At 39.8% G+C, this 520470-nt stretch overlaps 9 protein-coding genes, 4 long non-coding RNA genes and 1 pseudogene across 19 annotated transcripts; 10 read left to right on the top strand and 4 right to left on the bottom strand.

The window, feature by feature from the left end:
- The first annotated feature begins 35005 nt into the window (after positions 1–35005).
- On the top strand, positions 35006–35419 carry LOC125352246 (vacuolar ATPase assembly integral membrane protein Vma21-like). The gene has a single exon (XM_048347367.1). It carries the CDS (start codon positions 35045–35047, stop codon positions 35348–35350), a length of 306 nt encoding a protein of 101 aa, XP_048203324.1. The 5' UTR covers positions 35006–35044; the 3' UTR covers positions 35351–35419.
- Positions 35420–41275: 5856 nt separating this feature from the next.
- On the top strand, positions 41276–326753 carry Carmil1 (capping protein regulator and myosin 1 linker 1). 5 transcript variants are annotated; one of them, XM_048348357.1, is made up of 38 exons: positions 41276–41660; positions 46295–46392; positions 164931–164981; positions 171275–171334; positions 178248–178369; positions 187727–187824; positions 188172–188242; positions 188491–188564; positions 198889–198964; positions 203705–203793; positions 204826–204920; positions 217406–217492; positions 224114–224217; positions 226512–226589; positions 226724–226800; positions 230654–230758; positions 235230–235299; positions 241907–241988; positions 242910–243009; positions 243111–243165; positions 246024–246196; positions 248713–248781; positions 252244–252337; positions 256562–256660; positions 265092–265220; positions 266771–266902; positions 272728–272903; positions 276246–276333; positions 278242–278391; positions 297810–297876; positions 298106–298302; positions 304845–304957; positions 309993–310422; positions 313055–313136; positions 314315–314527; positions 315448–315588; positions 318117–318263; positions 324375–326752. In XM_048348357.1, the coding sequence occupies exons 1-38, from the start codon at positions 41621–41623 to the stop codon at positions 324509–324511; spliced, it is 4269 nt and encodes a 1422-aa protein (XP_048204314.1). In that variant the 5' UTR covers positions 41276–41620; the 3' UTR covers positions 324512–326752. The 5 variants fall into 5 exon arrangements, 4 of the variants coding, with proteins under 4 accessions (XP_048204314.1, XP_048204313.1, XP_048204317.1 ...); XM_048348356.1 differs by having other exon boundaries at positions 318114–318263; XR_007211220.1 differs by lacking the exons at positions 318117–318263; positions 324375–326752 and adding an exon at positions 315762–316708 and having other exon boundaries at positions 315448–315699.
- Positions 125882–139841, bottom strand: LOC125352959. The gene is made up of 2 exons (XR_007211221.1): positions 139773–139841; positions 125882–126861 (listed from the first exon to the last, which is right to left on the bottom strand). It is a non-coding gene; the product is annotated as an uncharacterized LOC125352959 (long non-coding RNA).
- Positions 326754–343770: 17017 nt separating the features above from the next.
- Positions 343771–376519, top strand: Scgn (secretagogin, EF-hand calcium binding protein). Its single transcript, XM_048347366.1, has 11 exons — positions 343771–343920; positions 344789–344859; positions 351867–351959; positions 354461–354550; positions 355911–355967; positions 356548–356625; positions 366753–366808; positions 368196–368241; positions 368490–368549; positions 369307–369375; positions 376356–376519. Exons 1-11 carry the CDS (start codon positions 343839–343841, stop codon positions 376482–376484), a joined length of 831 nt encoding a protein of 276 aa, XP_048203323.1. The 5' UTR covers positions 343771–343838; the 3' UTR covers positions 376485–376519.
- Positions 376520–383568: 7049 nt separating this feature from the next.
- On the bottom strand, positions 383569–383955 carry LOC125352955 (histone H2A-beta, sperm). The gene has a single exon (XM_048348354.1). It carries the CDS (start codon positions 383953–383955, stop codon positions 383569–383571), a length of 387 nt encoding a protein of 128 aa, XP_048204311.1.
- Positions 383956–384259: 304 nt separating this feature from the next.
- On the top strand, positions 384260–384645 carry LOC125352957 (histone H2B type 1-A). The gene has a single exon (XM_048348355.1). It carries the CDS (start codon positions 384260–384262, stop codon positions 384641–384643), a length of 384 nt encoding a protein of 127 aa, XP_048204312.1. The 3' UTR covers positions 384644–384645.
- A 5797-nt stretch (positions 384646–390442) lies between these two features.
- On the bottom strand, positions 390443–390808 carry LOC125352244 (histone H2B type 1-A-like). Its single transcript, XM_048347364.1, has one exon. The coding sequence runs from the start codon at positions 390806–390808 to the stop codon at positions 390443–390445; it is 366 nt and encodes a 121-aa protein (XP_048203321.1).
- A 5168-nt stretch (positions 390809–395976) lies between these two features.
- LOC125353652 lies at positions 395977–398358 on the bottom strand (annotated as a pseudogene).
- Positions 398359–414868: 16510 nt separating this feature from the next.
- On the top strand, positions 414869–424018 carry LOC125352386 (probable small intestine urate exporter). The gene is given in 9 exon segments (XM_048347476.1): positions 414869–415006; positions 415573–415806; positions 415889–415933; positions 415935–415977; positions 416426–416512; positions 418799–418917; positions 419040–419199; positions 423441–423575; positions 423657–424018. Coding segments are annotated over 9 exon segments (1323 nt in total).
- Positions 424019–424131: 113 nt separating this feature from the next.
- On the top strand, positions 424132–427093 carry LOC125352954. Its single transcript, XR_007211219.1, has 2 exons — positions 424132–424167; positions 426721–427093. It is a non-coding gene; the product is annotated as an uncharacterized LOC125352954 (long non-coding RNA).
- A 14113-nt stretch (positions 427094–441206) lies between these two features.
- LOC125352952 lies at positions 441207–442731 on the top strand. The gene is made up of 2 exons (XR_007211217.1): positions 441207–441306; positions 442669–442731. It is a non-coding gene; the product is annotated as an uncharacterized LOC125352952 (long non-coding RNA).
- Positions 442732–456815: 14084 nt separating this feature from the next.
- Positions 456816–467738, top strand: LOC125352384 (probable small intestine urate exporter). Its single transcript, XM_048347474.1, is given in 11 exon segments — positions 456816–457020; positions 457586–457819; positions 457902–457989; positions 458438–458467; positions 458470–458523; positions 460806–460924; positions 461047–461208; positions 465175–465307; positions 465378–465525; positions 466212–466302; positions 467709–467738. Coding segments are annotated over 11 exon segments (1227 nt in total). The 5' UTR covers positions 456816–456882.
- A 246-nt stretch (positions 467739–467984) lies between these two features.
- Positions 467985–468903, top strand: LOC125352953. Its single transcript, XR_007211218.1, has 2 exons — positions 467985–468014; positions 468658–468903. It is a non-coding gene; the product is annotated as an uncharacterized LOC125352953 (long non-coding RNA).
- Positions 468904–491876: 22973 nt separating this feature from the next.
- Positions 491877–513975, top strand: LOC125352948 (probable small intestine urate exporter). Of its 3 annotated transcripts, none has more exons than XM_048348340.1 (12): positions 491877–491923; positions 493336–493463; positions 501682–501890; positions 502656–502889; positions 502972–503059; positions 503510–503596; positions 505968–506086; positions 506209–506370; positions 510315–510447; positions 510529–510676; positions 511363–511453; positions 513818–513975. In XM_048348340.1, the coding sequence occupies exons 2-12, from the start codon at positions 493373–493375 to the stop codon at positions 513950–513952; spliced, it is 1497 nt and encodes a 498-aa protein (XP_048204297.1). In that variant the 5' UTR covers positions 491877–491923; positions 493336–493372; the 3' UTR covers positions 513953–513975. The 3 variants fall into 3 exon arrangements, with proteins under 3 accessions (XP_048204297.1, XP_048204298.1, XP_048204299.1); XM_048348341.1 differs by having other exon boundaries at positions 491910–491923; positions 493357–493463; XM_048348342.1 differs by lacking the exons at positions 491877–491923; positions 511363–511453 and having other exon boundaries at positions 493168–493463.
- The last annotated feature ends 6495 nt before the right edge of the window (positions 513976–520470 follow it).

Raw genomic sequence — 520470 nt, 5'->3', positions numbered from 1 at the left:
ACAGGAGATAATCAAGAACCTCCCAACAAAGAAAAGCCCAGGCCCAGATGGATTCACCAACGAATTCTACAAAACCTTTAGTGAGGAGCTAATACCAATACTCCTCAAACTCTTCCATGAAATAGAAACAGAGGGAGAAATCCCAAACTCATTCTATGAAGCTAATATCATACTCATTCCCAAACCAGGCAAAGACCCAACAAAAAAAGAGAACTACAGACCAATATCACTAATGAACACAGACGCAAAGCTACTCAATAAAATATTAGCTAACAGGATCCAGAAATTGATCAAGAAAATTATACATCATGACCAAGTAGGCTTCATCCCACAGTCACAAGGATGATTCAATATCCGTAAATCAATCAACATAATTCACCACATAAACAGAACTAAAATCAAGAATCACATTGTTATCTCAGTCGATGCCCAAAAAGCCTTTGACAAAATACAACATCCATACTTATTAAAAGCTTTGGAGAGAACAGGAATAGATGGAACATTCCTCAAAACAATAAAAACCATATACAACAGACCAACTGCTAACATCATATTAAATGGAGAGAAACTTAAGTCATTTCCCCTAAACTCAGGAACAAGACAAGGATGCCCACGCTCCTCACTTCTTTTCAACATAGTGCTGGAATCCCTAGCCATAGAAATAAGGCAAGAGGAGGACATCAAAGGGATCCACATCGCCAAGGAAGAAATCAAGTTATCCCTATTCGCAGACGACATGATCTTATATCTGAAGGACCAAAAAAACTCAGTCCCCAAACTCCTACACCTCATAAGCCATTTTGGCAAAGTAGCAGAATACCAAATCAATCCACAAAAGTCAGCAGCTTTTCTCTACACCAGCAATATACAAACAGAAAAGGAAATTATGGAAACAATTCCATTTACAGTAGCCAAAAAAAAGCATAAAGTACCTAGGGATCAACTTAACCAACGATGTGACAGACCTATTTAATGAAAACTATAAAAATCTAGGGCTGGGGATATAGCCTAGTGGCAAGAGTGCCTGCCTCGGATACACGAGGCCCTAGGTTCGATTCCCCAGCACCACATATACAGAAAACGGCCAGAAGCGGCGCTGTGGCTCAAGTGGCGGAGTGCTAGCCTTGAGCGGGAAGAAGCCAGGGACAGTGCTCAGGCCCTGAGTCCAAGGCCCAGGACTGGCCAAAAAAAAAAAAAAAAAAAAAAAAAACTATAAAAATCTAATAAGGGAAATCAAAGAAGACACAAGGAGATGGAAAGACCTCCCATGCTCATGGGTAGGCAGAATTAATATAGTGAAAATGGTCATATTGCCCAAATTGTTATACAAATTCAATGCAATCCCTATCAAAATCCCAGTCACATTCTTCACTGAAATATAGAAAGCAATCCATAAATTCATATGGAACAGCAAAAGACCTAGAATAGCCAAAGCAATTCTAGGCAAAAAAAGCAGTGCAGGAGGTATCACAATACCAGAATTCAAGCTCTACTACAGGGCCATCATAACAAAAACAGCCTGGTATTGGTATAAAAACAGATCAGAAGACCAATGGATTAGAATTGAAGATCCAGAAATAAAACCGCACTCTTCAGTCAGCTGATATTCGACAAAGGAGCTAAAGACGTACAATGGAATAAACAGAGCCTCTTCAACTACTGGTGCTGGGAGAACTGGGAAGCTATATGCAGAAAACTCAAAGTAGACCCAAGCCTATCACCATGCACCAAGATCAACTCAAAATGGATCAAGGACCTCAATATCAGACCTGAATCCTTGAAACTACTGAAGGACAGAGTAGGAAAGATGCTAGAACTTATAGGCACAGGAAGGAACTTCCTGAATAGAGTCCCAGGGGCACAACAAATAGGGGAGAGACTCGACAAATGGGACTACTACAAATTAAAAAGTTTCTGCACAGCTAAGGACATAGCCACCAAAACAGAAAGACAGCCAACTATATGGGAAAGGATCTTTACCAGCACAGCAACAGACAAAGGCCTAATATCTGTCATCTACAGAGAACTAAAAAAACTAAGCCCCTCCAAGCCCAATAAACCAATTAGGAAATGGGCAAAGGAGCTAAAGAGAGACTTCACAAGAGAAGAAATAAAAATGGCAAAGAAACATATGAGGCAATGTTCAACATCCCTGGTAGTAAAGGAAATGCAAATAAAAACAACCCTGAGATACCACCTTACTCCAGTTAGAATGGCCTATACTCTGAACTCAGGCAACAACAAATGCTGGAGGGGGTGCAGTGAAAGAGGAACCCTTCTCCATTGTTGGTGGGAGTGCAAATTAGTACAACCACTTTGGAGGACAGTATGGAGGTTTCTCAAAAAGCTCATTATAGACCTACCCTATGACCCAGCCATACCACTCCTAGGCATCTATCCTGAACAACAGGTCTCAGGATATTAAAAAGATACCTGCACATCCATGTTTATTTTGGCACAATTTACAATAGCCAAAATATGGAAACAACCCAAATGCCCCTCTACAGATGAATGGATCCCAAAAATGTGGTACCTATACACAATGGAATACTACATAGCGATTAGAAATGATATATCAGTATTCACAGGGAAATGGTCAGAACTTGAACAAATAATGTTGAGCGAGACAAGCCTAGAACAGAGAGAACAAAGGGGCATGGTCTCCTTGATATATGACTGTTGGGGGGTGGGGAGGAGACAGTAGAGACCAGGTCTTCAAAATAACAAACTTCTTTTCAAATGGTATTTCCACATGTTTGGGTCTGTGACTTTACATTATGTATCTAAAACCAAACAACTACTAAACATAAAAAGGTCTAGAATAGACCTATCAGTGGATTGCAACAGCTCAACAGCTACATACACATGATCATATAAGATGAGGATAAGCAAAAACAACTCCAAGAGAAGGACACAGGAGGATTCTATTGTTGATGTTACATTTAAAGTTATAGGTGAATTTCCTTTGGCGTACCCTACGTGGTTACTGTATATGATTTTGGTACATTAGATATTGTACATATGCCTACCTGATCTAGGGAAGGGAAAGAAAAACAAGGATGTAAGATAGCACAAGAAATATACTCACTGCCTTATTATGTAACTGTGCCCACTTTGCATAACACCTTGTCAATAAAATTTTAAAAATCAGAACAGAAGCTTCAAGCTTCTGTCAAACTCCATTTCTTTGGTTCTAGCTAGGTGGAAACTTTCTCTGTTTATGAAATGATCATGACAATACTTACCTCAGAGAACTGCTGTGATGATACACAAAATATGAAAAATTGAGTACTAGTTTAGAATTAGCTATGCAAATCCTAGGAACTATTCATTCATTGACAAGAAAAAAACTGCTTTTCTGCCAAGTTCAGAGTCACTTTCAATGTGTGTATGTTAAGGGGGTAGAGTGTGGGGGGCAAACCTGGCCTTGAAGTGTATGCCGCGACATGGCGTGATAGCACACTGCATGCCTAAACAACACTGTGTGTTGTTTGTCCCGGGTCACAAACTCCTCCATGTCAGGTGCCACTACACCTTTCTGATTCTTGAGAACTGAGCCAAAGAACCTGGGAAACAACTTAACCTTTAAGGTAATAAGTTACATTGGGTTGCTAGGGTGAGTAGGGTATTCTAATTAGTTCTAAAATGTACATAGGCTGCTGTGCTTCTGCAATAAAGTAGATTTGTCCCTTGAGACCTGTCTCCGGTGTCTGCATCATGACTCTGTCACCCTTACCCCCAGAGGACCACCTCCTATTAAAGTACAACAGTAGAGGTAAAGGAGAGAATGGGAGGAAATGCCAAACATCAAAAATACAGCCATAATCAAGAGTAGAGAATTGTGGATAGGAAGTGCCAAGCCTGAATGCTAGCCATGAGATTTAAGAAAACATTTATCACAGTTTAGGAAGGCTCTGGCCTTATTAAACTATGAAGCCACACACATTGTATTTTATCATCACAAAATTCTCTTTAAATCAGACAGACTTTCTTACTAGTTCCCACCCAGCTTCCTTGTCTCAGTGGAACCCTTTGATCATGTTTCATGGAAAGCTAGGTCACATGCTTTTTTACTTTATTAGAGTGAAGAGTATCTGTAAATGTTTGCCAACTTGCCACAAGACACAGGCCTTGAAACAACAGTTTATTCTCACAGTTCTAGAAGCCAGAAGGATGAAAGTGATGTGTGGGCAAGGTTAATTCCTTCTGAAAATTCTCCCGAACTTCCTGATGTTTTGCTGGTTTGGGTAGCTGCTGTTGGTCCCACTTGTCCATCAGTCTCTCAGCTGATAAATAGGCTCAGCATTTCAGTGTCTACCTCCATCTTTACATGGTATTTTTCTGTTTCTCCTCTCCTGTCTACCACCTCCTAAGAAAAGCCATTGGATTTCAGGCTTATCAAAATATGTAATCTAGGTTTAACTCCTTTTAGGATTCTTAATATACTTAAAGTCACCTCCCCTATAGATGAAATGTCTCTTGATACATTTACATTTCTGTGAACATTTAACTCATACATTAGGCACAGCCAAAGATGAACAATACCTAGGAATAAAATAGAACAATTGTAAAAATACATTTTAATAAAAGTTACATGAATGCAGTTTCTATTCTTAAATATCTTATACTATCTCTAACTATAGGTAACTGAAATAGATATGGGGGATTACTATGTTCTGTGAATACCTTTTGCCCAAATAAAGTTCCATTTTCAGAAGACATGCCTTTGAAGTGGATACATTATTGAGGGTGGGGGCTTTAACCTGTGACAGTTTTGTTTATGTGACTTTAATTTTGGAAGGAGGTTACTAGAACAGAAGGATAAAGTGAAAGAAGCAAAGGCTAATAATAGTGCAATTTTTTTGAGTAGACAGATGTAAGTGGTTTGTGGTACCCACTGTAAAAGTTTATGATATCCTTTGTGAAACCACACTAGGAACAATTCTAAAACAGTTACCAAACACATACTGTCTATAATTTCTTCTCAAGTTTTAACCTTCCTGGTTTCTCTTGGTGGGATAAAATCATAGAAAACAAACATTACTAGCTGTAGTAGATGGAGAGTTCATAATTATGTGACAAACACAAGTAGCAGATTAACAGAGTCTGAGGTATCATTCACTAAATTTAGCTTTTGCTTCCTCTAAAAATCACAATTTTTTTTTTTTATTTTTTTTTTTTGGCCAGTCCTGGGCCTTAGACTCAGGGGCTTGAGCACCATCCCTGGCTTCTTCCTGCTCAAGGCTAGCACTCTGCCACCTGAGCCACAGTGCCCCTTCTGGCCGTTTTCCATATATGTGGTGCTGGGGAATCAAACCCAGAGCTTCATGTGTAGGAGGCAAGCACTCTTGCCACTAGGCCCTATTCCCAGCCCCACAATTCTTTTCTTAGCTAAGTACATGCATAGATCTTAGTTAAAAACAATTTTTTAATGTCTGGCCAGAATCCTAAGAAGAGTCAATGCACTGTTAAGAAGCTAAGTCATTACACTGGGGACTGAGGCAAATCCCTCAGTTATAGCCCCTGACCAAGAGAGGAAATTAGAGGACATTGAGGTTCATGGATGGAAAGGACTCCAGATACAACCAGAACCTGCTCAAGCTTAGGAGGAAGGCTAACAGAAACTTTCAGGCCAAACTAGAAATTACAGTGAGTGAAATCATCTATTTCATCTTATGATTTTTTTTATTAACTTGTATTAATTGTACATAAGAATAGCATTCCATGTGGTGTTTTTGTACTTGCATATAGGTTGAACTGACCCAACCCAATCTTTATCCACCCTCCCCAGACTCTATTAACCATTAGTTTACATTCAGATTCACCTTTTTTTTAAGCTTCTATATATGAGAGAGCATGTAGTATTTGTCTTTCTGAATCTGGCTTATTTCACTTAAGATAATGTCCTCTAGCTGGCTGCGGCTCATGCTTGTAATCTTAACTACTCAGAAGGCCGAGATCTAAAAATCACTTTTCAGAGGTAGCCTGGGCAGGAAAGTCCAGGAGTCTCTTATTTGTAACTAATCACTCAAAAGTGGGAAATGGACTGTGGCTCAAGCTTAGAGCATTAGCCAGGAGCAAAAAAGCAAGAACAGCACTCTCCTGAGTTCAAGCCCCAGTACTGGCAAAAATAAAACAAAAATAATGTCATCTGATTCTACTTATGCTGCTGTAAATAACAAGGTTTTGTTTTTCTTTATGGCTAATACCTCAGAGTGTAGGAGGGTGGGAGGGTGTGCACCTTAGGCTGATTCCATGAGTTTGCTGTTGTGACCAGTGCTTCTGTAAATATGGTCTACGAGTGTTCCTTTGTATGCAGATTTCACTCCCTTTAGAAATGTGCCCAGAAATTGATCTATTTCTAGTTTTTTGTATTTTTTTAATTTTGTTTTTGTTTGCCAGTCCTGGGGCTTGAACTCAGGGCCTGAGCACTGTCCCTGGCTTCGTTTTGCTCAAGGCTAGCACTCTACCACTTGAGCCACAGCACTCTCTTCTGGCTTTTTCTATATATTTGGTGCTGAGGAATTGAACCCAGGGCTTCATACATACGAGGCAAGCACTCTACCACTAGGCCATATTCCCAGCCCCTATTTCTAGTTTTTTAAAAAGAATTCTTTCCAGTGTGTATGTGTGTGTGTGTGTGTGTGTGTGTGTGTGTGCAGTGATGGAGATAAAATTGAAGGCCTTACACTTGCTAGACAAGTGTTCTTCTTCTGAGCTATATCCTCAGCCTTTTTATTTCTTTTTGAATAATTGCCATTCTCACTGGGTAGAGGCTATAGCATAGTTTTGATCTGCTCTCCCTGATGATTAATGATGTTTTATATATTTTTTACCATTTGTGTTTCTTCTTTAGAGAACTGTGTCTATTCACATCATTTGCCCATTTTTTAAAATGGACTTTTATTATTAAGTTTATTGAATTCCTTATATATTCTAGAAATTAAACCTCTGTCAGAGGAAAAACTCATGTCCACTATATACAAAAATTCCTTCAACTCCAAAATAAAGAACAACTTAATTTTTTAAAACCAAATGATTGAGGGGCTAGGGATATGGCCTAGTGGCAAGAGTGCCTGCCTCATATACATGAGGCCCTGGGTTCGATTCCCCAGCACCAAATATACAGAAAATGGCCGGAAGTGGCGCTGTGGCTCAAATGGCAGAGTGCTAGCCTGGAGCAAAAAGAAGCCAGGGACAGTCCTCAGGCCCTGAGTCCAAGGCCCAGGACTGGCCAAAAAAAAAAAAAAAAAAAAAACTCAAAACCAAATGATTGAAATCATGTATCAAAAGAGATTTACAAAGGACAACTTCGGACAGGAAATAGTTTCTAATATTTTTAGCCATATGAGAAATATAATGAAAACCAAAAACCAAAACTCAGAAACAAAATCATGAAGAATACCATGTATTTCCACTTCTGGTCCAGATGCAGGAACACATGATCTACCCTCCTCTTTGAAACATGTCCCCCACTCCCCACCCCAAAAAGGACAACACATGAGAAATAACTGTCCAAATAAATCAGACAGTGAAGAATGCTGCCTTCTGAGAATCTGGAAACAAACATGGTAAACCCCAAATTTGCCCAGCATAATATTGGGAGGAAGTATCCAGGTGAAAGAGCAAAGAAGGTCGACCTGACCTGCCTGGAGGTGGCCCCAGCTGAGATGTCCACAGAGTATGTGGACTCTGAATATATACTACACAAGAAAGGGGCATAGAGAAAGAATATAGAAATATATAGAGCCCTCAATCAAAGATATGTGTGTGAATAAAATGCCAAAGCAAGGGAAAGAGCCACTTGAAATGACAAGAAAACAATAATCAGAGACAAGTGGCACTAGGAATGCTGTCTCCCAGCATGTTCCATGAATGTTCCATAACAGTTCAAGTTCTGTATCCCCCCAAACTTAATAATGTCAATGAAATTGAAGTACGAACACTGTCATACATTTCAGCCCACCAAATGTGTACCAAGATCCCTAGCCCTAAGACTTAGTGATACAGAAAAAAATATCTATTCTTTAAGTGATAATATCTTACATTACTCTTCAAACACTTACTACCACTACCACCACTATCTAAGAATCCTCTCACTCTACTATCTTTCCGTGTGCCCTTCTGGCCTATAAGACCTAAGCTCTGGGACTTTTCCTTCCTGCTCTTTCCAATTAATACTACTCTATCCCCTGTGTCATTTCCTCAGAACCTTGCCCTCTCTGCTTCTTCAAGCCACAGTGAGTTCTCTCTTAGTCCACATCATGCTAATAGGCAAGAAGCTACAAAGTGTTTGCATTCCTATCACTCCTCTTTTTCCTTTCCTTCTCTTTCTAATGCAATACATTATGTCATGACATTCCAGCACAGAAATGGATGCCAGGGTAGAAACTGTTGGTACTCTAACAGATACAGAAAGAAAGAATTTGGAGTAGCCAGGCACTGGTGGCTCACACCTGTAATCCTAGCTACTCAGGAATCTGAGACCTGAGAATCATGGTTCAAAGCCAGCCCAGGCAGGAAAGTCCGTGAGACTCTTATCTCCAGTGACCCACCAGAAAACCAGAAGTGGAGCTGTGGTTCAAAGTGGCAGAGCACTAGCCTTGGGAAAAAGAGCTCAGAGACAGTGCACATGCCCTGAGTTCAAGCCCCATGACTGAGAGAGAGAGAGAGAGAGAGAGAGAGAGAGAGAGAGAGAGAGAGAGAGAGAGAGAGAGAGAGAGAGAATGAATTTGGAGCAAGCAGGTCTATTTCCTCTCCAGGCCCATCAAAGATAAATTCAATTTTTTTTGTTTATTTCATTATTCAAGAAAGTCTTTCCTTGGGAAGATTCTAAACTGAGTAGTAAGGACAAAATTGCATAACATTCTACAGGGGGAAAATGTCCTATGTGTTTGGGGAAAAGACAGAATCAGAGGAAGGAGAGAATAAAAAAATGTTCATTCAGCTAACACTAATGCACTAGGTGCTGCAATAGGTTTGGGGAGATGTAGACAGAAACAAATGGTTTTGTTCACTAGTGGCCTTCAAATTTTCCCTACCATAGGAATTCTTACCTTGGAAGGTATAGAACTTAGAGTTTGTCATTTTAAGAAGTTTCCTAGGTCATTTGATTATCAGCCAAATTTAGGACCTACTACTGAAGCAACAAGTTGGGGTTCTCTCTTCGTTGATTTAAAAAACACCCTGAATTATATCTGTTGATTTTAGCAAATCGGACTGATTGAATAATTAGGTGCTCCTCTTTCCTCATGTGTTCTGTCTACATCCACAGCCTGTCAGAAGCAGGAAATGACTTTTGCCAGTAGTGTTTTCCCAATCTGTCTGTGTAGCAACCTCTTAGAAAGGTCCTTAGTTCCAGATATTCATCAATTTCATCACCACTGATTATGTTTGGCACTCTAACATAAATTGAGGACTTTTGATAAACCAAGTGTGTTCTTTGCAACTTACACATATTTTGTCATGCCATCCTGGAAACAACTTTATTTTGTAGCTATCATTGTCTCACAGAGGAGGAAAGTGAGTGAAAGGTAAATGGGGTTAGTCATGTTTTTTACTGTAATTTCCAAAGGGTTTTAAGCCTGGCACTTCCCATGGATTGTGATTCAACTGGTTCAACATTTTCATTTAACCTTGAACCAGGTATGCACGTGATAACTTAGGTAACCTTGAGGCCATACTTTGGCCAGATGCTACTTTTTATCTTTGCAGGACAGTGAGCTGCTGGTAGACAGAATGTCAGCCAAGAACAGTGTGCAAAGTCTGCCAGTCTATGGTGCAATGGACCCATAAGCAGAGCATTGTTATGCTGTCAAGCTATGTGCTGAGGCTGCTAATAATGAATATGTATACAGAGAATTTTGAATAAAACATGATTGCCATTCTCACCCTGCCTCATCTTTTTCTTTGGCCTGGCCAAATCAGAGGACAGCCACGGAGTTTATAGCATAACCATACATACTAACATTGTTCCATCATTTTTCATGTGATAATACTGTTTTTCAATCATTCTGCACTATCTTATGGTAATGGTTAAGATATTAAGGTTTGAAAAGAGAGGAAGAGACAAAGGAAAGAAAGAAGAGAGGAGGAGAGAGGACAGAGAGGGAAGGAGAAAAAGTTTATATTCATGTTTCTATTAATGTTTTAGATAATTTAAAAAGATTCACAAAAAGGAAAGATGCCTTGCTATGATAAACTTACAGCAAGAACACATTCCACCTTAAAAAGCCTCTAGAAGGCTAGGGTGTAGCCATCTACATGGCTACATGTAGCATCTGAACTCAGGGCCTTGCATTCATTCAGCTTATTTGTTTGGCTGGTGTTCTACCACTTGAGCCAAACCTACAGTCTGGCTTTTTGCTCATCAATTGGTGACGGAATCTCAAAGACTTTTATGTTCAAGCTGTCTTAGAACTGTCATCCTCCATATCTCAGCCTCCTGAGTAGCTAGGATCAAGGATATGAGTAGGAAAATAAGATACAGAAGGAGAATGCAGGTATATTTTAAGAATCCAAAGAGGGTGCAGAAATATCATGTTGCAGGCTACCTAAAGGAGAAATGTTTGTTAAGGCTTTAGAGGCTAACCCATAGGAACTGCAAGAGGATTTGGAATTGTCACAGAGAAAGTATATTCTGCATTATTCTCGTTATACAGAAGAAAAGCAGAGGATGAAAATCAAGCCAACATATACTCATTCAAAACAAGGAATTCGGAATGTTGCCTACTGGTTCCTCCCATTACTTCATGGGAAAATTTTACTGTGTTATTTGGCGTTTTGTCAGCTGAATATAAATCAAATAATAAAAACATTTTTGCAAGACAGGAATGTAGTACATTGGGAGGGAGATGGAGAACAGGGTTTATGAGTTTTCCTTCTTTCTGTTTCTCCTTTTCCTTCCTTGACTTTGTTTACTGTCTCTTTCCCTTGCTCTCTTCAGTGTGTGTGTGTGTGTGTGTGTGTGTGTGCGTGTGTGTGTGTGTGTGTGTGTGTGTTTAACCCAGGACCTCATGAATTTTGAGCAGCCACTCACCCTCTGAGCTACTCCAGCCAGCTCTCATTCCTTCTTAATAAAGTAACTCAGCACTCTCCACCCACAACACTACAGCCGAAGCCCAACCATTTTCTCCAGGAAACCCATTTCTGCACATGGTGTGCATCTCTAAGATAATATTTTAAGAATAAAATACAATTATTAAGCCTGATGTCAGTAACTCGTGCCTGAAATCATAGCCACTCAGGAGGCTAAGATCTAAGAATCATGCTTCAAAGCCAGCCTAAGCAGGAAGGGCTGTGAGAGTTTTATCTCCAATTAACCACCCCCAAAAATATCTGAAAGTAGAGTTATGGCTCAAGTGGTAGAGTCTTGAATGGAAAAACTAAGGAACTGTACCCAGGCCCTGTGTTTTCAAAACCTAATGTTTGTGCGCGCACACGCACGCACACACACACACACAGAGTTATTGATTTCTTACAATCAAAAACTTACAATCAAAAAGCATTCCTCCATTTCTACTCATGCATCACAAAAAAAAAAACAAGAGCTGAGCCTTGGTGGCTCGGGCTTGCAATCCTAGCTACTCAGAAGGCAAAGTTCTGAGGACACCAGTTTTCAAGCCAGCTCAGGCAAAAAAATCTCTGTCACTTTTATCTCCAATTTACCAGCAAAAAGTCTGAAGTGGAGCTATAGCTCAAGTCATAGAGTACTAGCCTTGAGGAGAAACACCTCAGGGGCAGCACTTGGATCCTGAGTTCAAGCCCCAGGACCAGGGTGTGTGTGCTCATGTGCACATACACATGTACACACACATACACACACACACACACACACACACACATCAACCAATACTTCCTTGATATATGCATATGGTGTATTATATAACAGAGTTAGAATTTCAAGTATGCCAATTGACTGTCTAAACTGATAACCACCACATAACTATTACTTCTGACCACTCACTTCACTTCCAAGTGATTTTCAAGCTTTGAAAAAGTTCAGGCTAAAAATTGCCCATATTCATAGCTACATTCTATTTTATTTTGTTACTCCTTAGTTGAGTGCTTGGGTTTTTATCCAGTTTTCTTTTTCTTACTCTAAAAATGCTACCTATATTTCAATTATTAATATAATATGGTCTTAAACGCAGGTAATTTAAGGAGATAAATGGGGTTAGGAGAGGCTGGCTATAAATCACGATCCTCAGTTCTCAGCTTCCAGTTCTCAGCCAGGATTACAGGCATGATGAGCCACCCACATCTGGCTATAATATGGCTTTGATATTTTTACCAGATTTGTGCAAATTAGGCAGCTTATTCTCTTCCTTCTTGTATATCCTGCATTAGATAGCTCCTGTTCACCACTTCTGGCCTCTTTGTTCAATTCCATCCCATTATATTTTGATGGTATCTCACTCTACCCTGGGAAGTTTTCTTACAGTTAGAGAGTTAGCTCAACAGTGCTCACACACAGACAGTCCAAAAGTGTGAGGAGCAAGGGTTAGCTTCCTCTGAGGAATGCTTTGACAGATGGATGAATGCAAGTGTTCTACCTTTCTTTCCTACACAGATGGTTCTGAGATACAGAATCTATGGCTTCTGAGAAAGTCATAGGAGGTGAAGTACCCACTGCAGATCATGGCCTGAGCCTGAGCTCCCAAGGCACAGGGAATCAAAGATCTAAGATCAAATCCAACGGTGACAGAGTTTGCCTACTTGGATGGCTTGCCACCTTCCCCAAAAGATCTCACTCATACACTGGATGAACCTGCAGCTTGCAGGCTCTCCATCAAATACCTAAGAAATGAGGTCTTTACATGTTGCCTTAAGATCATTCCCAACTAAGAGAAATGGAGGCCAGGATAACCTTAAGGCCAAGGTCAGAGAAGGCTTCAATAGGAAAGGAAACTTCACACCTCAAACTTGGCATCATTTGCTATTAGTAGAGACCTGTGTGCTTCTGTATGCAAGATTCCCTGGGGTTGTTTCGGTAACCACACAAGAGACAATGCTGAACTTCATCTTCAGCCCCCCCAGGGCCTAGCACTCCGTCACGCTGTCTCCAGGAAGAAGTGATGAAGCCAATGCCTCCCAAGGCATCCATCTCTTAGAATCCAGACTGATGGAAAATGACTTGAACTTTCCCCTCTGATGGCCCTATCTTAGAACCATCCTTGCTACTGACCCCACTAAAACATTTCCCCTTTCTCATCCCCTTGAAGAAACACACCCAGCGGTTTTGGATGAGAGACCAAGGCCACAATGCCATCTTGAAACATCGCAGCCGAAATAACAATGCTTACCCTCCAGCCTCCATCTCACCCTGCTTCCATCTTTCTGACTTCACTCTTTCTGAGACCTTAGTTGTGAAGGGGGGAGGGCTGCGCCATTTCAGCCCAGCTGAAGGAGACTTGGTTACCCTTGCCAAGCTTCACTGATAAATAGCTTGTTTGATTCCGCCCTGTTTTTTCTTTTCTTACACAGATCATCGACCCCACCCTCTTCTTTTACAGAACACACACACACACACACACACACACACACACACACACACTTGCCTTGCTGGGAAAGGAGTCTTCTGGATAATTCATTCTGGTTCCTGGCAATGAATTTCAAAGGGAAGTTAATGGATCTTGGTAGAGAGAGGGAGAGATGGATCTTTATTTCCATCTCCCATGACTTTGATGTCATGGCTGGGTCAGGCACACTTCATTTTCCTCTCATATGGAAATCAAAACAAAACTTTGTATCTCAAACACTAAACACAGATTTAAACCTTGCAACTGCTGTCTGGCATGCAAAAGGAAAATTTGATCCAGGATAGAGTGGAGTAACATTGTGTTGTGAGAACCGGGCTGCTGGTAGGCTTGCTTGGGGCAAGAGCCCTACTTAGAGGATGAAAGCAGGAGACTTCCTTCATAGTAGTGTGTACCACTTCTCACCAGAGAAGGGCCCTGGGCCCTTTAAATGGGTTCTTTAAACGTCAGAGATTTCATCAGTGCCATTCAAGACCTCTTACCAATGAACTGAGCATTCCCCAAATCAGCATCCAAACTGTCATTTATGCTTACTCATCTGCCATGCTAGAGCCCTTAGTAATAAGAACTCACAGTAGCTGATGGAAAAAAGCAAGCACAGCAAGCTAATGGCGGCCTACAGTTGGTAATTCTGATTCGGCCATGCCTTTCCATCATTCCCAGCAAGGCCTAAAACAAGGCAAACCTTTTGCAATTTCTTCTGCCACCAATCAGATTTGGCTTAAGTAAATTATTATAACACCATGCCTTGGCTATAATCTGTGTCACAATTGCATTCTAAGTACACCCAGCTGGCATTCCCTATAACCACTTTGAATCATTACCACATGAACTACATCTAATTTTTAAAATCTGGTCAATTATTGAGAAGTTTTGGAAAACCAACAACATGGTTGGTACCCATCAGCATGACAACTCCAAGTTTACAGACATTTTCAAACCAGTTTCAGAATGAAAGTGCTTAAAATGAAATGTCAGCTGAGTTATTGCATAAATAACAGACTATTTCACAGCTTTGCTTGATGAATCAGAGACCAGAACTTTCCCAGAATGTTACTCATGCTTCTACCTCTAAGCCAGGTTTGCACCTTGGTTTTTAGTGCTGGGTAAATTAGCTTGTCAAATATGAAGAATGATAAAAGCTGTGAAGGTCCCATATCTGCAAGCTCACATCTAAGTATTTGCATGTACTATTTGTACTGCTATTCCAAAGTAAACTGTCATTTTCTTTTTAATCTTAGAAGATGGATTTTCAAATGAAGCTTATAGATCAAGGCATGGTTGGACAAACCTACAGACCAAGATACTTAAGAGTCTGAGGCAGGAAGATCACTTATGATGGGTAACACAGTGAGAAGCCAGCTTGAAAATAATTTGCTAATTAAAATATAAAATAAATTAAAATATACATGTGTACCTATCAATCATTAAAATGAAATAAAACCTATGCTGCTAACAAGAAACAATGTGTTGGGGCTGCGAATATGGCCTAGTGGCAAGAGTGCTTGCCTCGTATACATGAGGCCCTGGGTTTGATTCCCCAGTACCACATATATAGAAAAGGGCCAGAAGTGGTGCTGTGGCTCAAGTGGCAGAGTGCTAGCCTTGAGCAAAAAGAAGCCAGGGACAGTGCTCAGGCCCTAAGTCTAAGGCCCAGGACTGGCCAAAGAAAAAAAAAAAAAAGAAGAAGAAGAAGAAGCAATGTATTCATTTTGCCTGATTCTGAGCATCATATTATATGAATTGAAGAGCCCTTTTTTTTTGGGGGGGGGGGCTATTCATAGGGCTTAAACTCAGGACCTGGGTGCTGTCTGTTAACATTGTCATTTAAAACTGACACTCACAGCTCTACTTTTGCCTTTTTGGTGGTTAACTGGAGATAAGAGTCTCACAGACTTGTCTGCCAAAGGCTGGCTTCAAACAACTAGCTTCAGATATCAGCCTCCTGAGTAGCTAGGATTGTAGGAGTGAACCATTGGTACCCGGCTATTATTGTTTACAATACAGTTTTGCCATGTAGCTATGGTTTGGACGTGAAGCATTCCCCAAAAGGTTCTTATGCTAAAAGCTTAATGATAAGCTTTGTGGAAATGATTGGGTCCTCAGGGATCTGCCTAAGAAATGGATGAATCCTGATGGATTCATAATATGATAGCATTATTGGAATGTGAGGCCTACTTACAGGAAATGAGTCATTTGGCGAATACCCTAAGATAAATCTTGTTCCCAGTTACTCTCTCCCTCTCTTTGTCTTCTCTTCCTTTCTTTCTCTCTCCCCCTCTCTCTTTCTCTCCCTCCCTCCCTCCCTCTACCACGTTCTACCTCACTCTCTCCCTCTCCCTCTCTGACTTTCTGTCTTGTCTCAGGACCAATATAGAGGAGTTATGGGACCATGGACTGGGCCCATTGGAAATAAGTCTTTTTTCCCTTTTAGATGTTTATGTCAGTTATCTGTCTCAGGTATACAAAGTCTTACTGATATGATATAGTACTCAATTCTTGCATGTATCTTTTTCTAAAGTCTTTAAATCATCCATTTTCTAACAGATAAAGCAAGGCTGAACTCAAGCATAATGGGAAGTAGGGGCAGGAAGCCAGTAAGTTGTGCTTGTATTGGCTGGCTCCTGTAATTCTAGCTCCTCTGGAAGCTGAGATCTGAGGCTCACAATTGAAGCTCACCAAGGCAGAAAATTCTGAGAGACTCTTATCTCCAATTAACCACCAAAAAAGGCTAGAATAGGAAATTGGGCTTACGTGGGAGAGCACCAACACTGAGTGAAAAAGCCAAAAGAGAGATGAAGGTTTTGAGTTCTAGCCTCAGTACACACACACACACACACACACACACACACACACACACACACACACACTTAGGATTTTTTAATGAGTGCTCAATGACAACAATATAATAACAAAAGCCTACCAGTCACTCATTAGGAAAACTTTTAATCCTCAAAGGGTGGGATGGCTGAATCTAAACATGGTCTACAGTCATCACATCCATAGATCCAGGACCAAATGTAAATGGCTACAGTCTGACAGCTCCCATCTAATCTACAAGATGTAAGAACCTCTCTTTCATTAATTAAAATGTGAGGCGGGGAGTAAAAATCTCCCCTAAATGGCTTTATATGCCAAATCTTTTTTTCCCCTCTCCCCATCTAAGAAATCTCTTCAAAATCCTCGCCTGATATTTTTCCCCATTTAGTATAAATTTCTGATCAAACTCAGCTTTCACAGAAACATGTAAAAATGCCTTTATTATTTACTGACAGTTTTCTTGAGACAATGCATTCCTTATTTCATTGTTTGATGGAGAGGAAGTTTGACATTTTACTTTCCCTGACAAGGAACCAAAGGCTTTTTTGTTCTCTTCTGTAGATTCCTCAGCACAGCATTTTGAGGGCATTATATGATTAGGCCACTGGGTGGCAGTCCTGAGCTGTAATGTAGATTAAAAGAGCTAGGGGAGAGAAAGGAGTCAGGATGTTTGGGAAAGTAAGGAAGTGATCAAAGATTAACCACTTCCAGCCAGTCATACCAAAGAAAACAAACAAAAGCATAGCAGAATAGTATGAAAGTAAAATTTCTAGGTAGCTGGGTGTGGTAATCCATGCCTGTAATCCCAGCAATCAGGAGCTGGAGGTAAGAGGATCATGAATACAAGGCCAGCCCAAGCTACATAGCAAGGTCATCTCCATAATAATAATAATAATAATAATAATAATAATAATAAATTAAAGAGCTTGCAGTTCCATCTTCTCTTAGTTGATGATCAAGTTGTCATATTAAACTAATAGTGGGCATGGGAACAGAGACCTATAATCCCAGCACTTGAGAAGCTGAAGCAGGAGGATCTCAAGTTTAAAGCAAATCTGAGCTACCTAAACAAGACGGCGGTGGGGAGGAATTTAATCCCAGGAATTGATACCACAGGAAGACGTAACATCTTTTTATAGAATCTCACTGGTTCACTGCCCCCATTGGTCACTGGTAAATAGGGCTATGAATCCAGGAAACACTTGCATTTATTTTCCTCAAATGGAAAGATGTATACATTCATCACAACTCCATATATGGTGTTAGCATATGTATACTAGCTAGATATGTCGGATCCCACTGACACATGTTGTTAACTAGGTAAGTTATTTAAGCCCAGGGCTGCAAGCTTGGTGGGTGTGAAAGATTTGAATAACTTTTTCACCTCAATCTAAGAATTGCTTTTGGGGCTGGGAATATGGCCTAGTGGCAAGAGCGCTTGCCTCCTACACATGAAGCTCTCGGTTCGATTCCCCAGCACCACATATATGGAAAACGGCCAGCAGAGGTGCTGTGGCTCAGGTGGCAGAGTGCTAGCCTTCAGTGGGAAGAAGCCAGGGACAGTGCTCAGGCCCTGAGTCACCAAGGCCCAGGACTGGCCAAAAAAAAAAAAAAGAATTGCTTTTGCCACCAAAGAGCCTATGGCCTACAGAAAATCCCTCCTCTGGGTTCAGAGTACAAAGCAGACACCCAACTCACAAACACTGGTAGGATGCATGTTTTTCAAAAATATCATCTAATGATCTTAAAAATCTGTTTATAGGGGCTGGGGATATGGCCTAGTGGCAACAGAGCTTGCCTCATATACATGAGTCCCTGGGTTCGATTCCCCAGCACCACATATACAGAAAACGGCCAGAAGTGGCGCTGCGGCTCAAGTGGCAGAGTGTTAGCCTTGAGCAAAAAGGAAGCCAGGGACAGTGCTCAGGCCCTGAGTCCAAGGCCCAGTACTGGCCAAAAAAAATCTGTTTATAGCTGGGTACTTGTTGTTCACACCTGTAATCCTAGCTACTCAAGGAGACTGAGATCTGAGGATTAAGGCTTGAAATCAGCCCAGGAGAACAAATCCAAGAGACTCTTATCTCCAATTAACTAGCAAACAGCAACAAGTGGAGGTGCAATCAGATGGTAAAGTGCCAGCCTTGAACAAAAAAGTAAAGGGGAGCATGAGTTCCTGAGTTCAAGCCCTAGTACCAGCATACAAACACACATGCACACACACACACACACACACACACACACACACACACACACAGCTCATGTGGTACGTGAAATGAGCCAGTTATAAAAGACAAACGAGCACAATTTCTCTAATAAGAGGCAGCCAGAGTCTCCAAATTCATAGAGACAGAAAATCCAATATTGTTGGCTAGGGCTGGAGGAAGGAGGGAATGGAGAGCTATTTACTACACTTAGAATTTCACTTTTACTAGAGCTGGTCCTAGGCTGGAACTCTGGGCCTGGCACTCTCCTCAAGCTTTTTTGCTTAAGATTAGTGTCCTAAGCACAAAAGGGGCATCTGGTCAGTGGTTTTTAATACATGAGCCAGAGCTCCACTTCCAGCTCTTTTTAATTTTTTTCTTTATGGTGGTTTCATCAACTTTCTTGCCTAGGTTGGCTCTGAATCGCAATCTGAAGATCTCAGCCTCCTAAGTAGCTAGGCATGAGCCACTGGTTCCCGGCTTAGATTAAAAAAAAAAAAAAAGTGAATACTAGGCTTGTTTCAAATTCCCTGTTAAAAGAACTTGAAACAAGTAGGGGAAAAGTTCTCTTTGTGAAGGACTGTCAATGGCGTGCATTGTGTGAGAGTAACTTCAAAATTCACAGGGGAAGATTCTAATTGTATCTCTTCCTTATCATGTCTGCAAAGCTGACAACCTATATTTTATGTCTCAAAAAGAAAAATACAAAGCTCAACTTGTTTTTGATGTGAAACTCAGGCACCTAAGAGAACAAGTAGAATGAAATGTTTCCTTTTTAAAAAAAAATTCTATTTGCTTTCCACACAGTTAACCCTTTGTTTATTTGGAACCAGTTAATGGGGCTTGTATGACTGAAAGACACAAGAACTGAACATTTATTTAGTCAATGTATTAATCACATTTGCTCACTTCTGCCAAAGCAATATTCATTCTGAAGCTCCAATATATGTTAAAAATAGTTTCAATATAAACAGTGGTTCCTCTGGCAGGTAGGGGAGTGGACATTGCTGGGATTCTTTGGTTTGGTTGTTAGGTTTCTTTTGTTGTTATTATTTTTGTTTTGAGTTTTTATTGGGGCTTGAACTCGGGGTCTCATGCTTCCTTAAGGCTTATTCACTCAAGGCTGGTGCTCTATCATTTGATTCACAGTTCCATTTGGCTTTTGAAAGCTTAAATGGAGATAAAAGTCTCACAGACATTGTTGCCTAGATGCGCTTAGTAGCTGGGATTATAGGAGTGAGCCACTCACACCCAACTCTGCAGTGGTTCTTGCTTTTATTTACTTATTTTTTATGATGTTTAAGTAGGTATATAAAGAAGTGGCTGTTTATGAATAAAATACATCTTGATCAGTGTCACCCCCTTTCCCCATTCTCACACGTTCCTCCCAACCCACCCCTTCCCTCACTTTTCTTAATTCTGTAGGATATACATGAAATTATTTGGAGGGGGTACATGGAATTCTTGACTATATTCTCTCTTACTTCTCTTCATTCATCTACCCCTCTCAAGAGACTCCAACCCACCCCTTTCAAAACTTGTCTTCTGGTGTTTATTTTGTTAAACTTGGACTCTGTCTTTCTAAAGAATTACGGAGTTCTCACTTGAACCTACCATATTTTAGTTAACACTTTTATATACCTGCACATCCCCCATGTATTTACTTGTAAGTTTACAAGCTAATTCTAGCTCCTATATATGAGGGGAAACAGGCAACCTTTGTCTCTCTGAATAGGACTATACTGTTACGACAAGGCTCTCTGCTCACTGAACAGACATAGGGCCAGTGCCCAACCTTGTATGCAAATTAGAGAAGCCCAGCTCTAAAATCTTTAGCCAGGTATAATTTGGGCATGTAACTAGGTAATGCTTGCCAGTACTAATTGGTTATGGATATATTCTGTTTAGAAAACCTGACAATGACTATTGCAATCTAGCAAAAATATTTCCTGAAAGCCAATAAAAAAATATAGATGTTTGGGCTGGGGATATAGCCTAGTGGCAAGAGCGCTTGCCCTGTATACATGAAGCCCTGGGTTCGATTCCCCAGTACCACATATACAGAAAATGGCCAGAAGTGGTGCTGTGACTCAAGTGGCAGAGTGCTAGCCTTGAGCAAAAAGAAGCCAGGGACAGTGATCAGGCCCTGAGGCCAAGGCCCAGGACTGGCAAAAAAAAAAAAAAATATATATATATATATATATATATGTATATATATATATGTTTAAATCATCCAAATCAACACATGTGCCAGGCACCCATGACTCACACCTGTAATCCTAACTACATAGTTTATATTTTGTTGCATGGTTCACTACAACTCATAAGCCAAGCAATGGTTCCATATTAGATGTTTCTAAGGGCTATAAATTTCCAGGCATTGGTGGTTCACACCTGTAATCCTTGCTTCTCTAGTAGCTGAGACCTAAAAGATCAAGGTTCAAAGCCAGCTGGCAGAAAAGTCTATGAGACTTAATTTCAAGCAATTTAAATATAAGCAGACTATCCAGGCCCCGTAACTCACTCCTATAGTGCAGACATCCTGGAAGGCTGAGAGAGGGAATCACAATTTGAGGCCAACTTAGGCAGAAAGGTTCATAAGGACACTTCTCAAACCATAGCTATAAGCTTGACACATATCTGTCATCTCAAATGACAGAGAAGCTGAGAACTGAAGGATCAAGGTGCTAGGCCTGCCTAGACAGACCATTTCATTAGATTCCATTTCCACAGTAGGAAACCTAGACAGCTTGGTATACATCTGTCACCCCAGAGATGATGGGAAGCCAATAGGTAGACAGAGAACTGCTTAGGTGCGTGTGTGTGTGTGTGTGTGTGTGTGTGTGTGTGTGTGTGTGCATGCAGGTGCCCGCGCGCGCCCTCACCAGTCCTGGAGCTGGAACATAAGGCCTGAGAGCTGTCTCTTAGCTTTATTGCTCAAGGTTAGTGGTCTACCACTTTAGTCAAAGCTCCAAATCCTCGTGTGTGTGTGTGTGTGTGTGTGTGTGTGTGTGTGTGTGTGTGTGTTTAATTGAATGTAAGAGTCTCATGGACTGACCTCTCTAGACTGGCTTTGAACTACAGTCTTACAGCCTCCTGAGCTAAGATAAGAGGAGTGAGCCATCCGTGCCAGCTTCAGGTGCACTTTTGAGTGAAATGCAAGACTTTATATTAAAAATAATCAGTGAAAAACAGGAAGAGAGATGCAGTATCATGCCAGACTAACAAGAGTGAAACAGAGTTCAAGCCCTAGTACTGCCAAAAAATAGACAAACATATGTATATACATACATACATATATATGCATATATAAATAGATAGGCTTAAATGAAACTGCAAAATTGTGAATTATAAGCTGGCACTCAGAAGAGCCAGGTATCTCTATTTCTATACTCAAATAGTGGGCTGATAGGCCAGCATTCAATGTGGAAATCATCACCTGTTGTTAAGATTGCTTTAAGTAGTTAAACATCCCACTCAGAAAACTGCTGAAGTGGTAAATTAGACACATTGCTAATTACTGTGTTGTCTTATAAACAAATGCCAAGAGTCAGGGAATAGTTGCTGATGGATTAACAGAAAACATCAACCATTGGCTTGAGTGTGGTTCAGTGGTAGATTACCTGCCTAGCATGCACAAGGCCCTGGGTTTCATCCCCATCATCACAGAAATACAATAACAAAAACATACAGAGTTATCACATTCTAGGCCAGCAGGGCTGTGGCAAAACTAGTAGTCTCAGATGTGGCTGACCTCAACATGAAATGATGCCCATTTGGAAGGCCAGGTAGAAAGCCAGGAAGTAAGTTCCTACCTTCAGTCCAACTTCTGAGATTTTTTTATCCTGAGAAACTCATCCAAAGAAGAACCAATATGTATGACCTGTCTATATAGCACAGTTTATAGCAGAAGAAAATGAGAAGCAACAATATGGCAACATTTAAGACAGTTAGAGTATAGCTACCCTGTGAAAGGTTAATTTCAAGAACAATTATAAGCCAGGCTCTGGTGGCTCATGTCTGTAAACTTAGCTACTCAGAATCTGAGGATAGCTGGCCAAGGGCTGGTAGCTCTCACCAGTAAGGGATTACTAACTACTCAAGAGGCTGAGATCTGAGGACTGGCTTACTTCAAAGCTAGCCCAAGCAGCAAAGTTCATGAGACTCCTGCCTCCAACAAACTACCAAAAAAATCTGGAAGTGGAGCTGCGTTTCAAGGGGTAGAGCACTTGCTTTGAGCAAAGGAAGCCCTGTGGGCAGGAAAAAAAAAATCTGAGAGACTCTTATCTCCAATTAGCCATTCAAAAGCTGGAAGTGGAACTTTGGCTCTAGTGGTAGAGTACCAGCCTTGAGTGAGAAAGCTAAGGAACAGCATCCAGACCCCGGATTCAAGCCCCGGCATTGGCACAACAGGAACTCAAATACAATTCTTTTTTTTTTTTTTTTTTTGTCAGTCATGGGCTTGAATCCAGGGCCTGGGTGCTGTCCCTGAGCTCTTTTTGCTCGAGGCTAGCACTCTACTCCTTAAGCCACAGCACACTTTTGGTTAATAGGAGGTAAAAGTCTCATAAGACTTTCTTGCCTGGGCTGGATTGGAAATGTGATCCTCAGACCTCAGCCTTCAATGAGTAGCTAGGATTACACGCATGAGCCACCAGCACCCAGCCAACTGCTTTTTAAGAATGATTATAAAGATTAGAAACTAACATGGACTTCACAAAGCCCAGCATAGTAGCTAAGATCACCATGCAAGGAAGAGATGTAATCCCAAAGCAAAACCAGACAAATAAGTAAGCAAAACAGATTGCTTTTGATGTATGTGGAATTAAAACAAAAAGCCAGTGAACCTGTGGCTCACACCTGTAATCCAAGCTACTCATAAGTCTGAGATCTGAGGATCTCAGTTTATAACTAGCCGGTTAGGAAAGTCTGTGAGACACTTGTCTTCAGTTAACCACCGAAAAGCCAGAAGTGGAGCTGTGGCTCAAGGGGTACAGTGCTAGCCTTGGGCAAAGAAGCTCGGGGACAGCACTCAGGCTCCAAGTTCAAGCACACAAAAAAGCAAGCAAATGAGAAGTTTAGTATTTAGAATAAAAAGAGATCCTTAGAAGGAGGTAAGATGAGCTGAAAGGAACAGGAACAACAACAACAAATAGCCAACACTAAGATAATTCACAAACTGTGTTTCTCAGAGCTTATGTCCACTCACCAAACCATAGAACTCATGATTAAAGCAAGAATGTCGGAGTGCTGGTGGCTCTCACCTGTAATCCTGCTCAGGAGACTGAGATTTGAAGATCGCAGTTCAAAGCCAGCCAAGGAAGAAAAGTCCTATGAGACTCTTACCGCCAATTAACCACCGGAAAGCTGACCATCAGAAAACAGGAAGTGGGCTGGGGATATGGCCTAGTGGCAAGAGAGCTTGCCTCATATACATGAGGCCCTGGGTTTGATTCCCCAGCACCACATATACAGAAAACGGCCAGAAGTGGCACTGTGGCTCAAGTGGCAGAGTGCTAGCCTTGAGCAAAAGGAAGCCAGGGACAGTGCTCAGGCCCTGAGTCCAAGGCCCAGGACTGGCCAAAAAAATAAAAAAAATTTAAAAAAACAGGAAGTGGTGCTATGGTTTACAGTAGCAGAGCACTAGCCTTGAGCAAAAGAGCTCAGGAACAGTGCCCTGGGCCCTGAGTTCAAGCTCCATAATTGACAAAAATAAAACCCCCCAAACCCAAGAATGTTTATTTACCAAATGATGATGTGAAGTACAAGAGTCAAAGGCCTGGAATGTTTAACACAATGGAGTGGAACAGAGCCAGGGCTGGGGATGGAGCTCATTGGTAAAGTGCTCATTTCTACTGGGAATCCTCTATTGGATCCCATAACCATAGAGGAGTAGAGGCAAGCAAGTGTCTGTTCACATTTTCCCATTTCCTGCACAATGAAAGTTCTGTGTAAGACAGTATGTGCATGTTTACTGTCTATAGACAGAAATAAAGTAGGACAAGTGTGGTATCTTGAAGAGCACTTAAAATTGGAGTCTACCTCAGCCAATAACTAATAGTCTACTATTAGGAAATTATTCTCACTGGGTTCCATCTATAAGTAATGCTTAGATTTGTTATTGTACTACCTTGGAAATTTCCAAATTGAGTCCCACAAAACATTTGCATCTCTTAGAATGTTAAAATGAGCTTAATGAGAAAAAATTCTATAATCCAGCAAGTTTGGGAGTTGCTGTTATTGACTGAACATTCATGATCCCCTAACCCTTATATACTAAAAGCCCTAACCTTTAGGCTCCTTGTATTTGAAGGTACAGCTTTAAGTTAACGAAGGTTAACTGAGGTTAAATGAGGTCATAAAGACATGACCCAGTAGAATCGGTGTCATTATAAGAACCCTCTCCTCTTTCCTCCTCTCCCCTTTCCAGTCTCTTCCCCCCTATGGACACTTAGTGAACTTCTGCCAACAGAAATTCTTCTGAAATTCAGGTATACTAGCTAGCTAGAACCCATGGTACCAGCTAAGCAGGAAGTTGAGGCAGAAAGATTACCTAGGCTCAATTTTAAGACCATATGAACAACCCATTTACATGCTTTGGCCTATCTATTCAGACATATCTATATCCAATAATATTTAACTCCCTATTATGTGATGTGTCACACACCATTCTGAAACTCAGGAAACAGAAGGCACTAAAGTGCATGCAAACAGACTCCTCTTGCAAAGGTTTCATGGGCACTTAAGCTTTCTCCTGAACAAGAATAGAGCAAATTTGTTCACCACCAGCAGATGGCAGTAGTATCCATTTCTTAAGCATTTTGGCTTTCTGTACAACAATTTCTGTAATGGAACTTGTAATCAGGACTACTGTGTGGTACCCATGTGTGACCTAGAAATGGTTACATCATCTCTCTGGGTGAAGCTTTCTTATCTGAATAATTCAGATGCAAAAGAATCGACTCAAAGGTTGTCTTGAGAATTAAACAATGTAAGACATTTAAAGTCTTTACCACGAAAGGCTCATAAATGTTAATAGTTAATACTTGGCATGGCTGATAGAGTTCTCGTGCCATTTCCCAAAATGTCAACTTGCCATAAGAGGAATAAAATCAGGTAGCTAAAAGTAGCATTGCTTCCCAGGGCAATAATATTAGCAATAGAGGAAAAGGAAATGCAAATAGCTAAAAATGCAACAAAGGGAAAATACAAACTTGAGAACATCATTTGAAAGAGAGCAAAGAAATGGGTAGATTTTTAAATGACTGCTTTTCCTCCACAGATCACTGTTAAAATAGTTTGCTTGTCTGAGCGTTATCTCCCTAACAGCAGAAGGAATTGTGGATTCTTTGTAGATCTCTCATCTGACAAAGTAGTTGGCTTGCAAAGGGAGCTCCAAAGTACACAGCCAAAGCAATTATAGAGGTATTAGGAAGTTAAGATTATTGTTCCTTGGACAAAGGAGACAGTTGTTTTAAGTCTTGGATGTCGGGAATGACTCAGTTACTTTAAATGAGAAATTGGAAGGCTAAGTCAATTTACTGGTCCTCTTGAAAAGACTGGGGGAAGCAAAACTAGGGGATAGTGTTGGGGTTTGAGGGTGGAGAGAGTCTGAGTCTTTTTATATGCCTTTAACAAGAACTGCTTGAAGAGCCATGATAATCCCAAACGGAATTTTCTAGAAATAATCTAGATATAAGTTTATTGAATGAATTCATCCATATGGGAATAATTATAATGCTTCAGCGCAGGGATGATTTCAGTAGGATCTTGGGAGTTCGGTGAGAGGCAAATGATTTCCATTTGTAATTCCACATTTCCCACTGGTCTCCCTAGTAACAAATGGAAAGGCCTTATAAGGAATGTTAGCACTTCCGGGGAGATCTCCACAGCCTGAAGAATGAATGACAGAAACAAGCATCTCATATTTGTGAGGATGCATGTGGTAAGACTGAGCAAGAAGAAAGTAGGTATGCAATGCTGATGAGATACATCCATAACTTAGAATCATGGAATGGCAGCTGAGGTGGTTATTTTTACCTCCCATAGAACCAGAGTGTAGATGGGAAGGTATTGGGGCTTGAATTCAGGCCTCAGGCTCTCACTTGGCTTTTTTCCTCTCTGGATTGGCACTCTGCAACTTGAACCACACTCCATTTCCCAATTTTTTTTTCTGTCTAATTAGAGATGTTATATTCTGAGATCTAGAATAATTCACAGAGGCACAACTAAAGGTGGGAAGGAGTTTTATTTACAAAGGAGATTTATTTATAACCTAAAACCCCAGAACTAGAGCAGCCCTCCATCTCCAAATGCTGCCCTGCAACTACTTTGTCCTGGGTTACTTATCCAGAATTCAGAACTGACCTCCAAACCTCCACTCCTTAACCTCCAATTGCTTCAACTCCCAACCCCCCAAACCTCTAGAGGATCAAGCTTCTTTCTATTCCTCCTTCCTGCAGGCCTGACTCTCTTCAAGCCCCCAAGCCTCAGGCCTCCCCACAGGCCTTAAGCTTCAAACCTCTTCACAGGCCTCAGGCTCCGAGTTTCTCTGCAGGCCTCAGACTCTGGGCTCCTCTGCAGGCCTCACAGGCTTTGAACTTCCTCACAGGCCTCAGGCCCTGCATTCCTCTGCAAGACTCAGGGTTTGGACTTCCCTTTAGGCTCCAGACTTCCCCACCAGCCTCAGGCTCTGGGCTCCTCCACAGGCCTCAGGCTCCAGACCTCCCCACAGGCCTCAGGCTCCAGACTCCTCCACAGGCCTCAGGCTCCAGACTCCTCCACAGGCCTCAGGGTTTGGACTTCCTTACAGGCCTCAGGCTCCAGGCTCCTCCGCAGGCCTCAGGTTCTAGACTCCCCCACCAACCTCAGGCTCTGGGCTCCTCCACAGGCCTCAGGCTCCAGACCTCCCCACAGGCCTCAGGCTCCAGACTCCTCCACAGGCCTCAGGGTTTGGACTTCCTTACAGGCCTCAGGCTCCAGGCTCCTCCGCAGGCCTCAGGTTCTAGACTCCCCAACCAACCTCAGGCTCTGGGCTCCTCCACAGGCCTCAGGCTCCAGACCTCCCCACAGGCCTCAGGCTCCAGACTCCTCCACAGGCCTCAGGGTTTGGACTTCCTTACAGGCCTCAGGCTCCAGGCTCCTCCGAAGGCCTTAGGTTCTAGACTCCCCCATCAGCCTTAGGCTCTGGGCTCCTCCACAGGCCTCAGGCTCTGGGCTTGGCTTGGCTCCTCTCCTCTCCTCCAGCAGGCACCACCCACTTCATTCTCCTCCCACTCCTCCTTCTTTCCCCCCTCTTCTCCTTTCCTCCTTCTCCTCTCCTCTGTCTCTCCCCCTCCTCCTCCAAACGGGAGCACATATATACACCCCGCTCTCTGGTGCCCCATCCCCCCTCCAGCCACCGGACCCACTTAGGAAGTGCTCCTGTGGCAGAGAAGCAGGCATGGGGTGGGACTTCCTAGGAGGCCCCTCCCACACCCCTGAGGAAGCCTAATGCCATGCACCCTCCTACCAGTTCATGGTGGTGACACCACCATGGGGCAGAATTTCCCGCCCCACTGGTTACTACAGAGGTAAGAGTCTAACAGTTTTGTTTTGTTGGCCTGTGCTAACTTTGAACTACCAGCACCTAGCCAAACTCCTTTTGAATTAAGGAATTTGAAAAAGATTTCATAAATGGCTATCTTGTCTTTTAAATTTCACTTCACTTTAAAGATGTCTTCTTGCATTTGCTCTGGATACTGACTTCTAGAGGAGAGACGCAAACAAAGATTAATCCTGAGTATACAGATAAACATAAAAAAAAAAGAAAGAGTGTGAAAATAATTGTTTATTAATAAAACCAGTTTGGTGTCCTTAATTTTTGTGATTGGTCAGTATGCTAAAACCAGAAAACTTCAAGTTCAATAAAGCAAAATAAGCATAATTAAGGTAATCATTCACCAAAAGCACAATAATTTGATGATACTTTCTTAAGTTTTATTCCAATCTTACCATGGTAGAATTCTGAAGTGACTCCATGACCCCTGCTTTTGTCTTTATGCTCTTGTCTAGAGTGTAGACTAGACCTATTAATTGGATGGGGTTTCCCATAAGTAAGTTATCTTTAAGGGTAACTTTAAGAAAGGGAGACTGTTTTCATCAGAACGAGAGATTAACAAACTTGAGTTGGAAATAAATTTTGGCATCGGGAGTGTCACTGTGGAATGGGAACCAAATCTCAGGAATTGCTTGTCAAGGCAACATTGACTTCTGCAGAAGGGAGAGCAACTGACATGAGTGATTAGCAAGCCTGCTGAGCAGACAGTTGGTACAGGTTTTATCCCTAATGCCAATGCTGTTTTTTCAAATTGATCAGAACATAGGTTCACAGTCCTACACAATTGGTAGTTTAAAATGAGATCAAGAATTTGCCCACTGGACTGCTTGACAACAAAACCACCCATCCAAAACAGGAACTAGTTAGAAAAACAACTCTTTGTTCATCTCAGAAGGTGGCTCAATTGAAATAGCTTTTTGTTTCAACAGAATTTTATAAAGTTGGCTGAAAGAACAGGTAGGCAGTTTTACTTCTTTATTTTTCTGAGAACTTTAGGTTCCACAGCTACTTTGAAGATGGCAGGTGCTCCAAAATAGGAAGAGAGTTCAAGGCCTGACTAACCTACAGAATGAGACTCTTGGAATTTGCCCTTTTTCTCAGCCGGCCCCTATGAAGTCATTTCAGGTACCAAAAGCCTAGTATAGTACCGTGCAAGATTCAATATATGGTAGTGTAAGTTTTTGGAACTCATTTTAATACAGCTTCCTCTCTCCCTCTTACAACTTTCCCTCAACATATTTAGCCATCACAAACTTCACACATGGACACTGTGGACTTTGTTCATCATCCTTTGTTGCCTCCTTTCTCAGTTGTTTTTTTTTAAAAAACATACAAATCTGAAACGATCCTAGCAGTTACCTTGTTTGATCTTGTTTTACAGACTATAGTGTTGTTCTGTTTGATGTCTAATGTCAGAAAAATGGGAGTTCATTAATATTGTTTTTTGCTTTAACCTTCTTTAAGGTTATTTAAGGCATTAAGCCTCTTTGTGGTCAAGGCTAGCACTCTATCATTTAAGATACAGGGTCACTTCCAGTTTTTGAGTGGTTAATTGGAGATAAGAGACTCACAAGGACTTTTCTGTACAGGCTGGCTTCAAACTGCAATCCTCAGATCTCAGCCTGTGAATAGCTAGTATTGCAGGTGTGAGCCACTGGTGCCTGGCTGAGTTGTCTAGCTTTTGATGGGAGAAGACATCTATCTAATCCTTGTTATTCTATCAGATCCAAAGGCAGAAAATCCCTCTCTAAAGATTCTGGAAGTTTCTTTAGCCTCCATGTTCTTCTGTGTCTCTTGTTGGGCTTTGTGCATCTGGGGTGAATGGCTTTCATGGTGGAGACATTCCATGCAAAGGGCATTTTTAAGATGCTCCTGCCTCATCCTTGGATGTTTATATTTAACAGCGAAGCATGATGTTTGCCCAATAGTCTCCTCTCTTGTCACTTAGCATGCTCCTTTTGTAGGCAACACTAGGCCCATTTAGTAAAGACAGTAAATAATCAGCCTCCACTCTCCTTTACCTTGAGATAGCACTTCTTTGGGGCAGCTACAACCATATAAGGCAACAAGATCCCCTTAGAGTGATCTTCAGGTCTGAGCAACTGCAAGACCCTTATCTACTACTTGGGCAGCAGCCATAAATCCTAGCCTGCCATGATGAAGCCCCTGGTCCACGTGTCCACACCGAGGGTCCCCACCTCCTAGCCCCTCCTAGCCTCAGTAGATTATAAAGGTCACTGGACACAATAGCCAGCCCTTCTCACTTCTCTCATGTGAAAAGGGGTCTTGCCTGTCCCTTTTCTGGCAATAAACCTTTCCTTTGTTCTTTGTATGTCTGTGTGGTTTTCTGGCGAAGTCTAATTTACTCTAACATTGGTGCACTATTCGGGAACTAGGTGTATTTTGGTGAATTTGCTCTCCCTCCCCTCCCCTAGAGGTGGATCTGAGCTGCCTGGGACCCTAGTTTCCTTCCTGGAGCCTGAACTTCTCCCAGACTGACACAGACCAACACAGCTACCATGTGGCTTCCTCCTGCCCCTGAGTACTCTCTTACATCCAATTCACAGGCCTTCTTTCATCAACACGGGGTAAGTGGACTTGGGGTTCCTGCGGTGATGTCCTTTTCTCTTCTACTCAGGCTCACAGTGCTCACCTTTCCTTAACTCACTCACAAAAACTCTAGTATCAGGCTGCTGTGAGTCTCCAGATGAAGGCCCAGGGTCTGAGGCAAAGGACTTCACCACTGTCTCCTGCCACACTCTCCATAAGATTGATGATACATTCTGGAGACACCTGTGTTTGTTTCGGCTTTAGTTATACATCACTAATGGGTAACCTGCAGTCTAAGATCCCATCTGATTCCCCCCTGGAGAGCATACTGGCCAAAATGCTCTCACGCTACCTGGCTCCTGGCCTTAAATGCCAGCACCTTATTTCTATTAAGCAGGACCAGTAAACAACCTAGGGAGCCAATCTAAATGGCCAGTTAACAATACCTTGAGCCCTGACATTATTCAGGATTTATGCAGCTATTGTGAGCGCTTGGAAAAATGGAGCTCATCCAGGACTTCTCATTTCTTCACTCTCTCTTTCTCTCCATTAAGCTGCCTGCATTCTCCACCACAGGCCCCTTCTTCCCAGTCTCTCTCTGCCTCTCTACTGGTACCCTTGAAAAGTTACTCACTAAGTTCTCCCTTTCAAGGCCAAACTATCCTCAATCTCTCACCTTCCCCACAGTTCTGTCTGTTGCTGCCACTAGCAGCTCCTCCCATGTCCTCAGCCCTCCTCTTGCTCCATCCCCTCCTGTCTTCCCAGCTGGGGCCACTGGAGTGGTCCTCCCCCTCCCTCCAACTCCTTCCAACTTTGTCTAGATTAACCCTGCGCCACCTCTCTCTCCTAATGCCCCCCCTTTCCCACCTCTGCCACTGTACCATCTCTCTCCAAGCCCCTTTTTCTCTCCCTCTTACTCCATCTACTTCTCCTCTCCATCAAGCTCTCAAGGCCCAACTCACCTTGCTCCCTTCCCTTAACACAACTGTTATGGCCAACTCACAGCTGCCTTCCCCTGGCTCCCCTCAACCTCCCTCTCCTTCATGGCACTACTATTCATTCCAGGCCTCAGCTGCCCCTCTCCTTCCCAAGCCCCACTGCCTATCCTCACTCCAACTCCCCCCCACCCCCGACTTGTCCTGCTCTGCCCACTAAGTCTCTGCTATAAACTTCCTAGCCATCTCCTCTAACTTTCCTTGTCTGGTATCAGCTCCACCCCCACGCCCCCCCATCCCCCCACACACGATGTCCAGACTGGAGATCAGTTACCACTAAATTGTCTCCATTCCTGTTCACAGCCCTTTGACTCATGCCTTGAGAGTGAGACACAGGCAGAGTCCCAGGACCGCCCCCCCCCCCCAAAGGATTAGACATACTGGATCAGCAGTTCCATTTGCCCAAGTCCTTTCTCCTTCCTTGCTCTTGGACTCAGACAAAAATCCAATCCTGTTCTCTTTCCTGAGTCTACTCACTTCAAAATCTGGATTCTTAATGTCTCCCTTAAGGCAAACTCCTCTAGGAGGTTGCACAATAAAAATCCCCTCTCACCTTACCCTATTGGATAGCTCTACCCAATTGCCTCCTTTCCTTGGAAACCTGCTAGCCACCCCCACTCCCAGTTCTCTCTACAGGCCTTGCAGACTGACACCTAGGAAGAGATTAAAGGACATGTGGCAGGGTTTCTGCAAACCCCCACTCTTCCACCAAGCTTACTCTTCTTCTCTCTTTTAAGTATTAAAATACCAATTCATATACTAATATGCCTCATCATAAAAATTGTTTTAAAATTTTTCTGTTCTTGTTATCAGTGCTTGTTTAAGCATTAAATTCTGTTTGTCAAAATTTTGCCTTATATTTTGTTTGGTATTGCCTACTTTTCTAACATTGACCACGTGGTTCTATCAAATTGGGCAAAAGAATATCATTTTGCCACTGGAATTCCAGAAAACTTATATTGCCAATTTTTCATTTTTTAAAATCGAAGCATATTTTAAACCTTTTATACAAATGTGTGTGAGTGAACACGTTCAGCTCAATGTCATTGTTATACATAAAAACTGTTATTGTAGTATAAAGAGTAATATTTTCCTATTTGTGGTATTTGTTCCTTGATTGCAATTGTAAATCTTGTGTCAAAATCACAATTCTCAGATCTCAGCTCCTGAGTACCTAGGATTCCAGGTCTGATCCACTTTCTCCTGGCTCCTCTACTATTACTATTTCCCACTGGTGTTATATTTGCAGTTGCCACATGAATGATGCAACATACTAATCCAACATTACTAACCAAAGCCTCTTATTTACACAAGACACTCAATATATTCTTTTATTCCTCAACTCTCAATGAGAATCAGCAGAGATAAATATAGGTATAAAATCCTGTTGTGTTAACATGAAGTTCTCCTAGTAGGCTTTGTGCCTTTCTGTTCTCTCTCACATCCAAAATTCTGGACATTATCACTCTCCTCCCACCACCCTTTCCACCCTCCAGTCACTATTTAATCCACTAAAATTTATCTTCTTTCCTGTATTTTCAAAGAAATAATGCCTGTCTGATCGCTAAAATCAAGTACCACACATTATTCTTTATATATCTCTGACTTTTTATCATCGTAGGACCTTGGACTATTTTGTCCTTCTTGAAAAAATATTTTTTGGCTTCCTACCCTGCCATGGTATCTTCTTCATTCTCAACTACTCTGAGATTTGGTCTTTCATTGGTTCTATCATAGACATTCTTAAAGATTACCCTCAATGATCCGCAACTCTTTTTTTTTTTTTTTTTTTTTGGCCAGTCCTGGGCCTTGGACTCAGGGCCTGAGCACTGTCCCTGGCTTCTTCACGCTCAAGGCTAGCACTCTGCCACTTGAGCCACAGCGCCGCTTCTGGCCGTTTTCTGTATATGTGGTGCTGGGGAATCGAACCTAGGGCCTCGTGTATCCGAGGCAGGCACTCTTGCCACTAGGCTATATCCCCAGCCCGGCAACTCTTGACATTTACTTCTTTGTGTCATCACCTCTGCCATTGAACTGGTGGATCCACATGGCCAGTGCAATAGTGTTGAAGGAACTGTATGTATGATTCCAAAGTTCAAGATATCCAAGTTATAAGAGATGATGCTACATTTTCCGTTCTTCATTCTCTCTATCTCTCTATCCCTCTTTCTCCCTATTTCCTCCTAGATTGCTCTCCAAGAGAGCTCTAGGAAGCAGGTGTGTAATTTCTCACCACAACTTCTAAGTGAATAATAAAGGATTTCTCTTTTTAAAAATTTTTAATCACACTCTTTCCCTCTTCTAGGCATGTCTGTTGTCCTTACTGGACCATTTGGTAATTTAGACATTATGCAATCACTTTTATATTTTCTAACAGGGTTCAACTGAAGCCTCCTAAAAGTATTCAATTAATTGACCACTGGCACTGGGGGCTAGATGCAGGGGAATGAAAGGTGACTTTGGGTTTTTTTTTTTGTTTTTTGAGGAGTTTCTTGCTGGTGGACAAGATCAACCAATCACTTCTACACTTCCCATCCAACCTAGCTCAGGAACCTGGTAGAGTTGCATAAAAACTAGCCACATGAACTTTGGAAATGTCAAATTCTAGGTTTCATCTTTGATTTTTGAAAGCTTTGTGACTATAAGCAAGTTACTCCATATATATGACCTTCTTAGTGGTAAAGATGATTACACCTTCTAACCCAAGGAGCCACTGAGTGGCTCAGATATGCCCACAGTGGCCTTCCTTGTTATAGGTCATTCATTATCAGATGAACCATTCACATTGGGAATCCCAATGTGATGTTCATTGTCTCCACCAATTATAAAATGCATTTGGATTCTATTAACATTATAATGAGAAAACATGCTTTATGAAAAGCCATTGTGTAACTGTGGGCTCTGGTTATGGCTTGCTCAAGTAGATGGTTCCTGAATTAATCAGTAGGTTGATATTTTTGCTTTATGCTCAGTGATATTGGCTCATGATTTGCTCTGTTTTGGTGTTGTTAGGAAATTTTAAAAAATACACAGAAGCAAAAGCAATGAACTCCTATGTAATCATGGAGGAACTCCCATGTAACTCTACCACTTGAATCACAGTTCCACTTTTGGATTTTGGTGGTTAATTGGAGATAAAAATCTGCCTTTGATTTATTCCTGTTGTCACTGTTTTTTATTTTGGTACCCCGTGTCTTTATCTAATTTGGGGAAGGACTGGGGAATAAGAAAATGGTGAGACAAAGATCAAAGGGTGAACCAATGCAACGGTGATACTCACAAGATACTATGTTGGGAGATCCAGTTCCGCTGGCCGGAGTGTCGCAGTGGCACAGCGACAGCATGGACCGTCTTGACAAGTCGGCGCTGAATGCGCTGCAGCCTCCCGAGTTCAGAAATGAAGGCTCGCTAGCATCTACTCTGAAGACACTCCTATTCTTCACAGCTTTAATGCTTACTGTTCCAATTGGGCTGTATTTTACCAGTAAATCATACATATTTGAAGGTGCACTTGGAATGTCCAACAGAGACAGCTATTTTTATGCGGCAATAGTAGCGGTGGTGGCTGTTCACATTGTGCTGGCGCTCTTTGTGTACGTGGCCTGGAATGAAGGCTCACGACAATGGCGTGAAGGCAAACAGGATTAATGTGAACATTACCTTCTGATTGTGCTATAAGGATTTTTAAAAATATAGCAAATGTTTCTGCAGTTTGGATAATGAATATATTTATTTGAATAAATGTAAAAGTTCCTGGCCAAAAAAAAAAAGATACTATGTTGGAAATGAACTTTACAACTTGGGAGGGAAGGGAGTTGGGAGTGGGAGAGAATGAGGGAGGTGGTAACAATGTTCAACAAGAAAAGTAGTCATTATCATACTTAGGTAACTGTAACCCCCTCTATACATCACCTTTACAATAAAATAAAACATTATTTTTTAAAAAAGCATCTTCCCTGGTTGGCTTCTAACCTGGATCCTCAGATCTCTGCCTCCTGAAGAGCTAAGATTGCAGGCATGAGCTGCTAGCACCTGGCTCTAGTTTCATTTACCTTCTTATTCAATCCTAAACTCCAATATCCTTCACTGATTATTTGAGTAAAATTTAGATTTCATGTTATTTCATGTGTTAATACTTCAATTAAATATAGTTAAATCACTATTTACTCTCATCATCATCTTCTAATTTGAATAAACTAAGTTTTCATAGAGCTGTGTGCAATCACAGTTTGTATGTTTATTTCTCAAAGATCCACATTCTCTAGGTGAGAAATAGAAACTTCCTTAAGAAGGCTCCATAGTTTGTAACAGTAAGTGGTGGGAGGGAGGTAAGACTTCAAATCATGACTTGGGAGATCTTTGGGATGGAGCTCAGTGGTTCAGTATTTTCCTACTATATGCAAAACCCTGGTTTTCATCCCTAGCATGGCAGAGAAAAAGTTTCTTGGAATTATTGATTTTTCACAATAAAGGTAGTTCTAATATATTAGGCAAGACCAGAGACTGACCTAGATAAGTTTGTGGGCTTTTTATTAGTTTACTGCTTTATTTTTCTTGTCTATTTTGTTTTTATGAGTTTAATCATTATATGTTATGTTCTAATGATAGTATCTAATGTCATTAAAGAAACATTAGTTTAAAAAAATCAAATTACTTTAGTCAGAGAGTAAATGAATTTCAGAATGTACTACAGAGACAAATGTCCACACATGAGTTAAAAATTTTAAAAATTCCATGCATAATTTTGAGGTAACTTTGTCATCCAGTGCCTGCTAAATATGCCACTATTAAACTTTTTTTTGTGTGTGGGGGGTGGAATCACATCACTAGTGATCAAACCTAGGGTCTTAGACATGCTAGGCAATCCCCAGCCCTGTGTTTACATTTTAAAAGTGCATAATCCTTGGAAAAAGTTTTCTATGACTTTGTGTCTCAGATTATCAGTCCTAGTTGTAAGGCTTAAACACAGCCACTTATACTTAATTGGCTGAAACAGACTATAGCTAATCACATATGTAATGACAATTTGTTTCATGTAGAGATTTGGACAGTCTTTTCATTACAACCAGATAAGCATGGATGAGCTTAAAAGCATGCAGGCTGGAGGGCCAGGTAGACTGAAGAAGTTATTTTTCTGCAGCCTTAGCAGGGGTGGGCAGATTTCAGTACACATGGCAAGCTACATCTTCTAGGCAGACAGCAGAAAACATGTGTTGCACTGTTCCGGGATGCTTATTACTGGTTAGCTTTTACAGCTTCATTGACAGTGCTCCTTCAAGTTTTCCATTTCTATTCTGTAACACATTTGAACTTCATACCCAAAAAATGACTGGCTATAATTTTTGGTCAGCCAGTCAATTATAAGTGTGGTGACAGGACATTCATTTGGATCCATTCCTTCAGAGAGTCCAGAGTGGTTCGGGAATTTGCTGAAGTGATAATGATTTATTTTAAAATTAAGACCAAACTTCCCTTCTTCCTTTCATTTCCTTCCCTTCCTCCTTTCCTTCCTTCATTCCTTGCTTCCTTCCTTCTTGCCTCTTTCCCTTTCTCCTCATCCCTCCTTCCCTCTCTCTCTTTCCCTCTGTCCCTGTCTCTTAGTGAAAGTGATACCAAAGTTTATTCAAAGGAATACACTTTGAATAGACTGAAAGTGGGTCATCTCTAGGGTGGAAACAACTGTAGCTTTCTTTCTAAGGAAGAAGGAGTCCGGAGTTACAGGATTGCCAGACAGCCTTGCCTTTATCCTCTCCTCCTCTCTGGGCAAAGAAAAACATCTTTGTCCTTATTTTCACAAGTTACCACATAGTTTGGAACCTTCAGGGCTCTTTCTGAAACTTTATTGGTATGTGGAAGAAAAATTCTCTTAAATACACACACACTTGGAAGGCAGTTTTGAGGTGTTAATTTGTGTTTATTACTAGCAAATATATTTATATATTTAGGAAGTATAACTTAAAGAAATTGCCACATCTTGAAAGAAATGGTGGAAGATATGAGGTACAAATTCATAATGAGTTACCAAATGTTTATTAGGCACCTACTTTATCAGAGGTTGTTGAGGCAGGGAGTATGGCCTAGTGGTAAAGTATCTTCCTCCAAGAGCAATACCCTGGGATTAATCCTTAATGCCTTAAATATACATACATACATACACACACACACACACACACACACACACACACATTTCCAGTCTTTAATTCACCCACTGTCTAGTTGGGCGAAAACAAAATAAGAAATAACTCTTGAGGAGCTGGTGCAATGGCTCATACCCGCAATCTAAGCTATAGATGAGGCCAAGATAAGGGGGATTACAGTTTCAGGAGAGCTAGGGCAAACAAAAAGCTGTTGACACTCTATGCTACTCTTGGACTGGTGGCAGCTGCCTGTGATCCCAGCTATGTGCAGGTTTCCTTAGTAGGAAGATCTTGGTATAGGCTAGTGAACAAAAAAAGATGATGCCCTACGTAAAAAACAAACAAACAGACAAACAAAAAACCGACATATTGCCCAGCACTGATGGCTTGTGCTTGTAATTCTAGTAACTTGGGTGGCTGAGAATGGAATGATCACAGGTCAAGGCCATGGCATGCAGAAAAATTCTAACTACTCCACTGCAGTGAGGGAAGGTGGGCACTGAGGCCAGAGCCTGTTATCCCAGAAATGTCACAAGAAGTCTCAAGTAGGGAGCTCATAATCTAGGAGCCTACCAAGACAGGAAGATACGCTGCGGGTACTGCCTGCAAACACAAACATTCAAGTGGAGAGGGCCCCTGGGATGCACCTTCCACCTACCTTCGGCTCCTCAGCCCCCAGGCACCTTCCTAAAGGGGAGTCTTCCTCGTGGACCACCCTTAACCTGCTGCTCAATCTGTCTCCTATCTCCCAAATAATCAACCCCCAAAGGGTTGGCGGTGTGGCTCAGCAGACGAACACCTAGTAAGCACAAGGCCCTGAGTTCAAACCCCAGTACTACTGAAGAAAACCCTCAAAATAAACTACAGATTAAGAGGGTGGGGTGGGGGCTCAAGTGGAAGAACACTTACCTAGGGCAAGAGACCAACTTCAAAACCCCAGTAACCATTAAAAAGTAAAATAAATGATAACAGCAACAGCAAAATGAAAGATGTCAGGAAGCGTTTCAAGAGTTAAATAGCAAATGTAGACAGATATATAAGCAACAAGAGTGTTTTAGGCCCAGGGATCCTAGTGACCTGAAAACCCTTGGAAAGTTTTCACAAGGAAAGTACACAGATTATAGGCTTGAAAATAGATAAGAAAGAGATAACCTTCAGGTAGAGTCTTGGAAAGGTTGTAGAGGAAAATGCAGTCTGGCTGTAATAGCCTGGGTCAGGGGGGTGAGATGTGGGGTGGGGGTGGGGTGGTCTAGGTTAGAAGGATAAGAACTTGCTTGCAAATGCTCAAAAGGCAATGCAGGGTTAAGAGGCCAAAGGTTATTCTTTCTTTTTCCTTTTATTATTCCTGGGGCTTGAACTCAGGGCCTGGACAATGTTTCTGAGCTCAAGGCTAACACTCTTAACACTTTGAACCACAGTTCCACATCCATAGGGTTTTCTGGTGCTTCACTGGAGGTAAGAGTCTCATGGAGACTTCTGCCTGGGCTGGGTTCAAACTAGTGGGATCCTCAGACTTCAGATCTCAACCTCCTGAGTAGCTAGGATCACACCAATTCCCAATTCCGTCCTTGAAGGTTATTATTATTATTATTATTTTTTGGCCAGTCCTGGGCCTTGGACTCAGGGCCTGAGCACTGTCCCTGGCTTCTTCCCGCTCAAGGCTAGCACTCTGCCACTTGAGCCACAGCACCGCTTCTGGCCGTTTTCTGTATATGTGGTGCTGGGGAATCCAACCTAGGGCCTCGTGTATCCGAGGCAGGCACTCTTGCCACTAGGCTATATCCCCAGCCCCTATTTTTTTTTTTAAAACACATTTTATTTTATTTTTGCCAGTCCTGGGGCTTGAACTCAGGGCCTGGGCACTGTCCCTGAGCAACTTTTGCTCAAGGCTAGCATTCTACCACTTGAGTCACAGTGTCACTTACAGATTTTTCTGTTTATGTGGTATTTGAGGAATCCAACCGGGGGCTTCATGCATGCTAGGCAAGCACTCTACCACTAAGTTACATTCCTAGCCCTTGAAGGTTATTCTTATAGAAAGCTGGGTTCTTTGGAATGTTTAAAAGCAGATTACCAAATAGAAGAGATTCCTTTCCTATTTGGTTTTCCCAGATTTAAATCCTTAAATACGGATCTTGATTCCCCAGTCCCAAGCATTTCCATAGCCCAGTGGGGAAGGAAGCATACTAATACTCTAGGCCCTGAAGTTGGCTGGGGATGAAACTCGGGAAAGTGGATGGGAGTCGGGCAGGGAGTGACAGATTGAGCAGCAGGTTAAGGGTGGTCCACGAGGAAGACTCCCCTTTAGGAAGGTGCCTGGGGGCTGAGGAGCCGAAGGTGGGTGGAAGGCGCATCCCAGGGTCCCTCTCCACTTGAATGTTTGCGTTTGCAGGCAGTACCCGCAGCGTACCGCAAGCGTCTTCTCACCACCTGGTTACTGTTTATGGTTGCTTCTAGCTCTTGCTCAGCAGAAAGAGAAAATTAATAATATTGATGAAGCAACAATATGACTCAAGGAAGGGCAGATTAAAAAGTGAGTCAGAGACCTCAGAAGAACCCGCTTCCGGGCCAGTAGGTGCGCAGAAAAGGCAGCCTCCAGCCCTCGTGTTCCAGGGTCGCCCCCAAGGTGGGGACAGGGAATCAGGAAGCCCGGGTCCGCCCGGCTGTCCCCGCCGGCAGCCAGCAGATGGCTCCTGGGCTCGCTCTCCACGCTCCCTCCTCTCCTCGCGCTGGCTCGCTCCCACTCCCGACGCAAGGAGCGGCTGCGAGGAGGGGCGTCTTGCCCGCTGCCATCACCACCACCGGCACCAGCACCGCCCCCGCCGCAGCACCCAGCGTCGCCGGTCCCTGCCCCGGGGTGGGGACCGAGAGCCCAGGCCTTGGGAGGGCGAGCGGGGAGGCGCGCCGGAGGCCGGCTCTCGCGAGGCGGCGAGGAAACGCAGGAGGGGGGGGGGGGGGAGAAGAGAAGGAAGAGGAAAAGAAGGAGGAGGAGAAAAAGGGGGAGAGGAGGAGAGAAGGAGGGGCCAGAGGAGAAGGAGAGGGGGAGCAGGAGGAGAGGGGAAGGGACCCAAGAAGGGGGAGAGGAAGGAGGAGGAGAAGGAGCAGGAAGAGGGGGACAACCACAGCTGCCCACTCGCAGCGCCAGCTCTAGCCCCAGCCCCGCGTTCAGCCCGCGCGCCGCTCCCCTCCGGCTCGCTCCGCCTAGCTCTACCTGCCGCTCTCACCCGCCCCGTCTCATTCGCCCCACCCTGCTCCCCCAGCCCCGCCCCCGTGCCGTTCCTTCCTCCCCGCCCCTCGCCCCTCCCCGCTCCTTTCTCCCGCCCCGTCGTGCTCGCTCCGCCCCCGTTTCACTCCTCCCTCCCCGCCCCGCCCCTCGCTCCCGCCCCGCCCCACTCTCCCCGCCCCCTCCCCACGCCTTCCGCTTTCACCTAGGGCCGTAGGTGCGGCGCGGAGGTTGGGCTGCGGCTGGCGCCTGCGGGAGCTGTGCGGAGGAGCTGCGAGCGGGGAGGGGGAAGCTCCGGGAGCCCCGGTCCGCAGCCGCCCCGCGCCCCGCGCGGAATCTGCCCGCTCTGCGTTCCGCCGGCCACGGTGGAGCGGCGTCATGTAGCAGCCGCAGCCGCAAACCCACCGCGGATTTGCAACTCTTTTTTTTTTTTTTTTTTTAACCTCTCCCCTTCCCCACACCTCCCGAAAAAAACAAATATTGAGGGATTCCGAGAAGGGCGAAGGCGCCGTAAATCAGAGTTGGACCTGTGATTCTCCCCGCACCTAGGGGGCAACCATGACCGAGGAGAGCTCCGACATTCCCCGGGAGTTGATAGGTAAGCCCGGCGCGGTGGCGGGTTGGGGGTCTTCCCGGCTGGGGTCCTCACCTCGACCTCCCTCCCCTCCGCTGCCCCTCCCGCGGGTCCCGCCTGGCCTGGGGACCTGAGGTCCGGGTGGCGTTGGCAGAGTAGCTAAGGTCGGGGGTGGAGGGGGGAGCTGGGAAGTTTGCTCCCACCGGACTGCCTGCAGAGCCAGGTCAGGAATGGGAGGGTGGGGTGGAGGGACCGGGAGCCCCGGGAGGAGAGGGGCTTTCTGGGTCTCTCTCTCCGGGTCGCCTCGATTTCTTGGTCCTGCCCGCATAGTGTGATGCAGTTTGATGGGAGGAGGAGTTCTGGAGGCGAGGGGGAACCTTCGCCCACTGCTCCAAAACTCTGGAAAGTCTGGGAAAGCCTAACAGAAGGACAGCTGGCTAAAACACTGTAGGTCGCCTCCAACCAGTACCCTGTGGAGAATGCCTGCGCCCCCCTCCCCCCCCGTGCCCCTCTAACAGACTTGGGGAAGGAGGTATTAACTGGTATAGTGACTGGCCTGGCGAGGTGTGGTTTGTTGTAGCGAGCTGAGCTGGGCGAGAGAGGGTTACAGGACTGACGCTAACCCCAGCCAGGAAATTTTAGGGTCAATGATAAATACCTTATTTTAATAATGATTAATCTACTGATCCTTCTCTCCCTTCCCTTCCCCCCCCCCCATTCTATTAAGGAACCCCTGTGTGGTACCCAGTGCAAGGTGACTCATTGTTTGAAGTCCTTGAAGCTGTTTCTTTTTGGAGGGGGAGGTTGAGGGACCTGGATCTGAAGTTGTGGAGTTTGAATTAGTTCTTTGGAGGGTGAGATGGTAGGCCTAAAATAGGTTGGGGGAGTGTTCTAAAAACCTAGCGTTTAAGTTGATGTGTAGCAGGTGGTGCTGTAACCAGGTGAGCGTGTTTGTGCGGGTGTGCTTTGAGCCCCAGTGACCTATATTCCCGACTGTACCATCTTTCCATCCTTGGCACTGTTGTACAACTGAGTGGAGAGGATGTTTAAGCTCGGTTGACAACTGGCAGAAGTTCCCAGCGTCCAGCTCATCTCTCTCTGTAGAATTGGTCCGTTTGCTCCTTGTAGCAAGAATACTCGAGAGGAGTTTGTGTGTGTCTTCCCTTTCCATGAGCCACTGCAAACTCAGCAGGTGGAACTTGATACAAAGAATCTGTTGCTACTTTTGTATGGAACACTCTGCGTTTTGTTGAAATGAACAAGAAACAAAACAGCCTGTTCCTCCAGAGAGGTCCAGAGTGTGAAGATAGGGCCAACTAAACCTCCCCCCCTCCCCCGTTTATTTCGGGCCCTCCTCCTCAGCTCTGTGCAATCAGTTCTTGAGATAAAAAATCAGTCTTTGCTGGAGTGAGTAGCCAGTCCAGTTCTGGGTGTTTCTAACACCCCTTAGGGAAGAGGAAGATAATTCTGGAGTCTCTGAAGAAGCCTCCAAGAGTACCAATTTTTAATTTGTATAAATTGTTGTTCTTGAGTCCAGATGTGAGGAGTTTAGGGGATTACTTTGACTCATGGGAAAGGGTGAAGGATAGGGTGGAAGTAAGATATCTGGCTTATATTAATCTTTGTCAAAACAAATAACGGCATATTTGAAAGGTTGAATTTGACTTCTATCTTGAAATGGAATCTTTGTATTTATCAAGCGTCTGTCTTAAGTGTCTTTCAGCCAAGTGACTTAGTTTTGCAGTATTTCTATTATGATTTGTCTAGGCCTTGAAGTGATCTATCTAGACTGAGATCAAGAAATATCATCATCTAAGTTCTAATTTCAGGCTCTTGCAAGAATTCTGCCCTGATCAATTCAATATGGCGGCCATGGAAAGACCTCTGCCACTTACTTTCAACTAATCTTCCAGGGCATTTAAGCAATATATCTTTCTGATTGTGAAATTAATGCAGGATTTTGGTTCAGTTTTTTGTTTCTAATATAGAGGAGAATATATGTCACACATATAACTACTCAAAGATAGCTATCTTTAAATTTTGAGTATGTGACTTCCAACTATTTTTCTATACACAACAATTCTTATGTGCATTTCACATGCCCATTTCCCACACATCTTTCTTAAAGAGGGAGTAGCCTGTACTTGTTTTTTGAGTTCTGGGGAGATAGGAGCTGCCCAGAGAACTTGGAGGACCATGACTTCCCCCCTATTTCCCACTGTCCCTCATTCTACATCATTGGGCTCCTTGAACAGGCTGTACTTTGGCAAACTTCCCTGCCCTTCTCTGTGCTGACAGTTGCCTTTCTTTTTTCTTTTTCTTTTTTTGGCCAGTCCTGGGGCTTGGACTCAGGGCCTGAGCACTGTCCCTGGCTTCTTTTTGCTCAAGGCTAGCACTCTGCCTCTTGAGCCACAGCACCACTTCTGGCCATTTTCTGTATATGTGGTGCTGGGGAATTGAACCCAGGGCCTCATGTATAGGAGGCAAGCACTCTTGCCACTAGGCCATATCCCCAGCCCCTGACAGTTGCCTTTCTTTACTCTTTAATTACCAATTATATTAATAGTATGAAACTTTTGAAGTAGTTTTGATCACTCTTTAATAAACATAGTTATTGAACTGCTCAACACACTTTCTTTAGTATGTATACTTTAAAACAACAACAACACTTTGCAAATACAAGTAAAAGTTTTCCTCTTTTCTCAATAGATTATATGGTATACTCCACATTGAAAACCAGCGTACTATTTCCTATGTCATTAGCTCAGGGGGCCTTTCCTTGCTGAAATCTCTAGGTACTCTGTAATTTGTGATCATATGTGCTGTGCATACATTTCTTTTTCCTTTCTTTCTTTTTTTGATGCTGGTATTAGGGTTTGAACACAGCGACCCATTCTCTCACTTGGCTTTTTTTCCCCACTCAGAGTTGGTGGTCCACTACTTGAGCCACACCTCCATTTCTGGCTTTTTGGTGGCTAATTGGAATTAAGAATCTCATGGACTTTGCTGATCCAACTATCTTTGAACTATGATCCTTGGATGTTGGCCTTTTAAGTAGCTGGGCTTACAGGCATGAGGCACTAACACTTGGCTAGATTTGTTTTAATGGTACCTCCTCCCTCCAATAGATTGTAAACTTTGAAAACCAGGGACCATCTTTGTCTAGCACATAATTGAGGCATGTACATGTATTTACAAAATGATATACACAACAGAATATAAGACTATGAAAACCTGGAAGAGGGAGCTAGGTTTCCAAAGATAGGTAGAGTATAACCAGCAGGAGAATAAGGAAGGGACATCCCAGCAAGGAGAATAAGTATGTACATAATCCTAGGGGTATAAAAGGTAGAAATGCTTGGGATGATTGGATAGGAATGTACTGAGACGATAAGTAGAAAAATGTGAAAGACCTCAATGACATACTATGAGGTTTGGGCTGAGCCAAAAATGACCATGACTCAGAATAGGAGGGATATGATGGAGCTTGCGGATTTAGAAGGGTGACTGTGGTTATGAAGGCAGCAGTGAGCCAATAGATTAGAGGCTATGGCTTAGTTTCTGTGACAGAATCTAAGCCCTTGAATGCAGTTATGCCCAGAGGATGAGGAGCTGTTTTGCAGATAGATTAAAAAAATTAATGTCTGACACAGTGTCTTGAGAATTATCTGGAGATGAGCAATATTTGCTTCATTAGTGGCCGGAGGAAGAGGTGACAAGTTTGATGTAGGACATATCACAGGAATTTCAGGAAGACTTTTTATACCCTCTTCCTCTGAATTTTAAAGTCTTTTCTCTTCTCCTTCCTTTTCCTGTGCATTTTTTTTTTTTAGCACCTTTTGGGATATTGTACTCTGGTTTTAGAACAGATGGTATGCTCTTCTCTGGGTAAATCATTTGGTCTAGTTCTGGTTCTTGCCATGTTTCCTAACCTTTATGGCAAGTCACAATGTAGTTAACACAGTCTGCTAGGTAGTAGTGAGACATATCCAATGTAAGACTGAAGGACCTTAGGAATTCCCATGTGCTATGGTCGGCATGCAGTATAGTGCTCTATTATCCATTATAGTGCTCCACTATACTCCCCTGCTTAGCTCAATGTGTGTTTGTGTGTGTGTGTGTGTGGCCTGTTTTCCCAACAGGATTACCTCACGCTTTGCATGAGCTGACTTCGTGTCATAATTTTTTTCATATGTGCTACACAGGACAAGGCCCAAAGCAGTTATTGATGAACTACTTGTGTGTATATGGGAAGGGGAGCTGGATACTGAGGCTTGAACTCAGGACCTGGGCACTGCCCCTTAGCTGTTTTGCTCAAGGCTGGTGTTCTACACTTGAGCCAAGGCTCTACTGACTTTTTGCTGTTTAACTGGAAATAAGAATCTCCTTGACTGTTCTGCCCGGGCTGGCTTGGAACTGTGATCCTCAGATCTCAGCCTCTTGAACAGGTAGGATTACAGGCCTGAGCCACCAGTGCATGAAGTGAGGAGCTTCTTGCTGGATGGTCTGGGGATATAGCTCATTGGTAGGACTCTGCCTAGCATGCCCAACAAACTGCCGAAAGAAAATAAAAAAAAGATAAATCACAAAAACAACTTCTCCAAGGCTTTTTTCTCTCACTAATAAAAGAATATAATGAAATTATTGCCTTCTTTCAGAAAGCATAAAGGATGTGATTGGCAGGAAGATCAAAATTGCAGTGAAGAAGAAAGTAAAGTTGGAACTGAAAGGAGACAAAGTTGAAAATAAAGTGCTGGTAAGTACTGCAATTGCTTCTGTTGAAATGTTTGGAAATAAAAATGTCTTTTCCCTCCACTGTTTTGATTGTGTAATTTTTAGGCAGAATTAAATCTGGTATTTTGTTCAGAAGTTCTGGTAATCTTTGTGTTTTTTTTCCGTTAAATGAATGGGAATCTTTCCTTGCTGAAAAAGTTAAAAGTAAGATCATTTAAAGTGGGAATTAAGAGTAAGGTCACTTAAAGATGACTCTTAAGTTGTACGTTTTCAAGTCGTGACTGTTTTTTGGGGGGACCACACTGGGTTTTGTGCTGGCTAGACAGGTGCTCTTGCCCTTAAGCCACACCCCCATCCCATGGGAGCGTATTTAACATCTTTGATGTGGTGGCTGATCATATGACTTTATTTACCACAGTTTATGGAGGAGTTTAAAACGTTTCAGGTCATTTTGGCTTAGTTGTTTAAACTTTTGCGAAGGGCACTAAGCAGAGGATGTGAACAAGGCATTTGTCAGGTTCTTCCAGGTTCTGGTGTTCCTGCGGAAATGCTTGTTGGTGGTAGTATCTGCTAGTGTGGCCATTGGACTGGGCTTCCTGTTTGTCAGATGAATTGCTTAGGGGCTGAAGAATTAGACCCATTGTGAACAAATTTTTAGTGAATTACTAGTATGAGCAAAAGCTTTTGTGGTGTTTCTAGGTAGAGATTATGGCAAACCAAAATTGAATGTGGGTGAAGAGATTGTGTGTGTGTGTGTGTGTGTGTGTGTGTGTGTGTGTGTGTGTGTGTGTGGTGGAGTTTGAACTCAGGGCCAAGTGCTCTACTATTGAGCCATTCCTTCAGCGCATGTAGCTTTATTTTACAGATAGGTTCTCTTACCTATATAAGTCCCCTACTAATGCCTCCCAAGCAGCTGGGTCGCTATGCCTGATTGAGAGAACACTGTTTAACTCTTCATCATGGACACTTCCAAGTGCACTCACAATTAGAGAATAGTACTGAATCCTGCAGACTTGTCATTCAGCTCCAGCAATTTTCACTGTTTTGCCAATCAATATTTCTTCATCTATCTGACTTATTTTTTTTTCTGGAGTATTTAAAAGCAAGTCACAAGCATATGCTATTGAAAGAGATTATTTCTAATACTGCATTGGCTCAGTTGTATTTGTTGCAGAATTTGAAGTATCTGTCTAGTATCTGTCTTGAGAATCTTAAAACTCCAGGATATGTATGATTGTCTTTTTTTTTTTTTAAACTGGAAGTATTGATAGATGACTTATATTTTTCTCCTGTCCGTGGGCAAAGGTCAAGATGGCAGAGACATTGACATGGGAAAAAGTGGGGCATTTTTTGCTCTGCTACAAAATATGCTTATCGTAGGCTTGTAGTTATTAATAACAAAAATTATTGACATCATCATTCTGTTTTCTTTAGCTTTAATAAAGACTAAGTTTCCTTAAATTATGTTTCCCTTAAGACTTTAAATCATAGGACGACATTTTATTATTATTTGGAGACAGGAGTATAATGTTTTTAGTAATTTTAATTTATGTTTTTCTGTTCTGGGAATTGACCATAGGGCCAATGAATGAATGCCAGAGAGATTCTCTGAGCTACTCTCCTAGCCCCAAAGTAAAATTTTATTTAACTAGAAGTAGTATAGGTCCTACTCACCTCTGTGTAACTTAAATACCAAAAATGTAGCTTAAAATATGACATTTGCTATTTGGAATGGCTATTACTCATTATGATAGAAAAACCCCATTCCAACTGGAATTTATCACATAACTTCAATACAGATTTATATCCAATATAATGCAAGGAGTTATGATTATGGCTGGGGATGAAGCATGCACAAGCTCTATACTGCAGAAGTGTCCTTATGATTTGTACTTTTAATGTGAAGAAGTTTTGGGTCATCTTTACCTTCACTGGAGTTGATTAAAGTTGTAACCAAGTTACCAATGTATTTGATTTAAGCATCTCCCCAAGTCTGGAATCTTAAGACGTGGTTTAGGGAAGCTTAGCCTAAACTTGTTAAGGCTGTTGTTTACCTGCAGGGCCAGGAATTATTAATAGAAATACTCAAGGTCTGGTTTTTGCTGGCGGGCTACAAGTTGAAACAAGAGAATCTAAGAAGTAACCTTTACACTTGATTTTGAGTTTTTGAATTTAGAGAATTATAATGAACTGCCACTGCACTCAAATAGATTAATGAGCAGGAGTCATCATAGTTCAGTGTATCCCCCCACTCCTGGGGGGGCATTTTAGACCCTTTTCCTGGGGCCTTATCTTGGGTTCCTTTCCTCTTTCTACAGATAGGAGGATGTGGTGTGATACTTGAGTCTTTCTTTTTACACGTTAGGACTTCATACTATTTCTAGTTTATCTTTTGTAGAGGATTTATCTTCATTTTTCCTTCCTATCATGGGCAATGCATGAAATAATTTTGAACCCTAAAACCCACAGTGCTAGACACTGTTGAGTCCTTATTTGTGCACTACCTTATTTGACCCCCTACCAAAATGCTGGGGTGTAGGCACACACTTTTCGTACCACATTTTCCAGATGAGGAGACTGATATTTGGAGAGGCTAAAGTCAGTTGTTTCAGGTTATCCAACTAATGAAAGACAGAGGTGTGATTTGAACCCATAGCCTTCTACACTGAGAGTCTCTCCGCTTTACTGCTATGATGTAAATAACAGGAGAGCACCCTTTGCCTGGTCAATTAGAGAGGCTCACTTCAAATAATAACTGGGGAGATTGGGTTTTTAGAAGAGTCAGAGACCTTTGGGTTTGGTCTGACTGGTTTCCATGTGAATTTCTTCCTTATGTATTGAGTTGCAGCTATGTGCTAGGCATATGGAGTGGACAGGGTGTTCATTCTCTCTGACTTTATAAGGTTGTAGTTTTCAGGCTAACAGGGGACCCACCCCCATAACCAAGCATCGGTGGGAGGCATGTTGGGTGATGTGCTTAGCATGAGAGACAAACCTACTTAGTGCAGCTGCAGCCAGAGTACCAGGTGGGTAATGGTCATGTCAGGCCTGATTCCTTTCCTTGCAGTTGGGCCTGTCAGGTGAGAGTGGAGACTGGATAAACAGGTCTTTTCTTGCCACCTGTTCATTCTTTCCACCAGTTTCCTTTCCTTTTTCTAGGGAGACAGGAGCAGTCAGTGGTTAAGAGCTGGGATTGAGAGTCAAACCTCCTTCTCCTCACAGTTCAGCAGCTTTGGAAAATGTTAATTGCTTTCTCTAATGAAACAGACATTGTAACAGCAGATATTTATGCACAACCTGTTTTCAGGGATAATAAGTGGGACCTATTTAAATATGGGTTCCCCATTGCCTAGCACATGGTAATACCTAGTGACAATTCACCAGGAACTAAGGGACCCTGCATTCTGTTTTCTCAGTGGCCCACATACTGTAATTGCTTCTGGAGCCCAAGTATCTGCCACATCTGTTAGGGTCAAGAGGGTTTGTACATCCTTTGTAACGCCTTAGGACCAAGATATAGGGCAACAGACTAGGTCTTAAATTCCCAAGACATGCTTTGGTCAAATGACCAGATGACATCAGAAGTACTAGGGTCTCATGGAGGAAGAGTGTTCTATGCATAGATAAATTTGGCATTTAGACTGTCAATGATGAATCAGTTTCTTTTCTGCATGCCTTTTCCAAAACATTAATATGCCTCTGTGCATTTGGGGTTTTTAAGAACCAAATGTGACCAGGTGCTGGTGGCTCATGCCTATAATCCTAATTACTCAGGAGGCTGAGATTTGAGGATCAAAGCCAGCCTGAGCAGGAAAGTCCATGGAGACTGTTATCTCCAATTAACCTCCAGAAAATTGGGAATGGCGCTGTGGCTCCAAGTGGTAGAGCACTAGACTTGAGTAGAAAAGCTCAGGGACAGCACCTGTGCCATAAGTTCAAGCCCCATAACTGACCAAAGCAAAAAAAAAAAAAAAAGAAGAATCAAGTGTTGGCTGTTTTCAAATCAACTTGTCCAGAGAACTTAATGGCACAGAGTAGAAAACTGGGTGGAAAATAAGCAAGGTTTGTGCCTTTTGGGTCAGTTTAAATGAAAGCTAGAACAAGTTAGAATAGGCTGTCATTCAGTGTTCTCCTGGGGGATAGTCCTTTACCCTTGTTTTCTTGTAAGTGGTAAGACTGTCTGCTTTGGCCACCCTGTTGTTGACATGCTACTAGTGGCATGGCTCTCATACTTCCCTTTGTAGTCTGTAGGGACTGCTTTTAGGGAGTGATCCTGTACTGTACTTCTTAGATTTTGCTTCCCTTCTCTCATTTGCTAATTGAATCTTTACTCAATTTTTATAGTACTTGGAGTTTGAATTTAGGGCCTTGTTTTGCTAGATTGGCACTTGACCACTTGAGCCCTGTCTCCCTGCTTTTTGCTAGTTAAGTAGAGGTAGAATCTAGAGAACTATTCTGCCTGGGCTGGCCTTGAACCATGATCCTCTAGATCTTGGTTTCTTGAGTAGATAAGATTACAGGCATGAGCCATTGGTTCCCAGCTGGAACCTGAACTATTAAAAATACATTTTATGCCAAACAGGAAGCATGACTCTAGTGGTACAGCAATCAGTCATGAATGCAGAAGCTGCAAGTTCAAGCTGTGGTATAAAAACCATACACACACATACACAAAACATTTATAAGCTTTTAAAATCACTATTTACAAAAATGATACTTAAGCTGGTGGCTCACGCCTGTAATCCTAGCTACTCATGAGGCTGAGATCTGAGGATCGAGCTTCAAAGCCAGCCCAGCCAGATAAGTTTCCATGAGACTCTCATCTCTAACCACTCAAAAAATCGGAAGTGGAGCTGTGGCTCAAAGTGGTAGAGTGCTAGCCTTAAGCAGAAGAGCTCAAGGACAGCACCCAGGGTTTCATTTTTAGATAATTTGCATAGTTAACAACAAATAATACCTATAACCCTCCAGTCTTCCCTATCTAGCAGAATTACAATTAATATTGCAACCCCAAACCTGCCATTGAACAGTGCTATGAACTGTATGTAGATTTCTATTATCACAGAGTACCTTCATACTGCCTTTTTATAGACACTTCTCTTGAGCCCCCCATAACCACTGATAGTCTTTTTTGCCATAATTTTGTCATTGAAAGACTGTGACACAAATGCAGTCATACCTCAAATGCCTTTTGTGGTTGGTGCTTTTCATGCAACATAATTCCCTATACCTTTATACACGTTGTTGTATATATCAGTCATCCACCCTCCCTTCTTTTTGCTCTGAGTATTCTTCCACATTGTAGATGTACCACAATTTGTTTATTTCTTCACCACGGATGGACAGCTGGGTTGTTTCCAGCTTTTGGCTATTAGGAACAAAACTGATATAAACATTCGCGTACAGACTTCGGAGTGAACATACGTCTCCATTTCTCTGTGATAAATGCCAAGTATTGCAGTTGCTGGTTTGCATGGGAATTGCGTATTTTATCAGACTGGCAATGGTATGCAGACAGACTGGTAAGCTTTCTGACAGTGGCAGCATTATTCATGATGTAGCCCTACCAAACAATGCTTTAACCATCCAGCTTCTCTGTAGCCTTGGCAGCGTTTGGTATGGTCTGGATAGTTCTTTGGACTGATGGTTGAAAGAAAAGTACTGTCAGGAGGGAGCAAGGCCTTGCTGCCCTTCTTCATTCACATGACTGCTATCTTACTGCCTATTACAGGGAGAAATGTGGCTGTGTCCTCTTTCTGCAGGATGGTGGCTCAGAAGTTTCGGGGAGAGCTACTTCTGTGTCAACTTAGGTTTTTTTTTGTTTGACTTTGGAATTTAGCTTTTTTTTTTTTCTTTTTTTTTTGTAAGCCCTTGTTCTTCTGTATTACTGGTAAAATGCATCAGAAGTAAGTGGCCTGCAAATGGAACTCTCCTCTTTGAAACTGTTCATTGTAGCCAGGCCCGTGGCTCACACCTGAAGATACTGAGATCAGAAGATCATGGTTCATTCGAAGCCAGCCTGGGCAGAAAAGTCCATGAGACGTTATCTGCAATTAATCAGCAAAAAGCGAGCAGTGGGGGGTGTGGCTCAAGGATTAGAGTACCAGCCTTGAGCAAATAAGCCAAATAAGGCTAAGGCCCTAAGTTGAAGCCCGAGTACCTGTACAGAAGTACCCTAAGATCCCCAACAACAACAAAAACCCACCACTCCCAATCCCCACCCCCCCCATTTTCAGGTAGGGCTGGAACCATTGCTCAAATGCTAAAGCAACTGCCTAGAAAGTACCAGGCCATGAGCTCAAACCCTGATATTGCCCAAGAAATGAATAACTGGATTAGTGAATACATAAATGAAGTGAGTACATTTTAAGGTAGTCATTGTCCATTTGGTTTATTTTCAAAAGTTAACTTGGGGAAGTGGTGCTGTGGTAGAGTGCTAGCCTTGAGCAAAAGAACTCAGAGTCTAGGTCCTGATTCAAGTCCCATGAACAACAACAAAAGTTACCTTGGAATCTCTTTAACACATATTATATGGTTATTTAGTTATACCTTTTGCATATATTAATAGGATTTGATTCAATTAAGTGTAAGGTAACTTTAAATGTTAAAAATGTGGGGATATTTTGGTTAACGTGTTTCTAAATATTTTGGTGTCAGTGCTACCTTTCATTGATTCAAAATAGGAATTCTACTACCTTTTAATATAATTCTTCTAAATAAAGTGAAATAGTTCAGATACAATTTTCATAAGCATTTGGTTCACTTAGTCATTAATTGTTATAAATTCCAGCCTGGAAACTGTTTTTAAACCATGCTATGTTTCTTTTTACTTAATTTTTTGGAGACAAGATCTCACTATGTAGCTTACATACTGGTATGTAGTTCACTACATAGCTCGGATTGGCCTTGAGCTTGAGACCCACCTACTTTAGTCTCCTGAGTGCAGGGATTATAGGTGTGTGCCACCTCATCAAGCTTAGGTCTTGTTCGTTTTACATGGCTAAGGCATTTGTTTTCCAATTCCCCAGCTTAATACCTAACAATGCAACAGCTTCACTTCTCATGCTGGAAATTGTCTTCCTGTGATCTCTGCTCTACAGTGGCTTATCCCAACAAAATAACTTAACCCAGTGTCTGATCTCTGACAGGTTAAATATAGTGTAACACACTGGTGTGTGTGTGTAGGCATTTTGTTCTAGTAGTTAAAATAGATATAAGAAGCCAGGCTCCAGTGACCCATGCCTGTAACTTACTCCAGATATTCAGGAGGCTGAGATCTGAGGGTCAAGTTTCAAAACTAGCCAGGAAAGGAAAAGAAAAAATAAGAGTCTCCCTGACTTTCCAGACTAGGAAATCTTCAATTAACCACCAAAAAGCCAGAAGTGGAGGTGTGGCTCAAGTGGTAAGTTACCAGCCTTAAGTGGAAAAAGCTAAGGGTCAGCACCTGGGCCCTGATTTCAAGCTCCAGTACAGAAAGAAAGAAAGAGAGAAAGAAAGAAAGAAAGATAGATCAAGAGAGAAAGAAAATCACACCAAATGTTTGTAGACTTCTATGGCTTCACAGCAGGCTGTTGGAAAATCATCAAGGCCTCTGGGCTTCTGTCCCTCTGTGCAAGGCTCTTGTAGCACTTGTCAGGTAATTTGAACAGTTAGTTCCCTTTGTGGTACCATTAGGAGTCTCAACTTTTAAGGATCACTTACAATTCAGTGCATAGGTGATTTTCAAAGCAACCTGGGTGAAGTTACATGGCTCTAGAAAATTGAGCTTTAGAAAAGAGCCACAATGTGGAAACGATCTTCAGGAGTAGGTATGGAAGGCTGCCATGCACTGTTGCCAAGGATTCTGGCAAAAGTTTGGGATGATCACAAGAAAAGAATCTGTATTTGAGTGCTTCAGAATGTACTTGAACTCAGACCTGTGGTCAGCTCCCACCTGTTTCCCCAATCTCTGGGTAAGGGGTGGAGGTGGTTCTGTCCCCTGGTATATATTTCTAGGAGACTGTTCTGGCTCGCTTGAACTTGTTATCTGAGCTCTCACCGGTAACTGCCCCACTTTCTTCAGTAGTTAGCAGAGGCGAGTCAAATGACCTTGGGCAAGGAAGCCCTTGTACATATACCAGCCTGGGTGTAACTTTTCATTGTTTTTAAAAAGATACTGTTTTTTCAGTCTCTGGGATTTAGCCTTCCTGGGAGCAGAGCATGTAGGTACAACCTAGTGAGGGTGGGTGGCTGGGGGGTGGTGGTGGTGGTGGGAATCAGTGAAGAGAAAGAGCTAGGAGGGAGCATGAAAGAGGCATTGTATTAATTGAGGAGCCAGGATATGGAACCAAAATATGGAATAAAAAGGGAGAACTCTTCTTTTTTTCATGGTTGTAGAATAATTACAGAGGAAACAAAACAGACATTAATAAAAATTTACTGTAGCCCTTCTAGGTGTCATTGAATTGGCAACACTGTAAATTGTCAAAGTAGATTGAAAACAGCAACTGTTTTTTTCTCTTTCTCCCTCCCTACCTTTCTCTCTCTCGTTTTTTCTCTTATTGAGATAGGCTTTCTCATGTTGCCCAGTTGCCCAGGCTGACCTTAAATGTTTGAGCTTAAAAGGATAAAAAGACAAACCAGTGCAACAGCAATACTTACAAAAAAAAAAGCACTATATGGTATAAACCAGCTGTACAACTCTAGGGGGGAAGGAAAGTAGGGAGGGGAGGAGGGATGAGGGAGGAATGTACGTATGCACTGCCTTACATATGAAACTGTAAACCCTCTGTACATCACTTAGACAATAAATGAAAAAAAGATTTTTTTCTCTGCATTTATCGTCCTCTTTCTAAGGTACTTAGCAGTCTAGTAATAGAATGCACCAATGTAGGTGAGGTATGATGGTACACACCTGTAATCCCAGCGCTTTGGGAAGGCTTTTGCTGGAGCAATCCAAGCCTTAAATGTCTGGATTACAAAGTGAGTTTAAAGGTGGTCTGAGCTAGAGAGTGAGACTGTCTCAAAAACTTTACCGTTTGACCCTAGGTCTTTGTTTTTGAACTGCTTTTTTCCTCTCAAAATCACTTTCTCAAACTCTTTCATCAAAGACAGGAAAAGGGAAAAAAGGATGCTTGGAACATGCATTGTGGGAGGCCTCCCCACTTTTGTTGAGTGTTTTTTCATTCTTAAAAATTTTTTAAACTTTTAATTTTGTTGAGTGTTTTTTTAATTAAAAAAATTTTTTTAAGAACATTGCCTCTCTTTTGCTTCTTGTTTTATGGTGCTGGACATAGAAGTCAGTGCCTCTTGTGTACTAGACCACTAAGCCACTCACCCTGCTGATGATTCCCCTCCCCCATACTATGTCTTGCTAAACCTTGGCTATCCTGTATCTTGTATTTTTTTAGGTAGGAGTTGGTGCAGAAGTCCTCTTTGAAGTAGGGAACCATCATGTACAAATATCCCCATGCAGTAATTGCAGATCTTACATTTATGTAGTTAGCTGACATTTCCTCCAGATATGATCTTCTGTAGACACATTGACTTCTGCAGGGGAGGGAGGTAGTTTATTCAGAACTTTCCCTCCCCTCTTTGATTGCTGCCCAGAGGACTCCTACTGGCCATCTAACTATGCCTCCTAGCCTAGGAGAAGCTTCTATAGCACCAAATGCTAGGCATTGAGAAGCCAACATATGGAATATTAGACAGGTATCTACTTTTGAGGAGTCTCAGAAAGTCTTTTCTTAAATTGCACTGTGCTCAGCTTCTCAATAATTTCTCCCTATTGTGTTTTTATTTTATTTTATTCATTTTTTTAAAGTATGCTCTTCAGGAACATGGCAGTTTTGCTGTCTTCTATCCATGAGTGCTGTTGGAGTATTGAAAACTGTTATTCTGCTTTAGCTAGGTCTTGTAATCCTCAGGCTAAAGCATCCTCATTTCCAAGTCTCATTCTATGGACAGTGTTGGTTTTAAATTTGTCCCTATTCTCATCACTATGCTTTGGTATCTTAACACTTACTTTATCAATGAGGCTTTGACATAGTAGGTGTTCAGGGTGCTATGTGCTTGGAAAACAGTCCTAGACTGAATTGAACAAATAATTCTTCACCCCTTTTTTTTTGTTTAAATTATTGTTCTTTTTGGTGATGTTGAGGTTTGAACTCAGTGCCTTATGTTTGCTAGGCAAGTGCCCTACAACTTGAGCCACATCCCCAGTTGATAATGTCTCTTGAAGTTGAGTTTTATGCAACACCACAGAATTTGTGTTCCTGTAGTCAGTGCAGGAAATATGATGTAGGGACTGTCTGCATTGGAAAAATATCAGGTATATAGTGACTGAATATTAAAAAGATTTCATGGGTAGTTTTTAAATTTTGGACATTTTCAATAGTGAAACCAATAAAACATGGAAAAGCAAAAATGAGGTGTTCTCTAATCTTACTGATTCAGATACAGAACAAAGTATTTAAAAACCATTTCCCACATTTTTCTATGCTAACATATACATAGAAATATGTTTTATATATACATATATATATTTAGATGGAACTGTGAAGACTAATTTGTGATCTATTATTATTATTATTTTTGGTGCTAGTACTGGGGCATGAACTTATACTCTTGATTTTTTTTTTTTCCTCAAGGCTAGCACTCTATCACTTGACCCATACCTCTACTTCTGGCTTTTTGTGTTTAGTTGGAGAAAAGAGTCAACAGGACTTTTCTGCCAGTGCTAGCTTTGCACTGGGCCCTCCAGATCTCAGCTTCTTGAATAGCTAGTATTATAGGCATCAACCACCAACATCTGGCCTAATTTGTGATCTACTTTTAGGATCTTAATTTTGGGGTTCAAAGCTGTATGGCAAAGAATTTATGCATAGAGAAATGTCCATTGTAGAGGTGAGTTGTAATTTACCTATCTGTGGCTTCAATTGTCAGATGTGTGAGTTGTTTCTAATATTTTGCTTTACTAGCATGCATATCTTTGTATTTATTCCTCTTGGATAAATTCCTGGAAGTGGGATTGCCACAGGAGAGGCATTTATTTTTTTTCTTTCAAATTTTTATTATCAAACTGGTGTACAGAGAGGTTACAGTTTCATACGTTAGGCATTGGATACATTTCTTGTATTATTTGTTACCTTGTCCCTCATTCCCCCTTCCCCCTTCCCCCCCATGAGTTGTTCAGTTCATTTACACCAAACAGTTTTGCAAGTATTGTTTTTGTAGTTGTTTGTCTTTTTTTTTTTACCCTGTATACCACTGTTTACCAGTATACAAGGTTTCCAATATACTCAGATAAGATACAGAGATAGCGTAGGTACAACCACAGGAAGGGGATGCAAGAAGATCATCAATAATAGAAGCTACAGTAACACATAGCACGTTGAAAGTAGTTATAACAGTGATATAACAATTGTTTCCATAACATGGAATTCATTTCACTTAGCATCATCTTATGTTTTCATAAGGGTATAGCTATTGGGCTCTTGTGATCCTCTGCTGTGACTTGCCTAAACCTGTGCTAATTATTTCCTATGAGGGAGACCATAGAGTCCATGTTTCTTTGTGTCTGGCTCACTTCACTTAGTATAATTTTTTCCAAGTCCTTCCATTTCCTTACCAATGGGGCAATGTCATTCTTTCTGATAGAGGCATAAAATTCCAGTGTGTATATGTACCACATTTTCCTGATCCATTCGTCTACTGAGGGGCATCTGGGTTGGTTCCACATTCTAGCTATGACAAATTGTGCTGCGATGAGCATTGTTGTGCTGGTGGCTTTAGTGTGATTTTGTTTGTGGTCTTTTGGATAGATACCCAAAAGTGGGGCTGCTGGGTCATAGGGGAGCTCTATGTTTAGCCTTCTGAGGAATCTGCATACTGCTGGCCAGAGTGGCTGAACCAGTTTACATTCCCACCAACAATGAAGTAGGGTTCCCTTTTGGCCATGTCCCCTCCAACAATTGTTATTGTTAGTTTTCTTGATATAGGACATTTTTACTGGGGTGAGATGGAATCTCAATGTTGTTTTGATTTGCATTTCTTTTTTTTTCAAATTTTTATTATCAAACTGATGTACAGAGAGGTTACAGTTTCATATGTTAGGCATTGGATACATTTCTTGTACTGTTTGTTACCTTGTCCCTCATTCCCCCCTCCCTCCTCCCTTGATTTGCATTTCTTCTATGGCCAGTGATGTAGAGCACTTTTTCATATGTCTCTTGGCAATTCTCATTTCCTCATCAGAGAAGTCTCTTTTTAAGTCTTTAGCCCACTTGATGAAGGGGCTATTGGTTCTTTGAGGATTTGTTTTGGAAGAATGTAATTTTTTTAGTTCTGCATATATTTTAGATATGAGGCCTTTGTCCATTGTATGGCTGGTAAAGATCTTTGCCCAATTTGTGGGCTTTCTGTTTATCTTGCGAGCTCTGTCCTTTGCCATGCAGAAGCTCTGCAGTTTGATGCAGTCCCATTTGTCCAACCTTTCTTTGATTTGTCGCATTTCTGGGTCTTTGTTAAGGAAGTTCCGTCCTGTGCCAAGGAACCCAAGTGTTCAGGAGAGACATTTAAAGGATGTATTTTCTACCTGATTATTATTCAGGAAGTTGCAATAGAGAATAATATAGACAGTAATTCTTCCACTTCTCATTGTTATTATTTTTCCAGTTCTGGGGCTTGAACTCAGGGACAGGGCACTATCTCTGATTTTTTTTTTTTTTTTGAGCTCATGAGTAGTGCTCTACAACTCCACTTTCAGATGTGTGTGTGTGTTTGTGTGTGTGTATGTGTGTGTGTGTCATTAATTGGTGATAAGAGTCTGATAGACTTTCCTTCCTGAGCTGGCTTCATACCGCCATCTTCAGATATCTGTGTCCTGAGTACCTAGGATTATTGCACACTGTGCCACAGGCACCTGGCTCTTATTTGTATTCTCCTGATGGTCCTGGGGTTTGAACTCAGGGCCTTGCACTTAGTGGGAAGGTGCTCTATCATTTGAACCATGCTCCCAGGCCCACATCATCAATAGTGTTAACACCCCAATAGTATCATCAATAGTATATAACACCCCAACCTACCTAGCAGAATAGTTTGCTGAGTTCCCAGTCCTTGTGTTTCTTAGATCAGTGCTCCTTGGATCCTAGCTCCTAAGGTAAGTTTCTTTCATGCCATTTCTGACCCTTTCTGGTCTGCCTGTGTGGGCATGTTGTCTTCACTATGATATGTTTGCAGAGATGGCGAGGTCCTGTGGTCACGTTACTGGATTCTGCAAATATGGCTCTGGAATCATAGAGCTATGGTGAATCTTATAGCTGAATCAATCCCCAGTTGTTTTCTTTGGAGAGGTGTGAAAATTTATTATGTGACATAGTCTTTTTTTTTTTTTTTTTTTTTTTGTCATCTGTGGGGCTTGAACTTAGGGCCTGGGCACTGTTCCTCATCTCTTTTGCCCAAGGCTAGCACTCTACCCACCACTTTGAGCCATAGCATCACTTCCAGTTTTCTGGTTGTTCATTGGAGATAACAATTTCATTGCTTTTGCTGCCTAGGCTGATTAGCTTTGAACTGTGATTCTCAGCCTCCTGAGTAAGTGACATAGGATTTTTGTCTTTGCAGTGGAACTTTACCTTAGGTCTTTGAGCTCCACTCTGATAAGTGATAGTAGATGTGTAAATGGATGATACATGGATGGTACTTCCATTCCATATAAAAATGTGTGTGTGTGTGTGTGTGTGTGTGTGTGTGTGTGTGTGTACCTGCTGCTACTGAGGCTTGGACCCAGGGCCTAGGTGCTGTCCTTTAGCTTATTTTACTCAAGACTGGCACTCTACTACTTAAATCACAGCTTCACTTCAGGCTTTTTGGTGGTTAATTGGAGCTAAGAGTCTTACAGACTCCCCTGCCTGGATTGCCTTTGAACCGTGATCATCAGATCACAGCCTCCTGAGTAGCTGGGATTATAGGCATGAGCTACTAGTGCCCAGCTCACAAACTGTGTCCTTAATGCAAACTATAGCTAATGGGCATGCTGAGCCAGCCCAGTGTTTTAGGAGGGTATCTTAGCATCACAATGAAATGAAACACTGCTTTTCGTCCCAGACAGTTCCAAAGGTGGTTGATTTGAACTACATAGAATGTACTGTAGCTACAAATCTAAATGTCAACAAATGTAAAAGCTGTGGTCACTTTCTTTACCCCACCAGGAACAGGAGTTCTCCTTCTCTTCTCACTGGTGACTTTCCTTACTTCCTGATCTTTCCCCTACACCATGCATTAGGGCTGGGCCGGGGGTGGGGGGCCAGGGGAGCGCTAGGTGACAAGGACTGGTGGCCCTGCCTTTGCTGCTAGAGAGCCTTCTTTCCTTCTGAAACCCTCCTGGGTTCAGGAGAATTGTTCTGGAGAGTTGGACCCGTTTTTCCTTCCAAGACTGGCAGGAAGATTGCCATTGCTCAGGGTCCCCCCATATTCGCTACCTTAGAAACCAAACACACAGGGCCATTTCCAGTTTCAGAAACACTGGCTTAGTCACTGAGCAAGAGATGCAGAGAAGCTAGAGAGCCAGATGTGGTTGGAAGCAAATGATGTTTCAGGATCCTTGCAAGGTTCTTTTGACATTCTTTCCGTCCTTTGATTCTTATGGGCCACAGCAACTCTCTCTGTCTCTGTCTGTCTCTCATTGAATCTGTGCTGAAAAAAGGCTGGTTAGTTGGCCTCCTTGCTTGGGTGAAGTGTTAATATCACTGCACCCTTTTTGTTTTCCTCACCCCATCTGTTGTAAATCATTTGTCAGTAGCCACCAAAGACAGCCCATATCACCTCCCGTCAGCAGGACTGAGAGAGAAGCAGCTAGCTGGCTCTGTGTTTTGTTAAGTCTTAGTTCAGTTTGGCATTTCTAGCATCCAGCTCCTTCCTTTTCAAATCCCTGTGAAGTTTCTGCTCTGTGCCTGCAAGCAGGACAGCATCCATGTTGCTGTTTTGCGAAACATTGTGTCCAGCTTTGTGTACTGAGTCACAGGCACTGCTTGTTCTGGTGATAAAACTAGCTGCAGGGTGACTGTAGTCTCATGTTTGGTGGGTTTGTTCTGATGTTGCAGTTTAAGACTTGTTGAGTCCTGCTCCTTATCAGAGAACTTTTACCTCCCCCATGTTCATAGTGAATTAACTGTGTGGAGCTCCTTTCCAATGGTTTGCATTTCTCACCCTCCCCAGGACAATAGAAATCATTTTGCAGTTGAGGTCACCCTTGACTCTTTATCATTTTATTCTCTCCAAAAATGGTCTGTTGGGAGCCCATTGGGTCTTCTTCATCCATTATTTCTCTCTACTCTTTCCTCTTTCCCTCCATTCTCCTCCCCACCCCCATGACCATATTAGACATCTACCCAGAGCTTTGTACTTTCTAGAGTACTACCACTGAACTATTCCCCTAGCCTGCCTCCCTGCCTTCTTGCCTCCCTCCCTTCCTTTCATTGTCCTCCCTCCCTCCTTTGTTCTCCTTCCTCTCTTTCCTTCCCTTCCACTTCCCCTTTTCCCTTCCCTTCTTTTCCTCTCGATTCCCTGCTTCATTTCCTTTCTCTCTTCTGTGCTTCCCTTCTCCTTCCTCCTTTCCCTTCTCTCTGCCTCCTTTGCTCTCCTCCCCTCCCCTCCTCCCTCTGTCTCTTTCCTTCCTTGTTGCAGTACTCAGACAAACATCATACTGCTGAGCTAAATCTCCAGCTTTAAAAAATACTATATTGTGAGACAAGGGCTTGCTAAATTAGCCAGACTAGCCTTGAATTCTTAATCCTTCTGCCTTTCTCTCTCTAGTGTTGGGATTAGAGATGTGTACTACCATGCACAGCTCCATCCTGCCCTCTTTCTTCTTTTGAAAGCCCTGGGGTTTGGATACAGGCCTTGCACTTGCACTCTGTCCTTTTGCTCTTTCCTAAAAAGGCCAGAGGCCAGGAGATGGTCCAGGTTTTCCTGTCCAGCTTTGCTTGTTAGCAAAGCGTCTGAAGCAAAGGAGAGGCTGTTAGCACCTTGTCACTTAAGGATTCTTTAGTATTACGTCATTTGTGTGGTTTTGCTGCAGAGATGTAATGAAAGTGGCATCTGTCGCTATGTCTGACACATGCATGCAGGTCATCTGCAGAGCTGAATAGCAATGCCACTTCGACCAAAGGGCTTTTTGCTCAGTTCCTGCCTGTCTAGCTGTGTTTTTTGGGAAGAGCCAGCTTCTTTACTCTATCTTAGAATTCCAGAGAGGGATACTTGTGTGCTTTAGCCTTCATGAAAGGAACAGTGTTTTTTCAGTGTCTTCATGTGTGTTTTAGCCCTTGCATTCCTGTAAGTACCTTTCTCTCATCTTGAATAGTGTACGTGGGTTTGAATCTTGAAATCACCATTTCCTATCATTTGACCGTAAGCTTTTTAACCTCTCTGGCTTGACTGTCTTTACCTGTAAAATGGATGTAAGAACAGAACCTTCTTTGTAGGTTTGATTTTAAAATTAAATGAGATATTGCATATTAAATATGCATAGCCATCAGTACATTGGCAGCAGTTATTGCAAATCTTAACTCTTGGTGTAGACTAAAATGCTCTTGTAAAGAAGCCCTGTTTATCCATTCCTTGCCACAAATTATTTAGGTGTATGTTATGTAAATATTTCCAGAGCAAACTTCCACTCTGCATCTCTTTCTGGCTTTGCATGATGTTTGTTGTGATTTATTTTCTTTGCAGGGTTGTTTTCAACCAACCTGTCTGTGGAAATGGGCTTAGCATGTTTTTTTCTCTGCTGCTTTATAAGAAGATGTATTACTCTTGAGCAGTATTCCTTAATGAAGAAAAGGCTCAAGTATATTGTTGAGAGTCAGAAGACTTTTCTGTGACCTCTCTGTATCTTTTGCATCTTGGTTTTATTATAAATCTAACTGCAGTCAGAAATATGCATGAGCCTCTCTTTTCCTTTCAAGTTACCTAGTAAGATTATTAATAATACTAAAAATTGCCCCTATTGGATGGTAGCTGTCCAACCCTTTAGGAGTTGTTTTCTTTTGGTATTGGAGTTGGAGCTCAGGCCCTCACACTTTTTCAAGTTTCTTGTTTGGCTGGTACTCTACTTGAGCTATGCCTCCAGCCTTGCTTTTTGTTGCCTATTTTGGAGGTAGAGTCTTGAGGACTATTCATTCCAGGTTGGCTTTGACCCATGATCCTCTGGTTCTCAGCCTCCTGAGTAGCTGGGATTAGAGGTATTAGTCATTGGGGGCTGGCTTTGCGATGCTGTGATGCCTCTTCTGTTTCTTGTTGGAGGTACTATGGTTTGAATTCTTGACTTTGTGCTTCTCATGCAGAGATGGTCTGCCTCTTGAGCTGAATCCAGTATGACTCTTATTTTTTAAAAAAGATGCTTAAGTTACACCAGTGGTTTGTATGTGATTTTGACAATGGCAGTGTTAACATCACTTGAGAACTTATTAAAAATGCAAATTAAAGCCACATACTTGTGGCTTATGCCTGTAATTCTAACCTCAGGAAGCTGAGATCTGAGTATCGAGCTTCAAAGCCAGCCCAGGTAGAAAAGTCTGTAAAACTCTTATCTTCAGTTAATCACAAAAATCTATGACTCAAGTAGTAAAATACTAGCTGTGAGCACAGAATCTTAGGAAGATCACTCAGGCCCGGAGTTCAAGCCCTAGGACAGGCCAAAAAAAAAAAAAAATAGAAAAAGATACCAATTCATAGGTTTCCTATGGAGACCTACTAAGTTACGTTGTAGGAGCCAGAAGTGTGTGTGTGTGTGTGTGTGTGTGTGTGTGTGTGTATGTATTTAATGATGTGGTCTTGATAAGTTGCCCAGGCTGTCCTTGAACTCTCAGTATAGCTAGATTGGCTTTGAGTGCTAGGATTATAGATGTGCATCACTATGCCTAGGTAGCAGTGTGTTTTAACAATACTTTCATGTAATTTGGATGCACACTGTACTTTGAAAAACAGTGGGTTAGTGACACAGGGACAGTCCAATTAGACATCCATAGAATAAGCTTGAGAAGTAACCATAACTATAAACAGAACTTTTGTCATTGTCCTTTGAATAGCCTTCCATGTCTATAACTTTCTTTTGATGGGTTCTTTTTGACAGTGTTCTTGAACTTTGTCCATGGAATTCCATATTTTGCCTAGAGTTTGGGTGAGCCATGAATGGTTGTATTTGACCTTGACCCCTAAGGTGAGCATCTCTGGACTGGGCCTGTGCCTGTGCCTCATAGCTGTGCCCACCTGAGTTGATCTGTATTGGAGAAGGATCCTTCCTCTTGGGTGTTTGAGATACAGGAAAGGACAGAATAGCGATGATAGCATAAGCATGATGCAGTAAAAATCCTTGGATAAACAGAAGCCATGAGAAGAGGAGGCTGTTTATGAGCCACTTGTGAACAGAACAGGAGTAGTAAGTATGGAATGACAGATTACCCGGTAGCCACTTCAGAAAGAATGATGCTCAAGTTGAAGTTGATCTCAATATATCCCATGAATAGTTTTCTGCTAGGCCCCTCTAGGTAGCTGCTGATAGGGGTTCTTGTCTTGATTATTTCCTTCTCTACTTCTCTTGATAATCTTACATTGGAGAGAAGAAACCCTTAGTGTTTGGACCCGGAAGAGCTCAGGTGTAGATACCTATTAGAAAACAGGTGTTCTCTACCGATAAGTTTCATGACATGATGCTTTCTTAAAGCAGTAATTCTCAGCCTAGCTGTAAGCTAACTCATGGGGAGGGGGGAATGGGAAGGGGAGAAAGGCAGGAGAAAAATGAGGGAGGAGTTAATAAGTTGGATAAGAAATGTGCTCACTGTCTTATGTGTGAAACTGTAACCCCTGTACATCACTTTGACAATAAATAAATAAATAAAATTTAAAAACTACACTGGAAATACAGAGGTAGAGTATGGAAATTGTGAATTATCTCACAACTTAATAAAGCTGCAGAATTTCTAGTTTGAATTTTTGGCACTGACTATCCAGTTGGGTAATGTCTTCATTTTTTCTGTCATTTCTTCCTCCCTCTCGTTCCATTAAAACCAGGGAAAATGTACAAGTGCTTTTATCCTTAATGAAGCAAGGTATTGGTGTGTGTGTGTGTGTGTGTGTGTGTGTGTGTGTGTGTGTGTGTGTGAGTTTTACAAGGGATTGTACTCAAGACCTTGGTCCTAGGTAGGCCCTCTACCACTTGAGCCATACCTCAATCCTTTTTGATTTAGTTTCCTTTTGATTTAAGGTCTCATACTTTTTTCCCTATCTGGACTCAAACTTCAATCCTCCCATCTCTGCTTCCTGTGTAGCTGATATTACAGGCATTTTCTACCATGCCTAGGAAGAATCTTATTAATCCAAAGAGGAATGTGTAGAGGTGCAGAATATTTTACACTATTGCTTAGATGGTTGGCTGAGTTCCCTTTAGGTAACAGGTCCTAGGAATGTGTTCCATTTCTTGTTTTCAAGACTAGCTTAAAAGATCTGGGGATCCAATCAAAAGATAACCATAATTCATTCTCTCATTTTCTGTTGTTGTTGCCAGTTTTAAGGTTTGAATTTAGGGCCTCACATTTGCTTGTTTGACTGGTGCTTTTCTACTTAAATCCTGCCTCCATCTGTGCCTTTTGCTGGTTACTTTGAACATGGAGTTTAGTGGACTTGTCTGCTAGGGTTAGCTTTGACCTATGAGATCCTCTAGATCTCAGCCTCTTAAGTAGAAAGCTGAGTCTGAGCCATTGGTGATTTTCTGATTCTCTTGCTCTTCAACTAATATCTTGGTTGAATTAGTAACATCCTTGAGTTTGTAAACTATTCTGAGCCCAAGACATTTTCTTTACTGTATTTTGTACTAAATGCTTCTACCTGTAACAATGGTCTTTTCATGGTATGTACAGACATTTTGTTCAGAATATGACTCAGGTCTGGTGTTCAAAGTTCAAGCTCAGACTGGTTTCACAGCCTTATATGATGTAACCCATCTTTAACTTGCCTCTTTGCAAGAAGCAGGGATCAATAACAGTGCTGGAGGAGGAGGAGAGTGGCCAGCTGCAAACAGCTGCTCCTTGACAGCACTTGAACTGGACTCTGACTTGGTCAGAATGGTAAGTGCAGTCAGGAAAGCTACTAAGTGCTCTCTGACTTGTATATTTGAGCTCTGCTTGGCATTACACCCAGCTCCTTAACTGGGAGATTACAGGATGCTTGGGGAGAAAGGTTCTCACATCCCCCTCTTGTGGTACTGAGCAATGTTTGTGCCTCTGTCTTGGGAATGTGAATCATAGTGCAGATGAGCCGTTTCCTTTTCTGCCTGTCATTTCAGAGAGAGTGCTTTATTTCCTGTTTGTGAATGCTGGATGCCATTAGTCACAGAAATTGGATGTCCTTTCACCTTTTGGCTGGTGACAAGATTCTCCTTTGCTTGAAAGGAGAGTTTACTCTCTCTCCTCCCACTGTGAATGTTGTTTATGCCCACTCAAAGAAGAAAAAATTGTCTTCCTAGGTTTTCAAAGATGACACTTCATTTCTTTTGTGTGATAACATTACAAGGTGTGATCACATTATTTTTAGCAGGTAAAACTGTTACCTAACATTCATCTAAGTTATTGGAAGAAACAAGAAAGCTTCTTATTCCATTGGTTCCATGAACAGAGAAAACAGAAGCCTTGTGTAACTCCCGGCCAGTGACCAGAGCCTCTTCCCACAGTTTGTGCATGGGATTTTGAGCCTGCATTTTTCCAACTTATACAGGTGACTCCATCTCTTTGTTCTCAGTACCTTTTGCCATTCTGAATTGACCTGGGTTGTATATCCTGAAGCACCAATTAATACCTAGCACACCACAGTGTTCTAGGGATTGCAGAGACAAGCTGACAAACTAGCTACTTCACTGTTTTTCATGCAAATGAATACTATGCAGATTCAGATTTGCATAACTCTTTGGACTATCATCATAGTTGTCTCTGATATTTTATAAAATAGCCAGTGGGGGAAAATATGTTAACAAGACACATCCAGTCATTCAGTGTTTCAGAAGATTATTGAACTGTTTCATTTGAGCAATCATTATGGCTTGCATGATATGTATAAAGATCCTGCATTTTGAAGGAAAGATGCTGTGACTTGAGAATTGACTTGGTTAAATCAAGGATTAAGTCCATCTTTTAGGGACCTTTCTTTATTAGGTTTGGCTTGGGAACAAGTTGGATAAGAGAGTTGTCTGCATGTTATAACTGTTAAAGGTAATTTTGAACTAGGCACCAGTGGCTCATGCTTGTGCTCCTAGCTCCTCAGGATGCTGATACCTGAGGGTTGCCATTTAAATCAAGCCTGTGACTCTTATCTACAATGAACCAGCAAAAAGCTGGAAGTGGAACTGTGGCTCAGTGGGTAGAGCACCAGCCTTGTGTAAAAAAGCCAAGTGAGAGCTCAAGACCCTGAATGCAAGCATGTACACACCCACAAAATTTGAGACCAACCTGCTTTAAAAAGTATTGGGAAATTGGGCTTGGAAAAGTTCCTTAAAACCTTTTTGTTCTCATCAGTGGTATCTGAACATAGAGCATCCTGATGAGCCCTGTTTCTTGCCATTTTTTACACATTCTTTACATATTTTAATTTTGAAAAGAATCTTAGATGCCTGAATAGGTGTCTTGACTATAATCCTCCTATGTTTTGCTATGTTTTACTCGTGATAATCGGCTTGAGCCACTATGCCCAAGCCACCACACCCAGTTTCCTCCATTGACATGAAGTCTCTTGGACTTTAAAAAAATTTTTTTTTCTTAATTCTCAGCCTCCCATAGGGTTATGGGTGTGAACCACTGGTGCTTGGCATTTTATGTTTTTGAGACAGAGTCTTGCTATTTAGCCCCAGCTGGCCTTGAACTTGCAGCGTTTCTCTTTACCCTTTTTGAAGAAGACATTTGCTTTTGTTGACTTGTACGGTTGATATTTTGAGGCTGCTTCCTCCATAGCTGGCAATGCTAATTTGCAGCCACACAGGGGAGAGGGCTGCCACAGAGAACAGGACTTAGAGATTTATCCATGGGCTTTAACTGGGACAGTGGACGAAAACTGCGGCAGAAGGAGGATTGTGTTTGAAACCCAGAAGAATTTCCCCAGCAATCAGAGCTGCCCAATAAAAGAAGATGCCCGTAATGGGGGAGGGGGGGTGGGTTTCCAGCAGCTGGGCAAGTTCAAGTATAGATTGCTTGACATCTTAACTAGGGCGTCTGGTATCGTATTCAATCAGGAAAATACTTCCTTTGATGTAATATTATAGATTCATAATTTTCACTGCTGGTGTTGAATCATCCGTGCTAGTTAGAACTTACTAAATGTCATGATTTTATGGCCACTTAAAAATGTCTTTTAGTGTGGTCTGTCCGAGCAGTTTGCCAAGGACAGTGGGGTCTCACAGTGACAGGAAGAGTTGGTTCTGTGTTTTAGGGTTGAATACACTGACTCATTTTGATGGAGTTAAAAATCAAATTAGGAAGTCTGGCCTTTTGGCTTCCTGCTGCAGTTGCTGCTTTTAGTTAAAGTGGAGATATGAGAAGCTGTTTTAGACATGTTTAGCAGGGTTTGGTTTGAGCATTTCTGAATCTTACTCTAAGAATTCTCTCCCTGCAGTGCCAGTAGCAGAAGACAAAGCGTGTTTTCTGTCTCACTGAGGACATTGCTGGGCACTGGTGGCTTGTGCCTGTAATCCTAGTTACTCAGGAGGCTGAGATCTGAGGATCATGGTTCAAAGCCAGCCCAGCCAAGAAAGTACATGAGATTCTTCTCTTTAGTTAACCACCAAAACATGGAAGTCTAGCTGTGGCTTAAGTGGCAGATTACCAGCCTTGAGCAAACAGCAAGAAACAAAAACAAAACACAAACCAAGTGAGAGTACAAAGCCCTGAGTTCAGACCTCAGGACTGGCACCCAAAACAATCTTCATATGTTAATTTTGCTTGGTTTCACAATGAGTATTACTGCTGTTAAAAATAAAAGTTAAAAAGAGAATATAGTACATAGAAAAATTGCTCCCACTGGGAGTTAAAATCAGACAGCAAGGGAATTAGTTGGATTAGTTCTGTTTTAAATTAGTCCTTATTTTGTTTAGATACTACTTTCCCTTTAGCATCTACATCTGAAATTTTAAAAGTTATTAAATTTTTTTTGAGAGTTGAAGGATGATTGCTAGTTTTGTTTTCAAACATCCAGTTTTCATCTCTTATGTGTCAGATGTAAGTTACTTATTTATAGCAATCCTTACTTGTTATTGCAGGTGGCTGTGAATACTGGCATGGAAACACACAATGAGAGGTTGAATGAAGTAGCTGGCCACTGATGCCCAGCTGATTAAGCTGTGTGCAGATTAAGCTGCATACACTACACTGATGTAAATAGTTCAACTTTTATTAGCAAGAAGAGCAATGCCTTGCTTTGACCTTAAATTGCCTCAAGGAAACCCAAGCCTGTATTTCTTGTCTCCTTTGGTGGTCAAGTGTTGATCATGACTGACCTGTTATTTGCCGGAATTCAGCTTAAAATAGGCATTTGGAGGTGGTAGTCAGCTGTGAGGGTACTTGCAGAGCTTTGAGCAATGTGGTTTCCAGCCCTGCTCTTTCTCAGCTGTGGCAGAGAAAGCTTTTAATAGTAGAATTCCATGGAAGGTTCTGTGGGACAGAATTATTGTCTAACTTTTTAATTTAAACAGTGAGATATGGAAAAACAGTATTTTTCCTCTCTTCAAACAAATCCTGAAATGTACAATTATTAGGGCCATTGGAATCTGGAATACTTTGACGAAGTAGAGGTCAGTTCATAGAAGTCACACACCCATTTCCTTCTTTATGTTAAGGCTGAATGGATGCTTTGTGAAGTGGAAGCTCACACCTGGCTCAGAACCTATTCACCCCTCCTCATAGTTCTAATTATTAATTCAGGAAATATATCTGGACCTTCTCTGCCATGTGTGAAAATCCAGAAGTAAAAATACATGAGCCAGATTCTGGTCCTGCCTCCCACAACTTAGTCCAACTTCTCAACTCTATTCCTCTACTAGTCTGTTTCCTGTTGCTGTAACAAAATAGCATATAAACTGGGCACTGGTGGCTCACACCTGTAATCCTAGCTTTCCAGGAGGCTGAGATCTCTGAGGATCCCAGTATGAATTTGTCCTGGGCAGAAATGTCTGTGAGAATATAATTGCCAATAAACTAGCAAAAAAACAGAAGTGGTGGCATGGTTCAAGTGGTAGAGCTCCAGACTTGAGTAAAATTGTCAATCGAAACATATGGTCCTGAATTCAAGTCCCAGGATGGGCACAAAAATAACAAAAACAAACCAAGAAAGAGTTGAGCACAATAAAAATAGGAAGAAAGTAGAAGAGACCACAACAGATTTGTGGAGGCAAAAGACTTAAAAATAAGTACAGACTCAAGTCACTGTTCTAGGCTAGAGGAAACTCAACTACTTTGGCTTCAAAGAGGGATAATGTGAAGAAGTCAGTCTTGGAACCCCAGAAAGTTCTAGGAGTTGGAAACCTGAGGTCTTGTATTGTGATGTAGGATTCTGGAGCTGGGAAGAAGGGCTCTAAGAGAAGGCCCATAAAAGCCTTTAAACTTGTGTCCCCACTCTGCAATCAGACCCTGGTGACAGTCCCTCCTTTGATCCTAAAGGTTACCCTGTTATATGGTAAAGCTGTAAATCATTAGTCACCAGTTCCCCATTCACTCTCCTAAAGCACACACCTAAGAGATAAGATCCACACCCACCAGAAACAATGGCATACTCAGCCAGAGATTCTCTGGTGGAACTTGGGAGGCTAAGCTCCTGGATCTCTGTCATAGTGTCAGTGGCTCAGGGACAATGTGGCTCTGGACTGGGCCTTCCCTCCTCCTCCTCCCATCCTTGCCTGGTTTTGTCCCAGGATGACCCAGGCATCTGCCAAACTACTAGTGCTGTAGTTTCCCTTTAGTCAATAAGAGCATCCCCAGTGTATACCTGTACCTGGCTACGTGCTAGGTCTTCAACAAAGAAAAGTCAAAATATTGGTGGGGTGTGTGTGGTTCAAGTGTTAGAGCACCTGCCTACAAGCATAAGGCCCTGAGTTCAAACCTTAGTACCACCCCCTCAAAAAAGGGGGAAGGGAGGAAGGAAGGTGGAGAGAGGGAGAGAGGCGGGGCAGGGAGGGAGGAAGGAGATGGGAAGGGTGAGAGGGTAAAATATTGCCCTATACTTTTCGTAACTGCAAAAATCATGTTATGAATTGTTATGCTAATTCTAAGTTAAGTACTTGCAAAATGAGACATTGTGTCAAGGTAAATAAACCACTTCCAAACTGGTGAGCTCCGTGCCCAGTGTTCTTTACAGCAGTTGAGCCCTAAGTCTGGGCTTCCTGTTTATAATAACCTTGTTGGAATCTGGCTGTGATACACAGCAGTATATATTCCCAGGACAAGAGACCTGAGCTTTCAGTGGTTAAAGATGCCAAGGATGTTTTCCAAATTTTAGGCATCCTTCCTTTTGTTCCACCAGATCTCCACCCCCTCCTTCCTGGGAAAACAGCCAGGATGATTGCAAAATAGAAACTCTTGAAAAGGCAAAATTCCACCCATGTAAGAAAGTGAATTGTCTTGAGAGCCAATACTCATACAAAATTTGGGATCTTTAATATCAATTTTCAATTCTTTATTTTCAAATGTGCAATATGTGTCTTATTTGAGGGTCACATTTATTTTTATAATTGGTGTCTCTTTTTATTTGCCATTCAGCCTTACTGGGGTAGCATTTAAATTACGTTTGTCATATTTTCCCTAAGAAATGATTGAAGACAGTTTGGGCAGTTGTCAGGTTGTAAGGAGATTTGTATTATTTAGGGAAACAGCTGGCAGATCTTCTGTAATATCCCACCTCTGTTTCCAGCAGAGCCTGGAATTTCCTTTTCATGACTCAGTTAAAAAAAACACCACACCACACGAGAACACCAAGTCAAAATACAAAAATCAAAAAACACAAAACACCAGGGCAGTGGAATGAGTGAGTGGGGAGAAGAAATCCTTGTTTCCCTTTCTGAGTTGCAAAGGACTTTTATGAAGATAACGTGGCCTCTAGCGGATAAGGACATGTGATGGATTCCAAGAAACACTTCTTCCAAAACTGTGTGAGTGGAGTTACCTCCCATCAATTTAGTTAGGAAATACCTCTCTACCCCACCCATAGTCAACCTACTTATCTTCGTGAGTCTGGGAATCATTGAGAGAAAACAGACTACTAAAATTTGTATCAAGCCAGTTGCTGGTGGTTCATTCCTGTAATAGTAGTTAATCAGGAGGCTGACACACATGGTCATAGTTAAGTTAATTTTTGCTTCTCCTCCCCACCAATAGGTCTAGTCACTCCATGCCGTTTCCTGCTCTAGCCACCTTCTTTCCTTCAGATGTGTACTGGCAATTCAACACAGATAGAGGGACTGTGTACAAATGTCCCAAAAATAACCTTTATTTTTAGGATGCTTAGATTCTGCCTACATGTTAAGGTTTTACTGTATATACTAATTTGCTTTTAGACTTAGAAAAAATAATAGCCACTTTGTGAGGGGGCTGGAAAGGTGTCACCGAGTCTTAGACTGGTAGAGTAAGAATGGTAAGGGAGGGTGCTGGGTGAGAGCCCCTGCCCTGCTTTGTAGAATGGAAGGAAGAATGGAAGAAGTACCCATTGGCCCATGATACATGTATTTGCTTTTTTAACTGTCATGTTGACTATTTGAGATGGGTCCTGTTATTATCTGCTTTGTGTGGAAGCTGGAGGCCTAAGGCAATTTCCCAGGGTTGTAGAATGAGAACCAGAATGGATCAAGGTGTATGTCTCAGGTGATAAGGATGATGCCCATTGCCAGTGCATTAAGGACACTGTCCATGTCTGTCCTGTCTATACCAGGAGCTGTGGTGAGGTGATGCTCTCTCATATGGGTTCCAGAACCAGCTTTGGTCCTTTGTTTTGGCAGGCATCTTCTGTTATATGTGGATCACAGAGAACAACAGAGCTTCTAAGGTTTAAATGGCCCCCTTGAGTTCCTCCATTCTCATACATCCCCATTTATGGTATGAAGCGTAAGACAGGGCCCCAGTTCTCATGTATGGGCCTTCTTTTTTTCTGGCTAGCCCCTTCCTTTTTTTTTCTTAAATGGTGCTGGGGGCTTTCATGTTTTCACTTGTCTTTCCTGCTTACTGCTGGTACTTTCCTGCTCACTTGGCCCCTGCCTCCAGTCAAGTAGTTTTGCTGATTAATTGGAGTTAATAGTCTCTTGGACTTTTCTGCCTGGGCTGGCTTTGAACTCAATCTATAATCTGCTTTTTTTTTTTTTTTTTTCCTTAACTTTCTCTTTGGGCACACTGGATGATCTCACATAGTCTCTTACTCTTCCTGAGACCAAATATATGCATTTGTTTTCACACCATTGTCACACAAATGAGCTCACTATTTCCCAGAAATAAGTGATGGGCAGGCTTTGGTTCTTCAGTATTATAAGCTCTTACTTTTTCTCTTGACCATGCTTGCCTAAATTAGAAACAACACAGAAGAAGAAAAAAAAGCAGCACTCTTGTCAAGCCACTTGCTCCTCAAATAGTTGCCTGTGTACCCCCCTCCCCCATTGCTCACGTCATGGGGCGGGGGCGCTTGTTAGAAAAGCAGAAGCTCAGCCTTTCCCACAGCTGCAGCCCCAGAGCCTGTGTCCAATAAAATCCACAGGTGATTGACTATATACATACTGCATTTCAGAAACCCCAGGAGCCTTTTCCATTTCATTCTCCCTCCATTTCTCTCCCCCTCTCTCACAGGTTAAATGTGAAGGCCTGGTCACAGCTGAAAGCCTTCAGTGTCATTAGGGGTAATGATGCAGGTACTGATGAGGTTTGTGGATGACATTAAGCTGAGAAATGCTTCTAAATGGAAAGTAGCCTTAATTAAGTAGTAAAGCAATTGCTTTATAACAGGTAAAAACTACAGGCATCTTCAGCCTGGTGAAGAAGTACAGTGTTGTGTAGTGTGAGGAATGGGCCCTGACCATACAATGGGCTACATTTGCATGAAGCACCCTCCTTTCTGTCCTCAAGCCTGGTGGACAGCTTGCCCTGTAGAGTTTGCCAGGATGTCAGTTTGAATTGTTTTAATTATTCAGGACAAGCTGGCTCACTGTCCACAGGGTTAATTGTTGAGGTAGCGCCTCATTACAGTGCAGTAACTAGAAAGCCTTGTACTTGTGGAGGTGATGGTACTGCTGTCTTACCTAAAGTGGGATTTCTGCAAGTAAGATTGAGCATTCAGCCCTTAGTTTGTAATTGGAAAGGTAAGCAGAGGGAAGATGTGAGGATCATTTCTATAATGTTGAAACTTACAGTTGTCAGTGAAGACAGCTTTTGTTTACTCTGTAATGTAAGGTTCAATGGAGCAAGTTTCCTCTCAAAGTTGAGTTGGGAATATTTTTATGTGCTTCCTTTTATTAATGAGAGCCGTCACTCAGATTATGTCTATTATTCTAGAAATAATAACTTGTAAAAAGTTTCTAAGATTTTTTTCTCTGTTTGAAACTTCTCTTTATTTGGTCTTCTAACTCATCTTCTTTCTTTTTTCTCCTTATCTTAGAACAACTCCTATCAACTCCACCTCCTCATCCTAATACTGACTGGGAGTCTTTTTTTTAAACACTTAACTATATTAGTTTCTTTTTTTGACTTATCTACCTTGATTAAGCACCAGCTATGTGCGAGGAGCTGAGCTTGAAATATATCAGCTCAGCTCAAGCAGCCATCTTGCTGCGCCTCAGCTGAGCAAGTTTTGGGTAGCAGTCCAGGCCATCTTGGCAGCTGAGACCCAGTGGATCGTAATGGGAGCAGCTGGGCATCAGTGTGGCAGTCATGTCTGTGGGCTCAGAGCAGAGTATCTGGAAGGGGAGGATGAGGATAGAAAAGATTCTCCTAGAGACCAAATCAGACTCATGCTTGACTAGTAGACAGGGCCAGAGAGTAAGGAATAGACAACAATGTCCAAGACCCTGGTTATCAGAACTTGGTGTGCTCTTGGGAAAATCCTATCTCAATTTTGACATTCTTTTCTTGTATCTAGGGAACTTGAGAAACTAAACCTTGGGCTAGCAGGTGTGTGTGTGTGTGTGCACGCACGCATGTGTGTGCGCGTGTGTGTGCGTGTGTGTGCGTATTTTAAAGAATCTTTTTTGAGTTCTTTGTCATAAATCTCCACCATGGGAAATGTGAAATTGATGTTGCCTAACTTTTCTTATTTCTTAGGTTTTCTACCACTGGAGTAGAGGTAAACTCAACTTCCCCAGAAAGATCCTCCCTTTCGTTGGGTAATTGACCCATAGTTAAATTGTGGGGAGTGAAGTGTGAGAAGGGTTTACCAGGCACCCACCCACCTGCCTGGGTTGGCTTCCAACTGTGATCCTCAGTTCTCAGCCTGCAGAGTAGGTAGGATTACAGGTGTGAGCCACTGTCACCTAGTTCTTTTCTTTCTGTCTAATTGAAGATGGCTCTGATTTATCTGACTAGTCTGGCTTCAAACCTTGATCCTCAGATCTCAAATTCCAGAATAGCTAGGCTTATAGGTGTGAACCACTAGTTGCCTTCTTGCTCTGAGACTGGATTCTTTGACTTCCATTAATTCTTTAGTCATGAATTAGTGTATTTACTATGCCCATGGCAAGCTACATCAAGTAGAAAGGGATTTCCTTGTTTAAAATAGCAAAGGACATCAAGTTTTTAAAACTGGATCCCACCCCATACAGAGGCCTTAGCTTACTTGTGGAGTAAATTAATTAGACTTAATTATAATTTGTTTTGATTTATTCATCAGAGATCCGCTCTGTATGTAGCCCTATTGGGCTTCACCTGGTTGCCTTCTTATTCTATTCTGATTTTCTATTTGCTGACACCAAAATAACTTTTTACTAGTTGTATTAATAATTTAGGACAGGTTTTACAAGGTATATTAGCATGCATTCTTCTAATCTGTGCCCTTTGATATCAAAAGCTATGCTAATTTCAAAGGGCTGGATTTCCTTAAAAGGAAAGAGTATAAATCTAGCAGCAGCTAATTAAGGGAAGATGATAGCCTTCAGTAGGGGGCAGGGTACACACTGGGAGCTTAGTCTCTCTTTCTCTCTTTTCAGACTATCCTAATCTAGGGCCCATTAACCTCCTGAAATGCACATGCAAATTTAATATATATTCATTTCTTCTGGAACCTACTGCTTCGATTAGACTTTCTAAGAGTGGATGACTCCTAAAAGCTAGGAACCTTTGCAAAATATTTTCTTGAGTGAGATAGCATTGCTGCACATTTGAGACATACTGAACCTCCAGATATTTTCACCTCTTAAATGGCTCCTAGATTAGTGAAAGGCTGCTTACTCTGCCTGGCTATCCATCCACAAAAGGCACCTGCAGAGCTCATGTGAAGATTAGCTTATGAAGACTAGCCAGCTCATCTTCAGATCCAGAAGGTGGTAATTGTGTTAGTTTATGACATTGTTTCTAAAAAGAGACCATACCCCCACACCCCCAAAGGTAGGTAACATAGAAACAAAATGGCTGTCTGTTACTTTTCTGCCCACTCCCCTCCATATATGTGGAAGAGACATGTATGAGGGGATGGGGGTCATCATAGGGCAAGATTTCTCACAGGGCTCAGGAAAGACATTGCCTTCCATTTGCAGAGGAAGATATTGTGCTTGCTTTAGGCTGGTGATTTCTCAGGGTTTTTCATTTGCATATGTATCTGAATAATGAAGCTAGGCTTTTTGGGGGACGGACAATATCTGTCACTGAAATGTCATGCGTTGCTTTTATTCTGATTAAATATATCAAAAAATCAGTGTTAACAGTAATAATTATGAGTGCTTCCCTTTAGGAATGTTTTGAGGCTTTTTACATGTAATAACTCATTTTAACTACCCTTTGCTCCCCCCCTCCCCAATTTCATCCTTTGACTAGGCCTTATTCAGATATAAAAGGAAACAAAGCAGATCTCTTTCCTACAGACTGATGGGGTGAATGAGACATACAGCATTCTTTCTGGCGTTGGGCATTCCTGATGTAGGGGGATGAGTTAGCCCACAGCTGCTGCTAGTTGCTCTGGGGCCTGGGCTGGAGGGACCAGCGCTGGCTGTTGCAGAGACTCAAGAATGGAAAGGACTTGTTTCCTTCCTCCATGTTGTGATCCTCACACACGTTCCAGTCTGTACACACTGGTCACCTTGTGCTCCCTGAATAGCTTCCTACTGTTTTTTTTTCTGAAATTATTCCAGGAGGGATTTGTAACCTTGTAGCATGTATATGGTAGTTGGCTAGTAAGGTGCATAAAACATTGTTGTTTAATATTTTTCAGCCATTATTGAGACCCCCATCCTCCACACTGCAGGAGTTTAGGTGGTTCTGTGGTGGGAGGCATAGATCAGAAGACAAGTACATGCTCAGCATGTGCTGGGCTCTGGGTTCAATCCCTAGCACTAGCAAAGAAATGAGCAAACACAACACAAGAATAAAAGAATTTGTAGTTGATTTGACCCAAGCCTGTAGGGGTAATAAAGGAAGCTAGCTCAGGGTTCTGGTATGAGGTATTGCTGAGATACAGGCCACAGAAGATGCTCCCAGAATCTAAAGTAGGAGGGGAGATGAGCTCTCTCTCTCTCTCTCTCTCTCTCTCTCTCTCTCTCTCTCTCTCTGTATGTGTGTGTTGGGGGGATAGCATTTGAATGAATAAGATTCATGGCAAATATGGACTGTTACTCTAAAAGCTCAGGAATGTTAATTCCTCATGCAAATAGAAGGGTTAATGTGAGTTTCCAAATGAAAGAACAGAAATGCCTTGTAAAAAATGGTGATAGCTGAGTCAACAAAACAGCATGTATTTATGCCCTCTCTCCTGGAATGAAATTTAAGCATTTGGTATTGTTTTGTACCTTTTATTCTTTCAGTTAATTTAATGTAGAGGAATAAAGGCAGTTGTTAAAGTGCTCTCTCTTTCTCTCTCTCTCTCTCTCTCTCTCTCTCATACACATACACAGTTTAGGCAGCAAAAGTGTGTCAATGAATACTGTGCATAATTTGTACCATTTGCTCCTTCTGTGGAGATTGCATATCATTATGAGATGAAGTACTTACAGCCTACAGATAATTGTTGTGAATGTCAGAATGTGCTGCAGAGCAGCTAAGTCCCTAAGAAGGAAGAACCATGAAGGTCTGACCAAGGAGCTAATTGGAAGAGAATAGACAAGAGATGTGGCAGATGGCTTCTCTGGTGAGGAGGAGGAAGCACTGGAGCCCTCCTGGCTTCCTTGTGTTTCATGTGATGCCAGCCTCACATCAGGGCCATGTTGACAGACATTTCTTCTCTCAGAAAGAGCTCTCCACAGCCAGGTGGTATTAGCACTGATTAGTAGGTTGTACCTGACCGAGTGTGGGAAGTTAAGTTCCAAGCCAGTTGGTTTGACCCTCTGGACTGTGGACCCTCAAGGGACATCTCTTTCATTCCCAGCACTTACTATCTGTCCCAGTGTCCCAGGGGAGGCATTTGTGGAAGAGTGGGCCTTTTCCTTTTGAGAGGAGAGCAGAGGGAAAGTTAAAACTGTTGCACTTTCCCTAAAGTTCCACAGGATTGTTACCCATGTAGCAGTCACATGGCCATGCACAGGGTCATGGAAGTCTAAATAATCCTTCACTGAGTGCATGCTATTCACTGTAATAGATCTTGGGATGGCTTCCTCTCTGTAGTTCCCTCCCCCCCTTTCTCCCTCCCTTCTTTCCTTCCTTCCTCCTCCTCTTGCTCCTCCTTCTCCTTCTCCTTTTTTCTCTCTTCTCTCTCTTCCTCCCCCTCCCCCATTTCTATTTTTGTACTATTCCTGGGACTTGAACTCAGGGGCTAGGTGCTGTTCCTGAGATTTGTTGTTCAAAGCTAGCACTCTACCACTTGAGCCAGAGCTCCACTTCTGACTCTTTTGGTAGTTAATCAGAAATAAGAGTCGCATAGACTTTCCTGCCCTGGCTTCGCACTGTGATCTTCAGAATTCAGCCTGCTGAGTAGCTAGGATTATAGGCATGAGCCACTGGTACCTGGCTGTAGTTACTTCTTTTTGAGCTTGGCTTTTATCAGACACTGTGCTAGGCACTAGGACAAGAAATCAATATAGTTCATATGTAACCCTAAAAGGTTGTGACAGTGCAGTTGAGGAGAAAGTTAGGTAAACAATTTCCATATACTCTCTAAGGAGTGGGGTGGAAGTCAACACAAGACATTGGCATTTGATCTGTGTTAATTCATCTCCTACCCTTTGAAAGGAAACTACAGTGAGTCAGATAGCAGGGGACATGGTATGAGGAGAGTGTGATAGGCAGGAGGTCTTGATCTGAAGGGAAATAAATTGAGATACAGGATTGAATGGGTTAGCTTGCAGAGAGAGGGGAGAAATGCAGTGAGGAGCCTAAAAAGCAGCCAGAAGACATAACAGGAAGGGTCTCCTGTCCCATTCTAAAGAACAGAGTTTTTCTCCAAGAACCCTGGAAGCTATTGGAAGAATTGATAACAGATTTGCAGTGGTGTCTATTAGCAGTTGGGCCATTATAGAATATTGCTGAGAATGCCCATGACATATTACTTTATTTATTCCATGCTCTAGAAATACTTGCTTAGTGAAAACAATGCAGTAATCTTTCTCTCAAGGAGCAGAGATGAACAGACACTGTTTTGTGGCTGGTGGCACACCTTGCTTTGAGCTTTGTGTTAATGTGCTTGCAGGTGATTGAGGACTTCTGTAGCCCAAATCTGAAATGAGGTTTCCATTGTGTACCTGGTGAAGAATTTGTAGAAACCTGAATATTTGCCATCATATGAGGCAGGAGTGCATATTCATTCTGCAAAAGGGTGTTGACATATTGTCACATACCATGAGCCATTTAATCTGAAAGTATTTATGGAAGTGTCATCTGGTGTGAAGGCTGATATTTAATTACTTTAAAAATTGCTGGGAAAGATAATCGACTTCCAGATTTTAGGGTTTTGTTGTGGGTCTCTCTACCCCCCCACCCCCCCGCCCATTCTCATCATCTGGTGTTGTTTTGACTTGTTTGGATGATGAGTTATCTTAAAGAGACTGATTGAAATAGTCTGGGAAGATTGCTTAATTATATTAGGTTGGAATTTGATGTTATTCTCTTTTATTGCAAGGTTCATTATTCATGTATCCACTTACACAGTGGAAATTTGTTCAGCATGTAGTCTGAAGCAAGCCCTATTCTGGGTAGGAAGCAGATTTGACAGGTCTTGATTAGTTATCTAGGCAGCAAGGAAGACCAGCACCTCTCTGTGTCTTGGTCCATTTACTGTTGCTGTAATAAGATGCAAGAAGCTTGGTACTTCCTAAAGAAAAGAGATTGATTTAGCAGATCATTGTGGAAGCCAAAAGCCCAAGATCAGGCCCAGCTAACCACTTCCTACTGGATGGCATCAAAGTAATCACATGAGACAGGAAGGCAGAGAGACTCAAGTGCTAGGCCTGCTCTGTATACCAACTCATTATCATGGGAACTAATTGGGGTTTTCTGAGAACTATGCTGATCTTTTCTCAGACCAGCACCACACTACCATCTTACCTAGTCCCACCCCTGAAAGGTTTCCATGCCTTAGTAGGACCATGTGAGGAGGACCAGACTTGTAGCTTTGGAGGGGCAAATCATGCTTAAGCCATAGCAGTGTGCATACACATAAGGACTAAAAATGCTCCATACTGTACCTGGATTTTGGAGTAGGATCAGAGTAGATAGGATTGCCAAATGACACTTTTTTTTTAGTTAAGGGCCTTTAAAATGAGACTTAAAAAGGGAAAGTCAGTTCTTTGAAGAGCAAAGGCCAATTCAATAATCTGTGAAAAGTTCTTGAGGAAGCTTATGGTTTTAGTTGTTTTTTAAGTTCTCTTTAGGGGTTTTATTTTCTTTTTTGAGTTTTAGGGGAAAAGAACAATGAGGTTAGGACATACTAGATCAAGGAAGTCTTGCTTGACCACAGTGATAAGGAGCACAATAGCTCAATAGCAATGTACATATGATCACATAAGATGATGCTAAGCGAAATTAACTACAAGATTTGGAAATAAGGGCTTGGGGATATGGCCTATTGGCAAGAGTGCTTGCCTCGTATACATGAGGCCCTGGGTTCAGTTTCCCAGCACCACATATACAGAAAACGGCCAGAAGTGGCACTGTGGTTCAAGTGGCAGAGTGCTAGCCTTGAACAAAAGGAAGCCAGGGACAGTGCTCAGGCCATGAGTCCCAGGCCCAGGACTGGCAAAAAAAAAAAAAAAAAAAAAAGATTTGGAAATAAGTGGTTTATCTTTGTTGTTTTCAATGTACCATATGAAATTATGCCTTTTTCTGTTGTCTTTCTTCCCCGTGGTCTTACCCCTGACGTAACTGTAACTGACTTTGGTACACTGGCCATTGTATGTAAGTTAATCGGAACTAGGGAAAGGGAACACCAAAATAGAGAGACAAAGGATTTAATTTTTTTAAGAGAAAATAGAACAATCTGATAAGTCCAAAATGATGGGATCCTTCAGAGTAGAAAACAAGGTAGAAGTAAGATAGTGAGAATATAGGGAGTAAGGTTATATAGCAGAAAGGCAGTGGCTTGCTTTGTGGCATTTCAGAGTGTAGCCTCAGGGTCTACAGTCCAGGCTCTCAGCCTTACCTCAGACTTGCTGAGATCAGAAACAGGAAGGATAACCATCAAGAAAAGAGAGAGCCAGGTGCCTGTGGCTCTTGCCTGTAATCCTAGCTACTCAGAAGGCTGAGATCAGTGGATCATCATTTGAACCTAGCCCCAGTTGTCAGGAAAGTCCTCTCATCTCCCAGCTTATCTCCAGTTAAACGTATAATACATACATACAGACACACACACACACACACACAGTACATGTGTCAGAAGTGGAGCTGTGCCTCAAATCGTAGAGTGTTAGCCTTGAGCACAAAAGCTCAGAGACAGCTCCCAAGCCTGAGTCAAGCCCTAGCACTAGCATGTAAAAATAAAAAGACGAGAACCAGGAGCAGATGAGAACCAGGAGCAGATGAGAATCAGGAGCGTAAGGCTTCATGGAGGAATGGATAATGAAGAAGGGCAGTCAGTGGTCAGCTGTGCAGCCTGCAGACAGTTCCATATGTGAAGCTGAGCTTGGTAGCATTGAGATCCTTGCTTGGGTATTTTAATGTCCATGAAAATTCAAGGATCCACTTGATGTGCACAGGGAGTTTGAAATAAGAAATCAGAGAAAAGGAGCCCCAATGTTCTGTTGCCTGGTTTTAGAAACTGAGTTTTCATTGATTTCTCCAGTTCCCCTCTGGCTGCCACTTGCTGAGCACAAACAAACTCTGAATGAGCATTTTGTCATCCTGTAAAGGAGGAGCATATGGGCCTCACCAGCCGGTCATGTTTTCTCTTATTACTATATTTGAAACAACATTCAAGATGGGGGAAAAAAATTCTGGCAACTAGCATAACAGGCTGCAATAAAAATCACTGCTGGCGATTGATGGGATTACTGTGGGTCTCCTGTCCTTATTCAATCCTGTTTCTTGGAACTGAATCTTTGAGTTAACAACCTGTTACTCAACAAGTTGATATTGATGAGTGAGAACAAGAAAAAAGAGGGTTGTGTCCTGTAGATGTCTTCAGGTTTCTGGTTAGTGTGGTCATTCTGTTAGAAGGTTTCACTGTTGACATTTTGGGGCTCAGGTAGAAGGATGTGGGTTGGGAGAGATGGATAAATGAACACTGTATAATCCATTGAGTTAAGAATTTTAGACTTATTATTTCATTTAACCTGCATGTGAAAAGACAGTGATTAGGAAATACATTAGTAGAAAGCCCTTCCTTCCCTTCCTCCCTCCCTCCCTCCCTCCCTCCCTCCCTCCCTCCCTCCCTCCCTCCCTCCCTTCCTTCCTTCCTTCCTTCCGGATTGAACCTAGGACCTCAGGTGTCCTAGGTAAGGTGTGTTACCACTGAGCTATGTCCCCAGAGAGCTCTTAATTAAATTCAGGTCTAAGATGAATCTTGCTTCTATGGCAAGCTCTTGAGTATGGAGGAGTTGTGGGAACAAGATTCAGAAAACCCAGTTAAGCAAGACCCAGCATCAAGGACTCACAAGATCCTTTAAAGGAGATTGAAGCATGGCCAGGCCCTTAACATTTAGTTTTCCTAACAAATACTGTATTCAGCATCAGGTTTAGTCCTGATAGACTGACCTTGGAGTTCCCTAGGTAGCTCCATGAATCTTACATTAAAGTGGCCACAGACCATGTGCTCTGTGGGCAGGCCATTAAAAGCTTCCTTTCTACTTTGATGCCATTTCTTTCCTCCTTGTGTGCATGTTTAATTTATTTACCTTTTCTTCCCTGTAGAGCCACAGGCTGGTTTCTTTTCTACAGAAGTGATGTTTCTCAGAGTTCACATGTCACCCTTCATCACCTCGTCTCTCTCAAGTTAGGCTCTGTAGACTTGGGATCATTCTCTCTTTTTCGCCCAGAGTTCTCTTGTCATGTGGGCTTTGGAGACCCATCTATTTACTTTCACCTCTTCTCCCCTGGCTCCTTGTAAAAACAGTGATCCAGATAATTAAATCGATGTGTGTGTATGTGTGTGTGTGTGTGTGTGTGCACGCATGTATGCTTGTGATGTCCTGAGAGGAAGAGCTAGACACACTTTTTCTTAGTTAATGTGTAAATTTCCTAGTCTCTCATTGCATTTTCTCTTCTCCTTGTCTCTGCTCTTCTCCTTTAGACAGTATTGCTGTGTAGTCCACATTGGTCCCAAGATCATGCCCTTGCCTGAGTGCTGGGATTACAGAAGTGGGACAGCACACCCAGCTGTGTCGCTACTCTTGAGCATAATATATCAAGGGTTGTGCTTTCCAGTTGGTGACAATTTTAGGATTGGCTCTGTTTCTATCATAAAAGATTTTTCTGTCACACTAGAAATGACAGAGTTCATAAGGAGTTCTGGGGCCATTTAAAATTCTAGTGAAGATGAGCATCAAGTTGCACCTCTGTAATTCCACTTGTGAGGCAAGAGGACTGTGAGTTTGAGGGTAGCCTGGGATGTGTACAATGAGACCTTGCCTTGAGAAACAAAGCATTGTGAAAGAAAACAAAACAAAAGACATGCCACAGGCCTCATGCAGATGTACTAATAGAGAATTGCAGGCTGTTCTACTGTACTTGGAAAATATAATGTTTCAAACATTGAAATGGGTGCCCAACTTTGACAAATTGGGAGATTTCAGCTGTAAACTTAGATTCTGTCCTCTACAAACAAAACAAAAACCAGACCTAGTAACCTTAGTCTCACAATTGCATCTTGCAAAGATTGGAAGAAACAAGAAACTTCTCTCTCTAGGTGCTCTGAGCCCAGGTACCCCAGAGCTTCTCTTTGGTCCCCAAACCCTCACTGCCAGTCTTTTTCTTTTGTCATTGTCCTTAAGACTACTGTCCTTCCTTATAGCAATGGTTTCTCTTCCATACACTTTGATCTTTTTAGATTGGTTCCACAAAGCGCCTCTGTCCTCCTTATACATTTGTACTTCGTAAACTTTAGCCTAAATGATCTGGCATATTCTGAAGTATGCATAGTCAGCCCTCTGTATTTGGGGTATAACAATCACAGATCAGAAATATTCAGAGAGCCAGGTGCTGGAGGCTCAAGCTTGCAATCCTACCTACTCAGGAGGCTGAGATCTAAGGATCATGTTTTGAAGCCAGCCCAGGCGGAAAAGTCCATGAGACTCTTATCTCCAATACACTACTCAGAAGTGGAGTTGTGGCTCAAAGTAGTAGAGCACTATCTGTGCAAAAGAGCTCAGGTCCAGTGCCCTTTTTTCCCTTTGTTATTATTCCTTGAATAGCACACTAAAACATCTATGCGGCATTCTCATTGTATTAAGTATTGCCAGGGATCTTAAGTATGTGAGAAAATTAAAAGGTACATGGGATAAAGTGTGGGAGAAGATGTGTTTAGGTGACGTGCAAATACCAGGCCAAGTTATACAAGGGCCTTGAGCATTTTCAGATTTTGGTATGTCTGATGGCTCCTGGAGATAATCTTTCACAGATAGTGAATCCTGACTATTATCCTTTCAAAGCCCAGGATGAGCACAGTCTTCCTGCCTACCATGAGGCATTGCTGGTACTCAGATCAAGAAGTGTGAGTGAGAAGAAGCACATAAAACTTCAGTGGAGAAGCTGACCGAGAGACTCTTCTGTTCTGTCATATCTAAATCCAAATCCCAATTTTTTTCCTTTTTAGTTTTTAATCCTAGTACTGGGCCTTGAACTCAGGGGCTTGCCCTCTCCCTTGGCCTTTTCCACTCAAGGCTGGTGCTCCCTCACTTAAGATACACCTCTACTTCCAGCCTTTTTTGTGGTTAGCTGGTAGTAAGAATCTCATGAACTTTCTTGCCCATGGTAGCTTTACACCATGATCCTCAGATCTGTCTCCTGAGTAGCCAGGAGTACAGGCATGAGCCATTTTGGCCCAGTTAAATTCAGATTTCTACTTGTTTCAGATAGCACCCCTCTCCTTGATTCCTCAAAGTGTCTTAGCTGTTTTGGTACATGTGGTTTGAAAGAAAAGTGAGACAGGGATATCTTCACCCTGAAGGGTTGTTCAAGATGTTCCACATATAAGGAGATATTTGCAGTCTCCTTTCCCAGTGTGGACATTAGTTCATTTCCTCCATCTAGGCAGATATTCTTTTTTTTTTTTTTTGGCCAGTCCTGGGCCTTGGACTCAGGGCCTGAGCACCGTCCCTGGCTTCTTCCCGCTCAAGGCTAGCACTCTGCCACTTGAGCCACAGCGCCGCTTCTGGCCGTTTTCTGTATATGTGGTGCTGGGGAATCGAACCTAGGGCCTCGTGTATCCGAGGCAGGCACTCTTGCCACTAGGCTATATCCCCAGCCCCTAGGCAGATATTCTTAGATGAGTTGTGTGATAATGAACTTGTGAGATCATATGTTCTGGTCAGCACTGGGGGCTTTTGTTTACAATAAAGCATTTATACACACTGAGGTCCACTGTAATAGGTTAGGAAATCAAAGATGAATAGTAGAGGGGGAATCAGGAAAAACAGAGTTTTTTTGTGCAATTAGTTTAGTAAAATCCAGTTGAATGTCCCTGATATGGCTGGCCTTTGTTGTTACTAAGAGTAGGAAGATAAGGTTAGAGAACAGGCAGATCTAGCTTTATCTGACTACAGCCGTCTTGGTTGTAACTACCATTTTATTTGCTAAGTAACCCTGCTTGTATTCTAACTTTTAGGACAAACATTAGTTATTAAGGTAGCTAAGCTCCTTTTTTTTTTTTTTTTTTTTGCCATGCCTAGGCTGTTTGTTAAGAGATACTAATAGTTTTTGGTGCTGGAGATTGAACCCAGGGCCTCGCACATGGTAAACTCCCTTTCTGCGTTGAAGTATTGAAGTATGCTCCTATTCACCAACTTTTTTCTTATCTTTCCCCCTCCCCCCTTTATACCAGTACTGAGGCTTGAACTCATGACTGGAGTGTTATCTTTTTTTCTTTTTTACACAGGGCTGTTCTTCTACCATTTGAACCACAGCTCCACATACATTATTTATTCATTCATTCATTTATTTATTTATGGTGGTTAATTGGAGGAAGAAATGTCACACACTTTCTTGTTTGGGATAGCTTTGGACTGAGATCTTCAGATCTCAGCCTCCTAAGTAGCTAGAATTAGAGGCATGAGTGATGGGCAACCAGCCCCTGGTCTCTTTTAGTAGTTTTTGAGAAAGCCCAAGAATAGTCTGGTTGGCTGCTATCCACCTTTGTGTAGCTTAACATGTAAGCCCTGCCCTGTGATCTGCCTTGGGATCTTCCTGTACTACTGTATTAATGCCACCCAACGCACACTCCTGCTCATAAATCCCAAATCAGTTGCACAGTCTTACCTCTTTCTTCCATCTCTCAGGACTATCCAGCTTTGGTGATAAGTTCTCATTCATCAACTGTTTCCAAAACAAGACTAACAGAGAATTTCAGTGCAGTGTGAGAAGAGATTGGATTGCAGACTGGCATCTGCCCCAATTTAGAGTAGAATGTTGCTCCTGCAGAGAAGTTGATGTGTAAATTGAATATTAAGCACCTATGGCAGGTAGGAGAAGAATTTAAAGAGTGTGGTTCAGTTTGGGATGAATGGAGGGATAAGATGCTGGATGGGCTAGCATAGAGGGAAGGTGTGAGGGGAGATGATCAGATTTCCTTTTTGACTGCAGTGTGGCAACATGATCATTGTGTGGCCCAGATCAGACACTAGGTAGATCAGAAAATTGTAACCTAGTTAGAAAACCTCCATTTTATGAAACAGTAGAGAAAGAGATGCGGTATGACTGAAGAGCCAATTGGCTGCTGTATTAGGTGTGAAAGTGTGACACTGTTCAGAAGTGTTGGGCCTTTGCCATTTTGAAGAAATGGCTTAGATCCTCTCTTATGGGCTTAGACAGATTTAGGCCACTTGATCCATTTTATCCTTTTGCTGACTTAGATGTCAAGAGGTTTTTTTTGAAGGGGAGAGGATTTATTGCACCATGATTCTGATAAAGTTTTGCAGACCTGAATTGTATCTATTGATCAAGATAAATTGCCCAAGAAATATGATGATAACATTGTTTCTTTGGGAAATCCCTCTTTAAGCTGGAACAACAGCCTCCTGGGAGGAAGCACCAAGCATCTCCCTCTCTTATACTCTGGGGTGGTTTGTATGCAGAGCCTCTCGCTATCAAAATGATTCTTCTATTTCTTTTTGTATGAAGGTGCACAGATCAAAATACTTGGCTCTATAAGAGCTTCAGTAGTGGATGGGGGAATAACCCTTCCCTAAATGCCAGAAAATCATTTGCATGCTCCTGGGCGTCACTTCTGCAGTGGCAGTAGCACAAATACAGATGTGGCTGCCTGTGGGAGCCTCAAGAGATTTTGTGAGTACCCTGTTTGATTAAAATTTAGTTTAACCTGTCATCATTGCTCTCCAACCAAACTTCAACAGCCTCTTAACTGGCCTCTTCCTGTTCTGTGGCCTCACTCTTATCCTAGTACAGCTGCTCCAATGTGATTTCTGAAGAGCAAGTCTAAGCATATCATTCCCTGCTTCAAATACTTCAACAGTTTCCCCATACAAATCAGGGGAAATAATGCACCCCTGCGGCCATCTTTTTTCCTCTGCCTCACCACCCCCTGGGGGACCTTTGAGACTTCCCTCTCTAAGCCATTAAAGCCCAACCCTTCTATTCTTACATCTTGTAGAGAGAGCTATCTGGCTGGACCCCATCATCTTACCCGTCCTGAGTCCATTACTTTAATTTTTAATGTTTCCCTTTGGCCTTTAGCAAGAGTTGATATGAGAATCCTAGCATGAAGGAGGTATCCATATGTATGTGTGTGTGTGTATATATAAATATATAAATATATATATATATATATATATATATATATATATATATATATATATATAGTTAAAGGAAGCTGTGGGCTGTTTTGCAGTGAAATGCTCAGAGGACCTGTGGATATTTATTGAGCAAAGTAGTTTATAGTGGCCTTTAATGCCAGAAAACAAAACTTTTCTCATTAAGAAGTGAATGCAAAATTAAGCTGTATGCTTCCATCATTTAAATATTCTTTTTAGAGGTATGTGGGTGTTGTGGGGTGTGTGTGTGTATGTGTGTATGTGTGTATCTGGGGCTTCAACTTGGAGCCTCTTGCTCTCATTTGGCTCTTTTGCTCAGGACTGTCACTCTGCCACTTTTTCTTTTTTTGGTGGTTAATTAGAGATAAGAGTCTCCCAGACTTTTTTGCCTGGGCTGGCTTTGAACGACAATCCTGAGATCTCAGCCTGGAGTAGCTAGGATTACAGGCAGGAGCCACTGGAGCCTAGCCTGTGTTTACCTTTTGCTTTTGTTGCTAGGAACCTCAAAGCTGAATGGGAACTAAAGATTTCAGTGATAATCATCATAAAAAAAAAATCCAGGTAATGGACTGGTGACATGTTATTTTTGTTTTGTCTGCTCAGCCCCACAGCTCATTCCCCATTTATCCATTTGTTTATCCACTTGGATTTCTGCTCACACAGAGGACCTTGGGTTCCCCAAATATTTACTGAGTGGATGTCATGCGCCAAGCACCGAGATCAGGGAAAGGAATGATGATCAGGCACACATATCAAGGGGTAGCTTGCATGAGTGTGGACATGAGTTGGGGGGCTGGATGAGTGTTGGCTGGAAATATGGACAGAAACGAGAAGTGCATGGGCCAGATGTTTTTAAGTACACTTAGATTGGCTGGGGCTTAAAAGTGGGGAGTAAGGTACTTTGAATTGACTATGATAGTGATTTTTACTGAAATGAAGGGGGAAAGAGAAATTATGTAGGTGGAGGTATAGAGGAAGAACTGAACATTTTTTTTTTTTTTTTTTTTTTTTTTTGGCCAGTCCTGGGCCTTGGACTCAGGGCCTGAGCACTGTCCCTGGCTTCTTCCTGCTCAAGGCTAGCACTCCGCCACTTGAGCCACAGTGCCGCTTCTGGCCGTTTTCTGTATATGTGGTGCTGGGGAATCGAACCTAGGGCCTCGTGTATCCGAGGCAGGCACTCTTGCCACTAGGCTATATCCCCAGCCCAGAACTGAACATTTTTAAAATTTAAGATCTTATTATACACACATCTCCAGCTCTGCACTCCCTACCTTCATCCTTCATGCGTGTAATGGTATACACACACACACACACACACACACACACACACACACACAGAGGAACTTCTCTTGGCTACTGTGGTTCTACTGTGGCCTTGTATTGATAGCTGCAGAAGATCCAGTGCTTCTGTGCCCTTCTGGTTCCTGTGCCCTACTTTCCTGGCCATGCTTGTCCATCTGGCACAAGCCAGGGTTCTTGGTTGAGGTTTTGGAAAATGCATTGTTGAGAGAGAGGCCTTTCTGTTTGCTGGAGAAATGAAATGGCATATGCTCAGAGCCACTGTGCCAGGTTTTCCACTCTTTCAGGGAAGCTCACTGAATAGAAGAGCAAGGGACTTATCCAGAAAAGCAGAGGTTGAAGAAAAGTGGAGAGAGAGAGAGAGAGAGAGAGAGAGAGAGAGAGAGAGAGAGAGAGAGAGAGAGAGAGAGAGATCTACTACCCTTGGGATAACCAGTCTGCAAAGGAATTGGATGACTAAGGCTTTAGTTGGCTTCAGTGAGCTTAAAGAAAAGTTTCTTGGTTGAAACTTCCCAAACATTTAATATCAAATGCACTTCCTGCCATTTAAAGAGGAGATGGGTATGCAGCGCTTCCTGAATGTCTGCCGGTACAGGTTTTGATTTGTTTCCATGAGCTGTCTGTGAGATAAGCAGTCAGTGGGAACAGCTTGAATGCTGTTCAAAAGGCAACAAGACGTTTTCTTGATGGTGGTTGCTCTTTCTTTCTGGGAAAGCTGGAGATATTCCCTTTGTCACTCTGGGATGTTTGGTAGATTTATAAAGGAGACCACAGCTTCTCTTCCTCATCTAGAATATTTTTCTGTATTAGTACCAAACAGTCTCTGCGCTTTGGTTAGTTATTTTGGCTCAGAGACTTGCTCAGAATCACACCAATGATGAGTCACAGAACTGACCTTAGAATGCTTGCCCCACATTCTTTCTCCTCTGCTGTGTGTGTGTGTGTGTGTGTGTGTGTGTGTGTGTGTGTGTGTGCACATAAAGCAGTTCCTTTCTTTAAAGGCTGTGTTAAGCACAAGAGCTGGGTTATGCATCTCAATGTGGAGCCATGATGATAGAGTCAAAGGTGAGATCCTCACAGCCTGTGATGGTCACTGCCTCAGGCAGAGCTGTCTCAGAGAGAAGATCAAAGACCGGAGACCTCTCTACTCTGGGGATTTTAGTTACAGAGAATACCTGGTTTTCCCCAGCCTCATATCAGTTCACTTAATGTCAATGACATGTTTAGAGAGCCTGGCACATCTATATTGCCAGCGACTCCCAAGCTGAGGCAGGAGGGTTGCTGGAACTCCAAAGGCAACCTGGACAACATAGAGGAGCCCTGTATCTACCTACATAAATGAATAATCAAACTAATAAATGCTGTCTAGAAAGAGTGAGTGTTGGGTGAAATTGTATTCCATGGCTGTCTATTTGTGTCTTGATTTGTTGGAAGAATACATTGTTTTTTTTTTTTTTAAGATGCGGTGGTATGATGTACTTGAGAATTCTATTTTCTACCAATTGCTAATCATTAACACTTGAATTTCAACAATCCCTCTGTTCTAGTCACTGGCTTTTGTCCTGTTAAGTGCTCCCTTCCTTCCTTCCTTCCTTCCTTCCTTCCTTCCTTCCTTCCTTCCTTCCTTCCTTCCTTCCTTCCTTCCTTCCTTCCTTCTTCCCTCCCTCCCTCCTGCCCTCCCTCCCTCCCTCCTCCCTCCCTTCCCCCTCTTTCCTCCCTCTCTGCCTTTTTCTCCCTTCCTCCTTCCTTCTGCTGCTCTGCCCTTCTCCTTTCTGCCTCCCTCTCTCTCTGCCTGTCCTTTTCCCTCTCTATCTCCTTCACCTCCCTCTTCCCCTCTCCTTTTCTCTCCCAGCTCCCCTCCCTCTCCTTTTCACTTTGCTGTGAGATCACTAGCCACATTCTGTGACAGTTGAGTAACCTCACTAGGGACCTGGGGTCTGTGGCGTATTCTGAGAGAAAGGCTGCTGCCTGACATTCTGAGCACAGGTTTGCTGGCATCATGCCCTCCCCTGATTCAAGCCAGGCAGGGAGCAGTTGAAGATGGGACATTTTTTGAAGCCTGAGCAGTAGCGATTTGAAATCACAGTCCCTCAAAGTTCTGTCATCTGTGCAGTCCTCACCAGAGTCCTGTGAAAATTCCAGCTTCACAGACGAGAAAATTGAGTCACATGTAGGGCATAGTATCTGCCCCAGGTCTTACAAGTAAGTACTGGTTGAAGGATTAAACTCGTTTCCTGTCTTTCTCATTTGTTTTATTATTGTGTGTGCGTGCATGTGTGCATGTGTGTGTGTTGTAACTTACAATTCTGATTGTTCTTGTATTACTCAGGCCTTCTCTATAGAGGGGCACTTAATCCAGGAAAATTGCAAACGCTTGTAGTTCTGTTGAATTTTGTTTCTTATCAGATAAGGAATGTATAATAACACAGGCTTCCTGGCTTTAAATTATAAGGATGTGTTAGATTGTGGAAAATGAAGTAAGGTCTCTAAAAATTCTAGGCTCTGAAAAATGGCACAAGGTACTTTTCACTTGGATGCAATGTTTAGTAAAACTTTTGAGAGAATGTGCTTGTGCTATTATTTTTAATCTCTGAGATTTTTTTTTTTTCTGAAGCTGAGCTGGAAAGTGACACTTGTTTAAGGGAGAGAGGTAGGATGAAAGGCTTTACTGACTCTGCCATGTCTTCTTGCGAGAAGTGGAACTCAGAGGCCGTTTCTGCATGAAGGGACTGTGCATTTCTCTCCTGATAATGAAGCACTGAGCATGGGAGTGAAGCCTATGAGCTGCCCACATCACAGCAAGGAAGGGCTCTGGGGAGCTGAAACCCAGGCTCACAATCTGTGTTTTTTCTTACTCTATGACTTTTGCTTATTGTCTCTAGTTGCTGAATCCCCTGCAGGCAGTTAGACTCATTTATGTGGAATATGATGTGTTGTTTATATGAAGGGTGTGCATATAATAGCAACAACAATAATAACATAATAATTATTATTATTGGTGGTGTGGTTTTCAGTTCAGGGCCTTGAGTTTGCTAGGCAGGCATTCTCTTACTTTAGCCATGCCTCCAATCCTGCCTCCTCCCATTTTTAGGCCTTAATTATTTTTCAGATACGATCTCACAGTCTTTGTGCCCTGCCTGTTGTGGACTGCCATCCTCCTACTTATACCTCTGATGTAGCTGGAATTACAGGCTTGCCCTGTCATGCTTAGTGTGCCTAAATTATTCATTCTTGGTGGACTGTCTTCTGCTCCATGACTATAATTATCAGTCTCTTGACCATTTCCACCAGGGCGATTTGTCCCTTAATTGCCTGCCAACCTGCCTCCCACTTCCAGCTCACTCACTTGAGCCTCCCCCTCCCGTACCCAGGAGAATCTCCTCCTCCTTCCAGTTTTCAGGCATGCTTTATGGCCTTGCCTGCGTTCCCAGCCATTTCTCGCGTCCCCTCCTTTCACGCACTGTTCCTTCCTGCCTTTGGCTCTAACTTGCTGTCACACCCATGCCAGTTCCGGCCTCCATGTGCCCTATGATCACATTCACCTCCCCCCACCCTCCATCTCTTCAAATTTGCTGTGTTATTTCTCTGGGAAGGGCTTCCAGCCTGGGAGGGGCTTAATGCAATACCTGGGGTGAGGAATATGGGCTGTGAATGTTGGGTTCAAACCCTTCTTCTCTGAAGCTGTGTGTCCTTGGATGAGTCAAATAACCTTCAGCTTTCTCATCTATAAACAATAGTATTTATGTCTAAGGAGATGGTTAGGATTAAAGGAGTTTAAGCATTCATGAAATTGCCTGTCCTCCCTCCTTTTTTTTTTTTTTTTTTTTTTTTTTGCCAGTCCTGGGGTTTGGACTCACTGTCTGAGCACTGTCCCTGGCTTCTTTTTGCTCAAGGCAAACTCTCTACCACTTGAGCCATAGCATCACTTTTGGCCTTTTCTGTTTATGTGGTGCTGAGGAATCAAACCCAGGGCTTCATGCATGCAAAGCAAGCACTCTACTGCTAAGCCACATTCCTAGCCCCTCTTTTTTCTTTCTTTCTTTCTTTCTTTCTTTCTTTCTTTCTTTCTTTCTTTCTTTCTTTCTTTCTTTCTTTCTTTCTTCTTCTTTCTTCTCTCTTTCTTTCTCTTCTCTCTTTCTTCTCTTTCTTTCTCTCTTTCTCTCTCTCTTTCTTTCTTTCTTTCTTTCTTTCTTTCTTTTTCTTTCTTCTTCTTTCTTTCTCTCTTTCTCTCTCTTTCTTTCCTTTCTTTCTTTCTTTCTTTCTTTCTTTCTTTCTTTCTTTCTTTCTTTCTTTCTTTCTTTCTTTCTTTCTTTCTTTCTTTCTCTCTTTCTCTCTCTCTCCCTCCCTCCCTCCCTCCCTCCCTCCCTCCCTCTCTCCCTCCCTCCCTCCTTTCCTTCCCTTCTATTTACTTTAGTACTAGAGTTTGAGGTCAAGGCCTTGCACTTGCTAGGTAAGCACTCTATCATTTCAGCCTGTCCTCAGCCTTTTTTGCTTTGGTTCTTTATAAGGTTGGGTCTTGCTTTTGGTTTCACACCATGATCCTTCTACCTTCAGCATCCAGTGCAGCTAGGATTACAGACCTGAGACACTACATTTGACTAATTAATTGAGATTGGGTCTTGGTAACCTCATGACTGGGCTGGATTAAGAAATTTGTACTTCCCAATCTCCACCTCAGAAATAACTGGAATTACAGGTGTGAGCCACCATGTATAGCCTCTGTTATTTATTTTAATTTTAACGTTTGATTAGTTTGTTTTTTTTCTTGTCAGATTCTTACTATGTATTCCGGTCTGGGTTGGAATTCCTAAGGATTAGAGTTATAGGCATGTACCACGACATTTTACATATGATTAACTTTGATGAAGACTAAAAACCTAGTCTAATTTTACTTCTATTTATTTTATTTTGATTTTCTTATTGGGTGCTGAGGATTGAAACTGAGTTTTGTGCATACTAAGCACATCCTTTGCTATTGAATTACATCTTAGCCCTCCTTTTTTATTTTTTTCTGTCTTCGATTTTCATACCCTCACACATCTTTTGTAGTACATTGTAGACACTCAATAAATGTTGCCTAAATGAATAAGTGAATCAAAATGATCAATAAACAGAGCACTTATCTTACTGTCTGTCAAGTTGTGCTCTACTTAGTTTTAGAAAAGGGTGTGCATTTTGAATAATAATGCATAATATAAGTTTGAATGTCTCTGTCTTAGAGATGGGAGCTGTTTAGAATTTCATTTAAAAATTCTCTTTCCACTAAAAGACTTAGGATTTTGGTCTAGTTGCATTTAAAAGACAGTCTGTAGCTTGAACATAAATACACTGGATTTACATAAACTCTAGGCCTGCTCAAATGAGTGAAGTACTTATCTCTGGGGGCAGTTTGTGTTAGAGTGTGGTATCAGGAGGCTTAAGGAGATTAAATGCTTATCATTTATTTGTGCTTTAAAAATGTAGAGATATCCAAGTACATTTTTCTACTTCCTTATTGTCATCTGTCTCAACTTCCAAGTTAATAAATGTCTTACAGCAAGTCAACCATTTATTTATCTGTTCAGAATTCATGTGGCGATACTTCAGTTTCTAGCATCTGGCTCCAGTTATTTGTACTTGATAGCATGCCCTAGAATTATTCAGGACCCATTTAACACTTATGAACTGTTGGAGCTCATTTCTTCCTTTATTTTGTGGCACTGAGGATTGAAGCCAGGGACTTGTGTACTGAGTCACATTGCCAGCCCTAGACTTAATTTCTTTCTTTGAATATTTCTGGTTCTGTGTTTGTAGGACAGTGATTGATGGGGCAGGTTTCTTCAGATGCCAATGAGCTCATCTCTGTATGACATCAGGATGTTGGGATGAAAAAGGAGATCAGAATTAGGTGTAAGAAATGGATTGTGAAGTTAATTGTCTTTTCACACCGTGGTCTAGGCAGCCAGTGGCATCTGAAAGAATCCTGTCCATAGTGGCATCATTGACTGAACTGGGTGGTTCTGTTCTCAGAGAAGCACTTGGGAGAAAACAAAAGTGGGAGGGTGATTGTGGTAGCTGTGTGTTGGACGGAGCCTGCTCGTTGAGTGAATGAGGCCAGCCACACATGGCATCATATAGTGAAGGAGTCTTTTGTTTTACAGAGAAGGAGAACCCAGAAAATTTTCTTAAAAGAGTGCTTCTGTGAGAGCTGACTTGGCCTAGCAGAGAACATATGTAAACTTTTATTTTGTGACTAATATTTTGGCTCAGTAAGATATAAAAGACAACGAATTACAGTCTCAATATGTAAAGAAGGACACTATATTATTGCTGTGAAGACTTAGTAATATTTCATGACAGGAAAAGCAGTGCTCCACTTGCTGTGACTGTGTGCTGTTCTCTATGACTTTAGCCCCCATGTGGTCTGTCTTGTATAAGTTACTTGGTGGTTCACTGCCCTGATTTTTCCAACGATTACATGGAGACAGCAAGTGGGTTATTTCACAGGTTGTCATATTCCTTCTGTTTTAGCTGGGACTGTCTGATTAGTCATGCCTGTAATAACCCCAGCTATTCAGGATGCTGAGGTTGGGAGGATCACAATTTGAAGCCAGCCCAAGTAAAAGAGTTCATGAGACCACCATCTCAATCAATAGCTGGGCATGATGGTACATACCCACCATCTTAGCTATGGCAAGAAGTGTAAAATAGGATTGTGATACAGTCTAGCCTGGGTAAAAAGACAAGATCCTATCTCAAAAATAACCAGAGCAGTAAAATAAAACAAATCCCCTAAACAAACAACAACAACAAGGACTGGAGGCATGGCCCAAATGGTAGAGTACTTGCCCAGCAAGCATGAAGCTCTGAGTTCCACCTAGTATTGAAAGCAATCAATGAAAGTTCTATCTTTATATGTTCATTGGTACCTGGTCTTCATACCTTTTCTATTTTTTGACTGGTTTTACTAGGAGAATCTGGATGTATGGCAATAGTTTTGCTGTGAGGTCATTATCTATGAGTGAATGTAAATCTTTGCATGTAATTTATAGGACCAGCTCAGCGAATTTCATCCCTATGAAATTCTTCAGCTGTTTCTCAATAAGTGATTAGGTTTTGACGAACTAAAGTGACTATTTTGACGAATGAGTTCTGAGAGGATTTTACACTTCTAACTGGTGCTTCTTGAGGTATGCTGTTTTTATCCTTTGAAAGCTACTAAAAATGGAAAGAAATTGTCACATAAGCTTTATATGCTACAGCATGAGGGGTGACCCCATTGCTTCTGAATTTGATTCTCTGCCCTCTGTGAGTCTCCCATGAAGGCTCTGTTAGTTTTGATACAATTTATACTTTCCTTAAATGAGAAAAATTCTAATACTGCAGAATTCAGGAAAATTTTTTTTCTATCATAGTTCCTCTGTGTTCCGTTATCAATAAAAATTAATTTAAAATAACCACAACAAACTTAAGCAATTACTAAGCAGTTGTTACTTGTATTATGTTATGTATATCCATGATGTCTAAGCCTGGTCTGGAAAGAAAATGTTTCCCTGTACATATTTTGAATCCTCTTGGGAAGTTATTGGGTAAATGCCTGGCTTCTAGTTAGCACGTAATGATGACCTTTGGTCTTCAAACTTCCAGCTCTATTTCCCTATACTTCCTCCTTCCCTTTCATGAGGTTTGTGGAGGGAATAATGGAAGTCCTTCTAGCACAAGGTCATTAATCATCCACATTAGGGAGGAGATACTTTTGTGACTGTTGCCTGCTGTTTTCCTGGGATTACTTGATTCTGTCATGAAGTCTGTCGAATTTTCATTATTTCTGTGTGGTCATATTATGACAGTAGAGACTTTAGATCTCTCTCTCTCTCTCTCTCTCTCTCTCTCTCTCTCTCTCTCTCTCTCTCTCTCTCTCTCTCGTGCAAGTTTTAGGGCTTGAACTCATGGCCTGGGCACTGTCGGTGTGCTTTGTTCTCAACGCTAGTGCTCTACTACTTGAGCCACAGTTCCACTTCTGCCTTTTCAGTGGCAAACTGGAGATAAAGAGTGTCATGGACTTTCCTGCCTGGTCTTCCTTTGAATCCCTGTCCTTAGGTCTCAGCCTCCAGAATAGCTAGGATTACCGGTGTGAGCCACTGGCGCTCAACTGCCACTGTAGATATACTTACTTGAGTATAAATAGCAATTCTCACAGTGGCAGATTTTTAGTCTTTCCAGCCACCATGTCCACAGTGGACAAGCTACCCAGGTACAAGCTTCAGATCTTCAGGTCCCAGCACGATCAGGTTAGTCCTGGGCTGGGATGTGGGTGCCCAATGCCAGGGACGCTGCTATGGGTATAGGGCTTGAGAGTTTCAGTTTGAGTCCCAACCTTCCAACCTTGCTCTCTTGTGATCTTTGGCAGTTTCCTTGCTCTTGTCAAAACTTTAGTACCTCTGCCATAGGGGGTTATAAAGACAAACAACTAGAGGGTAAAGCCCTCTTAATGAGGCTATTTATTAGCACATGCTCAGTAAGTGGTGTAGAGTGTGGTAGTTTTATTAAAATAGAATTGGCTGTAGATGCCCTCTTTAAGATCCTAGCACCATGTCTGTTCACCTTGTTGTTGAACTTAAACTTTCAGTGACGCCTAACAGTGGCACAGGCCTGCAATCCTAGATACTTGGGAGGCTAAGATTTGAGGATAGAGGTTTGAAGCCAGCCCAAACAGGAAAGTCCATAAGACTCTTATCTCCAATTAACCACCAGAAGTCTAGAAGTGGAGGTGTGGCTCAAGTGGGAGAGCACCAGCCTTGAGAGAAAAAGCTAAGATAGTGCTCCAGTCCTGAGTCTAAAAAAAGCCCTAGTACTGGCACTGTCAAGTTCATGATCTGTTTGGCCCATCTTATGTTTCCCACTTTACAAATACACTGTTTATATTCTTAAGATGCTTTTCTTTAGCCTTACTGTAGAAGTCAGCTCTTTTTCCTCCCCCCTTTCTCCTCCTCTTCCTCTTCCTCCCGGATAGATGTGTAGCCCAGGTTGGCTTCGAACTCACAGTCATCTTTCCTCTGCCTCCTGAGTGCTGATTATCGGTATGTACTAGCATGCTCCACAGAGCTTTTTAAAGCAGCACTAAAATAGAAATTTGACTGAGCATCCTAATCTGACTGTCTCCTCTAATTAACCCAGGTGGGCAGAACTTCCTCAGGGCTGTTATTTAATTTTCGAGCCTCATGGTTAGGAAGCAGAGATTTTTCCTGTTACTTCCCAAGTCAATTTCCATTAATATCTTCAGTGTTCAGAATGTAGCTTAATGTCTTTTGAAATGATTGTGTTTTTTGAGCAGATGTTTATGTCACAACATTTTGAGTATAGAGTGTTCATTATCTGACAACCTTCGACTTGGAGGACTTCGTAAATGACTAGGAACCAACTGATTAGAATATATTGCTTTTGGCTAGAGGCCAAGAATATTGGCTTATTTGATTACGCTTATGATACTTCATGAGGCCAAAGATCAGAGATTTAATTCCCAGGTAGGACAATTAATGCAGATTTGTTCTACTACTTCAGATTGAACTCCATACCCTGGTCTTGTGTGTCTTTGAATTGTTTGCCATTGGCTACTACCATGGTGGTAGTCACTGGTCAAGGGACTGAATGGATGGATGGTCAGGAGGCTGTGGACCCCCAACTAAGAGGAGAACTCCAAATGCCAGTGTGAGAGCAGTCAGGAGAGCCAACCTCAAAGATGAATACTGGGGAAACTGTTGAAGGAAAGTGTTTTGTTTTTTTCTTTGTTTTGCTTTTTGCTGTATTCGGGCTTGAACTCTCCAATGGCTTTTCCATTCAAGATGGGTGCTCTACCACTTGAGCCACACCTTTACTTCCAGACTTTTTTTTGCTAGTTAATTGGAGATAAGAGTTTCCCAGACTTTCCTGCTTAGGCTAGCTTTGAACCTTGACCCTCAGATCTCAGCCTCCTGAGCTAGTTGTGCCTGGGGAAGGTGCTGTTTTTGAAAAATGATAAACATGGCTAAGTGACAAATCAGGGGCAGAAAGTCAGGGGAGTTAGGAGAAAGTACCCAAACAACTGAGTGGAACAATGTGGTGGCTTTGCAGTGAATTCATAGGAGAAAAGGAGGTGCGCTGAAGACAGAATCTTGCAGTCAAGGAGAACCCACAGTAATGGTGCACAAATCAAGCCCTGTCTTAAGTGTTCTGTGTCCATGTCTTTGTTTGACCTTACAGTGACTTTATGCTAACATGTCTGCCATTTTATAGTGGGGAAAACTGAGGCATTGAGCTTTTTGGCATTTGATATAGGTCTTACAGCTAGTTAAGCATCTGAGCTGGAATTTACATCTAGGTAGTCTGATTTAATAGAGACTTGAGACTTGCAGAACATAATAAAAGGTTGTTAAGCAAATGGTTTCTTCTAGGACTCAGGAGGGTGAACTGGGAGGATCATGAGTTCTGGGCCAGGCTGGGCTATTATCTCAATAAACAATAGCAAAAAACCCAAAACACTTAGAATGTTAAAATTGTGCTAGAGAAGTAATAAAAACAGACTCACTTCTACGTTTTTCTAAATTAAGCCTTTTTCCTTCTTTTTTTCTCTTCTTTAAGCAAAGCCCATGTTGGTCTCTAACTATTGGGCCTATAGTCTCTAGGCGACAGCACAGATTTGGGTATTAGTGTAGCAAAGTTGAAATTCCAGCTCTGCCATTTACTTTGTAACCTTAAATGTTTTGAGTGTTCAGCTGAGAACGGGGGCTCCAGCCTCCTACAAGCACTGGCATCTCTTTTTTTAGTTAGACTTGCTATCTTCCTTTCATATATACATAGTTTTTTATTATGACTGGTAACATTTTTAGTGTGTATCAATTCCTGGCCAAGAAGTTTCATCCTTTTGTCTTAGTTTTCTCTTGAATGATCTTATGGGGGCATTTTAATACATACATACATACATACATACACATACATACATACATACATACATATCTCATGTCTAGGGCACTTGGTGAAAGGGATCAACTCATTCCCCAAAGAACCTTGAGCAATGCATGCCAGCTCTGAAACGAAGAGACTTAACTCTTCTTGCAAAAGATGTCTTCTAACTTTCCTCCTCAACTGTGCATGTAAGTTTGCTGGTCACCGTGGTAACCACACTCCAATAATTCTGTCAGGAAAAATGATGCAATGATCTGCCTCATCTTATTTTCCAGACATGAAACAAGAACACAGCTTCCTTCTAAGAATTCTCCCAAGTGTCTGGCCTGCCTGCACACTGATCTTTTTGCTATGCTGTTTTTATAAGATTATGTTTGTAGAAGAGGGCAATGTGGTTGAGTGTGTCTTCAATTTACAGTGTTTGCAATCTCAGTGACCAGTACATCACCATGAAGGCTTGTGTGCTTTCATGTTCATTCTGGAGTTAATGACCCTTTGAAAAAAATTTTTTGAACTATAATATTAACAAATACCGAAGAGTAGGTTCTAAGGGATCCTCCTCCCTCCCTTCCCCCTCCCTCCACCAGGGTCTAATACTTGCTAAGGAAGCATTTTTACCCCTTTATCAGCCTTGTTTTTGAGATTAGGTCTCCCTATTTTCTTGTGCTCCCCTGGATTCTCCTGTGTCTGCATCCCCAGTGGCTGGGATTACTGATGTGCACCACTACACCCAACTAATAAGGATTTAAATTTATTTTGGACATAAAGAATCCCAGGGCGAGTTGAGAGAGAGATGAAGAGCCATGAAAGAGGTGACATTGATCAAGATGTGTTGCAAACTGGCATGTTGAATTGAAACTCCTGATAACTAAAAAAAATAAAATTTGAAAGATATTCCACCCCCCTCCAAAAATCCAAGATAATTGCTAAAATAGTTAACCCAAGTCCATTTCTACATTTTTTTTCTGGCCCATAAATGGGGAATATGTTAGTACCTTCTTAGAACCATATTATCCTACTTCTAGTACTCTGTTCCAGGCAAGATCCTTTGGCACTCCCAGCCCCTCTCCTAATATTTGCCTTGATCTTCAGAAGCAATCTCTCACCCTTTTATTCCTGTCTGCTTGAGTCACCACAGGAAATTGGAATCATCCCTGAGATCTCCTTTGGCTGTTTACTTCAGCCCTTCAGTCCCTCCTACTTGCTCCTCTCAGCACTCCTCCTTGTTGGACTCTAAGCCTTTATTGTTAGTTATCAGCAGCTCCTCTGCTTCTCATCCTTGCCTGGGGTGCCTCCCCCAACCTTCCCAGACTCTCTCACCGCCTCTCCACACTCCAGTCTCATCTGACAATGCTGCTTCTGCAGACTCAAAGACAGTGATGTGCTTCACTTTACTGATGACCATAGTTAAGATGGGGTTGTGTTTCCCAGACTTCAAATGTCAGGTCTCTAGGTGGCCCTTTGACCTCCTTGTCACACAGTTTTTTAAGGTTTTTCTAAGTTTCTCTGGATTTCACTAACCGGGTCCATACCATCTTGGGGTCAACCCTTGAATTCCATCATTACCACTAATCCCTATGGCTCCATTGCTCACTTGGAAACATCCCTCTCTGATTGCCGCCTCCTCTCTTCTGCTTGTCTTATGTGGAAACTCCACTCGCAGCACACTTGGGCTGACCAGGACTTTTGCTTCATGGAATCTACCCTTTTAACATGGCCCCATCCTCACCCACATCCTCCTCCTCTCCTCCCCAGCCTGAAGTCAACTTCTGTCATCTCCACCTGCCCCTTATGCTTCATTCTTCTTCCTTGATGAAACCACATTTTGGGTAATTGCATCTCTTTCTCTGCACTTGTACCCATGTAGCTGAATGTGCCTGGAAAAACCATACTACTATGTTGATTGACTCACTCTAACTTGAACACAGATCCCAAGTGAGCCCTGTGGCTATCTGGTAGTCATGTTGTGTTTCTACTATCCTTTCATTCTCTCATTGGACAATTGGTACCTACTTTGCACTTGGTCAGACAGCCTGCCTGCCTTCCTTTTCCTTCCTTCCTTCCTTCCTTCCTTCCTTCCTTCCTTCCTTCCTTCCTTCCTTCCTTCCTTCCTTCCTTCCTCCCTCCCTCCCTCCCTCCCTCCCTCCCTCCCTCCCTCCCTCCTTCCCTCCCTCTGTCATTCTCCTCCTTCTCTTTGTGTTCTCCCTCCTTCCTTCTTCCTCTTTCTCCCTTCTTCTTTCTTCATTTTCTTCATCCTTCCTCTTTCTTCTCTCCTACCACCTGTCTGTGCCTTGTCACTATCTCCACACACTTTTCAAGGACATTGCTGCACAAATGTCATCAGTTTTCTTCCCTCTACTGAATTCCCTCTGGCACATGGTTATTATTTCTCCCATTAAATAAAACATCCTCTATTGGGTCTGATTTCCTCTCCAGCTACCATCCAGTTTCTTTTCTTCCTTTTAAAACAGAACATTTGAATGTGTCTGTATTTGTCATGTCTGGTGTCTTGCCCTTCCACTCTATCCTGAGCCCTGCAGTTGGAGTTGGGTGTGCACACTCCTTCCCTCCCTCCACTGGTACTGCTTTTATCAGGCTGTGAGTGACATTTCTTGCTGAAGCCATGATCAGATCCCTGTCTCCTGTTACTCTGTTTACCAACAGCATTTAACACAAAGTATTTTCCATGCAATCCATTCTTCAGTTGACTGCAACTCCTGCTTTTCCTTTTCCCTCTCTGGTCTTTCTTAGCCTCCTTTACAGAGTCTTCATCTGCCAGCCCATAGTAGTGTGCCATGGGGTAATTGTTCCACTACACTATCTAGATTCATTCTTAAAACTGCATCTATAGCATGAAGGCTTCTACATTTATATCTTCTTGGGTCTCCCTGCTGAACTCCAGACTCTTGTCGGAAATCTCCACTGGGATGTGTCTAATGGGCATTTCAAATATAACATATCCAAAAGGGAAAGCCTATTTTCCACTCACCTTACTCCCATTTTTCTCACATCTCCGTTAACAGCCTCCTATTCTTCCACCTACTTAGGAGAAGACATTCAGAGTCATTCCTGATTTGTCTTTCTCACATACCCTATCTGCAAATGCATTAGGCATTCCACCCCCCCCCCCCCCCCCATAGTACTAGGCCTTGAACTTAGGGTCTCCCACACTCTTTCAGTTTTTGGTCTTTTTTTTTTTTTTTTTTTTTTTTTTTTTTTTGCTTAAGACTGTTAATCTACTGCTTGAGCCATTGCTCCACTTTCAGCATTTTGTTGGTTACCTGGAGCTAAAAGTCTCATGGACTTTTCTGCCCAGACTGGCTTTGTGAAATAGGATCTTCCTATCTCAGCCTCCTGAGTAGCAAAGGATTATTTATAGGTGTGAACCACCAGTACTGACTAGGCCTGCTTTAGAACATATCCAGAGATTGTTTCTTATCACCTGTAACCACAATCACCAAGGTCCAGGCTATCAAAAAATTTCACTTGCTGTCTAATTCTAACTGGTCTTTATCTCCTTGAATCTGTGATTGAGTGAATATGGATGGTCCCTTTCCCCTTCCCATCTCACTCATAAAGCCAACATTATAACTGTGACCTACAATTGGTCTATCCCTCCATCACTTCCGGACTCCTCCCTGTCCCTCCAGTAGGTCTTCTTTATGTAATCCTCATGTCTCCTCAGTGTTAAAGGAAACAGTCCAGGGCTATTTCCATCTCAAAGCTGGGACATGCTCAGTCCATCACCCAGAATTCTCTGGTACTTCCTGCCATTTCCTCAGGTGGTCGCTCCCTCATTTCTCCTTCAGGTCCTTCCTCAGGTATCACTTTCCATGAGGGCCTCCCTGAGCTATGCATGTAAATCCTGATACCCTTTGACATTTCCTGTCCATAGTATACTTGTTTATTCCTTGGCACTTAGCATAACCTCCCTGTATAACTTTGTCTCCTTCCTTTTCAATTTTCTTTATTAGAGTGTCAATTACGTGGGGCCTAGACTCTTGGTTTTTGCTCCTTGCACAGCTCCTATGAGTAGAGTTTCATAAATATTTGTCAAACAGAAAAATAACTGTTCTCTTGCTCTGAGCATTCTTTTTTGGGGGTTAAAGTCATTGTAAGTCTGCTTGCCACAAAGCACTAATACAGCTAATTATTTTACTTGATGTTTCTGCTTAAAGTCTATTTACTATCTAGGCCAGATTGATTTAAGACCATAATAACAACAAGGACGGCAGACAGAATGCAAGTAGAGAAATGTTTTCTGGCTTTGCATACTGCTTCAGTTAAGTAAGAGCCATTCATGGCGCAGCTTTCTCTGCATAGATTTGGAAACATGTCAACTTGTTTATTTATATCTTTTCTGCCTTATTATAAAAGCGAAAGAAAAGACTTAAGAGGGCTGATTGGAAATGTGATGATGTCAGGATGTTGTGAATTAACTTGCTATTTCTCATGCTGGGTGTTTTGAATGGGCTGTACATTATTTATGCCAATAACTTCATCTCCAGGAGGTACTGGTATCTGCCTGTGGTGCAGTTTTCAGTAGTCCAAGCCCATGCTTTTGTATTTATTACTTTGGTTCTGCTTTTCTTGTTTGGGTAATGATGTCTCCACTCCTCCAAATGTAAGCTCATTTATATTCTAAAGCAAAAAGGCAATGGAGTGTTTGGCAACTTTCTCTCCCTGTGTCAGATTAATCATAATTACCTAAAAGGAGCCATCTGATATTTTACTAAAAGTTGATTGATTCCATGCCCCACTGGCCATTGCATATGAACTGTATAGCAAAGGGGAGAACATTATGGCTACTGCCAGTCTTTTCCTGTTATCTTCTAGTCACAATTGTAGACTACCAGGACAAAGAGAATTAGAGTAATTCGTGTTGTAAAACAAGAGCATTGTTGGAGGAGAGGGGTTCTTTGGTCCATGGCCCACAGACAGGTGGCCCTATGGATTGAATTTAGCTCACATGATATTGGAAATATGATTTGATTTTCCTCTTGCCAAAATGTAATGATTAGGAGATTTTCCAGGAAAATCAGCATATATGTACACATACACGTTATTCCTTATAGCATGTATAATAGCTGCTAGAGCCTGCTTTCGAGGTCAGTAGTGTTCATACATAGCCTTCAGAGAGGGCTGTCCTTTCTCCCAGAGTTAGTGTGCTATGCTTTACATCAAGCACTGTCTACTCCAATGCTCTCCAGTTTGAAACCAGCCGTGTGTGTGTGTGTGTGTGTGTGTGTGTGTGTGTGTGTGTTTGCTCTTGATCAAACTCAGGTTATCTCCATCATTTTCAGAGCGACCACACATACTACAGAAAGCTGCCTGCCTTTGGGCTTTTCCTACACCTCTTGGTTTGACTCCTGGAATGATTACAGCTGAGAAGGAGATAGTACACATGCTTCTCGATATGCAGTCAAGTTGCATCCCAGTCAACCCATTATATTTTGAACATGTCAGCAATGCACTTGCTATACTTAACCTACCAAGCATGCTAGTGCGAGTACACACAGCACACTGCAGGATGGGGTTGGTTTGCCCCTGTGGTTGTGTGGCTGGCCTGGAGCTGTGGCTCCCCACTGCTGTATACCATCAGAAGACATGATCACCAGGTCAGAAAGAGCTCACACTTGAAAATCTGAACTGAATTTCTACAGACTATATATCACTTTCACACCACTGTGAAGCCAAAAGAAAGTTGACAAGTGTGTTGTAAGTTGGGGACCCTCCTGGCTATTTCCCTCAAGGTCAAAATGAACTCCCTTCTCTATGATCTTTGCTTATGCCCCTCAAGTACCAGAATCTGCACATTGGTATCCCATGGCTGAGTTTGTTTTGCAGCCACTTTTTGTTTAGTTGCATATAGTTATCTAACATATTAGGGATTAGTTGCTAACAGAGAGCAGGCTATGGCTACAGCATGGCTCAGGGGTAGAGTGTTTGCCTAGCAGATTTGAACCCTCATGCCAAAGAAAAAAAAAGTAAAAAGGATAGCAAGAAATCCATAGCAAGAATTTGAGAAATTAGTTGGCCTGGATGCCAGCTGGGTTCCCAATGAGCATGATTTCCAGGCTGCAGTCAGTCAGCCCCTCTGTCAGGCACATGCTTACCTGGCCCCTTCCACAGAGACCCCTGGGGGCTCTTGAGTTTGTGGTGTTTACTTGACGTTGTTAGATTGGAAGGCACAGGAATCACACTAGTTTCCCTTTTGTGTTTCTCAACTGTAGTTATTCTGGACCAGGAGTTATTGTACTAACTCCTTCAAGTTCTTGAGGCAAAAGGGAACTTGAGACATAGCTTTGTGATATGATCCAAGTTGAGGCTTGCTGAAAGTAGCTGTGGAACTTTGTTGTCTGTGTCCCTACCATTTCCCCGTGGATGTGCTGTCACTTCCCTTTATGGAACTTAAGATTTAATGACAGGCAGGTATTAGCTCAGAGTATTCCATTTTCAGGTTTTTTTTTTGTTGTTGTTGTTTGTTTGATCAGAGCTCAAAGCATTGTCTTGAAAGAATTATGTGGAAGCTACAGTTGTTGAATTTCGGGTATTCACTGTTGGCTCTCTGTAATTTCATCCTGGGATGAGCAAGCATAGAAATGACTAGAGCATTCCCTTTTGGGATCACTAGAGCAGTATGGAACAAATGATTAAAAATCAAATCATTAAGATTTGGAGGGTAAAGGTCTTTTCCCAATCTGTGGGCTTTCTTTTTATCTTGTGAGCTACGTCCTTTGCCCTGCAGAGGCTCTGCAGTTTGATGCAGTCCCATTTGTCCATCCTTTCTTTGATTTGTAGCATTTCTGGGTCTTTGTTAAGGAAGTTCCATCCTGTGCCAAGGAGCCCAAGTGTTTCTCCTACTCCTTCCTTTATTGTTTTCATGGTATCTGTTTTAATTTCGAGGTCTTTACCAGCCATACAATGGACAAAGGCCTCATATCTAAAATATATGCAGAACTAAAAAAATTACATTCTTCCAAAACAAAACTGCAAAGAACCAATAGCCTCCTCAACAAGTGGGCTAAAGACTTAAAAAGAGACTTCTCTGATGAGGAAATGAGAATGGCCAGGAGACATATGAAAAAGTGCTCTACATCACTGGCCATAGAAGAAATGCAAATCAAAACAACATTGAGATTCCATCTCACCCCAGTAAGAATGTCCTATATCAAGAAAACTAACAATAACAAATGTTGGAGGGGATGTGGCTAAAAGGGAACCCTACTTCATTGTTGATGGGAATGTAAACTGGTTCAGCCACTCTGGGAAACAGTATGGAGGTTCCTCAGCAGGCTAAACATAGAGCTCCCCTATGGCCCAGCAGCCCCACTTTTGGGCATCTACCCAAAAGACAACAAACAAGAACACACTAAAGCCACCAGCACAACAATGTTCATCGCAGCACAATTTGTCATAGCTAGAATGTGGAACCAACCCAGATGCCCCTCAGTAGATGAATGGATCAGGAAAACGTAGTACATATACACAATGGAATTGTATGCCTCTATCAGAAAGAATGACATTGCCCCAATTGTAAGGAAATGGAAGGACTTGGAAAAAATTATACTAAGTGAAGTGAGCCAGACCCAAAGAAACATGAACTCTATGGTCTCCCTCATAGGGAATAATTAGCACAGGTTTAGGCTAGTCACAGCAGAGGATCACAAGAGCCCAATAGCTATACCCTTATGATCACATAAGATGATGCTAAGTGAAATGAACTCCATGTTATGGAAGCGACTGTTTATATCACTGTTGTAATTACTTTCAACATGTGATGTGAAACCGTAGCTTCTATTGTTGATGATCCTCTTGTATCCCCTTCCTGTGGTTGTACCTGTACTATCTCTGTATCTTATCTGAGTACATTGGAAACGTGTATACAGGTATTAGAACTAGGAAACTGAAAGGGAATACCAAAATCGAGAGACACAGGGTAAAAAGACAAACGACTACAAAAGCAATACTTGCAAAACTGGTGTAAATCAACTGAACAACTCATGGGGGGAAAAGGAAAGGGGAGGGGGGAAGGGGGAATGAGGGAGGAAGTAACAAACAGTACAAGAAATGTATCCAATGTCTAACGTATGAAACTGTAACCTCTCTGCACATCAGTTTGGCAATAAAAATTAAAAAAATAACAACAAAAAAGATTTGGAGGGTAATTTAAATCTTTTTTTTTCCCCCATTGGTGGTGGAGCCTGAACTCAGGGCTTGGGTGCTATCTCTGATCCCTTTGGTTAGCACTCTACCACTTTGAACCACAGTGCCACTTCTGGTTTTCTGGTGTTTAATTGGAGATACAGAGTCTCATAGACTTTCTTTCCTGTCTGGGCTGTCTTTGAACTGCAATCCTTGGATCTCAGCCACTTGAATATTTAGGAGTTACAGGTGTGAGCCAGTAGTGCCTAGCTACATCTTGTGTTTATCCCTTTTATTCAACCCATCGTGACCTATCTTTATGCTTATCTTTTTCTTTTCTTCCTTAAACCTACACAGGCTCATAACTCCATGTAGCATTAGAATTCCAGAATGCTAGTTAATGCTCTATATGTGTGTGATGCTAGAGGCTTACAGCTTTGGAACCCTGGCTCCAAACTGCTGTTAGTCACATGTAACTATTGAGCACTTAGAAATAGGCAGGTCTGAGATGCATTGTTAAGTATAAGGTACACACTAAATTTTGGCTAGTGTGGTGGCTTGCATCTACAATCCCAGCTGTTTGGGAAGCTGAGATTGGGAGGATCAAGATTCCAGGACAGTTTGAGCCAAGAGTTGGTGAGGCTTCATTTTAACAAAAAGAGGCAGCATGGTGATTTATGCCCGTGATCTCAGGTATATAGGAGGTATAAGTAGGAGAGGAGATTCATGGTCCAGGCTGGCTGGGGCAAAAAATGTGTACCTATTTGAAAAATAACTAAAACCAAAAGGACTGGGGAGCATGGGTCAAGTGGTAGATCATCTGTGTATCAAACTAAAATTTAAACCCTAGTACTGCCAAAAACCAAACCAAATCAATCAAATCACAGCCAACTCCCCTTCCCCCCAACTCCATTAGATTTCAAAGCTTTACTATGGAAGAATGTGATAATAATCATTTAAAATTGATTATGAATTTAACTGATAGTGTTTGAGATATGAAGAGAAACACAGTATTATTAAGGTTAGTTTTGTCTTATTTTTTAAAATGCTCTATAAGAAAATTGCAATGTAAATGTCCAGCTCACAATGGGTTTCAGTTGGACCAAGCTGTTACCAGCTGTGCTGGAGTTGATGGGGGGGGAGGGAAAACAGCTAGCAGCCTGTCCTCTAGGCCCTGGTCACCTATGGAGGACCAACACAGACTGACAGAATGGCAGGTAGTTTTCCCAACTGTTACCTTCAGTGTTTGGGGGTATTTAGATGGACTTGAAGCTTTTATTTATTTTAACTTCGTACCGTTAGGCCGTGGTTGAGAGAATGGAACTTGAAGTCAGACATTTGCTAGTTGGAATTTCAGCACAGATTATAAACCTAATGTTAATGATTTTAACTTCCCTGAGTCTCATGTTCCTTCCTCTTAAGTTAGGGAAGGAAAATGATGGGTCACCTTACTGTGTAGCCAGTGTCATGCTTAAGGAATCAGTGTTAGTATAGTAACTTTTATTTTGATTGTAATTACTGTTTAGAGTAGTGTTAAAAAAACTTAAATATCTTTCTGTGTAATAGGAATGAATCTACTCCTTTTTACATTCCAGATGTGATATTGGATCAGCTATAAAACACACTCAAAGTCAGGCACAGGGGACTCATGCCTGTAATCCTAGCTACTCAGGAGGCTGAAATCTGAGGATTATGGTTCAAAGCCTGCTGGGGCAGGAAAGTCCAGCTACAATTAACCATCAAAAGCTGAAAGTGGAGTTGTGACTTAAGTGTTAGCATACTAGATGTGAGCAAAAAAAGCTAAGGGACAGCACCAAGGCCCCAAGTTCAAGCCTCAGTATTGGAATCAAAAGATAAATAAAAGAAATTACACTCAACAAGTGGACTGTTTCCCTCTTTATGACATTCGTGGCACAGGTTAATATTCAAAGCATATCAGTATCTTTTCATTGATGTTGTTCCATATTTATGTGAAACCCAGGAGTAGGCAAGAATGTTTCGACACTGGAATTTTTATAGAAGGTTCAAGCATAGATATTGGTTATAGTAAAAAAAAGTAATATATTCATCCGCTAGTTACTATGTAAGTACAGAAAATAGGAACTGGACAAGGAGGAGAGACCTGCTCACCGAAGCCATGTGACAAACCATGGCTGCTATTACTTCTCCCTTTGTGATGTTTCAGGCATACACAGAGCAAGGCCAAACTTTTGTTATGCCTTCAAACTTTAAGTTATCTGCCTACTTTTATCATATGCTATAGAAATGAAGAAACTTAGTGTGAGACACCTATTAATAACCTGGAGAGCATTTTCATGTGTTAATGACTAGAGAAACTTTGACTGGAAACAATTCCTAGGAAGAACTGGTAGTTTTTCATGGCCTTTAGTTATACAGTGTTTGGTTACAAAAGAGTTTGGGCCCAGGAATGAGGAACTTGAAACCTAGATGACCAGTTGGTGACCTGCTCATGGATAATATGGCACTGTTATTGTTTTTAAAGTGCATCTATTTTTATTTGTATTTATTAAAGTTGAGACATTTGTCATTCTCCAGACCACACTAAGTCTGTGGTGCTCCTGGAAGGCAAATCTGATGTGTCTCACATCTTTTTGCAGTCACAACTTACAAATGATTCAAAGAATTCTTTCTTGCTGGAGAAGGTCTCTGCTACCTGTGGACAGCCTTGTTATGTCCATATCAGTCAGATGGTATGTGTGGAAATGCTCTCTGAGCCAAGAATTTTGTATAGCAAAGTCTTATGACTAATCTGACCATAATGCTGGCTATCAGATCACTTGGCATTATCTAGATTCCAGCTAAGCTCTCTTGGATACCACTTCTTAGTAGTGTTGGATATTGCTTGTGTTTTGCTCTTTCAGTTGCCTTCCCTGGATCTAAGGTAGAATTTCATGGCCACCATATAATGATAGATTCTAGCTCTCCTGATCAGTATGTGATGGGACAGGTTGTCAGGATTTGACAGCGCCTGTCTTCTAAGAATCCTGTTTCCTGATACCTGGACCTCTCTTCTTGAATTATTATTACCTTAAGTAACATGGCGCTAGTCTTAATACAGAAGGTAGCTGATTGTATATGATGTGCCAACTGATCTTAATAGTGGTTGGAGTGTCTATTATATTGAATAACAAGTATGTAACTAGTCATGTATGGAAGGTAACTGATTGTATATGATGTGCTAGATCCTGTTAATACTAGTTGGAAATAGCTATTGTTATCCCGGTTATTCAGATGATGAAACTGAGGTACGGGGAGTTTAGCTGACTCAGTCTGACTTGAGCCTCTGAGGGTCTGGAGGCTAGATCCTGAGCTCTTATCTGTGTTTACTTTCTGATCTTTGTTTTTATTGTTTTCCTTCCACCCTGCTTAAGACTGCTGTCTTAAGTATGTCTTTTCTTCAAACCCAAGTTCTACCCTAAAGTGGCATTTTCATTAAGGACTCCAGGCTAGATTCCTAGGGCTTTCTAGTTCCCTGATATGAGCCATTTGAACGATGTCCTGCTTTCCATGATGTTTTAGCTAGTCTGAATAGTTTTGATTTTCCAAATTTCATTGACAGTTTAACACAGGAACTCTTGGTATGTTTTTCTTAAAGTTTCCAAAATACTTAACATAATAGTGAGTAAACTTTTGAAAATAGGTGGAGACAATTTGCAACTGACCCTGTCATATTCATTCACCAGGCTGTTTATCTTAGCTTATGGAGTTGTGACTTCTTCCTAAGAGTGGGTCTCAACTAAGGATGATTTTACCCTGCAAGGGTCAATGTGTCAATGTCTGGAGACATTTTTGGTGGTCATAATTGGGTTTGAGATGCTAGTGGCATCTAGTAGGTAGAGGCTAGGGCTAGGGCTAACCATAAATATTTAACATGTGTAGTTATAAAAGAATTAGCTGTCCCCATGTATCAATGGTGTTGAGGCTGAAAAATTCTGGTCTAGAGGTATTCATGTGAAAACTCTGGCTAATTAAATATCAGTGTTGATCTATATATTTCTGAAAAAATTTTGCTGCCCCTGTTTTCAGCTTTTTCAGCCTGGGTATAAGAAATCTTATCTTGGGATCAAGTGGTAACATTTGTAAAGATGAAAGTCAGCAAGCTACAGGTGGTGGAGTGAAAGAAAGATAATGAAATTTTCAGATACTATTACCATATACCATACCATACCATACCATACCATACCATACCATACCATACCATACCATAGAAACTTGAGTTGAGAAGAATCAAAGCCCAGTGTCTCACCTAATCAAGGATATCTACTCCAACTTACGTGTAGTCTGCTGCTTAGGGAAGGAGTCAAAAGTTGTTCTAAATCTATAATCATTCAAAACCATTCATACATGCTCCCTTATGAATAACAGAATTTCACCCTGGAAGCTTCTGCTCATGGACCTCATGTGCACTTACTTGGGATTTACTTGAACTGTCTTTTATAGTCTGGACACCCAGAGATGTCAGTGAAAACTTGTCCTGATCAAGTTGCCACGTTATTCTGGAATTATAAGCCTTCTGTAAGAACACATTGTGGAAGAATAGCCTTTTCTAGAACAGATGTGGAGTCTGAAGGCAGAGTCACCAGCAAGAACAGAGCAGGTCACCTCTAACACTTTGGTTTTCTTCCTAGGACTTGAGAATCTGTACACATATTCTAGTAGATGCTTCTGATGTGTGGTCATATGAAGAGGGCTGAGGAAGTAGTACCTTAACTGTACTTACTTTATCCTTCTTGTGTTGGACAAGGTGCCAAGATGACTCCTTTTCTTTTGATTGTATTTGTTGTTAATCCAGTGTGCGAGTAAGTATACAGATAAAGTTTGAGTCCCTCACAGCCTCTCAGAGGAAGTGCCTGAGCACTGCCACCTTGATCTGCTGCAGTATGGGAGGCTAATGATGCTGATTCTTAAAGTATTTTCTTCATTGTGGGAAAAAACACATATATTCACTATTTATATTAGCTTTTGTAATAGTGGTGACCAAAATTCCAGACAATCAATTTAAGGGAGGTAAGGTTTAAGTTGGATCCTAATTTTAGATGGCTCAGTCTGTAGTCACTTGATGCCATGTACCTCGCACTTAGGCAGAACTTCATCAGGCATCAGGAGCACATGGCAGAGGAGATTCTTCACATCATGATGGATAGGAAGCAGAATGAGGAAGGGACTGGTGGGCCTTCAAAGACATGCCCTTTTTGTCCTGCTTCTTTTACCAAGCCCTACCTGACTCCTCAGGTTTTCAGAAGCTTCCAAAATAGAATCACTAGCTGGTGACCAAACATTCCCTACATGAGACTATGGAGAACACTTCATATTCAAACCATAAGCCACCTTAACCATTTTATTTATTTATTTATTTATTTATTTATTTATTTATTTATTTTTTTGTTACCATACTTGGTATCAACCCCAAAGTTTGGCACATGCAAAACACACACTCCACTTACCCTATACTTTTGGCCCCTTGATTGTGTTTAAGTACACAGGTCAATAATGTGAAGCATATTCACTTTTTTTTTTTTTGGTGCCATAGATCTTTGAACATTTTCATCTTGTTTGGTAAAATATCTTTATGGCAGGGTGAGATGGGACATGTCTTTATAATATCTGTCTGCATTCATTGCTTGTTCCTCTCCCACAAAATGGTCCCATTTAGAATCAGAAAGAGTTTCCTTTGGCTGACTTCCTTTCCTTTAAGACTGTGGGCCAGCCATTCAGTGAGTTTGCTGAAGAACATTCCTCCTATGGGCTCATTAGAGAGATTCTAAGCTGAGGTGAGTTTGTCAAAACAGAGATTGATTTTAAAGTGAGGGGATATCTGGAGGTACCAAAGATTCTTGGTTGATAGATGTGGTTGTAAACCACATTAAAGAACTGAGCTGAAAATGGCCTCTCCATTTCCCACAGGGTCCCAGTCTGAAAAGGTCGACAAGGATGTTTTTCTTGGCTCCTGTTTCCTAGATGTCCCCTATGGTGGCTCCCTTAGTTCTTTAGCTCCTCTTAACAGCCACTACCTTATCTCACTGGATTTTAGGTGGTTTTGTTTTGTTCTTTAGTTTTGAGTTAATTGGGCACTTTTGCTGCTAGTCTTCTGTGGCTTCTTGAATTCATGAATTACTCATTAAGTCGTGTCACCAGGCAGGCACCATGGCAGTGTCTGGTTTGTCTAGCTGGCCTTTTGGAAGGATGTCTCTTTGCGTGTGCATGCACGTATGCACAAGCTTTAGTAAAAGTTGATGGGAAAATGGAATCCTCTTCAGAAACTCTGTAATTGTAGCCCTTACTTCCAAATCTTATCTTTGCAGGGGGGTTTGAGGGGGTATTTCTTTGGAATAATTTCAGTGGTGTTATCCACCAGGGTGGGATAGATATTCTGAGAGTTGTTATATGTGGTAGTATGTGGTTAAGAAAGCTCAGTTACTTGTCTCCCCCACTCCCCTTTCAGGGGGAGTCACAACTAGAATGAACTAAATTAAATTGAGTAATTGAGCTTTCCTCATGGGAATGGTAGTTTTCAAATTGTCTTTTTTCACAATTGGTTGAGCAGTATCAGTTATGAAAATACAAACAGTAGAAAAGCACATAGGTATCTCTGGTGATATTATTTTAATTATTTAATATTTAGAAGCTTCATCGATCTGTTTGTATTGGGTAGGTCAGGGTTTTGAGTAATTCTGTGATCAAGGACTCAAGCAGGGTTGGGAATGTGGCCTAGTGGTAAAGTGCTCGCCTTGCATACATGAAGCCCTGGGTTTGATTCCTCAGCACTACAAATATAGAAAAAGCCAGAAATGGCGCTGTGGCTCTAGTGTAGAATGCTGACCAAAATGCTGAGCAAAAAGAAGCCAGGGATGGTGCTCAGGCCCTGAGTTCAAGCAAAAAAAAAGGACTCAAGCAATGAACTGTTTTCTGCAGATATACCTTGCTGACAGGTAGGTAGCAATGAAGCAGAGGAACAGTTGTTCCATTGGCTCATTAGGGATGGACTCATGGAATGTGACCAGCACATTATCTTTTTTTTGTTGTTGTTGTGGACTTGAATTCTGGGCCTGGGTGGGAGTATGAAGTTCATGGAAGTATTGTTTTAAGGTGATATGTAAAAATTTATGTGGCTTTCTGTTATTTGCTGAAGGTTAGAGCACACATTATTAACGAAGAGGAGGTAAACTTAGGAAACTCATTGATCAGATTAGATGTCCTCTGCTATTGTTTGTACATGTACCCTCCAAAATTCAGGTGGTACTAAAATGATAGTGCTCAGGTGAAGCCTTTAGGAAGTGACCAGGCTACAAAGTCCCTCCTTTGCTAGTGGAACTGAGGCTTTTATAAAGAAGCTTCTGGCAACTTTTGACTAGAGCTGCTTGCCTCCTCTCTTCCCCTTTCACCTCCTGCACTGTGGGGGTGCAGCCAGAGACCCAGTGCTAGCGCCTGGATCCTGGACTTAATAGCCTTTAGAAACAGAAATAGTTTTTTTTTTAAATTAAATAAACCACTCAGTTTCAGGCTTCTATTATAGCAGCGCCATTAAGATATTACCTTTAAGCGAAGTGTCAGTGGCTCAAGCCTATAATTGTAGCTACTCAGTAGGCTGAGATCTGAAGATGATGGTTCAAGGCCAGCCTGGGCAGAAAATTCCCTGTGAGACTCTTATCTCCAATTAAACACTCAAAAAACTGTAAGTGACACTGTGGCTCAAAGTGGTAGAGCACTAGCCTTGAGCATAAAGAAGTCAGGGACAGTGTCCAGGCCCTGAGTTCAAGCCCCACGACCACCACCACCACTAAAAAACATATATATGTTGTTGTATATACACAATATGTAATTTATACTATCCTAGGTGTGCCATCTTATTATAAGGAAGTGATACATCTCTCAAGTAAGGACTAAGTCATCTCTAGTTGCTTGTGTTAGAATATGTCACATGTTCAAGACTGCTGTGTGAGCCAGCAGAAGCTGTATGTATCATGCATTTCTGAGAACTGACGTCTGGCAGTATACAGTGACACAGGGAGACTTAGGATGGGTGCTATTTCAGAAATAAAATGACTCAAGAAGAAACCACAGATGGAAACAGTGATCATGTATATAAAGGCATTGCACTGTAGAAATAGCTTATGAGAGCAATTTTATTATATGATCATTGTGGCCAAGAATACTGATCATCTAGTACAGTTTTGGAAGCCATATGCCAATGTCTAATCATGCTATGCATGATTTGTTCGCTGATGTTTGTGCAGTTATTATCGGAATCATGGTTTGTCCTTGTTCCACTAGGATGGACACAGACTGGTACAAGGGCTAAGACTCTCCCTTACTTGCCAGAAAGTATAGCCAGAAGGATGTGGCCTGGCTGATTGGAGCTGACACCCATCCAGTCCTGCTTCTGGAGGCCTTTAATGTGGTCTGCAGTTAGCTGGTGTTTTAGAATGGCATGACAGGCCAGGCAGCTTTCCCGGATGTATGCTTCTCTGATTGCTGACTTTCCTCAGCTCACTGAAGTTCATCCTGCCTATTGATCTGATCTTCCGGGCAGATTTAACACTGGACCAAAGAAGGCCAAAGTGTCAGCTAGCCCAGAACTCAAGAGGTCAAGAAGATATGCAGCAGAATGAGACTTGGAGGCAGGTGCCTAGACCCTGGCTCAGTCTAGCTTTTCAAGCATGTGCGTTTGTGTTTGGAATTTGAGAGGAGGCACTCAGTCTGATGATCCAGCAGCCTCTGCGCTCCAGTGGCATGCTAATTTGTATGCTTTTCTCTTCAGAAACTGAATTGCTTCTCTTGACTATTTCAGCAGAGGAACTGAAATGGGAATAATATCCTGTGGGGGCCCCCAGTGTGCTCAGTGGGGGAACAAGAGGCCAATACGGGGGCATTTTTCTCATTTCGGAGACTGTCTGGCTGTTCCCTTAGGAGTATTCAGGTCAGTTGTTATAGTGTTCCCTACTGTGTAAATGAAAGATTTGGCCAGGTCTAGATGAATTCTTTAGTCTTAAAAAAAAATCACACACACACACACACACACACACACACACACACACACACACACACCACACGGTAAAACACTTTTTAAAAAGTGGGAAAAAGGAAGAACAGTTTTAGCTTGTTTTTGAACCAGGCCTTATTGGCTTAAATGTATTCAGATACGGGAAAGGAGTAAAAGGGAGAACTTTTTACCTCTTCTTAGCAGGGCCTGTCACTTCGCAGGTGCATGGGTGTCCAAATGGAGGTTGCCAGATAAGACATCACTGGAGCCTCCTTAGGGATGTGGGGAGCAGGTGAGGCACAAAGCAGCCATTGTTCATTGTCTTCCCACTTACAGTGTTCTGCTGCATTTAAACTACTATTACTAGAATACTGGATTAGGAATGTCAGTACCTAGGCATTTTCCTCTTTCCATCGATTTCAAAAGGAATTTCAGAAAGTCACTGCTTTCTGTGTGTGTTTATGAGTCGGGGACGAGAGAAGAAAGGAGAGACAATGATTTTCTGTCTTTCCAGTAGAAAAAAAGGAACAATTTGGTTTGGAGGGATGGGGAGAATGATGAAAAGGATGATACCAACTAAGACACATTGCACCCATTAACTGATGTGTTGAATGGTAACTCCTTTGTACAATTAAAGATGATCAAAATTAAATTAAAAAAGTAGAAGCTGGGTGCGGATGACTCATTTCTCTGAAGTTAGCTATGCAGGAGGCTGAGATCCGAGAATTGCAGCTCAAAGCCATGCTAGCAGGAAAGTCAATGAGACTCTTACCTAATTAGTAAGCAAACAGCCAGAAGTGGAGATGTGACTGAACTGGTACAGTGCCTGTCTTAGAAAAAGGAAAGAAAAGGAAAAGAACATCTTAGGGTAGAGGAATGGAAATTTAAAAGATGCCTGAAGTCTTGCAAGGAAAACTCCCCTATGCTATTCAGAGTTTCAGCAGGCAGGTTATTGATCTCCTATTGATTTATTTTTCTTTTGGTAGTGCTGGGCATGGACCCCAGGGTCTCCACATGTTAGGCCATTGCTGTATCATGGAGCCACATCCCCAACTAGTTTAGTTTGTAGAGTCCTTGATTTTTAGAAACATTGAGATAGATCTCTACTAGACCACAGATACTTTATTTCCTTATGTCACATTTAGCTCAATGACTGGAATGTATTCCTTTGCCAAAATGTCTATTTTTAATGTATTTTTTGGGGAGACAATAAGAAGTGAAGGTCAGTCAGGCACAGGTGGCTCACATCTGTAATCCTAGGTACTCAAGAGGCTGAGATCTGAGGATCATGGTTCAAAGCTAGCCCAGGCAGGAAAAGTCTGTGAGGTTCTTAAAATATTCAGAAAAAGCTTGGGAGTGGCACTTTGCCTCAAGTGATAGGGCACTAGCCTTGAGCAAAAGAAACCCAGGAACAGCACCCAGGCCCAGGTTCAAGCCCCAGGACCAGCCAAAAGAGAGAAAAAGAAACAGAGACAGAGAAATACACACACACACACACACACACACACACACACACACACACACACACAGAGCGAGAAAGAGCGCAAAAGAACGAGCGAGCGAGCAAGAGAGAGAGAGAGAGAGAGAAATATGAGTCAAGGTCCCTCAGCAGAAGGCTGATCAGAGAATCATACTGGGAAGTCAGTAGCCTGGACTTTGCCATTGACGTGTTCCTTCATTTGAAGTGTTGTCATTAAACCTGACTTCATATTGAAACATGAATGTGTTGACATATGCATGCGATTTGGGAATTAAGAACTTCAGTGGAATGTCCAAACCATCACTCAGTTTTACACAGCAACTTTGAAGTTCTGGAATGCTCAGGAGGTGAGGCTCTCCTGACTGAACTGAGGTGGGGTTTTGGGGTTTTTTGTTTTTTTTTTTTTTTAATTTTAAGCCTGAAAACCATTTTGTTTTCCAATGTATTGGAAGTCTCCCCAAAAATACATGAGAGTGTTTTAGGGTGGAGTGTAGTAGGGAGTGTACATTCCCATCCCATAGTGAATGGGACTCTTTTTCAGAATGTAGAGGCTCAGGATAAATACTTTTCCTTCTAAATCTTTGTATGAAAGATGTGTGTCATTGAAGTTAGCTTCAAAATGATCTGCATTAAAAAAAAACACCCAAACTCCTCTTTTCTCATTTATTTTTCTGATTCCCTTCCCTTCCCTTCCTCTATCCTTCCCTTACCTTCCTCTGTCCTTCCCTTTCTCCCTCCCTCCTCACTCCTGCCTTCCCTCCCTCCCTTCCTCTGTCCATCCCCTTCTCCCTCCCTCTCTCCCCTCTGCCTTCCCTCCTTCCCTTTCTCTGTCTTTCTCTTTCTCCTTCCTTTCTTACTGCCTCTCCCTTGCTCTCTCACTCCTTTATTCCCTCCTTCTCTCCCTTCTTCCTTCTATCTCTCTTTGCCTTCGTCTTTGTGTGCAATACTGGGGCTTGAATTCAGGATCTTGCATTCATCTTTAGTTTTTTTCACTGAAGGCTGGAGTTCTCCTGTTTGATCCACACCTGTACTCACGGATTTTTGCTGGTTAATTGGAGATGAGTTTGATAGACTTGTCTGTCTGGAATGGCTTTAAACTGTAATCCTCAGATCTCAGCCTTCTAAGTAGCTAATTACAGGCATTGTGTAGAATTTGCATCTTGGAATTGTATTGCATTAAATTCAACTTAGCAAACATTTACCAAAGACCAACCACATGTATTTAAAGCAAGTGCACTATCCATTGAAAAGCTATCAAGTTGTTTTCTACCATGCAGAGGAGGTGAGGAAATACAGTATTTTGACTGGTCTTGAATATCTGACTGATATAAGATTGACTTAAAATTCTAGATTGGAAGCATTTCCTAGGATGCCAGTGTGAATGAAAAATGATCTTTGGATAGATAAATTTGGAGAAAAAGATGGGTTAAGTGAAGTTGGATGGGAAATTTATTTTTTGTTGGAGATTTAAGGGATGGTGTAAGTAGGGTTTATCAAATTTACCTGTGTTGGAACATTGTAGGGGATCACTGCTTGATGGAGAGTATTTTAACAAATGCTACTGTAGGCCATGAAGTAAATTCTTCATCTGAACTCTTTTATAGTGACAACCATATATTTGCCATACAGTAAGAAAATATTTAATACTGTGACAACAGGTCTGTGTCTAAGTTTGCCAATGAGTTATATAAGGAATGTGAATTTCCCTCAGGAGGGAATTTCCTTGGTAGAAAGTGGGAGTTAGCAGTTTGTTTTGTAGAGGAGAGGATACATTGATGTGTTTAAGTTGTTGAGGTTTTTAAGGAACACTTACTTGAGACAACTGTACATTAATGTACAGATGTAATAGCAGAGACATGCTATGCACCTTTCACTATGGTCCCCTGTGGTAAAATGCTACACAACTACAGTGCTGTAATCAGGAAATTAACATGGATGTGCTTGTCAACCTTCTTTCAGATTCCATGGGCCCCCCTCCCTCCCTCCCTCCCTCCCTCCCTCCCTCCCTCCCTCCCTCCCTCCCTCCCTCCCTCCCTCCCTTCCTTCCTTCCAGTACTGGGGCTTAAACTCAGGACTTTTGTGCTGTCCATAATCTTTCTTTGTTCAAGACTAGCACTCTACCATTTAAAGCCACAGCTATACTTGTGGCATTTTGATGGTTAATTGGAGATAAGAGTCTAATGGACTCTCCTACCTGGGCCAGCTTTGAACCATGGTCCTCCAATCTCAGCCTCCTGAGTAGCCAGGATTACAGAGGCCTGGGTTACTCACTATTACCACTGCAGTTACACTACGGAACAATTCCATCACTAAGATCCCAAGCAGTATCCTTTTATCCTCCCTCCCACCCCCATCCCCTGATAACCATGAATTCTCTATCTCTATACTTTTGTTGTTTCAAGCATGCGCTATACATGGAATTATACATTTTTGAATTTCACTTTTTAATTTGGTGGCTGTTTTTAGTGGATTGTTTACAGTCTTTGCACTAATCTTCTAAACCAGGAGGAAGTGAGCCTCTGAAGGGTTGGTGTTATGTCCAAGGCTACCAGTTATACTCTACCCTCCCCACCCCCCCTTAGCTTTAACTTTGGAGAAAGAAGATTGGACTTTGGAGGTGCAGAGACTCATTTATTTTCAGTCTAGCTGCTCTAGTTTGGACACCTTGTTAACCGTTTTCACGATTTTCTGGGCTGAAATCCTTGTGTTTCTTGAATTCATACACAAGCTTTGTTTTGTTTTCTTGCAGCTTATCTAACTGTAGTACTTAGGCTGCTCACTTTGGTTGCTGTGGTGCTAAACTCACTCCCAGAAGTCCTTGAGATTTAACCACTGCAAGTAAGAAGCTGTCAGCACTCTTAGGAATGGGGTGGGTGGAGGGAACACATACGTTTCTATGAATCATTATAGTGACAGATGTTATATATTTAAGAGAAAACTTCAAAACTAGAAAGCGATTAAGTTTTATGAGATAATTTTTTCTTGAAAACAAGATTAGGAGACAGCTAAAAGTAAGTTTCTGTAGATAATACTGGAACCTCCCGGACACTTTTTTCCCCCTTAAATATCTTTGAGTGAGCTTTTCTTTCAGTCTGGAGAATTTTTTCTTAAAGTTTTTATGCAGGTTGGCTTCCTCCTAACATCTCTGTACAGAGAAATATTTTACCCTTTCCACATCTTCCTTACTGTTTTTCTCCATCACATTCTTTCTGTTTTTGATGCCAGTACTAGGGCTTGAATTTAGAACCTCACTGTTCTTGCTTGGCTTTTTTGCTCAAGGCTGGTGCTCTATTACTTGGGCCACATCTCCATGTCTAGCTTTTTGCTAGAAGTGAAAATAAAAGTGTCATAGACTCTTCTGCCTGGACTGGCTTCAAACTTTGGTCTTCAGATCTCAGGATCCTCAGTAGCTAGGATTATAGGTGTGAATCATCAGTGCCTGGCTTAACATCACATTTAGATTAGCATTAAATATGCCCTATGTTCTCTCCCCAACTAGATTATAATCTTCCCGAGAACAGGCAATTTTACCTTTTTAGGTCACTACTGTATCTCCAGCGTCTTAGAATAGTGCCTAATGCATATTCAATGCCAATGAGATTGTATAATGAATTATATAATGAATGTTTTTAAGAGCAAATAATTAACAACAGCAGTCTTACATGATAGAAGAGACTAATCATGCCTAAGTGTGTCAGCTCCTGGAAGGATGATCACTTAAATATGGTCCAGTTGGTTTAATACAACTGTGCTTTTTTTTCTCCCTTTTTTGACCATCTTCTAGCAGGCCCTTTTTTGGGTGGAAAATGCTTGAATTTGGGGTGACTCTTTAATATGTGAGGGAAATTAACCAGCAGATCTAGGTAATTGAACCTCACATACTCTCCTCGAAATGTTTATACTTCTGCCAAATTGAAGCATGAGTTGGGTGTTTGCATAACCACCTGTGTAATTACTCACATTAGCATTCCAGCATGTATTTGCTGAGCTACACTCTTCAATTTTGCAATAAAAGTATTTTCACACGTTAGCTGCTACTGTGAAAATTGGTTTCTTTCCTACATTCAGGAAGCTTGTTGCTGTTTGATTTGTGGGTGTGGTGTACAGCCATATAACATTTACTTTCTTGGTGCAGGGAGATCTGTGTGGAAATAAACTTGGTTTCCATTTCTCATCTTTGGGCTGTTTTTGTTAATGCTAGGAAGAGAACAGGAAATAAATATTGCTCTAGGAATATTTTAGGTCATATATACTTGAGCTATAAAGAACAATATTGCCTTTGATAAAGTTGGGCCCCCTGTGTGGTAAAAGCTGGGGCAGTCTGGTCTACTTGGGACTGTTTCCGTTCTTGCAGACTTGCTTTGGAAGTTGACTGCAGGAGGCAGCCGCATGGGTGCTACTCTGCCTGGGAAAGACTCTGCCCCTCCCAGTGATAACTAGGACTTACAGATGTTTATGATGAGCTATGTATGCTCTCCTTGTCACTAGGTCCTGTCTGAATTATGAATGACCAGAAAGATGAAGACTTGGAGAGAGTTAAGAGATAATATGAATGCAATAAGGAAGGAATACATATTTTGGAGCAGGCCGCCCTTATTCAACACCTGATTTCCAAATGAAGCCACACTTCCATTATGTACCCTTAAATCACCTCTTCTCCTATGCTGGCTGGTGCTTCAGGCTTTTGTATGTTAGCTGGAACAATCATGAACATTCTAAGCACAACTGGGAAGGAGATTCAGACAGTTCAATCATTTGGTATTCCCTGATGCTCATTGAAGTTGTCTGGGACACCTTCTCTTTGTTAGTTAAAGATCCTGCTAAACTTAAATAACAAATGAGGTCAGACATGACTTATTTAATTTCAGAGTTTAGTCATTAGCTGTCTTTCTCCCAGGGGAAATAAGCTCAGTGGAGTTACTTAAGTCACACTTTCTCCATTTATTGAAATAATTTCCATTTCCCTGCCCTAGAAAAGTAGGCGATTGCAGAGTGGTTGAGAAAGAATTATAATGCCATTTGGGCTAAATTAGCCTTGTGCATCACTCTGAGAACTTATTGAGCAGACAGTTAACACCTTCTAATAAGCACCAACTATGTATAGATCAATGTGTTCAAATGATAGCAAAGGTGGGCAGTCAACATGGGGAGACAAAACAGACATGGTCAATAATCTGAAGGAACATGAGGGTATAAAATGATACGGGAACACTGATAATAAAAGAACTGTCAGTTCTGTGAATTTTCTGGTGAAAATGTCCTAATCTTACATTGTCTTTATATCTTCTCTCTATACTTCAGAAATGATCAAAACATCTAGATGTAAAATGCATGAGACTTTGAATATCTATAGTTGTGCTTTGTGAAGTTTAATGTGATAAATGGCTTCTCATGTATACTGCTGTTTTTGTGTGTGTGTGTGTGTGTGTGTGCGCGCATGTGCATGCATGTATGCACATGCACGCATGCACTTGCGCATGCTGGTACTAGGGCTTGAACTCAAAGCCTCATGCACTTTCTTGCTTTTTCTCTTGGACCTGCCCATTCTGGCTTTGAATCCTGATAATCATATCCTAGCCTTTTGAGTAGCTAGTATTACGGACATGAGCCACTAGTACCTAGCTATTGTTGTCTGAGCTACTAGTGTCTAGCTATCATTGACTTTTGTCTGATTCCTCTATTTATTTATTTTTGTCAGTCCTAGAGCTTGAACTCAGGGCCTGAGCACTCTCTCTGGCTTCCTTTTTGCTCAAGGATAGAACTCTACCACTTAAGCCACAGTGCCACTTCTGGCCTTTTCTGTTTTTGTGGTACTAAGGAATTGGACCCAGGGCTTCATGTATCTCATGAGGCAAGCACTGTACCACTAGGCCATATTCTTAGCCCATTTTGTTTGTTTTGTTTGACCAAACTATACCAAAATGTGGTGGATTGACTAATACTGTTTGTATAGAGTATTTTTCATATTGGTACACTTATTGGTTTACAGTGAAGAATTATGAATGTAATAAAGCCATTCTCTGAGCAGTGGTTTGTTTCTTAGTGATTTTAGCGTGGAAAAGTATACATGATCATATTTGCCAGTTACTTTGGGTAAACATCAAACCCTTTATATTATAGATGTTTCTTTTCTTTTTTTTTGCACTAAAGAAAGAGCAATCAAGTTTATCTAAATTCTTAAAGTGTCTCCTCTTAGGCTCAGTTTAGTTAGTGTGGTATTTTCCAGGGCCTTCATGGGTGGCTGGATTTTGGCTCTGTCTTGAGTCCTGTTGTAGGGAGCAGGGAACTGCTTTTTAGAAATCCCAGACAGGGAACTCATTATAACCTGGTTTTACCCACATAGCATGGCGCTATGCCATAGACACCATTAGAGCAAGGCCCCAGTGCCTCTGGCTTTGGTTTGATTCTCCAATCCATTGATCATTCTTGCGGTTGAATAGAAAGCTGTATTTTGATTTTCAAGTTATTTCAGAAATTAACCACAGCTGCTTGTGGGCTAATCAGATGCTTAAGGCTCTTGTTTCTACACTGCTTGGCTGCTAGTTTTTATAACACCCCAGCTGTGGGGCTTGCATCCTGACCCTCCCTTCCCCCCCACTCCTTTCCATCTGTCCCTTCTCAGGGCCTCCTCACTGACTAATGCAGCAAGGTGGCAAATTCCCAAATAAGCTGTGTACTTTACACCCTTGAGAGAGGGCTCAAAGGGGAGGCTTCAGGCTCACAGGAGCTTCTTTCATGGGCAGAATTCTCTTAAGGCAGGGACCAGGTTTGGGTGGATCATGCCTCTCAGAGGTGCCCAGTTGCCTCTGGAGTGTGCTTTGTATGCCTGGTGTTGATTTTTCCCTTTCAGATGGAAACCTCTGCACAGCAACTGAAAAAGTGCTTTCAGATCCAGCAACTGTGGCTCCCCCCACAATGCAATGCCAGCCACTTGAATTTGAACTCAGAGTCTTACCTGGGTTGTGATCCAGGTTTCCTTGGTTGTGAATGAGGCTGCTTACCTTGGATAATCCTGGCCTTTTCCCACGTATGTGTAATATCCACCTATATCCACCAGCAGCTGGCTCCTTGTCACCTTGTCTGCTGAGTAACTGACTTTTTACATCCTGGTGCTCCCAGCCAGCTGTTAGAGAAGCATAAAAACAAGCACCTTAAAGGAAGACTAAAACACCCAAGTTTCTATCTCCTGGCTAACCTCATTAGAAAACAGTGATGAAGTATGTATGAGTATAATTACAGCAATTAAACATTGGGAATGAGCTCAATAGGGGACCTTCTTAATGCATTTATAAGTTGTTTTCATTTCAGACCTGGGATCAATGGGGCTTCTTTTCCCCTTCCCCCGACCCCTTTCCTCCTGACCTTCATTGGGGACATAAAGAAGAAAAGGGGAGGGGCTTGTTGTGACCAGCAAGCACCAAGCTTCTTTATGAGCAGCTTTATTACATGCCTTAGCAGGGAGCTGATGAGCCTGTCCATCATGATGTCTGTTTCTGAGGAGGTGTGTTGTTGTCAAATAGAAAGACAGAAAAGGCTTGGATTGTTTTTTGGTTTTTGTTTTTTAAAGCTACATGGAAGGGAATTGTAAGCTGCCTGCATGATGAGCCTGCTCCTAGGAGTAAAGAACAAGAATATTTTTGTTATTCATGCTGCCCCGATGGAGTCTTACACCATGGCAGTTTGGGAACTGGCAGAGTATCACGGGTTTGTCTACCCTGAAGCTCTGCCTCCTTGTGAGTTGTTCTCAGTTTACTTGTGGAAAGATTTAAGGGGCAGTGAGAAGTGGGGAGGTGGGGTTTTGTGTCTCTTCATTCCTGGTGTTGGTGTGACTCCGCCTTCTGAGTGAGAGGCACTGTGCAATTGAAGACATTAGCCTTGGGAATCAAACTCTGGTGGTGTTATGGGGTTAGGTAGTATTAGGGAGGGGATTTCCTGTCCCTGCAAGGGTCCACCACTCAGAGACAGTCTCACGCAAAAAGATGGATTTATTGGGGAAGTGAAAAGCAAAGTGACCAGCCAGAGACGCAGCACAGACTCGGGTGCTGACACTATGACAGTGAAAAGCAGGCTGACCGGCCAGGGACATGGTGCAGACTCGGGAGCTGCCACCATGACCAGAGCAGTCCTCAAATTGGGGTTTATGAAGGTAAAGGTGTAGCACAGATGTAGGGGGTTGATGCACGGGGTAGAGGAAGTAACAAACAAGTTAAGCAAGCTATTTACAGAAGCAGAATTTTGGGGTCAGGTTGAACTAATCTCCCCCCAACATTTCCTACCATGTTTCCCTAGTCATGATGGAGTCAGCTCTGCTCCCTACAACAGTGGCAATCCTAGATAGGCCATTTTCTCCAGCAGATTTCACATTTGTATGTATCAGTTTCCTCATTGGAAAACAGCCATCATGTGTACCTACAAGATTTCTTTGAGAGTTTGAGATAATGTGTACAACTCCTAGCCAAGTGCTACTTTAATGTTAAGTGTTATTATTGATGTGTGTACTGAAGGAATTGACAAGGGTGAGTCTTGCTTCAGCTCAGTGGGGCCATAATGTCTTCATGCAGATGTCAGCAGACTTTTTCTGTCAAGAGACAAATAGCAAATATTTAAGCTTACTAACCAGGAAGCCAGTTCTCTGTTTGGAAGACTCCATCTGGAAGGCTGGGTGTGGTGGTATATACCTACAACTGTAGCTACTTGGTAGATGTAGAATGGGAGTATGTAGAATGGTACATCTCTTGGGAGATGTAGAATGGTAGATGTAGAATGGGAGGATTTTAGATCAACCTGTGCAAGAAACGTTAGCAAAACCCTTACCTTAGCCTATAAGTCAGGAACTGTGGTATATGTCTGTAATTTTCACATTAAAACTTCTTGTAATTTTACATTTATGTAAAAGCCCTGTGGAAGATTCTAATGAAGCTCTCTCTTCTTTCTAGAGTTTGAGCTCAGGGCTTCATGCTCACTTGGCTACTATTCTACCACTTGAGCCAGGCCTCCAACCTGATGTCTTTGTGGTTATTTTGGAGATGGAATCTCCCAGACTTTTTCAGCCTGGGCTGGCTTTGAACTTTAATCCTCCAGACCTTATCTTTTTGAGTAGCTAGGACCACAAGTGCTTGGCAAACGTCCTCTCCCCCAGTCTCTTAATTTAAAAAAATTACCTTCAAGTAGTTAGCTGTACAGAGAGATTTCAACTCAATGTATCAGTTTATGAATACAGTGCATCTTGATCAGTTACAGTATTCAATGTACATTTGTGAAAATAAATCCAGGTAATTTGAGGGAAAATGGGTAGGATTAGGAGACATGGGAGAGAATGTTAGAAAGGGTGACATTGCTCAAAAAGCCTATCTTTATCAGGTAACTGTTTGTGGAGTACCTTCTCCCAGTAGACACTGTATTCCATTGGAAATTTACAAATAGTGGAAACAAAGCTTCACACTTAGGAGCTGCAATGTAGATTTTTGCATCTGTTGTGGGTGTGGCCTTGTGTTTTCGACCACATCAATCATGTTACGTTTTACCAAGAAACTAGCATTGTAAAAGGAAGTGTGTGTGTGTGTGTGTGTGTGTGTTTGAGGGGTTACACTACATTTGTCTTTTCTTTCCTACTGAATGTGTTTGGGGACACTATAATTTTTTTTTCTCTGTATCTGTATTGGTAGAGAAAATCTGCTGGAAGAGTTTACAAATGGTAAAAACATTTTAATAACCGAGTTGTCAAAATTCCCAGTGTTGATGATTCAAGAGACTGTGTTTTCCTTAACTTTTAGTTTTTAGTAACAGCAATCCATGCTTTACCTTTTTACAAAATCTGCCTATCAAATTATAAATTAGCCCCAGCAGATTGAGGAGGTTATATTACAATAGTGTTGGATGAATAATTTTCCCCTTGTGTCTAGCAGCTCCTCTGGAGGGTTTTGTTTGTGGACTTGAGCCATTCTGGCCCTTGCAAGTTGGGTGTGTCTGTGATCTGTTCCTATTCACAACTCTGCCAACACCAAATGTCTGTTTTTTTTTTTTTTTTCCACCCAGCAATTCATTCTCTAACTTTTGAGACACCAAATGTGTATCTAGTGTTTTAATTAGATTCCACCATTAGCTAGCCACATCTCCTACACAACCCTCTCTGCCCTCCCAAGCCCCCTAAGATAAGACCTCAGATTTGTAACATCCTTCTCTAAAGCTAAGCCTCCTTCCTAGTCCCTGGCCAACTGATCTAGTTATATTATTATTATTATTATTATTATTATTATTATTATACCCTGTTGGGCTCTGGGGGTACATTACAATACTCATCAAGTCACTTAAGACTTTACCATTTTTTTCCCCTTTTCAGCTGGAACTGGGACTTGAACACTGGGCCTGGCACTGTTCCTACCACTTGAGTCACAGCTCCACTTCTGGCATTGGTGGTTAGTTGGAGATAAGAGTCTCATGGACATGGATGTCTGGGCTAGCTTTGAACTGCGGTCCTCAGATCTCAGCCTCCCGAGTAGCTAGGATTACAGGCATGAGTGACCTGTGCGTGCTGCTTAAAAGGACACAACCCAGGATTTACCAAAAGGAAGAGTTGCATAGAACAAGGCCTTGGAAAGGCACAGGAGGCTTCTGTGCCCAAATGCCTTGCCCTCCCAGCATTCTTATGTTCACCAACCTGAAAGTCTTGGAGCCCCAGAATTTGGGCTTTAATTGAGGTTCTATTCTATACTTACTATTTATTTAGTCATTGGCCACTAATGGCTAACTCAATCTCCTTCCCCTCCTTTCTCCCCAGAAATTGGGAGCTGGTTTCTGAGAATTCTATTTGTCTAGTCACATGGTTAGTTCTTCTGTCATCCACCATCTCTCATCCTGAAGCTATCCAGGGGTCCACCACCTCATTGTCCTAAATTGGGGTGTGAGAAAGGGCTTATTATGTACAAAAACATGATGCTCCTTTTAGATCATCATCTAGGAGATCCCAGATATTAAAGGCTCTGTGCTAGTAGCCACAAGGCTGAAGACCAAACAAACATTTATCCTTAGATCCTAGAATCCCTGTAGGGTTGGGGGAAAGTTAGGAAGGGCAGTTCCTGAAGGATAGAAGCTCCAGAGTCCAAATGGGTACGGAATTGCTCTGACTCAGCAAGAGGACTGTCCAGCATGTAGAGTAATCAGTTGGACAAGAGTCAAGAGTGGGATAGTTGGGGACCTCAAGAGCTATGATGGACTAGCAGACAGGTGGTTCTCTCGTAACCTGAGAAAGTGGGGCTCCAGAGAGATTGAGTAATTCAAGAATATCAGAGGAGTGCGGGGGGGGGGGGAGGGCAAAGATAGCTCATGCAATGGCTTCAAAGCAGAAAGGTTTGGGCTTAGGTGACTGTAGAAAAGACTTAGGCATAAAGAGGGCTCTCATTTCTGTCTACTGTACATAAGGATGACATAAATTCAAATCAACTGCTTTAGAGGAGTTTTCTGAGGGGAGAGGAAATACTTTGGGTTAAGGTGGGGGATGAAAATAAAGGATTCTAAATAAGATAGTTTTTTTTTTTCTTTTTACCAAATAAGCCGACTGACTATTTCAATGATAAAAATGCCATGTGGGAGTTAATATAAAACACAGACATGGCAGTTGTTTATTCATTATGGTGTAAAATCTAGAGGAAAAGCTGTTTCTAGTTTTACTTAGCTAGTGGCTTGTGTTGAAATGTGGAAAATTCTATTTTGAGGTCATGAAGAGTCTACAGTGGGAATATGTTATGCTTAAATTGTGGTGTTTGAGGTGCCATGAAATGTCTAAAGATTTTAGATACACATGTGTAAAAATAATGTCATGCCTATTCAAAAAATTTTACACATGAGAAACAAAATCAATATAGTTCAAAGGTACAAAGCAATGACATTTAAGGGAAAGTGATCCTGTTCATGATTGTATCTCTAACACCTAGCAAACTACTCAGTTCACAGTGGGTCTTCAGTAAATGTTTGCAGGATACTTGGATGGATAGATGGGCAAAATAAAATGGTAAGGGTATTTAAAAGCCTAGGCACATCTGTATTTGAGGATGATTGTATTAGGCTTGCCAAGAGAAAAAAGAAAATAAATAGAAGTATCATAATGAATGTTCTGCATTATTAACAATGATTGCAGAATTTATACTCATTCAGTAGAGCAGAATCTGCTGGGATTTCTGTTTAATTCCTCAAGGTAATGAGGGCTGGAAATCCCTGAGATTGTAGTGATAAGGCGGCAGCTACACATTATTGGACTCTCTGCCCCAGAAACAATACTCTTGAGAACAAATCTGGGAACTGAGATGGCTTTCAGACAGTGCTAAGGAAAACAGGATGTGTCCATATAGCTTCATATACTGCTCCTCTGACTAGAACTGGGGTGGGGAATGCAAGGGAAACTAGAATACTGGCAGGACCTTTGTGTTTGTGTCTTCATTGAAATCATCACCTTTGACACTGGTGCTGGATGTTACTGGTGACAAGGGCAATCTGAGCCTCAGCCCTGGCAAAAAGTAGCAGAATAATGTTCTTGTTTGCTGAGCTGGGTTGATGCAGGCACAGTGGTGGCTCTTCACGCCATGTCCCACGCCACAGGCTTTGTCCCCAAGTAAACTGGTGCAATTTGGACAAGTCTCTTAAGGTGACTCAGGTAGTTCGGTGGCATGATTATATTTGTGTTCTAGAAGACGATTCCTCTGGTACCTGTGTGGACTAGGGAACAAGGACTGAAAACTTGAGGTAGGCTTGTGAATGCTGAGGGACTCTATTATTTATTGATTAGCATCATTCAGAAAATTGGGGGGGGGGGCGGTAGTACCGGGGTTTGAACTCTGCCACACAGGTAGCTCTAGAGAAATGCATACTCTGTGTACAAATATGTGCTTATCTTATAGAGGGCTGCATTAATGTATGAATACTTTACCTTGGATTTTGGGTCAGACAGCACTAACATGAGAAGTGGCCTCATCCATGGAGCAAATTACTAAGGTTTTATCATCTGCTCTTGAGCTTTTCTAGGACTGATTATTGAAGTCTGAAGATTATTTTGGGGTTTAAACTCTCGTTTTCTGTTTGTTAGCACCTTTTCCAAAGATAGGCAGGGAGGGCATGGGGTGGGAAGGGAGAAGAAAGAAGCATCGATCTGACTTGCTACTTAATTAGCAGATTTGATAAGAGAGGTGATGAAATTAATATTGAGTTTTTAAAATTTGATTATGGATGATCCTCCGGACTTGCTCTCTCCCAAGCATGTTTGACTTGTATCTGGTGGGTGAGATTAATCATAGGAATTTGGGACATATATAGCTTGAGAATTCACACATCTAATTATGTTGCCAGCAACATTAGCCATTTGCAGCAGCCTGGTGTGACAGAAGGTCATAAAATTTATTTTGTTATCTACAGTGTGATATCTTGTTACTTGAACATTGTTAATGTACTTTAGGAGCAGGAATATTAAAGTAGGAAATGAACCCACATCATATTGCTGTCGTAAAGACTAAATAAATTAATATAAGTAAAGTATAAAGTCCAACACGTAGGGATATATGATAATGGCCATTATAATTCACTCATTTCTAAAAATTAATAATTGACACAAAATTAACAGGTGATAGGTGAGAATCATAATGCTAGAAAATGCAACCCAACATGTATCTTCTGTGATGCTACTTTTTTTCACTAACAATGCATTTAATTCACAGACTGTACTTTTTTTTGGGGGGGGGTGTGGGAATGCTAGTAGTGGGGTTTGAACTCAGGACCTCCCATTTGTTTGACTTGCTTCTGCAGCTGATGCTGAGCCCAGTATGAATCTCTTTTGGATTGAAAAGGCAGCAGTTTTATTTCAGAAGACAAGAAAAAGACTTCCATTTATAACTGGGAGACTTGAAGCCAACTTAAGAGAAATCTATCTTTCAGCTTTTCATTGAATGCTTAAAAATGATGGAACTATCTATTATGTATTTGTCATAACTTTAAATCCTCTTTAAGTCAACGTTTCTTTTCCTGGGAAGCGTTAGCTCCTTAAGGGTTTAGTCAGCTTGGAATTTGCCGATTGCTTTTGTTCAAAGTCTAAAGTGGACTGGCTAATTACTGGAGGTAAATGAGTGGAGTGTTTTGTTTGTTTGTTTGCTTTATTGTTCAGACTCTGAACATGCCTAGTGGTATTGGCGATGCTGGAGTCAACATGTGAAAAGGAACAGATAATGCATTCAGCCTATGTGCCGTGACCAGAACATACTATGGAGGGTGATAGGCAAGCTAATGGTGACATGGGTTGCAGCAGCACTGGCAGGATACAGTTGAGGAATTAAGAATTGAAGGCTGAGATCTGAGGATCATGGTTCAAAGCAGCCCACACAGGAAAGTCCTCTGAGACTCTTTATCTCCGGCTAACCATCAAAAAGCTAGAAGTGGAGCTGTGGTAGAGTGTTAGCCTTGAGTTAAAGAGCTAAAGAACAATAGCATCCAGGTCCTGAATTCAAGCCCCAGGAAGGAAAAAAACCTCAAAACAAACCAACAGCAAGGAGTGACATGTTCAAGGCCAGCCTTGACTACATAGCTATACCATGTCTCAGTAGAGAGAAAATGAATCAGCAAGCAGACACTGAGTTTCTTATATTGGGAAATTTCCTGTGTGACATTTCACTCAGTTATTCAACAGAAGATTGGCTTGTAGTGTGTTAAGATTTTTCTGGTGGCAATTGCCAAGTTCAAAAAAAAACCTACAAGACTAAAATAGTGAAAAAATAGAGTGCTACAAAAATTAGTTTCTCTAGGGTGTACCATGTACATCTTCCTAAAATGAGTCATTGTGATTAAGCAGCTCACCATCATTTACTCTTGAGGTTATATTCTCTAGTACTGTGATGATTGACTTATTAATTGGTTAGTAAGATTTGCTTAAACTTCTACAATGTATGTCTGTTATTGGCATTTCCTGTTCATTTTAAAAAGTCTGTTTCAGAATTGTGTGTGTGTGTGTGTATGTATCTATGTATGTGTATGTGTATGTGTATGTGTATGTGTATGTGTATGTGTATGTGTATGTGTATGTATATGTTTATGTGTATGTGTGCTGGTCCTGGAGCCTGAACCAAGGGCCTGGCTGCTGTTTCTGTGCTTTTGTGCTCATGGCTAACCCTACCAGTTGAGCCACAACTTTCTTTCCAGCGTTTTGGTGATTAATTGGAGATAAGAGTCTCATGGACTTTTCTGGCCTGGGCTGGCTTTGTATCTTGATCCTCAGATCTCAGCCTCCTGAGGAAGTAGATTATAGGTTTGAGCCACTGGTACCTGACATGAGTTCTGGCTTGTTTAACAATGGTTCCTTTGTATCATGCAGCCTTTCAAATTTGAGTTTTACAACTTGAATTAAAAAAAGTCTGTCCCTGGCATGCATTCATCCTTTTTACAAACTAAAATAGTTAATAAGACTTAGAAGTTAGTTTTCTTTATATCAAACTAAAATACTGCTTCCTTCCTGTAGATTGTACACATTGGTCCCAGTTGGTTCACAGGAAAATATTTACTCTTGCAATATTGTAATACTTCCAGTATTTGATACCACTTGCCTGTCACTCTTATGTCTTTTTTTTCCCTATATGCTAAGCAGACCTGATCCTGTCAGCTAGTTTGTATGTGACATGTTTTGCAAACTGTATCACTCTGCTTGTTTCTGCCTGCCCTGCTGCCAGGTAGTGGCTCAGATCCCTGTAACTAAAAGCTTCACCCTTCATCTGGATGCAGGTCATCGTGATATACTTGAAAAATCTTAAGTCTTTCTGGAGGGGAAAAATGGCTTCTATTAGTCTCATCTAGAAAATACATTCATTTAGTTTCTTTTGGTAAAAAGTAATATAGATGTCCAATAATACGAGTTACTTTTTTTTTTTTTTGGCCAGTCTTGGGCCTTGGACTCAGGGCCTGAGCACTGTCCCTGGCTTCTTCCCGCTCAAGGCTAGCACTCTGCCACTTGAGCCACAGCGCCGCTTCTGGCCGTTTTCTGTATATGTGGTGCTGGGGAATCGAACCTAGGGCCTCGTGTATCCGAGGCAGGTACTCTTGCCACTAGGCTATATCCCCAGCCCCACGAATTACTTTTTAAATCAGAAAATACTATGTTCTTTTAATAAAGCTAATGCTTCTCTGTACAGTCACTATATGGATAATATTTGTGTCTAGTGAGTATTAAAAAAAAAAGATCTACCTTTTCTTCCACCCTTCTTCCTTTCCACCATCCCTTTTTTCATCCTTCCCTTTTTTCCACGCTTCCATTTTTCTTCCTTCCCTCCTTATTCCTTCTCTCCCTCCCTTCCTTCTCTTCTTTTTCCCTTCTTCCCTCCTTTACTTCGTTCTTCCCTCCCTTCCTCCCAGCAATCCCTGATGCCTGGTATGTATCTATAATCATGGCACTGAGTATTCAGTGTTGAGCAAAAGAGTTGGTTTCCTCTGTGACTAATGTTACTATTGTTATTGACAATATATATATTTATATATAGCAATGTCTATATTTGTCAATATATATTTTTAAAGACAGCATCCTGCTATGTGGCTTAGGCTGGCCATGAACTTGTGAATTTCCTGTTTCAGCCTCTTGAGGGATTATAGATAGAAGCCACCATACTCAGCTAATGAATAATATACTTTTGGAGAAGTACCATGTTAATTTTCTCCTGTACATTTCTGCACTGTTTTCTATTTTTCTTTTTTGCCAGTCCTGTGGCTTGAACTCAGGGGCTGGGCACTGTCCCTGAGCTTCTTTGCTCTAGCACTCTACTACTTGAGCCACAGCACCATTTCTGGCCTTTTTGTTTGTTTTTGTGGTCCTGAAATTGAACCCAGGGCTTCCTGCATGCTAGGCAAGCACTATACTACCAAGCCACATTCCCAGCCCTGTTTACTTTTGCCATTTTATTATGAATTGTTTCAAATATACAGAAAAATGTTAAGAGTTAACACTCACTTATTACCACCTTGTTTCTACTGTTTACATTTCTTCATTCCCCTGTCATTATGAACCTGTGTTCACAGAGGAAGAATGTGGGAAATGGACCTCTGTCTCCCACCTGTGCCTGTTTATCTTCCTAGCAGTAGTAAGGAGGAAGACTAGAATCTAGCCCTGATGGTTAACTCAGTCTTATCTCCATTGGAGATAAGAATGACAAAGTGCTGTCACTAATCTCTGTTCTACAGAGGGGAAAACTGAGGCACAAGAAAATAAAATGATATACCACAAGTCATATAACTAACTAGTGAGGGCTAAAGTCAAGAATCTGGTAACTACCTGGGTAAGTCTTAATTTGTAGAGTCAGTAGAAAGAAGTGGGAGGCATTTAGGGATACACAAAATTAACCCTTGTACTCCTTGTGACTTTGGCTTAAGGGCTGGTTTGTAGCAGCCACTGTGTCAAATGGTGATTTTATGCAGGTGAACAAGTCAGTCTTTCCCTTAAGCCAACCTAATGGTGTTGGAGGGATTTATTTATTCATTTATTTTTCTTGGTGGTACTGAGGCTTGAACTTAAGACCTTGCACTTACTAGGCTGGCATTCTACCATGTGACGCCTTTCCCTGCCGCCACCCCTTTTGAGTAAGGTCTTACATTTTGCTCGGGCTCCCTTGGCCTGTAATCCTCCTGTTTATGCTCCCCACATAGCTGAGATGGCAGGTACACACCACCCCACTTAGGTTTTTATTGTCAACTTTTTGCCTGGATTGGGCTTGAATCAGGATCTTCCTGATCTCAGCTTCCCAAAGTAGTTTAGGATCACAAAGATTGAGGCATGAGCCACCTTACTTGGTTAGATATTTTAATATAAAGAAACGATTTTACTGGAGTAGTTAGAAATTAAAAGTTTTAGTCAAGGAGCCTTAAAGGTCCAATTTTGCTTAAAAGGAATGTTCATATAGAGATTTTTTTTTCTGAATGAGTGTGAGAAGATGAATTATTCCAGCAAACGAGGGCTCCTTATTTGTAATGTCTTAATTGTTCAGATTTATTTCCGTTTGCCATCATTTTGATGACAATGCAGGAAGGAATGTTTAACCATAAAATATAGTCTGGTTTGGCTTTAGACTGTTTTATGTTAAGGTGCCTCAAATCATTTACAATATATTGCTTCCTCAATATTTTCCTTATTTATTTTAATTATCCTGTCTAAATTTCTCAGCACATGACAGAAATGAAAATTAAAATCTCAGAGGAGACAAGGACTTCACGCAGGCAGAACACATCATTGTATGGCAACATGGCCCGTTGTACTGCTGTCCCCAGGCTCATGGCATAAGAGTACAAATTGCTGGAATAGGGGTTGTGTGTGTGTGAGGAACTCACCAGGGAAGATTATGGGATGCAGAAACAAGAAACAACTGTGACATCACTAGTCAGCACTGCTTGAATGACAAGACAAGGAATTCTTAATACAAAGACAACTCTATAGTAAATGAGTTAAAGCCATTGGAAATTTAGAAACGTCTTCAGGCTTACTGGTGTTTGGGCGAGGCTTTTTTTTTTTTTTTTTGGGCCAGTTGTGGGGCTTGAGCTCAAGGCCTGAGCACTGACCTTGGCTTCTTTTTGCTCAAGATTGGCACTCTACCACTTGAGCCACAGCACCACTTCTGGCTTTTTCTATATATTTCTGGCTTTTTCTATATATGTGATATATGTGGTGCTGAGAAATTGAACCCAGTGCTTCATGTTTGTTAGGCAAGCACTCTACTACTAAGCCACGTTCCCAGCCCCGTTTTTTTGCAATTGAAAAATGATATCTAGGTTCAAAGAAATGTTTTTGTTTGACCTTTTAGTATGGGCCGTTTTTGGATTACTGATTGTTTGTAGAAGATTGCCAACTCAAGAGCGTATCTTCTGGGAGAAAAGGAGATAATCCCTGGGAGTTGGCACTTTTACTTTTATTTGCTTCTGTTAAACACTTTAAGGTATAGCATTCATTTTTAATGTATTTGTTTATAGATGCATAGTAATTTATTTTGAGGCTTTCTTTAGTGATGATTCATATATTGTTGCTTACTTTTTCAATTAGTGGTCTTTGAAGGATCACAGATCACCCTTTGTAGCTACCCTAGCAATGCTGTTATATGATAATTGTACCCAAAAGGAAGTAGAGACAAGACAAATGCACTGGTTTTCCTATGGCAGGAGGTGATAGGACCCCAAATTTATGCTGTGACTTGTCATCTGGGATGACTGCTGTGTCTGAGAATGTCCTTATGACTGTCACATGTCATAGATTTTAAATATGATTTCAGAGCCTTACCTTCCTCCCCATCTTTCTGGTGCTGTGGCTTTTTCTTAGGGTAACCGACACGCCTTTTCTTATTTAAGATTTATGCCTTTCAGGGCATGAGATCTCCTTGTGAACAAAGCTGAGCTGATTCATTTTGACAGCACTGTCAGGAGGGCTTGCCCCATTTCTTTCCAGGAAAATTGAAGGTTGTTCTGCCTGCTTTCTCTTCCTTCCTTCCTCCCTCCCTCCCTCCCTCCCTCCCTCCCTCCCTCCCTCCCTCCCTCCCTCCCTCCCTCCCTCCCTCCCTTCCCCTCCTCCGTGCCTACTCTGTCATTTTATAAGCCACACTATAAACAACACACCTAAATTTAATAGTAAAATTAGAACACTTTTCAAAAGTCTTTACTGGGTCAAAAGAATTATAACCCTGAAAGAAGTCCTCTACTGGCAAAACCATCATGGGAAAGTGAGTACATATATTTCTAGTCTTGATAACATGGCCTGCTTTTCTCTTTCTTTCTCTTTCCTTCCTTCCTTCCTTCCTTCCTTCCTTCCTTCCTTCCTTCCTTCCTTCCTTCCTTCTTTCTTTTTTTTTTTTTTTTTTTTTTTTTCATTTCGAGCCTTCCCTGTTAGGAAGCACAAGCAGTTAAGTGGTTAAGCCCCAAAGCTAGGATAATGAGGCTTTAGCGGCCTCCAGGACCATCCTGTCCACTCTCCAGAGGTAAGGAAATGGACGCATGGTGTCCTCCATGGTCTGGCTGGTCAATGGCAGGGCTGAGAGAAGGACTCACCTTTTGATTGGAGTCCAGGGTCCTTATTCCTTATTTCTGGGAGCCATCTAGACCCAGATGAACACTTTGCCTATATCACCTCGCTGATGGGAGAGGCCTCACTGAGGAGGTTCAGCTAACTCTCTGGGAAGGCAGAAAGTCAAGCTGAAGATGAACCAGGCGTGCCCTGCTCTCAAGCCATCCGGGAATGAGTTTGCATGCTTGTTCACAGAGAGCACTACAAAGAATGGGATGTTCTCCAGGTCCATTCTGGTTCAGGGACTCAAGTGCCCTTCTCCAAAGGAAAGTAGTGAAGTTGACCTTCACATCTCTACCAAAACATATGCCTCTTGGTTACACATCTGAAGAAGGTTCACAAGCGGTCTGCCAAGGGAGGCTCTGCAGGCTGGAGAACTGATCAGAGGCCAAGTCCTCATTTTTAAGCAGGGTTAGAAGAGAAATCTTGATGATTTTAGCAAATAGGCCTTTGGGAGGACCAGAACTGAACAGGCATGGGGACATCTCACAAAATAGGATAATAGTGAGTAATAAGTGATGCAAGCTTTGGATGTACTTAGCCATCAAGAGACAAATCTCCCCCCCCCCCCCCATTTCTTTCTTTGGGCAGGCCTGGACCATAATCTTCCTACTTCTGTCTCCTGTGTAGCCAGGTTACAGGTGTTAGTCATCAAACGCAGCTTACTAAGAAGAGAGTCATGCTAACTTTTTGCTTGAGCTACAATCTACCTTGTCTTTGTCTTCTTAGTAGCTTCGATTCCAGGTGTGTGCTACTATACCTTTCTCCTGATAGCTTTATGTTTACCTTTACCATAAAGGCACCTGTCAAGATAGTGCCAAGTGGAAAGAGGTGTGTGTGTGTGTGTGTGTGTGTGTGTGTGTGTGTGTGTGTGTTTTCTTTTTTCTTTTCACACACAAGAGTTTTTAGTCAATCAGACATCACCTCAGGCTCTTAGAGAAGGGTGGCTTTTGTGACTAAATGATGCCCTGGTCTGGTTAGTTCATCTCCAGTGAATTTCCTTCCCAGTGCCAATCATTACCTATCAATGCTCGATTATATGTCCCTCACTTAGCATAGTTTGCCTGGATAGTCCATGAAGTATCAAATCTTAGTTACTTACAATTAAGCCACTTTGGATCTTTAGCACTGAAAAGAGCCAGTAAACTAGCTTTCAGAATTTAGCCAAATTTAGTGGGTACTGGTGGCTCATTCCTGTAATCCTATCTACTCAGGCGGCTACCATTTAAGTATCACATTTCAAACCCAGACATGGCAGGAATAACTGTGAGTCTTATGTACAGTTAAAAAGCCATAAGTAGAGCTGTGGCCCAAGTGGTAGAGTGATATAGCCTTGAATGACAAAGCTAAGAGACAGTGCCCAGACCCTGAGTTCAAGCCCTAGGACTGGCACCAAAACAAGCAAACAGTAACAGTAGACACCCCTCCCCCCCCAATATGAAATATATTTAGGTTCATCTCCTTTTATTCACACAACTCTGTGTGTGGTGATACTCATTCCTCTTCCTGGATTATAATTTCATATTGATGCTGTTATTTAATGCAAATCTGGATGAGTTAATAGTAGGGGGGGGGGGATTACAGCCTGAAAAAGAGCCATGTCCCTGGATATTGGGCTACTGTAAACAAGGAACAACTGGATAAGGAGCTGTTTAAAAATTAATGAGGCAATTATAATATTTTTTAGATAGAACTGGACCTTTGTACTTCCTGTGGGGGAGCTCTGTGATATTCATGACCAAGACCTTTTCCTCCAAGAGCTCTCAGCTAGGGATAATTCATGAATTTGTTTTCAGAATTCATATTGCCTCTTTGACCACAAGTGGCCGAAGGACAGCCTTCTGTTGTGGCTGCTCAGAGAGAGGGATATCAGTCTTTGAGGCCAAATCTGTGTAGTTCTTTCTTCTCCCCAACATGATCCAGGTGGGAAAATAGGAGTGTTTGAGAGACAAGCAGTGCAGTTTTAATTCCTTGCTAGTGAGTCCTATTTATAGTCACATGGAGGAGACACAGGCTGGCTCTTATTTAGGTGATAAGAAGGAAAGATTTAGATCAGACAGTTGTCTTCTTTCTGTGACACTGTGACCTATGATGTGTGACATGGACAGGGTCTTCAAGGTGCATGGACAGTACAAGATAGTTGAGTAAATAAGTAAACAGTCATCTGAGCCTACCATGGCTGGTTTGGGGTATTGATGGGGAAGGGGCTGAGCTCAATGTGTGCTATAAAGGACATGACTTTAGAAATTGAGAATTTAGAAGTCAAGGAAATCCATCTGTCTCAATGGTAAGTTCAGTTAAGTTTCCATATTTATTATGTAAACATGATGGGTCTTTTCTCACAGGGCTACCTACATAGGATAAGGTAAAACACCTTGCCATTTTGAGTTGGGAGCAGATTTCACAAAATGTCCCTCTCTTCTTGCCATATGTAGTTTAGAAAAAGAAAAAAAGTTAAGAAGTGGATTTAGGGAGAAGGCATAAGGAAGGATACTGTTTTGATTTTTAGGTGAGTGGTCCCCAGTGAGTAGAAAAAGGATGGGTGGGGTCCCTTTGTCTATGACTCCTTGCTGGTGTTATAGGATCCAGCAGCATAATTGTTGAGACTAAGTTCAGATAAGGATTCTGGTTCTTTCAGAACTTGACTGTAACACGCCCAGGTGAAGATCTGGCTCCTGTGCAAGAGGGAATACATTCTCCTTGACTGTGTATGGATACTAATAGGAGACCCCAGTGGCTTGCTTCTGCTGTGGACCATTGTATGTTTGGTGATGGTATATAAAGCAAGTTTCTAGAAATGCTTGCAGATCCGCAAGTTTTGTACAAATGTCAGGGACATTTCAAACAGATTTCACACTAACCCTTGAAGATGTGACAGTGGTTAGGTGCTGGTGGCACACACCTGTAATCCTAGCTATTCAAGAGACTGAAATCTGAGGATTGAAGTTTGAAGCCTGCACAGGCTGCAAAGTTGGTAGGACTCAGGTTAATCAGCAGAAAGCCTGAGGTGAGGTGTGGCTCAACTGGTAAAATTCTACCCTGAATGGAAAAGCTAAAGGACAGTGCCCATGCCCTGAGTTCAAGCCCTAGTATCAGTATGTGTATGGAGTTCAAGCCCCAGTATCAGCATGTATGTGTGTGCACACACACAGTAACAGTGGAATGAGTAGAAAATGAAAGTTCTATTCAACTGATAATATTAAAAAAAATAACCCTTACTGAATGTAGAAGATTGCTTGGATGGAATGCATGCTGTGTAGGTTCTTCATGTGATTATTATGAAACTACTAAACCATATGTCTGGAAGAAATTTTCTTTCCAACTTCATGGTGCACTGAGAGAATTAAAAACTATTTAGTTCACCCTTTCAGGGATGTACTACTGTGGTTTGAACCATGACTATTATTGTAATCATTAGACATGTGATGAATATTGAGTCACTGTTGTTGACTCAACTTAGCACTTTGCTCAAAAGCTTGTATGTACACCTTCGTTTGACCTCCCCAACATTTAGACATTGCATGTATTTACAGCTATGTTATCAGATGGAGGAGGGAGATCTGGTAATTTCTCCAAAATTTCCCAGCTAGTAAATAGTGCAGCAGGTTGAGGCCTGTCTGTCACAGAAGCCTGCACATCCACCTGCAATGTCTTTAGGAAGTGTCCGACTTGCAGAACGCGTGTGGCCCATCTGTGCCACTTTGATTTCTATATGTGATGGCTGTTTCGGTTTCTCTATTTTCACCGGCAAATTACCATATCATTCCTACTACTTTAGCACCATCTATCCATGAATTTTCAGGGGGAAAAATCCTTCCCCAAGTGCCTGGCATTTTTTGTGCCCAGTTAAGTTGCTTTAGAATCTCTACTACCTTGCTTTTCCTTCCTTTCTGCCTCTATAGAAATCAGGACCAGTCACAAACATTTCCCATGGAGTGACAAGATGCTTCTGTATAATGATAGAATTTTGTTTGACTTAATTTTTTTATTCTAATGTGTCTTACATAGGTCCTTATTACACTTTTCTTACTGTCTCTTCCCTGTATCTTATTGGGGGGAGGCAGTGGTACTAGAATTGAACCTAGGGCCTTGCCCATGCTAGGTAAGTACATGAACACATTTGTATGTAGTAACTCAGCTTTACTTGCAAAAATGAATTTATGTTCTTTTGCAAATACCAATCTTTCTGGAACTTAGTTTCTTCAGTATCTAAATAAGGAAGGAATTTCACCGATGACTTTGATAACCAGCTCTAAACTCACTGAATTACTTTGTTAATCTGTTGGGTCTTGCAATTCAGAGATATAAGTGTGTTTAGTCTGTTTCAAAGACAAGATTAATGAAAGCTCATTCTCCAGCTTTCTGATAGGAGATTAGTCACAATTGTTGCTCTGTCATTTGAATCTGGTGATGAACAAATGAAAATGTATCATGCCCATAGCCATTGCATTAATCAGGTCCCATCTTGGTCATCTTCTCCTTTCCACCTCTGACTATGTAGCCAGCATCTTAGAAAGTCTCAGGGCATTGTTGGGACAGGTGGAAGGTGTGAGACACAGGGCCCAAAGCAGACAGTGACACCAGTTTTACCAGTCAGTGTTTCTGAGACCTGGCACCCTGCTTCCTCGAATTGCACAGCTAAGGACTTGCCTATGCTTTTCTTGTCCTCATCTTCATGTGATTTTCCTTTCCATACCTTCCTGAGCTGTTTTCTTCTTTTCTGACTAAGCTTTAGGTTTACACTATGAAGTGGATTGGCATTAATCTTTTTCTGCCTTAATTTTGTTATCAACTGAAAAGTGCTGATACTAATACCAGTCCCTTTATTCACATTGCTCTTGATAGGACAGATGAGATAACTGAGCTATCAAGTGCTTTGAACTTAAGAGTAAGAGAGTGCTTCAATTACAGCAAGACTCTTTTATCTTTCTTTATTTTGATGTGACATTTAACATGTGTGTATTGAATGCACATCAGGGAAGGAAATTTCATTGTGAATGACATTGCTAGAGTGATGAATGGCTTACGAATATCCAAGTTGCATGCAATAACTAAGAAAATGTGTTTAAAAACTGTAAAGACCAAGCTAGCTACAATTTCTTTGCGAAGACAATAAAAATTTGATGGGATAGTTTAGTGCATAATACAAAGTAACATATGCTTTCAGATGTTATGAACCTGTTTTGTACTTAGCCTTATTTTATAGTTAAATTTCAAGAGAAAAAGTATAACATGTAATTCATGAGTGATGTGCTATATATATAATCTGTTTTTAGATCTGTATGATCCAATATGGCAGCTACCAGCTGCAATAGCTATTCTAGTTTCAATGAAAGTAGATACAGGAGACAGGAAGATGGCGCCGCCACAGTAGGGAAGCACCCCAACTAGCTCCAACTGAATAGCAAGCTGGGAACTCCAGCACCCAACACCCCATCAAGAACCCAGCAAACCCAGCAGCCAGAAGCAATGGAGAAATGCAGGAAACTAAAAAGAACAAAAAAAGAAGAGCCTATAACCTGCATGGAGCTGGAAAATCTCTGGGGTACCCTCCCCCCACTTGCCGACCCTGCCCAAACAGGGCCAGGCTGGGAAAGGGGACCTGGCGCCAACAAACCGTCTGCCGAAAAGTCACACCAGGAGTGGAGAGTCCAGGTGACAGGACTCCACGGACCCCAGGGGGAGCGCGGACTGATTGAGACAGACGGCAGTAATGGGAGGTGCGGGACCACACGGCCTGGATTGGACGTGAGTGGCGGAGTAACCGGACGGTGCAGAAGGGGAGAGCCGGGACCGTCACCACCAAACAACCGATCGCCACACCCCAGCACCCCACCCCCGAAGGGCTAACAGCAGGTCAGGACACACACACAATCCAGGACCAGTAAGTTCCCCATTACCCCCTCCCCCAACGGGAGACCAGCTATCAGAGACCCAAACCCTATGAAGAAGCTAGAGCTCCCTCCCTTCCCCTCCCCACCCAGAGGGAACAAAGAACCCCTAAATGAGACGGCAAAAGGTCCCTTCAGACTCTGGGAGGACACAGGAGCTAGCAGGAGCAGAGCAGCGCCAAGGCAGCAGAGGAGCATGAACCGGCCGCACTGGCCCCGCCCCCTTCCCAACAGGGGCCCGGGGACCGGTAGGCATTGGAAGCCCCACCTGAGGTGCCTGGGCCTCAGGGACTTTTTTTTTTTTTTTTTTTTTTTTTTGGGCCAGTCCTGGGCCTTGGACTCAGGGCCTGAGCACTGTCCCTGGCTTCTTCCCGCTCAAGGCTAGCACTCTGCCACTTGAGCCACAGCGCCGCTTCTGGCCGTTTTCTGTATATGTGGTGCTGGGGAATTGAACCTAGGGCCTCGTGTATCCGAGGCAGGCACTCTTGCCACTAGGCTATATCCCCAGCCCCCTCAGGGACTTTTTGAACAAAAGTCACAGGCACACTGGTGGGCAATACCAGCCCAGCAGGGAAACCTAGGCCTGATCACACGCCCTCCTCGTAGTGGAGGCCCAGTCTGTGGGCACCAACCTGCGCCTGGACAATTGATCCCACTGGGGCCCACACGTACTGCCCCCCACAGCAAACTCGTGGGAGGGCACAAGCACATCCCAACAACCCAGGGCTTGCTCTGGTAGGCATACCCCGCACAGGTGGGCAGGGCCCCCCAGTGGCAGTGCCCACTCTTATAGGCACACCCGCACAGGAGGCAGAGCCCACCAGCGGCATCGCCCACTCAGATTGGCGCATTTCGCACAAGTGGGTGGGCCGCCCCTCAACAACACCAGCCCTGGAGGGCGAACTGCCTGAGAGGTGAGCTCCTCTGACCAAGATACCGAGTGGAAAAAAGAACCAAAGAAGAGAAAAGCCTCCACGCCGTGCTGAATCAGCGACCAGCAAACCCCCACCAGGGGCACGCTAGGGTCAGCACAACATAGTGGCAGGACACTATCCTGCAGAGAAAGACACAGAACCTACCCACCCCCAAGTGCAGTGAGGGTGACCACCTCGGTAACAACCGAGACAGTCACGCTCACCCATTGGCCAGTAAGGTTCAACAGCCAAACTCAAACCCAGAGCCAGGACACAAACAAGTCTCCCACTGCCGGACCAGCGGGAACCAGCACAAAGCCAAACCAGGGAAGCCACCCACAGATTTCCAGATGTGCAAATCACAAAGAAATATAACAAATTTTATCAAAGGGCAAGCCAACTCGGCAGCTCCAAAAAGCAGCACAACTGAAGAGGAGATGGAGAATAAAAAAAAAAACTGAGGCTATGTTAGCAGAAATGATGGAAAGCCTCAGAAACGAAATTAGAAAACAATTCCAGGAGTTTAAATTGGAAGTCTCAAAGGACCTCCAGGAAGCCAAGAAAGAAATGGAAGGAAAAATGGATACAATGCAAACCTCCATTAAAGAAGACCTTAACATCCTGAGACGTGAAATGCATGAAAAAATAGATTTAAAATACAACTCTTTAAAGGAAGAAATTTCCACGATCAGAGTTGATCTGACAACCATAAATAGCTTTCTGACATCCATAAACTCCACAATTGAATCCACAGCACAAAGAATTGACCATATTGAAGCCAGAATCTCTCTCTTGGACGATGATGCAGCCGATAAGAACCAGAAAATTACCACACTCCAAGAAACAGTAAAGCTTCAGGGCAGACTAATCCAGGAGCTAGTGGACAAAGACAAGAGTTATAATCTGCGCATAATTGGAATAGAAGAAGGAGCTGAATACCAGAGCAGAGGGCTTCAACATATCTTCAATAAAGTGATTGCAGAAAACTTCCCCAATCTCACAAGGGACCCCATCCAGGTAACCAAAGCCTATAGGACACCTGGCAGACCAGACCCTAGAAAAGCCACCCCAAGGCACATAATATTCAAGACTTCAGATCTCAAGAATAAAGAGCAAATTTTGAATGCAGCCAAAGAGAAGAAAGAAATTTATTACAATGGGAAGAGGATCCGAATAACAGCAGACCTCTCCACACAAACCTACCACACGTGAAGAGAATGGAAGAACACCATCCAAGTCCTACAGGCCAACAATTGCCAACCTAGAATAAAATATCCAGCAAAGCTGGGGTTAACATTCGAAGGGAAAACCAGATCTTTCCATAGCAAAGAGGATCTAAAGGAGTATGTGAATAAAAAACCAGCCCTACAGCGAATTATAAGAAGGGAATCCCACCCAACAGAAATCGTACAGGACACACAGACAGAAACAGAAATAAATTACAATAGCCAGAGCCCAACAGAAAGAGCAGCTCACTAAAGACAAGAAAAAAAAAGAGGAAAAACAGCCCAACAAGAAAATGGAAGTAGAAAAAACACTCTTATCCTTGATCTCTTTGAATATAAACGGTATAAACTCTCCAATAAAGAGGAGCAGACTGGCAGAATGGATCCACAAACAAAAAGTTGCCTTCTGTTGTCTACAAGAGACCCACCTTACAGCAAGGGATAAAAACAGGCTCCGAATGAAAGGATGGAGCAAGATCTTCCAAGCAAATGCATCCTGGTCTAAGACAAGCTGGACTTCTCATTAAAATCAACTCAAAAAGACAAAGAAGGTCACTACATTTTAATACAAGGAAAAATCCAGAATCAAGACATCACGGTGATAAATGTATACTCACCGAACAAAAGAGGCCCTACATATGTCAAGCAAATTCTCACAGAACTACAGAACAAGATAGACCCAAACAAAATCATAGTGGGTGACTTTAATACCCCACTCTCTCCAAGAGACAGATCCAACACCCAGAGGATTAGCAAGGGAGCTGAGGACCTAAGTAACACCATATCCCAAATGGATCTGACAGATCTATACAGAATCTTCCACCCTACAGAGACCCAATACACCTTATTCTCAGTAGCCCATGGATCATACTCCAAAATAGACATGTCATAGCCCACACAAAGAACCACAGCAAATACAAAAGTATTAACGTCATCCCATGTATTATATCTGATCACAGTAGATTAAAGGTAACCCTCAATAACAACGGTTACCACAGAGGTTATACACATTCTTGGAGACTAAACCCCACAGTGTTATCCAACACTTGGGCCACAGACCAAAGTAAAGATGAAATTAATGAATTCATAAGCCACAATGACAATGAAAATACATCACAAAGAAGCCTATGGGACACAGCTAAGGCAGTACTGAGGGGCAAGATCATTGCCCTCAGCACTCACATTTAAAAGAATGGAAACAGAGCAGGTGAATAACCTCACGAGGAAACTAAAACATCTGGAGAAACAAGAAATGATCGAATCTAAAATGACTAGGAGGAGAGAGATCACAAAGATTAAAGAAGAGATAAATTTGATTGAAAATAGAAAGACCATTCAACAAATAAATAAGACTAAAAGCTGGTTCTTTGAGAAAATAAATAAAATTGACAGACCCCTCGCAAGACTTACAAAAAAAAAGAAGAGAAAAGACTCATATACATAAAATCCGGGACTCCACCGGAAAAATTACAAGTACACACGATATTCAAACAATCATAAGGAACTATTTCCAGAACCTCTGTTCAGTAAAAAACAATAATTTTACAGAAATGGATCAATTCTTAGAGAAGTATAAACTACCCAAACTGAACCAAGAAGAAATAAATCAACTAAATAAACCAATAACTTACAGCAAGATACAGGGGGTAATCAAGAACCTCCCAACAAAGAAAAGCCCAGGCCCAGATGGATTCACCAACGAATTCTATAAAACCTTTAGTGAGGAGCTAATACCAATACTCCTCAAACTTTTCCGCAAAATAGAAATAGAGGGAGAAATCCCAAACTCATTCTATGAAGCTAATATCATACTCATTCCCAAACCAGGCAAAGACCCAACAAAAAAAGAGAACTACAGACCAATATCACTAATGAACACAGACACAAAGCTCCTCAATAAAATATTAGCTAACAGGATCCAGAAACTGATCAAGAAAATTATACATCATGACCAAGTAGGCTTCATCCCACAGTCACAAGGATGATTCAATATCCGTAAATCAATCAACATAATTCACCACATAAACAGAACTAAAATCAAGAATCACATTGTTATCTCAGTTGATGCCCAAAAAGCCTTTGACAAAATACAACATCCATAGTTATTAAAAGCTTTGGAGAGAACACGAATAGATGGAACATTCCTCAAAACAATAAAAGCCATTTACAATAGACCAACTGCTAACATTATATTAAATGGAGAGAAACTTAAATCACTCCCCCTAAACTCAGGAACAAGACAAGGATGCCTACTCTCCCCACTTCTTTTCAGCATAGTGCTGGAATCCCTAGCCATAGCAATAAGGCAAGAGGAGGACATCAAAGGGATCCACATCGCCAAGGAAGAAATCAAGCGATCCCTATTCGCAGACGACATGATCTTATATCTGAAGGACCCAAAAAACTCAGTCCCCAAGCTCCTACACGTAATAAACCATTTTGGCAAAGTAGCAGGATACAAAATCAGTCCACAAAAGTCAGCAGCTTTTCTGTAAACCAGCAATGTACAAACAGAAAAGGAAATTATGGAAACAATTCCATTTACAGTAGCCAAAAAAAAAAAAAATACCTAGGGATCAACCTAACCAAGGACGTGATGGACCTATTTAATGAGAACTATAAAAATCTAATAAGGGAAATCAAAGAAGACACAAGGAGTTGGAAAGACCTCCCATGCTCATGGGTAGGCAGAATCAATATAGTGAAAATGGCCATATTGCCCAAATTGTTATACAAATTCAATGCAATCTCTTCAAAATCCCAGTCACATTCTTCACTGAAATAGAAAAAGCAATCCATAAATTCATATGGAACATCAAAAGACCTAGAATAGCCAAAGCAATTCTAGGCAAAGAAAGCAGTGCAGGAGGTATCACAATACCAGAATTCAAGCTCTACTACAGGGCCATCATAACAAAAACAGCCTGGTATTGGTATAAAAACAGATCGGAAGACCAATGGATTAGAATTGAAGATCCAGAAATAAAACCGCACTCTTACAGTCAGCTGATATTCGACAAAGGAGCTAAAGACATACAATGGAATAAACATAGCCTCTTCAACTACTGGTGCTGGTGCAGAAAACTCAAAGTAGACCCAAGCCTATCACCATGCACCAAGATCAACTCAAAATGGATCAAGGACCTCAATATCAGACCTGAATCCTTGAAACTACTGAAGGACAGAGTAGGAAAGACACTAGAACTTATAGGCACAGGAAGGAACTTCCTGAATAGAGTCCCAGGGGCACAACAAATAGGGGAAAGACTCGACAAATGGGACTACTACAAATTAAAAAGTTTCTGCACAGCTAAGGACATAGCCACCAAAACAGAAAGACAGCCAACCATATGGGAAAGGATCTTTACCAGCACAGCAACAGACAAAGGCCTAATATCTGTCATTTACAGAGAACTCAAAAAACTAAGCCCCTCCAAGCCCATTAAACCATTTAGGAAATGGGCAAAGGAGCTAAAGAGAGACTTCACAAGAGAAGAGATAAAAATGGCAAAGAAACATGAGGAAATGTTCAACATCCCTGGTAGTAAAGGAAATGCAAATAAAAACAACCCTGAGATACCACCTCATTCCAGTTAGAATGGCCTATACTCTGAACTCAGGCAACAACAAATGCTGGAGGGGGTCTGGTGAAAGAGGAACCCTTCTCCATTGTTGGTGGGAGCGCAAATTAGTACAACCACTTTGGAGAACAGTATGGAGGTTTCTCAAAAAAGCTCAATATTGACCTACCCTATGACCCAGCCATACCACTCCCAGGCATCTATCCTGAACAGTAGGTCCCAAGTTATCAAAAAGACATGTGCACTTCCATGTTTATCGCTGCACAATTCACAATAGCCAAAATATGGAATCAACCCAGATGCCCCTCCACAGATGAATGGATCCAAAAAATATGGTACCTATACTCAATGGAATACTACATAGCGATTAGGAATGGTGAAATGTTGTTATTCTCAGGGAAATGGTCAGAACTTGAACAAATAATGTTGAGCGAGACAAGCCTAGAACACAGAAAACAAAGAGGCATCATCTCCCTGATATATGACTGTTAAGATGGGGTGACGGAGAGACAGTAGAGACCAGGTCTATGAAACCAAAAACTGCTTGTCAAATGGTATTTCCCACCGGATTGGGTCAGCGACCCAACATTATGTAACCAAAACCAAACAACTACTCAACATATAAAGGTCAAAAATTGACCTCTCAGTGGATTACAGTAGCTCAAAAGCTATGTATGTACGTTCATATAAGACTTCTGTTGACATGTTGTCTAATGTCAACATTACATTTAAAGCCCTAGGCGAATTTTCTTTGGCGTAGGCCACGTGGATACTGTATATGTTCTTGGTACATTGGGTATTGTATGTATGTCTAACTGACATAGGGAAGGGAAAGAAAATCAGGGTGTAAGATATCACAGGAAATGTACACACTGCCCTACTATGTAACTGAACCCGTTTTGCACAACACCTTGTCAAAAAATTTTTGTTTAATTAATAAATTACAAAAAATTAAAAAAAAGAAAGTAGATACAAAATTCACTGTTACCCTGTTCATGTTCCGTGTGCTTATTTGAAGACACTTATAGTTATAGCTTTAGTAACAGAATTTATATATATACAAGATTTTTAGAAAGTTCTATGAAAGAGCCCTATTTTACAGGAACTGAGAAAAGCAAAAGGACATCCCCATCATCCTCCTTCCTAAGTTTATTACTTAAAATTTAAATAGTCTCTTATTACTTAAAATTTAAATAGTCTCTGGTTGTCTATTATTGCCCTTTAAATGTCCATTTGACACTACTGAAGCACAAGGTGGTGGCTGGGCAAGGAAGCATTGTTTGCCCCCAAAAGATCATTATTTCCCCATCAAGTAAGCCCTTGATTTGATCATCTTCAGAACAACACTTGGGAAAGTCTAGAACCGGTTCTTTGCTTTTATGTTGCCCCTTTCTCCTAAAGACCCCCTTGCTTTACTAGCTAACACTTATTAAATGTAACATACCACCTGGAACAATCTAGAAGTTCACTTTATCCCAAGTTGTCTTGAACAGTTATATGTTTCATGGGCACAGACCCAACGGTTACCTTGGGCAAAGCCCTGTATCATTAAAAGCATGTGAGCTCCATCACCAACATATTTCTAGAGTTCCAACAACTTTCACCTTCCCCACTGCCTCCTGTAGGCTAACAACTACCTCTTTTGGAAGTCACAGAAGCTGCCTCCTGAGTGGATTCTCTGCTCCTGCTCCTCTAGTCAGAGCCAAGTTTGGACAGTGTCCTGCCAGGCCTCACAAACCCCAGAGCTCCTCTTATCCCACCCCAGTCTTACCCCTACTTATTGCCCCTCTGACCTCACCAATGCTTACTTTCCGTCTTCAAGTCACATTGGCTTTACTTTAGTCTTCTTTACATCAATACACGATAACCTCAGAGCCTTTTCAAGCACTGTTCCCTGTGCTTGGACCACTCATATCTGAGATTTCAATATAAGATCTCACCCAATTACTTAAAAATGCACCTACCACCAGGTCTCCTCATCTGCTACTCAGCAAATACTCCTTTGTTTCCATCAATATTGTATTTCTGTTTATGGCACTATCATTGACAAGTAGAATATGAGCTGCTTGAAGATAGGGCTATATGTCTTTTTTTCTCTTAGTGTCTAGCACTAGAAAGCACTCAACAGTTATTTGTTGAATAAATAGATTAATTACTTAAATATTTAATGACAGTTATGATATCTAGTACCAAGCCTACACTCAATAATTATTTGTTGAATAATTAAGTAAAATAATAATAAATATTTAATGACAAAATGTGACTATGATAAACATGTACGTTTCAAAGGGAGTATACATATTGTGTGTGTGTCTGTGTTCTGAGTGTGTGTATGTGTGTGTGTATGCCTGTAATCCTAGCTATGTAGGAGGCTGAGATCTGAGGATTACGGTTCGAAGCCAGCTTGAGCAGGAAAGAAGAATTCCGACAATTGAAACTCATGCTCACAAGAGATAGAGAAGTACACAGTCATAGCCCCTGGTGTCACCCTGTCCCCACTCAGTCTCTTAAGATCACTCTGGTTTCAGGCTCTTCTTTGAGTCCTGTTCTACAAAGAGCCTCCATTGTTCTCCTATCTACTCTCAAGAGGACCCCATATTGGGACTTGGAACCAAGACGATGGGGAGTTTATGAGGAAAGCTTTAGGGAAAGGAGACCTGGAAGAATGTAGGGCTACCAGGTTTGGCTGATTGATACCTTTGCTAGCTGACCAATCTTTTGCTGGAAACCAGCACCCTTAAAGGAGGGTGTTGGAACTGAGCTCCTGTGGGTAGATACATTAGCTCAAAAGCAGCAGGGCCAAGGATGATGTACCCACACACAGTGTGCTGTGTTGGGAAGGGAAGTTAACGATTTTAGAAATAAAAAGGGAGAACGTCCCCTACCCCAGGCTAGGAAGTGATTTTGATGCCAGGATGCGGCCCCCAGTCGGTTTCTGATTCAGAGGGGGAGAGCTTGTGAAGGATCTGTGGCAGTAAAGAAAAGGGGATAACTTACAGTTTGCTGCTGCCGAGCGAGCAGGGAGGAGGAGGCGCAGCTGTGCCGAGTGTGTCTGGAGTGCAGTGATAGTGCCGAAACTCAACTTTTCACTTCCTCCCATTATGCAAAGGCTAGAGTTTGGCCTAACATTTATCGGGAAACATTTGGCCTCTTTGCAGGATACTTAATGCCTTCACTAGATGAATGATGTTTCTATGTTCCCTGAACAAAAACACTTCTCATAGCTAATCTCATTTACCTGAAGCTTCAAGAATGAAAAACATGCTCAATTTAAGAAATGCTGTTTCTCCCCTTACCTTTGCTCTGAGTGTGCCCTGGTATTAAAAATTGTGTTTAAATACTTACTAGTTGCCACTAAAATAATATGTGATTATTATTTTATTATCTTATTTTTTTATGGTGATACTGGGGCTTGAATTCAGGGTCTGGGTACTGTCTCATGGGCCAGGGTGCTGGTGGCTCATGCCTGTAATCCTAGCTAGTCAGGAAGCTGAGATCTGAAGATTGCAGTGGGAAACTGTGAGACTCTTATCTCCAATTAACCACCCAGAATCCAGAAGTAGAGCTGTGGCTCAAGTGATAGAACACCAGTCTTCAGTAAAATCCTAAGGGGCAGCTCACAGGCCCTGAGTTCAAGCCACCAATACTGCTACACGCATGCACACGCACACGCACATGTGTGCGCCCAACAGGATTTTTTTCTCAAGCTGGCTTGGAACTGCATTCTTCAGACCTCAACCTACTGAGTAGCTAGAATTGCAGGCATGAGGCATCAGTTCCTTTTTTTTCAGGCATGATCCACCAGTTTCTATTTTGATAATTTCTCAATGTCATAAAACTTGCCTTATCTGTACCTTGATCCACCTTTTATAAATAACTTACCTTTGTGAATTTAATGCACCCAATATCTGAAATCCTTTGTTGAAATGATTTTTGCATCTGGGAGCTGCAAAAAGACTTGAGTGAGAATGCTCTCTTTCTCTACAAATTAGTTTAATAGGCAAAAGGCAGGGATGTAGCACTTAAGACTTGGTACTTTTCCTCCACTGATCTTTTTCTTGTTCTGTTTCTCTATTTTGGAAGATGATTTGGGGATTAGCTAGTTGATCTGTTTGAAATGGGTTGAAGTAAGCTGAAACAACAAATTTCCAGGTACTTTCCTTAAAGGATGTGACTATAAATAGGACAGATGGGTCAATTATGTGATAGGTAATGGGAAAGAAGGCAGAACTGAAATTTTTGTTTATCTTGTTTTGGTGCCAGTACTGAGGCTTGAACTCAGGGCCAGGACATCATCTCTTTGCTCTTTTGTTCAAGGCTGGAACCCTATTACTTGAGCCACAGCTCTCTTCCTGACTTTTTGTGGTAAATTGGAGATAAGATTCTTATAGACTTCCTGCCTGGGCTGGCTTCAAACCATGATCCTCAGATCTCACCCTTCTTAGTAGCTAGGATTACAGGCATAAGTCACCTGCAACCAGCTCAACTCTGACCTTTTGCTGGTTAATTGGAGCAAAGAGTCTCAGGGACTTTCCTGCTGTAGCTGGCTTTGAACTACCATCCTCAAATCATCCTCAAAATGGAATCTTATAATCAGGTTCACAAACAGTATCAGTTTTTGTACCTTCTAAAACTGATTTTTTTTTAATAGTTGGAAATGGGGCAAAGAAGAGCAGTGAAACTTACTGTGTTCATTCATTCAACAGATTTGAGGCCTCCTCTCTCCTTTTTTAAAAATCAAGTATTATTTTGGGTGCTGAGAAATATAATTTTGAATAGGGCAGAGATAGTGTTTGTTCCTAGGCACCTGTTGGGGGAGATTGGAAATAAATATAGTCTCACCAAGAATTAAAATTGTGGTAGGTATTCTTAAGGAAACATGCAAGTGTAGTAAAAAGCATGTAATAAGGAGATCTAATGCAATCTGGAACTTCTTTGTTCCTCAGGCATGCACTTGAAGAAGGAATAGGTGTGAGTCAGGTCGGAAGGTAAAGGAATGAAGAGAGGGGAGATGACTCAAAGCAGAGGGGAGAGCCAGGGCATGGTGGTTTATGGTGCTCCTGATGCCAAGGCTGGAGGATCTGAGCGCAGGAATTCCATACCAGCCAGACTTCATCTAAAAAGAGGGTAGGCCAGGGCTCTGTCCTTGGGAATATCATCCTGTTTTTCCATCCAGAATGGCTTGATACCAACTGTATGAGAATGTGGAGGCAGTGACTGATTTTGTGGTACAGAACACTGAAGGGCTTTAGCAGAACAAGAACATGATGGTGTTTAGGTCTTTGCAGGCCAGGTGCCAGTGGCTCAGGCCTAAAATCTTAGCTACTGAGGATTGTGATTTTATGCCATACTGGATTTGGTTTCTGTCCCAGTTGATCTCTTTGTCCCTTTGATTATGGCAGCTACTCCATTTCCTTTAAATTCATTTTTGTTTCAAATGTTCTTACTTGAAATAAAGGTTGAGTCCTAATGGCTACAGATATATGCTTTAACCTGGTCTCTGCATTCATCAGTGAAATAAAAGGATCCACCCAACCTTAGATGCCTCAGTGGTTTTTAGCTAGGTTTGTGTTTTGGGAAATCTCTCACCTATAGAGGAGACTAACTGGCTCTGCAGTGGGAAAGCAGGACAAGTACTATCAATTAATTGGGACATTAGGAATATTATAGTCCTGTGCCTTTTCTGTATTCCTTAGATTACTGTAACTCTGTTATTGTGACTTCATTTAAAACATAGATGTGGGGGCTGGGAATATGGCCTAGTAGAGTGCTTGCCTCGCATACATGAAGCCCTAGGTTTGATTCCTTTTCTCATATGTAGAAAAAGCCAGAAGTGGTGCTGTGGCTCAAGTGGCAGAGTGCTGGCCTTGAGTAAAAAGAAGCCAGGGACAGTGCCCGGGTCCTGAGTTCAAGCCCCTGGACTGGCAAAAATCCCCCAACAACCCAGTAAATGTAATGTGACCATGATGCTGGAGGAGGTCTTGTATTGTGTGTGCCACATGCAGGCTTGTGAGACACTCCCACTTATTACTTCATTACTACTGAAAGGTCTAGATGGAGGCTCTGCCATATGTGAAATCCTTAACATGAAACTTTCATCCACTTTGAAAGACTGGAGCTGGCGATATGATGAGTCTTCCTTCTTAACTTAAGAATTCATTCTGCGAATTACAGTTATGAGATCTTAAAAGCTCCTCTACTTGTCTAACATGCTCAAAGCCCTTGATTCAATTCTTGGTGTATCTCTCTCTTTCTCTCTCTCTCTCTCTTTGTCACACACACACCCACACCCACACACACACCATTCAAGTTGCTATCAGGACTAGAGTGTTGTCATTAAAACCAGTGTGTCATTCCTCTGTCTCTTTCATAGAATCAGTGTGACAGACTCTAGCTGGTACTTTGAAAAGAGGATCTGCTATAAAGGGATAGTAAGAAGAACTGGTGTTGTTTCGGGGCAGTACCATGTTCACATGGTTGTTTTCTTTCATGCCTTGAGAATATCTTACAAGTTGCAGTCATGGGATGGTGGAAAGAATGGAGTGATTGTGTCTGATGGCTGATAACCATTCCATTTCTGGGTAATGACAGAAGTAATCAGGTGACAAAAAAGGATTTGCACAGGTATTAGGGCACAAAAATGGCCCCTTGAATTAAAAGCCTTGAAAGCTGGCCTCAGTAGCATCTTGGCTTCTGTCACAGGAGCATCTGTTGTTCAGGTAGCAGGGGCCCAAGGGACTTCAGTCTTATTAACAAACATTTATAAGGGATTTGTGATTCCTGGAAGTCCATGCAGTCAAAAAGGGTGGGGAGATGGGGGAAGGGAGAAAGGGCTAGGAGAATTCCAGAGTTGGTTTAAATCATGGACTTAGTCTAGGGAGGGAACTTAGAAACCTGTCTCAGCCACTCTCCCTCCCCATCATGCTGGCTTGGGAGTTGTCATGAGACCCAGGCTGCCCCCAAACACACCATCCTGCTGACTTAGTCTCTTGTGTTTGGGGGTTGTAGTCCTACCTTATTATTTTGAATTTGGGTGAAGTTAGAGCCACAGACATTGTAAAGCTGTTCATAGTGGGTCCTTCTAGTAGCTTAGTCACTTGGACTGAATTTGAATGCTTCTTTTCTCAGTTTAATAATACTCTGGTTGCATAATTTTATTATCAAAATATAAATAATAACTACAGACATTATTTTCTGGCACATTCCATGTGTCAGAATTCTTTTCAGCACTATGTATCTATAAACTCATTAAACACTAACAGCTCTGTAAAATGTAGGTACTGTTATTTGTATTATTTTTCAGAGGAGGGTATCAAGGCAAGGAAACTGTTTGGGCGTTTGACCTGTGTGGTATAGTGGATACTGAAGCTTGAGTTTTCAGCCTAAGCAGTTTTTCCCAAAAATTCATCCTCTAAGACACTAAGCCCAAGGCTGATGACCTTTTCCTACATATGTTTTTGATTTTGTAAACTATAAAAACTCTATTGAATTTGTTTAACCCTGTTGCTATGGTAGGAAAAAAAAATACCCAGAGGTGAGCCATCAATAATGATCATGGCTGTGTTAATGAAACTTTATTTATTTATAAAAAATAGGGGACTGGGTTTAGTCCGTGGGCTGTAGTTTGCAGACCTTGCACTGGGTATGCCCTGTGTTTTCAAGATATCACCACCACTGTTGCTAGTGCATCCCATAGCTGTCTATCAGGTCTAATCCTGAAAGGGCTTTGGGCCAGCAACATTAATGTGATGAGGCATTTTTTTTTTTTTGATGTTCTTTTTGGGTAAAGTGTCTTACTTTATTGGCTAGAGAGGATAGTGGCACTCATAGCTGTGTGTGGGATTGTGAGGCTCATAGCTGGAAGAGAGATTTCATTCTCGCTCAATTTTCTGTGTGACCTTGGAACAAGTCTTTTGGCATCTGTCCACTCTTAACTCTCCACAGTGGTGAGAAAAATGTGCCTTACCACCTGCCTCCTCTTCCTTTACCTAGAAAGGAAGGAGGGAAGGCGAGAGGGATAAATAGAGGTGGGAACATGTTTTGCTTTAATGAAGTCTTATCCATAATGTACTTAGAACTTAGAGTTTTGAAGATGAGGAAAGCATCAAGTGGCATTCATCATGTAGTGTGCTTGCAAATTCGAAGTTGTTTCGGGGTATACGACTTTTGTTGAATGTTTGACATACAGAACGTAGCTTTAAAGGAATGGCACTTGTAGTGATCTGCATGAGAGGACATGGGTTTACAGGGTATGGGTTTATGGATTGCAAGCGCAGCAGTAAGCTTTAGGCAATGGAGATAAGATGGTAGAGCAGGTATTTATTTCAGTTTTTAGTAAGTGTGCAACCAGAGGGTGCCATAGTGAAACCTCATTATAGAGCATCTCCATAAGAAAATGCAGGGGCTCTCTGCCAAGCTGTTAAGTTTTAACAGTAGGGAGTATTTTTTTTTTAATAGAAATGTTTCAGAGTGAAATTTTGAATTTGAAAGTTGAGTGGAGAAGCCTCAGAGGGAAGGGGGCTGCTGCTTGCATTTCAATGAAAGGGAGAGGAAATTCATTATACAGGTTCTAAGTGTGGGTTGCATGCTAAGATCTTCCTGAAAGACTGAGTGTACAGGGAAAGGTGGGAAGGAAGTAATGACTTTGTCTTTTGCAGTTAAGGTTCCTTGGCTAATAAACCACTGTTCTGCCTCTCAGACCCCTCCCCCCATTTTTTTTTAAAACTTTACAAGAATTTCACAAGGTTGAAGATGTGTATTGAGCAGAGAATTTTAGTCTAGGATCTACCTCAGTGTCGTTGTGGCATTTGTCCTAGTGACAAAAAAATATACTATTTTAAAATTCAAATCAAAGATGCTGTTATATCAGTTATAAGAAGAGCTGGTATTTAGCAAAGGCGTGTTTGGTGCTGTGCCATGTCCCCATTTGTCTTTTACTTAATGTTTCACCACAGTAGCAGTCTGGAAGTGCATTCTTGTTTGAACCCCTCTTGTTTGAGACACCTCAGTTTGCTCCTTTGAGGCAAAGGAGCACTACAATCCTAATCTCATTAGAGGTCAACTAACTTTTATTCAGGCAGAAAATGACTGAAAATTTAAATCTAAGGTTTCCTGAGACCAAATCCAAATTACTAAGGGGATCAACATTCCTGGTTTCCTGGGATTCAGGATGCTTAGTATCATGGCTAGAAATCGCCTGGGCAAACAGGAAGAGTTGAGTTTTCCTGTGGATTTCCCCCTATCCTGCTGGAGTCCACACTTGGCCAAGGCTATAAATCCTAGGGTAGTTTTGGAGTTACCCAGATTGTTGGGAGACTGAGTTGATGGTATCTTCTAATATGATCATTCCCACATTAATTGGTTCAATTTGCACTGATAAAGCAAGAGGCAAAATTTCTGGCTGGGACCAGTAACACTTTTCACCTTGCTTCCAAGTAGTCCACTTGGGAACAGGTGGGTCAACTTTGGAAGATTTACCCTCTTTCAATGCTCTCATGTTACAAATTTTCTCAGAACCCTCATGTGCCCTTGGGGTTTCTAACTGGTTTTCAGAAGTGGGAATCAGCAAGCACACAACATTTGTGGCTTATCTGTCTTCTTTCTAAGCTGAGACTCCCTTACCAGTGCATCTCTTTTCAAAGAAATTATTTTGGACTATGTCCAGCCTCTGAAGGACACTGTATACTTAAAACAGGGAGTGGGCATAGACTGTGAGCCCTATTGTTGCCAGTAGGGAGACAGAAATGATCATAGAAATTCACACATCTGCCTACACATCTGTAGAGATATTGGTCTTTTCTCAAAGGAGAATGATAATAAACAAATTTTCCTTTTTCTTTCTCTTGTTTTAAATGTACAGATCTCAGTTAATACCCTGCCAGTCCCCATTGTCCACTGCCCCCCACCCCCCAAGCTCCCTGTGGTGATGATTGTGGGGGAGGGCAGGTCAGGAAAAGTCAGGCAGGTCCTCTGATGTTCCTGGTTGGTTGAGGAGGATGTTAACTCCTCAAGTCCCACCAACAGATAGAAAGGCCAGCCTTTGTTTTGTGCTGGTGATGGCTGCCCCACTTCTATTATTTGGGTACCGGATTTGGGATTTGTTTTTAAGACGTATTAATTAGATTCACTCCGGGGACCATGTAATCACTTAATTACCCATGTGCTCATTGTATAATGATGTCAAAAGGTGCCTTGTCATTTTTCGTTCATGTTTTGTTCATGATTGTGTGCATTACAGATGAGGTGCTCATACGGAATGCTGTCTTTCTTCCGTGGCTAGTGTGTAGTGTTTCTTGCAATTTTATAAATAAATCCCAAGCTCTGTAGTGATTGCATAGAGAAAGGGAAGTGGAAGGCATGAGAAGGTGCCAAGAAGGGGAGACTGAGCAAGTTGAAAGGGACTTGGCAGAAAGAGCGGCTTTAAGAGCAGAGAGAAATGGTGTGGGGGAAGGATGAGGAGCCAGTGAGGGAAGATACAGACTCAGAGATGTTCCTAGGCTCAGGTAGATAAATATAAAACAAAGACAAAGACACACAGAGACAGTAAGAGAAACCAATGGATGATAGGGGAAAGAGGCAGGTAGACAGACAGCTCAACCTTTTCTTTATGGTCCCCAAGCATTCCTCATCCTAATGATGATCTTACATCTGATTGTTTCCTTCTGACTTGCAAGTTCTTTGCCTCATCCGTATTTCTAAGAGTTGAAATACTGAGGAATCTGGCCTTTGGCAAGGAGAGATCTGAGAACCAGTGTAAGTAACTGGGAATACCATCTCCAGAGCCAGGCTCTGTTGGATAGAAACCCAGCTTTCACATGCTTGCTGGGTGACCCACATAGGTTACATAATCTTCATTTTAAAATGGGGGTGATGATAGCACCCCACAGGTCATATGAGAAGTAAATGAGGTAACTTATGCAAACCTATTAAAAGTGTATGGGACAGGATTAGCTTGGAAATGATTCTGGATGTGGTGGGAGCAATTCTCCTTGGAAGGGATGTTATCAGAATTAAGTATATTTTCCTGAGTGCTGCTCCTATCTGGGTCTTTGGCCTTGACCCTTATTGCTAATCTGAGGTGAGAGTGAGGAGAATGGACTGGGAATGAGAGCCTGCAGCTTCTAGTCCTGGCTCTGCCACTAGCTGCCACGAAGTGGAGTTTTTCTGGACCTGCTCTCAGATTATAACAAGTGTGGGGGTTTTAGGTCTTTGACTAAGTGCTATTGAGACCTTTCTGGCATGTGAACTTTATAATTTGGCTCTGCAGAAATGTGTGGACTTGAGGTTCTTAGACAGGACTGGGAGTGAGTATAGAGTTAATCTTGGCTGAGAGAAGTGTGGGTAGTGCTTTGTGAATGAGGAAGGAGGAGTAGTGAGAGTGGGTGGGAATCTGGTTACCTTGCCTGTGATTGTGACTGTCAACATTTTCTCTTTTCTTCTTCTGTTTCCCTGGGGGAGAAGCAGTGATTGAAAGAGAGTCATAGATCCTGGGGCTGACTGAAATAGAAAACTCTTGCAGTGCTTTGGAGCATGGGCTTTAGTTCTGGGAAGCTAGATATTTCATCCTTTGAGATGAGTTCTGATCTCATAATGAAGTCATTGGTTACCTGTTTTCTGGTCCTAAGCAAATGACAACACTGCCTATGCCAGTCTCTGCTCCCTTTTATCTCCCTTTCTAAATTCCTCTTTATTACTGCCGTCCCTCTACTGTTGGACCTGGCTTAGAGTCCTGTGTGTCTCATGTAACCATTTTTTTCTTCCCTTTCTAAGAAGGGACCAAACTCTTAATTTCCTGAGTAGTGTTAGTATTGCCAGGTATTGGCTAGAACAGATTATGAGAGAGTTCAGCTCTCAAAGTATATTTATATTTGGAGAGAATTTAAAAAAAGAAAAGAACTCTTGGAATGTTGAGAAAGTTACCCTTGAGCTGAGAGCTTTGCAAGTCACCCCAAATCGTGTACTGCCCTAGGCAATATCCTTTCCTTTTATGAGTCTTTAGCTGCGGCGCTGAGGCAGAGAGCACACTGAGGCAGGAAATCTATGTAAGAACATAGGGTTTAGAGTTGGCAGAGCTAAGTGAACCTGTAGTATGACCTTGAGTGAGTGTCATCATGGAATCTCAGTTGGTAGCAAACATGGTTGTGAGAAGTGTGTATATCATTGTATGAAAAAATGTTTGCTTATTGTGTTAGCTTTTCCATTAGTCTGAGAAAAACAACTTAGACAGGGAAAGCATTTCTTTTGGCTCATGGTTTCAGAGGTTTCTGTAAGTGGTTGCTTGACCCCATTGCTGTGGGCCTGTGGTGAGGCAGAGTGTCATGGTGGGCAGGATGTAGTGGAGCAGAGCTTGCTTTCCTCATGACAACGAGGAAATGGGGAGGGGAGAGGGAGGCAGGCCAGGGATAAAAGGGATATCTTCCAAGAATTATTTCCTATTATTGGGAGGAAAAAAAATGTATTTTCCTTTGTATCTCAGCATTCCTTTATCATCTGTATCATAAGTTGAGTTTTCTCCTGTAGAGGCCACCTATGTTTTCAAACATGAGTGATAGGCAGACAGACATAAAGAAACAAAAAACATTTCAAGTTTCTGTCTGGTTTTGGAGATTGTAGAGTGTGGGACAAAGCCAGCTCACCTAAGCATACCTGTTGATTCACTTTCTGGTTTTAGATTAGCAGTTCAAGTCCCGGATTGAGCACTGTGATCTGGGATCTATGTGTGTCTGCATGCATGCACACATGCATGCACATGCATGTATGTATTTTAATTTTGGGCCTCAGTGTCTTTGGCTTGAAAATTTCTAAGGTTTAGTTCAAGCCTTTCATTCTGATATTAGTACAAAGTCTCATCTGCTGTATAGGAATTTAATGAAAGGCAAGTTCTTTGGAAGACGAGTAAAGACAATTCTATCGGGACTTGAAATGCTTCAATGTCTCCCTTTGAAACTTAACTTCAAAAGCTCATTGGTGTGCTGGGTTTGGTGATGTACATCTGTAATTCTAGCTACTAGGGAGGTGAAGATACAGAGGATCAAAGTCCAAGGCCAGAATTGGGAAAAGATTAAGGAGACCACAGATCTCAATGAACAAGCCATGTGTGAGGGTGAGCACCTGTCATCCCAGTTACATGGGAGGAATAGGTAGGAGGACCCTGGTTAGGATGCCCCTGGGCAAAAAAGGAAGATCTTATTTGGAAAATAACTTGAAGTGAAAAGGACTGGAGATGTGGCTCAAGTGGCAAAGCACTTGCCTAGCAAGTGCAAAGCCCTGAGATTAGACTCTAGCATCAAAATAATCTTCAATCAGTCAATCATTAATCAGTCAATCAAACAAATTCATCAGCTTCCAGCTTCTATCAGGATTGCCTGAGTTAGAGGCAGTTTTGGATAGTGAGGTTGTTGATGTGCAGTCCCTGCTCAATTTCGGAACTCCTAATTCAGCTTCTTTGTATTCACAGAGGCCTATGGTAGGTAAAGAGTACCTCTTTGCATTTTTGGTACTGATTCTGATGCTGCTGCTTTTCTCTTACAGGTGCTTACATCATGCCGAGCCTTCCTTGTCACAGCTCGAATCCCTACCAAGGTCAGTAGTGATGGGATTATTTCTCTCTCTCTCTCTCTCTCTGTCTCTGTCTCTCTCTCTCTCTGTCTCACATGCTCATACATATACATGTACTCATGCAAACTTACACACACTCAGCTGTAGTGCTCATTGAAATGCATGCACATACATGCATACACACTTACACGATGCTCATACAGACTTATCACACACCTTCACATAGACATACATGTTTGCACTTAGGCACACACACAGATATTCAAAACACATACTCATACTTCAGTGTGTCAATTTAATGATTTAGGCCAGAGTTCTCTAAGTCCATTTTTCTTCCTCCTCACAAAGCATTTAAAGTTTATGATGATTTTTTTCTTTTTTTTACTTCATTTGCTTTTTCTTTGTGTAAAGGCTTTCCAAGAAAAGTGATGGAACATTTTGTGTTCTTGGTCCACAGGTAGTACCTCCCAGTTGTCTTCTTTTTCTGGGGCTTTGGTTTCCACAGTTTCAAATCAACTTCTGTTTCTTTCAGTTTCACTAATGGCAGATTCTTCTCAGGTTTTGACATGTGGGAAATAACCTTCATAATTCTGAAGAGTGCATTAAAGGACGGTGGCTTCCGAAGTCCCTTCTTCCTGCTCTCTGACTTGTCTATGAAAAAGAACATGACAGTGCTCTCTTCTGAAAAGATGTATTTAGAAATTTTCATGAGTTACCCTTCATTTCGTTCATGCATGCAGCATAATTATGGCTTCCTTTGTTTACAGTAGCTAAAAAGGTTTGATCATTTTTATATTGACAAAATGGAACAGAATACAGAGATTTTTTTCCCCTAAAGAGATGAGTGATAACTAATGTTTATTGAGAGTTATTTAGTAAACAATTTAATCTTTAAAAGAATCTTCTGAGAACCATGTGGGATCTATTATCATTCCTATTTTGCAGATGAGAAAACTGAGGCAGGGAATTTCAGTAACTTGGCTATGGTTATACTTCCACTATTAGGATAGATGGATGATTCTAATTGTTGAAGAGTCTGGTTGTCTATGGTCTTACTACCTGAACTTAATGAATTTCCTGCTAAGAATTTTTTGAGCACATCATTTCATTTAATTCTTGTGATAGCCATGATAGGTAAGTTGACATGCATAAGAATTCACAAGTAACAAATGAGAGAAAGATATTGGAATAACTAAATCTTATTCTTTCCACTTTCTGTTGAGTGAAACTGCCTCGCCTACTACATATTTAGGAAACCGATATTTCGTGATAGCTGCTTCCTTACGACACATTTTAACTCTTAAAAAGTTCTCCAATGAACAGCTTTTTTGGTTCTAAATGTGTTCTCTCTCTCTCTCTCTCTCTCTCTCTCTCAGCTTATACTGGGGCTTAAACTGAGGACTCAGTCTTTGGAGTAGCTAGGATTATAGGCATGAACCACTAATGTCAGCCCAAGCCCTTTTGATAATATCAAATAAATCTATATGTGTTATGAATAAAGTCTGCTATAATGGCACTGAAGTTGGCTATCTATCCATAATGTAGTCATTAAAATACCTGAGGGTGGTATAGTATGTAAGGAGATGAAGTAAGCCAGCACTGTCCCACCAGTGAAGTGCTCCATTGCAGTACATTTGACATGTCACCTACCCTTCCTGTTAGGGAATCTCATCATATCCTCTTGACTTGCCCCTGGGGAAAGGCTTGGTTTTGAACTGGCAAGGTTGAACATCTGATTTCTCATATTGTCAGGATCATGAATAAGAAATGTAGATTTTGATCCAGAGTGATCTGTCTCCATGTTTAATGGTTTGCATGTACCAGGGTAAGGCTTGGCTGGGATGTAAAACCAGTGTTCAGTCATATGAACTCTTTGGGCACATAGTAATATTCAGACCATTAATATAAAATAGGCACTGATCATTGTGTAGGTATCTTCTCTTTTTTTATGGATGTTGATTCATACAATATGTTTTTCTTTGGAATAAAGTTTCATGAAAATTGGGACATGTTCACTTATTTCAATGTATATATGAGGTGATCCCACATGCATAACAATGTGCAAGTCACAGATGTACATCTTAGTAATTAATCACAAAAGGATTAGCTCTGCAGGCACATCCAGATGAAGAAACAGAGCTTTGCCATTATCCCCAAAGACCCTAACTGTGCCTTTGGGTGGGGCAATGAACAGATCAAGGGAGGGTTTTTAGACAAGCTAGGTTGAAGGGTCACTTCACATGAACTAGGCAAAGGTTTAGCAGTCTGAAAGTGCCCAAGGCCCTCTGGCCTACAAGTTGGCATGTAGGCCGCGGGTTATGGAGGAAGCTGTGGTGGAAGAAAGAAGCTTAGGAAGATGGGCAGGACCTAGGTCCTGATGAGGAGTTGCAGCATGGACTGCTGCCTGTGAAATAGTAAAGTTGCTGCAGACAGCCATGTATAGATTTTTAGATTTGCTCTGCAGCTTGAGGGGCTGCATAACTGGCTTACTGGTTGGAGTAGGGCAAGTAAGAGACTGAAAAAGCAATTGAGTTACTTGTTACCTGGTTAATCAGTAGTATCTTTAGTTCTGGGTTAAAAATGCCTCAATTCTTCTTCATGCTGTTTGCAGCTCTGTCAGCTTCCTAACTGGTCCTTCAGTATACTTTTATCTATTAATCTAACTTAGTGATGTTTTTGGGCTGGGCTGCTACCAGGGACTGGGAACTAGCTATGGATGAGATTAGAGAGAGACTTGAACCTTGCTATGATGCCTTTCAGGGTGTCTTAGGGACAGCCCTTTACACTACTACTAATAATTCAGAACCCTGACTAATCACAGAACGAGCCAGTCATTGCTTATTGATTGCTGAACCTGCACGTTCTATTTTTTTACTTTCTGTTTTCTCCTGACTCTTTTTATGTTTTATGTGGTTGCAGAGTATTTAACCCTACTTGCTTATAAAACTTGAAGTTATTCAAGTCTTCAGGGCCTAGTGAAATGTTAACAGTGTTTCCTGACTGTCTAGTGAAGACCCTTTGTACAGGAGAAGCTATTTGAAAAAAACAAAAAAATTTTTTTTTGATACCAGATTTCATTTGTAGCCCAGGTGGCCTCAACTCATGATCTTCTTACCTCAGCCTCTACCAAGTGTTGGGATTACAGGCTTGTGCTTTGAAATGGGAGCATCTTAATGGACTTGCAGTTAACTTCAACGAGCCAAATCAACTAGGATGTCCATTTTTATCCCTGATGATGCTGACTGATGCCAGCTGTGCATTTCTGATTGACAGCTATAAGAATATGTTCCTGATTGGGAGTGATACTGCGGCTCAAGTGGTAGAGTGCTAGCCTTGAGCAGAAGGAACTCAAGGACAGCACTCAGGCCCAGAGTTCAAGCCCTGGACCTGCAAAAACAAACAAACAAACAAACTGTGCCTGGTTGAACCTGCCTCCATCTCTTTAATGAGATGCCCTCTGAGCATCAGTGACTGATTTCCAAACTCATTTACAGCAGTTATAATCACAATATCAAATTTTTTAGTGAAAGACATTGCACATAGCAATGAAATATGTGTACAAGGAGAGTTGTCTGTGAAACACTGAATATTGAAATAAGTAAATTACTTAGAAAAAATTGTTCCCTTTTAGCCTCAGACAATGATTACAATTTGAGGAAAAGATGAGAAACATAATGATCTGGAAAAACTTCTGCCCCCAGCTTGCTTAGCAAGTGCCTTCCCATTCTCAGTGCATCTCTAAAGAGGCTAAATTGGGGACTAGAAGCCCTGGATTGTGGGTTTCATAGAGAAAGGCCACTGAAAGGCCATCAGTAAGTTCAACTCAAAGAAAAACTTTAGTGCTATTAAAAAGAATGGCAAATGAGAATGCATTTTATAAGCTGAAAGTGAAAATAATGAAAGTAGGTGTGTCTAACTTTTAGAAAATGATTCCCTCCTTTAAATGACTCTTCAAAATGAAGCCAAGTATAGATCTTGGTAATAATAGGTAAGGATACTAATTGAATGTTTTAAAATATGTGCCTTCAAGGCTGCATTTAACTCTCGGAGGACAAAATATATGTCTCATTCCTCTTTCAGTATCCCATACTGGTACATAGTAGACTTCCCACAAATGTCTGCCAGTTGACTAAGTAGGTAGTAGAACAGATTCTTTTTCTGCTTCCCAGGTCTTATGTTTCTAAAGGTCTAACTGGAGATTATCTGCTCCATTTTTTAATTTCCATCAATACAGCATGGTTCATATAAACGAGGGTACAGAATTAAGTCCTTTGTGGTTTTGACTCTTGGGACTTGAACTCAGGGCTTGAGCCTCTTTGTGCTCAAGGCTGGCACTCTAGTTCTTGAGCCACAGCACAACTTTTGGAAATTTTGAGTGGCTTATTGTAGATCAGAGTCTCATGAAGACTTTTTTTCCCAGGCTAGCTTCCAACCATGATCCTTAGATCTCAGCCTCTTTTGAGCACTTAGGATTACAGGCATCTGGCTCTTGTTCTCATTTATCATTGCAATTGGCCTTCTGTGTCAGTAAGTTTCTCCTCTGTAAACTCAGTTAATATGGAGAGAAAAAAATGACCTCTTGTGGACCTTTTTTCTGTCATTCTCTCTTATGTAGTACACTAAGTAACCATTTACATTGTATTAGGCATTGTATTCAGAGTGCTTTATACTACACTGGAGGATGTGTATTATACAACTATTGCACCCTATGTGAGGGCCTTGAACAGTCACAGATGGTAATATCTCAGTAAGTGTGAGGCATTCAGGAATCCCTCAGAAATACCTAGGAACGCCTGCATATTTCTAGATTTAACACAAGAGGGAAAACAATTCACTCACCCATTTTCTATAGTGTCATGCTTTGTGATTGTGTTGTCCTGAGATGAAGACAGATTATTGGCTACTAATCAGGAAAAAGAATGGAGGAACGGAGGAATCTAAGGATATTTTGAAGGAAAAGCAATTGCTGATTATAGCAGAAGAGAGGAAGGGAAGGAAATTTATTAAAATAGAAAGAAGCCCGAGGGATGTAGCTCAGTGGTGGAGTACATGAACAAGGCTCTGATTTGACTGCCAGCACTGCAGAAATAAATAAGTGCATAAATAAATAAAGGAACTGATGACATTGCCCCATTTGTAAGGAAATGGAAGGACTTGGAAAAAATTATACTAAGTGAAGTGAGCCAGACCCAAAGAAACATGGACTCTATGGTCTCCCTTATTGGGAATAATTAGTACAGGTTTAGGCAAGTCATAGCAGAGGGTCACAAGAGCCCAATAGCTATACCCTTATGAACACATAAGATGATGCTAAGTGAAATGAACTCCATGTTATGGAAACAATTGTTATATCACAGTTGTAACTACTTTCAACGTCCCATGTGTATCTGTAGCTTCTATTATTGATGATGTTCTTGTGTCACCTTCCTGTGATTGTATATACACTATCTCTGTAATCTTATCTGAGTATATTGGAAACCGTGTATACTGGTATTAGAACTAGGAAATTGAAAGGGAATACCAAAATTGAGAGACACAGGGTAAAAAAAGACAAACAACTACAAAAGCAATACTTGCAAAACTTTGGTGTAAGTGAACTGAATACCTCATGGGGGGAAAAGGAAAGGGGGAGGAGGGTGGGAGGTATGAGGGACAAGGTAACAAACAGTACAAGAAATGTATCCAATGCCTAATGTATGAAACTGTAACCTCTCTGTACATCAGTTTGATAATAAAAATTTGAAAAAAAAATAAAGGAACTGATCATTTAGGTACATACAAAGAAAGTGGAGTTTTATTTGACCATGTACTTGTCACTGTCAGTTAAACATAGTTTAAAATTCTCCAATATTATATTGGGCTAACTCTATTCAAAACATGAAATTTTGTGCAAGCCCCAGAGCAAGAATGACTCCAATAGGTAGTAAAACGCAAATTGTTAAGAGTTGAGGAAGGGGAAAACTACAATGACTGTCCTCATGAGACCTTTGGAAGCAACTGTTAAAAGGGGAAAAATGTATTTGGACAGCTCATTTACTCAGTTTTTAAATGGTGGATTTCAGGTACAAAATGTGCTCAACCCTAGATGAAATCTAGTCAGGCATGTATCTGCTTTAGTATACTGAATGGTACGTTTTCTTAGATGTGACCCATTTTAGTCTCCTTGAATATAGTAAGCCAGCCTACCTTCATAAACTGTATCGAATCTTATTTGCCCTTGGACTATTTCTAATTACAGCTTTTTTTTTGGTTTACCTTGTATTTTATGTTTTGAGTGTTCATTATAGGCTTCTGTTTCCCCTTCTCTCCAATTACAGCTCGAGCTAACCTTCAGCTACTTGGAGATTCATGGCGTCATCTGTAGCAAGCCAGCTCAGGTGAGTGTGAACCCCAGAAACTTGTCGCTGTAAGTCACCATCTTTCTTCCCTTCCCAAGGGGAGGAAGCCTCTTTTCTTTTGTTTGCACTATTGAAAGTTTCTGGAGACAAAGTAGAATAACAAGGGGAAAGTAGAACTTAAGGGATGACTCAGAGGTTGTGTGTGGATGGGCCGGGAATTTGTTCCAATAAAGAATGTACATATCTGAAGAGAACTGATTCGCTCTAATGTCAGCTGGTGTTGTAAATGTGAGAGATTTTGTAAAACTAAATTTACTATGAAAGCTACATAGCACTAATATAGTATGGTGTAAGGTCTTAGAATATGGTGATAAGTGAAATTTTTTTGGTATTGAAAACAAGATTTATGGAGCTGTAAGTAAATTCAGTAGAGTGTAAATTGATAACCTTTGTCCTAGGTATATCCATGAAGTTTCCTAGTATACCTTTGAAACACTGTGTCTATCCTGCAGGCATCTCCCTTCTGTCACTGTATGGTAGCTTGCATTTTCTGAAATTGTATTTGGATGGAATCATATAGTGCTTTCCTTCTTTCATTCAGTTTAATTATTCTGAGATTGATGAATTCTGTTGCGTGTCTCATTATTCATTCCCCCTTACTGCTGAGTGCTGTTCCATTGTGTATGCTATGTCACAGTTGTTTATACAGAATGTTCATTATCTTTTAAATATCTTGCAGCTTACTGCTTTGTTTTACAATAATGTTTGTATGGGAAGCAATGTATGGATCAAAGTTTAATTTTGTTTTTATTCTGCATCTGTAGAGTATACCTACTTGTTCAGTATGATATGTTAGAAAGTCTGTTATTTCCTCACTGAACTTAGTTTTCCCTTTGATGAAAATCAATTGTCCATTGAAGTATGGATCTACTTTTAGACTTGAAATCCTGCTGCTATGGTCTGTCTTTATGCCACTACCATACTAAATTGATGACTGTAACTTTACAATCAGACCTAAAACCAAATGGTGCTAGGCCTTCAACTTCATTCTTTTTTTTTTTTTTCGTAATAGTTGCAGTGGATTTGAGATTCACTTTAGTTCCTACACAAAGCCTGTTCAGATTTTGATTAGGATAACGTTGAACTTACAGATCATTCTGGGGAGAACTGACATCTTCATAATAAATTCATATTTATGTATATACCTGCGTATACACACATATATGTATACATACGCATATATAATTTTATACACATATATATAATTCATGTAAGTCTTAATACCTCTTACAATATTTTGTCATAGCTTTCAATGTATGTCTTCTGTCAGGTTTATTTGTATTTTGTACTTTGGTACTTTTTTAAAAGATCAACTTGGAATTGTTTTTTGCTGATGTTAGACATACAGTGAATTTTTGCTTATTGGTCTTACATCCTGCTCGTATTGCTATACTCACCTAGTGTTTCTATGACCATCATTTTCTACAGTGACAGTGCCATTTGTGAATGTAGATACTTTTTATTTTCAACATAAATTTCTTTTTCTTGTCTATTGCTGTTGAGACATACTCCTCTATGGGTCTCATACTCCTAAATGTCTTGTGAGATATGCCTAAGACTCAGTGCTCTATCACTAATCTTCATTCTCAGCCTTTGTTCTTTTAAGATAATAAATTACTCTGGAGTCTGATTTTATTGTGTAGCCCAGACTGGCCTTGAACTACCTGACTCAGAGTTTGGGATTACAGGTGTATGCCCCCACACCTGGAGAAATTCTGGTTCCTTCATAGGTATGTGGTAGATTCATTAACATCCTTCTTCTTGAACATATTTTGGTAGTTGGTGTTTTGTGTAAGTTGTTGAATTTATGAACACAAAATAGATAATGGTATCCAATTGTTATTCATTTAATATCTGTAGAATATCATTAATGATAATGATATTATGGTTTTCTCTCTTCCTACTAGTCTTTTTAGAAGCTTACTCATTTTCTCACTCTGCTCAAAAGAAAAGAAATCTTCTTTTGGGTTTTATTGATTTTTTTCCATTTTATCAGTTCTTTTTGTGTTGTTAGTTTATTTTTTATACTTCTTATTTTGCCTTTTAGAACTATAAAGAAAGTATTTGAGTATGTAGTTTACTAGTATTTTTCTTAAGAGAAAAATTTAAAATTGTCACTTTGCATCAATTGAGATAACATACACATCCTTGGAACTTTTCCATAGCTTATCTTAGAGCAATGTTTTATCCTATGTGTTTATCATTCTCCAGAGACTACAATTGAGAAAAAATCATGACAGCATATGTTTGCCCAAATGGTCAAACATATGTAGAATGAGTGATCACTCATGAATGATGGCATAATAGATGTAACCAGAATCTTAATTCAGAAATGTTTATGCTTCTTTATTAGGGGTTTGGGATGGGATCAGAAGGAACTGGCGAGATGTTAATGCTAAGGTTATATTTAAAATGTGATCAGAGCCAGGTGCCAGTGGCTAACACTTGTAATCCTAGGTATTTTGGAAGCTGAGATCTGAGGATTAAGGTTCGAAGCCAGCCCAGGTAGACAAATCTGAGAGATATTTATTGTCAGTTAGCCAGTAAAAAGCCAGAGGTAGAAGTGTGACTCAAATGGCAGAGTGCCACACATAAAACTGAGAGACTTTTATGGTCAGTTAGCCAGTAAAAAAGCCAGAAGTGGTGTGGCTGAATTGGTAGAGCACCAAGCATGAGCAAAATAAAAATGCAAACTAAGAGCTTACTTTTAAGATCTTACATTTAGCCGTAGTACTGTCATATATATATATTCAGATCTTTGTATTATGAAAAAGCATGTTGATAACACAGAATTCTCCCAAGTTGTTACAGGAGTGGATTTTAATCACTCTTAATAGTCCTAGCTCTTCTACCATTCAGAGATACTGGGTAGAAAGTAGTCTACCTCTGCCCCATGTCCTTAATAGCTTTGATGGGGCTCACTCCTATAAGTCCAGCTACTTGGAACTTGGAAGGTAGAGATGTGAGGATCACAGGTTCAGGCCAGCCTCTATCCTATACCCTCACCTCTCCTTCCCCATTCACAGTACACATACATAACACCAGACAATTAGGATTCACTAAGTCTCCAGTAGAGAGACACACACACACACACACACACACACACACACACACGAAAGTAGATATATTGGAAAATAGATGTATATTTATAAATATGAACTATTTTAAGTGCACTATTTTATTCTTTGTGTTCTAAGGGTTGAAAACCAACCCTTAGAACCAACCTCTATGGCCTCAGGTCCCTGGAGTCTTTAGTTTTGATTGTCTCTTGTATAGAATCATATAGATAATAGCATCTATCTGTGGTCCTCACTAACCCTCATTAATATTTCATTGCTAATGTTCTCTGGGATTTATTAATGTTTTGGTCATTGCTATTTTTATCTCCCGTTACAGTTTGTAAATTCAGGGAAATTTCTCAGAACATAGCCTCATTGGATGGTGTATGAGTGTGTGTGTGTGTGTGTGTGTGTGTGTGTGTGTTTTCAAATGTGTGTGTGTTTTTGAGTTAGTAAAGTGTGACTTTCAACTGTTCTTTTTCTTGTAGAAATTATGGGAGGTGTTTATCTTATTTTTACAAGTCTCAATGTTCTGATCCTCCAGTTTTGCTATCTTTATGGTCAGTAAATAGAGTCCAGGAGTAACAGAGATTTATAGTTATAGAATTGCTTGGATTGTTTCTTGTGCAGCTGAACTCTTGCTCTTGATTTTTTCCCCTTCCAAATATAAGGTGGATTGTTTGCTTTGTCATAGAGTGGTACAGGGTAGCCACCTCTTCCTGTTATCATTAGAGAAAAAAAACACCTCACAGATTGGACTGGGGATTAGATTTAAAAATTCTACCTGTTAAATTTAATCAGGTTTTCTATCTTAAAAAAAAAGAAGGCAGAATGGAATTGGAAATTTGAATCATTAACAAAATACTGTGCCTTATATGTGATTTTCTTTCTAATTTTAATTATGTTTATTTTTTTGTGGTGCTGAAGATTGAACTCAGGGCTTCACACGCATGCTGCGACCTAGATATATTCCCAGATAAAATTAAGGAGTTTTTCAGACACTCTGTTTCTTCCTAGCAGAGGAAGAAGGGAGACTGGAATTTGACCATGAGGCCTTTTTTTTTTTTTTATCTTTTCTTTCTTCTTCTTCTGATGACATGATGTATCATGTGGATTCCACCTCTGTGGCTTTGTTGAGCTCTTTACATTATACAAAGGTGGTAACATCTTAGCCAGGGCTTTTGTGACTGCTCTCATATAAGTTGAATTCAGAGGGCTCATTTCTTTCCCCACCTGTCACCTTTTTTCTTCCCTGTCATTCCATTCAATCCTGTGCAATTAGGGATGATTACGTGTTAAGATTTTAAGCAGAATTAGAATAAGCTAATTACTAATTACTTGCACCCAAACTGTGAACTGAATAGATGCACACTGGATGTGAAAAATATGAAAGTACCCTGTGGTGAAAAATATAATTACCCAGGGAGGAAAAATTGGAGGTGGGGGTGTCAAGCACAGACTTGATGACCTGTTTATCTAGCTCTTATAAACATGCATGTTGCCAGGCACCAGTGGCTCATACCTGTCATCTCATGTACTCAGGAGGATGAGATCTGGGGACTGAGGTTCAAACCAAGCCCAGCAGAAAAGTCCAGTAGACTCTTATCTCCAGTTAACCACCAAAAGCCAGAAGTGGAGCTGTGGCTCACGTGATAGCAATAATAGCCAAAAGCGACAAAGCTCAACACAGACAGCTCTCAGGCTTTGAATTCAAGTTCTAGGACCACCACAAAAACAAACAAAACCCCACAACAACATAAAAAACCCCCACACATGTGCACACATATATGCTTATGAACATATGAGCCTGACTGCCCTAAGCTGTTGTGATCTTACTTAAGACCCTTCACGGACAAAATAGGGTTGGTTAATAAATACCTCCAGGTATAAAACCTCATGTACAATTGTGCTTGCTGCTTTGTCAGGGAGGAGAATTTTAAGGAATCCCCTAGACTACCCTATAGAAGACAAATGCAGATTCTGCCTAGAGAACTGAAAAGACTTTTACACTAATGTCTTCCAGAATATGTTGAAAATGAGAATGTAACAGTCCTCCCCCCTCCATTCCTTTGGTACTGTTAACTGATGGAGAGGTAGTAGTTAGGAAATAGATGTTGGCAAATTCCTCTGGGGGGTGGTGGTGGTAGGACCCTTTACTTTGATCTCATCATAGTGACAAATATCTTGGATCACTTTCTCTTTTTAACATAAATAGGCTCAGCGATAGCTTTGGCTTGGCTTAGTTTAGGAAGATCTAAGACAGACTGTAAAAGTTCATTTGTTCCCTGAAGTGCTTAATTGTATGTATACTGTTCTCCCCATTGTGTTTCTGTGTTAAGAAATAACAAGATTTAAATGTGTGAGAGTATTTTGATGGAGTCATAATCCAAAAGGACTGCATTTTGCATAATTATTTTTAGAAGCAAGATAATGCCATCTGTTTTTGAAAACAGCAGTTGAAATTGATTCTTTTTTAATGGGGAATGGATCCATCTTCAGCTTGTCCCTTTTGTGACCTACTCTCCTCTTCAGGTTGATTTACACTTTGGTGGAGCCATTGCTGGGCATTGAACTCGGGGCCTTGGGCTTGCTTAAGCAGATGCTCTGCCATGTGAGCCATGCCTCCAGCTCTTTTAGCATTAATTGCTTTTTGAATAGGGTCTCAGTTATGCTGGGGTAGTTCTGGACCATAATCCTTCTATTTACAGTTTCCTCATAGCTTTGAACAATTTGTGTGCACCACTGTGTCCTGCCAATAAGATGAGCTGATATGAGGGTTTCATGAACTCAAAGGATTCAAATCTCACTTTAGCCAGTTCTCCCATCCTCCCCAAAGTAGAGCATTTTCTTAAAGTGCCTGTGAGTTTACAGCTCTCTGAAGGTTTATCCACATAGGTAGAGAGTTGGAAGGTGTCAGAAACATCTGAAAATGGAAACAAGTGTTTCTAAAGGCCAAACTGGTAGATTCAAATGGACCTCCTCCTCACACATGAGTTTTAGCAAGGCTTTTTCCTGAGAAGCAGTCATACAGAGTTTCTCATATCCCTGCTCTCCAGTGTACACCTGTGTCTTTCTGGGAGTACCTTAGGGAAATAGGTTACTTTCATTTTAAAAAAAGAACCCACATTTTTCAAAGATAAAAAATGGTATAAAATATTTAAATGAAAGTTATTTTGCCTGAGAGCAAAGGAAAAATCAAGTGTTTATAAAAACTTCAACCTTCCTAAGAAGAGGAGATATATGGAAAGGACTATATTAAAATAGCAGAGTAATAAATTGCATGTCAGGTTCAGTGCTAGGCCAAAGACTAAGATGGAGATATCCATAACTTATACCAAAAACTGCTGAGAGTGAGGTCACATAGGTAGTCTCAAAAATAAGGATGAATTAAGCCAAGTGTAGTGGCTGAGGCCTATAATCCCAACATACTTGCTTAGCTTGCATGTGCCACTGGTAGTCTACCACCTGAGCCGTGCCTCCAGCCCAGGTTTTTTTGCCTGGGCCGGGCAGACCCTCTGCATCTGATTCTTCTGAGTAGTTAGGAATTAATATCTGTGCACTGGCACTGGGCATCTACTTCCTTAAAAAAAATAATGTTTGTATTTTTGAGTCAAGATCTTGCTTTATAGTTTGGGCGGGGCTCAACCTCAAGATTCTCATTCTTGAGTGCTGGAATGTAGGCCTGTGCTACACCCAGCCCCAAGGAAGTGCTTGTTGAAAAGTTGCTATTCTATTACTGTATTTCTGTGTGACTGCATCCTTTACCATGTTTAAGATTCCCAAGGGAAGAGATTGGATGCCTTACTAAGAAGTATCCCACCCTGTTGTTGCAGATGGTTGTGGAAACTGAGAAATGCAACATTTCCATGAAGATGGCATCGCCTGAAGATGTGAGCGATGTGCTGGCCCACATTGGCACGTGCCTGCGGAAGATCTTTCCGGGCCTCTCTCCAGTGTGAGTTTCCTGGGGAAGGCTGAGGAGAGTAAAGGTCTTGTTCTTCTTGAAAATGCCAAGTACACATGTATTGTCCTCCTCCTCCTTCATCTACTAGTTCCTCTCTCACACGTCCTTCTTCTCTTTGACATTAAATAGCAAAACTCAAGTCCTTGGACTTTATCTCTGGGGTTTTCTATTAGGGCTGTCCCTTATTGAAAACCTCTGAGTGACTGAGGGATTTGGCAGTCCTTTAACTTTGTACTCATGAGACTAAAACAGAAAGATTTCTAATGTAACTGGATTTACCCTAGTGTGATTTTACTGTGAGCAATTATAAAAGAATTCCAGGGGCTGAATATTTGTATTAAAACATCAAGTATAATGTTAACTTCATAGGCCAGTTGTTCTTCCTTTTCTTATTAGTTTTTGAATTTTTTAAACTTTTCAGTGAGAAGAAACTAATAAAGCTAACCAGAAAATTTAGCTGCTTTGAGTTTCAGTTTTCTGAAATACACATTAGGGTAATTAGTAAATGTGTGTGTGTGTGTGTGTGTGTGCGCGCGCGCGCGTGCGCGTGTGTGTCTGTTGCTACTGGGCCTTGAACTTACGGCCTCACACCTGTTGCTTTTTTTTTTCCTGCTCAAGGCTGGTGTTCTACCACTTGAGTCACACTTCTACTTCCTGCTTTTTGCTGGCTAATTGGAGATAATGATCTCTTATGAGGACTTGTCTGTTTGGTATGGCTTTGAACTGAGGCACTCAGATTGTACCCTCCTGAATGGTTAGGATTACAGGCATGAGCTCCAAGTGCCTAGTGTGTATTAGTAATTTTTGTTGATACATGCCCTTATTATTATCTTTTGTGAGTTGTTTGAAGTCAGAATTATCTTCTTGAATAATAGAGTTTTCAGTTGGGGGGTGAGGGGAGGGGATTTTTTGAGAGCTATTTATAGTTATGCTATATTTCCCTGTAAGCATCAGAAAAAAATTAGCCTTGTGTCAACCATTGGGGTAATGGTAGGGAGCTCACTAGGGTTAGGAACTTACTTTCAACCTCTGTCTTCAGGGGACCTGCTTGGTTCTGCTGAGGGCTTCTTCACTGTGTTGTCCATTTTCTCCCTTCCAAAGAAGTGAGCATACCAGTAGGGAGAGGTTGGCCTTGTGTGAAATTTCTGGGGGTTCCTCATTTCTGAAGCATGAATCGGAGTGGCAGTATGGCTAGTTGTTGAGGAAGTGGAGGGTGGGTGGAAGGGGTAAGCCGGGGTCATGCCTTGGCTCCTGCCTGGCTAGAATTTGTCTTACTGATCTTTGGTCACACACATGCATACTAGGAAGGTACCATGCAGGCCTGTGGGATAGTGGATGAATCAGTGTGAGCAATGGGGAATACTCAGAAGCAAATCTTCCTTAGTAATGGTTTCCATATCATCCTTAAAGCCATCAGAGGACTATCTAGGTAATGGTAGTTCACAGTAACTACAACTCATTTCCCTTGAACTATATAGGTCTTCTCTATTTTGCCTAACTTTATTTTATTTAAAATGAAGCTTTATTTGGAACTTGAGGAGGAAGGATCACCAGTTTGTATTACTTTTGGTTTGAAGTATCTATTTTTTTTCTTCTGAGAGAATGTTTATTATGATAGTGTTTAATGCAACTTCGTGCAAAAAAAAAATCAGGTAACTAACATGTAACAAGTATTAAATAAGTGTCTCTGTTTCTTGAGAGGCAGTTGCTCCATATGTACTGCTTGCTAAATTCCCCAGATCTCCACTTCCACCTCCAGCCTACCTTTTGGACATTTTCATAAGGATGTCCCCAAACAGCTCATGAGCTGTATGTCCCAAACTGAACTATTTATTCTTTCCCCTTAAAACTTGCTCATATTTTGTAGTCTTTCTGAGGGACTGCCTTTGCTCTTCACAAAGTCTCATGAGATAAGAACTGAGTCCTATCCATCTCTTAGTCCCTACTCACATTTGATTGGCTGTTATGTTCTTTCATTATCTTTATATCACTTGGTCTGACCATTTGTCTTGCTTATCACTTCTACTGCTGAAGTTCAGACTCTCACTTTCTCTAGGGCAACAGTTTTCTAACTAGTCTCTCTACCTCTAGTTCTTCTCCTTCAATACTGTCACCTAATATCTTTCTTTCATTGAAGTAGCATCTATTTCTTGCATCAGCTGAACAACTAAGATTCCTGATAAAATTTAAGTTTTAAGGCATAGAAGACCTGTTCAACAGCACAAGTAATCTTTTCTGTTTTTAGCACCTACGTATGAGCTCCAAGTCATGACAAAGTCTTTATGTAAGCCACAGTCCAGATGTCCTCTTGTCTGTGAAGAGTCTTGTGGTTCATGTGTTCATAAGAGCCCTCTGTGCACTCTGTGTTCTAGCACACATTGCTTTGTTAGCCTTATTTGTTTTTGAGTTTACACATTCAACAAGTACTTACTGGGTTTCTTCTGTGTGTCCACTGATAAGTGGGAGGTAACTAGGGGGCTCTGAGAAATCACAGGGGATTCTTGTTGGTTTTAAGAATGGGAGGTGTTAAAGCATGTGCTTGTAATGCATGGAATGGCCTGGCGACAGACAGACAGTAAAAATAATTGAGATCAATACAGCAAGATCCTGTGATGGTGGGAGGAATACAGAGCACAGGGCATAATGTAGACTGACTGGTTGTTGCTTGAGCAAAGCTCAAATTTTATTAACCTTCAGTCCATAGTCATCAGAACATAGTAGTCATTAAACAAGGCTTTGGATGAGCACATAAATTCCTCACTTCTCTGCCTAACACTTGTTGGATCATGTGACATGTGACTACATGGAAGTTAACATTAAGCTCCTGCTACCACCTATAGATTCTTGAGCTGATATGACAGAGCTGAGACAAGGAGTAATTGGTCACACATGGGAGGTCAGCTTTGCAGGTAAGATACACCTGAGAAAGAATAGACAGGCTTTAGAGAAAGTAGAGGAAGGAAAGGGAATTGGAATGGAGAAACCAGTATGGGATGGGGCAAGATTATAACTGGACTTGGCAAGAAATGAAATAACTTAAATATTTTTGACACATTTATCTTCCTCACTCAACACATATAGTTAGCTTGTCATAATAAATCCTTAATAATTTGTGACTGCTGTGGTATGCATTTTACTTTTGAAATTTCTCAGATTGAATTACAGGATTTTTACAGGGAAACACAATTATATTGTATTGGTTACTGTGACCAGAGAGGGAGAGAGAGTGGTTTACTGTTTCCTTTCTTCTACATTCCTGATATTCCTTAAGTTAGAGCTGGCAGTGAAGGAAATACTTCCTGTGTATAAATAACATAGAATATACAAAACAAAGCTAGTCTCCTGTAAAGTCATATGTCCTGCTTTAAAATAAATTGGAGAATATGAAACTATGTTTGCATTCCTCAGCCTTCTTGAAGTTATTTGTCCAATGAAATATGTTATCTGCACCTGACACAGAGAATTTTAGTTCCCAGCTTTTTGTCCCTTTCTTTTGGGAACAGATGAACAGAAAAGTATCTTATAAGCAGGTATGGAACTAGGAGAACCAAGAGAGAGCTGGAGAAGCCCTTATTTTGGATGGTTAGTTCTTGAAGAATGTAAGTTTGGGATGTATATGAATGAAACCATACCTCCAAAGGCCCAAATTTTCTGGTTTTTCCCAAATACAATTCTGAAAATAACATCCTATGTCAAAAATCAAATATGTAAAAAGTATGTATGTATGTAAGTATAATCAGTCTTCTTATGCTCAAGAGAGTACTGGTAATAAAACAAGAATTATTTAATCAAAATTAATATTCATAATGTTTTCTTCTCACTTTCCTTATAATTATATACTAGAATGTTTTCTTTCTCTCCTTCTCTAACAGAATGACTTATTTTATTTCTTGGTTGCTGTTGCTTTTTTGGGGCTTGAACTCAGGGCCTTGGCATTGTCCCTGAACTCTTTTGCTCCAGGCTAGTGCTCTTCCACTTCAGCCATAGCATCACTTTCACAAATGACATTTTTAATGACTTACACCTGTAATCCTAGCTGTACTGAGGGCTAACATGAGAAAGATCACAATTTGAAGCCAGCCTATGCAGAAAAGTACACAAGACTCCATCTCTAATTAGCCACCAAAATGCTGGACTGGGGATGTAGCTCCAATGATAGAGGGCCAGCCAGGAGCAAAAACTTTCAAGGCCCTGAGTTCAAATCTTGTTACTAGCACACACAAAAATGACATCTCCTCCCCTCATCAAATCAAAAAAGCTATTTTAGAGTAGGAAGGATATTTGAAGAATAAAAAATGCATATAAATGAAATTTAAGCATCACCTCAAATTAAACCACTGTTAACATGTTTTAGTTAATATTCTTTATGACGCATATCACCTTACCTTTTAAGACAGAGATAGTGGGAGAAACAGGTAAATATTTATAGCCTAAGTGTCATTTAATCTGTTTTCACAGAGTTGTCTGTAATGACATTTTTCTTCCTGAAGTTATTTTATTTTGTTACGGCTTTCAGCTTTTTTAATATCAAGAACCTTGGCTGTTTTTCAAAAATGAAGCTTGATTTTTTTTTTGTCCCCCAGTAAATGAAGTCATTAATATTGGTTAGAATTAATTTGGAAAATGTTAATTCAAGAACTTCCTCAGGCAGGCATAGATGGGTAGTGATACCTTTTTCTTCTGGGGAAGATTTTACCCTTCCAAGGTAGTGTTGGGGAAGTTCCACAAATAATAGAAGGTAGCAGGAAACTTGGCATCCTCAAACTTTAGAGGAGAAAAGTCATTAACTTGGGATGTCAAGAAAATGACATTGCATTTTTTTCTTCTTTTTTTTTAAAGGGGGCAGGGGTATTTTCACTGTATGAGTGTACCCCAGGTTCTGAAGTTAGATGGCAAAGATGATGAGGATGGGGTTGGAAGAGAGGGAGGCTGTGAGGGTGTCATTTGTCTTAGTAGAAAACAGCCAGCTCAGCTTAAGTGGAGTTGAAGAGCCTGTGGGTACCGCTGTGAGTTAAAGCTCACCTGAGCACCATCCAAAGAGTTTTGAATAAAAGCCTCAAGGACAGGTACTAGAGAATGAGTGAAGATTTTTGAACTTAGGAGTAAAATATTGATTATACTTAGCAGCGTCAGACCTGTGGGGCTATTCAGTAAACCTGAACCGGGAAAGGCTAGGGCAAAACCAGAAAGTGGTGGGTTGGGATGGATTCTGTAGGATATGAGACTATAGGTAAATGAATTCATTTCTTAGTGCCTCAGTGTCATCATTTGTAAAATGGGAACAATAATATTAGTGCAGTTTTGTGAGCACCATGTGACATCCTGGAAAGTGCTGACATTGAGCCTCTAGCCATCCATCCAGAGAGTGGGCTGGAAGGCCTTTATTCTTGCTGTGGGGAATCGGGTGCATGTGAAGAATTCCTCTGGTGGTTACAAGCTTCAGTAAAGTACACTGATGGTCTCCAATGGCTCACTTCTATCATCCTAGCTACTCAAAAGGCTGAGATCTAAGGAACAAGGTTCAAAGTCAGCCTGGGCAAAAAGAAAGAAAGTAATATTCTTATATTCAATTAACCACACAAAAAAACTGCAAGTGTAGGCATGGTTCAAGTGATATAATGGCAGGTGAGCACACAGGCCTCAGTTCAAGCTCTAATACTGGCACAAAAAAAATACACATACTTTGGTTACCTATCTGCTTTTTAATTTTAATTTTTGTTAAATATGGTCAGAATCTTTCTTTCATTGGTGGAAGAGTGACCATCTAACAGGTTTTCATTATGTTTTTGGCATGCTCAATTATTCTTTCATTGATGAGAAGCATTTGAAATTTGAGTGTTGTGTTGGTTTATTACAACAATATTTCTTTACTACTGTATATAAAACAATAGTGCAAATCCCCTTATGAAACCAAGGTGGAATATAAAGATACAAGGTTATTGTGAGGAAAAGTGGTAAAATAGGAGGGAAAGGGTCCCCCTGCTATGTCAAAACCTGGCTGAGAAGCAGGAAGGGAAACAGCCTCATGCAGGAAGGGCTGAGCCTGTGTCCTGCCCTGCTTTAGAGCAATCCTGTCCTGCAAGGATGAACTCAGCCCATGAAATCAGCCTCAATCTCTTTCTATAGGACACTCGTATGTCCTAATTCCCTTGAACTAGGTTCTCTCTCTTACTTCTGCTGCCTTGGTGCTGCCACACTGGAGAACAAGCTTCCAGCACATGAGCCTTTGGAGTTCACCCACCCTGTGCAGACCACTTTCATATTTGTCTCACCAGATTCCTGCCAAAGGTTTTTTTTACTCTGTGTTCTTTCTACTTTTGCATACCAGATGTCTCTCTTATGTGTCATTGAAATAGCACACCCTGAGGTTCTGCTGAAACAAAGCAAGAATTTTTAAAAAGAAATGTGATGCCAGATAAAGTCAGACAAAAAGTCCAGCTTGGTATGTGTGAAGCTTACTTGGTTCAGCTGTTTAAATGCCCGGGGCCTGCTTCTGAATGCTCTGCTGTTGCTTTGTGTAGTGTCTCACCTTACTTGTCTGGATGTAGCCAGAAAAACAATTTCATCACGTTACCAGAATGAATATCATTTTAATTGGAAGTGCCTTCTTCCACGAGGTCACACTCAAATTAAAGACTTGGAGAATACTCATGATTAATTAGAATTATTTTTAGGGAGAGTAGACACACAACAGGCTACACTTCGTACATCTTTTACATGTATGTAAAATTTGAAGGAATTAATGATATTTGGCATCAATTGAGTGTCCTTGATTATGCCTCAATCATAAAATGTATAAAACATTAGGAAAGATATTTCCAGTGCCAGCAGAATGTTGGTACAATGTTTTGATGTGTGTTTGAGATTTTCTGCAAGAGTAGAACAAATCTACCAGGTAACTTATCAGACTCCAGAACATTTTATCTGGACTCTATCCAATCAGAAAATGGAAATAATTGAAATCATTTGCCTCTCAGTATAAGAAAATTAAAGATGACAGAACATGATAGAGAGCAGAAGTTTATTTAAATCACTGAAGACTTTGAACTGGGTTCAAGATGCTGTATGGATTGAGTACCTATAATCTGAAAACCCCAAATCTAAAGTGCCTCAAAATCTAAAACTTTCTGAGGGGTGATATGACACTATAAATATAAAGGGATGGCCATGCACTGGTAACTTACCTATAATCCAAGCTTACCAGAGTCTGAGATCTGGGGATCATGTTTTGAAGCCAACATAGACAGGAAAGTCTGTGAGACTTTTATTTCTAACTGATTATCAGAAAGCTGGAAGTGGAACTGTGTCTCAAATGGTAGAGTGTTAGCTTTGAGCACAAAGCTTGGAGAGTGCCTGGGCTCTGAGTTCAAGCCTCAGGACTGGCACAAAAAAAAAAAAAGGAAAAAAGGAAAAGTGTTTCATGAACAATATTATTAAAATACCACGTAAAACTATCTTCATGCTGTGTGAATAAGGTGTGCATGAAAACAGACATGAATTTTTGTGTTTGGACTTGCCTCCCATCCTCAATATAGTTCATTACGCACATGCCAATGCTCGAAAATCCAAAAAACTACTAATACTGAAACGTGTCTGGCACCAAGTATTTCAGATGAGGGATAGCTAACCCATAGTATGTTCTTTTTGTCACCTCACCCTCAAGTCCTGTCATATAGTCTGGGGTGACTGACCCAGCACCCTCCTTAGAGGTCATGACCTCTTTGCTTCTATTCCACTTCCCCCTTTGCGTCCACATCCTAGACCGTGGCATCTCCTGCAACAGTCTTTCCCACCGTGCACCCGTAGCTTAGTCATCCCTCTCCAACCATGTGCTTTTATCCTTTCACCCACCCCTCTTGGAAGTACCCGGATTAGGACGCTTTCAAGGCCACCAGTCAGTGGAAGCCTTGGCTCTCCCTTTTTCACCTTCTCTTTTTGTCCTAACCACCCTGGTCACATCTCTATCACCTCAAGGAGGCCTTTTTTTTTTTTTTTTTATATCCTCCATTCCTTTTATACCCATTGTTTTATCTTGCACACTCACCTAGAAAGCCTGCACCCTGCAGCCATCCAACTGTCCTATTCTCCACCCTCATTTGAGCTATAGGGGAGAAAACGCCACAGCTTTTCAGCTTCCCAAGGAAGTTCACCACCTTTGCATTGTGCTGGCCTCCTCACAGACCTAGAAGATATCCAACTGTAACATCTCAGATATTCCAATATCTCAGTCTTTAAGAGCACTGTCCCAATACTTCCAGACCTAACCATTCCAAACAAAAATTACTCAACCTGTATTATGTGTTGAAGAACATTTTCAAACTCCTTTCCCTTTCCTGTCCCCTTACCAGAGAATAAATGCAGTGCTACTTTCTTGCCCACTCTAAAGCCCCACACTTCCCCTATATTAGCATCTCGCTTCCTGTGTTCCTCATTTGTCTGCTTCTCCGTAGATTTCTAGCTTGTCAACAAACTTTTATTTATTGTGGTCTGCCTTGTGGTTAGAAATATGTCTTAATGCACTATATCCATTTAGCAAGTGTTTTGAGTGAACTAATGAATCAACAAGTTATTAATAAAGTGAATCACGAGCAATAACTGCAACAGTGTCAGTTAACATTTATTGAGCATTTACCATGTACCACAGATTATTCACAGATTATCTTCTTCCTCTTTCCCAATTACCCTAGCAGACAAGTCTTCTATTTTGTCAGTTTTGTGAATAATGGCACTTTGGAATAGTAGGCTATGTTTTAGATCACTGCTGTGAATGTGTTGGTAGGGGTTTTGTTAGCTTCTGAGGAGGAGGAGGATGGGAGTTGGGAGGAGATGGATTGAGCTTCAGCCCCACAAGAATAGTAGCCCAGGAGAAAAGACAGTAAAAGCAACCTCCATTTGAATAGAAAAATGACCACATTCTTGATGGACATTCATATAGGATACTCTGGAAGGACTTAACAGATTTGTACTTGAATTCTGGAAGATTCATAATATATCTTAATATATAATATCATAAATAAGGATTCACTAAGTAGGCATACTATTTTCTATTCTAGCAAAATCTTATAGTATAAACAACTAAACAATGTCAAGATGAGTTTAAGACTTTTAGTAGTAACAATAAGGAAATTAAACATAGAGGTTTAGTATTATATATTATATACTTTAGTATATGTATAGAGGTTTAGTATTATATTTAGTGCTCAAGTAATGGAATTATACTTGCTAAAATGGAAGTGAAAACTATCTTTGTTAACAACAACAACAAAAGAAGTCAGTGATGAAATAAAATTTGGTGTGCTTTTCCAAACACTTGATTTTTAAAATCTGTTGTTTTTGTTCATCTTTCAGGAGAATCATGAAAAAAGTCTCCATGGAGCCATCTGAGCGCCTGGCCAGTCTCCAGGCACTGTGGGACAGCCAGACCGTGGCAGAGCAGGGCCCCTGTGGTGAGCATGCATTTTAAAAACAAAATATAAGTGGCTGGCTGGATGTCCACCTGCCAGGAAGTTAAGTCTATTCCTGGTCTGCTACTGTGAAGGTACAGTTAGTTTTAAGGTGTAATTAGTACCACACAGTCTTTAGATTGGTGGATGACTATCCTATATTTAAGCGGCTTTGCATCCTGTTGTGTGCTTACTATAGAAAAAGAGGAAGAACCTTTGCTGTTTTCCTATAGGAAAGGATACTCAGCATTGTCAACATTGGTCAGATTGAAGCCTTAAAAATTTTAATTTAAAATAATTTTGGTGAAAACCTGTCAACATTACAACAGCATATCTGTTTTGTGCTTCAGGTGGATTTTCTCAGATGTATGCCTGTGTTTGTGACTGGCTTGGATTCTCGTACAAGGAAGAAGTACAATGGGTGAGTGGAGCTTTGTACATATGTGTACATGCCTGGAGAATATTTTGATATTCGCTCTCTCTCTCTCTCTCTTTCCTCTCTCCCCTCTCCCACTTCTTTTCCTTTTCCCTCCCTACACATTATACATTTTGATGTTTGAAACCTTCCTTCCTTTAATTGCATAAGAAATTTGCCTCTCTCTTTGTCTGATTGTCTGCATTTGTCTTATTTTCTTGATCACATACTTGGATTATTGACATTTCACACAGGACGTGGATACGATTTATCTAACACAAGACACCAGGGAATTGAATTTGCAGGACTTCAGTCATCTTGATCACAGGTAAGACACTTCTTGTTTCTTTGCTTTTATCCTCCTCTCAAGTCTGTTTTCAGAGCTGCAGGTCTGTTGGGCACTGAGGAGTGTACATAGCCTCCAGAGAAGCTTTGTAACAGAGGAATCAGGAGAATTTCCAAATCTCTAGGTTTTGCCTTTCGAGTAATCATTTCAAAATATGTTTAGCACCACAGATGGCTTGTGGAGGTGCATGAATGTGCCCCATATCAGAGTTCTTACTCAGAAATTTACCATGGAAGTGGTGTAATTCTTAGGTTCTGATACCAGCTTGTAAAATCAACTTCTCTTTTGTTGATTTTGTGTGTGTGTGTGTGTGTGTGTGTGTGTGTATGTGTGCCAGTACTGAGGCTTGAACTGAAGGCCTGAGTGCTGTCCACTTTCTGTGCTCAAGTCTTGCCCTCTACCACTTGGGCCGCCGTGCCGCTTAATCTCTCTATGTAAACTCTAGTGCTGGCTTATCTAATCGCCATGTATAACATTATTTTTAACAATGAACTTTTAGGCTGCCATCCTAACAAATGACTTTTAGTGCACAGTTGCTTTATGAATTGGAGATTGCTTGTGGTGTGTGTGTGTGTATATACACATATACACATACATACATACACTGGTGAAAATCAGTTTGCCAGTAAATGCATTGTGATATTGAAAATGAAACCATGAAACCTGGCACTCGTTATTTTAGAGAGTTTTGTTTGTTTCTAGGTTTTATGATCTTGACTTGAATAACTTTAAGCCCTCTTTCTTGCGTGATCCAAGCCCCAGAGAAACCCTGCTTTTGAATCTACCCTCTGTCAGCAAGAGCAGACCTGTCAAATTTAGTTGGCTCTCAAAGTCAACTGTTGCCCCTACCCCTTCTAGAATGTCTATTCTACCTACCTTTATCTTGTCACCTTTTGATGTGCTACTACTTGTTTTAGGGGGGCACACAGGACCCCCCAGTGTGATGAATTCCATCTCAACCTTTCTCAGCTGAATTTTACATAGGCTGTTTGGACAACTGTTATATCACAGAGAATTGGTGCTGCTCATAGTTCTTTCCTTTACCAGAATTTTGCCCTGAAATATGTCATTTGAAATGATTTTTTCCACCTACCTGAATATAAATGCCAGGTGGTGTGGTGTCCCAGGAGCACTGTAGCCAGCTGAATTGGGTGAGGAAAGGAAGCAGTGGATAGCTCACCTCTTCTCCTCCTAGCCTGGATCCAAGAAGGATGGCAAAGCAAGTTCTTCTGTGTTGTGGTTATGGCTGATGAGAGTCAAATCTGATACTCAGAGTTGGATTTGCCTCTGTTCTAGGGCACAGACAACTTACTCATGCTTAGAGTTATTCTCCTTTTTATTGTATGAGAGGCAACTTCTTGCTCTCACATTTAGACAAGATGTTTCCTGTGTAGCTCATAAAAAAGTGAACTGAAAAAGAAAAAGGGAAAATATTTTGCTTTGTAAATATTTTCCAATAAAACAAACAAATTGGCTGTGGAATAAAATAAGAGCATCTGGGCCTCCTGTGTCAGGTCTTAGTGGTTACTTCCAGGATCTCTTACATTCTTCAGAATGAGTCTCTGTTGTTAAATGGGTCATATCTGGTGTTAGTTAGCGTATTAGAAACTAAAACAAATTGGAAATACTTATTTGTGGCTTTAAAAATATCACTAAGGGGCTAGAGATGTAGCTCATTGGTAAAGTACTTGTCTAGCATGCAGAAGGACTTAAGTTCAAGTCACAGCACCAGAAGGTTTTATTTGTTGTGGGTAATGGTGGTTCCACCACTCCCTGACACCCCCACCCCCCAGTACTGGGGCTCACCCTTAGCTTTTTCACTCAAGACTAATGCCCTACTACTTGAGACCCACTTCCAATTCTGGCTTTTTTGGTGGTTAGTTGGAGATAAGAGTGTCATGGACTTTTCTGTCTGAGCTGGGTTCGAAACATGATCCTCAGATCTTAGCCCCCTGAATAGCTAGTTTACAGATATGGGACAGTGGCACTTGGCTTTTTCTTTTTCTTTTTTTTTTTTAAAGAATAAACAATAGGAGATATTACATGCTAACACAGATGTTATTTGTTGCAAAAAGACATTTCCCCAAATCCAAATGTTTGCTTGAAAGACGTAATTTCATTGCTTGCAAAAATGTCCCTATCAAGTGAATTCCTCAGTGTGACTTGTTCTGCTTTGGAGAGACTCTGTGCCAATCTCTGATTGGAACAACCATATTTTGTCTTTCATTTCACAATATTCCCTGAACAAAAGGAGTTGTTTCTACTTACAGCTTGAACTAGCTTGTAAAATTTTTCTGTTGAATAGTCAGTAATCACTTTGGTATCTGGAAAGCATTTTGTGTGTACGTCCCAATTTGTTATACAGACTTGATATACTAGATTTCATAAAATGAGTAGTTTGTGCTGTGCCACCAAGGCTGTTCCAGAAGGACATTGACATTTGTTTGGAAACAAACTGAGTGTACCACCACAGTTTGGTGTCTGCCTTGGTTTGGGCTTAGCTGTTTTTCCTGGCATTGCTTTTATACCATCCATGCCAATGGCAATGGAGCGAAGAGGAAAGATTTGTTCTGGTATTATATAAACAGTTTTGAACCTGGGAACCTCTTGAATGGATCTCAGGGTCTCCTAGGAGTGCAAGGACTGTACTTGGACAACATCTGACTGACAGGAGTAAAGGCACTGCAGGGCAATGCCTTTCACATTAAGCTTGCTTGTTGTACCCAGTATGATTCTATAATGTTAAGAGGTAGTGGCTGGGAATATGGCCTAGTGGTAAAAGTGTTTGCCTCATATACGTGAAGCCCTGGGTTTGATTCCTCAGCACCACATATATAGAAAAAGATAGAAGTGGTGCTGTGGCTCAAGTGGTAGAGTGCTAGCCTTGAGCAAAAAGAAGCCAGGGACAGTGCTCAGACCCTTAGTCCAAGCCCCCAGACTGGCAAAAAAAAAAAAAAGAGGTAATGCATACCATCAGTGCTATTTGCCTGCTAATTCACTAAGCTTCATTTGGTTATTAGTCAGTAAATGGTAATCAAAGAAGCCACTAAATACAGTTACCTGAAATATATAGCATACTGTCTAAAATCAAGAAGCTTTTTCCAAAGTTTCCTGAGTTTTCCTGTAAGTGGATTCATTGGTTTCATGGTTGAGGAAATCATGCTTCTCTGTAATCACTGAGTTTGTAGGACACACCAAAATAGTCTATCTTTTTTTTTAAGGACAGTTTGACTTAAGGATGCTTTGACTTTATAGTGGTGGTCTGCAAACAATATTTATTCAGTAGGAGCCTTAATGAAATTCTGGTTTTTGATCTCCTGGGTCAGCAGTATGTGGTATGGCTTGCTTGCTTTCCTCTGTGTTATTGGGGATTGAACTCAAAGTCCTGTATATGCAAAGCACATGTGTTACCATAGAGCTACACCCCTACCCTCTGCTCTCAGCAGTGCATCACAACTCCTAATCAACCAGGAGATAATGAGGGGAAACATCCAATACTCTATGTGTACTCTACTGTGAAGGTGTGATGTTTGGCAGGTTAAGTGGGTAAATGTGTTTTTGACTTACAGTATTTTCAACTGGCAATGGATTTCCTAGGAAGTATCCCTTGAGGAACATCTGTATTAACTCTACCATAGCAACTTGAAAGCAGCCCTAGACAATATTATAAATGAATGAAGGTGCCAATAAAAGTGTATTTATACAAATAAATCCCATGAGTTATAATTTGCTGGACTTTACTGTGAATCAGGGGCCTGCCTTCCATCTACCCATCACTCAGCACTGAATATAGGCCAGACAGCCTGGTTTTGCTGAATAAGCATTCAGATATAATGACATTGGTCAGGCTACATCCGTCCTGTTATTAGATATTAGCAGCTACTTGGCAAGATGTCCATTCACATATTATTTATAGGGCCCAAAGCTTTCTTTAAGTATATTTGCACAATTTGTTCTGGTTTATGTATCCATGGGCTAACAAGAGGCATAGATTGAAAAGGACTTTTTATATATTTCTCATGAGATGCCTTGAAGGTCTGTGAGCTGACATGTTAAAGATGTAATCACACTATAATTTGAAGTGACAAGGAATGATGAGGGCAGAGGTAGTGATGCTGAGAAAAAGAGAACATCCAGCTTTAAATGCATTGATTTCTCTTGTTCCTGGAAGATTTTTAAGAGGAGCTAATCTCATCAATCCTCCAGAGACACGACACGCATCATTGAGTTTAAACTTGGCTCATGAGAGCTCAACCAGCAGACTCATGGTTTTGTGTTGTCATATTTCTAACTCATCAAGGTGACATTCTTAAATGTGATACAACCAGGAAAGATTTCTGAGAGTGGATTATGTTTAGCAAAGTTGTCCTATAAGTACTGGCATAATTCTTTCTGAATCTAGGCTCTGTTGCTTTACTCCTGTTATCATTTATAAAGGAAGATATCACTGATACTAGCTATTCAGGAGGTTGAGAGCAGAGGATAACTGTTCAAAACCAGGCCAGACAGGAGAGTGAGACTCTTATCATCAAGTAACCACCCAAAAGTTGGAAGTGGAAATGTGGCTCAAGTGGTAAAGCACCAGCCTAAGGTGAAAATGTGCTCCTGGGTGTTGAGTTCAAACCCCATTACTAGCATGGGGGGTGAAGAGGAGTGGGAAGAGGGGAGATGGGGTTTGGGCTCTGGGATTTGATATGAACAGCATTGGCTTCTGTTTCTGTTTCTAAATTCTCTAAATATATGAATAAAATAGAGGTCTTCATCCTTGATAGATGAACTATATAGGGCAGATAAGATGATGATGTATTTTTTCTCATCCATCTTACTTATGTATGTTTTCTAACAAATCCAACATGATCAGTCCAATAGCACATGCTTATAGATAAGCATGTATGGTGGGGAGTCTTTGTAGTACTTTGTTCTTAGGCATGAATGATCAAAATTATCTTTTAGCTGAGTGCCAGTGGTTCACACTGTAATACTAGCTTCTCAGGAGGCTGATATCTGAGGACTGTAGTTCAAACCCACCTCAGGCAAGAAAGATTATTATATCCAATTAATGACCCATCCAGAAGTGGAGCTGTGGCTTAAGTGCTAGAGGACTAGCCTTGAGCATAAAAGCTAAGGGACAGTGTCCAAGCCCTCAGTTCAAGCCCCAGAACAGCACAAATTATTCTTTAGATATTTCTTTAGATTTCACATAGTCTTGTCCTTGACATAGTTGATAAGTGGTCCAACCACTTATGTGTAGGACATGGATTCCCAGAAAGAATAACATATTTAGGTTTTTTTTTTTTTTGTAAGCTTTCAACTCCCATTTTCAAAGTACATATAATGGGAAGAAATCTCAATTATCCAGGGAAGGGTTATCCAGTAAAGATGCTAGAAATCTTCCACCAGAGGGCTTGTGCCATTGTGTGCATGTGCAGAGCATTTGAGAGTTTGTTTGTAAGATATGTTGGGAGGGGGCATGTCTGCAGTAGTATGCTGGTATATTAGAAATAATAACCATGCTATGCACTGAGCTGTTGTTCAACTTGTGCTTCCCATATTGTATTTTGTGGAGTTTCCTAGACATCCTTCAAATTTGTCAGTTATTATTATTATTTTTTTACTTGATGCTCTTCTGGTATACTTCACACTGTCTAAAAGTTGCAGTGTTTTCAAAGTTTCAGAGAGAGGGCAGCTAGCAGAGAGGGAACAGGAGGGCAATTTGTCTCCCAAATTGTAACTGGAAAGTGAAGTTCCTGGGAGTGCCCAGAAAGATGAGGTCAGAACTGCTGGGTCAGTAGATTATATGTAATCTAGTGAAAGAAGGAATTTGCCAAGAGATCTAGATTTTACATCTCCTGCAAACTTTGTTTTTGCATTGTAATCCTCAAATACTATTTTACTTTTAAAGCTTTTTAAAGAAAAATTGGTATCACAGTGTTGCCTTGGCTGACGACCTCAAGGGCTCAATCCATCCTCTAGTCTTTGTTGCTTGAGCACCTGAGACTATTTAGGCATACCTATACCACTGCCCACCTTAGTAGTGTATTGTTAATGTGCAGAGTAACATGAGCACAATAGTTACTTGAGAATATATAGTTACTTCAGAATCTATATTGGCATTCGCTGTAAAATTAGGAACCAAATAATCAGTTCAAGGTTATTAGAGGCTGGGTGCCAGTGGCTTAGGCCTGTAATCCTGGCTACTCATGAGGCTGAGACCTGAGGAAAGTGGATTGAAGACAGCTGAGGAAGGAAGACTATGAGACTCTAACCTCCGTTTAACCCACAAAAAGCCAGAAGTGGAGCTGGCTCAAGTGGTGAACTGCTAGCAATAAAGTTCAGGGATGGTACCAAGGCCCTGACTGAGTTCAAGCCCAGGACTGGCAAGTGCATGCCCAGACACACGTGTGCGCCCAGATACACATGTGCACGCACACACACACACGCGATAAGAGAAGTTTCAGTTCTTTAGTTTGAAAATCTGCAGCTATCAGATATATTGTCCTGGGTTCTTCAGTACAATACAGTACAGTACAGCAGATTGATGATTTTTGATAGTATGGAAATCAGGGTAGTCACTAGTGAGATGGTAGCAGACTTGAAGACAATGACCCTTTGAATTATACTGTCTGGGTGATTGTACTTTGATCATGCTTGGATCATTAACTTCTCTGCACCTTGGGAATCTTCTGTCAAAGCGTGCTAATCATATCTCTGTCCTGGGATCACAGTGAAGACTATATGGATTAATAGCTGTATAATACTTTGTGATAGTACCTAAAAATGTTCAAATAAATGCTTGTTATTTTCATGTCCTAAAAAGGCTTGCCCTCTGTTTAAATGAATAGCTATATAAAATATGACAAACATTCGTAACTAGAATAAAGAAAACCGCAAAGCAACAAAATGGCTACCTCTAAAAAGTTTTAGATTTCCATGACATAAACTTAGCCACTCACATTGAACCAATCGAGATGAATTCATGACCTTTTCTATAATGCTTTTTTCAGTTTTATGGTAATTTTCTTATTTGGAACCATGTGAGAATATCTTGATTCTTTTAAATTTTGTTTTAAAAAATTGGGGGTTTGAGCTCAGGGCCTCACACTTTCTAGGCAGGTAATCCACCACTTGAGCTGCTTTGCCAACATTTTTTTTTTTTTTTGAGATTTAACGGCAGTACTAGCTTATGAAGACCCCAAGTAATAGTTGATTATGGCAAGTGTCTGTAAAAGATGCTAATATTGCACCTTTTATTTGTAAGGGTTTAGAGTCTTAAAAAGAGTTTGCCCTTATTATTTCTTTTTAGTGGCAATACCAGAGTTTGAATTTAGATTTTTGCGCTAGATAGGTACTCTACTACTTGAGCCATGTTTCCAGCAAGTGACTTATAGAAATGTGCAAAAGAATGCTATGCTGCTGAGACTTCTGAGGGTGAACTTCTTAATGCTAACTTTCTTTTTCAGATCCACTGTTTCATCAGAATGAATAGTCCTCCTCAGAGCCAGACATGATGGTACATACCTATAACCCCAGCAGTCAGTAGTCAGAGCTGGGGAATTATGAATTGAGTCCGGTCTGGGCTATCTAGTGAAATTCTTTTTTTAAATCCCCAAATAAACAAAACCCAAACCCAAACATAAAAAGGGTCTCAGAAGTCAAGTCAAAACATAATTGTAGGCACAATAAATGTAAAGAACTGTTGATTAAATACAAAATCCTGTTACTACTACATCAGAAAAATCGTTTCATGTAACAACAACTGCTGTTTGGAATTTTTTTCACCCAGGTGAGCTAGTCACAACAACACCTAGTAAAACACAAAGAAGATTCAGTCCTACCAGACAGAACCCACCAGGGAAATCTAGCTCGTTCTTTAAAGGGAGGTGGTGAGGGCTCACTGCAATAATAGGAAGGCCTATGTGAAGGCCCAATTGAGTATCCAAGATGTGCATAGATACTTACTTATGCCTATGTTCTAAGAAAGCCATCTAGGATGGGAAACCCTTGAAAATGAAGTTAGTTTTGGACTGTCAGATAAATTCTGTGTAAGTGGCAACTCAGTGGGGTTTTGGTCCTTTCTGTCTCCATGATGCTCTGTGCCTTACGCAGGACTGAGGTTCACTGATCTTTGTTCTCCCACTTTGTTGTAGCCATCATGGTGGCTCAAGGTTTAGAGAGAGTCCTGAGTCCTTCAGCTCAGACCTTGACTTTTATGTAAGTGTTTGACTATGTCCATTCTGAGCACTGGGTCAGCTCAGGCATAAAGCTTCTCATTCTCTGCACATTCTAGCCAAGTTGAGAGGGGTTAAGTATAACTAAGACATTGAGATTTTCCATGGTCATGGGTATAGCTATACTGTATTCACTTTTGTTTTTCTTTTGGATTCTAATGTATGAGCGTTGCACAATCTGTCCATTCTACAGTTGATTAAACATGTTGGTTTGCTTATTGTTTATCATGGACAGTACTGCTTAAGGTCATTCTTGTGCTTGTCTCCTTAGAGAAAAACGTACAGATTGTACCAGGATCCAAATGATTGTAAATTCAACCATTATGTCTACCAGTAGTTCAAGAAATAGATGAATGTCTTGCTCCTTCCCCCTCCCCACACCCCCAGTTACAGTAATTGTATATATGCTCCTTTATATTGATTTAAAAAATCTTGTTACTACTTCCCTATCAAAGAAAAATCATTGTCTGTATGTTCCTTTATAGATTTACCTTGCAAATATGGATATTTTCATTGGGATAGATTACCTGTATAAGTTACTTTGTGAAAAACTTTTTAGTTTGCCTTATCTCTTGCTTTGTACAGACTTACCTCTCTCTGATACATTCTATCAGCATTTTAGAAATTAGCTTTCTGAAATATTTTTCTACTGAAAAAGCTTTTTATGGCTACATTTCCTGGAGTCCCTCTTTCTTAATATAGCTGAGGGGTCTTATTTATAGATAGCCTGTGTTCTGGTATGTATTATTATGTGATAAACCCTCCCAACTTAATGGCCCACAACAAAAATAGTGATAAGTTAAAAGGAAGACACCCCTCCCCACTCCACTTTTCAAAGTGTTATGAATTGAATTCAGGGCTTCCCATTTTCTAGACAAGTGCTCTATCATTTGAACCATGCCTTCAGCCCCTTTTTGATTTAGTTTGTTCTTATGCTTCAGACAATGATTTTCTTACCTCTACTTCCTTAGTAATTGGGAATACAGGAGTGGGCCACCCTGCAAGTATTGTGACGCCTTCTTTATTCACATGTCTGGTGATTGATGCTGCCCTGTTGGTATCTTTAGATGTGGTCCTTCCATGTGGCCCAGACTTCCTCACGTACAGCATGGAGGCTGGGTTCTGTGCGTGAACTTGGCAGGAGACAGAGCTGGGCAGAAGCTAAGCATGGCCTTTTTGAATCTTGCTCAGAACACTGTGTGTTATTGCAGAAGGATATTTGTGTTGTTCCCTAATAAATTTGTGAGACCTCAACTCAACTAATAATAAACTGAGTGTGGTGTTATACAGCTGTCAACTCTGCAATGTGGAAGGCGTAAATAAGAGAATCATCAATCCAGGTCAGCTCAGACATAAGAGCAAAATCCTGTCTCAAAATAACCAAAGCGGAAAATGGCATGACTCCAGGAATAGAACTCTTTTTTTTCTCCCAACTTCCACCCTAAGAAAACTAACCTGTACAGTATAGTGAGTTCTAGACCAGCAAGCGCTACAAAAGTAGTTGTACAATGGAGTATCGATTTAACATAACAGTTTGTGAGTGTAAATACTTGGTTTCAATCACCCTCTCATGGCAATTCTGTTAGACTGAGTTCCACCTGTTCTCTGATCACTGCTGAGAACTGTAAAAAACTACTCAATAGTCCTAGGATGCTTGTTAAGCACTGAGAATCCAGCTGCTGTCACTGGCTCAATTCTCAGGATAGATACCATCCTTGGTTGCAGCATGAACTCTCTCTCAAAGAATGTGAGGTACTTGATGGTTACAGAATTTATGAATAAGATTTATTTCTACAAAAATAGAACTGGTTAGTATAGAATTATGTGTATGATTTCTTTTAGAACAAAGAATCAGAGTCCCTACAGATTGTTTGGGGAAATTTAGCTTATGTCATACTTGACGATCTGTATTAGATAACTTAATTGATGTCTGGTGACCAAAATAGTTCGAGCTGGATGTTATGCTTGTGAATAATGGGGATTTGACTACAGCTGGATGTCATGGGTCAAAAACACAGTGCCAGTGTAGCTATTCTAGAAGAGAGCTGAGTATATATTTTTGTTACTTCTACTTCTAGAGACCTGATACCTATCATCGCTGCTCTGGAATACAATCAGTGGTTCACAAAGCTGTCCTCTAAGGATCTAAAACTGGTAAGTAATTGAAGAGGTAGCAAATGTTGCTTGGTTTTGCCAAATTTCAAAAACCTGATAATTGTCATAAAGACTTTAGCTTTTCTCCCATATTGGTGAGCTGCATATATCTTCCTGGACATATCTTCCTGTAAGTGATTAGCATAACATTTTGCAAAGTTTGTAATGTGAGATTCTTCAGAGAACTATTTCCTTCTGTGCAGCTGCTTCAGGCAGTTTTAGTGTTCAACAGGCATTTAGTGTGACCCTTAGTACACACATTCAGTTAGCAAAACTATTAAGGTTACATTTGCACAGCTCCAAAGAACAGCTTTTATGTTTCTATCTTAGATTTTGATCTCCATAATGCTTCCTTTTCTAAGAATTTTGGGAAATCTTAACAAGGTACAGTGGTCCTTTTGCATTAAGATAGTTGATGTTAATTCTGTAGATGCACTTTGGGGGCAGATTTATATGTAAGTGAAATGCAGTTGAAGTGAAATGTTAGTTTTCTTAAGAGATGAATGAGCCAATTATTTTCTCTTTCTATACTAGTGGAAATAAGATGCTCTGGTGGGGAATTTTCAAGTTCAAAGGAGCCATGTAGACTGATGACTATCATTTCATTCAAGACCAGAAATAGTTTTAAGTATTGTTTGATTGGAAACGTTTACTTCAAAGCCTCTAGCTTTCAGAGACCATAGACTCCAGTGTGAGGGAAGGGGGGATGGATTTTGAATAAGTGATGGATCTGCAAAAAAATGGAGGCTTGAGATTGGCTAGTCAATAGGCTACTTGATACTTGGAATTTGCCTGAACTAGAGGTAGCTTAAGGCATTAAAGACATGCTAGTGGGCTAAGCTAATTGGAGCCAATGTCATGTAAGAAAAGAGCATAGACTTGCAATCAGAAACCATATTTCAGATTTTAACTCTTTATTACTAGGCTGTGTGACCTTAAATACATTACCTTCCAGGACTTCATCTTCCTGTGCATCTATTATTGTGAGCTAGTTAGAGCACATGTCTTATCTGTCTCTATCCTGTGCTTATCTCAGAATAGCCTTTTGATGAAAGTGGCTACTCGGTGAAAATTGTTTTCATGAATAGTTAGAGAATAAATGCATTGACTGAGTAGATGAGTGAACATTGCAGTATAATTAACTGGCAGGTTGTTGAGATAAGTAACTGATCCTCGTGTGTAGAAATTCTACCATAGTCCCTAACATATTGCAGGCATACCATAACTGTTCATTATTGTTATTATCATCATTTAATCAGACTAGCAATGATGTTGAGAAACAGATGTGGGTAGGGGAATGATGGGAAGGAAGTCAGCTGGACATGATAGCTCTTGGCAGCAGGCATGGGAACCACGGGCCCTCAGACAACAAGCAGGTAGCCACCATGGCCAACCTGGGAATGGAAGCCTCCTGTTTCCTGCGTGCTGGGATGGGATCACTGCCAGAGTTTGGAATCCGAGTTTGCAAGTGGAGAGGGAACCCTTTGGAGGAATGAGAAGCAGATTAGCTTAGGGATTGTGGGATCAGGGAGAACAATGGGTCACTACCTAGTTAGATTGCCTGGCTCATTTGAACATTGACATAAGCATGTGATTTTGCAAATGGAGCCTCCAGGGGGTTTTGAGGAGGTTGTAGATACCCTACTTGTGGTAATTGTTCCAATTCACTAGTTCAGAAAGGTGTAAAATGAATGAGTGTTGGAATACTGCCATTTGTTCTCCCAGTCATCATCTCCTTTCAGCTGCATTTGTGTTTAGAACAGAAAATACACATGGAATCATTTCAGTCCCAGGAAAACAAAGCTTGCATGTGCTTTGAAGCTTTCTCCATTGTCATAGGATGGAAGGGAAAACTATGATGGGACTTGAGGTTTCATCCTTACTGCTTACCTGTTAAGATGTAAATGTGAAAACACACAATGCAGTTATTGTTGAAATTTTCATGCTTTAAAATGAAAGTTTTAAAATTGCTAGAAATAGTTAAAAAGTAATGCTTTGTTTTCTGACTGTGTGCAGCTGGCAATTCCAGAAAATTTTCTAACAGTGGGTTTATTTGAAGGACATAACAACATATAGAAACAACTTGTTTAGGTATTGTTTGAAAACATGAAGTACGTGACAGAAATGAATAGTTTCCTTTCAAGGTATTTGGACTAAACTTTCAAAGTATTTGTTCCTAGCCCAATAATAACCTACTAGGTTAGTGGCCAACATTGATTCACTAAAATAGCAATAGAATTGGGATCTTGGTTCAATTTTCTGAGCATTGTAACCCTGGCAAGTTATTGTGTATAATTGTTTCTCTAAAAGAGTCTCCTTACGGTAATGGTTATGTGAAGCAGCATATGTGGTTCTTTTTTTAGTTCAAAGTGCAGTATTTGTTTTGTTTTTTGAAGTACTAGTTTATTTCTTACTTCATAGTGATTTCAAATTTTGTTGCACATTTTTGATTTTTAACTAAATGCAACCTCTTGGAGAGCCATTGCATTCACTTTATATATATTCCTCGAAACCAATGGCTAATCATGCCATAGACACATGTAACTACAGTAATGATCACATTTTAGTTTATATTTAAGTTTATGTATACACCTCCTTAAATTTTTCCTCTACATAGATTCTTGTGTAGAACAGAACACTCTTTATGTAGTTGACATAAATGCAGGATTAAAGAGCCATGAATCACTTACTGTAACTCTGCCCCAGTGACATCTTAATGAAAAGTTAGATAACACTTTTATACGTTCTCTTGGCCCTCTCTCTCTCCCTTCTAGTGGTTATATTATTGGAACTCAGAACCTCATTTTTGCTAAGTAGGTGTTCTACTGTTTAACCATGCTAATAGCTCCTTTTCTCATTGGTTATTTTCAAAGAGTCTGGTTTTTTCTTTTGCCCAGACTGGCAGGTGGACCAAGGTCTACCTATTTTGTGGTTCCTGTTGTTGTTGGGTTGACAGGTGCTCTTCACCATATTCTGCTTTTTCCATTAAGATAGAATCTTACAAACCTTTTTTCCCTTCCTGTGAAGCCTGGGCTGGTCTCAACCTGTGATCCTGTCAATCTCTGCCTCCTAAGTAGCTAGGCTTATTGATGTGAGCCACCAGCAACTGACTTAATACACCTTAACAGATTTTTATGACTATGCTTATATTGATGTGCACATTTAATCTTTAAAACTCTATAGCTATAAATTACTTTTTTGGATGCTATGGAGATAGCAATGATATCATGGTTGTTTTTGAAAACAAGAATAATGTGAAGACATCATTGAATCCTTTTTTTCTGTGACACCCTGGAATAGATAAATTTCTTTGGATGCACATTGTGAGATAAAACATTATATTGATAAGAGGTCATCATTTTGGAAATTGCCACTGTCAGCATAGTATAAATGGCATTAGATCAATTTGAATTCTTTTTTTCTCTTTGCTCATCAGTCCATAGAGATGTATTAGAAGCCTAGGAATAGAGTAAAAGAGGCTTTATAGAAGGAGTAGAATCCAACAGTTAGAATAATTATGAGATCCGTGATGCTATGGAATTTAGCATGTTTCTAGGCTCGGGTTTTTCTTAAAAGTTATCTGAGTAGCAAAGTTTGTACATTTCACTTTATACTCACTTCTAGTTATGATTAATCTAGATAGGTATTTGTGATCTGATTAAAACAAAGAACTGTAATGTACCTCTATGGTACTTTAGGCAAAGATTGGTTTGTTGTACGCCATGCCACACAGAGCATGCTGTCTCTTTTGCATATTATAAGGGTTTAAGTAGAACGTTGTTTATAATGAGACTTTATAAAATCACTTTTCAATATTTAATCAATTTAAGCCCAAGTGTTATCTTCAGCTATCTTTGGAATAAGACAAGATTTAAATAAATACAAAACTATGAATAAGCAGTTAAAGAAAAAATATATATCACTATAATACTATTTAGTTTTCACATTCTCTTAAGATTTTTCTTATAATTATTACTCATTTTAGTTGTTACGATCTTGTTTCATCCTTTTTATGCATTCTCATTTAACCTTATACTCTAACAAGTTAATGTGATTCTGTGGGTATAATAATTACAGACTACTTCATGTTTTGTTAAAAATTTTCAATTGCATAATAGACATTTATTTAGCTCTTTTCTATTATTTGAGTGATGCCCCTTTGTCCTATTTTAGAAAATACTAGTAGGAATGTCATGACTCTGGCTACCTTGTAAAAGTGCTTATCAAGCCTCCCTATAAAAGTGTATAAAATTGTTACACCTTACTACCTATAAAAAGAAAATAACAATATTTACTGACATAATGAAATTACACATAAAGAGCTTAGTACAGTGCTTAACATAGGGCCAGAAGTCAGTGGAGACCATCATAGCTCCATTTACTCTTCAGTTCAACAATCTGCACAGCACCTTGAGAAGTCCATAATTATAGTATTCTCAAAATTGGGATAAATGGATCTGAGTGTGCTCTGAGCACTATTAAAATGGCCATTTAAAGTTGTCTTCTAATACTTGGGTATTTTCTTTTTCCTCTGGGCTACTTTGGGGACCTTTGTTCTCGATGCCTTTGTGTTCCCAGGATCTTGGTTGTGACAGCATATAGCAGGAAATGTTGACTATATGGCTGTATGAACGAATGCTTTATTTAGTAAAAGTATTGCATTGCATAGAACTATAATAGTGAAATAATGTCTTATTTCTGTAGACTGAAGGAATAATCAAAGAATTCTTTCTGTTATAGTCTACTGATGTCTGTGAGCAGATCTTGAGAGTGGTGAGTAGGTCCAATCGACTGGAAGAATTGGTATTGGAAAATGCTGGACTTAGAACGTGAGTATTTTCTTGAATATGTGAATAGATTGCTCTAAAACTTCATGTCATTTGCTCTCTTAAAGTTTAGTTTTTTTTTTAAAGTTGAGGTACACGTATTTAGGACTTAAGTGTTTTCCCCCTTTTTAAAAATAAACAAGCACACCCTGTGTTTCTTATTATATTTTTGTAGTTACATTGTGTAGCGATTAAGATCATTGGCCTTTGGTCAGCAGGGCCTTGAACAGGTTGCCTAGCCTTTGTCTTTCTGTGTCTTTGCCTTTAAAATTGGGATAACCAGAATGCCTGCTTTACAGAATTAAATTTGTCTTAATGAATTGATAGCTATTAAGTACTTTTCACATTATAGATGCTATTTGTGGCATTTACTATACCACTAATGGTAGTCCCAGAAATAGCATTTCTTTTTTAAGTTGTTTTTTTTAAAAATTTTTTTTTTGGTCATTTCCCCCTTCTTTCAAGTGGTACTTACACAATCTTCATCTAGTGATTTAGTAGACTTTATTTCTGCTAAGGGTAGATATTTTGTAATCACAGTAGTTTGTGAGTTGTTATAGAACTAAAATAGTGATTGTCTTTTTTTTCTTTTGTAAAATGCGGTGCTTAGCAATTGTAGCCTTTAACTCGGTAATGAGAATAATCTGTCCTACATTCATGAGCATTACATGAAATGAGAGCTGAGATACCATGAATTGCCTACTGGAATTGCCATGAAAATTTGGTTCTTTTCAGGAATGTTAAAAAAAAAGTTATGCAGGGATCAAGTTGTAACATGAATAGCATAAAAATGTGTCTTTATAGGTGCAGTTAAATACTTTGTATTTGCTTTTGATTGAGGCTTTGGCAAATTAGAATGCACTGTAGGCTGGCTTTATGGATTCTCTCATGAGATGTTCATAGATATTTACACATACAGGATGCATAGGGTTTCTCTTCTTTTAAGATTTCTCTTTATCTTAACCTTTTGAGTATTTTATTTGAATAGCTTTGCAATGTGTATATTTATTCCTATCATTTTGTGTGTGTTTGCAGAGATTTTGCACAAAAACTGGCCAGTGCTCTAGCACATAATCCCAACTCAGGACTTCATACGATTAACCTTGCTGGCAACCCACTGGAGGATAGAGGTATGATGGTGCTTACCAGGCCATTAAGAGTTGGAAGAGGTTTAGAGATTTTGTTTTATCTATCTATCTATCTATCTATCTATCTATCTATCTATCTATCTATCTATCTATCTATCTATCTATCTATCTGTCTATCTATCTATCTATTTATTTTGCCAGTCCGGGGGCTTGAACTCAAACTATCCCTGGCTTCTTTTTGCTCAAGGCTAGCGCACTACCACTTGAGACACAGCACCACTTCCGGCTTTTTCTGTATATGTGGTGCTGAGAAATTGGACCCAGGGCTTCTTCATGCATACTAGACAAGCACTCTACCACTAAGTCACATTCCTAGCCCCAGAGGATTAGAGTTTTAATTTCACCATGACTGAAGAGTTAGTATTTGCTAACTTGTGACTCAGTTATAAATGCTATTGCTATGTTTATAGGCTTCTAGCTCTTTTTATCTTTTCATGAAAATATACAAGCCCAGATTTTCCTACCTGATTAACTTAGGTTTGAGGTTATATGAGGAGAAAGAGGATTTTAATTTTTAAATATTTTATCAGTGCTCTATTTCTGCATAACAAATTGCTCCATACTTATTAGCAGCTTTAAGTGTCACATTTATTATCTCAGGTCCCAGGTTAGCTGGGATCTGTGCTCAGTGTGCCTCAAGGTTGAAATCATATTGTCAGTGTAGCTTTGCTGCCATCTGCGACCTAGAGTCTTTCTCACATTGATAAATTGTTGGCAGTGTTAATTTCCTTGGGGCTATAAGACTGAGGTCCCTCTTGTTTATGTGCTAGTTGCAGGAGACCACTCCAACTGCTGGTCAGTAGACATAAGCAAGAAAATGTGAGACTGAATTTTCCATAGTGGATCATTGGTGGATGAGGTTTAAGAAGGAATTGCTCTACCTCTAGAGGAAATACTTTGTTTTCTGCAGCAAATTTTTTCTAGCTTTGTTAAATAAGGGTTTTTCATCTTCAATCATTATATATTTGATGAAGATTAATCATTCAGCTGAGCTGACGATACCAACATAAACAGTTTTGCCTTTTTGTTCTGGATATGAACTCCATTGTGTATATTCCAGGGAGGGAGGGAAAACCCTTAAGAGCAACTTGTATCATCTAAAGTACTGAAGAATCCGAAGGAGAGTTAAGAATGAATTAGGAAACTAGATCTCATTAAAAGCACCTTCACAGAGTAAGGTCAAGTTGAACATAATGGATGCAGACTCCTGGAATAGGAGTTTCTCTGGGGTATAATAATTTCTTTAGGAAAAACAGCAGCTCTCTCTATGAGTCAAATGCAACAGAAAGATATATGCGATACCCTGGAAATCCTGCATATAACCTCTCATAGTCCAGGGAGCTGTCCTGGTTTTCTTCTAAGATTTGAGAGAATCAGTCACATTTATCTACTGACAGGCAGGACAGAATCCGTAAAGGGAGGTAATTATTGGATGCTGGTCCAGACCAGGAAGGAAAAAATCCACAGTTGTAAGAGAATGATTAATCCCACAATGCAGCATTGTTTCCTACCCAGGAATCAAAGTTCCGTGTTGCAGAGGATGTGGGGAAAAAACCCTGTAGGTTGCTACTTGGGTTATCAGATAGCTGTGATCACTTTGGAAACTGGTTCAACTGTTTGTTAATTCTGAACACTGCCGGCACCAGAGCTCACGCCTGTAATCCTAGCTACTCAGGAGGCTGAGATCTGAGGATTAAGGTTTGAAGCCAGTGCCGGCAGTAAAGTCCATGAGGCTTTTTATCTCCAATTAAATTCCAAGAAAGCCAGAGTGGAGCTATGGCTCAAGCCTTGAGCGTAAAATCTTAGACACAGTGCCCCTGGCTTTGAGTTCAAGCCCCAGGATTGGTACAGAAAAAAATTGGAATACGAATTTGCCCAAAGATCCAGCTGTTACACTTTTCAGGTATCACTCAAAGAAAAAAAAAAAGAGAGATTCATTTAATACAAAACTTTCCAACCAGAGTTTACAGAAATAGTATACATTGTAGCCAAAAGGTAGAAACAGTCCAAATGCGCTTACTGGAGGAATAAAACTTGGTAGATCTGACCCTACAAAACCAGTCAACAATGAAAAGGCATGAAATGCAAATGCTGGCTACCACATGACTGAACTTCCAAGACACAAGTGAAAGACGATAGACCCACTGTCTGTGAGACTGAGAAGAAGGGTGGGTCTGAGTGCCTCTCTTCTCTTCCTGCCCCATCCCTCTTAACTGTGGCCACATCAAGCATTTGGTCAACCCAGGTGCAGTTTATGTCTCAGGCCCTCACCTTGGATGCCCTGTAGCCCTTGGGTTTTAGCTTCTGTGATGTCACTTACTGCATTTGACCCATCTTCTAACTAAGTGCTCCTTTTTCCTCCTCCACCACTCATCACCTCTTATCCCCCTTTTCTGGTCTTTCTTTCTCTTTGCCCTTTCTGTGACACAACATCTGGTTTAAGATCTTGTCCATCATCTGTACACATTTTCCTTAAATTGAGTTGCATTGTACTTAGTTCTTTTTTGTTCATTCTCTTACGTAGTTTTAAAAATCGCACTTAAAAATGAAGTTTATGGAGTGTGTGTGTGTGTGTGTGTGTGTGTGTGTGTGTGTGTGTGTGTGTTGGTACTAAGGCTTAGACTCAGGTCCTTGAGCTCTTTTGCCCGAGGCTGATGCTCTGCCACAAAGCCATAGCTCCACTTTTGGCTTTTTGGTATCTGATTGGAAATAAAGTCTCACGGACTTTCCTGCCTGGATTGACTTTGAATTGTGATCTCAGCCTCCGTAGTAGCTGGGATAACAGGCTTGATTCACTTGTTCTTGGCTGTGATTTCTTTTTTGATAGAGAGAGAAGATATGTCCAAAGAGAACGTTTCTCTGCTTTTTTATTCCACATTCCTATCTGTCGGGCTCGGGTCGCCTCCCCCGGCGCGGGGACTAAGGCTCAGCTGTGCTTCTAACAGCTCCCTTTCTCACCCTCTCCCCTGGTTCTCACCCTCTCCCCTGGTCACCCGACCTGCAGGTAAGGCCAGGGTGGAGCGGGGGAGTCGGCACAGACCTCATGTGCACGCGGCCCAACAAGATCGCTTTGCCCACCTCCTTACCAGTAAAGAAAGCCAAGCATATGCGGATCTCGGAGAAGCTTCAAGAGCAATCTGATTTATTAAGGCGGGGGCAAGGACTAATGATAGGAAGAGAAGAGAGAAGGCGATCAGCCAGGACGTTGATAGGCTGCGAGCTTGTCATATGACCCCCTCATGGTCACTCGAAAACACCTCGCCTGGGAGAGACTGGGGGCGCATGGGCTGGGGAGAAAGTTGGGGGCTGTTTGCAAAGCCGGTTCTTCTGGTTCCTGACCCAGAGAATTGTGGCCTGCATTCCCCAGGGCTGGGGGAAGGGCGGCGTCTCTGGTGCTCTCCAATGCCCTTCACCTGAAGTCCATAAGGCTGAATGAACCCCAACACCTATCCCTACGGAGACCTCATTTTATGTCTTTTCTTCTATCGGTTGCCCATTTCTAAGGGTTGAAATCACCAGTCACTGTGCAGTTGCTTTCCTTATCTTCAGCTGGAACATGGGAATTTCCAAGGGTAGGGTCTCTCATATACCTTCAAATGCTGATACTCATAAAAACCTTTTCATAGACCAGTACTTGCTCCTTCCAGATTCATTCATGGCTGGATTTGCCAGTGCCCATGGACAGCTGCCAACACTCATCCTTCTCCCTTTCTCCCTGCCAAGGACTGAGCCTCCTAAACACAAATTCTTTCTTGGTTCTTAATAGCTATTTACTAGCATTAACTGGGAGCCTTTCTGTTCATGGCTAGAAATTCCATAAGAAATCTAGTTGTGTAAAATAGTTCTTGAAATTTCAACCTAGAGAATAAATTTTTTTTTGTTTCTACGTTTTTTCTATGACAGGATTTTATGTAGGAAAGTAATAAAAGGGATGGAGGAGGAGCTTGTAATTTAGTCATATGGTATAAAAGAGACTGGGCCAGTGAAGACTATTTACAAAGAAATTAAAAAGAAACATGTGGCAGATAGGATCTTAGCAGTTGTAGTAGCCCAGAATTCTGAGGAATTTAAAGCCCAGATGGAATTTGACTTTGCCCCTGAACTATCTACTCTGGGATTTATTTGGCGATGCATGGAGAGAAGGTTTGGCTCCTGGCTTTGTGATGTGAATGATGATACAGCAAATCCCTGTTATTTACAGCTCAGTCTCCTTGTCATAGCAGTGAGAGGACAGACTCTTAGCCTTCTGATTATTGAGGGGTTTCTGGTAAAGGAGGACAAAGTATGATTTAGTAGGGAAGGGATGGTGTTTCTGGCTTTATCAGCAACAGCCGCATAGGTGGGGACCAGACCACTGGCACATGCGCACCAACAAGCTGGTCTTATCCTGGCAGTAAAGGTGGGCCTGTTCACCAGCTTGCTTTTGGCCTTCTTCTAACCTAATGCTTTTTCAGGCTGTAGCTCAGTACTTATTAGCCGGCCATGAAATCAATTCTCTAATTCATGATAAACATCTAAAAAGAAATAGAACAGAATAGAAGATATTAGTACATTATTTTGGAAAACTCTGGCTTTAGTTTTCCATTGTGTGTATATACTTATGCTTCTATAAGATGCTTACATTTTGATACCAGAATGTTTCTTTATGTGGATCATGGTAGAAAACTTTGAAAATTTCTACTACTTCTGAACTTTATTAACTAGTTCTGTGTTGAGCCCTCTGGGCTGATCAGGTGGTCTGAGCAAGGGTATTTTCAGTCGTCTTGGTGACATTAACCATTAACTTTTGGATCTGGCATTGATTCTTGGATGGAAGTTGAATATTTTCAGAGAATGTAGTTCTTCTCTTTTCTCTTTGCTCATTTAATGCTTTTCACTTCCCTAAAAGTTATAAACTCCATGGCCTCTTCTTCCTGGTTAACCTTCCCAGTTTATGCTAGTTTATGTGACCTCAGCCTTGCCTAGAAACTCTTCTTCCTTCCTTTGTTTTATTCCAAATTGTATTTTTTTTTTTGGTGTAAAAAGCAATTTAGATTCTTGTCTTGGAGTGATTTTCTTTTGCATATATTGAAAAATATTCCAGTGATGTTTTTGTTTGTTTGTCTTTTTGATCGTCTGTCGTGACTGACTTGATCTTCTAAAGAAGACAAAGGTTATAGATTCTGCCATGGTTGCTGCTCACAAACCTTTCCCGTCTCCCTGTGTGTATATCAGTGGTTTTGGACATCATGCCACTCTCAGATAGGTTGTTTTGGTCAAGTTGCTTCTCTTTGTATAACTTTCTTCATATTTAAAACAGATAATAATAATTGCCACTATACTAAGATGTCGAGATTTAAATGAGATGCATAAAAGAAAAAAAGTAGCATGGCATGTGCAATAAATACTGTTTCACTCCCTCATGTGATTCACTGAAATAGCCTAGTGAAGACTGAATATACAGATATTGTTGTTTTCTCTCTTATCAACGAGGAGAATGATGATGTATTCTCATGTTCTCATTTTCCTAACCACTTGACATGGTGGCAGTCTCTCATTTTAGAAGGTTATAATGTTTCTGAATTTGTTATTGGGTTTCTTTTGGAAGTAGAAGGAAAGGATTTTGTGCATACTATTTCAAAAGCATTGCTTTGTTCCATAACATGTCAAAGGATTTTCTTCAACTTTCACCATGTTTAAAATTTAGGTTTTTGTAAGACAGATACAAAACAAGAAGTATTTTATCATATCAACCATATTTACTTGACATCGTTATTATTCAGGATAAAGAGAATTTTAAAAATGATAGAGGTTCTTAAGACATTTAAGTTAGGCATTGACTCCAGCTTTTTCTTTTTTCAGTATCCGTTTATTTTTATATTCCTTGTCCTTGATCTTCAGTTTTATTTTTGGCATAGAAATACTTCATTGTAGTTTATTTGTTTATTCATTTGCTTCTTTCAGAGTTTCTGAACTTACCAAGGAAGTTACAGGAATCAGTAGGAATCTAAAAAATTTAACTCGCCTGTAATCTGGCTTTTACAGTGTTCTATCATATACTTTATAAACATAAGAAAAAGGACCACTCTCTCCCAATATCATGTTGCTAGAACTACACAGGCGGAATTTTGTTAAAATATTCATATTGATGCTCTAAATTTAAAAAGACCCTTCTAAACTTCTTTGCTTCCATGAATAATAATGATGCTAGAATATCCATGCATGAGTTTTGTATAGTGTTACAGGCTTTTCAGTGCATCCTTGATAAGTGGGGTGAAATTTGCAATGTCAACTTTAATTTTCCTGTGTTTGTGATTTAATAACATCAGATCACAAATTATCATACTAAGCATTTCATAATTACTTTCTTAGGCAAAAATGATTTGAAGCAGAGGGAGTGATAAAGGGGAAAATAAAAATCAAACCTTAAAAAACCTTTAAAGGGGAAAATAAAAATCAAATCTTTTTCTAAATTTGATATATATTAAAGTAAAAAGGTAGAAGAAAGGTAAATCCATCAAATAAAATCTCCAAAAAACTTTTAGCAATAAATTTTATTTTATTTCAAAGCTCCAAAGCTGTTGTTTATTTTATATTTTGCCAAAAAGTTTTAAGTAGGTAGCTTCAGAAAGGACAGGGCAGGTAGAACTCCCTCCCTCTCCCTCTCCTTCCTTCCTTCGAACTCCCCTCCCTCCCTCCCTCCCTCCCTCCCTCCCTCCCTCCCTCCCTCCCTCCCTCCCTCCCTCCCTCCCTCCCTCCCTTCCTTCCTGTTTGGTTGCAAATGCCAACTGTTCTCAATTTAGTTACCTTTCCAAGACTTCCATTTCGGAATATGCCAAGATAATTCCTTTGTATAATAACTTGTTACTGTTTTCAAATCAAATGACTAATCTCTCTAAATTTTCTTCACATCAAATTTCTTTCTTCTTAGCACTGTATTTAAAGGTCATCTTGATGGCCCCGGAATGCCACAGAAAGCATATCTCTCTTCTCCCTCCCCCTTCTCTCCCCCTCCCCCTCCCCCTCCCCATCCTTCCCCCTCCCCCTCCCCCCCTCCTTCCCCCTCCCCCTCCCCCTCCTTCCCCCTCCCCCCCTCCTCCTCCTCCTCCCCCCCCCTCCTCCTCCTCCCCCCCCCCTCCTCCTCTTTGATGGATTTTTGTTTGTTTATTTTATAATACTAGGACTTGTACTCTAGGCTTTGCACTCTTACATTGCCTCTGTTTGCTAGCCAGGCTGGTGCCTTATCACTTGAACCGTTTTTCCAGTTAAATGGTGATGAGTCTCAAGGCCTCTTTTACTTAGGTTGTCTTCAAGTTGAGATCCTCTACATATTAGTCTTCTAAGTAACTAGGATTATAGTCATGAGCCACCAGAACCCAGCTGACATGTATGTGTTTTGAATTCTTCAGCTTGTATTTCCCTCTGTGAAGATATGTTCACTAAGTAGAACTGCTCTATATTTTGGCAGTGTTCAGATCCCAGCCTTACTTTCCCTATACAATTAGATTTGCAAGAAGTCCTTCCTATTAAGTGCATGCACTTGAGTCTCACAACATTTTATATGATGCCTGATCTCCTACCCTCTCCCCGCCCCCCCCACCATGGATCTTGAAACCAGGTCTTGAAACCAGGGCCTGGGCACTGTCCTTGAGCTTTTATGCTCAAGGCCAATGCTCTACCACTTGAGCCACAGCTCCACTTCTGGCTTTTTGGTGGTTAACTGGAGCTAAGAGTCTCATAGACTTTCTTGCCAGGCTGGTTTTGAACCATGATCCTTAGATCTCAACCTCTCCTAAGTAGCTAGGATTACAGGCATGAGCCCTGCTTGCCTGGTCATTTTTATCATGAAAGTTAGTATTCGCCAAGCAGTTTTTGTGGGTCAGGCACTGTGTAAAAGCTTTCTTGCACATTATCTCAGCAGTTTGTCTTGGGTACCATTATTCTCATCAGTTAATGCATGGACACTTAGAGACATGGGTAAGTTTTCAGCAGGTCTTTTCCTAATTTGAATTTTGACCTGACCAATTTTAGAGTATCTTTTTTAACTCTCTGTAGTGAACTGCTTCCCTAATAGAGAATGTATGGAAAACCGAATACATATGAGCTCTGGGGACTATGCTTACACCCTGGCATACTAGAAAAACATGCTGTACCACCAAGCTACACTTTCAGCCCTAGAGTATTATTTAAAATGAACACTACTAAGCCCCAGTTATGCCTTTTATTCCATTAGTATGTAGCAAAGGCATTTCTTTAAAAAAGAAATATAATTAGGTATTGTTGATGCCAAGGAAATAAAATTATTCCATCAATAAGTTTCATCTTTTAGATTTTTAAAGTATTATCACTGCTTCATCTTCTTATCACCAAAGCCTATAATATATTCTGTTTTTATTTTTAAAGCATCAAGAGAAATTTTTTCTAGACTAAAATCATGTTTTTAATTAGATGTCTTCCTAAACTAACCTTGTGTTTCTAATCATATACCTTGAATTTGATAAGGAAAAAAATACTTCAGCCAGATTAGATTGTTTTATCTTTGCTTCCGTTTCTCTGTCTTTAATCTTGTTTAATGTTAGACCTGCTATAAAAAATATCCAACATGACTTTATTGACATTTACTAGACTTTAAGAACTTTACTACTTACTGCTATTATTACTTTTTCTTGAGAAAATATTGCTAGATTGTTCATTCCCTTTTGTCCAACTTTTTGTTTTTGAAGATATTTATGATTAAAGAATGAATTGAGTGACTAGGTGATGTTAGTGTAAAAATAAATATTCCATTTTGGCTTTTTTTTTTTGGAGGGGGGCAGTCCTGGGGCTTGGACTCAGGGCCTGAGCACTGTCCCTGGCTTCTTTTTGCTCAAGGCTAGCACTCTGCTTCTTGAGCCACAGTGCCACTTCTGGCCTTTTCTATATATGGTGCTGAAGAATCGAACCCAGGGCTTCATGTATACGAGGCAAGCACTCTTGCCACTAGGCCATATTCCCAGCCCTGGCATTTGATTTGAGTATAGGCACAGCTTTATGTGGTGTTAAAATAGTGCCTGACACAAAAGCCAACTATTGTATTTTCAAAAGAATGAAGCAGAATAAATCATGTAAGCACAACCAATTTGAACTTGAGATGATTAAATTTTGTCTTATAGGTAGTATTTTTGCAATAAGTTGAAGATTTGGAATATGGCTTTTAATTAGTGTTGTAACTTACGCTTTGCTGTGAAAAACATAAAGGAAAATAATTTGTCAGGGATGGGCAATGATTATTCCTAATGAAATTTAAAAGTGGGAATCTAGATTAGACTCTTCCAGTCTAAATGTTTTGAAATACATTTTGGAGGTACATTTTTAAAAAGTTCTTCAGTCCTAAGCATGTTTAACAGCTTCCATCACTGTAACAAACTACCTGTGGTAAGTCATGAAGAGAAAAGGTTAGATTTGATTCACACTTTCGGAGGTTCCCTTCTACAATTGACTGGCCCCTTTCATTTGGTCAAGTAGCATATCATGGCAGGAACTCCTGTCAAAGCAAAATCACAGCCACATCGCTAGCTAAGGAGCAAAGAGAAAGAGACCTGGCTCCTGCAGCCCCTTGCAAGGACTTGTCCCCAGTGACTCAAGGCCCTTCCATTTTTTACAGGTCCCACCACAGTCCAGAAACACCACCTTAGGGACATATAAGTCTGTGGGGGACATTCAAGATCCTTATAGCCCCAACTCTACATCTTAATGAATTTCTTTTTCTTTTTCCAGTCCTGGGGCTTGGATTCTGGGTCTGAGCACTGTCCCTAGCTTCTTTTTTTTGCTCAAGGATAGCACTCTGCCACTTGAGCCACAGCACCACATTTTCTATATATATGGTGCTGGGGAATCGAACCCAGGGCTTCATGTATATGAGGCAAGCACTCTTGCCACTAGGCCATATTCACAGCTCTCATCTTAATGAATTTTTGCAAAGTGAATGTTTCTATACAACTACTATTAATCTCAAGAACTAGAACATGCCACATTCCACAAGTTTCCTGTGATGTTTGTCCCAGTGATTACCAGCATACCTTAACTACCTGGAAATGATAACCTCTGTTTGGCTTCTGTCATGAAAGACTAACTTTGCTAATTCCTTTGCCTATTGGTACTTTTATAAGTACTTGGGTTTGATCTCTGTTTCAATTGTGTAATAATGATAGCAATGAGAAAATATACAACATTTACAGTTAAAGAACATATTCTGTATGAAATATCCTATTGAGTTTTACATTATGGCTCAATATAGGGTCACCTCTGATATGTGGCCAAAGTACGCTATTCAGGGAGAAAGGTATTCTGTTATTATTTTGTGTGTGTGATAGGATAGCATGTATTTATGGATTTTCTTTTTCTTTTTACTGCCAAATTTACTTGGTATACCTCTGCCTTGTATTAACTAGAGCATATAGATTCAGAATAGTTGTATCCTCTTCCCTATTGAAATGTTCTATTGTTCTCTAATAGTATTTCTTAAAATCTATGTTACTATCGCTATACTTGGTTTCTGTTAGTTAATGGTTGTAGCATAGGCCTTTTTTTAATGCTTTTGTGTTCACACCTTCCAAATACATATATACATATATTTCTAGGCTTTAGAAACATCTGACATTTTTATTCAGATAAACAATCTTTGACTTAAATTTTCTTATTAGCTTTAAGTAGTTGTATGAATGAATTGCCATTTAACAAAGCAGCTTATGAATGCAGTGTTTCTCAGTTAGTGTTATCCCTTTCAATAGTCTTACCCATTCCTCCCCTACCCCCACTCCTACCATCACTCTTAATTTTGTAGAACATACATTGAATTCTTGACTATATTCTCTCCCTCTTCATTCATCTACTCCATTTCCCCTGACCTCACCCCCAACCCTTTCAAGTACCCACTTCTTGGTATTTATTTTGTTTTTCACTTGTCATTTGAATATTTAGTGCATTTATATTTAATTTAATTATTGATTAACTTGGGTAATACATTTTTGTGTTTCCATATTGTTATCCTTTTTATTTTGTTCTCTTTTCTTTCTATTAAATTAATCAAATTTTATTCTTATTCCTACTCCCTCCACCATTCATTCTTTTTTCTTTTTTTTTTCCAGCTGGTCCTGGGGCTTTAATGCTGGACCTGAGCACTGTCCCTGAGCCTCTTTGTGCTCAAGGCTATTTAAGCCATAGTGCCACCTCCCATTCATTTTTTTGGAAGAGTATATCAGCTAAAATATCAGACCTTCTGTCTTTCTGCAGTCTACAGTATCATTATATTTAAAAATCTAGCAGTATTCAGTCTAACAGTATTTAATCAAGTGACTTTTCTTTGACAATGGAACACTTTAGGGGAGGTAGTCAGGGTTTACCAAAACACTCATTGTCTTTTGGAAACACCCAATTTCAGGCTTAGTCAAACTGTATACAGTTTGTTTATTTGTTTATCAACAGTTTATGTTATTTCTACAGTAATTAAAAAATGAAATTTGATAAGATTTACAGAGAACTTAGGGTTCTATAGAGCAGCGGCAGCATAGTAGCTTTTTATTGCTGCCTGGAATATTGAATTAGTCCTAGGGATTTGTACTTATTACTGCTTGAGGAGATTTCCCAAGCAGGTGATAGCTCACATACAGCTGGAAGTTGCTTCAAGGACCTGGCTAGGCCACGAATTTATCTGTTACTTATTTCCTCCCTACAAAACACTATTCACTGAAGCCCTTGAATGAATGAGCTGCTATTCTCTCCCACACCAGCCATTAAATTGAAAGTATATCTAATTTTAAATATGATAAATTCTTGGTGAGTTACTGTAGGTTATAAAGCCTACCTTTAAGAAGTTAAAAACATTCTCTGATGTTTTCTATCTGAGGTTGTTAACCAACAGCCAATTAAGTATGGGACTCCATCTGCTAAAAGTGAAGCTGTTATCTGAATAGTTAATATTATTCCATTCTTCTTGACAATAATTAAATAGCTTGCATCTGCATATCCAGAAGAGATCAACTCATTAAGACAGAGGTTATAAAAAAAGGGGAGGGGGAAATCAATTATATCACCCTTTCTCAAGAGAATTTGGGTTTTAAATAGAATGATGAGAAGATGGTAACACTTGGCTCAAAGAAAAATTACTGCAATGGTAAGGTTTCAGAGATTGCTATGTGTAATTAAGTTGTTTTCCCCTTATTAACAAATAGGTAGGACAGAGGAAAAGAAGGTGTAGTGGTGAATGATTGGGAAATATCTCTGGTTACTTTAACTGAAGTCAACTGTTAATTTTCATACTTTTTTGGTTCTTTTAAACTTTAAAATTGTTATCACTAAGATGATGTACAGAGGGGCTGCAGTTACATAAGGCGGGTAAAGAGTACATTTCTTTCTAGGCAATATCACTCTTTCATACATTTTTATAGGTTATAAAACATGCAATTCTGAGAACCAGAAAATTCTAACCATGTCCTTTTTTTGTTTCTCAGGTGTGGCCTCTTTAAGTATTCAATTTGCCAAACTCCCAAGGGGTCTGAAGCATTTAAATTTATCTAAAACCTCACTGTCACCTAAAGGTATAGTATATTATTAATTTCTTAATGTTGTAGGTAATATTACTACTGCACCTGTTATCTTTAGTAGTTAGAGTTATTATGGTGTTTGTCTGCATTAAAAAAATAAACCTATTACATTACCTTTCCATAAGGCAATATGCCATTTAGATCTTTTGGTCTACACTTACATGCTTTCATTGTAAGGAATAACTTTTTAACACACCTGTGCTCTGACATGCTTTTTCAACTTTGAGCCATTGTTTCTCACCTGCTGTCTCATATTCCTAGAAGCACCTGGTTTTGTTTTTCTTCACTTGTTTTTTTTTCCTGACAAACAAGTTTGCTTCTCCACCTGTCAGAGGGACTGTCTGCCTCACAGAAAATCATCAACCCTCACTTCTGTGTTACCACAGTAGTTCTTGGACTTCTTTTTCCTATCCCCAGAAATTGCCTCTTTTTCTCCCTAGGTGTTACTGACTTTGTTTCTTCCCTCCTCTCATTTATCTAGTTACTCATCATATCCTCTCATTTTTGTTATACTATATTTTCCTATTAGCATCTACATAATAACTCTAGAAATTACCCTGCTTGGGATGGGCATGATTCCTCACATCTGTAGTATCAGTTACTCAGTCAGAGACAAGAAGATCATGGTTCAAAGCCAACCCAGACAAAAAGTTAGTGAGACTCAATCCTTTTTTTTTTTTTTTTTTTTTGGGTCACTTGTGGGGCTTTGAAGTTGGGCCTGGGTGCTGTCTGAACTCTTGCTAAAGCTAGTGTTCTACTTCTGTTTGTTGGAGTAGTGAATTGGAGATAGAGTCTCATAGGAACTAGGATTACAGGTGTGAGCCACTGGCAACTGGCTGTGAGACTCAATCTTTTTTTTTTTCTTTCCTTTTTTGTGCCAGTCCTAGGGCTTGAACTCAGGACCTGAGCACTGCCCCTGGCTTCTTTTTGCTCAAGGCTAGCACTCTGCCACTTCAGCCACAGCCACTAAGGCCTTCTCTGTTTTATGTGGTGCTGAGGAATTAAACCATGGCTTCATGCATGCAAGGCAAGCACTCTACCACTAAGTCACATTCCCAGCCCCCTGAGACTCAATCTTAAACAACTAACTGGGCATGGTGTCACATAAGTGTAATCCCAGCTATATGGGAATCAGAGGTAAGAGGACCAAAGACTAAGGCTGGCTTGAACAAGAAGCTTAGAACCCTATCTGAAAAATAACTAGAGGAAAAAAAAAACTGGGGTGTTACTCAATTGGTAGAGCATCAGACTAGCAAGCAGGAGGCTCTCTCTGTTCAAACCCCAAATTTACCTCACTAATCCTCCCCAAAAGGAGAAAAGTGAAAGAAATTACCCTCCTTTCATTATGCCTCTTATATATCTACTCTGCTATGATGCCTATGTATTTCTCTTATCACTAAATATTCATGGAAGCTGGTCTAATTTACCAGATCTTCATCTGTGATTCTCTGCTAAGTCATGTTCTCCATCTCTGAGACCACAGCTGGATCCTTTGCCTTATAGATCACTCATCATTGCATGGCTGTGTCTCTAGTGTGAGAATGGGGCTCTCCTACAGCTCATGTTTCTTTCGTCTTTGTATCTTCAGCTCCTGGCATGACGCTTGGGCTAGAGAGAGTATTCAAGGAAAGTTTCATGAATTGAAAAATTTGCCCTTTCTTAAGTAAATCACTGTCTTTTGGAGGCAGCATTCTATGTAGTGTTTTCAGTCACGATAGACTAAAGCAGTTGGCTGCTTCTGGCTCAAAGGGCTCAGTAAGTGCTTACAGCAGCTAGTATGTCTGCAACTATCTCTGCTGTCATCACCAACACTAATACTAATATATATATATATATATATATATATATATATATTTTTTTTTTTTTTTTTGGCCAGTCCTGGGGCTTGGACTCAGGGCCTGAGCACTGTCCCTGGCTTCTTTTTGTTCAAGACCAGCACTCTACCACTTGAGCCACAGCACCACTTCTGGCCTTTTCTTTATCTGTGGTCTGAAGAACCCATGGCTTCATGTATGCTAGGCATGCACTCTACCACTATGCCATTCCCAGCCCCACTAATATCATCTTATGCAGTCATAGTGTGTGTGTGTGTGTGTGTGTGTGTGTGTGTGTATGTGTGTGTATGTGTGCACTGGTACTGGAGCTTGAACTCAGAGCATCAGACTTTTAACTTTTTCTCTCAAAGCTGGTAGTCTACCACTTGAGGTACAGTCGCACTTCCAGTTTTTTGTTTTTGGTGGCTTGTCCTGGTGCTTGAACCCAGGGCCATGGCACAGTCCCTGAGCTTTTCTGCTCAAGGCTAATGCTCTACCACTTGAACCACATTTCCACTTCTAGCTTTTTTGGTGTTTTATTGGGGATTAGAGTCTCACAGCCTTTTTTCTTGGGTGGCTTTGAACTGTGAACCTCAGATTGCATGCTCCTGAGTAGCTAAGGTTACAGGCGTGAGCCACTGACAGCTGGCTCTTAACTTCCTTTTTAGGATAAATACGTAGAATTATCAGGTCATAGGTTATGCATTTTTTTTTCCTTTTTGGTGGTAGTAGGGTTTGAACTCAGAGTCTCACAGTTGCTCAGCTGGTGCTCTGTTATTTGAGCCATGCCTTCAGCCTGGATTTTTGCTGGTTAATCAGAGATGGAGTGTCCTAGACTTTCTCCTTGGGCTGACTTTAAACCAATGTTCTCTGTACCTCAGCCTCCTAAATAGCTATGATTACAGGCATGAGCCATTGGTTCTCAGCTGAATATGTATCTATCTATATATTTATTGTAAAGGTGATGTACAGAGGGGTTACAGTTACCTAGTTCAGGAAATGAGTACATTTCTTTTGGAACAGTGTCACCCCTGGCTTCCTTTTATATATATTATCATCTTATGCTCACTTTTTCTCTCATTGGATATTATTCTCACTTTTCACTCTCTGTCAAGCACAGGCATGAGTCCTGATGTTCTCATTTCAGTTTCTCTAGTTATTGCTTAGGTCATCTCCTCCCCTAATTTTAGTTATTTGTATCTCTTTTGGAGAAATTTCTAGCTCATGTTCTTTCTTCTTTTTCTATTTATAGTGCTAATCTTTTTCTTAACTTGTGTAACTTCTGTACATATTAAAAATATTAATCATTTCTCATGTGCTCCATACCTCTGGTTTAACTTCTTTATAAACTAGAGGGTGTTGTTTCTACCTCTCACCATCCCCCAATATTGGAGATCAAGCCCAAAACCTTACACACCTAGAAGGTTTTTAAAAAAATCTGATATTTCTTTAATTGAATTATTCATTATGGTGAAGCAAATAGAGGGAAATGGTGACTATTTGTCCTTCCAGGAGCAAACTTGATTTGTTAAAGGCTTAGTCGTAGGTTCTAAAAGATTTGAAATTTCAAAATAGCTCAGATTACATTGCAGTTTTAAGTTTGTGCTGGATTTGAATAACATTGATATTTTAGATCTCAGGAAACATTTATATTCAGGGATCTGTAGTTTAAGACAGATATTTTTTATTTTCCATCTCTCCATGACATTCCCCACCCAAATACCCTTTCTCTACCTCAGATGTTGGCTATCAGATAGTTTTCTGGGTTTTTCACAAATGTCCTGCTGGTAGGTAGATTATGTCAAGGCACGGCCATCTGGTACCACCTTTTTTCCAGCTGTAAACACTCCAATAATAAATATGAAGAATGGTCAGAATCACTAGACAGCCAGAATAGAGAGCAGCAGGCAAATCTGTATTTTGTGTGGGTTATAAGAGACTGGATTTTCTCTAGTTCTCTATTTTTATAATTCCCTGAATTATTGACAGGCCAGTGGGAACGTGGGTACCTGAGATGACGAGGAACTCCTTCATATGAAGCTGAACTGATAATATGATTCTCCCCAAGTCAATTCAGATGCTGGCTACCTGCCAAGGGCCTGCACTTGTCAAGGAGCCTTTTGCTGTCAAGTCTCATTTAGCCTTCTAATGTTTGGACTTAAAGACATGATTTTACAAATGATGTTTTTGATGAGAATCTGTTATACTCCATATGTTTTAGTCTCATTTATTCCATTAAAAACCAGATTAATGGGAATGGAAAAAAAACAAGCCTAAAGGAACCGGGCCATTTAAACAAGCATAACAGGTCACTTTCAGAAATTCACTTGGGCTAAAGGCAATTTCAGACTTTTTTTTTTTTTTAACATAATGAATCAAACCTTTGCACCTTTCATTCTGTGCTCTTGTTTCTTGACTGGTTGACTGTGTCTGGTGCACTGGCTAATGAGTGAAGTTGTTCCTTGGTATCTGCAAGACATCAAAATCCACAGATGTTTCCCAAGGTCCCTTATATAAAATGGCATCGTGCTTATATAGAACCTGTATGCATCTTCCTATGTATTTGAAATCACCTCTAGATACTTTACTTAATGCAACATAAATCTGTGCAAATGGCCATTATACTATCCAACTTACAGAAGAATAACCAGGAAAAAAAGAAGTCTGTCTCTGAATTGGCTTTTATGTGTTTGTTTTAGTACCAGGACTGGGGCTTCAACTAAGGGCCTCTTGCTCTTGAACTTGCAAAGTTTGGCTTTTTCACACAAGGCTGGTGCTCTACCACTTAAGCCACAACTCCATTTTCCTGAACTGGCCTTTAGCTGGTGAGGTGAGATGATGCTGGCTGGTTTACAGTAGGCTTTCCACAGACATTTTTATCTTGGCAGTGTTAGCTTCTGTACTCAGGGCCTTGTGCTTGCTAGGCAGATATTCTACCACTTGAGCCACATGCCTAGCAACAAATATTTGTGGAAATGAAAACCATTCCTTACATAGTACTGATTTTTTTTTAAATCGTGGAGTAGAATTAGTTTACTTCCTGATGATCTCTACACTTCCTCCAGGGCTGTGGATGGGGCTAAGGCATATCTCCCAATCACCTACATTTTGTTAATACTTGGTAAATGTGGTTTTCATAAATACCGCTGTCTTATGCTTCAAAAGACACAAAGATATTTTTTTTTCTTTGATTCAGAACTTCTGCCTCATCTTTCTACTCCTCAAATGTGCACTTACCCTTGAGAAACCCCAGCAGCTTCTGCCAGGTGTGCACCAGGCCCCGTGTTTTCCCTCTCAAGCTGGGGTAATCCATGGATGACTTCACTAGTAACATTCTCTGAATGTTCTCAATCTATAGTAGTGAAGCGGGGGGTGTTGTAGTAGATGCTGTTCTGTACCCTCCCCTCAAATCTTTCCTAAGAATCCCCTTTTGACTTCTACTTGATGGCCAGATGTGGTGATGTTTAGCAAGACTTGCCCTGCCCCAAACTCCTTATCACCACAAAGCCTTCCCCATGTGGACAAAAATTCTCTTTCCTCTTTCTATTTTAGAGGGTTGAGATTTTCAAAAAGAATTTTATGAATGAAATAAGGAAGGCGAAGCAGTTTATTAAAGTGTACTTAGTTTAGAAATACAGTTTGGAACCATAGACTTTTACTAGAAACATAACAATCTTTGTCGTAACCCCTGTCCTGTTCTCCTATCCTTCCTTCCTTCCTTCCTTCCTTCCTTCCTTCCTTCCTTCCTTCCTTCCTTCCTTCCTTCCTTCCTTCCTTCTTTCTTTCCTTCCTTCCTTTCTTTCTTTTTATTGCCAGTCCTGGGGCTTGAATTCAGGGCCTAATCACTGTCCCTAGCTTCTTTTTGCTCAAGACTACCAACTCTATCACTTGAGCCACAGTGCCACTTCTGGCTTTTTCTATATATGTGTTGCTGAGGAATCAAACCCAGGGCTTCATGTATACCAGGCAAGCACCCTACCACTAGGACATATTCCCAGCCCCTATCTTGTTCTGAGACTAACCATCAGTGGTGCCAGAGTGTGTGAGTCTGAAGTCACTGTTTAGACTCTTACTGACTCCCATTTGATGATGACACACCTTAAAGAGGTGACCCAAGGAAAAAATTCACCCAGTTCAAGGCCATGACTAGCAGGCTTGTGTCAGTCATAGTCCTCGTATCACAGAACATAGCTCAATCCACATAGCACCATCCTTCCCTCCATACTCTTCTGTTGTTTTCAGAGTCGTTTATGTTATATACGGAAAGTGTCTATAGAGCTAATTAAAAGTTTTTCCTTTTGATTGTGTCTTATATTGTGTGTTGACTATCTTACTCTTTTAAAAGTCCATCTGAATCTAAATGTTTGCCTTGAGTGTACTGCATCAAAAAGCACTGTATACCTCTGTCAACCTCCCAGTGCTTAAATAACTTAAAATATCGGCAAGTGCACATGTCTCATTTAAAGCTGTTCACTAAGTTAACAATGGCCTGGTAACAATGGTCAGTTCGATGCTTCGCATCATGCTGAGACTTGAGCATTAAATGTCTTGCGTCCTTGGACACATCAGAGGACTTGGGATTCCATTGCTCGCCTGATTCTGTGAGATGGATCTGTGAATAACCTATGTTCCCTGAGGCTTTGTCAAAAGAAGACTCAATCAGCTCCACCATCTGGGAACAGTGTTTATGGCTAACCTCAGTCTGGCAATTGGATGACACTGCTGGGCCATTTATAGAAACTCTCAAACCTCATTTGTTTCCTGGAGTGGAAATTGAAGCTGCATTTTCTCCATGTTGCAGGGGTGAATAGTCTTTCTCAGTCACTCAGTGCCAACCCCTTGACTGCCTCCAGCCTTCTCCATCTCGATCTCTCAGGGAACATCCTTCGAGGAGATGACCTCTCGGTAAGCTTGCCTTATCTTAGTCTCATCTTTAAACAAGCTAAATTTAATAAGCCCAGAATTATTTCTAGACATGACATTCTCACTTATTTCTCTGATTTTCCCATAAGCACAACATCCTAAAATCCTGTAGCTACAAGCTTGTGAAGTGGTTTAATGAAAACATCAGAGCTTTCTTTATTTAAATATACTCTATCACTGTAATTTTTTTCTCTCATTTAATGATGCTGAAGCTCAAATTCTGTTTGGAAATTCTTTTTTCTGGAGGAATTATTGTCCTTCTTTTGCAACATTAGTTCACCTGTTAACAATGGCTTGATAAAGTGGTAACAGAAACTAAACTATCATTAAATGAGTGAGCATCTTTGAAAGGCTTTCATTTGAATTCTGTGAAAAACACTATGAAATTCTGTTTTATTTCACCTGTAAGGCAGAGAATTACAAATGCAGGCCTTTTCATAGTTTCTTTCCCCTCCCCCTTTCCCTTCCTTCACACTTGAAATCATTTACACAATACTTGGTAGCTCATGACTTTTTTAGTGTGTTTTTACTATTTCACTTTCTCCTTCACTGATGATTCATAAGTATGCCCTATTCTAAGATAAGACAGAGTCTGATGCAAAGCCACCAAAACATTACTGTAGCAAAGTAGAGGAGTAAATTGAGAGGGATTAAAGGAGGGACTAGAAGCCGAGTGATAGTGGCATATGAGCTGTATTCCTAGCTACTCAGGAGGCTGAGTTCTGAGGATTTAAAGCCAGCCTGGGCAGGAAAGTCAGTCATGAGACTCTTATTTCCAATTAACCACCAAAAAGCTGGGAGTAGAACTGTGGATCAAATGCTAGAGCACTATCCTTGAACAAAACAGCGAAGTGACATTGCCCAGGCCCTGAGTTCATACTCTAATACCCTTGTGCATACACAGATCAAATAAAACTCAGCTGGAATAGGGACACTAGTAGTTGCTTATATAACAAAGTAGCTCCAAGCATCATTCCTGGCCAGAGATTTGTCTTGTTGTGCAAGGTTCATGGGGGTAGTGATGAGGCCTAGAGTGAGCTCCTAAGTCAGGGCAGGTGCATGGTTTTCCCCAGCCTGTTATGCCTTCAAGGAAAGCATTCTGCAAGGGTGATGACCCCTTAGGGCCTCCTGACTGCTTCAAATTGACAAGAGCTCCCTCAGCTGGTGACTAGGAGCAAAAAGGACCCAAAATTAAGTGTCTGGAGGCTGGTAGTGCCAGCCAAATAGTGAGAGAGAAAGAGAAATTTCATGTAAGTGAAAGCAACATAATTTTCCTGAATCAGAATATTCCATAACCCAGTCCATACTGGTTATTCTAAAACATTAACAGACTAAAGATTTTGTTTTTCTAAACTCCCTGATGGAGTGGATTCTTCCCGAAACGTCATACAGTAGAGCCAAACTGCTTTAATGAGTCTTTGCCAAGAACAGAGACACTTGCTACAGGCTTGCTTGGATTTGCAAGTATATGGGGGCAGTCAGTGAAGCAGAGAGGTTTTTGAGCTGTCTGAATGGTTGTAGAGAGCTTGGACTTTATTGGTGAGCTCTGGCTGGTGCTCTTACAGGTAATTAGGGAACAACTGAGAGTAACTTAATTTCATTGTTTTGAAGCCACTCATGGGGAGTAGAGTTTAGAGGGGGAGAAAGTTTGGTTGAAGTGACCTCCCTAAATTGTCTTAGCTGTATGTACTAATAATGCTCTGAGGCCAGTCTTGTTAGATGACTTTTCCTTCTCCTTCTCTTCCTTCTCCTTCTCCTTCTCCTTTTCCTTCTTCTTCTTCTAACTAAGGCTAGAAAAACTGTTATATTGGACAGAAGAGAGTATATAGCCTGAGAACATCCACTGGTTAAATTCAAATGAGTGGTTCCTTAACATTTTTAGAAATGATTAGCATTTTGATAGGATGACTTCAGTTCAGGTGGCATATCAATCTCAGGAGTTAAAATTAATTAGTATCATTACAAAATAATATAATAAAAAATTGAGCTAATCAGGAAAATGAAGTCATGTGTAAAGAAATATGGGAGGTAAGTTGGCAGTTGAGATTCCACTTGGCCTTTTGTTACACATCTATTATTTAATTTAAAGTATCATTTGGATTTGGGCTCTCAGGGATGATGATAGTGTGACAGAAAAGTCTGGAAATTGGGTTGGGAACAGCTTCTTAGCTAGTCTTGGGGAACATGGGTGACTTCCTTTGAAAACATTAGCTTGTATTGTGGGATGTGTATGTTTTTAGACTTTAATATTTCCTTTTTTTGTTTTTTATTTCAAGCACATGTACAACTTTTTGGCCCAACCAAATGCCATTGCTCATCTGGATTTATCCAATACAGAATGTTCCCTGGATATGGTAATGTTTCTCTGTATTGCTTTGGAGGGGCTCAGAACAACCATTTACATGGGCTAGAGGGCCTTTTGTTTCTAATAAAATATTATTATGGACCTAGAAATGTTTAAAAGTAAGAGTGCCTATTTCTTCCTCAGGTCTGTGGAGCTCTTCTCCGGGGATGCCTTCAATATTTAGCAGTGCTCAATCTCTCCCGAACTGTTTTCTCTCACCGGTATGTATTGATTCTTATTGTTACTATCAAAAGGGGTCTTTTTCAGGGTTCCAGTGATAATGCATATAGAATGATAGATAGTAAAGGTCTCTAGTGAAAGATGTCTGTAAATATTAGGCCTTGCAAGGTCACGTTCTTGTTACATCTTTGTAAAGCAGAGGTTAATGTCCTATAAATGACTTCAGCAAACTGCTGTGAACAGGTAGGTGGACAGGTATTCTGTTACTTAATATGATATCTCCTCTTTCAGCATGTCCTATAGATATTTCTCAATAGAGAGCTTCAAAGTAAAAATAAATTATCACAGAGAACCAAGAGAAAAGTCATCTTAAAGTTCATGTGTTATAATTTGTAGAATTGGAGGGCCGGTTTTAGAATCTCACTTTTAACCTCCTAATGTAAAATTGCTTAAAGAACAGGCAGCAGGTTCAAAGCAGCAAGGTTTCCCAAACAGTAGCAACAAGAAAAGAGAGTGAATGCAGGACTATGAAAAATGTATGGGCTACCAAGATGTAGAAGCCTGGGGCATCTATTGGATTGGTTCAGTTCAACACTGAGCGTTTGTGATTATGACCACAAGTCTCAAGCAAAATTTTGCTCATTCTATGCTCCTTAACAACATAGTATATTGCTTAATGTTCAAAAGATGTCTGTAATTACGGGTTAACTTTTAAAAAGCTTTCTCTTTTCAAGGGACTAAACCTCATTTGGAAAGTGCACTTTTGTGGCATGTTTTATTCCACAATTATAACTTACAGGTTTGCCCATCAATATTTCAAAGTACTTTTAGTCCACTCCTTCTGCAGTGATAATGAATCTTTACAACAGAAAAAAAAATCTTTACAACAGCAGTAATGTCTCACAAAGTCATCAACAGAGTCAGGAGAAGAACCTAAGACATAATTGTGGTCGGAGAAATTGTGGGTTTTCCAAGGTTATTTTATTTTGGAGAGGATTTGAGAGTCTGATTTGAGGCTCGTTGGTCATCTCATGTTTGAAAGCAGTTTATGAGCCCATGCTTTGGTGGCACTGTAATTGACAGAGTAACTGAGTTACAAGGTGACAGCACAGCCTATAAAAGTTTCTGTACAATCAGCTCTTTCGAGTTCACCGCACGGTGAATTCTGCGATGACTGGTCTTCAGCAGAGCTGTTAAGCTCATAGAGCAGAACTGTGCTAACAAATTGCCTTGTCTTGCAAATGAAAGGCTGTGATTAAACTGTTTAATACCCAGTCCCTTACTAGGTACAGTCATGGAAAGCCCTCGGTAATTATGTTGAAATCACTGCATTTATATAGAGATGTCGACTATTAGCTAAGCTATTCATACTTTTGTTCACCGACAATTTCATAAGTGTATCAGTCTGGATTAGCCAGGTTGTTCCCAGCCCCCACTTCCCTCTTCTTACTTTCATGGCTTTCAGCAGCAGTGGTTTTTGTGACATGTCCATTATGGGCTAGCCACCTTAGTGGCAGCCTGGGAAGGATGATCCTCTATCTAGAACATAGACACACAGCAAAAGGGAAAGAGATGATGACATGCATAACCTGGCTCAACAAGACAACAATAACTTGAGCGCCGGTGGTTCACACCTGTAATCCTAGCTACTCAGGAGGCTGAGATCTGAGGACCATGGTTCAAAGCCAGCCCAAGGAGGAAAGTCCATGAGACATGAGCCACCAGAAAATTGGAAGTGGTGCTGTGCCCCAAAGTGGTAGTGCTCTAGCCTTGAGCAAAAGAGCTCAGGGACAGTGCCAAGGCCTAAGTTCAAGCCCTATGACTAACCAAAATACACAAACAAGAAAACCCCCACAAAGACAACAATTTAACCATCTTTGCCTACCCCAAATCAAACACAAACATCAATATAGATACTATTTCAGGAAGCCTGAGTTCTTTGAAATGCGTAATATATATTCCACTAGTATTAACTTCCCTTGTAAAATTTGATTTCTTTTAATTTTGTAGGTAAATATTCTGATTAAGCTTTTTCTTCCCAAATAGCCTATTATTGACTTGTTTCTTAAAGCTGTTTAGCATTGACAAGCATTTCTAAGACCTCTGTATATAAAATATTATCTCTCTGTGTGTGTGTGTGTGTGTGTGTGTGTGTGTGTGTGTGTGTGTGTGTGTGTGTTTGACTCCTGGGATGCTCTTTTCTCTGCCTTCCAATATTGTATGAATTATTGTCATGTAATGAGTGCTTACTTTGCCTCAAGCTAAGTGCTTTACATATGTGACTTAGTCCTCCTGTGAGTTCTAACAGAATGTGACAAGCAGAGTATTCAGATTCTATCTCAGGACTTTAAAACTCTATTTTTTTTCCCTCCCTCCCTCCCTCCCTCCCTCCCTCCCTCCCTCCCTCCCTCCCTCCCTCCCTCCCTCCCTCCCTCCCTCCCTCCCTCCCTCCTTCCCTCCCTCCCTCCCCTCTTGTTTCCTTCTTTCCTTTATATGGGTCCTGGACCTTAAATTTAGGGCCTGTGTACTATCCCTGAGCTTTTTCTTTTTTTACTTGAGCTACAGCACTACTTCTGGCTTTTTGGTGTTTAATTGGAGATAAGAATCTCAAGGACATTCCAGCTGCTGGCTGGCTATCCTCAGATCTCAGCCTACTGAGTAGCTAGGATTATAAGCATGCACCACTGTTGCCCAACTTACTTTTCTTTAACTCTTTTCATGTGGTGTTGACTCTGTTGTCCCTGAGCTTATTGTTTGATCTGCTTGCTTCCCTCTGTCATAAGCAGAGGGACATAGCCATTTCATTCTGATCTTTGCCCTGAGATGATTAGATTTTCAGTGTGGAGATAGTAGTTACCTAGGTTATTTGTTAGGTAGGCTTCATGCCATTCAGGCTTTCTGTGTGATTCCTCTGCTCCATACCAGGTCATGATCTAAATATACTGCTAAATTCAGGTAGTGATCCTGCATTGAGTGGTATCCAGTGGGAATATTCTTGTAATGGGTGAAAAGCATACATCTCTAAGATGGATGTGGTGACACAGGCTATAATCCATGCTTCTTGGGAAGCAGAGATTGGGAAGATTATGGCTTGCGACCAACCAACCCAGGCAAAAATGTAATGAAACCCCATTCAATAATAACCAAGGTGATGTGGCGCATGCCTATAATCCCAGTTATAAGAGAGATGTTAGTAGGAGATGTCCAATGCAGCCCAAGGCAAAAACACAGGGCCCTATCTGAAAAATTAGGAGAGCAAATAAAGACAAATACTAGGGATATGACTTATATAGTAGAGTTCTTATGTGTATACGTGTGCGTGTCTGTGCATGTGTATATTTTCACACACACACACAAACACATATATATTGTTTTATATTTTAAACTCCAAATATAGAGTTCCCTTAAGATTGAGCTAATGCTAAAGCTGGGTGCTGGTGGCTCACACGTTATTCAAAACCAGCCTGCATGGGAAAGTCTCAGAGACTCTTATCTTCAGTTAATCACCAGAAAACAAGAAGTGGAACTATGGCTCAAAGTGGTAGAGTGCTAGCCTTGAGCAAAAGAACTCAACGACAGCACCCAAGCCCTGAGTTCAAGCCCCATGACTGACAAAAAAAAAATTAATTGTTTTTGAAAATCGAGGGACTAAAATACAAGCCCAAGGAATAGGGCTAATTTTTTTAATGGACTTAATGATATGCTATGGCTTAACTTCTCTTACACTACTTCTTCAATAATACTGGATGTTTTTCCAGTAGGCTTCTTTTTACCATCATACTAGAATATGACTAATTGTGAATTCTTATATAGTATCTGAAGAAGCAATTAAGCAAATCAGATGAGACTGCAACCACTTGGATAACTCCTGTGTGAATGTGTGTTCTTTTTCAGGAAAGGAAAAGAAGTCCCACCATCTTTCAAGCAGTTTTTTAGTAGTTCCCTAGCTTTGATGCAAATCAACCTGTCTGGCACAAAACTGTCTCCTGAGCCCTTAAAGTGAGTGATTAATTCATTTTCTCTAGAGCTTTTAAAGTTCAATTTGTTATTAAAAATGTACTTGAAGGAAAGGAGCAAGATATATAACCCAAAGGCAGAAAAGACAAATGAGAATGCCTTTTTTTGCTATGAGACAGAGTGTAAATTTTGAGTAGTGTGCATTGTACATTATTAATGTTATTGCATCTTCTGTTCCAAAACTTCTTCCATTGGTTGATGACTTTGCTGATTGACTTTGTGCATGGTCCATGAGTGTACGGAAACACTGCATAGAACCCTACTAGTGTGCATAATTAATGTGCTAATAGTTTTTATTTGAGGTTGTGCTCCCAGGTGTTATTACTTGTAAATAATCTCGGTTCAGCCCGTTTTAGGCTTGTTCTTTTTTTTTTTTTCTTCAAATTTTTATTATCAAACTGATGTACAGAGAGGTTACAGTTTCATACATTAGGCATTGGATACATTTCTTGTACTGTTAGTTACTTTGTCCCTCATTCCCCACTCCCTCCTCCCCCTTTCCCTTTCCCCCCATGAGGGGTTCAGTTCACTTACACCAAACAGTTTTGCAAGTATTGCTTTTGTAGTTGTTTGTCTTTTTTCACCCTGTGTCTCTCGATTTTGGTATTCCCTTTCAATTTCCTAGTTCTAATACCAGTATAGACAGTTTCCAATATACTCAGATAAGATTACAGAGATAGTGTAGATACAACCACAGGAAGGTGATACAAGAACATCATCAATAGTAGAAGCTACAGATACACATGGGACATTGAAAGTAGTTACAACTGTGATATAACAATCGTTTCCATAACATGGAGTGCATTTCACTTAGCATCATCTTATGTGTTCATAAGAGTATAGCTATTGGGCTCTTGTGATCCTCTGCTGTGACTTGCCTAAACCTGTGCTAATTATTCCCCATAAGAGAGACCATAGAGTCCATGTTACTTTGGGTCTGGCTCACTTCACTTAGTATAATTTTTTCCAAGTCCTTCCATTTCCTTACAAATGGGGCAATGTCATTCTTCCTGATAGAGGCATAAAATTCCATTGTGTATATGTACCACATTTTCCTGATCCATTCGTCTACTGAGGGGCATCTGGGTTGGTTCCAGATTCTAGCTATGACAAATTGTGCTGCGATGAACATTGTTGTGCTGGTGGCTTTACTGTGATTTTGTTTGTGGTTTTTTGGATAGATACCCAAAAGTGGGATTGCTGGGTCATAGGGGAGCTCTATATTTAGCCTTTGAGGAATCTCCATTCTGCTTGCCAGAGTGGCTGAACCAGTTTACATTCCCACCAACAATGAAGTAGGATTCCCTTTTGGCCACATCTCCTCCAGCAATTGTTATGAGATGGAATTTCAATGTTGTTTTGATTTGCATTTCTTTTATGGCCAGTGATATAGAGCACTTTTTCATATGTTTCTTGGCCATTCTCATTTCCTCATCAGAGAAGTCTCTTTGTAAGTCTTTAGCCCACTTGATGAGGGGGCTTTTGGTTCTTTGCGGTTTTGTTTTGGAGGAAGGTAATTTTTTTAGTTCTGCATATATTTTAGACATGAGGCCTTTGTCCGTTGAATGACCGGTAAAGATCTTCTCCCATCTGTGGGCTTTCTGTTTATCTTGCGAGCTATGTCCTTTGCCGTGCAGAAGCTCTGCAGTTTGATGCAGTCCCATTTGTCCAACCTTTCTTTGATTTGTATAGGCTTATTCTTGTCCATGTGTTTTAATCAATGTTTAGTCTAACAATCTGTACTAATGGTAAGAGAGGTGGATAATTACCGTTAGTACAGATTGTAGAACAAATTAATTTTCAGGTGTTTAGATGTCTCAATTGCCAAGGTAAGTATCAGTGATCTGTTTGGCATTCACTTGGCAATCCACTCATATTACAAGTTTGTATGTCAATATAGAAGAAGCAGTAGTATAGTTAAATTGTTTAACTGAAGCAAGATTTGGGAATCATTTGTTGTTCTTGAGATTTCTCTGTGCATGGCAAGCAAATTTCAAAAGTGTACTGTTCAAGAGTTAAATTCTCTTTGTGTCTAAAGAACGTATTTTCAAATACTTATGATTGCATATGTTGCCAGAGCTGCTTGTTCTGTTCTTGTATGTCCCAGGGGTGCTCTTTGTCCCAGGATCCCTTAGAGTGTAATCTCACTTTTCCTCCCCTCCTTCCATCCCTAGCACGTGTTCCCCTTTTCTTCAACCCCATCTCCTTGGCTGAGTATTTTTATTAAGCTCATTAAATGTGTAGCTCCAAAATTACCACATGTCACCTCTCCAAAGGTGGGTAACAATTCTCTGAATAGATGCAGTGGTGATTGAATATTGAGCTGATCATTTTGTAGGAGGCTTTACTACCATGACCTTACAAGAAAGTGTTCTTACCATCAACACCCATTCACTGCCCGCCCCCCCCCCCCCAGTACCCAGTATGCTTTGTGCTTTATTGTACTCGATCCATTTTGTTTCATTTTACTTAGAATGGTTTCTATGGATTATTTATTTTTACTGGTCTCCTGAGTCATTGCCTCTTAATCTTGGGCCTTCTATAGTTAAAGCATACTGTTTATTTTGTTGGCCTTAATCTATATGTAAGAAAGTAGGAAGCACTTTCCTTCTGTGTGTGTGTGTGTGTGTGTGTGTGTGTGTGTACATACATACATACATATACATATACACACAAATTTTCCTTCCTGATAAAAACATATACATGGGTAAATCTGAAACATTCAGCATGTGTTAGAAATAAAAAGTGGCCTCTTTGGTAATGTTCAGTCTTTATTATTGTACTGATAGAATTGAGGGCCCTCTCCCTGCAAAGTGATATACTCAAAGGTTCACTAGAGTGTAGTGACAGGGCGAGGACCTGAGACAGGGCCTCTTACTTAGTTTTAGTCCCAAATCCTTCGAGAATGTCAATAGTGCCCTCCGGGAAAGAAAGGGGGAGAAAACAATTTTTAGGAAATGAGAAGCAGTTGATGTGTACATAGATCAGATACACCAAAGCGTTTTCATAGGACAGTGTTTTAGAGTAGGGACAAGTGAACTGGATTTTTGAAAATGAAAAAAGAAAATAAAACAAACAAGAAACAAAAGATGCTTACTTCCAGCCTCCCATCTAACTGTAGAAGTGTTCGTTTTATTTTGTTTTGTTTTTCCTTTTTGGTGGTACTAGTTGAACTCAAGGTGTCTCCCTGCGTGCTCCTCACCCAGCCACTCTACTGCTTGAACCATGCCTCCAGCTCTTATGGCTTGAGATAGCCAAGCTCCTGGTCTCTATGGCTCTGTTGTAGTTCTCTCTCACTGGGTGAGGCCTGAGAATTGTGGGAAGGAGAAATTCTCAGGGATCTGGCATAAAATAATTGCTCCCCCCTTTCCACATTACCCTTGCCCTGGGGTAGTTTACGTGTGTGATAGACAATGGTTCTTTCCCTGGGAGCATGTAGGTAGGTAGTCACTCTAGGTAGTAAGTATTAGTGTCCAGTGCTTATCACTGTCTGCCTTGTGTTCTAGTTATTTGCACAGTGTTTATTTCTGCTTGAAGGCACCTGCTCAGCTTTGAGTTCCTCACAAGGTCTAAGGGAGGACATTTTTTTATTCTACGCAGTATATAATTTCCTGGGTGTGATGTGCATATGCAAATGCTTGATGTTAAGTGTATTCAGTGATTTTGGGCTTTAGAGGACTGACTTGTAAAAGTGGGAATCAATTCATGTTCATAGAGAGAGAAGATATCAGAGTGTTGAATCCAAACTTGTGAATTTGAGAATATTCCTTTTCACATCAGAGATGGGCTTTGTCCCGGCTCCGCAGGTGGCCATCCCAGCAGGATTCTAAACCTGAATTCAAGACCTGCACCTTCTTATTTCCAGTGCTTTTCTACCCCACCTACACAGTTCTTGAAGTCCTTTAATCAAACTATCCAGCTGTCATTATTTCCCACCCTGGGATACCATGGAGCTGGACTCCTCACAACCATATTCCTGAGGGAAAACCAGTTCTACTTTGCTACTCTAATAAAAATTGCCTAATAATATTCTAAGCATTATTAAAGCAGTTCTCAAGCAGATGCAGGTGGGAGTTTATCTAAGATGAACACAGTTTAATTTCAATACGCAATTATGTGTGCTGTTGGTTTATTTGCATTGGAATAGCAATCCTACTAGGTTTTTCATTTATCATCATAATGCTGCCTGGGAGACAGAGGAGTGCTCTTCTGCCTCTCCCCTCACCCCACCCCCCTGGCCGCCCCCACCCCCACCCCCCACGCAAAGTTGTCAGGATGCATTTTAAAATGTGAGAGGTTGCTTGTTGCTTGACTTGTGATTTAGAAAAGGTTTTCTTTTCCCAGGCTTTATTCATTCAGTATCCTGAAAATGTGCGTGTGTGTGTGTGTGTGTGTGTGTGTGTGTGTGTGTGTGTGTGTAACTGTACCTGATATTTGTCTTTCCTTCCCTCAGAGCGTTATTACTGGGCCTGTCTTGCAATCATAGCTTGAAGGGGGTTTCTCTTGATCTCAGCAACTGTGAGGTAAGACCACCTTAAGATTCTGCACTGGGGTAGATAATAGCCACAAAATTGCTTTGCCTTTTTCCTGGGAAAAGTGTGATACTGTGATTCTACTAGGGTATAAATGAAGCAGAAAACACACATTATATGAGTTTCAGATACTCTGCCTTTTGTAAATTTTAGTGAAAGCAGAACACTGTTCAGAAAGCATTCGTGTGTATTGTTAATGACTTATTTTTTTCCCTCCCATTCTTTGTGCCTATTGCCTGAGTATTTTATGATGAAACTTTGAGATACAAAGCAATAAACAAATGTTAGTATCATGAAATGTAAAATATAGCATGCACGATGGGGGACAAAAGTGTGGAGCTGAATGTGGATTTGGAGACTGTAAAAGACAATGGCTGTCATCTCATAAATATTACTTTTTTTAATAGCTTGATTTAAGAGAGAAATTAAAATGCCTTTTAGAATTACAGCAGTGCCAAACACTTAAAATCAAAGACCCAATGAGAAGAGTCAAGATTAAAGCCTTTGTATTTTAGAGAACATTTAAACTTTTACTATCTTGAAACTTTTAGTTGGTGTGAAGTGCAAACCACATGGCCTTTTCAGAGTCTGGTTTCGCCTAGTTTGCCAGACTCTGTCTCTTCTTCTCCAAGTGGAGGTGGGAGTCTCCACATCTTATTTCTGGCATAGTCCTCTTGTACTCTCTTCCAAGAAGTTGCCTACCCTACTTTCTGTAGACCTACTGTGTTCTCTTCCAGAAATGAACTTGCCTGCTCTATTCTCTTTCCTCTTCTAAGACATCCTGCTCTTTATGTATGCCTTAGTCTTTATGTATGTGTTAGGCCCTGAGTCTATGGATTCTGAGTGGATTTGCTGATATCACTGAATCTCAGTTTCTGTGCCTGCTAAATGGAGATAATATTAGTAGCTCTTCTAGAGAGTGGGTTGAGGTTAAAGGAGCTCTTCTGTGAAAAGTGCCTCTTTGCTGAATTTCTTCCTTGGATTTTTTTTGACTCTTTGGGATCTTGTTCTTTTCTAATCGTCTGACACTCGACAGTGTTGATGTGCATTTGGACAGTGAACTCCCAAGTGCCTTATACAGTTATTAACTGGGCTTCTGTAGCCTTCTAGAGGGCACCGTTTGTTTCATACTTACTCTGTGTTCTAGCAAAATGCTGTCTCTGTTGTACTGTGCTCCTAACAAAATGCTGGAACCAAGCTAACACTAGATATTGAAGAACATTAACACTTTGAAAAGTTCTGTGAAAGTTCTAGAAACTGACAAAACTGAAGTTGCATCATATAAATTACTAGTGCAGGTAGGATTTTTCATTAATTTTGATTGGGGTGAACATCACTTTTGTGATTTCCTGGTTTTACATGAAAAAGAAACAAAACTATCAAGAATGTAAAACCCTAAAAATTAATCTTGCACTGTGGAACATTCATATGTGAATTGCTTTTCTTTCATTTATAAAGATAGACTATGAAAAGTAGAAACCAACCTTTATTATATGAATTATGTTCTTATTAGTACTTTAGGACTTTTTTTTAATAATAGGAATGAAATGAAGGGGGTTGGAAAATACTATTCTGATCATAAAAAAAAGTTAGTATAAAGATGACTGCCCTACCCTGTCAAAGAACCAAATTAGCAATGGCTTATAATGTGAATTTACTATTCTAATTAGATATCTTAACTACTACCAATCTAACACTTTTTATTTAATTTAGTGATGAAGTTGGGATAGCCATCACCTCTGGAGAAGCCAAAATAATGCAACTCACTAACAAAAGAGCTATAATGAGAGCACACTATCCTGATTTTCTGATGTAAATAATAATTCTGATAGTGGTGATTATTCAAATATTAAATGTGATGATTTTGTTCTCAAAAATGGCTTGAAAAAATTCTGTTGCAGTGCCGTTTTACTTGTTTCTTCAATTTCTCTGTGATCTGATGAGAACTTTTGAAAGATAAAAGTATTAGGTGAATCATATAAAAACTCAATATTTTAGGGGTTGGGAATATGGCTCAGAGTAAGCGGTAGAGTGTTTGGCCTTGCATGCACTTTCTTAGCACCACATACACAGAAAAAGCCAGAAGTGGCACTGTGGTTCAAGTGGTAGACTTGAGCAAAAAAGAAGCCAGTGCCCTGGCCCTGAGTTCAAGTCCCAGGACTGACAAAAAAGAAGAAAAAAAAAAAAAAGAAAAAACCCAATGATGATATTTCTGTAGGACAAAAAGGGCAGACTATAGGTAATTACATAAAATTCTACATAACTGCTAGTTGACCCTTTTATAATTTTTAAAAATTAAAATGAGACGCTACATAAAATGATTGATCTTAGACAATGGGTTTGACCATTATGATTATTATTATCAACCATTGATTATGATGATGATTCCAGTGTAATTTTGGACTTTATTATAGAGTATAGGAGAACTGTTGAAAAAGGGGGGGTCTCATTCTCTGTCTCTCTCTCTGTCTCTGTCTCTCTCTCTCTCTCTCATAGCTTGAACAACTACATTATAGTGTTTTGTCACATTTTGCCTTTTAGGGCTACTTGTCCAAATTTAACTAGATACTGGAATTCTCTTCTTCATGAAGCAGTCAACCTCTCTTGTAGCATGTTTTGTATTACCATGTAATCCATGCTAGAATGGTTGGCACTGGGTGTATCAATAATGGCTGTTATGTTTGATACTTAGAATGTATGTAATGCTCTCAGAATGAAACTTCCACTAATTTCAAATTCTAAAATCACATCTTTGTATTTTGTTCTTCTCCTCTCCCTTTTTTGTTTTCCCTCCTCCTCTTGCCAATCTTCTCCTCTTTCTCCCCTCTCTTTTTTTCTGTTCCTTCCCAGATTGAAACCAAGGCGTTGAGTAAGCTAGACAGTAATTCTACCACTGACTTACTGATCCCTAGGTCCTCTCTCCGTTCATTCTCTATGTAGCCATACTGGAGACAACCTCTTCACAATTAGCACACTCCATAGAGTCATGGAAGAATTCCCTCCTTAATATTCTCTCATGGTTGGATTAATGTAGTGGGAAATGAATTTTTTCCTGTCACCACAGTCATTGTGGGAAGTATCATCTAGAGAGATGACTGACTTGGGAAGAAGGGCAGGTACAAGTGTGAAACAGAGATGATGCAGGTGTAAAGCACAGAGCTGGAGGTTTTTTGGTGTTTTTTTTTTAAGTTATTATAAAGGTAATGTGCAGAGGGGTGGTCACAGTTATGTAAGTCAGAAAAAGAGTACATTTCTTTTTGGACAGTGTCACCCCTTCTTTCACTGTCTCCAAGCAGGAGAATTTTGGACAGTGTGGTCCTGCTTTCTTATGGGGCACAGTGAGAGTTCAGCGCCTCCTACAGGTGGCTCCAGAGATGACACTCTCCCCAACCTATAGAAGCAGAGCAGTTAGTTGTGAAATGAGTGACCTTGATGTGTTTCATGTTTACAAATTGTTTGCTATTTTCCCTATAAAATGCCTTGGTATTTCTCTTTATAGGAAAAAAATTTCAATGATACATTTTAAATCATATTTGTTTAGGTATCATGCAAAGCAAATGACCATCATCTAACATGGTAGTTGAGCTCTTCAGGAGGTGGGAGAACTCTTGAATTAAAAATTCAAAAGTCTATAGAAAGCTTAGAAGTTAAGCAAATTATTTTTAAAGGAGTCATGTGTCAGGTCCTTTTATTATTCTTTCTCATCTTCCCTGGTGACTTATCCTGTAGATCTTAGATTCTCCTAAATTCCCCTAAAAGAGGCATTTCATACTCAGTCAGTGAATAGAAAGTTATGCTTTATGCTATACTTCCTTCACAGTGAAGAAATCTATACTTCATGCTGTTATATTATCTGTGGGTGTTTATACATTAGGTAGTTGCTTTCCTATAACAAGAGTAACATTTTTATTTAGAGAACTAAATCTAAAGTTTTGGCCTTCCTGCTTTTCGATCTGTGAAGATTAAAGTCCTGGTTCTGAAATTAATCTTACATTTACAGAAAAAATCCACTCTTCTGTATTCCTTAAGGCATTTCATCTTGATTATGTTATCACTTTGTCTTAATTTCCTTGGTCATGTAATATCTAAAAAAATGATCTTTCTAAATGTGGAAAATGACTCAGTGTAGTCATGGATGACAAAGGATACCATTTCAAAGGGCAAGTGATTTGAAATCAAAGGCCCCCTTTAGCTTATGAAAATGGCTTGCTTTCTTTTGACCTATTTCTTACCTGTTGACTGAGGATAATAATAGTTTTAAGAGACAGCCTTTGGCGCATTGCCATAGGTTGGGTCCAACATATGTGAGCCATTATCTGGAGGGAGAATGGGGAGAGATCTTCGTTATCTGAAGAGGATCCTTATTTAGTCTATTTCAACTTACAGTATAGGTTAATGCCTAAGTTTCTTTTTTTTTTAGGTTTATAAATATTCTGTCTCCACCAAAACACTTTCTTTTCTTTTTTTTTTACCAAAACATTTTCTAGAATTGCTTTCAAAACTATTTTACATCTTTCAAGGAGGATGAATCTCATTAAATTATAGTCATAGCTGATTTTTGGATGGGAAACAGTATTCCCTTCATGGCCAGATATGCCTCTGAATGGCTGATCCTGATTTCACTCTCAAAGGCTACAATCTAGCAGTGGTACAGATATGCAAAGAAATGGGTGCTCAGTTGCTCTTGAGAAGAATTCCTAAAGAAGAGTTTCAAAGCTGTTTCATAAGCTAGTATCATCTCTGGGTCTCCATCTCCTAAAAGGGAACAGTAGATATACATTCAGATCTGATTTTATTTTGTTTTGTTCTGTTTCTGTCTTGTATTGTTAGAGGCAGGACTCTTTCCCTTTTATAGCACAGGCTGGCCTTAAACTAAAAATTCTCCTAGAGGATCTGGGATTGCAAGTGGGCCCTCTCACACCTTACTGTAATGTGCTTTAGAAAATCAAATTACTTCTTAGTCCCATCTCAGGAGAAGAACAGATAAAGGCTGAAAATGAGTTCTTTAAGCTTATTCTCCTTCTAAGTGCCAGAAGAATCTTTGATATTTCAGGGAAAATGCAAAAGGTCAAGGTGTTTAAGTGGTGGTTCCATTGGGAACATGCTTGTAGATGATTCCATGATTCATTGCCATTGATAATGAATAGAAAATGAGCACCAGATATTAGACTTTGAAATGAGCAGGGCATTTCAATAAAGGAGTAGAAACTTTCAAGGTAATTCTTCTGTTTAATCTACTGCTCATTCAACCAGACTGGAGGTAAGCATTGTTCTTCTTGTGTCCCTTACCTGTTGGGCCTGATACGGACTGCAAAACTGCAAAGGCTGTGCATATGAAACCATATCATATATGCAACCTGGGGAAGACCTCATGTATAACAAATGACATTTTTAAAATGTGATTTGGCATAATACCCTGATAGGAGTTGGACATTTGAAATAGATACTAATTGGTATTTTTTTTGTATCATAAGAGAAAACTGCATTCTTGAGTGTTATGTGTGAAAATCCCCCACATAATTTTTTTAATGGAGACTATAGGAGAAAAACAGGTAATGCGAAGGTCACTTTATATTTAAATTTTTAAAAATACCCTATGTTTGTAATTGGCAAATGATCTTGAGGTAGGGAAGGGTTCTTAAAGATTCTGGGTTTTAATTTTCTTTTCTTCCTTCTCTAAGCTATGGATATATGAGTGTAACTCAAAGTTCTGAGTATTTTCTAAAATGATCCACTTTCTATGAGTGAGGGGACATTTCCTTTGAAAGAAGCATAATTTATTTTTAGCGTTTTGAAAAGTGTTCAACAGTTCAGGCACAGTACCTCACAAGCCTTCTTCTCTTTGATCTGAGTTTCTTTTAAATAATCCTAGTGTGTGAGAAAAAAATTTTAAAACCAGTTTTACAGGCACACATACCCACATGGCTCAATTATGCAAATTTATTTAAAAGGATTTTCATTTATAGTAATGGAAAAGCTTTTACTATTGTTGGAAAGCTTTACCTATTGGGGAAATTTTAGGCACCTAGTAACGTATAAATTTAATTGAATACTCCTGGTAACTGGAGATTCGTTATTTTCTTGAAACATTTTTATTTTTGTCTCAGGGACACATTTTAGTTATAAATATTTCTTTAGACTTTTGGCTTTTTTCACTGTGTTGAGAGAGACTTCGACTTCTTTATTTTTGTTCTGCCTGCTACTGATCATGTCTTTTATTTTTCTCCTTGTGCTTTCTGTAGCTTGGCCACTGTGTAAGTACTCTGAGGTAGTAAATGAGGGATATCTGATTATTTTTAGGTGCTGGAAAACATACCAGTTTCACCTGTGCATGTTACCCATCTCAGTAAAGAGTATAAAGTTAATATAATTAGCTTAAGTTTTAACTTAAATTATTTAAGTTAACTTAAATGTTTTATTTTCCGTACCATCAGTGATGGTAACTTTTTGTCATTGATAATAGCTTGATTTGGTTTTAAGGTAGATAAGCTTTTTAGATTTATTTTTGTTGTTGGCATGTATCTGTCCTATTTTTAAGCTTTGGTTATAGTTAAAGTAGGGTGAAGACTTGACTTTGTGTTTGGTTTTTTTTCTCTAGCTGAGGTCAGGAGGGGCTCAAGTCTTGGAAGGCTGCATTGCTGAAGTGCACAATATTACCTGCTTAGACATCTCAGACAATGGTGAGTCAGAAAAGAAATGGAAATGCTATTTGAAGCAAGTCAAGAAAGAGAAAATAACATAGCCAAATCTAGACTTAACAACTTAATAAAAAATTATTGCATTTGTTGATTAAGAGAGCTTTTCATAGAGTTTATTTGTAGAAGAGATGAGTGCCAGTGTATCACTAAGTTGATGTCCATGGCTAAATATACAGTACAATAACTCCTTAAATAATAATAACATCCATACTTTGGTAAAACCTGAGCCCAGCTTTTTTTTCCCATTCTTGGTAGTAGTAAAACTATGCTCTTTATTTGTTCAAATCCTTTTTTTTTTTTTTTTTTGGCCAGTCCTGGGCCTTGGACTCCGGGCCTGAGCACTGTCCCTGGCTTCTTCCCGCTCAAGGCTAGCACTCCGCCACTTGAGCCACAGCGCCGCTTCTGGCCGTTTTCTGTATATGTGGTGCTGGGGAATCGAACCTAGGGCCTCGTGTATCCGAGGCAGGCACTCTTGCCACTAGGCTATATCCCCAGCCCCAAATCCTCTTTAATAGGTTCAGTTTTGCTGATTGTAGTGACGTATTATGAACCTGTTGAATCTCCATAGAAAACTTTGTTTACAGTTACCTACCAATAAACAATAGGTTGGGATCTTACATAAAGATGGAGAAAGATGAGATTCTGCTATTATCTAGTCTCAAATCCTGCTGAATTTATTTAGTCACTGATTGTACAAGAGGTTTAGGTAAGTCTTAGGGAATGAGTTTATCTCTGTGAACTAATTGGACTTGAAAAGAGAGCAGTAAGTTCCTTTGACAATAAAAGATTAGAATCCCTGGACTCTGAGCATGGTACAGGAAGTTGTTCAATTATGTGTCACCAGCTGAGAAGTCATTTATACACATGTATTTTGATTCTCTACTTACTCTTGATTCTTTCCAGGTTTAGAATCTGACCTATCTACCTTAATAGTGTGGCTCAGTAGAAACAGATCAATACAGCACCTGGCGTTAGGCAAAAATTTTAATAATATGAAATCCAAGTAAGAATTTTGAATTTTTTTATATGACAATGATGACAATAACCAGCCTCCTGAAAACTTTTGATTTCATTCCACTGTCCACATCTTTAAAATCTCTCTAGAAATCTGACACCTGTATTGGACAACTTAGTACAGATGATTCAAGAAGAAGACTCAGTGAGTATTATTTTAAATACTTTTGATTAAAATCTTTTGTTTGCAGCCATTTTCTTACTATTTCTACTGGGTTAATGCTCAGATAATTTTATTTATGTTGTATGTTGTTACTTTTTTGATGCAATAAATCTTCTTTAATACAGTTATAGAATATTTAAAATTTTATTCTTCATTCAATTCATTGCTAAAGGAAGATTGTATATAATAGAGTTTTTAAAGTATAAATTGACTCCTGAGCCTATCTTTTAATTTACCTAACTAGCTAATACAGTAATCTGCAGGCAATCTTACTGACTTTTTGACCTTAATATAATACTGAGAAACACTGTGATACTGGTTTGGACTTCATCAAGTGAATATGTGGAATGTTATGGCTCCCATCTTAAATTGCTTCTTGAGCTCTAGGAATCCTCCTGGTATTTTAATCCCCTGTAGTTGCTTCTGGCCAAGACTTAGTTCAGGGTAAAGAAATTTAATTTTAAATCATATCCTATTTTGCTTCTCTTTAAAATGCATGACAACAATAAAGAATATTTTACAAAATAGGAGTACTCTATCATGGATTCATTTAGTTTAGAACTGGTATGTCATACCTTTTATTGCATAAATATTCTTTGTAAGATTTTTTTGACCCTTTCCTGTCAAAATTTTATTTGGTTAAATTATGCAGCTTTTAGATTTTCTAAAAGTCCAAATCAATTTGTATTCCTTCTGTGACGAATCACATTTGTGTTTTGGTCCAGCTGTTCTTATAGGTCATCAGGTGATTCTTAAAATTCATCAGGTGAAGTATGTTACATTTTGAAAAATTTTCCCCTCTTGAATTCTTGCCAGGAATTAATAGCAAATCCTATTAAAGGAATCTGCTGACTTCTCTGAGAAAGTTAGGGGGCCTATGGGTAGAGGGACTGAAACTTGCCCTGTCTTCACCTTCCTATTGGTGGCAAGAATTCTGTCCTCTGGCCTTTTGGCAAGAATTTCTAACCTGTGGGCTGAAAAATTAAACTCATTCTTTAATGAAGCCAAATACTTCTCTTTAACCACATATTCTGGTAAACCTGACTTTTCAGAATTGCACTATTTGTTTTACATACTTAATTTGATCTTTCACCACTCTGCTTTACATATGTTTAATATTTTCCAATATTGGCCCATTTTAAAGAAATCAGGGAAACTAATGCTGTAGAATCATACATGTTTTTCCTCAACTATGTATTTCCTAGCACGGAGTTTGGAGAATTTTATATTGTATGGGAAGTGTGTATGTTTTATGTTTTGCTTATTTGCATAAGGATCTCCAAACTTCCTGTAATTTTAGAAATCTCTTACATAAAGTTAATGTTGATATTTAGATTCATGTAAGAACTTATTTGCAGATGGTAAAGTTTACGGCATAAGTAAATTGTGTGACGTTTTGCTACTGGGCTGTATAATGAATCCTTTTTTATTTTTGTGCCACTTAAAAGTAGATATCTTTTTTAAAAAAGCAATCATATTAGATTTCCCCCACTATTTTTGAATGGGTATTGTGCAAAACAATTCAAAATCAATAGAAGTTGAGAGTTGTGATAAATATTCCACAGAACACTAGTACAGTTGGGCTTATTTTTTGTTTTCTTTATTTAAGCTTTTGACATATGCAGAAGTAATCTCTTCTTTTGATATTCTTTGTTTCTGTAGAGCTTATTTTTTAACAGCTCATGGGATAACTTGCTCAGAATCATAATATATATTCAGTTTCACAATCTAGACAGCATGGGCTCCATTGTTCCTTTTTGTTTGTTTTTGCCAGTCCTGGGGCTTTAACTCAGGGCCTGAGCATTGTCCCTGGCTTCCTTTTGCTCAAGGCCAGCAATCTACCACCTGAGCCACAGCGCCACTTCTGGCTTTTTCTATATATGTGGTACTGAAGAATTGAACCCAGGTCTTCATGTATGCGAGGCAAGAACTCTACCACTAGGTCATATTCCCAGCCCAGGCTCCGTTGTTAACTTCAGCTAAAGACATTGATTTTCAAGTTGCTGCACCCAGGCTTATGGGATAGTAACGTTGAGGGTGAAGTCAGCAGAGAATCTTGTTCTGAACTATTACCTACAAACCCATATTGTAACAAACCAAACAGAATCTCAGATTAACCACATTAAATTATGAAAAGAAATAGTAAGAATTCAGATAGTAACATTATGTTGAAGTGCAATAAATCAAAGAGGGATGACCTTATAAATATTCTGACTTCAGAATTGCATGTGTTAGGCATTAATGACTCTGCCTCTTCTTTGTAGTTAATTGGGGTGTAGTAGAATTTGAATGTGGTACTGGAATTGGTGCTTGCTCCTTTGGTGAGTTGGCAGTGTTCCAGTATTAAGAAGAAGCCATTATATATCATTTCCTTGGTATCTGGATAGAGATTGTTGAAATGATGAGAGATGTGATTGTGGTTTTTGATTAAAGCAATCAATATAGTTTTTGTTGGTGTTTTATTTAAAATACTAAGTGGCCCACATCCAAAGCATATCTAGTTGCTTTTCCATTTGCCTGAATGTAAGATGTTAAGAAAACTAAAGGCACCTTTATGGGAGCCAACGCTATGTGAGTCTAAACATAAACAGACTACAAGCTGAGTTGTGGACTTTTTCTGTGTGAAATATGGAGATTTTGAACCCAGAGCTTTGCACTTTCTAACCAAGCCATGGAGCCAAGCCTCCAGCCCTGATTTTTGCTGGTTGTTATTGAGATAGGCTCTTAATTCCTATGTGGGTATGATCTGCCTGTGTTGGACTTCCGGTCTAGCTAGGATAATAGACATGTGACACGGCCTTCCATTCTTCATTGAGAAGGACTCTTGTTTTACTCCACAGCCTCTGCAGTCCTTGTCCCTAGCTGACTCCAAACTCAAGACTGAGGTCACCATCATCATCAATGCCCTGGGAAGCAACACTTCTCTGACCAAAGTGGACATCAGTGGGAATGGGATGGGGGACATGGGAGCAAAGATGCTGGCCAAAGCCCTGCAGATCAACACCAAGCTCAGGTAGGTGGGACCTGCCCTAGAATGGGAGAGCATGTGCGCTTACAGAACTAGCTGTGTCAGGGAGGGCAGCTAGGAAGTAGAGATGATATTTTTAAATCTTACGAGAATATGAAGGATGGTGTTCCCAACATTTACATGTAGTAATTCTTCAAAAGGTTGTAAAACCCCACTGAGAGTTGTGGTTTCTTTCTTTTTTTTAAACTTTTGATATATTTTTTTATTTATTAATTAAATTTTGTTGACAAGGTGTTGTGCAAAGGGGTACAGTTACATAACAGGGCAGTGAGTACATTTCTTGTGATACCTTACAACCTCGTTTTTCTTTCCCTTCCCTAGGTCAGGTAGGCATATATAAAATACCCCGTGTACCAAAAACATATACACTAGCCACGTGGCATACGCCAAAGGAAATTCAGGTAGAACTTTAAATTTAACGTCAACAATAGAGTTTGCTTATCCTTGTCTTATATGATCATACATATATAGCTTTTGAGCTATTGTGATCCACTGAGAGGTCTAATTTAGACCTTTTTATGTTTATTTTAGCAAGGGAGCCAAAGACCTAAGTAACACCGTATCCCAAATGGATCTGATAGATCTGTACAGAGTTTTTCACCCTACAGAGACCCAATACATCACAAGGCATCACAAGGCATAGACCCAGGTCACATGATGGTATGGTATGAAGTTCAGAGGGCTTGGATAGTCCTATCTGTGTGGACAACCCTTGGAGTCCACATAGCCACTCTCTTTAGCTGCCCATGATCAGTCTACAATCCTGGCATCTCCAAATTACTGATGTGTCCAGTGCAGATCTGGCTTCACTTTCACAACTTCACACATCACCCTGTCAGGGGGGTAAGATGCAATTTGAATGGTGTATTGGTAGGATGTTTCATTTTCTGCAAAAGTCACAGAGTTGCTTGTACAAGCTATGTAGGTCATAACATAACTAGGCAATAGAATTTGTAGGCCTTTGTTGATCACAATGTCCTTATTCAACATCTTGTACGTGGTGTGATACCAAGGTCTCCCTCCCTTGCTGACATAATGACTTAAAACACAAGGCATATGAGAGGTTTACTGGTTCAAAGGCAAATTCACTTTGGACTTTAACTTGTTGCTTGGCAGTTTTCATCTATAATGTTTCCTAAGCATGACTGATTTTTTTTTCCCTCTTACCCTTCTCTCCTGTTCCCTCTTCTTGTTTGGCAGTGCTTGGGTTTGAACTTAGAGCCTTGTATTGTTAGGCAGGTGCTCTACCATTTGTGCCCTATCCTCAACCCTTTTTGCTTTTACTGTTTTTCAGTAGGGTTTTTCATTTATGTTCAGGTGCAGGCCAAACCATGATCCTTCTATTTATACTTTCTGTATAACTGAGATGACAGCCTTACACCTCCCTGTTCAACATTTTATTGGTTGAGATAGAATCTCATGAACTTATTTCTCCTTGGCCTATAGCCCAAATCCTCCAAATTTCAGCCTCCCAAGTAGGTAGGATTACAGGCATGAGTCACTGCACCAGGTAAACATGCCTTTTCTTAAGGCCTAGTTATGCCTTCACCTTGTAGTTATCCATTATTCAGAAAGATCAGGTTTCACCTCTTAGTCTCATCAGTCTGGTAAGTAAAGAGTTAACCATCATTCCTCCCTTGGAGCTCCTTATTAATATTTCCTTTTCTTAGCATAAGACAGAATCTGAGCCTTCTTTCTAAACTTTAGTCAAAAGGCCAGACAAGCAGCAATATCTTTGAAGGTTAGCGCGGTTACAGAGAAGGTCATTAAGATTAGGGCTCCAGAAACCATCAGTTGTGGGACTGGGGATCATCTAGTCAAGTGGAAACAATTCTCACTTGTCAAGGTTCTCTGACCAGTTCTAAAATACCTTGGAACTATACATATTCTGAATGTAAAGTAATACTTTTCCCCTTTTGTGCTTAACAAGTCAACAACTTGTATAGTAGCAAAGACCTTGCCAGCACATTGAGCAAAGTTCTCAGGATTGATCACAGAAGGGTAGAAACTGGTGAAAATGTAAGAGGATATGGAGAAAGTCTCAGTACCTGAAGTTGCATAGGTTTCTCATCTTTTACAAATTACTATCTTTTTTGCAAATAGTTTCTAATACTGTTGGGAAGATAAATGAGGAATCAGACATTAGGGCTTTCTAGATGAAAAAAGGTGTTGCAGTGTTAAGTGTTCTGCTTTTAGGTATAGTGTTTTTACCTTACTCAAGTGATAAATAAAGAACAAAATGTTGGAATTGATGATGGAGCCCAGCAATAGAGCACATGTGTAGAACGCATGAGACCCTGGGTTTAATTCCACCAGCTCCCCAAAAGAACATAATGTATTCACCCTTGTGTTTGAAATGAAGTTGATCACTATTCTTTGCTCACATAATGATGTTGTTATGAAATACATCTTCTTGCTCATAGGATATTGATACCCAATGAGAGAAACATTTTCTTCACTTCTAACAATCTAATCACTTCTATGATTTGGTTTTTAAACAGGACTGTAATATGGGACAAGAACAACATCACTGCACAAGGCTTTCAAGATATAGCAGTTGCTATGGAAAAGTAAGTTTGAATAGATTCCGTTGTGAAAAAATACAAGAGAACCAGTGGTGTTGGTATGATATGTGGAACAGTAGAAGCAGTAATACATTGGGGACTATATCTGGGTCCCTGTTCTATGTACTGAGGCAGCTTTAGGGCCTTGGAAGACATTGACTATCTCCTGAAAAGAATGCTAGAAATTGGTTTTGCTGGCCTTTTATATTCTTATATTTCAACCTAAAAAATAATCAAGATCCCCCAAAGAATAACGTTTGTCTGGAAATAGCAAAACATTACAGTGGGAATACATGGGCCTTTGTAAACTATGCGTACATTCAAACGAGTTGAGACAGGCAAAACTTTTTGAGGAACAAAGGGAGATATTCACTGGACCTACTTAGATTCAAAGTTGGTTAATCTTAGAGTCCCAAGGTGGGAGATGAGATCAGCTCATTTGTGGAGTTTCTTTTGTGGGTCAAATGTTCTGTCCAAAACGTGTTGTGTCAAGTTTTGCAATCGAGTTTTGTTTTGAAATACTGTCTCACTGTGTAGCCAAGGCTCATGAGCTTCCTTCCTTAGTCTCCAAAGTGGTGGGATAACAGGCCTTCACCACCACAGCTGGCTGTTGTAACCTTAAAGAACAATAAAGTGTCTGGGCACTGGGTGGCTCACATCTGTGATCCTAGCTCCTCAGGAGGCTGAGATCTGATAACCACGATTCAAGCAAGTCCAGGCAGAAAAGTCCAGAAGACTCTTAATCTCCAATTAGCTACCAAAAACCAGAAGTGGAGCCATGGCTCAAGTGGTAGAGGTACTACTAGCCTTGAGTAAAAAAGCTCAGGCCCTGAGTTTAAACCTTCAAGCCCCAGCACACAGAGACAGACAGATAGACAGACAGACAGACAGACACACACACACACACACACACACACACACACACGGCAGAGATAAACTTTGTTAGAGAAATATGTACATAATACTAGGATGCAAGTAGAATTTCTGAGAAAGAATCTCTCATGGGACTTGAGAATGTAATTGAATCAGTATTTACCTCTGACAGGTCCATCGGAGCCCTTCACTTCCTTGTTTTAGTTTGCCTGAGTCTGACAAGAACTTAGTCATCTTGCTATCCATCAACTTTCATAGATTATAAAGGCAGAAGTGGTCAAAAGCAGAGTCTTAGCATTCAAATGTGGTGGGAGAAAGAGAACCATAGATAAAAGACGCTTCCACAGGAAAGGGGAGGAAGTGCTCACTCATGTGTGTTTCCACAGATTTTCTTGTGTTGGGAGGGCTCTGGGAAGATCTCTTTGGCCCAGTGTGGTATTTGAGACACAATTAGGAGCTCTTCATTCATTCTCATTTTGCTAACCATGGGCCATCGTTAAATAAGGGGAAGGATCTTACGCTATTAAGTCAACATGATCCCCTCCTCCCAGAGCCCTTGAGGATTATGGAACCACCCATTACAGCTCCTTCTACAAATCTGAATCCCTGTGTTATTTATATACAACTGCATTTGGGTGCTAATGTCACAGTGGCCACAGTCTTGTCATAGTGCTAACCCAGAGTGGAACTTACAAGAAACCTGAGCATGCACACTCAACCCTCAACATTACCAGATGGGCAACAGTCTCCCTGGATCCCACTCTGTCATGTGTGCTGTCTCCAAGATACCAGTGCTTTAAAATCACATTTGGTTTAAATAAGCTATGCTGATCTGTAAGATGATAGAAATTGGATGAGGGAAAGGAAAGTCCTCAAGGCTATAAAAAAAGACATATTTTTCTTGTAGTTCCAGTTAGCTGGCTCCTTTTAGGACAACCAAACAACTTTGCTGAAACAAGGCTGCAATAAAAATTACCAATGTAGAAATAATCGCCTTTCCGTTACCATTCTACATTAAGTCATCCTGTAAGTTGGACAGGATGAATATTGTATTTATGAAATAACGCCCACCTATTACTATTATTATAAGAGAATTATTTTCTTAATTTCTTCATAATACTGTATTTTAAGAATTAGTTATTAGCAGGGTACTGGTGGGGGTCATACCTGTAATTCTAGCTACTCAGGAGGCTGGGATCAGAGGATCACAGTTGAAAGCCAACATGAGCAGGAAAGTTTGTGAGACTCTTATCTCCAGTTAACCATCAAAAAGCCAGAAGTAGAGGTTGGACTCAAATGGTAGAGTGACAGTTTTTGAGAACAAAAAGCTGAAGGATAACACCCAGGCCCTGAGTTCAAGCCCCATTATGAGCACAAAAAAGGAATCAGTTATTAATTTACTCATCAGTAGCAGTCATCTTAAATGTCCATTAGACAAACACCATTAGTAATGCTTATTGTTTGCAGATCTAAGACAAGGCAATGCACTGTGAAGTTCCAGTGCATAAGGAGAACAACTCAATTGCCACCAAAAGAATCCTTCTTCTTGAGTACCAGGCTATAGAAATGGACAGATGCAATTCAGAATTGGAGGAAGAAGACATGCACTATATAGGGAACAGATGTTAGTGGTTATTTGGGTACATGCCACTTTGAAGCAGTCAGGGGCCTGTCTTGGAGTTCTGTAAGTCTTCTCACTCAAAATGACTTAATTGTCTAACCAGCCTGCCAATAACAATGACATAATATATGGTCTGCACTCCAAAATTGTTTCATGTGGATTTTAGACCCAGCTGAAGCTAAAAGCAAGCCAAAAGGACTCTCAGGGGTCACAGGGTGTTTAGCCAGGCAGGACACCTTTTCCTAGTGCCATATTCTAGAGACAGTCACTACTTGAGGGCATATACTAATGGCTTTGCTTTTCACACACATGGTTTTATTTGTTCTACTATTCATTTGGGTCCAGTGTAGCAACCCAAGTTCATTCAGAGCTATGGGTTACTAAAACTTATGCAGCAAGTTGCTGGTGGATATTTTTTCCTACGCTTTCTTTTAGTTAATCTTTCTGATTCCCATTGGAATTGTTTTGCTTGATGTGCTTCAAAACAACAACCACACTCTTCAATGCTGTGTTATTTGGGGGGAGAGGGGTTGGTCGTGGGGCTTGAATTCTGGGCCTGGGCACTGTCCCTGAGCTCTCCAGCTCAAAACTACTGCCTACCACTTTAGCCACAGTGCCACTCCGCTGTACTGGTGGTTAATTGGAGGTAAGAGTCTCACAGACTTTCCTGCCTGGACTGGCTTTGAACAGCGATCCTCAGATCTCAGCTAGAATTACAGGCATGAGCCACCAGCTCCCGGCATATTGCTGTGTTAATTTTATAAGATGAATGAACAAGGTGATGTATGTGTACATACTAAAGACTAATCTGCTCTCTGTGTAGCAGATAGGTAGGGATTTGGTGATCTGGTGACTGAGATGTTTTTTAACCTAGTCTTGCAGCTACTAGCTGTCTTTTTGGATTGTAAAAGCAGATTGCTGAATTAAAGATGGCAGAAAGTTATTTTTAAAAGAGTATATAATTTTGCCTTTAGGAACTACACATTGAGATTTATGCCAATTCCCATGTATGATGCTTCTCAAGCTCTAAAAACGAATCCTGAGAAAACAGAAGAAGCTCTACAAAAGGTACTGAAAAATCAATAGCTCAGTTACAAGAAAAATCACTTTAGAATTGTGCCAGTAATGATTCTGAATGTACAAATAGCACTTTGTTATTTTATAAAGCGATCTATTTTTTAACATGTATTTTTAAGATCACGACTGGCATAATGCATGACTGGGGGAAGAATAAAATTGTGAAGACTAAAACTTGTCAGAATTTCAGTGGAATGCAATAACAGTCTTTCGGCAAAACCATGTTGGAGCCAGAGCTTAGATAACTTCCCAATCGTTCTTTGAGAGTATGAGGAATTGAATGGCAGTTGGCACAACTCTTTCTGCCTCCCTGTATGAGCCTCAACAGCTACAACTTTTCCTCGCTTTTGATGGGGAGACAGTGCTGGGCTTGAACTCAGCTTGGGTGCTGTTCCTTTACCTTTTCTCTCAAAGCTGGTACTCTACCACTTACGCAACAGCTCCACTTCTGGCCTTTTGATGATTATCTCAAGATGAAGTTCTCACAGACTTTAATGCCGAGGCTGGATTCAGAATGCAGTCTTCAGATCTCAGCTTCCTAAGTAGCTAGGATCACAGGTGTAATAAGCACTGGCCCTGGATTTTTCCTCTTTATAAAGAAGTTCAGATTATTTTTGAGACCCCACTTCATGATCTGTAAAATGCATACTATGCATGGATAAACATCAACATCTATAAGTGCATCAAAATCCATATGCACATCTACTCTTGCTAACAAACTTGGAGGATAATGGATTCCTCTCCTCGAGGGCCTCGGTGTTTTCTGGTGACTTAGACTTCATTTCTGGTCTAGGCTTAGGTACCTGCCCTTTGAGTCATTCTCTCCCATCTTTTTCTTTATTATTGCTACTTTGATTTCCATTTTTGGATGTGCTCAGTATCCCACCCAGAGAAGTCTGTTCCACCTATGGTGCTGCTTGGGGAGCTCTGGAATTCTTTATTCTCTCTTTGGCAAGTCTCTTACGCTTGATTTTTCCCTTTCCCAGGTTGACCAATTTGTTAGCTCTCTTCTTTCTATTCCATACAGATACTTTTCTTCACATCTTATCATTTCTCACCTTGACCATTGCCACATTTGGCTCCTCTTGTCTCTTTTCCATGTTGTGGTAAAGAAAATTTCAGGATAAAACTGGGCAGACTAAAAGCTTTACACCCTCCTTCCAGGTCTCCTTAACATAGAGAATTTTGCCTAAGATCTGCAATCTCCCCACCTCCCACTCCATTTCTTACCAACTCTTAACTTCAGTTTTATTCCACTTCATGGAACTCAGAAAGGCAAATCACTGCACCTCAAAAACTGAGGTAGGATTTAGCAAGTCTGTTCAAAGCAGCTTTCTTGATTATGAGTCACTGTTCTATACTGTAGCCACTGTTGAGAATTTCCACGTCACCATGCATGTCTGCTGGGATTAAAATCAATTGTCAGGTCATCCAAAAATACTTCTTACAGCACCCTGTTCCCCAAGGAGGACAAGCCTCTCTCAGGATCCCCCTTGTTTCTCTGTGTCCTTGGTCTTGAGACATTGTTTTAAATTATCTGCCTTCACCTTCCTCCTCCTTCCCACCAACAGATCACAAATTCCTCGAAGGAAGAGCTTATGTATTTTTCATATTTTTAATTCTTGGCAGCTAGTATAGAACCTGGAATGCATGCTTAAGTACTTCCTGGACATTTGTTAAATAAAAAGAAGTAAGATGGGGTGGAATAATCGCTGGTATGACATAAGAAATCATCCATGTTTTTGGATTCAAAAGATCTAACTTCAAAACAAACTATTCCCAGCTCTGTAGCATTCCATAAATTACTTGGTTTTTCTGAACTTCAGGGGTTTTTTTTTCAACTGTAGAAATGGGAAAACTAAAGCTAAGCCATAATTATGCTTAGCAGATGGTTAACATGGTTTGCATATGGGCGCCTGGCACTGTTTTACATGCTTCTCATAAATTAACATGTCATTCCTTAGGTAGCTCATGGATTGGGTTGTGTCACATGCCCATTTCTGCAGATAAGGATACTGAAGTGCAACAAGACTTAAGTAATTGGCCTATAGTCGCATGAGTATCAGACAAAGTGAAAACCAACATACAAATGTTAGATGTCTTTGATCTTTCTGAAGGGATTTTAGCCAGCTTAGAATAAAAGACATACTTTAGAGACATTTGGTTTCTGGTTTCAGATTTGCTTAACAATAATCACTTTCCCACACACAACTAGAAAAAAAAAGCCAAAGAAACTAGAAAATCAACACATTTCTTAGATTATCAATCACCCTGAGAAGTAGAGAGAGTGCCTTACTGACTCATAGCTAAGACCAGCTTTTCAGGAACAGAAGCTAGTAGAATCAGTAATTCGAAGACACATATATTATGTGCTAAAATGCTGGGCATTTAATATGGACTAGCCTAAGGGTTAAAATTTTGCCAGGTACTGATGGCTTATGCTTGTAATCCTAGTTACTCAGGAAATCCAAGGAACATTGTTCAAAGCCAGCCCCAGCAGGAAAATCTGTGAGACTCTTATCTCCAATTAACCAGCTCAAAGCCAGGACTAGAAATCACGGACATGCATGCACACAGAGTTAAACAATTCATGGAGGTTCATTTCTTATGGAGGCCCCAAGCCTTTCATGAATTTTCCTTCCAGAAATCCCATGTGGCTGTAACAGTATAGATTTTTTCTGTAGAAAAATTCCCTGTTAGGTTTCTGGCAGGAAGTTGGGGAGAAGTAATCATTTTTAAATACATCCAAAGCATTTGGTTCTACATGATGGAGACTTGCCTTTGTGGAAAAGTACTTCATCAGAGTTTCAGCTGGACAATTGACTTCCTCCATTTCCCCGCTTTCTCCACCACCCTCCTGCTAAGAATGAGAGTCAGGAGGAGGAGAAGACAGGGCCACACAAAACCCCAGCCTGGTGGACATGGGCCTATTGCATACTTCAGAATCTTTCTAGCAAAACATTTTCCACGGATGGTAGAGTCACCTTGGAAAGAGATGACTTCTTGGGAAACAGCAAGAGAAGGTTAATATGATATAATGTCAAGGCATTAATGTGTCATTTTAATGATTCATTTGGAGAGTCTTTTCATTTTTATAATTTCCCCACTTATGTTTAGTAGAAAGGTACATTTTGCTCTGCTTTATAGTTTCCAGGGATAATAGTAATTACCGTTTGTATTTTAATTGTTTCTAATTGCTATTAAGTAGCAGTCATTTTAGCATATGGAAAATGAGAATTAACATGTAACAATAATGAGAATGTCACAATTATTAGAAGTTTTTAACCAAGGGGCCGCAGAGACAAATTAAAAGCCAAATGGTTAAGCAATCTTATTAAAAGCAACCAAAAACAATAAGGTTGGGGGAGGAGGGGTTGAACCAGATGGTATAATTTACCATCTCAAATTATCCTTTGTAAAATATCTTTGTGGGTATCTATTGTTCTGAATAGTTAACTCTGCATTTTTTTGCACTCTGATATCCATTGTATATTTTTCTTTTTAGATGCTTTCTTTCAATCTAGTTATCACTTTCAAGTTTCAGTTTTTAAAAGAGAATATGTAAAAACTTACAGATTGTCAAACAACTTTAAGATCTCTCATATTCTATAGGTATCCATTTCATTTACTATAATTTCACAAAATCAACAGTTTCGAAACTGAAACAGTTTCGAACATGAAAAGCAGTTGAATTATTAAAATTACTATGTACCTTTGAATTGTACCAGCCTATATCTTTATATTATTATAGCTATTTCTTCCCATCTACCACCCCATTCCCTCTTCCTCCCCTCCCCTCTCCCAATAAAGAATTTTCTGATTTTCTTTTTAGGTAGTTACTGGTCAAATAAAGCTGGAGTTCAGAGATTATCATCCCTATTCCTTGGGGATATTTGTTTCGCTTCTAAACTGCTTAGTAGTTAAAAATTCAAGATGGAGGTCTTTGCTGACAAGTGATGAGAAGTCGTTGCATGGCATTTGTAACCCTTCCTCCACTAGAGTCATGCAGGCATTTCTCCAGTCACCTGGAAGTTAATTTTCTAAGGAAAAACACTGGTAATAAATCCCACCTTGTGTTTCGTGGGGTCAGGGTATTGGTACAAAGTGTCTGTCAATGCTTGAGTTTTACACCCAGGTACTGACTGTCTCACTGGTAACTTTTTTCTCTGTGGAGTCCACGTGTGCTCTTGAGAGATACTTGTGCTTAATTTCCAGATAGAAAACTACCTGCTACGGAATCACGAGACCAGAAAGTACCTTCAAGAGCAGGCTTACCGCCTCCAGCAGGGGATAGTCACCAGCACCACCCAGCAGGTAAGGAAGCACCTGCTACTTCCTCCCACTCACTCTTACCTGAGCCAGGTAATGGTAAATGACATATCATTCTCAGTGAGATGATGAAACTGGTTTCTGAAAATGACAGCACATGGTGACGTGTCTCCGCTACATAGAAGTATAAATAAGAGGATCGTGGTCCTCCTAGACTCAAGCAGTTATAATTTTGAAACCATCTTAAAGGGTTTAAAATGTTAACATAAACCTAGACAAGAAGGGGAAAATTGATTGTTTTTGCATTACCGATATAAAATTTTAAAGTCTTGGTATTATAAAAGTATTGAAAACAAGTTGGGAGTTGAAGATGAAATGTGAGTGCTAGCTAAAGTATGTTGAATGTTTCATTTACCTGTTATGGAATCGATTGTTAACTATTTTTTTTTCTTTGGTGCCAGTTCTAGGGTTTGAAGTCAGGACTTGGGTGCTGTTCCTGAGTGTTGGTGCTCAAAACTAGCACTCTAACACTTTGAGCCTATTTCCAGCCTGTATTTCCAGCTTTTTGGTAGTTAATTGGAGATAATGAGTTGTGTGGGCTAGCATTGAACCACGATTCATAGATATAAACCTCCTGAATAGTTAGGATTACTGGTGTGAGCCACCAGTGCCTGGCTTCAACTGGTACTTTTGATAATTAATAAATGAAAGATAAGGAGGTAAATCTGCTATTAAAACTGAAGATGGCAGCTACCAGAATAATTGTTATCTCTACAGATGAAAGAAACTGACTAACAGGGACTTTTTTGGTCATTTTAGAACACTTTGTATACTTTATAGTAGTCTCTTTTTCTTGTATAGGTGTCATTTCAGTTTTTGTGTTTTTTTTTTCTTGAGAATGTAAAAGGTATGTATACTAAAAAAATTAGCATTCCAGGTAGATAAAAGTGTTCAAGGTGACTGCTCCTGTAGGCACAGAGATTTGTGAAACATCTGTCCAGTCTGGTTACCTCAGCAGATGTGACTCAGTGAGTTCTATTCTGTTAGAGTTCTCACTAGTGTGTAAATGTTTTATGAGAGTATATATTATCTAAATGAAGAAAAGTAAAACAATAGGTACTGAGGAAATCACAAAGCTATGGATATTTGTAAAGCTGCAGAACTTTGGAGAAAGAAAACATTGTTTTGACTTTATCAGTATCTTAAAATATTGCAGTTTTATTTTCTGCAAGGGACTGATATCCACAAAGCACTTTATGGCTTATTATTATTTCCCAGGTTTAGTGTTTTAAACATTAAAAGCAGTGAGAGTAATGAAATGTTCCACATGAATATTTTCCTTGTGTTCTTTTATGAGAAAGCAAAATGCAGGCTTCTTTCTTAATCCAATACCTTTGTAGCTTTGTTTTCATTCAGAGGGGATCCTCCCCATCTAAAAAATGATCGCTGTATCAGTTTTTAATACGTATCTTTAAAACTAAGCATCGTCTTCCCAACTAAAAGGAAATTATACACAGGGGAAATATGTGGATATTTAATTTTACCTGGGTGGCATTGTTGTGAATGATTTGACATTAAGTGGTTAGAACTGGTAGCACCTTTTTCACTTTGGGGGATTTCCTAGGATTTTATGATTAGCTATTTCTAGACTTGAATCATTTCAGCAGCTTTAGGGAACACTTACCTTGAAGTTTTCAGGAACAAGAATACAAAAAGAACAGACTCTGTGAAGAGAGGCCCTGCCAACCCCTTATTAGCCAGGCTTATTGTCAGGTGACACCAAAGGAATCAGGGTGCTATAATGTGCATTGTGTAGCATGGAAGTCCCCTATGTGTTTGTTGTTGTCTAGGAACTTCGATTAGGAAAGGGTTTTTCTTTTTTTCTTTTTTTAAAAATAAGACTCATAATTCTCCCTCTGCTTTTCATTCCTTTTTTTTTTTTTTCACTTTACAAGCCCCCACAATTGGAAAACAGTATACATTTTGGCGGTAGAGGTGGGGGGGTAAGGAGGAGGAAAGCCTATGGCAAATATTTTAATCTTCCCAAGTCCAGGGTTTCTGCTGCAGCTCTTCACCTCTGCTTTGCTGCTGGGGGGCCGCAGGAAGAGGGGCGCACTCTGCACAGTACGTAAATGATGAGACTGGCTGTCCATCAAAACTTTACTCATGAAAACATGCCCAGAATGGCCTATCCTTTGCCAGTCCCAGCTCACTAGTCTTATCTCTTAACTCCCAAACTGAGCTGTTTACTCAATCAATGTATTTTTTTATTTTATGAGCAGACTTATATATATATATATATATATATATATATATATATATATATATATATATATATTTATTTATTTTTGCCAGTCCTGGGCCTTGGACTCAGGGCCTGAGCACTGTCCCTGGCTTCTTCCCGCTCAAGGCTAGTACTCTGCCACTTGAGCCACAGCGCCGCTTCTGGCCGTTTTCTGTATATGTGGTGCTGGGGAATCGAACCTAGGGCCTCGTGTATCTGAGGCAGGCACTCTTGCCACTAGGCTATATCCCCAGCCCCAGACTTTTATATTTGAAGCCATCAGATTGCTACTACTCATTGGCATTATAACTTTAAAAAAAAAAAAACGTTTTGGTCAGTTGTGGGGCTTGAACTCGGGGCCTGAGCACTGTGTCTGGGCTTTTTTGTTCAAAGCTAGCACTCTAATACAGTAAGCCACAGCTCTATTTCTGGTTTTCTGGTGGTGTTAATTGAATATAAGAGTCTCAGGGACTTTCCTGCCGAGGCTGGCTTTGAACCACTATCCTCAGATCTCAGTCTCTTGAGTAGCTAGTAGTATAGGCATGAGTATCAGCAACTGGCCACATTGTAACCTTTTGAAACACTATTCCTTGTCTTTGCATATCCCCATGACCTCCTCATCACCAAGTCCTACAGCCTTTTCTCTTTTATCCTTTCATTATTATTGTTGTTTTGTTGCTATTATTATTGTTGGTTGTACTGGGTTTGAATTTAGGGCCTTAAACTTGAAGGTGCTATACCATTTGAACTGTATCTTAGCCTTTTTTGCATTAGTTATTTTAGGGTCTCATTTCTTGTCCAATCCTGCCTGGACCATGATGCTCCTCTATATGCATCTCATGTACTTGAGATAACAGGCATGTTCCATATCAGCCAGCTTTTTATTAGTGGCATGATTGTCTCACTAACTTTATGCACAGACTGGCCTCAAGCTACCATCTGCCCAATCTTAGCTTCCTGAATAACTTGGATTACAAGTGTGAGCCACCATACCCAACTTCTCCTTTATCTTTTGACAAGAGGAGGCAGTATAGTATATATAGTTAGCAACTTGGACATTCAAGTCAAATGACCAAGATTTGAATCCAGACTCTGTTATTCCCTACCTCTGTGAACTTACATTAGTCATTTCCTAACATTTTTGCTTCAGTTTCCTCTTCTGTGAAATGGAAAGGACGATAATCTTGTCTCAGAAAATACTATGGTGATTGCATGAAATAATGCATAAAAAATATTTGACCCACTCACTGGTAAACATTGTTTGTTGTCATTTGTTTAATTACAGTTACCATCTTATTACTGGTCACCTTGCCTTACCTAAAACTCACTTCTGTGTTCATTCGACAGTGTGCCATTCTAGGTTTGTTTCTTCCATTCTTGTGTTGTATCTTGTCATTTTTTCTACATGAAACTTTATACTTTCATCTTGTTAGTACATTTTCCCAGCACTTTGTACTTAGCATTTTGCCCTTTGCCTATCTGATCTATTGATATTTCTTTAACTTTTGTCTGTGGATGACTCCACGAATGAACCCTTTGGTCTCATTTTCTTTCAAGACATCTCATCTATCTAGGTCCTTTTTAGCATTTCTATCTAAAAGGCTTTCTAATTTCTAAGATAATAATCTCATTAAGACAAAACTCACTTACTGAACTGACTTTATTTTTGTTTCTTTTTCTGACATCATTATTACTGGACCCTGGGGCTCATCTTGGTCTCTCCATTTGCTGTCCTCATCCCATGCCCATTGGGGCACAGCCATTCTTTATTTTTCTATAGGAATAGGAAGGCTAGCCTCTATGCTACATGTAGACTCCTGTGCTGGAGTCCTGTGCTATCTGTCTTCAGCAGTTTAATTTACTCTCCCACTGGAAGTTCCTTCAGCTCCTAACCAGGAAATCAGACAAGTCACAAGTACATGGATATGTTGCTGCATACGCTCATCCATTTTCTTAGTCTCTTCTCTTAGCCAGGCACAGTGGCACAAGCCTGTAATCCCAGTATTTGAGATGCTGAGGCAGGAGGATTACTTGAACAACGAGTTTTAAGCCAGCTTGGGCAACATAGCAAAGCTCATCTCAAAAAACAAAAGCATACAAACTTAGAAATTTTCTCCTTGCTCAATCTGAGATATCATTCAAGATAGCTAAGAAGCTGGCTTTGGCCTCAAGTTGGTATGATGTAGGGTGAAATCTCTTACAGTTCATTTATCATTGAATAAACCCTTAAAGGAGTCAATTGTATGTCAGACATTATTGAAAGAAACAAGAAGTCATCAGTGAAGAAAATAAATGTTCATGTTCTTATGGATATTGCATCATGTGGCACTTTGTGTAGTGTTACTGTGAAGTTATGGGTTTTGTATTGTAGTACCGAATCAGCTCTGCCATTTGAACTGTGGCCCACCCCCCAAGCCCTCTATTTCTGTGTTTTTAAGGTGCCTAATATTCAAGCAGGTATACTTTTTCAGGACTGTCTATCTTCAGTGTCAGGTATTCAGTGTATTTTTCTTGAATACAGAAATAAACATACAAGAAGAGAATTTTTTTCCATGAACAAATTGTTGTCTGGTACTTAGAACAATTGTAACAAATTATGAGTGACCAAAGCTGACATTCATTGCTAATAGTTCTAAATCATATGTTTGGGTTCAATAGCATTATCTATTTAAAAGAAAACAAAAAGCAATCACTAACAAGGGCAATAGGTTACATAAATTAGTTGTGTGATGTGGTCACCAAGAAATTAGCTGACTCTGAAGGAAGACTGTGTGTGACTATTCAAGGTATTCTCAGGGGGAAGATAAGGAAATTGTAGGAAAGATATTGGAAGACAGATTAGAACTCAAAGATTAGCCAGGCTCCATGGCTCACACCTGTAATCTTAGCGATTTAAGAGACCAAGATTGAGGATCACAGTTCAAGGCCAGACCTAGCAGAAAAGTCCATGACTTTTGCCTGACTAGCCTGAATAATCTAAAGGGGAGTACCCTAGGCTTTAAGTTAAAGTCCTAGTACTGGAACAAAAATAAATAAAATAAAGAAGATTATCTGATAGTAACAGAGTGAACATTTCCTTAGAAAGAGAGAAGCTTCTCAAACTCTGACAGTTAACATCTTTTCTCAGTTGCCTTTTTGTTTTTTAAAGAAAATTGAGCACCAGGGGTTCAATGAAGAAGTAAGGTTAAACTGAAAAGCTCAAAACCATTCATCTACCAAGAGCTCTTTTGATGAATAACCCAGGAGTTCATAATTTCTCAGCCTTTATTCTTTGTTTTTCACAAATATATACTTTGAGGATGTGCTTTATGAACTGTTAGTCAAACTTAATGATTTCCTGTCTTGAGAATTTTTCCTTTGTCCGCTGTATCATCATTGTATTCCATGTTAAGTAGTTTACCTTTTCCATGCCTTGAACTCCGGCATCTGGATGTGTTCTAGTTGGTTGTACTAAACTTAATTGAATTCATGCTCAGAACAGTCTTAGAGACATGTGCAATTTTTATGTCATTTGAATTGAGGAACTAAATTTTTATGTTCCTTTTGGGCATGATTTTAAAGTGTTCCACTTAAGGACTTTTTTCAATGGGTTCATTTAAATCTTCTCTCCTTGGTGAATACTTAATGTCAAATTTCAGGAGAGTCTTCAGTCTTTTGATGACTATTAACAATGATAAACTTTATAATGCCATATCCACATGCCTTTTAGATTGGCCTTTTGTGGTCCTAGATGTACACTGTTCCTTTTTTTAGTATGTGGTTCATTTGTCTCTTGAAATTAGGACCACATTCTTAGTAAGATATGAATTATTGATGATCATTTTTTGTTTCAGGAAGTACAGATCAATATGATAAAAAGAACTAGGCTATATGTTAATTAAGATTTTAAGAGATAGCTAGTTAGCTCTATTCAGGACCTGTGTGAGTGTAGAAAGTTAGATGTGATTCCTACTTGAGTTCCCCATGTAAATTTTAGTTGGAGAGAGAATATTAGACACTTTATTCATAGAACTTCCTTTCTCTGGAGATCTCAAGGTCATTCACTTATGTAGTGGCAGTACATCATACTACCATTACTGCAGTAACCTTGGTGTTATTGAACAGGATATTGCTTTGAATGTGATTTTTTTCCTGGATTATCTTTTTAATGTACCAGAAAAGAGGGGCTAGACATTATGAGACTGATTTTCTTTAAGACAAATATAAAGCGTTAGGAAGAGAGGGAAGGAGGGAGGGAGGAAGGGAGGGAGGGAGGAGGGAGGGAAAGAAGAAGGAAAGAAAGAGGGAAAAGGAAGAAGAAAAACCAGCATTGCAGAAGGTAGATCCAGGTTCTGTAATCAGACTTTTATTAAGTCTTCTTCGTAATACAGTAAAGTTCATATTGTTTTGAAACTGCTGAGATGGAAGGGAAGACTTTCTATAATTGTATTATTAAATAATTCAAACTAAATAGAGAAAAGAAAACGTAGCTCAAAGAGTATGACCAAACTGTCAACTGCTGAATGAATGAGTTATCAAACAGGATAGGACTGCAGACATGTAAAATTCCTGAATAACAATTGCTGAGATTATAAAATAGGCAACATATAGTTCTGATGAAAATACTGGAGAAAACTTTTAAGTCATACTGTGTTGTCCTTGTCTTCGGGCTCTTTGCTTTCTGTCTTAGTATATTTCCTGTAGCTATAACAGCATACCCAAATGTGGATGATTTATAAAGACCTTATTGAAATAGAAACTTGGTGGAGGCCCTTTATTTATATAGGAAAAGATTCATGTCGTTGAAATAATTTTTAAAATGTCATTTTGCAGAAGATGTTCTGATTAATATTGGAACCAATGAGCAGTTGGCATTATAGTCTAGTGGTCTCAATAGTGTCCCCATCACACGTTTGCTTTCTCAGTACCTCCCACTCTCTGTGCCAGAGGGGAGTTTATAAAAGTTAAGGAAGGAGAAGAGAATGGAAGAGGGGAATGATATCAAACTCCATTGCATCTACACATGGAGTTATTAGTAATACAAAACTGACAGAAAACTATTGAGTATTAGAGGGATGGGAGGAATGGAGGAAGAGAGTAATAGAGGAAGTTCATCTAGTTAAAATAGTGTGTGTGTGTGGGAATACCATGTGTGAAACTCTCTTGAACAATTAATACACACTTAGTGACTGGAATGGAAAGCCCTTCCTGTTGAGGGTTGAGTACTAGTGGAGGGGCAAGGGTGAACAGAGAAGGTAAAGGAGGGTGAGTATGATTATACTTTATATGTACAAAAATAGAACAAACAACAAAGCCTGTTGAAATCACCGTGATAATGGGGAAATGGAGAAGAGAGCAATAAGAGGAGATGAGTTTGATCAAGGCACATTGTGAGTATGTATGGAAATACCACAATAAAACCCCATTTACACAATTAATATGTTACTAAAAATGTTTTTTAAAAGTTTGAAGGGAGAGGGGCTGGGAATGTGGCTTAGCAGTAGAGTGCTTGCCTAGCATGCATGAAGCCCTGGGCTCAATTCCTCAGCACCACATAGACAAAAAGCCAGAAATGGTGCTGTGGCTCAAGTGGTAGAGTGCTAGCTTTGAGCAAAAAGAAGCTGGGAACAGCGTACAGGCCCTAAGTCCAAGAACCTGACTGGCAAAAAAAAAAAAGTTTGGAAGAATTGCTATCTAGCAGCATATCATTGTGTAGCTACAAGATTTTGTGTCGGGGCTGGGAATATGGCCTAGTGGCAAGAGTGCTTGTCTCATATACATGAAGCCATGGGTTCAATTCCTCAGCACCACATATATAGAAAATGGCCAGAAGTGGCACTGTGGCTCAATTGGCAGAGTGCTATCCTTAAGCAAAAAGAAGCCAAGACAGTCAGTGCTCAGGCCCTGATTCCAAGGCCCAGGACTGGCCAAAAAAATAAATAAATAAAGATTTTGTGTCAAGACGTGTTTGTTTTGTTTTATGTGCTGCATTTTTTTAAGGCAGGAAATAAACTAAATGCCTTGGATCTTTTTCTAAAGCTAATGAATAGTTAAACTAATGAATAATTAGCTATAAGCTGCAGTCTTGACGATTCAGTTAGGTATTTTCTTCTTCATGCATTCTGTGTATGGGAATGTTCATCTTCCTTTATTCTGTGTTTTCCAATCTGAACTTCAACTCGGTTGACTGGATGCTTTTCTGGTTTGGCGAAGATGATTGACAGGATATGTGTGAAAGTACAAGACCACCTCAACTCCTTACGAAATTGTGGGGGAGACGCTATCCAGGAAGACTTAAAATCAGCAGAACGGCTCATGCGTGATGCTAAGAACTCTAAAACGGTGAGTGTCACTTCAGCTTTGTGAGGGTCTTGTCTGATAAGATTTATTAAAATTAAATTTTAGAAGCTGGTTCCAACTTTCCTTACCCCTATACAGTTATTAACAAGTGGCTGCATGAACTGAGTTAATCTTTTTCTTCTTTCTATGTCTGGGAAGATTAGCAATAATGAAAATATGAGATTAAAGAAAAGATGGTCAGTATGATATAGAGACAGTATAATTGAGCCTTGAAGAACTGATAAGTGGTTGTAGTTTAACTGAGTAATAATTCATTTAAATTATTTGACTCCTAAGCTGGTTATGTGAACTTTAAAGGGGAGCTTCTCTTATGTTAATTAGAGTTTGGTTCCCCAAGTGTGACTTAATAGAAAAGGGATTAACCAGGAGTTAATGAAGCTTAGGGCCTGGTCTTCATCCTGCGATTAGGATCATGTGTTCATTGCGGGTTGTTAATGGGAGGAATTTGGTAAGTTAGTTTAACATTCCTGTGATATATCTGGCCCAGTTCCCAGCACAGAGTACCGAGTTCTTAAAGCTCTGCAATGTTCTGAATAATAGAGGTGATAGAGATATCTTGTGTTATTGATAACATGTGCCTTTTAGCATCTCAGAGTTTATCTGCTTGAGAGGACTTGGTGAGTCCCTAGAGGAACAAACCACTTGCAACTTTCAGCCCTTCCTCTAAACCTCCGACAAAATTAAACAAGCTGGTGATTGGATTCAGTCACCAGTGACCAATGATGTGATCAGCCATACCTCTGCAGCAGAACTTCTGCAAAATATCTAAATAGTAGTGCACCAAAAACGTGTTGGATTGGTGCTAAGAAGGTAGAATACATATGTGGAGAGGGTATGGGAGTCCTCAGTGCCTCTGCATGATTTCTATTTGTCTGTTCCATTTGTCTGTTGAGTTGTGTCCTTTAAAAAAACAAACATTGATAGCAAATAAAGTTCTATCATGGGTTCTATGGGTCATTGTGATAAGTAATTGAATCTGAAGAGTATGTTGTGGGAACCCCTTGAATTCATAGTCAGATATACCACTGATGACAAAGGATGTGTAACTGTCAACTAAGGAGTAGGGACAGTCCTATTTGACTGAGATTTCTTATGTGGAACCTGACACTAACTCCAGGCAGAAAGAGTCAGAGTAGAACTGAACTGTAGAAAACCCAGTTGTTATCTGAAGAGAATTGGAGACTTATTTGGTATGGCAAACCTCTGAACTTTTGGTGACAGAATATGATTGAAACTACTCAACTCTCATGCTCCAGATAAGGATACAGAGGCACAAAGAAAGGTGGTGAAATGACGGAAGTGGTTTAGTAAAGGTCTTCCAACGCTAGTGTATGGATTCTTAGGGTGGTTGTAATTTGTTGAATAACAATGAATGTTTGTAGAGTCTGGACCCCAGTTTATTAATCTGTACAAAAAGCCTTTGACTACGATGATCTCTAATAATACTTCACCTTTTCACTGCAGTGATTTTGGTATTTATTGAAGCATTTTTTTTTCAACTAGAGAAAGATTACCTTTTATTTTTATTACAGTTGTTACCAAATTTATACCATGTTGGTGGTATGTCTTGGGCAGGAGCCAGTGGCTCATTATCCAATCCAATTCAGGATACCCTGGAATCAATGGCTGGAGAAGTCACGAGAGTTGTAGATGAACAACTAAAGGTCTGTGCGTTTTGTTATTTTGAAAATAAAATAGTTATGCTTTGAGTGTATATTATAGTCATAGCTGCTGGTGTTTTTAGGAGGAATGTATGTATGTGTGTGTTTGTATACATACTTGCTGTGTAGATGCATGTGTAGTAAAAGTTGAAATTCTGTGTGTATATCTGCTTTATCTGTTTGGAATAACTTCTGACATAATGAAACTCGGTAATAAAGGGAAATGGTTGAAATCTACTTTGGGTACAAAGGCAAGTTTGCTTTGGTTAAAAAAAGATCTGTTTGTGCATTTGACTTGGAGAATAGAAAAGATGATAGTTTGCAGTACTTAGATGTTACTGTAATAGGAATTCTGACATTAATTAATATTAATGGGAACTCCAGTTGGGAGATGAGGTGAGCCCAAAGTAGCAGGGATCTACTGTAGGTTTACTTGATGGGAAAAGAAGTAAACCAAGGACTCTTGAAGTTTACAGGACAGGGTATAGTAAGTTTAGATTTTTTTTCAGAAGATAATTTTTCAAAGCAGCTGCACTTGAGAATTTCCATATTCAGAAAGTTTTCATAATTTCTCATCTGCCTGTCAAGGATGCCTTTCAAAATCGTCTCTACACTGCTGCCATTATTTGGTCTATTTTCTTTGGAGAGCACAACCGCTGGATTTCATAGGGATTTGTTGTACAACTCAGTAATAACTTTATAATATGCTAATTAGCCTCTTTGAAAATTAAATTAACAGAGTACAAAGTGTGGAATTTGCAAAGTTCTAAGTCTGTCTTACTTACAAGGCATCTTTTATAAAGAGACTCAAGTGTCATTTTTACTTTAGTTAATGGTGACTATTTTTATTTTATTTATGCCACTCTGAGACTTGAACTTGGTTTTTCACTCTCACACTTGGCTTTTTTTCTCAAGGCTAGTATCCTACCACTTGAGCCATACCTTCTTGCTTTGGGCTGGTTAGTTGGACATGAGAGTCTTATGAATTTGTCTGCTCAGGCTGGCTTCGAACCATGAACCTCAAATCTCAGCCTCCTCCTGAGTAGATAGGATTGCTAGCATGAGCCACCAGTATCTGGCAACTATGGTTATTTTGAATTCATGCTTAGCAGAAACCAAAGAGTAGGAAAGGATGATTAGAACTTGTGCCTTCCATGAAGACTAAAATGTGGAAGATATTTCTTAACATATATAAAATCTTGATATTTATTTTTTAGTACAAAAGTTAAATTATGCTTACAAGTATATTTTTTAAAGTAAGATTAAAAAAAAAATCACCAAAAATTCCCAGTAGTTGCATCACTGTTAATAATTTAGTGCATTTTGACACATTCTGTACCTACATAGAAAATATTACAACTATGTGACTATACTATACATAATGATTAGTAGTCACCATTTATATTTGGTATCATGTTACAAATGCAGTTCTAGCAGTATACATATTTTCAATAACAACATGGTATTCTATTGTATAGATACACTGTCACAATTTATTATCTGATCCACTAGTAGGTAAAATACTACACATATTTTATACTTTCATATATACTTGCAAACTTGAGTCCAACAATACAGATAATTATTCTTTTGGCTACATTTTTAGCATATCATTCTTTATCTGTGTAATGTAGTGGGTTAAAAATAATCTGTTTTTTAAATTTCTTTTTTTTTGGCCAGTCCTGGGCCTTGGACTCAGGGCCTGAGCACTGTCCCTGGCTTCTTCCCGCTCAAGGCTAGCACTCTGCCACTTGAGCCACAGCGCCGCTTCTGGCCGTTTTCTGTATATGTGGTGCTGGGGAATCGAACCTAGGGCCTCGTGTATCCGAGGCAGGCACTCTTGCCACTAGGCTATATCCCCAGCCTAAATTTCTTTTTTTTAATTTAATTTATTTATTAATTGAACACAAATTTTTTTTGACAAGGTGTTGTGCCAAAAGGGTACAGTTACATAGTAGAGCATGTGTACATTTCTTGTGATATCTTATGCCCTGTTTTTGTTTTTTAAATTTCTTTAATATGCAGTGATGCATAAAGTACCTGTATCATCAATTGTTACTTCTTTTGTTGTCAATTATCTGTTCAGATTTATTACCTAATGTTTGCTTTTCCTTTGAAGTATATGTGAGAATTTCTTATATAGTCAGATTTGGCTGACATTTAAATCAACACAAAGCACTGTATGGTGGTCAAACAGCTTCAAACTATCCATTGCTGCTTCAACAGGTCTAACCCAGAAAGGATCCCCCTGCCTTTGGTATTGTTGTACTTTGTATGTAATAGAGTGGCTGAAATTACTCTAGGTGTGCTTTCTGGGGAGGAACTGGAAGGCTGGTATCTGAAGAAAAATGCAAAACTGTAAAGACCTGAGATAATGTAATGTGTAAGGTCTCAAAAATTTTACTGTCAATAAGGCATTCTCTATGATTTTATTGTCATTGGCTTTTCTGACCCCTTGTTAAATGTTTGGCATTCATCTGCTACTTTCTTATTTGCAAGCATATTAACATACTTTTCTTCCAATCTCACGAATATCCTCATCCCCTTTGGGGATGGCCTATTCCTCATATCTACCCAACTCTCCCACCCCCATTTCAATATTCTCTGTCCTAACTTTTAGGCTTCTTTCCCTTTGAGAATATCTATCGTGGATAATAGTGAATTCTTAGTTGGAACTTATTTTTTTCATTTCTTCATTGTCAAAGTGATGTACAGGAGGTTTAGTTACAGTTTCATATGTAAGGCAGTGTATACATATCTTTCTTAATCAAATGTTTCTTTTTCATTTTCCCTTCACTGCATATATGTTTAATTTCATAAGCCACAGTAGTTTGTTTTGTTTCTATTTTCTTCCATTACTTGACAAATGGACAGCTTTTACTGTTCGAAAAACAATGCATTTTCTATTTATTGTTACTGTGCATTGGTTTTCTTAAAATTAAATAAGGAAACAAAAAAAGCAGCATTCAATTTTTATTAAACCAAGGTAATCTTTACTTATTTCACTGATATCAAATTTTCTATTTTCCAAGGTTTCTAGAATTGTCATATTAAGTGATCAAGTATTAAACGAGGTGAATTATTTCACAATAAAGATTGTTGTTATATGTAAAAAAAATTATTATAGAGAATGGGAGCAAAATAAAGGGACGGCCTAGATTTGTGTCCTGTATTTGCACTTTAAAGCTTAAGTATGTGCTACAAACACATTGCTTAACTTTCTTACAATCAAGTTGCTATGTGCAAAATTGTTTGGGTCTCATGATAATTGGGGGATTCAATATTGGATTACTTTGTATTGTAGCCAATAATGAGCATTTTAAATGTTGGAAGAGAAAAAGTTCCAGTAGCTCTTTGAGCCATCTTTCAAAAGTATTGTTTCAATAAGCAAAAGAAATGGCCAGTGAAGCTAGTAGACATACAGAATAGAGCATCAAGTGGGGAGAGACTCCTTTATTGAATGAGATGATATTTTTCTAGGACCAGCTTGTATTAAATGTTTTAGAATAGCAAATCTTCTCCTGTCCTGTGTCTTTTTAATCTAACATTTACTCCTGGAGCTATATAGTAAATGAAGTAATGGGTTTTGAGTGTTTTAACATAAGGAAACTTATTTTTTTTCCCTTCTGGATTTAAAATTTAGGGTATTTGTTTTGGCCTGAGAAATTCTTGATTTCACTCAGGACTTAAATGGTGAAATACTTTCCTGGTACATTTCAGATTTACTTAGGATATGAGACCTGAAGGGTTTAGGTGGCATTTTGTCAAGTATTAACTCAGTTTGGCTAGACGAATTCTCTTAAGTTTTCCTTTTCCTACACTTTTATGTTCCCAAAGCAAGGGGATAAAAGGTTTCAGAACACTTTGGTTTGGAACTTACATTTCCAAGTCATTGGCTCACTACAGAGTGCATGAATGTAGCTAACATCTTAATATATTAATCCAATTTGTTTTATGTATATTATATAGATTTCCTCAGTACTAATAGTCATTTTTACAATTAAGAAATATACATCTAGAGGTGGGATGGTCGTGGTTCGCAGCCAGCTAGAATTAGCAATACCTATTTAACAAAACAACAACAACAACAACAAAAAAGCAGTAAGCCAGATGTGGTAGCATATACCTATGTTTCCACTTGAGTGGGAGGTGGAGGTTGAAGGATTGCTATCCAAGGCCACCTCTGGACAAAGTCACAATCTCCTATCATTAGAGAAATAAAATCTGATTGTCACCTTGTAGAACCAGCATTCCGCTAGTCATTCAGTTATAAACCTAGATGTGTCCTTGCTCACACCAGGTTTTTATCTTTAAGAGTAGTCTTAGGGGCTGGGAATATGGTCTAGTGGCAAGAGTGCTTGCCTCCCACACATGAAGCTCGCGGTTCGATTCCCCAGCACCACATATATGGAAAATGGCCAGAAGGGGCGCTGTGGCTCAGGTGGCAGAGTGCTTGCCTTGAGCTGAAAGAAGCCAGGGATGGTGCTCAGGCCCTGAGTCCAAGGCCCAGGACTGGCCAAAAAAAAGAGTAGTCTTAGAAGTCAGCCCAGTGCCAGTGGCTCACTCCTATAATCCTAGCTACTCATGAGAGTGAGATCTGAGGATTGTAGTCAGCCTGGGCAGGACAGTCTTTAAGACTCTTATCTCCAGTTATCCATCAAAAATCATGGTGTTTTGGCTAGAGCGCTAGCCTTTAGTGAAAAAGTTGAAAGATAGCACCCAGGCAGTGAAGGACAGCAAGCCCAGTCCTGGGTGGGGGAAGGTGGGAGTAAGAGTAGTCTCAGAAATTAGATGAATAATCATATCAGTGATATCCTGAGCTCTTTCAGTGGGAGCTGCACATACTACTGAACACTTTAAATTAAATAAGTAGTATCACTTCATCCTCAATAATCCTATGAAGTGAAAACTTTTTTCTACACAAAGAAGGTACAAGAGATCAGTAACTTCTCCCAGTGTCACTCAGCTAGGTTGCAAACTTAGTTCTGACACAATCACTAATGTTCTTTCCACACTGTTCAGCCCTATCATCTGTCTCCGGCAAATCACTTAACTTCCTTTAGCTCACATTCCCCAACTGTAAGACGAGGATCCCAGAAATAAAAGCTCTTCCTGTCCCCCCAGATGCTGGGAGGATAAAATGTGAAGAAATGTTCCTTTGATTGTGTGGTGTTATATAAATGTGTTTTGATGATTGCTATTAATGTTTATAAAGTGCTCTGTAAATGTTTTTGTCTGTTACTATTCATGTTGTTTGTTGTGGTTATCATAATTACTGTTTTACTTAACACTAAAGCTTTTCTTTAAAAAAATAATCTAAAATTGGCAGTAGTTTCTCTGATTTTTTCTGCTACTGCTGGTTTAATGGAGCTATTGAATGTTTTTCCCTAATTTGGAATTTGTGTGATTTGAGACTCACTTGCATTCAAAACTGATACTTTTTAGAGATATTTTCAGATCTGAGGTTCATCTCTGTACATTTATTTTCTAGCACCAGGGAGAATAATCTGGTGTGGTAAGTTGGCATACAAAGGCTAGATCTTCATATTTTGTAATCCTCTCATTCATGGCTTCCTGTTAAATTCAGCTCTCAGTACAATACTTCAGATAGCAGCAGGAAGCATGTCTGCTGTGTGGAGTGTCTGATGTAAAGTGATTGCCTGAGAGTGGTGACCATCCAGCACTCACAAGCCACCCTGGGGCAGCTGAGAATCCTTGATCACGCCCCAAGACTTTTGGGCTCCATGTCCTATGTAGCCACCTCTCAGTTTTATAGTGGTGCCTCTGGTGCAATGTCATCATCTCTCCTGCACTCTGCTGCATTGCAGGCTTTGCTCGAATCCATGGTTGATGCTGCCGAGAACCTTTGTCCCAATGTGATGAAAAAAGCCCACATTCGACAAGACTTGATTCATGCCAGCACCGAAAAGATTTCCATTCCACGTACCTTTGTTAAAAATGTCCTGTTGGAGCAGTCTGGAATTGATATCCTTAACAAAATTAGGTAGGTTTATCATGTGAATAAAGCAAGGAGCTACAGTATCTGTGAATACAATTGAGGCAGCTGGAAAGAGTGGCTTTATCCATATGTAATGTGTTTAGGCCTACCTAATATGCAGAATATATACATATATATGCAGAGAGAGAGTTGTGCATATATGTATAGGTATATACATTTCCAAAATGAGAATGCCTGTATGTGTTACTGAAGAGTATAGAGTTTTAGGTTCTCTTTAAGGGCTCTATATTTAAGAAGGGTGTGCATGTTTTTAATTCCTTGTGTTTGCCTCGGGGGTTTATCTTTCATCTTTCACTAGCTTGAAGGCTGAGGGCAGTTTGCTTTCTATCTTTTTTTTTCTGTGAGCAAACCCACTGCCTATAAATAGGCAGAGGCCTACTCTGACCTTACCATGTTTGCTTTCTGGTTTATTTTGATGCATCTGCAGTGTTATCTATATAGTAGTTCTGACACAGTTTGAAAACTATGCCGAGATATAAATATTTAGGAACAGTGATCACTGACAAATTTTCTTAAATTTTTACTTAGAGACTCTTAGTGATCATCAGTCTTCCATTGTAAACTCCGCTAATTGTGTGGGTCTCCATTGGGGAATCAGATGATTGAAAGCTAAATTCAGAAATATTTCATTTGCTATTGCAGCTATTTTGGAATAGTGATAAGAATGTTTAGTTGTAGCAGAAGAATAGTCACACCTGTCTGTAAAGCTGGGAATGATGCTAGCAATAATGATGCAGCCAAGTTGCAGTCTGTGAGAAAAATGACAGCCTGAACAGAGCAAGAGGAACACTAAATCATTATCTCCATATTGAAGGTGGACAGTCTCAGGTTAAAGATACAGATATTGGGTTTGTTAGTCTAATAAATAAAGCTCCTAGAACCTGTTCAGCTGAAGTGCAGCCAGAAAGATTTGAAAAAAACTTTTTAAATTTTCAGAGAGTTTATTGGATACCATAGTTAGTGGTCTTATGAACTCAAGCCAATACTAAGGTAGGCAAGCATACTTTTGTCAACTGCTCCTTCATAATTGTTTTAATGAAAATATTGAAAAGTTAACATATTTAAGATAAAAATATAGTTAGTATTAATATCTCCTTTAATAAGGAAGAAAAATTTATTGGCCACTATTCTTTCACAATAATAGGATCAATTTCCAATAGAGTGTATTATTTTTTTTTTTTTTTTGGCCAGTCCTGGGCCTTGGACTCAGGGCCTGAGCACTGTCCCTGGCTTCTTCCCGCTCAAGGCTAGCACTCCGCCACTTGAGCCACAGCGCCGCTTCTGGCCGTTTTTCTGTATATGTGGTGCTGGGGAATCGAACCTAGGGCCTCGTGTATCCGAGGCAGGCACTCTTGCCACTAGGCTATCTCCCCAGCCCCCAATAGAGTGTATTCTGATATCTTTACTGTTATGCACCAAATTCTGTCGTGTTCACTTCCATAAAATAATGTGCAAATTTTGAAAGTAAAAGATAGGACTCTTCACTTTGGTGAATCAATTTTATGTCCAGTGATTCTTTATTTGGCTGTTTGTAATGTGCTAAACTGAGCAGCAATTGAATGAAAATATAGACTCAAGCATGCAAATAGGTGTGTGTGTGTGTGTGTGTGTGTGTGTGTGTGTGTGTGTACGTACATGCAGATTAAGGTGACTCATGTTTTTTAAAAGTTTTGCTAACTAAAAAAATCTAGCAGAAATAAAATGTACCATCTAGTAACAAAATGATAGAGCAATCCCAAGACATTTTAAAATGTATTTATCCAGAGTCTTGCTTCTTAGTGCTGCAGTTTGAAATAGGTAAACCACTCCTCCCTACTTTCAAAGAAGAGACAAGACAGAAACAAAGTATAGAATTGAGAATTTCATGAGGAAGTCAACTTCAAAAATATCAGAGGAAATTCTTATTACAATGATCTTGAATGTGAGACCCAAGTATTCTTACCAGGGAATATCTCTGGGGAACAACTCATAAAGTATTAGGTAAAATAAATGTAGTAAGACTTTCTTTCATGGAAAAGAATTAAAGAGATCTCCTTTTATTTTTCACTCTGATGAGTTTTTAGTGTAGGCACCATTGTCAGTGCTTCCATTCTGCTGCCCTGCTAGCAAGAGAGACATAATCAATGCAAATAATTACTTTTAGGTTAAAAGGATCCTTTTCCCATTACACAAATATACTTTCAACTTTAACTTTAGGATTAAGACATGTTGTTTTGGCAACTCAGTTTTGTTTTGTTTTGTTTTGTTTGCCAGTCCTGGGGCTTGAACTCAGGGCCTGAGCACTGTCCCTGGCTTCTTTTTGCTCAAGGCTAGCACTCTACCACTTGAGCCACAGCGCCACTTCCAGCTTTTTCTATATATGTGGTACTGAGTAATCAAACCCAGGGCTTCATGTGTACAAGGCGAGCACTTTCCCACTAGGCCATATTCCCAGCCCCTTGGCAACCCTTGCACTTACTCTAATAAGGAAAAAAAAATCATAAAAAATGTGTTAGCTTTAAAAGGAGGCTGAGCTTATGAGATAATACTTCACATTTATCCTTAAAATTACTGTGTACTTATGGAGAGTTGTACATATGTGTATGAAAGTGAGATTACTCAGCTTAAAACCGCACATGGAAGTTGAATTGTTATGAATATCATTGCAGGTCTGAAATGCAAACTGAAATGCCAGCCTTCCTTAGAAACTTTTTAATGGCCAAGTGTGTTTAATGATGAAAACTACAACTTAATGTTGTCTGGACAGTTGCCTGAGCTCAGACAAGAGTCACCCAAGTTGAACATTGTAGTTACCCCCATTTGTAAAGATAGGGCACAGTGCATTTTCATAGTAAGATGGCGAGTCAAAACAGATATGGTGTAATATGCTACTATTTGGTGCAAGATTTTTTTCAAAGGGTGAGGGACACACATATTAAAGTAATAGCTATGACTTAACAACCAGGCTAGACTTTCTTAATTTGCTCCAGCCTTGGCTTGCTTTCGTTTATGTCAATGGCGAATTGTACCTCACCACATGGTTCATATGGTTGCCATTACATTTGTCTTTATCCAGATGGTTTTCATTTCTAACATTAAATCCTGAGTTTTAAATTGAGAGGCAGGTTGAAATAGGTAAAGAAAGTCTATTATCTGTGTGTTTATGGCAGTGTTTAAAGCTTATTTTTGGAAATCCTTAGCCCTGTTCACACATTCTTGCATTCCATTTTCAAAGAAAGAAATGAAATCACAGTTGTTGACCTTCCCCGCATAGGATCAAGGATGTATAAGCTCCCCCCCCCCTTGCACAAATTAAAATGCTACTCTCTCCCTTTAATTTTCACATAGTGAAGTGAAGCTGACAGTGGCCTCCTTCCTGTCTGATCGGATTGTGGATGAAATCCTGGATGCGCTCTCACATTGCCACCATAAGCTGGTAAGTGTAGGGCACCTCATGAGCATGAGCAAGGTCTCCTTTACAGTTCATTTGTGATATACGGGGGTGTGGTTTCTTTTCTCTGTTTCCTTCCTTGGCAATTTTATGGGAAAAGATTCTTCTTTGCTGCCTTCCTCCTATCCTTTGCTTGTAGCTATTCTGGAGAGATTATGATTTCTTTAGAGGGAATACCAGAAGAAAACACAAGGGATCATATCTAGAAATGTTGCTCATTTTTCATGCAGGTTAAAGGTTTTGAAAGGAGCTAGAAATTTGGCCCCGAAGTCCTCTGGGGCAGTTAAGGTTTTATAACTGTTTATATGTTGTGTCTCCAAAATATTAATATGATGCAACAAAAATCTCCCAAGCAACTTATGAAAGAGAATTTTAGGCTAACAGTACAGGATGCAGAGATCCTATTTTATGAAAATGAATTTTGGGAACACAATAAAAGATACTAATATGAAAAGACCAACAACAGTTTCTTCTATATGAGGCAGATAAATGAGAGCAATGTATGGCTGTGTCCTAAAATAAAAAAGAAAAGACAGCTGTTAGTGTTGCTCAGACTCTTGCTTGTGGAATGGAACTGGCTTCACTGATAAATGATTACTCGTTCATGAGCATTCACTTGTTCAGAAACCAACAGAAAAAACTTCATAGAAAACTTCTAGGGCAGTTTGACATAAGCACTGAATCCAAGTACATTATTTCTCTAAATTTTTTGTTTATCGTATTTTATCAATATATTGGTTTGTACCAAATTGAGATATATATAGCCACAGTCCATTAAAGCAGCACTATTTTCTAGTTCCTGGCACAGTAAAGAGCTACTTCACTGTTTCAAGCTCCCAATTGAGACTTAAAAAAAATAAGCACAAACAAAATCAATAGAAAGATCCTTTTAGAAACAGCTTATTGATGTCTCACAGCTCCAGGAAATACCTCAAAATGACACAAACAATGGATGTTGGATCAGCAAAAGTCTGAACTTGAGAACTGCATTAGAAACTTGAATTTTTCACCTTTTCACATTTGTCCTTCATTGAAGAATTTACTCTAGAAGTATTGACATTTTCTTTTTTCAGTTGAAGGGGAATTGTGAGATTGCACTTCTATGTTATTTTGAACATCGTGTTCATATTAATGCTACTGGTTTAGATGACAAAGAGAAAGAGTAGATGCTGTACGAATAAGATAGCATCTCCAAAATGAAACTTGGTTTCTATCACACTTAGATACCATTTTTCTATTCTCAAAGCATTTGCAGACATGTAGCTGGCTTCTCGTTTCAGAAGAGTTAACTAAAAGTTTCTGATGCCAGCTCAGTTCTGGAGCTTTTAAAGTTCAACCAGCTCCTTCTACTTTTATACCATTTAATTTTTTGGTATGTACCTAAAACATAACAATGAAAATAATAATTCATATAAAATTTGGTATTCCATACATGAAAATGATGAAAAGTAGCAATGCATAAAAACTTTTTGGTGATTTCTTTTCTTCAGTTTTAAAAAAATAAGGTAGAGCAGACTTATTTCCTTTAATATATAAGTATATATGTGTGTATATATATATATATATATATATATACATATATATATCTTTAAAGCACTAAGCATGGAAGGGAATTTCTTTCAAAACTATGAAAAAGAGTACTACTTATTTTATTCAAGGCTAAGTACTTTCCTCATTTATGAGGCTTGTAATTTCTTGCTTAAAACTGTGTTCTCCAAAGAAAGAAGGGTAAAGAGGTGGAGTTACACTGCAAGAGCTTTATTGTCTTTAAGTACTTGACAAGTTAGCGCTCCACTGCGCCATCTTGTGGATGACATCTTCGGAAATGAGACAAAGCAGCTCTTTCCTTGCCCCTGTGCTTTAATTTCTCCTTGCATGGTCTCAACCCTCCAGGCAGACCATTTCAGCAGACGTGGTAAGGCTCTTCTTCATCAAGAGTCCCTAGAAATCGAACTAGCTGAGGAGAAGCCAGTGAAACGCTCTGTCGTCACAGTGGAAGAGCTAACAGAGGTAGAGCGCTTGGAAGATCTGGATACTTGTATGGTAAGACACATCCTTTGGTGGTCTCAACTGTTTGAGATCAGACCTTAGCGCCTACCATCCAGACAAAGAGTTCAAAAATGTGTTCCATACAAAGAAGTGCTAAGCACAAGCCTCAGGCATCCACGTTGCACAGCCGCCTTCTAAGGCCCTGGAGACATGGGGAAGGAAATATAAACTAATTCAAAGTCAGTTACACAATTCTTAAAAGGTCCTTTGTGACAGGAATTTATTATTAATTGAACTTGTAGATCAGCCATTTGAAATGTGTAGAAGGGGACACATTCACATAAAATATACGGGGGGGGGGGGAGGAGGGCTCTTCTTTCTTGATTCTTTCTTCCCACCCTCCCTCCCTTCCTCCCTCCCTCTCTCTTCCCTCCCTCCCTCCCCTCCTTCTGCTATTGCTCTCTATTCTTGTCTTATAATTTGTTGACAAATGTTTAAATTCAGGTTCATGTTTAGGTAAGATACTGTCTCATTCACTTGGCTTGATTTTCTTGTGGAGGTGGTCTAGCACTCTTTATCTAACTGTAGGTCGTCTTTCACTCCCCATTTGCTGAGTCTCATGTGGCACATCCATCTGGCCAGATAATGAGAACAGTATGCTTGTTGATACATTTATTTCCTCCTTTGAGGACAGTTTTACTGTTGTCCTTATTTCATTATTTTAAAATGTATGTTGTTCGCACAGGTATTTCTTATTTTATCATAAAATCAATTGTATATTTGTGTTTTGTCTCCTCTATTCAGTATGCTTATTTTACTGAAAGAATCTTTTCTGTGTTTACATAGATCTTTGGGTTTGAACTCAGGGCCTGGGCCTTGTCCCTGAGGTATTTTTGCTCAAGCCTAGGATTCTGGCCATTTGAACTATAGCTCCACCTCTGTTTTTTTAGTAGCTGATTGGAGGTGAGAGTTTTACAGACTTTCTTGCCCAGGTTGACTTTGAATCATGATTCTCAGATCTCAGCCTTCTGAGTAGATAGGATTACATGCACAAGCCACCAGCGCCAGGATAAAAGGATCACTTTGTTAGATTCCTTATAATCTGACAAGGTGGTAGTGAGACTAGATTTGGGTTACTTACCTCAAATGTTTTTGTATTAACATGATTATAGTAATTTTTAGATTCAGCTGTTGTTTAAGAAATGGGGCTTGTTTTTAACTTTAGAAAACAAAGGATCAAGCCAGGCACCAGTGGCTCACAACTGTATTCCTAGCTACTCAGGAGGCTGAGATCTGAGGATTATGGTTTGAAGCCAGCCCAGGCAGAATAGTCCCCAATGAGACTCTTATCTCCAGTTAACCACTCAAAAAACAGAAGTGGTGCTGTGGCTCAAGTAATAGAGCTTTGAGCACAAGAAGCTCGGGAACAGCACCCAGGCCCTGAGTTCAAGCCCCACAACTAGTAAAAAGGAAGCAAACAAACAAAGGATCAGATTTGGCACATATTATTGTTTTAGACAGAAAGTCTAGTAAGTTTTATTACTTACAAGCCATTGTTAATTTCTTAAAGTTTGAGAATAAATTACTATAGTGTTCTTCATGAAAGCCCTTGTATATATAAGCTAGCACTTCAGTTAACATTGCAGTGTCATTAGAAAAAGCTAAAGAGCAATTTTCTAAGAACAATATAAGCCGGGGGTTTTTAGCCTCCCGTACTCTCCTGTCCTGCAGGAGAGACAGGAAAGTGTACCCCACGCGGGCGGGTCCAGGAAGAGGATAAGAGGGCTGATAGACTGCCACCCAGCCCCCCTCTCGACAGAGGACACACAGACAGCCTGGGAGCCAGTCAGAGCTAAGACTTGTTTAATGGTGGCAATGAGCTGTTCTTTTAAAGGGGCTGGAGGACAGCGGAAGGGGAGGTGTATGTGCACCTACATAGGGGCTGGGATTTGGTGCCTGAGCTGTCCATCAGAGTGGAGCTCCGAGGGAACTCCCTAAGGGGCGGCCTACATCTACGTGGGCCACCTCTGGGTTCACCACCAGGTGCCATCTTGGCTACACATGGTCCCAAGTCTGGGAGGCGGGGCCAGCTAGAACCGCCTCTTAATGATGCAAGGCATCCAGGCGGGCATGCCCCACATCTCCCCCTTTTGTTTTTTATTAATAGAGGAGGGTTACCAGGTTGGGAGTATGGGAGGAGGTTGTCTCTTCTGGAACTACTTCCTGCTGAAAAGGGGTGAAGTGATCAGGGGTCCCTGATTCGTCATTTGGCCTGGTACTGTCCAGTTTGGTTGGTGAAAGCCCTCATCATTTCCACAAGAATGGTTTTCAGGGCCAATGGGTGTCATGGTCTGTCTCCTCTGGCTACCTCCTGGAGCTTGGGCACATCAAGGAGTCCCTGGGGCTGAGGGTCTTCAGGGTCCAGGTCTGCACTGGACACAGCAGTGTAGTAAGAGGATGACCTTGAACTTCAAGTTCCCAGGTTGCGACTTCGTTGAGGGATGTTACCCTGTTAAAAGAGACTTTTGAAAAGGTCAGGCAAAAGGCTGACAAGTTCACAGGACCAGTTAACATGAACAACATGGGGGAACACACCCTTGGCATAAACCAGAAAAGTTCCATTTGGAGCATAAACCCAATTGTGGCCCATTACAAGGAAGGAGGAATAACTGGACTGGGGGCAGGAAGGAAGTGTTTAGGGGTAGTGGACTGGTTGGGAGTAACCAGTCAGAGGCTAAAATATATATATACAAATAGGTGGGTAACAAAGGCAAGAATGCAAGTTTTTTTTTTTTTTTTTGTCCAGATGGAAAATGGACAGGTATGGACACTAGGTGGGTAAACAACTATTCCTCTTGATCTCCTGGCTCTGATTAATTTTGAAAGGGCAAGACAAAGTGACTCCATTTAGGATGTGACATCATTCTCCTCTTACTCCTCTCCATGATCCTTGTTCCCTGGACTGGCTGAGTCCCAGGGGTCCAGGTGCTTGTTGCTGGGATGGCATGCTCCCATTGGCATTTATGGGGTTTGAGCTCAGGGCCTGGGCACTGTCCCTGAGCACTTCTACTCGAGGCTAGTGCTCTACCACTTGAGCCACGGTGCTACTTTCAGCATTTCGCTGGTTATCTTGAGCCAAGCTTCCAGTCTGGCTCTTTGCTGGTTAGTTGGGAGATGGAATTTTAGAGAGAGTTTTTTTTTCTCCTTTCCGGGCTGGCTTCAAACTGCAATCCAAGGAGTTTTAGCCATAAAGCCCTTTTTGTGTCCAATTAAAGCAACAAGGAGAACAACAGGAATAGAGCTTACCTGTAATTTGTTGAGAATTGACCAACAAACACTTGCCAGAGTTTATACTTAGAGAACAGCAGACTGAATGAGATCCATGTGCCAACAAATCAAATCATATCATTTGACCTTACTGGAAGGTAAGATTGTCACACCTCCTGCTGGGTTGCCTGCAAAATTCTACACAGACTGGTTAAAGATATTTGAAATTCCCCATTATTTCCTGGTTGGTTGCTCTGACTACTCTGGCTGCTCAAATCCTTTATCTAGAAATGTATTTTAAGCCTTTAAAGCTTTTACAGCTCTGCCTCAGCCTTATTTGCATCCGAAAAAACTCTGAAACCCAGGAGGCATCTAGCCTCCTGGCTGCCTGTTTTAAAAGAACCATTTTTTTTTCCAGTCCCGGCTACTGCACGACCTTTGAACTCAAATGACAATTTTCCTTAATGCAAGAATTACAATTACAAAATTAGAAACACTTATCCATTCAGCTTTCCAATAAATTAGTGAGGAACATTAGCTTGCTTTGCTCCCCACTTTTTTGTTTGTTTGTTTGTTTTTTGCCAGTCCTGGGCCTTGGACTCAGGGCCTGAGCACCTTCCCTGGCTTCTTCCCCGCTCAAGGCTAGCACTCTGCCACCTGAGCCACAGCGCCCCCTCTGGCCATTTTCCATATATTTGGTGCAGGGGAATCGAACCAAGAGCTTCATGTGTAGGCTGCAAGCACTCTTGCCACTAGGCCATATTCCCAGCCCCCCCCCCTTTTTTTTCTACATGCAGAGTTAATGAGAATTTACTTTTATCCCCAATAGTTTATTATACATACCTTAAAATATTTGCCTGATTATATGTAACTTAAGATAGTTAGGAGTCTTACTTATTACATCACAGTATACACATAGAATTTAGTACCTGAATCATTAGACTGATATCCAAAACAATTGTAACAAAATAGTTTTAACAGTGTTCACTAGAGAAAAGTTACGATTTAGCCAAACAAGCAGAATTTAACTGAGTCTCCAAACTTAACATCAGTAACAAGAATAGAAAACCTTTTTTGAGTCTTTTAAAGCAGATGTTAAACAAGTAAGCCCTTTTTTCTCCGGGGCAGCCAAGGGGCTGTCTTCTCCCCATTCAAGATGTTTTTCAGCAAATGCTTCCCAGGCTCTTTAAGGCCACCTCAGGAGCCATCCTCTCCCTGGTCCACAAAGCATGGTGGGAAGCCTCCGGTGGAGGAGGGGGTGGAGGCGGCGGGAAGCCTCCCCCCCCCCCTTGCCGCAGCACCTTGGGGGCGGCAGCGGCAAGGCGTGGCCCCAGGCTTGCATTGGGGAGCCCACAGCGGGGGAGGGGCATGGTGGAGGCCATCTTCCATCTTGTTTGTCTGCCATGTGTTCCGGCGGCGCAGGGGCGCTTGGCTCGGGACCTGGGGAACTTGGCCCAGGCCCCTCCCTCCCCTCCAGGGCAGCGGGAGGGCTGCTCCCTCCCAAGTAGCCAGGCTGAAAAGGCCGGCAGCTGCCAGCCAGATCATGGTGCGTTTCAAAGCTTTTGAGACCCTCCTGGTCTGGGAGTTCGAGACCCCCAAACCTACGTTTTGTAGCATGAAGCTCAGTGCTTTGAGCGCTTGGTCATCATGCTGGGTTTGAGCATGCCCCATCTTTTTGCCCCTCCCCCCGCCTTGGATTCTGATTGGCCTAGCCCGCTGAAAAGTTTTACCTTCACGCTTCGTGCCCCACATTGGGCGCCAGAATGCTGGGGTTTTTTACCCTCCCGCACTCTCCTGTCCTGCATTAGAGATGGGAAAGCGTACCCCATGCAGACGGGTCCAGGAAGAGGATAAGAAGGCTGACAGACTGCCACCCAGTCCCCCTCTCGACAGAGGACACACAGACAACCTGGGAGCCAGTCAGAGCTAAGACTCGTTTAATGGCGGCAATGAGCTGTTCTTTTAAAGGGGCCGGAGGGCAGCGGAAGGGGAGGGGTATGTGCACCTATGTAGGGGCTGGGATTTGGTGCCTGAGCTGTCCATCAGAGTGGAGCTCCGAGGGACCTCCCTAAGGGGCAGCCTACCTCTACGTGGACCGCCTCCAGGTTCACCACCAGGTACCATCTTGGCTACACATGGTCCCAAGTCTGGGAGGTGGGGCCAGCTAGAACCACCTCTTAATGATGCAAGGCATCCAGGCGGCCGGGCCCCACAAATATAGATGGAGGGCTGGGGATATGGCCTAGTGGCAAAGAGTGCTTGCCTCGTATACATGAGGCCCTGGGTTCAATTCCCCAGCACCACATATACAGAAAATGGCCAGAAGTGGCGCTGTGGCTCAAGTGGCAGAGTGCTAGCCTTGAACAAAAAGAAGCCAGGGACAGTGGTCAGGCCCTGAGTCCAAGCCCCACGACTGGCAAATAATATAGATAGATAGATAGATAGATAGATAGATAGATAGATAGATGGAGTGAATTTGAGGCAAGTACATTATGTACAAGTTGCAAATATCAAAGGGAAGCCCCTTTGTATAATTAATTTATGCTAATTAAGTTTTTACAAAATAAAAATTATTTGTTCAAAAGCAAAAATTAAATAGTACATATAAAATCAATTATATATATGCTATTCCTTATACTAAAATGGTATATACTTAAAAAGGTAGTAAGAAAAGTATAATGGTGCTTATTAATGCTGTCAGTCATAATTACTTTCTAAAAATTTGTATGAAGTAGATATAACAAAATTGTTTTTGCATTTACTAGACAAGTAAAAGAATTCTCACAAAATAATTTTCTACATAACTATATAAATCTATGATCCATATGGAGGAAATTGTCTAGTTCTCAAAGATTTGATTGTCTGATACATTGTAAGTTTTATATTTAAGAGGTATATTTATTTTGTTTGCACCTTGAAGCAAAATATTGGTCACTATGTTATATCATAAACCAATTCTCTTGATACTAGTTTTAAAAGAAAACCAGAAATAGATCTGAATTTAAAAAATTGAATTAACAGTACATCTCATGTTTTCAGGCAGAATTATTTGGTCATGTGCCACTGGAAATGAGTAAATGAAAACATGAACTAGCAAACTGTATTTTTTCCAGTTTGTAGGTAATATGTTTCATGATGAGAGAATGCTGGTTATAAAATACTGGTTCAGCTTCTTGGCTTTTTGTGTAAGCTCTGAAAGTATTTTAGGTTTGATTAACTTGGTTTTGTTTTCTTGAGAGGAAGGAAAAGGTGGTGGGGTGAGGATGGCAGCGAGGAACTCATTGTTGAAAAGGCAGATGGATGCAGAACCTACACAAAACCATTTTGTAAAACTTCTGCCTTGACATATAATGAGTTGAGCCCAAACTTCCAGGAAAACTTGAGTAAAATGAATCATCTGGATTGCATAGAGGTTAGAGTGGAGCCATTCTTGAGGTGAGCCCCCAGCTCATCCTAGGGTAATGAGCAAGGTCATGAGGTGTTGAGTAGGTGACAAAGAAACATGAGCCACAAATTTACTACTAAAAAAATACTTAGGGAAGCAGAACTTTTGTTTTGAAAACGATATTTTCAATTTTTCCATCATTGTTCTAACAAGGCTAACTTAAGTAGTAGGGAACATTAAAGTAGTAGAGAACCAGAATTACATTTCCTTTTAGTTTATGTGAAAGACTATAGTTGTCTAAAAAGCATATTATCAGTGGATTTGTAATTTCCTCCTCAATAGTCTCAACCAAACCAACATTTCTACGTTACCCAAAGAAAGCATGATTTTCTCTAGTACCTTAAGTGCAGGAACCTTCCCCAGCAGGAAAAATCTCTTTTCTCAGAGCTTGTAGCATCCTTTTCTGAGCCAATGAAGCAAATTCACACCTGATTTGAAAACAGAGTGCCCAGCCACCTGTCATATGCAAATGATGTATCTGTATGGTTCCTCCATGCCATCTATTACCAAATATATACAGTCAAAGGGAGGCATTTGTGATGGTTTTCCTAATGAGTTGTAATCATTGTTCCTTGAAAGTATTTTTATCTTGGTCTAGGAAGTTAGAACCAAAGACTAATGGTTACATAGAAGATTCTCAAACTCTTCATGGTGTAAGTACACCAGCAACCTTTCCTACACAGAATTAAAGAAATCCAGATTGGCAGAGAAATTTTGCCACAGATACAACTAGAATGTGGTGGAATCTGCTCAGGTTGGGAGATGCTGTAACTTTATTGTAAAATGAACTGTGAACCTTGAACTGTGAAATTTTGCCAGGGGCATTCCAAAGTAACGCAGGTGGTTTCTAGGAACTTCTGTTTGCTGATGTAGGCTCTTATCCTAAGACTTTTGTCTGAAATATTCATGACTACTAAATAGATTTTGACCATCTGTTTAGCAAGCATATTAGAGATTTGGGGTATCTCTTTTTATTCCTGTCTTCAGCTTTCTACTTTTTATGTTTTCTTACAGCTCAAAAGTCCATTAGTCAATCCCAATCTAGTAAAAACCAACAGTTACGCTTGCATTAGGGAAGGTTTAAGGGCATAAATTAGACAGAGACATTTATATTTGTTTTAACTTAAGAATTACCTTGCAAGGCATAGAAATAATAATCCATATGAGTGACTTCTTTTGACAAAAATTCAGTACTTAAATCAAGAACTCTTAAACTTCCACTTTGAGGCATAAATGGGAATGTTTGAATGACTTTAAGGGGCTAGTTATCTGCTGAAGAGTGACCTATCTTCTAATCCAACTTGACTGCAAATTAAAGACAGAAGAGATTTTTTTTAAAAAACAGGGTGCCACAAAAGGGAATATTTTTTGGTGGGGGTTAGGAACTCTTTGTTTCCCTCAGATATATTTTTTCTTTGTTGGTATTGGGATTTGAACTCAGGGCCTGGGCATTGTCCCTGAGCTTTGGTGCTCAAGTCTAGCACTCTACCACATTGAGCCACCATCCCACTGCTGGTTTTCTGGTGGTTAATTGGGGATAAGAGTTTCATGGACTTCTTTGCTCAAGCTGACTTTGAACCGAGATCCTCAGGTGTCAACTTCCTGTGTATCTAGGATTACAGATGTGAGCCACCAGCACCTGGCTTTCTTTTTTTTTTTTTTTTCAGTATTTTAAATTATCTTTAAGTAGTCATACAGAGGGGTTTAACCCACATGACAGTTTATGAGTACAGTGCATCTTGATCAGTGTCACCCTTCTCATCATTCTCATCCCTTCTCACAATTTTCTTAGTTCCATTTTTTTCATTTAGCTAGAGAAACTAAGAAATAATCAAGCTCACCGGGTAGGATATGGTGGGGAGGAAAAGAAGAAAAACTATTGGATAACCTGTGAAGTTTTTGCACCCTTTATCTACTCTCATGTGCAGGTCCTGGGTTTAGAACTCAGATCCTGGGTGCTGTCCCTTAGCTCTTTTGCTCAAGGCTAAATACTTTACCACTTGCTACAGCTCCACTTCCAGCTTTTTTTTTCAAGTACTTAATTGGCAATAAAAGTCTCATGGGCTTTCCTGCTCTGGCTGGCATCAAACCATGTCCTCAGATCTGAGTGTCCTCAGTAGCTAGGATTAGAGGCACGAGCCACCAGATTCTGACATCCCCTTACTCCAGAGGAGTAAGTCATATGGTTTAAAAAGGAGCACTTATATAGTGCTTAATAACATGCTAGACTCTATCTCAGGACCTCAAGATAATGAACTGTTGAATATGCAAAGCACCTTTGAATACCTAGGTCTTATATCATCTACTTAATAAGTAAGGACATTGAGGCAGAGTAACTCCAACTTGTTAGTTAACCGGTGGTTAACTAAAGGCAAGTTTTTCAATATCATTCTGTGTATTACTTAGTCAGTATGTGGATCTCATCACTGCTCTGTTTCTTACCAAATCAGATTTTGCATTACACTGAATGAGACAGAAATGGTATTTATACACAGCTGCTTACTAATCCCAGATGACATGAACTTGTGGATAGCAGCACACGTTTAAAGGCATAATGTTACATAACCGTAATGGAACCCTGCGGCTTTTAAACGTTATTAGAAGCAAATGTATCACCAAGCTGCCCCCCCCCCCCCGCCATTGTCATCCAATGTTAGAAATGAATTAAGCTTTAACGTACCTGGAAACTTCTATGCCTCTCTCTCTCTCCATGTCATTTTGTTGTGACAATGACTAATTAGCTTTCCTTATATACTCCTTATCATTTCAGCACATATGCTTTATGTGTCATGCCAAAATGTGTGCTTCCTTAGAGTTTTATTGTCCATAGACCGTCTGTCCTTTTCCCACAGTCAGGTGTCTTAGGAAATCAATATTCCAAACCATAGCTTTCAACTTTGGTGGTTTATCATTGGCTTTTAGGACATTGGAGCATGTACTCCTTAGGGTACTGATTAATTATCTCTAAATATTCCATTTGTCACCAGATAGTATACTCCTTTTAAAAAGTAACAAGTTTGGAATTTAGTTGTGTGCCAAGTGAGTGAAGAACTAGTATCTGCTCCTTGGGCATCACCAGCTCACCCATTGTATGAGAGTCTTTCAATTATTTTAATGACTGTCATACCCATTTTAAATCAAAAGATATTCATGCAGGAGCATAATTAATGGCTTATTGCCATTTCCTAGGAAAAGAATTTTAAGAGGTCTGAGTTCTTGCAGAATATATCTCTGTGAATCCTGTCGCTAATGATAAACCAAGCAATTATTTTCTTTTTAACAAATCCAGCCTCAAAGTTCAATATATAACTTTTGAATTTTTTAATGTAGAAATTCAGAATTCAGCACAAGTTTATAATTCAGAAAAAGTCTATTTGACTTGGTAAAAATGCAGTTATTTAAACCAACTTAAACTGCTTTATTCTGGCACCAAGAGTTGTGAATGGAGTAATCTATTAACAGTGGTGCCAACTACAGTCTATTGTTGGTGTATCTCATTTAAAATTACATGCAGTACTGTTAACTGTGTGCAGAAGATTGTTCAAATCCTACTTGTTAGTTTTTTCTAATTTCATTCTGCAATGTATTTTATTACTGACATCACTTCAGAAACGGTCATCTTATAGAGCGTAAATGTGTTGCACTATGCATTTTTAGGTTGATGTTGACTCCTTGTCTTGAGGTCACTAAGCTATGATATTGCTTTTCTAGAGGAAAGTATTTAAGTCTTCTTCTACCTTACTTGTTTTTGCATGGTAAATGGTTTCTTGACAATATCTAGATTTAAAATATCACACAAAAATGCTATTCAAACTTATTTGGCCCTTCAAGTAATATTGGGCTTAACCATATAATCAACTACATAAAGAATATCCCCACTTTCCTTTTCATTATAATGCTATCAGTGCACATATCTGACCTATTAGATAAATAGATATAGGTAGGTAGGTCGATAGATAGATATGTAGATAGATAATAGAGATACATCTTGTTTCTATGCCCATCAGCACTAACACTTCTCCAAAGGTTTTGTTTGAAATTGGTACCAGATATTTTCATTCATTGGATAGATATTAAGAAAAATATTAAGTTATATTTATTTTAAATAGGGAACATTTAAGTTTGAAATTTCATTTTTTCACTTGTTTTAAGACAAGTTAAAAATGAATAAGAAGTAAACCATTTTCTGTTTTCACAGTAAGGAAGGTAAAGATTTCATTTCCTTGTATCAGAAAACACTGCAGATCTGGAAAAGAAGGCAATGAATCATTTTAATTGCACTATGGTATTCTAGCATGATTTTTACAATAGCCTCTGGCTGGTACTATTCTCAGAATGTTTTTATTTTAACATCATGATGCTTGTTCCGTTTTTATATGAAATGAGACTCTGGATATAAAAGTTAATGAGTATAGTATGTGTAGCTGAATTTAATGTTGTGTTCAGTAGAAAATGTGGTACATCACTAAATCTCTGATTGTTCCTACTTTTTTCCCCATCAATTTATTACACCTTCCTCAGAGTTTATGGCTTGTGTATACCTATTTTTCTAGGTTTTAAAGATTATTTTTTGCAACCCAGTAGTCATCATAGAAATAACTAGCATCTCTTTTTCAGTGAGATTGATACCATCTCACTTATGAAAATAAGAATGGATTCAAAGTTGCTACCTCAGCTACAAATGTGATAACACTGTTGGACTAGATATTTGGGAGTACTTATCAATTAAGAATTATTGAGTGTGGATTCCCTTTGAGCATTGACTCAGAAGAAAATCTAGTAGGAAATACCTTAAATTGGGTAGTCTAGTTCATTAAACAGGGATTACCCATACGTGTTCTAAAATTGCACAGAAAAGCACAAGTTGAGCCAAAGATGTTTTAGATCAAAAAGCAAGGATTGCTTTAAATCCAGTGAGATTATTTCAAAGGACATTGAAGTCTAGATTGAAAGATCTGCATTGGTACACTGAGCATCAGAAGGAATAATGATGGCAATAGCTTATGATCCCTTGTTTAGGGGAAGCTGGTTCTATTGTGAACAAATTGGTCACTTCATCATTGTCCCTTATCAGGAAAGTGGCCATGGTGATGGTAGTGTGTGGTCATTTTATTTTTAATCTTTTAAATAGTTGTGCAAAGGAGTTTCAGTTCCACATGTCAGTTTGTGATTACAATGCATCCTGATCAATGTTACCCTTTCTTCCCAATCCTAACCCTTCCCCTCAAATTGTGTGGTCAGTTAGACAAGCTCCTATTAGAGAATCTATAGAATAAGTCTCAGGTGTTCAGCAATCATCACGTGAGCAGTGTTATTCCTTTAAGGATTCCTGCATAAGCTTTTGGGGATGCTTCTAATAAATCACAAACCAAAAAACTCTCAGTTCCAGACATCTGTGTGTCCAGTATCCTGAAGAGCCAGCTATGAAGATGTGAGCATCTTGTTTCTGATAGAGTCCATCAGAACATAAGCTCTAGTTGTATAGGAGTCCCTCTGTCTTATTGACTGATATTCCCAGCCCCGTTCTCCCAAGAGTACCAAGTAAATTCTAGATGCCCAGTAATAGCTAAATCTTAAATAATGTAAAACTGTTGTACTAACATAATAGCCAAGTTTTGCCATTACTGATCATCTCACTCTTCTTTCCCAAGAGGCACCATCCCAAGTTTTCTTTCACACATTCTATTAGTGCTATAGGTTCAAACATGCATGTATTCCTGAACAGTGACTAGTATTGATTTGTATGTTTTATTTATGTATGTTTTTGCTCATGGCCGACACTGTATCACTTGAACCCTCCAGCCCCTATATGTTTCATAATATACATAAATGGCTCCATACCTCATGCATTATTCGTTTTTCCACTGTATATTCTCTTTTGAGATTTCTTCATGTTATTTGTTCAAGCTTTCTACCTGCCTCCCTGATTTTAAAGGCTGTTCTGTTAGTGTTCTCTCCCTCATTTTACTCTCCTTTTAATAAGCTTTTAGATTGTTTTCAGTTTTTTACTACCACGTACTTCTTTATTTCCCTCCTCTTTGTTTTTTTTTTTTTTTTTGAGAATGGAAGAGTGAAAAAAGATCATATTAACCACACGAAGAGTTATAACTGGTTCTGGGAATGCTGTTCATTGGTTCCCAATCTGAGCCATGCACTGTGCTATCCATCGTTTTATTTACTCCTCACAATAATTTTCTTTCCCAACTAGAACACTGAGGCCTGAGTTGTCAAAAACATTGGCCCAAATTCCACATCCTAGTAAATGGCACATCTAAGTTTTGCGCCCAATTCTGAGATGTCTTAAGTGTGAGTCATTCTCTGGATAGAGGCAGCCTCTCTTCATCCACCACTTCTTTACTTGTCCTTGTGAAGAGATGTTAAAAAAGAGTTCCAAAAAATGTACAGGTAAGGAGGAATGCTCTTTATTCTGCTGGAACACTGCGTTGTCTGTTACCATGGTTTCCCTCTTCATAAGAATGTTTTTTTCCTTTTGGATTGCCTGTCATTTTAGGCATTGAACCAATCAAAAGATTCCTCTAACTCACTTATGATGATCATTAGGTGTATAATTGGGACAAAGCACTTGCCTTACTGAATTAACCTAGAAAGAAAAGGAAAGTCTAAATTTATCTTGGGGCTTAACCATCAGCTGTAAGTCCTGGACAAGAAATCCATAATCACACCACTGTGGAAGTTTCTAAGGAGATATGTGTTAACGTAGGCAATAATACTTATCTTAGACAGTTCAAGATTTGGAAGAAATTATTTTTACTTTTTCTCTGTTCATTCATCAAAGCTGTTTTCATGTTCACTTAATGGGTCATAAAATGAATCATACTTGAAGAAAATTGCCTAATAAAGCATGAAATTAGAATTGAGGAGGTGAGACTTTTTCTAGATACTGTCAATGGAAACCTGTCTGAGATGCAAATAATATTGATGGTGGTGGTGGTGCTGATAATTATGGGAAAGCTTTGGTGCTGCTTTCTCTCTGCAGAAGTCTAAGCCATTTATATGTACAAATTAAGCCCTGTATTTTCATCTCATTTCATCTTGAGGACAACTGAAATACAAAAATAAACAACTTCCAAAAGCTCAGCTCAGGTAACTGCAGTAGGTAGCTTTCCTCAAGCATGGTTTCACGAAATTTGGAAACAATTCTCCCTTCACTCCCCATCCCCTGAATATCTCATGGTGCTTTCACCAAGACTGAAAGTCTACATGGCTAGAATTGTTACTTAATATAAAGTATTTTATAAATTTCCACAATAATAAAATGCCATAACAACCATTAATGGTGATGAACAAGGTAAAAAACTTAATCGGTGATTTTATGTAAGATGTAAGGGGACTTAAATCCTGAAAATAATTATCTCAAACATGTGTTCCACAGCAATTGTGTTAGATCCTGGTGTCAGATCCTTTTGTAAAAATCTTTGATAACAGGTGGTAAAAAGAATTCAAAATGACTATATCTTGAATGTCAATGGGTGGGAAGCATAGAATGGTATAAGTGACTCTCAGGAAAGACCTCTGCACATGTGTATAGTTACACTGCTCCCATACTGTTGTGGTGATTAGCTTCGTGGTCCACGAACCAAGACTTGCATGGAGTTTTCTGACATCCATCTAATGTTTTGTCCACTGTGTGCCTTTGGAGCTGATAATGTCACCCCCCCAACCCCCCACCCCCCGTGGAGTGAATGCTTAGTAGGCGTTATAAAATGCCATTTTGGGTATGTTTAGCAAAAGAGCTGATATCTGTATGCAAATTTTTAAGCTATAACTGTGCTTATGCTTTTAAAAAGCTAGCTGGATGCCTTACAGCATTACTATTTTTGCTTCCTTCTTTATTCCTTTGCTGTGTAGGCTTCTTATGTACTTTGCTTCTATTTCTTTGTTTGTGAATGGTGTCTCTTTCCCTTCCCTTTCTAGTAATGCTGTTGCTTTATCTCTCTTCCATTCATATTTTTCCCCTTTCCTTTTGCTGCATGGAGACTCTCTGCTGTACAAGTGTAAGTATTTTTGGCGGCTCTGCAGTTTCTGTCCATACTACTTGACATTCTTGTGCTCTGTTTGCTTCTGTGCTGCCTGGCTGGTCTCCCAGGAGACTGTGGTGTTGTCATCCATCTGCAGATCCTGAATGAAGTAGGCAACAATTTAGAGACAAGATTGGATTTTACAAGATGGTTCAACCAGTAAAACAGATGAGGAATTTAAAATATTCCTAGCCATGTGTTTGAAAGCAGGCAGGGTGAAGGAGGGCAGCAAAATTCAAGAGAGTGAAAGAGCTCCTGCCTCACATGCCATTAAGAGAAAAGACATCATCACTTAAACTTCCAGATTTTTCTTTCTGATTCTTTTCCTTTTCCTTTTTCTTTTAGTGCCAGTACTGGAGCTTAAACCTGGGGCCTTACTACTATTCTTAGATTTCCCACTCAAAACTAGTACTCTGCCACTTGAGCCATAGCTCCACTTCTTATTTTTGGTGGTTAATTGGAGATAAGAATCTCATGGACTTTTTTTCCCAGGCTGGCTTTGAACCATGATCCTCAGATCTCAGCCTCCTAAGTAGCTAGGATTATAGGTATAAGTCAAGGGTGCCTGGCTCCTTTCACTTCTTGTCATTTGGCCCAGAATTATAGAAAATTGGCATCAAGAATTGTTTCTTACATGAGAGAATTTACCTAGCCTACCTCTTTTTTATTTTATTTTATTTTTGCCAGTCCTGGCTCTTGGACTCAGGGCCTGAGCACTGTCCTTAGTTTCTTTTTGCTTAAGGCTAGCATTCTACCACTTGAGCCACTGAGCCACTTCTGGCCTTGTCTGTTTATGTGGTGCCAAGGAATTGAACTTAGGGCTTCATGCATGCTAGACAAGCATTCTGCCGCTAAGCCACATTCTCAACCCCCCAACCTACCTCTTACCTGGTATTATTTGGCAATTTCTTAAGCTTTAGGGAGGGAGAAAGTGGTTCTGATTCTTCAAGTGAGTGTATTATTTGTTATTTCCATGTGCAAAGATGGAAACAACAACAAAAAGTTCTCCAAAAAGCAAGGAAACTAGCTCATCCTTTTTTTCCCCATGATGATGTAAGAAATTTTGTACTCATGTAATAAAACTAATATGTATGGATATTACAGCTTAAAGATGGGTTTGATGGGTAAAATGGCATAATTTATAAGGTTCTAACTTTTGTTTTTGATGAATGGTTAAAGTGGACGTGTCTATATTGAATTACATGCAGGATCATTTCAAGTCCATTAAAAAAACTGGATCAAATGAGTAAGATTTCAGAGTAATGTAGATCTTGATGTTGCTTTTAGATTCTTAGACCATGCAGCCATGGCATTTTGTTCCCATTACATACCACAGTAGGTTTTATTAGTGATTTGTGATGCCCAGGAAGAAACTTGTGCTTGCCACTAAAATTACATTATAAAAAAAGGTTTCACTCATTTTTCCTCATCTTTCTTCAAGAGGTGGATATTGGAAATTACTTCTTCTTACTCATAAAATGCCTTTCTGAAAGTAAGCTCATTTTTTTCTAGGCTTAAAGTAACAGGTGATAATGTTAACCACAAATTGATTGATGAGAGGTCCATTTGGAATGTGTACCTCTTCGGTTTGTCTTGCTGACCCCCTTTATCAGGTGTGCAGTTTGTGATTTCCCTGGCCCCAGGAATACCGAGGCACTGACAAGCATCCAAGGAAAGTCAATGCAGGATAAGCAACAAAGAAAAATGAACCCTTTCACTTGTACAAAGAGAGAAGAGAGCTAACTGTTATAAAGATTTGATTTTTCCCCAGGAAGCAATTTATCAATCTAACAGTTGCAGAGAAGAGAAGGGAAGGGTACAAACTAACCAAATTTCTAGAAAAACATGAATATGTGCTCCTAAATAAACCCCTGGGTTTCTGGGCACTAATGGCTCCTGACTGTAATCCTACCTGTGCAGGAGGCTGAGATCTGAGGATCACAATTCAAAGCTAGCCAGGGCAGGAAAGTCTGTGAGACTCTTATTTTCAATTAAATACATACGTTTGTGTGTGTGTGCATGCGCGTGCATGCGTGCACACAACTGGAAGTAGAGCTGCTCAAGTATTAGAGCACTGGCCTTTAGCAAAAGAGCTCAAGGACAGTACCTAGGCATTGAGTTCAAGCCACAGGATTGGCACCAACAAAAATAGAAAATAAATAAACACCCGAGTGGATAATCATAGTTCATATTTCCATTTCCTCTTACTTTAGATTTATACATGAATTTATAGCAATCAGCCTGTAAGATTGAGCAAGTCTGTACTTTCTGTAAAACCGAGAAGAAAACATTCCAAAGAAAAGAGAAATGAGTCACTGCTTTTCTCTTTGATATGTTTAGCCCTTGAAAGAACAATACTGAAAGCAATGGATTCCTAATAATTATAGAAACTAGCTGCATTGCAATTTATCTCTTATTTTAGCTAAAGGCTGTTAGCCCTGTCCAAACATGGTAGAACTTCAAAAATAGCAGATATAATAAATTCAGCAAAAGTTTTATAAAAGTGTAATTAGAAGTTCTCTGCATTTGTGAAGAATATGCAGAATATTAAAGAAGCAATGAAATGTGCTAGGATGTACTTTTCTCATATTCAAATTTCGTATACCAAGCTTTAGGTTCATCTAATTGATGTCAATGACCAGAAGTCCTAGGATTCTTATATTTCTTAATATGTCTCTAAAATTGAACTAAATTATCCATTTACAGATAGGCATCAGGCCTTAAATGAATTTCTTTTTATATGTATATCTAGTTGTGTATGTGTACATACACTCAAAATTATATATTCCTTTTTCTGTGGTTAGAATTAGTATATATTTGAAATGTCATAATTTTCATAAATTTTACATATATTTGGTGTCTATTTCAAAAGCTTCAGTGAAAGGGAAACTAGAGCCAGATGATTTTTGTCTATAAATACTCTGTATAAAATTTAATCAAGAGACACACAGGAAAAAAAACTTGGGAGACATCTTTAGTTCATACATTTTTAAACTTCTGTTTGTTTTTTTGACTCAATGAAATTAGCTGGAAACATGAACCCAGGATATTTCTTGATTCTTTTCTCTACCAAGGTTCTATGAAAGATGCACAGAACTCTGAAGAACTCTTCAAAGTACATAGCATGTATTTTGGTGGTTTGTGTCTCCTGAGAATGAAATTGTTTTTAGAGATGTTACGCATGAGTACAAGTTACTAACTTCTCCAGCTAACTGCAAGGCCAGTTTTGAGAAGTACTTACAAATTGGATCCCTTCCCAGTTGCATTGTGTCAGTGGTGCTTTTACTGAACCTGACAAGCTTGTTGCTTTAGAAATAGCTGTCCTTAAAAAAGAAACTACTCTGGTTTTAAATCCAACTGCTCATACTTTTTCTCTACCCTTCCTGTGGACAATAGATAATCACAAATAGATGTTGTTACTAACAGTAGCTTTTGTCAAAACTGAAGTTTTCTGCTCAAGCCTGGTATTCTATCACTTGAGCCACACCTCCACTTCCAGCTTTTTAGTGGTTAATTGGAGGTAAGAATCTCATGGACTTGCCTGCTCAGGCTAGTTTTGAATCACAATTCAGCCTCCTGAGTAGCTAGGATAACAGATGTGAGCCATTAGCACCTGGCAGTTGTTTGCCTTTAAAGATTGGTATGGACTAGTTTTTTGTTTTTCTTTAAAACAAGAAATGTTTTTCAACCATACTGATTTTTTAAAGGCAGGCTTAGATAAGAATCTGTTAATTCAAAGTGTATAAGCTACTTTTTTTCAGTTACATTATTTCTTAATTTGTACTTAGACCTGTTTCTAGAATGAAACTGGTATGAACATTACTATAAACCATCATCATGTGTTGATAACAGGCAGCGGTCAGCAGGTGTTGGGCTGTCGCCACTGATTTTATCCCTGACACAGTTCCTACTGGTGGCTGGCATGTCGCCTTTATCATCTCATGACTTGGTTTTGTCCTTTGAATTTATTTGTACAGGAGATGGAAAAAGGTTCCTTCCAGCTTTGGCATTGGTGTGACCCTATAGAAGGAAAAGACAATGTGTTTCTGAAAGTGGTATTCTCTAGTAAAGAATTGACATTAATGCTGCAAAAGTAATTTTTAAGTTTTGGCCTTGTTTTAAATTTGAGTTTCTTTTCTTTTTTTTTTTAAGGATTAGCAAGATCCCAGACATCTTTCTGACAAGTATGATCTGATAAGAGATATTTGAGTCACTACATCTCCTAATTTGTTTTTGTGTGTGATGTAATGATCCAGCCTTTGATGGCAAACTGTGAAACAGAAATAGCTAAGCTACCTAAATCATGGAAGTGGGCCACAAAAAAAAGTAGCCAGTATGTTTGCATTAATGTTTCTGTGACAATTTACAGTTGTGAATAACTTTGTTTTCCTTTTTGGTAATTATGAGTCTATGAGTTTAATTCTTTATACCCATCTAAACATCCCCATATACATTTTGCAGTTCAATTCTGTATCACTCCTTGATCTTTTCAACTGCAGCATTAAATTTTAACTGGTTATGGCTGGGAGAAAAAATGTGAATTGTACTGTATGAGAAAAGTTGTAAACATTTAGAAATCTATCCATTCAGCTCCTTGAATCTGGCTACCAGAAAGAGCTGAGCCATCCTCTGAAGAACTGAAACCAGTTGGTACTGAATGGTTTTGAAAGGCAAGTTTTCTATGCCTATCTGTCTAAATGCTCTCTGTATTTGATTGCTAGATGACCCCTAAATCCAAAAGGAAGAGCATCCACAGCCGGATGCTGCGGCCAGTGTCCAGAGCCTTTGGTGAGTATTTGACTAATGCCAATGCCAGCCATTTCCTTGTAACTAGAAACACCTCTAGTCAGAAACACAGATGTTCCATAAGAAGACTTGATATGTGTAAATATTGAGAAGAAGGTGGTTTGAGAATGGCTATTCCTGATATACTTAGGACCACTTATAGGAACTTTCGGCATTGTTTTCTGCCAACCCTCTGCATTGTGCTTTGACTTGTAGCTTTGCTTTATTTTAGAAATGGAGTTTGACCTGGATAAAGCACTGGAAGAAGTGCCAATTCACATTGAAGACCCGCCTTTCCCATCTATCAGGCAGGACAAGCGAAGCTCTGGATTTATCTCTGAATTGCCCTCGGAAGAGGGAAAGAAGCTGGAGCACTTTACAAAGTTAAGGCCAAAGCGGAATAAAAAGCAGCAGCCCACACAAGCCACGGTAGGTGGGTAGGGATGAGGCCTCTCCTTGTGGGTAAGGGGCCCCTCCTTGTGTGTCTGTGTGCAGATCATCTTGATTTGGTGCTCAGTTAATCTGGAAAGGATGATGCTGTGAAGGTTCCAGCTTCAGAACAGAGGTCTCTTGGGAAGCTCTAAAAAATATCAGACATGGGAAGTAAGATACAATAGGCTACACCTATAAATTTTGAATGTCAGAGTAAAAAGATATAAAAAGTTACCAAAGAGCTGAATTGTAATTATAAATGTCTGCATTTGATCATGAAGAGTGTACATATATCACCTATCTGCCCTCTGGCACCCTGCAGTGGTCCATGTCGGGCAACCTATAGGTGCTATGCTGGGAAAGGGCTGAAGGGGGCGCACTGGAGCGCAAGGTGCACAGCTTCTTGCTCCATCCACTTGTGTGTGCTAAAGAGCCTGAACATGACTTACCTTTTGAGCCTCCTGAGTTTCTATCTCCTCTCCCCTATCCCATATTGCCAAACTCTGCCCCACCACCACTACCAAAAACGAATTCTACCCTACCATCTCTGTTCCTCATTATCCTGTCACTCTGCCACCCCCAAAGTCTTCCTTCTATACCAGCTGACCCCCCTCCCACAAATACCCTCCTGATGTCATTCCTGGTCTTCCTCCATCCTTAGGGCCTCTTTTCAGCCACACATTGCTCCATGGTGTTATGCAGAAAGTTCTGCCCTTTCTGAGAGGTGATTTCCCCTTGGACTTACTTGTCACCCACCTTCTCCATCAGTTTTTTTTTTTTTTTTTTTTTTTTAGTTATCTAAATCTGTTTCAGGCTTTATTGTTGACGGAGCCCTGTCTACTGAAATCTGGATTTTTCAGGTATGAGTGTGCCTCCTAACTAGAAGGTTCCAGAACACCATTGGTGCAAAAAGTCCATAATTGGGAGGCTGTGTTTCTCTGTCAACTTGTCTACCTTCTTAGATCCTCTGCCTCCCATGGGGCATCAACAGTTGACACATTAAAAAACCAGATGTGACTCGGATCTTCCCCCCCCCCCCCCCCATCCTCCTTAGCTGTCCTAAGCGCTCTCTGGCTCCTTAGTCCTCTGGGACTACTGCCTTTTCTCATTGCTTTCTCCTGGGTTGGTAATGACTGTCAGACCCTTCAGATCTCCCGAGACAAGACTGTCCCCAGGAATCCCTCCCTCCCTGTATCTCAATTCTCACAGAGCTGTTTGCATGGCTCTGGGGAAACTTGTTTATACAGACTAAATGTGCGCAGTGCATAGCCTGGGCAACCCTCTATGGAAGGTGTTTATCCTATAATTATTCTCATCACATTATTTTCTGCATGCTGTCCTCCTTGTGAATTCTTTGTAGGCAGGGCTGTAAGGCCTTACAGATATGCTCAGTGGTCACTATGGGTTTAGAATGAAGCAAATATTTAGCAATATTTACAGGTTAATCAATGGCTGGCTTGAGATGTAAAAAGATGAGAGCCATAGCAACTTGTCCACAAGGTGCTTAATGGTTAATGTTCTATTCACTTTAGATTAGGTTTCAATTATGTTTGGTTGATGTCCTTCATTTAAATCTGAAGAGCTTAACATAGTACCCCCCCTCCAAAAATAACTGAAAGAAAAATCTTCTAGTGCATTATTTTTTTTCCAATATGCTTCACTTTAGGTATTTTGAAGTGTACTATTACATGTAATCTTAGGGGGAAAAGTAATTTTTTTTTTCTTTTAAGTAAGGGAAGGGTTTTCAGCTAAGGGAAAAAGATACCTTTCCACACTGTACTCTACATTTTAAATTGTTACTGAATAAATGTTCTGTTGTTTATTCTGTGGATGTGGAAGCATTAGAACTGGCATAACTTCTATATGATATTATGGCTCCAGTTTCCCTAGGATTAAGCCAGTGGCTCTTTGAAAGAGAATCAAAAAGGGAAGGGACTTGTGATGGATTACTAGAATACACTAGATAGATACTGCCTGGGACATTTCTTTTCTCACCCATGGCTGGGATCCTGACCAAGGCACCGAAAACAAAAGACAAATTAACATGAGAAAAGCATAACAATTAATTTTTGTTTCATCTTCTTTTGTGGTAAGCAAGATGTAAGGTGTTCTTCCATTCTTGGCAGGATATATATATGAACAAGTTTTGATCTTTCTGAACCTGAACTCGTTTCTAAATTACTAGCATTGTCTACATCATTGAAATGTCTTGAAAAATAAATGGGTCAAAAGCACACAATCCTGTATTAAATGCAAATGTTATTTTTCAAAGCTCCCCATTTTATTAATATTAGCTCTTACAAAAGTAAATACTGGCTTTTTCCTTGTCTCCTTGTTTCTCTTCCTCTACACTAAGATGGAGAAGGAAGACAAGATAGTCTCATTGCATCTATTAAGCCACCCTTGTTAATTGGGGGAGAGTCTTCCATTAAGTAACAGGTCAACCAACTATATAAGAAATTCCTATTCAAAATTCCTTTCACAGTTGAAGTGATTTTCAGAAGTCTTTATTTTGGTGAATGTGAGTAAAGTAAGAACGCAAATGCTATTTTGGAAGATAGTAGAATTTTTCAGAATACCTATACAAGAGTACAGCAGACAAAAGGGGGAAATGTATTAAGTGTGATAACTCTAGCCATTATATGATATGAATTTAATTAATGAATTTAATTAAACCCCTGAGTTCATTTCTTGCTCCCATCGTAGTCCACTTGGGGCATTTCTGTAACCGTCATTCAGGGACTCGGGCTTTCTCCACTCATGGCTCTACCATCTTCCTTCATCATAGCAGTTCCAGCCATTCAGCTGGAGTATGACATGAAGCACTAAGATGTGGGCCAAGCCCACGAAAAACAATGGTCTTCACTGCACTGGTTTATAATCTAGTTTTATAAGTTTATTCCAGAATATTCCAGGAATGTGCAACTGAACATGTGAACTTACCTAAAAGTCCTCGTTATATCTCAATGTCTAGAAACCATATTTACACACACATACACACATGCACACGCACATGCACTAAAGAATTTGGGAAGGTCTATGTTGAAGTTCATCATATTAGTACTTCAAAAGAATCAGGGTTATTTTACCTTTTTTTTTTTTTAACTGAGTAAATTAGAAACCATAAATAGATCCTGGATAAGCATGTAGCCATTTCTGCTACTGTTTTTAAGGTAAGAAAGTTTTCTTCTTGTTTTGCTGTTTTTTTCCATGAACAGTTGTTTAAAAGTTTTTCAGTATTGAGAATGATCACTTGTTTTAATCTGCTATGATAGCAATCACACCAAGATATTTTTCTAATGTTATACCAGCCTTGATCATTTTTTTTTTGCAGTGTTCTAATAAACGGAGAGGTTTGGTTAGCCAATATTTTTTTTCATAACAATTACAATTTTTATTTATTTTGAGAAAAAAACCCAACAACCTGGCCTCTTTGTCTTAAGACATCTTTTTTTTGTTGAGATCTAGATTTTTTGTAGTGCCTTGAATTTCATCAAGACACGAACAGAGGCCTCGGTTGGTAGGAACTGTGAATCTTAGTAAACTATGTATGAGAGGAGCCAGAAGCCTTGCCCTGGCCTCTGGGATGGGCCCAGTGCATTTTTTTTTCTTCAAATTTTTATTATCAAACATGTACAAAGAGGTTACAGTTTCATACGTTAGGCATTGGATACATTTCTTGTGCTGTTTGTTACCTCGTCCCTCATTCCCCCTCTCTCCTCCCCCTTTCCCTTCCCCCCCCCCCAGAGGTGTTCAGTTCACTTACACCAAACAGTTTTGCAAGTATTGCTTTTGTAGTTGTTTGTCTTTTTTTACCCTGTGTCTCTCAAATTTGGTATTCCCTTTCAATTTCCTACTTCCAATACCAGTATACACGGTTTCCAATATACACAGATAAGATTACAGAGATAGTGTAGGTACAACCACAGGAAGGTGATACAAGAACATCATCAATAATAAAGCTACAGATACACATGGGACGTTGAAAGTAGTTACAACTGTGATATAACAATTGTTTCCATAACATGGAGTTCATTTCACTTAGCATTATCTTATGTGTTCATAAGGGTATACCTATTGGGCCTTGTGATGCTCTTGTTAGCCAATATTTTTATAGTATTGTTATAAGCATCAATGGGAGTCCTATAGTTTCTCTCTCTTTTTCTTGTCTAGACTAGCCCTCTAGTTTGAGTTCCAAAGTTATACTTTATTTACAAAGTTAGTTGGCAGCTGTCTTTCCTTTCCTAGACTCTGGAACAGTTTGTGTGTAATATAATCTGTTCCTTCCTCTCCCAGGACACCATCTTGGCCCCAAGTGTTGTCTCTGTGTAGTGAGTACTATATGATCTGTCTATATAGAGATATTTAAACAGGGATTTGACTAATTTTGTTATAAATCTATCCAGGTCACTTGATTCTTCTTGAGACCATTTGGATAATTTGTTTTCTCTGTATTTTGTCCACTTAGTATAATTGTTCATTTAGACTGAGCTCTTTTTTTTTTTTAAGGGTTTTAATCTCTTCATAGCTATCTGGAGCTCTCCCTCTTCCCATCATTCTTTTCATTTTTAATATATTTTCATGTTTTTTCCTCAATTTGGGGGTTACCTTGTATATTAATCACTTTCAAATCATCAACATTGAGTTTTATCCATCTTCCCAAGTTCATTTGTCTTATATTAGTTTTTATTTTATTTCCTTTGAGTTCTTTATTTCTTACCTTGTTTCCTTAGGTCGTCAATTTTCCGTGCTTCTTACTATCTAATGTATGCATATATGCTGCCGGGATTATCCAGCTTTCTAATTAACACTCTCTAGGCATATTTATTCACAGAGTTACTAATGCACCTAATTGTCCTGATTTCCTTCCTGCCCATCTCCCTCCATCCAGCCTGTGAAGATGTAGTTTTGGCAGCTGCCTTCTCAAAATCCAGGTGCAGCAGGCTTTTCCCCAGGCACATTCCCTTTACTCATCCTGGCAGAGGGAAAACAGAGGGTGGTCTGAATTGCCTTTCTTCTTCACAATCACCAGCTGATCCTCTAAGCACTCACAAATTACATCGTTTTAGCGATTACTTATACACTGGAGGTGCAAAGTCTGCCTTTTTTTCCCCTCAAACATCACTGGTTTTGTTTACAAAAAGCCTTTCTCCAAGACAAGTGCACTCTGGCCAGTACTGGGCTGTGGTCTCTGCTCTCTTTCCTACATCTGTGCTGCTCTTTTCAGTCTGACATTTATTCTCCTTGACAGAAAAAGCTTGAATCCAATCTTTTCCTTTGGCTAGAAAATGAGCTTAAAACAGCATGTGCGTTTGGCCTTGAACTCTCTTGCAGACCACATTTCATTTCAGTCTTCAGTTTTTTGGCTGCTTTTTTCAGGCCGGTGCGCACCCCCTGCTTCCTATTTAACACATGCCTCACTGAAGATCTCCCAGTGATCCTGGACTTCTCTTAACCTGTCTGCTCTCAGTCTTTTTATCTTTAAATGACAGGGTTGTTCTGGGAGACTTGTGAGGTGCAATCCAGCCCTAAAACCTGGCCTGGCCTGCAGAGGAGCAGAAAGCTCTGTTCAGCTCTGCGCCTCCATCTCTGAAGCCATTGAAGTTCTCCTCCTCCCTGGAGAGCCTTTTGTGCCAGCTGTGAACTCTCTTTCAAAGCAGGAAAAAACAGTAAAAGGGCTGAGGGGGAGATATTATACAAGTAAAGCTTAATCTCCCCCTTACCCCCACATAAAGCAGGAAGGAGAGTTATTTGAGAGGCAACTTAAAGGAAACCCCATGTTAGGACCCCATGTCCTGGGGTCTTACCTTCCTCATTTATTAGTGACCTGATCTGTATAGACATTCTTTGGTCTCTATACCACTGTTTGATCTGGAACTATCTAGCAACTAGGATAAAACTGAATTTGCTTTTTGGTTCAAGGGCTAGATAGAAGGGTGAAATAGTAATGTGCAAAAACACAGGTAAATTATTGAGCTTTTGCCAACTTAGGATTTTCAACTACTACTGTTGAGGTATTTCCCCTTCTTTTCCAGAAAGAGAAACCATAATATAAGTAAGCTATGTGCTTCTTTTGTAGTCCAAAGAAGTTATTCAGTGAACTGCTTTCTGTGTATAACTGAATTAATAACTTTGCTTTTTCTCTATTGCAATACATCAGAAAGGCTTGCACCAATCAATATAAAGTACTGTTTAGATGAGAGGTTGTTTTTATTGTTCACATGGTAGAGGGCTCTTGATTATTTGTTGTCTGCTCAATTTTCAGCATTTCATTTTTTTACAGCCTACTAACCTTAACTTCTGATTTGCCAGTCACCATGAATCCCCCATCAGACATTGCTTTTATGGTACATTCTAGAAACCTTGTTTCTTCTGGTATACATTATGGTTGTCCATATGGCTTCTATATCAGTAGATCATGCCTTCTCTAGTGAGTCTTATTCCTCCTGTGGCCCTTATTCAACACTTTCAATTCAGTAATAATATGTGTTCGCTGAATTAAGTGATGGTGATTTAACCCCATTTGTTTTTTTCAACAGGTCTGTGCTGTCAACATTGTCTCTCAAGATGGAGAACAGAATGGCCTTATGGGGAGAGTAGATGAAGGTGTAGATGAATTTTTCACCAAGAAAGTGACCAAACTGGATTCCAAGTGAGTTATTCCATTAGCAGAACCATTTAGTTCCCAGTTAAATTTGACTAACAGTTACAATTAAAGTCAGCATACTGAGTCTCATTTTACATAGGAAATGTACAGTTGTGTTGAGTTTATAACATAAAAACTCTCAAGTCAGCAACGTCAGTGTCACCTAGAACATGATATAAAAGCCAGTCTTCAAGACCCTAACCACAGATCTAGTGAACTAGAAAGAAAATGGAGCCCAGAAATTTGTTTTTGTATGCTCTCCAGCTTATGTTGCAGCACTTTTCTTAACCACACCTAAAACTCTACCACCTCAATGTATTTTAGTGGGGTGGGGCTTTATCTCATTCAATCAAATGATGGCTTTATAGGACACTGAGCACTACCATACTGGGGTTGGTTACTTTGAGATTCTCCTTGTTCATAATTTCATACATTTGACAGGGAATGGGTGGAGAAAGCTAAGTCATTACTAAGGGGCATGATCATATTATGTCAGAATAATAGCAGAATTAGTAAAAAGGTTAACCTCTAAAGACTTTCCTGCATTTCGGGTTTTTTTAAAAATTTTATTACTAGGATGCTGTTTTCTTAGAAGGTAGCTTGGTAGTGCTTTTATTAATAATCGTTTAGCCTATTCTGTTCTCACCTAAATGCAGACCCACCCCCAAATATGCTTCTCACAGGGGTATGTGTCTGTATCTTCACCTTGAGATGTCATATTCAGGAATGTGTTTAAACTGTATTGATAAGTGTAGGGCAAGCAGGCCCCACAGAGGGAGGGCTGGCCGTAATCCATTCTGTAAATTGTTGTGCCTTATCTCATTTTTGCAAAGCATCAAGCTGGAAGAAAGTTTGATTTTTATATCCACAATAGTATAATTTACTGAATCTTGTGGATTTTAGAACTCAATTTTTTTTTCTCTTTTATGACACTGGTCTTGATGCCTAGCATACTACAACTTGGCAAAATTCAATTCTATCTTTTAGGAACCTTACCTGTAATGCTCATCTATTCTTTTCCTATGACCACTCACTCCATTTCCCACAAATTAATTGTTGTTCCTCTCTTGCTGACTTGGTACATTTTATTTCCCTCCCATGAACACATTTGTTGAGAATTTGTGTGGTGTGTACTTCTTTTACAATATAAGGAGTGACTATATTTTCAAGATTCAAGAAATACCAGCATAAACAGAACAAAATGGAAAAATCTTTCTGGATGAATAGCTATGGGATGCTTTTAAAACTTTTTCCAAGTAGGATGCTGTCCTTCCAGAGTCTTTTTTTTTTTTTTTTTTTTTAGTGATGCTAAGGTTGAGCTTGGGCCCGTAACACATGTTGAACTACATCCCCATCCCTTGATTTGATCTTGCCATGTAACCCAGGCTGGCCTTCAACTCCTGATCCTTCTACCCCTGTCTCTTGTGTGCTTGGACTGCAGTCAAGTACCACTATACACAACTAAGATTTGCTTGGAATTAAACCCAGGACATTGTACATGCTGGTCAAGTGCTCTAATACTAATCCATCCACCCAGCCCTTAACTTCAGTGTCTTCATTCATACCATAATATTAACCTGCCTTCAGTCACTGCTTTTGAATTCATCAAGACAATTTTGAGCTTCCATATAAACTACAAATAGCATGATATGCTCTTTTCTTAAACTTTAGAAAGGTGTATTTAAGTAGTGGGAGGCTTACAGATATTTGATGTAGACCATATGTACTGTGAAACCTGTCCCACTATGGTTTCCTCTGCCATTCTGCTGCTTTTATCATTATTTGGCTCTGAGTGAAAGTTGAGGAAATTTGTGCAAAGATACTGCTCTAGGAAAATTTTAGTCATGTTTCTGGGCACAAATAAAACTATACATCTCCATTTTTAAAAATCCAGTATATATTTCATTTAAATTTTTTGTTATTAGAAAAAATAGTCATCCCCAGCTGAGCAAGTAACCAAGCAAGTGTAAGACTCTTAGTACAAAAAAAAAAAGATTGTCAAGGTATATGTCAAATTTATAAAGGAAATATGAAGAAGTTTGAAAATCAAAGTTATACCCACAGTTTAAACTATCAAATGTTTAATTGGCTATGGTGCACATGACTGGAGGTAGAGGCTAAGAGGAAGAGGATCAGAAGTTCAAGGCCAGTGCAGGCAAGGTAGCAGCAAAACCCTATCTCAAAAACTAAGTGAAGGAGCTGTGTGAGCATAGCTAAGTGATAAGCTGCTTGCCCAGTATACACAAGATCTTGGGTTCAATTCCTTACTTTTTCCACTTCCTATTCCTAGTAGTAACTAATAATTTCTATTCCTTTGCCGTTTGATTTGTGTCACTTTTTTTCTTAATATGTTCCACCACCCTCCATGTTAAAGTTTTATTTTAGATAATTGTAACTGTTAATTTCTTATTATACAGGGTAACACTATAACTCAAATACTCTGTCCCCACCAATATTCTCCCTCTCTCTTTCCCTCTCTCACCTTTTCCAATTTTTATTTAATTTTATTGTAATTCTTAGATCAGTATTTAATATCATTCTACCTATATAAAGATGCACAACTGACTTATATTCTGAGGTTACATTTTCTTTCCAGTACAACATTTTATTTTTCCTGGCATTAATAATTATACCTTTCTTCATGTATTTAGTTTTCTGCATTCTTGTTTTTTTACTTACACTCTACATCTTCAGTACAAACAAAAATGTCGCAGTTTGTTCAACTCTTCTCATTGTATTTTCTTGGATTCATCTCTTATCTATGCCTAATGGGATTCTGTGTGGCCTCTAGGTCTCACTTCCACTGCGGGCCCTCTGGGATTTTCCTTCATTATCTCCCAGGGTATTCCCTTCCTATTATTCTTCTGTCTTTTTCTATTTGTTGTGATCCTGTTGTTCTGGTAGATTACTTTCTGCAATTGCTTTGTAAGAATAGGAGCATTGGAAATGAGTTTCTGTAACTTCAGTTTTGATTAATAGTGTCACTAGGTGTGCGGTTTTGAGTTGGAATCCATGTTACCTTAGGATTTTGAAAACTTTAATTATTTTATATCTAATGATGTAATAAGAATCCAGTGTCATTATTATTATCTTTAAGTAGTCCTACAAAGGGGTTGCAATTTAATGTAACAATTTACATATACAATGCATCTCAATCAATATGTCATTTGTTTTTGTTTTCCTTCTTTGAAAGCATGGAATGTCTTGAGTTCTTAGTATACTGAAATCTTGAATTTCTTGTTTGTTTAACCAATTTTCAGGATGTCATTTTAATCTGAAAATTTATATCCATTTGGTTCTGGGATTTTTCTTGAATTATTTCTCTCAAAATTCTTTTCTGTTTTCTCTATTTTCTGTTGTTGTTAAACCCTCATTATTTGATTTGTATATTTCCTCTATGAATCTATTAGTTCTTACCTTTTCTCTCCGTATCTCTCATTCTTTGTATCCCTCTTCCCAGCATTTAGGGAGATTTCTTCAGTTGTGTCTTCCAACCTTAAGTTTTCCACTGCTGCCATAACATTCCTCTATTATTCTTCTCTTGTGGATACGACATTCCTTCGTCTCTCATGTTATGGTGGAATGAGACACAGACAGGTTTTGTAAGTTTGTGAGGCAGGCTTCATAGCTAGTGGGCTTCAATGTAAGTTGATCCTTTCTGGGTCTCCCTGAGTGTTAGATTCCTTAAGTCCTTTTATAGTCTTTGAGAACTTTGGTCTCCTGCCTAGATACCTTCTGGGATTGAGTGAAATGTATTACTTTTTTTTTTTTTTTTTTTTGGCAGTACTGGGTTTCAAATTCAAGGCCTCTCCTTGAACTGTGTGCCTAGCACTTTTTACTTTATTTACTTTTATGCTAGGGCTTTGCACTTGTGCCCAGGGCCAGCCTTAGACCTCGATCCACCTACCTCTATCTCCTACATAGTTGGGATTACAGGTGTGATCTAGCACACCTGACTTGTTCCTTGAGGTAGGTATTGAAAACTACCTGGACTTCCGCCAACCTCAGCCTTTGTAATCTCCATCTATAAAGTAGCTGTTTTTACAGATGTACACTAAATGGTGCCAAGCCTTATTTAGGATGTCTTGAGCTCTGTTTTCAGTATTGTACACTCAGCCTCAGCTGCACTCTGAGTTTCTTTCACTCTCTGCAGAAAATGAACTTAAGGTGGAGTTGGCATTGTTGTCTTTGCGCTTGAGAGAAGCTGAGAGTTTTATGAATGAGCTTTCAGCCAGCCTTTCTCTCTTCACCCACATAAGTCCAATCTCTTCTGGGCCTATGGATTATGTTTCAGATTTCTGAGGCTGGTTTTCACTTCTAATTACATGGGCTTCTATTGTTTTTGTCATTTCTCCCTTGGGTGGTTCATCGCTCTGTTTCTGTCATCCCTTGATGTGTGTTTAATGGAGATTCAGGGAAGCTAAGTGGATGTTGAGTCTGTCAGGCTTTAGATGGAAGACAGTTGTTTTGTGATGTCTTCCCTAGCTCATTTGGTTTATTCTCTTTTTCTTTACCCATTTTCTAGGTTAAAGAATTTTTTTTCTGTCTACCTCTCCCATTGTCTTCTCATTTTTCTGCTTTTTTCAGTGGCTCTTACATTTAAGCAAGGATCCAAATCTTGGCTTGGCTTGACCACTAAGAGTGGATTTCAGGTGTTAATCTCATAATGATAGAGGGATTATTAGGGGGCTCTAGAACAATCAGGCCTTTTCCAGTGTTCTCAAAGTAGACAAGGCAGCCACCCACTTATGTATCAAATTGGCCCTGGTTTATTGGAAGTTCACACACATAGAGAGACTTGACTAGAGCATCTGAATGTTAAAACTTCCTTGTGCACTCAATTTTGCCTCCTTCAGATGGATTCAATACAAATCATACTCCATTCTTGTTTCTAATCAAAAATGCCTTCACTTTTGTAAGTGCTTCAGGATGATAGCTATGGGCACAGCAGTCATCTTTCTACTTATGTTTGCATTGAGTCCTGCTAGAACTTCTGTTTTGAGTCACACTCACAGGCTTGGTGTCTTGATTTGAAATGCAGGAGGTCGTCTTCCAGAGGCTCTGAGTCCCAGGAGCTTAGTGAAGGAGGCGAAGAAAAGAAAAAGCGAGACTCACGGAAAAGTGGCTTTCTCAATTTAATCAAAGTCCGGTCCAAGTCAGAGCGGCCACCCACGGTGTTGATGCCAGAGGAACCCTCTTCGCCAAAAGGGGTTGTAAGAAGTCCAGCAGTGGACACTCCCAGGAGAGACACGAAGGCAGCGGAGCACAATGGGAGTTTTGATCGCACTGAGGAGATAAAAACCCCCGACTCCTTTGAAGAGAATCAAGGGGAAGAAACCGGGAGACTAGAGCGAACTGACAGTAGGGGCAGCCCACAAGGAGGGCGGAGATATGGGGTCCAGGTGATGGGCAGTGGTATGCTGGCAGAGATGAAGGCCAAGCAGGAGAAGAGAGCCGCCTGTGTGCAGAAGGTAAGGATGGTCCCTTTGTCATGTTTATCCTTAGAGAACTTGTAGCCCTCCCCCTGGTGGTGTGCACTTTGGCCCCAGGGCCCCAGTGCTGAGGAGAGCCACTGCAGCTTCAAAGCTCCATCCTTGGCTCTGAGAATTGAGCCTCTTCTAGCTGTACTTGTCATAAGAGCCTGTGAATGAGAGCTGTTCCTGGAAATACTTACAGCTGGGAAGGACTGAATCAGCTGAATTTGAATGCTGACCTTAGGGTGACTGTGAATAGGAAAGCAAAGCAAAGTACTCCAACCAGATGATCATCACAGAAAGTCTGAATCCAGTTCCCATTTATTTAAACATTTGACTTGTTTTTAATCTTCAGTCCTTTTTAAAAAAAATTCCCAGATGTAAATGAACAAAGAAAAATTCAGGAGCTAGTGTTGGTGTCTCATGCCTGTCATTCTTAGCTATTCCAGAGGCTGAAATTTGAGGATTAAGGTTCCAAGTCACCCCAGGCAGACAAATCTATGAGACTCTTTTTTTTTTTTTTTTTGCCAGTCCTGGGCCTTGGACTCAGGGCCTGAGCACTGTCCCTGGCTTCTTTTTGCTCAAGGCTAGCACTCTGCCACTTGAGTCACAGCGCCACTTCTGGCCATTTGCTGTATATGTGGTGCTGTGGAATCGAACCCAGGGCTTCAAGTATACTAGACAAGCGCTCTTGCCACTAGGCCATATCCCCAGCCCTCTATGAGACTCTTATCTCTAGTTAACCAGCAAAAAGCTGGAAGTAGAGGTGTGAGGTGTGGCTCAAGAGATAGAGTGTTATTCTTGAGTGAAAATGCTAAGTGAGAGAGCACAAGACCCCGAGCTCAAAGCTACTGAGCAGTACCAGCACCAAGATGATGATGATGATGATGATGATGATGATGATGATGATGATGATGATGATGAAAAAACAAAGAAAATTTCAGGAAGATCTTCTAATTGCTTGGTTACTTACTCAACCACTGATATGTACTGTCTGTCTATTGCTATAAAGGAAACAGTACTATTCATTCTTAGAGTCTTTTCCAAGTGTTGTCTGTATGTTCCATCTACTTAAAGGAGAACATCCTTGTTACAATCATTAACATAAACATGCCAATGTTGAACGCAGGTTTTAGTTGCTGTGCATTCTCCTGAGTTATGTTTCATTTTAATTTTTTGTTTTTGTTTGTGTACTACAGATTAACCCCAATGCTCTATCACTTTGAGCCATGCCTCCAGATTTCGTTCTTTTTTTAGCTTTGTTTTTGAAAATGAATCTCACTAATTGTACTGAGGCTTAGTCACAAACTCATGCTCCTCCTGCCTCTATTTCTCAAGTAGCTGGGATTACAAGCATATCTTAAGCTCTATTATGTTTGCATATCTAAGTGCCTCAAAGAAAGGAATATTGTCCTCTGTTTTATTTGGAGTCTCAGAAGAAAACCACTCTTCCCAGTGAACCCTTGATTTTCTGAAGGTTAATAGTAAACTACATGCATACCAGATTATAAAGGGGTCTTTCATTGTGACTCTAAACAACTGCTTTCCATTAACTCCTGAATCCACATGATTTCACAGCTGTTCACCAGACCGTTCCCGCCAGTATCAGCCCCTAATCATTACCTAGTTTCAGATTCCCTAAGTCAATGATAGAAGGATGAGTTGGGAGAAAACCCATGTAGCTTTCAAGGGAGACAGGATGGAGTCTTTACTGGTCAGAATTCTGATCACACACTATAGCATCAGTGAGTCACATGCCCAAAGGTTTACGGTTTAATCCACTCTGTAAATTTCTTTGTAACAATGAATGACATATTTTCACCAATGAGCTGTTTATTTTTTGTCAAGTTGTCAGGGATAAGCAGCTGCTTTTTTGGTGGAAAGATGAGAAATTCTAGTATTGCTTTGGATTAATATATAAATTAACTCAAAGTGACACTTCTGGTTTAATGTAGTTGTTTGTGGGTGGATTATATTACTGTTCCCTTAGCGCCATCTACTGTCAATTTCAACAACCATCACTAAGAATTTTTAAAGTACACACCAATTGTGGATAGTCCATCCACGATTAGAATCCAGAATAGTAAAGGAAAGATTTGTTTTTAAATTACCTTTAGACTATTTCCCCTAAAATTCCACAGCTGTACCCTTGATAAAGATAATACCATGATACTCCGTATAGGATAGGATCCCTGATCCATATACTGCTGGTAAAATATATGATACCTTTGCCTTCCTCTAAATAACTCTCCTTGTATTATCGATGTTTGATATATACTTAAAGAAGAATAATAAGTAGGGTAAGAGGATCCCTTTACCTCATGTGGAACATTAGGTCTGCAAGAAAGAGGAAATATTACCAATATTACTAAGCTTTCCCTAGTAACATGTTCCTCCCCCTCTGACAAATGGGCTTTGGGACCCCAGAGCCTGGACTGTGTCCTGAGCAGATTGTATTCTCATACTTTTTTCTCAACAGCAGCACCTTTGAAAGACATATTGTTCCAACATGCCCTGTAAAAAATGACATTTAGGAGCTACTGTTTGTTGTCATTTGTTATCTGTTGTTTTATTTTCCCCCTTATACCTCAAATATGCATACATGTTGGGAATGTTTGTTTGTTTTTAGAAGTTTGGAAATGATGTCATCTCCCAGGATTCTTCTAGCTCAGCCTTGGGCTGCATGGAAAGGTTGGAAGGAGGTGGAGCAGGTAAAGTAAGGCTATTGCTGTCAACTCTTAGAACAATCATTTGCTTTCTGGCTTCAGGAGTCACTTGTGATTGACAGGAGAAAAAAAAAAGAGGGGCAGGGAGAGGCAGGGGAGGCCTCTGTGTTGCATGTTCTCAGCTCTCATTAAAAATGCTATATCTAAAATAAATAAGTAAATACATTCATACAATATACATACATACATACATACATACATACATACATACATACAATACTACATGCTTTAACCTGCCCCAGTGTCACCTGGAGATACTTCTCATGTTCTTCCTTGTATCCTGACAGTACATCATTTCTGAGAGGGAGGAAATACTGATTAGTGAAGAGGGTGGAAGGGCATAGGAACATGGCAGATGGGGTTTTGTTGTTGTTTTTTTAAATAAGCCATACATGACATCTGGAAGGTGGGTGGCTGGTTTGTGAACTATGAAAGAAGAGTCTTCACTTGAAACTTGAGTATGCATGGAATAAATTATCCATCATTTCTTTGACTTTTCAAGTGTAATTAATGGGTGATACTTGCAATGGAAACTGGGGAGTGACTTGCAAATTGCATGTTAGAGATGTGACTCTGCTGTTGGATGTACTCAGGCCTTTCTATAGTATTGAAACTATAGTACAGAATCTTTCATGTTAGAATTCTATAATATGCAGTACTTAGAGTTGGACTACCAATTACATTTGCCAGCTTGTTCTTGATAGTTGTTTAGTTAAATTTGGATAACAGAATGATGCAGCGGCAGAATGGGATGTGATGTTTGGTGGTGTTCTCACCATTAAACCTGAGATCATGACTATCAACACAGCCCTTCTCACTCAAAACTAACTGTAGCCATAGTCTGGTCTGATGATTAGTTATCTAGAACTGAGGTCACCCTGTTTAGTTTTATTTCTTTCTCCTTCCTTTTAGATCTGAGAACTTCCCTTCTTTGTGTGGACAATGAGGGGGTTGTGTACTACTAAATATAAAACTCATCATCTCTAGGACACTCTAATGACCAGCGAAGTATCAGAAAGCTTGTTAATATTCTGTGAAGAACTTTAGTCTTTTACCAGCAGGCTTCAATTCTAAAAACACTAAAATGTCCCATATTTAAATGATTGGTCTCTTTTGAGACTTGATTTTTAAAAGTGTGATTTTCATACCACTTTTTATCCTAGTGCCTAAACTGCATCCCGTTCTCCCAGAGAACCGCTTTGGTTTGGGAACACCAGAAAAGAACACCAAAACAGAACCCAAAGTGGACGTGGTCTCCAGGTCTCGGAACTCTTCCAGCACACCTACAAGCCCAAAGCCCCTCCTGCAGTCTCCCAAGCCCAGCCCGGCAGCAAGGCCCACCATTCCACAGAAACCAAGAACCATCTCCCGACCTGGTAAGGGTTTTGCTTGTCTAGGAGTCATTTGGAAAACAGATAGCATCCAAGGTTGGCTTGATCTACAGTTGGTCTCATGAGCAGCTGGTAAACAGGATGCAGGGAACCTTATAGGAAATCTACAGGAAGCTAAAAAAATGGTAAAGACTGAGGATTACCTTACTCAAGATCAAAGCTGAATGTGACTGTGCGTGCCTATAATCCCAGCTGCTCAGGAAACAGAGGTAGGAGGATTGCAGTGTAAGATCAGCCTGGGCAAAAGCACAAGACCCTATCTGAAAAACAAACTAAAGACAAAATAACTGTAGCATGGCTCAAGTAATAGAACACTTGCTTAGCAAGCATGAGGCCTTCAATTCAATCCCCAGTATCACCAGAGAGACAGAAACACACAGACTGACATTACAGTTCTCTTCCTAGCTATTTCACCATATTTTTGGCCTAATATGTATATCCTTCATTTATACCATGGTCAAAGGATTTTATGATTCTGAAAGTCTATATTTCCAAATTATTCCTAAAGACTTCAATGTGTGCGTGTAGCTAGATGTCTGTAAGTATGTTGTGACTCTTGCACTAGTGTTCACAACAGGGAAAGACAATGTGCTATGGTGTTACATATTTTAATACAAAACAATTTTTTTGTTTCAGACAGAAGGAACATGTAGCTCATTTATAGGCTAATTTTTAAGTATTTGATTGAAATTGCTATATCTGTAAGATAGGATCCTATCTGGGCCAATTTTAATCTTCTGGAATAATACTTTATTCTTTATTTTTTGTGGGTATTACTTCCCTAAGTAACAAATTGGTCATAAAAATTCTCTGCTTTTTTTTTTTTTCCTGTGAGTCATCTACTATAAAGATTGACCTGGCTTATGTACTTAGAACAATTGATTCATGTGTTTGTGTTTTCATAGAGGACATCCCAGACTCTCCATCTGGCCCTGGTTCTCCTAAAGTTGCTCTTCTTCCACCGGTCCTGAAAAAAGTTCCCTCGGACAAAGAGAGAGATGGCCAGAATAGCCCCCAGCCCAGTCCCAGGACATTTTCCCAGGAAGGTAAGAACATTTATTTGTGGGTTTGCTCTCCCCAAAGACAGTAATTTCAAAAGAAAGTAATTTTAAAAGAAAGCAATGAATCCTCATCCTATTGAATATCTTAGCATTCAAATTAGCATCTCTTAAGCAGGGTTTCCATAGTGTAGTGGTTATCACGTTTGCCTACCACGCAAATTAGCATCTCTTGGATGAAGTTTGAGAAACCAGCAAACCAGTGTAGTTCCTTAGTACAGAAACTTAATTCAGCCTACTGGTGACATTGGATTTTAATGAAGAATTAAACACAGAACAGAGACACCCAGCCCCAGAGGCCTCACTCTTTGTAGGAATAATCACAAGATACTCTTGAATCAGCTCTCAATGTGTCAGGAGCTCCTTAAGCATGATTTTGTGACCTGTTTGATGCTACCTGCAGAATTTCCGGTACTAATATTTCCAAATAGAACATCTCCAGTTGTGGTAAGTCATCATGATTCAGGAGCAGCTCACAGGGCCCTGAGAGATCTTGCAATGTAATGCGGTCAAGAGGCAAACATTTCTCATTCTCAGAAGTGTGGTGGTGCCTGCATGGACGCTCAGATGACTACCCTCTCAGCTTGTTCCTTCTGATTAGCAACCTCAGCTAATCAGAAGGCTTTCCCCTGGAATCAGATTGAATTGCCAGTTATCAGGAGGGAGGCCTGGTTGGGGCAGTTTCAGCATCTGGGCTATTTTTTTCCCCCATTCTCCCTATTGTTTTAAATGTACAGTTGACTTTCCTGTACTGGCTGTCCTTTGTAAAGTATAACATATATGCTGTCTTTAAATCCCTCTACACCTACAAAAAGTTTCTAGAGCCACACAAGTGCTCATATCACCCGTCCAGATTGCTCTCGTTGTGTTTGAAGTTGCTGGAGTTTAATTTAGTTATTTGTTAATGTTTCAGAATTCTTTGATCTTGCTGATTTGACTTCCTCCTACCTTGGCCTATTCTATTGTATTGGCCATAGTCTTAGGTTGCAGCCTAATACTGTCTTGGTGGTTTTAGAGTTTAGTATGCTTGCTTTTGCCTCTCCCTTCTGCACATTTATTTGGTTGGTAAAAGCTTCATCACCTACTGGCTATGAAAAAAGAAAGAGGGGGAGGGGTTGTCTGAAGCTGATAAAAGACTTTTATCAAATAAAGAAACTAACTATAGATATTTCACCTGGAGGAAATAAATACAGGGCTTGATATTACAGCCAAAGCCTTTAGAAGACCTGGCATTAAAACAAGAATCTTTTGTAGTGATAAGTTAGCATGTGAATGTCCTCTGACAGTGTTCTCACCACACAGCCTCTCCCCATTCCTCCCTGCTGTCTCTCCTTTCTGCAACTGCTGACTGTGCATCTGTGCTCTCAGGAAAGCTTTGGAAATGCCTGAAAGAATTGAGTTGGGGGTGGGGGAGAAAGTGGGAGGTACAAAGGGGCAGTACAGTAAAGAGAAGGACTGTTCATCTTATTAACTGTAACCAAAATATTCAAGGGTTTACTCTTCCCCCCCCAATAAAAATATCTAAAGATTGAATTAAAATCATTTTCTGAGCACATTTGGAAAACGATGTTTTCTAAATACCTATAGATGATCAAAACAAGGACTAGAGTAGTCTCATGGGTAAGATTGTTATGGAGCCTCCCAGGTTACAAAGTGGGTGACCTGGATACCACTAGCCAGCTTTTATCTACTGAGAAAAAGTGTTCTTTCTTAAGGAGAGTTTGGGGGGTATGGGAGTGTAGATGTTTGATTCCCCCTCCCAAACTAAATAACAGATAATAGGAGACATTTCATGCCCCCACCTTTCTAATTGGTTGGGACTACAGAGAGGTGGAGACCTACACTTTCCCAGCTGGGATCCAGAATAAAATAGTCACAGGAGATTATGATGATTATATCATTTGGTATTGAAATTGGACTAAAGATATCCATGAAGTCTGAGAACAACTTCTGAATGTCCAAGGTGGTAAGATTATAACTTTAGAGTTTATATCTCAGCTCATCTTCTACCATGGCCCAGAAATGACAGCCACGTGTGAGCCCTGTCTTTCTCCCTAGAAACTGTTCCTGTTTTGCACATTCCTGATTTCTTGTATATTATTCATGCTGGTTACTTCATTTCCTTGTTCTGTGCCTCCCTTTGGACTAGCGTGCCCAACTAATTTCTGAAACAGGTAAATCACTGTGATTCTTCTGGATTATTTCATAATGAATGTAATTTTCATTAATCCATCGTGGAATCAAAATGGTAATGCCGGGGTCTTTTTTTGTTAGTATTTTTGGGGGGACAGATTCAGAGCTCACCTCATTTTGCACGACATTTCCATAATGTTGGCTGTTGAATTCTGTAGATAATGGTCTATCTGCCCAGGATCAACACTTTTGAGTTCCTTGAATCCTAGGTTGGGTGGGTAAGCTGATATTTAATTTGTAATACTAATATTTTAATATTTAATGTAAACACATTGATGTATTTGCTACTATAAAGGGTAAAATGAGTCCCTTTTCCTCAGTAGTGCAAAGAGGAGATTATTACAAAAGGCATTCAGATCATGACAGTGGCAAGCCTTCCAGTAGAGGGAAAAGATCTTCAAAACTGTACTCCACCATTGCAGAAGAGGAAGTGAATGCATTTGGGCACAGGAAGTCACAGCCAACAAATGGTTAGAACCTTCAATTATCATCCCTCACTGACCCAAAGCTTATGAACTGGCACTAACAAAAATGAACTTTAATTGAATAACTTCTGTCACAGGTCTGGGTCATGGATTCATCATCTAGATGATGTTTTAATTATTCAGAATGTCAACAGGATGGTCCTTCCATTGGGGGACAAGAAATATTGTCTCAATAATCTAAATTTAGATATTACTATGAGGGAGGTTCAAGTTACTTTAGGAACTTGACCATTCAAATTTTTGTCATAATGAAAATTTATTTTTTTATTTGGGGTCATATCTCATATTCTCTTCCTTTATATCTTTTTTCTCTTTTAATAGACCAGATTAGAAATTATTTTTGTATTATTATTTATTTATTTTTATTGTGAAGGGGGTGTACAGAAGGTTTACAGTTACGTAAATCAGATAATAAATATGCTTTTAAAAACTAGATTAGAAATTCTTAATGTAATAGATTTCATTTCCTTAGAGCATTTTGATCTAAGGTGTCATTAACCTTAAAGTCTTGTAGGAAAAAATATCGAATAAAAATAACTACTGGCTAAATGCCAATCTTTTGTCACACACATGGATTTTTTTATGATCTTTTATAACAAAGCAAAAAAAAAGAAATTAACTTTTCCATCTTGAAGAACCATTTTGTTGTAAAGCCCTTACTCTTAAAACTTCTGTCTTCTATTTGGCCTTTTAGTGAGTTCTGTCATCTGTCCAAGTGAGAATAATTGCAGAAGATAAAAAGGAAATAGATTTCAATTCAGCTTTAGCTTCCCATGGAAAATGTCTTATCCGTGTCAAAAGTGCTTTCTAATCTCCCAGGTCATTAGCTTTTTATAAATATGACTTGAAAAATCATTGAAAGGAAATCTTATTATTATAAAAGGAGAATATATAAGATATTCTGACAAGTCAGATTTCCTTAATGAACTTCTACCCTATGTGTGAGCCTCTTAAACTGTTCTAAAATACAAGCTGGTGATAGGAATACCTTATTTTTTATTGTGAAAAGACTTACTATGTGCACTTCAGTATGTATAGTAAATTTCTTGTGCTCTAACTCAGCTTCTAGCTCTATGAGTATGATACCTCAAATGGGAGCTTTTGTTTTTGAGAACTTTATTTGATTCACATATTTTAATTGATTGATTGATTTCTTAAAGCAGACAGAGAAAATGTACTTTCAAAGGAAAGGTATAAAAGGAAGTAAGGAGAGTTTCTGTTCAGAGAGGGACCCCAAAGAGAATACCCTTGATTCTACTATCTAGTATTCTACTATCTACTATCTATCTACTAACTCATCATCATCATCAATATTGGGACTCTGACCCCTGGGTCAGTACTCTGAGATGAGTATTGGCCTCTTCCTTGTCTGGTGTTGACACAGGTGGAGTTAAAGACACAACCCAGAGCATAAAACAAATGTAAAGAAGAGCAATTCATTCTGTGTTGGCCAGGAAGCATCTGCCCTAGACAATATCAACTATACTGGCCCTTTTTTTCTTTTTTGTAGTACTAGGCCATGTCTGAGCTACATCCCAACTGTTCCCTCATTTAAAAATGATTTCCTTTACAGGTGGCCTTTGTAAATACATAGTTGTCATGATTCTTTCATTTATAAACAGTTTTTTTTGTGACACTTCCAGGAAAATCTTTAGTAGTTTCCATCATAGAAAAGTTACATAAATGAACATGTAAGATGTTTATTTTGTAAATAGTAGGGTTCTTTTTGAGAATATATTAAGTCACAGTTTCTTTCACTATATTGTCTCTTTCACTTATAAAGACATCTGAGATTACATAGATGTTTCTAAATCCTGGAACTTTACACTTGAGCATTTCTATCTATTGACTTAAATCATGTATTAGCACAGGATTTTTTTTTCCCCAGTCTTAGGGCTTGAACTCAGGGCCTGAGCACTAGCCTTGAGCAAAAGAGCCACAGCGCCACTTCCAGGTTTTTTGATGGTTAATTGGAGATAAGAGTCTCATGTACTCTCTGGTCCAGGATATCTTTGAGCCATGTCCCTCAGATCTCAGATTACAGGTGTGAGCCATCAGTACTAGCACTGTACTTTTGATGAAATATTCCTCCTTCAAGAACCACTAAAAGCACTTTCTACAACAAGTGGAAAGACCACTTCTGTAACCCAGTAAGGCTTTGTGTCACAGTGGAAAGTGGGTAAATGGCAGAAATAAGTCAAATCATAAAAAAGCAACCAGAAGAAATTCTGTGCCTATCTCAAATTTTTCCATGACCTCACTAGCTGAAAATTCTCTTTGTGATGGGCTAGGTAAAATTTTGATGAAACTAAATAGGACCATCTTGTATTAGCTTTTGTACTTTGATTCTTGAAATAGACACAAAAGTAATTTTTATAAGGAGCTTCAATTAAAGTCATTTTATGTCTAATATCTTAATTTTGTTTTGTTAGTGCCGATTCCTAGCACTTGACCTTCATCTTTGAGAACTGCATAGCAGTCTGCTTTCTGAATAGTTCCTGATTTAAAAAAAAAAATATCAGAACAACTAATAAAGCCATGGTTATCTACTTTTCCTTAAATCTTATAAGAATAGTTTTGTTTATACCAAGCATCTTTCTTAATTTCCTAAATCATGTTATTCATGAAACCAACAGAGGCTATTGTTCTCAAAGCATGCTGCATATTTTATCATGATTGTTATGTTTTGATTGTATAGCTATTTTAATATTGATTTGACAGGTAAAATGCTTAATCTCTTACTAGAAATATTTGCACTGGTGTCTTGAATTCCCTCTATATTTAATTGCAAGCTGTGTTTATATTAGCATATATCCTATTTTCTTGAAGTATTAAAATAGTTGCTTTTTTGGGCTTTGTATACGTTGCAATGGATTTGTTTGTACAAGGCATCTGATTCTGAGAGTCAGAATCAGATCAGACTTTTGCTTCTTCTGTAATTCAACCTATGGCCAACAAATTCTTGGCTGTAGCTTGCAGTCTATAAGCTAGTGGTTTATTCTTTCTTTTACCAGGTTATGTTTCCCTTGTTAGAATTCGTCAAGTCAAATTTAGTAATTCTTTGGGACCTCTGGTTCTTGCTGGAAAGATTAAACATTAGGGTCAACCACAACTGAACATTCTTCTCATATTCTTAATATTTTCCTCCCACAAAATACAAATCTCAGCTTAGTTGACAATAAAGAAATCTCAAATGTTCATGCGAATCTCTAAATCTGAGTTTATATGCATACTTCCGAATGGTTTTAATTAGCACATGTACATATGCAAAATCAAATCAGCATCAAGAGCAGAGACTTCACGTTTGAGCCTCTCTGCAAAAATTATTGCCAGTATCAACAGGATATGAATATGTAAGCAAGTGTTTGTGTTGAATAAATTATTGGTTCATTTACTTGAGCACTTTTTATCAATTAATGGTCTGTGGAATGGTAATAAGTATGTGTGTGAACACATATACAGACACACTCTCACATTTTTAACTGCATGAAAATTTGCATTGAAGTGTAAGAAAAAAATTCTTTTTTTAAAACTCATATCAATGTGCCTAATCAAATGCATAAGAGAAGGTTTGTCTGAACTAGGTAAAGATTTGTAAATTTTATAAATACTTTAAAAATAAATTTTGGAGCTTTAAGTTTGAAGCAGACAAAATCTATTGAGACTATTTTTTTTTTTTTTGTCAATTATAGATCTTGAACGCAGGGCCTGGGCACTGTCCTTGAGCTCCTTCCACTCAAGGCTAGCACTCATACACTTTGAGCCGCAGCTCCACTTTCTTGAGTCCATCTCTTTTTTTTTTTTTTTTTTTTTTTGGCCAGTCGTGGGCCTTGGACTCAGGGCCTGAGCACTGTCCCTGGCTTCTTCCCGCTCAAGGCTAGCACTCTGCCACTTGAGCCACAGCCCCGCTTCTGGCCGTTTTCTGTATATGTGGTGCTGGGGAATCGAACCTAGGGCCTCGTGTATCCGAGGCAGGCACTCTTGCCACTAGGCTATATCCCCAGCCCTGAGTCCATCTCTTAATGATAGTCTGACCAAACCTACTTCTGTATAATTTTTATTAACATCTTAATTATATGTGCTCTACTAGATGCTCCCTAAGGGCTGGAAAACAAACTTGACAAAGAACATTCCTCCTACACACGCGTTTGCACTAGGGATCTGAGCTAATGAATCTGTAGGCCTAAAGGCTGAATATTTGGGTTTCCAAACTCACCTCATTACTTGTGTGGTAGGTTCCTGCTTCGCTGTACTTTAGATTTTCCTTCTGTGGATGGTGCCAGCCTACACCATTAAAGACATGTCAGCCTAGTCTTCCAGCACTTTACATGCATCATAGCTGATTAAAATTAATCATTGAAGATAAATATACTTTGAATAATTTTCCCCCTTGAACTTAGGACCTCACACATTTTAGGCTGCCACTGAGGTATGTCTCCCAGTTCCAAGATGAAGTTTGAAGGTGTTCCCACCATAGTAATGCTTTGGTAGCCCTCTTGAAGTAATGTGTTCTTTTCTCCTGTAGTAATGTGTTGGCTATATTGTAGGTTTTAACTTTTATAACTAATATTGGCTCTTTGTCACCAAATGTATATACTTCCCAACTCCTGCTATATCTCTCCAAACCCATCCTAGAAGTCTCAGAGGCCAGTGCCATGACTTGAAATATCAATACTTCGATGGAGCCTGAAGGATGATCTACTTTTTGCTAAAAATATTCCTCCCCCTCCCCCTTCTTCTCCCCCTCCTCCTCCTCATGTCTAGAATCTGGCTGTGACAACAGAATTGGCAACAGAATTACTTTATTATGTTTATATTTTGATTATTGGGTATAATGAGCTTTTATTTCCTGACATCATCTTTGTTGAGTTGAACATTTACACAGTCAGCTCCTGGCAAGATGAATTATTTAGCAAAATGCAAAAATTGAAATAATTAGAAGCATCAAATGAATCCTATAGCTTTTTTTAGAACTGAAATCCAGTCTTCCTGTTTGGACCATTTTAACATCTGAGTTAAGAGCTGTACTCTTCTTTCAAACTGCTGTACAAGGGACACAGATTTGGGATATTCTAACTTACGTTGTGTCTATACAATGGACATGTGAGTAGTATTTACTAACTCTTAATAGTATCCTGGAATTCATCTAAGTAAACCTTTCCCAAGTCATAATAGCAATGAAGCCACAACCTATTTGGAATTTTTTTAAGTAGGCTTTAGAGAGACAGATTGCACATAGACTCTTGGTTCCAAGTATTACAGAACCTATCTTACAGAGTTGTTGTAAGAAGGAGTGATAATGAGACAGTGTGCCTGGCATTTAACAAAAGCTCAGTTCCTGGAATGGGTCTCCTGCTGGCCATTTATAAAGTCACAATGAATCCTTCATATGTGCCCGTACTCCCAATAGGCAGTGGTTGTAATCCCTTTACCTGATGATTGAATGTGTCACCAGCAGTATTCATTTATTTAAAAGACTGAGAAGTATTCATTTGTTTGGGAGTAAAGCTGAAATGTTAAGACTTGAAAGATGAGATACAAAAAGGTCTAACAAAAATTCCTGGGACCATTTCTGATGTCATCCCTTCCAAGGCAGGGATAACCAGCCCCTAAAACCATCTGCAGAAGACATCAAATGGGAATCTTTCCAGCTAGCACTTCCCGAAGACTATGCCTGCTCTCTGTGCCGCATGAAAGGGCAGCTGTGATTGAGGTGGTCACTGGGTGCAGAACAGTCTCGCCTTGGTGTACCCCCTCCTTCCTGGTGTCTCTGCTTTGCCACCATCCTTGCCTGTGGGGTCCTCACTTCAGATTCTTAATCACATCTATGAGAGGTTCACCCTGTCATAGACTGGGGTTTTTTTCCCCTTGGTTTTTTTGTTTGTTTGTTTGGTGTGTTTGCCTATTGTTTGTGGTTTTGTTGGTTTGTTCTAAAATTCTAGTCTCTAAATGTAATAAGCAAGTTTGTTTCTGAGAAAGTCCATCCTGACTGCTGCTCTTCCCTCCCCACTTCTTAGGGCTCCTGTATTCACCTCATTGTTAGCCAGGCCACTAGTATTACCTTGTCAATAATCTGTCAAATGCCTTTGATTTCAGTTTCAAGGAGAAGCTGGGGCCAGCAGGCCCACGAGAATCAAGAACAAAAGCAACGCTCCTCCACTAGAGACGGGCCCCCAGGCAGCAGGTCTAGTGACTCCGGAGAAGAGACTGAAAAAGAGTTTATTTTTGTGTAAAAGTCACCCAGGCAGATGTCTTTCTGGGCAGGGTGATTTTGCCAGCCATCAGAGAGGACCCAAGGGCAACACCTCTTTCCTTTTCTTGGTGCTTTATTTTCTTCCTCCAGGTTTTTTCTTTCTTTTTTTAAGTGTAGAAGCATCAATTTCTTGATTGTCAAAGCACATTTTTTAATATTTCCCCTAATCCTTGACTTTTGAAATCTGACTGTTATTTCTATGCCCTCAATGAAAGCCAGCAATTATAGCATAGGCCCTACTTGAATTTCTCTGAGGCAGCTACAATCTGCCCTGCAAGATGAATTTTCAGAGGTTAACAAAGTAACTGGATCCACAATCACACAAGTAACTCCATCCAGTAGACCAAAGTGTACTACTGAATGCACTTGTGTCAAATCTGCACATAACTCAATATAGCAATTTATTCTTGATGTATGCAATTGCACATTGTAATTATATTAACAGAGCACACTAATAAATAATTTGTATAAATTATATATATTAGATCTTGGGTATGATTTTTTACATTCTCCCATGGGGAACTTATTTCCTCCTGATGTGGACTTGTACATTTAAAGCTTGATTGGTGACCTTCAGATACCATCAACAAGCACAGCTTAAGAACAGAGTAAGACAGGCCCATGGCTTATTTTACCATGTGCCAGGATTAGTGTATATATACTTGATTGAAGTGAGGTTTTATGAATATCCATGTTTTTGAAGGCCTTTAATGTCTGTCTGCATAATAGCTTTTAATGTGTGATTTTAAGAGAGAAATACTTTGACACCTGTAAAATATTGAAATACAACTCTTTATAAGACATTTCACAAATATTCACTTACATTACAGGCGGAAGGTACTTTATTCATATGTATTATATTTATACCAATAAAATGATTTTACAAGTGGAATTTTTTTACCTTCTCCAGTTACTTTTTTTAAAGTTAGGATTGGCTTGTTCTGGCGACTTGAAGTTTGTTTCTAAAATCTATAATAATTACCGTTCTCAGATCTGGTAAGCATCTGCAAAATAAACATAATTTGCTAATTCTTCTGCCTGTTTTTAATACTTGGGAAGAAAAAGATAAAATGTACTAGATAGGCATAGAATTCTGTATGTGATCTGAATCCCACTGTATGAATTAGGAACAAAGAAAAGATTCAGAGTAAAGGAGCTGATCTAAAGAGTTGCAAACCCTATGGTCATGTGTTAGAAAGAAGAATCACAGATGAGAGAGCTTATGGGACCTGACACTGTCCCTTATCATCCTCCCCCTCACCATCCTCTGGCGTCTGACATGTTCGTAAGTGCCAGTAAATGGAAGACTAGACAGCGACTTGCTGTTGCCACATGATTTCACGATGGTAGATAGAGACCAAATCATTTCCTCCAATGGTGTGTGTGCTGTCTCTGCTGTGGTCAACACTGGTAGGCATGGATACCTCTAATGGCTGTCAAAGTGGGAGACATATAGGCAGGGGAGGGTGTGGTGCCCTAAAGAGCTAAGAAGATGTGATAGGCAGACTCATGTCTCAATTAAATGTGGTAAAGATCAGGCTCAGGTAAGTCCATGCTCCATGAAGGACATTAGTCTTCATTGTGACTCAAGACACCCCAGAGGAAGTGACATTTGTGCAAGGTATTGAAGTAATACCACCAGAAGTACAGTGACCCTGTCTTATTCTTACTTGTATTCCCTGTAAATGCATGATTCAACCTCTGTTAGCCATAGGAGTGGTAGGAAGCTGCAGAGACAGCTTGATCTCAGAGTAATCAAGCCCACATTTACTTAGAATTCTGAATGGTTTTTTTTTTTTAAAAAAAAAAGCCCACTTACTGTCAATTCTACTCTCTTCTCTCTGAGTTTCAGCATGGAATCTGTTGTTTTTAAAACATTTTTATCATTATTATAAAGGTACTATTTTTATATAGGAGCTGTTCATGAAGGCAGGAAAAGGTAAGTGAATAACCTCATTGATTTCCTGCACAACTTGTAATGCAGTGGAACCATGGAATATTTTAAGCAATAATGGAATCAGAAACAGGTTTTACAACCCTAAGAGCCCAAGATAGGTACCTACAGAAGTGGATGAACAAGAATCCTGAATTATATTTCCTGTCATGGTGATCAGGAGGTGTCCACTTGTGAGTACCTTTTAACAGAGCCTGATTTAGTACTAAGCCTCTGATTGTGGATTTCTGCACCTCCTTCACCTCCCCCCCCTCCCCATTTTGTTTTACATAGAGTAAGATAAGGAATTCACACTCCACCTCACATTTATATGAAGAAGGGGAAATAACCAAGGAAGCACTCCTATTTCTTTGGGAGGTAACCCTGTTGTGTGACATAAATGAGCAGATTGGTCTTCCAATTTTTTCTCCCTTAGTTTAACATTGGCTAGTTTGGGTCTACATAGCACAGATCATTGGTCAGGCATATGTTAAGTGTTAGAGAAAAATCAAGTTGCAATCAAAACCTGGTCACTGAGAAGGCAAGAGGAAGACACTGGTCACCTGCCTCATTGGGAAGGGAGAATAGGGCATTTTCATGACTGCCCCTGCCCTATGTTTGCTCATTTCCCTGACCATCCAGCTCCTCTAGTTGACTATTCATTTAATGTTCCATTTTCAAAACAGAGTTGTGTTCCCAGAGAAAATAATTTAGGAACTGAAATAACTGAAAGTAATTTAGAAACTGGAAGACAAACAATGATAGGCTTCCTTTTGCAAAGAAGAAAGAAGGGAATTATAAAAGCAGAGCTCAATCATTAGGATGGCCTTGATTTTTTTCCACAGAAAATTGTATCTGTTCACAATCTCAAATGTGAACATCTTAAATTGAGAAACCCTTGAAAGGATTTCTGCTCAACACTTTTTTACCTGCTAGATTGAAAGCACCATGAAAGGTAATGCTGGGTTAACAGTGATGAGGCCTTTGCATTGTCATGGGATCTCTCTTTACTGTTTCCCTCAGCCCCAGTGGCATGTCCTAGGTAGAAGGCTGTACATTATAATGCTGACCCTCATTTCCACTCATAGCCCCTCACTTTTACCACTGCCGTCTTCCTCTTGCCCAGATAGAAATTTACTTTCCAAATTTTCTGAACCTACCTAACTCCTTAGCCAGACTACTACAGCCTTGAAAACAGTCAAGGAAGACAAAGGAACAAAGGCAGAAAGGAGTGTGGGTTTTTGTTGCTCACGCATTTTGATTTTTCCTTTGTCCTGAGTTTTGACTAAAGCAAAACTATAATGAAAAGCTGTTTTGAGGTAGTCTGGATCTAGGCTGATGAGAGAATGAACACTCCTTATTGTGAGAGGTCACCAATAACTCCTCAGGGTAGGCTGAGGCTTCCATTGAGACAGTCACAGCTTGGGGTTCATCTGCCCACCTTTGCCCACCCCTGTCTACTCCCTAGTGTATATGTTGATTCCAGAAGGAACACCAGTAACAGAAACTTCATGTCAAAGTTAGCTTCTTGGAGAACCCAACCTGTGATGACAGACTGAATTTAAAGAGGCCCGCATCTACATTGAATGTATGTGACAGAGAATATGTATAATTCATAACCAGCACATACTACTGAAGCACCATAGAGACTGAAAACTTCTGGGATTATATGCCAGGTTTTCCTTTCCTACAATTACTGTCACTCTGTTTCTTTCCCCAGGACAGCACTGGACAACTCCTCATGTAGCTTGGCATTTCCTTGCCAGAGAGGGTACATTTGGGGAGAAGTGCTGCCCTTCAGCTTCCTATGAGAGTCTAACTGGTCTTCCATGAGCAAAGGCTACACAGTTGGGTTCTGGAAACATTTGAGAGTTCTTTTCCAGCTTCTCCCCAGTACTACGGCCATCGTCACTCCACAAGAGCTGAGCTCAAGTATTTGGAGTGACCATTACATGCCAAATAGGACCATCGTGTTTTCCTCTCTCTGGAGACTACATCTGGCCCAGCATTACCAGAGACTTCCCCAACCTGAGAGCCACTTCTGAGAGGTTAAGCTTCTTAGTAGCTTTTCTAGTGCTAGAGTTCATTAACTCTTTAACTGGAAGTCAAGATTCTGTTTCCTTCTGTTATTTTTCATTTCGTTCTTGACCAGAGTAGCTTCCAGTTCCCAGTAGCTCCTCCACTGTCCCCTCTACCCTTCAGTTTTGCTGAACTGTAGGCTCTCAATGAAATATTCCAATATGATGATCTTAGTGCTTAAAAGCTTTCTGCTATTTGTGATGTGTCCCCCAAAAGCTCTTTTATTCACAGTTCTCATACAAAGAAAACGGGTAAGAGAGTGGTTGGAGCCTTATGAAAATCCTCTAGAAAGATGGAAAAGATGACAAGAGGAGTAAGAAATACCTGAGCTTTAGTCTGTACCAGGCACGTTACAAGCCATCTTGCCTACTGAAGTCCCTAGAGCAACCCTGTGCAGTGAGTAGTATTCTCATCCCCATTAAAAATAAATAAATAATTTAGGGATCAGAAAAAAATAGAATAACTTTCCCAGGGTTACACAGCTTATGACCCAGGTAGTCAATCACTAAGATGTAAGCATCACAATATACAAGCCCATTTCCTGATTCTCAGTGCAAAACTCTTGGAAGCAAGGAATGAAACAGGTGGGAGTGATGAGAAGATGGACAAGTAAATACCAAAGTTCACACAATAACACTTTTGCGTAAAGAGCAACCTGTCTCCTGTCTGTAAAAAGTCCTTTGCTGTCTAATATCCCAGCACTAACTAGTTAAATGAATAGAAAGAACTCGGGCTCCTTCAGCTTTGCCTTTGTGGCAAACTCATACTGGGAGAGGTGGCAAGAAGGTCCTTTCCAGAAGCGGGGTTATTTCCTTACAAATAGGAACTCCAGGGTCCCAGAGCAGCCAACTGATTGTAGCAACCACTGATTGTAGCTTTATTACCAGCCTCAAGCAGAGAAAGGGTCTTGATTAGCTCACAGCAACCTCCCTGGGCAATGTTAGGGAAGTAGCTGGTCCATTTAATGCAAGCACCTAGCAATCAAAGGATCCTCTGCTTTCTCCTAACAAAGACACCCAAGGCTGGCATCTTTTGTGGTCTAGTCTGGAGTATGCCAACACTGCTATGCTTAGGTTATTAGTGTTTTTATGGAGACCTTGAAAAAAATGTTCCAAATGTCTATTTTCCCTTACACACACACACACACACACACACACACACACACACACACACACACACACACACTGAAATCTCAAAGCAGAAAGTTCATCCTGGGGGGCTGGGGATATAGCCTAGTGGCAAGAGTTCCTGCCTCGGATACACGAGGCTCTAGGTTCGATTCCCCAGCACCACATATACAGAAAACGGCCAGAAGTGGCGCTGTGGCTCAAGTGGCAGAGTGCTAGCCTTGAGCAAAAAGAAGCCAGGGACAGTGCTCAGGCCCTGAGTCCAAGGCCCAGGACTGGCCAAAAAAAAAAAAAAAAAAAGAAAGTTCATCCTGATTTTCAGGTATCTGTTTCATGAGGTTAAGCAAGTGGAAAGGAAGTGCCATGCCTGAAAAGCCCTGTGAGAGCCATGGCACGTGTCTCTTCATTGGCACAGAGACTCTGCCACCTGTTTTGTGGTGCCTCGAAGAAGTGGCTTGGCTTTTTTTCCCACAATATGGAAGGTGTCCAGAGCAAAGCTGGGCATGCAGACATCCTTGCATGCCCAGGGGCTCTACCACCTGCCCTCAGCATGGCCTGTGTGCCCAGGCTCTGCAAGCTTGTGATGCAGTAACTGGTCCTTGACTGGTACCACCACTCAGTTGGCTGTTGGGGCAGCTGTCATGGGATGGGATTTGGGGAGGAGGTATGAAAAGGGCTCAATGGGAACAAGGACATTCATAAAGCTCTGAATAGAGACCACAGGCTGCCCCTGACTTACAAGTGTGAAGGAAGGATGGATAAGAGGTAAGCCATGAACTAGGAATGGATGTGGGAATCTATTCAAGTTCTTTAAATGTCCAGATGATACAGTTGTCCTCCAGAATTCAGACAGGAGTTTAACCTTCAATGTCCTAATGACAATAAGAGAGTAGAAGCTTAATCTGAATGGGCCTGCCTCATGAGGAAGTGATTAAATTAGAAGAGGTTACTAGGATGGGTCTCATTATTAGATTCTGGTAGCTTTATAAGGGGGAGAGAGAGAGACCACACAGACAAAGATACAGGAACTCCTGCTGTGAAGTGAGGTAGTCAATGGTGTTCTTACAACTAACTACCATATTGTTTACAGTCTCAGCTCCCAAAACTAATGGGTAAATAGACCTCTATTTTTACAGTAGCTTGCTTCAAGGATTTTGTTGTAGTAGAGAAAATGGACTAATATACCTGTTTCTTCATTTAGAAGCTAGAAGTAATGACTGTCTCTTACATAAAAATGAAATATAACATTATAAAAAAGTGCCTGTCACCTAGTGTTTAAAGAAAAACAATAATTTTCTGACAACAATTATTTGAATGGACTGGTCCCAGCAGATCTCAGTTAGGTCAAAGTTCCCTCTAATCCCCAAGTTCCCCAGAAAAATAAATGATTCTAGAGTCGAACTCACCCAAAGAGATCTCAGATGAACATTCCAGAGTAAGGAGAGAAAAAGAGGTAGAAGGAGCCTCATGCCTAATAGTTTAATATTTGGGAAAATCACATCACTAATGGCAGTCTCCCTTGTGGCATTTGAATCATGAATAACATGCATTGGTTCAGTTTATATTTTGTAACTCACACTCATGAGAATCTGTATATGTGGAAGCCTATGACTAATCGGTTTAATGTGTGGTTGTGTATCTGTTTACATGTTAGAATTTATATTGCTTTGTGTAGAGTTTGTCCACCTAGAGCCAAATAACTACTACACTTGAGCTGAAAACAATATAATCACACCAAATTCTGACTAGTCAGAAATTTTCAAGTAAAGAGTCCCACTATCTATCTCATGGTGGAGAAAGAAACTTTGAGTCTTCCTTAAAATTGATCTACATCCTTTAGTTTCCAGAAATTTCTTTCAAATTTCTCCCTTGGTATCTAGATTTGGGGATAGCATGACCATTCCTGTTCCCTTCACTGTGATGCACGTCTGGCTCTGTCTGCCCAGTAAATGACAACGTGTAGTGTTTAGTTAAATATCTAAGAAAATAAAGCAGAAAGCCTTCCTTCCCAGTGTAAACTTCTCAGACCATCCTTTCCCTGACCTGTTACATCAACCATGTGACTTGGTCCTGCAGGCCCAATCAAGGTGATGCCACAAGTTAAACTCATTCCAAATTGCAGAATTAGAAAAAAAAATTCTTATACAGAAGCCACTGTTCAAATAAAAGGATGAGTCATGTCATTGCCAATTCTTTTGGGCAAGCTCTGAGGTAGAGGTGAGGCAGATTGTTGTTTGAAAGAGAAAAGAAAGTTACCATCCAGCACCAGTGGCTCACATCTGTAATCCTAGCTACTCAGGAGGCTGAGATCTGAGGATATTGGTTTGAAGCCAGCCTGGGAAGGAAAGTTTGTGAAACTTATCTCCAACTAGGCACTGTAGCTCAAAGTGGTAGAACTCTAAGCTTGAGTGAAAGAGCTTAAGGACAGTGCCCAGGCCCCAAGTTCAAGACCCATGACCAAGTTATAAAATAAAAACGTTATTTTGGAATGGAGCTTTCAACAGAACAGGGAACATAGTATGCAGATTGCTAAAGGGAAAATATCTAGAAATAAGAAGCCAGAGCTAGCTGGGAGAGATAGAGGGAAGGGGTGACATTGTCCCAAAAGAAATGTACTCTACCTGACTTATGTAACTGTAACCCCTTTGTACATCACCTATATAATAACATTTTTTAAAAATAAAAAGGAAGGGGCTGGGAATATGGCCTAGTGGCAAAAGTGCTTGCCTCGTATACATGAAGCCCTGGGTTCGATTCCCCAGCACCATATATATATATAAAATGGCCAGAAGTGGCGCTGTGGCTCAAGTGTCAGAGTGCTAGCCTTGTGCAAAAAAAAAAAAAAAAAAAGCCAGGGACAGTGCTCAGGCCCTGAGTCCAAGGCCCACAACTGGCAAAAAATAAAAAAATAAATAAATAAAAAGAAAGCCAGAGCTGAAGGATGAAAAAATAAAATAAAAGTAAAAAGGTTCAAGTGTCAAAAAAAAAAAGGTTCAAGTGTCATTGTTCCATAACTGGAAGGGTTTTTACTTGAAGCAACAATGTTGGCTACTGTTAAATCATTGTTGAAAGGCCTTTATCAAAAGCACATCTTCTAATGTTTATTTTTTTCTTTAATTAAGCCAAGATGATCGGGGACAGGGATATTCAATTCCTTGATAGCTGTTAGACAGTTCTCTGCTATCTTGAACACAGACAGGACTATCAGCCAAGAAGTCAGCAGGGACTGCCTTCACGGTAGCCTGGCTTAACCACAGGGGCTTGTGGGTAAAACACAACTCTGCCTTCAGAAAGCACTGTCTCAGTCATTACTATTTCTAACAGATTTCACTAAGCCTTTTTGCTATCTTAAGCCTTGGTGAATTCTAGATAACCCTGTTTACATTGCAGGTATTCTCACTCAAACCAAAGGGGGAGCACTTCGTCTGTGGACCCAACACAAGGCTGTGATGGGTGCAAACTCAGACCTTTATTTGCATGAGGCATTATGCTATGATTAGTGCAGAACAGCCATTGATTTGTATGAACCACTATGATTAAGCGCTAACAATCTTGTGCCACTAGTAGATACACGTAGGCTATTTGACTTTCTGAGTCTTCTGGGAGACATGCTTCTAGGCTGCCTTCTGGTATTGCAACATTAAGGCCAGTAAAAGGCTTCTTTTTTTTTTTTTTTTTTTTTGGCCAGTCCTGGGCCTTGGACTCAGGGCCTGAGCACTGTCCCTGGCTTCTTCCCGCTCAAGGCTAGCACTCTGCCACTTGAGCCACAGTGCCCCTTCTGGCCGTTTTCTGTATATGTGGTGCTGGGGAATCGAACCTAGGGCCTCGTGTATCCGAGGCAGGCACTCTTGCCACTAGGCTATATCCCCAGCCCCAGTAAAAGGCTTCTTGGCAGAGAAATTTTCTTGTCTACTTTTAGTCACCATTATTCCTAGAATGGGCCGAACTGGTAAAACTAGAGAAGCTAGAGGATTTGCCAAAAGTGGTAGCAGTAGTAACAATAGCAGTAATAATGAGAGGACCACTCAGAAGTTCCAAGAGAGCACCTGGGGCAGAAAAGACAAGAGGAACAGTGGCAATGTGGACAATAAAGGCAGTGAAGAGCTTGAAGGCCCTGGATGCTGGAAGAGTTTCATAGTTAGTAGAACGTAGTGATAAAATTCTCATGAAACCAGAGAGCTATCTTTAACACTTGTTGCTGTAGAAATGAGAGTCCCACCACCCAAGGCACCTGCTGCTAGTTGTTGCTGGTTGCTACTGGTTGCTGCTGGTTGCTGCTGCTACTCCCTGCTGTTACTCCCTGCTGTTAGAATAAGGTTCAAAATAGCTGCCAAAGGCCCAAGAGTAGCTCAAGTAATGGAGTGCATACATTGAAGGGTTAAATTAAAGTGACTCGGTTCTGAAGTGTTAGTTTGTTGTTTACATTAAAATACAAATGACCCTGAGCATGCATAAAACCCAGGCTTGTTTGTGCTAAAGCTGTTGAGCTGCAAATTCCTAGAACAAAGCTATCTTAAAGTCCGGCTCCACTCTGTGCTGTGCCTGGCCTTGGGAAAGACTGTCAATCACCCCATTTGGCAGGACAGCTTGTAAAAACCCAGACAGCCTGGACACTTCCTTGATAACTTTTGACCATCCTAGAATGCCCCTAGCCCTGAGCCAATCAGCCTTCAGTCTGTACCCTAATTCTGCCCAAACACCTCGTTGCTGTAAATTTTGTAGTTTTTGCCTTTATAAGCCCTGTAAAAATCCAACTCAGGGCTTCCTATCTCCGCTGCATCGGTGTAAGGGATGAGGCCCGAGTTGCAGCTCGCCTGAATAAAGCCTTGCTTTTGCATTTCGGAACGTCTGGCTCTCGGTGGTCTTCTTGGTGGGTTTCTCTCGACTTGGGCATTACACATAGCAACCATTAGGCTCTGAGTTTAATCTTCAGAGCTGCCAAAAATAAAATAAAGTAATAAAATAGAATAGGTGCCAGTTGCCAAGAGTGTACTGATGGTTGTGCCCAGAGGAATAAGCCTCCGTTCTGAGTCCCTGGAGCCTGAAGTCTCTGGCTTTTAAAGTCCAGAACAGTAAGCCCTACCTCTCAGTGTTTGAAACTATATGTTTCTGGGTCTGCCAGTCTCGTTTCTAGATCTTAGGCTCTCAAGGGCTTGAAATCACTAGCAGTGCTACTCTTGCTACAGTTGCTATCTGGTAACATCATGGTTGGGTTCTTAGTTCTTGATTTGTGGATAGGTACCCTCTCACTATGTCCTCATATACCCTTTCTACTGTGAAGGTGGGAGGAGGGGGAAAGAGGGAGACAGAGAGAGAGAGAGAGAGAGAGAGATCTAGAATCTCTTCCAAAAACACCAGTTCCCCTCTTATGGTCATGTTTAACCTTAATATCCTCTTTAAAGTCCTTTACCTCCCAGTAGAAACATATTGGGGCTATGGCCTAACCAAGAATTTTGAGGGGATCTTATTCAATCCTTAACAGGCTAAGTATGCTGCCTCTATAGACTTGCCTTTCCACAGAGAGGATTACTCTAGCTCTTCACCACGTGGTAACAGGACAAGGTCTCACCTCAATATGGAGCTTGTGTTCATCCCAGGGTCCGGCAAACACATTTCATTTGGAAATCAGAAAATGTCCAGAAACTTACTGTAGCCACATTTTATTTTTATTTATTTATTTAGGCCAGTCCTGGGCCTTGTACTCAGGGCCTGAGCACTGTCCCTGGCTTCTTTTTGCTCAAGGCTAGCACTCTGCCACTTGAGCTACAGCGCCACTTCTGGCCGTTTTCTGTATATGTGGTGCTGGGGAATTGAACCCAGAGACTCATGTATGCGAGGCAGGCATTCTTGCCACTAAGCCATATCCTCAGCCCTGTAGCCACAATTTATTTTCTACCTTTTATCAGTAATCAGGCTAATAGTTTGATCTTCATGTGGTTAGGTCTTGTTTCTCAGGGAAGGGAGGCACTATTATGTAATAGATTCCTAAAATGAATAGGTCAGGAAGTTGGAAACACAATCTCCCAAGACCACATCCTGCTTTGGTCTTGTGTTTTATTTCCTTCTTTCTACCTCTGTACCCTTTACTGAACCCCAAGACATTAGGCTAAAATTTAGACATAAAATAAATTTATGCTCAGAATGGAGTTGTTGCCCATGGGTCTCTGCTGTTCCATTTAGAGCATATCCAGATTTGTCAATATTTTGTCAAGGAAATATCAGCCTAGATGATGCAAAAAAAAAAAAAAACCATGAAATCTCCCTAGGTAAATATTGACATATCTTTGACATATCTTGAGCTTCCTGAAAGGCGAGTTGCTTTTAACCCCATGAAATGCATTCTGTTCAGTTTAGAAGCATATGCTCCCAGGAAACAAATGAATTCTTGTTTGCTCTGGCGTGTACATGAGAGAGATTTCCTAATCCTGAGTCTCGTGGAAATGTGAAGCAAACTCCTAGAAAAATATTAACCTTTCTCTGAAAAGAAGCTTGTCTCTTGACATGCTTCACCTACATAACTGCACTTACTCTCAGAAAAACACTTCTTTTTCAAAAGTGCTCCTTCAGGCCCAAGCAGGAGATTTGGGTCTCTACTGTGCAAGTGGAACTGGTACCTGACATTCACAGACATGCACCCAATTCCATGCCTCAAGCCACTTAGTGGAGAAGAACCATTACCCTAGCGCAATCCTTGGCTGTCATTCTAATGAGCACCAGCAGCCATCACTGGCTAGAGAGGACTTTGTGCCCAACAAGTTCCCAGTTTGAGTGAGGCAGGGACTTGAAGAAACCCAGCAGTCCAAGAGACTCTAATGGTCTTCCCATTTTTAGTTCTCAAGACTTGAAAAATGGAGTAGCTTTTTTGGTTAAATTATTTAAAAGATTCTTCCGAAGTTACAATCCCAGATGCATAATCTTTGTTGCTCTCCTGACTTGCTCAGGTGGGTATATATGCCCACTGCCATTCTTGAGCAATTAGAGGAAGATGGTGAGACCAGTTTCCTTCTCCCCAACTTTTCACAGATACTACAGAAAGGGCACAAGATACCAGTCAGCAAGGATGACCATTAGCATCCCATCTCCCTGAATCTTATTTTCCTCAACACTTCTAATGCATTCCAAATTTTAGAGATAATTAGAATCGCCTAGGTAGCTTTCTAAAAAATACTGATTCCAGGGCTGGGGATATAGCCTAGTGGCAAGAGTGCCTGCCTCGGATACACGAGGCCCTAGGTTCGATTCCCCAGCACCACATATACAGAAAACGGCCAAAAGCGGCGCTGTGGCTCAAGTGGCGGAGTGCTAGCCTTGAGCGGGAAGAAGCCAGGGACAGTGCTCAGGCCCTGAGTCCAAGGCCCAGGACTGGCAAAAAAAAAAAAAAACAATAAAAAATACTGATTCCAGACCCTGCTGTTAAGAATTTTAATTCATCAGATCTTGGTCAGGATTCAATAATATTGATAGGTAGTGAACAGTCCCATTTTGAGTTAGATTATAAGCAGCACTGTCCATATCTGACAAAGGAAGTTTTAAGTGGATCATTTGAATTCAGAGGAGGAGTCCAGTCCCTCCTATACTCTCCCACCCTGCTGGTTCAGAGGATTTGACTATGTGAAGCACATGGAAAGCAGCTCTTTCTTAGCAGGGGATTTGCAATTAGCGGCAGTTAAACAGTTATTAAATGTCCAAATTACCTGCTAACTGCAATTCGTTTTCCCACCTGCTGATTTTATTCAAGTTTTCCAAAGAATGTTTATAAAATTCAAGAACTGACAAAAATGAAATGTTAGCATGCACGCATAATTATATGTATTTTATAAGTATATTAACAAAATATTTTATAAATTGTTCTCTTAGTTTCTACTCAGTTTCAACTTAGTTTCTACTCAGAGAAAATTGAAAAAATTTGCAAACCAACATAGCATTAAAAACTTAATGACTTATATTTCTAACAGTGTAGTAAATTAGCTATGCTGTTGACGCATACTTTGAAAAATAACCCCCAAATGCTATATAAACCATTTACAAAACCGTTAACGTGTATTGATGCAGTGATAATTTGGTGGAAGGATCTAAGGGGTCAGTAACTAAGTGGAAATAGGATTGCAGCAAGACCAAAGTAATACTATAAAGGTATTTTCCTTATCAAGTGAACTTCTTCAAATTCTACAACATCAATAAAGTCTCAACAGCCATCTCAGACGAGACTAGAAACTCAGTCAGTATAAAATTGTGACCTAGAAAGAAATGATCATCTGGATACATTAACAAATTACCTCTTCCAGGCTGGCTGCATAGCTCATGCCTATAATTCCAGTTACTGAAGAGCTAGAAGACAGAGGAATCATTTTATAGGGCAACTTTTGTCTGGGCAAAAGTTAGCAAGAGTTCATCTCAATAAACAATATGGGCATAGAGGTGCATGCCTGTAAGACAAGATAGGACTACAGTTTAAGGCTGGGAAAAGTGTGTGAAACTTGATCTAAAAAAATAACTTAAGCCAAAAAGAGGACTGAGAGCATGGCTTAAATATGCTTAGCATGTGTGAAGTTCTGAGTTCAAAATCCCAGGACAATCACAAAAAGTTGCTTATTCCATCTGTAGGCCAGACAGAACAGAACATTATCTATGTTTACATAGAATGTCTACAGACTGGTCGTCATTATATGTTTGCTGCTTGAATGAATTCCTTCTACTTGGGTAAAAAATACAAAATAAAAATAAATCTCAGTCTGTGAATTTAAAGTTGCCTTGTGCAAATGATACCCAGGCACCTAGTGTAAGCAAATGTAAATCTCTTTAAATTTTCTTTTTTTACTCTGTGCTCAGTAAAGTATTTTCATATATAAAGTTCATATGAGTGTATATAATCAAAATATTAGACACAAGGAAACAGGTATCATTAGTAAAATCTAGCAGAAAATTACACAGTAGAATCAGATTCAAAGATGAGGTATATAGAAAAAGAATATTACATAATTAATTATAATGCAGATTTAAAGAAATAAAAGATGGAAAATATAAGAAAAACAAGAAACAGTGAGACAAAATCAAGAATATTTTTTGAAAGGCAAATGATGTTGAAATGATTAATAATTACTAACAGTTGATTAGCAGAGCTAAACTGAAGGTGAATTGAAAGACAAATGCTTTTAAAAGCGTCTTCTTCCTTGGACTCTGTACCACAAAGTATTTTTTTAGTTCACTCTCAGTTAGGCTTTTAGATGCTTTGAAAATATTGAGCCAGGCATCATGCCTGTATTACTAGGAATTCAAGAAGCTGAGATCTGAAGATTGTGGCTCAAAGCCAGCTTGGGCAGCAAAGTCAGGTGAGACTCGTATCTCCAATGAAGCACCAAAAAGAGTGGGAAATGGCAGTGTGGCTCAAGTGCAAGAACACTAGCCTTGAGCAAAAAAGCTCAGAGACAGCACCCAGGCCAGGATTCATATAAACACACACAAAATTATTATACATTTATTTTCAGTTTTAGTTACTATTCTTACTGTTAAGGTAGCAGCATGGATACTTAGGTTTAAAAGTCAAAGTTAAGGGCTGGGAATACGGCCTAGTGGCAAGAGTGCTTACCTCATATACATGAAGCCCTGGCAGCACTACATATATAGAAAACGGCCAGAGGTGGCGCTGTGGCTCAAGGGGCAGAGTGCTAGCCTTTAGCAAAAAGAAGCCAGGGACAGTGCTCAGGCCCTGAGTCCAAGGTCCAGGACTGGCAAAAAATAAAATAAAAGTCAAAGTTAATAAATTTTCTAATATGATAAAATAATTTAGAAGAATTGAGTAAGTAAAATGAATTTCGTCGACCCAAAAGGAGAGGAGAAAGAATAGACAGTATTAAAAGACAACGAAATAACATGAAATAAATCCCAATACATCAATAATTAGTAGTTAAAATGGTTAAGTTTTCTGCAGACACACCTATAACATACCTATAATGAAAGTAAATGTTTAGAGACTGCAAGACCAAGCAAATGTTGTGGCAGGAAGTGGGTGCACCTGCTTGGATAAGACAAACCTTAGTAGAGAAAAAAATACCGTAAGACAAAAAGTTACAGTTCCTTTGTACAACTACTTAAATATAGTAATAAAAGGGAAAGATTTAAAAGTCACTGTATAGTAATAGAAGGGATCAACTCACTAATAACACATGAATATAAATCAACACTTGTACAAATAAATAAAAATATTCATATCATTTCATTACCTTGCCTCAAAAAAAGGCTAAGGTTTTTAGAGCCCAAAAAGAAAACTTTAAATAATAATACCACCAGTACAATGACATCATAAACTATGTTTTTTGTTTTGTTTTGTTTTGCCAGTCCTGGGCCTTGGACTCAAGGCCTGAGCACTGTCCCTGGTCCCTGGCTTCTTTTTGCTCAAGGCTAGCACTCTGCCACTTAAGCCACAGCGCCACTTCTGGCCATTTTCTATATATGTGGTGCTGGGGAACCGAACCCTGGGCTTCATGTATATGAGGCAAGCACTCTTGCCACTAGGCCATATTCCCAGCCCTATAATGACATCATACAAGAATATTTTAATGGCATGGCTCATAATGTCAACTGAAACAGGCAAGTTACAGAACAGGGTAATTCAATTTTTGTGCAAATTAAAAATAACTGGGAGAACATAGACCTGTGTGTTATTATTGGTTTACCTCGATGAAATATGGAAGAATATTTACTCTTTTTAAAGTTTCTGACCTATATTACTTAAATTGCATAGTCTTTGGAATAATTGCTAAGGAAACAGTAAAGATAGATTTTTTTTACAAACGTATTTGTGTTATTTCCATTGTTCTAAGTTATTTTTCTTCTGATAAACATTGTCCAGTTTATTTTAGTCTATTTCTTTTGTCCTTTGGAGTTGCTACAGCTTTGAATTAAGGTTGTCTCTGTTCCAAGCTGGTTTGTGAGGTGCCTATTATGTTTGAATATTCAATAACTATTAGGAAATGGTATCAAAGAAGACATTCTTTATGTTTCCAGTTAGAAATATCATTCTGAGTTTCAGTTAGAATGGAAAGCATGCATCAGGGTTAATTAACAATGCTTCAAATTATAGACCACTGCTGTTTCCTGTACAACTAACCATCAATTAGTGATGCTAATGAGAAAGGCAGGAAATGATTGCAGGAGAAAATGACATCAATAGGGAATAAAAGAAAAACATCTCATTTTGGTCCCCAGTTTCAATCATCACTTGTCAATACTTCATTGAATGGCTTCATATAAATTCGAGTTGCTTTCAAAAGCTGGAATATTAATTTTGAAAAGTATTAATTCTACTTCATTTTTTAAATTGTCTTTTAAAGTAGTCAAGCCCAAGATAATAAAATGAACAAAATTGAAACAGCAAGAAACTACATACAAAAAACTGATAAGTGCTTTTAACATAATCCCTAGAGGAGCTTTAAAGAAAATAATATAAAGGCTACTCCAGAAGTATTAAAGATCTCTGTAAAAGGAGTTAAATTAATCCTTATGCTGCACAATGTGTTCTAGTTGATTCTGTTTTTTGATCTTTTGCTTTACTCTGTGTTCATTGTGTCTTGTTCCTCTATCCCCACCCCACACTCATTTTCAGGTAAGAGAACCTTTCCAGGGAGGCACAGTGTGTTTCCTCTGACCTACTACCTTAACCACTTTCCTAATGGGTTTCTTTTCTAGCAAAGGTTTGGATAATTTTCTTGAGAAAAGCAACAAGGTATGCAAACAGCATCTATCTAGTGAATGAAAATTGTTGGGTGCCCAGTGATTTAACTTTGTAATTCTAGTTAGTCAGGAGGCTGAGATCTGAGGGTTGCTGTTTGAAGCCAGCCTTAGGCAGAAACTTTTGTGAGACTCTCCAGAATTAGGACGTGGCTTAAATGAGAGGTTCCTAGCATTGAGCTAAAGGGCAGTGCCCAGGGTTAGTGCTAAGCCACACTGCTGGCTGGAGTATATACCTGCATATGTGAGATCACATAGGTACACACACACACACACACACACACACACACACACACACACACACGCAGTGACCCTCCAAGTGCTGGCTTCTGGTGGTCTAAATTCTGTATGTTCTCCAATCCTGAGCAACACAACACTTTTAGTAGCTATATTTCTCTTTTTCTTTCCCTGGATTTCAGTTTTTAAACTTAAATATACATAATAGTTATTATTATATGCAGGTAGGAAGTTTTTAAATAGAAGAATGATAAATTTCAAAAGGAAAATCAGCTATAAGCTTCCCTCTTCTCTATTTCAGAGATAAACAACAATGATATGACTAATATTTGTAATGCTAATATTTGCCTTCTGATTTGTTCTATGTGTACAAGCGTGGTTTTACAGAAGTAAGCCATACTGCATATATGCTTTCATTTCCAGCCCTACATGTATGCTTTTATAACTTGCTTTTTAATCGTCACTTTATGTTATGAGTCTTCTGCATCACCAGTCTTCAAAATAAAGACGTCTGTGTATGCAACAAATCACATTGTGGAGATGCTTCATCACATATTTAACCACTCTCCTATCTTGGAACTTGAATATTAATTTTGACATTTTGCCTTCAAAATTTTTTTTCTCTTATTAGAAAAGAACATCAAGCTATGCACCTTATGAGTTCATATAGATTACAATTCCTGGTTGATTATTGTGTATCTAATAATATCCCAAGACCACATAAGCAAGCCATGGATACTGAGCTCTTTTCCTCTCCTCCAGCTATGCTGTTCTCTAATTTTTCATGTCCAGAACTTTCTTCACCAGTGATGATATTGTTTACTCTTTCAGAAATCATCTAATCAAAGTCAGACACTTTCAATCATTAGAGAGATTGGTGTTTCTCCAAATGATTTTTGGCTTTTTGTCTTCATGTGGCTCTTTGGAACCAACCATAACCACCTAATCTTTCTGAGAACTTGGCAGTTGGCCAAGCTGTCTCCTTGTAGACTCTTTCCCAGGCAGAATAGGGCTTATGATTATTATATATTTTCCTGGTCATCTTAATGATGCCACTTTACAGACCACAGGGACCTGGAAGCATATTTGTCTCTGGATTTTATTTATTTTATTTCATTGTTAGTGTAGAACTGATATACAGACAGGTTACAGTTACATGAATCAGGTAATGAGCACTGAGTTCAATTCTTTTTGAATTGGCTCCCCTTCTCTTGCTCTCTCCCAGTCTTTCCCTCCCATCCCCACCCACAAGATTTGCAGTTCACATAATGTCTAATGACTATCACTGTTGTATTTATCATCCTTGTTCCACCTTTCATGTGCCCTCCTTTACCCTCCCAAATACAAACAAACCAATGAACAAGGCCAAAGGATAAGAAAATAAAAACAACAATGGCAACTAAAAATGTCTCTTGTTTCCTTTTCTCGGAGCTCATTTTACAGAATATTATTTGATATGACCATCTGTACATAGCTATTGAGCCTTTGTCCACCACTACTAGGCACATCCTTCTTTGGCCTCTGTATATTAATGACTAGGGTTCTATATAATTTATCATGTCCCTGTGTGTGTATGTGTGTGTTTGTCTGTGTGTGCATATTATATTTATTTATTTAAATCATTCGGTGTGTTTGCTTGTAGATTTATAGGCACATTCTAGTTACCACAAATGAGAGAAACCAAGCAGTCCCTGTTTCTTTGACTGCCCCAACTTTTGCCCCTATTCACTTTCCTTCCCCCTAAATTCCATGCCTAACTCATCACATCCCTAGGGCCTCTTCTAGAAAACTGCTTGAGACACGAGTTTGAAAGGTGAACCCAATGTGCGGGGGATGTTTCCTTTGAGTTTGAGAAACAAGTTAAATGGCAAGAGCAGTGAGCCACGGACGCCTGGAGACAGCCTTCTTCCCAAACCGGGCACAGCGCTTGCTGAGACAGGCAGGAGCTACCCTGTGACCCTGCAGATCTGCCAGGATAACACAAAGGGCGGGGCAAGGATCACCAGCCAGCAGCCGATCTCACTGGGAGTTCGCGGCTCAGCCACGCCCCCCTTGCCACCACTCCCCTCTCCAGCTGCCCTGGAGCCAGTCCCACCGAGAACTAGCTGAGAAGGAAAGAAGCAGGCAAAGGAGCCAGGCAGCAATTGAAGGGAGCTCTTCCCAAAGTTGCACCGACCCTGGCGCTTGGTTAGGCGGTCAGGACCATGGACAGCGCTCGCAAACCCGTTCCCAGGCGTTTGGATGCCGCTGGCTTCTGGCAAGTCTGGCAGCGCTTTGATGCAGATGGTGAGTAGGATCAACAGATGTTGGCACACAGGTTAAGGCTCTGGATTTTCTCCCTCTTCACATCTTTTCCTGTAGGTAAAACTGTCGACTTGTGTTGTTAAAACAGCATAACTAGTGCCGTATACTTGACATACGACATATTGCTCTTACACATCTAGAAACCTTGGTTAAAATTCAGGGTAGGGGAGACATTTATTCCTCTTCTCAACCTGTGTGTGTATAATAATATATGTCAGTGTATATGCTGTGATGACACATATAAATATAGATATGGATGATGTAAAAAAGTGTCGTATGTGCTCAAGGCATGTGAGCTAAGATTCAAGTATGTGATGTCATATTTACTGTACTTCCACTCTTTCCCACTTTCTCAAAAGTTGGGTACGTTTTATCAAATTTCAAATTTACTATCCCTCCATGAAACAGTTTCATGAAAACAAAATGTAACTACTATTTTTCTTTATTTTGTTAATAATTAAAGAAACAGAAAATATCTAAAATGTGTGCAAACACTCACAAACTAGATTCAGTGTTTATCCCCTGTGAAGTATTTCCAAAATCTTTGCAGTGCATTTTATTTGAAAGCTCATCCATTATTTAAAATGCATGTGTTTGGTAGAATTCTCTTTTTACATTTCCAAATGTCCGTATAAACCCCAGCAAAAGTCATTTACCTTGGAATGTATTCACTGCCTAAACCTATCTCTTCTAAAGATAGATACTGATGTTTAGTTATTAGAATAACAAAAAGTAGTGTCCATCAGGATTTTGTAAATTGTGAAACTGAGAATAAATTTAGATAAATTCTGAAAGTCACATGCTATTTTATATAAGTGAATAATACTAATGCTTATCTCCTTGCATTTAGAAAAAGGTTACATAGGAGAAAAGGAGCTTGATGGTTTCCTTCACCATATATTGACAAAACTGGGCACTGATGTAAGTACACAGTGCTAGGCATTGATTTATGTGTCTTATAGTGAAATATAAGAGTACAAGCGTTTTGTTGATTTGTACCTCTTAATCCCATCTGACCTCTTTTCTTCCTGAATGAATGTAATTTTTCTCTCTCTTGTAACAACAGGAAGTGATTTAGGTAGGTTTTATGAGAGATACAAAGGTAACATTGGACATGCTGGTCACTAAATTTCATTATAACATCTGTTGTCCACTCAGAGATCCTGATTGTGGACTCAATCAACTATGATTTAAATGTTTCCTTGGTTACATCTCTACTAATGGATTGAAACCTGGAGATAAGGTAGCCCACTTTGATCAAACATCAAAAGGTGGAAAAGGCCAATATAGATGTAAGATCAATAAAGATGCTAAGAGCTTTCAGGTTGTAGGTGTTTAGTGCATGTTGTGCTCCTTTTATAGCAAGCGATAAACCATTTAAGATCTCTTTTTTCCATTATACATTTTATTAGAACAGATAGAATATTTCTCAGGAATGCAAAACCAGATAGAAACCAATATATTTACAGCCCAGGTATACATGTAAAGCAATTTATATGTCTGGTGTTTATCTCTCAGATGGTAAATCTAGCCTTGAGAGATGTAGCTTAACTCTTGAAGATTTCTGTAGCAAAGAAGAGGAAAAACTCACATGGAGGCATTCAAGAAGAGACTGACAGCCTCTGTATAGGAAAAAAAAAAACCAACCCTCATTCGGGCGTGCATAGTCTGGACAGCTGTTTTGAAGTGAATTGTAATGGTTTATCTTCAGACTTTCAGTCATTTGCCTGGAAGGATATTGAATTGCATCACCTTCTCATGTCAGAATCCAATGAGGGGACTAAGGTGGTATCCATCACAGACACTTCTCAGGGAAGGGGTTGAGGGGTGAGAGAGGCCTGCTCAGAAAACAAGAGGCTGCTATCTGTCTTCACCAGGAACAAGAACCTCCTGATTCTTTCTTTGCATGTCTGCCTCTCCCATTCTGCCTCCCTTTTTGTGTATATGTTGCTCATTTTGGGTGATGCTCTCAAATGGTGGAGGCCTCCCTCTGGCCCTTGATTATTATGTTTTATGATGCTGTTACACATGGAAGTAGAGACAATGAAAGTTTAATAGTAAAGCAAAGCCAAGCCAAGGAAAAGTAGACAGACCATATATAACTCAGACGTGACTGTGGCACATCTGAAAACAGATACAGTAAATATTAAGCTCAAGGGTATTTATTGTAAGAAAAAGTAGATTGGGGGGGTGGCCAAAATTTACCTTAGGATAAGTGCTTCTCTTTGTTGTGATACCTGGTATATTTAGGCATTCTTGCCTTTACACTATTCTGTCAGTTGGGTCCAGAGATTTCAAGGTTGGTCTGCTCATTACACATGGGTCATTACAACTTAGTTGTGGGAGCATTTCTTTAAACAATTGGTGGGTTTTGACAAATGCTCCCTTCGAAACACAGGCCCATCCTTGACCTAAGTATTTTCTATTGAAACATTTTTGTTGTAAAAGAAGTCATTTCTCAAATGTTTCCCATCCCCCCGTGAGTGTTTTTCCTTTAAGATATGAAAAGATATGCTAAGTTCCCAGAATTCATTAATTATTCTGGCAAATGGGGCAAGGGTAAAAGGGAGAGAATTGTTGCCCCCACAAATTCACTTTAACTACTGCAGCCTATTGAAGAAGTCTTAAAGTAAAGAAAAATAGTGCCTGCATGTCTTTAATCAAGCTATCCATTGATACCATGCCTGTCTCTAAATTTCTGGCTGCTCTTTCCCATGCATTATTTCCCCCATGTATTCTTGCTTCTCTCAGACCAGGGAAAATTAACACACACACACACACACACACACACACACACACACACACACACACACCTTTTTTATGGTGGTTCTGCAGCTTGAACTCAGGGCCTGGACACTGTCCCTAAGCTTTTATGCTAATATACTAGTATTAGCTAGTATGGCTAGTATGCCACCATCTGAGCAACAACTCCACTTATAGCTTTTTTGGTGGTTCATTGGAGAATTAATTGGCTTTGAACCATGATCATCAGATCTCATTCTCCTAAGTAGCTAGGATTAAGGCCTGTGCCACCAGTGCCTAGCCCAAATAAAACTTTTGTATATGCAATCTCTTATTTTGAACAATTAATGTATGTCAGAAATTATCAGTATTTGTTCAAATGTAGCCCCCTAGGACTTCAATGCACTTTTATTTTAAAAGTGCTCTAAGTCAGCTTTCATCTCCTATCCACAGAGGAACAGTGACTGCCTGAGACAGGGGCTTCTGATATAATCAAAAAGTCCCACTGAGGCATGGCAGTTGCCCTAGGTACCTCTCTCCATGGCACTTGGCTAGGGAGACAGTTCTAACCATTTGCTTAAATTGTTAACCAGGAATGGAATAATCTACCATTGATTTTCTTTTATAACACTGAGGCCATACTGTGGGAATATAGTGATGGAGGCCTTAGCTGGTCACTCAGTCTTGCCTGGGCAAGTAGTCTAATTCTGGGCTCTTCCTTGATGAACAACAAAGAGGCCCTAATCAAGTTCAATAGAGATGAGGCAGTTTTTTGCTCTGGTGTTTAAGTGTGGCAAGTGTTTCTTCAGAGACCTGAATAGTCCTGATTTGTTCTGCTGATTAGTGGGTCACAGAGACCTCAGAAGGAGTTTTCTAACAGCATGCTGCCTGCTTATCAATCCCAAAGAGCAACCAGGCTACACGTAATAACCCAGTCCTCATAGCTTCTGAAGGGACTGGCTTCATGAAACAATCAGCTACTACTATTACAGCTATATGTGACCTTCCCTGCTGCCCTTTTCTCTTAAAATGCTGAGAATTGGCCTTTAAACTAGGACTCTACCTAGCCAGTCCATTCCAGAGCATCAGTTTCTATGTGAATATCTCTCGGGTTCAGGTTGTGCCACATCTTTGGGCCTCTTTAAGTGCTTTGGGAATCATAAGTATCCTGCTGGGGCCTGAGGTCTCAATAAGGACTACAACCAAGGAACTCTGACTTTTTTTTACATTAGGGACAAGGGATCCTCTTGGGCTTTAGGGTTAGAGGTCTGAAAGGTCAGAATGTAACGCTCTATACCCTCAAACTAATGGTGGCATGTAGAATCGGTTTCTGTGGCTTCATCTCTCTGTTATAAAATCAGAACTTCAAGCAACATTGCCTATGTTAATGAACTTTCTTTGGAAGAAAGACAGAAGCAAGATTTTATTTATATATATGTACACATACATATATATTGCTATATTATTTATATTATATATCATTTCCTAATAAGAAAAATTCCTCATGCTATTATGGTGACTAAGCAGTCCCATTATAGGTTGTCTGCAGACTGGAGATCTTGGGATTACTAACAGCCTGGTTCGGTCCAAGTCTGAAGGCCTCAGAACCAGGGAAGGTTAGGATGTAGTTCTCTGTTTAAGGGCAAAGCCTGAGAATCTAGGGAGGGGGCTGCTGTTGTAAGACCTGGACTCTAAGCACCAGAAGAGCCTGGACTTCTGAAGTCAAGACAGGAGGTGAGCATGTCGTAACTTTTGGGGAGTCATAGAGGAGACTGATTTGCCTTCTGTATTTTTCCTCTCCATCCCCAGCCATTCAGATGGTGCCTATTCACATAGGGCTTATCACTCTACCTCATCTCCCATGCTAACCTCCCCTGGAAGCATCCTCATAGACACTCCCACCCACAGAGGTGTCTTCCAAGTTTCTAGATATTACTGGATCCAGTTACCTTCTAAAAATATACATTATATACATTATGCTACCAAAACACACACACACACACACACACACACACACACACACACGGACACGCACCCCCCCCCCCCACAAATCTGGTTATTAGACTAGACAAGTATGAGGGAACCAGGTTGGAATCTCAAACTTCTTTTTATCTTCTGCAAAGATAAAAAATGTAACCTTTTGACCTTGAGTATCCACTTCAGAAAGGCTTCATAGTAGGTGGAGATAGAGATCCGATCTTGCTGTACTAGCTCTGCCCTTATAACTAAATGATATCCATAAGCTATTTAAATTCCCTGGGTCTCAGTTTTGATGACCATAAAATAGGAACGATCATGTTTGGGCCACCTGTTTCCTCAGGAGATAACAAAGGAAAAGTGCTTTTTTTAGATGTGGGAGCACACACTGTATACACTGTACTATGTACAGTGTGTGTGTTCTTATGGTGATCTCTGGTGTTCTCTTGGGTTTTGCATTTTACAAGTGTTTATTATAGAGTTCCCTTTGCTTGAGCTTCATCACTGAGTTACCTCAACACAGGTTAACTGGAGCTTTCTCATATATAGAAATGGATTTAAGATATAAAATAAGCAAATGTAGCAGGGAAATTTCCAGTTTGTGAGTGAACGTTTTCTAAGCCAAGGTAACCTAAGGAAAATGCCTAAGACATGCTTGCTATTATCACCCATTTTTCCATAAGGAGTAAACCATACTGCTTGGGGAATCAGTAGATAACAGACACAGTTGCTCAATCTAAGACAAATGACCTGTGAATTGCTTTCCAGTTCTTTACCTGAGATTTTGGTCCCAAATCACTAATGTCTTCCCCTACCCTATATTTTTCCTTTGGTATATATTTACTTAGGAAGGTAGTCGTTTTCTTAACAAGGACTTTGAATATTCTGTTTATGATTATTAAGTGAATGCATTTGTGTGGTGTATTTACAGGCTCAATCTGTCCAAGTCCTCTTATTTTAATCACTTATTTTAATCATTCTAAATACAAGACCAAAGCCATCAATCTAGCAGATGGCCTTGGTACGGATAGCATGCCCAAATCCATCTGATTAATACATTGTCTCAGTCAGAAATGCTAGTGGTTTGGGTTAGCGTGTTTCAATAAAATTTAAAATAGCTATATAAAAAACTAAAGATTCATCTGGGTGCCAGTGGCTCACGCCCGTAATCCAAGCTAGTAAGAAGACTGGGCTCTGAGGATAATGGTTCAAAACCAGCTTGGGCAGAAAAGTCTCCATGAGACTCATCTCGAATAAACTACTCAAAAAAGCCGGAAGTGGCACTGTAGCTCAAGTGATAGAACACTAGCCTTGAGCACAAAGAGGCTCAGGGACAACACCAAGACTATGAGTTCAAGTTGCAAGAACAGATAAAAAAAGATTCTTTTACATTTTTTACAGTCTTAACCTTCACTGAAATTTATAATTGATAAACAGCTGAACAAGTTTGTCCAGCATTTATCATTCATTTGTAATAAATGAATTTATCCCTCACCATCTAGTATTTAGTTGGGGACTATGTGAAGCATTCATTTATTCATCTCTCTGCACTTTACTCATTTCTGCAAACAAACAAACATGTTTTTAGCTTGTCCTGAAAAAAACAACATGACAAAAGAAACACAATTTCATTTTTGTATTTGCTGACAAAAATATATATGGTTAGCTTTTGGATGACATGAAACTTGGTGGCTTCCCATTCTCCTAGTGTCCACATCATTCTCTGGAAATCTTGAAAATTAAGATGCCAATAAAGGATACAATTTCTCTAATCATCTCAGTTCAGAGCGTCTTCTTTATCTCACTGTTGTAACCCATGATCAAAAATTGGCTGCATATTTGCCACTAGTGAGCTAGGATTCCAATGTCAAGGGCAAAAATCCTATAACAATGCTGTAATAATGCTCTGGGTCTCCCTTAGCATGAAGTTGTTTTGCTGGCCAATGGTGCCCTTTGCACTTCCAATAGGTTTTCAAATTTGTGAGTCTAAATGCTATTTAGACAATCCTGTTATTTTAACTAACTGCCAAAATCTATCCTGGAAAAAATATATACCAAAGCAAATCACCAGGTTCTCATTGGATCTGTTTTGAACCATTTCTCATTTCTATTGATGTCAGGCTTTACTCTCTATGCTAGGTGCTGTCCCAAAAGGCAACAGCAAGGTGGGGTGGAAAGTATACACTCCTTTCAAAAGTGTATACTTTTGAAACCAGTACCAAAAGTACTGGTTTCTGTCATGTTCTGCCAATATCCAGCTGCATGTTAAGTCACTTCTTCAGCCTGTTTTTCCATCAGTCTTAGAGAAGGGTGTCTAATGTTCTCTGATTCTTTTCTCCTTCACTCTTTTCCTTCATTTCACCAAGACTGATCTGAAAGAAGTACATAGTTTGATTCAGAGTTCAGTAGTAAATATTATGAATTAGAGGATTCTTTATATCTCAAAATCTAGAAGTTAGAGTTTGTATTGCTCTTCTACTAGATCTTCCAATCTAGGAAAATACTCACCATATATGAAAAAGCTCAAATGAAGGGATGACTGCTTAAGGACAAGCAAGTAACAGACTGGCCATTCAATCAGGACTAAAGAGAAAAAATAACAACGAAACCTGAAATACTTCTTTAGCAAGTAATAGAGAAACAAAGGAGAGTTCCAATGTATATAGCTGGATTATAACAAATATTCAAAGACAGCCAGGCACCAGTGGCTTGTATCTATTTTCCTAGCTACTCAGGAGGTTGACTGAAAAAAGAAAAAAAGAAAAAAAACACCTCACAGTGAAAGCCCAGGCCCTGAGTTCAAGCTCTAGGACCAGACACCACCCCCATACCACCACCACCCTGGCCCCAAGTGCAAAAAGGCAGAACATTTTTAGTTAAGAATTTAAACCCTCTAAGTCCTTAGGAAGAGCATTTGTATGTTGCATACAACTCAGTCCTTTCTAGAAAGCAAACACACAATTATATTCAAATTAATCTTCCAGCACTCCCGGCTCTCATCTTCTTCCCTTCCCTGTCTCAATAATTTTACACATTTCATATAGTCATGGTTTTGATGGTTTATATGGCGGTAGGATCCATCTAAATGTACAAGAAATCTGTTTTTCTGGTTATAATAATGAGCAGGCCATGTGCTTTGAATACCTGTTATCCTAATTATGCTTTGGGGATCCCATTAGCTAAATGTGGCTATATGTGGCCTATTGCAGGATGCACTCATGGGAGAAAATGTGCACAAAGTGAAACAGCAACTTACGACAGCTTACAACATCTCTAAAGATGGCCGTGTAGAGATGAAGCAGGTACTGCATTTTTCTTGGAGGTAGCTTTCTTGACTGCTTTTTCTTGGACATTATCTTCTTGGGCTGTGGTTTCTACTGAAAGAAAATGAGAGTGAATGAATCTGCATTCAACTGGGAAAGGTGAACTTTGTGCAGTGCAGTTTGCATAATTAAAAATCATCTTTATTTTTCACCTACTTAGTAACAAAGAGTGTTCAATTCTTTCCTCATATTTATTTAGGTCAATCAATATTTTATAATTGGGGAATGGAGATGGCAAAGGCCTTTCAGTTATCTGATGTAATGTTTGTCTCTTGACACAGTGTCTTATAAAAATCGTGCCTGGTATAAGGACAACTTACTGATTAAAGAAAAAGAATTTAAGCTTCAGCATTAGCTCTCAGTAGAAATTGGAAAAAATACCTTAAAAATCATCTAGTTTAAGTGGTAGAGGGTTTGTTTAGCATGTGTGAAGACCTGGGTTCAATCTCCAGCACCCTAACAAACAAGTCTCCCTACCAGAAAAATATTTTATTCACTTCCTTTGAAGTCACTTTTATTGAGTACCTACCAAATCAACATACTATATGCTTGAAGCATAGTATATATTTTGGAGGCAGTCATAATGTTTGACTCCGGGCCTTGTACTTGTTAGAAAAAACACACTACCACTTGAACCATGCCTCCAGCCTCTTTTTGCTTTTTAAGGTCTCTTGCCTGGGTTGGCCTCAGACCACAATCTTTCTACCCTTGTCTTCCACATAGCTAGGATTATAGGCATGTATCACCATGCCTGGCTTGTTTGTTGAGATGGGATCTCACTAACTTTTTGCCTATGCTGGCCTTGAATCATGATCTTCCCAATCTCTACCTCTTGAGTAGCTGGGATTACAGGCCTGTACTACTATACTCAGTCAGCCCTGACAATTTACTTTTTCCCCACCCCCCAACATAGTGTCCAGTGAGTACCATTAGAACATTTCTTCACCCTTTGTCCCTTTATAACAGTCTACTTCTTATCTGAATATGTCTCCTTTGGTTACAAAAGTTAATTAATTAAGATGATTTTCCACCTATCATTACATATTGCTTAACAACAGCAAACATTCTGAGAAGCACATTGTTAGGCAATTCTTTGACATGGGAGGGTGGATAGAGTCTGTACCATCCCTAAGTGAAAAACAGTGCTTAACCCTGAAGAGAGGCAATGGTGTGTGAGTTGGTGGGAAAAACACAAAGTCAATATGGTAGAATATGAAAGCCTGGGCAAGGACCTCTGAGCTTCAGTTTCCCCAACGCAGTGGTAATGAGTATGTAGCACAGTAATGCAAGCAGCTACTCTGCTAAACAGTCTATTACTACTGACTCATTCTCCTTTTAGTCTTCATATAAATATTAGCTATCTATTTTGCTATTTTACAAATGAAGAACAAAAGCATGAAATGTCAAATTGCCCATGATTAAATAATCGCTAAGTAATAGAGGAGTGATTTAATTCTACTCCAAAACCTAATGCAAGGAAAGGGGGAACACTGATAGCTAGCAATCCCAGAGGACTTGTGTGGGAATGTAATGAGATGATAAACAACAATCACCATGGCAATACCCACCATGCCATACATACCCGTAGGGGGCTAGCATGATGTGTCTTCTTGTCTATTAGCTTATGTTAGTTACACAGGAGAGGGATTCATTGAGCTGATGCACATCCAAGTAGGGCATGTGAGTGAGAGTGTAGAGTAAGCACACTAAAACCCCCACAATGACACCTGCCCTGGACTTGCACTGGGGTGTTGCACACAATGACTGCTTAGCCCAGAATCTGAAGATACCTATAATCACATGTGTGTAATTTGCAGTTGGTTGTGAGGGGTAGATGAGTTAGCATGTACCAATCAATCTTAGAGCAATGCATGGCCCATATAATCATTGTTTGCTATTTCTGTTTTCTATCCTTATAAAATTAATTCAATGTTAGAAGTTCTTAGAATAGTGCCTGAGACATATTAAGTGCTGAGAATATTAATAATTATATGTAGTATATAATATATAGTATATAATATATACCATATATAGTTATATATTAAGATATACTATGTATACTATATGTAGTATATGTTATATATCATATATGGTATACAAAGCATGGTATATTATATATTACATAATTTTATTATATATTATTCATTTTATTATATAGTATATATGACTATATAATTATAATATACAAATATAACATAAACACGTAATTATAATATATAATTTTACATAGTAATGTATAATATATTATTATTATTATTGTGTATTGCAAACTCATGGAAGGGAGCTATTCACAGTGCTTTGTATGATACTTTTTGAAAGAGCCAATAAGTCAATGAATGAGGATCAAGGATTCAGAAGTGCAAGCTGTGCTGTCCATCTGAGAAAAGCTTGTCTTACAATGTGCACTACCTGCCTTTATCCAGGGTGTACTCCTTAAATGAACACTGCTCCATGTCCATGACTATTACTTTGTGTTTTAGCTTTCTAGTATGTTTTTATCTGAGGATGAAAACTTTCTGCTGCTCTTTCGCCTGGAAACCCCCTTGGACAGCAGTGTGGAGTTCATGCAGGTGAGTGTTTGCTTATGACTCCATTGGAGAAAGAGGGTGTGGCTCCCTCCTACTCCCTGCCTAGTTCCTATAGAAGAAACACATAGAGGATAGGTTCAAATCCTTAGTGAATTGCCAGGCCTTTTGTTCTCATTCCCCAGGTTGCTCCTGAGTTTATAGGCAATCTAGGCTATTGGAAGGCTTAAAGGCCAGGTAGGAGCTGAAGAATGGAATGGGAGGATAGAAAGGGTGTTTTAAAGGGCTGTGTGGTTTGGAGAGCATGCTTACCATCTAAAGCCAGTGATCCTGTGGAGCTCCAGTAAATGGCTGTCTTCTGAGAGTGCTGTCTAGAAATTCAGACCCTATGTGACATGGCCTTTCATCAAAGGTTGTCAACTCACTGTAGTTTCAAATGAGAGTCCAGTCAAACCATAATTTGTTACAATGCTAGTCTAGTCAACTGAACATTCTATGTATAAACATTGGTTTTGAGTGAAAAGTAAAGGATGTATTAAGTATTAATAACTCTTGTGGTCTCTTTCCCTCAGTGAATCTCTCTCAGCTTCTAAATGTGATTGCTCTGTAGGAAATAGCAGGAAAGGAAATTTAGAGTTTGTCCAAGGCCACAGCAAGAAACTCAAGATAGCCATTATGTCCAGAGCTCCATTCCTGAAACAGTCTCCTCATCCCCACATAGGACATGTAGCTTAGCATCGTTTTATACTATTATGTTTACCTTTTGGTAAAACCAAGAAAGCACAGGTGAGATTTGAATGGGCCATATTTTCAAATAACCCAAGAAATGCAAAAAGAGAATAGGTATGTTTTACAATCAAGTGATAATGATTTTAAGAGGATCTACAAATATATACAGTGCAATTAAGCAAGCCCTGAGATGGTTATCAACACTCTGTCAGTAGGTATGTGTACTGTGGAATCATTTGATCAAAGGTAATTTTGTAAAAACTCAACCAGGAGCCTCTAAAATGTCATTATCCAGAGTTTTTTTTTAAAGTCTTTACCTTCCAAGTTAATAAATTCTACTTCTACAGCATCTATCTTATGGATTAGCTGTGGACAAAAGTTTCTTTAGAATAATTTTTTGTTAAATGTTGCAGTGTTATGGTTTAAATAGAAAAGAGCATAAATTACCTCTTTCATGGCTCTGAGTAGAGGCTATGGTACAGTTCTGCTGAGTTCTGTTCAAATCATTGCTGTCACCAAAAAATAATACAATAAAATAAAGCGTGTGGCTCCCTATTAGAAGTCAAATTTGCATTTAGCCAAATATACTGATTTTTCAGGTGGAGAATCATTTAAAAAAACAAAACAAAACAGTATATGTCTGGGGACAATTGCCTTGATGACTTGTGTCTTTCAGATTTGGCGCAAGTATGATGCAGACAGCAGTGGCTTCATCTCAGCTGCGGAGCTGCAGGTGAATCTCCCCAGCACTGCTACTGGGTGGAGGCTGGGTGGGTTTATCTCTAGTACTTTGATGTGCATCATGAAGTTGATTTCTGTGGGCCCCCAAAACATGGATTTGAACCTATACATCTTTTTTTTTTTTTTTTTGGCCAGTCCTGGGCCTTGGACTCAGGGCCTTGAGCACCATCCCTGGCTTCGTCCTGCTCAAGGCTAGCACTCTGCCACCTGAGCCACAGCGCCCCTTCTGGCCTTTTTCCATATATGTGGTGCTGGGGAATCGAACCCAGAGCTTCGTGTGTAGGAGGCAAGCGCTCTTGCCACTAGGCCATATTCCCAGCCCTGAACCTATACATCTTTTTTAAAATAAAAAGTGTATTTATGCTTAGAACATTTAGAAATTGAGCATTTGTGATAGTTTTTTCATGTTTGGAGTTAGTCTCTGTATTGCAAAGGCTTGCTGTGAATAGTGACCACTCCATTTTTTACATATTACTTGTTGAAACCACATTCCCCAGGACGAAGGCCTCTGGAGCCCTTTCTAGCTTATTTGTTTACTACATACAATGCCACTTTGCTCTTGGTGTTAACAGAATTTCCTCCGAGACCTCTTCCTCCATCACAGAAAGGCTGTTTCTGAAGCTAAACTGGAAGAATACACGGGCACCATGGTGAGTAATGGACTCTTGTTTTATCAGGGCAGCTTTCCTGTCACTGTGCAGGTGACAGATGCTTGTAGATGAGTGGAATGTATGAGAACATTGCCTAAAACTGAACTGTTTTTGCCTCTCTCACCAACAGATTGCAGGTGTTTGAGAAGGCTGATAAGCTGTCTTTGGGGAGCCAGGAAAACTCAGTAAATCTTTAGTTTCTAAGCACCAGGTCAATGAACTCAGTGATAAAATCAATATTGAAACAAGTAAATATGGCCTCAGCTGTCAGAATCAAACAGATATAAGCTGACTCTCACCAGAGTGGATGATTATACCTACTCAGTTTCTTGATTTGGAGCAGTGAGAGGACAGAGAGAGAGAGAGAGAGAGAGAGAGAGAGAGAGAGAGAGAGAGAGAGAGAGAGAGAGAGAGAGAGAGAGAGAGAGAGAATCTTTCCACTGCCACTTTTAGCTATAATTTGTGAATAGTGTTACATTTCTAACATTGCTTACTTCTGTAAAGTGGGGGTTAATCATGGCTAATTACTGGGGGGACAAAATACTTATGTAAAACTGTATTCTGTGTTGAACATGAACATTTAATTCTTGAACTCTTCTGGGAGTGGTTGATCGTCCTCATTGTCCTTAGGTGATACCCCTCTTAGGATACCCTTGTCCAAAATGAATTCAATGTCAAGCTCCTTGGAAAATGATAAAGAAGAATTTGCCTTTGGTAAATGTATCCTCATTCTGAACTTGATGCATCTTTCCCAGTTCTAGTGAACAATTTTGTACTGAATTGCTTCTGGATCCATTACTGCTCTCTTCTATCCCCTTCCTATCTCCAGGTGTGTGCTTCATTTTCACCAAATCTGCAGATTTCTGGTGAGGATGTAGTTTGCTAAGAAGGCTTATAGGATTGTCTTATTACACAAAGAGGTGTGTGTGTGTGTGTGTGTGTCTGTACTTGTGTGTCTTTGGTGGGGAGTTGGTACTAGGATTTCAAGTTCTTAAACTCAAGTTCTTGTACTCTTATTGACTTTCTTCACCAAGGCTAGTACCCTACCACTGGAGCCACATCTTCACTTCTGGCTATTTGATGGTTAATTGGAGATAAGTCTCTCCAACTTGTCTGCCAAGGCTAGTTTTGAACTTTGATCTTCAAATCTTAGTGTCCTGAGTAGCTAAGATTATATGCATGAAGCGCTAGTGCCTGGCCACTAAGACTTTTTTGAACAGATAGCCTTTACTGAGCCTTATGGCTTATAGTTAGGGATAAATAGCACTGAAAAAAGTGTGTGCATCTCTTAAAATATGGGCCTCTAGGATAATGAACAGGCCTTTAGTTGGGTTTCCAGAAAATTTTGGAGATCAGATACCTTCCACTAGCTAAGTTACTCAACCAACGGCACTCGTTAGACTAGAAGTTAAGTCCTCTTGGTTTGCAGTCCTGGACCTTCCACCCCCTCATTATGGACTCTGACATCTCGGATTGCTGTTTTGAGAAAGAAACACTTAAGTGCTCTAACCATCATGTCCTGTTAATGTCCTGGGCAGGAGAAAAGATGATACCAGGGAGAGAACCAAATCCCAAGGCAGGGTCTCAATTCTGGAAGGAACTTGGCTTCTTACTAGGATTATTTGCTTTATTAGCATGAAGAATCATGTTCAGAATTCTGAGTAAACATATACTCAGCACTTCATTGTGAGGCAGAAAATCCCCCAGAATCCAGAAGCGCTTTCTCAGCCCAGTGACTAGGTTCCCTCTGTTCAAACTTCAATGGAACCCCCTTACAGAAGAAATGATATCAAAAGAAAATTAGACACTAAACTACCAGGAGGCCAGAAAAATAAGGAATATTTATTTATTGGAGCATATTTTAAAGCATTAATCCAGTCAAACATTAATACTGAGTTTTATTCATTTATTATTCTGAGTTTTATTCATTTATTAAGCATGAACTGCACAATGAATACATTTGCATTTTGGATCTCCAGTATGTTTCCAGCATTTCTTTGAACATACAACCTTTTGACTCTGAAGGCTTCTCCCCCTCTTTCAGCTCACAGTTTGAGATCACTGCTTTCTGATTTCTTACTATAGCTCAGCTACTTTTGTTCCTACTTCTCTTCACTTGGTTCTTTCTCATTCTTGAAGATTCACTTAGATATTATCTTTCTTTAAGAAATCCCATCACCTTCTACAAGCAAATTCCTGCTCTGTGTTCCCTTAGTATACTTTGCCAGGTACTATGTTAACATCACAGCCATTCATTTCAGCCATTGTACAAATACTCTTTAGGTACTGAGAATACCCCAGGCACTATTTCAGTCACTAAAGAGTCAACAGTGTGAAAAAATGGGCAAAAGAGAGGCTGATACTGAACATAATGAATAATAAATGGTGTTGAATGACAGAGAGCAATGAGTGTGGTGGAGAGGTAGGAACAGGCAGGGGATGGATGTGCCAGCAGGTCAGCTGTGGCAGGGGACTGGGGAGAGCATCAGGATAGCCTCATAGGAAGGTGGGATATGAAGAACTGAGGTACAGCAAGCACACATCCTCAGGGCAGGACCGTGCCTGGGATTTTTTAGAACAAGGAGAACCAGAGTAATGGAGCATACTAAGTGAAAAGGAGACTAAATTGCAACAAGATCCTGCTGGGATTTTTTAGCCCATCGTAAGGACTTGGAGTTTAATCTGAGTGGGATGGGAATCTATTAGAGAGTTTGAAGCAAAGGATCTCCTGATCTGGCTGCTGTGTTGAAAAGAGCTTGAGGTGGACAAGGATGATATTGAGAAGATTCATATGAGGTCATTGATACCCTTCAGGTAGAGGGGGTGACAGATTAGACTACCAGACTGAGTGAGCACTAAATATATTTTACATATGGCATATTAATAAATTAATAATTAGCAATGGAATATCAATAAGATTCCATGTATCAGGTATGTTTGTAGGTATTATACTCCACTAGTCTGTGACATAATCTCCAAGGATAAGATGCTTTTTGCCAGTCCTGGGGCTTGAGCTCAGTGCCTGGGTGCTGTCCTTGAGTTTGTTGTTGTTGTTGTTGTTCAAGGTTAGCACGCTCATGTGTGAGCTGCAGCTTCCCTTCTGGCTTTTTTTTTTTTTTTGGATAGTTAATTGGACATAAGTGTCTAAGGAAACAGCCTATTATGAAATCCTATCATGTCATGGAGGTACAGCCAGAGCAATCAGGGGGAAAGATTAGCCATCTGCATTGAGGATATATTACTAGATAATATTTAGTTTGGTACAATGTAACCTACTGCCCCAAGGAGAGGAGTGAAGATGACCAATAATTTGAGTTCCATACTCTAACTTGTGAAATAACAAAAGCTCCATCTTGACAGGAAAAGAGAATTGTATGAAGTTAGGCTGATTTCTGTCCTCTGCCATGGTCTTGGCCCTCTCTCTTCATCTCTTCTTTTCCCAGTTACAGGGCCTTCACCTCTTTGATTCAGGCCAGTCTGAGGCATGTCTGGGCTCAGTCTGAAGACAAAGATATCTTTCTGTGTCTATGGTAATCATCATTAATCACTTGGTGTTAAATAATAACTCAAGGCTGATGGCCTCCAATTTATATCTCTGCCTCAAACTATTTCTCTGAATTCCTTGGGTATCCTTGGGTGTAAATATCCACGTTGACATCCAATATCCATCTCAAACTTAGAATGCCAAACTTGAAATTCTGACCTTCCCTCAGAAACCAGTTCTACTAATGGTCTTTTTTCAATTAATGTTAACATGATCTTTTCAAGTTATTTAAGGCAAAACTCTTGAAATCATCCGCATTGCTTTCTCTTCTCACTCCAAATCTAGTTAGGAAATCCTAATAGCTTCTGTATTACTTTGTTGTCTGTTGTTGTAACCAAATACTCAAGGCTGGATAATATAAAGAAAAGAGATTTATTTAGTTCACAGTTTTGGAGATTGAAAATTTAAGATTGCATGGTTCAAACTGTTTACATATTGTTAAGTGAAAAAAGTTGCAAAATTATATGTAGAAGAGACAAGGTATGGACCTATATATTTCACTTTTTGTGATCAATATTTGCCTATCTTTCACATTGGTCCTCCATTCCATTCAAATGATCAATTATCAGTTGCTGCCTGGTCTACCACAAGACAATAGTTGTAATTTGGATCTATAGTTGGAGAAACTATCAAACTGAAGAGAAGTTACTATTAACTCAGTAATGACTTCAGGTCAATTTGCATTTCACAATCACTATTGAGTCTATAAAAATGTTAATAAGTACAAAGAAATATATTATTCACTCTGAAGAGAATGCTGTACTCACCTTCCCTAAGATGCCTCTTGCCTGAGAAGGAAGAACCTTCCTTCCCCAATACACGCATAATTTTAAGGAGTTATTAAGTCATTGAATTCCATTTCTAGAGCCTTTATAGCACCTTATATAAAGTTGCTACTCAAAAAATAGATACCTGAGTCTAAGTCTTGGAAAAGCAATTGTTGAGGTAGAAAGGATTTTCACTACCATGCAGAAATGACCTTCAAAAAGAAACTCAACTCACCTCTTCACCTTCTTGAAGAGCCTGCCACAGATCTTCAGCATTGAATGAGGTCCACGAGGAAGTGGGGAGAAAGCAACCTTTTAACTCAATAAATATTTCTTGAATGGCTATTGTGGCTGGCTATTATTCTAGATGCTTGGGGCATACCATAGAACAAAACAAAGATTCCTGTTATCATGGAGATTATCATTGGTACCATTCCACTTACATTCTGTATTCGACATCGGAAATCACCACACCTCAGCTGCTAGTAAGGGAATAAGCAGGCCTTTGGATAATGTGCCAGGTATACTACACGTTGCAAGTACGTACCTGTCAGCACAAAGCCAAACAGATTCCTCCCTCTTCCACCAAGATGGAGCTGGACTTTTATAGCAAAGAACAATTGGGATTGGTCAGATTACTTGTTACTGTGGTGGGGCTGCAGGCATCCTTACTGCCCCAGGGCTGGGCTGGCTCTACAGATTGCTGTGCTGTCTCTACAGATTGCTGTGCTGCGCTACCTTTTTAGTAAGGCCAAGTCCTCCTCTGGACTTGTCTGTGTCACCTCCTTAGTTGTCTCCAGTATCTTGGAAGATTCTTCATCTTGACTTTTGGCCAAGATGGATTCAAAACTCTTCATAGGTTTGGGCATGCTGCTTTGGATCCCTGAAAGATTAAATTCTTCATCTTTCGCCAAAAACAAAAAACAAAAACAAAACTAGAGGAGACTAGCTTTCATGGTGGCTTTCAGTCTAGCAGCTATTCTGAGCTCACACAGTAAGCATATCACTCTGGCCCCATGGGTAGCAAAGGGAGGCTGATGATGGTGGTCTTGGCCTACTTCTGTGGCTCCACACTAGAGTCTCCAGCTCATATACTAAATGAGCAGCACTGGTAGGAAGAAGCCGATCTGCTCAGAATGATGTCTGTTGGTCTTGGCCAAGAATTTCTAGGACAGGAACTTCTGCCCAAGGATTACTTTCCTGTGTACTACATCTTTTATCAGAATATATGTGCTATATAGGGGTTCAAGTACTGCTACCCCAGCTAGTGAACATTCAGTTTCAGAAACTCTGCAACATACTCATGCCCAAAAAATACTTTACTTTTCCCCAGACTGGGGAGCAGCATCAGATTGAGGAGCCCAGGTGCAGGTGATCCCAGACCTGGCACATACCAGGTTAACATTACCATGCAAATGTAGAAGTCAGGCCACATCAGACCTGGACAGGGAGCGCTTTGTGTGTATATGTTCTGCATCCATGCATTCAACCAACTAAATACTGAAAATACTAGGAACAAAATTGCAAATACATTAAACTCCTATTTCCTAGACAATACAGTATAACAATGCTCTTATACCATTCACATTGTATTAGGCATAATAAATACTCCAGAGATGATTTAAACTATAAGCGAGTATGTGTGTAGGTTCTATTCATTTTACCTAAAGTAATCAAGCATCTGAGATTGTAGTATCTCAGGGAGTCCTATTACCAGTGCCTTTGGGATACTGAAGGACATTTTATTGCAGGAGCTTAGAATATAGTCAGACAGATATGTGAAGGTGAAGGTGATGAAAAGTGAGCCTTAGAGTTGAATCAACTATCAAGAAATTTCAGTTCTTTTAGGGAAATTCAGACCATTGTATTCAGACCATTGTATTGAGGGCAACACTTAGAAGTCTTTTTTCTTATTTCCTATAAACACAGACAATCAAGAAATACATAACACTTGGCATCATATATTTTATTTTATGACCAAACATGGAGCAAACCAATTCATAACAAGACAACTAGACTCTCAAAAGCTGAGAGCATGATTTAAAGGAAAGATTTCAGGTAATACATATTTTAGGTAGCTTTCTAACACTGTGACAAAATATCAGGGATAATCTACTTAGTAGGAGGGAAGGTTTACATTTGGCTGTGGTTCTAGTGCATGACTGCATGACCCAGTTTCTGATGAGTGGGAATACATGGTTGAGGAGGCTGCTTATCTTATGGCAGCTAGGAAGCAAAGAAAAAGACCAATATGCTATCATCCCCTTCTAGGGCAACATCCCCAGTGACCTAAGAATTCCCACTAGACTTCATCTTTTAGAGAATTTACCACCTCCCAATAACACCACAGGTTGTAGACCAAGACTTCAACACATGGGTCTCTGAGAGACACTTTTCCTAATCATAGCATATGCTTAGATTCAAATCTTGCTACTTTCTTAGGCAAACTAAACCCTTAAATTTCATTTTGCTCATCTGTGACATGCAGATATAGCTCTTTAAAAGTGTGATATCTTAATGAATTAACCCGTAAGGCATGGGGTCCTCATCAATTGTTGTTATTATCATTTTAAAAATGAAAAAAATGGGGCTGGAAATATAACCCAGTGCATATGCCAGACCTTGGATTCAATCCTTGGCAGTGCAAAAAGAGAAACACAAAAGACTCACAATATTCCAATAAAATATGCCAAATATTCAAAATTCACCAAAGAAAGCTATATTGTTCTAATACCACACACAGTTAGATTTTTATCTGTTGTAACAGGCATGTCCTAAGCTTTCTTCAAGACAGTCACAGCCACAGATGCACTGGGAACCTAGGAGGGGAAAGCTCAGGGGTCTGTGTGTTACTCATCTCGTGTGTACACACAGACGGGAGAATGAAGCAAATGACTTTAAAAACTGAGTTTTATGTGAACCACATAGTTTTCTAATGGATAGAAACCTAAGTGACCATCTTGGTGTTTATTTCTTTTTCAACCCATTAAAAGAGCACTATCATACATTAGTTGTACAAGGGGAATTTCATTGTGACACTTCCACATAAGCAGCCAAAGCCTTCTTGTCAATCTCACACCCATTATTCTCCCCCCTCCCCCACCTCCTCACTTCTTAGACCAATCCCAACAAGTTCCATTGTTCCCTTTTCATCTATACATATGAAGAGCATCCATCATATTCCCCCTCATTTACTCTTTCCATTTCTCTCCTCACCCTGCTGGTCCCCTCTCTAACAGTCTCTTCAGACCAATTTGAATGAAAAGTATGTTTTTTCCTTTGATTAATTTTACATAGCAATGAATGAAGATGGTATTTCAAGATGAGTTACTACTTGCTTCAAGTTCAAGATCATCTAGATTTTTATTAAGACTTCTTATAATGATGGTGTTAAGAAGTTACCTTATGACTCATCCTCTAGCAAAATGTTATAAGATGTGTGTTAGACATAGTGTTTAGGTGCAAGGGACATGATTGAACATAGGGGATGTTCAAATATATATCATTCAAATATATAACAATATTACCCATGTTTTAGTATATTTTGTACAACATATTTTTGGTGACAACGTTTATGGCAAGTGTGCTTTCAAATTCATTTTGAGTACTAGAAATCAGTTGATTTTAAGAACAAGGAAGGAGAATCATGCAATCTTTTTTATTTTTATTTTTATTTTTCTTTCTTTCTCTCTCTCTCTTTCTTCTTTCTCTTTCTTTCTTTCTTTCTTTCTTTCTTTCTTTCTCTTTCTTTCTTTCTTTCTTTCTTTCTTTCTTTCTTTCTTTCTTTCTTTCTTTCTTTCTTTCTTTCTTTCTTTCTTTCTTTCTTTCTTTCTTTCTTTCTTTCTTTCTTTCTTTCTTTCTTTCTTTCTTTCTTTCTTTCTTTCTTTCTTTCTTTCTTTCTTTCTTTCTTTCTTTCTTTCTTTCTTTCTTTCTTTCTTTCTTTCTTTCTTTTGCCAGTCCTGGGGCTTGGACTCAGGGCCTGAGTGAGCACTGTCCCTGGCTTCCTTTTGCTCAAGGCTAGCACTTTGCCACTTGAGCCACAGCGCCACTTCCGGCCATTTTCTGTATATGTGGTGCTGGGGAATTGAACCCAGGGTCTCATGTATATGAGGCAAGCACTCTTGCCACTAGGCCATATCCCCAGCCCCTCTTTTTTTTTTTTTTCCAGTCCTGGGGCTTGAACTCAGGGCCTGAGCACTGTCCCTAGCTTCTTTTTGCTCAAGGCTAGCAATCTGCCACTTGAGCCACAGTGCCACTTCTGGCCGTTTTCTATATATGTGGTGCTAGGGAATCGAACCCAGGTCTTCATGTATACGAGGTAAGAGCTCTTGCCACTAGGCCACATTCCCAGCCTGAATCATGCAATCTTAATGCTTATGTCTGTGACATGTACTTTCAGATTATTTCTTCTTCCTTCTTCATGTAGTTATGTTCAGAGATATTCTGCAAAATACAAGATCACTCACATTGTAACTAATATGGAAATAAACGTATTTTCTCTGTCTTGCATAAAATCAATCTGATCTTCATGATTTGTGATTAATGCAGAAGATTCTTTGCCACATTTTTGTTAGCATCAATTAGTTGCACAGAGTTTTCAGTTTGATATGTCTGTATAGGCATACAACACACCTTGATCAGAAATTTCTGTCATAGTTCAGAATTTTTTAAAAATTACATTATCTTTAAGTGGTTGCACCAAAAGAGATTCAATTCAACATGTACATTTCAATCGAAATTTTGTAAATTCAACAGAAAATTTTAACTTTAATGTTATCTTATTTAAAGCCTTGCTTATTATAACAATGTAAATGGGCTCTTTGGACAATGTAGAATCTCTATGAAAGGAAATTCAGTCTCACTTTTTTTTGCCTTTATGAAAATAAGATATTTCTTCTTTACAGGGTATACCACAACATATGAGCCCCCCAGACTTGGTTGTTAATATACTGTATGGGAATAAAATAATTTTAGAAAATATTTACTCAAAGAAAAACTCCATATTTGAAGCTTATAACCACTATAAAAAATCCTATTTTGACTGTCAGGAAGTGTGAAAGAATTGCAGTTTTCTTCCCAAGTAAAGGGAAGGATAGCAGTGTTCTGCCCTTTGAAGTTAGGTGTGACCAGGATCTTGCTTTGGGATCATGAAATTTTAATCAGTATCTGTTCTGTCATTCCTTTCTTGCCATGGAAACAAGGAATATTGCCAGATAGAAGCCATTTTACCACTTCGAATCCCACAACACACTATAGAGCTCTGGCCAATCTTTGGTTGTCCTATAATAGAAACAAGAAATAAACTACGTTATGTTAAGCCACTGAAATTTAGGAGTGCTCATTACGATGGCGCACCCTAACACAGAAGTAGAGATAGAATTCTATAACAAACACTGTTTACCCTAGGCATATTGGTTGCTCAGCTGGTTTATATTAATATATAATCAGCAGAGTAAAACAGAAAAGTGTTTTAATTTTCAAAAAGAATTCTTGTAATAAGTACAGTGTGTGTGTGTGTGTGTGTGTGTGTGTGTGTGTGTGTGTGTGTGTATTCATTCCAGGACTGGGGCTTGAACTCAGGGTCTGGATACTGCCATTTGGCTTGTTCACCAAAGGCTAGTGTTCTGTTATTAGGAGTGCAACTCCTGCTTTTTTGTGGTTACTTGGAGATGAGTTTCACAGACTTTCTAGCCTAGGCTAGCTTTGAACATCAATTCTCAGTTCTCAGCCTAAGCAGCTAGAGTTACAAGCATTTGCCACCAGTGCCTGGCAGTTACACATATTTCCTGCAATAATTTTTCCTTTCTGAATTTCAGATGAAGATTTTTGACAAAAATAAAGATGGTCGGTTGGATCTGAATGACTTGGCAAGGTGAGTATCATGGAAATGATGTCAAAGATTCAGAAAAAGAGTGTGATGGCAACATATATCCCTTTTGAATTCAGAGATGGAGTCCTATGTGGAGTCCAAAAGATTAGCTGTGTTTTACCAAATAAATTTCAGTGGTGTTGAATCTTTAGTAGGTAATAGGTTCCTTTGTAAAGATGCTGAAAGTCTTTCTCCCTTAAATTGAGAAGGGACAAAACTTTTATAATGTGAAAAGCCAGGTATAACTATGGCAGGATTAAGTTTCCATATAGTTAATACTATTGATGTCGATTTTGGAGATTAAACTCTCCAGAAAACTTTGGAGTAGAGGAAGGGGTAGAAAACAAAACAGATTTAAACCATAGAAACATGTCTTGTCAAGGTTTGGCCACTCCAAACAGCAAGCAATTGTTGACCAGATATGGAGTAGAAATTGCTGGATGTAAAACCCATGGATAAAACCTTACCTGTTTGGGGGGAGCAGCTGTAATTGTTGATGCCTCAGGATCAGGCTGGTAGTAATTATAAGATAGACAGTGATAGAAGGCAATAGTGAAAGGCTTCCAGCAAGCAGCTAGGCGAGAATTCCAGGGTCTGAGATAAGCACAATGACAAAGGATTAATATGACCAGGTCACAAGTAGATATCAGCTTCATTGCTTAGCAGATCTTACCTCCACAAGCTATCATTTGTTGATAGCTACTTATGCCAGGTTTTGAAAGATATTTGGAAAGGGGGACACACCAGGAAGAATAATTTCTCCACAGTGATGACTGTGGCATTGACTAACTTACTGTGGGATTAGCTAATCCAGGACATTCATTCTGATTTCAGCTACTTTGATGATATAGGGTCACTGTGAGACAAGCCAAGAGGGGCACATATGTCCCCCCCCAGGCCTAGGTGGGAAGGAATCTCAGCCTCATAGTCTTGCCTTAGTTCACTAGGTTCCCTGGACCAACTGAAGCAGAGTTCCTCTTATGTAGCACTCAGAGAGCTTTGGAAGAGTCATTCTTAGGAAGAATATAATTGTGCAAAAGAGTCATTGGAAATAAGACAATCTAGGTGAAAATAAGGGCTTTAAATCTCATTTCTCACGTGACCAGTGTTTGTCTCTTCTGGACCTTTTATATAAATGGAACCATGCAATAAGTGCCTTTTGTGTCTAGCCATTTCACTGAGCATAATGTCAATCATGTTGTAGCATGATCCATATTTTATTTCTGTTTATCACTGAATAATATTCCATTGTATCTATTTTGATTTATTCATCAGCTGATATTTTGGGGTATATTGAATAATACTACTTATGAATATATCTATGCAAGTTTTGGTGGGAATATAATAGATTATCATGTGAATTTTGTTTTTATTTCATTTCCCCATTTAGAATTCTGGCTCTTCAGGAAAACTTCCTTCTCCAATTTAAAATGGATGTAAGTAGCAAAATTTCTATAGATGGGTCTATGCCATTTTTTATGGATTTAGGAAGTAGAAGAGAAAGGAAGGCATCAATTTGTCTTTCTTTTAATTTATTTAGAAACTAAAATGGCTGAGAGTGGAATCAAAGGATCTTAGTGATTACTAACTCACTTATTTCTAACACTTGCTCAAGAACCTGGAAGGACTATACAGTTACAGTTTCTGTATTGCTGGATTGACGTAATATTTTCTTCATACATAGGCTTGTTCTACTGAAGAAAGGAAGAGGGACTTTGAAAAAATCTTTGCCCACTATGATGTTGTAAGTGTGCCTCTTGGTAGCTGTTCTTAGATAGGAAACTTCCTTAGCGCTATGTGTGATCCTCCTACACACAGGCTCCCAACTTACATGATGGGTACCACATGTGTTTTTGGTTGGCATTCTCTTTTCTTTTATCTTTTTTTTTTACTCTTTTCTGAGAAGTAAAACTGAGCAAAGGAGTAATTATAATCAAAACAGGAATAAAATCACAATATAGTCTTTCCTTCTTGTAACCAGAATAAGAAAAAGTATCTCCCTATAGGACTAATGCCAAATTAATGATATCTTGCCCCAAAACAAACAAAACAAAAGTCTTTTTATCTGACCCAAAGAAATAGAAGCAGTCTCCTAAGTGCACTATAAAAATAATTTTACTTGGAGGAACAATTATATTAAAAAAAAAGGAATTTTTAAAATTCCTGTAGGACATTCATATTCACAAGAAACATCAATTAGGATATGCCATTTCTAAATTGGCTGGCTGTTATAAAAGCCCATTGACTGGTCTATGTAGCTAATTTATTATTTAGCTTTCTGATTTAACAAAGTAAAATTTGAGTCATTGGATTTTCTCCTTTCTTACTTTCTTTTTCTTTTTCTTTCTTTCTTTCTTTCTTTCTTTCTTTCTTTCTTTCTTTCTTTCTTTCTCTCTCTTTCTCTCTCGCTCCCTCCTTTCCTTCCTTCCTCTCTCCCTCTCTCTTTCTCTCTTCTTTCTTTCTCTCTCCCTTTCTCTCTCTCTTTTTCTTTCACCTTACAGAGTAAAACTGGAGCCCTGGAAGGCCCAGAAGTGGATGGATTTGTCAAAGACATGATGGAACTTGTTCAGGTGATTTTTATGATGCTCAGATTGTTCTTATCATGGAGTAAGATTTCTATTTTGACTGATTCCATGTTTATTTGTGGGAATTAAGTTGAAGTTTAATGTCAGCAGTAAACATCAAGAGATGTGGTCTGTTTAATAGACTTTGAGGTTCTGTGAAACCCAAGAAATCTCTCATTTTCTTAAAATTGTCTTAGCTTACATTACATGCAATCATTATAGAAGTATCTTTTGCCATCATTCCAAGGTCATTTATTTCACAAAATAGTGTGTTACCACTGTATATATTAGTGTTTTGTTTGTTATGCTACTTGGATTTGAACTTAAGGCCTTATACCTACAGGATAAGTGCATTTTTCTTATGCTTCTACGATTTGAACTTAGAGACTTATGCTTACAAGACAAGTGCTCTACCACTGAAGCCATGTCCCTAGATTCCTTTTCTAGCTTTCAGTTATTTTTCAGGGTCTATGCTTTTTGCCTGGGGTGCCTCAGACCATGATCTTCCTATCTCCACTTCTCAAATTGTTGAAATTATAGGCCTGAGCCACTGTGGCAAGTTTATTGTTTTACCTTCTGATTGCAGAAAATTCTTTTTAATTCTCTGGATTTGATAAGTAAAAGAACTAAAAATTTTTCTTTGGGTCTGGCTCACTTCACTTAGTATACTTTTTTCCTAGTCCTTCCATTTCCTTACAAATGGGGCAATGTCATTCTTTCTGATAGAGGCATAAAATTCCATTGTGTACCACATTTTCCTGATTCATTCGTCTACTGAGGGGCATCTGGGTTGGTTCCATATTCTAGCTATGACAAATTGTGCTATGATGAACATTGTTGTGCTGGTGGCTTTAGTGTGTATCTTGTTTGTGGTCTTTTGGGTAGATGCCCAAAAGTGGGGATGTTGGGTCCTAGGGGAGCTCTATGTTTAGCCTTCTGAGGAATCTCCATACTGCTTGCCAGAGTGGCTGAACCAGTTTACCTTCCCACCAACAATGAAGTAGGGTTCCCTTTTGGCCACATCCCCTCCAACATATATCATTGTTAGTTTTCTTAATATAGGACATTCTTACTGGGGTGAGATGGAATCTCAATGTTGTTTTGATTTGCATTTCTTTTATGGCCAGTGATGTAGAGCACTTTTTCATATGTCTCTTGGCCATTCTTATTTCCTCATCAGAGAAGTCTCTTTTTAAGTCTTTAGCCCACTTGTCGAGGGGGCTATTGGTTCTTTGCAGTTGTGAGCCAGACTCAAAGAAACATGGACTCTATGGTCTCCCTCATAGGGAATAATTAGCATAAGTTTAGGCTAGTCACAGCAGAGGATCACAAGAGCCCAATAGCTATACACTTATTAACACAAAAGATGATGCTAAGTGAAATGAACTCCATGTTATGGAAGCGACTGTTCTGTTGTAATTACTTTCAACATGCCATGTGAAACCGTAGCTTCTATTGTTGATGATCCTCTTGTATCCCCTTCCTGTGGTTGTACCTGCACTATCTCTGTATCTTATCTGAGTACATTGGAAACGTGCATACTGGTAATAGGACTAGGAAACTGAAAGGGAATACCAAAATCGAGAAACAAAGGGTAAAAAGACAAACGACTACAAAAGCAATACTTGCAAAACTGTTTGGGGTAAATCAACTGAACAACTCATGGGAGGGGAGGGAGAAGGTGAGAGGGGAGGGGGGAATGAGGGAGGAGGTAACAAACAGTACAAGAAATATATCCAATGCCTAACATATGAAACTGTAACCTCTCTGTACATCAGTTTGAAAATAAAAAAGGACTAAAATTTTAATTTCATATAACAGTTCTTCTAGTTAGAATTCTAGAATTTTCACCAATGGGTTTCTCTAACATCTAGCCTAAGAAGGGATATCTATATTAAGACAGTGTTTTGGCTCAGATTGATATGAATGAGGCTATGTTTATATGATGTAAATGTAAGTTATAAATTTTATATAGGCTTGACAATATTTTTAAAAGGTCCTTTGAGGTCTTGCTGCATAATCTAGTTAAGCAGATAATTTCCAAGTCTTTCTTTTCTGTGGGATTCAATGATTGTGTCCTAGATGGTCCAGACAGTAACAAACAGAGTAGCAATTAATAACTGTTTCCGGAGTTTCTAAATTCCTTGTAAATCTGATTGAAGCTATGGAGCTTTGTAGTAGAAAAATGTCCAGATATCAATTTTTGAACAAATCTTCAAGAAATTCATATCGTGTTATTGAGCAGGCACAAAAATTCTTACTGATGTCCAATCAGGATGACTGATACATCTAAAACTCCTAATTGGTTCCTGACTTTCCTTTTCTCCTTTGGCTGTTGCTCCTGTTGTATATATATAATAGGCATTCACATAAAAGAATTATTGATGTATGTTTGTGTGGTGTTTTCCTTTGCATTGATTGCCAAGGAAAACCCCATTTTGTTCAATATCCATTTAATGCCAGAATGACTTCTGTAATGAAAAGCAAGCAATTATCTCTGGGACATTAGTGTTGTATGGAAGGAATTGCCAAAATGGAATTTTAATTTGCTCTGATGGAGTGAATTGGAGGGTGAGCCTGTTTGGGGTGAGGTTTCTGGTCTCCTGTATGCAGGAGAGCTGATGCTGGTGATTTCTTCAGTGTAGACCTAGGCAGTGAGCTTGGCCTCCTTCCTCTCCCATGGACATATAGCTTAGCCACAAGTGTGCACACCCGACCAGAGTGAGGAATTTGTCATTAGCCAGATATAGCTTTCCATCTTTTTCTTATTTCTTGGATGCATTGAACTTGAAATGGCATTTTTCAGAGGGACCGTCATGGTGGCAATGTCTGATCCTGTTTTTCTTATATCAGCTAAGTTTTTGTTCTTTTCTTCTTTTCCTTTTCTGTTAAAAGAATGGATTTGAAGCTTTTTTTCTGCAGAGGATACAATGTGATAGTACTTTGGAGTCTGACAGATCTGAGCTTTAATTCTGGCTCAGCCCTTTATTATTACCTACATGTCTATGGACAAGATACTGGACTTCTCTTACAGCTAATTCCATCAGGTGCACACAATACTATCTGTTTCCTAAGGTTGTGTGGTTACTAAGGATAACATAGATAGTTGTCATAGTGTCAATTTTTGAATGCAGTAGTGTTTATTATAATATTTGGTTAAAGCACCTATACAATTTAGAGCACATTCCCAAGCTTGAGGTAGCTCATATTTGCATTTCACAAAAGGAATTTCACAAAAGGAATCAACAGCTCAATGTGTGACCATACCATACTAATGGACAATCATGCCTGTAATACTAATACCAAGCAAGACCTGCCAAAGAGATTCTAGAAGATAGGTTTGGGTGTGTTCTGTGGCAATGAACTTACCATAGTATTAAAATGTTTTTTATGATTTTCTATATTGTTGAAAAATTTTGAAAAGCAAAGAAAGTAAAAGCTAAGATGCTAAAGGAATTAGGCCAAGAAATTCAGATTCCAAGCTGATCACTTTGAATTCCAAACCTGGTACTACTGGCTGACAATGTGATCTTGGGTAAGTCATTTAGCATCTCCAAACCTCAGTTTCCTCATCTAGAAGATGAGAAATATTGTCATAGGTCCTACCTCCATTAAGTTGTCATTAAGATTATAGGAGAAAATTTGCATACTATTCTACTATTTAACCATAATAAAAAGTCATGCGGTTATATATTACATAAAGAATTTATCTGAAAGCAAATAGATCTTTTATAACTCTATTTAGTATACTTTTTATTGTTTCTATGTGATTTTTAAAAGAAAGAGATATTCCAGATATTTATACACAGCATAGTTTTTGGCAGATTCACTCTTTAAAGTCATCAGTTTTTGCCGGGCATTGTGGCTCATGGCTATATTCCCAGTTCTCAGGAGGCTGAGACAGGAAGATTAAGAGTTTGAGAGGAGCCCGGGCTATCTCATGAAACTTTGCCTCAAGAACAAAAATAAAACAAACAATATGAAAACAATAACAAAAAAGCCATCTTTTTTGACTCTGGATAATCTAAATAGTTTGCGATGATTCTGCCTTTCAGTTGTCTCTGAGTTTGGTCATAGTTGTCAATAGAAATAAAATCAAAACCAGAAACTCGTAGACAGGGCATTATTTTTTAGAGGAAAAAAAATAAAAAGAGGACCATCTAGACCATCCACAAAGATTCGTTGGAAGCAGGGGTCAGTCATGCCCTTTGATGGGCTCACGTCACATCCATGGGATGTCTGATGTCCCCACCACTTGTACCCTCACCTCATTTTCTTTGGGGCTGCTAAGGAAGCAAAGAAACACTTCTTCTCCCGGTAAGCATTAGCCAATCAAAGACGGAACTAGACTGTAGTTAGTAACACAAAACAAGTTATGGAGGCTCGCAGATGATTTGTTGAATTTAGACGTATGTGCTTAGTAGCTGGGTGCCAGTGGCTTGCACCTGTAATTTTAGCTACTTAGGTGGCTGAGTTCAAAGCCAGTTCAAAGCCAGCCCAGGCAGGAAAATCTGTGAGACTCTTATTTCCACTAAATTATCAGGGACAGTAGCTAATCCCTGAGTTCAAAGACTAGTATTGGCACCAAAAACAAAAAAAGAAAGGATGTGCATAGTAACCAGGTATTGGTTATTGTTATTCTCCTAAGCCAGACAATCGAGGGTATCTTTCCTAGTTTTTATTGAATCTTTTCTTATTTTTCAAAGTCTGCATAATTCCAGCAACTAAGGAGATGGAGATCTCTTGCTCACAAACAAGCCTAGCATGAATCACATGCCTATGGTCCCAGCTAGGAGGCAAGACAGCAGTCCAAGACTAGCCTGGGCAAAGTGACAGACCCTATCTAAGACTTTAAAAAATGGCTGGAGGTGTGGCTCAAGTGGTAGAGCTATTGCCTAGCAAGTGTGAGGCCCTGGGTTTAAACCCCAGTAGCAAGGGGGAGAATTTATCATGTAATTTTAAGGATGCAGTCAAGGGATAGCCACTAACAGAATCTGATAAACAGGCTGTCCTGTGATGTTTTTAAATTTTTATTTGAGCCAGTGGCTCACACCTAAAATCCTAGCTATTTAGGAGTCTGAGATCTGAAGACCATAGTACAAAGCTAGCCCAGGCAGAAAAGTCCCTGTGAGACTCTTATCTCCAATTAACCACCCCAAACTTGAAGTGGTGCTATGGCTCAAAGTGGTAGAGGGCTACCCTTGAACAAAAGTGCTCAGGGACAATGCCCAGGCCCTGAATTCAAGCCTCATGATTGACCAAAAAGAAATAAAAAAGCTATAGGAAAAGAAAACAAACTGACATTTGGACCAGGGCATACATAGAGTCAGCAAGGAGCTGCCTCAGTTTCTAAGAGTACAGTCCCAAGTTAATTTTCCAAAGGTCTGTAGTAATAAATAATCCAGAAGTAAATGTACTTTTTTTTCTTTTGTTGATCCTTGGTTGATGATGTTTGGCTTTAGAGTAACAAGATTATTTAGTCATTACAATATCCTATTCTCTCACTTTTAAAAACTAGTACCCAAGTCTGTCCTCTACTAGCCTGCTGAGAGTTTTCCAAGGACACATAATTTCTCTTATTTTTCACATTATTGAGATATTACTTGGATGCAGAAGGCTACAAATGATTAAAACAATCATTTGATATGTGTGGAGATAAGTACAGGCTCCTGAAGCCATCAGCACAATTGATACCTTTTCCACCACCAGCAAACTTTCTGCAGGATCCACACTTTTTGTTTCTGGTTCTGGTTCTGGTTTTGTGTTTTGTTTTCCCTTTTGTGGTAGCAGTACTCAACATAATCTCTGCCCTACTGGCAAATTGTAAGAATCAATGTAGCAATGTTAATCACAGGTGGATTATAATTTTACAGTGCTTCTCCCATTCCCCCAGCTCCTTGGGTGGTGTTGGGGTTTGAACACAGGGCCACACACTGGATAGGCTGGTGCATCACCTTCTGCACTGTTATTCATTTGTTATTTTTAGGACAATGTTTCCCTTCTTGACCAAGCTCATACCTGAACACAATCCACCTACTTAGACTTCCTATTACTGTTGGGATGACAAGCAGGAGCCACCGCATCCAGCTTCCCTCTGTGGATCTGGATCTCAGAGATGCTCTCATTCTCAGCTTCCCACATAGCTTAGGAAGTCACACATGTGTTGCTGGGCTGGCTTTGAACTGGATTTGAATTCAGACTCCGAAGTAGCTAAAATTACAGGTGCAAGCCACTGGCACCCAGCTACTATGCACAACGGTGGGCCCTGAATGTAGTAGGATTCATTATATCATTGTTTCCTAGGCCAAGTCCAGCAAATACAAAGACTGAGGGAATGGCTTAAGTAGTACATTGCTTGCCTGGCATGCAGGAACTCTTGGCTCGATCCCTAGTATCACACTCCATCCTCCTAATGCTGAAAACAAAACACCGTACTTTGCAATTGTACAATAAACAAATAAGGCCCCTTCTAACTGAAGCTTCAAAGTGAGACTGGCTGTTTTCAAGTCTTCCAAGCCACATTTTCTTGGACCAAACTTACACCTGTTTCATACTGATACCCAAGTAACAAAGCTGTCCAGTGACAGAGAGGCAGTATAATCATTCAGCATACCTTTGGTAGGGGAGTAACGTTGACCAGATTGGTCTGGTTCCACCTCCTGATGTCTTCCAAATCAAACTGAAGGCTCTGGTATTTCCTCTTCCACGGTCTGGCTCCATTTCTGCTGCTCTCCATCCTCCATCCCCTTCAAAGTCTTCTATCAAGGACAGATTTGGTGTCAGTCATTGTCCCTGTTGGAAAGTGTAAATTAATGTGTCTGAATGTAGTTCTCCAGGTACAGAATGGAAAGTTTTGCTCCCCCGTTGAAGACTGTTTAAAGATCTCTTTGGAAAGCAGAAACGCCAGAATCCAACTAGATGCTAGAGGGTGGCCCATCCCCTGGCTTGAGTACTGACATGTTCCTTTTGTTGTCCTCTGTCCTCAGCCCAGCATCAGCGGAGTGGACCTTGATAAGTTCCGGGAGATTCTCCTGCGTCACTGCGATGTGAACAAGGATGGAAAAATTCAGAAGTCAGAGCTGGCTTTATGTCTTGGGCTGAAAATCAACCCCTGATTCTTTTGCGGCTTTGCCTTGTCCTCTGATTGTGTTTCTGTTCGCTGTGAGAATTTTATCTGTGCTTTGCTACTGGGGACTCAGTGGCTATTCTTAGGCAAGGGGAGGGACTCTGAGGCACTTCTTCCAATGGCCAGGCAATCCTACTCCCCTGCAAGCTCCCCACCCCATAAAGATTGTGTGTTATTTCCCCTTGACCTGGAGCTTGTTTGCCCTCTCTCCAAAGGTTCAGCTAACCTGTTAGATCTCCATCATTTTGTGCTCATCTTGTGGGCTTCCTGCTGAGTCAGAGTGGTATGTGGCATAGGTAACAGTACTGTCATTTCTACAAATAGGTTTTCATGTGGAAATAAATATGCAATTGAGTGAGAATAAAGATGTACTGGTAGTTTCTTTGGTGTCATAACCTTCAAAAAGATTTCCCTGGTAGTGACAAATGAAAATACTTATCTAACTGCTGGGTGGGGCATGTTGGGAGGGAGAGGGACCTCCCAGGTGGTCAAAGTAGAAATTACTAATGGCAAAAACTAGCATAAGGGCTTAGGGGCATAGGCACAGGAGAAGATCTCCTGGCTGTTCACAAAGCAACCTACATAGCCTGTTTATATGCCTAGAAAGAGGTTGTGATAAAAATAGCTGCATCAATCAGGAAGTCCCATTATGCAAATGAAGGATTCTGTTTATACCAATCAGGCCTCTTCCTTCTTACCAGTTATGGTGGTCCCTTATGCTAATGAAGGATTGTGTTTGCACCAGTCAGAGGTCTGCTGAGTCACTGGGCCAGGGGAGGGCTGGAAGAGCTCTCTTTCTAGCCTGGCTAGAAGTAGCTGCTGTGCACAAGGTACCTGGTCCAAGCTACTTTCTAAACAGTGTCATCCTTAGCCAGAGTGTGTTTTGGGTTCAAAGCAGTTGGTGCTAACCTAGAGCATCCTGCTTTCAGCAAGGCTGCTTAAGGCTACTAGGGCACTGGAAACAGACTATAAACTATGGATTAGGGAATTAAATCTCCCTAGCCACCAGCATCTCAACACATTTAAAGGAATAAGAAACTTTCAAAAGGTTAACAATGTTCTAATAGCATTTACAAATTTGAACAATGCCCTAGACCCCTAGAAATGAATGAATGAATTGCCTTGTTTCATGTCTGTTCTGCAAATTTCTTAGATGTGTTCTCTTGAAGTTGTTCAATAGTTCCTCATGGGTTAATACATCAACATTCATGCTGACGGTAAGTCCTAAACTCCTACCTTTCATTTCACAATTTGTTCTGCTCATACCCAATTCTTCTTTCTTTAAACTTGGTTCCTGTCCCAAAATTTGAATGAGTAGTACATCTTGCATCTTTCCCATAAGGCCTACATTTAATCCAAGAAATATGGGTGCTAGGCTTTAACCTTGGCCTGCAATAGCAGAAAAGAACTGTCCATCTTGCAGAAGTGCAAACTGAGTTCTGAACAAAGGAGAGCGCTTTGATAAGCGTGTTATTACTTCAGTTTTATGTTACAAAATTTGGGTTTAGAAAAGTAATTAAATGGTTCTAGGTCTTCTAACCAGAAGGTGACAGAGCAAGACACTAATCTAAAAAAAAAATCACTTCTTAGAATGTGTGTTTAGATTTAAATAAACATGGGATATACTACCTTTCTGTCTTGACTAGGGCCATAGGTGAAATTTTTCTTTATGTACTTGTCCAGGAGGCTTGAACTCAGGGGCTAGGCACTTTCTCTAAGCTTTGTTTTGCTAAAAAATAATAACAATAATATTCTACCACTTGAGCCCCATCCAGCTTTTTAGTGGTTAATTGGAATAAGAGTCTCATGGACTTTCCTGCGCAGGCTGGCTTTGAACCAAGATCTTCAAATCTCAGTCTCCTGAGCAGCTAGGATTATAGGCATGAGCCACTAGTGCCCTGGCACTCGGATGAACTTCAACACAAAGCTTGAATCTTTCTTTCCTTTCATCTAGGTGATTACTGTGGTGATTGTGGCCTGAGTAACTAACTCCCAGTTAGGAGCAACTAGGGTAGAGCTAGTGAGGTACTTACTCCAGGAGCAAAATAAGATCATTAAAAGGAAATTCAGTAATCAACAACAAAACTACTTTAATACAGTCCTTGAACAACAAAGCACAAAAACCCACGATGGGCAGAATATCAGCATGCTAAACTAAGCCAAAATCAGGACTGCTAACTTTTGCATCAGCTCCAAAGGGCCTGACTTTGATACTCACTGCCTCATTTGAAAATTAAATTCGTGGAGACAACTTTGTGTCAATTCCCTTGTTGTTTAACAAATGACTAATTTATATGAAAATGACTATAGGAAAGGCAAATGGCCCTGATCTACAATTCCCCTAGGTTTCTTTCTCTTTTTTTTTTGGCCAGTCCTGGGCCTTGGACTCAGGGCCTGAGCACTGTCCCTGGCTTCTTCTTGCTCAAGGCTGGCACTCTGCCACTTGAGCCACAGCGCCACTTCTGGCCATTTTTTTCTGTATATGTGGTGCTGGGGAATCGAACCCAGGGCCTCATGTATATGAGGCAAGCTCTCTTGCCACTAGGCCATATCCCCAGCCCCTCTTTCTCTTTTTTAAAAGCATGCAAACTTAGTGTATGAGAGAATATAGGATAAGAATATTGGAGGTTGGGAGAGTAGTAAATCTTGGAAAAACAGGAGGGCAAGCTGATTCCCCACTTTCAAGTAGGAAAAAAAAAAAAAGGTTTTCCCTTGTCTGGATCAACTTAGAAACTTCTTTGGATCCTAGAACACTGAAATTAGGCCTAGCTTCAGGGCAGGAAAAGAGCATAATTTTCAAGAGAGCTCCATGTGCCATGCCAATTCAAGGCTACCTTTATCTCAAGCTTAGCAATGAAGTGGAAAATGCGCAGACTTAAACTGTACCATCATCATTGTCATCATCATCACCATCACCACCACCACCATGACTACTATTCTTTTTGGTAAAAATATCCCAACATATTCACATGTGCAGCCAGCATTAGTAATGATCATTAAAGAAGTCATGAGTTAAGCTCCATTTTATGTCTTTTCTTCATCTATCGAAATAAGTACAATGCTTAGATATTGAGAGCATAGACATTGAAGGAATGTTTTTCTCCCCTAGATTTTTTTTTAGTACAGATAGTAGAAGAATTGAGTGTGAGAAAGTGTTGTATGCATGGTGGGAAGAGGGGGAGGGAAGAATTGTTTGGAAACCTTTGCTTTGTACATACTTAAAAAAAATAAATCAGTGTCATTCTGAGTCAGCGTTGCTTACTACATGTGCAATTATAGTAATCCACAGGCAAGTATTAATATTGCTAATAATATTGCTTTGCAGAGTGATTATCTAAGAGCCATTCTCAGCTGTTACATGGGAATTATAGCATTTGTGTAACTCCAAATTAAGCCAAAAGTAGAAAGGCAGCATTTGTTAAGTCAAAAAGAGCTGTTGAAGAGAGCAGCCTGCAATTAGATCAAGCTTGCTGTCACCAGGGGGCTGGAAGCCCTAGTACACATGCTTCAGGGTTGAGGATGACCTTTAACAGATGTAGCTTCTCACCATGAAAATCCTTGAGCCTAAAACAGATAAGTGAAGGAAACTTAGTAGCTGTCAGGTTCATCTTTCCATCTTTGCTTTAATAAGCATGTTCTAGGCTGCCAAAGGTCATTAGTGAGATCTCTTAAAGAACCAAAAGAGCCAGTTGCATCTACCATGTTAGACTTGGTTACCCAAGGGGTCATTTTAGCCCAAAATCACACACTGGTACTAGGCCCTTGGACATTTTCTAGTTGTTCCTTTTGCTTTCTTGGACAAAAATCTCCATCTCCACATATTTTGGCCTGGTATTTTTACCTTAACCAGGTATGTAGAGCAGAAACCAGGTCACTCCTAGTACTGAGATCCAGATAGCACAAGGAGTGGGCAGGCTGAGGAGCTAGGCACTCTAATATCCCAGGCTAGAAATATGTCAGTGAACCTCTGTCTCTCCACCCCTATTCTGGCCAACTAGCTGAAGAATAAACTTTATTTTATGGAATTCTAACCTTTCATTATGGGCATACTCAAGTTCACTGAAATCCTAAACAGCTCCTTATTTACTACAAATTTTATATCTGGCATATTTACAACCTACTACAAGACCATATTGGTAGTAATCCTGGAATAAAAAACAATTAAGTAAATGCTTAATTATACGAGCCCTCTGTTCTGATCAGACTGGTCTGAAGTTTTCTTGACCTCATTTGTGCAACCCTTACTCCCCATACATCAAATACTATTTTCAGGAAAGTTCAGAGGCCAACCATTTCAAATGACCATCCTTTATCCAAATTCAAGATTTCTCCTCATCAAGAAAGACAGCTTGTCTATCAAGAAAAGAACATTCATCACTGGATGTGGTGGCTCATGCCTGTCATCCCAGCACCATGGAAGATGAAGGTAGGAGTATCACTGTCTAACATTACTCCTAGGCAAAAAGCATGAGACTTTCCCTGTAAAATAAACTGAAAGCAAAAAGGGGAATGGCTCGAGTGGTAGAGCAAAATTATCCTGGATGAGGACCACTGATCTAGATGGAGAAAATCTCCGGATGAGGACCACTGATTTGGATGAAGAAAAATACAAACTGAATGTGTGCTGTGTGCTAGAAGATTTCGAAGCATTTCATCAATTTGATTTTCACAATGACCCTGCTACCATGAGGCCCAGAGAGATTAAGTGGCTAGCTGGTTCAAAGACATTTAGTTCAAAAAGTAGGAAAGGTGAGTATTAAAACAGGACTGTCCAATTTCTGTGTTCCCAAGAGGCAGAAATAACAATTGACACAAAATATGTCCAAGTCTTTGTAAGTGTTCTATAATTACTATTAATTTAATTACTGTCTGGTTTTATATTTTTGCCAGTACACAAAAAGATTCCAGTCTTAATACATACTTTAAACAACTGACTTCTGCTTTTCTTAGTAAATAATGTATTCATAACTTATCTGTACATATTTTCCAGCAGCATTTCTGAACTGTATTAAAAATTGGATCTATTTTCACATGAAATTCCTCCTGGGCTCCCTCTGGTGTCAGAAATTATTATTATTATTATTTTTACTGCAAAGGAGCTTTTGTGTAACTGCATTTTGAATCAATAAGGAATTTTGTTCTTGATCAAGAAATAGTTTAAAAGATTCAACTGCATTATAAAATTATTTTCAGACTAAAAGTATTCTGTGAAGGGTCTAATTTTATACTGTTTTATAATGGTAAAAAACAACTAATGTGAATTTGTTGTTTAAATTCATTTTTAATAAACCCACTGTGACATTTTGCAAGGTAGAACTGATAAAATCTCTCTATGTCTGTCTCTGTCTCTCTCTCTCTTTCACACACACACATACATTCAGCCTCATTCTGATGAAATGAAATACAAATTAATAATTTGCTCACTAAGATCTTTGCTGTTAATGCACTAATTTCCATGAGGGAAAAATGAAACAAAACACTCATGTTTTGTTCTGTGTATAATCATATGAAAAAGTAACTTCATCATATATAAAAATACCTGTAAATTCTTGCATACTCTTTGACTAAGTCATCCCATTTCTAGGAGGCATAGAAAAGTTAATACTCCAGGAGAATAAAAAGCTATTTTCCTATAGATGTTATAGCAACATTGATCATAATAATGAAATAGTGTTAGCATATTTAGTTAGAAATGAAAGGCTGGTATATTTAACTTAATTAGACTACAAGGACTCTAATATAGTACTGGTTAAGGTGAGCTCTACAATTATACTTTCTGAGCTGAAATGCTACTTGTAATGCTGCAACCAATAAAATTAATCTTTTCATCTGTCAAATAAGTGTAATAGTATTTACCTGTATCAATCTATTTGTGTTACTATAATAAAATACTCAAGTCTATGTGTTATAAAGAGATTTATTTTGGCTTATGCTTCTGGAATAACAATTTTTGATTTCACTGTTTTCACAGATCAATTTGCTATCTTTCAGTAGCTAAAACTTTGAAAATATCATTTCCAGTTTCTAAAAAAAAAACTATGACAGGCCTTTTCACACTTCTTTCTCTTAAGACCCATGTGTAAAGTTCCTTTGAGATGTTTCTGTTTTTGTTTTGGTGTGAGTACTAGGGCTTTAACTCAGGGCCTCTTGGGTGGCTTTTTTACTCAAGGCTGGTGTTCAACCAGTTGAGTCTCACATTCACTTTTTGGCTTTTTGTTAGTTGATCCGAGATAAATCTCTGGGGTTATCTGCCTGGCTTGCTTCAAATTAAATCATGATCTTCAAATCTCAGCCTGTTACATATTGTTTTCTTAAGAAACAATCCTAGTATTACTCTGAATATCAACTATTTACAAATTCTCCCTTACACATATGTTAAATTTTAGCTTACTTCCTCACTTTTGGCTTACTTAAGTACATGTAAAACCTCACCCTACGGACACTACTACATTGGGAAGGAAATTCTGTTGTAGATACACTTCAGACAAATCAATTTGGAGCAATGACAAAACCTGTAAGACTTAAAAGTGAGAGATGTAAGATTAGTCTGTGATTTAATTGATATACCCCTTAATCTATTGAAAATTGAATAGGATTATCGTCACACTACCTCAGAAATGTTCTGTGTTTCAATGCTAGAATAGCAGGAACTAGCTCTTTTCTCTAGAGCACGCCAAAACATGTTAAGAATTGCTGCTGCCAGTTTACGATGTGCCGGTTTCCATAGCCCCCAGTTGGCGGGGAGGGGGCGGAGGTGGGGGATGGGGAATGAGGGTGTGTGGTGGTGGTTGTAGTGATGGTGGTAGTGGTGATGGTGGTAGTCTGTGCATTAGTGCTCAAAACTTTTTCTCCTGGTTGATTCAGCATCCAACAATGCATTAGAAACCAAAACTCAAGAGCACCATAATAAAGTTCAAATGATCTTCTTGATGGCCTACTCCACAGGGTTCACTCGAGTAGATCCTTTATAACTCGTGCACAGCTAGCTTTCTCTGAATCTGTAGGTGGCTCTGAAAAGAGCCGTTTGTGCCGTTTACACCAGGCAAACGGCATATGAAACTTGCTTCTTGATATTATTTGCTCTGAACCTTGTGACCCCTGGTTTTAGGCAACAGCACAGCATGGATGTTAGGCAGGACTCCACCCTGTGGGATTGTCACACCACGCAGAAGCTTGTTGAGCTCTTCATCATTACGGATAGCCAACAGCAAATGACGTGGAGTAATGCGCGTCTTCTTGTTGTCTCGGGCTGCATTGCCGGCTAGCTCCAAGATTTCAGCTGTCAGATACTCCAATACTGCAGCCAGATACACTGGGGCTCCGGCTCCTATGCGGTTGACATAGTTGCCTTGGCGGAGCAGCCGATAGAGGCGGCCCACAGGAAATTGCAAGCCCGCTCTAATAGAGCGGGACAGGGCCTTAGCGCGGGATTTGCCGGTCTGCCTGCTCCGCACACACATAGCTCCAAAAGATGCCCTTAGAGAGCAAGTTATGTAGGTAGGCAATTGACTGCTATGGGTCTATTTATACTCTGACAGCAGGTCGCAAATGGACACTTGATTGGCTGATGATTCTGTGGCCAATCAGAAAGGTTTGACCCAGTGACCTGATTTACATACACGCAAACACGATTGCCCAATCAGATAGTGGATTCCATACGTCATTTGAATACCAAGCCTATAAATACCCGTCTTTCGGGCCTTCGGATCTCCGTTTGGTTGGCGGTTTCGGGAAGTGCAGGCGTTTTACGGCTGTGTACCAACTATGCCAGAGGTATCTTCAAAGGGCGCTACCATCTCTAAGAAGGGCTTCAAGAAAGCTGTCACTAAGACTCAGAAGAAGGAGGGGAAGAAGCGCAAGAGAACCCGAAAAGAAAGCTACTCCATTTATATCTATAAAGTGCTGAAGCAGGTTCATCCTGACACCGGCATCTCATCCAAGGCCATGAGCATCATGAACTCTTTCGTCACCGACATCTTCGAGCGCATCGCGGGCGAGGCGTCTCGCCTGGCGCACTACAACAAGCGCTCGACCATCACGTCGCGGGAGATCCAGACGGCCGTGCGCCTGCTGCTGCCCGGGGAGCTGGCCAAGCACGCCGTGTCCGAGGGCACCAAGGCCGTCACCAAGTACACCAGCTCCAAGTAAATTTGCCAATCCAAGTTCGTTTCTAACCCAAAGGCTCTTTTAAGAGCCACCTACGCTTTCTTATAAAAGAGCCGTGTGCTTATTTGATGCGTACTGATTTTGTTTTGTGTGTGTGTGTGTTCAGGCCCTAAGGCTTGAACTCCAGGCTTCATGATTTTAGCCCTTACTTTCCCCCCATGTCTGGCGTTCTACCACTTGAGGCCACACCTCCAACTCCTTTTAAGTCGTTATTCTTTCGTCCTAAAATTAATGTGATTGGATATAGACTTAAGGATGTTCTTGTAGACTAATTATGAGGTGAATCCAGAAGGGTCTCCAGTGATTTTTTTTCAAAGGGAGATGAGGTTTTGTAGCTCATGAATATGATGTTGAGATAACGGCTAAAAGGACGCAAGTGACCCTTCACTGTGACGGCGTTACAAGCCTATCAAAAAAACAGGTCTGGGGCTTTGTGGCCTGAAGTACTTTGCTTATTTCCAAGTGCTGTGGAAGTGAAACAGCACCAGTCTACTCTCGAAGTGCTGAGGATTGATCCCTAAAACTCAGGTTTCTTGGCCCAATGTCTTTTATATTTTTTGAGAGGATGCTTTATACTAGTTTTGCTGAGATAATGTTGACTTTGGAAATGGGGAGAGTCTAAAGTGCTTCAAATAATCTGGCTTATCACAACTGGCAAACAAGTTCACTGAATCTCCTGTTGACACCTAACATTCCTCAAAAAAACGTTTTATAATAAAATCACTGAGAATGGTGTTGTGTCTTCTATTGCTGGATACACTTAGCTTATTCTCCCAGGGCATTTAAAACAGTATGGACACTGAATTCAACAGACTTAAAAAGAGTATAAACTCCCTGAAAACTTGTTAGATGGATATTTTTATTTGATAACATATTTTTAAAATTCTTTTATAAAAGACTTAGAATGTGCACATATATTTTTCATTAAGACTTTTTTGCATTAAAATGCCACGTTATGTACAGAAACATGGCACTAAAATGCCATGTTACATACAGAAACAAAAGTCCATCACATTAAAATGTCCTATATTTTTGTGCAAAGTGAAACAGCCCTTGCAGGCACATTTCATGCTTTGGCTACAGCTCCTTCAAGGAAGTGACAGACAGGACATCCTGTGTCCACAGTGTATTGCAAGTCAGAAGTGCCAGCTGCCCCATAAGACCCTTGAGAAGCTGATGCCACACAGTTCCCAAATCTTTTTCAACTGTGACCACACTCAATAGGTACCCCAACTGTCCAAGGACTAGATAGATTATTTGGGCAAAAAGTAACTGGAAAATGTATCCCTCCTTACACAAAACCTGATGTAGCTTTTTCATAAGATATATTTTGACAGTAAATTTTGCATTACAAAATTTTATGTGCTCTTGTGCATATGGGATTTATTAATATCTGCTAACATTTTGTTTTATATGAAATATAAAATTGTGTGCTTTATTTTAATATTCTATGGACGCATTGTATTAACTTATTTTCATTTTAGTTTTCTGGCAGATTTAGTTAGATTGTGCATGCTTACAATGTTATCTGAAGAGAGTAAACTTTTACTGCTTCCTTGTAAATAATTCACTTCTAATTTCTTTTTCCTGAGTTCAGTGGTGTAGACCTTTACAATGAGAAATAAGGATAAAAATACATATTCCTGTCCCTAATTATGTTGAAGATTTTCTGCACTAGGACTGATTAAATGTATAACAAGGAAGAATTACACTGCTTATTAATAGTTTTAGACTAAGAATTGCTGTTGAGTTTTGTTAAATATCTTTTCAGCATCTTCGGATAGTCACAAATATGTCCTCAGATATATTGTAATGAGATATTTTACTAGGTTTCCTAATACTGAGTGAGCCTTTCATTCTTTTTATAAACCCTTGCTTGGGTGTCATATATTTTAATTTTAACCATAATTTAATATGTTGCTAAATTCTGCTTGCTAATGTATTATTTATGGTTTACAACCCAATGTTATAAACTAAGGCAATCTATAGTTTTCTTTTTTGTATGTAATGTCTTTTTATCAAACTTTTTATTCAATTTACCAAAATAATACAGAAGCTAGGTGAGGTTATAATCTAAAATTGTTTAAACAGCATTAGAAGTCTTTAATCTTTATTCTTCAGTAAAATGCATTTTGAATTTCATGACACCATTTAGTAATAGTTCTTTAATTTTCTCTATTTTTTTTAATAAAAGTATTCACTTAGAGTCACTAATATATTTTTTCAAGAAAATTATTAATGGAAAGTCCTTTAGAGATTAACAAATTCATCTCTATTGGTACTGTTATCATCATTGTACTTTCTGCAACTACATCTTCTTTAATGCCATTTATTTTCTATGTACATTCTTATATTTCACAAATTGCAGTTTGTTGATTAATGCTCTTAAAATATATTTGTTATACTTTTGCACTTATTTAACAGTTTTACTTGTTTCATATTTTTTTTTACTCTTTTTTCCCCTCAGAATGTATTTTTTCTGACTTGTTGGTTCATTTTTTTTCAATTAAAAATGTTCCTAGCTTCTTGAGTGGACGCTTTCTTTACAAAGGCTGCCCTTAAACTTCATGCTTTTGACATACATGAATTTTAATTACTGAAGTTTAGTTCAATAATACATTTCAACAACACAACTGGAATGTTAATTACTATGGAATATTAATGGTAGTTGAATAAATGATAAGCTTTACTGCTGTCTCTTTAATTCATAAGTTACTACACAAACAATGACAATCACATTACTTCTTGAAGTTTGTGAGTGGTATTTGTTGTTTATGTGAGTGTAGAATGTGTGTTGTTTTGGGAATTGTCTTAGAAGCAATACCTGTTCTACTTCATGGTTCTGCATTATCACTGACCAGAGAACAAAAGCCTATTTAGAAACCTCTGTGTGAAAATTACCACCATAATTCCTGAGCCCCTCCCCCCAAAAAAAGTTTTTCAGGAGAAGGAAAAAAGCAGTCCCTAAGAGGAAAATTTTAGGACCATAAGATAGACAAAGCAGGGGAAGGAACAGGGCCAAAGGGAACCAAGTCATGTTAAGTCTTCATAGCACAATGGCAGGTAAGCATTGCTAGCCTTTTAGTGTATATGTTATCTAAGAAAGCAATTGCAGTTTCAATCTTTTTCAAAAGTGTGTGTGCATGTGCACGTGCATGTGCATGTGCATGTGCGTGAATGCATGCCAGCATTGGGGCTTGAACTCAGGGTCTGGCCACCTTCCTTGGCCTTTTTGCTCAAGGCTTGGTGCTCTACCCCTTGAGCCACAGCTCCACTTGTGGCTTTTTGGCGAGTTAATTGAATATAAGAGTCTCAGGAAGTTTCCCAAACTGCAGTCCTCAGATATCAGCTTCCTGAATAGTTAGGATTACAACAAACATAAGCCACCACCTGGCTCAAAAACATTTTTTAGTGTCTTTCCTCCACTCTAAATATTTGCACATTGAATGTGTGTGTGTATGCACACGCAAGAGAACAGATAAAGGAGGGCTTTAGTATAATGGAGTTTACTTTCTATAATAGATGTAAAATACAGAGTGTCATTTCAGTTACTTATGAACAAAATGTTATACAGAAAACTTGAGGCTGGTTGCTTTCTATTAGACACTCAAGGAAGATTTGGACTGTCTGTAATTTTCTTAAAATATTTCTAAAATATTAGATAGTATAATGTATATTTTTTTCTGACTAAAGGCCAAGATAAAGCTTTGGGTCACTCTATTCATATGTGGCTGTAGTGTACCAAGGGGCCCTGCCCAAGTCTTTACCATGAGGCCCTGTGAATACACCATTGCTTGAGAACCAAGGTGTTTCTGGATGTATTTAACAATACTTAAATATGATCACCCTGGATTTTGGAGCAGGTCTTAAGTCCAATGATGAATCACCTCATCCGAGAAAGGAGAACACCGAACACAGCGATTCAGAGAAGAAATCACATGAGGTGGCAAAAAAGATTTCTGAAAAAGACAAATTTGTAAGAGCTTCATAACCACACTTTAAAACAACTTTATACAATTAAGTTAAATGGGTGAGAAATGCTTCATGATGCTGCTGCTCTGCATTTATAATGAATATATAAATGACCTGACAAAATAGAAGACTTAATCATGTTTGACATATCTTACTGAAGTCAATGCAACAAATTTCAGTAAAATTAGATATGTATTGATTATTGATTTTGAAAGAATAGAGCAAACTAATAGGGATAATAATCAAAGGGTGAAAAGTGTATATAAAAAATTGCATACCAAATTAACCAACTAATCAGATGTGTCTGGCTTCACTTTTAATAGTTCTTACCACTAGTCAGACACCACTTTGAAACAAGTAAGCTCTGTTTTGGAAAAGTACATTGATTTTGTTATGGGTGAAGTTCACTGGCTACCGCCCAATCATTCCTCCAGGTGTTAAACAAATCTGGCTGGAACCATTCAAGATCCAAACTTTCAGTCTGGTAATAGAAAGTAAGAAATCCTAGACATTTACATTTGAAAGCTTTTAACATTATTTTAAAATGCCAACTATGTTCTTTCTAAAAAATATATTTTTGTTTCTGTTTTGGCTCTGTAATGCTTTTAACCACATTTCAGGGAAGTGTGATTTGGGGTAGACTCATTACATTTCTTACATGTTTACTATGAAACCAAGATTTAGGTGACTGGTAATTGTTGGCTTTACAAAAATAATTAAAAATATAATTTTAAAAATAATTATTTAAAGCCTTTTGTTTTGTTTTCTAATATATTCTGTTTAACAAAAGATAGCAAACCATTGCTTGGAGTGTGCTGTGAACATAGCTTTTAAAAATTAAAATTGCAAAGAACATTTAAAAAAAATCGAACGCAGTGGTAAGTCAAAGGATACCAAGGATTTTAAGTTACCACCAAATGCCAGGAAAGTGTGATTCCTCCTGACCCTCTGGTTTTGCTAACAATGAAAGAATGTGTTTTGTTATCCAGACAGATATACTAACAAGTAGTATCAAAAGGGCTGGAAGGCATGGCTCAGTAATAAGAGTACCTATTCAGCAAAAGGCCTCCAACTCTATTATTTAAAAAAAGCAACAAGCGTATATAAAATATGAAGTTATTCATTTGTAGTTGTAGAAGCCCCAAAATGATAATATACACCATATAAAATAATCCTATCATAAAAGTGATAATTAAAAAAAATGAGTTAGTCGTTAGCCAAGTTGTTGAGTTCCAATACAAATCAACTGAAATAGCAATGTCAATCTAACCTCCAGAGTGGTATAAAGACCCCAGTAAAATGTACAGAGAACATCATCAGAGACCCTGGGTTAGCAAGCTGCAGTCATAGAAAACTTTCTTTTACACAACACAACCAATGTAAAGAAAATCAGTCTTAATGGCCCCCATGCTAGATTCCCCTAAGTTACTAAGGCTCCAGCTATAGGCCTTTTTGGCTCACTTTTCTGAAATAGGATTTTAATTACCAAAACCTAAAGGAAAGCTGTCACCCCCCTCCCTCCATCCCCACAGAAACCTGCATATAAAGCGATTCTTCTGAATTCACTTGATGTGAATTTTCACAGAAAATATATCTCAAGGTTAGAGTCAATGATATAGTTTTAGTCACAGGAGATATAAAAATGAGGCTGTCTTAAAAACAAGCTAAACCAGTTTATTACTTCAAGAAATGAGATTCAGTTACAAAACCAACCAGGTAAGTAACACAGCTTACAGCCCTTTAAAGAAAGTGTGGGTGGCTCTTAGAAGAGCCTTTGGGTTGTAAGTTCGTCTCGTGGCTGGACAGTTTTCACTGGGAGCGCTTGTGTTTGGCCACAGCCCTCTTGCACTCAGACACAGCTTTCTCGGCTAGCTCCTCCGGCAGCAGCAGGCGCACAGCTGTCTGGATCTCCTTGGAGGTGATGGCGCGTTTGTTGTAGTAAGCCAGGCGAGAGGCCTCATTTGCAATGCGATCAAAAGTGTCATTCACCAAAGCATTCATGATGCTCATGGCTTCTGAAGCGATTTCAGCCTGTGGATGTATCTGCTTCAGCAACTTGTAGATGGAAACAGACATCTCGGCAGCATCTCTGGCACTTTGGTCGTCCTCCCTTCGAATTTTGACTGCTTTCCTGAAGCCCTTTTTAGAAACATTCTTGGTCGTAAGGCCTGGCATTGTCACAACAGGCTCCGAGGTGAAGGTAACAAACTGCTGTCCCACAAGAGGAAAGCGCTCTATTTATAGGCGTGACACTCAAATGACGTCTTTTGCGTCTAACTTGTGACTGGACAATAGGAAGTATGCAAATGGGGTGATACACATGACGTCCTCTGATTGGGTAGATGGGTTGGCAGAAATCAGTTAAACCACAACTGCCATAATGGATACTTTTTTCCGTTATAACGGATATACCGTTGGGAAAACAACAGGAAAGGCACGCCCTGAACTCAAGTCCAGCTCGTCCTGGGAGAGCCTGAAGCCCCCCCATGGCTGTGGGCTCTGAAAGGGCCACTAGGCAGAGAGGATTGAGCATGGCGCCCTGGGAGATGTGGCTCACCTGCCCATGGAGATTCAGGAGCTGCTGGCAAGGCAGCCTCAACACAAGAAGGCCCAAGGCATTCACATGTGGGGTTAAGTCGTCCCCAAGGATGATGAGCTCAAGCCTTTGAGTGGTGGGGCCACCACCAGCTTGTTGAATGCCAGCATCTGCTTGTTCCATTCACGACACTTCATACCATGCAAACCCCAGTGAGTACCTTGAACTTGGAGAGGAAGAACAAGAAAAAACCCCAAAACTGAATGCCAAAGGTGCTTCTCATAACTTAGGTGGTTCACAAAAGAATTACGGAGAACTGTAATTTATGTTTCATCGACAATACATTTAATTGGCCATCACTTCCACAAACGAAGAGGACTGTAAGAAGAGTTCTGTCCTGATGGTGGGAGAATGTGAAAGGCATTCATTTTAGTGCTTGCAAATACTGACAGTTGAACTTGATTGTTGAGCAGCTGCTTCAAGTAGAGCAGTCCTGGAAGGCTACTGTTAGTGGAAAAGCCATTGTCCTTGGGGAAAAAGAGCAAATGGAGAGTAGAACATGCATGTATATATCTATATCTACATCTATAGATCTAATATAGATATTTCCTAAAAGAAAGAATGAAAACTTAAGAAATATGTGGAATACTATTAGGGGGCCCTTTGAGTATTTTAAGGAAGGTAGAGTTATACTGAATTATAAGATTGAAAAAAATAATTTTTTAAACTTATTTTTGGAGATCATGCCTATAGGATATTAAGCATCAAGCAGATCTCGACATCTAAGCTGCATGTTTTCTCAACTTCTAGCATGGATCTCCGAAGAATTCTAGGACGATTACATATCCTGAAATCTTAACACAGCCATGTTACACAAACAAAAAATTCCCAGCAGAGGAGGATCTTAGTCCCAGGTAGGCTTGAACAACAAAAAAAGTCCCTACCTCAAAAACTAAAGCAAATGAAAATGAGGGACGTGGCGATACTCATTACCTGACATAAATAACTAACCCTCTGTACCTGACCTTTACAACAACAATAAAAATATTTTTAAAAAAAGTAGAAAGGGCTAGACGTGTGTGGCTCAAGTGGTAAAGCTCTAGTTCAGCAAGGCAAGTCCCTGGAATTCTAACCCTAAATACCACTGCCAGCACCATCATATACACATACATACCTTTAATTAAGTGAAACCACAAATCATATGTTGAGTTTGTCCCCCAGGCTGGCTGGTGTGATGACCTGCCCCATGATCCTGCATCTGCTTCCCAGAAACTACTGAACCTAGAAAGTAATAAAGACTAATGGGGCTGGGGATATGGCCTAGTGGCAAGAGTGCTTGCCTCGTATACATGAAGCCCTCGGTTCGACTCCCCAGCACACCACAGATACAGAAAATGGCCAGAAGTGGTGCTGCGGCTCAAGTGGCAGAGTGCTAGCCTTGAGCAAAAAGAAGGCCCAGGACTGGCAAAAAAAAAAAAAAAAAAAAAAAAAAGCTACAGAACAGATTCTCTTTCTCAATCACTCCTTGGGTTGGGGATATAGCCTAGTGGCAAGAGTGCCTGCCTCGGATACACGAGGCCCTAGGTTCGATTCCCCAGCACCACATATACAGAAAACGGCCAGAAGCGGCACTGTGGCTCAGGTGGCAGAGTGCTAGCCTTGAGCGGGAAGAAGCCAAGGACAGTGCTCAGGCCCTGAGTCCAAGGCCCAGGACTGGCCAAAAAAAAAAAAGAGAAATGAGGAAAATTTGAGTTTATCAATGAGCTAACGTCCACAAATATGAACCCTCCAAAGAGTGCTTCATTAAATATTTAGAAATTCAAGGAAAAATAAATTCACAGCAAATGAAGTATTCTAGAATATGACAATATCATTTATATATTTTTAGAAATATGAGAAAAACCAAATGAAAAAAAACATGATACTAAATGCAGAACTCTCAAATATAACCTTCCACAAAACTTTCATTAAAAATGAACAGTCAGGGGCCTATGGCTCATGCCCATAATCCTAGCTACACAGGAGGATGAGATCTGAGGATCAGTATTCAAAGCTAGCCTGGTATTCTTTTTTTGCCAGTCCTGGGGCTTGAACTCAGGGCCTGATCACTGTCCCTGGCTTCTTTTTGCTCAAGGTTAGCACTCTATCACTTGAACCACAGGGCCCCTTCTGGCTTTTCCTATATATGTGGTGCTGGGGAATCGAACCCAGGGCTTCATGTATGCGAGGCAAGCACTCTACCACCAGGCCCTATTCCTAGCCCAGTCTGTGAGATTCTTATCTCCAATTAACTACCAAAAATCGAAGTAGAAATGTGGTCTGAGTAGAGGGTCAAGCTCAGTTCAAGGAAACACACACACACACACACACACACACACACAAAACCCTGGCAACTCACTAGACAGTTAACAATAACAATCGAGGATCCATCTAAGAATATCAGATTGTTTGAATATTGAATAAAAAGTAAACTTAGTTTATAAAGTCAAAAAATATTAAACTCTAGATGTTTGTCATTTACTAATATGTTGAGTTGAATAATTTTGTTTCGTAGTAAAATACTAGTTATTGTTTGGTACATTTTCCTGTTGTTTACTATTTTATAGAATATTAGCAAATCTTTAAAAACAACATCAATATTCTCCAGCACTGAAGCATAATAATAAAACCAGGTGTAAGTAATACATTCAGGTAATGCCCCATACCCAATCAAGAAATGATTGCATTGATAATCAACAGTTCTCATTACAAACAGCCACACTTCCAGAGAAGGGTTGTTGTCAGGTTTTGAAACATAGTATGTTGCCACGTCACTTTTATTTAATATAGTAACTACAGCAACATGAAAATGCCAGCATTAATCTGTTGTCTTCAGTTCATACAAATTGTACTGTATGAGAAAGAATTTTAGTGAGTAAAAAGTAAGATTTTTTGGTAGATTTTTCCTGTTTTCCATCTATAAATTCAACTAGTCATAGTAAACAGTAAAAGAAATGCAATACCCCACTATAATCAGGCTGTTGAAAAGGAGGGATTAAAGTCAAATGAAATTGGCAACAATCGAGGCATGATGTTAAAGCTCAGAATAGGATAGAATTATATCTGATTACTCTCTAAAGTGGGTGAATGAGGACAAGAGAGATTAGTGGGGCAATCTTGCTTTAATGTAGGCTCTTAGGCAAAAAGTCTAAAGAAGAGAAATACCTTGCTGTTATGAATAACAGCAGATGAAAACAATAGCAGGTACCAGCAGCAACACACCAAATTCAAATATAAATAAACTCCATGCAGCAGGGTGGAGAGCTTTCCAATTTTGTTAAAACTATACAAATTAAGAAATACACTTTACTGCATGACCAATAATATACATAATAGCTAAAACAAAGGTTTTTAAAAAAATGATTTACCATCATGGAAGGATTCTGAGATTATTATTCTAAATCATATGGTATGTTGTATTGTTTCCCTGTGTGTACTATTTCAAAAACAGTGACTTGCTGTTTGGAATGGTGAGAATTGTAAATCAGCGTACAAGGTTCATTTATTTAGAAAAGGGATAGCCCTCACAAGCACTGCTTCAAGGCCTAGAATGCTCCCAAGCTGAGCCAGCATATACTTTCTGCAGATTTTCAGACTTGGAGATAGAAAGGAATGGTTCCGAGGGACTGGGCAATTTGAAAACATTAGAAAATTAATGCAAAACTTCCAGTAGCTGAATCTCTTGCTCTTATACTAAATTTAAAAATGGAAAGTAACATTAGAAATAAGAAATTATGTGATTGTTGGGGACAGGGATGTCTGTGTGTCTTAGATCCAACTCTGAAAATTTGTTCCTAGTAGCTGTCTTTCTGTTCTAAATGTTACCTCAAAGAAAAAGTAAGTTCAACAACTTTCTGTTTTTATTTATTCTATTTGAATGCTTAATTTTAGTTGTAAATGCATCTAAAGGGAAAATTGAAAACACAACTTTCTTGGCATAATGAAAACTCCACTCTTAGCACTACGGTCAAGTAAGTGTGTTTGGTCTGTCTTACTTTTCATCAGACTATGCAACTGGGATAAGTAACAAGCATAAAATTAAAGGATGAAAATTTCCTCACTTAATATTATAAGGTAATTAAAAGACATTTAAACCCAAACCTGAGGGTATGGTTGAGCCTGTAAGATTTGTAAAACAACAAAATTTCCTGATTTCTTTCTCTGATGTAGGCTCAACCTTCCTTTTGCTAAGAATTCATATTTATATGCTTGTATAACATAGAGCAATGAAACTTGCTGCTTTTTTTGTTGTTGTTCTGGGATTTAATTTAGTAATGGCTAGTTAGGTGCTGAGTCACATTCCATTTCTGAAATTGCTTTAAGAAGTGGGGGGAAGGGGGAGAACTCAAGGGGGTAAATTTGATCATGATATATTATATGCATGTATAGGGATAATACAATTAAACTACTTTATACAAATATTTGCTAATAAATTTGTAACAAATTGTAATTAAGTCACTATTACAGTTCGATTTTGTGACATAATTAATAGCAATTAAATTATTAGAGAGTAGATTTTGTGAACATGAATTATTTTAAAGTTTTAGATCCAAACTGACAAATACAGAAGCATTTTTAGCAAAATATCTACCTTTAAAATATGAATATGAAGAACTAGGAGTCAGTGGCTCATGCCTGTAACTATAGCTACTCAGGAGGCTGAGATCTGAGGATTTCAATTCAAAGCCAGCTCAGGCAGAAAAGTTCTCCTGAGACTTTTTTTTTTTTTTGATAAAGTGTTTTTTGTTTTTTCAATGAAAGTTGTATGTAAGATTACTTCATTCCTGTATCTTTTCAGTTGTTTCTTCCTTACATTTGCCCTTTTCCTTTCCAACTTGGCGGGATTTGGCTTTCCATTCCAGGATCTTTTTGAGGTCTTTGTCCAGTTTCAGCCTGGTGTTAACCACCTTGCTGGGGTGAATGCCCACATGGACATTGGTGCCATGGGTTTTTTTCCCACTATACCCACTCAATGTAGATGACATACTTCTTCCTGTAAACCTGGACCACTTTGCCAAGCTGCTGACCTTTATAGTGTTCCCGTACAACCTGTACCTCATCACCCTTTTGGATGGGCATAGACAGCACATTGTACTTCTGTCTCAGCTCTTTGCAAAGAGGGGAAGACATTATCTTCCTGCGAATGTGGGAAGGTCCATTGAAATGCCTTTCCTGATTCTTGCTTTGATCAGAAGTGATAAAGGGATTGAACTTCGTTTTGGCCCTCTCCTGCTTCAGCGATGGCCCAAAAAGGGCCCCATGAGACTCTTATCTCTAATTAACTACTTAGACAAAACCAAACCCAGAAGTGATGCTGTGGCTTAAAGTGGTGGAGTCCTAGTTTAGAGGGAAAAAGCTTAGAAACAGAACCCAGGCCCTGAATTCAAGCACCACAATCAATAAAAAACAAAACAAAATTATATGAAGAAAATATTTAACAAAATTTTATACTAACCTTCAAATGGCATCTGAAATTTATATATACATATATGTACACATATATGTGTGTGAGTGTATAAAATATGGAAATAAATATATATGAAAATATGGATGTTTTGTTGGCATGTATGTATGCATGTATTCACTTCTTTATTAGAATCAGCTGTTGAAAATTTATAAGCACAACATTATAAAAAAAACCATACATTTGAGAGAGGTACCAAAACACAATCAACACATACAGAGAGAATGAGAGCTGACTGAAGACTTTAACATCTACTTTGTCTTTGGTTACAAATCCTCATTTTTTTCTGAGAGGAATGAGGACAGATCACATGGAAAACAACTTTTCTTTACTGCGCAAACAAAACAAAACAAAAAGACAGGAATGAAGTCTTCCCATTACAAATTATTCTGAATTGGAGGCTTTTACTTAGATCCCCAAACCTCTGCGATTTGTGGGAGATTAAGGAAATAGAAACAAAGGATCTAGCCTCTTTTCAAAAGAACAGACCCAACCAAGGTTCTGATTTTGTGAGGCCTATAAGTGTGGCTCAAGTGGCCAAGTCCCTGTCTATCAAGTATAAAGCCTTCAGTTCAAGCCCCAGTACTACCTAAAAAAAACCAACAACCCCAGAGAATTCCCAACAACAAGTAAACAATTAAAAAAAAAAAAAACCAACCTTCTAAAGGAGAAGGTATTTTCCTTACATTTGTTGGAGGTTTAAAGACAATATACATAAAATAGTTTAAACAGTTTGCATATTAAATGCTATGTAATTGTTTGCTGGCATTATACTCTATTCATAAACAATGAAAGTTCTTGTACATACATCAGCTCACACATGTGCAAATGAATATAACTTCAGGTAAAACTTAGCACTGGTTAAAGCCCATGGAGTTTAAACCATTAATAGATATATTGCCAAATGGCTCTTTTTATACAGAATGCAGTAATCTGCATGTGCATTGCATTAGTCATCTTGGGCTGTTACTACAAAATCCCACAGATTTGATAGTTTACACAATAGAAATGTATTTGTTTGTGCATTTTGCAAATGTGAAGGCTGGAAAGTTACAAGGCCATAGTCGGAAGGATTCAGTTTCTGGTGAGTGCTGTTTTCCAGGCTTATTCTAGTTCCATCTTCACATGGCACAGGGGAAAGGAGAAAGAAAGGGAAGCAAGAAGGAGAGGAGAGAAAAGGGAAAAACAAGAGAGGGAAAGAGAGAATAGGAATGAAAACTCTGGTGCTATTTTTTTCTCTTTCTTTGGAGGTACTCGAATGTGAATTTAGGGCCTTGAGCTTATCAGACACATGCTCTACTAATTGATATCTCTTGGGCTTCCCCTCCCCCACTTTTTACCTGGGCTAGTTACTGATCAAGTTCCTCCTACCTATGCCTCCAGCGGAACAGAGATTACAGGTGTGTGGATCCTCCTGGCTTGCTGTGATGAAGGTTGTGATAACTTATTACTCAGATCCAACCATTGTCCTCCCAGTCCCCACCTCCCGAGTAGCTATAATTACAGGTATAAGCCACCATTCCTGGCCCAGCCTCTCATCTTCTTTTGAGGACACTAAGCCTGCTCTGTGAGCCCATCCTTATGTCCTCATCTAAACCTAATTACACCTGACAGGCCCCACCCACAAATATGATGGCATGGTGGGTTTGGTCTACAACAGTGAACTTTGGGGGATACTCGGGCCATAGCTTCCATTGAAAATGTATTGGAACTATTTTTTTTTTTAATTTTCAGCTATGTTTTAGAAGATTTGGGGCTATTATAGTCTCACAGGTAAAAGTTATATAATTTTAATTTCTCTTTGATATTGTAAAATAACTTCCTAAATGTTTAAAATCCATTTATATTAACTGTTTATTTTCATTACACAATTACCTGCAGAGTTATTAGATATTTTCACCTCTTCCTTCCTGCTATGATTCTTACTTTCAAAATTAGTTCTATTTTTAATTGTCAAAGTAATGTACAGAGGGTTACAGTTAGCTATGGCAGTCAGCACATTTCTTATCACACTTGTTACCACCTTCTTCATTTTTCTCCTACCTTCCCCCCTCCCTGGCTCTCTCCCCACCCTCCCCTGAGATGTACAGTTAGTTTACAGCAAATTGTCTTGAAGGTATTGTTGTTGCATTGGTTTGCCTTTTACTCTTCATCTCTCCATTTTGTTGTTCCCCTTCCCTAGTTGTGATAAACCTACATACAATATCCACTGTACCAAAGTCAGTTACAGTGACAACAGGGGTAAAAGCATGGGGAAAAAAGGCAAAAGAAAAAGGCATAATTTCATAGGGTATATTGGAAATAACAACATGAAAGATAAGCCACTTATTTCCAAATCGTATACCTCATTTCTCTTAGGATCATCTTATGTGATCATATATACATTGATATTGAGCTTGTGTTCCTCTGCTAGGACTATCCTAGACAATTACTAATTATTTCCAATGAATGAAACCAGAAAGTACATGTTTCTTTGGGTCTGAATCACTTAACTTTATGATTTTTTCCAAATCGTTACATTTCCTCACAAATGGGGCTAAGTACCATTTTAAAAAGCTTTAGAAATAGGAAATTCTATAAAATGCTATATGGAACCAATTTTGTCATTCCATTAAATTCCATTAGGAAGGACATTAGGGAGAAGAAACACAGCCTAACAGGAAATTGGAAGGGAACAAAACCACACCTATCCATCATCTCTTTGAATATAAATGGTATAAATTCTCCGATAAAGAGGAGCAGACTGGCAAAGTGGATCTGTAAACAAAAAATTGCTATCTATTGTCTTCGAGACCCATGTTACAGCAAGGGACAAAAACAGGCTTCGAATGAAAGGAAGGAGCAAGATCTTCCAAGCAAATGCACCAACCAAAATGGCAGGGCTAGCCATCCTGATTTCAGACAAGCTAGACTTCTCATTAAAATCAGTTCAAAAGGATAAATAAGGACACTACATTTTAATACAAGGAAAAATCCAGAATCAAGATATCATGGTGATAAGTTTATAGTCACCGAACAAAAGGGGCCTTAAATTTGTCAAACAAATTCTTTCAGAACTACAGAACAAAATAGACCCAAATACAATCATAGTGGGAGATTTTAATACTCCACGCTCTCCAAGAGACAGATCCAACACACAGAGGATTACCAAGGGAGCCGAAGACCTAAGTAACACCATATCCCACATGGATCTGACAGATCTATACAGAGGATTTTTACATTACAGACACCCAATACACATTCTCAGTAGCCTATGGAACATACTCCAAATAGATCATGACATAGTCCACACAAAGAACTTCAGCAAATACAAGAGTATTGACATTATCCCATGGATTCTATCTGATCACAGTGGAGTCAAGGTAACCCTCAATAACAAAGGATACCACAGAAACTACACAAATACTTGGAGGCTAAACCCCTCACTGTTATCTAACACTTGGGTCACAGAACAAATTAAAGACCAAATTAACAAATTCATAAGCCACATCGACAATGAAAATACATCACAAAGAAACCTATGGGATACAGCAAAGGCAGTGCTGAGGGGCAAGATCATTGCCCTCGGAGCACACATTAAAATAGTGGAATCAAAACAGGTAAATAACCTCATGATGCAGCTAGAACAACTGTAGAAACAAGAAAAAAAATGAATCGAAAACGACTAGGAGGAGAGAGATCACAAAATTAAAGAAGAGATAAATCTGATTGAGAATAGAAAGACCATTCAACAAATAAAACTAAATGCTGTTTTTTTGAGAAATAAATAAAATCGACAGACCCCTTGAAAGACTTACCAAAAAAAAAAAAAAAAAAAAAAAAAAAGAAGAGAAGAGACTCATATCCATAAGATCAGGGACTCCACCAGAAAAATTACAACAAATACACAGGATATTCAAACAATCATAAGGAACTATTATTTACTCACTAAATAACGAAAATTTTACAGAAATGGATCAATTCTTAGAGAAGTATAAACTGCCCAAACTGAATCAAGAAGAAATAAATCAACTAAATAAACCAATAACTTACAGCAAGATACAGGATGTAATCAAGAGCCTCTCAACAAAGAAAAGCCCCGGCTTGGATGGATTCACCAATGAATTCTATAAAATATTCAGTGAGGAGCTAATACCAATACTCCTCAAACTCTTCCATGAAATAGAAACAGAGGTAGAAATCCCAAACTCATTCTATGAAGGTAATATTATACTCATCCCCAAACCAGGCAAAGACCCAACAAAAAAAGAGAATTACAGCTCAATACCATTAATGAACACAGATGCAAAGCTCCTCAACAAAGTATTAGCTAACAGAATCCAGAAACTGATCAAGAAAATTATACATCATGATCAAGTAGGCTTCATCCCACAGATGCAAGGATGGTTCAACACCCGCAAATCAATAAACATAATTCACCACATCGACAGAGCTATCATCAAGAACCATTTCATCATCTTAGCCAATGCCCAAAAAGCCTTTGACAAAATACAACACCCATACATGGTAAAAGCCCTGGAGAGAACAGGAATAGAGGGAACATTCTTTAAAATAATAAAAGCCATTATCAACAGAACAACTGCTAATATCATATCAAATGGGGAGAAACTAAAACCACTTTCCCTAAACTCAGGAACAAGACAAGGATGCCCACTCTCCCCGCTTCTATTCAACATAGTGCTGGAATCCCTAGCCATAGCAATAAGGCAAGAGGAGGACATCAAAGGGATCCACATTGGCAAAGAAGAAATCAAACTATTCCTATTCACAGATGACATGATCTTATATCTGAAGGACCCAAAAAATTCAGTCCCCAAACTCCTAGACCTAATAAACCATTTTGGCAAAGTAGCAGGATGCAAAATCAACCCACAAAAATCAGCAGCTCTTCTGTACACCAGCAATGTACAAGCACAAAAGGAAAGTATTGAAGTAATACCATTTACAATAGCTGAAAAAAAGAATAAATTACCTAGGAATTAACCGAACTATAGACGTGAATGACCTATTTAATGAGAACTATAAAAATCTAAAAAGGTAAATCAAATTGGACACCAGGAGATGGAAAGACCTCCCATTCTCATGTGTAGGCAGAATCAATATAGTGAAAATGGCCATATTGCCTAAAATGTTATACAAATTCAATATACTCCCCATCAAGATCCCAGCTACATTCTTCACTGAAATAGAGATAACAACCCATAAATTCATATGGAACAGAAAAGACCTAGAATAGCCAAAACAATTCTAGGCAAAAGAAGCAACGCAGGAGGAATCACAATATAAGACTTCAAGTTCTATTATAGAACCATCATAACAAATCCTGGTACTGGCATAAAAACAGACCTGAAGGCCAATGGAATAGGATAGAAGACCCAGAAATAAAGCCTCATTCTTAAGTCAGCTGATATTCGACAAAGGAGCTAAAGACATACAATGGAAAAAAACATAGTCTCTTCAACTACTGGTACTTGGAAAACTGGGCAGCCACATGTAGAAAACTCAAAGTGGACCCTAGCCTATCACTATGCACCAAGATCAACTCAAAATGGATCAACGACCTCCACATCAGATCTGAATCCTTGAAACTACTGAAGGACAGAGTAGGAGAGACGCTAGCACTTATAGGCACAGGTAGGAACTTCCTGAATGTAGTTCCAGGGGCACAACAGATAGGGGAGAGACTCAACTAATGGGACTACTACAAAATAAAAAGGTGTTGCACAGCTAAAGACATAACCACCAAACTAGAAAGACAACCAACCATACGGGAAAGGATCTTCACCAGCACAGTAACAAAGGCCTATATCTGTCATCTACAGAAAACTCAAAAAACTACCCGACTCCAAACCCAGTAAACCAATTATTAAATGGGAAAAGGAGCTACAGAGAGACTTCACAAAATAAGAGATAAAAATGGCAAAGAAACATATAAGGAAATGTCCAACATTTCTGTCAGTAAAGGAAATGCAAATAAAAACAACCCTGAGATACCACCTCACTCCAGTTAGACTAGCCTATACTCTGAACTCAGCCAACAACAAATGCTGGAGGGGATGCTGGGAAAGAGGAACGCTTCTCCACTGTTAGTGGGAGTGCAAATTAGTACAACCACTTTGGTGAACAGTATGGAGGTTCCTAAAAATGCTCACCATAGACATACCCTATAACCTTGCCATACCATTCCTAGGCATCTATCCTGAACAACAGGTCTCAGGATATTAAAAGGACATCTGCACATCCATGTTTATCATGGCACAATTGACAATAGCCAAAATATGGAAACAACCCAGATGCCCCTCTACAGATGAATGGATCCAAAATTGTGGTACCTATACACAATGGAATACTACATAGCGATTAGAAATGATAAAATATTGGTATTCACAGGGAAATGATCAGAACTTGAACAAATAATGTTGAACACAGAGAACAAAGGGGCATGTTCTCCTTGATATATGACTGTTAGGGTGTGTAGGGACAGTAGAAAGCAGGTCGGCGAAACAAAAAACTTCTTTTCAAATGGTATTTCCACATGTTTGGGTCAGGGACCTTACATTATGTATCTAAAACCAAACAACAACTAAACATAAAAAGGTCTAGAATAGACCTATCAATGGATCACAATAGCTCAACATATGATCATATAAGACGAGGATAAGCAAAAACAACTCCAAGAGAAGGACACAGGAAGATTCTATTGTTGACATTACATTTAAAGTTCTAGGTGAATTTCTTTTGGCGTACATTACGTGGTTACTGCATATGATTTTGGTACACTGGGTATCATATATATGCCTACCTTATCTAGGGAAGGGAAAGAGAAATGAGGGTGTAAGATATCACAAGAAATGTACTCACTGCCTTATTATGTAACTGTACCCCTTTTGCACAACACATTGTCAACAAAACTTAATTAATAAAAAAAAAAAGAGAGACAACTGGAAAAAGTGGCTAAAAATCCTCAAAGAAGTCTACGCAAATGGCCACTGTATCTGCCAGCAGAGTTGGTTTGTCTTGGGATGTCCTGTCCTAAGTGGATTCACAAGAAGATTTGGAGGTGAGGAAACAGAATGGAGGCATGCTGAGCCATCTGATACCTTTTGTACACGAGGAAGCAGATTCATAGATTTAAATTTTCACAGAAAACTCAATGACTTGCAAGTGATTATCATATTAAACCAGAAGGAAACAGAAATTACCCAAGGCAACCAAAATGTATTGTCTGGCTTCTATATGAAACTGATTTCAGCAGCAGGGTAGGAGTGGCTCACATCTGTAATCTCGGTGTTTAAAGGCAGTCTGAATAGAAAAGTCCACAAGACACTGTCTCCAAAATAACCACCAAAAAATGTTTGGAGGTGAAGCTTAAGTGGAAGAATACTAGCCAGGCAAGCAAGCTAAGCAAAGCCTAAGTCCTAGGTTAAAATTCTTAGCCCTGTAAAAGCAAACAAAACAAAATTTCACAAGTCATTTCCACTAAACAGAAGTATGGGTCCAAAGGGATTCCAAATGAGAAATAGAATTCCACCATCACGGAGAGGAAAATAACTCCAGAAGACCCCAGAAGCGGACTGCTTAAATGAGGTGTGCAGTGTGTACAGGTGTGCACTGATTCTGATGGGAAGATCAAGGAAAACCTAAAGCAGCTCAGTTGACTACAAAGCATGAGAAAGATTTAAGGAATTTTAACTCCTTCTCAATCAGCAGTGAAAGTGCAGTTGAAAATTAAACTATTGAGCCCTAAATCCTCATGGTTGCTTACATAAAGACTAAAGGTTCTGGGTAATTATTTATAACCAAGGGATATAAATAAATTTCAAAAAGCTGAGAGAAATTTATGTGCAAGAATTGAAGATTCTGCATTCTTCCTCCGTCAGGTTAGTTTGCTTTTTGATATTCTCGTTTTGGGAGGTGGTCATGGGTCTTTGACCATTTGAGAACAGTCTAACTTGATAATTTAGGCTAGATATTGTGGGGGAAAGAACATGTTTCTTGTGAGATAATTGTGAAGATTGTAGAGTGATGCTTTTTTTCTAAAAGGAATATTGGAAGTAAGGAAGAATGGGAGACAAGGGGAGAGAAAGAAGGAAAGAGGGAAAGAAGGAAGGAACAAAGGAAGTAGAAAAGAAGGAAGAAAGGAAGGAAGGAAGGAAATAGATTAACACAGAGAATTACCTGAAGCAATTACAGGTTACAAGTGGTTTTCCTCTGTACACTTAAGGGTTTATTGGAATTAGACATTTCAGTGTAAGATTCTCAAATTAAGCTTATTTCTATTGGGCACATGATCATTGGTGACAAAATTTATATATTTTATAATTTTTATAATTTGATTTTTTTTCTTATTTACTGTCAAAGTGATGTACAAAGAGGTTACAGTTTCATACGTTAGGCATTGGATACATTTCTTGTACTGTTTGTTACCTCCTCCCTCATTCACCCTCCCTTTCTGACTTCTCTTCATGTCATGTCCCTCTCCAGCTGACTGTCAGGAGGCCCTGCAAGTCTCATACTGGGAAGTGCAGCTGCAGCCTCATTTGACACCAGCTCTGTCCTACCTTCACATCCTACTGTCAAATTCCACTGCACTCATGTACTCCAGCCAATCTGTTCCTGCTGGTTTCTCGGAAAGCTGGCAAGGAATTCAGTTGTAATAAGTGTAGGGATGTTGGGGTCAGCTGCACTTTTAAGGGGCCACAGCTGACCTCAGCCTGTCCCTCCCCTTCCTGTCTTTAACAGGAAAAGAAGGAAGTGTGACATCACTTGAGGGACAGCCCCTTGGGACCAATCAGGGGCCCCTCTCTTGTGCCCGCCTTTGGGGTATATCTGGGTGGCTCCTCATTTGAATAAACAGAAGCCCTAGAGGTTTTCTCCAGAAACCCACGCATCCGTGTCGTTCTTGGCGGCTTTGGGGCACCCTGCGACCACACACCACCGAGGCTACCCGTGGCCATCGCTCCTGCGTGAGCGATAATGGACCACCCAGGAAGGGGCGGACAAGCCCCTTCCCCCCATGTAAGGGGAAGTCGAGAGAGATGAGGCTACCTGTGGCCATCGCTCCCACGTGAGAGCGATATAGGGCCACCCAGGAAGGGGGGGGGGGACAAGCCCCTTCCCCCTCAAGCGAGGAAGTCCAGAGAGAGAGCCCACATAGGGAGGGAAGGGTCAGTCAGAGAAAAAAAGTCCTTTCACCAAAAAGAAAAGAGAATTCCAGAAGCACAACATTCCAGTTACTTATTTGACAAAGTTTAATAAGGAATAAGCCAGTGGTTAGTGAACTCTTAGATTTGGATTCCCTAGATGTGACCTTCAAAGCGTTGTCCTAATTTGTGTGAACTGTATAATCTTCTCTATTAAATTAACTGTCCTATGGTGTGAATTGGAATGTAAGCACATAGTTTTAATTTTCACAGTAGTTGGTAAATCCCTGAACACTCTATTTTGCAAATGAATACTGGTTTTGATTTCAAATTTTAATTCTCTCTCTCTCTTTCTCTCTCTCTCTCTGTGTGTGTCTGAGCATGTGTGTATGTGTGTGTGTGTGTGTGTGTGTGTGTGTGTGTGTGTGAAAACAGAGATCTGAATTCAGGGCCTTGTGCTTTTGAATGACTTTTTCACTCAAGACTGATTGTAACTGAGCTCTCGAAGCCTTACAATTATTTACTGACAGATCCAAGACTGGAGTCCACATTACATAAAATATAGAAATCTTCTCCTCATCTCTCTGTATTTATTTTCTCATTCTTTTCTTTAATGAATAAATTGCAGTCCCTGGTGAGGAGACAACCAAAATGTCTACTGGAACAGATGTCAAGAATACAGAGCTAAACATGTCCATGGATGATAACTGAAGCATGACTAAAGAGAAACCCTCAAAGAAAGGTAAAATCGTGTCTAGAATCTGGTTGTGAAAATATCAGGCTTCTATGTCACTTCCACTTGCCTTTTTTTTTTTTTTAGATATTAGCACTCTTTTTACTACTGTCATTCTCAAGAATTCTACATAGCTACAAAACACTTTGTCTCCTAGTCATGTATTCTCATAAGAAATCTTTTTTTTTAAAAATATTTTTTAAAATTTATTGTCAAAGTGATGTACAGAGAGGTTAGTTTTATATGTTAGGCATTGGATACATTTCTTGTACTGTTTGTAACCTCCTCCTTGATTCCTCCCTTCCCTCTCCCTCTTTCCCTCTCCCCCATGAGTTGTTCAGTTGGTTTACACCAAACATTTTTGCAAGTATTGCTTTTGTAATCATTTGTCTTTTTATCCAGTGTCTCTCAATTTTGGTATTCCCTCTCACTTTCTTAGTTCTAATACCAGTATATACAGTTTCCAATGTACTCAGATAAGATACAGTGATAGTGCAGGTACAACCACAGGAAGGGGATATAAGAGGATCATCAGCAATAGAAGCTACAGTTTCACATGGCATGTTGAAAGTAATTACATCAGTGATATATTACTCATTTCCATAACATGGAGTTCATTTCACTTAGCATTATCTTATGCCTTCATAGGGGCATTGGTATTAGTCTCTTGTGATCCTCTGCTGTGACTAGCCTAAACCTGTGCTGATTATTCCCTATGAGGGAGACCATAGAGTTCATGTTCTTTGGGTCTGGCTCACTACACTTAGTATAATTTTTTCCAAGTCCTTCCATTTCCTTATGAATGGGGCAATGTCACTCTTTCTAATAGAGGCATAAAATTCCATTGTGTATATGTACCACATTTTCCTGATCTACTGACGGGTATCGGGGTTGGTTCCATATTTTAGCTATGACAAATTGTGCTGTGATGAACATTGTTGTGCTGGTGACTTTAGTGTGTTCTTGTTTGTGGTCTTTTTGGTAGATGCCCAAAAGTGGAGATGCTGGGTCATAGGGGAGCTCTATGTTTAGCCTTCTAAGGAAAATCCATACCGCTTGTCAAAATGGCTGAACCAGCTTACATTCCCACCAACAATGAAGTAGGGTTCCATTTTGGCCACATCCCCTCCAACATATATTATTGTTAGTTTTCTTGATATAGGACATGCTTACTGGGTGAGATGGAATCTCAATGTTGTTTTGATTTGCATTTCTTTTATGGCCAGTGATGTAGAGCACTTTTTCATATGTCTCTTGGCCATTCTCATTTCCTCATCAGAGAAGTCTCTTTTTAGGTCTTTAGCCGACTTGTTGAGGGGGCTATTGGTGCTTTGCGGTTTTGTTTTGGAGGAATGTAATTTTTTTAGTTCTTTAGTTATTTTAGTTTTTTAGTTATTTAGTTCTTTAGTTATTTTAGATATGAGGCATTTGTCTGTTGTATGGCCAGTAAAGATCTTTTCCCAATCTGTGGGCTTTCTGTTTATCTTGTGAGCTATGTCCTTTGCCCTGCAGAAGATCTGCTTTTTAATGGAGTCCCATATGTCCATCCATTGTTTGATTTGTAGCATTTCTGTTTCTTTGTTAAGGAAGCTCCATTCTGTGCCAAGGAGCCCAAGAGTTTCTCCTACTCCTTCTTTTAGTGTTTTCAGAGTAACTGTTTTAATTTTGAGGTCTTTGATCCATTTGGAATTGATTTTGGTGCAGGGTGATATATAAGGATCTAGTTTTAGTTTATTACAGATGTTGAACCAGTTTTGCCAGCATCATTTGTTAAAGAGGCTATCTTTCTTCCATCCTATTTTATTTTTAGCTCCTTTATTAAAGATTAAGTAGGCACAGTTCTGTGGGTTCATTTCTGGGTCTTCAATTCTGTTCCATTGGTCTTCAGGCCTATTCCGGTGCCAATACCCAGCTGTTTTTATTACTATAGCTTTATAATACAGCTTGAAGTTTGGTATTGTAATTCCTCCAGCACTGTTCTTTCTGCTTAGGATTGTTGTTGCTATTCTGGGTCTTTTATTGTTGCATATGAATTTCTGGATTGCTTCTTCTATTTCAATAAAAAATGGTGTTGGGTTATTAATGGGTATTGCATTGGATTTGTAGATGGCCTTTGGCTATATTGCCATTTGTCTATATTAATCCTCCCAATCCAGGATCATGGGAGGTTTTTCCATTTCCTTAGTTCTGCCGTAATTTCGTTTTTCATGTTTTGAAAGTTCTCATCATAGAGGTCTTTCACTTCTTTGGTTAAGGTTATTCCTAGGTATTTTATGTTTCTTGAGGCTATTGCAAAAGGGGTTGCTTTCCTGATTTCAGCCTTGGTCTTCAGGTCATTAGCATATAGGAATGCCGTTGATTTTGCCATTTTGAATCAGCTCTCATAGCTTGGGAGTAGAGTCTATGGGGTTCTTTAGGTATAGGATCATGTCATCTGCAAACAGAGAAAGTTTAACATCATCTTTTCCTATTTGGGTCTCCTTTATATTTACTTCTTGCCTAATTGCTCTGGCTAGGAATTCTAGTACTATGTTGAAGAGGAAGGGAAAGACCGGACATCCCTGTCTTGCTCCTGATTTTAAAGGGAATGGCTTTAGCTTTTCACCATTTAGAATTATGCTTGCTTTTTTTGTCATAAACTGCCTTTATTATATTCAGGAGTGTTCCCTGGAATCCCAATTTTTCCAGAGCTTTTATGATGGGTGCTGGAGTTTATTGAACCCCTTTTCTGCATCCAGAGATATAACCATGTATTTCTTTACCTTGCTCTGGTTGATGTGGTGGATTACATTAATTGACTTGCATATATTGAAACAACTTTGCATCCCTGGGATGAATCCACTTTCATCATGGTGTATGATTTTTTTTGATGACCTGTTGAAGTCCATTGGCCAGAATTTTGTTGAGAATTTTTGCATCTATGTTCATCGGGGAAATCAGTCTATAGTTCTCTTCCCGGGATGAGGGTTATACTGGCTTCATAGAATGTGTTTGGTAGTGAACTTTCTCTTTCAATTTCATTGAAGAGTTTGAGAAATATTGGTGTGAGTTCTGTTTTGAAGGCCTTATAGAATTCTGCTGTGAATCCATCTGGTCCTGGGCTTTTCTTGGATGTTAGATCGCTTATTGCCATTTCTATTTCAATGCTGGATAGGGGTCTGTTTAGAAGGGTTAAATCTTCATGGTTGAGTTTGGGTATATCAATTTTTTTTCTAGGAAATCATCCATTTCTTCCAGGTTATCGAATTTCTTGGCATAAAGGTTTGCACAATAGTCCCTTATTGTGTTCTGAATTTTGGTTGTTTCTGTGGAGATATACCTGTTTCATCTCTGATCTTGTTTATTTGGGTATGCTGCCTTCGTTTTTTTGGTCAGCTTTGCTAGGGGGCTGTCTATCTTGTTAATTTTTTTGAAAAACCAACTCTTTGTTTTGTTGATTCTTTCGATGGTTTTATTTTTTGTCTTCAAGTCATTTAATTCTAATTTGGTTTAAATTATTTGCTTCCATCTATTGACTTGGGGTTTGGCTTGCTGTCCTCTTTGAGGAGATTAAGGTGCTTCCTTACGTTGTTGAGTTGCTGTTTCTCCAGTTTGTTGGTGTAGGCACTCAGAGAAATAATTTTTCCTCTGAGTACTGCCTTTGCTGTGTTCCAAAGGAGCTGGTACTTTGTGTACTCATCTTGGTTGAATTCCATAAACATTTGAATTTCTGTTCTAATTTCTTCAATGACCCACTGATGGCTCAGCAGTGTGTTGTTTAGTCTCCATAAATTGTAGGATTTTCTGTGGTGGCTGTTTGAGTTTAGCTCTATTTTTATGTAGTTTGAGAGAATGCAGGGAATGATTTTAATACTCCTGATTTTGTATAGATTTTATTTGTACCCTAAGATGTGAACTATTTTGGTGAATGTTCCATGTGCTGCTGAAAAGAATGTGTATTCTGGTGTTGCTGAATGGAATTTTCTGTAGATGTCTGTTAAGTCTAGTTGGTCGATGCAGTTGTTTAGTTCTGTGGTTTCTTTGTTCAGTTTTGGCGTGTTGATCTTCCCAGAAGTGACAGTGGAGTGTGAAAGTCTCCAACTATCAATGCGTTTGGGTCTATGTGTGTTTTTAGAGCCAGTAGTGTTTGTTTGATGAAGTTGGGTGCTCCTGTATTTGGTGCATAGATATTTAGGATGGTTATATCCTCCTGTAGGAGAGATCCTTTTATTAGTATATAGTAACCTTCTTTGTCTCTTCTTACCATTTTTAATTTGAAGTCAATTTTTTCTGACACTAATATTGCAAGTCCAGCCTGCTTGTGGGGGCCGTTTGCTTGGTAGATTTTATTCCAGCCTTTCACTTTTAGAAAGTGTTTGCTTTTGCTGGCTAGATGTGTCTCTTGGAGGCAGCAGAAAGATGGATCTTGATTTTTGATCCAACTTATGAACCTATGTCATTTGATCGGAGAATTAAGTCCAGTAATGTAGAGCGTTAGGATTGAGAGATGGTCGTTGAAAGGACAGGTCCTGGCCATCCCAGAAGACCATGCAGAGATAATCACAGGCAGGAGAAGACGGTTCATAAGGACATTTATTAGTGGGGCCATAGTTCCCATAGGAGAGGGAGCGACATGGCATTTGAACCTTATCCAGGTGGCAGCTTCTCTCTCTGGAGGTAAAGGGGAAGTAGTTAGGTAGTGAATAGGAGTAGCTTATTAGGTATGGGTGGATGTGGGGGCTAGTGGAAGGAGCTGAGGATCTGACCCTAGGGAAATGCTAACATTCCCCCATTAGTTGTTTATTAATAACAGAAGAGGGGTACCAGGCTGGGAGTATGGGCAGAGGTTGTTTCTTCTTGACCTACTTCATGCTGAAAAGGGGCTGTGGGCTACACTGGTTGTGGGGGACACTCGGGCCTGCATGCTTCTACCGCCGGCAGGAGGGCAGAGCATGTCCCGTTTGGGGCTAAGCTGTGATGGGGTCTAACCGGCGAAACCACCCGTCCCAAAGCCCCCCACGTTTAAAGCAGACTGGACGCAGAGATTTCAGGGAGCCATCTGGTGAGCTTCCGTTTATTCAGGGGGTGGACAACTGCATTTAAAGCAGTAATGATGGTGGAAGGAGAGGGACTTGGGGCAGATAGCAGGACGTTAGCGATTGGCTGATCTGGGCTGTTCATCAACAGTGGCACCCTAGGACCTCCTCCACGGGCTGACGTCATACCTGTGTAGAATCGGCCCTGGGCCCCGGTGGCGCCATTTTGGAGACTGACATGTGGATCCAAGACTGAGACGGGAGGGAGGGATGGTCCACAACTACCTCTTCTGGTTCCAGACCGGGAAAGAGGTAGGAGTGCCTTCCAGCCATGCAGCCCCAGGGTGAGAGGAGGGGAGGGTCAGTCAGGACTGCCCCCCTCTCGGCTACACCCAGCATCCCGACAAGGGGCGAAGTAGTCAGGGATCCCTTATTAGTCATTTGGCCTGGTACCATTCAAGAAGTATTTGTTTGGCAGTTTGGTTGGTAAAAGTCCTCGTCATTTCCATGAGAATGGTTATCAGGGCTAACAGGTGTCATGGTCTCTGCTGGCTACCTCCTGCAGCTTGGGCACATCAAGGAGTCACTGGGTCTGGGGTCCTCAGGTTCCAGATCTGTGCTGGGCAGAGAAGTGTAGTAAGAGGATGGCCTTGAACTGCAAGTTCCCAGGTGGTGTCCTGGGTGAGGTATGTTATCCTGTTAAAAGAGACTTTTGAAAAAGTCAGGCAAATGGCTGACAAGTTCACAGGACCAGTTAACATAAACAACATGGGAGAACACACCTGGGCACAAGCCAGAAAAGTTCCATTTGGAACATAAACCCAATTGTGGCTCATTACAAGGAAGGAGGAATTACTGGACTGGGGGCAGGAAGGAAGTATTTAGGGATAGTGGACTGGTTAGGAGTTACCAGCCAGAAGCTAATACTTATATTACTTATATATACATATGTATATATATATGTATATATATGTATATATATGTATATGTATATATGTATATGTATATGTATATATGTGTATATATAAGTAAATACCTATATATGTATACATGTATGTGTACGTACATACATATGTACATACATATGTGTATATATGTACACATATATGTATATACCTATATATACCTATACACACACACACATATATATGTGTGTGTGTATATATGTAACGAAGGCAAGAGTGCAAGGTTCTGTCCAGAAGGAAAATACACAGGTATGGACATTAGGTAGGTAAACAACTATTCTTTTTGATCTCCTGGCTCTGATTAATTTTGGAAGGGAAAGTTTAAATTGACTCCATTTAAGATGAGACTTCCTCTCCTCTTACTTCTCTCCATGGTTCCTCATTGTCAGGATTGACCTCGCCTTGAAGGTCTAGGTGCTCCTATCTTGGATATCTTGTCCCAGTTGGCATTCACGGTGTTTGAAGTCTAGGCCTGGGCACTGTCCCTGGGTACCTCTGCTCGAGGCTAGTGCCCTTCCACTTGAGCCACGGTGCTGCTTTCAGCATTTGGATGCTTCTCTTGAGCCAAGCTTCCAGTCTGGCTGTTTGCTGGTTAGTTGGGAGGTGGAGTATTGTAGGGATTTTTTTTTCTGCCTGGGCTGGCTTCGAACTGCAATCCAAGGAGTCTTAGACATAAAAGCCCTTTTTATTCCAATTAAAGCAACAGGAGAACAATAGGAATAGAGCTTACCTGTAACTTGTTGACCAACAAATACTTGCCAGAGTTCTGCTGTAACACTTAGAGAACAGCAGACTCAATGAGATCCATGTGCCATCAAATCATATCATTGAACCTTAGTGGCAGGTGGAAGAGAACACAAATGAATAACAATGAAGAGGGCAAAGGGTCAGGACAATGTAAAAGTCTCAGCTTCAGCAGATCCGAAGTGGTTGTGTCTTCCATCCCAAATCAGTAGGCTTCGTTATTCAGGTGTGATGGAGGCAGGCAGGAGAGATGAGTTGGATCTGGGTGAGGCTGTAGTGGCATCTCAGAGTCCCCTGGATAGATTGTCACACCTCCTGCTGGGTTGCCTGCAAATTTCTACACAAGTCTGGTTAAAGATATTTGAAATCTCTCCATATTCCCTGGTTGCTTACTCTGAGTACTATGGCTTTCGTAGGCTGGTGCCCTACTAGTTCAAGCATGGTGACAACTTTAAACAGCTTTTAGAAGGGTTGGGCCTTTAACTATCTTCCTAGTCACAAAATCCACACAGACCAAAGGCCAACTAAGTCTGCTTTCTGCAGCAGACACGACAGTTTCTGAGATATAGAGGGGGAAGACACCAATGCTACCCCAAGGCAACCCTGTGGCCACCAAACACAACTCGGATGTTTTAACCTTGGAGTAAGTCTCGGGTGCAACTCTGTAATGATGGGGCTGCTATAAGCCCAACTCTAATCTTGGGGGCAGGGGAGGGGCAGAGCCCGGGCAGGAGCACTCTGAGCCTGTCAAAATCTTCACAGGACTCCTAGATTCCCTGAGCAGTTTTCCATGCAAGAGAGAGAGAATAAGGAATCATTAGTAGTGAAACCAGGCTGTTTGCGAGTAGACTGTGGAGGCAGGTTCCTGTAGCCATGGACTGCCATAGTCCATGCAGCTAGTACACATGTCGACCTGTATCTTATAAAGCAAAATATCAATCCTGGGTCAGGAAAATTGAGGTTACCAGCCACATTTGCACACTTTTCCCAAAATTACTCTGGTCCCTTGATCTTAAAGAGTTTATGAGAGCACAGGAGAGAAAAAAATGGAGAGGCAAAATCTTAGTCTATACACTTGACTTTTAGCATAGATGGACATAAAGAATAACACACTGGTTTTACATCATTGTACTTGTACCACATGCTGCATATTAGAACCTTTTGGAGTATATAGACACATTTGCTTGTACCCAAACATGATCAGTTTGAGTTTAAAACCTGTTTTTTTTTCTTTTGGCTTGAAGTCTGGTGATAAGAGTCAGGATTGCCTCCAGGCTGTTCACTGTGACTCCACCCTCAGGCTGCAAAGATCAGTTTAACACAAGACTTTAAGTAAGTTAAAATAGTAGTCAAAAAAGCAAATAATTTTGAATCCATGATGCCAGTTTTTCCATGTTTCACCAATAGACAGACAAACAGACATACAGACAGTTGTGCACAAGCTTTGGGACATGCTTAGAATTTCTTTTTAATTGGCCATTGAAGTTTTCTGTAAATATTGTTTGATGTCACATTCTCTTCTTAGGTCTTTGCTCAACCCGGCATGGGCTGGCGTTCATCTTGCAACTCTGCAATTTTTCAGTTATTACACAACAAATGAGCTTGAGTATTGCTATCACTGCTATGGTAAACAATACAGCCACCAGCAGCAACCCCAATGCCTCCATAGAAAAACCCCCCACAGACTACTACCAGGACTACTGGAATGAAAGAGTAAAGGAATTTAAGGCAGTGGTAAGTTGGAGACCAGAGTCTGATTCAAGTGGCTTGATGTAAAGGACTATGTTATGAAAAAATTCAATGCTCTTATCTAGCAAATACTTACTGAGTATACACGATGTACACAAGTGTGTCTAAGGAGATTTCATTTCTGCTTAGTGTCTGTGAGTTTAACCATAGACTAAATTAAAATAAATAAAGAAATAGACCTTACCATTTAGTAGAAATAAATTCTTTCCACATAATGGTGAACATTGCCATAAAACAAGTTTCACAGATGATGTCTATTCTCTCTTCTTATAGATATGTTTGTTTAGCTTGTTTATACTGTTTCCATTCTTATAAGTTTTTTTCCTCCACAAACTCTCATATGTTAATTGATTAGTTATTTGTATTGGGATGTCCGGAGTGTCTTGCGCATATATTGATGTCAATTTATTTCTATAATGAAATGAATAGATTAGAGGAATTGGAGAATGTTTTAAAAGAAACAGAACTGCTGGTTTTTGTTTTTCTTCTCAAGTCTTTACAATAATGGCCACCATCTAACCAAAGACAGTAAGGTTCTCCTCGTCTTCTAGGCCCCTACATATGACTGGAGTCCAGAAATCCAGGGGATCATTCTGAGCTCTCTCAGTTATGGCTCTTTTTTGGCTCCAATCCCTACTGGCTATGTGGCTGGAATATTTGGAGCCAAGTATGTTGTTGGTGCTGGCTTGTTCATTTCCTCAGTTCTGACGCTCTTCCTTCCACTGGGGGCTGATGCTGGAGTGGCTCCATTTATTGTTCTTAGGGTCATGCAAGGTATAGCCCAGGTACTAACATGTTTCCCTAGCTAAAATGGAATATGGCTTCCAGAATGATCTCGTGTATCTAAGATGGAAAACTTTCCCCTAGGTTATGGTATCAACAGGTCAGTTTTCAATTTGGGTCAAATGGGCTCTGCCCAACGGAAATAAGTCAACTCACCACCATTGCTGGATCAGGTAATTTATATCCCAATCTCCCCTTATATAAACTGTCCACATGTACTCACCAGTGATCTATCAAGAGAATTAAGATATTATGTTGTAATTACTCTGGCTTCACAGTCCTTGATGTAAGCACTACCTTATTCTATCTTTCCTGATTAGAAATGAATATTGGCCACAAAACAAACATTCTTGTGTTTTGTACATATTCATCTTTTTTAGTCCCACAGAATCCTAATAAATCAACTAAAGAATGAAGACACAGTAGAAGGAATTTAAAACATACGTAGACTAACAATTATCTGTGATTAAGATACTACTGAGTAAAGGAACAGAATTTGCACCTGGGTAATTGTCCTTGGAGCTCAGACTTTCAAGTACCATGCAATCCATCTTTGTAGAGAGCAAACAGAACATGAAGGCTGGCCCTCTCACCTAGAATCTCTTTGTATCTTTTCTTCAGGAATTTTATTGGGGAACTCCATTGTTCTCATTGCTGGTGGTTTCCTCTGCCAGGCCATAGGATGGCCTTATGTCTTCTATATCTTTGGTGAGCTTTCCAATTTTCAGGTTTTAAGTTTTATGACAAAGAATGCTAGTCGTAATTTCTGTAGCAACTTATCTATGGTTAAGCAAATCCTAATAAATATCAATGCTGTGATCCTTGCTAGCTGACAAAAGAGCATTTAAGTCTTATTAGCCATGTATTTGGCTATAATAGTCATGTGACTTTAAAGACTTTATAATATTCCTTATGGCTTCATAATAATTTGAAAATATCTTTTAAAGACCATATTTTTGTGAGATTATTTAATAAACTGTTTAAACAAATAAAAATAGAATTCTCTTAAAATTTCTCTTATTATTATAAAAACCTACAACAACAAATTATATAAATTTGACTAAATCTTGAATAAAATACTGCTTGGACAGGAGAGTTATCAAGTTGCTCTCCAGGATGAGGCAGATCATGAGTGTCTTTGGGGACTACAAAATACACAGAGAGATACTCCAGAGTTTCCAAAGAGGCATTAAAGTTTTCCAAAAGCAATATTATACTACTTCACACTTTTTACTTGCACTGAGTTCAGGTTGGAATCTACCTAGCCACTGCTTTTGTATTTGTTTGATTATTAAAAAGTTCTCTGAAATTACATTTGAAAATTACCTGCATCCTTAAGGCCTTAAATGTGTGCATTAGAGGAAAATCCTCTTCGATAAAGGGCTTCTGTAACTACAGCTAAATATACTCATCAGAAAGTAATGTGAAGATTGAGTACTATAACATTTTAAAGTTATTCAAAAGAATAAAATTGTGATTTCATGCTGTTCATTTTGAGAAATTCAGTAGCATATAAAGCATATGGTTTCACTGTTTAATCAGTATTAACATCCTCCAACACCAATGTTCACCAAAGATGATTTTTATATCTATCTTTCTTTCTTCGTTTTTTTTTGTTTGTTTGTTTTTGTCTTTTTTTTAGTTTGGTGTCAGCCCTGCTACTTGAAGTCTCAGGGCCTTGAGCATTTTTGCTCAAGGATAGGTCCTATCATTTGTGCTCTACTTCTGACTCTTGGAGATAAAACTTTTTGACCTTTCGTACCCAGGCTAGCTTTGATCTGTGATTTTCAGATCTCAGCTTCCTGAGTAGCTAAGATGACAGGCATGAGCCACCAGCTGACGGCATACATCCCCCCATTTTGTTTTTCAAATTTTTATTATCAAACTGATGTACAGAGAGGTTACAGTTTCATACGTTGGGCGTTGGATACATTTCTAGGATGATAGGCATGAGCCACCAGCTGACGGCATACATTCCCGCATTTTGTTCAATTCCTTGTTAGAAAACTTGTAATTTTTCATTGCATATTCTCAAAATTCATTCAGTGAAGTATCTGTTGTTGGATGATTGTGGTAAAAAAACATGTAAATGACAAGTTAGTCAATAAAAAGAACTCTTAAGGTTTTCTTAAGATTCCCAAATGGGAAATTCCCAAATGGTGAATTTTAAGATAAGCTACATTATCATTCCACAGTGGTATTGTTGATTTCCACAACTCTGTCATAATGTTAAAGTTTCATTGCTAAGGACTAATTCCATGTCTAAAACTTGTCATGGTAATCCAACAAGGTGTAATATCAGGTGGTTTACTGGCCTTGAGTGAAAAAACAACAACAGGTGACAGTGTGATACCATGAGTTCCGCCCCAGTTCTGGCCCAAACTGGGGCAAGTATGGAGTATAGTCACACCATGATTCATGAAGAAGGAAAGATCTAAATAAATAAATGAATTTTGGGCTATTAACTCATGTGCTATGACAAGGTAAGAGGAAAGCATGGAAATGTTTAAAGAAGAACTTCATTTGGCTAGTAAGAGGAAGATGAATCTACACTTGAACAGTGAGGATAGTTTGAAGTACCAGAGGCAACCACAGGAATAATTTGTACCAGTGTGCTGTAGTTTCAACATGATACTACTTAAAATCTCCCAAATCTCAGTGTTAACAAATAGAGACTATCAATTCCACAGTTCTGTGGGACAGCTGGGTGGCTCTGCTCTCTGTTTCTCATCTGCCTGGAGCAATGAAACAGCTGGACCATAGTGGTTCTATGAAGACTTCCCAGAAGACATGTGAAGAAAGACAGTGGCCCTTCATTGCTAGGCAGGGAACTGCCCCCACCCCATTGAGAAAAGCAAGTAATATGGCCAAGAACCAAGTCAAATGGTGGGGACTGTACACCTAGGATAGCACCATGTGAGTGGTGTACATGCAGACAGAGGCAGACTATGTCTGCCATAGGAATGTTCTGCTAACCAGACCTTCTTTTCTTAGGTGGCATTGGCTGTGCTTGTTGCCTTCTTTGGTTTTCTCTCGTTTATAATGAGCCCAGGAATCATCCCTTTATCAGCTCTAGTGAGAAAAGCTACATCTTGCGTGCAGTGGCTCAACAGGTACATTGAGGAATTCCTCTGCAACTTCTCATGCTTGCCTAGGCATCCTGGAGGTAAGAAGTATCGCAGAACTGAGATGATGTTTTCTGATGGAGGGCATATTAACATGTGTTTTCTTCTAGGATCACTTGCCAGACTGGTCTCTGCCCATCAAAGATATGGTCAAATCCCTACCGCTTTGGGCCATTGTAGTCTCCTATTTCTGTCTATTCTGGCAGTTTTCTACTATGATGGCATACACACCTACATATTACAACTCTGTATTTCAAGTCAATGTCAGAGATGTAAGTATAGAGAAAGCTTATTCTGCCCCTCTATTTAAATGCTTCATCATATATATAATCTGGGTCTCCCATGGTCAAAAAATCAGGGAAATAGGCCACGGAACATATATAAGAACTGCAAGCTGAGGAGGGTGTTGGTGTCACACCTGTGTTCCTGGCTCCTTGGGAGGAAGAGATCTGAGGATAGTGGTTTGAGGCCTTCCTGGGCAAGAAAAACTGTGAGACTCTTATCTCCAGCAAACAGCTAGAAGTGGTGTTGTGACTCAAATTGTAGAGCACCAGTTTGAGTTAACATAGGAAATGCAAGCTGAGAAGGGTGCTGGTGTCTCATGCCTATAATCCTAGTACCTTGTGAGTTTGAGAACTGATGATAGTGTTTTGAGGCCAGCCTGGGCAAGAAAGTCTGTGAGACTCTTATCTCCAAGAAAAAGGCAGAAGTGCAGTTGTGGCTCAAATAGTAGAGCACCAGGTTGATCTAAAAGAGCTAAGGAAAAAACTCCAGGCCCTGAGATCTAGCAACAGGTATGAAACAAATACAAGAGAAAGAAGGAAGAAAGGAATGAGGAAGTCAGGAAGAGAAGAAGAAAGAAAGAAAGAAAGAAAGAAAACAAAAGGAAGATGTAACAAAGAAAGAATGCAAGCTGGTTAACTTGGGTTCTCGATCTCAATCTGATTTACCCTTATTCAAGCCCAGTTGCATAGCTCTAGGTGAGATAATCACAGAATGTCCTATTTTTATGGTGAAAATTTTATACTCAATCAGCATTTGCAAATAATACTCATTTGATAATGTAAAAAATTAAGAACTAAAAAGCAAATTCTGCCTTGGGAGAAAACTATGATAGAGATGCATAAACAACCTATGCTGGGAATAAGAATAGTAATAAGATATGAAGTTCTGAGTAGAACTTATACAAAAATTCATGCATCATTGTTTAAAAGCATCCTCCTTAAGTATATATTTAGGAAGACAAATACACACAGGTGTGCAGCTGTCTGGATTATTACAAAATGATCAGATGACTAGTTGACTGCTAGGAGTCTTCAATGTCTGTTAGATGGGTCACAGAGGAAGGGGGAGAGGGAAGTGGGTGGTGGGAAGTTGGGAGAAAAATGAGGGAGGAGGTAACAAGTTTGATAAGAAATGTACTTACTACCTTACAAATGAAACTGTAACCCCTCTGTACATCACTTGGATAACAATCAAGTCAATTTTTAAAAAAGTCACAGAGCATCTGGGCACCAGTGGCTCAGGCTTGTAATTCTAGTTAGCTCAGAAGGCTGAAATCTGACAGTGAAAGTTCAAATCCAACCCAGGCAGGAAAGACTGTGCAAAACTCTTATCTTCGATTAATGACCCAAGAGCCAGAAGTAAAGCTATCGCTCAAGTGGTAGAACATTAGCCTTGCACAAAAAAGCACAGGGACAAGGCCTAGGAGCTGCATTCAAGCTCCAGGACTTGCAGACATTCAGGAAATGATGCACTGTATCAGATGGGTGTTAGTGAAATGCCACTACATTGCTATTATAAGCTAAACCTAAATCCTTAGAGAGCAATCATCTCCTGTTGAGGGCACTTAGAGTAAAATGTATGGAAGGACCAATGGAGAGTTGACTTTCTTAGCAGTTGTTATAGTGTGGGGAATAGGCCTGCAAGTAGGCTGGAGGACAGGAGATCAGAAAGCCCAAAGAGGCAGAGGGTTGGAAGCAGACAAAGAAAAAGGAACCAAGGGTAGGAAGTGCAGGCAAAAGGATGCCTGCTGAGTGATTGACAGCCTAAGCTTCACTGTGAGACTGGGTAAGGAAATGAGCTGAGGGGGAGAGTGGAGGATAGGGGCTGTGGATATGGCCTAGTGGCAAGAGAGTGGAGGATAATTCATGGAAAGACAAGTGAGAATAGATAGCAGAACTTCTGAGGTTGGGAAACCTAGAATCCTAATCTTTGTGTAAGTCACATAAAACCTTGATAACCTTGGTTTTACTCATCCACAAAATGAGCCTCTTGAAGCAGAGAGAGCTAACTTCTTTTCATTACAGAAAGTATATATACAACAAGGACGATCTCTTTGGAATTTTCTTTTTTTTTTGGCCAGTCCTGGGCCTTGGACTCAGGGCCTGAGCACTATCCCTGGCTTCTTCCTGCGCAAGGCTAGCACTCTGCCACTTGAGCCACAGCGCCTCTTCTGGCCGTTTTCCATATATGTGGTACTGGGGAATCGAACCGAGAGCTTCATGTGTAGGAGGCAAGCACTCTTGCCACTAGGCCATATTCCCAGCCCCTGGAATTTTCTTGGATAGAATTTTAAGTTAGAGGTTGAATGATCATAAGAATGATAAAACACTTTTAGAATTACATAAAATTTGACTTTATAAAAGTACATAAAGAATGAAAATTCTTCCTCCCTATTCTCAATTTTCTTGTGTGCTTTCTGTTGTTATTGTTTTTTTTTTAAATTTTGTTTTGCTTTGTTTTTGTGTGGGTACTAGTGCTTGATGCTGGGCCTTAACATTATCCTTTGTGTTTTCTGCTGAAATCTGACACTTAACCATTTGAGTCTTACCTCTACTCTTGGATTTTTGGTATCTTACTGAAGATAAGAGTCTCATGAACTTTTCTGCCCTGGATGGTTTCAAGTGGTGATGCTCAGATTTCAATCCCCTTAACAGGCAAAATTAATTACAGAAAGCCACCATAACAGGCTGAGAGTACTTTTTAAACTTCTTATATAGCCTTCTCTTGTTTCTTAATTATAGTGTAAGCATATATGAATGTGTCTTTTTATTTTTACTAACTTTCTATAGAAAATATTGGAAGCTACATATGCAACCTATATTATTTATTAATGTATTCATTCATTCATTTTACCACTAAATAAGTTTTTGTTTTTGTCTGTTTTTTTTTTTTGGCCAGTCCTGGGCCTTGGACTCAGGGCCTGAGCACTGTCCCTGGCTTCTTCCTGCTCAAGGCTAGCAATCTGCCCCCTGAGCCACAGCGCCCCTTCTGGCCGTTTTCCATATATGTGGTGCTGGGGAATCGAACCAAGAGCTTCATGTGTAGGAGGCAAGCACTCTTGCCACTAGGCCATATTCCCAGCCCCACTAAATAAGTTTTGAAGATCCTTTTGTGTCAGTGAAAACCTTTCTGGACATAATTTGTTTTCTTTTCTTTTTTCAGTTGTGGTGCTTGAACTCACAGCCAGGCCTTGCCATTGAATCTCTTTGTCCTCACAACCAGCTGTCTTCCATTTGAGTCACAGTGCCACTTCCAGTTCTGAGTGGTTAATTGGAGACAAAAGACTCATGGGGACTTTTCTGCCCAGACTGGCTTCAAACCACAATCCTCAGATCTCAGCCCCCTGAGTATCTAGAATTACAAGAGGGAATCATAAACACCTCACCAATATTTGTTTCGTTATTCAACCTTTTTCTCAAAGCTGCAGAAGAAAATATGTTACTTTGTCATATGGTTTCACAACAGTTTCTGGGGGAGTAAATAGTTACATTTGAAATTGGTGAGTTCATTTATTGTTAAATTGCACTCCATAGGAAACCAATAATATTTATGAGTACCAAGTACCCTTCTGTGGAGTTTTGGCAGTTTGATCCATGAAGATAGCATATCACTATTTGTTTTATTATGAGTGGGTAGGGTAATATGAAACATTTTCAGAGGCCTCTAATATTTCTCATATATAAATAGTATTTATCCTCTATTTTTCTATTATGCTATACTGTCTTTTAAATATGTATTTCTATATGAAAAACAGTATTCATATTTTTGTTTTTCTTTAGTTATTTTTCAGGTAGGAACTTGTGTTTTTGCCCAAGGCCATCTTCACATGCTGTACTTTCCACCTATGGCTTTCCATGTCTATGAACCTGGAATAAGATATCAGGGCAAGCACACACGGCATATTGTTTGATATGGGAAATTTGCTTGTTTCATGGTTTGGCCTTAAGCAAGATCCTTCCAATTTTTATTTCCTAAACAGCTCAGATTATGAGTGTACATAACCCATTGTGCCAGGCTTAAAAATTACTATCCAGCAATAACAACAACAAAAGTTATGTGCATATTTTCCCCCAAGCACAAAAATTGCCGGATTCATTTCAGTAACAGGGAATTTATAGGAAACCTGATCCATGTCAAAAGAAAACCCATAAGTATGGATGCTTCATTTGGGGATCAGTTTATGTCATAGGTAGTATCATTAATCATTTTTTTTCCTTCTGATTCTCATAATGGCATCTTGTCAGCCTTACCATCTATTTCGAGCTATTTCTGTGTTATCCTTGGAGGTCTATTGGCAGCTTTTCTTTCCTCTAGAAAAATCCTCAGACCTATTACCATCAGGAAACTTTTCACTGCTATAGGTAAATATTTAAGCTTAATTTATGCTGAATTTGTGGAACTCTAGGAGCCTCTTACTTATCACTTTTGTCCTTCTGCCACAGGGGTTCTCTCTTCCACTGTGGTCCTCTTGATTCTGCCTTGGACCAAATCCAGCTTCAGTACCACTCTGGCCCTCTTTGTATTGTGTTCTTCCTTCAGCAGCCTCTGTAATTCAGGAGCCATATATGAAGGGTGTTTTCATGTAGAAAAAAGGATCAGAGTCAAATTTAGGAATAAAGAAACCACACAAACTAAGCACAAACCACTAATCTGCCTGTGTATCAACCATGTTGAGAAGTTCCTACAGGTCACCCCCTTGAAAGGTTCAAGGTCTAGCACAGGATCATACAAATCAGTAGTACAGTTCATTCAGGCTTTCATAAGAGTGAACACAATTCCAAGCAGCCCCAGAGATAAAGCTTAAGAAGAAACAGAGATCAACCCCTTTGTTTACATGGGACTGTTTTCTTTCTTCTCATCAGGTATGCTGGCTTTCTCAGGGGACTATTGCAAAACTTTAGTCATATGTCTGGAGCCATTGCTCCTATTGCTGCTGGATTTTTCATTAGTTAGGTGAGGATAAAAGTTCTGATGAGAGGGGCTGGGGATATAGCCTAGTGGCAAGAGTGCCTGCCTCGGATACACGAGGCCCTAGGTTCGATTCCCCAGCACCACATATACAGAAAACGGCCAGAAGCGGCGCTGTGGCTCAAGTGGCAGAGTGCTAGCCTTGAGCTGGAAGAAGCCAGGGACAGTGCTCAGGCCCTGAGTCCAAGGCCCTGGACTGGTCAAAAAAAAAGTTCTGATGAATATTTACCAGAAAAACGAATGCATGTGTCTGGTTGGTTCTTATACTCTGGCAGAATAGAAATAAAACCAGGGGCAGGAAGTGCAGTTATAGAAAGCCAACACAGAATTTAGCATAGGGATATTAAGGCCACTCAGAAGAGTGATCAGAGGGCCTGGAAACCAATTGTCTGCTGTATGGTCAGAGACTAGCTATTTTCTGTTGTCTTCCCCAAACCTTTCCTCCTTTCTTTAGGAAATTTGTCAGATTGTCATTTGTTTGTTTATAACAGTCAAGACCCTCCCAACCACAGGAGATCTGCCTGAGTTTTGGCAAAATCCAAGGGCAGTGGCTTTCAGTTGGCAGAGGAGGGCCAGCCTGAATTGCTTAGCTAGTCATTACCTTCAACACCTATATAAGGTAGCAGTGGATGTCACTCTCAGTGTATTTTTGTTTCTTTCTCAAACCTCATGAGGGTTCAAGAACCCTCAGCTTGCCTTCATTTCCAGATCAGCTTATGCAGACAAATTGCCACATGCATGGGAAGTAGTAAAGGAGAAAATTCATTTGAATTTATGAAAAACAAATTTCCAGAAATATTTGTGACTTGCTCTATAGTATAGAGTGGTCTGCTATCTTGGCTGCTTGTGATTGAGAGATTTTTCAACATGTAAGATTTTCAACATTGAAAAGTCATAACTCAAGTATGGTGGTACATGCATACCATCCTTAAACTCAGGAAATGAAGACAGGAGGGTCATGAATTCAATTCCATCCTCAGCTACATAATGAGACCCATTCTTAAAAAAAAATTACAAGGTTAAAAACATTGAGGGCTAGGAATATAGCTTTGTAGAAAAACAATTGTCTGTACAAGGCTCTGTGTTCAATACCAAGCAAATCAAAACAACAAAAACCTCAGCAGTGCCAGGGAAAACATGATGAGCTGATCACTCCACATAGAAATCCAACAGGTGTTGACAGATGAACTGGAAGAAGCCGAGTGAATGACTGAATGAGGCTCAAGTGATCCACACATAATTTCTCATGAATGATCATACAGAAACATCAGACAATTGTAGTTTGCATAGTCTTTTATATCTGTGCAGCCTTCCATCCTGGAAGATGCCCCTAAAATAGCCAAAATAAGCCTTATGTAATTTTGTAGGCCTTTTTTTCCAAATCTTGAGAGAATTGAGGACGATGAATTTTAAATTTGAGTTTGTAGCTCATCTGAATTTCATGTTGAGACTTAGGCTCAGACATGAATTAATTATTTAATTAAAGACCACCAAATAAAGATAAATTTGACAAGCTGAGGATTGCCTGAGTATTATTGATATAAACCTTACATGAAGAAAGACACTGATGACATGTACTTTAATGTCTTTTTTTAACTTTCCAGTGGTTTTGCACCAAGAACTTAGGAAAATGAATGAGAATAACAAGATAAAGCTTTTGTAAAAATAAAAATCAAGTCTATTCTGTGAGTGTTTGTGTGTGTGTGTGTGTGTGTGTGTGTGTGTATACTCAGGCTAGAAATCAGGGCCTGGGCACTGTCACTTGGCTTTTTTGCTTAAGGCTGGCATTCATCCACAGCTCCATAGCTGGTATTTTAGTAATCAACTGGAGATAAAGATGTCATAAACTTTCTATCTAAACTCTTTTTCTGCCTCCTGAATACCTAGGATTACAGGTGTGAGCCATAAGTATCCTGTACTCTTCTTGTTTTGGGAGCTTCAATTTCCTTCTAGCCACTGACTAACACAGTAAGGAAATCTTCGCTTAAGCGGAAATCTCTAACCTCCTTTTTCCTGCCACATGATTCATATATCCAGACATTAAAAAGTATTGAGTTCATATTTATTGAATAAGTATTTATTCAATACATAATGAATGTTAACAAGTGTCATGCTTTCTTTAGGCAAATAAAAATTTTTCTCCTTGTGATACTAGTATATAGGAAAGAAAATGGCGAAAACTGATGTAAAATTCACGATATATTCAATGGATGTGAGTTCAAAGCAAGTAGGGCATACTAAGGGAGTAGAATTTTAATTTAATTGGGTTGACACAAGGGACTCCCAGAAAAGCTAACATTTACGAAAAGACTAGAAGAAAGTGAGCCAATGCTGCCCCACATGAGGAGGATTCCAACAGAGTGAACTACCAGTGCACTGGCCTTAAGATAGAAACAAATCTGCATATTCTAGAAGGCTCATCAGCCTAGGTTGAACTGGAGTTGGGAACAGCAGGACATGGAAACACACAAAGCCTCTGTGAAGCAGGTGGGACAAGAACTGGGTGATTCTACTAACTGGAAGTTTTTCTTCCTCCAGGATTCAGAGAGGGGTTGGAGAAATGTCTTCCTAGTTACAATTGCTGTTAATGTCTCAGGCCTGATCTTCTTCCTCATCTTCGGCCAAGCAGAAGCACAGCACTGGGCTAAAGAGCAGAGAATCACCCACTTTTGAGCAGAGTGATGTGTGAAATCTGATGCTTCCTTCATTGCTTTGCCTCACACACTTTCCTCATTTGTACCTGTTTGAATGACTAGCCCTTTCATTGAAATTGGCTTTGTTTCCAGTATGATCTCATAGACCTTGATTATGTAATACTGAAGGCTTTACCCAGCCTGGAGACTTCCCAGAGATGGAGAAACCTGGTTGTTTCAATGAGCTTGTGAAAGCACAATTTTGTTAGAATGCTTCTGCATCCTCTATTCTTTTTCCTCATAAAAGCGCCAAAGGCTGGAGAACAATTTGTCACCAGAATAAGAAGGAGCTAGGAACACAAAAGTGACTGTTGCAAGTCACATGTAGAGTGCTATCCTTTGCCAAAGGCTCCAAAGACGAAGCCAGAGAGCTATTATCAAAAAAAGAGTAATCTCAGAAAAGCATATGATCTACTGTGACCCCAGAAGACTGAGCAAGTGAAATTTTTCTCATGTCAAATGAGAATTGTTAAAGGGTTATTCTGAGATGTGGCAGAGGGAAAATACTAAATTATGACAAGGAGGAAAGGATCATAAAGAATCAACTCACTATCACAACAGGAATGAAAGTTCCTCCAGCTAGTATAAGTGGGATAGTAGACTTCAACTAGTATAGACAATTATTTTTATTTCAGTGGATGCTGGCTTTGAATGTATCACATCTGCACCACTCAGACATTCTTTGTAGTTCTTTCACAACTAACTTTGTTCTGCCATCTTGACCCCAGCCCCACATCTCATTTCTGAAGCGATGCAGATTCCTTGTATCTTAGTGAATGGACATTGTCCATTCTTTCTTATCCTTCCAGGACATTTATTCATGATGTCAGTCCAATCATAAGTGGTCTTTGATTCTCTGATTATTGGAAACTTGCTAACCATTTAGTCGGTCTCATTCATCATTCACTTATTATCCAAAAACGTGCATAAGATCCATACTGGCTTGACTTCATTCCAAATCTCCATGGCATGTCTGCACATATACATGGTATATCTGCTTTCAGCACAAAGATCATGAAAGAGAACAAAGGCATTCAAGCAGTAAACAAAAACTAATAAACACATTAAGTTTTATGGAAGCACGGTAGACATCAAAATTAGCTTGAAAGAGTGTTCTATCTCAGGAGGGCAGTAACTGTATTCAAATTATCACACAAATGATTTGTAATGACAGCTCTGAAAAATGAAAAAATGAAGGGGATACCACAGGAGAAGAATGACTGACATCTGGACACAGTACCTTATTCTAGTAATCCTAGCTACTCAAGAGTCTGAGATGGAGTGGCTGATAATTCGCAATCAGCAAGAGATTCCATCTCCCCAAATAATCAACATAAATTAGGACTGAAGGCATATTGTAGAGGACCAGTTAAGCAAGCAAGCTGATTGAGCTTGAGACCTTGAGTTCAAAACCTGATACCACTTAAATAAAACAAGTGAATGATAAATGAAAAACCCAGAGAAGAACTGGGGATGAATTTCACTAGAATTATTTGCCTACTATGTGGATAAAAGCAGAAACAACATCTCAGAATAGCAGGAATGGAGAATGGACAATGTAAACCAAGCAATTTCTGTACTTAAAACATAAATAAATGTGTAGTAATTTGAATGAAGGAGAGAGCACATCAAGGTTTCAACTGAGCCAAGGTCTGAAGGCAAACAGCAAAGACTTAATGTCAAGAGAGAACAATTAATCTGCCAAGTGTGTAAGAAGTATCTATTCAGAAGGCTGATCTGAGGACTATGATTCTAAGGGCAGATGGGCAGAATAACCAAGAGACTCTTATGTCTAATTTAATGAAAAGCTAGAAAACAGGAGTGAGTCAAGTAGTAGAGTGTCAGGAGTGAGTGCAAAGCCCATGTGAGAGGGAAGTTCTTAGTACAAGCCCTGGTAAATGACAGGAGGGAGAAAGTGAGGTAGACAAGGGAGGAAGGGAAGAGAAGGAGAGAAGGAAGAAGGAGAAGGAGGGAAGAAGGAAGGGAAAGGAAGGAAGGAAGTAAATAAGGAAGGAAGGAGGGAAGGAAGGAAGGAATGGAAGGGATGGAAGGAAAACATGTGCTTGTGCACATACAACTTGAGGTTGACATATCAATATAAAAAGTGAAGTAAAAAATAAAAATTATAAAATAGAAAAAGGGAATCAATTTACATAATGAAAATAAGTTTGCAATTAAGATATACTTATCAAAATCTTTGTAAAATAACATTAAAATATAAAAAAGTAATTGCTTAGGCCTACAAAAAGGAAGTGAATAGAAAAAAGTATGAAAAATATCTAGCATAACTTTCAGTACTTACTAGGTCAGATTCTGTACATTAAAACAAGAATGAATTATTTACCAGCCTAGCTGAGGTCAGTTCTATACCTTCAAGGTTACAGATGTCTAGGGTTTATAGATGCCCTGCCACCTCCTTCCTCTCCCTGGTAGAAGGTTCTGGAGTAGCCGTGCTCCTGTTTTCACTGTCTCCCTTCTGAATTCTGAATTTACCAACTTCACAAGTTTGGAAATCATCATATTTTCAAATTATGTTCTACGCACATTCATGTAAGAAATTTTTGCAATAAAATATTCAGATAAGAGTCTACATTTGTAAACTACTGATTGTAGTTTCTTTGCTTTAAAAGAAGTCGTGACTAGACGCTAGAACAGATTCTGCTTGATTTTCTTAGCAAGACAATTCAGAAATACACCATGTTTTTGTGCCTCTGTTTGTGACTTTAGAAGCAATTGTTATCTGAGACTTGGCTCTTTCATTTGGTGGAGATTCCAAAAGAGCGCTAATTCACATCTATTCATTCTAATTTTTGTATCAGATGAAATAATATAAAAATAAACTAACAATGTCAACATAAGCTTCACCCTTATTATTTCTTACAACTAATAACATTTAAATCATAAGGGCACAGTACTAGATTCTGGTTGAGCACACTGAAGCAGGTTCTTTGTCTCCATCATTTATTTGTAATTCATTTTAGGGTCACTTGTGTAGTATCTCATGTCTTAAACCATTATCAAATTTTTCAGATCTTATATTAATTAATCTCTAGATAGCCCTTGGCAGAGGTATTTGCCCTACCTTTTTTTTTATTGTCAAACTGATATACAGAACGGTTACAGTTTCATGCTTTAGGCATTGGATACATTTCTTGTACTGTTTGTTACCTCCTCCCTCATTCCCCCTCCCATCTCCCCCTTTCCATTTCCCCCCATGAGTTGTTCAGTACATTTACACTAAACAGTTTTGCAAGTATTGCTTTTGTAATCGTTTGTCTTTTTTACCCTGTGTCTCTCGATTTTGGTATTCCCTTTCAGTTTCCTAGTTCTAATACCTGTATACACGGTTTCCAATGCACTCAGATAGGATACAGAGTTAGTGAAGGTATGACCACAGGAAGGGGATTCAAGAGGATCATCAATAATAGAAGCTACGTTTTCACATCGCATGTTGAAAGTAATTACAACAGTGATATAACAATTGTTTCCATAACAGAGTTCATTTCACTTAGCATCATCTTTTGTGTTAGTAAGGGTATAGCTATTGGGCTCTTGTGATCCTCTGCTGTGTCTATGGTCTCCCTCATTGGGAATAATTAGCACAGGTTTAGGCTAGTCACAGCAGAGGATCACAAGTGCTCTACCTTTTTTTACTTCTCCTCAAGATATCATATTAACTAACTCTTATTCTATTTTATTTTAAGGCCCTTCCAGTCCCCCTTGCAAACTCCTCTTTCTTATGTCTTACTGTTGGGCAGATCTAGACTCTCAAATCTACACTCCCCAAACCTAATGTCTCCCCAGAATTCCATAGCCTTATATCCTCTAGGGGGTGCCATTTCCACAAAGATGCCGTAGTTTCAGATTTAACATAGTTTCCCCTTCTCTTCCAAACCCCCATTTCTTCTTATGGTCCATTTCAGGAACTAATTCTCAAGTTCGGTGTCTTCTGTGTTCCCAGTTTCAAAGACTGTCCTTAATCTGAGCCCTTCTTGCCTTTAGAGTCTAGTACTTTGCCTTTCTGTGGCCTACTCTTGAATTTCTCCTTTAGGAAATAAAAGGTGGAAAATGATGCTTGCCATATTAATGCCTGCCATCAGGAAGAAGATTTTATGCCAGGAATATTCTAAATCCTAAGGGACTGAAAATACAAAGTAATTAGAAATTACAGATCTTATTTTTATGCTTTATAACATTTAAAATATAGTGTGAAATATAGACTAAAGTTTTCATTATAAAGGTCCTTCTCATCTGTGGTTAACTCCTAGGTATTTTTTTGAGGGTGTTTCAGGAGGAATTGATTTCTTGATTTCAATCTCTCTTCTCATTTCTTGGATACAGAGAAACTATTGATTCTTGTAGGTTAATTTTATATAGTGCTACTTTACCGAAGTTTTGTTCAGCTACTCTGGAAAGCACTATGAGGTTTTGCTCAAGAGGCTAAACACAGAGCTCCCTTATGACTCATCAATTCCAGTCTTGGGCATTTATCCAAATGATCACAAACAAGCCACACTAAAGCTGTCAGCACAACAATGTTCATTGCAGCATAAATTATGCTAGCCAAGAAATGGAATCAACTCAGATGCCCCTCAGTTGATAAATAGATTTTTAAAAATCTGGTACATATACATATTGGAATTCTATGCTTCCATCCCCAAAAATGACATTGCTCTATTTGTAAGGAAATGGAAAGATTTTTTTTTCAAATTTTTATTATCAAACTGATGTACATAGAGGTTACAGTTTTATACGTTAGGCAGTGGATATATTTCTTGTACTGCTTGTTACCTTGTCCCTCATACCCCCCTCCCTCCTCCCCCTTTCCCTTTCCCCCCGTGAGGTGTTCAGTTCACTTACACCAAACAGTTTTGCAAGGATTGCTTTTGTAGTTGTTTGTCTTTTTTTTTAACCCTGTGTCTCTCAAATTTTGGTATTCCCTTTCAATTTCCTACTTCTAATACCAGTATACACGTTTTCCAATATACTCAGATAAGATTACAGAGATATTGTAGGTACAACCACAGGTAGGTGATACAAGAACATCATCAATAATAATAGAAGCTACAGATACAGATGGGACATTGAAAGTAGTTACAACTGTGATATAACAATTGTTTCCATAACATGGAGTTCATTTCACTTAGCATCATCTTATGTGTTCATAAGGGTATAGCTATTGGGCTCTTGTGATGCTCTTCTATGACTTGCCTAAACCTGTACTAATTATTCCCTATAAGGGAGACCATAGAGTCCATGTTTCTTTGGGTCTGGCTCACTTCACTTTGTATAATGTTTTCCAAGTCCTTCCATTTCCTCACAAATTGGGCAATGTCTTTTTTCTGATAGAGGCATAAAATTCCATTGTGTATATGTACCACCTTTTCCTGATCCATTCGCTCTCCGTTGCCCTTCCCCCTCAAGGTCAAAGCTGAACCCCTAAACTTGGGCCCTTAACTTATCACATCATGAATATCTTCCACCATGAGAAAATGGCACACTTGGACCAGTTTAGGGCTTGATAACCATTCAGGTTTGAGAGCTTATCAAGTTCTTGAGCTATAACCCAGGCTTCAGAGATTATTCGAATCCTATAAATGTGTGCTAAATTACTTGTGGTTTTTGAACTTTTTACACTAACAATGTGATAATGGAAAATCTTCTTTTAGAATAGCTTTTGGTATTTATAGTTAGTCTTGATAAATACATTTCTTTACAAATACTGATTAAATGTTTATTATGTATGTAGATACACTATTCTAAGTCCTGAGCAAACACCAGTAAATAAATTAAGCCCAAACTCCTGGTTTTGTGGAACTTATATAGTCCTCAAATTTCACATGATATTATCATTATCATTATCATTACATCTTCTTTAGAGTGAGAAAGTTAGATCAGATTACCTGCTAGAGGACTCACTAATAAGTGGTAATTGAGCCATAAGCATTCTATTATTTAATGACCTAAAGTGGGATTACAACCTACAGTAACTTCTAAAGGAGAAGGTACTTATGTTTATTGGAGGGTTCATTGAGTTAATAACACATATAAAATAGTTGAAACAGAGCTTGCTGCATATTAAATGCTGTTTGCAGGTATTATACTCCATTCACAAACAATGAAAATCCTTGTACATACTTCAGTTCCTTTGTATGCAAGTGAGTATAGCTTCAGGTAAAACTTAGCACAATGAATTACTGGTTAAAGTCCCTTGGAGTTTTAACCATTAATAGATATTGCCGAATGCCTCTTTTTATAGGGACTGCAGTAATCTGCATGCTCATTGCATTAGTCATCTTGGGCTGTTACTACAAAATCCCACAGATTTGGTAGCTTACACACTAGAAATGTATTTGCTTATGTATTTTGCAAATGTGAAGGCTGGAAAGTTGCAAGGTCAAAGTCTGAAGGATCCAGTTTCTGGTGAGTGCTGTTTTCCAGGCTTATTCTAGTTCCATCTTCACATGGCACAGGAAAAAGGAGAAAGACAGGGAAGAAAGAAAGGGAGGAGAGAAAAGGGAAATCAAGAGAGGTAAAGAGAGATTAGGAATGGAAACTCTGGTGTTATTTTCTTCTCTTTTTTCTTTCTTTGGAGGTACAAGAATGTAAACTTAGGGCCTTTGGCTTATCAGACACATGCTCTACTAATTGATGTCTCTTAGGCTCCCCCACTTTTCACCTGGGCTAGTTACTGACCAAGTTCCTCCTACCTATGCCTCCAGGAGTACAGAGATTACAGGTGTGTGGATCCTCCTGGCTTGCTGTGATGAAGGTTGTGATAATTTATTACTCAGATCCAACCATTGTCCTCCCAGGCTCCACCTCCCAAGTAGCTATAATTACAGGTGTAAGCCACCATTCCTCACCCAACCTCTCATCTTCTTTTGAGGACACTAAGCCTGCTCTGTGAGCCCATCCTTATGCCCTCATCTAAACCTAATTACACCTGACAGGCCCCACCCACAAATATGATGGGATAATGGGTTTGGTCTACAACAATGAACTTTGGGGGATACTTGGGCCATAGCTTCCATTGACAATATATTGGAACTTTTTTTTTTTTAATTTGAGCTGTGTTTTAGAAAATTTGGGGCTATTATAGTCTCAAAGGTAAAAATTATCTAATTTTAATTTATCTTTGATATTATAAAATAGCTTACTAAATGTTTAAAATCCACTTATATTAATTGTTTATTTTCATTACACAATTTCCTGCAGAGTTATTAGATATTTTCACCTCTTCCTTCCTGCTATGATTCTTATGTTCAAAATTAGTTCTATTTTTAATTGTCAAAGTAATGTACAGAAAGGTTACAGTTACCTACCTATGGCAGTCTGTACATGTCTTATGAGACTTGTTACCTCCTCCTTCATTTAACTCCCACCTTCCCCCTTCTCTGGCTCTCTCCCCACCCTCCCCTGGGATGTACAGTTGGTTTACAGCATATTGACTTGAAGGTATTGTTGTTTCATTGGTTTGCCTTTTACTCTTCGTCTCTCCATTTTGTTGTTCTCCTTCCCTAGTTGTGATAAACCTACATACAATATCCAGTGTACCAAAGTCAGTTACAGTGACAACAGGGGTAAAAGCATGGGGAAAAAAGGCAAAATAAAAAGGCATAATTTCATAGGGTATATTGGAAATAACAACATGAAAGATTAGTCACGTATTTCCAAATCTTATAGCTCATTTCTCTTAGGATCTTCTTATGTGATCATATATACATTGAAATTGAGCTTGTGTTCCTCTGCTAGGACTATCCTAGACAAATACTAATTATTTCCAATGAATGAAACCAGAAAGTTCATGTTTCTTTGGGTCTGAATCACTTAACTTGGTCTGATTTTTTTTTCAAATTGTTACATTTCCTCGCAAATGGGGCTAAGTATCATTTCTTTTTTTTTTTTAAAGCTTTAGGAATAGGAAATCTATAAAATGCTATATAGAACCAATTTTGTCATTCCATCAAATTCCATTAGGAAGGACAAAATTCCATTAGGAATGACAAAATTAGTTCTATATTACATTTTATAGAATTTCCTGCTTCTAAACTTTTGAAAAAATGGAATGATACCTTAATATTTCATTTGGTAAGATTTATTAATTTTTGTCCACATTGGCTTCTGGATTTGCTCTTCAAGAGAGACAACTGGTCGAAAGCCTCAGGAACAAATTCAGAAAACAAGTCCAGGAATTTAGAATGGAAGTCTCGAAGGACCTTCAGAAAGTCAAGAAAGAAATGGAAGCAAAAATAGATACAGTCTAAACCTTCGTTAAGGAAGTCATTAACATCCTGATAAATGAAATGCATGGAAAAATAGATTCAAAACACAACTAATTAAAGAAGAAATTACCACAATGAAAGCTGATCTGGCAACCATAAACAGCTCACTCGCCTCAATGCAAACCACACTCGAAGCCACATCACAAAGAATTGACCATCTTGAATCACGAGTCTCTCTTTTGAATGATGATTCAGCTGATAAGGACCAGAAGATTACCACACTCCAAGAAACTGTCAAACTCTAGGGCAGACTAATCCAGGAGATAGTGGACAGGGAGAAGAGATATAATCTGCATATAATCAGAATAGATGAAGGAGAGGAGTATCAGAACAGAGGCACACAACACATATTCAATAGAATTATTACAGAGAATTTCCCCAATCTCAAAAGAGAAAACCTCAACGAAATAACAGAAGCATATAGAACACCTGGCAGACTGGACCCTGGAAAAGACACCCCCAGACACAGTATAAACAAAGCCTCAGATTTCAAATATAAGGAATATATTCTGAATGCAGTCAAAACAAAGAAAGAACTATATTACAATGGAAAAAAGATCAGAATCACAGCAGACCTCTCTCCATAAACTTACAACGCACGAAGAGCCTGGAAGAAGACAATCCAAGTCCTCCAGTCTGACAACTGACAACCCAGAATTAGATACCCAGCAAAATTAGAATTTGCTTTTGAGGGAATAACCAGATCTTTCCATAGCAAAGAGGAACTAAAGGAATATGTGAACAAAAAAACAGCATTACAGCGAATTCTAAGAGGGGAACCCCCCCCCAACAGAAAATGTACAGGACCTCCAGACCAAAACAGAAAGAAACTACAACAGCCAGAGCCCAACAGGAAGAGCAGGTCAATAATGACAAAAAAGAAGAAAGAGGAAACACAGCCTAATGAAAATTGCAAGAAAAAAATCCACACCTATCCATCATCTCTTTGAATACAAATGGTATAAATTCTCCGATAAAGACAAGCAGACTGACAAAGTGGATCCGTAAACAAAAAATTGCTATCTGTTGTCTTCGAGACCCCTCTTAAAGCAAGAGACAAAAACAGGCTCCGAATGAAAGAAAGGAGCAAGATCTTCCAAACAAATGCACCAACCAAATTGGCAGGGGTAGCCATCCTGATTTCAGACAAGCTAGACTTCTCATTAAAATCAGTTCAAAAGGATAAATAAGGACACTACATTTTAATACAAGGAAAAATCCAGAATCAAGATATCATGGTGATAAGTTTATAGTCACCGAACAAAAGGGGCCTTAAATTTGTGAAACAAATTCTTTCAGATCTACAGAACAAGATAGACCCAAATACAATCATAGTGGGAGATTTTAATACTCCACTCTCTCCAAGAGACAGATCCAACACACAGAGGATTACCAAGGGAGCCGAAGACCTAAGTAACACCATATCCCACATGGATCTGACAGATCTATACAGAGTTTTTTACACTACAGAGACCCAATACACATTCTCAGCAGCCCATGGAACATACTCCAAATAGATCATGTCATAGTCCACACAAAGAATCTCAGCAAATACAAGAGTATTAACGTTATCCCATGGATTCTATCTGATCACAGTGGAGTCAAGGTAACCCTCAATAACAAAGGATACCACAGAAACTACACAAATACTTGGAGGCTAAACCCCTCACTGTTATCTAACACTTGGGTCATAGAGCAAATTAAAGACGAAATTAACCAATTCATAAGCCACAATGACAATGAAAATACATCATAAAGAAACGTATGGGATACAGCAAAGGCAGTGTTGAGGGGCAAGATCATTGCCCTCGGTGCACACATTAAGAATGGAATCAGAACAGGCAAATAACCTCATGATGCAGCTAAAAGAAATGGAGAAACAAGAAAAAATTGAATCTAAAATGACTAGGAGGAGAGAGATCACAAAATTAAAGAAGAGATAAATCTGATTGAGGATAGAAAGACCGTTCAACAAATAAAACTAAATGCTGTTTTTTTGAGAAATAAATAAAATTGACAGCCCCCTTGCAAGACTTACAAAAAAGAAGAAGAGAAGAGACTCATATCCATAAGGTCAGGGACTCCACCAGAAAAATTACAACAAATACACAGGATATTCAAACAATCATAAGGAACTATTATTTACTCACTAAATAACGAAAATTTTACAGAAATGGATCAATTCTGAGAGAAGAATAAACTGCCCAAACTGAATCAAGAAGAAATAAATCAACTAAATAAACCAATAACTTAAAGGAAGATACAGGATGTAAACAGAGCCTCTCAACAAAGAAAATCCCAGGCATGGATGGACTCACCAATGAATTCTATAAAATATTCAGTGAGGAGCTAATACCAATACTCCTCAAACTCTTCCACAAAATAGAAACAGAGGGAGAAATTCCAAACCTGTTTGATGAAGCTAATATTATACTCATTCCCAAAGCAGGCAAAGATCCCCCCCGAAAAGAATTACTCAATATCATTAATGAACACAGATGCAAAGCTCCTCCACAAAGTATTAGCTAACAGGATCCAGAAACTGATCAAGAAAATTATACATCATGATCAAGTAAGTTTCATCCCACAGATGCAAAGATGGTTCAAGATCCACAAATCAATAAACATAATTCACCACATAAACAGAGCTATGACCAAGAACCACTTCATCATCTTAGCCAATGCCCAAAAAGCTTTTGACAAAATACAACACCCATACATGTTAAAAGCACTGGAGAGAACAGGAATAGAGGGAACAGTCTTTAAAATAATAAGAGCCATATACAACAGACCAACTGCTAATATCATATTAAATGGGGAGAAACTAAAACCACTTCCCCTAAACTCAGGAACAAGACAAGGATGCTCACTCTCCCCGATTCTATTCAACATACTTCTGGAATCCCTAGTCATAGTAATCAGGGAAGAGAAGGACATCAAAGGGATACACATTGGCAAGGAAGAAATCAAACTACTCCTATTCACAGATGACATGATTTTACATCTGAAGGACCCAAAAAATTCAGTCCCCAAACAACTAGACCTAATAAACCATTTTGGCAAAGTAGCAGGATACAAAATCAACCCACAAAAATCAGCAGCTTTTCTGTACACCAGCAATGTACAAGCACAAAAGGAAATTATTGAAATAATACAATTTACAATAGCTAAAAAAACAATAAATTACCTTGGGATTAACCTAACTATAGACGTGAATGACCTATTTAATGAGAACTATAAAAATCTAAAAAGGTAAATCAAATTGGACACCAGGAGATGGAAAGACCTCCCATGCTCATGTGTAGGCAGAATCAATATAGTGAAAATGGCCATATTGCCCAAAATGTTATACAAATTCAATATACTCCCCATCAAGATCCCAGCTACATTCTTCACTGAAATAGAGAAAACAACCCATAAATTCATATGGAACAGCAAAAGACCTAGAATAGCCAAAACAATTCTAGGCAAAAGAAGCAATGCAGGAGGAATCACAATATAAGACTTCAAGTTCTATTATAGAACCATCATAACAAAAACAACCTGGTACTGGCATAAAAACAGACCTGAAGGCCAACGGAATAGGATAGAAGACCCAGAAATAAAGCCACATTCTTAAGTCAGCTGATATTCGACAAAGGAGCTAAAGACATACAATGGACAAAAAACAGCCTCTTCAACTACTGGTACTTGGAAAACTGGGCATCCACATGTAGAAAACTCAAAGTGGACCCTAGCCTATCACTATGCACCAAGATCAACTCAAAATGGATTAAGGACCTCCACATCAGACCTGAATCCTTGAAACTACTGAAGGACAGAGTAGGAGAGACGCTAGCACTTATAGGCACAGGTAGGAACTTCCTGAATGTAGTCCCAGGGGCACAACAGATAGGGGAGAGACTCAACAAATGGGACTACTACAAAATAAAAAGGTGTTGCACAGCTAAAGACATAACCACCAAACTAGAAACACAGCCAACCATATGGAAAAGGATATTCACCAGCACAGTGACAAATGCCTAATATTCGTCATCTACAGAGAACTCAAAAAACTACCTGCCTCCAAATTCAGTAAACCAATTATTAAATGGGCAAAGGAGCTACAGAGAGACTTCATAGGATAAGAGATTAAAATGGCAAAGAAACATATAAGGAAATGTCCAACATTTCTGTCAGTAAAGGAAATGCAAATAAAAACAACCCTGAGATTCCACCTCACTCCAGTTAGACTAGCCTATACTCTGAACTCAGCCAACAACAAATGCTGGAGGGGATGCTGGGAAAGAGGAACGCTTCTCCACTGTTGGTGGGAGTGTAAACTAGTACAACCACTCTAGAGAACAGTGTGGAGGTTCCTCAACATGCTCACCATAGACATACCCTATGACCCATGCATACCTCTCCTAGGCATCTATCCTGAACAACAGATCTCAGGATATTAAAAAGACATCTGCACATTCATGTTTATCGTGGCACAATTGACAATAGCCAAAATATGAAAACAACCCAGATGCCCCTCTACAGATGAATGGATCCAAAAATTGTGGTACCTATACACAATGGAATACTACATAGCAATTAGAAATGATAAAATATTGGTATTTGCAGGGGAATGGTCAGAACTTGAACAAATAATGTTGAGCGAGACAAGCCCAGAACACAGAGAACAAAGGGGCATGGTCTCCTTGATATATGACTGTTAAGGTGGAGGGACAGTAGAAAGCAGGTCGGCGAAACAAAAAACTTCTTTTCAAATGGTATTTCCACATGTTTGGGTCAGCGAACTTACATTATGTATCTAAAACCAAACAACAATTAAACATAAAAAGGTCTAGAATAGTCCTATCAGTGGATCACAATAGCTCAACAGCTATGTACATATGATCATATAAGATGAGGATAAGCAAAAAACAACTCCAAGAGAAGGACACAGGAAGATTCTATTGTTGACATTACATTTAAAGTTCTAGGTGAATTTCCTTTGGCATACATTACATGGTTACTGTATATGATTTGGGTACACTGGGTATCATATATATGCCTACCTTATCTAGGGAAGGGAAAGAAAAATGAGGGTGTAAGATATCACAAGAAATGTACTCACTGTCTTGTTATGTAACTGTACCCCTTTTGCACAACACATTGTCATCAAAATTTAATTAATTAAAAAAAGAGACTGGCAAAAGTGGCTAAAAATCCATAAAGAAGTCTACACAAATGACCACTGTATCTGCCAGCAGAGTTGGTTGTCTTGGGATGTCCTGTCCTAAGTGGATTCACAAGAAAATTTGGAGGTGAGGAAACAGAATGGAGGCATGCTGAGCCATCTGATACCTTTTGTACAAGAGGAAGCAGAATCATAGATTTAAATTTTCACAGAAAACTCAATGACTTGCAAGTGGTTATCATATTAAACCAGAAGGAAATATAGAAATTACCCAAGGCAACCAAAATGTATTGTCTGGCTTCTATATGAAACTGATTTCAGCAGCAGGGTAGGAGTGGCTCACATCTGTAATCATGGCAGAATTTCCTAATCTCAGTGTTTAAAGGCAGTCTGAACAGAAAAGTCCACAAGACACTGTCTCCAAAATAACCACCAAAAAATGTTTGGAGGTGAGGCTTAAGTGGAAGAATACTAGCCAGGCAAGCAAGCTAAGCAAAGCCTAAGTCCTAGGTTGAAACTCTGAGCCCTGTAAAAGCAAAGAAACAAAATCACACAATTCATTTGCACTAAACAGACGTACGGGTCCAAAGGGATTCCAAATGAGAAATAGAACTCCACCATCATGCAGAGGAAAATAACTCTGGGAGACCCCAGAAGTGGACTGCTTAAAAGAGGTGTGCAGTGTGTTCAGATTCTTATAAGGGGCACTGATTCTGATTGGAAGATCAAGGAAAACCTAAATCAGGTCAGTTGACTACACAGCCTGAGAAAGATTTGAGGAACTTTAACTCCTTCTCAATCAGCAGTGAAAGTACAGTTAAAACTTAAACTATTGAGCCCCAAATCCTCATGGTTGCTTACATAAAGACTAAAGGTTCTGGGTAATTATTTATAACCAAGGGATATAAATAAATTTCAAAAAGCTGAGAGAAATTTATGTGCAAGAATTGAAGATTCTGCATTCTTCCTCCTTCAGGTTAGTTTGCTTTTTTGATGTTCTGTTTTTGAGAGGTGGTCATGGGTCTTTGACCATTTGAGAACAGTCTAACTTGATAATTTAGGCTAGATATTGTGGGGGAAAGAACATGTTTCTTGTGAGATAATTATGAAGATGGTAGAGTGATGCTTTTTTTCTAAAAGGAATATTGGAAGGAAGGAAGAATGGGAGACAAGGAGAGAGAAAGAAGAAAAGAGAGAAAGAAGGAAGGAACAAAGGAAGTAGAAAAGAGGAAGAAAGGAAGGAAATAGATTAACACAGAGAATTACCTGAAGCAATTACAGGTTACAAGTGATTTTCCTCTTTACACTTAAGGGTTTATTGGAATTAGACATTTCGGCGTAAGATTCTCATATTAAGCTCATTTCTATTGGGCACATGGTCATTGGTGACAAAATTCATTTTTTTATAATTTGATTTTTTTCTTATTTTTTGTCAAAGTGATGTACAGAAAGGTTACAGTTTCATACGTTAGGCATTGGATACATATCTTGTACTGTATGTTACATCCTCCTTTATTCCCCCCTCCTTTCTGACTTCTCTTCATGTCATGCCCCTCTCCAGCTGACTGTCAGGAGGCCCTGCAAGTCTCATACTGGGAAGTGCAGCTGCAGCCTCATTTGACACCAGTTCTGTCCTACCTTCACATCCTACTGTCAAATTCCACTGCACTCATGTACTCCAGCCAATCTGTTTCTGCTGGTTTCTCTGAAAGCTGGCAAGGAATTCAGTTGTAATAAGTGTAGGGGGGGAAGGGTCAGTCAGACAAAGTCCTTTCACCAAATAGAAAAAGAGAATTCCAGAAGCACAACATTCCAGTTACTTATTTGACAAAGTTTAATGAATAAAGGAATAAGCCAGTGGTCAGTGAACTCTTAGATTTAGATTCCCTAGATGTAATTTGTGTGAACTGTATAATCTTCTCTATTAAATTAACTGTCCTATGGTGTGAATTGGAATGTAAGCACATAGTTTTAATTTTCACAGTAGTTAGTAAATCCCTGACCACTCTATTTTGCAAATGAATACTGGTTTTGATTTCAAATTTTAATTCTCTCCCTCTCTGTCTCTCTCTCTCTCTCTCTCTCTCTGTCTCTGTGTGTCTGAGTGTGTGTGTGTGTGTGTGTGTGTGTGTGTGTGTGTGTGTGTGTGTATGTGAAAACAGAGGTCTGAATTCAGGGCCTTGTGCTTTTGAATGACCTTTTCACTCAAGACTGAGTGTAACTGAGCTTTCCAAGCCTTACAATTATTTACTGACAGATCCAAGACAGGAGTCCACGTTACATAAAATACAGAAATCTTCTCCTCCTCTCCCTGTATTTATTTTTTCATTCTTTTAAGTGAATAAATTGCAGTCCCTGGTGAGGAGACAACCAAAATGTCTACTGGAACAGATGTCAAGAATACAGAGCTAACCATGTTCATGAATGATAACTTAAGCATGACTAAAGAGCAACCCTCAAAGAAAGGTAAAACCATGTCTAGAATCTGGTTGTGAAAATATCAGGCTTTTATGTCATTTCCACTTGCCTTTTATTTTTTTTTATATATTAGCATTCTTTTTACTACTGTCATTCTCAAGAATTCTACATAGCTACAAAACACTTAGTCTCCTAGTCATGTATTCTCATAAGAAATCTTTTTTTTAATTCTTTTTAAAAATTTATTATCAAAGTGATGTACAAAGAGGTTACAATTTCATACGTTAGGCATTGGATACATTTCTTGTACTGTTTGTAACCTCCTCCTTCATCCCTCCCTCTCCCCTCCCTCTTTCCCTCTCCCCCCATGAGTTGTTCAGTTGGTTTACACCAAACATTTTTGCAAGTATTGCTTTTGTAGTCGTTTGTGTTTTTATCCTGTGTCTCTCAATTTTGGTATTCCCTCTCACTTTTCTAGTTCTAATACCAGTATATACAGTTTCTAATGTACTCAGATAAGATACAGTGATAGTGCAGGTACAACCACAGGAAGGGGATACAAGAGGATCATCAACAATAGAAGCTATGGTTTCACATGGCATGCTTTAAGTAATTACAACAGTGATATATCACTCGTTTCCATAACATGGAGTTCATTTCACTTAGCACTATCTTATGCCTTCATATGGGCATAGGTTTTAGTTTCTTGTGATCCTCTGCTGTGACTAGCCTAAACCTGTGCTAATTATTCCCTATGAGAGAGACCATAGAGTCCATGTTTCTTTGGGTCTGGCTCACTACACTTAGTATAATTTTTTCCAAGTCCTTCCATTTTCTTACGAATGGGGCAATGTCACTCTTTCTAATAGAGGCATAAAATTCCATTGTGTATATGTACCACATTTTCCTGATCTACTGACGGGTATCGGGGTTGGTTCCATATTTTAGCTATGACAAATTGTGCTGTGATGAACACTGTTGTGCTGGTGACTTTAGTGTGTTCTTGTTTGTGGTCTTTTGGGTAGATGCCCAAAAGTGGAGATGCTGGGTCATAGGGGAGCTCTATGTTTATCCTTCTAAGGAATCTCCATTCTGCTTGCCAGAGTGGCTGAACCAGTTTACATTCCCACCAACAATGAAGTAGGGTTCCCTTTTGGCCACATCCCCTCCAACAATTGTTATTGTTAGTTTTCTTGATATATGACATTCTTACTGGGGTGAGATGGAATCTCAATGTTGTTTTGATTTGCATTTCTTTTATGGCCAGTGATGTAGAGCACTTTTTCATATGTCTCTTGGCCATTCTCATTTCCTCATCAGAGAAGTCTCTTTTTAGGTCTTTAGCCGACTTGTTGAGGGGGCTATTGGTGCTTTGCGGTTTTGTTTTGGAGGAATGTATTTTTTTTAGTTCTGCATATATATATATATATATATATATATATATATATATATATATATATATATATATATATATATATATATATATATATATACATATATATTTTAGATATGAGGCCTTTGTCTGTTGTATGGCCAGTAAAGATCTTTTCCCAATCTGTGGGCTTTCTGTTTATCTTGCGAGCTATGTCCTTTGCCCTGGAGAAGATCTGCATTTTATGCAGTCCCATTTTTCCATCCTTTCTTTGATTTGTAGCATTTCTGTGTCTTTGTTAAGAAAGCTCCATCCTGTGCCAAAGAGCCCAAGAGTTTCTCGTACTCCTTCTTTTAGTGTTTTCAGAGTAACTGTTTTAATTTCGAGGTCTTTGATCCATTTGGAATTGATTTTGGTGCAGGGCGATATATAAGGATCTAGTTTTAGTTTGTTATAGGTGCTGAACCAGTTTTGCCAGCATCATTTGTTGAAGAGGCTATCTTTCTTTCATCCTATTTTTTTTTTTTTTAGCTCCTTTATCAAAGATTAAGTAGGCACAGTTCTGTGGGGTCATTTCTGGGTCTTCAATTCTGTTCCATTGGTCTTCAGGCCTGTTCTGGTGCCAATACCCAGCTGTTTTTTTATTACTATATCTTTATAATACAGCTTTAAGTTTGGTATTGTAATTCCTCCAGCACTGTTCTTTCTTCTTAAGATTGTTGTTGCTATTCTCGGTCTTTCATTGTTGCATATGAATCCTGGATTGCTTCTTCTATTTCAATAAAAAAAATGGTGTTGGGTTATTAATGGGTATTGCATTGAATTTGTAGATAGCTTTTGGCAATATTGCCATTTGGTCTATATTAATACTCCCAATCCAGGAGCATGGGAGGTTTTTCCATTTCCTTAGCTCTGCCTTAATTTCGTTTTTCATGTTTTGAAAGTTCTCATCATAGAGGTCTTTCACTTGTTTGGTTAAGGTTATTCCTAGGTATTTGATGTTTTTTTGAGGCTATTGCAAAGGAGTTGCTTTCCTGATTTCAGCCTTGGTCTTCGTGTCATTAGCATATAGGAAGGCCGTGGATTTTTTGAGGGTTTATTTTATATCCTGCAACTTTGCCAAAGTTTTGGAACAGCTCTAGTAGCTTGGGAGTAGAGTCTATGGGGTTCTTTAGGTATAGGATCATGTCATCTGCAAACAGAGAAAGTTTAACTTCATCTTTTCCTATTTGGATCCCCTTTATATTTTCTTCTTGCGTAATTGCTCTGGCTAGGAATTCTAGTACTATGTTGAAGAGGAAGGGAGAGACCGGACATCCCTGTCTTACTCCTGATTTTAAAGGGAATGGCTTTAGCTTTTCACCATTTATAATTATGCTTGCTTTTTGTTTGTCATAAACTGCCTTTATTATATTCAGGAGTGTTCCCTGGAATCCCAATTTTTCCAGGGCTTTTGTCATAAATGGGTGCTGGAGTTTATCAGACCCCTTTTCCACATCCAGAGATATAACCATGTGTTTCGTTACCTTGCTCTGGTTGATGTGGTGGATTACATTAATTGACTTGCATATATTGAAACAACTTTGCATCCCTGGGATGAATCCAGTTTGATCGTGGTGTATGATTTTTTTGATGACCTGTTGAAGTCGATTGGCCAGAACTTTGTTGAGAATTTTTGCATCTATGTTCATCAGGGAAATCGGTCTATATTTCTCTTTCCGGGATGAGGGTTATACTGGCTTCATAGAATGTGTTTGGTAGTGAACTTTCTCTTTCAATTTCATTGAAGAGTTTGAGAAATATTGGTGTGAATTCTGTTTTGAAGGTCTTATAGAATTCTGCTGTGAATCCGTCTGGTCTTGGGCTTTTCTTGGATGTTAGATCGCTTATTGCCGTTTCTGTTTCAATGCTGGATAAGGGTCTGTTTAAAAGGGTTAAATCTTCATGGTTGAGTTTGGGTATATCAATTTTTTTTTCTAGGAAATCATCCATTTCTTCCAGGTTCTCAAATTTGTTGGCATAAAGGTTTGCAAAATAGTCCCTTATTGTGTTCTGAATTTTGGTTGTTTCTGTGGAGATATTACCTGTTTCATCTCTGATCTTGTTTATTTGGGTGTGTTGCCTTCGTTTTTTGGTTAGGTTTGCTAGGGGGCTGTCTATCTTGTTAATTTTTTCAATGACCCAACTCTTTGTTTTGTTGATTCTTTCGATGGTTATATTTTTTGTCTTCAATTCATTTAATTCTTATTTGGTTTAAATTATTTGCTTCCATCTATTGACTTGGGATTTGGCTTGCTGTTCTCCTTGAGGAGATTAAGGTGCTTCCTTACGTTGTTGAGTTGCTGTTTCACCAGTTTGTTGGTGTAGGCACTCAGAGAAATAATTTTTCCTCTGAGTACTGCCTTTGCTGTGTTCCAAAGGAGCTGGTACTTTGTTTATTCATCTTGGTTGAATTCCATAAACATTTGAATTTCTGTTCTAATTTCTTCAATGACCCACAGATGGCTCAGCAGTGTGTTGTTTAGTCTCCATAAATTGTAGGATTTTCTGTGGTGGCTGTTTGAGTTTAGCTCTAATTTTATGTGGTTTGAGAGAATGCAGGGAATGATTTTGATACTTCTGAATTTGTACAGATTTTCTTTGTGCCCTAAGATGTGATCTATTTTGGAGAATGTTCCATGTGCTGCTGAAAAGAATGTGTATTCTGGAGTTGCTGAATGAAATTTTCTGTAGATGTCTGTTAAGTCTAGTTGGTCTTTGCAGTTGTTTAGTTCTGTGGTTTCTTTGTTCAGTTTTGGCGTGTTGATCTTCCCAGAAGTGACAGTGGAGTGTTAAAGTCTCCAACTATCAATGCATTTGGGTCTATGAGTGTTTTTAGAGCCAGTAGTGTTTGTTTGATGAAGTTTGGTGCCCCTGTATTTGGTGCATAGATATTTAGGATGGTTATATCCTCCTGTAGGAGAGATCCTTTTATTAGTATATAGTAACCTTCTTTTTCTCTTCTTACCATTTTTAATTTGAGGTCAATTTTATCTGACACTAAGATTGCAAGTCCAGCCTGCTTATGGGGGCCGTTTGATTGGTAGATTTTATTCCAGCCTTTCACTTTTAGAAGGTGTTTGCTTTTGCTGGCTAGATGTGTCTCTTGGAGGCAGCAGAAAGATGGATCTTGATTTTTGATCCAACTTATGAGCCTATGTCGTTTGATTGGAGAATTAAGTCCATTAATTTAGAGAGTTAGGATTGAGAGATGGTCGTTGAAAGGACAGGTCCTGGCCATCCCCGAGGACCAAGCAGAGATAATCATAGGCAGGAGAAGACGTTTCATAAGGACATTTATTAGTGGGGCCATAGTTCCCATAGGAGAGGGAGGTACATAGCGTTTGCACCTTATCCAGGTGGCAGCTTCTCTGTCTGGGGGTAAAGGGAAAGTAGTTAGGTAGTGAATAGGAGTAGCTCATTAGGTTTGGGTGGATGTGGGATTAGTGGGAGGAGCTGAGGATCTGAGCCTAGGGAAATGCTAACATTCCCCCCATTTGTTGTTTATTAATAACAGAAAAGGGGTACCAGGCTGGGAGTATGGGCAGAGGTTGTTTCTTCTGGACCTACTTCATGCTGAAAAGGGGCTGTGGGATACACTGATGGGGGGGACACTCGGGCCTGCACGCTTCTACCACCAGCAGGAGGGCAGAGCATGTCCCGATTGGGGCTAAGCCGAGATGGGGTCTAACTGGCTTAACCACCCGTCCCAAAGCCCCCCTTATGTTTAGAGAAGACTGTGGACATGGAGATTTCGGGGAGCCATCTGGTGAACTTCCATTTATTCAGGGGGTGGACAACTACATTTAAAGCAGTAATGATGGCAGAAGGAGAGGGACTTGGGGTGGCTAGCTTGACGTTAGCGATTGGCTGATCTGGGCTGTTCGTCAAGAGTGGCACCCTAGGACCTCCTCCACGGGCTGACATCATACTGCAATAGAAGCGGCCCTGGGCCCTGGCAGCGCCATTTTGGAGGCTGACACATGGATCCAAGACTGAGATGGGCGGCAGGGCTGGTCCACAACTACCTCTTCCGGTTCCAGACCTTCCAGACCGGGAAGGAGGTAGGAGTGCCTTCCAGCCATGCAGCCCCAGGGCAAGAGGAGGGGAGGGTCAGTTAGGACTGCTCCCCTCTTGGCTACACTCAGCATCCCGACAAGGGGCAAAGTAGTCAGGGGTCCCTTATTAGTCATTTGGCCTGGTACCATTCAAGAAGTATTTGTTTGGCAGTTTGGTTGGTGAAAGTCCTCATCATGTCCACGAGAATGGTTATCAGGGCCAACAGGTGTCATGGTCTCTGCTGGCTACCTCCTGCAGCTTGGGCACATCAAGGACTCACTGGGTCTGGGGTCTTCAGGGTCCAGATCTGTGCTGGGCAAAGAAGTGTAGCAAGAGGATGGCCTTGAACTGCAAGTTCCCAGGTGGTGTCCTGGGTGAGGTATGTTATCCTGTTAAAAGAGACTTTTGAAAAGGTCAGGCAGATGGCTGACAAGTTCACAGGACCAGTTAACATGAACAACATGGGAGAACACACCCTGGGCATAAGCCAGAAAAGTTCCATTAGGAACATAAACCCAATTGTGGCCCATTACAAGGAAGGAGGAATAACTGGACTGGGGGCAGGAAGGAAGTTTTTAGGGATAGTGGACTCATTAGGAGTAACCAGTCAGAAGCTAATACTAATATTACATATATATATGCATATATACACATATCCATATGTATATATGCATATATACATATATGTATATACGTATATGTATATATACACATATATATACATATATGTGTGTGTGTATACATATATATATATATATATATATATATATATATATATATATGTAATGAAGGCAAGAGGGCAAGTTTCTGTCCAGAAGGAAAATAGACAGGTATGGACATTAGGTAGGTAAACAACTATTCTTTTTGATCTCCTGGCTCTGGTTAATTTTGAAAGGGAAAGTTTAAATTGACTCCATTTAAGATGAGACTTCCTCTCCTCTTACTCCTCTTTATGGTTCCTTGTTGTCAGGATTGACCTCATCCTGAAGGTCTAGGTGCTCCTATCTTGGATACCTTGTCCCAGTTGGCATTCACAGGGTTTGAAATCAAGGCCTGGGCACTGTCCCTGAGTACTTCTGCTCGAGGTTAGTGCTCTACCACTTGAGCCCCGGTGCTGCTTTCAGCATTTGGATGCTTCTCTTGAGCCAAGCTTCCAGTCTGGCTGTTTGCTGGTTAGTTGGGAGGTGGAGTATTGTAGGGATTTTTTTTTCTGCCTGGGCTGGCTTCGAACTGCAATCCAAGGAGTCTTAGACATAAAAGCCCTTTTTATTCCAATTAAAGCAACAGGAGAACAATAGGAATAGAGCTTACCTGTAACTTGTTGAGAATTAACCAACAAATACTTGCCAGAGTTCTGCTGTAACACTTAGAGAACAGCAGACTCAATGAGATCTATGTGGCATCAAATCAAATCATATCATTGAACCTTACTGGCAGGTGGAAGAGAACACAAATGAATAACAATGAAGAGGGCAAAGGGTCAGGACAATGTAAAAGTCTCAGCTTCAGCAGATCCGAAGTGGTTGTGTCTTCCATCCCAAATCAGTAGGCTTCGTTATTCAGGTGTGATGGAGGCAGGCAGGAGAGATGAGTTGGATCTGGGTGAGGCTGTAGTGGCATCTCAGAGTCCCCTGGATAGATTGTCACACCTCCTGCTGGGTTGCCTGCAAATTTCTACACAAGTCTGGTTAAAGATATTTGAAATCTCCCAGTATTCCCTGGTTGCTTACTCTGAGTACTATGGCTTTCGTAGGCTGGTGCTCTACTAGTTTAAGCAGGGTGACAACTTTAAACATATTTTAGAAGGTTTGGGCCTTTAACCATCTTCCTAGTCACAAAATCCACACAGACCAAAGGCCAACTAAGTCTGCTTTCTGCAGCAGACACGACAGTTTCTGAGATATAGAGGGGGAAGACACCAATGCTACCCCAAGGCAACCCTGTGGCCACCAAAGACAACTCGGATGTTTTAACCTTGGAGTAAGTCTCGGGTGCAACTCTGTAATGATAGGCCTGTTATAAGCCCAACTCTAATCTTGGGGGGAGGGGAGGGGCAGAGCCTGGGCAGGAGCACTCTGAGCCTGTCAAAATCTTCACAGGACTCCTAGATTCCCTGAGCAGTTTTCCATGCAAGAGAGAGAGAATAAGGAATCATTAGTAGTGAAACCAGGCTGTTTGCGAGTAGACTGTGGAGGCAGGTTCCTGTAGCCACGGACTGCCACAGTCCACATGTCGACCTGTATCTTATAAAGCAAAATATCAATCCTGGGTCAGGAAAATCGAGGTTACCAGCCACATTTGCACACTTTTCCCAAAATTACTCTGGTCCCTTGATCTTAAAGAGTTTATGAGAGCACAGGAGAGAAAAAAATGGAGAGGCAAAATCTTAGTCTATACACTTGACTTTTAGCATAGATGGACATAAAGAATAACACACTGGTTTTACATCATTGTACTTGTACTACATACTGCATATTAGAACCTTTTGGAGTTTATAGACACATTTGCTTGTACCCAAACATGATCAGTTTGGGTTTAAAACCTGGGTTTTTTTCGTTTGGCTTGGAGTCTGGTGATAAGAGTCAGGATTGCCTCCAGGCTGTTCACTGTGACTCCACCCTCAGGCTGCAAAGATCAGTTTAACACAAGACTTTAAGTAAGTTAAAATAGTAGTCAAAAAAGCAAATAATTTTGAATCCATGATGCCAGTTTTTCCATGTTTCACCAATAGACAGACAAACAGACATACAGACAGTTGTGCACAAGCTTTGGGACATGCTTAGAATTTCTTTTTAATTGGCCATTGAAGTTTTCTGTAATTCCAGTGGCAAAATGATATTATTTTGCCCATATTTTAGAACCATGTGGTCAGTTAGAAAACAAAAAACTTTTCTGGCAAACAAAAATTTTCACAGATTATCCGGTGAGGAAATGGAGAAGCCACATTTTGAGAAACCAGTTCAGCTCCAATGGGGAGCTGAAGTGGGATGGTATGACCAGAGAAGGTCCAGGAGATGGGAGACAGGACACACAGAACACAGACACATGGCAAGGCGTAATGGCGGCAGAGCTGCTCAGAGCCTTAGCAGGCCCACAGCAAGATACCTTCACCTTCCAGTATTGAATTGGAAGGCACATTTGAATTGCAAGGCACCAGTTATAGAGATAAGGATGGGAGGCAGGGTTGCCAGGGGCTTGAGTCTCCACATCCCTGCCCAGCTTTGAGGAATTTGGCATGCCCATTAGCTGAGGGATGGGTGGGACTACACCTCCAAGAGTTTCTGGAACCTTGATGGAAGCAAGATGGCACTGCTAAAACCAATTCTATTGTCTACCACGTGGTCAATGGTAAAGAAAACTTAGGATTTAGCCAACAACAAGCAGAATTTAATGGAATCTCCAAGCTTAACAAACATCAATAACAAGAACAGAAAACCTTTCTTTGTGTCTTTCAAAGCAGATGTTAACCAAATATTGGTACCTTTGGAAGCTGGTACCAGCCCATCCTACAGGCAGAGTTTAGAGCGAGGCAGAAAGAGAAAGAAAGAGAGAGAGAGAGAACTCCATCAGCCCGAGTGCTTATAGAAGTTATATAAGTCCTGAGAATATTCCAAATTTGTAAGATTGGGCTCAAACTTGAGCAGGTTTTAGATTGTGTCCCTCCCATGGTAAGTGATTAGTGGAGCTGAGGAGTTAAATACCAGTTGTCCTCTGCATTACTCTGGTGAGCTGAAATGTAGGAGACAATCAGCAATGAGGTCTTCACCCCAGTTCCTGTGTCTCAGACTGAGCGTGGAGTGTGGCCCTGAAGCCATGGCCCACTGGCCCTATGCTACAGTCATTTATAGTGGGGCTCGAAACTTGGCGTCAAGATTTTTAGTGTGGCCCTGAAGCCACGGCCCTGTGGCCCCATGGTAAATCGGAAAATCGGATCTGAGCCTCAGGTTAGATCACTTATCCTGGGTGTGAGGGCAAATTTTTGTAGATTGTCATGGTGGATGGAAGTACAGTGCTAAGTCAGGAGAAGTTACATCGGTGGTTCTCTGGGTGGGCTTTGCACAGCAGAATAGGTCCCGGTGGCAGCTTGGACCCCCCAGAAATAGGGGAGCAAATCCATCAGGGAACCTATCCCAGGTTCAGCACCAATGAAAGGACAGGTCCCCGCCATCCCAGAAGAACATGCGGAGATAATCACAGGCAGGAGAAGAAGGTTCATAAGGAGGTTTATTAGTGGGGCCATAGTTCCCACGGGAGAGGGAGATACATGGCATCTGCACCTTATCCAGGTGGCAGCTTCTCTCTCTGGGGGTAAAGGGGAAGTAGGTAGGTAGTGAGTAGGAGCAGCTCACTAGGTATGGGTGGGTGTGGGGGCTAGTGGGAGGAGCTGAGGACCTGAGACTAGGGAAATACTAACAATCATTTGTTCCTTTCATTATAGCTATCTTGTTTAAAGCTGTGTCTTCCAAATTCTTGATATAATATTCTCGTTTTCTATTGAGGGTTCATTTCTCTGTCTGTTGTTATCTTGATTATTATCCCTGTATAGTACATCTTTGAGGATTTTTTGTAAACCTGGTTTGGTGGAGATATATTGTTTCAGTTTTTCCTTACTGTGGAAAACTTTTATTTGACCTTCAGCTATGAATGAGAGTTTAGCTGGGTACAGTATTCTTGGTTGATAGTTATTTTTATTTAGGGTTTGGTATACCTCATTCCAGGCTCTCCTTGCTTTCATGGTCTCTGCTGAGAAGTCTGGGGTAATTCTGATTGCTTTTCATTTATATGTGATTAGTTTCTTCTTCCTAACTGCTAAGGATTCTTTCCTTGGACTCTATTGATCCTGTTTTGATCACAATGTGTCAGTGGGATGTCCTATTCTGGTATGGTCGGCTTGGGGTTCTAAATGATTCTTGAATCTGTACAGGCCTATCCTTCTGGATATTTGGGAAGAGCTCGGCTAATATTCTGTTGAATAGGTTGCCTATTCCATTAACTTCTTTCTCTAGGTTTTCCTCAATACCTATTAGCCATAAATTGGGCTTCCTGATTGTGTCTTGGAGCTCCTGGAGTGATCTGTTTTGTCAATAGAATTGGTTTTGTATTGTTGTTGTTTTTTTTAAATCTTTCTCCATAGATTCTAGAGAATCTTCAGCTCCTGAGATTTGATCCTCTGCTTCATCTAGTCTAGACTGTAGGCTAGCTACTTGATTTCAAATCTCTTTTTCTTCTGACTGGTCTTTCCTGATGAAATCCATGTCTTTGCTATAATTTTATCTTAGGTTCTGCATGGACCTCTTTACTTCATTAATTTGGTTTTGAGTGCTGTCTCTCAAATCTTTTAGCTGTGTAGCTATCTTTTCACTTGACTCTTGAAGTTCATTTATCTTTCTATTTATCGAGGCCATGAAATCGTCTACTACTTTATGGACGGATTGATGTATTGATTCAAACTTTTCATTTAACATTTTTATCAGTAGACTTTGTAGAGCATTTTGAGGGTTCTCTTCTATGTCTTTGATTGACTGCTCTGCTTCTTGCTTGTTTTGAGTGGGAGATGAGACTCTACTGTTTGCCATCTTTCTTGTGCTTCTTCTGCCCATTTGGGTTGGGAATGCCAATCTACAAGCACCTGTGAGCACCATTTAAGACCCAAAGCAGACTTTACCAAGCACAGTTCACAATTATATACAGATACCTTGTATACCTGTATATAAAATTAGATTTGGTGTTCCTAAAGAATACAATTTCAATATAACAACTAAACCTGAGCCCTGTATTCAGTAGTTACTTATTTACTGTTACAACCCTATGAGCAATTTTTGTTCTTATATTAAGTTCTTTTTGGACTGGCTGGATTTCTCTATGAACCCCTTTGATTCACTTGGATTGAACAGGGATACCCTCTATCCAATAACCAGGGGTCAATGGACTCTGGAGGTCCTGGAAGTAAATCAGGAGGGTTAAGTTAGAGGTAGTGAAGAGAATAGAGTAAAATAAATGACGGGGGGTGATGACTTTGGTTTCGTTTCAGTGATGTGGAAATGTGGAGAAGAATAGAATCAGTAGAAATAACAAGGTTAAAATGATAGAGAAATGGAGAGTCAGCAGAAAAGAGTGAAGGTGTTAGTCATAGGAGAGTAATTTTAAAGAAAGAGAATGTGAAGAGAGAAACAAAGAAAAAATACTGGAAGACAAATGCACAAAACAAAAAAAAAATTATCCAAAAAAACCCCCAGAAAAACAAAAACAAAAAACCCCCGATAAAACAAACAAATAAAAATGGAAGGAAAAACAAAAACGATGTCTCAGAAATGAAAAATAGACAATAAAATGTGTTAAAAATGTTAAAAAAAAAATGGAGTCTTCCTTGTTTGGGTGGGCTTTCTCCAGTCTCTGGTTTCCTAGAGATGGTCTGCAGTCTAGTTTGCTGCTTGGCTGGTTTGACTTGCTTTCAGTTTGAGGGGGTGGATCTGCTCTGACCCTCCTCCCCTGTTAGTGAAATTCTGGGGCTCTGTGGTTCACACAGCTTACAGGTAGGACTTGGGTGTCTTCTGCAGATGGGGGAGGTGAACAGTCTTGGGAACCGTGGCTCCTCTCATCTGCTGTGGGACCGCTGGCTTTAATGGCTGGCTTTGAATAGGCTGTGGACTCACCAGGGTGGGGCGTCTCTGGCTTGGTTTACCTGGCTAAGAGTCACTTGCCTGGGGGAGGCTCCTCCCTCCTCGGCGGGGCGGTGTCCAGGGCAGAGCTGGCTATGGAATTCATCTTCATTTCCCGCTGGTAATTGGGCTTCCTCTGTGATGGGACCATTTATCTGTCTCGGGAACTGTTTATAATCCTGTCTGGTTGTTCCAAGCAACCGGTGGGTGCTCTCTGCTTTCAGTTTTAATTTAGAATTTCGCTTTCTCTGCGATTTCAGCCTGTCCGTGCTCAGCCTCCGATCCATGTCTGTCTGCTGCCGTCTGGAGGATTTCACCCTGGTCGCCACTGTGTGCTTTAGGAGCACGGATGGCGGGGTGCTGTGCCTGTGCCAGCACTGGAGTAGCGGCAGGACGCCACCCAGAGCTCAAATCAGGCCAGCAAAGTTGATTTTTCCTTCCTGGCCAGAATCCCTGTAGTGTTTTAACTTACTTGGACTGTCTCTCTAGGAGTAAAAGTTTCTCTGGAGTGGTAAAACTGGGATGTCAGAGGGAGCTTAGCAAAGGCTCTGCTGCTCCTCCGCCGCCTTCCCGGAAGTCTCCCCTCATAAGAAATCTTAAAGGCACATTTGGAGATTAAAACAATAACTCATCAAACTTCAATAGGAAATACAGAAACCAATTGCGCTTTGTCTGATAGCAAGACCAGGGTTGTCCCACTAACTCTTTTTACTCACACTAGGGACTGGCTTTTTCTTTGTATGATGTCATTTTCTTTCCTCCTTCATCTCAGCTCCAGTATAACTAGTGTGTCTAAGTACTTCTCACTAGTGCTTAGGAATAAATCCTGCTAACTGCTCCATCAGTTGGTGTCCAGCTGTGATTTTCCTGTTATTCTCTGGCCTATACTCACTGGAAAGGCTGGGTCCTTTGTATCAGACTCTGTTGGCCCTCCCAAGGATTCTAGGGTCTTTATGTACCAATGATGTCTTTGCTGGGCATTACTGTGTTGCCAAGACTGTCATCACATAATTCTAGGAGCTCCATATAAAATGTGAAGAAATGTCCCTATCCATATTGTAATAGAGCTGCACTCTTCGTGTTTTACTTTGCTGGACTTTGATTTTGCCTTTCTAAAGAATAACACTTTTGATTGAATCTTTTCCTAGCATTTCTACTCTTACCTAGCTCATGCTGCGGACATGGAAAGCTCTCCCCTTTTGCTTACACTAATCAACTACACACATGCTTCAAATCCCTTTTTGAGCAATGCTTCTAAGGGAGCTTCCCCTTCCATTAACTCCCAAAGGGCAATAGGACCAGCTGCATAACATCTCCTCTCCGTGTAGTTCTGCTACAGAGACAGAGGTCAATTGTCTCCCTCTTCTCCACTTAGGAAGGCTGGGAAGAAAACTTCTTTATTTTCTGGCCATTATTGATATAAGTTGATTATGGAAAAGTGAATTTGATGTGCTTTTTTAATAACATCTGTTAAATGTCTACTGGTCTTTTATTTTGATTTAATTTTACTTTATAGATGATATACAGAGAGGTGACAATTACATAAATAAAGTAATGAAGACTTTTCTCGTTGAACACTGTTACCCCCTTCCTTGTTTTCTCCCACTGTCCCTCACCCTGATTCCCCTTGCCCAAAGCTGTAAAGCTACTTTCCAACATAGTACCTTGTGAGGATCCTGTTGCATTGGTTCACCCTTTGTCCTTTGACTCAACATTTTCTTACCCTTTTCCCTTCCCCAAACTGAATAAACATGTTAGTATAAATCTAGGATAGTCATAAAACAGGATCATAATAGTTGAATAGCTACGTGCAAATAACCATATGAAATGATGCTAATTGAAATGAACTCCAGGATAAGGAAAGAAGGGGGTTTTTGATTTTTGGTTTGCTTTTGTTATTTTAAATGTTGAATGATGTCACATTCTCTTCCTAGGTCTTTGCTCAACCCGGCATGGGCTGGCCTTCATCTTGCAACTCTGCAATTTTTCAATTATTACACAACAAATGAGCTTGAGTATTGCTATCACTGCTATGGTAAACAATACAGCCACCAGCAGCCAGCCCAATGCCTCCATAGAAAGACCCCCCACAGACTACTACCAGGACTACTGGAATGAAACACTAAAGGAATTTATGGCAGTGGTAAGTTGGAGACCAGAGTCTGATTCAAGTGGCTTGATGTAAAGGACTATGTTTTGAAAAAATTCAATGCTCTTATCTAGCAAATGCTTACTGAGTGTACACGATGTACACAAGTGTGTCTAAGGAGATTTCATTTCTGCTTAGTGTCTGTGAGTTTAACCACAGACTAAATTAAAATAAATAAAGAAATAGAGCTTACCATTTAGTAGAAATAAATTCTTTCCACATAATGGTGACATTGCCATAAAACAAGTTTCACAGATGATGTCTATTCTCTCTTCTTATAGATATGTTTGTTTAGCTTGTTTATACTGTTTCCTTTCTTATGAGTTTTTTTCCTCCTCAAACTCTCATATGTTAATTGATCAGTTATTTGTATTGGGATGTCCGGAGTGTCTTGAGCATATATTGATGTCAATTTATTTCTATAATGAAATGAATAGATTGGAGGAATTGGAGAATGTTTTAAAAGAAACAGAACTGCTGGTTTTTGTTTTTCTTCTCAAGTCTTTACAATAAAGGCCACCATCTAACCAAAGACAGCAAGGTTCTCTTCGTCTTCTAGGCCCCTACATATGACTGGAGTCCAGAAACCCAGGGGATCATCCTGAGCTCTTTCAGTTATGGCTCTTTTTTGGCTCCAATCCCTACTGGCTATGTGGCTGGAATATTTGGAGCCAAGTATGTTGTTGGTGCTGGCTTGCTCATTTCCTCAGTTCTGACGCTCTTCCTTCCACTGGGGGCTGATGCTGGAGTGGCTCCATTTATTGTTCTTCGGGTCATCCAAGGCATAGCCCAGGTACTAACATGTTTCCCTAGCTAAAATGGAATATGGCTTCCAGAATGATCTCGTGTATCTAAGATGGAAAACTTTCCCCTAGGTTATGGTATCAACAGGTCAGTTTTCAATTTGGGTCAAATGGGCTCCGCCAACGGAAATAAGTCAACTCACCACCATTGCTGGATCAGGTAATTTATATCCCAATCTCCCCTTACATAAACTGTCCACATGTACTCACCAGTGATCTATCAAGAGAATTAAGATATTATGTTGTAATTACTCTGGCTTCACAGTCCTTGATGTAAGCACTACCTTATTCTATCTTTCTTGATTAGAAATGAATATTGGCCACAAAACAAACATTCTTGTGTTTTGTACATATTCATCTTTTTTAGTCCCACAGAATCCTAATAAATCAACTAAAGAATGAAGACACAGTAGAAGGAATTTAAAACATACGTAGACTAACAATTATCTGTGATTAAGATACTACTGAGTAAAGGAACAGAATTTGCACCTGGGTAATTGTCCTTGGAGCTCAGACATTCAAGCACCGTGCAATCCATCTTTGTAGAGAGCAAACAGAACATGAAGGCTGGCCCTCTAACCCAGAATCTCTTTGTATCTTTTCTTCAGGAATTTTATTGGGGAACTCCATCGTTCTCATTCTGGTGGTTTCCTCTGCCAGGCCATAGGATGGCCTTATGTCTTCTATATCTTTGGTGAGCTTTCCCATTTTCAGGATTTGATTTTATGACAAAGAATGCTAGTCGTAATTTCTGTAGCAACTTATCTATGGTTAAGCAAATCCTAATAAATATAGATGCCATGATTCTTGCTAGCTTACAAAAGAGCATTTAAGTCTTATTAGCCATGTATTTGGCTATAATAATCACATGACTTTAAAGACTTTATAATATTCCTTATGGCTTCATAATAATTTGAAAATATCTTTTAAAGACCATATTTTTGTGAGATTATTTAATAAACTGTTTAAACAAATAAAAATATAAATCTCTTAAAAATTTCTCTTATTATAAAAACCTACAACAACAAATTATATAAATTTGACTAAATATTGAATAAAATACAGCTTGAACAGGAGAGTTATCCAGTTGCTCTCCAGGATGAGGCAGATCATGAGTGTCTTTGGGGACTACAAAATACACAGAGAGATACTCCAGAGTTTCCACAGAGGCATTAAAGTTTTCCAAAAGCAATACTATACTATTCACACTGTTTACTTGCACTGAGTTCAGGTTGGAATCTACCTAGCCACTGCTTTTGTATTTGTTTGATTATTAAAAAGTTCTCTGAAATTACATTTGAAAATTACCTGCATCCTTAAGGCCTTAAATGTGTGCATTAGAGGAAAATCCTCTTCGATAAAGGGCTTCTGTAACTACAGCTAAATATACTCATCAGAAAGTAATGTGAAGATTGAGTACTATAACATTTTAAAGTTATTCAAAAGAATAAAATTGTGATTTCATGCTGTTCATTTTGAGAAATTCAGTAGCATATAAAGCATATGGTTTCACTGTTTAATCAGTATTAACATCCTCCAACACCAATGTTCACCAAAGATGATTTTTATATCTATCTTTCTTTCTTCGTTTTTTTTTGTTTGTTTGTTTTTGTCTTTTTTTTAGTTTGGTGTCAGCCCTGCTACTTGAAGTCTCAGGGCCTTGAGCATTTTTGCTCAAGGATAGGTCCTATCATTTGTGCTCTACTTCTGACTCTTGGAGATAAAAATCTTTTGACCTTTCGTACCCAGGCTAGCTTTGATCTGTGATCTTCAGATCTCAGCTTCCTGAGTAGCTAAGATGACAGGCATGAGCCACCAGCTGACGGCATACATCCCCCCATTTTGTTTTTCAAATTTTTATTATCAAACTGATGTACAGAGAGGTTACAGTTTCATACGTTAGGCATTGGATACATTTCTAGGATGACAGGCATGAGCCACCAGCTGACAGCATACATTCCCCCATTTTTTTCAATTCCATGTTTGAAAACTTGTAATTTTTCATTGTGTATTCTCAAAATTCATTCAGTGAAATATCTGTTGTTGGATGATTGTGGCAAAAAACATGTAAATGACAGTTAGTCAATAAAAAGAACTCTTAAGGTTTTCTTAAGATTCCCAAATGGGAAATTCCCAAATGGTGAATTTTAAGATAAGCTACATTATCATTCCACAGTGGTATTGTTGATTTCCACAACTCTGTCATAATGTTAAGGTTTCATTGCTAAGGACTAATTCCATATCTAAAACTTGTCATGGTAATCCAACAAGGTGTAATATCAGGTGGTTTACTGGCCTTGAGTGAAAAAACAACAACAGGTGACAGTGTGATACCCTGAGTTCCACCCCAGTTCTGGCCCAAACTGGGGCAAGTATGGAGTATAGTCACACCATGATTCATGAAGAAGGAAAGATCTAAATAAATAAATGAATTTTGGGCTATTAACTCATGTGCTATGACAAGGTAAGAGGAAAGCATGGAAATGTTTAAAGAAGAACTTCATTTGGCTAGTAAGAGGAAGATGAATCTACACTTGAACAGTGAGGATAGTTTCAAGTACCAGAGGCAACCACAGGAATAATTTGTACCAGTGTGCTGTAGTTTCAACATGATACTACTTAAAATCTCCCAAATCTCAGTGTTAAAAAATAGACACTATCAATTCCACAGTTCTGTGGGACAGCTGGGTGGCTCTGCTCTCTGTTTCTCATCTGCCTGGAGCAATGAAACAGCTGGACCATAGTGGTTCTATGAAGACTTCCCAGAAGACATGTGAAGAAAGACAGTGGCCCTTCATGGCTAGGCAGGGAACTGCCCCCACGCCATTGAGAAAAGCAAGTAACTTGGCCACGAAACAAATCAAATGATGGGGGACTGTACACTTAGGATAGTACTATGTGAGAGATGTACAAGCAGACAGAGGCAGACTATGTCTGCCATAGGAATGTTCTGCTAACCAGACCTTCTTTTCTTAGGTGGCATTGGCTGTGCTTGTTGCCTTCTTTGGTTTTCTCTCGTTTATAATGAGCCCAGGAATCATCCCTTTATCAGCTCTAGTGAGAAAAGCTACATCTTGCGTGCAGTGGCTCAACAGGTACATTGAGGAATTCCTCTGCAACTTCTCATGCTTGCCTAGGCATCCTGGAGGTAAGAAGTATCGCAGAACTGAGATGATGTTTTCTGATGGAGGGCATATTAACATGTGTTTTCTTCTAGGATCACTTGCCAGACTGGTCTCTGCCCATCAAAGATATGGTCAAATCCCTACCGCTTTGGGCCATTGTAGTCTCCTATTTCTGTCTATTCTGGCAGTTTTCTACTATGATGGCATACACACCTACATATTACAACTCTGTATTTCAAGTCAATGTCAGAGATGTAAGTATAGAGAAAGCATATTCTGCCCCTCTGTTTAAATGCTTCATTATATAATCTGGGTCTCCCATGGTCAAAAAAAAAATCAGGGAAATAGGCCAAGCTGAGGAGGGTGTTGGTGTCACACCTGTGATCCTAGCTCCTTGGGAGGCAGAGATCTGAGGATAGTGGTTTGAGGCCTTCCTGGGCAAGAAAAACTGTGAGACTCTTATCTCCAGCAAACAGCTAGAAGTGGTGTTGTGACTCAAATTGTAGAGCACCAGTTTGAGTTAACATAGGAAATGCAAGCTGAGAAGGGTGCTGGTGTCTCATGCCTATAATCCTAGTACCTTGTGAGTTTGAGAACTGATGATAGTGTTTTGAGGCCAGCCTGGGCAAGAAAGTCTGTGAGACTCTTATCTCCAAGAAAAAGGCAGAAGTGCAGTTGTGGCTCAAATAGTAGAGCACCAGGTTGATCTAAAAGAGCTAAGGAAAAAACTCCAGGCCCTGAGATCTAGCAACAGGTATGAAACAAATACAAGAGAAAGAAGGAAGAAAGGAATGAGGAAGTCAGGAAGAGAAGAAGAAAGAAAGAAAGAAAGAAAGAAAACAAAAGGAAGAGGTAACAAAGAAAGAATGCAAGCTGGTTAACTTGGGTTCTCGATCTCAATCTGATTTACCCTTATTCAAGCCCAGTTGCATAGCTCTAGGTGAGATAAACACAGAATGTCTTATTTTTATGGTGAAAATTTTATACTCAATCAGCATTTGTAAATAATACTCGTTTGATAATGTAAAAAATAAAGATCTAACAAAGTAAATTCTGCCTTGGGAGAAAACTATGATAGAGATGCATAAACAACCTATGCTGGGAATAAGAATAGTAATAAGATATGAAGTTCTGAGTAGAACTTATACAAAAATTCATGCATCATTGTTTAAAAGCATCCTCCTTAAGTATATATTTAGGAAGACAAATACACACAGGTGTGCAGCTGTCTGGATTATTACAAAATGATCAGATGACTAGTTGACTGCTAGGAGTCTTCAATGTCTGTTAGATGGGTCACAGAGGAAGGGGGAGAGGGAAGTGGGTGGTGGGAAGTTGGGAGAAAAATGAGGGAGGAGGTAACAAGTTTGATAAGAAATGTACTCACTACCTTACAAATGAAACTGTAACCCCTCTGTACATCACTTGGATAACAATCAAGTCAATTTTTAAAAAAGTCACAGAGCATCTGGGCACCAGTGGCTCAGGCTTGTAATTCTAGTTAGCTCAGAAGGCTGAAATCTGACAGTGAAAGTTCAAATCCAACCCAGGCAGAAAAGTCTGTGCAAAACTCTTATCTTTGATTAATGACCCAAGAGCCAGAAGTAAAGCTATCGCTCAACTGGTAGAACATTAGCCTTGCACAAAAAAGCACAGGGACAAGGCCTAGGCGCTGCATTCAAGCTCCAGGACTTGCAGACATTCAAGAAATGATGCACTATATCAGATGGTTGTTAGTGAAATGCCACTACATTGCTATTATAAGCTAAACCTAAATCCTTAGAGATCAATCATCTCCTGTTGAGGGCACTTAGGGTAAAATGTACTGAAGGACCAATGGAGAGTTGACTTTCTTAGCAGTGGTTATAGTGTGGGGAATAGGCCTGCAAGTAGGCTGGAGGACAGGAGAGCAGAAAGCCCAAAGAGGCAGAGGGTTGGAAGCAGACCAAGAAAAAGGAACCAAGGGATAAGAAGTGCAGGCAAAAGGATGCCTGCTGAGTGATTGACAGACTAAGCTTCACTGTGAGACTGGGTAAGGAAATGAGCTAAGGGGGAGAGTGGAGGATAATTCATGGAAAGACAAGTGAGAATAGATAGCAGGACTTCTGAGGCTGGGATACCTAGAATCCTAATCTTTTTGTAAGTCACATAAAACCTTGATAACCTTGGTTTTACTCATCCACAAAATGAGCCTCTTGAAGCAGAGAGCGCTAACTTCTTTTCATTACAGAAAGGATATATACAACAAGGACGATCTCTTTGGAATTTTCTTGAATAGAATTTTAAGTTAGAGATTGAATGATTGTAAGAATGATAAAACACTTTTAGAATTACATAAAATTTGACTTTATAAAAGTACATAAAGAATGAAAATTCTTCCTCCCTATTCTCAATTTTCTTGTGTGCTTTCTGTTGTTGTTATTGTTGTTTTTTTAAAATTTTGTTTTGCTTTGATTTTGTGTGGGTACTGGTGCTTGATGCTAGGCCTTAATATTATCCTTTGCGTCTTCTTCTGAAATCTGACACTTAACCATTTGAGTCTTACCTCTACTTATGGATTTTTGGTATCTTACTGAAGGTAAGAGTCTCATGAACTTTTCTGCCCTGGATGGTTTCAAGTGGTGATGCTCAGATTTCAGTCCCCTTAACAGGCAAAATTAATTACAGAAAGCCACCATAACAGGCTGAGAGTACTTTTTAAACTTCTTATATAGCCTTCTCTTGTTTCTTAATTATAGTGTAAGCATATATGAATGTGTCTTTTTATTTTACTAACTTTCTATAGAAAATATTGGAAGCTACATATGCAACCTATATTATTTATTAATGTATTCATTCATTCATTTTACCACTAAATAAGTTTTTGTTTTTGTTTGTTTTTTTTGGCCAGTCCTGGGCCTTGGACTCAGGGCCTGAGCACTGTCCCTGGCTTCTTCCTGCTCAAGGCTAGCAATCTGCTCCCTAAGCCACAGCGCCCCTTCTGGCCGTTTTCCATATATGTGGTGCTGGGGAATCGAACCAAGAGCTTCATGTGTAGGAGGCAAGCACTCTTGCCACTAGGCCATATTCCCAGCCCCACTAAATAAGTTTTGAAGATCCTTTTGTGTCAGTGAAAACCTTTCTGGACATAATTTGTTTTCTTTTCTTTTTTTTTGGTTGTGGTGCTTGAACTCACAGCCAGGCCCTGCCATTGAATCTCTTTGTCCTCACAACCAGCTGTCTTCCATTTGAGTCACAGTGCCACTTCCAGTTCTGAGTGGTTAATTGGAGACAAGAGACTCATGGGGACTTTTCTGCCCAGACTGGCTTCAAACCACAATCCTCAGATCTCAGCCCCCTGAGTATCTAGAATTACAAGAGGGAATCATAAACACCTCACCAATATTTGTTTCGTTATTCAACCTTTTTCTCAAAGCTGCAGAAGAAAATTTGTTTGTTTGTCATATGGTTTCACAACAGTTTCTGGGGAGTAAATAGTTACATTTGAAATTGGTGAGTTCATTTATTGTTAAATTGCACTTCATAGGAAACTAATAATATTTATTAGTACCAAGTACCCTTCTGTGGAGTTTTGGCAGTTTGATCCATGAAGATAGCATATCACTATTTGTTTTATTATGAGTGGGTAGGGTAATATGAAACATTTTCAGAGGCCTCTAATATTTCTCATATATAAATAGTATTTATCCTCTATTTTTCTATTATGCTATACTGTCTTTTAAATATGTATTTCTATATGAAAAACAGTATTCATATTTTTGTTTTTCTTTAGTTATTTTTCAGGTAGGAACTTGTGTTTTTGCCCAAGGCCATCTTCACATGCTGTACTTTCCACCTATGGCTTTCCATGTCTATGAACCTGGAATAAGATATCAGGGCAAGCACACATGGCATATTGTTTGATATGGGAAATTTGCTTGTTTCATGGTTTGGCCTTAAGCAAGATCCTTCCAATTTTTATTTCCTAAACAGCTCAGATTATGAGTGTACATAACCCATTGTGCCAGGCTTAAAAATTACTATCCAGCAATAACAACAACAAAAGTTATGTGCATATTTTCCCCCAAGCACAAAAATTGCCGGATTCATTTCAGTAACAGGGAATTTATAGGAAACCTGATCCATGTCAAAAGAAAACCCATAAGTATGGATGCTTCATTTGGGGATCAGTTTATGTCATAGATAGTATCATTAATCTTTTTCTTTTTTCTGATTTTCAGAATGGCATCTTCTCAGCCCTACCATCTATTTCGAGCTACTTCTGTATTATCCTTGGAGGTCTATTGGCAGATTTTCTTTCCTCCAGAAAAATCCTCAGACTTATTACCGTCAGGAAACTCTTCACTGCTATAGGTAAATATTTGAGCTGAATTTGTGGAGCTCTAGGAGCCTCTTACTTATCACTTTTGTTCTTCTGCCACAGGGGTTCTCTCTTCTGCTGTGGTCCTCTTGATTCTGCCTTGGACCAAATCCAGCTTCAGTACCACTCTGGCCCTCTTTGTATTGTGTCCTTCCTTCAGCAGCCTCTGTCATTCAGGAGCTATAATTAACCTCGTGGACATTGCTCCTCGGTAAGGATTCCTTTACCTTTCCTCACAATAGTTTAGTTCAAGTCCAGTGGCCCTAAACTGCTCTACAACATGGGTAAACAGTGGTCTCTACAACAGTCCAAATAGTTCCTGGCAATTACCCTGAGCTGGTCAATCATTGTGAACTTCCTGTCTCCAGATTCAAAACAAGAGTCCTCTGTGGCTGTGCTGACAGCTCAGGAGAGGAGACACAGCTCTCTCTTTAAATTATTACAATACAATATAGGCAAATAATAGAGATGATTGAGATTTTCACTTACAACTTCCTAAGTCCCAACCTAGTCTACAGGACATACTTCATCTTCAGACAATGGATACCAAGATAGGAGGAAAATTGTTTGCTTTTAAGGAAACACCATCTCATCCAATGAAGGGTGTTTTCCTGTAGAAAAAAGGATCAGAGTCATATTTAGGAATAAAGAAACCGCATAAACTAAGCACAAACCACTAATCTGCCTGTGTATCAACCATATTGAGAAGTTCCTTCAGGTCACCCCCTTGGAAGGCTCAAGGTCTAGCACAGGATCATACAAATCAGTAGTACAGTTCATTCAGGCTTTCATAAAAGTGACCACAATTCCAAGCAGCCCCAGATATAAACAAAGCTTAAGAAGAAACAGAGATCAACCCCTTTGTTTACATGGGACTGTTTTCTCTCTTCTCATCAGGTATGCTGGCTTTCTCAGGGGACTATTGCAAAACTTTAGTTATATGTCTGGAGCCATCGCTCCTACTGCTGCTGGATTTTTCATTAATCAGGTGAGGATAAAAGTTCTGATGAATATTTACCAGAAAAACTAATGCATGTGTCTGGTTGGTTCTTCTAGTCTGGCAGAATAGAAATAAAACCAGGGGCAGGAAGTGCAGTTATAGAAAGCCAACACAGAATTTAGCATAGGGATATTAAGGCCACTCAGAAGAGTGATCAGAGGGCCTGGAAACCAATTGTCTGCTGTATGGTCAGAGACTAGCTGTTTTCTGTTGTCTTCCCCATACCTTTCCTCCTTTCTTTAGGAAATTTGCCAGATTGTCATTTGTTTGTTTATAACAGTCAAGACCCTCCCAACCACAGGAGATCTGCCTGAGTTTTGGCAAAATCCAAGGGCAGTGGCTTTCAGATGGCAGAGGAGGGCCAGCCTGAATTGCTTAGCTAGTCATTACCTTCAACACCTATATAAGGTAGCAGTGGATGTCACTCTCAGTGTATTTTTGTTTCTTTCTCAAACCTCATGAGGGTTCAAGAACCCTCAGCTTGCCTTCATTTCCAGATCAGCTTATGCAGACAAATTGCCACATGCATGGGAAGTAGTAAAGGAGAAAATTCATTTGAATTTATGAAAAACAAATTTCCAGAAATATTTGTGACTTGCTCTATAGTATAGAGTGGTCTGCTATCTTGGCTGCTTGTGATTGAGAGATTTTTCAACATGTAAGATTTTCAACATTGAAAAGTCATAACTCAAGTATGATGGTACATGCATACCATCCTTAAACTCAGGAAATGAAGACAGGAGGGTCATGAATTCAATTCCATCCTCAGCTACATAATGAGACCCATTCTTAAAAAAAAAATTACAAGGTTAAAAACATTGAGGGCTAGGAATATAGCTTTGTAGAAAAACAATTGTCTGTACAAGGCTCTGTGTTCAATACCAAGCAAATCAAAACAACAAAAACCTCAGCAGTGCCAGGGAAAACATGATGAGCTGATCACTCCACATAGAAATCCAACAGGTGTTGACAGATGAACTGGAAGAAGCCGAGTGAATGACTGAATGAGGCTCAAGTGATCCACACATAATTTCTCATGAATGATCATACAGAAATATCAGACAATTGTAGTTTGCATAGTCTTTTATATCTGTGCAGCTTTCCATCCTGGAAGATGCCCCTACAATAGCCAAAATAAGCCTTATGTAATTTTGTAGGCCTTTTTTTCCAAATCTTGAGAGAATTGAGGACGATGAATTTTAAATTTGAGTTTGTAGCTCATCTGAATTTCATGTTGAGACTTAGGCTCAGACATGAATTAATTATTTAATTAAAGACCACCAAATAAAGATAAATTTGACAAGCTGAGGATTGCCTGAGTATTATTGATATAAACCTTACATGAAGAAAGACACTGATGACATGTACTTTAATGTCTTTTTTTAACTTTCCAGTGGTTTTGCACCAAGAACTTAGGAAAATGAATGAGAATAACAAGACAAAGCTTTTGTAAAAATAAAAATCAAGTCTATTCTGTGAGTGTTTTGTGTGTGTGTGTGTGTGTGTGTGTGTGTGTGTGTGTGTGTGTGTATACTCAGGCTAGAAATCAGGGCCTGGGCACTGTCACTTGGCTTTTTTGCTTAAGGCTGGCATTCATCCACAGCTCCATAGCTGGTATTTTAGTAATCAACTGGAGATAAAGATGTCATAAACTTTCTATCTAAACTCTTTTTCTGCCTCCTGAATACCTAGGATTACAGGTGTGAGCCATAAGTATCCTGTACTCTTCTTGTTTTGGGAGCTTCAATTTCCTTCTAGCCACTGACTAACACAGTAAGGAAATCTTCGCTTAAGCGGAAATCTCTAACCTCCTTTTTCTTGCCACATGATTCATATATCCAGACATTAAAAAGTATTGAGTTCATATTTATTGAATAAGTATTTATTCAATACATAATGAATGTTAACAAGTGTCATGCTTTCTTTAGGCAAATAAAAATTTTTCTCCTTGTGATACTAGTATATAGGAAAGAAAATGGCGAAAACTGATGTAAAATTCACGATATATTCAATGGATGTGAGTTCAAAGCAAGTAGGGCATACTAAGGGAGTAAAATTTTAATTTAATTGGGTTGACACAAGGGACTCCCAGAAAAGCTAACATTTACGAAAAGACTAGAAGAAAGTGAGCCAATGCTGCCCCACATGAGGAGGATTCCAACAGAGTGAACTACCAGTGCACTGGCCTTAAGATAGAAACAAATCTGCATATTCTAGAAGGCTCATCAGCCTAGGTTGAACTGGAGTTGGGAACAGCAGGACATGGAAACACACAAAGCCTCTGTGAAGCAGGTGGGACAAGAACTGGGTGATTCTACTAACTGGAAGTTTTTCTTCCTCCAGGATTCAGAGAGGGGTTGGAGAAATGTCTTCCTAGTTACAATTGCTGTTAATGTCTCAGGCCTGATCTTCTTCCTCATCTTCGGCCAAGCAGAAGTACAGCACTGGGCTAAAGAGCAGAGAATCACCCACTCTGAGCAGAGTGATGTGTGAAATCTGATGCTTCCTTCATTGCTTTGCCTCACACACTTTCCTCATTTGTACCTGTTTGAATGACTAGCCCTTTCATTGAAATTGGCTTTGTTTCCAGTATGATCTCATAGACCTTGGTTATGTAATATTGATGGCTTTACCCAGCCTGGAGACTTCCCAGAGATGGAGAAACCTGGTTGTTTCAATGAGCTTGTGAAAGCACAATTTTGTTAGAATGCTTCTGCATCCTCTATTCTTTTTCCTCATAAAAACTACAAAGGCTGGAGAACAATTTGTCACCAGAATAAGAAGGAGCTAGGAACACAAAAGTGACTGTTGCAAGTCACATGTAGAGTGCTATCCTTTGCCAAAGGCTCCAAAGATGAAGCCAGAGAGCTATTATCAGAAAAAGAGTAATCTCAGAAAAGCATATGATCTATTGTGACCCCAGAAGACTGAGCAAGTGAAATTTTTCTCATGTCAAATGAGAATTGTTAAAGGGTTATTCTAAGTGTGTCATAGGGAAAATATTAAACTTAAATTATGACAAGGAGGAAAGAATCATAAAGAATCAACTCACTATCACAACAGGAATGAAAGTTCCTCCAGCTAGTATAAGTGGGATAGTAGACTTCAACTAGTATAGACAATTATTTTTATTTCAGTGGATGCTGGCTTTGAATGTATCACATCTGCACCACTCAGACATTCTTTGAAGTTAACGCTTTCACAACTAACTTTATTTTGCCATCTTGACCCCAGCCCCACATCTGATTTGTGAAGTGATGCAGATTCCTTGTATCTTAGTGAATGGACATTGTCCATTCTTTCTTATCCTTCCAGGACATTTATTCATGATGTCAGTCCAATCATAAGTGGTCTTTGATTCTCTGATTATTGGAAACTTGCTAACCACTTAGTCGGTCTCATTCATCATTCACTTATTATCCAAAAACGTGCATAAGATCCATACTGGCTTGACTTCATTCCAAATCTCCATGGCATGTCTGCACATATACATGGTATATCTGCTTTCAGCACAAAGATCATGAAAGAGAACAAAGGCATTCAAGCAGTAAACAAAAACTAATAAACACATTAAGTTTTATGGAAGCACGGTAGACATCAAAATTAGCTTGAAAGAGTGTTCTATCTCAGGAGGGCAGTAACTGTATTCAAAGTATCACACAAATGATTTGTAATGACAGCTGTGAAAAATGAAAAAATGAAGGAGATACCACAGGAGAAGAATGACTGACATCTGGACACAGTACCTTATTCTAGTAATCCTAGCTACTCAAGAGTCTGAGATGGGGTGGCTGATAATTTGCAATCAGCAAGAGATTCCATCTCCCCAAATAATCAACATAAATTAGGACTGAAGGTATATTGTAGAGGACCAGTTAAGCAAGCAAGCTGATTGAGCTTGAGACCATGAGTTCAAAACCTGATACCACTTAAATAAAACAAGTGAATGATAAATGAAAAACCCAGAGAAGAACTGGGGATGAATTTCACTAGAATTATTTGCCTACTATGCAGATAAAAGCAGAAACAACATCTCAGAATAGCAGGAATGGAGAATGGACAATGTAAACCAAGCAATTTCTGTACTTAAAACATAAATAAATGTGTAGTAATTTGAATGAAGGAGAGAGCACATCAAGGTTTCAACTGAGCCAAGGTCTGAAGGCAAACAGCAAAGACTTAATGTCAAGAGAGAACAATTATTCTGCCCAGTGTGTAGGAAGTATCCATTCAGAAGGCTGATCTGAGGACTATGATTCTAAGGGCAGAAGGGCAGAAATAACCAAGAGACTCTTATGTCTAATTTAATGAAAAGCTAGAAAACAGGAGTGAGTCAAGTAGTAGAGTGTCAGGAGTGAGTGCAAAGCCCATGTGAGAGGGAAGTTCTTAGTACAAGCCCTGGTAAATGACAGGAGGGAGAAAATGAGGGAGACAAGGAAGGAAGGGAAGAGAGGGAGAGAAGGAAGAGGGAGAAGGAGGGAAGAAGGAAGGGAAAGGAAGGAAGGAAGTAAATAAGGAAGGAAGGAGGGAAGGAAGGAAGGAATGGAAGGGATGGAAGGAAAACATGTGCTTGTGCACATACAACTTGAGGTTGACATATCAATATAAAAAGTGAAGTAAAAAATAAAAATTATAAAATAGAAAAAGGGAATCAATTTACATAATGAAAATAAGTTTGCAATTAAGATATACTTATCAAAATCTTTGTAAAATAACATTAAAATATAAAAAAGTAATTGCTTAGGCCTACAAAAAGGAAGTGAATAGAAAAAAGTATGAAAAATATCTAGCATAACTTTCAGTACTTAATAGGTCAGATTCTGTACATTAAAACAAGAATGAAGTATTTACCTGCCTAGCTGAGATCAGTTCTATACCTTCAAGGTTACAGATGTCTAGGGTTTATAGATGCCCTGCCACCTGCTTCCTCTCCCTGATAGATGGTTCTGGAGTAGCTGTGCTCCTGTTTTCACTGTCTCTCTTCTGAATTCTGAATTTACCAACTTCACAAGTTTGGAAATCATCATATTTTCAAATTATGTTCTACGCACATTCATGTAAGAAATTTTTGCAATAAAATATTCAGATAAGAGTCTACATTGTAGTTTCTTTGCTTTAAAAGAAGTCGTGACTAGATGCTAGAACAGATTCTGCTTGATTTTCTTGGCAAGACAATTATTTTGTGTTCCTTCATCAGAAGTTACACCATGTTTTTGTGCCTCTGTTTGTGACTTTAGAAGCAATTGTTATCTGAGACTTGGGTCTTTCATTTGGTGGAGATTGCAAAAGAGTGCTAATTCACATCTATTCATTCTGATTTTTGTATCAGATGAAATAATGTAAAAATAAAATAACAATGTCAACATAAGTTTCACCCTTATTATTTCTTACAACTAATAACATTTAAATCATAAGGGCACAATACTGGATTCTGGTTGAGCACACTGAAGCAGGTTCTTTGTCTCCATCATTTATTTGTAATTCATTTTAGGGTCACTTTGTGTAGTATCTCATGTCTTAAACCATTATCAAATTTTTCAGATCTTATATTAATTAATCTCTTGATAGCACCTGGCAGAGGTATTTGCCCTACCTTTTTTTTTAATTGTCAAACTGATATACAGAACGGTTACAGTTTCATGCTTTAGGCATTGGATACATTTCTTGTACTGTTTGTTACCTCCTCCCTCATTCCCCGCTCCCATCTCCCCCTTTCCATTTCCCCCCATGTGTTGTTCAGTACATTTACACTAAACAGTTTTGCAAGTATTGCTTTTGTAATCGTTTGTCTTTTTTACCCCGTGTCTCTCGATTTTGGTATTCCCTTTCAGTTTCCTAGTTCTAATACCTGTATACACGATTTCCAATGCACTCAGATAGGATACAGAGATAGTGAAGGTACGACCACGGGAAGGGGATTCAAGAGGATCATCAATAATAGAAGCTACGTTTTCACATCGCATGTTGAAAGTAATTACAACAGTGATATAACAGTTGTTTCCATAACATGGAGTTCATTTCACTTAGCATCATCTTTTGTGTTAGTAAGGGTATAGCTATTGGGCTCTTGTGATCCTCTGCTGTGTCTATGGTCTCCCTCATAGGGAATAATTAGCACAGGTTTAGGCTAGTCACAGCAGAGGATCACAAGTGCTCTACCTTTTTTTACTTCTCCTCAAGATATCATATTAACTAACTCTTATTCTATTTTATTTTAAGGCCCTTCCAGTCCCTCTTGCAAACTCCTCTTTCTTATGTCTTACTGTTGGGCAGATCTAGACTCTCAAATCTACACTCCCCAAACCTAATGTCTCCCCAGAATTCCATAGCCTTGTATCCTCTAGGGGGTGCCATTTCCACAAAGATGCCGTAGTTTCAGATTTAACATAGTTTCCCCTTCTCTTCCAAACCCCCATTTCTTCTTATGGTCCATTTCAGGAACTAATTCTCAAGTTCGGTGTCTTCTGTGTTCCCAGTTTCAAAGACTGTCCTTAATCTGAGCCCTTCTTGCCTTTAGAGTCTAGTACTTTGCCTTTCTGTGGCCTACTCTTGAATTTCTCCTTTAGGAAATAAAAGGTGGAAAATGATGCTTGCCATATTAATGCCTGCCATCAGGAAGAAGATTTTATGCCAGGAATATTCTAAATCCTAAGGGACTGAAAATACAAAGTAATTAGAAATTACAGATCTTATTTTTATGCTTTATAACATTTAAAATATAGTGTGAAATATAGACTAAAGTTTTCATTATAAAGGTCCTTCTCATCTGTGGTTAACTCCTAGGTATTTTTTTGAGGGTGTTTCAGGAGGAATTGATTACTTGATTTCTTTTTTTTCACATTTTTATTATCAAACTGATGTACAGAGAGGTTACAGTTTCATACGTTAGGCATTGGAGACATTTCTTGTACTGTTTGTTACCTTGTCCCTCATACCCCCCTCCTTCTTCCCCCTTCCCTTCCCCCCACTCAGGTGTTCAGTTCACTTACACCAAACAGTTTTGCAAGTATTGCTTTTGTAGTTGTTTCTCTTTTTTTACCCTGTGTCTCTCAATTTTGGTATTCCCTTTCAATTTCCTACTTCCAATACCAGTATACACGGTTTCCAATATACTCAGATAAGATGACAGAGATAGTGTAGGTACAACCACAGGAAGTTGATACAAGAACATCATCAATAATAGAAGCTACAGATACACATGGGACGTTGAATGTAGTCACAACTGTGATATAACAATTGTCTCCATAACATGGAGTTCATTTCACTTGACATCATCTTATGTGTTCGTAAGGGTATAGCTATTGGGCCTTGTATTGCTCTGCTATGACTTGCCTAAACCTGTACTAATTATTCCCAATAAGGGAGACCATATAGTCCATGTTTCTTTGGGTCTGGCTCACTTCACTTAGTATAATTTTTTCCAAGTCCTTCCATTTCCTTCCCAATGGGACAATGTCATTCTTTCTGATAGAGACATAAAATTCCATTGTGTATATGTACCACATTTTCCTGATCCATTTGTCTACTGAGGGGCATCTGGGTTGGTTCCAGATTCTCGCTATGACAAGTTGTGCTGGGATGAACATTGTTGTGCTGGTGGCATTACTGGGATTTTGTTTGTGGTCTTTTGGATAGATACCCAAAAGTGAGGCAGCTGGGTCATAGGGGAGTTCTATATTTAGCCTTCTGAGGAATCTCCATACTGCTTGCCAGAGTGGCTGAACCAGTTTACATTCCCACCAACAATGAAGTAGGGTTCCTTTTTGGCCACATCCCCTCCAACAATTGTTGTTGTTAGTTTTCTTGATATATGACATTCTTACTGGGGTGAGATGGAATCTCAATGTTGTTTTGATTTGCATTTCTTTTATGGCCAGTGATGTAGAGCACTTTTTCATATGTCTCTTGGCCATTCTCATTTCCTCATCAAAGAAGTCTCTTTGTAAGTCTTTAGCCCACTTGATGAAGGGGCTATTGGTTCTTTGAGGTTTTGTTTTGGAAGAAGGTAATTTTTTTAGTTCTGCATATATTTTGGATATGAGGCCTTTGTCTGTTGAATGTCCGGTAAAGATCTTTTCCCAGTCTATGGGTTTTCTGTTTATCTTGTGAGCTATGTCCTTTGCCGTGCAGAAGCTCTGCAGTTTGATGCAGTCCCATTTGTCCAACCTTTCTTTGATTTTTAGCCATTCTAGGTCTTTGTTAAGGAAGTTCCGTCCTGCGCCAAGGAGCCCAAGTGTTTCTCCTACTCCTTCCATTTGTGTTTTCAGGGTGTGTGTTTTGATTTTGAGATCTTTAATCCATTTGGAATTGATTTTGGTGCAGGGTGATATATAAGGATCTAGTTTTAGTTTGTTGCATGTGTTGAGCTAGTTTTTCCAGAACCACTTGTTAAAGAGGCTATCTTTTTTCCATACTATTGTTTTAACTCCTTTATCAAAGATTAAGTAGGCGTAGTTCTGTGGGTTCATTTCCGGGTCTTCAATTCTGTTCCATTGGTCTTCAGGCCTGTTCCGGTGCCAATACCAAGCTGTTTTTATTACTATAGCTTTATAATACAGCTTGCAGTTGGGTATTGTAATTCCTCCAGCACTGTTCTTTCTGCTTAGGAGTGTTTTTGCTATTCTAGGTCTTTTATTGTTCCATATGAATTTCTGGATTGCTTCTTCTATTTCAATAAAAAATGGTGTTGGGTTATTAATGGGTATTGCATTGAATTTTTAGATAGCCTTTGGCAATATTGCCATTTCGATTATATTAATCCTCCCAATCCAGGAGAATGGGGGGTTTTTCCATTTCCTTAGTTCTGACTTAATTTCGTTTTTCAAGGTTTTAAAGTTCTCCTCAAAGAGGTCTTTCACTTCTTTGGTTAAGGTTATTCCCAGGTATTTTATGTTTTGGGGGGCTATTGCAAAGGGAGTTGCTTTCCTGATTTCAGCCTTGGTCTTCGGGTCGTTAGCATAGAGAAAGGCCGTTGATTTTTGAAGGTTTATTTTATATCCTGCAACTTTGCCAAAGTTTTGGATCAGCTCTAGTAGCTTGGGAGTAGAGTCTATGGGATTCCTTAGGTATAGGATCATGTCATCTGCGAAGAGAGAAAGTTTAACTTCATCTTTTCCTATTTGGATCCCCTTTAAGTTTTCTTCTTGCCTAATTGCTCTAGCTAGGAATTCTAGCACTATGTTGAAGTGCCGGGGAGAGAGTGGACATACCTGCCTTGTTCCTGATTTTAAAGGGAATGGCTTTAGTTTTTCACCATTTAGAGTTATGCTTGCTGTTGGTTTGTCATAAACTGCCTTGATTATATTCAGGAACGTTCCCTGGAATCCCAGTTTTTCCAAGGCTTTTAGCACAAATGGGTGCTGGATTTTATTGGATGCTTTTTCCGCATCCAGAGATAAAACCATGTGATTCTTTATCTTGCTCCAGTTGATGTGGTCGATTACATTAATTGACTTGCGTATATTAAACCAACTTTGCATCCCTGGGATGAATCCAGTTTGATCGTGGTGTATGATTTTTTTGATGACCTGTTGAAGTCGATTGGCCAGAATTTTGTTGAGAATTTTTGCGTCTATGTTCATCAGGGAGATCGGTCTGTAGTCCTCTTTCCGTGATGAGTCTCTGCCTGGTTTTGGGATGAGGGGTATACTGGCTTCATAGAATGAGTCTGGTAGTGAACATTCTCTTTCAATTTCACTGAAGAGTTTGAGAAATATTGGTGTGAGTTCTGTTTTGAAGGCCTTGTAGAATTCTGCTGTGAATCCGTCTGGACCTGGGCTTTTCTTGGATGGGAGATCATTTATTGCCATTTCTATTTCAATACTGGATACGGGTCTGTTTAGAAGGTTTAAATCTTCATGGTTGAGTTTGGAGATATCAATTTTTTCTAGGAAATCTTCCAATTCTTCCAGGTTCTCTAATTTGTTGGCATAAAGGTTTGCAAAATAGTCCCTTATTATTTTCTGAATTTCGGTTATTTCTGTGTTGATGTTACCTGTTTCATCTCTTATCCTGTTTATTTGAGTCTGCTGCCTTCGTTTCTTGGTCAGGTTTGCCAGGGGTTTGTCTATCTTGTTGATTTTTCCAAAAAACCTACTCTTTGTTTTGTTGATTCTTGCGACGGTTTTTTCATCTCTAATTGATTTAATTCTGATTTGATTTTAATTATTTGCTTCCGTCTATTGACTTGGGGTTTGGCTTGCTGTTCTCTCTCCAGAAAATTAAGGTGCTTCCTTAAATTACTGAGTTGCTGTTTCTCCAGTTTGTTGATGTATGTACTCAGAGATATAAATTTTCTTCTGAGTACTGCCTTTGCTGTGTCCCAAAGGAGCTGGTACTTTGTGTCTTCAACTTGGTTGAAGTCCATAAACATTTGAATTTCCGTTTTAATGTCTTCAATGACCCACTGATGGTTCAGCAGTGTGTTGTTTAGTCTCCATGAATTGTAGGATTTTCTGTGGTGGCTGTTTGAGTTGAGCTCTAATTTTACTCCATTGTGGTCTGAGAGAATGCAGGGAATGGTTTTGATACTTCTGAATTTGTACAGATTTTCTTTGTGCCCTAAGATGTGATCTATTTTGGAGAATGTTCCATGTGCTGCGGAGAAGAATGTGTATTCTGTTGTTGCTGGGTGGAATATTCTGTAGATGTCGGTTAAGTCTAGTTGGTCTATGCAATTATTAAGATCTGTGGTTTCTTTGTTCAATTTTTGGCATGTTGATCTGTCCAGAGGTGATAGTGTAGTGTTAAGGTCCCCAACTATCAATATGTTTGGGTCTATGAGTGTTTTTAGAGTCAGTAGTGTTTGTTTGATGAAGTTGGGTGCTCCTGCATTTGGTGTGTAGATATTTAGAATGGTTATATCTTCCTGTAGGAGAGATCCCTTTACTAGTATGTAGTAGCCTTCTTTGTCTCTTCTTACCTTTTTTAATTTGAAGTCAATTTTGTCTGATACTAGGATTGCAACTCCAGCCTGCTTATGGGGGCCACTTGCTTGATAGATTTGATTCCAGACTTTCATTTTTAGAAGACGTTTACTTTTGCTGGATAGATGTGTCTTTTGGAGGCAGCAGAAAGATGGATCTTGATTTTTGATCCAACTTATGAGCCTATGTTGTTTGATTGGAGAATTAAGTCCATTAATGTTGAGAGTTAGGATTGAGAGATGATTGTTTGTTCCTTTCATTATCACTATCTTGTTTAAAGCTGTGTCTTCCCATTTCTTGATCTGATGTTTACTATTTAGTGTTCATTTCTCTGTCTGTATTGGGATCTTGATTATTTTCCCTGTATAGTACATCTTTGAGGATTTTCTGTAAAGGTGGTTTGGTGGAGATATATTGTTTCAGTTTTTCCTTACTGTGCAAGACTTTTATTTGTCCTTCGGCTATGAATGAGAGTTTTGCTGGGTACAGAATTCTTGGTTGGTAGCTATTTTTATGTAGTGTTTGGTATACTTCATTCCAGGCTCTCCTTGCTTTCATGGTCTCTGCTGAGAAGTCTGGGGTAATTCTGATTGCTTTTCCTTTATATGTGATTGTTTTCTTCTCCCTAACAGCTTTAAGGATTCTTTCCTTGTACTCTACTGATCCTGTTTTGATCACAATGTGTCAGTTGGATGTCCTATTCTGGTCTGGTCGGTTTGGGGTTCTAAATGCTTCTTGTATCTGGATAGGCCTTTCCTTCTGGATATTTCGGAAGTTCTCAGCTAATATTCTGTTAAATAGATTGCCTATCCCATTAACTTCTTTCTCCAAGTTTTCCTCAATACCTCTTATCCTTAAATTGGGCTTCCTGATCGTGTCTTGAATTTCCTGTAGTGATCTGTTTTGTTGATTGGACTGGATTTGTATTGATTTTTGATCTTTCTCCATAGAATCTAAGGAATCTTCAGCTCCTGAGATTCGATCCTCTGCTTCAGTTAGTCGGGACTGTAGGCTAGCTACTTGATTTCAAATCTCTTTTCCTTCTGACTCGTCTTTCCTGATGATTTCCATGTCATTTCTTAGGTCTTGTATGGACTTCTTTACTTCATTAACCTCATTACTTTGGGTTTGATTGTTGTCTCTCAAATCTTTAAGCTGGGTAGCTATCTTTTCACTTGACTCTTGAAGTTTATTTATCTTTCTATTTGTGGATGCCATGAAATTCTCCATTAATTTTTGCTTTGACTCCTCACACTCTAGAATAATTGACTGAAGAAATTCAAACTTTTCATTTATCATGTTTATCAGTAGACTTTGTAGAGCATTTTGGGGGTTCTCTTCTGTGTCTTTGATTGACTGCTCTGCTTCCTGCTTGTTTTGAGTGGGGGATAAGACTTCATTGTTTGGCATCTTTCTTGTGTTCCTTCTGCCCATCTGAATTGGGAATGCCAGTCTACCAGCACCTGTGAGCACCGTTTAAGACCCAAAGCAGCCCTTACCAAGCACTGTTGTGTAAATCTTACAAGTTCATAATTATATACAGATACCTTGTATACTGTCTATAAAATTAGATTTGTTGTTCCTAAAGAATACAATTTCAATATAACAACCGATCCTGGGCCCTGTATTCAGTAGTTACTTATTTACTGTTACAAACCTATACACAATTCTTGTTTTTATATTTAGTTATTTTAGGACTGACTTTCTCTATGAACCCCTTTGATTCACTCGGATTAAGCTGGGATACCCTCTATCCAATAACCAGGAGTCAATGGAACCTGGAGGTCTAGGCAGTAAGTCAGGAGTGTAAGTTGGAGGTAGTAAAGAGAATAGAGTAAAATGTATTGGGGGTGGTGGTGGTGATTTTGGTTTAGTTTCAGTGATGTGGAAATGTGGAGAAGAGTAGAATCAGTAGAAAGAATAAGGTTAAAATGACAGACACTGGAGAGTTAGCAGAAAAGAGTGGAGGTGTTATTCATAGGAAAGTAATTTTTAAAGAAAGAGAACACAAAGAGTGAAATAAAGTAAAAATACTGGAAGACAGATGCACAAAACAGAGAAAAATTATTTTAAAAAGAAAAAAAATAAAAGAGAAAAAAAACAGAAAAGGAACAACCCAAACAAATAAACAAAAAAAAAACTTGATAAAACAAACCGGTAAAAATGGAAAACAAACAAACAAACAAAAAACCAATGACATTTCAGAAGTGAAAAAATTAAAAAGAAAAATTAAAAAAAATGTTTGAAAAGAAAAAAAAATGGAGTCCTCCTTGTTTGGGTGGTCTTTCCCCAGTCTTTGGTTTCCTTGCACTGGTCTGCAGTCTATTTTCCTGATTGGCTGGTTTGACTTGATTTCAGTTTGCAAGGGGTGGGTCTGTTCTGACCCTTCTCCCCTGTTGGTGCAATCCTGGGTCTCTGTGGTTCGCACAGCTTGCAGGTAGGCCTTGGGCGTCCTCTGTAGATGGGGACATGAGCAGTCTCAGGAACTGTGGCTCCTCTGTCTGCTGTGGGGGTCACTGACTTTGATGCCTGGCTTTGAATAGCCTGTGGACTCAGCAGGGCGGCGCGCCTCTGGCCTGTTTTACCCGGCTGAGAGTTGCTTGCCTGGGTGGGGCGGCCTCCTTGGAGGAGGTGGCTATGGAATGCAGCTCCGTTTTGGGCTGGGAATTGGGCTTCCTCTTTGACAGGACCGTTTAACTGTCTCAGGAGCTATTTGTTCCCCCGTCTTGTGTTTCCGTGCCTCTGGGAGCTGCTCACTGCTTTGGCTTTAAATTTAAAAATTCCAGTGGGCAGGATGGGGCACCTCTGGCTAAGCCGAGGCCCAGGACACACCTCCCACCAGGGCAGGGGGCATTCTCTTGGGCGGAGCTGGCTCTCACTGGTCGGACCCACTTGCCCTTTTCAAAGATGCTCCTTTGACCTCGCTTCCCCAGGCCCGCTTTAGTTCCAATCTGGTCTGACCCTATGCCAGTGGCAAAGATGGCGCTTTGCTCTGGCGGTGGGGGAAGGGCTGCCTTCCAGAAGCTGCTCCGTGGGCGCGAGTGAGAATATCTTTTGTGGGGTACTCACGCTTTCTCTGCAATTTCACGTCGTCCGTGCTCAGCCGCCATGTGGAGTATTTCTCCCTGGTCTACGCTGTGTGCTTTAGCCGCACAGAGTGCAGGTTGCTGTGCCGGGCGGCGCCGGCACTGGCGCAGTGGCAGGACGCCACCCGGAGCTCAAATCTGTGTTTTCAGATGAGCTAAGTTGATTTTTCCATCCTGTCCAGAATCCCTGTACTGTTAGAACTTACTCTGGCTGTCTTTCTAGGAGTAAAAGTTTCTATGGGGTGAGAAAGCTGTGATGTCGGAGGGAGCTCAGCTAGGGCTCTGCTGCTCCTCCGCCGTCTTCCTGGAAGTCCCTGATTTCTTGATTTCAATCCTGCTCTTCTCATTTCTTGGATACAGAAAAACTATTGATTCTTGTAGGTTAATTTTATATAGTGCTACTTTACAGAAGATTTGTTCAACTATGCTAGAAAGCAGTATGATTTTTTGCTCAAGAGGCTAAACACAGAGCTCCCTTATGACCCATCAATTCCAGTCTTGGGCATATATCCAAATGACCACAAACAAGCCACACTACAGCTGTCAGCACAACTATGTGCATTCCAGCATAAATTATGATAGCCAAGAAATTGAATCAGCTCAGATGCCCCTCAGTTGATAAAAAGATTTATAAAATGTGGTACATATACATATTGGAATTCTATGCTTCCATCCCCCAAAATGACATTGCTCTATTTGTAAGGAAATGGAAAGATTTTGAAAGGAACATATTAAGTGAAGTAAGCCAGACCCTAGGAAACATAGGCTGCCTGGTTTCCCTCATTTGTCATAATTAGTATATGTCTAGGAATTCTAGCAGAAGATCACAATAGCTATGTACATATGATGTTATAAAATGATGCTAATTGAAATGCACTACAACTATGGAAACAAGAGCTTTTTTCATAGTATATTGCATAGAAAGAATAAACAAAACAAAGAGTCGGTACTTTGATAAAATCAACAAAATTGACAGACTCTTGGCAAATCTTACCAAAAAAGGAAGAGAACACACCCAAATAAACAAAATCACAGATGAGAATGAAAGCATCAACAAAAACAATGAAGATTCAGAACACTATATCAGACTACTTTTCAAACCTTTAGGCTAAAAAATTTGAAAATCTGGAAGAAATGGAAGACTTTTTATAGCAAACATTGATATGCCCAAACTAAACCAAGAAGATTTAAACCAACTCATTAGATCCATATCAAGTAGTGAAATAGAAACAGCAATAAGAGCCCTGCCATCCAGGAAAAGCCTGGGACCACATGGATTCACAGCTGAATTCTATAAGTCCTTCAAAGCAGAATTCACACAACTCAAGTTCTTCAATGAAAGTGAAAGTTCACCACCAAACTCATTCTATGAAGCCAGCATAACTATAATCCCCAAACCAAACAGAGACTCATCAAAGAAAGAGAAATATACATTCTCATTAAAATCAGTTCAAAGGGATAAATAAGGACACTACATTTTAATACAAGGAAAAATCCAGAACCAAGATACCATGGTGATAAGTTTATAGTCACCGAACAAAAGGGGCCTTAAATTTGTGAAACAAATTCTTTCAGATCTACAGAACAAGATAGACCCAAATACAATCATAGTGGGAGATTTTAATACTCCACTCTCTCCAAGAGACAGATCCAACACACAGAGGATTACCAAGGGAGCCGGAGACCTAAGTAACACCATATGCCACATGGATCTGACAGATCTATACAGAGTTTTTTACACTACAGAGACCGAATACACATTCTCAGCAGCCCATGGAACATACTCCAAATAGATCATGTCATAGTCCACACAAAGAACCTCAGCAAATACAAGAGTATTGACGTTATCCCATGGATTCTATCTGATCACAGTGGAGTCAAGGTAACCCTCAATAACAAAGGATACCACAGAAACTACACAAATACTTGGAGGCTAAACCCCTCATTGTTATCTAACACTTGAGTCACAGAGCAGATTAAAGACGAAATTAACCAATTCATAAGCCACAATGACAATGAAAACACATCACAAAGAAACGTATGGGATACAGCAAAGGCAGTGTTGAGGGACAAGATCATTGCCCTCGGTGCACACATTAAGAATGGAATCAGAACAGGCAAATAACCTCATGATGCAGCTAAAAGAAATGGAGAAACAAGAAAAAATTGAATCTAAAATGACTAGGAGGAGAGAGATCACAAAATTAAAGAAGAGATAAATCTGATTGAGAATAGAAAGACCGTTCAACAAATAAAACTAAATGCTGTTTTTATGAGAAATAAATAAAATCGACAGACCCCTTGCAAGACTTACAAAAAAAAGAAGAGAAGAGACTCATATCCGTAAGATCAGGGACTCCACCAGAAAAATTACAACAAATACACAGGATATTCAAACAATCATAAGGAACTATTATTTACTCACTAAATAACGAAAATTTTACAGAAATGGATCAATTCTGAGAGAAGAATAAACTGCCGAAACTGAATCAAGAAGAAATGAATCAACTAAATAAACCAAAAAATTACAGCGAGATACAGGATGTAATCAAGAGCTTCCCAACAAAGAAATTCCCAGGCATGGATGGACTCACAAATGAATTCTATAAAATCTTCAGTGAGGACCTAATACCAATATTCCTCAAACTCTTCCACAAAATAGAAACAGAGGGAGAAATCCCAAACTTGTTCGATGAAGCTAATATTATACTCATTCCCAAACCAGGCAAAGCCCCAACAAAAAAAGAATTACAGATCAATATCATTAATGAACACAGATGCAAAGCTCCTCAACAAAGTATTAGCTAACAGGATCCAGAAACTGATCAAGAAAATTATACATCATGATCAAGTAGGTTTCATCCCACAGATGCAAGGATGGTTCAAGATCCACAAATCAATAAACATAATTCACCACATAAACAGAGCTATGACCAAGAACCACTTCATCATCTTAGCCAATGCCCAAAAAGCTTTTGACAAAATACAACACCCATACATGTTAAAAGCACTGGAGAGAACAGGAATAGAGGGAACATTCTTTAAAATAATAAGAGCCATATACAACAGACCAACTGCTAATATCATATTAAATGGGGAGAAACTAAAACCACTTCCCCTAAACTCAGGAACAAGACAAGGATGCCCACTCTCCCCGGTTCTATTTAACATACTTCTGGAATCCCTAGCCATAGTAATCAGAGAAGAGGGGGACATCAAAGGGAAACACATTGGCAAGGAAGAAATCAAACTACTCCTATTCACAGATGACATGATCTTATATCTGAAGGACCCAAAAATTTCAGTCCCAAACTCCTAGACCTAATAAACCATTTTGGCAAAGTAGCAGGATACAAAATCAACCCACAAAAATCAGCAGCTTTTCTGTACACCAGCAATGTACAAGCACAAAAGGAAATTACTGAAATAATACCACTTACAATAGCTAAAAAAAAGAATAAATTACCTAGGGATTAACCAAACTATAGACGTGAATGACCTATTTAATGAGAACTATAAAAATCTAAAAAGGGAACTCAAATTAGACACCAGGAGATGGAAAGACTTCCCATGCTCATGTGTAGGCAGAATCAATATAGTGAAAATGGCCATATTGCCCAAAATGTTATACAAATTCAATATACTCCCCATCAAGATCCAAGCTATATTCTTCACTGAAATAGAGAAAACAACCCATAAATTCATATGGAACAGCAAAAGACCTAGAATAGCCAAAACAATTCTAGGCAAAAGAAGCAATGCAGGAGGAATCACAATATAAGACTTCAAGTTCTATTATAGAACCAACATAACAAAAACAGCCTGTAACTGGCATAAAAACAGACCCGAAGGCCAATGGAATAGGATAGAAGACCCAAAAATAAAGCCTCATTCTTAAGTCAGCTGATTTTCGACAAAGGAGCTAAAGACATACAATGGGAAAAAACATACTCTTCAACTACTGGTACTTGGAAAACTGGGCATCCACATGTAGAAAACTCAAAGTGGACCCTCGCCTAACACCATGCACCAAGATCAACTCAAAATGGATTAACGACCTCCACATCAGACCTGAATCCTTGAAACTACTGAAGGACAGAGTAGGAGAGACGGTAGTACTTATAGGCACAGGTAGGTGTTGGGGGCTGTCCTTCCCCCCAGCCCTGGGACAATGGGAAGGAGCCCCTCCCACCTTCCGGCCTCAACAGGAAGAGAAAGCCTCCGCCCCTTGGGAGGTGAACACGTGTGTGCCACCATGATGGAGTTGTCCGCCCACAAAGGAAGTTTCGTGATGTCACTTGATGGACATGGTCCTTAGCCTATGACTGGCCCTTTGGCCAGCCCCCTTTCTTTCCCGCCATTACTTCTATATAAGTGCCTTTCCATATTAAAGTCTTTGAGACGCTTCCCACCACCGCAGCGTGTCCCTGATGCCTTCCTTTTCGCCTCCGCCCTTGGTAACATGTGGGGGGACTGGGGGGAGGGGAGGCTTCAGCAACCTTTCCTCAACTTAGCGCTTGCCCATGTGAGCACGCCTTTAGCCTTCCGCTGGCGGAGGGCCAGGCTGAGTGCTCTTTCATAGAGTTTGTGGTTACCATTCTCCCCGTGGGGGGAGAAAGGGTCGTCCAGACCCCAACATTCTGGCGCCCAGATGGGGGAGAATCATACGCCCCGAGAAGTTTGGGGTGCAGTATCCCCACAGATTGCGCTAAGTAGGGTTTTTAGAGGAGGGTCCTGCCCATCCTGATGGGGCAGAAGCATGGAGACAAGACAGGCCAGACATGGTTTTGCGGGATGTGGCGCCAGAGAGTTGCCCCGCTGTGGCGATTTGGCACCAGGCGGGGGAGGGAGCGGGGCGCGCCTTCCGCAGAAACATGTCAGTGGAGCAGTGGGGCCGGAGCAAGAGGACGGCGACCCCGGGCTGGGGTCGGTTCTGCTCTGCGCGCCCCGGGCCAGACGACGGCCCGGCACCCACAGTGGTGCTTGAGAAGCAGTGGGTGGCCGAGCGCCGGAGCAGTTTGGCTTGCACGGGCTGAGCGTGGAGTACACTCTGGCCTCCACGCGGCCCCGGGTTTGCGAGCTGTGTGCGCTGGGGCCCGCGTGGCCTCGGGTGGCACCGGGCGTCTTTTGCGGTAGCATTTGGGCAGCCGAGTGTGGTGGGCCGAGCACGGCGTGGCGGAAGCGCGGTTCCGCCATGTGGGAAGCCGTGGCATGGTGGCGGCAGAGCTTTGGGGAGATTGCTGCTGTTTTGGCCAGGCTTAGGTGCTTACAGTGGCTGGGCGGAGCCAGCAGCTTGCCTGCGGCTCCAGCCTGAGGATGGAGTTAAAACAAAAAAAATAAAATAAAAAAGGCGTGGCGTGCAGTTTAGGCCATGGGCCGGCGTCCCCGTTGGGGTGCACGGGCAGCAGCAGCGGCGGCAGCAGACCGGAGTGGCTGGACCGGCGACTGTGGTTTTGAGCGGAAACTGCTTTGTGCCCGCCGATGGTCGTTAAGCTCAGAAATTCGGGTGAGTTGGTTGAATCCTGATTTCTCTGACTTAACACACACGTGGAGCGCAATGGGGTACACCATATTGAAGGCGGGGCCCCACCAATGCATTCCCCCCAGGTGAGGGGCGTGCCAGACTCCCCTGGGCTGGGCGGGGACTCAGACTAACAGGCCTCCAGCGATTGCGCTGCAGCTGAGAGGGGCTAGCACCCCGCTGTGCTTGCCTGCACGTTTTCTCTCTGTGTCAGACTTACAGCTGCAGACGGGGTTGGAACCAGGAAAGTCTCAAATTATAAACTAAAATGGAATATTAAAAGGAAAACAAAGAGTTTTGATACAGCAATAGGTAATTTGATTGAACTTCCATGTTTACCAGTTCAAAGATATGAAATCAACTGGAGTTTTTCTAGATGGATAAAAGGGTTTGCTTGTCCACTGTGATTTAAAAAAATTGTCTTGTTGGGAGTGTGTAATTAACAGGTTTCCCTTTTGTTTTTTATTCAACCACGTGGTTCTATTATGGGCAAATTAATATAATTTGCTGCTGGAATTCCAGAACATTTAAATGGCCAATCAAAGCAATTTTAAGAGCACTCAGGTATTTTGTGTGTGTGTGTGTGTGTGTGCATGCGTGTGGTTGTTGGTAAGATTTAAAAGCATAACAATAGGTTTTCAGCCCAATGCTCGATGCAAATAAAGGTGCCTATAAAAAATTTCCATAAGGTTCGAATATGCAAAATGTGATAAAAGTACAATGGTATGAAACTAGTGTGTTATTTTATATTCAGTGTGTTAAAAGTTAAGTGTGCATCTAGTCTTAACAACCCTTTGGCATAAATTAAGATTTTACCTTCCCATTTTTCTCTCCTGTGTTCTCATAAACTCTCAAGATCAAGGAATTGGGATTGCTTCATACAAATGTGACTATTAACCTCAACTTTCCTGACCCAGGATTAATATATTGCTTTATAGGATACAGGTGGACAGATGTGCTAGCCGCCTGGATGGTAGCAGCTCCTGGATACAGGAAGCTGCCACCACAGTCTGTTCCCAAACTGCCTGGTTTCACTACTAATGATTCTTTGCTCTCTCTCCCATTGGAAGCTGTTCAAATGATTTATGAGCCTTGTGAGGATGTAAATAGTCCCATCCTAACAGTTACTCCAGGTTAAATCACCATAGTTATGTTAGTAGTCACAGCTAGCCAGGTGAATTTTGTGATTAAGAAAGTCTTTTCACCCTGCTCAAACCAGAAGGGCATCGATATACCAGAGCCAGAAATGCTGGAAAAAATTCTAAACACCCTAACCAATCTATATAGAAATTTTTGCAGGCAACCCAGAGCGAGATGTGAGTCTATCCGGAGATGCCACTGCAGCCTTGCCTAGAGTTCCCCATCGCATGGCATGGAACTTGCCAAATGGGGACGAGGGACACAGCCACTGCCGAGACTGAGGATTCCACAATGCTTTAACCCTATGCCCTTGGTTGTCATTTATCTGTGTTCTCTTTCACTTGCCAGTGGGATTCATTGGCGTGATTCAAGTTGATGGCGTGTAAATCTCATGTTCTCTAAGTGTTATAGCAAAACCTTAACAAGCAGTTTTTGGTCAGTCTCAACGAGTTACAAATGGATTATCTCTGCTGTTTTTTCCTTGTTGCTCAATTGGGAATAAAAAAGGGCTTGTAGGACTATGACTCCCTGGATAGTTCAAAGCCAGCCCGGGCAAAAGGAAAAAATCTCTCCAAAATCCCACCTCCCAGTTAAACAGCAAAGAGCCAGATTGAGAGCTCAACCACAGAGAATGACCAAAAGGCTGAAGCAGCACCGTGACTCAAGTGGTAGAGCACTAGCCTTGAACAAAAGTGCTCATGGACAGTGCTCAGGCCCCGAGTTCAAATGCGGATGGGAAAATGCAATTCCAGCCACAAACGTTGAAATTCCTGGGACTTAGCCAGTCCAGGAGACGGAAAGGTGGAGTGGAGTGAGAAGAGAATGGTGCCATATTATCCTAAAGGGAGATGCTTTGTTTCACCCTTTCAAAATGGATCAGAGCCGGGAAATCGAGAGAGATAATTCCTGTCCATTTTCTTCTTTTCTGCCAGTTGTATATAGGTATATATATATATATATATATATATATATATATATATTTATATATATTTATTTATTTATTTATTTTTTTTGCCTCTGACTGGCTATGCCAAACCAGTTTTCTATCATCAAACACTTCTTTCAGTCGTTTCTCCTTACCTGTTCACTTTACAATTGGGTTTATGCTCCAAAAGGGAACTGTTCCTGGCTTATGCCCAGGGTGTGTTCTATGCCATTCATGCCATCCAGCTCTGAGAACTTGTCAATACTTTGCCTGACCTTTTCAAAAGTGTCTTTTGACAGAATAACATCTCTTGCTGAGATCACCAATTGGGAATTTGCTGTTCACAGTCGTCACCCTAACACAGGCCTGGACCCTGGAGGCACTAGCCTTGGAAACTTCTGGGTAAGCCAAAGATACAGGAGGGGCTGGAGAAAACAATAGCTCTCTCTGGCCCCAGTGACCATCCTCATGGTAATGATGGGAACTTTTGCCAGCTACACCGGACTGCCAGGCTGACCAGGGGCCCTTGAATTACGTCGCCCCCTTGACAGCAGGAAGTAGCTACAGAAGACGAGACCTCCATCCATACTCCCTGCTTGGTGGCCGCCGGTGTCATAATTTTAAAAAAACAAAAGGGGGGGGTATTCCCCAGGATTAGTTATGCTTATGTTAATTATCAAGAAATTTTAAATCATCCCGAATCAGTGTGGGATGGAGTACAGTATATGTGTTTTTCCAGATTGGAAAATTAAACCCAGAGCACCCGCTCTGGAGAAATGTTTTCTTGTTCTCTCCAGGAAAAGGAGGACCATGTTGGACTTCTGCTCTCCCATGAAAATATGGAAAGTAGGACTGCCTACGGTAGGAGGCAACCAAGCTTCCTTTCCTTGTTTGCTTTCTAGATTCTTTCTTGAGCGTCTCATGGCTCAATGTTTTGCGGTGGCAATACTGCCTACAGCGTCACACAAAGAAACTAAAGGAATTTTGCACCATGCTTCTTCCTTTCCTCTCCCCCTGCTGCTAGACTTGGGGAGTCCCGTTGGAAAGAAAATAGGAGCTGAGGGTATTGACACGCAACCCCAATGTTTTATGATAGAAATGTTTAAAAAAGTAAACGCAAAGGTTTAGCACCTTGGCTTCAATGTTTATATAAAAGAATGTTTTACTAATCACTTATGTTTGAGTTATCAGCTACTGCAAACTGCCGGGAATGCCAGTTTCAGCTTCTACCTCACCAACAAAAGAGGGCTACTGTCTGCACCTTCCTGCACTTGGCAGAAACCAGCTGAGGATTCCGACTTCTGGACATAGCCAGAAGGATGGACCCTTACCCCTCACCCCAGTTTTGTGGAAGGGGCCCCACAGATCTTATGTCAGCATTTGACCTATGCCCACACTTGCCATGTGTTTACAGCATCCCCTGCTCATTGAAAAAAACAAAAAGAGGGAGATGTTGGGGGCTGTCCTTCCCCCCAGCCCTGGGACAATGGGAAGGAGCCCCTCCCACCTTCCGACCTCAACAGGAAGAGAAAGCCTCCGCCCCTTGGGAGGTGAACACGTGCGTGCCACCATGATGGAGTTGTCCCACCCACAAAGGAAGTTTCGTGATGTCACTTGATGGACATGGTCCTTAGCCTATGACTGGCCCTTTGGCCAGCCCCCTTTCTTTCCCGCCATTACTTCTATATAATTGCCTTTCCATATTAAAGTCTTTGAGACGCTTCCCACCACCACAGCGTGTCCCTGATGCCTTCCTTTTCGCCTCCGCCCTTGGTAACATGTGGGGGGGCTGGGGGGAGGGGAGGCTTCAGCAACCTTTCCTCAACTTAGCGCTTGCCCATGTGAGCACGCCTTTGGCCTTCCGCTGGTGGAGGGCCAGGCTGAGTGCTCTTTCATAGAGTTTGTGGTTACCATTCTCCCCGTGGGGGGAGAAAGGGTCGTCCAGACCCCAACAGGTAGGAACTTCCTGAATGTAGTCCCAGGGGCATAACAGATAGGGGAGAGTCTCAACAAATGTGACTACTACAAAATAAAAAGGTGTTGCACAGCTAAAGACATTGCCACCAAGCTAGAAAGACAGCCAAACATATGGAAAAGGATATTCACCAGCACAGCAACAAAGGTCTAATATCTGTCACCTACAGAGAACTCAAAAAGCTACCCCCCTCCAAACCCAGCAAACCAATTATTAAATGGGCAAAGTTGCTACAGAGAGAACAGTGTGGAGGTTCCTCAAAATGCTCACCATAGACATACCCTATGACCCATGCATACCTCTCCTAGGCATCTATCCTGAACAACAGATCTCAGGATATTAAAAAGACATCTGCACATTCATGTTTATAGTGGCAAAATTGACAATAGCCAAAATATGAAAACAACCCAGATGCCCCTCTACAGATGAATGGATCCAAAAATTGTGGTACCTATACACAATGGAATACTACATAGCGATTAGAAATGATAAAATATTGGTACTTGCAGGGAAATGGTCAGAACTTGAACAAATAATGTTGAGTGAGACAAGCCTAGAACACAGTGAACAAAGAGGCATGGTCTCCTTGATATATGACTTTTAGGGTGGGTGGGGATAGTAGAGACCAGGTCGGTGAAACAAAAAACTTCTTTTCTAATGGTATTTCCACATGTTTGGGTCAGCGACCTTACATTATGTATCTAAAACCAAACAACAATTAAACATAAAAATGTCTAGAATAATCCTATCTGTGGATCACAATAGCTCCACAGCTATGTACATATGATCATATAAGATGAGGATAAGCAAAAACAACTCCAAGAGAAGGACACAGGAGGATTCTATTGTTGACATTACATTTAAAGAATTTTCTTTGGCTTACATTACATGGTTACTGTATATGATTTGGGTACACTGGGTATCATATATATGCCTACCTTATCTAGGGAAGGGAAAGAAAAATGAGGGTGTAAAGTATCACAAGAAATGTACTCACTGTCTTGTTATGTAACTGTACCCCTTTTGCACAACACATTATCAACAAAATTTAATTAATTAAAAAAGAGAGAAAACTGGCACAAGTGACTAAAAATCTACAAAGAAGTCTATGCAAATGGCCACTGTATCTGCCAGCAGAGTTGGTGGCCTTGGATGTCCTGTCCTAAATGGATTCACAAGAAAATTTGGAGGTGAGGAAACAGAATGGAGGCATGCTGAGCCATCTGATACCTTTTGTACAAGAGGAAGCAGAATCATAGATTTAAATTTTCACAGAAAACTCAATGACTTGCAAGTGGTTATCAAATTAAACCAGAAGGAAATATAGAAATTACCCAAGGCAACCGAAATATATTGTCTGGCTTCTATATGAAACTGATTTCAGCAGCAGGGTAGGAGTGGCTCACATCTGTAATCATGGCAGAATTTCCTAATCTCAGTGTTTAAAGGCAGTCTGAACAGAAAAGTCCACAAGACACTGTCTCCAAAATAACCACCAAAAATGTTTGGAGGTGAGGCTTAAGTGGAAGAATACTAGCCAGGCAAGCAAGCTAAGCAAAGCCTAAGTCCTAGGTTGAAACTCTGAGCCCTGTAAAAGCAAAGAAACAAAATCACACAATTCATTTGCACTAAACAGACGTATGGGTCCAAAGGGATTCCAAATGAGAACTAGAACTCCACCATCATGCAGAGGAAAATAACTCTGGGAGACCCCAGAAGTGGACTGCTTAAAAGAGGTGTGCAGTGTGTTCAGATTCTTATAAGGGGCACTGATTCTGATTGGAAGATCAAGGAAAAACCTAAATCAGGTCAGTTGACTACACAGCCTGAGAAAGATTTGATGAACTTTAACTCCTCAATCAGCAGTGAAAGTACAGTTAAAAATTAAACTGTTGAGCCCCAAATCCTCATGGTTGCTTACATAAAAAACTAAAGGGTCTGGGTAATTATTTATAACCAAGGGATATAATTAAGTTTCAAAAAGCTGAGAGAAATTTGTGTGCAAGAATTGAAGATTCTGCATTCTTCCTCCTTCAGGTTAGTTTGCTTTTGATGTTCTGTTTCTGAGAGGTGGGCATGGGTGTTTGTCCATTTGAGAATAGTCTAAATTGATAATTTAGGCTAGAGATTGTGGGGGAAAGAACATCTTTCTTGTGAGAAAATTATTAAGATGGCAGAGTGATTTTTTTTTTTAAAAGGAATATTGGAAGGAAGGAAGAATGGGAGACAAGAGAAGGAAGGAACAAAGGAAGTAGGAAAGAAGGAAGAAAGGAAGAAAGGGAGGGAGGGAGGGAGGAAGGAGGGAAGGAAAGAAGGAAGGAAGGAAGAAATGAATAAAGGAAATAGATTAACACACAGAATTACCTGAAGCAATTACAGGGGACAAGTGATTTTCCTCTGTACACTTAAGGGTTTATTGGAACTAGACATTTCAGTGTAAGATTCTCATATTAAGCTTATTTCTATTGTACACATGATCATTGGTGACAAAATTTTTTTTATAATTTGGGTTTTTTTTTTCTTATTTATTGTCAAAGTGATGTACAGAGAGGTTACAGTTTCATACGTTAGGTTAGGCATTGGATACATTTCTTGTACTGTGTGTTACCTCCTCCCTCATTCCCCCTCCATTCTGACTTTTCTTCATGTCATGCCCCTCTCCAGCTGACTGTCAGGAGGCCCTGCAGGTCTCATACTGGGAAGTGCAGCTGCAGCCTCATTTGACACCAGCTCTGTTCTACCCTCACATCCTACTGTCAAATTCCACTGCGCTCATGTACCCCAGCCAATCTGTTCCTGCTGGTTTCCTGGAAAGCTGCCAAGGACTTCAGTTCTAATAATTATAGGGAGGGAAGGGTCAGTCAGAGCAAAGTCCTTCCACCAAATAGAAAAAAGAATTCCAGAAGTGCAACATTCCAGTTATTTGACAAAGTTTACTGAATCAAGGAATAAGCCAGTGGTCAGTGAACTCTTAGGCTTAGATTCCCTACATGTAACCTTCAAAGTGTTTCCTTAATTCGTGTGAACTGTATAATCTTCTCTATTAAACTAACTGTTCTATGGTGTGAATTAGAATGTAAGCATACGGTTTTCATTTTCACAGTAGTTAGTAAATCCCTGACCACTCTATTTTGCAAATAAATACTGGATTTGATTTCAAATTTCAATTCTCTCTCTCTCTCTCTCTCTCTCTTTCGGGGGACAGAGATGTCCTCCTCTTTGTGTGTGTGTGTGTGTGTGTGTGTGTCTGAGTGTGTGTGTGTGAAAACAGAGATCTGAATTAAAGGCCTTGTGCTTTTGAATAGCTTTTTCATTCAAGACTAAGTGTAACTGAGCTTTCAAAGGCCTTAAAATTATTTACTGACAGATCCAAGACTAGAGACCACGTTACATAAAATATAGAAATTTCCTCCTCTCTCTGTATTTATTTTCTCAATCTTTTCTTTAAGTGAATAAATTGCAGTCCCTGGTGAGGAGACAACAGAAATGTCTACTGGAACAGATGTCAAGAATACAGAGCTAAACATGTCCATGGATGATAACTTAAGCATGACTAAAAAGCAACCCTCAAAGAAAGGTAAAATCCTGTCTAGAATCTGGTTGTGGAAATATCTGGCTTCTATGTCACTTCCACTTGCCTACTTTTTAGATATTAACATTCTTTATACTACTGTCATTCTCAAGAATTCTACATAGCTACAAAACACTTTGGCTCCTAATCATGTATTCTCATAAGAAATCTTTTTAAAAAACTATTTATTCTCAAAGTGATGTACAGAGAGGTTAGTTTCATATGTTAGGCATTGGATACATTTCTTGTACTGTTTGTTACCTCCTCCCTCATTCCCCTCCCCCCTCCATCTCCCCCCATGAGTTGTTCAGTTGGTTTACACCAAACATTTTTGCAAGTATTGCTTTTGTAGTCGTTTGTCTTTTTATCCTGTGTCTCTCAATTTTGGTATTCCCTTTCAATTTCCTAGTTCTAATACCAGTATACACAGTTTCCAGTGTACTCAGATAAGATACAGTGATAGTGCAGGTACAACCACAGGAAGGGGATATAAGAGGATCATCAACAATAGAAGCTACGGTTTCACATGGCATGTTGAAAGTAATTACAACAGTGATATACATTACTCGTTTCCATATCATGGAGTTCATTTCACTTAGCATTATCTTATGCATTCATAGGTGCATAGCTATTAGGCTCTTGTGAACTTCTGCTGTGACTAGCCTAAACCTGAGCTAATTATTCCCTATGAGGGAGATCATAGAGTCCATGTTTCTTTGGGTCTAGCTCACTACACTTAGTATAATTTTTTCCAAGTCCTTCCATTTCCTTACGAATGGGGCAATGTCATTCTTTCTGACAAAGGCATAAAATTCCATTGTGTATATGTACCACATTTTCCTGATCCATTCGTCTACCAAGGGGCATCTGGGTTGTTTCCATATTTTGGCTATGACAAATTGTGCTTTGATGAACATTGTGCTGGTGGCTTTAGTGTGATCTTTTTGTTAAATTTTAAGTATTTATTATCAAACTGAATTACAGGGAGGTTACTGTTTCATACATTAGGCATTGGATACATTTCTTGTACTGTTTGTTACCTAATCCCTCATTCCCCTCTCCCCCCTTTCCCTCCCCCCCCATGAGTTCTTCAGTTCATTTACACCAAACAGTTTTGCAAGTATTGCTTTTGTAGTTGTTTGTCTTTTTTTACCCTGTGTCTCTCGATTTGGATATTCCCGTTCAATTTCCTAGTTCTAATACCAATATACACGGTTTCAATATACTCAGATAAGATACAGAGATAGTGTAGGTACAACCACAGGAGGGTGATACAAGAAGATCATCAATAATAGAAGTTACAGTTACACATGGCACGTTGAAAGTAGTTACAACTGTGATATAACAATTGTTTCCATGACATGGAGTTCATTTCACTTAGCATCATCTTTGTTGCACATGTTGAACCAGTTTTGCCAACATCATTTGTTAAAGAGGCTGCCTTTCTTCCATCCTATTTTTTTAGCTCCTTTATCAAAGAATAAGTAGGCACAGTTCTGTGGGTTCATTTCTGGGTCTTCAATTCTGTTCCATTGGTCTTCAGGCCTGTTCCGGTGCCAATACCAAGCTGTTTTTATTACTATAGCTTTATAATACAGCTTGCAGTTGAGTATTGTAATTCCTCCAGCACTGTTCTTTCTGCTTAGGAGTGTTGTTGCTATTCTGGGTCTTTTATTGTTCCGTATGAATTTCTGGATTGCTTCTTCTATTTCAATAAAAAATGGTGTTGGGTTATTAATGGGTATTGCATTGAATTTGTAGATAGCCTTTGGCAATATTGCCATTTGATTATATTAATCTTCCCAATCCAGGAGCATGGGAGGTTTTTCCATTTCCTTAGTTCTGACTTAATTTCGTTTTTCATGTTTTTAAAATTCTCATCATAGAGGTCTTTCACTTGTTTGGTTAAGGTTATTCCTAAGTATTTTATGTTTATTGAGGCTATTGCAAAGGAGTTGCTTTCCTGATTTCAGCCTTGGTCTTTGGGTTATTAGCATATAAAAAGGCCGTTGATTTTTGAGGGTTTATTTTATATCCTGCAACTTTGTAAAAGTTTTGGATCAGCTCTAGTAGCTTGGGAGTAGAGTCTATGGGGTTCTTTAGGTATAGGATTATGTCATCTGCAAACAGAGAAAGTTTAACTTCATCTTTTCCTATTTGGATCCCCTTTAAGTTTTCTTCTTGCCTAATTGCTCTGGCTAGGAATTCTAGTACTATTTTGAAGAGGAGGGGAGAGAGTGGACATCCCTGTCTTGCTCTTGATTTTAAAGGGAATGGCTTTAGCTTGTCACCGTTTAGAATTATGCTTGCTGTAGGTTTGTCATAAACTGCCTGTATTATATTCAGGAGTGCTCCCTGGAATTCCAATGTTTCCAGGGCCTTTATCATAAATGGATGCTGGAGTTTATCAAACGCCTTTTCCGCATCCAGAGATATAACCATGTGGTTCTTTACCTTGCTCCGGTTGATGTGGTGGATTACGTTAATTGACTTGCATATATTGAACCAACTTTGAATCCCTGGGATGAATCCAGTTTCATCATGGTGTATGATTTTTTTTATGACCTGTTGAAGTCAATTGTCCAGAATTTTGTTGAGAATTTTTTCATCTATGTTCATCAGGGATATCGGTCTACTGTTCTCTTTCCGTGATGAGTCCCTTCCCGGTTTTAGGATGAGGGTTATACTGGCTTCATAGAATGTGTTTGGTAGTGAACTTTCTCTTTCAATTTCATTGAAGAGTTTGAGAAATATTGGTGTGAGTTCTGTTTTGAAGGCCTTGTAGAATTCTGCTGTGAATCCGTCTGGACCTGGGCTTTTCTTGGATTGGAGATCACTTATTGCTGTTTCTATTTCAATACTGCATATGGGGCTGTTTAGAAGGTTTAAATGTTCATGGTTGAGTTTTGGTATATCAATTTTTTCTAGGATATAGTCCATTTGTTCCATGTTCTTGATTTTTTTTGGCATAAAGGTTTACAAAATAGTCCCTTATTGTGTTTTGAAGTTTGGTTGTTTCTGTGGTGATGTTACCTGTTTCATGTCTGATCTTGTTTATTTGGGTGTGCTGCCTTTGTTTTTTTGGTCAGGTTTGTTAATTTTTTCAAAGAACCAACTCTTTGTTTTGTTGATTCTTTTGATTTTTTTTGTCTCTAATTCATTGAATTCTGATTTGATTTTAATTATTTGCTTCCATCTATTGACTTGGGGTTTGGCTTGTCATTCTGTTTCAAGGAGATTAAGGTGGTTCCTTAAGTTATTGAGTTGCTGTTTCTCCAGTTTCTTCGTGTAGGCACTCAGAGATATAAATTTTCCTCTGAGTACTCTGTTTGCTGTGTTCCAAAGGAGCTGGTACTTTGTGTACTCATCTTGGTTGAATTCCATAAACATTTGAATTTCTGTTCTAATTTCTTCAATGAGCCACTGACGGTTCAGCAGTGTGTTGTTTAGTCTCCATAAATTGTAGGATTTTCTGTGGTGGCTATTTGAGTTGAGCTCTAATTTTATTCAATTGTGTATGAGAGAATGCAGGGAATGATTTTTGTACTTCTGAATTTGTAAAGATTTTCTTTGTGCCTTAATATGTGATCTATTTTGGAGAATGTTCCATGTGCTGCTGAAAAGAATGTGTATTCTGGTATTGCTGAATGGAATTTTCTGTAGATGTCTGTTAAGTTTAGTTGGTCTATGCAGTTGTTTAGTTCTGTGGTTTCTTTGTTCAGTTTTTGGCGTGTTGATCTGTCCAGAGGAGACAGTGGAGTGTTAAAGTCTCCAACTATCAATGTGTTTGGGTCTATGAGTGTTTTTAGAGTCAGTAGTGTTTGTTTGATGAAGTTGGGTGCTCCTGTATTTGGTGTGTAGATATATAGGATGATTATATCCTCCTGTAGGAGAGATCCCTTTATTAGTATATAGTAATCTTCTTTGTCTCTTCTTATCATTTTAAATTTGAAGTCAATTTTATCTGATACTAGGATTGCAACTCCAGGCTGCTTATGGGGGCTGTTTGCTTGGTAGATTTTATTCCAGCCTTTCACTTTTAGAAGGTGTTTGCTTTTGCTGGCTAGATGTGTCTCTTGGAGGCAGCAGAAAGAGGGATCTGGATTTTTGGTTCCAAATTATGAGCCTATGTCGTTTGATTGGAGAATTAAGTCCATTAATGTTGAGAGTTAGGATTGAGAGATGATTGTTTGTTCCTTTCATTATAGCTATGTTGTTTAAAGCTGTGTCTTCCTAATTCTTGATCTAATATTCTGTTTTTCTATTTAGGGTTCATTTCTCTCTCTGTATTGTGATCTTTATTATTTTCCCTTTGAGGATTTTCTGTAAAGCTGGTTTGGTGGAGATATATTGTTTCAGTTTTTCCTTACTGTGGAAGACTTTTATTTGACCTTCGGCTATGAATGAGAGTTTAGCTCAGTATTCTTGGTTGGTAGTTATTTTTATTTAGGGTTTGGTATACCTCGTTCCAAGCTCTCCTTGCTTTCATGCTCTCTGCTGAGACATCTGGGGTAATTCTGATTGGTTTTCATTTATATATGATTATTTTCTTCTCCTTAACAGCTTTAAGGGTTCTTTCCTTGGACTCTATTGATCCTGTTTTGATCACAATGTGTCAGTGGGATGTTCTATTCTGGTTTGGTCAGCTTCAGGTCCTAAATGCTTCTTGTGTCTGTATAGGCCTACCCTTCTGGATATTTGGAAAGTTCTAAGATAATATAGGTTGCCTATTCCATTAACTTCTTTTGCTAGGTTTTCCTCAATACCTATTAGCCTTAAGTCAGACTTCAGTTTTGTCAATTGGATTGTTTTGTTTTTTTTTTAATCTTTCTCCATAGATTCTAGGGAATTTTCAGCTCCTGAGATTCGATCCTCTGCTTCATCTAATCTAGACTGTAGGCTAGCTACTTGATTTCAAATATTTTCCTTCTGACTGGTCTTTCCTGATGATTTCCATGTCTTTGCTATAATTTTATCTTAGGTTCTATATGGACTTCTTTGCTTCATTAATTTGGTTTTGAGTGCTGTCTCTCAAATCTTTTAGCTGTGTAGCCATCTTTTCATTTGACTCTTGAAGTTCATTTATCTTTCTATTTATCGAGGCCATGAAATTGTCTATTACTTTATGAACAGATTGATTCAAACTTTTCATTACATTTTTTATCACTATTCTTTGTAGAGAATTTTGAGGGTTCTCTTCTATTTCTTTGATTGACTGCTCTGCTTTGTGCTTGTTTTGAGTGGGAGATAAGACTCCATTGTTTGCCATCTTTCTTGTGCTTCTTCTGCCCATTTGGGTTGGGAATGCCAATCTACAAGCACCTGTGAGCACCATTTAAGACCCAAAGCAGACTTTACCAAGCACAGTTGTGTAAATCTTAGAAGTTTAAAATTACATACAGATACCTTATATTCCTGTATATAAAATTAGATTTGGTATTCCTAAAGAATACAATTTCAATATAATAACCAATCCTGAGCCCTGTATTTAGTCGTTACTTATTTACTGTTACAACCTTATGAGCAATTTTTGTTCCTATATTAAGTTCTTTTTGGACTGGCTGGATTTCTCTATGTACCCCTTTGATTTACTTGGATTGAACAGGGATACCCTCTATCCAATAATCAGGGATCAATGGAGTCTGGAGGTCCTGGAAGAAAATGAGGAGTGTTAAATTAGAGTTAGTGAAGAGAATAGAGTAAAATGAATGAGGGGATGATGACTTTGGTTTAGTTTCAGTGACATGGAAATGTGAAGAGTAGAATCGGTAGAAAGAACAAGGTTAAAATGATAGAGAAATGGAGAGTCAGCTGAAAAGAATGAAGGTTTTAGTCATAGGAGAGTAATTTTAAAGAAATAGTATGTGAAGAGATAAACAAAGAAAAAATACTGGAAGACAAATGCACAAAACACAAAAAAATTATCAAAAAACCCCAGAAAGACAAAAACAAAAAAGCCCCAATAAAACAAATAAAAATGGAAAATAAAACAAAATAAAAAAATTCTCAGAAATGAAAAATAAAAAATAAAAAAAGTTTAAAAAATGTTTTTTAAAAATAGAGTCTTCCTTGTTTGGGTGGGCTTTCTCCAGTCTCTGGTTTCCTTGTAATGGTCTGCAGTCTATTTTCCTGCTGCTTGGCTAGTTTGACTTGCTTTCACTTTGCTGGGGGTGGATCTGCTTTGAGCCTCATCTCCTGTTAGTGAAATTCTGGGGCTCTGTGGTTCGCACAGCTTGCAGGTAGGACTTGGGTGTCCTCCGTAGAGGAGGGATATGAACAGTCTTGGGAACTGTGGCTCCTCTCGTCTGCTGTGGGACTGCTGCCTTTAATGGCTGGCTTTGAATAGGCTGTGGACTCAGCAGGGCCGGGCGTCTCTGGCCTGGTTTACCTGGCTTAGAGTCACTTGCGTGGGGGAGGTTCCTCCCTCCTGGGTGGAGGGCCTCCTGGGCGGAGCTGGCTATGGAATTCAGCTCAGTTTCCGGCTGGGAATTGGGCTTCCTCTGTGATGGAACCATTTATCTGTCTCGGGAACTGTTTTTTCTACCATCTAGTTGTTCCTTGCCGCCAGTGAGTGCTCTCTGCTTTTGGTTTAAATTTAGAAATTCGCTCTCTCTGTGATTTCAGCCTGTCTGTGCTCAGCCTGTGATCCGCATCTGTCTGCCGCCGTCTGGAGGATTTCACCCTGGTTGCCGTTGTGTGCTTTAGGTGCGCAGAATGTCAGGCACTGTGCTGGTGCCGGCACTGGAGTGGCGGTGGGACCCCACCAGGAGCCCAAATCTGTGTTTTCAGTTTAGCAAAGTCAAACTTTCCTTCCTGGCCAGAATACCTGTACTGTTATAACTTACTTGGGCTGTCTTTGTAGGAGTAAAGTTTCTCTGGAGTGGTAAAACTGGGATGTCAGAGGGAGCTTAGCTAGGGCTCTGCTGCTCCTCTGCCATCTTCCCGGAAGTCTCGCCTCATAAGAAATCTTAAAGGCACATTTGGAGATTAAAACAATAACTCATCAAACTTTAATAGGAAATACAGAAACCAATTGTGCTTTGTCTGATAGCAAGACCAGGGTTGTCCCACTAAATCTTTTTACTCACACTAGGGACAGGCTTTTTTTTTGCACCATGTCATTTTCTTTCCTCCTTCATCTCAGCTCCATTATAACTAGTGTGCCTAAGTACTTCTCACTAGTTTTAGGGATTAATCCTGCTAACTGCGCCATCAGTTGGTGTCCAGCTGTGATTTTCCTGTTACTCTCTGGCCTATACTCACTGGAAAGGCTGGGTCCTTTGTATCAGACTCTGTTGGCCCTCCCAAGGATTCTAGGGTCTTTATGTACCAATGATGTCTTTGCTGGGCATTACTGTGTAGCCAAGAGTGTCATCACATAATTCTAGGAGCTCCATATAAAATGTGAAGAAATGTCCCTATCCACATTGCAATAGAGCTCCATTCTTTGGTTTTACTTTGCTGTACTTTGATTTTGCCTTTCTAAAGAATAACACTTTTGATTGAATCTTTTCCTAGCATTTCTACTCTTACCTAGCTCATGCTGAGGACATGGAAATCTCTCCCCTTTTGCTTAATCTAATCAACTACACACATGCTTCAAATCCCTTCTTGAGCAATGCTACTAAGGGAGCTTCCCCTTCCATTAACTCTCAATGGCCAATAGGACCAGCTGCATAACGTCTCTTCTCCCTATAGTTCTGCTATAGAGTCAGAGGTCAATTGTCTCCCTCTTCTCCACTTAGGAGGGCTGGGAAGAAAACTTCTTTATTTTCTGGCCATTATTGATATAAGTTGATTATGGAAAAGTAAACTTGATGTGCTTTTTTAATAGCATCTGTTAAATGTCTACTGGTCCTTTATTTTAGATTTAATTTTATTTCATAGGTTATATACAGAGGGGTAACAATTACATAATTAAAGTAAATTAAAGTACCTTGTGAGGATCGCTGTTGCATTGGTTCACCCTTTGTCCTTTGTCTCAACATTTTATTATCCCCCTTTCCTTCCCCAAACTGAATAAATATGTTAGTATAAATCTAGGATAGTCATACTACAGGATCATAATAGTTGAATAGCTATGTGTAAATGAACATATGAAATGATGCTAATTGAAATGAACTCCAGGATAAGGAAAGAAGGTTTTTTGTTTGTTTGTTTGTTTGTTTGTTTAGCTTGCTTTTGTTCTTTAAATGTATTGTATGATGTCACATTCTCTTCTTAGGTCTTTGCTCAACCCGACATGGGCTGGCCTTCATCTTGCAACTCTGTAATTTTTCAATTTCTACACAACAAATGAGCTTGAGCATTGCTATCACTGCTATGGTAAACCATACAGCCACCAGCAGCCAGTCCAACGCCTCCATAGAAAGACCCCCCACAGACTACTACCAGGACTACTGGAATGAAACACTAAAGGAATTTACGGCAGTGGTAAGTTGGAGACCAGAGTCTGATTCAAGTGGCTTGATGTAAAGGATTATGTTATGAAAAAATTCAATGTTCTTATCTGGCAAATACTTACTGAGTATACATGATATACACAAGTGTGTCTAAGGAGATTTCATTTTTGCTTAGTGTCTGTGAGTTTAACCATAGATAAATAAATAAAGAAATAGAGATTACCATTTAGTAGAAATAAATTCTTCCCACATAATGGTGAACATCGTCATAAAACAAGTTTCACAGATGCTGTCTATTCGCTCTTCTTACAGATATGTTTGTTTAGCTTGTTTTGTTTTGTTTTTTGCCAGTCCTAGGCCTTGGACTCAGGGCCTTAGCACCGTCCCTGGCTTCTTTTTGCTCAAGGCTAGCACTCTGCCACTTGAGCCACAGCCCCACTTCTGGCCTTTTCTGTATATGTGGTGCTTGGGAATTGAACCCAGGGCTTCATGTATATGAGGCAAGCACTCATGCCACTAGGTCATATCCCCAGCCCCTAGCTTGTTTATACTGTTTCCTTTCTTATGAGTTTTTTTCCTCCACAAACTCTCATATGTTAATTGATCAGTTATTTGAATTGGGATGTCCGGAGTGTCTTGAGCATATATTGATATCAATTTATTTCTATAATGAAATCAATAGATTGGAGGAATTGGAGAATGGTTTAAAAGAAAGAGAACTGCTGATTATTGTTTTTCTTCTCAAATCTTTACAATAAAGTCTACTGTCTAACCAAAGGTTGTTCTTGTCATCTAGGCCCCTACATATGACTGGAGTCCAGAAATCCAGGGGATCATCCTGAGCTCTCTCAGTTATGGCTCATTATTGGCTCCAATCCCTACTGGCTATGTGGCTGGAGTATTTGGAGCCAAGTATGTTGTTGGTGCTGGCTTGCTCATTTCCTCAGTTCTGACGCTCTTCCTTCCACTGGGCGCTGATGCTGGAGTGGCTCCATTTATTGTTCTTCGGGTCATCCAAGGCATAGCCCAGGTACTAACATGTTTCCCTAGCTAAAATGGAATATGGCTTCCAGAATGATCTCGTGTATCTAAGATGGAAAACTTTCCCCTAGGTTATGGTATCAACAGGTCAGTTTTCAATTTGGGTCAAATGGGCTCCACCAATGGAAAGAAGTCAACTCACCACCATTGCTATATCAGGTAATTTATATCCCAATTGCCTTTTACATTAACTGTCCACATGTACTCACCAGTGGTCTATCAAGAGAATTAAGATATTATATTGTATTTACTCTGGCTTTACAGTCCTTGATGTAAGCACTACCCTATTCTATCATTCTTGATCAGAACTGAATATTGGCCATAAATCAAACATTCATGTGTTTTGTACATATTCATTTCTTTTTAGTCCCACAGAATCCTAATAAATCAGCTAAAGAATGAAGACACAATAGAAGGAATTCAAGAAATACATAGACTAATAATTATCTATGATTAAGAATGTACTGGGTAAAGGAACAGAATATGCACCTGGGTAGTTGTACTTGGAGCTCAGACTTTCAAGCACCATGCAATCTATCTTTGTAGAGAGCAAATAGTACACGAAGGCTGACCCTCTCTCCCAGAACCTCTTTGTATTTTTTTGTTCAGGAGTTTCATTGGGGACCTTTGTCGTTCTCATTGCTGGTGGTTTCCTCTGCCAGGCCATAGGATGGCCTTATGTCTTCTATATCTTTGGTGAGTTTTCCAAATGTCAGAATTTGATTTTTATGACAAAGAATGCTAGTCATAATTTCTGTAGCAACTTGTCTATGGTTAAGCAAATCCAAATAAATATAGATGCCATGATTCTTGCTAGCTTACAAAAGAGCATTTAAGTCTTATTAGCCATGAATTTAGCTATAATATTCTTGTGACTTTATAATATTCCTTATGGCTTCATAAAAATTTGAAAATATTATCTTTGAAAGACCATAATTTTGTCAGATTATTAAATACACTGTTTAAACAAATAAAAGTAGAAATCTCTTAAAAATTTCTCTTATTATTATAAAAACCTACAACAACAAATTATATAAATTTGACTAAATCTTGAACAAAGTGCTGTTTGGACAGGAGAGTTAGCCAGTTCTGCAGGATGAGGCGGATCATGAGTGTCTTCAGGGACTACAAAATTCACAGATACTCCAGAAAGTTTCCAAAGAGACATTAAAGTTTTCCGAAAGCAATATTATACTACTTCACACTTTTTACTTGTACTGAGTTCAGGTTGGAATCTGCCTAGCTACTGCTTTTGTATTTGTTTGATTATTAAAACATTCTCTGAAGTTTCATCTGAAAATTACCTGCATCCTTAAGGCCTTAAATGTGTGCATTAGAGGAAAATCCTCTTTGATAAAGGGCTTCTGTAACTACAGGTAAATATACTCATCAGAAAGTAATGTGAAGATTGATTACTATAACATATTAAAGTTATTCAAAACAATAAAATCATGATTTTATGCTGTTCATTTTGAGAAATTCAGTAGCATATTAAGCATATGGTTTCACTGTTTAATCAGTATTAACATCCTCCAACACCAATGTTCACCAAAGTTTTTTTTTTTTTTTGGCCAGTACTGGGCCTTGGACTCAGGGCTTGAGCACCATCCCTGGCTTCTTCCCACTCAAGGCTAGCACTCTGCCACCTGAGCCACAGCGCCTCTTCTGGCCGTTTTCCATATACGTGGTGCTGGGGAATCAAACCAAGAGCTTCATGTGTAGAAGGCAAGCACTCTGGCAACTAGGCCATATTCCCAGCCCCACCAAAGATATTTTTATACCTATCTTTGTTTTTTTTTCTTTTATTTTCTTTTAGTTTGGTGTCAGGACTGCTACTTGAACCTTCAGGGCCTAGTAATTGTTCCTGAGCATTTTTGCTCAAGGATAGGGCCTATCATTTGTGCTATACTTCTGACTCTTGGAGATAAAACTATTTGTCCTTTCTTACTCAGGCTAGCTTTGATCTTTGATCTTCAGATCTCAGCCTCTGAGTAGCTAGGATGACAGTCATGAGCCATCAGCTGACAGCTCACATTCCCCCATTTTGTTCAATTCCTTGTTAGAAAACTTGTAATTTTTCATTGCGTATTCTCAAAATTCATTAAGTGAAGTATCTGTGTTGGATGATTGTGGCAAAAAATGTGTACATGACAAGCTAGTCAATAAAAAGAACTCAAGATTTCCTTAAGATTGCCAAATGGGGAATTTTTAAGATAAGCCACATTATCATTCCACAGTGGTATTGTTGAATTCCACAACTCAGTCATAATGTTAAGGTTTCATTGCTAAGAACTAAATCCATGTCTAAAACTTGTCATCGTAATCTATTGTCTATAAAATGTACTGCATCAGGAACTCAAGGTGTAACATCAGGTGGTTTACTGTCCTTGAGTAAAAAAACAACAACAGGTGACAGTGTGATACCCTGAGTTCAGCCTCAGTCCTGGTCCAAACAGCGGCAAGTATGGAGTATAGCCACACCATGATTCATGAAGAAGGAAATGTCTAAATAAATAAATGAAATTTTGTACTATTAACTCATGTGCTATGAAAAGGTAAGAGGAAAGCATGGAAATGTTTAAAGAAGAACTTCATTTGGCTAGTAAGAGGAAGATGAATCTACACTTGAACAGTGAGGATAGTTTCAAGTACCAGAGGGAACCACAGGAATAATTTGTATCAGTGTGCTGTAGTTTCAACATGATACTACTTAAAATCTCCCAAATCTCAGTGTTAAAAAATAGACACTATCAATTCCACAGTTCTGTGGGACAGCTGGGTGGCTCTGCTCTCTGTTTCTCATCTGCCTGGAGCAATGAAACAGCTGGACCATAGTGGTTCTATGAAGATTTCCCAGAAGACATGTGAAGAAAGACAGTGGCCCTTCATGGCTAGGCAGGGAACTGCCCCCACGCCATTGAGAAAAGCAAGTAACTTGGCCACGAACCAAGTCAAATGATGGGGAACTGTATACCTAGGATAGCACCATGTGAGGGGTGTACATGCAGACAGAGGCAGACTATGTCAGCCATATGAATCTACTGCTAACCAGACCTTCTTTTCTTAGGTGGCATTGGCTGTGCTTGTTGCCTTCTTTGGTTTTCTCTCGTTTATAATGAGCCCAGGAATCATCCCTTTATCAGCTCTAGTGAGAAAAGCTACATCTTGCATGCAGTGGCTCAACAGGTACATTGAGGAATTCCTCTGCAACTTCTCATGCTTGCCTAGGCATCCTGGAGGTAAGAAGTATAGCAGAGCTGATATGGTGTTTTCTGATGGAGGGCATATTAACATGTGTTTTCTTCTAGGATAGCTTGCCAGACTGGTCTCTTCCCATCAAAGATATGGTCAAATCCCTACCACTTTGGGCCATTGTAGTCTCCTATTTCTGTCTATTCTGGCAGTTTTCTACTATGATGGCATACACACCTACATATTTCACCTATGTATTTCAGGCCAATGTCAGAGATGTAAGTATAAAGAAAGCTTATTCTGCCTCTCTGTTTAAATGCTTCATTATATAATCTGGGTCTCCCATGGTCAAAAAATCAGGGAAATAGGCCACAGAACTCATATAAGAACTGCAAGCTGAGTAGGGTGTTGGTGTCACACCTGTGATCCTAGCTCCTTGGGAGGCAGAGATCTGAGGATAGTGGTTTGAGGCCTTCCTGGGCAAGAAAATCTGTGAGACTCATCTCCAGCAAAAAGCTAGAAGTACTGTTGTGACTCAAATTGTAGAGCACCAGTTTGAGTTAAAATAGGAAATGCAAGTTGAGAAGGGTGCTGGTGTCTCATGCCTGTAATCCTAGTACCTTGTGAGTTTGAGAACTGATGACAGTGTTTTGAGGCCAGCCTGGGCAAGAAAGTCTGTGAGACTCTTATCTCCAACAAAAAGGCAGAAGTGGAGTTGTGGCTCAAACAGAAGAGCACCAGGTTGATCTAGCTAAGGAATAAACTTCAGGCCCTGAGATCTAGCAACAGGTATGAAACAAATACAAGAAAAAGAAGGAAGAAAGGAATGAGGAAGGCAGGAAGAGAAGACGAAGAAACAAAGAAAGAAAGAAAACAAAAGGAAGAGGTAACAAAGAAAGAATGCAAGCTGGTTAATTGGGTTCTGGATCTCAATCTGGTTTACACTTATTCAAGCCCAGCTGCATAGCTCTAGGTAAGATATTCACAGAATGTCCTATTTTTATGGTAAAATTTTATACTCAATCAGTATTTGCAAATAACACTCTTTTGATAATGTAAAGAATAAAGAACTAAGAAAGTAAATTCTGCCTTGGGAGAAAACTATGATAGAGATGCATAAACAACCATGCTGGGAATAAGAATAGTAATAACATATGAAGTTCTGAGTAGAACTTATATAAAAATTCATATATCAGTGTTTAAAAGCATCCTCCTTAAGTATAAATTTAGGAAGATAAATACACACAGGTGTACAGCTATCTGGAGTATTACAAAATGATCAGATGAGTAGTTGACTGCTAGGAGTCTTCAATGTCTGTTAGATGGGTCACAGAGGAAGGGGGGAGTGGGAATTGGGGTGGTGGGAAGTTGGGAGAAAAATGAGGGAGGAGGTAACAAGTTTGATAAGAAATGTATTCACTGCCTTACATATGAAACTGTAACTCCTCTGTACATTACTTGGATAACAAACAAGTCAATTTTTTAAAAAGTCACAGAACATCTGGGCACCAGTGGCTCAGGCTTGTAATTATAGTTAGCTCAGAAGGCTGAAATCTGACAGTGAAAGTTCAAATCCAACCCAGGTAGGAAAGTCTGTGCAAAACTCTTATCTTCAGTTAATGACCCAAGAGCCACAAGTGAAGCTATAGCTCAACTCGTAGAACATTAGCCTTGCTAAAAAAGCACAGGAACAAGGCCTAGGCGCTGCATTCAAGCCCCCGAACTTGCAGACATTCAGGAAATGATGCACTATTTCAGATGTGTGTTAGTGAAAGGCCACTACATTGCTATTATAAGCTAAACCTAAATCCTTAGAGAGCAATCATCTCCTGTTGAGGGCACTTAGGGTAAAATGTACTGAAGGACCAATGGAGAGTTGATTTTCTTAGCAGTGGTTATAGTGTGGGGAATAGGCCTGCAAGTAGGCTGGAGGACAGGAGAGCAGAAAGCCCAAAGAGGCAGAGGGTTGGAAGCAGACCAAGAAAAAGGAACCAAGGGATAGGAAGTGCAGGCAAAAGGATGCCTGCTGAGTGATTGACAGACTAAGCTTCACTGTGAGTCTGGGTAAGGAAATGAGCTGAGGAGGAGAGTGGAGGATAATACATAGAAAGACAAGTGAGAATAGAAAGCAGAACTTCTGAGGCTGGAAAACCGAGAATCCTAATCTTTGTGTAAGTCACATAAAACCTTGATAGCCTTGGTTTTACTCATCCACAAAATGAGCCACTTGAAGCAGAGAGCACTAACTTCTTTTCATTACAGAAAGTATATATACAACAAGGACGATCTCTTTGGAATTTTCTTTGAATAGAATTTTAAGTTAGAGGTTGAATGATCATAAGAATGATAAAACACTTTTATTTTTTTTAAGTTTTTATTATAAAACTGCTGTACAGAGAGGTTACAGTTTCACATGTTAGGCATTGGTTACATTTCTTGTACTGTTTGTTACCTTGTCCCTCATACCCCCCTCCCCCCTCCCCCTGTCCCCCCCTGAAGTGTTCAGTTCACTTACACCAAACAGGATAAAACACTTTTAGAATTACATAAAATTTGACTTTATAAAAGTACAATTCTTCCTCCCTAATCTCTATTTTCTTGTGTACTTTCTGTTGTTGTTATTGTTGTTTTTTTAAAATTTTGTTTTGCTTTGTTTTTATGTGAGTACTGGTGCTTGAATGCTGGGGCCTTAACATTATGCTTTGTGTTTTCTGCTGAAATTGGACACTTAACTATTTGAGCCTTAGCTCTACTTATGGATTTTTGGTGTCTTACTGAAGATAAGAGTCTCATGAACTTTTCTGCCCTGGATGGTTTCAAGTGGTGATGCTCAGATTTCAGTCCCCTTAACAGGCAAAATTAATTACAGGAATGAGCCACCATGACAGGTTGAGAGTACTTTTTAAACTTCTTATATAGCCTTCTATTGTTTCTTAATTATAGTGTAAGCATACATGAATGTGTCTTTTTATCTTACCAACTTTCTATAGAAAATATTGGAAGCTGTGTATGCAACATATATTATTTATTTATTTATTCATTCATTCATTTATTTTACAACTAAATAAGTCTTGAGGATCCCTTTGTGTCCGTGAAAACCTTTCTGGACCAAATTTTGTTTTCTTTTCTTTTTTCGGTTGTGGTGCTTGAACTCACAGCCAGGCCCTGCCATTGAATCTCTTTGTCCTCACAACTAGCTGTCTTCCACTTGAGTCAAAGTGCCACTTCCAGTTTCTGAGTGGTTAATTGGAGACAAGAGACTCATGGGGACTTTTCTGCCCAGACTGGCTTCAAACCACAATCCTCAGATCTCAGCCCCCTGAGTATCTAGAATTACACGAGGGAACCATCAACACCTCACCAATATTTGTTTCATTATTCAACCTTTTTCGCAAAGCTGCAGAAGAAAATTTGTTACTTTGTCATATGGTTTCACAACAGTTTCTGGGGAGTAAATAGTTACATTTGAAATTGGTGAGTCAATGGGGAAATGCCCATAGATGTTCATTTATTGTTAAATTGCACTCCATAGGAAACCAATAATATTTATGAGTACCAGGAACCCTACTGTGGAGTTTTGCCAGTTTGATCCATGAAGATAGCATATCACTATTTGTTTTATTATGAGTGGGTTAGGTAATATGAAACATTTTCAGAGGCCTCTAATATTTCAAATATATATATATATACATAAGTAATGTTTATGCTCTATTTTTCTATTAGGCTACAGTCTTTTAAATATGTATTTCTATATGAAAAACAGCATTCATCTTATTGTTTTTCTTTAGTTATTTTTCAGGTAGGAACTTGTGTTTTTGCCCAAGGCCACCTTCACATGCTGTACTTTCCACCTATGGCTTCCCATGTCTATGAACCTGGGATAAGATATCAGGGCAAGCACACATGGCATATTGTTTGATATGGGAAATTTGCTTGTTTCATGAGCAAGATCCTTCCAATTTTTATTTCCTAAACAGCTCAGATTATGAGTGTACATAACCCTTTGTGCCAGGCTTAAAAATTACTATCCAGCAATAACAACAACAAAAGTTGTGTGCATATTTTCCCCCAAGCACAAAAATTGCCGGATTCATTTCAGTAACATGGAATTTATATGAAACATGATGCATGTCTAAAGGAAACCCATAAATATGGATGCTTCATTTGGGGATCAGTTTATGTCACGGGTAGTATCATAAATCACCTTATCTCTGATTCTCAGAGTGGCATCTTCTCAGCCCTACCACCTTTAACGAGCTATGTCTGCGTTATCCTTGGAGGTCTATTGGCAGATTTTCTTTCCTCTAGAAAAATCCTCAGACTTATTACCGTCAGGAAACTCTTCACTGCTATAGGTAAATATTTAAGCTGAATTTATGCTGAATTTGTGGAACTCTAGGAGCCTCTTACTTATCACTTTTGTTCTTCTGCCACAGGGGTTCTCTCTTCCGCTGTGGTCCTCTTGATTCTGCCTTGGACCAAATCCAGCTTCAGTACCACTCTGGCCCTCTTTGTATTGTGTTCTTCCTTCAGCAGCCTCTGTAATTCAGGAGCCTTAATTAGCTTCGTGGACATTGCTCCTCGGTAAAGATTCCTTTACCTTTTCCTCACAATAGTTCAGTTCAAGTCCAGTGGCCCTAAACTGCTCTGCAACATGGGTAAACAGTGGTCTGTACAACAGTCCAAGTAGTTCCTGGAAATTACCCTGAGCTGGTCAATCATTGTGAACTTCCTGTCTCCAGATTCAAAACAAGAGTCCTCTGTGGCTGTGCTGACAGCTCAGGAGAGGAGACACAGCTCTCTCTTTAAATTATTACGATACAATATGGGCAAATAATAGAGATGATTGAGATTTTCACTTACAACTTCGTAAGTCCCAACCTAGTCTACAGGACATACTTCATCTTCAGACAATGGATACCAAGATAGGAGGAAAATTGTTTGCTTTTAAGGAAACACCATCTCATCCAATGAAGGGTGTTTTCATGTAGAAAAAAGATCAGGGTCAAATTTAGGAATAAAGAAACCACATAAACTAAGCACAAACCACTAATCTGCTTGTGTATCAACCATGTTGAGAAGTTCCTACAGGTCACCCCCTTGGAAGGCTCAAGGTCTAGCACAGGATCATACAAATCAGTAGTACAGTTCATTCAGGCTTTCATAAAAGTGACCACAATTCCAAGCAGCCCCAGAGATAAACAAAGCTTAAGAAGAAACAGAGATCAACCCCTTTGTTTACATGGGACTGTTTTCTCTCTCCTCATCAGGTATGCTGGCTTTCTCAGGGGACTATTGCAAAACTTTAGTTATATATCTGGAGCCATCTCGCCTACTGCTGCTGGATTTTTCATTAATCAGGTGAGGATAAATGTTCTGATGAATACTTACAAGAAAAATGAATGCATGTGTGTGATTGGTTCTTCTAGTCTGGCAGAATAGAAATAAAACCAGGGGCAGAAAGTGCAGTCATAGAAAGCCAACACAGAATTTAACAAAGGGATATTAAGGCCACTCAGAAGAGTGATCAGAGGGCCTGTAAACGAGTTGTCTGCTGTATGGTCAGAGACTAGCTATTTTCTGTTGTCTTCCCCATACCTTTCCTCGTTTCTTTAGGAAATTTGTCAGATTGTCATTTGTTTGTTTATAACAGTCCAGACCCTCCCTGGACACCAACCACAGGAGGTTCTGCCTGAGTTTTGGCAAAATCCAAGGGTAGTGGCTTTCAGTTGGCAGAGGAGGGCCGGCCTGAACTGCTTAGCTAGTCATTACCTTCAACACCTATATAAGGAAGCAGTGGAAGTCAGTCCTAGATTATTTTTGTTTCTTTCTCAAAACGCATGAGTCTTCAACCCTCAGCTTGCCTTCATTTTCAGATCAGCTTATGCAGACAAATTACCACATGCATAGGAAGTAGAAAAGGAGAAAATTCATATGAATTTATGAAAGGAAAAGAAATTTCCAGAAATACTCGTGACTTTTACTCTATAGTATAGAGTGGTCTGCTATCTTGGCTTGCTTGCGATTGAGAGATTTTTCAACATGTAAGATTTTCAACATTGAAAAGTCATAACTCAAGTATGATGGTACATGCATACCATCCTTAAACTCAGGAAGTGAAGACAGGAGGGTCATGAATTCAATTCCATCCTCAGCTACATAATGAGACCCATTCTTAAAAAAATTTACAAGGTTAAAAACATTGAGGGCTAGGAATATAGCTTTGTAGAAAAACAATTGTCTGTACAAGGCTCTGTGTTCAATACCAAGCAAATCAAAACAACAAAAACCTCAGCAGTGCCAGGGAAAACATGATGAGCTGATCACTCCACATAGAAATCCAACAGGTGTTGACAGATGAACTGGAAGAAGCCGAGTGAATGACTGAATGAGGCTCAAGTGATCCACACATAATTTCTCATGAATGATCATACAGAAACATCAGACAATTGTAGTTTGCATAGTCTTTTATATCTGTGCAGCCTTCCATCCTGGAAGATGCCCCTAAAATAGCCAAAATAAGCCTTATGTAATTTTGTAGGCCTTTTTTTCCAAATCTTGAGAGAATTGAGGACGATGAATTTTAAATTTGAGTTTGTAGCTCATCTGAATTTCATGTTGAGACTTAGGCTCAGACATGAATTAATTATTTAATTAAAGACCATCAAATAAAGATAAATTTGACAAGCTGAGGATTGCCTGAGTATTATTGATATAAACCTTCCATGAAGAGAGACACTGATGACAGGCACTTTAATGTCTTTTTTTAACTTTCCTTTGGTTTTGCACCACGAACTTAGGAATATGAATGAGAATAACAAGCTAAAGCTTTTGTAAAAATAAAAATCAAGTCTATTCTGTGAGTGTGTGTGTGTGTGTGTGTGTGTGTGTGTGTGTGTGTGTGTACTCAGGCTAGAAATCAGGGCCTGGGCACTGTCACTTGGCTTTTTTGCTTAAGGCTGGCATTCATCCACAGCTCCATAGCTGGTATTTTAGTAATCAACTGGAGATAAAGATGTCATAAACTTTCTATATAAACTTTTTTTCTGCCTCCTGAATACCTAGGATTACAGGTGTGAGCCATAAGTATGCTGTACTCTTCTTGTTTTTGAAGCTTCAATTCTTCTAGCCACTGACTAACACAATAAGGAAATACTCACTTTAAATGGAAATACTCTAACCTTATATTTCCTGCCAAATGATTCATAGACCCATTCATTCAAAAAGTATCGAATTCATACTTATTGAATTCAATAAGTATTTATTCAATATGTATTAAATATTAACAAGTGTCACACACTGTTAAGGCAAATAAATGAAAATTCCTCTCCATGTGATACTAATACTATAAGAAAGAAACTGGCAGAAAAGTATTGTAAAATTCACAATATATTGAATGGCTGTGAGCACAAAGGGAATAGGGCATATTAAGGGAGTATAATTTTAATTCACTTGGGTTGACATAAGGGATTCCCAGAAAAGCTAACATTTAAGTAAGGAGTAGAAGAAAGTGAGCCAATAGTGCCCCACATGAGGTGGATTCCAACAGAGTGAACTGCCATGCACTGGCCTTAAGATAGAAACAAATCTGCATGTTCTAGAAGGCTCATCACCTGGGTTGAACTGGAGTTGGGAACAGCAGGGCATGGAATCATACAAAGCCTTTGTGAAGCAGGTGGGACAAGAACTGGGTGATTCTACTAACTGGAAGTTTTCTTCCTCCAGGATTCAGAGAGGGGTTGGAGAAATGTCTTCCTAGTTACAATTGCTGTTAATGTCTCAGGCCTGATCTTCTTCCTCATCTTCGGCCAAGCAGAAGTACAGCACTGGGCTAAAGAGCAGAGAATCACCCACTTCTGAGCAGAGTGATGTGTGAAATCTGATGCTTCCTTCCATTGCTTTCTCTCACACACTTTCCTCAGTGTACCTGTTTGAATGATTAGCCCTTTCATTGAAATTGGCTTTATTTCCAATATGATTTCATAGACCTTGGTTATGTAATACTTTAATAATTGTAATACTTGGTTATGTAATACTGGGTAAGGTTTTACCCAGCCTGGAGACTTCCCAGAGATGGAGAAACCTGGTTGTTTCAATGAGCTTGTGAAAGCACAATTTTGTTAGAATGCCTCTGCATCCTCTATTCTTTTTCACTGTTATCCTCATAAAAGCACCAAAGGCTGGAGAACAATTTGTCACCAGAATAAGAAGGAGCTAGGAAAACAAAAGTGACTGTTGCAAGTCACATGTAGAGTGCTATCCTTTGCCAAAGGCTCCAAAGATGAAGCCAGAGAGCTATTATCAAAAAAAGAGTAATCACAGAAAAGCATACGATCTATTGTGACACCATGTTTTTGTGCCTCTGTTTGTGACATTAGAAGTGATTGTTATCTGACACTTGGGTCTTTCATTTGGTGGAGATTCCAAAATAGGGCTAATTCACATCTTATTCTTATTTTTGTATCAGATGAAATAATATAAAAATAAAATAACAATGCCAACATAAGCGTCACCCTTATTATTTCTTACAACTAATAACATTTTAATCATAAGGGCACAATACTAGATTCTGGTTGAGCACACTTAAGCAGGCTCTTTGTCTCCATCATTTATTTGTAATTCATTTTAGGGTCACTTGTGTAGTATCTCATGTCTTAAACCATTATCAAATTTTTCAGATCTTATATTAATTAATCTCTAGATAGCACCTGGCAGAGGTATTTGCCCTACCTTTTTTACTTCTCAAGATATCATATTAACTAACTCTTATTCTATTTTATCTTAAGGCCCTTCCAGTCTCTCTTGCAAACTCCTCTTTCTTATGTCTTACTGTTGGGCCCTTCCAGTCTCCCTTGCAAACTCCTTTTTCTTATGTCTTACTGTTGGGCAGGTCTAGACTCTCAAATCTACACTCCCTAAACCTAATGTCTCCCCAGAATTCCAGAGCCTTATATCCTCTAGGGGGTGCCATTTCCACAAAGATGCCGTAGTTTCAGATTTATCATAGCTTCCCCTTCTCTTCCAAACCCCCATTTCTTCTTATGGCCCATTTCAGGAACTAATTCTCAAATTCGGTGTCTTCTATGTTCCCAGTTTCAAAGACTGTCCTTAATCTGATCCCTTCTTGCCTTTAGAGTCTAGTACTTTGCCTTTCTGTGGCCTACTCTTGAATTTCTCCTTTAGGAAATAAAAGGTGGAAAATGATGCTTGCCATATCTATGCCTGCCATCAGGAAGAAGATTTTATGCCAGGAATATTCTAAATCCTAAGGGACTGAAAATACAAAGTAATTAGAAATTACAGATCTTATTTTTATGCTTTATAACATTTAAAATATAGTGTGAAATATAGACTATAAAGTTTTCATTATAAAGGTCCTTCTCATCTGTGGTTAACTCCTAGGTATTTTTGAGGGTGTTTCAGGAGGAATTGCTTTCTTGATTTCAACCTTGCTCTTCTCATTTCTTGGATACAGAAAAACTATTGATTCTTGTAGGTTAATTTTATATAGTGCTACTTTACCAAAGTTTTGTTCAACTACTCTGGAAAGCAGTATGAGGTTTTGCTCAAGAGGCTAAACACAGAGCTCCTTTAGGACCCATCAATTCCACTCTTGGGTATTTATTCAAATGACCACAAACAAGCCACACTACAGCTGTCAGCACAACTATGTTCATTCCAGCATAAATTATGATAGCCAAGAAATGGAATCAACCCAGATACCCCTCAGTTGATAAAAAGATTTTTTTAATGTGGTACACATACATATTGGAATTCTATGTTTCCATCCCCATTGCTCCCCATTCCATTGCTCTATTTGTAAGGAAATGGAAAGATTTTGAAAGGAACATATTAAGTGAAGTAAGCCAGACCCTAGGAAACATAGGCTGCCTGGTTTCCCTCATTTGTCATAATTAGTATATGTCTAGGACTTCTAGCAGAAGATCACAATAGCTATGTACATATGATGTTATAAAATGATGCTAATTGAAATGCACTACAACTATGGAAACAAGAGCTTTTTTCATAGTATATTGCATAGAAAGAATAAACAAAACAAAGAGTCGGTACTTTGATAAAATCAACAAAATTGACAGACTCTTGGCAAATCTTACCAAAAAAGGAAGAGAACACACCCAAATAAACAAAATCACAGATGAGAATGAAAGCATCAACAAAAACAATGAAGATTCAGAACACTATATCAGACTACTTTTCAAACCTTTAGGCTAAAAAATTTGAAGATCTGGAAGAAATGGAAGACTTTTTATAGCAAACATTGATATGCCCAAACTAAACCAAGAAGATTTAAACCAACTCATTAGATCCATATCAAGTAGTGAAATAGAAACAGCAATAAGAGCCCTGCCATCCAGGAAAAGCCTGGGACCACATGGATTCACAGCTGAATTCTATAAGTCCTTCAAAGCAGAATTCACACTCCTCAAGTTCTTCAATGAAAGTGAAAGTTCACCACCAAACTCATTCTATGAAGCCAGCATAACTATAATCCCCAAACCAAACAGAGACTCATCAAAGAAAGAGAAATATACATCCACTTATTTGATGAACATTGATGCAATCCTCTCAACAAAATTCTGGCCATTCGACTTCAACAACTCAATAAAAAACTACACACTATAATCAAACTGGATTCATTCGGGGGGGTGCAAAGTTGGTTCAATATAAGCAAGTCAATTAATGTAATTCATCCCTCAATAGGAGCAAGGACAAAGAAGCACATGATCTTCTCCAGAGTATCAAACAACAGGAAGTTTAAAGCAATAGTAATTCTCCATGTCATAGAAGCAATCAGAGTACCAGTCCTTTCAGAGTGAGAATAAAGTCAGGGATTTATAGCCCACAATTCAGTGTAGTGCCCAAGAACAGAGCATTGGGAAGAGCTGAGCATGTTGGCTGGGTCTAGCCAAGTGACTTTCCTAGAAGGGCTCCAGTGCCTGAAGGGAATGTTGCTGTTGAGTCTCAAGTAACACATAAAGGCAGGCATACACTGAAAGGAGGTGGGGGACACATGAGAACAAGCATGCATGTGTATTATTGGTGGAGTGCCAGACATTGTTTTTATAACAACATCCTCTGTTGTAGACACTGTTCATGTAAAAACTCAAAACCATGAGCCTCTAGAGAGAGAGCATTTGGTAAACAATGAAGGGAGCAGGTAGGAGCCCACACTTTGGTCATTAGAGACAGAAAAAATAGAGTTCTCCAAAAAGTTGGAAATGAGGATAAATGATATACTTACTTCTTTTATATCAACATGAAGCTTGGTGCTGGTAAATGTATGTAACCAAGAGGGTATTTGTCCATAGAAAGCAAATCCATTCAAGGATATGGCCCAGAGTGGAAGAGACTTAAGTATAGCCTTGATTGGCAGAGATTGTCTACTTGAGCTGGCCTGGAAAAGAAATAATTGATTGTGGTCAAAAGAAATTAAGAGAGGACTTGCTTTATTTGGAGTGGGATCTAGGAGATGTCAAAACAGAGCACTGTGTTCTACCTGCTGGGACAGGGAAGATATGATGTGTTTTTTTTCACTGATGTTTATATATGGGTGATCCTTGGGGTCATCATAAACCAGAACAAACCAGAAAAGATATAGAACACAGCCATAAGCACCTATCAAAGAAGTACAAGTTAGAATTGGAAGTTTCTCTCTACAACACCATATGGGAGTCTCTTTCTCAAAGGGGCATTTTATTGTGGGCATCAGTTTGAGAACCTCGATGTCTTCTTCTCATTTAAGCACTGCAAATAAGGCTCAAAATTTTTCATTCCTCTTTTAGTCCTTTCCTTGCAGAATGAATTTTACAGAAATGGTAGTCAACCGTCTGGTCTCTACTGACTGCTGGCTTTCGCATCTCTCCACTCTCCTTGATGTTCCTTGGGCCCTTAACTTATCAGATCATGAATATCTTCCACCATAAGAAAATGGCACACTTGGACCAGTTTAGGGCTTGATAACCATTCAGATTTGAGAGCTTATCAAGTTCTTGAGCTGTAACCCAGGCTTAAGAGATTATTCGAATCCTATAAATGTGTGCTAAATTACTTGTGGTTTTTGAACTTTTTACACTAACAATGTGATAATAGAAAATCTTCTCTTAGAATAGCTTTTGGTATTTATAGTTAGTCTTGATAAATACATTTGTTTACAAATACTGATTAAATGTTTATTATGTATGTAGATACACTATTCTAAATCCTGAGCAAACAGCAGTAAATAAATTAAGCCCAAACTCCTGGTTTTGTGGAACTTATACAGTCCTCAAATTTCACATGATATTATCATTATATCTTCTTTAGAGTGAGAAAGTTAGATCAGATTACCTGCTAGAGGACTCACTAATAAGTGGTAATTGAGCCATAAGCATTCTATTATTTAATGACCTAAAGTGGGATTACAACCTACAGTAACTTCTAAAGGAGAAGGTACTTATGTTTATTGGAGGGTTCATTGAGTTAATATCACATATAAAATAGTTGAAACAGAGCTTGCTGCATATTAAATGCTGTTTGCAGGTATTATACTCCACTCGCAAACAATGAAAATCCTTGTACATACTTCAGTTCCTTTGTATGCAAGTGAGTATAGCTTCAGGTAAAACTTAGCACAATGAATTACTGGTTAAAGTCCCTTGGTGTTTTAACCATTAATAGATATTGCCGAATGCCTCTTTTTATAGGGACTGCAGTAATCTGCATGCTCATTGTATTAGTCATCTTGGGCTGTTACTACAAAATCCCACAGATTTGGTAGCTCACACACTAGAAATGTATTTGCTTATGTATTTTGCAAATGTGAAGGCTGGAAAGTTGCAAGGTCAAAGTCTGAAGGATCCAGTTTCTGGTGAGTGCTGTTTTCCTGGCTTATTTTAGTTCCATCTTCACATGGCACAGGGGAAAGGAGAAAGAAAGGGAAGAAAGAAGGGGAGGAGAGAAAAGGGAAAAACAAGAGAGGAAAAGAGAGATTAGGAATGAAAACTCTGGTGTAATTTTCTTGTCTTTTTTCTTTTTATGGAGGTACAAGAATGTGAACTTAGGGCCTTGAGCTTATCAGACACATGCTCTACTAATTGATGTCTCTTAGGCTCCCCCCACTCTTTTTCCTGGGGCTAGTTACTGACCAAGTTCCTCCTACCTATGCCTCCAGCGGAACAGAGATTACAGGTGTATGGATCCTCCTGGCTTGCTGTGATGAAGGTTGTGATAACTTATTACTCAGATCCAACCACTGTCCTCCCAGTCCCCACCTCCCAAGTAGCTATAATTACAGGTGTAAGCCACCATTCCTGGCCCAGCCTCTCATCTTCTTTTGAGGACACTAAGCCTGCTCTGTGAGCCCATCCTTATGTCCTCATCTAAACCTAATTACACCTGACAGGCCCCACCTACAAATATGATGGGATTGTGGATTTGGTCTACAACAATGAGCTTTGGGGGATTCTCGGGCCATAGCTTCCATTGACAATATATTGGAACTATTTTTTTTTTTAATTTGGAGCTGTGTTTTAAAAGATTTGGGGTATTATAGTCTCAAAGGTAAAAGTTATCTAATATTAATTTCTCTTTATATTGTAAAATAACTTTCTAAATGTTTAAAATCCACTTATATTGTTTATTTTCATTACAAAATTACCTACAGAGTAATTAGACATTTTCACCTCTTCCCCTCTGCTATGATTCTTACTTCCAAAAATTAGTTCTATATAGTATGTTATAGAATTTTCTACTTCTAAATTTTTTGAAAAATGGAATGGTACATTTTAATTTCATTTGGTAAGATTTATTAATTTTTGCCCACAGAGGCTTCTGGACTTGCTCCTCAAGAGAGAAAACTGGAAAATGCGTCTGAAAATTCACAAAGAAATCTAGGCAGGTAGCCACTATATCTGCCAGCAAAGTTGCTTTCTCTCGGGATATCTGGTCCTAGGTGTATTCACAAGAAAACTGGCAGTGAGAAAACAGAATGGAGGCATGCTGAGCCATCTGAGACCTTTTGTACAAAAGGAAGCAGAATCATGGAGTTAAATTTTCACAGAGAACTCAGTGACTTCCAAATGATTACTATATTAAATCAGAAAAACCACAGAAATTGCACAAGGCAACCAAAATGTATTAAGTCTGGCTTTTGTATAAATCTCACTTCAGCAGCTGGGCACTAGTGGCTCACATCTGAAACCCTAACCAAAATTCCTAAGTTCAGGGTTTAAAGTCATTCTGAGCAGAAAAGTCTGTGAGACTCCATCTCCACAATAACCACCAAAACCAAACCAAAACAAACCACACACAAAATAAATGGTGTATGGAGGTGTGGCTTAAATGGTAGAACACCAGCCAGGCAAGCAGGCTGAGCAAGT

Source organism: Perognathus longimembris, chromosome 6 (assembly GCF_023159225.1).
Source record: "Perognathus longimembris pacificus isolate PPM17 chromosome 6, ASM2315922v1, whole genome shotgun sequence".
NCBI classification, from domain to species: Eukaryota; Metazoa; Chordata; class Mammalia; order Rodentia; family Heteromyidae; genus Perognathus; species Perognathus longimembris.
This window is presented reverse-complemented; position numbering and strand designations above follow the sequence as displayed.

Coding starts and splice junctions, on each gene's coding strand:
- LOC125352246 (XM_048347367.1), top strand. CDS start 35,045: ATGGACCGTCTTGACAAGTCGGCGCTGAATGCGCTGCAGCCTCCCGAG.
- Carmil1 (XM_048348356.1), top strand. CDS start 41,621: ATGACCGAGGAGAGCTCCGACATTCCCCGGGAGTTGATAG. Junction 198,965..203,704: donor CCTCTAAGGATCTAAAACTG/GTAAGTAATTGA, acceptor TTTCTGTTATAG/TCTACTGATGTCTGTGAGCA. Junction 298,303..304,844: donor AGCAGCCCACACAAGCCACG/GTAGGTGGGTAG, acceptor TTTTTTCAACAG/GTCTGTGCTGTCAACATTGT.
- Scgn (XM_048347366.1), top strand. CDS start 343,839: ATGGACAGCGCTCGCAAACCCGTTCCCAGGCGTTTGGATGCCGCTGGC. Junction 368,242..368,489: donor TTCTCCAATTTAAAATGGAT/GTAAGTAGCAAA, acceptor CTTCATACATAG/GCTTGTTCTACTGAAGAAAG. Junction 369,376..376,355: donor ACATGATGGAACTTGTTCAG/GTGATTTTTATG, acceptor CTCTGTCCTCAG/CCCAGCATCAGCGGAGTGGA.
- LOC125352955 (XM_048348354.1), bottom strand. CDS start 383,955: ATGTGTGTGCGGAGCAGGCAGACCGGCAAATCCCGCGCTAAGGCCCTG.
- LOC125352957 (XM_048348355.1), top strand. CDS start 384,260: ATGCCAGAGGTATCTTCAAAGGGCGCTACCATCTCTAAGAAGGGCTTC.
- LOC125352244 (XM_048347364.1), bottom strand. CDS start 390,808: ATGCCAGGCCTTACGACCAAGAATGTTTCTAAAAAGGGCTTCAGGAAA.
- LOC125352948 (XM_048348340.1), top strand. CDS start 493,373: ATGTCTACTGGAACAGATGTCAAGAATACAGAGCTAAACATGTCCATG. Junction 501,891..502,655: donor TAAAGGAATTTACGGCAGTG/GTAAGTTGGAGA, acceptor CTTGTCATCTAG/GCCCCTACATATGACTGGAG. Junction 511,454..513,817: donor CTGGATTTTTCATTAATCAG/GTGAGGATAAAT, acceptor TTCTTCCTCCAG/GATTCAGAGAGGGGTTGGAG.